The following is a 527,564-nucleotide window of genomic DNA, read 5'->3' on the forward strand; positions in this document are numbered from 1 at the left end:
AAAAGTAGGCAGTCAGCTGCTGTTGGCAGCATATCAAATGCTGAATTCATTCCTGGACTTTGTGCTCATCAAAATGCTCCAAAGGGAAGAACAGCCCTGAGCTGGAAGAGTCCTCTGTGGTGGTGACAGTAGCTGTTGGAGGCAGGAATTGAAAAGTTCTTTGAAAAATTATCTTTTTCTAAAGTTCAGTGAGCCTTGTTGATAACCTCTGATAGATTAGTAAAGATCTGTGAAAAGGGGTGGTTGTTCACTATTAGTGAACCTTGTCATTCCTTCCATAAAGGCCTTTAAAGGCTAAATTCCATTATTTGTTTTACTCTCTATAGTTTCCTGAATATTTTGGTAAAAAAAATCTTAAATTTCTTATATTGTGTTAATGTGATGAGCACTGATCACAAACACTGTGTGCTGACCACAATGCAGTGAAAATAATCATTGTCAGGGCAGTGAGTGCATAAATTCAGGAAAAAGTTGCAATTTCTGCATTTTTTCCCTCATATTGGATGGAAATAATTTGGTGTAAAGTGTTAAAATAGCTCGTTAAGGTATTGATTTTTATTCTCACAGGCGATGCATTGATTTTATTTTTACATTGTGTCTGAGGGTTTTGTTTTTACAGGGAATATATAAAATAAAAAAATATATCTAACAGGTAGTTAAACAGTAGGTACTGAAAATTGCATTACATTTTTCACCCAGGAAGGCATCAAAAGCTAATCCAGGTGGGTGCTGAAATAACTGCAGAATTTATTGGTTAGTGCATTAAATGGGCTGAGCTTCCTCTGCAGTTCAGGAGAACCCTTAAGTGATTGTGATGCAGTTTTGGAAACCACTTTCAGATGAGTAATGGTTCAAGATTTCTTCTTTTTGCGTGTAAAGATCAATAATGTGCACATAAAGGTACTCATTAGTTTGATCCTAAAATTTTCCAAGTCAACATAGTTCCAAAGCAGGTAATTTAGATGCAGTGCACTTTGAATATCTTCAAGGAAAGTTTAGGTATCTATTATCTAAAAGCAATTTGTAGCAATGCATTTAATTTGACAGCTGAATGTTGAACTGGTAGCAAATTGATGATAATGGAACTTTAACAAAGTAAAATACAACTGTAATAGTTAAAAAATAATGCAAAAAATTGCCACTAAAATAAAGAGCCCCAGAAAACCACAGACTTTCTTGTAATTTTTATGAACTATTTTTTATTCCTGAAAGTTTTTGCAGTCTGAATAAAGGTAGTCTTTCAGATGTTAGAGTTCTTAATTTCAAAGAAGTTGAAGGAAACTATGTCTCCAAGATCTGAAAAAAAAGAGTGAAGTAATCAATAATTACAACCAAAATATTTGCATTAAGCAGATCCAGAACACTTAAAGATTTTGGCAATAATTCTATGGAATGGGTCAAGAGGCCTACTACAAAATCTGGGTATTTCTGTGACTGTATACACAAGTAATACCCAAAGTATACAGCTTAACATATTTCATCGTGGTTGCATTTCTTCTTAGTCTGCATTTTGTAACTCTGCTGCTCTCTAAAAACATCCCCTGTCATTTCTTGGAATAGCTCTGTTATTGCCAGGGTACTTAAGAATTTTAAATGAGACTTTATGTGTAACAAACTTCAGCAGGAAGAACAAATCTTTTCCTGGTGTTATAATCACAGAACTTAAGGACTGAGGAAGAAAAATCCCTGCAATTCTAAAATATACTTACTTAGATGAGTGATTTCAGAAGTTTATTTTGCACAGGTGAAGATCTCTTTCCACAAAGCTTTTTGAGGCAGCAATAAGATGGTTGAACAGTGTTTTCAAACATTGAGTATGAATTTAGTCTTTGTAGTGTTGCCCAGGTTTAAGGGGAGGATTCTTCCAGGTCCTTCTTTCTTTGGGAGGTGAGGATCAGGATGGTGAAAAGAAAACTCTGAGTCTGTGGTACATCCTGAGCTTACCCATGGTCTCTTGCACTTGCTGTTTAGATGATTCCTCTTTAATATTTGTACATTCAGAAGATACTGCTGAGTTTTCATTTCTGAGTTTTCCATGTTCTCTTTTTGTCTTGACAAATGGTCTGTGCAGTAGGAGCATTATGTATTACTTGTTATTTAGTTTTGCAGCAGCATAGGAAGCAGAGAAGTTTCTTTCAGAGGTGAAAATTCCAGCTCTAATTGCATTGAATTCAACCATGCTCATGTCTTGGAGCTCAGCAGCATCTACAGATGGCTGTCCTGAACCTACTGAAAGAATTGCAGGTTGGTCTGGAGCTCCAACCCTTATTGATGCTGAAAATTCACTGTGGCCCCCTGTTACATTGTGGCTCATCATTTCCTGTAACCTGTCTGTCTGGGTTGCAGTGAATGTGGAAATTCCAGATGTTATAACACCTCAAGCCTGTTCTGGAGGTCAGATAAAATAACTCCCAAGTGCACCATGATGAAAAGCTGAGGGGAACTGATGTTCAGGTGTGAAAGAATGGCTTTGTGGCAGTAGTGTGGTGTCAGCACGGGTAACTTCATGAAACTTTATTTCAAATACAATGGTTTTAGTTCATGTTTGGAGGGTTGATTGTACATGGGAAGCCCTTTGCTCTGGGTGTTCCCCTGTTACCTGTTCCTTCCTCTGTAACTTCGGTAGAGAAATACTTTGCTATTTTTGAGAGATTTAATATTTTCTAAGGAAAATAAATGAAGTAGAGCAGGGCATTATAACCAGCATACATCTCCCCAAAATGTTACTAAGTTTGCCTTTCATTTGAGTTTTCAGAAACCTCTTTCCCCCCACTCAGTCCAGTCTCCAAGGATGCTTTTTTCATCACATCAGTCAAATCACAGGACCAGAGGATGAACCAAGGCATTGGCAGCAGCCCAGAATTCAGGAGCAGCTTGTTCTAGTCAGGCACGGACCAAGGTCAGCTAAGGAGAGCTGAGCCCCTGCCCCCCTGGGCTGCGTCTCCTGCTTTAAGTACCCAGCTTAGGGAGCTGGGGGTGGCAGTGGCAGCAGGGGTGACCCAGCTGCAGGAGCAGATTGACCAAGACTTTGGTGACTCAGGGCACAGAGATGCTCTGGCATTGCTGGGAACGCCAGCAACATAAGGACCTTGAAATAGCAGTGAGGATCAAGGTGAACACCTGGAAGGAGACCTTGCAGTCTGAGTGCTGTCTCAAAATACACAAGGTACAAAGGACACTTCCTGTTGTCCTTATGTGGATGTGGTGAGTTTGACGTCACTAAAAGGTGATGGTATGGAATTCTGATGCCAGGCTCTGCAGAAAGGTTTGTCATGGTAATGGCTCGCGCTGGCTTGCCAAAAAGCTGCATTGAGAGAGAGATACTGCCATAGTACCCACCAGACTGGATTAGGATTTGAATGTGTCTAGCCTCAAGTGTAATTTTGAATTTGTGATGTATTTTGCAGAAACTTTAGGAGTTGATGTTAGCTGAACACTGGAAAATGACATGTGAGAGAGAAGTGAAGCTAATGTTGAGTTTGAATAATGGAACCACAACATGGGACCAGCCAGAGTTGTTGGCCTTTTACACTTGGGCAGTAGCAATTTATATCCCGAGGAAGAGACTTAAGGTGTCAGTAAGCAGTGATGTTATTAACTGTAGTCAAAATACTTGACTATATTCCCACTGGTTATATTGTTCTAATAAAAAAAAAATCAAACCCAACACCCTTTTCTGTTCCAGGACATGCCCTTTGCCCCTGCATATTTATTCTGCCTAATTACACTGGAAAGATTTCCAATTCAAAATGCTGGGTCAAAAAAAAAAAAATCTTGTTTGTGTGAAATGGAGAAGAGAACAATTTAGACTTCCAATTGAAACTTCAAAGCCTTTGTTTGACATTTTGTAAATCTGTCTCCTGGCTGTTTTAGACTCTTACAATGCTACTTCAATAATTAGATTGTCAAAAAAATTACCACTAACCACATAAATTTGCACTTGATGCACTTGAACATGTTCCAGGTTGCCTGTTTACAAAAGACAAATTCTGTCCCATTTCTGGAATTACTTCTTACATTTTGGCACCAGGAAGCAGTTGTATGACAAAAAAATGGTGGAGAAATTTTCATCCTAAATTCAAACTGATCAAGAGTGACCAGGAATCCAGTCTTCCTGCAGCAATTATTTTCCACTTTCTTAGTTTATTGTCATGTCCAGTAACAGAATAACTCGATCACTTCCTTTTTGTGGTCATATATTTTGGATTTAGTTCCCTCAGATCTTCAACTACTTAAATCTTGTTTAGTCACTTTCTTGATTACTGTCCCCTGTTCCATCTACTTCAAGAGAGTTAAATACCAAGCCCAAGTGGCCCAGCTGGTATTTTGTGCTCACCACCTGGTGCAGAATGAAGGCAAAGCTGTCACAGCACAAACAGCCCCAACCTGGGAGCTGTGTCCCACCCCAGTCTGGCTTGAAACTCCTCCAGATAATTTAATAAGGAGGGTAGTATAAGAGTGGATCTTTATTTGATGGCCTTCAGGGGCAGTTATGGAAAGATGTCCACAAAAGCCTTCAAAAAGTCTACTTGCTAAAATTATATCAAGTTTCATTTCTAGATTGGGAAAAAGGCAAAAGGCTCAGTGCTGAGCTGTGCTCCTGGAAACACAGAACTGTTGGGGATGGTGTGAGAGGCAGGGGCAGTGCATCCTGCAGAATGTGACCAAAATTCCACTGGCCAAGCTAAAATGAGAAAGAAGAGGCATTAAAAAATCAGGTTAACAATGCAAGTGAAAATAACGATTGGAAATTGTAAATAATTATGTTTGACAATGGTTATGGAGGAAGAAGGCTGTTGCCAGATATTTAGCAGTTGTATTGAAATGTGAAATATGTTTTCTGCACAGCATCTTGGAAAAGAACCCCATCTGTGATGTGAATTTTGATTTTCCCTATGCTTAAGGGTAAATGTTTGTATATGGCAGACAATAAAGAAGGTACAAGTTTCAGTAAAAGACATTTTAAAGAAAGAATAATAAAGTTAAATATTTTAGACTATTCTTAATGAGATAGTAATCTACAATAGCATTAGAATAATTTTAATGGTATAGAGTGGGTTTCTAAGACAGAAATCCTCAAGCTTAGTAATCATTCTGGCTATGAAGCCAGGTATTAGAGTCACTATAGGGTAAATTGGTATTTTGACATTCAGAGACCTTTTTCAAGAAGTAAAAGGTTAATAGTATAAGGCCTTTTCTTTTGTAAATTATATTCTCTGTGAAGAGGGTTGTTGAGGGTGAATCATAAAATGCTTCAGTGCCTCTTGAAGATAAAATGATAGAATGGCAATTAGGTTATGAAATCCTAAGAGTTCACATGTAAAGTTACATAATTTCAGGATTTTTCTCCTATTTCTTCTACAGTGACAGTGAATGATGTCATAAAATTAATCTGTGTTTGAAATCAGGACTACTGCTTACCACCAGCAAGAGAAGCTTTATTTCCAATTCTGTTCTTTTCTTCCCATATGTTGTATGTTCCTTAAAGGAAGCATAGTTGCCCTTTTAATCCCAAAGTTTCTAAACAATTTCTCTTGAGAAAAGACAACCGTGATCACAAGGAAGTTTTATTTCATGGCCCAACACATTATTTGCTGATGTTTTTAACAGGGAATGCTAGCATTTAAGGCTTTAATTTGTACTTTAAACTTGTTTAAATTCTCTTAATACTTCAAAAGTCTGAGCAGATCAGTCTTTTTGTGTCTGAAAGTGGAAACAAGATTGGAAGTAACACTTTGGAGTAACATTCCAAAGTCTTGGATCAGTCTTTTTGTGCCCATCAACCTCATTAAACCAACAGCATCTGGTTTCCTATTAGGAACCACATTGGATACAGACTGCTCTCATTCCAATGGGTTTTACTAATTTTCTATAGCAAGTGCAAAATTGGACTTGAAACCTTCAATGCCTTAGAATAAGCATTTATGGAGTTTATTTCTCAGTATTGCCTTGGAATAAATTATGTGAGGAAGGCTGTGCAGCCCAGAGACCAGCCCAATCCTTTTTGCTCTGTGCAGTGAGGCTGGTCACAGTATTGGCCTGATGTTTATTAAATTTCTTTTCCTTTTTTTCCCCCTGGGGGTTGAGGGTGTGAAATTAGAAAGCCCAAGCATGCAGAAATCTACAAAATGTATTAACTAGATATGCAAATCTTCTGAAGTGTAAATTTCCATAAAATGCTCTCAGATCCTTCATTCTTTGGTGTTCCATGCCTTTCATGCAACACGCAGAGCAGATATTGAAAAGTACTGCTAAAAATACTGTTCTACAGCCTTCCAGATCAATGTGCATACATATGTAAGCACTTACAGGGAAAACTTGGAATTTTCTACAGTACTTTGCTTTCAATTACCATATCCATTAAAGACATCCATAAGGGAAAAAAAATTTCTACTGTCGAAGACCACAAAATGTTCACATTAATAAAATATTGCATATTTACAAAATACTTTTAGTTCTTTATATTTAATGTAGACTTTAACTTAGAAAAAATAATTCTTGAAACATGCTTTGAAAAGCTCAGACTGCTCTATAACCTGGTGTGTATTATAAATCTTTACAAACTACTAAATGGGGGCCAGAAGGCTGACTTGCCAAGGTCATAGCCCCTAAGTAACACAAAAACAAAATCCAGGTTTTCTGGTTCCTGCTTTAAGCACTAGATATTTCCTCTCTGTACTCAGAAGAATTTTTAATGTGAGTGTGTTGGCAAAATGGGGATTTAGCTGCCTAAGCTTTGCACTGAACACATTTTTTAACTTCTGACGTTATTGAACTTCTCAAGTCAATGGAAGGAAACCACTCTGTTGTGAGTAGGTGAAGACCTACACCCCTGATGCCAGCACATGCTAAATGATATTTTAACTTCTCTTGCTGCACCTTTTGAAGCAAACATTCTAGGAAGGCAGTTATGCTTCAAAACCAGACAGTTCTGCTCAACACATTGGTCATGTGAAGCATCCAGGGTGAGGTAATGGAACATTTCACACTGTGGCAGTGGCACTGCTCTAAGTGCAAGTGCTAATAACATTCAATCACAATACTTGTGTGATTTGTAACAGCTTTGAATGCTTTATTTTCTCCAAAGATGCCAGAACTTACAGCTTGGTTTTGTCCTCCAAGACAATGCAAGGTAATAAACACTTTTTGCATGTGAAAAAGCCTTATTTAGAGTACATCTTGCCCTATCTTTCTGATTTGGATTCCAAACAAAGGAAGTAGTCTAATATTTAAAACTTTAAGTATTTAGGTTATAAAGCTGATAGTCTCTATCCAAAGCTTGGCGTTGTTAACTCTTGTCCAAGAGAAGTGTTCACTTCTGGGCCTGCAGCTCTGAATCTTCTGCATTTAACACACTTCAATCGTGGAGCAAGAAGCCTGTATTTAAATTCCTAGCCATGATTTGTGCCCTTCTAAGTGTTTGGGAGTTTTAACAACTGCTGGTGTAGACAGCCATGAATAATGAATTATTGCCTTGAATAATAAACTATGCCTTGAATGAGAAAAACAAAACAAACAACAAAACAAACCCTGAATGTTCTCTGGTGCAGAATCTCTCAAAATCGCTTAGTGACAATTTCTAGCTGAGACAGAACAAGCTGAAGCTAAGGAAACTCTCCTTCATGTGGCAGTGAAGGTCATGGGTTATACGCTTTGACTCTCCAGTCTCTCCTGTAACCACTGCCAAGCCTGCTATGTTCTGTATCAAGAAGCCTGAAAGGATGCCACGCTGTGGCCTCCTTGGCCTTTTATATGTTTCCTAAGTATTGAAATTATTTTCCAATTTATTTGGTACTTCCTTGCAGGACTACTAGACTCCCTGTAAACAGAGCAAAATGTCTTGAGTATTGCCTGCTACATGCAAGCCATGTTCTTATTGATTGCAGATTTAAGAAAAAAATGCTTATTTGTTAGGAGGCTTTTCTGTGGTAAAAGCAAATAATAGTAGGCTTTGCTTCCTGTCTTTTCCTCCTTTTGGTCATTCATTTACTCAAATGCTGAGCATGAAGCAGAAACAGCTGTAGCATGTTGTGTGTGCCTGAGACAGGTAACTCAATAGTTAATGCTCTATAGCTGATGGAATATATGGCAGGGTGAGCAGCAGAGGGGATCTAATGTGGAAGGCTTGTTTCTGGTATAGGATACAAATCTAATACAGAAAAACCTAATTCAATTTACTAAGCTTTTAGTGGAACTACTTTTTGTTTACTTCATAAGCTGTAATTTTAAATTCTTTAACACACTTAAAACATTTTCAGCAGCTGTGAAGGTGCATGATCCCATCTCAGTGCTGGCTTTCTTGTACTTCCCACTTTGACTACTGAAGCAATAGCAGATTAGAAACTATAATAAGGAGCAAGTGAATTCAATGCCATCCATTATTAGAATTAAATTGACAGAATAAACTAATTCCAAATTTCAAGGACAGCTGCAATTCAGTCTCTGAATCTAAGCAAGAGAGAAAATAGATGGTTTAGGTTTCATTCATGATCTTCTATATAATAACTGTGCATGGGAGTTCTGTTTTAAGCAGAAGAAATCCCATTTAAATTCTTTGTTGCTTAAAGTTACCACACTTTGTGTCCTATGTGGTGAATCCCAGTGTGCCTGGGGACAAAGTGGCAGAGCCCTTCTGGCATGGAGTCATCTTCGGTCTTCCCACGTCTCTCAGTGGGAGTGGGTTTATGAGTAAAGATGTACAGGTTGCTGATATTTTAACCTGTTTGAAGCTTCTTTCCTCGGCTGGACTTCGTAATCTCTTTGCAATTTCGGAGGAAGCAGTAACCTTCAGTAGTGTCTTGGATCTGATGACTGCCTTCATTTTACAGTATTTTAACAGCAGTACGTGCGTATTTCTACGGGCACAATATTTAAAATCAGAGGCACAGGTGCAGACATTGTTTGCTTAGCTTAACTCACCCTTGACGAAGAAGACAGACGGCAGTTCTGTCGGCTGGCGCGAAGAACGACGGCGGCAGGGCTCGGGGGCCGCGCCGCGGCCGCGAGAGGGCAGCGCGGCCCCGAGGCGGCCCCGCCGCGCACCGGCGCCTCAGGGCGCTAACCGCTGCCGCCGGCTCCCGCTCAAAATCCACTTCAGCTCCTCGGCGTGGACAGGGTGCCCGAGGGTTTGCTTCATCTCCTTTTTAGGCGCTGTGCTCGGAGACTTTACTTAACTCGCTGTATGTCACTGCTGCCCCGGTGGTTGCATCAGGGGCTTTAAAATTAGGCGGGGTTTGAAATGCACACATCAGCCTGGTCGTGTGAGGAAGCGTTAAGTGATGCGTCTGATGTGCTCGAGAGCTCCTCTTTGAGCTGTTCGGAGAGCCTTATGACTTATGATAAGATTCAAGGCTTGATTCCTTTGAAGTGATCAAAATTAGTCATTTCCTCTCCACCCTCCTGGTTGCTGCTGCTGCTGGAAGCTCTGCTCTGCTGTGCAGGTAGTCCTGCAGCACGGGCTTCTGTGATGCTCTCCAACCGGAGTGCCACGTGCTTGGAGTCCTTTAATGGCTCTTACTTTTTGCCCATAAACTTTTAGATTTCAGGACTTCATCCAGCTGACCAGTTCCCATCAGGCCTCTAGAGAACTGACTATTGTGCATGCTAAAAAAAAAAAAAAAAAAAGAGCATTTGGGAACCATCAGCTGTCCTGCACATGTGCATGCCACATGCACAGCACCAGTGCAGCGAGTCCTGTGCTCCTCAGACAAGCCACACTTGCTGCGCAGCGTGTGCCTCTGCACAACTGCCCAGGAAGTCCCCAACAAGGGACAGTGACGTTATGCATGACACACCACGGAATTTATCTTGAAATTAACTGTAAACACTTGTGCTTGCGTGTTTCACGAAGAATGTGTTGGAAGCTCAAAATTGTCCAGATTTCTATTTTGGCGTTTGTTATTTTTCCCCCCTTACCTCTCCCCAAGCAGCTGCTGTGATGGTTCTGTCTGGTTCTGCCCAGCCTGCTCGCAGAACTCGGCTTTCCTAGGCTGGTATGGGGGATGCCATTGCAGGGGGGAGGTACTGGTGATGTTGATGGTGGATTCTCGAGAGAAGGCAGCTACAGAAGTACTTAGGTGGCAGCACTGCTTGAATATAGATATATTCTGAACATCTGCTTAGTAAATGTCATCCCATGCTAAGGGAAAAAAAAAACAAAACTACTTTTTTTCCTTACTTGAAAACAAATATTTTTGTATTAGTCAGTTTTCAAAGATGTTCTAGGTAGTGAACTACTTGTTTACTAAGAGAAACTATGTTTCTTTGTAGTATATTTCTTATTGCAGAAGCAGCAGGCAAGATTTAAATCCCTGCTGAGCAGACAGCACACCTTTGATAGTAATCTTGTTTGTAAGGGGTTTTACATATATGGAAATGTTGGTAGTGTCTAATACTTGAGGAAATAGTACAGATAAAAGCTGTCCAGCTTTAGACGCCTCCTAAAAATAACTTGTCTAAATTTGTATTTATGTTAGGAAGAAACACTTTATTTATTCAAATTATCCAATAATTTATGCAGTTTTGCATTACATTTGCTGTGCTGACCTCTGCCAATGCCCTGGAAAGAGAAGGAAAAGTGACTTTTTTGCCAGCCAGTGGCAATTGCTGTGAGCCAGGAGCCATAGGATGTGTGTGAAGGAAAACCAACAGAGTTAACACCCTGCTCCACTGTGGCGTGTCTTGAGATTGTGGCCATCTCCCTTTAAGAGCTGTTTTAACTGGAATGCAGGAGAATGTGCCTCTTAGCTTTTATAAAATTAAGTATGTTTCAAGGATAGACTAGGCTTTTGGATCATCAGTTTTTCTGCCATTTAATCGGGTTCACTTGTCTTTCAGGGAAATTTTATTGTGAGGGATTACCACTGAAGCATGGAATATCTCAACTGCTTTGGATGACAGTGTTGAAGAGGTTTTAGGGATATTGTTTTTTAGAATTTGAAATTCATCACAGATAAACAGTTTAAAATTTCATCAGGCTACAGTGTCTGCATTACCTATAATCTTATTTTCTGAGCATCCAACTGCTTCTGTACCCCCATCCTGAGGCAAGGGGTGTGTGCCTCTCCTTAGGGCCATCTTCAGAGCTGGGAAGATGATTGCTAGTGAACTAGAACAGGAAAAGAGCCTCGGAGTGATGTTGCCTGGCTGCCAGGGGAAGTCAGGTTCCAACAAAAGTATTTTCATTGTCAGAACGAGCTGAGGGCGTTACACCATGCGTCTGTGCAGAGGAGACTTCAGAGCTTTGCGAGTACTTTGTCTTCCTAAGCAGTGTAATTTCTGTCTTGCCTGGTCTGAACCAGCTGTTCCTTGTTCAAGAGCTGATCTCTTGTAGGCTCACACTTGATGGAGGGTGCTGGCCTCAGAATAGATAGTGCTGAGTGTCGGTGACATGCCTGGAGCTGGCTGTGCCTTGGCCTCTGGAGAGGGAAAAGGAGAGGGACGTGCCTCAGGCCCCCTGGTTGCTATCACTGCTGCTTTGGGCACCCTGAGGCTGGACAGGGCTCCGGGGCTTTGCCCCTTACTTCTGCTCATGCTAGTGGTCAAACTCATTCTCCTCTGCCTTTTGATCAGGGAAAGGAGAGGTTAATTTGGGAATCTGGGCAGGGTGATGCACGCCTTCCCAAGCTTTTGGTTTCTGTGGATTTGGGATGGGTGAGGGGATAGTGTTTTCTAATCTCTTCTGAAGCAGCATAAAGCTCAATGGGTGACAGCCGAGTCCCTCTGGGCATTTTCCAACCTTGTGTCACTTGCCCCTGAGCCTCTAGGGCTGGATGCTGCTATATAAGGGCCACTGCACTGAGCTTTGGGTTCTCATGTAAGGGGTTCAATCTTAAGGCTTGATTAAGGTGGTTTCTATAAACAAGTACAATTTTTCATGCAAATAATTTGCTTTACATAATAAAAACCACTTTCTTGCTTTTTCAGACAAAGACCAGGAGAGCTGAAGGTTAATTTGTGGTCTTGCTTGTGCTCTTTGACAAATTTGCCTTCACAGGGAAACACTTGAGTGCCAAATCTTTGCTTATTACAGAAGGCAGTAGACAAGTAGCTGCTTTGTTGGCTGTGAAGGGGGACACTTCACTGCTTTGGGCAAAAACAGCTAGTCAGGAGGGCAGGAATGCCTCAGATAATTCCAAACTTCAGTAATCAAAACATGAAGAAAACATTGCCAGAAATGAACAGGTTATTTAGGATCTGGAAGGCCATATACATAGCTTGTGGTGAATATCTTACAGTGGTTTTCCTGCTAGCCCTTCACTTAAAATAGTAAATATTTTTAGAAAAAAGATGAGAGCACATTTTGGGCACAACCTGAGAACCTGAGTCCTAACGTAACTTAGCCACGTCAAATCTTTGGAGTGCTGTAAGGGTTTTGTGGTAATGCTGGCCATGATTCTTGTAGAAAACTTCCTTACCCACAGGATCAGAGCCTAGACTCCATAGTCATGGACCACAAGTTTGTGATGCAGATAAAGAACAGATTATCTGTGTTCCCAAGTAAGTTAGACATAAACCTGCCTTCTGAACTATTGTGAAGTTTGTGAAATAAGAAACATGGTTTATGGAAACAGGCGGATGTTCATGATGTGCATACACCAGCTTTATTTTGGGCCAGGAGGTTACTGTGTGTATGGTGTACTGTGGGGAGACCCTTCCTGCTAAAGGGCCTAGATTTACCTTAAAAAACATGCCTTGGGGCAGGACTTGCCATTTTCCCAGTGCTCGAGGACTTTTTGGGTGTGCTGCCTTTTTTGGCCCTCTTTAGGTAAAATATCTGGGCCTTAAGCCGCACCAAATCGGGACAGGATGACCATGTGCAGAGACCCTGCTTTTGTCTTAAGCAAAATTTTCCAAGTTTTCACTTTTGGTGCTGAACTTGGACGCTCGAAGCTCAGCAGTGACCCCAGCGGAATCCCGGGACGGGAGGCGCTCGGGCTGGGGCGGGACAGGGACGGTGCCGGTGTGCGGGGGGAGCACAGCCCCGGTGTCCCTGTGTCCCCGGCGGTGTGCGGGAGCACAGCCCGGGTGTCCCCGGAGCGATGTGCGGAGAGCAACAGCCCGGGTGTCCCCGTGTTCCCGGCGGTGTGCGGGAGCCCAGCCCGGGTGTCCCCGGCGGGCTGCGGGAGCCCAGCCCGGGTGTCCCCGTGTTCCCGGCGGTGTGCGGGAGCCCAGCCCGGGTGTCCCCGTGTTCCCGGCGGTGTGCGGGAGCACAGCCCGGGTGTCCCCGTGTTCCCGGTGGTGTGCGGGAGCCCAGCCCGGGTGTCCCCGTGTTCCCGGTGGTGTGCGGGAGCCCAGCCCGGGTGTCTCCGGCGGTGTGCGGGAGCACAGCCCCGGTGTCTCCGGCCGAGCAGCCGCCGCCAGGGGGTACTCGGGGAGAGCGAACGCCGGCAACAAAAGGCGGCGCAGCCTCCCCGGCCGCAGAGGCAGCGCGGAGCCGCTTCGCGCCCGTTCCCGTGCTCCAGCCCGCACATTTCTTCCCGAAACCCGAACCGGGGTCGGGGGGGGTGGGCTCGCCCCCGCTCCGGGAGCTGCGTCCCCCCGCGGCGGCGCCGTGCGGGGAAGGGAAGCAGGGGCTGCGAGGCGCCGCCGAGTCCCCTCCTCGCTGTCCCCGGGCCGGCCCCGCTGTCCCGGTCCCGGTCCCGCTCCCCGCGGGTCCCGAACCCGCGGCGCTGCGGGCCCGGGCCGGGCGGGCGGTGACGTCAGGCGCGGCGGCCAATGGCGCGGCGGGGGGGGCGCGCCCGCTCCATCCCCGCTCCGCGCTCGGCAGCGGCGGCGGCGCTGCTCCGGCACAGCCCGCGCAGCCCGGCTCGGCTCCGGCTCGGCTCCGGCTCGGCTCCGGCACGGCCCCGCGCCGCCCGGCTCCGGCACGCATCAGCCCCGCCACAGCCCGCGGCGGGGGCGGGCCCGCTGCGAAGCCCCGGCCGTGCCCTCCGCGGGTTACCTGCCCGGCCCAGGTGGGGCGGTGCAGAGCGGAGGAGGCTGTTTTGGAGGTTGCCGCCGCTCCTGATGGATGTTTTGTGTGTGTTTGCCTCTGCTCCCGGGTTCTCTTTCATCTGAGGACGCATCTGGCTCGAGCTCTGTTAAACTATCTGCCTTCTGGTACCGTTCGTAGATAACAGAAAGAAACCTGAGCCCGAAAGGCAATTCCCCACCTTCTTCCACCTAACGTGACCTTCTCGGGCGCCTTTGAAGCTTTGCTGGTGCTCCGGCGATGATGGCAGTGGTGGGTTCCCTTGGGCTGTACTAAGAGCCTCTTGTTTTCTTTTCCCTTTTTTCTTAGAGGCATTTCATCTTTAAGGGCCGGCTGCTCGCGCTCACTTTTATACCCACTGAAGCGATCGAGAACCATGTTGTCTGGTGGGAGAAGCGCGTTTCTGTGCCTTGGAACCATCCTGAGCTTTTGGAGCTCCGTGAGTTGGATGCCTGTTGGAGGATGCCCGCATAAGTGTACGTGTATTGCTTCCAACGTGGATTGTCATGGACTGGGACTCAAAACTGTGCCGAGGGATATTCCCAGGAATGCGGAGAGACTGTAAGTAAAAACCGTTAAGGGCTTCTCGAGCACTTGTAGGAACACCTGGGACGAGTTTCCCAACACCTGCCTATCAGTGCAGAGCACTCGGTAACAGGAGTTTCAGCAATCCAGCACGGATTAATGTTTTCAGGAGGGAAGGGGAGGAGCTTTTCGGGAGTTCCAGCGCTCCTGCCGCTGTGCCTTTGTACGAACGATCGGTTTCAGAGTTTCACGGTAACTTTCAGCTGCCGCCTGATCGGGTTTTGCAGTGACTTGCTTGAAATGGAGTTCGGAGCCGTACCCGGAGTGCTCCCGGCTGTAATCACTGTCAGTGCAAACACCAATTTAATATGCAATTAGAAACCTGGATGTTTTCACCTGGCGGCTGGTAGCAGTTTCCCCTTACTTTTCTCAGCGTGGTGATTTCATCACCATGGAAAACCGACTGCTTCCATAAACTAATTCAAATGGAGAAGTCACATTAAACAGCCTCTAATTTCAGTTTTAAACTGCTGTGGGGAAGCTGGGTATTCAATTTTTAATCTGCCTCAGGGTTTATGATAGCAACGTAACGCTGTGGGGAGCACGGAGAATAATGAATGTGTTCATAGCAAATCCTCTGCATTGTAAGTTCTCGGGAGTTTTTGAGCTGACTGTTTTTACTTGCTCAGGGAGAAACTTGCCTAGGGAGAAAGCTGAAAGCAAAGTTGAGTTTTCTGATAGAGTTCTGGCACTCGCCCGGTGCAGGGGACGGCGACTCTGACGTGCCTTAATGCATAGCAGATGGCACAGCTCAGAGAATGCCCCGTGCGAGATAGGGACGCGTCCAGGGGGAGTGTTAGAGGGACACGTCCAGGGGGATGTTAGAGGGACACTTCCAGGGGGATGTTAGAGGGACACGTCCAGGGGGGATGTTAGAGGGATAAGTCCGGGGGGGATGTTAGAGGGATAAGTCCAGGGGGGGATGTTAGAGGGATAAGTCCAGGGGGGGATGTTAGAGGGATAAGTCCAGGGGGATGTTAGAGGGACACTTCCAGGGGGATGTTAGAGGGATAAGTCCGGGGGGGATGTTAGAGGGACACTTCCAGGGGGATGTTAGAGGGATAAGTCCAGGGGGAGTGTTAGAGGGATAAGTCCAGGGGGCGATGTTAGAGGGACACGTCCAGTGGGGATGTTAGAGGGATAAGTCCGGGGGGGATGTTAGAGGGACACTTCCAGGGGGATGTTAGAGGAATAAGTCCAGGGGGAGTGTTAGAGGGATAAGTCCGGGGGGGATGTTAGAGGGATAAGTCCAGGGGGGGATGTTAGAGGGACACGTCCAGGGGGGATGTTAGAGGGATAAGTCCGGGGGGGATGTTAGAGGGATAAGTCCAGGGGGGGATGTTAGAGGGACACGTCCAGGGGGGGATGTTAGAGGGATAAGTCCAGGGGGGGATGTTAGAGGGACACATCCAGGGGGAGTGTTAGAGGGACACGTCCAGGGGGGGATGTTAGAGGGACACGTCCAGGGGGGATGTTATGGGGATAAGTCCGGGGGGGATGTTAGAGGGACACATCCAGGGGGGAGTGTTAGAGGGATAAGTCCGGCGGGGGATGTTAGAGGGACACGTCCAGGGAGGGGTGTTAGAGGGACACGTCCAGGGGGGAGTGTTAGAGGGATAAGTCCAGGGGGGGATGTTAAAGGGACTTGTCCAGGGGGAGTGTTAGAGAGACACGTCCAGGGAGGGGTGTTAGAGGGACATGTCTAGGGGGGGATGTTATGGGGATAAGTCCAGGGAGGGGTGTTAGAGGGACACGTCCAGGGAGGGGTGTTAGAGGGATGAGTCCAGGGGGAGTGTTAGAGGGACACGTCTAGGGGGGGATGTTAGAGGGATAAGTCCAGGGAGGGGTGTTAGAGGGATAAGTCCAGGGGGGGATGTTAGAGGGACATGTCTAGGGGAGAATGTTAAAGGGACACGTTCAGGGGTGGATGTTAAAGGGACACGTCCGGGGGGGGATGTTAGAGGGACACTTCCAGGGAAGGGTGTTAGAGGGATATGTCTAGGGGAGAATGTTAGAGGGACACGTCCAGGGGGGATGTTAAACAGAGCCCCACGCGGTGCTCCGGGGTGACCCCAGGAGAGCGCTCTCAGCTGTGCCTCTTGTGGGTTAGCCCCTGACTTAAGATGGTTTTGAACTTGTAAGCAAATGCTGTAAATTGTATGGCCTGACTTCCTGTTTTATTTCCTTCTGGGTCATAGACTTGGGGAAACTTCAAATTCTCGGGCAGTTTTTCCTTCGAGGAAGAAAGCTGGATGAGGTTACTAAGCAAACAAAGTTTGTGTGCAAAGAGCACTCCTAAAGGCTAAGTTCTGTCCCAGAATGAAATTTTATAGAATGCTTGGCTGTTTCTAAACGCATTTTATAGTGCTGAGAGCTCTTAGATGACAGTAATATGCAGCTTTCTTACTACACTATTCTATGACCTTTAATGTTTTGTGGCCATATCAGCCCTCCTTTTAACCTCAGATGTGTGAGCAATAGCTTTCAGATGGCAGTGCTATAGAAACTTTAACTTCTGTGCCTGAAACCGTGCACTCTAAAATTGGTGGGTAGCAACCTGGCATTTTAGGGCCAAAAAAACCCCCAAATCTGGAACAACAAACCCCACAACAACCCAGGGGAGCATGCCAAGTGTGTGTGATAACATGGGTGTTTTGTGTGCTTCACTGGTGAGGCGTGTGAATGGTCTAAAGAGTTAAAGGCTAGAATTAAAATTTTAAATTGCAGATTTAAATGATTCACAAGCACAAGGTTAGTTGGCCACCTGAGAACCATTTCATAAATGGTAATTTGTTGTAGCTGGAGATTTAGGAGGGCTGAATTAACGCTGTTACTGGGTTTCATTTGCAAGAAAGAACACCACAGAGATGTGAGCTTTCCTTGCCTGCTGCAGGAAGCTGAGCTAGAAGAAGAAGGCTCTTGGCTGTGGCAGGTTAAGTGTTAAAAAGAACGAAGGAGAGCATAATCACTGTCTTGGTCTTGTTCTTTTTGGTGTTATTTACAGATTTAAATTTTAGATTAATGGCTTCGAAAAGAACAATAGTAGCGATTTCACAATATTCAGTTTGAACATTTAACCTCAGAGATACCACCACTGATAAATGTGAAATGTAGCTGTGTTGGATGGTTTGTTTGGGGTTTTTTTACATATATAAATAGTGTATTGTTGGATCATTTAGTGGCTGAAACCTTGTGGAGATAGGATACAGAAGGTCATGTGGTAACACTTTAATCTGTATTTTAAATACTGTTTTCAGTTTTCATTTCTGTCAGTCCATTGTGAGCCTTTCACTGTTTTTTGTAGTGTTCACCAACATCTTCATTACAACTGTTTTAAAGCTTGTATCAGTTCCTTCAAGTCTAGATTTCTACTAATTGTACCAACTTGGGCTTTCTGATGTAAGCAGTAGGGAGAAAGAGACTCCATTCCTCTTGAGTCTAAATTCTGCTCATTGGTGAAACATCAGTCAGCCACAGGATATATCAGAGTATCTCATATCTGTGTGCTCCACAGCAACCTGTAACTATTTATGACATAACAGTGGGTTGATGTGTAATCTTCTTACTAGTGTGTTTAGCATGTAAATAAGGCCAAATTGATCGTATCTGAAATCACAAAAATATTTTGAATCTCCGAGAAATGTTTATATGTTGGAAAATAATTTTAACAAGTTTCTTGATGGCCACACACGAAGTGCCTTTTAAACTGTTATTCTCTGGAAAAGTATTTATTTCTCTCTGTATTCTCCTGAGCTAAAAATTCCACATACCTGTTCAAGTCGGAAACTTTTTGCTTTAATTAGTAAAAGATCTAATGGCACCACTTAAAATATTTTGCCACCAACTCTTTTAGAGTTATGTTTGGACAAATGTTACAGATTGTTTGGGCTAATGGAGCCAAGTTAAATATTATTCAAATTTGTGTTAATATGAAACCCAGAAAAACTGAAAATATAACATTAAGGAAACAATGGGAAATATCTTCAGGGGGAAAAGAATTTCTTATTGAGAAGTTCTATTAAATGAACTAGCTTTGATTACTGATTCTTCACGAGAAATGAGATGCATGCTTGATTTCTTTTTTTTTTTTCTGAACACTTTGAAGGTCTGTAGGTTTGTACCTGTGATTTCTACCTTGAAGGGAATCCACAGATTATCCCATGATCACAGAAACAGAGTTATAAAACAACCTCATACTTCTATTTTTAATTTTTACACAGACTGATCTTTAATAGTAACTTTGCAAATATACCAAGTAGCGTTAGGTTTGTGTTGCAGTTTTTACCTTGTTATTACATTCTATGATAGTCTTCTAATTGTGTGGTTGAGGGAAGCTTTGGCTCACCTCTCATGAAGAGCTAAAAAGAGGTGAAAAATGTCCTGCTGCACAATGAAATTACTCAGTCTGGAGAAAATAAGTAGTGAAGCACATCCTTGTCACTTCCAGGGGTGACTTCCAATGATGATTGTTCTGGAGAAGGAATGCTCAGGATAGCCATCACATTCCATATTTACAACATTTCCTCATATTGCAGAATGTGATGCTCCACAGGGGTCCTTGAGCAGGATGGCAGAGCTGCCCTTGTGGTTTTTGTTAGTATTTACTGATCCATTCCACACTTGTGAGCAACTTATCACCTTACCAAAAATAGAAGTTGATAGAATTTTTTTGTGTTTTGGAGAAAAACTGGTAATTTATTAGATAACTTCTGGAGTGGGCACAGCGATTCTTATATTTTAGCTGGGCAACTGATTTTGACCTAAAAAAGGAAGAAAATTTAGGGATATGTAAATACATCCATGAGAATCCCAATTATTTAACAAATATTTTACCTTTCTGAAATGTTCCTTAGGATTGCTCCATCAAACTCCCATAATCAGAGTTTCCTTAGCTGTGTTTCCCTTCTTGGATGTGATTATTTATATAATTTCCTTCAGTGGAAATGTTTTCTATATATGTAGAATATCCTACATGTGGCTCTTTATAACACTTAATAATGCTGATAGCCACATTTACTTGGAGATGATGCATAAATGCAGTGAGCAGGTCAAAGCCACCTGCCTGACAGTTGAGTTCTTCAGCTCTGAAAGGAACCAGTGATACTGAGAAGCTGCTCAGAAGTCTTCTGGGTCAGTGTCTGCCTCCTGTTTGAATGTGAAGCATGAGCCTTTGTGATTTTCCTCCCATTCATGCCTGGTTATCTCCCTGTCTGTTAACAGCACTTTATGTATGTATAAAAGCTTCTTTGGAGAATTTAACCATGTTTGAGTTCTTGATGAGTTTGTTTGGTGGCTTAGGCTCTTGTTTAATTGATAGCTCTCCTGTGTTAGTCATTGCTTTGTTTTGCCTTTCATTTGAAGGATTCTTTACCTTGCTAAATTGATAAAGCTTGCAGGACCAATCTGTTCCATGCTTTGTCTGAGCAGCTAAATTGAGTGTGTCCACATTTAGGTGCAATTTAGAAGCTTAGTCATCTGCTTACTCCTGAGTTTTCATGTGGTCTGGGGTTTCTGTTACACAAATATATTATTATGGTGGTTTTGGCCTAGGTGCATGGAGCTGCTGAAGTTGCACTGGCTTGTAATAAGTCTTCAGCTTCCTCAATTCTGTCTCCAAATTAAATCTAAGCTCCTGTCTTGAATGCTTCCATATTCCTGTAGAAGGTGATGTTAAACACATGCAAATATAATTATGTGACTCTTACACTGACATTCTGCTTTTCTAGAGTTCTTCTCACTAGGGATTACCACTCATTTGTTTGTAGTAATTGTCTCCAAAACCTTGCATGAAGCATTTCTCAAATATTTTTTTTCCCTAGGTCATGTGTCAGCAAGTGGATGTACATGGCTTTGGCTTGGAAAGCTTGCTCTTGGAGGGACTGATCCTGGGAAAACTCAGCTGAGTTCTCTGATTTTATGGGGAAAATTCCCTTTCCTAATGTAACTCTGACTCGTAGTGCTTGAGTGGATGTTGGCACAAACCTGGGTATGGTCAGTCTGGTGCTATTAAATTTGTGATCTGGTTTTGAAGTGATGGGAGCAGGAAGGAGGATGAAATTAGATGTTGTAAATTGGTAGCTGCAGAAGCAAGTAGTGGCCATTGTCATGTTACCTGTATTTATTTGCACAAATTTGGATTAGATTTTGAGATGAAAGAGACCAGGCTACTTCCTGCAGAACTTTTTAATGAGCTTCTCTGAGACTATTTACTTTTATTCATATTCTTACTTTTGCAGCTGAGTATTGATTCATGCAAAGGAATTAGGCCAAAGGAAAATTGCCCCTCTGTAGAGCAGCTGTTGTCTTTTGGGAAGTCCTAAAATGCAGATGATGAGTATTGTTTTTATATCCCTGGAATTTGTGCACTGTATGGGTTTGGGGAAGCATGTAGCCAATAATACAGGTATAACTTACCTGTAGGGATGTGAGCCCAATAAGAAAAGTAAATCCTGATACTCTTTTATTGGCACTGTAGTTGTATAAAACTCCTTGTGTTTTACACTGTCATTTGACCTTTATGGTGAGAACTACCTGTCACCTTTTGGAATGTCACTGCCAGGGTACAAACATTTCCAGTCGTGTTTACAACAAAAGTAGCTTGTCCTGCGTGGACATTGGCTTCTGATATTTGTTGTCTGTGTTTTAAAGAGTATTTAGGCTATTCCTCAATTTCCACAGAACAGAGAAAAATGATTTTTTCACAGAAAACTCACAAGGTGTTTGGGGGTAATGATAACACGGGAAAAGGACTTGTCTCTAATAAGGATATTCAGTGAGTAATTTCAGTGACTGCATGTAAAGAAGTGAGTTTGTTTACTGCAGGGACCAGTCAGAAGGCTTAAATCAGGATGTATTCCCTCCCAGGAATTAACAGCCCAAATTACTTGAAGCTTAATTTTCCCAAAACCCTTGATAAAGTTCGTGTTGCTTGATTTCCCACAGTGTGGATCACCTGTAGGAGTCCACTCCACATCTTGTGGTCCCACAGACCTCTGAAGGGGCTTCTCTTTTCCTGTTGGGCTTATTTTCCATCCTGCAGGACAAAACAGTGATCCTCAGGGAGGAGGAGACACAGCAAGTTTCTAACTTCAAGTGAGGAAGGAAGATAAGTTTGGGGAGCAAAGCCAAAGTGAACTCAAAGGGCAAAGCTTTTTCAAGAAGAACGGTGTTGGCAACACGATGGAGAATGGCTGACTGCAGGGGATGTGGGGCAGAGGTTCCTTCAGGGGATTGTCAGTCTGTCCATCCTGTTACAGGATGTAGATGGAGCAGTGGTGTTCAGAAAATGTTATAACAGAGGTCAGTTTAATTCCCTGTCCTCTTGTGAGGTCTGAGGGACAGGCTGGTGGAAATGTGCCTCCTGTCCTTTGTGGGTTCTCTGTATTTATTTTCTGCCTCTGTCGAGGTTGGGATTGAAGGCACTTGAGATGGTGGTCCATGTTTGGACTCAGGTGTTTATTATTTGTTATCAGTGAAACAGCTTCACAGCCCTGAGTTCTGCAGTCTTTCATTACCAAGGCACAAAATGGTTAAGTATCTCTTGTTACACGGTCTTTTAAGACTAAACTATCCAATTAAGAAAGGACACTTAGATTATTTTCCCTTTTAACCCAATAACTGATCGCTCGAAGTCTGCAATGTGGACCTTTCTGTCCAATCACAAATCACCCAAACCTATGAAGAAGAAGGAAGAAGGTGAAGAAAAACCTGTCTCCACCCTAAAACCTCCATCTTGTTTCATATCTATTACTATATACTATACTACTATTACTATATACTAAAACCCTAAACTCTAAGTTTTTCCACCCTGTAAGATCACACACTTCTAACCAACTACACACTCATAATCCCAGTGCTATCAATCAATTTTTAAAGTCTTCTCCACAGCCCCAGGTCAAAGGCAGTGTTCTCTTGCGGGTCTGTGCCTTTCAGCACAGAAAGTTTAAAATTCTCAGCATCCAGGATTCCAACAGTCCTTGGCTCTTTTCTGCTGCTGAGGTCACAGGAAGCTTCCAGAAGTTCTCATTGATTCAAGCGCTTTAGCATAACACGATGTGGATTTTGATCTAGGACTGCTGTGGTGACTCCCATCCCTCTTATGCTCACCAGTTTGCCAGTGTAAAGCAATATGAATTCTACTTTTTTGTTTGTTATTTAAGTCGTATTCAGGATAAGTAAAGGCTGGGTTTTAGTCATATTTGGGTAGCAATATGGCCCAGGCTCTGTTTTCAGTATTTTTCAAGTCTTTTCTCCAGAGATCTGTAATACTTTATTTCCAAATCTGTTTTCAGTGTTTTCTAGACAGACATACCATAATTTAAAATCTCGAATGGATCTTGTCAATGGCAAGAACTGCTTCTTCCCCATTAGCAAATGGCCTTGTAAGCAACTGACAGTTTGTCTAGTGGTATTAAATACATCAAAGATAAGGGAGCAGGTCTGTACTCAGTAAATGTGAGATTGAGTTGAAGGCCATCTCCACAGAAAAGAGAATTTAAGAGGCAGATTCTTACCTCTGCCAGTTATTTTCAGCCGTTTTTTTTTTCCCTCTGCAACTGAATCTGGTCTGTCAGTTGTCTCTGTCAGAATAAATTTTTGTATTTTGCTTTTACACCATCTGTTTGATGGCTGCAATATATGATTTTAATCTTATGATTGATAGATTTCTGGAGCTTTTAATTAGATTTTTACCTTTCTATTCGTGATCTACTTCTTTTTCTAAGACCCTAATTTTGTTTCAGGTAGAAATGAGACTGTAGCCTTTGCTTAAAATCTGCTTTGCTGTCACTGGTGAAAGGAGCATTTACAGTAAACTTGAGTATGGGTAAAGTGAGGCAGAAAACTAAGTTTTAAACCTGGTCTTGTCTTGACTTTCCATTGATCAGTCTTCAAAATCTATCTGAAATTTGCTTCTAAATTGATTATAGAATTGATGTTACCCAGCAGTGAATTTTTACCTGTTTTCCTCAACAGTTGCAATACAGCTGCAGAAATGATTCTTAACTTTGTGGCAAAGGGACTCCTCAGGAGAGTCCTGTGTCTTTCCTGCCTGCAGGATGCTGTGCCTGCCTTTATTCCTGCTTCAGCTGCCTGGAGAGGGATCAGCCTGGTGGAATTAGTACCAGGGTACTGCTGAGAACTCTCAAATGCTTTTGGAGTGCAGGATATTGGAACACATTGTCCCTCTGGTGCACCCACAGTCAGTGTGGCTTGGGGCAGCAGTGTTGTATTTGGAAATTAATTGGAATGGAGGATGTTTTTGGGAATTAATTGGAATTAATGTTGAATTTAGGAATTCATTGCCCCTCTTCTGTGGTGTGGGGACACAGTGGTGACGTTGTGCTGTGTCTGCATCCCAGCAGTCACCCACAGGACACGGGAGCTGCCTGCAGTTGTTCAGGATGTTTTCTCTGCACCTTTGCTTCTACTGATTCTGTTTCAGCCAGGGCTCCATGAAAGGGGAAGGCAGACTGCTCTGGAGGTCAGTGACTGGGAGATCAGTAACCCATTTTTAACAGCTTTCAGTGTGCTTGTAGAAAATGTGTGGAGGAGGGTGCTGAACTCCATTTTTGATAATTTATTCTTTTTTTCCTTCCATTGTGATGTTGTTTCTTGAGAGGAACAGTCCTTGCTAAAAAAATACCCAAAACCAACAGTTTGTTTTACAAAACTTAAAATTTACTGTAACTTTATTTATATCAGTTAAAAACACAGAGTGCAAGTTAGGCTGTGTTGGATCGAGGACAGTTCCTCCCATACTCACCTGTTCTGTTTCATCTGCTTGTCTTCATCCCTTTGCTCTTTTTTCTTTGCAGAAAGCCCCTTGGGAAATCTTTGCTTGCACAGTGCTCAATATGAAGCAATATTGAGCTATTGTGAGGATGCTTCTAGGCATGATAACAGAAATTGTAATAAATTTCATATTAGTGGAGCTGAGGTTCTGATCTCCAAAATCACTGCACGATCAAATGTAGCTTTTAATGTCTGTCTCCAAACTTTATTTCAAGAGCTGGATTCTGTCAGGGTTGGGTATTTCACTGTGGGGAGAGAGAGGAACAGAATAGAGGGGAAGAGTGTGGAAATCAACTTTCTTGTGAAATGTGGCAAAAGATAAGTATTTAACTATTAGGAAGATAACATTTTCATAGCAGAAGCAAGGTGCATGCTAGATACTTAGGGGACTCTTCCTGAGTCCTTGGGCTTTTTTTTCCCATTGGTCTTTTTCCTTTTCTCCTGTGGCAGGTAAGAATGTGATAATTAACTGGTGCAGAATACAAATGTTAGTAGACTGTGAGCTATTACTGGTGTATCCAATAAATAATCCTGAAAGTTTCAAAAGATACCGTGAGCTGTGAGCCTTCCTCACTTTCTCAGGTCAGAGTAAAACCAAGTATTTTAAGGCAGTTTAGCAAAACTGTCCTACTGAATTGCCATCTCTGACATTTTCTCTGGGTGTGCACTGGGCAATATTGAGCACTTCTTCAAGTATTTTAGCAGCTTTTTAAGTTGAAGTAGTACTTGGTTGTCTGCCCAAGAGGGTTTTGGGTGTTAGCATTAAATGCAGTGTCATATGTTACAAGATACCAACATAATGAAAAAAAATTGACTTTACTTGGAAGAGTTTTTTTCCACAATTTGTCCCAAAATAGAAAATATTCAAATTATTAACTTCAGTTTTCCATTGAAGATTACAAAAGGCTTGTCCATAAATGGAAGACTCTGCCTTAGAATTTTATATTGTGTTCCTTGGGATGTGCTGTCTTATCCAAGGTGAATGAACAAATAAATCCTACATTGTTACATATTTCCTATGTAAGAATATAATTTAACTTTGCATTAATGATTTTTCTGCTCTCCCAATAAGGAGACAGCAAACAGCAGTTTGCCCATTCTCTCTGGTTTAGGATAGAGTGTGTAGCATAAAAAGTTCACAGAACAGATGTGATCACAGGACATCCAGCCCATTAAAGTAATCCTGCATATGTATGTACTGCTTGTCCACAGCTATGGGGGCAGCAGTGTTTAATTAAAGCAGTTGTGTTGTTTAAATATGACTCTGAGAAATTTCAGCAAGGAGAAGATGAGTCCAGAAAGCAATTTGTGCCTTGTGCCTTCCTGTTTGTCCTGAAGCACGTTTTGCCTGGACTTTAGTGGGAACTTAACTTATGGATTTTCTCCAATTTTGTCTGTTGTCTGTGTGATGGTTTTGTTTAGACTGGGGAGGCATTTTATTAGGAACATTTTTTTTTTCTTTTTGAAATGCTGATTTTGGCAAAACCTGGATGAAACATCTTTCTTTGGGGAGGGCAGCAATGGTTACAGCATCACTGAGAAATGTGGGAGCCTCTGGGTCACAAGCCTGTGTGAAATTGTTGTAGAGTGGTGAGAAGAGGCCCTGGCAGTCTCATCCTCTTGAAGTGGTAGAGCTGGTTAGAGGTGGGGTTTGGAGAATACAGCTGGGCACAAAAGAGAGCTCATTGTGAGGCAATGGTACAGGGAAGCAGTTGTGCATTTCTGAAATGCCTAGATAAATGCAGCAGGGAGGTTAGCTGGACACCAGAAAAAAGAGGTGAAAAAAAAAATGATGGAAGGGAAATTCTTGAGCAAAGAGAAGTTGTTTTCCAGAAGTGGAAATAGATACTGAGAAATAAGGCCCTAAGGGAAAGGCTGGTTCTTCAGAGAGATGAAAACACACATCTGGATATAAGTTTCTCAGATAAGAATGTGAAAGTGTAGGAAACAGCCCAATGATCCTTTGGAGCTTTGAGTTTTAATAGATAACATGTGAAAAGACAGCAGAAGATAAGGAGCAATCAGAAGTGTTTTATGGATTTCTGGGGGTTTGTTTGGCTTTGGTTTTATATTCATTTTTTCCCATTTTAGAAAGTTTTTTAGCTAATTGCTTATGAAGTTTTTTAGAAGGTGAAAATGGATTGTTCCCAATTAATGCCAGTTAATGTTAACTTCATTTTATAGAATAGATAATTTCCAAGCTGGCTCTTCCATAGCCCTCATGTATGCAGCAGGGTTAGTACAAAGTGGTTTTATAAGCATGAGGAGTTTCAGTGACTTGAAACATCAGATTTCTGTGCAAAGGCTTTAGGAAAACTTGAGTTTTGTGTTCATTTAGCAAACACTGTGAAATCAATTCAGTTTTACTGCAGCGACTAAAAATCCAAAAGTGGGGTGAGGATGGGGGACAAGGAAGGTGGGAGTCTACTCAAGAGTGAAAAAAATTGCTTGTAAATTGGTTGCAACATCTGGTTGCTAACACCAAGTCAATACAACCCTTCCTTCAAAATTCATTTTGCATATTAAAACTGTCCTACGCATTTTATTGCAACATTTTGGCTTCCTTTGCTCCTCAGTGGCCTCTGTAGACATGTTACACTCAGTGTGGTGGTGCTAGGAATGAATAGAGTTGGTGAAACTGGATGCTTTTTACATTAAAAAACCAAAGCCCTGAACAGCAACAAAAAGAAAAACCCCAAACATAAACAGCGATCTCTCTTACCTTTCCAGGAAAAGATCTGGGAAGGGTTTCTAGTCTGTGCATGTCTGAAAGTGAGCAGGGTGATGAAATCAAGGCTTGATTTTCATGCCAGGCTTCACGAAAATAATTTGTTTGTTCGTAGAATGTCTTTCCAAGTTATCAAGAATTTACAGCAGTGAGGAGCAGGTGTGAAATATTTCAAGTCTGAAATATCAGGTTATCTGCATTAGTGAAGAGCACCCAAACACTGTGATCTATTCAGTCACACACCACACTTAAGTGAAATACAAAATCAAAGCAATGTGTGTTTTGCTGAAGTTTGCAGCAATGCTTTTTGCCCAGATGAGTCCTGGAGTGTCAAACACTGAAGCACAGGCACGTCACTGTTGATATCCTGATGACATTGTCCATGTGGAAGCTGAGTGAAAATATGGCCCAGAGAAAGCTTGACGTGGTCTGATTTGTGCCTTTGTGGCAGTCTGAGCTTTGGAACAGCACTGGGCTGGTCTGACCACCTGAAATCCGTGGAACCAGCTGGTCCTGCTGGACACGAAAGAAGAGCTCCAGTTGGAGGAGTTAAGTAGGAATGGCTAAACAAGATCAAGAATTGAAAAGAAGTAAAAAAGTGACCTTTTGTGTGTGCAATTGTTAACCCTGGGTTTTTTTTTTTAGTATGAATTAAAATGAGGCTTGAGATAATCTGACACAGAACTGTACTTGCTCCTCTTTATGATGTGCATATCCTGCCTTCTTCATATTAAACCATGTTTCTGTAGCAGCTGTATTTTAAAGTATTTTCTTTTTTTTTTAGTACTTCATATTTAAAGTTTTCTGTCATTCCCTGAACTCGCCCCGAAACAAAAGACAACAAATACTTGTTTTACCCTTTGCCTTTACAGAAAATGTAGAATCATGGAATCACTAAGGTTGGAAGGGACTTCATGATGTCTCCTGGTTCAGCCTGTGCTCAAAGAACCTGGAATTCAGACAGAAAATGTCCATTTGGGTCTTGAAAACCAGAAATTGCCTCATGTAGCATTTTCAGTGACTTCTCCAGTGCCAAACTGAGGCTGCTGCTGAGCAGCCTGCACTCTGCCGTTTTGTGCTTTTAACCTTTTCAAGGCAGAGGTGATACTTGCCTGTGTTGGAGGTGTCAGGGCTGGGCTGTATCAGCCTGATCTCTGCACCAGCAGCTGTGTCCTGTCTTCCTGCAGCCTTGTTCAGGTCGGGGGCTCTCAAGGGGTGTCTGACTTGATCCTCTGCCACTCCTGGCTGTTCCTCTCCTCTTGAACACCAGAACATGGGAGGCTGTGCTGGTGAAGGCTCTGAGCACCTCAGTCTGTCACTGAGCCATCACATCTTGTTTGTTGCTGTATTATTTTAGTTGAGGTGCTAGGGCATGGGTTGGACTCGATGATCTTGAAGGTCTCTTCCAACTCAGTCATTCTGTGAATTATTTTATAGCTGATGTACTGCTAGGAGCTTTTCTTGGTGACCCTTGCCAGCTTGAGCTCTAGATGAGCTTTGACTTTGCTCAGACCATCACTTGAGATTTGGGCAGTGTTCCTGCACCCCTGGGTGCTGTTTGTCCTCTCCCTCCTGTGCTGGAGCCCCATCACCAGGTGCCTCTTTAGCCCAGCTGTGCACTGGCACACGAGGAAGTGCCAGGACAGCCTCCACCCCTCTCATTCTTCCTGCAGTGTCTCTGTCTTTCACCAGGGCACAGGTGACACTGCCAGAGGAGATCTGGAACACATCAAGAGCAAGTTCAGACTCTGGGGACAGAGGTGAAGGACACCGGAGTGTAAAATGTACTGTTAAACATTATGCTGTCAGCATAACCATTCCTTTTTGTGGATAATAAAACCTGTGCACTCTAATAATTAGACAGGAATTCCTGCAGCCTGAGACAAACATGTATTTCCTTGGAAGAAGCAGAATACTTGAATTACTCAATCCATTATGCTGCTTTCTGTGGGCCTTGGTGTGACTTCCACTGCAGTTTGCTGTAGGGAATTCAGCCTGGAATTCAACTGCACAAGCTGCAAGAAGTGAAGGGTTATTTCTCCTGGATATTTCTTAACATCTGTAGTTTGCCAAATATTTTTTTTTTCTTATTTTTATAAGGATGGCAGAAGTGTGTCGTCTGCAAGCAGTTTCAGATCATTTGGACACTTAATGTGTGTTATTAACCAAGCACCACTGTAATGGCTTAAGAATGGACAGCTTATTCACAAAATTAGGGCACTTAACCTCGAAGGTCCGTTTTCCTCATTGTTCAGACAGAAAGAAAACAGTCTGACTCATACCTGAAAGCCTTCTCTAATCAGAACAGAGGATCTAACCTTTTTTGAATTAAGAGCTGTCGTGTAGGTGTGTTACAAAACTATGATGGACTGCAGCATGGGATTTGCACACTCCAACTATTGTGTGGCTGTTTAATTGCTATTTAAATTTTCCTGAGGACTGAAACTATCCAGGGTCACACACGTGGTATCCAGCAGCTACAGCAAAACTTCAGAAATGTTGAATAGTGAGTTGATTGTTACTCTTGTGTAAAATGTCCACAGTGCTGGATCCCAGGATTTCTGTGTGGATCTGTGCAGTTCTTGTTGCTGAAACTATGCAGAATATTTGGAAAGCATTGGTGGTTGTAGCAGGGCTTGTTTCTTTCTCTCTCAATGCTTCTCCACCTGTGGTTTGTTCTTACTGCAGATCAGGGAAAGTGGGTCTGTAGTCTCCAAGCTGCTGGTTATAGTTTGCAGTAGGATCTCCCCTTAACCTTTCTTTAATTTAAGTTAACAAACCCAGGTGTCTCAGCCTCTGTTCAAATGTCATCAGACAGCTTCCTGAGAGTCTCTTTCCTGTCCTGAGAACCTGCTCTGACCCAGGATTGCAGATGGGCTGTCAAAAACCCACAGGACAAGGCAGCAGTGAATTCTTCCAAATTCTCAGCTCCCTCTGTCTGTGGTTCAGGTGGCCTTTGCTGCTCCAAGGGCCACTGCTGGAATTTTGGGGCACAGTGGGACTCCAGGAGAATTTTCTGCAAAGCATCTTCCTGCTCATGCAGTACCCCACCTGTGGTTGTCGCATGGTTTTATTTCCCCTCAGAGGGAGGGCTTTGAATATTTTTCTTCTATTGAACTAAATGATGTGAAAGGTTCAGAGAGTGCCAGTCTTTCTACAGCTCAGTAGAAATAAAAATAAATTCTCATGCTCCTTTGCAAAGTCAGCTGATAAGAAGAAAAAAAATAACTTGAGTCTTATAGAGATGAAATGTACTATTTTTTAAAAATTGGAATTACCTCAGCTGAATATGATTTTGAAGTTTTTGTCTTTCCTTAGAAGTGATGTTCATACTTGCCCATGTGATTTGGAAACTAGTGGAATTTGTGTATTTCATAAAACCCAGTCGCAGGAATTCATTTCCTGCATTGCAAAACTTGAGATGAAAATATGTTCAATCTGAAGATATGCAGATTGTGCTGCCAGAGGGCTTCAGGATAGTGTTATAATTGAGTAGTTTATCACAGTAACTTTGAAGTTCTTGGATTGAAGGCAAAAGAGAGAATTGCCAAGTGCTTTCTGTTGGGAATTATGGTCATTTAAGGTTAAGAGGCTGGTGGCAGTTCATACCCATTAAAGAAAATTAGCCGCACAGCAGAAATCCTGGAAAATGGTTAAAATAATAAAACAGACACTGGGTGTGTGAAGACTGGAAAGGGCAGCCAGAATCTGCTGTGTGGGTACATTCACACATGGGAGTGCATTTTTGTCTCTTTCCTGGTCCTGGTTTTAGCGTGTTCCCAAACCAAGAACTAAAACTCTCCTAAAGAAGGGGGGAGGCTTTCCTGAACAGCTTTTTACCTCCAGCCCTGCAGATAGCTTTCCTAAAAATCTAGAAGGTTTTCCTCATGACTTGATGTTTCTGGAGTGCAAGAGACAGCAAGGGTGCAAGGGTGAAAAAATGCATTGCTGTGGCAAGCGCAGGTTTGTTCCAGCTCAGGTGCTGTGTGTTACGTGGGGTGGTGACTGGGGATGGGGAAAACAAAGCACAGAAAAACTTCCAGGGGATGACTCAGCTGCCACTCAGGATGCTTTGGGCTGACCAAGTCCTTTAGCAGTGCGGTGGCACAGAAAATCCTTGTTTCTCAGGAGTGAGGGCTGCTTTAGTTGCATGGTGGAATTGGGCTAATGAAAAACACCAGTAACTCCTTAGATCCAGGAATGTGGATTAATTCATTATCACTTGGATTTTAGCTGCCATGTTTTCAGTGTTGACTTGCCACTTAAAATAAACCCTTTGGAATGTGGTACAGATTAATCATAGCAAAGGATGTGTGCTGTCACTTCAAAACAGGTGCTCTTAAGTTTCTTGGAAAATTATTTTTCTTCTGTTCTTCATGAACATTTGGAAGTCCCATGAATTCTGTCCCAGGTGAGGTTTGTTTTGATGGGAATTCTAGATGGTGTGTTGGATCCTGACCTGTTTTTAGGAGGAACAAGAGAGGTTTTTCTTAGTTCCTAAGCTTTGTTCTGTGACACACAAATTTTATGCATTCCTTCTTGGAAAATACAAAAAATGAGGTGAAGAGAAATTCATCTTCCCTGTAGATTGTGGGGTGCTGGTTGAATCAAGAATCCTTTCAGAGTGTTGGGTTCTGGGCTGATTTGTTTGTCCCTGCTGTGACACAAATGCGTGCAGCTTTGAACTGGTGTGTGGTAACCACTTTGAAACCGTAGCAGGAACAGAAACTCAACTTTGTGTTTGAGGTTCTGTGACTAAAAATGAATATTTACCACACTTAGGAAGCAGCTGGACAGGAAAGAATCCTAGTGCTGTTTAACTTGGGTAAGAGCTGTTTTTTGAAGTGTATGGCAGTTCATTTTTCCTTAAATACAGTTTCCCCTACTGCTCTTATTGAATTCTTTATTGATGTAAATGAAGAAATATCTGAGGACTGCAATTAAGTCTGGTGCTCCTTCTCCTTAGATGGCAGATTATTTTTGTTTTCCATGCATTTTCATTTTGTGTAATGTTATCTTAGGTTAAAGAAAAATAGTATTAATTAGATAATAAATATTTTTCAAAATACTGCCCATTTAGGACTTGTGTTTGTCACCGAAATGCAGATTCAGCTACTGCCGTGAAATTATTGGGCATCGAGGATCTTCAGTTTTGTTGTTAGGAATGTCACTGTTTACCAGATGGGCACCTGAGAATTCTCTGAAACAGAGGCAAATTTGTTGTTCTAGAGCACTTATAGATAATAAATGGCTTTAACCAAACCCAACAACTGTGTTCCTTCTAAAGGGAACTAAATTTAGGCAATTTCTTTTCTGACCAAAAGGTAACAGAATTAGGCCTGAAATCTGGTATTTTTTCAGATTAGAAAAAAAAATTTAAAAATTGAGTTTTGTTTAAAGCACAAAATAGAACCTTGTCTTAGAGCAAACACAGCATTTGCAGTAAGAACATCAGAATGAGTGTGTTTTGTGTGCCCAAGTATCAGAGCTGCAAAACCAAACCATTACAGAGCTGTAGAGAGAGAACTGGGTTGTGCTTTAGTAATCCTCAATTTGGCTTCTGTGTGCCTGGAGAAGCACAACTGGGCAACCAGAGCTCTGAAATGAGCAGCTGATTAAAGGACCCCAAACCCACAGTCTTGAAGATGTTGAGGAATTAAGTTAGGGATTGACCTGGGTATGTTTAAGATTCACAACTATGATGAGGGCCCAAACTTTATTATCCAGATTAACTTGGCTATTATAATGGAGAGAGAGAGGGTTCAGATGGTAGCAAATAACCTCTGACTACAATAGGAACTTGCTGCAATCTAGTAGTATTGCTTTGAATTTTTGCATCCTTGTATATAAAAGGATTTGAACGTTGTATAAGGTATTTTATTTATAGATACCTACAGAATTACTGAGCTGAAGACTGTGCAAGACTTCAGCATCTGATTGCTGTTACTGGCTCTTCTGTAAGAGCTGCTCTGCTCTTTCTTTCGTTGTGGGGTGATGGGGTGTCAGACTCAATCCTGGTTTTGTGCATCAGGGAGGGGAGGGAGGCTCTGAGCTGTCCGGGGTGAGGGGCTGCGATTGCCAAGGCTGGAGAGCCTGGAAGAACTGAAGCACAAAGTGTGAAGACACAATTTGAGTTACTTCTCCAGACATGAACTTCATCCAGTCCAAGGAAGAGGGTGTGGGCTGAGACAGTGTCCGGATGTTTTGGAAGGGTTGAGTGGCTGAAGAGAATAATTATCAACCAAAATTTAAATAATGTAGCAGAGGAAATCTGTGCACTCCTGGCATGCTCCTGGGAATGGTGGTGCTTTAAGACATTGAAAAGTCTGTCTTAAATTCACTTGATTGTCTTTAGAGAAGAATGAAAGATGAAGCAATTCAGAGGAATTATTGCAATGAAGCAGGATTTGCTCCAGTTGCTCCAAGCATCCCTGTTTGTAATAAGTGTGTATGTTGTGTGACTCAGTCTTCAGCATCTACAAAATATGTGTTGAATTAAATTGTTATTAGAACATAGCAGGACATGTTTATGAGTAAAGCTCCCTTAATAGCTCATCTGAACTCACTTTCATGATGTCTTGTACCATTCTAGTCCAATTCATGTTTCTATTCTCACTGAAATAATTCCTTCCACGTCTGTTTTCTTAAAGCTACCAATGTAGGTGCACTGTTCTTAGCATGCTTTATCCTACAAATTATGCTAAAATAAGTTAATAAATTGACAAGGCAGACCTAATGCCATGATCTTTACCAAAGCTGGTATAGATGTCATTTCTGATTTCTTTTAATGGAGTGATAATCAACTGTGCTGCTGACACTCCAGAAGAGATCTGTATTCCTTAATGGAGTTTTCTGAGATGTTTTTAATTGATTAGACTAAGTTGAATGTGAAATGACCAAGAGTAGTAGCTGGTCCTGTGGGAGCGATGTGTTGAGTAGGATTCAAGATCTTCTTGGCCCCACATACTACACTACATGCAGGAATTCTGCTCAATAAGAATATTATGTAGAATTATTTCATCTGGACATAGATACATGTTGAAGTGAAATATAAATAAATTTGCCTTCATGGTATTATTTTCCTCATATCTTAGACACAGATGATTTCTTTTCCAAGAAATCTGTTTGGTTCCAAGAGTCCTTTTGAACACTGATGTGTTTGAAAGCCAACCAAGATTACATGTTAAGGTTTAGCTCTTTGTAGTTGAAACCCACTAGTGAGCCCATAATCAGCTGCCAAACTTTATAAAGGAAACATAAAATATTATGTTGCCCGCAAATACCAGCTGTAAACCACTAATGTCTGCATTAGTTCAGTAACTTCAGAGTCACAAAGTTTAATTGACTAATGGGGTAACCTGTGGCAATCTGCTGCTTTGCAGCAGCATTAGATCTACCGTGAACAGGAGGAGGAAATTTTACATAGTTCATCGCAGTTTTAGTCTGTTTTTCTTCAAATGGCAGATAAGCCTTGAGGCAGAGCATGCTGGAAAAAGCAAATGTTCAGAAGGTAAACACTGTTTTTTAAAACAGAGGCTGCAGTTATGGTTTGAGCAGAGTGAACTTCGTGAGGAATGTTTCACTTAAGGTTAGGGCATGGTGTAAGTAATTGGAATAACAGAAATGGAAACCCTTCACTTAGACACTAAACTTTGTAAGTGATTAATAGGATGATTGATAATGTGTATACAGGATAGGCTGTGCCAATCTGCAGGAGTAGAGGAAAAAGCAATCTCAAGATATGTGTTGATCAAGGAATGTTGAAGTCTTTCAGAGCAGAGAGCTGCAGATTTCCCCAGGGGAAGAATGTTGAGTGTTCCTGGGGAATTGTGCTCGTGTGTGGGACTGATGTCTCAGACTGGGTGTGGTGGAGAGGTTGCTGTGTGGATGGCAGGAGTGGTGGTTCTGCATGCACTTGCTGAAGCCAAGTAAAGCTGTGCTGGGATCAAGTCTTACCAAAATACACAAAAACCCGGGCCATGGACACGGTGTTGTTCCATGTCCCTTGGCTGGCTCCTCTCTGCCCTGGGGGATTCCAACCAACTTAATGCTCTGTTTTGCTAGAGCTTCTCTGAGATAAAGGGAAAGCTTGTGATGGAATGCCATGAAAAGCAGATGGGGAACAACATACAAGTCAAACACCAGCTATTTACACGTTGCTTACTCCAGACGTAATTCTTTCCAGTGTTTTTTGCAATCAGCTCACTGGCACACTGGTGAGTAGTTAATGATGCACCAGAGTAGAAGAACTGAACTGAGAGCAGAAGATGAAATGAATCTGGAAAATCTGAAGGATGTAGGCAGTGATTCAAAGGTATTCTTGGGGAAAAGCATGAGTCAATCGACAGGATAATGACAAATGGAAGAGGATGGCTGGTACAGGCAGTGAAAGTGCCCTGTACAGGCTTGGTGGTTTCTTTTCTTCAGTGAGCCTTTTAAAATACAGCTGGCATAAGTCAAGTAGGGGTACAGGCTGTCTTGTTCATATAGCTGAAACACAGGGACCTTTTTCCCCTCATTTCCTTAACTTTACCCTTACTTTCTATCTGTGCTTTCCAGACAGGAGACTGTTTCTTGTATTACAGAAATGTCTTGTGCTAAAATGCACGAACTATGATGCTATGGTTTGTAAAATCTGTTTATAATCCATTTTATGACTTAAGGATTTTATTAGTATTATTTTGATGTCTGTCAATAACCATTAGAAGTAGATTCCAATATTCTTAAACACTTATTTTTGTGCTCTAGTGCACTACAAACTGCTTCAATCCAGTTAAGGTCTTGTATGTTAGTCTCATAGACAGATTGATGCCAAATGTTTGAAAAGGTTATGCCAAAAATATTATATATTTTGTGTCTACATGCCATATTTTTGATGGCATGAAGACCAGAAAGGAAGACGAGCTGTTTGTCTTGTCCCTGTTGGATAGCACTAGGTCAGGGAGAACAGTGTGGACAGGACTGAAAACCATGAAATAACAGGCCAAGTAACAGGATGTGCTCAACAGGCAGAACTTCAGGGGCTCTTGGCAAAGGCAGGTCTAGAGGGGAGAAAATGGCAAACCAGGTCCTGTGGCACCAGTGAGTATTCCAGACTGCTGGGTAGGAGCACACAAGGAGTCACTGAACTAAGGTGTCTTCTTTTCAGGCTCAGTGTGGCCAAAGTTTCTGCAGCAGGTTGGACTCACTTGGGTTCATTTTGGGGCCCTGTACACTCGTTTCAGTTGTTTTGTACTAATTGGGTCTTGGGTATACACAGCCTCTTACAGAATAGTAGTCTGAGGGGGAAAGAAGCATAGAGTGAGCAGTGACACTAGAACTAAAAATGGGAGAAACTTTTTCTGTGAGAACAACATAGAGGAGGAGGAGGTGGCAAAATGCATCAGGATCGATGACTTGCTTTTTGAGAGTTTAATGCAAATGTTTGTTTGTCCAGTTTGAGCAGCTGGTGGGTGCTCCAGTGATGCAGGTACTTTCTGCTAATGGAATTTTGGGTGTCAGTTATAGTGTCTGAATGCTGCTTGCTTTTTTCTCTGCAGGGATCTAGAAAAAAATAACATCACAAGAATCACAAAGACGGACTTCACGGGGCTGAAGAATCTTCGTGTCTTGTGAGTATAACACAAAGCTTTTGTCTGGTTTTTACAAGACTATTTTAGGGTGCTACTACTTAGAATTTCCTTAATTCCAGGGATCAAATTCTAGTAACTTTGGCACATTATTCAGTTGTTGGTATTCTTTTAAACCAGGCAACCTGAACAGTTTGTCATGTGAAACAGTAAATTTTAGTTCTATACTAAAGTGACTGTAGTTGCAGAGCTGTTCAGTTGTTTCTTACTAGCTTTGAATAAGGCCATGTGCTAAAGATTTTGGTCTGCTTTGCAATCACTCATGCATAAATCCCTTATATTGGGACACTAGAAAATAGGACTTTCAGGTTTTGGCCACTGTAAGGTACAATTCCATTAACAGCATTTTGTATGGTCTTAAGCAGAAGTTGAGGAAGAATAGTTGTAGAACTTGAACAGAAGGAAACTGGTGAGGTTTGTTGGTCTAGTATACAGTTACAAATACAAAGATTTCAAGTGGTGCTGTCTCATGAGCTCAGTATCTGTCAAGAGCTTAACCATACCTGTACATAGGCCTTGAGCATCAGGCTGCAGACTTTGTCATTCCTGGTTTCTTGTTGTCTCTACATGAACCTCAAACAGCACTACTGAGTTAGTGATGAAAAGTTTTCCTCTGAGTATCTTCTAAAACAAACCCTTAAAGCTACAACTGTTGAACTGTTACAGTTCTTTAGGGATAATTCAAGTAATATTTAAGTCCTGCTAAGGAAAAGGTGAGTCTTTGCTCCTGCTACCTTAATACTTATGAACAAGTTGTCATATACTAAGGAAACACCTCAAATGTATGGGAAGACTTTTTGTTCTTGTGGTGTTTCTCTCATCTCTGGCAGAGGAGTTGTTTAGATTTCCTTGGTTCCCATCCCAGCTGTCAATACCATTGTGAGAGTCTATTAAAATACATGTTCTATACCATATTATCGCCAGTAGTTGTTTCAGTTTAGTTGGGTTTTCATAGTGTCAGACATTGCCTAATGCTGCTGCAGTCTTTTATGCCTTCAGGAATAACCAAAATGTACAACTGTCTCCTTTAGAGCTTTTTTGGAGCTTTTGTCCTGTGTTCATTGCAGGTTTATGTAACTCATTTGCTCAGACTTTGAGTAGCGTGGTGTCTGCCACAGAAGTCACTGGGATAAAACATCCTTCAGATTTTTCTGAACTTTTCTTGAGTTTCTCATATGGTATCTTGGTAATTCTGTTACTAAACCCCTATTTTTCCTTTTTTTGCTCCCTGCTCTGTTTGCTGGGGGGTACTGTGGGAATGCAGAAATCTGCAGCCTGTCCCAGTGCTCCTAGAAAGGTAGCCTAATCCTGTTTGCACACATCAGAATGAGGACTAGGAGCAAGTGATCTGGAAACTCATAGCCCTGTACAGCGGGAAAAAATCCTCCAGTCTCAAGCAAACACCACACATTCAAAATACCCCTTTGTGCTCCTTCTCCTTTCATCCCCTCCAGATTCATCCCTTTCCCTTCTCCTCACACAGTTTTCCTCCCTGTCCTTTAAGCAGCTGGACTCTCCTGTTCACGTGCTGGAGTTCTGTAGTTTTCTGTTTTCATCCTCTTGGTGTTACCTGTGCAATGCTCTCTTGCTGCCTGTGCTCTCAGCTCCAATCCAGTCAAAAGCTCTGAGCATCCTCAGCGGACTGAGGGCAGAGGAGTGGCTGTTGAACAGGCAGGAATAGTGTTTTTCCCTGCTCTTCACTGGGTGCAGCCTGTTCAGAGGTGTTTACACAGAATGTTCAGAGGTGTTTAGTGCTCTCACAGAAGCAGGAATGGGTGTGTGCTGGAGGGAGGGAAAAGGTCACCTCAGATGGGACTGTTGGAGTCTCTCTCCCTTGGCTTCCACTTCACCTATCAAGAGCATTTCTGCTGTGGCAGAAATTTTGGCATTTCTGAGTGGCAGTCATCCCCTGCACACTGCAAATCAGAGAGAAGTCAGTCTCCTTTGCTTGTCACTTGTCCCAGAGTTGGTGTCAGGTGGAGAGAAAAGCAGGATCAGCCACAATGGAAAGCTGGACCTGTCCCAGGTGTTTTTGCCCAGTTTTTGTACAGTGGGGCTGTAGAAAGTTTGGTCACAGCTGCTGTTCCTGAGGATGGAACCCCTTGGGAGCACTTACAGAGGATTTGCTCCAGAGCAAGCCTGAAATCAGTGCAGGATAGAGTCTGGACAAAAAAATACATTGCCACTGAGTGGGTTTCTGTTGTGGGCTGTAGAAGTCACTTTTCTCAATTATGGCACACAAATATCCTAGAAAGATGAGGAATGTCCCAGGGATGTAACCACCAGCCTCTAGATCAGCACCTTTCTGAGCAAAACGTGGTTACAGAAGTTTAGGAACAAAAATATTTACTAAATGTGGAGGTCAGGAGGAAAATTTGGAAATAATTTCCTGTTAGTGACCAAGAGAAACAGTGCTCATCTGCCCTGATTATTTTAATAATCTCCAGTTAAAACTGGTATTGATACTTAGGTGAAAAGCATTTTGATAATGTTTGAAGAGAAGTGGGGATGCTTTTATATTTTGTTAAAATTAATTAGTATTTCTGGAATTGCAGACACTTGGAAGAAAATCAGATCAGTGTGATAGAACGTGGAGCTTTTCAGGATCTGAAACAACTTGAACGGCTGTAAGTATCTCTATTTATACCTATGGAAAAGCTGCACATTTTCCACCTCACTGTTAATGGTCATCCACAATATATAATGATAATAAAATTAACTTTAAGAAAGAGAGAGATGAGTACCCACCTAAATTAAAATATGCTCTTAAAGACAGCTGAATTTACATTACATGATAGCTAATACTTGAAATTAAATGTAGAGTGACTGCCAAGAAAACAGAACTGGAAGTGAAACCAGAGTCTCAATAACATTACCAGAAGGACATTATCTGGGCAAGTCTTAAAATTGGTATGTGGGGGAAGGATGTTTTTTAATAACAATTTCATATTATTGTATATTTTTGTATTTTATATATGTCTATGCTGATGGAAATTTAATTTTTCTCCTTTGAGAAAACTGCCTTTATATTTAGTTTTCTGATTTGCTTCATTTCCTCTGAAGTAGCATAATGCCAGTGCTAGCAGTGGATTCCAGGCTATCATGGAAAACTTAGTGGCGGCTGGATTGTAGATTTCCTCTGCTCTTGATAGCAATTAAGTTAATTTATTTTCTTTTTTTGGAGAAGGTAAATATAAGATGTCTCAATCTGGAGTCAGTTTATAAGAAACTCCTGGCCCTGCAGGAGTATAAATTTAAATATTAAAAAGGACAAAGTTAATTCTGCATCCAATTGCTGCTCTTAGCTGGGTGTGCTCCTTTTCATCATCATTAATTCTGTTTATGGTGAGAGCAGAACAAAATGTCTGTAAAACTGAAATACCTTGGAGTATTGTTCTTTGTTAGAAGTAGGTGACCAGAACAATATCACAAGCTGGTTTGGAATGCAGGCTTTTTATGCTTGATTGGTAACTGTTATCTGCAAGGCGTTTCTTGTAGGACTTGTTATTTTCCCATTGATATTTTCTAAAGCAGCTTTCAAGAGTTAAGTGCCCACTAGCAATTATTCAAGAGAAGTCTGGAGTATTGAGCTAATGCTGTACTAAAGCTGTTTCAGATGATCTCAGGGTTAGATTTGCATTTGAGTGGTTTAATGAGTGTACTGAACATTTAAAATTAATTTACCCAGTACTTTAGTCATGAATCAGAAAGCTCCATCTATGGCAATAAGGGAGATGAGTCTTAAATTCTGATTATGATAGACTTTCACCTATATTCAATTATAAAGTACTTTCAGGTACAGAATTTTGCCATAGCTGATTTATTTCAGAAAAAAAAACCCCACCTAACTTAATTTTCTAAAATTAAATACAGCCTGACATTGTAGAATAGTTTTTTTCACATTATATATCATCTTGAAGAGTCAGTATCCTAACTACCAAGTCCTAGTTTTAAGCTCAGTTTATATACACGTGTATACATATATAAATAAATCTTTCTCATACCTCTATTTAGATAAAGATTCGTGTAGTTTTCTCATACCTATATTTAGATAAAGGTTCACATAGTTAAATTTTGAAAGAGTTTTGAAAAACTTCCAGGAGAAAGGCTGGCTGTTGGTAGGCAGAAACAAAACTCAAGTGTCATCTGTGTGTTTCTGCAGAGCCTGCTCTGCCAGCAAATGAAAACAATATATATTGTGAAAGCAGAAGGCAGGAAATATGATACCTTTAATAGTGTCTCTTTAAGTCTGTGATGTTTGAAAGTCTCAGCTTTTTTTTTCCTCCCTGTACAAATTCTTAACTTGGCCTGTTCACCATACTGCATCTCTGCTTCTCTTTTAGGATTGCCTGTCATTAAAATATTTCCTAAATTAATGTAGTATGAAAGGGAGGTCTGGAAACTTGCAAATTTTTTTGTATTTTAGCTTAAATCATTTTTAGGACAAAACTATAAATCTGGCTTTTTTTGCTATGAGTAGGCTTTGGAGAATGGACTGTGGAAAGTTTGGCGTAACTCATAAAGGCTAAATTGCAACATTTTAGGTAATATTAAAGCTATTTTATTAAGTATTGTCAAACATTGCAAAATGTTAATGAAGAAAGTATGTTGGTTGCATTTTAAAAAACCTGGCTTTTTTCCATTTAATTTCTTTCAAATAACAAATAAAAATCACTTACATTGCTTCGATTTTTGGAATAATGTTCTTTTTTGATCTATGGAAATGGATGCAAAAGTAATCATTAACTTATTTTTAAACAAAGCAGCTGTACTGGGTCAAACTTTAAAGAACAGGAGTAATTTCTATTCCTGGCAAAATACCACATGTAAAGGTTTTCATTCAGAGTAACAGGGGAAGTATGTTCCACTCCTCTCCTCATGGTAAGCTTCCAAAGGGCTTAGGCTCAGGTGAATATTAGAGCTCATTTTATTTTCACTTGTCTGGACATTGAAGCACTTCCATTGTTATTATCTGAGCAAATTAGCAAAATTTTGTTTGACATGTCCCGTAAAAGTAAACTTTAAATAAAATGTCTTTAGAGCTGATACCCACTGCTGCCAGATATGCCATGGAGGTGGCCCTCCATTTATTTGGATTTACTCTGATTTTTTTTTTACTTCTTTTGGTGGGACATTAATGCTTAAAATGCAAATAAAGGAGGACATTGTCAGAGTTGAATATTGGCTCCATAAAATCTGGCCATATCAGTTACAAAAGAACATCATGCAAGGTGTCTAGAATTGACAGACAGCACAAAGCTGAGAAATGAAGCATTGTGGAAGTGGAAGGTAGAAACCACTTCTTTTTTGGCATGTTTGTACTCAGCACTTGGAAAATGAAGGACTCTAACCCAAAATTCAGTGTGTTCATTGTAAGTTCTGCTGAATCCTAAGATCCAGAATCCTGAGAAAGAGCAGCAGTACTCACCACAGTGGAAAAGCCAAAATGCTTCCAGTGCTTTTATTGCAGCAAGGTCGTACAGCTTTATTCCAGAACATAAAGATTAGTGGTGAGGTAGCTGACCCCTATTTAGGATTTTAGCATTTCAGTTTTATGCTTTGCTATTAACACAGTGTAGGATTTTAAGATAAATTACTATGAAATTTCACGTGCCAAGAGGATCAAGAGGCGAACTGGTGGGCCTGAAAGATGAACTGACATTTCTTCCAGAGCCAGATGTATGTCACACATTTATGTGAAAAATGAGGCAGGATATAAGACACCAACAGATCCTGACTTTTCCACGGCCCACTGCCAGAAATTGTCACGTAGCTCTGTAATCTTCAAAAGAATGGACTTTGGCTGATGGCTGCTTCTTTCTGCTCAAATTAGTGTCTTTAGCAAGCATAAAAGATCTCAACATCTGAAAACACTAAAACTGTGTTTTTGTTGTTTAGGGGAGGGGGGAAAAATGTATAAGCGTGGCCAAATCAAATCTTCTCAAAGTTGGGAAAAATAATTAGCTCTAAGAAAATAGCAAAAAGCTAGAATTCAGATTTTAACCCTGGTATGGTTTTGGTTTGGTGTGTGTGAAGACACAGGTCAAAATGGAAATTATGCTTGATTTTTAACTGCAGTGATGCTACTGTGCATTGAGTCTTTGTAAGCAGATTCCCAAGTGCTTGATTGAGGTATTAAAGTGTATTTATTTGGCACAGTGCACTGTAAAATTGCTATTAGTGACCAAAGATGCAAGGGAAAAGAATACATTGTTATGTGTTGCTTCACAATCTGGATTTCATAAATTGAGATGGGACAGGCTTTAAATAAATCATGCAATACAAAAAGCATCTTCCACAATTACCATGCTGCATGGAGAGATTGGTAGGTGCTTCAGAGTAGCAGGGAAAGAAATAAAAGCGTTGGGCAGCTCTTTGCTGCTGCAAACAAGAGGCAATCCTTGGCAGCAGGGAGCAGTCCATGGTGTTTACACAAAGCTGTGCAGTTCAGGTGCTCCTGCTGGAACTGCATGCACTACACGTTTCAGAGGCCACACGGGTCTGTGAAGATGTCCCACAGGTCAAATGTAATCTTTCAGAAAAAAAAAAAAAAATCTTACTGTTGTCAGTCCCCATTTTCCTGTGGCATGGTGGGTAGCACCTCCCATTGGAAACCTGTGCTCATAAAATGTTTATCTGGAAATGCAGGAGAAATAAGACACCCTAAAGTGGGTTTAGAGCTGTGGCTGGGTTTTTAATTGGTTTTATCTATTGTGTGTTTCCCTCTTGCTGCTCCAGCTACCACAGGCAGGTTGGTTTTAGTACCAGGTTTGCTGCCAGCCTGCCCAGGGGCTGCTGGAGGTGTCTCTGCAGACTGGAGTGATGGATTTCTCTGCTTTCACACCAAGGACAGCAGCATCCCCCTGGCTCCTGAGGATCTGGGTGTGGGATATGTCAAACCTGAGCTGCACTTCCCCGCTGGGCAGAATTACTGCTGCAGGAGCTGCCTTCATGGGGGAAAACCAGTCCTGTGGTGTCTAATCCCAGGTCACAGTCTGGGTGTCAGTGGTGCCATCTTTTTTAAATGGGGAAAACTGTTTCTATCAGAGACTACTCATAAACTGAACCACTCTTTGTGGGAGCTGGCAAAGAATAAACAACACTGAAATTCAGTTTGTGGCACCTGGAGGTGAGTTCTGGTCTCTTGGTTAGAAGGATAGATTAGCACTTAGTTCTTGTGCTGCCTGTGAGCTAAGCAACATAAAACTCGTTGCATTGGCCGATGTTGCAAATTTAAGTAATACTTATTGGTATTTGTTAATATTTAATTAATATTGTTGATAACTTTTTCCCCACATCCCCTGAGAAATTATTCCAGTCATAAAAAAAAAAGGAATCCTGTAACCAGTGTCTGACCAAGCAGTCTCTCTCACCTTGCATTTTCAAGCAAATTTAGCATTGCTTTTCAAACGAGTGTCTGTGTGACTGTTTATGTTGTGAGAAGTCCAACATGAGGAGCCAGAATGTTTTGGGTGGGAGTATCTGACAGGGTGTTATTGGTTTTATTCCTGGATGCTGATGGGACAGTCATGGAGAATGGAGCACTTGGTGCTGCGGAATTTTTATAGTATTATTTGAGTCCCTTCCATTCATTTTTTACTCTCAAGTCTGGGCTTTGTTAAGGGCTTCCCTTTCAGACAACATCTCTGAAAAATACATGGTAAATTCATGAATTTATTTGGAGGGACTAATTGTTTTAACTTGCATGGGTAAAGTCTGACTACTTTGTTCAAGAATTGTGTTAATTTGGAGTGTGGCTCTGCAGTTTCTAGGGGCTATAATGCAGTTTTTACTGCTTAAGGGTGGGCCATGTCATCATCACTACTTCATCTGCTGTTTTCTGACCCTGATAGCAATAGAGTAGCAGTAACACCCTCATGTAGCAGCTTTCCATGCTCACAAGTTCCTTCCTTGTATCATTGCCTGGAGTTGCCCCGTTTGATCCTGCTCTGGAGGGAGGCTGGATCCCCTCTCAGTTGTACCCTGGGGGTGTTCACTAACCCTTCCTACAGAGGGCACAAATCAGACTCTTCAAAGGCATCTCCAATGAATGCATCAACCCCCCAAGCAGCTGAGAAACCCAGGTGGAAAAGGTGGAAGGCTGGCAGAGGTGTTGAGGAGGATGATCCATCCTTGCCCTGTGTGCAGCTGCACATTGGCACTGCTGGAAATGGGATGTGGAGCTGGCTGGGCTCTAAGTCAGCCCCAGGAATGGAGATTTGATTTTCACCTGTTGGAAGAAACTGAACTGCCTCTCTTTCCCAAATCTAATTCTGCCCCAGCTTGACCTAGCTGACCACCTCTTGTCTCAGGGATGTGCTGTCCTTTCCCTGGAGAGGGCTGAGGTGCTTTGGCAAGCCCTGCTGTTTTATCATGCCTGGAGCAGAGGAATTTAATGGTCTTCCAGCTGCCCTTCACCCCTGCAGGAGCTCACACTGGCTATCTGACTTTAGAGGAGACCTGGCAAGTCACCAGTATGGAATTCCTGTTTCTTATAAGATGTGTTTAACAAAAGCCAGGCAAAATCAGCATCTTCCCTGAGGAATGTGAATTATAACAAGAAGATAAAATAATAAATACATATTTTATTCCTGAGATATGATGGGAACTGCTATGCAAGATGCAAATGGTGGATTGCTGAGCTGTGTGGTTGATATTTTACCTTTAGAATCACACAGGACAGAACCAGTAGTGAGGACAGAGTAGCTCTTGTGGATCTATATGGGGCAATGTGTGGCTACAAATAAAAGGATAAAAGAGTAAAATAGATATTGGCAGATGGAATGTGAGTGGTGCACTTCAGTCAGCCACGGGGGAGGAATGCAGGTATTGCCTCCAGTCTCACCTTGTCTTGAGCTGACAGCTCACCATCGTTAATTCTTGGAAGGAAGGAGGAAGTGCATTAATTGGGTATTGCTTTTGATTCAGCATTATGTGCTGCTCTTGGCTCAAACAGCCAAAATAAATGTTCCCAGGATATGGCTCACATGCTTCCCTTATCTGTCAATACTGTGCACTGGCTGCTCTGGAAGATTTCACTGAGATGTGTTTTTCTTACACTATGTAAGTGCCAGGAGTTGAGAGAAACGTCAGTCCGTCGTGTGAGTGATGTATCAGATATGGTCAGGAATGATTATTGTTCTTTTTTGTTTAAAGGAGCTCTCTTTTTGCTGTTCCCACACTTCAGAGATACAATCAATATAAAACTGGGGGAGGAGAGGGGTTTCCAGCTATTAGTACAAAAAGTATTTTTTTCTGCAAGGGAATGTTGCAAGATGTCTGGTACATACATTTCCATGTAGAGGCAAGATTCCCACAACAGTTCAGGGTGGGAGAAAATACTTGAGTAAGGCCTAGTTCATGCCAGTTCATATGGTGAATAAAGTATTCTGTCATTTATATTAATTTTTCAGAAGAAAGTGTTCCCTTATTTTGGCTGTAGTAGAATGGTAGCAACCAGGAATGATAAATAATTTTCCATGTACTGCGAGCAGTAAATGCACATCCCAAAATGAAGTGTACTTAAAGCTTTAAGAATGTCTTAACATCTTTATAGCCCGAAATATGTGAATTTCCCTTTGAATTTTGTTGATTTCATACCTGTAGCCACCAGTTTTGTCAGTAATCCTAGCAACTCACTGAATTTTCTTCAAAAGATCTGCCACAGGGCTGAGATAACTAGAACCTTGAAACTAGAGAATTCATGTTATTTTTTAGAAAAGCCAAATAAAAATTGATTTTTTTTTTTTACTTAAAATCTAATAATTTGAATTCTGTTTGTGGTTAAAACTGAGTATTGTGTAATATAAATATGCACCAGAATAACCAAGTGGTCTATATTCACACAGAGACACTCCTGTAATGTCCATGCCTCGGTATCTCAAGATTAATTAGTGTTTACCTTCTCCTGCCAATAGGGGCTTTCAGGTAGAACTTGTTTATTTTTGGGGAGACAGAGTGGTTCAAGTGTAAGTATAGATCACTGGTGGAGTAAGACTGTGGTGAAACAACAAAAAAAAAAAAGTAAGAGCTTGAAATGACTTCTAGAAGCAAAACCTGGGTCATTTTCAGATGCCCCCAGTCTGTGTTTTGCTTGTACAGAAAGCCACTGTCCTGTTCAGTGTCTTAATAAAGCTGGCTGTGGTTCTGTTCTAAGTATTTCAGTAGTTTAAACCACATTGTGAAAAGGTCAGCTGATTTTTAGAAGCATCACTGAGAACAACATGACTTACAGAAGTGTAAGGAAAAGCTGAAACATGAAAAAATATATCTGGGGCTTATTTTGGAGGCAGACTTGGTCATTCTGTGGGCACTGGGTACTTGGAAAAGAGCAGGGCTCAGCTGTGTCGTGTGCTCTGATCAGGGTGGTACCTCAAATGAGAGGCATCTGTGGCTTGGATCTTGATGTCGGGGTTTTTTTCCTTATATTAAAAATCATCACTTTAGTTTTTATTGAAATTAATCAATCATTACTGCAAGCATTGAAATATCTATCTTTTCTGCACAGGTGAGGTGTGAATACAGGTTATGTGCTTGAAAATATTTTGTATTTCTTACCATCCATTTATTAAAACCTAAAAATCACCTTTTCCTTTTCCTATGAAATTATGGCAAGGATGTCAATTTGCCAAAAAAAATTCTGCATTTGCTGCACTTGGAGTTTCAGGACTGAAAATAAGTGCAGAGGAATTGAGGAAATCAATCCCCCAGAGAGCCTGACAAAACTTGCTCCACGTGTCAGCTGTGTGATAATGTGGGTTCCTGCACTCCAGACACTTTTATTGGAATTGTGCTTGATGTGAGGGGCACAGGCATTCTGAAATGATAAAAATTTCTTCCTTCTACTGTTGATGAGTGCCTTGCAAGGGTTAGGGCTTGTCCACACAATCTGGAGGTAAAATGGAAAAAAACAGGTAAAAAAGGAGCCAGAGAACCTTGATCAGCTGATGCTTTGTGCACTACCTGATGCTTTGGGTTTCTACTGGACCATCTTTATTTAGTGAAACCAAAAAAAAAAAACCAAAACCAACCACCCAAAAAACACACACCAAAGAAACACCACCACCAAAAAAAAAAAAAAAAAAGTTAAGCCTGTGTTAGTTATAAATTAGTTCAAAGGTGAATCCCTCCCACTCTTTCTTGTCCATGGGTTTTGTCCAAGAACTCTATTTCTGTGTTTATTGTTGAAATGAATTTTAAAATGGTACAGAAGCTGTCACTTTCTTACCCTTTGGGGACTATTCAGTGAATGAAATCATTTTAGGAAACAACTTCTTTGAACATGTGTAAAGGTGCTATTTTCTAATAGGGTATGTGCAATTGGAAAAATGATAGTTCCTAGTTCCTGTATTTATGTCCTGTGGGCTCCTAGAGGGCACTAATACCATCACATTTCATGGCTTGCTCTGTCTGTAGCACATAATTATATAGTTACACATTACTCAGCCATTGCTGGACAGCCAAGCCCTTGGTTATGACTGGTCCAGGAGCAAACCTTTTATTTCTTTTGCAAACATTATTAAAAAAAATTTAAAAAATTAAAGATTGGGCCTCTTTTCCAAGGGAAGCCATTAGCAGCTCTGTCAATAGGCCAGCACAGGAGGAGTCCAAACACAGGAAAAGTTCAGGGGAGGCTGAGGGCAGTAGCAAGGAGCAGGATGCAATGCTTCAGTGAGAGGGTTTGGTTTGCATTAGTACCTCTGACCAGGGCCACAAAACAGCGAGGTTTATTTTAACAACATGAAAATAAATGAACCTGATTTCATCAAAAACGTTTTTGTAATAGGTCACTGACCCACAAGAACTCATGGAAAAACAAATTTGGGTCTCATTTATGCAGACAAGAGGTTCTGTAACCACAGGATTCTTGAGCTCCCGAAAGCAGTGGTTGCAAAGCAAGCGGGATAAGGACACTTCCACTGCAGTTAGCCATAGTTCAGCTGGAATAGCTGATCAGCCCTGGACATTACATCAGAGCTTTTAAACATTATTCTTTTCTGTGGCTTGTTTGTTTGATTTTAGCAGGTTTTTTTATACTTGGTGAAGATTTATGAGGATATTTGCTTAAGCAAAACACTTAAGGATTTAGCAGTCATTTCTTCCAGATCTGTAGGAAATGCTTAAGTGTCTGTGTTACTGTTGGGTAAGAACTGCTGCATCTGTGGTCTGGAATTATTTGGGTGAACTTTATTTAGCTTAAATAATTTCATCAAAAGGGTTTTGCTTCTTTGAGCTTCCTCATATTAGAGGATTATGCTGCTTGAAATACCATAAGTGTTGGCTGAATTTCATGCTGTGGAGCACAGCAATCCTTAAATAATCCTGCTCCTGAGCAAACAATGATGAATTCAAAGCACTTAACCTCCTTTTGTTCTTGGAGAATACATGAATACGCAGGTCTTGAAGTCTCTCTGCCATGGATCAGATCAGCACAGTCTTGACTTTGCTTTTCCTGTGGCACAACTCCATTTTAGCTGTGTCTGTTGAACTGGAGCTCCCCTCAAGCTTCACCTTCCTTCCACATGGAACAGAACAAACCAATCCATGTTGGCTTATAGCTAGCTTCATGTTAGTGTCATGTTCTCAGTTCCTTGGAGATAATCTCTTCTCTGGATCTTTCTGGTTGTGTCAGGGTGTTCTAATATGAGGATCCCCAAAAAAAGGGATTTTAGGGTTCATGCAGGTGTTATGGATGCTCCATGTGCATTTGCATGCTTGTATTTGGTGACTCTGAGTGGAATAGATGTTCTGCAGTATGCTGGGAATACAGGAGAGAAATGGGAGCTGCTGGGTGCTGAAACACCTCAGAACAGCTGACCTCTGCATTTGAAAGCCTTCTGGGAAAGCAGGAGTGGATCAGAGTAGCTATCACAGAAGCTGGGCACTCTGTTTCAGACAAGGTGGATTTTGTGGCTGGTTACTCTCTGGCTTCCTCAGGAGAGGATGTCCTTTGGCTGAGTTGTGACAGGTAATTCCACTGCTGACAGAGCAGTTGAGACCTGTTTCTATTTGATCTCTTTGAGTAGGGAAACGCTTTATTGGTATTGGCTTTTTGCTTGTCACATTGGACTCAAGTGTGCAGTGCTCTCTTTGTGCCACTTCATCATTTCCTTATTCAATTCCACTGGCTTGGGAGGCTGGAGCCTTTTTTTAAGCATCCACTTTGATTTCAGCAGGAGATGATCCTGCAAGTCTTCCTTTTTCCCTGGTTCTGCTTGGCACAGATTCCTGGGAGAAGGAGCACCACAGTGCCCTGAGCATTCCTTACTATATATGGATGGTGTGGGGAGCAGGGCTGGTGTTGCCTTCTTCAAACAGGAGCAGGGTTCTGTTCCTTCTGCTGAAAATTATAATTATAGTTGTACTTAGACGTTTTCCTGCTAATTGTTCACAGCAATTTCTGACTTCTAGAAATAATAGAAACTTTTAAGGCTTGTCAACAGGGGTAGCATGGCTTGGAGATGTGAGTGCTAAAACTTATTTTTCCTTTCTTCACAGGCTTTCAGCCCTGACCTGGAGAGATTACTCACTGGTGTAAAAAAAATTTAGTCATGTCATTGTTACTGTCTTTACAAAAACTAATGAAATATTAAAATATATGGACATTTAGGGGTACTCCAGTAGATTATGTTTCTTGGATTATGTTCCTGTTCTTTTCACAATAGTCAGTGGAGTAATGAAAAAGTAACCCTGTTTTTATCATTCTATATGAGTGTTTTGAAGTTACACAGTGTGAGTTCCTAATTTTTTCTGATTTGAAATAGGAGAGCTCTCTAAAAGCTTTTCAGAAACTGAGAAGCTTCAGCAGAGACCTTGGATCAAGCTTTTTTTGCTTCTTTGAATGATAGTTAAAAGAAATTAGTAATTTTTGTACATTAAAGTCTTCTGCAGATAGGTATAAGCTGCTATACTGCATGTAGGTAGCTCAGTAGTTCTGTAAATTTGCTACTGTGTTAAGAGACTGGGCATACACCTCTGCTTGCCTCTTCTGGATTTAAAGGATTTTCTTGCTGTTGCTGTTGTCACCAATAAACACTCTGACACTTCAGTCTTTATTCTCATCTTCACTTGGGTTGGTACTAAGGTTTCTGTCCGTTTCTATATCACTTTAGGGCATTGATTGGATTGCAGCTTTTGATGATCACGGGAATGCAATTAGGATGTCTTTGTCTTTTCATGTTGCTTTTGGGAAAAGTTGAAATTTAAACCTGCTCCTCCTGCTTCCCTTGCCAGTGTTAGTAGTTTGTTCCTAGCCAGAGATCGTCTGTTTAGTTCTGTCCTCCATCCTCATGTCAGATTTTTTCATGAGGCGATACTTGGGAAAGAAAAAAAAAAAAGAGGATTCTGATATTGAAAGCTATGAAGTGTTACAGAGCCACAGTTCCTGTGCTGCTGAAATGCACAGACATGTACTCTGCACTTCTGAGAGAGGGGAGGTAATCTTTCTCAGTCTAATGAGAAGTTGGTAATAAAGGTTATTACTTGTGACAGCTTTGAAAATGTGACCCAGGACCACCCAGCCTGCTAAGTTTGTAATAAGGGATCTCAAAGTTGTAACTATTATAAACAGTTTTCCTTCAAAAAATGGTCCCTTAGCAACTTGCAGTGGTATCTCTCCCAGTTTTTTGTAAAAGCTTCTGAAATACCCCATCACGTGGATGAAGAAGTTCATTTATCCCACACCATAATCCTGTAATATGGTTGTTCTGGGCTTCCTCCGAGTGCCCTTATTGAAATTCCATTATAGATCGTCTGGCTTTATTTCCTAGGGCAGTAATATAAAGAGGTGATGACAGAAAGTAATGGATAAGGTTGACTTTTTTTACTGGGTGCTGCATCTTGACTGTTTTTCCTTACCAAGAGGAAGTGATACGGAGCAAAGGAGAAGTTACGTTAATGATCACAACGGATTTCTTGACTCTAATAGGATTTTCTGGTGAAACCATTGCAGGCAGTTGGCTGTGCTCCTGTTCCTGCTTCCCAAGCCAGTGCTTCCAAAGAAAAACTTAGTTACTCCTTGGAGTTCAGTAACTCCTGTCTTTCTGTTTGAGTCTTTTATACATTAAGTCATTTTTATTGCTTATTGGTTCTGCCCAAGCTTGTGATGTAACCACTTCTTCCTTAAAGTAACTTGTAGGAACTCTTACAATTTCATCATGTTCCCCAAGCCACATCTCCAAGGATCACGCCATAGAGCTCTTGACAGCAAAGGAGAAAAAGGGACCTTGCTTAGTGCCAAAAGGGAGACCCAGATGTTTTGAGTGTGAAATAAAAGAAATGGACAAGCTGGTCAGTGAACCCAAAGTTTCTTGGATAATTTCTGGATATTAAAGGCTGAAGTAGCAGGGCTGCTCCTTTAAAGCTACCCATTAAAATTTTTAAAACCACTGTAGTTTTTATTTTTCTGTTGGAGAATGAATTGTGTAATAGGCAGCAATGTGAATATGGATGTTAAACTTGAAAGTTGAACTTGTGTGGAAAGGAACTGAATGCTACTTACTTCATGAAAAATATGAAGTGCTTTGATCTGGGTCGAAGCTGGCAATTCTCAGTAGAAAGGCAGACAGGATTTGGAGGCTAATGGGTATCACACATTTGGGGGGGTTAAAACCAGGTAATTGCTCTATTTGGAGACAATAATAAAACTGTCAGGTTTAAGTCAGAGCCTGTGTATCAGCTTAAACTTCTGAGTGGAATGTGGTCACTAATATTAGTATAATACTACAAGATATTGTAAATGGAAAACAAAGATGTGCAGAAGAGATTTTTGCTTTGAGATTATCTAGCAGAGCCAGATCCTTTGCTTCTTTTCCTCCACAGCCATGTAAATGTGGTGATTTATGCTCAGGCCTTGAGTATTTGCAGCTTGACTGAAGTAACTGATGTTATGGTATTCAAAATTTTCAAACCTAGTCAGTGGCATAATGAGAAATCAAATTGCATTGGAAAACTGCACAGTTTGCCCAGTTTGAATAAATAATACTTGCAGTGCTTTTACTTTGGGCTTTCATGTTGATTCCATAGTCCGTGGGAAGCAGGCAAGTGTCTCTTTGAAGGGACTTTGAAGGAGGAAACTTCTCGTGGATTAAGTGAACATCAGCTCACTGAAACTTTGCAGAAAAGGGGGTTTGGGTTTTCTCTGATTTGTTTCTTACTCAGAGTAAAATTGTCCTGAGGCTGTGAGAACAAAACGTGAAGCTGAAAATGCTCTGTCTCAAAATACTGGCTGAAATTATATTTGTGTCTTAATGTTGCTTCTCAGACCCTCTCCTTGTACACCTTGCATTTTAATGAATGAGAAGTCAAAGATTGTGATTGCACTGAAGCTTTTTCATATTATCCAAACTAATTGTATAAGAAATGCATAAGTCTGATATTTTAGATGTTCTTTTTACCTGGTTATTGGATTTCTGAACCCTGAAATTCCTCTGAACCTTCTAAAGGCTTGCTCAGTTGCTATTAGCCCTGAGAAGGAAGGGAGGTTCTGCATGTGAGGGATGGAACACTGCAGGATTGTTGGAATGTCTTCTCCTTCGTTTGCAGTAGCAAAGAACCTGGTTTAGATTCTTCTTGCAAAAAGATGAAAATAGCTGCAAGTTGAGCAATGTTCTCTTTCTGCTTCTATATGCATTTTGTTCATTTCCATCTATGCTGATCATGCCTTCAGTAGAGATTAAATTTAGCTCCTCTTTGCTCTTATTGTGAGTGGATCTCTGTGATTCAACAGAGCCGGAATTGGATGTGACCCTTCCAGAGGTGTGAGCGTGAGGGATGTAGCTGAAATCAGTACCCACAGAAAGTTTCTCCTCCAGGAAAAGATGACCTCTGCCTTGAGAACAAATTGAAAACTTTCCTACCTATTTTGAGAATTTTTTATTCTCCCAAAAGTTATCCAGAAGAAAAGGAATAAAGCAAAATTATAATTAATATTAGAAAGTGTAGGTCTTTAGCTCCATTTTTTCAGAGAATGATCCTGATAAACATCTTCAGTCTTCCTCCAGTCTGGTAGCATTATTTCTTTCCAGGCTTCAATGGTTTTTTCACTCTGTGTTTTAATAATCATGGGAATCTTAATAGTTAAGTTTCTCTCTTATCCCAGCTTCAGACAGAGGAAGGAATATGATTAGCCTGGTTGGAGCCAGGAAGGCAGGAATTTCACAGTTAATAACTTCTCCATTGTTTTTTTAAGGGCCCTTGATATTCTGTGATTGACACCGAGGTTGTTTCCCTCTCCCCCTTTGCCTTCAGGACACAGGAGCCCCCAGGTGGGCAGCAGGCTGAGGGAGCAAGGGGACAACCTGGCACTTGTTTATATATACAAGCAGAATATTTCTGGGAGGTGAGAGGAAGTGTTGGAACAGTATGTTTGATGCTGCGTGGGGCTGCTCTAAAGAGAACATAATAAACCAGAGGACAGCATTGTATGCATGGACTTAGAAAGGTCACAAATTCTGTAAGTCTGCATTTTGATCCGTTTGAGTTACAAAGAAAGAAAATGCAGTTTGTAACAGGATAAAACTGTGAAGTACAGACATTTATGTGGTCATTTTATAAGAGAAGTCAACACCCAATATTAAGAATTAGTAAGCAGCTACTTTTAAGAATGTGCCAGTGATACATAATAATTTCAGAAGTAGCAATATTTGACTTTTACACCGAATTCCTGCAGACAGGAGTATGGGCTTTTAGCTTTTATCTGTTACAGCTCCTTAAAGATGTTCCAGCAGAACCAGGGTGAATCTGAGCCTCATGAGAGAGCAGAGTCCTGCTGTGCTGGGCTCCTTGGAGGTGATGGATGGGCTCCTGGAGACCCTTGGCTTGCACATCGAGGACTTTGTGTGCACTTGGTGCCCGGTCAGCTCTATTGGGTCACTTCTGGGGACCTGAGGAGCAGACTAACAAAACAGAACATGCTAAGTTCTATTTCCTGTGCACAGCAGTGGTTAAAGGAGTCTGGAAGATGGAGGGAGCTGCAGTGTGTGGAGATTGTTGACTGCACAGCCAGCATGTGTCTAATCAGAGTTAATAAATTTGACTCAATGCAGGTATTGCCAGAGCTGATATGACTCCTGGAGAGCCTCTCTGCACAGTTCTTCAGCTTCCAGGGGGCTTTATTAGTCTGGGCTCCATGCTGTGCACATCCAGAGCTGCTTCTGATCCAGCACTGGAGCTAATCTGTTCGTGGCAGTAGATGATTATGCATCATTCTGCCCAGTGCTCCGAATTCCCGGAATACTTTGCAGGTCTTATTAGCTGTAAAGCATCCAGTTTGGAATACACTGGAGGCTGAGCAGCTGCATTCCCATCCAGCAGTCCCAGGTCACATAATGTGGACCAGATCTTGGCTGGCTCTGTGCCCCAGGTTCCTCCCTGGCCCTGGGTGTACCTGGGTGCTGGATGATGCTGTGTGCACACACGTCCTGGCTGCTGTGCTCCCAGCCTGAGCGAAGAGCCCAGTTCCAAGGGTTTCTTTTTGTGCTGCATCCCAGGTGGCATTCCTAGTCTAAACAGTCCCAGGGATTTTGTTAGATAATGAAAATTTTTAAAAATTCTACTCTACTGTTCAGATTCACAAAGCTGACCTGACATTGTTCCATGATGTAGCCAGTTAGAGCTGCAAAACTGGCTTGGATTTAAATTAATTTTCCAGGTATGACCTGATGTTGTTTCTATTTTAAGTCACTAATTTAAAATCAGGAATATCTATATTTTTTAATAAAGTACAATCCAGGAACAATGTCCACAGAATAATTTTGTAAAATTCTGTCTCATTTTGTTTGTGAACTTTGTGCAGACTATTTTTCTGTTCTATGGTTTCACCATTTCCAAGATACTTGTTATAAAATCAAAAGTACTGCTGTAATTAAAATTGGACACCTGACAGGATGTAGATTCATGCGGTAATGGGATGGTAACAGGTCTAGGCAAGCAGGGGGCATTTCTGTTCCTGTCTTAGGATCATTGGGTGTGGAGAGGGGCTGCAGCCCTACAGATCCCTCAGTGTGCCCAGCCTGTGCTTTGCACCTCTCCTGAGGTACAGCTCCATCCCTGTGCTGGCATTCCTAAGGCTTGCTTCACCTTGCACTGGAAGTTTCCCTCTCTGTCCTAGAACTGATACTGAGAGGTGAGGATAAAGTCCAGTTCTCGTCAAACGATGTGCTAGGAGCTCTTCCACAGCATTTCATCCGTGTTTGGCACCTCTTTGTCAAACCAGAGGAAACAGTGCTTATAAATGGCCATTCAGAACATTTGGTTTTTTCATTAAATAATCTTTAAACATGCCTCTGTCTCCTTTTTTGGAATTTAAAAACATCCTGTCTGGTACTTTGATACTTCTGTATTGAGGACTTTCTTAATGGCCTTTCTCTCCAGCCCAGGAAGAGAAATAAGAGGTGTAATTGGGATTTTTTCCTAGGCTATTGGTGGCTTTCTGGCACATAATAAATAGGAGCATGTTAAATGTATCCTACATCAAGTATGTCTAAGTTTCTACGAGGTGATCTAGTCTTATATTTCAGTAAGTATTGCAGTAGAAGTTATAATACAGTAGGTGATGTTCAAGAGAAACAACCACCCCCTGTTCATTCCCATAGTTCCCCTGAGAACCAAACTATGAATAAAATGACTTTTGGTGGAAGTTTAAACTTGAAATAAAACTTAGGAAGTGGTGGAAGGTTTGGAGAGTCCCATAGCTTGAAACAAGACATGGATAGACACTTGTCTATCATGGCTAGGCACACTTCAAGTGTTTGGTGTTAAATTAATTTGCTTCATTATCAATTAGTAACATAGCCAGGTGTTAGAGAGCTGCAGGCTCTGGTTTGTGGCAGAAATAAAGCTCACCTGAAGCTTCTGGAGGATGGAATCTGTGCAGGAGCACTGACCAGCAGTGCTGGGGGAGTTTGAAAGTCAAGTTTACATAAGTTAAAGCAAAGGCAGAGTTTCATTGAGTTCTTGGCCTTGACACACAAATTCGGTTTTCTTTCTGCTGCAGTGTAAAAAGAATTTAATTTATAACAATATCATTTAAAAAAAATTAGATCCATACAAAATGTTTAGTGCTAGTGAAGAGCAGCTCAGAGTGTGAGCTTTGCAAGGGTCCTTTGTGGATGTTACTTCATATGATGTTTGAAACAAAATCAATATGGAGGGAACTCCAGGCTGAGATATTAAAATGCTTAGGAGAGTTAAAAAGGGCAGCTGAGAACTTGGTCCCTTTGCTATCACAGTTAGGAGAGTGTTGGCCCATACACATCATAGGAAATAATAGGATGTTCGATCTTCTGGATTAATTTGATAGTAAATTAGAGAAACACCCTTGATATTAGGGTTTTTCCCCCTCTAGGTTGTTTGTGTCACTGCAAGTTGTAAATGTTTCACATCTCATGTTGAAGCTTGCTAACCTGGAAATACGATTTCTTGTTACTACAAATATTTTCTTGTCTGCTTGTTGGTGTGAAACCTCCTGTTCTTGGAATTTAATCTGATTTTGATTAATTTCTTTGACTTAGAACAATAACCATAAGCTCAGCATTTGCGAAATCCTTGCAAGTAAAGAATAATCTTAAAACATATTCCTGGGATGTTGCTTTGAGATGAGTCAGATGACTTTGGGTTGACAGGGCATAATTATGTGTACATTGTGAGATCTGAAATGATAATCAGACACAGGAATAAACATTTGACACCGTGTGTAATAGATGCATTTCACTGGCACTCTTGCATTTTGGATGATAAATAAGTTGATTTTGCTCAGCGTGTCTCAATGACTAGTGGTGGCCTTGGTGGGGAAGGATGGATGAGGAGTGCTAAGCCCTGAATAAATAACTTTTTTGTTATATTTCATCTTGTTATTCTAAAAGATAAACATGATTAACCAAAGTAATGACTCTGATGAGGGCTAAGTAGCACATTACCATCAACCTTGGATTAAATAAGCTTGTTTACTTAGGTACAAAATTGTGAAATGTCACGTGGGTGTAAGGCTTCAAATCTTCTCATATATTTTCTCAGATACAAAATTAGCATCTCTCATATTCTTTAAAGGTTTATTTGCTGTTTTGTTCATTTATCTCAAAAATGTCTTTGAGTAGTTGGTAGAAGCTGCAGGAAGTAACCTCAGCAGATACAAATATTGGTTCTCATGTGGTGTGTGTAATGCACAGTGCTCAGGCTCTGTGAGCCTGCAGATGAAGCCTTTGATCTGTTCTAGGTGTCAGAAAGAGAAGTTGAAATTCCCCTCTCCTCCACCACCCCTTTGTCTCACAAGACACATTCATATGGTGGCCATGTGAAAACTCTGCCATATGAAACCCCACAATGTTAGTTTGATCTCAGGAAGGCCTTTCAATTCCAAAAATTCTTGAATTCTGATAGTGAAATGACTCAGCGTGCAAGAGAACTGGAAAGCAGATATGGGGTGCTAAGTAGCAGTGGGTTTATAAAAGTTCCAGGTGTCTTTGGAGATCAAAACTTCAGCAAAAATAGATCTGCTATCAAAGTTAACCTGGAAGGTGGATTGGGAACAAAGGGGGCACAAAGGCTCATATATGAACTTACAGAACAAGTCAGCTGCCCCTTTATGCAGTGGGGTTGTTTGTGATTAGCTCAGGTCAACTCATCATGCACATAGCATTCGTTAGGACTGTGAGAGCAGGTGACTTTTCATTGAAAAAGAATTCAAGAACAGGATTGTGTCTTACAAGCAGAAGTGCTTGCATATTTTGCAGGGCTCTCACACATTTTCTGGAGAGGAGGCTCATGCTTTTTATAGTTACAGGGCTGGAATAGCTTGCAATGGTTGTTTTCTGAAAACTGGCAAGTTGTCACCAGAGTAAAAACTCATATAGTGAGTGAGTAAAAGGGACTAATGTATAAACACTAATCTGTTCTCTAAAATGTTCCTGGAAGAATCTTCAGGATTAATATTCTATTTCAAATCACCATGTAGTCATCTGGTTACCCATATGTTCATATTTTCTACAACAGTGCTCAGGTTTTCCAAGTGAAGTTTCAAGAAAATTCTTTTAAAAAAGAAATTATGTATACTACAGAAATAATAGTTAATCTGGGAATAATCTTGGTTGGTCAAGTTACTGAATTTACTGTGCCTACTTTTTTTGAAGAAGAATGAAAATCCAGATTCCTGCCAGTAGCTGCTCCTGAGGCACAGCGAGCTGAGTGTATGATTCTCAGTAGGCATCCAGAGGAAAATTTAAAAGTTACGTTTTTGTACTCATCCATATTAAAACTTTGTGGTACCTCTCTCTTGACTCCCCACCTCATGAATGTGGGCAGGTGCTCTACAAATGACACAGTTTGGCTCCTGTATGAGTAAAATGCACAAGGCATCCAATGGCAGATCCATAGCATGAGGTTTAATGCAATGGGAGCTTCATGTGTTTATGCATAATAGAATAAACTTCTTCAGTTGGAAGATAATCTAATCTATTTTTTTCATTCTGATTATAACTGTTTAGGCGTCTGAACAAGAATAAATTGCAAGTTCTTCCCGAGCTGCTTTTTCAGAACACACAGAAGTTAACTCGGCTGTAAGTATAATCTGATTTATTTTTCTGTGGTGTGTTTCTATTTTATGTTCCTTATTGTGCAGATTCACATGTTTGTGTTTTGACTGCAGCGAGAGGTTTAATTTCTGTGATATTAAGCTGCCAGTTAGTCAGGGTTTTTCAGGGGATGTGTTATGTTTGCTTGTGTGTAGTTGTAATTTGGTAGAGCATAAATATCAGAGGGAAGAGAAACCACAAAATTTTTGTTTTCCTCATATATTCACCAGGATGACGTCAAGGTGACTTAATTTGAACTCTCTCTGTAGAGCTACAGAAACCATGGAAAGTATCAGGTTCACATATCTGGTTCAGGCTAGATGTCCACAAAGAGAGGGTACATATATTTATTTTAAAATAATGGAGGTGACTACAAATTCTTTAGTTTGGAAAATTATCCTTTCAAGTAAGTCAAGGCTTTGCCAGAGACACCAGCAAAGTTATGCCTGCTGCCTTGTCAGGCAGGAAGAGGAGAAATTATGGAGAAGAAAATAATTTTTTTCTTTGAAATATAAAAACTGTGTTATAAAATGTTTAGATGGCATCAAGGCCCACTTCAACAGCAAGAGAAGGCTATCATGGACTTGGCATTATTTGTTTTCTGTGGGAGGAGGGAGAGGGTGGTGTTAGCACAATAACTGGATGATTTACAAAATATATATATTTTTTTAAAGTGTATACAAATAAAATTGATGAGCAGGTGCCTGTGTAGTTACTATCAAAAATGAGTCATCTGCCTTCTTAAAGGAGTAGTCAAAAACTGTTTGAAATAATTTTCTGGATCCTGCTGAAGTTAAACTCATGATCCAGACTGGCTTTTTGAAATTTGGTAAAACTGTTCTTTTAATGCTTGAGTTTGTTTATGGAAAATCAGATCCTAAGACTTATGATTTGGTTAGTGAAATTGTGAAGTTATTACAGGGTGGCTGAAAAAGTTCTCCATTCATGTGGAATTTCTATAATTGTTTTAATGCATCAACGTGCAACCAAACAAACCATTTAGACAGTGCAGTAATTTTTTCTTTCTGTGGAAACACAAACCACATGGCGATAGTGCAGATTAATTTTGGAATCAGGTGACTTTAAAGAAGTAGGATCTTGGTTTACGTTTAAAAGAGGGAAGCTGAACAGTGCTGTGCAACAAGCGATATTGAAATTTTGGAGAAATTCTCTAATGAACTTTTGGTGTTGTCCAAACTTGCTCATGAAAAACTGACCAAGTCGATGCCATTATTCTGCAGATGTAAAAAATATATTAAAAAAAAAAAGCTGTATATGTGTTTTAGTCATAAAATCTGCTTGGAAAATCTTTGTTGGACTTGTTTTGCAAGCTTTGTCATGACTTTGAAGTCACTAGGATATATCTGCTGAATTGATTTGCTTGAGCTGAACAATTTGGTTGCATTTCCTAATGTTCTTTGCATGGTTTTGAAACTTTGCATCTTGAAACTCCACTTGAGTGTAAAGTGTGAGCTGGGACGTGGTTGCAGATACCTTAATCTGGTCTCTGGAAGGTGCCAGTTGTATTTTTTTGTTAGAAGAGTTGCTTTACGTGGGTTGCTTGTCTAAGGATATGATGATGCTTTCCAGAGAAAAGCTTTTATAGAGTTTACCTGGATCTCTACAAATTCCAGCTTAACATGTTGAAAATTGCTCTGAGAGTGGTCTCATTGTACCTGGATGTCGTGAGAGGAGCTGTCTGGTAATTTGTGGTTTCCGTGGAATGCTGTGTGTGTTGATAACTTGTGTGCATCTGTCCTCGGGAGCCTCGCACAAAGAACTGAAGGTAGCTGAGGCTGTTCGGTACCACAGAGTGTGCTTTTCAGTAGGTCATGTAATCATGATACATTATAGCCCTTAACAGCAAGGGCAATAATTTTGCTTTTAGAATATAAAGATTGTAATAAAGTAACATAGAATGGAGTGATTAATCTGAATGCTGCGTTCTGTAATGCCTCCCAACGGATGCTGTCGGAACATTTGTCTTTATTCACTGACATTCATTCACTCTTGCTTACTGTTGAGCAGTGCATTAGATAGATCACTTTAACACTGTTTGTCAGAAGAAACTCGCTTTTTCTTTTGAAGATACAAGTGTTATATAAATACAGTGTGTATTATAAGCAAATAAATCTTAGCTCAAGTGAACTGTTACAGTTCCAAGTGTAGTTTGGTTGCGTGTTTTTCCGTCATGGGATAAGAATGAAAAATTTGCTTCCTGCTAGAATTTGTAAAAATACACCCACACATATATATGGTTGGTCTCTATTGTTTCATGTTACTGTCTTGGTCCCACTGCTGGTAGATTCAGAGCTGTTGTTTTTTGCTTCTGCTCTGACTTGTGTGAGTCCAGCAGTGCCCCTCTGCTCTCAGCTGGCTCCGATGCCTGAGTGGATGGGCAGTGGTGCCTGCATTCCTCCCTGCAGCTGCTCTGACCCAGCCTCTCCAGAAGAAAGCAGAGCCGAGAAAGTGATGAAAGGACATAAAAGCACTGAAACAAAAATCTATAAGACAGGCTGATGCAGGGGTGAGGTAGATTCTGTGGAATTTATGAGCAGTGAATTTAAATGAACATTAAAAAGTGTAGATAACGCTGGTCTTAATTTTAATTTTCCATGGTATAGCTATGGTACTTCTCCTGCCATATTTCATATTTTCCAGCTCTTGACTCTGAGTTACTCAGACAAAACTCCATTTTTTTTTTCTCCATAAATATAATCCTCATAAAATAGAAAGTCCAAAAGTCGAATATTTTAATTGTGTAAACTTGCTACAGTTCAAACAACACAAAATTTTTTTTTCAAGAACTAAGTATTTCTGTGCAGTGTGTCCAAAATGTAAGATTTGGGTTTATTCATTGGGCTGAAGAGCTCCTAATCTTGTCCATGGAGGAAATAGAGATGAATTTTGTGATTCTGAAGCTGCCCTCTCCAGCAGGCATGCAGTGAATGTAGCAGTCCATGGCTTTGTTGATGAAGGTAGGATCAAGACTTTTTTTTAAGATAAAGCTAAATGGAATGATGACATTCTAAGTTTGGTGAGAGTGTGAAAATTGAGCATATTCATCATTATGAATAAAATTTGGTGGCGATGGAGTGACTGAGCTGCTTAAACATGCAGGAACTTTGTGTGCTGGAGGGTTTCAGAGAAGACCTGTTAATGTTTCAGGAGTAGTTAAAGGCTGAAAAAGCAACTGAAGGCTTTTCTCAGTGCTCTGTCAGCCAGGCTGAAACCTGGGGCTTTACTGGAGGAACCAGCTTTGTTTCTGTAGGTTGGTATCAGCAGAATCTCTTCAGCCCTGCTGCTGCTGGCAATCAGAATGCAGGACCTGGTTTCACGTCGATGACATGCCTGAAAAGCTGCAGCACAAACCTGGGCGTTCTCATGCTGCTCCGTGTGCACCTGGCTTGGGACAGCAGTGCTGATGTCCCTGCACGCGTCACCAGGTCATGCACGGTGCATTTCCACTGCATCCCCTTTCTTATACCTACTGAAACTGAATTCAGAATGCTTCTCAGATTATAACCTCAACCCTCACTTCAACTCCAGGTCCCTTTGGCTTTTTTCTCCAAGCCTTTCCTGAATTCTGAGCTTCAGGATATCCTTGCATCTTTTACAGGGCTGGTTGGGCTTCGTTGTCACATCTGGTTGATATTACAAGCAGGAATATATCTAGTGAAATAAACCTTAAATGGAATGTGAGGCGTCCCACAAAACGAGTTTCTCATAAGGCTTTAAACCTTTTTCTTCTAGAAAGAGTGGCTTTGAGACTCATGGATTTTGTTTGCTTTGGTTTAGATAAGGGTTTAAGTTTAAGTTGGATGGTGAATGAGCCCTTGATTGGATTCTCTAGTGGAAATGCTTTTCATTGCTCTGTTGCCTTTGCTGCCTAGGTTTTAAAGCTTCTCAACTGTTTTATCTAGGATAATTATCTAATAATTCAAAATGCAGACACTATTAATGAGAAAAGTGAATCAAGGAAAATATATTTTTAATGAATTGAGAAATAAAAGCATGAAATATATTTTTAATGGTTTCAGATACTTACTAATATCTATCCATAAGGAACAGGTATTTTTAATACAGGTGATGAAATGCACAGAAGTATAATAAAATGAAACATGCAGTTTAACAGCTATGAAACTACATTTTGATTTTAAGTCAATTATTTTTTTCTATCCAAAACAACTTGTGAAATTTATCTGCAAAGGTTGTAAGCAAAGATTTGTGCCTACCGGAATCCTGTTTCCTTTGTGTGCAAAGCTGGTGTATAAAATGTTTGTAGTGCATCTGCTTTTCACTAAAAACCAAGTATTCTAGGGGTCCATGAGATACTTATTTATCTTTGAAAACAAAAGGGGGAAACAAGCTCATTTTCCCACAAACACCCTGTCATGTAAGAATATATTTGTTTCATTGTTGAAGCCTCTATACCTCAGGCTAGCTTCTAAGTAGTCATGGTAAAACTCCTTTGTGTGTGTGAAAAAAACCTCTTAGAAGGGCTCTAAACTCAAGTCTTGCAGTGAGAATTAATGTCTCTACCAAATTTATAGCCATGGACCATTTGTTGGGTCTATTTACTTTTAATGAACTGTCTTAGCTGTCGCTTGACTGAGCAAGCCAGGCTCTGGAAACTTAGATACTGAAATCTGACACCAAAGTATCAGGACAGTGGAAGCATCCATTAGACTCTGAAATGAATTTGTTTAATTTTTGAGTACTATCAGAATCTAGATTTTATAGCAAAAATGAGTATTTTAGTATGGGAGCAGAGCCCTGTGATCCTGAACTGGGACAGTTTGGGTCCATGGCTGAATGTGCCCAATTTTCTTGAGTGCTTAAATTTTCTAGTCGTGGTGTCCCAATGTTTAATCATATTCATTTACAGTTATTTCTAAAGTAGGCTTAAGTAGCATGGAGACATTATAGACAAGTTATTTGTTTTAATAAAATGGCATTTGCTCTCAGTGCCAGGAACAGCCATTCAGTAATGAGTTGCTCATGAACGTGGTGTAAGTATTTGCAGCACTGTGAGATTTATCAGAGCTGGATAAGTGGGATGCTTATTTCTTGTCTAGTGGAATATTTTGAAAGTTGATTGATAGATGGGTAAAATAGTGAGTAGGTACTTGCAGCACACAAATTCTGTGAGTAGCCTTAAAAAGGGCCAATATTCAGTTTTAGTAGAATCCCAGAACGGCTGAGGCTGTGTGCTGGGCTGACCCTGGTGGGGCACTGGTGCCCAAAGCTGCTCTGTCACTGCTCTTCTCAGCTGGGCAGGGAGAGAAAATATAATGAAAGGCTTGTGGGGGTGGGATCAGAGCAGAGGGAGAACCCTGACCAGTGTCTGTCGCAGGCAAAGCAGACCTGACTCGGGGATATTAACTTTATTGACAATGAAATCACAGCAGGGCAGTGTTTTATTCTTAGAAATTGTTATTTGCCATCCCTTTCCTTGACTTGTTCACTTCCTTATGATATCAGTGTGTGTGCAGTGTGTGGATTTGATTTTGTGTAAGTAGTTTCCTTGGATGATTCCGGGCAGGAGCAGCTGGAGCTATTTAGTTAGTGCTCTGCATAAGAAGCTGCCCTGGTTAGATGTAAATATGAAGGTGTTCTCACCTTCCCTGTGGGACACTGCTGTGCTGCAGTGCCCAGGTGAGTCTGTGCCTCCTGCCTGGGACTGGACAAGTGCAGTGTGAGTCAGATTTTCTCAATGTCTGCTTTCCTCTGATGCCTATGTAGCTCAGATGTTTATTATAGCAAGGGGCTTGTTGCACATGGCTGTGATTTGCCCAGGATTTGCTGCTGGAAGCCCTCTGAGAAGTGTCACTTGTAACACCTCCTCTCCAGCCCCATCCTCAGCCAGCTCAGACCACCAAACCACAGCTCCTGGTCAAACTCAGCCTCTTTCATCTTGTGGGTGTCATTAGAAGCTGTGCTTGGAAAAGCAACCAGATCATACATTTTCTTAGTGTCCTCTTTATTTGTCTGTTTGTTCTCTTTCTGGAGAGAAAGCTCTCCCAGATTGCTGCCTCAGAGCTCCATTATCATTTCCCATTAAAGCAGGATCCTGACAATTCAATTGTTGCAGGAGTTTGAGTTAGGGTGTTGCCATGACAAAAGAGCATGGGCTTGTAACAGGGTGTTTTTGTGGTTTCATCCACATCCAATAATTGTAGTTTTACTGTGTATAGATCACAGCAGCTCTTTTCAGAAGACAGTAAATAATTACAGTAAGTGTTTGCTGGTCTCTGGGGTGCACTTCTGGCTTGGGAAAGATGTGCATTAGGTCAGGGGCTTGTGCTGCAGATAGCTGGATGACATTTAAACCATTTATCAAGCTGAAGCCATTCTACATCTTTTGGGCTCTGCTTGTAAATAATGTATTTAACCATTTTTTAAATACAAGTACACACCAATTTTATTTGATGAGTCTAAGGATCTTCTGTCTAAATTAGTGCAGAAGAATAATTAAAAATATAAAATATTTTTAAACTTATTATTATTTTGGGAGTAGAAAACAAAGGAAAACATGTTGAAAAGCCAGAAGGCTTCCTCCTCAGTGTTGCCTTTTCCCCTATGTGAAATTGTTTATTTGAAATGAGAGTGTGCAGATGTCTTGTTTCCCCTCTTAAGGGAAGCAGGCACGACTGGGGAAGAAAGGGTGTTTTTTGTGAAAATTACTGCTGGGTTTTAGTGGCGTCTCCCTTCTAAGGAGGGTTCTATTGCCAGCTTCTGTGATCAGGTCATCTTATTACAAAGCTATTTAAGGGAGTTTGTGGCAAAGGATTATACATTTCCAGAAGAAATGCCACACATGCAGATTAAGCATAAGTCTGCTTTGGAAAAAAGTTAGCTCTGTTAGCTGAGTAACTACTGCCTCGCATTTCCAATGTTTTTTGCTTTGCTACTTGAAGGGTGACATCTTTTCATTGATATTCAGCTCAAGAAATCAGGAGGCTCCAAATTAGTGGAATTAATTTGCCATTTAATTATTTGATAATTATTTGCTAGCCTTATCCATGCTGCTGGGTGTCCATTTCCCTGAATGCTGGGGTTTTTAAAGCTCTCTCAGATATATTCAAATTTCAAATCACATGGCTTGGAGATAGAACATTAAAAATACTGTTAATATACTGTAACTGGCTGCTCAAAGCAATCCTGAACTGCAAAATGCTGACACCAAGAGCAGCCTTGTGAACTCACTAAGTCTAGTCCATGATTTTGCATCAACAGAGCCCTTGTAAATAGTTTCTGATGCTTCTTAAAATTTGCCTTATTCTTGGTATCAAACAAGGAATACTGAAAAATTCAGTGTGTGCTCACAATTAGACATTAATTCCCATCAGAGTTCATTCTTTTTGAGAAGATCCTGGAGGTGCTTAGCAAGATCAGGCTTTTCTGAACTTCTGCAGAATCTGCTGCTGCTTTGAGTGAGTCCCAGCAAGGGCAGCTGGATGGGGGCTCCATGGTCAGTCAGCACCTGGAGAGCTGCACACAAGGGTTCTGGGGGTGGCTGTGTGTGCTCTGCCAGCTCTGAAATGTGTCCTCATTAACTGCCTTCAGCTTCTGTCTTCAGAGTGATGAGTTTAAATGAGGGAAAAACAGTGACAGCTTCTGGTTACCAGGGCTTCCTCATGACTGAGCTGTTATGTCTCAAAACACAGCAGTTGTGGGTGGGCATTATTGGCTTGCTGGTTTAGATTAGTCTTCAGAATTTGGGCTTTTTTGCTTCTGTGAGCAGCAGTCCAAGTTCTGTAGCTCCCTGCAGTGCTGGGTTCTGGTTCCTGGGGCTTGATTTGTGGTGGTGGCAGGGCCAGGGAGCTGCTGCTGCTGGTGGCCTCTGCAGGGTGGATTTGTCTGTGGCACTCATGGGCTGCTTTCAAGCCTGACAGAGGATTGAGTGGCTGTGGGTTTGCAGCTGGAGATTAATTAGGTTATATCACAGGTATATTATTACTGGGGGATTCTGACCTGATGGTTTATAGGCAGTTTCTTTTCCGGAAACTGGATAACCCTGGTACTCTGTGCAGCTCTAAGTTTGTCAGGGTCAGATTTACTGCATTTGCTTTGTTAATGTGGCTTTTCTTGGCCTTGCCATTAGAGCTAGTCAGCAAATGTCAGCACATCACGGTGTATTGCACTCAGTATTGCTATATGGATATTGCTTTTCTTGTGTGAAAACTTCCTTTGAATCAATTAGTTGTTATGTGAAAGTTTTTTGCCTTTCCCCTTCGGTCGTGTTCTGAAAAAGCTGAAAAGTGTTTTCCTGAGTGTACAGTGCTTCAGAGCTGCTGGAGTCTTGTCCATGGTTAGAATGAGCAGTGGGAAATTCACTTGTAAATTGTCATTACTGCAACTAGGAGACAATGCAGAGTGAATGTGACTGTCTTTTCTTTCTGGTGAACAGGAGATTAGAATGCATTTGGCATTATTTTCACACTGAGGCAGTTTCCTCACACAAAGCAAATGCAGGAACAGATTGAACTGATGACCTGGAGTGCAGACATCTCATCTACACAACAGGAAAAATATCATAATGATAATGTAAATATTTCTGCTGCTCTCCATAATAGACTGTCATCCTGAGGCCAAAGATGAGTTTACATTCATCGTCTTGTAAAAGTCCTTTCAAATACTTTGGAAATATGTTGCAGATAATGAGAATTTCTTTTAGTGTGTGTGGATAGTGGAAGTAGGGGACATGATCATTGGTGTAGAGATACTAATGAGTGTTAAATTACAAGTGCTGCATGTGAAGTCCTGATTTTCATCAGTGTCTTTAAAAAGAAAAGGCCGTTTCCCATCAGCAGCTTTCTGGCTTCAGCTCTCCTGGTTGTTTCATGGCAGCAGAATCCTGATTTACCTACAGAGATTTATTGCCCAGTCAGAGTGCCCCATAAGTTAAGGGTTTGGTAGGTAAAACGATGAAAGGCCAGATACTTCCTTGTTTTAATTTTCATTTGGTTTTCTTCTTGAAATCTGCAATGTGTACAACGGGAAGCTCAAGTCAGGCTTTCTGGAGCTTTTCCATGTGTTTCACAGGGGTAACAGGCCATGCCTGTTTAAAGTATTTCAGACACTTAAAGGTCTTGAAAATGAAAGCTGCTATCACTTTTAAACGCATTGGGTTTGCTTTTGAAATACAGTCATAAATGATCCAGGATTTCATTTTGATTCCAGTCCCTGCAGTTGGGAGAGCCGTGGGATTGTAGCCTGGGGCGTGTGTGTGCCTGTCAGAAGGGTCAGAAGCTGAACCAGGGGATTTGAGCTGGAGCCTGACACAGCTCCACATCCCCAGTGCAGTCTGCACTGTAAAACTTACAAGGGTAGAAAATATTCATGAAACAAAATTAAAATAACCCATGCAAGTCATTAAACGTTACAGTGCTATGAGAATAGATTGGCAAGGGCGGTTTATCATCATCTTGCTCTCATGACTGAGGCAAGGATGTTGTACAAGGTGTGCCTTTGAACTTCTTTTATTTCTTCACTCAGTGTAACACACTGAAAACAAAAGGTTAGGGCACCATGTGTTATACAAAGTCCATGAGCTGATTTTTAATGTTTCCCTTATATAATACTTTGGAACTTAGTGAGATTATTCAAATATACTGCAATTGCCACTGTTGAATATTGAGATTTTCTACAATGAAAATGCAAATACTATTGAGAAAATTGACTGAAGGATATTTGAAATTAAATACCTACCTTTTGTTTTGCTCTGTTAAACTCCCTGATGGGCTGTTGCTAAAGACATCTATGAAATGCTTTCTTCAGGAAACAACTAATATGAATTTACTCCATTCCTACTGATCTGTGAAGGAATGTTAAGTTTAATGTTTTGAATGGTTTCCATGCATGGTACAACATCAATGCTCGGTGAACTGTGAGGGGAAAAATGCTGACAAGAAAAGCATCCAATATGAAACCAAATATTGTGCTTATACAGTTAGTTTCTTTTGTTGTGAGAGTAATCCTGCATCCTACCACACAGCCACAGGACTAGAACTGCTGTACGTTCTGATAATCATCCCTGGGTCAGCCCTGCCTTGCTGTCCTTTCTGGGACCGAAGAGGGTTGCTGAGTGCCCTGGGACATTCAGTCTCTGAGCCCCAAATTGATTTCTTTACAACAAGCATGTGCACAAAGTGACTGTATCTTCAAAAGCACTGGATGGAATTTTTGCTTTGTTCACCTTGAGTCTGTACTACCCCGCTCTACTTTTTCCCAGTAACTGCTCAACTAACCCCATACCTTAGAATCCCTCACTGGGAGCAGAGCTGATGGTATGTTGTGCTAGGTTTTTTACTTGGACATTTTCTGCCGAAGTGGCAGCTTTTTAGTGTTATTTGATCCTGGAACTTGCTGGTCTATAGGAGGTATTTCTCTAAACCCTTCCCTTCCTTGGCTCCAGAGGCCTCACGTTGTTCCTGCTGTAGGAAGGACTGCACTGGAAACACCACCCAGGGACAGTGCCCTGCATTGGGCTGGCTGCAATAAAACCCCTGAATCCATGTCCTTTGTTGGGAGGACACGATGGCACATCCCTGTGTGAGCCAGGCATCTCAGTGAGGCTGTTCTGGTGTCTGCCATGGGATGGGAAATGCACAGCTGTGTTCCAGAGTGTCCCTGCCTCTGGCAGGAGCCGAGTCAGACTGACATTGCTCAGGTGGGCTGCTCAGTTTGGCCTTTCAAGGCAACATTTGTGAAGTATTTTGATAAAGTGTAATTTACATGCATCAGTAATTACAGGCTCCAGAGGGACCATGGTATTTTTTTCCTGACAGGACGGAAAACAAATTTCCCATAAGCCTGGGGAATGCAACATGCCACTTGCCCCAGTTGGTGGTGAACTTCAAAGGAAAACAATGTTTCTTTTTACTGGCCTCGGGTTTTGCACTATTTTATCTTCAAAACTGGCATTTCAATAGCTTGAAGGGAATTATTTTTCTTCACTGCCTGTTACTCTATTTTTCCCAAATGGCATTGCTGGTTTTTAAAAATGAGGACCACCTCACTCTCATGCAGCTGGAGCTTATTCCAACTTCTCTTTAATGAGGTAAACCCATTTCATTGTGTTTAAATAAGCACATGAACAAAGGGCCAGTTGCTGGCTTGGCCTGTGGATAGCTGTGGCTTACAACAGGCCATGTGTCGGGTGTCAAACTTGGCAAAAATATCAGCTAGACTGTTTTTCACTTTGTACTTAAGGTTTGTAAATAAATACAGTTTTATGGAAAGTGTAAATGATATACCTTTAAAAGTTGAGACTTCTTTATTACCAGTCTGGTTTTTTCACCTCTCTAAATTCACTTGAGAGAGTCCTGGCTTTCTAAATAATGAAATGAAAAGGGGAAAAGGATTCCCCTCTTCCTTTAGGGCACATTAAACATGCCATAAAATATGGAAAAATGAGGACTTGTCACTCTAGCTTGACTCTGTAGCTTTGCCCTGAAAATGAGGAAGGAGTTCAGTTAGCAGAGACTTTCTAAGGCATTTTGTGTGTGTGTGCCCCAGTGTTTGAGTGTCAGACTGGCAGGAAGAATTCCAGAGTGAGCTGCTCTTTGGGCTTTCAGCCTGGCCTCTCCATTATGGATGGTGACCTGAAAGATTACCAGAGTTAACAACTGAGGGGAAACAATTTTTATGCATGAAAATATCCAATATTCATAAAGAAACAAGCTCTAGCAGCTCCCAGTGAATATTCAGGAGCTAGAGGGCTGCAGGGGATGCTGCTGTGTTGAATGGCCTGTGACAATGCTCCTGTGTAACTTTAAACTGCACTTCTTAAATTATGCAATGCTTAGATACTTCACTGAGGTGTTTTTTAAAGTATATTTCCACAAGTGACTTCATCTGCGCAGGTTGGGGAGATTAGCTGGAGAAATAGTCAGTGGCTTGTCTTGGATCAGCAGTCACTGGGTTTTTAAGAGTTTTTTCCCCACTAATGTGCCTGCTTTTTAAGGTTTTCATATTTAGCATTGTGGTAGCCAACACATTTGTTTCTTTCTCCTGTAGAAGGAGATTTTTTTGGTTTTCTTGCCAGAAATATAAGAATATATATACAATAAAGTATAAGAAAGAATGGAGCATATTAACTTCATCAACATTTAACTGGCTGTGTTCTGAGTGGGAAGTTGAACAATATGACCACAGAGGTCCCCTTCAACCTGAAGTATTCTGTGGTTAAATATGTTATTTACAGTATTTAATGCTAGGGCTTGGAAGCTTTTAGCTGGTTCAAGGTTTGGCAGATTGTAGAGTTTTTCTTTTTTGTCCTTCTTCTATTCAGAATGAAAGATTAAATGTAGTAGACAGGATTGTTGTGGGTGCTGGAAGATCCTGTGCCTAAGAGGTGCAAGACTGTGCTCATCATTGTGATGTTAGAGTATGAGATGATGGTTTTCAACTCCCGCAACCCTGGAAAGTCATCAGGAGCCAGAACTGATGAACTGCTGCTGACGAAAGTAAATTTTAGCTGTATCCCACTCTAAACTGTGCTGTTTGAATCCTCTTTTGACATTGACTTTGGTGACCTTTTCAGAGGTAGGATGTGCCTTGGTGTTCAGTGGTTTTGTATTTTATCATCTTGCATCTTACTGTGGGAGGAACTTATTTTCTTTATCCCTTTTGTGAATGTGCCTTGTTTCTGCTTTGCTTAAAAGCAGCCTGTAAAACCAGAGTGCCTGATCTGGGAGGCTGTGGTGTAACACAGGCAAAGAGTTTCTTTTTGAAAACAGTATAGAAAGGTGTCTTGGTTTGAAAAGACAGGAGTCTGTGAAGGAAGGCTAGAATCTCCCATGAAATGGAAAAAGGTAAACCCCCCTCCCTCCGAATTACCACAATGTCAAAATAAAAAGCCTCTCAGGCAAAGATATGGGAATGGGAATAACAGTTCTTTACTAGGAAAAAAGCTAAATAATAATAATAATAATAATAATAATAATAATAATAATAATGAAATTAGTACAGACAAAACTACTTATAGAGTCAGAAACCTGACACCCTGAGGAGTCAGGGTGTTGGTGATAGTCCAGTTAAGTGGTGGCTGCTCCTCCTGGAGTGGCAGATGAAATGCTGCTGAAGCAGTGGTCCTGTAGAAGGGTGTAGTTTTCTCTGAAGGTCTGGTGATAGAGTAGATGGGCCTGGTCTTCCTCTGGGAATCCAGCGAAGAGGCTGAGTTCATGTCTCAAAAATGCTGCTTTTATGCAGGTAGGGATGCTTGGCTCTTCCCTCTGGGTGGAGCATCTCACAATGGGATGATGCAACCCCATCAGTCATGCAGTGAGTCATTCAATGGCCCATTAACAGAAGATATCTCCCCGGAGGGAGTTCTTGGAAGAGATAAGAAAACTGCCCACCTCCAACAGATGGCAAATAGAATACATGCTTATCTTACAAGCCAGGACAAAAGGAAAAAGGGAGTATAGTGGAGATGGCTCCTGTTCTTGGGGCTCTCCTTCCCAAGATCCTGTTTAAAGTGGACTTGGCATGGATGGAGGATCCAGGTTTTCCTACAGGAGGAGGCATTTCAGGACTAGCCTGCCCACATCCAGTGGTAAAATCCGACAGAAGGGCATGTTGGGCTCAACCTCCCATTATCTACAAATGTAGCTTTTGCATTTAAATGTTATTAACTTAGTTTCAGGTTGCAGCTACAGAAAAAAGGTTTGTTCTCTTCCTCTTCTTAATCTGATGATCTTGATTTAATTTTCAAATTTATTTCCAAACAGTCTCTAAGGTAATATTTCTACAAGGTCAGCAATCTATTTAAATTACAGAAAAAATCCCAACTATTTAAAAAAAATTGGCTAAAAGGAAATGTTGTCTGAATGTCCACTGGGTTATGCTGAATTTCAGGCATGTTTTAAGCTGCTGCAGCACTATGCCCATGTCACAAATAGGGTTTGTGTGTGAAGATTCAAATGGGCCCAACCAATCATTTCATGATTTTGCAACTTGTGATGAAGCTCCAGCTAAGGAAAATACGGCACTGTTTCTTGCATGATGGTACTGGTGATATTTCCCTCTGACACTGAAGGGAAGGACTTCTTAAAAGTGTCTTCAAGAAGGCTCAACTTAACTCATTTAAGTTACTGAATGACAAACTTTTACTTAAATGTGTAAATCAAAAGAGTTTTTTCAAGTAGTGGGTTTTTTTCCCAAAAAGCATTTTTGTGAGTTTTTCTGGCAGCCATCTGTATACAAAATATTAAAACAAAAATTCCAAAATCTAATATTTGTGTTATGCAGATTAATTAGTTTAGAGTTCTTAGCTAGTTGGCCAAAGAAATTATTTATGCTGTGGAGATTGCCATGTCAGGGACAGGTAAGATGTGAAGTAACTCTTAACTATGTGGATGAGACAAGTACTTCAATTTTAGGAAGGTTTATTTTTGAAGAAAAAATGAGATATTTAAAATGCTGTTCTGATTTAATTTTGTTTTTGTAATAAAAGACAAACTCAGTTTGTGAGTTGATTAGAACCATATAATATTATTTCGTGGTTCCAGTTTTCACAGACTGAAGACAGACATCACCTCATAGCCCTGCATCTTAAATAATTCCAGATAGCATAATTATCTTTAATAACTTAATGATTAAATTATTCTCTACTTTGTTATTCTGAAGGGGTTGCAAATAATTGAGTACACACTTTACACAGTAACTTCTCATGAATCTATACATCCCACTTGTTACCATGTAGTGATGATGCTTATGGAGACTAGTATATTATTGATTAAGATTTCATAGGGTTATGCATTTTATAATTCCTAAGAGGAAATGTAGAAATTACAGTTGATGTGCAGTGCTCTTATTCCTTTGAATTACCCCAAGGCACCTGAGTATTTGAATGAAAGGATGGATAATGTGGGTTTTTTGCTTATTGTCAACTATCATCCCTTGCTAAAACACATTTAGAGATTTTTTATGGGATTTATGGCTCTTTTTTGCAGGATTTTGTGTAGGTGTGAAAAATTTGGTAGCATTTATTTCACTTGTAAAAATATTAGAGGACAGAAGAGAAGAGTGATCCACACACTGAGAAGAGGAGGCAGAGCTGGCATCTGCCAGCCTGGGGGAGGATTTTGTGGCATTCTGCTGGGCACTTTGGGTTTTTCCAGGCTAAGTCACGGCCAGAGCAGCTGGGTGAGGATTCCTGATCCTGCAGTGCCAGGGTGAGTTTTCCCTGGGCTGGGCCAGGCCTGCCCATCTCCCGCAGCTCTGGAAGCTCTGCAAGCACACATTGCTTAACTGCCTGAAATCAGAACTGGCAGCAAAGGCCATCATTATAAACCCCTGGGAAGAAATGCAGTCCTTTTGAACTTCTGTTGACTGTTGAAACAAACCTCACCCAACCAAAAAAACCTAAAGTCAGACAATTTAAAAAAAAATACAAAAAATACAGCACTGTCTCACATTTTTGCCTTTGCACAGGAGAGTCCATGTTCTAAATATACCAAGTTACAGAGAGTCAATTTAAATTCTGCATTCCTGGTGGTTCTGACTGTGCCTCTTTGCATTGAACTCGCTCAGGTGTGTGCAGAGTCCCTCTCCTGGAAATCTGACATTGTTCTGCTCAGCATTTTGAACTGTGTTAGGGAATAACTTGGGGAAACAAAAATCCTGCATGGAAAAACATTGCTCTGAGACTACAAGTTGAGTATGTGAACTGATTTTTTTAAAGTCCTGTTAGAAAATATTAATTGTTAGGTAATAAGGCAAAAAAATTACCTGATAAGGGCAAGGAATTTGGAATGTGGTGGGCAAGACTTGGTGTCCTGATTGGATTTTCATTTGTTGAATTAAGTGTATTATTTAAACAGCTTGGATTCTAGAGGATTGGATGGCATTTTGAATTAAGTAACTTTGTGGGGGTTAGTTTACTGTTAGACAGCACTGGTGTTAAGAGCTGGTGATTTATTTTATTGTAGGTAGCCAAACATCTTTGTGTGCTGGTTGTTCCACATACACATACATTTTAATCACCCTCTTGGTAGGTACTTTTTTCCATCCCTGCTCTTGCATATGTTGTGCTGCTGCTGAGTTGCTCTTGGAAACCATTTCTTAGTATGGACATTGGGACTGTTTTTCGAGGAAATGCAGTGCTTAATAAAAACTGCCTTTAATGCAACAGCCCAAATAATTACCAATGTGCATACTATTATATATTCCATGAAACTGTTACAGTAATGCTACTCTTTGCCTTCAGTTTGTTGTATTATTGGCATATTATATAAATAGCCAGCTCTTGAGATACTTGGGAACTTTTGAATGAAAGCTTTTGTAGAATTTAAAATCGCTGGGTTTGGGTTTTAATGGGAATATTGGGAAAAGCAGACACTTCTTGAATTGTTTGAAGTTACTACAGAATAAGTAAATTCTAAAAAGACTGCATTGTGATCATTCCTGTTCCTGAAGTACTGATGTTTTTTCAGCAGTTGTAAATCAGTGATTAAATAGTCTCTTGGTATAGAGACAGGACACAAAGGGTTTAGCTGTGCCTTGCCTTGAAAAGTCATGGAATTTTTTGGTTAAACACAATGAACTTGAAATGGTGAAATCTGAGTGAGTGATCTAAGTAATTTTGTTGCAATTTTCTTCAACACTTACAATGCCCAATTTTTTTTGGCGTAATAGAAGGACACAGATCAGAAATTGAGTTATGGTTCCTGACAAAATGGTTCCTGATATTAATAGAAAGGAATAAAATAAATTGGAGCTGTTTTTATGGACCACTGAAGAGAATGTGTGATGGTGAGCCTGGAACAGCAGCCAGGCTGGAACAGAAACAGGCTTTGAGTTTATGAGCTTGAGATAAATATTTAAAAATGCCATTTCACTACATGCCGAGAGTATTTTTCACATTTAAGTTTGGTTTCCATTTAAAGCGTGTGTCAGATAAGAGCACCTGCTACTGCTGCTGGTGGGCAGGAATGGAAGCCCAGAGGTGGCCAGGGAATGGCTCCAGGGACTGGCAGCCAGGAGGCAGAAAATGGTTTCAGTATGGGCTGGGTAGTGAGGCTGAGAGCGCCAGTTTTGGAGAATTTCAGCTATGTCATGGGAAATGGCCACAGCCAGACTTGTGATTAGCAGGAGAGAGCAAATCCTCTGGGTCATTGCCAGGGTTCAGGAGGGCAAAACGCTGCTGGGCTATCAAATTGTTGCCATACTTTGTTTAAAGAAGAAAAGGAGGGGAAATATAAGTGGGGGAAAAAAAACCAACCTAACAAAGAAACAGATGATTTCGTTGGCTGTGAAATTTGCCATCATTTTAATGTTGCTGACATAAAATGCTGACAATAATGCTGACATCCTGACGACAGAGAAGGGCTGGACCAAGTGCATTAAAATATTGAAGGTATTGGGGAAATCTGAAAAGGTAATAGCTACTCACTTATTTGGGTTTTTTTTCTTTTAATTAAGAGAATCTTCTCATAAATTGCATTTTTTTTCTCCTTATAAAATTTATCTACATCAAGGGTATTTATATATTATTGATCCCAAAATGACTTAAAGCTGATTTTTCTGTATCTTAAATGCAAAGATATCATGTGGCATATTGAGGGAGTATGAAAAAGTATTTTACCCTTTTTTAAACAAATAACAGTATACTTGGAAAGAACACTAATTAGAGCCAAAAGCAAAGTGGACAACTGCAAGTACTCTCAGTACACTAAAATTCATTGGATTTTTCTGATGTGAGGCAAGCTGTTGTAAATACCTGCTGTATTGGTCAGACCTGCTGAGTGTGATTTGTGAGGGCACTCCAGTAGGAGTTTCCTGGTTCTGGGACATTGCAGCTTTCCAAGCCAAACCTCTTTATTCATTCACCTCAGGTGAGTAAACAGAGGTGTTTTGTTTTGTCCTTCAGTGGTTGCTCCTCAAACCACAGGGCCAGGGCCCTTGGAAGAGCTCTTGGCCAGAGAGCGGAGGGAGCTTGTTCCACCTGAGACAGGTGGAGCTGCCCACAGGCAAACCCCTGCATTTTGTGCTCACCCCATTTGTCCAGCACTCCTGACTCGCTGCAGGAGCAGGCTGTGGGTTGATGGTACCAGCCTGGTTCACTGGGAACCCACAGCCTGTGGGGGGAGGCTGGATCTCCCTGGATCCCTGCCCTGGATCACAGTGGGATGTGTGGGTGCTCGCTGCAGAGCACCCCAGGGGGGTGCCAGGGCTCAGACTGGTTCCTCCTGCCGGGAGCCTCTGTCTGCACGGCAGTGATGCTGCCCTGACCCCTCGTGCTGGCTGTGGTTACGGGGTGCCAGGGTGCCAGGGCTGCTTGTGGAACTCGCTGCTCTGGATGTTCAGCAGAGGGAGGAGGAATCCACTGGGGTGGCAGAAGAAAACCCCAGGTCCTTTGACCTTGGTTAGCCCTGAAGTTCTCCAGCCTTGTTTCCTGATCACAGGTGAGGGTACCTCCAGCCAGGGCAGGGACAGTTGAACGGGTCAAAGCTGATTGTGCCAGACCTGGAAGTGACAGAAATGCTGGTGAAGCTCTTCCCAAAGAGCCTGTGTGTCAGGCCTTACATAGTGCTCCGATTTATTTTCTGATCTCTGGGCTTTTATTTATTTCTTGTTCCCTCACAATACTAATGACATTTCCAGTTGATCTTTCTGATTTTTCATTTCCTTACATGTTTCAAGTTTCAGTAAATACAACTCCACATTCTTTTAAGTCACAGAAAACTTACCCTAAAAGCAAGTACCTGCAATTTACATGTCAGTAATTATATTTTGCTGTATTAATCTGATTGCTTGAATTAATCCATCCAACCCATTTCTTCAGTAAATGCAGAACACTTACAGGTTAGTGTTTCAAGAATAATACTGTAAATGAGCAGAGCTTTGCAGATTTCTATGCCAAATGCTCTCTAGATGGAGAGTTCTTTCCCACACAGAGCTGTCCTTCCCCCACTCCTCTGCAGCAGTGGGAATCAGAAGCATCACCCATGACTCATGGCACAGAGCTTAATATCTGCTGTGGAAGCTTGGAATTGTGTCTGCCCTGGCCCCAGATGTAAATGTGGGACTATTTGCTGACCAGTTGAGAGTTTATATGGAGCATTTGGCTGGCGTTCTAAGTCTTCATGATGAAAACACTGATGCATTTGGGCTGCCTAGAAAACCAGACCTAGGAAGGTGTAAGTAGTATATATAAAGTATTCAGAGTGAATCAGGGTTGATTTTGATACATTTCTTTGCAAGGTCAGGTTGAATGTCAGCAGTCAAGTAGGCTCTTGTAGATGGGTTTTCTCTTAAAAAACCTCCATTTCCTAAATGAGAATTCATTCACTCAGAAGTAGCTAAACCAAGTCTAGAAGTAATAGGCAGGTTTTTCCCAGAAATAAAGCTGTTCACTTGAGGTGACATCTGAGTCTGGTTTGGCCTGAGACTTTGTTTTTTAGGTGTGTTTCATTCCCAAAGGATAAATGGAATGGATAAGCACAAAGTGCATCTCTGTTCCGTGTTGTCACCAGTGGCTCTGCTGAGGCCTCTGTTTGCTCAGTGACATGCAGGGCCTCAAAGGTAGTTCTGAGGAAATCTCAGCCTCTTAGCTCAGGGATTAAGAGGTCACCACAAGAACCTCTGGGCACATAATCCTGGAGTCAGAGGCTGAGGCAGTGCTATGCTGTAGTGCTGGGCGTGTTCCACTGCAACCAGTGACAAAATGTTACTGGTGCTCTTGGCAGATTTGGGGGTGAAGTGGAGGGAGGAGCAGGTATGAATTGTGGGGCAATCGCAACAGAGCTACCTGGAAACATACAGGAATTTCTCAAAGTTTTCAGCATTCTTAAAACCAGATTAAAGCCTAAAAATGCCCACATATGTAGAAGAGATTTGCATTGTGAGTACATGAATACCATAATGATTGACACAGTCACTTTGAAGTATGTTTTTAATTATGTTGTTTTCATGTAGTGCTGTGTATGAAATGTTTTGATCTCACATAGGAAGAAGAGTTAGGTCTGTAACAACCTCATGAATGGTGTGAGAGTGCTGTGCAGTGTGTTTCTGTGCCTGGAAAAACTGGCATCTTGTTCCCTGTCATCAGCTCAAGATGCGAAAAGGAAATGTACAACTGCTGAAAGTTGTGCAAAGAATCTGGTGAGGAATCTTCTGTCTTTGAAGATCCCCATATGGGAGGTATTCATGCATGTTTTGAAGATGACTTGGTTCTTGAGATTCCTGAAGGTATTAGGAAGGAATGCATGTAGCAGACTTGTGTTTGGCAACAGCTTAACAGCACAAACCAAATCACAAATGCATAAATATGGTAAATTATTGTCTCTGTCAAAGCTGAGCACAGTTAGAAAGCTCTGTCCAACTGTGATCTGTGTGGTCTGCCTCCTGGCAGTCAACATACTGGAAGTGTAGAAGTCAATGTTCCAGAAACTTATCTGCAAGGAGCTGTCTGAGCTCCTGATGAGCAAGGCTTGTGTTGTCAGAGATCAGATCATGTTGTTCTGATAGCAAGCCATCCATCTTGCTCCTGTTTGCTGCCTTAATCAAGTCAGGCTAAATTTCCAGACTAATGTGCCTTCCAAGTACTGAGAGTGCTGAGGTTCAGTTGCTGGAGGGAAAGGTGTGCTCAAGGAGCTATTTGATGTGAAAATACGTGACTTTAAAATCATGAAAAATTTCTAAAGGGAGAATGGGAAAGTTACTGGGGTTCAGAGAGAGACTATAAATTGCACCTTTAATGGAGCTCCTTGCTGGGCTCAGAACTAGACCTAGAGAAAACAGATAGTGTACCCCTTAAAAATAAAAAAATATGTTTCTCTTTCAATACAGTCTTTCTCCCCTGTGTGCACCTTGCTGCATTTGTAGTTGCACCTGGCAGCACCTCCCCATTGCTCAGCTCTGGGCTGTCACTGTCCTCCAGGCTCCTTCTGCAAGCTCTGCTGGTTTATGGCAAACTGATCCCAAATAGTCACCGTTTTTAATCAGTTCTGGAAACCCGTAGAGCTGCATGGTGCAGCTCATGACCTACCTCCATATCAAACTTGATGAAAGTAATTAATTTTCAATAGCAGATGCTGTAAATCCCAGGAAATATTTTGTTTATGGGGCTTTGAGGATATTCTCTGAGAACAGAAGCAGTGTGTGGCAAAATGAGAGAGATTCCTCCCCTCTCCTGCAGGATAACAGTGATAAAGGGAAAAAAAGGCTTTAAAAGGAGAGGCCAGAGTCAGCTTCCATTCTGAGGCTGGTGGAGCAGGGCTGTTGAATGACCATGGAAAAAAGTTCAGCAATTGTGAGAGTGGGTGATTTTCACAGGGCAAATCAACCCCTTAGTCAGGGAATTATATTTTAGTACAATAGTACAGGATGCACTAGATTTACTTTTTTAGACACTTATTTATTTTAATACTTCTTCAAGGTCTTCCAGCCTTGCCTTGATTTCCTTGGGGCTGATTTGTTGTTGGGCTTTGCTTTGCACCTCACATCCTCATTTGGATTGCTGTGTAGGTTTTCTGTATTTCTTCTGAAATAGTCCCTGAGGGTGCCAGGTGAGAGCTGCTCTCCAAGTAACAATCAGCAGAGAGGGGGAGAGATGGTGATAATGGACAAATTGGGTTCTGTGTGTGGGTGGTATCTAAAAGCATTTGCCCAGACTTTTATATCATGAGCTGCAAGTCAGTCGTGTGCATTTCCAGTGACTTTATTCTGAATTAAGGTGAGCTGGTAGACATGCAGATTTAGAGCCTAAATGATTCTTAGATACAGTGCTTCTGGTGAAGTTCTGCTGTTTTGCCACAAAGCAGATGGAGCTTTACTAAGGTGTTTCATAAAAATTCTAGGGATGGCTTTGACAGACAAATCAGGAGGAGAATTTAGCACTCAGATGGCTCTAAGCTGTCCCAGGAAATTCTGAGCAGAATTCTCTCTCTCTGGTGATTAAAAAAAAAATCTCCTGAGAGTAGGGATTGTGGATGTTGGAAGAATTTGCTGCTTCTGTAGCAATGAGACATAATTGAACGTAGTGCTTAATTCACAAGAATGTTTTCTGAGTGATATTTGGGCCACAGGAAAAGAACTAGACTGTACTAATCCAGGTGGACATTTTTTGAGGAGTAAATTCTAATTTTTGTTTGATGTTGAGCATTAATATCAACTAAGCTGGGTCTAGTGGTGGAGTGTACTTATGGTTTTAGTCTTGTATTCAGATTATTACTTTTATTCAGTAAATGTGTTGTAAGTAGAAAACGTACTCCGCATCTTGGCCATCTCTGCTTTTCCTGAGTGAAGCCAAAGTGAGTCAAGATCTTCATTTCAAGCTGTGGAAAACTTTTGGCCACCTTCACATAAAATGATTGAGTTTGTCAATTCCTTGTAACTTTGGTTTGTGTTTTTTCTCATTTGACTTCTTGCTAGCAAAGATTGTCTCACAAGCCTATGTCCTGTGTCTCAGTAAAAGTGTGAAATTGGAGTTCTGTAAGCTCACGGTTTTCTTCGTCCATTCCAGTGTGTTTGGGAAATGAGAATGAGCCGTGTGATGCTGTTCCTCAGTCTGCACTGGGAAATCCTGCCAAGCAGAACTGTTGTGGCAGATGAGAAAATATTTGTCAGTAGGTGTAAAATCAGAGATAAGTTGACTTGAAATACTGGTTAAGCGTGGGGGAAAATCTTTGGGAGCGCATGAGGAGTTTGGAGGTGAGTGACAGGGAGGAGGAGAGGTGGATTTTGTGCAGAGCCTCCCTTGCCTGGGCAGGGTTGTGGGGCTGACTCCATGCAGGTGATGAGGAGTTCCTGTGGAGCATCTCCATCCGAGTTCTGGCTCCTGTTGGTGGCTGCAGGGTTTAGGGGTAGGATTTTCCTCTGAAGTGATGCATGGTATTCCTTCAGCTCCACAACCTGAGTGTGGACTGAGGTGGTGACAGCCCAGTGGAGACTGACTGGAGGTGTCAGCATTCCTGGAGGTGGATGTGCTCCTGGAGTCTTGCAAGAACATTAAACATTGATCTTTTCAAAATCATAAATAGATGTGCATTTGTTTTACAGGCTGATCAAAGCATTAACCTCTATGGCTTTAGAAATTCAAATTAACTTCAGCATCTTTTTAAAACTGCAACACTAAAATGAAGAATTATTTCTATAGTGTTAGAAGTGTTAGAATATTGATTAATGGCTAAAATCTAAGATGCTTTTGGAAATGTTCTCCAATACAAATGTGAAAATGGGAAAATATTTAGGTGATAAAAAAAGTGCTGTTCTCCCATGGAGCCTGTTCTGCCTGTTAAGGTGTAAGCTGTAAGAGTTTGTCTTTCAGAAATAAGAAATATATTTGTTCTCTCAACTAAGTGTGTGTTATCTCTGCTATTTCCATTGTGTTGTTTAGCCTAACTTTGACTTGGTTGTAATATTTATTTACTATTTGTTTTCTGATGTTATTTTGGACTCTTGATATGAAATGTACAATGGCTGTACCACAGAAATGCAAAATCACAGGTGTAGTTACCATGGCATCTCTCTTCTGGGTTAGGGAGTGTGCAAATTTCACTTTGCTGCTTCGTTTGTAACTAATATAAGGCCAGATAAACTTAACATTTTCTTTCGTATACCTTAATGTAAATTTATTTTTCCTTGTCTATTTTATGAAATTTGCAGGCTATTTACAGATCTGTATCAAGCAGATTCTATATACAAGTGTTGCTAGATTTTTTCCCCATTTATTTTTTAAATTGTAATTTCATCTGATAAAAGGTAATCACTGCATTTTTAGATACAGTCTGTACGTTAAAAATAACCCTCTTAGCTTGCCGCAAAAAGAGATTATGCAGAGAAATAGAAAAGTAAATATAAACTTTAAAAGGATGAGATTACATCTCTGACTTATGCTTAGGCATTTTAGGAGGAGGCCTGCTCATCAGCTTCCCTTCAGAATGGATTTTTGCTATTAGTGAACTTGTGATGCAGAAAGCTTCAGTTAGTCTTTAAATAGAAAAGAGTGTACAGCTGTTTGGGGTTTTTTTTTTCTCATCCTAAAAAGGCAGACAGACTTTAAAGCCTATTTCTGCATCTTCTCCCTTGTTTGCAGAATTATCAGAGGGAGAGATAAGAACGAATTTTGTCAGTGCCCCTTATCAGTGACCCTCCCTTAGCTGATGTGCCCTCTGTAAAGAGCTGTCAGACGATTTTCCTGCTGCAATTAAAAGGGGAAGTATTGAGACAAACGTTCAGCACAGTCACAAAACACTTCTGCAGGTGCCTGGGGCAGGGAATTCTTGCCCATGCTGCTCCTGCCAGCCGAGCAGTGAGGCTCACTGAGCTTGTCCTGTTCAGTGATGAGCAAACTCAGCTGTACAGAAAAGCAGCTGCTGTTCAAAGCCGGGAGCTGGTGTAAAGTGGTGGAAGCTGGGGTGGTTCAGGTGGAGAAGGGTGGTAAGTTAATGACCATTCCTCAGAGGTGAGCAGGGATGCAGAGCCTTGTAATGTAAATATTCTGAATAGTTGCTTTTGGAAACCTATGTGTGTTTTTCTTCTGGGCTTTTTAAAATCCAGTTAGCCAAATAACCCAAACAATTTTCTTGTATTTATTTAGGCAGGAAGCCAGCTGCTCAATTTGTCCATATTAACTATCTGAGAATTTAGAAGAATAAATATTCTATGTAGTTTTCATTCTCTTGAAGTATAAATTACGTTAAAAACCTTCTCTGTAAACGTGCACCTTACTTTAGTCTACAGATCCACAATTTCTAATTGAAAAACTGCCTCATTTCAGTACGATTAATTTAGCAGCTCACAGCAAATTAATGGTAATTGTAACCTTTGGACAAAAGGGTCTGATTAATCATAAGTATTTTGTGTGCAAAGATTCATAAACTTCTGTTGATTATAAAGTAGGAAAAAAAAAGTCAGTTTGTTTTGCCGAAATGATTTTTGAAAGCTTTTCATTTAATGCATCTCCCTTTCCTGTAAAAAAGCTGCTACTTCTGTCACCTTTTGACTTCATAAAAGTTTCCCAAATAAAGTAGCAGTGTTTATTTGGAAAGTAAATGTTTATTTTTGTGCCAGAGGACAGGATGTGTTTGTGCCTCCTCTTTGTGCTCAGGAGGGGAGGAGGACAGGAACTCCTGAAGCCTGGCTGTGGCTTTTGAGGAGTCATCACAAGGGTTCAGTCGTGGCAGAGCTGCTGGAAAGGGGTGGCTGGAGCTGATGCCTTGTGAAGGCTGACCTAGAACAGAGACTGGACAGAGCTAAAGAATAAAGTAGGGATTTATCAAAAGGCCTCAGTGGATCCACCTTGGGCAGCACAAGAGCCCAGCCAGGCCTAGATGAACCAAAATGGTCCCAAAATGCACAACCGCTCACGGGGGCTCTCACTTTAGAAGCTCTGCTCCATTTGCACATTGGAGTTCATTGTCCAATTCCAGCTCCAGCCCATGCAGTCCCATCCTGCTTGTTTTCTCTCTTCATTCCGAGTTTGTGCTCTTGGACTGAGATTTGGATCATTTGTCCTTGGTCCCCAGCTGGAGAAGGAATTCTTTGTCTCCCTGCTTTGTGTAGAGAGCTCACCATCCCCTAATGTGAAGCCCAGACTCGCACACTAAAGCAGCACAGAATGTGGAACATATAAAAGCTAAACCTGAGGCATCAGACCCACCAAGTCAGAGCTGATATTTTGGCTGCCTAAGCCCAGGTAATAACTGCAGGGACCTGTTTGATCCCACAGGGCAGCTGCAGGAGTGGGTCAGAAAATCCTCTGAGATGAGCAAAGCTACAGAGCACAGGCACACCAGGAACCCTGCTCCAGACAGAGGAAATAACAGAATATAGACCTGAGATTCTGGGGATGCAACAGGTCTTAGTTCTCAAAGATTTATTAGGTGAACAGGAAAGTAGTTGAAAGAATTTTGTGAAATAATACTTCTTAAGTTAAATGAAGCTTCTTGGTTTCAATCTGGGTAATTAGTGCAAGTAAACAGCAGTTTGGCTTGTCAGCAGGAGATGCTGCCATTTGCACAGTTCCACCTCTCTCTGAGCCATGGGAGGCTGTTCCTGCTGCATGGTTGGTACCCAGGGGATGCCCAGGGCGAGGGCATTGCCCAGTTCTCACTCCCTGAGCAGGAGCTCAGTGCCTGGTGCTGCCAGGGGGATTCCAGATCCCTGCACACAGCAGCTGACTGCATGGAGAGGATGAAGAGCAGGCAGGGGAAATGGTGCTTGGCTTGCTTCTTTCCCAGCAGCAGTTATAAACTCGTATGTATTTGACAGTTCTAAGTGTGCAGGTTCTTTGGAGGCTTTTAGACTTGCATTAACTGGTGGTGTTCAGGCAAGCACAGTTTTATCAGTGAATTTTACAGTAAAAGCAAAGTTGGGAGATCACTATTTGTTCCAGAATTTTCTGTAATAAAGCAGCTGGTTCCTCTGGGCTTTTATGTCTTCCTGTTTCTATTATTTGGTTTTTTTGGTGAGTGAAATTCCCTTTTCTGTTTGCTGTTCTGATGTGACACCCTGAGCTAGGCAAGCCCCATTAAGAAGACTGGGGCCTTTCTGTATAACCTTACAGGAGCTGAAATGGAAACCAGCCACTTGAGTTGATTGCATTCAATTTACATTCGTTGGTGGGTGATGTGACACCTGCAGCATTGATGTATAAAACCTCCTTGGGTAAACACAATAATATCTGACTGCTCCAGCAAACTTTATTTACTCTTATCAGGCAACTTGTCTATTTATATATTTATTGAGGCTGCATTTTATTGACATTTTTGCTTGGTGTTTGTGTTGTTTCCAAAGCCATGTCTGTGATATTTGACAGGTCTGAATTGTAAAGCCAGATATGTGTCACAAATAGCACAGAACAAATTTTTGCATTTCTAAATATTTATCAACATTTATATGCAGCTACCTGCATATATTTTATCTATAGTCAAAATTGTTATAGGATTCAGTTTAATAAGTAATAATATCAGTTCTCAGACATACCAAAAGATTTTGCAGAGTCAGTTCAACTGTAATGAAAAATCTTCCTTTTGTGTAAGTTACTAGTGAAATTCAAAATCTGGCAGTAATTCCAAGATGAGCTGATGTGTGGGTTAGGGGTGAGGGAAAGTTGCCTTGGAAAGGACCTAATGAGCATCGGCTCTAAATGGAAAATTAACTCTTGCATTTAGGAAATAGGTCAGTTAAATAGGAAATAGGAACTCTTGCATTTAGGAAATAGGCTAGTTAACAGGCCATTATCTGAATTCAGCCCTTGTTTGTAAATATATTTGTGATTCCATTGAAGACTAATGGTGTCTCGAAGGGCAGACACTAACTTTGCATGGGAGATAAGTTCTTCTTCGAAATCTGCCATGCCTCTAAGACACACAGACACATGCCATGCCTCTAAGACACACTGCTCATTTTAATCACTCAATGTTTATATTTTCTCCTCTGGACAGTGTCTTGCTGTGAGTATGTGATACCTGGCAAGAAAATAAGCCATGTAAAACATGGGAACTGCTTCTGATATTTGGTAACCAGTTTTTAATAATAGAAACATATTAAAGGAATTTTTGAAACATGATGTTACAAATTGTCTTTAAAGAAATAACAATTGACTCCTTCACTTCTACCTGCTGAAAAAATTGGGAATGGAGTATTTAGTGCTGTTTCTGAAGGAAACATTGTTATTTTAATGCTTTTTAATGCTAATATGTAATAACAACTACTGCAGACAAATGGTGCTGTGAGGTTTTAGTGACAGCTGTGGTGATGGGTTTGGCATCACCAAGACTCATTGTAGCCATGATCTCTGACTTTCTTTGCTGATGCATTGTTAGGATGTCACCTCAGAGGAACAGCGATTGTATCTGCATGTTTTCTTAGACTGAATTATTGGAGATTAAATGATTGCATTGGCATCACGTTTTGAGTCCAGTTAGCAAAGGTGACAGACTCTTGTTAATGGAAAAAGAGCTATAGTTAAATAAAACTACCCCAGCAACAAAACAAAAACAACCCCACAAACAAAACTGAATCTTTGTTATATTTGCAGTTAAGCTAATCAGGATTTATTTGTAATAATTCTTAAGGGAGATGCTCAAGTTGAGAAGTGAGAGGCTGAAGGAATCCTGGGGACTGTTCATGGAGGCACCACAGAGCTGTACTCAGTGGTGATATATAGTTCCATAATGTGCAGGAAACGTGTCATTTCACTTGGTGCTGCAGGATCAGGGGCATAATCCATCTCACCCACTGTAGTGTGACGAATCAAATCACTGTCTGACAAGATCTGCTGCTTGGGAGCTCTGCAGAGATGAAATGAGGTCTAAATTCAAGGGCATGTGAGAATAATACTTTAGAAAACACCTGGGGATGAGAATTAAATGTACCAAAAGAAGCTAAAATGTTTAATTTTTACAGGCATATTTGCTGTGTATAGTTCAATAAGTTAATGCTTTCCATATTCTGTGCTCACAAAAAGAAAAAGCAGAATGTGTGTTCTTAAGCAGTTCCTCGACAAGGGCTAGTCCCATTTCTGTCATTAACGAAGGATAATGTCTGCAGTGGCAAAAGTCCAGAAAAAGCAATCCACTATAAAGGCATATTTACTTCAGTCAGAGAATTCGAGCTGTGGTTAAAGTATCAATATTAGCTTAAGAAAGTATTTGGCAGAGAGAGGGTCCAGAACACAACTGGTTACCTTACACTGAGTGTTTTGCTGCGCCTTGCCCTGGTTGTCACAAAGCCACTTAGGAGCAAAAGGATACATCTTAATCCCCTCACTCTGCTCGGCTCTGAGGAGGAGGTTGGTTTACAATTATTTCTGCCAAGCCCTGGTGTTTAGTGGCCGTGTGAGACGCAGGTGGAGCAGAGCTCTGTCCTGCCCTGGAAGTGGTGTCTGGGCGAGGAGGAAGCGGCTGGCAGGATTTAACAGCCATGGTTTACCAGTTCCTTCCTCAAATTCGAAATGCCTGAGTGAGTGTGTCACCCGTGGTGCACCATCTCACATTCTGGCTCTCTGTAACACTCCTCTTTGATGATTGTGGGTTTCCTCTAAATTCAAGGCTACAGCATCTGTGCATGAACTGTTTGCTGGAAGAATTCCTTCCCTTTATTAGTATGCTTGTGTAACCAGTTTCAAGCTATCAACACCCCTTCACACCCTTCCCCCATGTAGATATTTAAAAATAAAAATGAACTCAGTCTTGAAGTGGGAAGCATAAGAACCTTTGTGGGTTATTCCAGCTATGTGAATATATATGGGGCTGAGTATTGGTCAGATAGGAAGCTTAATTTCCAATGACTCCTCTGGGAATATCATTCTGGAGGGGAACAGTACTCTGCTTGATCCAGCAGAGTCATGTTCACTGTCAGCATTGCTCATTTGCTGTAGGTGTGTTTCAGGTTATTTTAATGTTTTGGCCGGGTTTTACCTTAGGTATTCAGCTATGAGGGTCTTTATGCAGCTTCCAATGCTGTGGAGCTGCAGGAATTTGTGTTCAGAATCAAAACATTTTCTGTCTTGTACAGAAACTGACTGTTCTGACACTCCCTTCAGTGTTTTCTAATTAGAACTTCATGAAATGCAGAAATTCTCCCTTGTAAACAGACTATGTAGTCTGATGCAGCAATAGGAGAGCAATTGGAAATGTGCTGTAACCTTTAAGGGGATGTGAGTGTCCTGTGTCCATTCTCATGTTGTCATTCTCAAGAGTTGATTCTGCGGTGAAAAGTCAAGAGAGGTTAATCTTTTCTTAAATGAGATTAAGGCTAGGGAGCAACATGATTCACATTCCTAATATAATTAGCAATAAATGCATAAAATGCACGATTACTTGCTTTGACTGGGATGAAGATGATGGGGATTTTTTGTTTGGTTTTTTTTTTTTGAAAGCAGCATCAATGCAATTTTGAAACATAAGCTGATCCAGTAATGCCCTGAGTAAAGTTAAAAACTGCTAATTGGATTGCATTTTGCATTAGTTAACAAAATTTTAATTTATTTAGGTAAAATTTTAATTTTTTTTTTTGTTTTTTTTTTTTTTGTTTGTTTGTTTCTTGGCTGAATCTTTATCCCTTGAAGTTTTTTTCTTTGAGTAAGAATTTCAGTTATGGATTAAATTCAGGACCATTGGTATTTCATGCATCTTTTCTGAGCGTAAGGGTCTTTATAGAAGTATTTCCTATTGATTAAAGGTGTTGGTATGAAATAAGTTCATCTTGGATATTAAAAATTTCAGTTCTTGAGTGGCTTGGTGTAGAGTGTTTCCACAATGGAAGAAGGGAAGGTATCTTGAACAATATCAAGATCAGCAGATTTCCCTTATATTTTCTCCTTTTCAGTGCCCAGATCTCTTCACAGTGCAGAGGGCTTTGGGTAACCTGATTAAATTATTAATTTATCAAGTTCAGGATTTTATTTGCCTTTTTCCCTATAGTTTTACCTCTCTTAAGATGATTCTAACAAGAGAATGCACACTATTGCAGTGTTATTTTGACTTGATTATTTTGTGATAGATGGCTTTGGCATTTTCTAGTCTCATCCTTCCAAACTATTTTGAAAGATTTTGTATTTGTAATAAACATCTTCTCTCAGAAACTGATAATAAAGGTCTGTTAAGAGTAGGAATTAAAAATGTCAATTTGTTTGAACAGCTTGTGTTGTTTTAGTACAAATTGTTTGGTGAGTACACAAGGCTCCAGTTCCATCTGAATGGCACTAAATTATACTGAACTAATTATATTCTTGCTTTATGTAGCCTGACATTTAATTACAGAAATTAAATTCTCTGCGCACACCTCACCCCACGAGTGCATGACATGCAGCTCTCTTTCCTGCAGCTCTTTCACCTGCTTTATCTTCCCATCAACTTCTCATTTGCAAGAGAAATGTATTTTCATGAGAGCTTTTACCTGAGATGTTGCCTTCAAGTTGCAGATCATAAACCATGTAAGCAATTGGCATAGGTGCCATTTTAAAATTATTTTCAAAAGTGTGTATCAGTCTTAACTCATGGAGTTGAACTCTTTTCAGTAAATTATGATTTGACCTTTTTTGTTGTCCATGGAAACCAGCCTTTTATTAATGCTACTGTTCTCCAACAGCTTTTATGATGTATCTGGATCTGTAAGCAGATATTAAAGGAGAATAATTCCACACCAATACTCCCTTCCGTCCTCAAAGAACCCCATTTATTTTAAATTGCATTTTCAGGTATGAAAAATCGGATGAAGCATTGGATGAAATGGTAAATATATCAGCTGAAACCACTGTGGAAACAGGGACTGGTATGGCAGAATGGAGCAGTCAGTTCCCAAAGGATTACTCCTGTTGGGACTGGATTTGCCCCTGCAAGGAGCACTCCAAGGAGGAATATTCCAGGGTGTCCCTGCAGTGGAATTAGGGGAGATACAGCTGTATAAAATGCATTTGCACTGGTTCACAGCATAGGAAAGAAAAAAGGTACTTTCCTATAAATATGTTAAAATACAAGCAGATCACCAAAAGTCAAGTTTAAGCACTTAAAACATTATATGTTGTGTTCAGTACAAGTTTTGTCCTGTGGTAATCTCTGAAAAAATATCTCAGAAAATTAAAAGCCAATTTTTAAAATTATGTTGTGCTTTCCTTTGCAGAATTAACTTTCAATTAAATATTGGAGCTAGAATTAAGCTGTGAAGTGTATCTGGAGATCAGTGTGACACATGATGTCCTCTGGTTCTACCTGGAGTCATTTCAAAGTAGGATCATGATCTTGTCAGATAAGTTTTTTCTGACATCATAATTAGCTATCTCTGTTTTTCTGGGTGATGTTTTGCACTTTTGAGATGCCTTGGACTCTAATGCAGACTTTAAACGACCCTCATCTGTTATCATGCAAAAAAGATGACATGGTTTTTTGGAGCAGTGTCTGGGGGATTCTGAAAGTGATGTTCATGAGAAAATAGCTCTGTTCCAGGATGAGCAGGTATTGTCCCAAGGTGTCATTGCAGAGCGAAAGAGAAGAACGAGGACTGAGCTCTTGGTCTAATCAACAAGCCAGATTGTTAGTTTGTGACAATTTGATTGCTTCATCTACAGAATCATCAGCTTTATTTGGATGTCAGTCAACACATCATTAGTATAAGATGCTCCACAGCAGAGCTGTAGCTGCTGGAGTATATTGGAAACAATAGCTGCAATTTGGAGAAAAACTGAAGCATTTTAGCCCCTTTTCAGTGTTCTTTTGCTTCAGAGAAGGTTTTAGTACACAATCTTTTCTGTTCAAAAGCATTCTAATTATGGTCATCTGAGACAAAACACCAGAGTTGGGTTTGGTTTGGTTTTGTTTTGTTTTGTTTTAATGCTGGTGTAGAATTAACAGTTTTATCTTTTTCTCTGTGAATGTCAGAGAAAATGAAGTGTTCTGGGATCTAACATATTGCCTATTAAAAAGAAATCTGTGTCATGTCATGGAGTACATTGTCCAAAAGTAGTTTAAAAAGACTGTACCATATTATGTCCAAATGTTGCTTTGCAGAGTGTACAAAATAGAGTGTTCTTCAAGCCTTTTTCTTGTAGACTCAAAATCTTTTACCTTTTTGGAAGGACTGCTGCACTCTCAAAAGTGAGAAGCCTGGAAAGCATTTGTGTCAGAAGTCTTTTGTCGTTAGGCTTTAGCAAGTAAGAGAATAACCTGGAGCACAGAGAGGGACAGCAAAAGCAGAGAACATTCTGGGCATGGCAGGTTTAATTTGTGACGTGGGTGATGGATTTCCTCAGAGCGTGCACGGTGACCTCCCCTGGCTGACAAAGGGTGGCAGACCACAAAGCCTTTTTCACTTTGCTCATTAAAGTTCATGTAACATTGACTTTCTGTGGAACACAGAACATCAGGAGGTGCCTGGGGTGCCGGGTGTGAGGAGAGGTGTCCAGAGGCAGGGGATGTGTCCTGACCATGCTGGGGGGTCCTGTGGCAAGGGGAACCCAACAGGAGCATGTGGTGGTTTCAGAGCTGCTGGGACAGTGGTGCTTGCATGGCTTGGTGCATGGGCTGGGTCAAATTGTGGGAAAAGCTGGAAAGGGAAGATGGCACTGTGTGTTCATGAAGAGCTGGACTGTGAATTGAACTTCAGGTTCATGGAAGGAGCACATTTGGATATTGATGAATTTGTGAAGCCACTGAGGTGCTTGTGGGTGCGAAGCCTTCGCAGCTCCCCTTCTGGAGTTAGGGATGTTTCCTCTGGCTGCTGGAACAAAAATGTGCCAAGACCAAGGAAAAAGTTTATATTTAGGTGGGAGTTTTCAGGTGGGTTTACTATGAGTTGCTCATGGTCTAAGCACAGCATGTTTGTTGACCTGAGCATTGCAGTGACTGCACAACTCCTGCAGTGGAGTTGTGTAAATAATAAATTGTGTAAACAGGGACAAACTCTGAGTGCCTGCAGCTGCATCTGCAAGTGTCACACACCTGGGTCTTTATCGTGCTCTTATCAGTACTAGGGACTAACTGGTTAATCCTTTCTTAGCAACAAATTAATAAATTTAAGCTGCAGTTTCATGTCTTTTGGAGTCACATTGCTAGGAAGACAATTACATTTATTTTGTTATCCAGGTGTGCCTCTTGCTTGAGGAACAAAGTATGGACTAATTTTTAAGTTAAAGCAATTGGTAAATGATGACAGAAATACTGGCTAGCAGAGAAATGGCATGCGTTTACCAAACTGCTTTGAATCTCCTGGAAGGGATTACAAATTCCTGCAATTTATTTAAAATAAACCCAAAACTTATGTCCTCTTTCCTTTCTGTTGTGTGGTCTTTTAATAAGGGACTTTTTTGTTTTTTTCTGGTGGCTCCAAGGAGAAGGTTTTCTTGTGCTAAAGGTTGATTAGGGGGAATTCAGAAGAATAGAGCTCTCCAGTTCAAGTTACAAAATATACAAGGCTGTTCAGTAATTACATTTCCTGGAGCTGCTGCCTGCACTTGATGCAGAGGTTGGTGTAGAGTGGGAAGGACTCCTGAAAACCAGTATCTTGAAAATGTGGCAATTCAGTGCCTTGAAAGGCAGAAAGTTAAGTCTGTTGTAGAGATGCAATGGTTATACTTTCTTGTTTTAAGGGAAAAGTACCCACAGTTACAAAATCTTAGTTTTGGTTTCAAAGGATCGTAACCTTTCTAGGTCAGAAATGCCAATTAATGCTACAAGAATGAATGAAAAGATGCTAAAAGCTTCTCAGAGTGGGGCTGTGGTACTCAAGAGAGATGATGACATTGTGGCAGGGCCCTGACTTAGTTTACATAGCACAGGTTTGTGTGATTATTATCATGTAGGACATTACTTCTGTGCACAGAATATCCCAATTCTGAGGTTAATATTGAAGTGAGGTTCTGTCAGAAAGTTGTACGTTAGTATTTCCAGTAAAGAAAAAAGAAACAAATAAAAAGAAATAATAAAAGAAAAAATAAAAAGAAATAATAAAAATAATTTTTTGCAATATATGGGTTTGTTTTCTTTGTGGCAGGTTTCTCAATGAACTTGATTATAAATATGAAAATATTGTAGATATTGCTTTAGCAGTGATGCTTCTTTAATTTAAAAAACACAGATTATTTAGCTAGGTTCAGATTGATAGAAATCTTTCAACAGTAGGTGAAAATCCCAACTAAAGTTGCTTTAATTGAAAAAAAAAATTGCCTTTGGGCAGAAGGATTTTAAAGAAATGCTTAATATATGTTGTTATAACATCAAAAATTTGTAGGTTGAACATTTTGGCCTGACTTGGGGCTGGTTTAAAAGTGCTCAGTACGATGAAGGTGTAAATATCCAGCAGTGCCCTGAGTGGCAGGTGCAGGGCAGAGGCAGAGCCAAGGATTGCAGGCACAAAATTATTAATTCTGGAGTGCAGAGAGAGGTGGGTGAGGAGGCCAGGAAAGGCAAAGGAAACCAAAGGGGAAATGGAGGGGAATTACCAAGTGTGCAAGAGCACAGAAAGGAAGGGACAGAGCTGTTATGAAAGGGTCTGGCCACAGCTGAGTATTTGCTTCCCTTTTTAAATTTTAAATTAGCTCTGAGATTTGCAGTGTAATATGTCATCTTTTTTTTGTTGTTGTTTTTGCTAGGAAATAATTTGTGTGAACCAAATAATGTGGGTTTTTTTGGTATTTGGGTTTGTATTTGGGTTTGAAAATTGCATGTGAGCTTACATCAAATTGGTTAAAAAACAGACTGCAGGGCTCCCTATCTCCTTTTTTGCCACCACTCCAAGAAGTCTTTTGCTTTTTCTTTAGAGCACTGAGACCATCAGCTAATTTAATTTGGTATCTTTCAAATATCCAATTTCCAAAGTATTTCTGTTGAATGCAACATGTATTTTTCTTCTTATTATACATTTTTATGGTTCCTTAAGTTTCAGAAATTTAAGAATGCTGCACTGAAGAAGGAAATCTAAGTTTAAATGACGTTATAAAGAAATGTTAGCTGCAAAACCAGGCAGTGATACTTTTTGCTCAAGCGGTTTTTACTTTGGATGGATAAAATGGTGCTATTTAAAAACATTAAGGTTTTAGCTTGCAAATGTTTGAAGTATTTAACAGCTAAAGGGAGTATCAAAATATGGGAATGGGATTCAGAGGACATCTTTCTGTGCAGAAAAGAATACATGTTTCAGGCTGACTTTTTAAAAGCTCAGCTAGAAGATTCCAAGACATAAAAATATCAGAATAAATCTAGTCTTGCATAAGAAATATAATCTCCTGAGAGACAGCATTCAGTGGCTGAATGCTTTGTAGTTTTATGGTGCCTGAGACCCTGAGGCAGTGTTTAAGCACCTTGATTTCAATTTCTGTATATTCCAAGCTCTCCAATTCACCTGGATCCCACTTCACTAAACCCAAAGCTGTTGCAGCTCCTCGATGTTTTATTGACCATGACAGAGACCAGTAGAGCACCACTTTGTAGGACCTGAGAGACTTGCCCAAAAATGCTACACCCTCCTTGAGTTAGATGTGTCTCCAGTTACAGAAAGAATTAGAGTGAAAAGCCCAGTTCTATTTTGCAAGCAGAAAGCATTATTCAGAATCGATGACCGTTCTCTTTATGGAGTTAAATTACTCTGGAGGAAAACCACATTGTCACCCATGTGGTCTCAAAGCAGAGATTTGTACTCCTCCTTGCCCTGCCACGTGTTGTGGCTAACCTGTAATAATTAAGAAGAAATAATAGTAATTAAAAAAATCATTATATTAAGCTCAACTAATAGGAAAGATTTTTTTTTTAGTTAGTTCTAACTGGGGTTCAAGAGGAGGAAAAAGATCTCACTTCTCTCGCAGCTGAGCAAAGGAAGCCTCAGGGCCTGAGGTTGGTTTTATCCATGGTGTGATTGTAGGTAAATAAGTGTTGAAAGTGAGTTGTAATGTTGAACATTTAATCATACTGTACTTCCCCCTTCGACTGTTGAATGCTAAATGTTTGCCTCTGGGTGCTACAAATTTCTGTTCCTGTATAAATTTTGTGGCAGCCTTTTGGTATACAAGTTTTACATTTTTGTGTTTTTGATCAGCTGGAGAATTAAGTTTATTTCTGAAGAAATCAAGGATTTAAAGAAGTCCTCTTTGGTTTAATCTGTATATATCAACACATCTCAGAGTTCCTTTTTGCTCAAGCAAGCAGGTGTTTTTGTTGAAATAGCTAACTGTAGATAGCAGTCCCACTGCAAATGTTAAGGCAAATCATTAAAAAAATCACGTTTCTGTTAAGTTCTTTCATGCTTTTGAGACACTCTTCCTGCTGGAAATATTGGAGCACTGATATACCCTAAGGGCCCCTGCTGTAGGCTTACAGCTCAAAAGGTGAACATTAAAGTCCATTATAGCATTTAGGGTCATGAGGGTTTTCTCATGTGGACTCTGTTTACTTTGGATGCTCCTTTGAGGCTTTTGAGTGTGAAGTGGTGGAAGAAAACATACAAATCCAAATTTCAGGTTGTAGGAGGACAAATAGCATTTCTTTGGGAAAGTTCCTTTGATGAATGCTCTCTGCCATGGATATAACTGAGAGATTTTGGGAGAATATTTTATCCTTTCAAGCTGTTTGCCTCATTGTCTCTCTCTCTTTTCAATTTGTCATTAATTTTATGTGCTGTATACCAGTCATCAGTTTGTATTCTAGATTCTGGTTTTACTTTCATTACATGGCAACATGCTTTCTCCATTTCTCTTGGTAAGCACTGCTCCAGACTCTTTAAAGAGAGGTTGCTCATGCAAAAACTATGCTGAAGTGCAAATCTGGACATATTCAGAGAGCTGTTGGATTCATTTTACTCGAGCTTTCAATTGATTTTAAGGTATGAAAACCTGGGCTTTTATCCAACTGGCCAGGCCTATTACACCATCTGCTTTTGCAGATATTGCACCTTTCTTTGGATCTGCTAGTGATATATTTAAGGTATTCACAGATGCCGTGGTGAGAGGCACCATTGTGGATGTCATCAGTGATGGGGCAGCGGGAAAGCTCAGATCTGGTGAGGTGTGATGTGACTGCCTTGTTTTTTAAAGCCAATCCAAAAGAACAAGATGGTTAATTCCTGTTTAGGATAAATGTGTCATTAGCACAGGGACCGAGGGAGAATGACGAATTTCAGTGTTCCTGTCATGTTAGGTAAAATGATGCTGTTTTACAGAAAATCAGTGTTTAGCAATGAGTGTGTGAGAATAAAACGTTTTCTGCTAAACCCCAGGAAATTAGCCCCAAACCGGTATTGGTTCTTCATTTAGGCTCTTTGTGGATCCTGCTGTGAAGAATTTCCTCTGATTTTGGGGCATGTAAGTTTCTCCATGTTGGGCTAGCCATCTTAGAGCTTTGGATGTGGTGGCCTGAGTGGCTCCAGTGTTGGCTCTGTGCCCACAGGTCCATATGTTCTGTGTGATATGACAAGGTGCAGTGAATATCCTTCTCTCCTGTTTCTTTTTGCTTGCATCACACTCTCTTCAACAAAACAGCGTCCACTGGCAAATGTTTTTTACATTTCAAGGAAAATACATGGGGGTTCACATGGTTACACCACCTTTTCTACCAGGGAGTTTGACACCTGGTGATATAAAACTCCCTCCAAAACATAGCTCTGTTTTTTTTTTTTTTTTTTTTTGGTGCCTGAAACACTTGTGGAGTCATCCTGTGCACAGCACAGATGGAAATCTGCATGCCGCAGAAGGGGAGCTCAGAGATTAGATCCTTGAAATTTTGGGTCATTCTTTGAGCAGCAGGAGAAAGATTTCCTGCAGGTTTATTTGATGACTGATCAGCTTGTGCCAAAAGATGCAGTTCCCTGAGACTTTGGCTCCATCTGAGAGAGTAACTGAGCAAGGTGCAGGGAGAGAGGCTCCCAGGTGTAGCTAGAGAGCACAGCAGAAAAAGAAATGAGACCAGCAGCTTCTCAGGCACTGCCTGCAGCAATTCTTGCCAATTAAATAAAGTACATTTTAAGGGAAAAAAATCATAGGGACATTCAAAAATGTTTAGGATAAAAGGAAACGTATTGTCTATTCGAATTAATATTTAACAAAATATCAGATTATTCTGTTCACTAAAACTTTAAACGGCGTGTTTCACATGGGAAAAAAATGGAGCTAATTAGAGATGCATGAAAGTGCAAGTGCTGTTAGCTAAACTTCATGGAAGGATTCAGCCCTGAGCCAAGGTGAAGCATAAACATCATCAAGGAACAATCTGGATTGAAAAGAGTAACGTGTGGATGACTATGTAGAAACAAACATGATTTATGTCAGTTTGAGCTAAATCACAGTTAACAAATCTCATCTCTATCAGGCAAATTAAAGCTTGTTCTCCTGAGGTGAGTTTGTACCCTCTCAATGGCAGGCACTATTAAATACAGAGTAATCAGGAGAGGCTTGGGGTGACCAATGCTTTGTTCATTTACAGCCTTTAACCCCAAATGAGTAAATGTGTTGGTTTGTGGATCTGCAGCTCCAGCAGGCATTGCTGCACGATTGCATCTGCAGTCAAGCATGACCTGCAGCCTTCCTGGAATGCACACAATTACAGCACCAGGCCCTGCACATCAGAGCTCTTCCCAAACATGACAAGCAGCTTTTCACTTTTAAAAAATCTTTTTCAGCAGAGACTATTTAGCAATGTGGAGAACAGTGCAGCTCAGATTACAGATAGTTCTGTAAATGACTGCTATGAATGGATGGACAAGCACTGCGAGACCACTTTTGTCAGATTTGGCAAAATGTGCCCTGTGAAATGGGCTTTATTTCACCAACATTTTTTGCTCCAGGAAGGAATGTTGATAGACGTTTCAGTATCACCACTTGCCCATGTTTTGACATTCCTATCAGCTATGTGCTGTTTGCAGGGTTGTTTGCTTTCAAATGGTGTTGCTTTTTGGAGGTTTTTCTCATCTACATGTACTTGTATTTTAATTTTTTGGTTCGTAGGGATTTTTGGAGGATCTCAAAATACACAGGTTTTGTTTACACTCAAACAGAATTTCATTTCAAGATATTTAAATCCTTTCTAAATTTTCTTCTGACATAAAATTTTATAATGTATCTTCCCCTGTGTATGGGTATAATATGGGTGGCCACTGTGCTTTTCCTCTGTGACTGACATCATCATATTGCATGGATTTGGGCAAAATTTAATGTTCCAGAATTGAAATTTCTGAGATGCACATTAATTTTTATTTGTGCACAATAATTCTTTTCCAGCTAAACTTCTATAAATGCTTTAACAGTTAATTACATCTAAGTTCCTTTAGTATTATGCATGTGAAATTATCATATTTTAACATTTACAAAAGCTTAAAAATTACTTCTAAAACAGGGAGATGTTAAAACTTTTTTTGGGGGAGTGATTGATTAATTAGGAGCATCCATTGTTTTTCACATGTGCAGATTTCTTTGAGTTTTAGTCTATTCTCTCAACTTTGGGAAAAACAGGTCTGCTAAATGAGTTTCAGAAACTGATTCCAGGCCTGATTTCTTCAAGCAAGGGATTGGTATGGGAGGAATGCTGTTATCCTGCATTCTGTGGCCTGGAAACCTCAGGAGGATTATACAGTCAGAGGATGCTTTTTTCCTTTTTTAAATATTTCTGCACTTCTCATTTGGCTTTATGATTAATACTGGGAGAAGTTGTTTGCTTGCAGATATTGATATATTCAGTGGCACTTGATGCCTGATGCTCCTGGCTTGTTGTGTTAATGACGTGTTTGTGTGTGCTTTGAGCTCCTCTAAGATTTGTCTTGCTCATCCCAAGATCCAATGATAACCAAGATCTGACTAGAATAATCAGAATTTAAGGGGAACTTCTGGGAACTCTGGTTTATTTGCAGAAGTGCCCAGGAAAGCATTACCCAGGTGGTGCCATTTTGCAAAGATTACTTATCAAAGGAAGACGGGTTTGTGTATGAAGAAAAGAAGCTCCCAAAAATACTACCCTGAATGTAAGGCAGTCTTGTTTTAATTTCAGTGGTTGCAATAATAACCATGTAAGGAGCATAAAATAGGCAGTCTGTGTTGAGCAGGGAAAATTGTGGGGTAAGACCTCCATTTGTGTAATCAAAGCATGTAATAGAACTCGATTGTACACAAATTTATACTTAAGACAGCCTTCATTTTGCATTCTATTTAAAAGGACCTCTGTATCTGAAAATGGGTAGCAGGCTCACCCAAAATAAAACAACTTCAGAGAGGATGCTGCTTTGTAAAGCATTCCCTAGCCAGCCTAATCAGAAGCCATAAATCAATAGGCAAATAGGACATGCCACTAATTAGTCAGTAGAAAATTGTACCAATGTGTTTTTCAGCAGAGACCTGTGCCAAAACCTCCCCCACTTGTTGAAGGCATCTTTTCAACTTCAGCGCGTAAAAGACAGATCTGTTTTTTCAGAAGAAAATTTATGTAAATGGTATGAGATTTGTGTCTAACTGGAGTAAACCAACGTATCACTAACTGAAATCAAATGTTTGTAGAAGTATCTCTGGGATAAATCTAATCCTATCTGATTTCTATTAGTTGATTTGTTTTGCAATTTAATGGCTGTCAAATTTGGCCCTCAATGTCAGAATCCTATTTAGCCAAATGTCATTGCCAAGGCAATCTGACAAGCAGTGCTCTTGGTAAATAAAATTTGGCAGAAGGTTCATCAGTGAATATTGTGGTTCAGCCAGCTCCAGTCTGTATTTCACACATGTGTGAATTCCTCAGGGTATAGTACCTCTTATCAAATAAACATATTTTAGTTTCATGCTTGCCAAGTTTTTTTGAAAATGGAAAGGTCCCCTCGAGTTGAGCTCTGCAGCACACAGGATGGAGTCCCAAATACCTGCTCCAGTTCTATGAGTGAAAGCATGCAGAGAGTTTGTGGATGCCAAATAAGAATTTAATATTGAAAAAGCTACGAAATAAACATTCTTCTTCTTTCACAACTGTTATTTAATTTAAATTGTGTTATTCTGTGGTATTCTGGTGTCTGCACCCAGCTGTTAATGAGGACTTTTGACATGCACGGCTGCAGGGGTGATCCCTGAAGGAAATATTTTCTCGTCTTTCACTTTCTAAACACAATTTATGTCTTTCCAGTTGAGATACTTGCATATAAACTGCTATTCTGATGCACATTCTTGCTGAGTTGCTTCATAAGTCTTCTGAGTTGCTTCACAAGAGTGAATATATGCAATCTACATACAAAAATTGCTGCATATGATGAAAAAAATCTGTTAAATTAATGAATTATCTGGAAAGAGCAAGCTTTAGGAAAAACAGAAAGTTTTGTGAGATATGGGATGATTTTAGAGTATAATTTCCCCCTTTTTTCCCCTTTTATTTTTTAAATTCAGGTGCAAGCATGTAATTTCTCTTTTAGCTGTGTGCTGGAGGATTTTTGCATTTGGAAAGAGTGGACATTTTATTTATACTTATCTCGTGGTTTTGTGAGGTGACAGCACCATGTGATATGACAGAATATCTGTGAAACACATTAGTGCCTGAATTTTATCTTTACCGATGCTGAATGTCAGACATATCCCAATGGAATGTGTGTAGGGCACTTAAATCCTCCAACAATTCAGCTGTACCACAAAAAGGACAATTATTAAGACTCATTGGAGCCTGAAACTTGTAAATCAAGTAATGTGGAAATTCAGTCTTACAAATACATGGAAATCTTGCTCAAATTGCATTTATTCAATCCTGTTGAAATGAACAAACAAAACCCCACTAAAAAGCCTAACCAAAGAAACTCCCACAAGCTCCAACCTCAAATCCATGCTAGTGGACTGGCTAGTTCTTCATTCCCCAGTGAAAATATATTAAAAAAAAAAAAAAAAAAGCAGAGACAATAACTTAATCCTTTAGTAACTAATGTGGATATTGCATTTTACTTCCATAAAAAAACTTTCAGCAGAATGCAACAAAAGGTGAACTGGAGTGGGGCACTCCAAAATGTGTGGTTTGTTAAAATAAAGGCTTTTTTAAAAAAAATGGGGGTTTGGGGGTGGTTCTTCAGCTCTAGGAGGAAAAGACAGCATAACTCTCTTGATTTTTCATTAGCTCTTTCCCCTGATACTTGAAATTGGAGATTGTCTCCTGCCATGACTCAGCTGTGAGATTGTTGACTCCATCACTGCATCTGCTGGGCTGCTCCTGTTCCAAGGTCTGTTTTAAAAATGTGCAGTCTCACAGTGTAGGCACGGACACAGAATGCAGCCTGTGTCTGTCAGCGTGTCCCAGGTGTGGGAAGGGAGGTGTGTCCCTGGAAATCCGTGCTGGGATAACAGGAGGGGACAGATCCCACGGAGTGCAGCCTCCATTGTGCTGAGCATTGCTGGGGTCAGTGTTGGCTTAAGTAAACTGTTTGTGCAGGGTATGTAAAAAATTTGGAATCTCCATGCTTGTTTTCCAACAAGAGAGGATTCTTTGAGGATTTTGTTGTCCTGCTTTTGATGAAATGATTCCTCAGTTTGTGTAATCATTGTGCAACTCAGGCTTTTGTAAAGGGGTTTTGTTTATTGTAAGGAAGGAGACAGATGTTTTTTGTAAGAACTCTTTTTTCCCCACTGCTTTATAACATAAAAACACAAAGTTTGTTACTTGGTGCTGTAATCCATGACCAGTTGTGCTGTTTATAACTTTGTGCTCTGGTTATTTCACCGCTCGTGTGAAGTCTTCATTGAAGAAATAAAGCAATGCTCTCATGGCTGTGAGCAATGCTCAGGCATCAACACAGTGCTTTCAGAAACATCTATAGTGAGTGCTGAGAAACATCCTGAAGGATTTGGAGCTGCTACTTTGGATATGCTGTTGGATATGAACTCCTGCCTGCACACCTTTTGCCCCTGTTGGTTGTACTGTCGTAGGAAATGTGGGAATGGTGAATCTCGAGTTGCACAAATGAAGAAGGATAAATGATGCAGCTGGGTTTAGGGAGAAAATAAATTACTGATTTTCATAAATGACTGTTTCAGTATTTGGCATCAATGTCTGAGGGAATGATGCAGGTGTGTGCAGTGCACCCCCAAGGTGCTGTTACAGGCCTCCTGTTCTTCCATCACTCTGCCTGTTGCACCATAAGTTCTTAAATATGCTCCTGGAGCTGTTAGAGATGCTTTGGACAGGACAAAGATGACTCCCAATCTGGTGGAATAATCTCTCTGCCTATTTTAGCAGTGGTATTTTGGGATGGATGGAGTTCCCCTAAGGGCTCAGTTGGGAGAGTTTGGCTGTAGAATTGCCATATCGCTCTTTCCAAGAGTGCCAGGAGCCAGTCATCCTGTCAGAGCCTTAATCAGAGCTTTGCATCTCTGTGCATCTGGGACACATTGGTTTGTTTGCAGTCCCTGTTCCAGGTGGTCAGGCAGGGAACCAGCTCCCTGTGATGAGAAACCACACGTACACAAAGGGCTGCAGACACCGAGCGTTTGTTCCCTGCCTTCTCACTCACCAAGCAAGGGTAGTTAGAGGAGAAGACTATTTCTGGCATAACAAGGGTATAATTTGGAGGAATAAACTCGTGCTCTATGTTCTAGCCATTTTTTAAATGCAATTTGATGTTTCCCTTAAATATGCCATGAGATCTTTAGCTCTGGCAGGAGATGAATACTATATTCTTCTAAACAACATCAGATACATATGCATCCCCGGATGTGGTAACGCTCGGATTTCCTCCCAAAAATTTCATAGCAAGCACATGTACAGAGTAGGAAGTGAAAAATATCTTCCAGTGAAAGATTCCTGACATCTTTCTTGGTATTAATGCAAAAAAGAAATGATCTGTAATCACTGCATTCCATGCTTATAATGTAGCAAACATTTAAGGCAGTGATGCTTAAGGTAACTTGGAGGGAATGAAGAAGAAAAAAAGTTCCCATATGTTATTGTGAAAAAACCCAAACTCCTCATGAGAATAGAACATTGAAAGGTGTAGAGAGGTTTGTTCTTTTTCCATTTACTCTCTTTTGCTTCATAAGGCTCTGGAGCCCGAGTTGTTCAGCATTCAGCATTCAGCACTCCATTTTTGCTCCTGAAGTATATCCTTCAGCTGAGAATTCAGTTACAGAATTTCCTATGCTGAGATACTCCCTTTAAAAAGGAATTTAAGAAAGGTTTGGACCTAAATCCTCCTGGAATGAAGTAACAATTTCTTGGCTCATAGGTTCTGAAATCAAGTTGAAGGGCCAAACTTTTGAAATAAATTAAATCAGTGATTTTTTTTTTTTTTAATTCATAGTCATGTATTTACTGGAATAAATTAAAGGGCAAATCTTATCTGAACTGCCAGTCTTTAAGATCTTTCCCAATGCTTATCTTCATTTTTCTGTTGAGGAAACAGATCAGACATTGAGTTGTGAATTCGCCAACATCTGTCTTCAAGCAGTGCAGCACAGGTGTCTGTGAGGAGTATTTCAAACAACAGAATTGTATGTGACACAGACTGCATTGTTTTCAACAGTGGCTGCAGTTCCAAGTCTCCTCCACAATCAAGGATCCTCTTCTCTTTCCCAGTTTGCAGAGGGTTTCCATTGCTGCAGTGGTGAGGGTGTTCACTGCAACATTCACTTTGGTTTACACAGCACTAGGCAGGGTCAAGGTTCTGAGCTCCATTCCCTCTCTCTGGAGGAAATTATCTGCAGGGTGTTCTAAGTTGTTTTGGGCTTTTTGTTTGGTTTTTTATATGTTTTTTGGTTTAATCAAACCGGTGCTAGGACCAGTGAGGATTGAATATTGCTTTCTCCCAGCCTTACGTTGCCTTAACACGCTAAGAGCAAGAAAAGAAGACAAAGTATTTTCCAAGTGTACTACTGGATCATTTCTTGTGTGGGCCTGTGCTTTGTGGAAGGATGAAACATCCTGTTTGAACATATCCAGTGTGGTTCTACAGATGAAAAAATCTCCATTTTCTGAGGGACATATTTTCATGGTAGTTCGGGGAGCTTCTCCAGCAGGAACGGGAGAGGAACGCTCGAGAATAACAGAACTCTGAGAGTTGTGCTAGCACAAATTTCTGATACACATCATGTTTCTTAGCAGCTGGAATTGGTTTTGTGTTTTGTTTTTTTGTTTTTTTTTTTTTTTTTTTTTTTTTAGAGTATTTCTCTGCTCTTTCTATCTTTCTTTTCCTTCCTTCTTAATGTTCTCTTCATTTTCCCTTTGCAGATTGAAAGTGCATTGACAGTTTGAATTGACTTTTTAAAACTGCTCTTTTTGAGTATAAAATCAGGGAAATGTGTGTTTTCTCAATGCTTTTGCAGGGGGCAAAAATGATATTGGTACATGGAAGAATGGGGAGGCAAAGAGCATATGAGGAGATCCAGAAACTGGGAATCATAGCCCAGATGGGGCTGGCAGGGAGGTCCAATCCAACCTGTCTGAAGTTGTGTCCAAACAGATTTTGAGCATCTCCAAGGATGGAATTCCATCACCTCCCTGGGGAACTTTATTTATAAAACACCTACTGCAGCTATTTGTTGTTGCAGACAGCAGCTTACTTGCTTAATTGCTGGTTTATTTAGGATAGCAAAAATGTTTGTAGACCAGAATTTTTTGCAACTTTATTATGAAATACAGCTTAGTACAAATCCTGTCCCTTTAAAATGAACTAATTGCAGTGAAAACAGATGTTTGTATTTATCTGTGGAGATGAAAATTTGATGCAAGATATTCTTAGTCCAAAATTAATTGACTTAATAAGTGCTTGAAGATTAATGAAAGTATAGCTCTATGCAGCTTTAAAAATATTTTAAAAAAATAAAGTTATGTGAATCATAGAACGGTTTGGGTTGGAGGGGGACCTTAAGGTTTTCTAGTTTAACCTCTTTGCAATGGACAGGGATACAACTCACTAAAACAGATTGCTCAGGGGCCCATCCAACTTGGCCTTGATGTGAAGCATGAATACATAAATAAAAATTAGTTAGCATTATTTAGTTCTGAAGCTAATAAGCTAATATTAAAGCTTAAGTGTTAAAGTTAGTAGAAATACTTTGAATTATTTATTTTATATGTGTTTTCTTGGAAATGAAAATAATTGTACAAACCTCTTATATATTGTGCATTTTTCCCGTCATAGTGTGTCTGGTGCTGCAGCAAAACTCTTCTGTATAGAGCAGTCATTTAACAAATTGGATGTTAAAGGCTGCAAAATGAATGGTGGGCATTGGAGGCATCATGTATAATGACTGAATAAAGAACCATGTGCAGTTGTATAATTAGTTACATAGGTTATATAATTAGTTATATAGGTTATATATTGAGACTGGTGTTATTTTTGGAAGAGTGTCTTGGAGAAACAGGATGTGTGACAAGTTCTGAAAGTCTGTGCTGTCATAGCTCAGCCAGAGCCCGGAGCGCCGTGAAACCTCTGCGGTGCCGTGTCCTGCTCCCAGGCTGAGCACAGGGCTCAGAGAGCTCAGCTCTGCCTTCTCCCTCATCTCTCTTCCCCTGTTCACACCTGTTAGAGCTCAACCAGCCAACAAAAAGTACATGGAATGGTTTTGATTGGTGTGACCTGAGCACTCCCTTCCCAAATAGCTCTGGAGGGGAGGTCCGTGTCCTCGGAGGGCACAGCTGGCTGCTGAGAGTTACAGCTGAGGAAAGCAAAATCCAGCAGCCACTCTGCCCTGTCCAAACTGCTGCCTGGATTTGGAAAGAATTGCTATTAGAAGTGAGATGGGCCTGATGGGTTCTCTGCCAGGAAAAATAGACATAAACAAGTGCCAAACCACTGAGTTAGTCACAGAAATCTTCCTCTCCGTTTTTTGGTAGGTGGGATAGTGGAAGAGGAATGACACTTCTAAAAATTTCATTCTTCTATCAGATGTATTTTTGTTTTCACAGCTGTGTAGTTCAGAAAGATTTATTTGCTATGAAACTGAGGAATAGTAGCCTTAAAAATTACCAGCTCTTTGGCAATGTGCTCTTTAGTAATGAACCAGGAGCCTGGGCACAGCCTGTGGGTTATGAGGCTCCCTGGCTTCTGTGGGATTCCTACAGAAGGACTCTGAAATTCCTGCTGGCAGAAGCCTGTGGTTTTATATTGGAACAAAAGAAAAATATCCTGGTAGAAGTGGAGCCTGGGATTGCATTTCAGGCTGGTGGTGTGTGTGCAGTGCAGGTGGCTGGTTCCATGCCCAAGTGTTACTTCTGTTGGTCCCTTTATAACCCTGATGTTTTCCTGTTCTATCAATATGTTAGTAGGTTTATTCAATTATTAATCGAGGTGATGGATTCTTCTAGAGAGTTTTGCTGCATAAAGTTTACTTATTTTTTAAAAACTGCTCTGTAATGCAGATGCTCCTTTTGTAATTTCACAATTTCTTAAGCTTCTTGAAATCATACCAGGGTTCTGTTTGAGATTGGCAAGTTTTAAATTGTAGGATTGCCATAGCAGTTTTTGATAGCTGGACTAAATAAAGTGGTGCTGTAAAACACTTCTCTCTTTCCAAAAAAGCAGTGAGAAGGTAGCCAGACGTTGAATGGCAGTTCTTTTGCAATGCAGTTATCTTTATAACATGTTACTTAAAAATACGTAAATGTGCTCAGACACTGGCAAGTGTAAATTCAGTGGTGATTAAGTGAAATCATAAGTTATGCTTCATAATATCTTTCACTCTTTTTTTTGCTTTCCCTGGGCAGTAGCAAGTTTTTTTCTAGGGTGCCAAGTTTAGATTATAAATTAGAAATGTGTAAGGAAAGAATGTTCCCTGCACTGACTCATTCTGGTGTCTGGTCTTTATTCCAGGCTGTATTGATGACAAAGTATGCAATAAATTTAGAACATCTACAGCCCTGGAGGTGGCAAATTGCTTTCTGCTTTACCTCCAGTGTTTGCAGGCTCATCAGGCTTGCTTCTTGACCTTTTCTACACCAAATTGCTCTTGCACAGCAGAGCAGTAGTACAGGTGTGCTCTTTAAGGGAAAATGCAGCTTGTCTGGTCTATCAGTTTGTAAAATTGCTTGCCTCCCTTTGCATTCAAAAGTATGAGTTTTCTCTATTTTGATTTTTTTCTATTACTCCTGAGAGCTTATGTAATTGATAAACCTTCAAAATACCATCTAGAAACTAATAAAAAAAAGAAGCTTGTGTTTTTTACATGTTTTTGTTTAATGGGAACTGTGCTGGCTAATCAGAAATCACTTCTGTTAAAATTAAATCCTGAACTTTGAACAGTCTCTAATCTTAACATGGGAAGCCACCAGAAAGAGAAATTGGAAGAAAAGCCCTGTGAGTGCTGCTGCATGTGACCCACGGCTTCGTTCCCTTTTCCTCTTAGGGAACCAATCTGTTCACCTCTATGGGATGCAAATCCATGCCCCCTTGGAGCAGCAGGCTGAGCAGCTTCCCTCACCTCTTGAGCTTATTTGGTATCCCAAAATCTCTTATTGTACTAGCTTTTGGGGAGAAGAGGCTTTCTGGATCTGTCACCTGGTAGGTACACAGGCAGTTGTTATGGAATTTTCCTTCCCTACTCATTTTAAGTTTGTCATTTGTGTAAAGAATTGGCTGAGGTCCCTGACTAGGGGGCTTAGGTGTTAGACTTCAAGAAGATTTTTGAAAAAACCCATTTTTGCCTGGATGATAGTGTGCATAAGTGTTGTATAGGTGGGATCTGGTTGAGGGTGGATGCCAGAGGGTGCATCAGTGCCTCTGAGAGATCTGCAGTTAATTGGCTTCATTTCCTCTCTTGACTAGATCAAGTAGACAGCAGTTGCTTTCCTCTTGGTAGTGAGGTTCAGCACTAAATTCAACTCTGCTCTTTTACACACCTAGCTCTGCAAATTATTTCTGCAGTCATCTACAAGTGGTTTTTCTCAAAGACACATGATGAGCATAGGAGAGGGAAACATCTCTGCAGAAAAGCCGCTGCAGCAGCTTTGGTGTCCCTTCAGTTTTACAATGAATGAACTCTCAGCAATAATTCTGTCAGTCTTGACCTGGAAATTTGGGTTTATTGCTACATAAATATGGGCTTGGTTTGGACTTGTCATTATCTTTGTTCTGGGTAATTGTCTACAGATCGATCAAAACCCTAAAAATAGCAGCTGATAAGATATGGAAATGCTCTTCATTTTTTATTAATCTGAGGTGGTGCCATCAAAGTAGTAATTACATTTCCATAGACTAATTTTATGGAGCTTGAATCTGTAGGTTTCTTTCTTCTTTCTCCTTTTTCACCATTTTCATACTGGAAATGTCTTTTAAAACTTTTACTAAATTTAATTCTTTTACTGCTACTTTTTAATTTCTCCACAGATTTGAACACATTTCTCATCTGTGGCATTCAGTTCAATTACACGACGTTCACAGACCTTGAAAAATCTTTTAGAACAGTACTTGGGTTTTTTTTCCAAGAGTTTTATATATTTTTATGCACTAAAATACATTTGTGCTATTAGAGTATTGTGGTCTATCACCAAATTCATCTGTACAATTTTTTTTTGCTAGCCTGACACAACTCTTGTAAGCTCACAATGTCTCTTTTTGGCCTGACATCATGTTGCTGCACAATCAGTTGGCACTCTGGTTTTGATGGATTTAAGCTGAGGGGTTTGTGCCTGGGCTGGAGGGGTGCACAGAACCCTTGGAGCAGCTGAGGAATGTGGTCCTGCGGGAGGGAGGAGGCTCCAGCAGGCAGAGCTGAGTTCTGCAGCAGCCTGTGACATTTCCATGCCATCCTGACAGGGTTTTGCCTTCCCTGCTGTGCACGGGTGGAAGGCACGGAGGTGGATAATTAAACTTTGAACCAGTAAACAGAGTTGAGGGGCCGGGGCTTTGAAGAGCAGGAGATCACAAGGACAATTTCCTGTGGGTTGCTTTGCCTGGGATGCAGCTTCATGTGGAGCTCAGCCCCAGCCCCTCCTGGCACCCGCAGCAGCCTCAGCAAATGTGGCACAGGAGCTTCATCCCTCTGCAGCCACAGTCCAACTCATTAAGGGCTTTTCCTAAATTGAATGGGTGATTTGTACTGCAGTGTCATCTGCTTCCTCTTCCAAAGCTCTTTGGTTTCTGTTTCAGCAATGATTCCAAAATGAAATTTGCCTTTATTACATCATTGCTAAACTCATACAGTTAGAAGAACCTACACCCCTTGGACATTTTATCTTCAGGCAAAACTGGGGGCAAAGCAGACTAGACATATTAGAAGTCAGTCTTCCCTTTTGATGCTGATGTAAGTGCTTTAATCCTGCAAATGAAGCTCTGTATGTGGAAGTGTTGCCTGACGGTCCCTCAGCAGGGAGCACCACGGTCTCTGTCAATGCAGACTCTGCCATTCAAACCCCATCACCTCTAGAATTTCTCTAATTCTGTTCTGCTACCAGAGTGACAGCCCAGAGTGACTGTACAGACTGAAGTACACTCTCAAACATACATACAGGCTGTGCACAAGATTATATCTATACACACATGTATGCACAGGCTTTATAGCAACTCTTAACTGAAAATGTCAGTACTGAAGGTCAGTCTGCCCTGTGCAAATGAACTTTAAATTCTTTTTGGATGCAAGTAGAGAATATTTGTTTACTGTTGTCCGATTTGAGCTTATATATGTTATTCACTGTCAGGAAGCTCATTCTCCAAATAATAAATAGACCTGCCAGAAAAGTTCTTTCCTACCTTAGAAATATCCTGTAGGAAAAAAAGTCTTTATTGATTAATGCATGTTTCTTGCTGACTTTGTAAAAGAATTTGAGGGTACATAGTAAACTTTTATTAAGAATTTATGGTTTCCTGGCTTACATTTATTGTGTATTGATAAGAATAATCTCATTGTTTTAACACAGCTCTGTTGGCTTGTATTCTTTTTTCTGCCTCCCATTGGTGATTTTTTTAATGAGTCAAAAAGAAACAATATCCCTGGGGAGGATTTGACAGCAGAAGGTAAAGTTCAGAACCAGAAAATTGTTTTCTTGTATGGGACAGCACCTGGCTGACCCTTTGCTGTTTGAATGTGGCCTGAAATTCTTTCTGGTTGGAGTGTAAAACCTTTGCCTGCCGTTGCCCTCTGGCAATTAGCAAGTCAGCACAGAGCTGGAGATTTTTGTATCAGAAAAGGAGCAAGTGGGTGGTGGTGGCTGCAAATCCCCTCAGCACTGTCCCTGTGAAAAGGGGCACAGGCTGCATCCAGCAGGTGAGAGGGACATGAATTGAACCCTGTGAAATGTTTTGTGTCTTGCTGCACCTTGATGCAAAAGAAAATATCCATTTTCTCACTGTCTGGCTGAGATAACTGTCTGGTATCTGGGATGGAGTGAGAGCATTTCATAGCACGAATGGGGTGTTATTTTTTGTTTTCTTTTTAACTTCAAGGCAAAGTGTGACCTTCTAATGCCTTTTTAACCTCTGAGCACTTTTTCAGCTCAAAAGCAATTTAGTGGCAAACAGTAATTAACCTGAAGGGAAACACATCTTTGGGTTTTATTGTATCTCAGGGTCAAATTAATAACACTGCAGAGGTATCATCTGTGGCATTTCAATATATTAGTAGAAAAAAAATCAGCAGACTTAATTTAAAATTAATATTTTCAAAGATCTAAGTTAGAAAATTCCTTTATTAGAGCGGTGGTGTTTTGAAAGCTTAAACTTTTTGGTGGTTTTTAAGACAATTTTGCTCTTTTGAGATGGTGATGGACATCAGATGAAGGTTTGGGGTTAATGAGGTTTTTGTTTGGTTAGTACCTGATTCCTGATACAATTCCTTTGTAATATTTCAGAGACAGTTTGTTAGTGCAATCTAACTTTAGTATTTATGAACAGAGGGGAAAGATGCTGTTACTTACCAGGGATCACAAAGCCCACAAAAGGGAATAAATTTTTAACACCCTAGATTTTCAATGCCTATTACTAAGTCTTCAGAGGAACTAATATAACATCCTCAACCTTGCTTTGAGCATAAGAAGATTGTCTTAGAAGGGAAAAAAATCAGAACATAGAGATTTGTGAAGCAGCATCTTAGGTTTCAAAAGATCAGCTGTTTAACAGGTTGAAATCAGGCACAGGGTTTGTAGGACACAGAACTGGGGCCTCCATCTGAGGGTGTGCTCAATGTTCCTCATCTGCTCTGGGGTTTTGTTCTTTAAATCACTTTGGCATCATCTCTGCTGCACAAATGGGATCTGAAGGTAATAATGGACCAACAGGTCTTTTAAATGACTAATGACCCTCCTAACAGAGAGAACAGGAAGAAAATGGTGGTGGGAGGGCAGAAAGAAGTCTAAATTCACTCAGTGGTTTTTACTACCTGAGAACTCTCTCCCAGGCTGTTTATAAAATATTAGGTTTGCATTACACAGCTGAAGGAATTCACAAAATGTTAAAGCTGTGACTAAACCCAGCCTGTTAGGGTTTTTCCCTTTGGTGCTCAGAGAAATGGGAGTTGAGGGAATTGACAATGAAACATTGCAAGTTTTCGGCAGGAATATAGCAAAGAATTGATATTTTAAATGGGGCGGAAGGGAATTAAACCCAAACACAAACTTCAGCACCATTACCCCAGCAATGTATGGAATGCACTGCTCTGGGAGAGCTCCTTCCCTTTTTACCCCCACCCCATCCTCAAGTCCTGCAGCTCTGCAAAGCTCTGCTCAGGAAAGCAGGGAGAGATGGTAGGAAAAAGCCAGAGTTGGAAACTCTGAAGAAGGGCCTTTGAAAGGGGATCATATTCGTTCTCTGGGCCACACAGCATTAGGAATTTCCATAAGGGTGAAAGAATTTACGACGTGCAGCCTATCCATAAGCAGCTCCTGCAGCCTGTGAAGCTCGCTGTGTTTTCCCTGCAGGAAGGGCTGGTAGCCCTTGTGTCCTGCTCACCTGGGGCTGGGGGCATGCCCCTGGGTGATGCCATCCTGGCAGTGCCCTGTGGGGGAGAACCTGGCCTGCTGTGCCCTGTGCTGGAAATTTGAAACCTTTCTGTGCTGTGTCACGGGTTAGCAAGGGTGGCATTGTCACTCACATCACCAATGCTTCACTGTGACACAAGCTCCCTCTGAAGCCGAGCATAGCAAATGTTATCCAGGTTCACTGTTAAAAGCAGATTTTTTAATTTTATTTTTTTTAAATTCATGGTTACTTTTGATATTCAAGGAGCATGTTTAGTAACTTCACTGAGATACCTAAGTAGCTGTAGCAAACGTAACTTCACAGCATTGGTATTTCCAAGAATGAAACACAGAAAATATTGGAGGTGAATGTCCTTCAGTTTACAGAAGTGAAGAACAGCAGTCCAGGTTTCATATCTACAGTGTGACCCTCTACTCTTTTCAAACTACTCTTTTTGGCGATCCATCAGGAGAACTGAGTACTTGGACTTTAACTTCATAAAGGTCACACAAAAATCCACTGGCTTAACCAGTAATATACCCTGGAATCTTATGTCCAGAGCTCCATTTAACTTTGAGACCAAGGCATTTTCCTCCTGTCACTACTCATTCCTGGCTGAGTGGATCTTTTTCTTCAGCAGTTGTGTCAGTGACCTCCTGCCTCTCCACAAATGCCATGGAGTTTGTTCTTGTCCTTGAAAGTTTGTTCTTCATCAGCTCCAGTAGAATACTTCCACTTTATGACAGGGATGTTGGGAAGGATTAAGATGGTCCTTTCAGGATTTTTGTCATGTCCAGCTCCAGATTGATGTCTTGCTGTGCCATCTTTGCCAGCAGAAGGCTCAGGACTTTCCCTAGAAGGTTCCAGCTGAACCAGAACGTGCCCGGACCAGCAACACGAGCGATCCTGGTTTCTGCTGGCTGCTCTCAGTTCTCCCCTCCACCTGGCAGAAAAAACCACCTCAAGGAAACAAACATAGCCCCCTGTCAGGCACAATTGGGGATAGCTGAGAAATAATCCTTCATTTGCACTTGTTGGAGGTGGGAATGTACTTTGGAGCCATGGCTTTGGTTTGGCGGAACTCGAAAATGGAGAGATTTCAGTCACAGAGAAGCAGCTGCTCACCTTTGATTAACCAGACCAAAGCACTGGCCCTTTCAACACACTGTGCAACATGAAGAGGTCCAAAAGAAACGCACTAATTTTTCAACTCAACAGAATACAAAGGTCAGGATATTTTTAAGTTCATACCGTTCAGTTTCTGAAATGCTTTGTAGTGAGCTGTAACCCTGTGGTTTCAGAACAGAGCAGTTATTCAGGTTTAGTAACATGAAAAGAGTTTTATGAGGCTGAGTATAAAGAAGTGTTTCCAAGTTATGCTAGGAAGGCATATATAATTACTTTTGAGACTGTTCTCGATCTCGAGAAAATTCACTTGAAATACCAGATTGATAGATGTAATTTTTTTTTTCCTTTTTTTTTTTTTTTTTTTTTTTTTTCCTGAATAGCACTGTTCTGCAGTAAAAGTGCAGTCAGTTGCTTCAGTGATTAAATATCTGGAAAAGCTCTGGAATGGCTTTGTACATGGGTATGTTCCTGGCTGTGGACAAGGCTTTTTGGGATTGCTCCTGTGGACAGCTTCATTAACTTCACTGGTGACAGAGTTTGCAGCACAGGCCAGTCTGAGGGATGTTGTAGGGGATTTAGGCTGCTGACAGAATGGAGTTGATGTACAGGGTTGAGGTGCAGGTTGGTCAGAGTGGGAAAAGCTTTGCTATGTTTAAAAGCATTTTATAAATTGGAAGTATCATGGCTGTTGTAGGTGGCTGTGTGATCACATGAACTTTATTTCAGAGTGAGGTCAGTATTTTCAAAATGTAACTTTTAATTCTACAATCTGTATTAAGATTAATTAAGAACACAGTAATTTTGAGTTTCCTCATTCTCTAAGAAATTTTTCAATGGAAGAAGTGAGTGATACCCTGTCACATTTCCTTTTGGTGCATAGGAATGCTAAGAAATTCTAGGACATAGAAAATGGAATATATAATTCTATTTCAGGTTTTGGAATTTAATTATATAAGAGGAATTAAAAACACTGCCGTGGAATTATCAGACTATCTGATTTGAATTAGTTTCATGTGCTGCTGCAAGCATGCTGGAAAGAAAACGGGAGATAAATCTCAGGAAAAAAATCTGATACCTGATCCTGCCTTTAAATGTGTTTAAGTGATATATTCATCTTGAGCATGGTCTTGCTTCTGATAGTTTTTGCCCTGTGGTTTATTTTGCAATTTCTAAAACTATTCCAGATGCCAGAAGTGTCAAACAGACAAAGCAGTGATTCCAGTCGACTTAAATTCAGATTATTGATTTAAGGGGTCAGTAGCAGCATAAAAATACATTATACATTTAATGTGTGAACTGACATATAAAGTCTTTGAGTGGATTTATTTCAGTGACAGGAAAATATTTAGTATGGTTGGAATTCAAAATCCATCAGTTTTTAAGCTAGGGCAGGTAGAAATGTTTGTAAATATTATTTAAAAATGAAAAACCAGAAAGGAGGATGGTCAGATTTTGTTACAGGGCTTTGGAACCAAAGAGCTGTTCTGGATTTATGGTTCAAGAGAAAGTCAAACATGAGTTATAGGATGATTGATGGGAATCTAGGCCATGACTGTAGTGCAAGCACACTTTTGTGGAAAGTCTTTTGTGGAAAAGGTTTTTCACCATCATGTGTTTTCCTTTTATTTCCCAGGTATGTTCAGCCAAAGATTTTCTTTCACTTGCTGTGCTCTAGGGGTTTTTGTACCATTTTTCTATGGAAGGATGCAAGGCTGTTAGCATTGCTACCCTCTGTAATGTTGAGTTAGGGCCTTTGGGGTATAAAAATAAAGTAGAAAATTATTATAAAATAACAGTATTTATGTAGAATTATCTAATACTGACCACTGTTATCTCCTGAGAATCCACAGTGTGAGAGCACATACATTTTGTATGAGTGGCTTGTGACTTGATAGCTGCTCCGTGTGGATTTTCCCCTGAGGATTTATTGGTATTAGATGAGGAGTAGGCATTGAAATCACCTCTGACCAAGGGATCAGCTGGCATGGCCAGTGCTAAGTGCAGTTTAGACTGTGAGTAATTCTAGTTGTCTGTAAAGTTTTTGGAAATCTCCTTTTCTAAGTGATGTCAGTATTTTAACATCACCATTATTGAGAGCTTGGCCTTTCCATTGCATCCCCCACCTCCCTGCCCCCAAAACCTCAGCTAGAATTAAACAAATGGCTCTAGCTTTAAAATATAAACCCATAAAACTAGAGTATAATGCTTGGAGACCCCCCACCACCACACACACTTTTAATTAAGTGACTGTGTTGTTTCCAGATGAGAGGAAAGATGACTCATTTGGTGATTTGATCTTTATTTTGTATTCAGAAAGTTAAAGCTACATTCTAAGAATCACTTCAAGTTGCACGTTAGCACCTGCATCATAATTGGATGTACTGTGTTCTCAGACTAAAATTTTTCAGTCTGATTGTTTTTTTGTGTAAAGCCTAATTTCTGGAGTCTGAACCTAAAATTTTAGGTTTAATGAAGTTTTAACCTCATAAAAGCAGTGTTTTATCATGGAAGATGCTAGGCTTCCACCAGGAAATTGTAGTTACGCCTTCCATTATCAATGTAAGAGGTATTATTTTAGTCATGAGTCTTAAAATAGAAAGAAGGAAGCCACTTTAATCAATACAAGACTTTGCACTGGGATTCAGAAAAAGTGGCTTGTTTACAGATTTGCTGGTGCTTGACTGTGTGGTCATGGGCAAAAATCTATTACTTATAATTGTTCCTGTGCCAGTATTTACTTTTCTCCCATCAGTAGCTCAGTGTAGAACATCTCCTTGGCTTACACCAACCTTACCCGCAGTCTCTGCCCTTGGTGTGATGAAAATGGTGACCACTGGCAACAAATACCAAACCTGAAATGCTTCAAATGGCTGCAAAGCTGCAGTTTTTCTACTGGAACACAGGGAATTACCTGGAAGCAAGGACTGGCTTCTGGAAAAAGCACAGAATAGACTGTAGACCTCTGCACAGACTTTTAAAATTAAAACTTGATGGTTTTGTTGCCTCAAGATACAGTAGTTGCCATATTCTTCGTTTATTAGAAACTAAAGAAAAGCTTTTCAAAACCTCAAGTTTTGCTTTACACCCTTTACTCTTTGTCTTTAATTAACCTTGGAGGGTGGTGAAACACCTCTGGGTAGTTTTTTGGGTTGACAGTTGCTTATTTATCAAGTGCAATGGGATGGTGAAACATTAACAATCTCCATTAGATGTCAGGACTTGGACAGATGCAGAAAGATGTGTCTGTTAAACTCAGTTTAAAGGAGAGATGTGTAAAATGTTTATTACACCCTGAAATTGAATTTTTGCATAGGTGATGGCACACTGAACTTACTCTTCATGCTGTGACTATGGTTATAATGAAAGTTCTAAATAAAATCTCTCAGTAAGTGTGTGTTTTTTTATGTGTAGCACAATTTTATTCTTTGACTCCTTGGCCATGCTGCAGCTAAAGGAACAGGGGGAACATTTTCCAAAATGATGAATATTTCCTGAGTAAAAATGAGATGTTGTTGGGAATGTAGAGAAAGACAGACTAAATCTCTTCTGTTTCCAGCATGCTGTCAGCTGGGCTGAGTCATAAATTCTTCAGTCAACAGCAGTTCTACAAATGCTGGGAACAGAAATGTTAGTCTTGTACAGAGAGTAAAGAGCTGAGACTTGCAAGTGGACTGAAAGGACTATGATTCATTAAAATCCGAGAAAAGTAGAGGTCCACAGGTGAGAACAATATATTCTTGTCATGTGCCCTTTCAGCACAGCACAGTCATTCATCATTCTGCTCCTTGCTGTAACCAATGTGTGAGGAGCTGTGTTTCCCTTCTAGGCATCTTTTCCTTCTTTCCTTCTTCTTTCCCCCACCCCCATCCAAAAAAACGGCAGTGGAATTTTGCTCAGATATTTGCTTCTACTTCCCTTGTTGAATCTTCCATAAATCTTTATCTGTTAGGTCAATTACAAGTCATTACTCAAATAATTCATTATAGGCTTCAGTAAAGTTAATATGGTTAAATTATGAACAACTGGAGGTTGTTTTCTTTCCTGAAGTTTTCCTTGAGGCTGGCAGAGTGGTGTAAGGGGGCCACTGGGGCTGGGGGAAGAGCAGCCCTGCAGGAGCAAGGACAGGGCTGGCTCCTGTCTGGCTGACCCAGTGGTTTGGGCTATGTCTTTATAATAATTATACTCCTCCTATTTTTATTTTGTCCACACATAAAACAGAGCAAATTTTTTCCCTGTCTCTTGTTGAAGTAAAAGGCTCTCTTAAAGCAAATTTATTGTGGATTTACAGGCACAGGGGAGTGCCATTTCTTGCTGGCAGAAATGTTTCAAGCAGACAGTTCACTACTTTGTGTGACCTAATAGGGAGAAAAAACCATTATTCTTCTTAAAGACTGTCGTTTAATTAGCTTTGTAATGGATTTCCTTTGACTTCCTCTGCATGAGAACTACTCCATTAGTTCATTACTATGATTTAAACACAGCTAATTACAATCATAGCTAAATAATTGTATTCAGGTATTTCAGCAAGTTTTGATTCTCATAGTAGCAGTTTCCAGGCAATGCATCTCACTTGTGTCTCGTTTATAGACTTTTTACAAATTAAGTGATGGTAACATAAATGTCTTTGTTTCTATAAAACAAAAAGGAAAATCAATAATGTCATCTATAAAGAATGTAAGTGTACCAGCACAGAAAATTATATAATGAGTGTGAAATGCTTCTTGTCCACTCTGAATGACAGTATAATAGTCTTCAATAGCAGATGGTATCTTCAGATTTACTGGAATGGAAACCAACAAACTAAACTACCTGGTGGAATTTCAGTCCCAAAGCCTGTAGAGTACAGACTGACAAATCAGGCAGACGTTAAATGAATTTATTTTTATATAGTGGACAGAAGATAAATCAAAAATATTTCAAAAGTGGAACAGGTAATGTTTTTTCTTGGTTTGATGGTTACTAAGAGCTAGTAATGGATTATCCTGTTGTGTAGAAAAACAGAGTAACTAAGCAGAGACTCCTTTCCTGTCCAGTGGAAAAGACAAGTCTGAGGTTGCAAGGAGGGTATTTGTTGGTGTGGGGAATAAACTGATGCATCATAGGTGAGTTGTGAGAGCAGGAAATGGGGGTGATCTCAGTCAGGGAGGAGCTGCTCCCTGCCCCTCTGTTCCTGCTCTTTTTCTGTGTGTGGAAATGCATCCTTGCTGTCTGGGGGTGGGGACTGGGCTCTCAAACACACTGGTGCCAAGTTTGTGGAGTCTGCCGATTTTCTGAGAATACTTTCCTCCTGACATTTTGTAGTCTGAAGAAGATCTGGTTGGGTGGGGATTCGATGCTTGTTATGCCTATTCCAGCTTCCCTGATGTGCCTCAAGGTAGTGCTGCCAGGTGGATATGGTGTGCTGGTCATTAGGATATTGAGGATATGAGGATATTGAGTGCTGGGCTTGGTGCATTTGAAGTGTGTAGATCTTTATGACCATAGATGTGACAGTGATTTAAAATAGACTCAAGTCTATTTTGTGTTCTCCATAATTTTGGTACGGGACGTTTTCCAGCATGAGCATGTAGTGAAAACTCAGAAGGCTTAACTTGAAAAAACCCAAAGCTTAGCAAACTGTGATGTGGCTGAGTGTGTATTAAAACTGTAATATTAAATACACATCATAGCACAAACATTTGTACTGTTAATTTACTTTGTGTCTTTGTGCTGTTGGAAAGCTTTACACATGTGAGTGCAATAATGCTGTGGAGTGGGGTAAGGCAGGTTCACAAATCTAAACCAAGCCACTTCTAGGTTGCAAATATGTCTGCAGGTTCTTCTCCATTTATGCAGAAAGAGCAGTTGCTGTAACTGGGATGTGGTGTGGATCCTTTCACTGTACTGGAAATGCTTTTCTACAAATTGTGCAGATGACAGAGTGGGAGCAAAGGTTTATAGAGTGACTTGTCTCCTGAGCTCCAGAACTGGGCTGCACCTGCAGCTCCTTGCCCCTGCTGTCACCCCAAACTACCCTGGAATGCTTTGGTGCTCCAGTGGGAGTGTTGGACCTTCACCTTGCTCACCCCTGTCTTCTAAATTGTGATTTACAGGGTTTACTTTCTTCAGAAAGTCTCACTAAAACCCGGAAAGGACAGCACAGGAGTTTGTGTTTTTGAGAAAGACATTGCTTGTTCTCATGGGCTGCACATTCTCCTTGAATTCAGGTGTAGACTGGGATGATTTCAGGTGAGGGAGGATGGGTTTAACTTCCCTGCTTGGCAGCCATTCTAACAAACTTTTAGCAGAGTATGCTTGGGATTTCAAATAATGCTCAAACAAAGTTGGTAAATAAGAAAACAAATACTTGAAGGAAAAGGAATTCAGGTGTTCTACTGCAAGTGCTTTGGATAGTGGAAGGGTTGGTCTGACTGGAGAGCAAACAACGCTGTAGCTGCTGCTAGAACTTAAACTTCCATCTCCATTTGAGTGGAATCTTCATCACTGAGGGGAAGGCAGCTCCTGACTCTTCATGTGGGACACGCGCTGTAGTTTATTTGCCCTGTGGTTTATACAGGGCTATTTTTCAAAACACCAAACTGTAATGTTATAGAACATGCCATGTGTTTTTGTATTGCTGTTGTAGTACAGACGTGCCCAACTTTCATTTTTAGTGTATCCATCTTCCTGTGGTTGATGCTGTAATGTGCCTCCATTTTGTGAAAAACTCCTTTACCCCTTGTTGCAGCAACATGAAGAATAATTTAAGCTGTTCAATATTTTTTTAAAAAATGCTTATTTGTTCTGCAACTTGATTACAATTACATTCAAGTTACCAATTTAATAGTGCTGATTTTCAGAGTAAAACTTCTTTTTACTGTTTCTTTTCTGTGTAGCTTATTAAAACACTGTCTATATTTTCATACACTTAAATCCTTGTACACATTTTCTGATTTTACAGAACAAATTAAAGCATTTTTTTTATTACTGTACATCATTTTTATAGTTCTTTTTCTCACTCTATAATCCCAGTGGGATTTTTTTCCTATGCCCTTCAGTGGTTTATGTAATAAACCCTAAATGAATGAACATGTTGCCCTTTGCTAGTAGATAATAATTAAGAAGGTGCCTCAGATAATAATTTAGAAGGTGACTCAGAATATTTCTAGAGTATAATCTCAAGGAAATATCTTAATTTTAGCATGCAGTTTACTATTTTTTGATGAGCTATATGTCCCTGTTCTACTTCCAACACTTAAAGAATGTGGTCTGCTAAGAACAGATGGTGTCATTTAAGTTTTATACTGATTCTACTTAAACTTTTAAATGAAGTCCTTATGCTTTTAAATGTTTAGTTAAGACTTACTGATTGTTAGCAAATTGAGAAAAGTTGGTCACAACTGATTACCTGTTTAGAGACTGAAAGAAGTAATTGTCTCAATTTTGAAAACTCTGTAGTCATTAACATCATTAGTGGATTCCTGTCATCTTCCAAAGGAAACAGTGAAGCTGGTTCATAAGCTGGGAATCATAGGTGGACTTGGGCTTTTCCAAAAGCCAGGAAGTGGTAAAACACACATGTGGTTTGCTTTAGTTGGGAAATTAATTTGGATTCTCCACCAGTGAGGCTGATACAAATGAGAAATCACTAATGTATGTGCTCTGCTGTGACACTGTCAAAACAGATTATTTGAAAGCACAGAAGTGATGTGTTTTTGTCAGCTGTTTGCCTCCCTTTATGCAGCTACAGAAGCTGTTGTTTGTGTAAACTGACTTTCACATATTTCTCAGTTTTCAAAGTTACTAAAGAATATTGTTCATCATTTACACTATTTGCTTGATAACTGCATTAATTCAGCTAAACTTTCATTTAGAGAGCTATGAATGTTCTTTAAAAACCATCAAAAACAAAAGTCTCCAAACCAAAACCCACCAGCCCAAATTCTCAGAAATCCTGAAAATGGAGTGCCAGTTGAGAATGTGTCTTGCAAGGGATGAGAGAATAATCTCAGTCCAGTACTCTGTGGTACATGTGTTCCCAATGCATTGCAGTGTGCCTCGGATTGCATTCCTGGGACGTCCTGATAGCAGACCTTGTGATGAAAGGAAAAAAAGACTGCATGCCAGCTGTTGGTCCTGCCCTTCTAATACAGTTTCCCCCTCAAAATTCAGCCATCCTGATTAAGATATTTCAAGTTGTGTTTTCCATGCCGGGCTGGGCAGAGGCAGCACTTTGTGTGTGTGTGTGTGTGTGTGTGTGCTTTCTGCTGTGAAAAGTCAGCCAGTGAAGAGGACTGGGCCAAGCCCAGTGTCTGTGCAGTGCAGGGGATTATGGAGTGCTCACATGATAATTTGTGCTGTCAGAGCTCTGATCTCTGGCTGGGGAGATAGACAGTATATCTGCTGCAAATAATTTCCAAAAGGATCAGGTACTCAACTGTTCCTATCATCATGAATTTGTATTTCAGCTTCTTTCCTCACTCCTAGGACTGCAGAGGAATTTTAGGGGTAAGTTAAAAATTTCCGTGGTCCATGAAATATATCAGCACAGCTCCGTGTGCCCCTCAGTGAGAAGCTGCTTTGAGGCTGCAAAAATGTCTGCACTGGTTTTTGACAATACAGATGAACATTATTAGGTGCTGCTCTTTGGGATTTGCTCCACACTTTGTGGTGTTTGGTATTACCGAAGACTTTGTAACTATGAAGAATTTACACCAAGTCATAAGTGTAAAATTCATTTCAGTAAAGGGGTAGAAAAAAATAATTTGGGGTGACAGAATACGAACCATTGCATAGCCATGGGCATGGTGTGGTTTTGCCAATTAATTAAATGGTCTTTTGTTACATGAGTGTGCTGAACCCACCAGGCTGGTGTGGTTCCTTGTGGATTAGGCTTGGTTTAGCCTGTGAGAGGGGAACTGCTGCTAATGAAGAAGTGATTCCACTTAAGGAGATGCAGATGTGCCATGAAGTGTCTGTGAAGCAGCGTGTTCTGTGTTGTTTGTTTGTGTAAATAGAATATGGGCTCCTTTTGAAGCAGCAGAATAAACTTAATCAGCTTCAGGAAACTAATGAACTGACACTGCCAAAGGGGCAGAAATATTGATTCAATCACTAATAAGAAAAACTTAATAATGAAATGTAGCCTTCTATTAATGTGTAAATTAAAAGCAGATGCTGAAGATGAATGAGTGCATGGATTAATATTGGGTTTTGTTGTCAGAATTTATGTTGATGGGAAATGGAGGAAATGTACCCTTACAGAAATATTTTGTAGTGGTTGTTAACACCTTATACTCTTTCTAGGACTTGACTGTTTCATGCACTGTAGTATAAATGTGTAAGCTGTTAACAGCAGGATGAACATTCAGCAAGTTGAACAAGCACCTGCTCCCATAACTGAATCATTGTTTAAATTCCCACTGCATTTCACAGGTTTAAACCCTGACAGGGATTCAGATTTACAGGGCAAGACATCACAGGGAACTTGCAGTGCCCTGCCCCAACCAGTTCTTGCACGCTTTGTGTATCCAGGGTGGCTGCAAGGGGGTTGTGCTGAGGAAGGCTGAGGTGCTGTGAAATAGGGTTGGGCATCAAATGGAGCGGAAAGAACCGTTCCCCTAAAGTTATCAATAATGAAAGACTTCAGTAGCATGAGAAATTCCACCCCCTGCTTGCCCCAGGAAAGTGATTGTAGGAACAAGAAAACTATTTAAAGACCTCCAGGTAGTAGTAAGGCTCAGCCCCTTCCAAAGTTTCATTGTCTCCTCATCGTTGCAGCTGACACGGGTGATATTTCCAAATCAAGATCTTGTTACTTTTAAGCAAATATACTGTGTATAAGTAGTTTTACTTTTAAAGAATGAGAAATATATAAAGTGCTTGAATAGAAATGTAGGCTCATTAAAAAAAAAAAAAATCAAAACCAAAATAGCCCCTACCTCTCCACCAAGAAAACCCAATACTTTTTTGATTTAGAATGCTTGATTGATATAAGAGCTATTTAAAGCCTTGAAGCACTGGATTTCACAAGCTTCTTTGTCAATGGGCTCTTAGATATGGCAGTGGTTTAATGTTTTTTCCGGTGCACCGCCACCTCTGCAGTGGGTGCCACTCTTAGAAGATTTGGCATGTGCATGAATTCAGCTGTTGAGTGTTATCTCTATTTAGTTGGCCAAATTGGCTAGTCATTTGAGAGTACGTATTCTACATTTGTATGTATTCTATATTTGTCAGACAAATTTCTGTGCTTTGAGAGTCACAAGCTGTCTCAAAGTGGTAAAACAGCTCTTTGTGCTGCTTTAATGACACTTATCTTTGTCTAAGTTGGACATTTTCCTCTGCTGTGGTTTCAGAGCATTGTTGTTTTGTGACCAGCTCAGCCTGCTTTGTCTTGTTTTTTACCTTTTTAAATTAGGGGGAGAAGAGTACAAAAACAAGAGTAGACAGTAAGTAAAATCTCTTCTTTAGTTCCACATTGTCATGAAGAACCAGGTAGAGACATGAAAGGATGATGCTGCAGTTGAGCTGTAGCAAGTAAAATCATGATGTGCATGCAGGAATTCTGTGTCTACTTGACCCACACAGAAAAATGTTTTGGTTTTTTTACCCTTCTTTCAGGTCTTTGCATCTAGGACAGGAAGTAGCAGCTGCTTTTGGCTGGATGATGAGTGTGTCAGTTACCTGATAGCACCATTCTTCTCTTTCAGTTCCTCCTTTAAACACAAAATGTAATTTAATTGCTGTGGTTTGGGCCAGGCAGCTTCTACATGACATTCATGTCCTGGCTCTGAGGGATATTCTAATCCTAGCACTGGAGTTAAACACCTTTCAGCAGTATTCCTAGGATGCTTTAGATAAATTTTTGCCATCAATCCATTTTTCACAGGGTAAACGTGCATGTTAAAGGGGACACAACCCCTGTGCGTGTTATTTCAGGCTGACTGGAGAATATTTAGAGATAACCAAACTCGATCTCATTGTCATAGGGCAAGCATTTGTCTGATTTACTAATCCACAGGACATAAAACAGTGTCTAAGCTAGGATTTGTCAGACCAAAAGCATGTAGGAACTGGATTTGCAACATACACATGATTCTCTTCTGCCTGACAGTTCTCCAGTCTGCATTTCCAGGCAGTTGGCTTCTCTCCCTCCCTCATTCCAGGTATTGCTTGACACCCCCAGCCCTCGCAGGACATCTCTGGATGTGGGGTGGGGTGGCTGATCCCATCCCTTCCCTGTGGGATCTGAGGGCTCAGTGGGTGTGCTGGAGCCTTGCTGAACATGGAAAATCCAGCCTGGGAGCTGCTGGGGTGCAGAGGTGACCAGACACTCTCTGACCTTATCCTGCAGAACATTGCTGCTCCTCCTCATTCCTTCCTGCTGGACTCCCTGCTAGAGACGTGTTTGACTTTGAGGTACTTCATTCTTCCCTGAAGACTCTGTTTAACTCCTGTTACCCACCTGTCAGAGCAAATTTCTCAATGTGTTTTTTCTCTTCAGGCCACTGTCCCTTGCAGTTGCCTTTCTGTAAATCTTGGTTTGTAATGCTGGAGCAGGGGGTGTAGGAAGCCTGGTCCTGGTGGAGTGTGGCTGAGCCTGTTGCAGCCTGGACTGACACTTAATGTTGTTTCTGTTTAGTTTCAGTTAGGATAGGGTGAGGCAAAAATAATTCAGAGAAATTTTGTAATCCCCAGAGAAGAATGAAGGATGGGATTTAATGAACAGGCAACAGACAAGCCCTGAAATCCTGACAATACTTCAGTGTTGATTGATTAACTTTGTTTTTAAAATCTGTAGCTGACATACTAATGCTGAGATAAAAGAAACGTTTAAAAAACCAATTTAGGATGTGATCTCTGTAATGCTGATTCACTGTAATCTGTCAGAATGTAAATTGTATACTCTTAAATCCCAGATAATCCTGTAATTTGCAGCTCTTCATACTTCAGATGATTTGTTATATATTTCAGAAGCAATAGAAAAATCATATTTGGGTTTAGTTGTATTGCTTTTATTAAGATAATATTTAGAGACTCCAGTGAAGAATGGAGTACAACATGTGTTCAATAAAAATATGGTTTGTTTTTAAAGGAAGTAAATTGGGAAAAGACCCCAAAGTTCTCAAGTAAGACCTGAGTCAACTGCTCTGAAGAGAAGGCTCATGTTCCTTTCAGCTTCATACCTCGATCCTATGTTTATTTTGTGGATGAACAATCATGACGTTACCTTTTTCAAGTTGCTCAATTTGAATTAAATGTCATCTTCTGTAACGTGGAACCCCCGAAGAAGCAGCACTGAGTGTTTAACAGCAGCAGCACTTGGGCTGAGTTCCATTTGCAGTTTGCTCACATGATGCTGGACCAGTCCTCCCTAATGTTATTCCAGGAAATACCACGTTCAGGTATGCTAGGAGAGTCTGCCCTTGGTCATGATTACAGTCTTTTGTGGATGTGAAATGGCTTCAAATAACTTTGCCAATTTTTAACTAAATGTTTAAATATTTTACTTTACGTTACTTAATTTACTTTACATTCGTGACTGTTCATACTGTGTGGATTCACTTAATAGGAAACCTGTCTCGTCTAATCTGGTGCTGTTCAAGCTTTTTTTTTTTTCTTTTTGAGTTTAGGAATTCCACTTAACTGCTTTTGTGTGATTGCTGATGTCAGTAACAGGCTCAGCTCCTCCAGAAGGAAACATCAATGCAATTATAGGCCAGAGGTGCAAATGCTCCTTGCCTTGGGAGAAACAGGTTTCATCCATCAATTATAGAGGCAATTAACCGTTCCCAAGGTAATTTAAATGTTTTTAGCCAGTAAGGACAGCTAAAGCTCACCCTTCCAGCCCGAAGGAGCCCTGGCACTGCTTCCTCCAAATCTCCTCACATCTCTCCAGGTGGTCAAGGCCCTGGTGCTGACCCAGGCAGGCTCAGTCCCATGCCAAGTTGTTTCTGAGCACTTCCACTGTTTAGTTAGAAGCAGCTGCTCTTCAGTGTGCAGAAAACATTCATACTTGAACCTGCAGTAATAGCAAAATGCTTTCTATTAATCCTTTCCAGTTAATGAAGCCAACCATAGAAATAGCTCTAAGATTTAGATATAAAAGTTTAGGTATGATACAGCTGACATAGCAAAACAAGACGTGGGTTTTGACTGAAACAGTTTGGGATGGTGGAACAAAAATCCTTACTGTTTTCTGTAAGTTGACAAATATCCCTGCAGTTCAAATATATATTTTAGAAATTAGTTGCTGTAGCTTTTTAATAACTCGAGTAAATAATAATAATAGAAAAGTATCTGATAGCATACAAATATTAACTTTCATTTTTGGCTTTACCTGTGCATACTTTTAAGAAAGTATTCCAAGTTGAGGACTAAAATCCTAGAACATTCCCCTAGTCTTGATTTGGTTTAGAAGAGAAGTTCCTTGCTTCAGCTGGCTGGAATTCCATCACACCCCTAACTTACTATTTCTGAAGCTATTAAATTTGACATTCAGCTCTTTTGTACTGAAGTGCTGTGTCAAGATTACTTCCTTGGTCACTTTTAATTTCTAGTTGCATTGATATTGTTAGAAACCATTAATGTAAAACCATTGATAAAAGATTATTTTATGTATTTCTTTGGTTGATGTGATGCTTGGATTGCTGCAGGTCTAACACTGGTGATTTAACTGAGACTCATGCAGATATTGTTGGCTTTCCCTGTTTATTTAGTTGGATTGCCTTGTGTTTGCAGTGGCTGCCCTTTGGAAGTGAGCAAGCATCACTCAGCATGCCAGAATTAATCAGGAAATAGGTTGGGCTAGCCAGGAGGGCTGCATTTGAGTGCACCAGGACGTAAATGGGAGTTCAGTGAGTTCTGCAGCTGGAAGAGGCAAGTGTGGCCACCAGCAAGCGGAGGGGCAGACAGATGTTTTCAAGTGAAGGCATTTGACTCTTAGCAGCACAGAGAGCACCACCCAGGATCCCCCAGCTGCTACAGGGATTTCAGCAAGCCCCCATAGAGCATCCACTGGGTGATTTCATGCTGGGCTTGATTGTCTGCTTTGCTGTGCTTATCCCTGGGATAAAGGGAGGGTGTAGGAGATAGTGGGGTGCTTCACAAGTGGTCCTGTTACAGTGAAATGCCTAAAGATTTCAACTCAGTTGGGCAAACGCAGCAAAATAAATTGGATTTCTACATGAAGAAAGGATAATTTTGCTGCTCTTTTCAAGCACAGTGCTAAAATTATCAGCCTGGCTGCTGTACCTTGCCAGAACATTTCCATTAGTTGATGAAAACAATTAAATAAAAGGATAGCATAAGTAGTGTGAATGTTAAAACTCTCTCATATGAATTTTGTCTGAAAGCAAAGTATTTGCTGAAGCCAATGCATCTTCATTTATACTTCATTGAACCAGTGAAAATATCATACCAGCTGCAGCAGTACTTAACAGTAATTGTGAGAAGTGCCCAACTATCTGCTTTGTTTGCTGAGAGTCGAAGACTGTAGTGAGGTGATGAAATCCAGTTAGCATTGTATATCATACCCTGAACATTCAGTGCTATTCTATAGCCTGTGTAGGCAAGTCCCTTGGGTTGACATCTGAGTCCTTCCTTGGCAAGTGATGATTCTGTCTGTTGTTGAGATAGTTGATGTGGGAATGTGGATAAAATTAACTAAATGCCCAAAGAATCACAAAGCTGTAATGCCTGGGTTGCAATCAGATATGGCTGTTGTGTGGACAGATCCTTTTTTATAAGACATGCATTAAGTACAACATTTCTTTTGAAGATCATTGACTTCAAAATGTATTTGGTTGTGTGTGGTAATTTTAGTGTTTTTATTTACAAAGAAGCTGAAAGTCAAGAGGTAGAACGGACTTTCACTGGATCATGCAGTGGTTTATTCTGGCCAGGGCACTCAGCAGCTTGACTGAGGCCTGGGAACTTTCTCTGAGGAAGATGTGGTGTAACTCCTGATGGGTGTTGGGCCTGTGTGAGCTCTGCCACACTCCATGTACATGTTCTGGCTCAAGACAGAACCAATTTCAGAAAACCACCTTAAATTAGGCAAACAGTTGGCTTAAATAAAAGCTTGACACCACAACAGCAGCAGACAAAAGAAGCAGTTTTGCATCAGGTGGTGATGAAAGATCACTTCCTAAGAAATGTCTTGATAACCCTAAATAGTCCAGTATTTGTTTGGAATGTCTTCCACATATTCTGCTGCTCTGGTACATGGTTTCAGAGGAACAGATGACACCTGGATGTGTAACCCCAGGGAGTTATGATTTCAGAGTTCCCAAGATGTGGTAAAACCAGTCATCTTTCTTTGTAATTGCCTTAAAACAAGGTCTCCTTACACTGTGCACATGGCCTTGAGCCTGGTAGCTGGAAAAAGCCCTTTTCCCTGCATTAGCAGACTGAATGTCTCCCTTTCCCATCATATCCGAGTGGATGGAATGACACTGCCATCTACAACAGCAGGACTGGCCTGCTTGATGAGGAGTTGGTGTTTTAGCACTGGCAGATGGTAGAAAAACAGGAGACAGAACTGTAATTTTGAAGTAATCATTGTAATCATTGCTTCTTGGTCACTCAAGCTCTCTTTTGACAGCTCAGCTCTGTCAAATGTATTTGCAGAAGGGACCATCAGTTGGTAGTGACAATAAAAAATAGGATTTTCTTCACTCTTGTTACACTTTCCAATGACTAATGAGGCCAGGGGAAAACCTCCCACCTTGAAGTGCTTAACCAGATTCCACAAAGTCCATGGGTAGGTCCGAGGAGGAAAGACCTGGGATCTTAATCTCTACACTTAATTGGTTAGGCTGGGGTAAGTTTAATGGGGAGAATGCTAATATGTAGATGGCTCCAGATTTCATAAATCTGTTAAATATGACTTGATGCCTTTGTAATAACCAGTAAAACAACCTGTTCTTGTCTTGGAGGTATTTTCTGTACTTGAGAGTATGAAGATGTTGCAATGAAACATCTGGCATTCATTTCACTCCCTAAAGGAGTAAAGATATAGAGGCCTTTGAACAAAGGTTAATTTGTTCCCTTTTGTGCGGTATTTGTGTGTTACTTGCCCTACTGTTGTAGTGAAACAGAGTTCCCCACTGTGTGAGGTGATGCAGCAGGGGCTGACATGGGTGTCACACATCAGGGGTGTCACACATCAGGGGTGTCACACATCAGGTGTGTCACACATCAGGGGTGTCACACATCAGGGGTGTCACACATCAGGTGTGTCACACCCATGTGCCCGTGCCAGGTGAGGCGTTAGGGAAGGGTAATGAATGGAGTGATGGACAGAACTGGGCTTTTCTACAGGAATTCTTTGGTGGGATGCATTCCAGAGGGTTGTCTGCATACAGCGTAGCACAGAGAGGTGTCTGCCCTGCAGACCAGGCTGGATTGCAGAGGGATTGGCAAAGCCTGGTGCTAAACTGCAGATGCCAGAAATGCTTAGGATGTGACTGTTCTAGTGGATTTCTCAAGTGATTTCTCATCTGAAGAGAAGGAAAAACCTTCAGATTTTATTCCTTTTTCATCTTCTGACATCTTACTAGTTTTAAAACTGTGTGTTGAATTTCAGCCTTAGGTGTACAATAAAATTTCAGCTGGGTATAATTAAAATTATCTGTGTTAGGATTTTAAGACTACAGCTTCTCTTTTTATTCTGGGTACAACTCAGATCAAGGATTTCCTATAAGCTTTTCTGGAAGCCTAATTTCTCATTTTTTTACTTTGATCAGTTTAGCATTGATTTAATTTGTAATGACTGTTTCCTTTATTGCTAGATTGCAAGATAAGTGTTGCCAAATTAACTTTATTTGTGTGTTAAATGGGAATTTTAGAGATGCCTTGCATTCCTTTGCAGGGAAGGTTTGTCACATGCCACTGTAAGTTGTTAACAGATAGCTTATTTTAAGAACTGATGGGCCTGTCCCTGCCCTGCCTGATTATCCCTGTGCCCCCTTAACTGCTGTGTATTGATTCCAATTAACATGACTGACATCCACCACTGAGGGTGAAGTTAATCAAGCAGAGGATCTCCTGTTGTGAATTCATTTCCTCCTCTGAGCTTGTCCTGTGCAGTTGAGCATTTAAAGAGACTAAAGCAGACACTGCACAGAAACGTCCAGTCTGGGCAACAAGTCTGAGCCTTGGAAACTAAAATAGCTTTTTAAAAGCTGTGCTGGCCAAATAAAGTTGATACACTTCTGAAAGGTCAAGCAAACCACCTTTTCCTTCTATCTTGATTATTGATTGCTGGAAAAGGTCATCAAACTTGGTCAAATTTCAGCAAATATGTTTTTCAGCCTAGCAGTGACTCAGATGAAACAATGGGAGGTTTTGTTAGTGGTGGTGGTGGCATCAGGTTTTGTATTTGTGCTTTTGATGGTGAAACATGAACAGTTTTTGGAACCTTGCAATTTTTAGGGTAGTAGAAAAATAAAGGTTACTGAAGTAGAGACTTTCTTAAGTTGTTAAGATTTATGATGGATAAAATGTTTACATTTATAGAGTGAAGTTGTAGCTGAAAGGACTGAATCCTCCCCTGAATACTCCCCTGAGCACAAACCAGGCAAAAGCACATGTTCAGATTATCTAACAACCATCTCTACTTCATCACTGCACCTGGCCCTACCTGGAGTATGAAAATTACCAACTCTGGCCCAAAATGTCTGTCTGGGTTGGCTTAAAGAGTTAAGAATCAAGGAGAGAAGGAATGGGAGACCTGGAATAATCATAATGAATTGATCACTATCTGGTTTTCCTGTGCCAATTTAGCAATTTGTAGCTGTTAGAATGTGAGCTACCATCTGGCTTCACAGATCTCTATCTCCTACTAAATTACCAGGTCTGGTCCAGTTCCTACTGAAAGTTTGTAACTCTGACAAGAAGCAAATAAAGAGAAAACCCTGCTGAGCCCACAGATAAGGCTGATACTCCCCTCTGGAGGAAAAAATTGCTAGGTTTTAATTATTTCCTAGTTAAACACTTTAAAAGCTCAGCTCTTTGTATAAACTACAGCTCTGCACTGTTTGTTTTTCTAACTGCATAGCTCCAGTGTACTCATGTAGGAATGATGCTTGCTACTGTAGGATCTCATCTGTCAATGGAAATGCTGCTTTCAAGTGATTTTTTTAGTCTTCATGGAAGTCTTATTGTAAATCTTGACCATGAGGGAGAAAAAATCAGCAAGTACTAATGGCCCAGTGACCTCGGTGTGGTTTTATGCATTTTGGCTATGGCTGGTATGGTTTTGTCTCCATCACATCATGACATCAATAATAGCGACAAGCACAGTGAATTTACTTGGATTGGTTTTCTTCTTGACCAGACTTAGTGTGTATAACAGGTATACAGTAAACTATTATACAAATATATAAACTTTGGTATGAATATTATTAGGAGCATATTACACAACCAGCCACCCAGCTGAGTCTTGCTGACTAGATCCTCTGCTCTGTCTCCCAGTATTTCTAAAAAGTTGATATATATAATGAAAAATTTATTACATAAAAGCACATTTGTCTCCAATTCCACACAAAAACTTGCAGAAGGTAGGCTGTGGAATCATCTCCTGTGATTCAAAAGCTAATTAATTCAAGGTGAATTGTTTACTTGGACTAAATGTGGTCATGCATAAATTTTGAGTTTTGCTATTTCCAGTTAAAAACTGGAGTTATATTGAACAAAGACATAATTTTTCTTGAAACAAGATTTATGCCTAACACTGAATGATTGTTACATCAGCTTTTGTGAATTAAACACTGTGATGGGAGATAAAAGTACTTCTTCCTGAAAGTACAACTCAATACCTGGATGCTGAAAGCCAGTCCTGCAGAAAATATCCCTGGTTACCCTCAGCCACTGAGCAGTGAAGATGTGGGTCTTGAAGTATTCCAGCACTTTGTATGTTTTACTGGAAATTTTTATAGTCCTCCTGTTTATTTTAGTTTTCAGCCTATGCCGGGTATGGCACAACAGCAGGCACTGCCCTTCTGTAGTAGCTTATCCAAGCAATAGATTCCTTAGTGGTGGCAAACTGAGGATGGGGAGAGAGCTTCTATTTTCCCTTTCCCTGTTCTTCTTGGAGCATGACTGCAGTTATTATGGCTAGCAAACTTTGACAGCAGATGTTAAAATAAAGGCAGCCTGTATTGGAGCTTTCCAGTTCAGAGCAGCTACAAGAGACCCAGGAGAAACAGGCTGGTAGTGTTTGGAGCAGGAGCTGATGTTTAGCACAAACTTAGGAGAAAATTTCTTTAGAAATGGGTAGATGGTAACACACTGTTGTGTGCAGGTCTTTGTAGACTGAATTAAGGGTTTATATTGCAATTAAACCCACCTTTTGTAAAAGCTCTGCAGTCTCCTGTCAGGGCTGCATTCCAGGCATTTCCCTTGTAGCTGATTATTAGGAAATTGAATCACCAAACGAAACAGGTTTGTGCACACATCTCCAAATTACTTAGGCTAATTTTATCAGGCTAGAGCTGCCACTGTGAGGATAAGCCTACTCTATTTTAAAAACAGACTATTGCACATTGTATTGTATTAGAAACTTCATCTTAATAGTTACTGCCTGTGAGACAGCACAGGCTTGTCATGACAAACACTTGCGATTCTGTTTCAGAAATGCCAGTGTTCCCTAAACAGAAGGAGAAAGAGATTTATTTTTATGATCACTGTTATTATTTTGGATGGCTGATTGTTTTTCTTCTCTGCTCGTTTTTGGCTGGCTATGGGCAGATGTAATAAATGGTGTAACATTGTAACAGTAGGAAATGACCTTCTGTTCACTGGCTTAGATACTACAAGCACAACCTCCTGAACTGACAGGAGGAGTATTTTCTATTTTGATGAATGGGTTCAGATTTTATCTGGTTTCCCATGGTTACTGGGAAGCAATAGCACAGTTAGCAAAGCACCAAGGGGGGTCCTCCGCTATTTATAAATCCAAAACCTCATCATAAAGATTTCTATCAGAGTATTTCACAAATAGTCTCTCAAAATTCCATCTCCTAAGCAGAGGCAAATACTGCCTCTGCAGTGCAGAGGTGGGGCATTGGTGGTGGGATGTTAAAGAAACTGGGCATGGAGTTGATGGGCAATCCATCATTGAGTGCCTTAGTAGCAAGATGTTCTTTCAAATGGACAGAGAATACTGGAGAGACATAAATCCTGTTGAGTGATGTCTTTTAAAGCTGAGTCAGAAAACATGGTAGATACTGTGAGGCAGTATGATCTTATAAATTAAAGTTGCATTTCCTGGTCATGTAGATTACATATAAACAGCATCCATAGGCCAAATGTTTACATTAATCTTACATGGCACAGTCAGAGGAGAGGAAGAGGGAATAATCCTTTCCTTGTGTGTCTCCTTTATTTTTTCCTCCAGTTGGGTATATTTGTTTAAATTTGGCTCCTTTTAAATTTTTTTTTATTTGACCTGTTGTCAGGAGAACATTAGAAGTGAAAGGGGTGGAGAGGGAGAGGAGTGTGGCACTGAGAAGCAAATCTCTTGCATCTTCTGATTCTTTGGTTTTTTCTAGGTGGCTTCTGAGAATTGGGGTAGGAATTGGCTTCAGTCTTTAATTATTCTCATTCCTACACGAGCACCATGCAGAACCTGTGGCAAATGCAGCACAGGCTTCCTTCCCTGTGTGGGAGAAGTTGTTGCTGTAAGGGCAGCAGAGATATCTGCCTTCCAGCCTTACCTCTGTGTTTGGTGTTGGTCTTCTGGAACCGATGGGAAACCTTTGAAGAGTGTATTTTGATTAAAGCTGTTGGGTATGTGAAGTTTATGTTGTGTGCTTCAGGTTACAGTTTTTGGCTTCTAAGGGGGACTAAATGGAATCCAATGCTTTATATCCAAAGTTTAAAGAAATACCAGTATTTTTTAATATATAACTTTTTTTGTTATAATAGTTAGGCAAGTCACTTGTCAGTATTATCAATCCTGCCATTTTCTGTCTATAACAGGCTTTGCAGCCATCTTTTGACTACATTTAGATAAAAATAAGACCACAAATACATAAAATGTTTGTAAGCATTGCACTTGTAACACAATTGCAGCTACAGTAGGCAGGCACTGTGCTTGATAAAGACTCTTTTTAGATCATGTGTTTTTGATAACTTGTATTGCAGGGAGTCAACCTTTTGAAATAAATTGATCTTTTAAGCAATGATTTAATAATGTAGCTAAGAACTTTTTTTGTTATGTAGAACAGTTCTTCCTGGTCTCAGCTTTGACGATTAAATTCATTTTTCATGAATTCACAGTGCTTCAGGCTCCTGTGAAACCTTGCTCAGCTTCTGAGGATTTTTTTTTTCAGTGTGTGATGTGAATTGTGCAAAGCCTTTCCATAATCAGAAAGGTAATTTAGGCCTTTCCTGACCCCCTTTTTCCCCCACTTCCTCTGAAGAGGGAAGTTTCAATAGAGTTGGAAATTCTCCAAAGGCTCTTATACAACTGGCACATTCTGCTTTAACATAATGCAATCTTTCCACATTTTCTGTTTTTCCTTAATTAACAGGCGGATGGAAGGAGTGCTAGATTCAGTTTAGCAGAAAGATTTTATGCAACCACACAAGACAGTGTGAAAAAAAGAGAAGGAACTTCATAGCAAATAGTATTTTTGAAAAGTCAGCTGCATTCTAGCAGAGTGGTTTTCTCCTGCTGCATGTTAAACTTCATTGCTGGAAACTGTGTGATTTGGTGAGCTGGTTGTCTCTAATGGATCAAATGAAGGATAATTTTTTAATGTGGCTAATTAAATAAGACATTCTCTGCTGTGGAGTGGGATTTGGACTGCCCTAGCCTCCATTCCTGCATTTTGGTTGAGCTGCAGTGTTGCTGTACTGCAGCTTTGGATGGGTATTTGTGTAAGGAGGAAAATTCCAGGTGGTGAAATGCAGAGCCTTTAGAACACAGGTGCAAATGGGGAAGCTTTTCTGCAAATCATCCATGCAGAAATTGAGAGCTTAAAAACTGTGTACAGCAACGCATGTCTGTGAAAGCAAGGGGAGTGCCTGGAGATCAGAGGCAGTAGGAGTTTGTGAAGTTAGGAAGCATCAGGGAAGGGAATATTTGACAGCTTTAACAGATACTAGCAACAGAGCAGGAGTGAGGGGGAGGGCAAATCAAGACTGGATGGGTAAAATTTTAAGTTGCTTGTTTTTTAAAGGAGTAGGTAGTTCATGGAGCTTAATTGGGGAATAGGAATATGTGTCTGATAGTCTGTGCTCTGCAGAGAGCAGACTGCAGCCAGCCATAAAATAAATGCTACCTAGATTACCACTAACCTCGTTCCCTGCAAAGCAGAAGTCTGTTAATTAAATAACTGGGTGTTTCTAGATGTAGTTCTTCTGTGTCTATAACAGATATTCCTTCTGCAGACAACTGGAAAGTGTAAAACAAAAATCCCAGATGGAAGACCTGAAGGGAAACTTCTCAGCAAAATCTTGTTCTAGTGATTACACTGTAGTGTGGGAGTGCTTGTATGAGTGAATTTCAGTTTAAGGAAATCTTTGATTTCTGTGAAAGACATTCTGGTAGTGTGGAAGGGAAATATGTTGAACTGCAGTCTACAGATTCACTTTAACTTAGTGAATCCAGAACTTCCCCTTAGTTTGTTCATCTAACTTTGCTTTAGCATCCAGACTCAGAATTTGAATTCAAGGGAGTTATTGATCCATCAGATGGTTTTGCTATCATTTAGAGGGACCCCAGCCTAGAGAAAAAGGCCAAGGTGTTAATGGAGCTCAGCAGCTTCCTGCCCCTGGGGAGGAGCCATGCCCTGCACTAGGACATGCCCTGCTGGGGAGCAGCCTGGCAGAGAAGGGCCTGGGGCAACAGATGACCACAAACCAGCAACGTGCCCTTGGGACAAGGCTGCCACAGCAGGAGCATCACCCCTGGGCTCGGGAAGGAGCCTGGCCCTCTGCTGAGCAGGGTGGGACACACCTGTGCAGGGCTGTGCCAGAGCTGGGGTCACCAGTACCAGACAGGAGTGCTGGAGTGAGTCCTGCAGGAGGGGAGATTGTTAGAGGCTTGTAGTTGTGGGAGACAGGACAGTCTGGTTCCTGGTTGAGAACTCAACTAGGACTTGTTTCTCCTGTGCTTCTTGCAATAATTCAATAGGTCCAGCCTGAGAAATCCTCTCTGCCACCTGGGATGGGATGTGAGAGGGTTGGGTGGTACCAGTTTGAAAAAGTTAGTTTATGGTCTGGTAGGATAAATCCTGGTATAAAAGGAAACAGATTCCTTGTGCTTTGCTCTGTTACTGTTGAGTTTTGCACGAGGGATGTGTCTGTGGTGCCTGTTCCAGAGGATTTTAGTGAGAGAAGGTAAAAATGTAGGTATTTGTTTTTCATCTTCATAAACCAGATTTTTATTCTTTCCTAAAGTTCAGAGAAACAGCTCTTTCAACTATGAATTAAATATCAAAACAGAACAAACAGGTAAAATCTCAGTTCCTTTTTAATGTATTTTTCTGTAAGATAATTCCTGAAGATGAGCAGAGCCGTCACACTTTTCATTTTTTATCCCTTAATAAGAGGTAACACATTGAGATCATAAGTTTTGTGGGCTCATTTGAGATTTTTAATCCAACACCTTTCTGTGAGGCTCTGTGCACCCCTTAGAGACCTCTTCCCTGGCAGAGGGAGGAGCAGGGGAGGTGCTCTTCCAGCTGGAACGCAGATGAAGAAATCCCTGGGAGCTCAGTCCCAGTCATGCTCTGCACTAAACATCCATCTCCTGTCTCAGTGTGCAGGAAATGACAGTGCCAAGGCAAAGGAGGCTTGCATGGCCAGAAAGTGTGTGTCCACACAAACACACACTGTGGCAGTGCAAATGGGATCAGACAAAGAATTTTTCTTTTCTTGCAGTTGAATTTATTTTGAAACTTGTAAATATTTCAGTCATTCATCATCCATATAGATAGTAAAATTAAGCATTACTGAAATTTGGGTGTATTATTTTGAGATAGAAGGCAGATTAACTACTGTTTTATTAAAGCAATATACAGAGATGGTGGAGGTATACACAAGCTAAAAGAAATACTCATTTTGTTGAACCAAGCTGACAGGCCATGATTACAGATCATCTATTTTTGTGATGCAGACTGGAAATTAATGTAAACAGTGTGGACCAAAGCAGACTTATGCTTTGCTTGTTTTTGATAGGAGCTGTGTGGTAGGGCTGTCTCTGTAAATCAGCTGCAAGATTTATTCAGTGTTGTCCTGTGAAAACAGTCCAAGTTAGTATTCATTTCTGAGAGTAACATTTTGCTCTTTAGAGTTGTAGCTTTGAGATAGGGAATACCACAGCAGCTTGCATTAATTGTTGAGTGTGATGAAATGTACACTGTGTATAAAATCCAGTGTTCCCTAAATATCAGATCAGATAACAGACACAATTCCAAATATGTAAAGAGTGGGCAAACTTTGATGACAGTATGATAAATGCTGTGGTAGTTACAGCTAAAACAGGCTGCTAATATGCATCTGAGCTCAGGAGATATTAAACTATATATAGATTCTGCTATTCCTAACAGATTGTTGTTGAGATACCTGACACATTTTTTGATGTTACATGCATTCAGAGGAGCTGAGCTTTACATAATTTCTGGTTAGTGTTAGTTATGTGAAAACATATTAAAATGAGTGGCCTAGTTAGGAAACTCTGTCACATACACAGAAAGGCAGGTTGGAATATTTCTGCCAAAAATGCAGAAACTCTCTCAAAACCAGGCTTTGGGTTCTGTGCATTTCTTTTGAATCTGGCAGATTTCAAACTCAGGGAGAGGTGACCTGTCCCAGCGCCCAGCACTGGAAGAAGAGGACCTGAGCGTGTTCCATTATTGTCACTGTCACCTGTCAGTCCAGGCACCGGCAGGGTGAGCAGAGGGACCAGGCTCCTGGTAGCTAAACACCAGCCACAGGAGAAATCAAATACATTTGATCAGCCTTTGGCTGAAAGCTGCCCAGTGCAAACAACCCAAGAACGTTGCTCAGACAAACTCCCAAGAGGTGTGTGAGCACGGGTATGGTGAGATCCTTTAGAGGCTCAGCTAAGCTTAAAGGCAAAGAAAAAAGATGCTGCTGGGGTGGGGATTCCCTGCTTTTATGCTCTGGATTCCAATGTGAGGATGAGCCTGGCTGGGGTGGGGATGTGTGCACTGTTAATGACTGATGGTGTGCTTGTTCTTCATGAGGTGCTGGCACTGCTGGAGGAGCACAGGGCTTTTGGTCCAGATGCTTCAGGCCAAAAGAGCTGCAGAAGAATGTATTATATGGGCAAGCTAGTTCCTTCTAACAGCCTTTGGGGAAATTGTGCAATCATTTCTGCTGAAGGTTTTAGCTTGCTTTGCAAAAACAAAAAGCAGCTGGGAATAGAATTGTCATCTTCAAAACATTGTGTCAACTTTTATCAACTCTGTCCATAATTTCCAGCATTTCACAAACCATGGCTAGTAAATCTGAAGATTATTTTTAATATTGTCCCTAGAACAGTGTGTTTGGACTGTGCTTACAGCCAAAGCATTGCTTTGGGTTTTCAACACCTGAAATGTGTCTAAGTTGACCTTGCTGTTCTCTTTGGGTATTCAATTGCCTGTCTTTGATAGGTGATGTAATAGGTCATATGCTGTTCAAGTATTTCTAGGTCTTTATGTCTATTTATTACCTTCTAAATGTTTGCTTGCTGATTCTGTTCTCTTTGCCAGGGGCTGTTAATCACAGTAGTTTATATTTAACCTTTAGCACAGACAGGAAAGTTCCATATTTTTCTTACTTGCAGGACAGTACCTGAGGAAAGTGTTCCTGGCCACTCGAGGAGACACATTGCTGAGGCAGATGGGGCTTTACTTTTCCTCCTGGGTGTCTGTGTCTGATAGAAATGCTGTCAGAGAACCATTGTAATCTATTGCTTGTTTGCTTTGTACATGTTTGGGGATGTATGGATTTTCCAGCTCCTTTCTGAGGCTTTACTCAGATTAACCAACTGTTCCACTGGTCCTTTGCTGTCTCCCATCTTTTGCTCTATAGAGTGGAATAATAAAGTCTTTTAACTCTTGAGAACCATCTGGCTTCTGGTCACAAAATTGTGTGTTTGTAATGATTCAGCTGGGATGCCAATTTGCTGTTGAGCATTTTCACTGTTAATGTGGTTAATTTTCAGAGAAAAGCATCTGCAAATAATGCAGTGTGATTGTGGGGCCAGTGAGCAGCAGCCTGCTCTGCTAAACAGCTCCAGTCCTTTGCTAGGATCTTACAGGAGATTTATTTGATTTTATACACCACAATAACAGTAATAAGTGCCAGAGGATGGAAGTCACAGAAGATATTTTTGCAGGCAGCTGTGGGATGCACCAGGCTGGGACTCCTGGCACAGCCCTGTCCCTCTCCTGCCTTGTGCCAAGGGCTCATCCAGGAGGGGCTTCAGCTTTCCAGAGAACCCCTCTGCCTCCCAGGTGTGGGTGCAGCCACACTCAGATCAGCTGCTGTGCCTCTGGATCTGCTGAAAAATGGTGTTGGGGGTCTGGGAGGCAAAGGGGCCAAAGCCTGTGGGATCCAGGATGTCCCTTTACCACCCACCTGATAAACACAGAAGAGACAACTTATTAAGAGTGTCTGCTCGGAGGAGAAGATGCTGCCAGCTCTGGGATGGATGACACCAAAGGTCCTGAACTTCTCTGGTGTCTGTGACTGGTGACACTTTTGGGAGGATGCTGTTCTTGACACCGTGGGGGTTTGGGTGTGAGCAGTACACACTCCATGCACACATCAAATCCTGCTTGGCTGCTCTGCTTGGTACAGAAACAGCTCGTGTTGTGCTTCATGTTGCAGTGGGGATAACTTTGCTTCATCATCCTCTCAGGATGAGCTCAGAGACAGAAAAATGAACAGTGACAAGACTTCTTGGACTAAAATGTCCATCTTGGGCCTTAGAGTGTGTGGCCCCTGGCCCTCTCCAGTCTGGTGTGAACAGGATCTTTAACAATTCAGAGCTGCATTTTTTGGTCTTTCTGAGTACTCTTTAACTGTGCTTTGAGTGCTAGTAAAAAAAGCAAGTATTATTCAATAATAAACTGAATTTACTTTGAATGACAAAAACTCTGTATAATGAAAGGAACCTGAATTTGGGGAAATAACCAAGAAAAACCTGCTCATGCCAAAATATCCCATGATGCTTCAAGAAAACAAAACATAACCAAGGATTGAGTTATAAGCTATTGTATCTTTAATTCCTGCTTAAAAGAGAAATTCCTTTTGAATAAAAAGAACATACCTCTATTGAGAAATCAAATGCTGTATATTTACATTTTCTTTATGAAATGAGGAGTGAAGTCATTGCACTACATTCTCTTTTGCTTGCCTGACATTTGATTTCACACTTTTTAGTTGACTGGAGTTGTACTTTCCATAAAAAAGAGATTTCTTTTCCTTGCATAATTAAAAACTATTGCTTCCTTTGGGTCTTCAGCCAAGGGTTGAAGGGTTTATTTTTTTTTCTTCCTTTTTAATTAATTTTGTTTTTTTTAATGTTACAGACTCTTCAGACAAGATTTTGTTTTTTTGGGGGTTTTTCTTACTTTCATAGACTATAAAGTTGCCCTAAACTGCATGGAATTTTTGAGAGCAGTTGAGACTGCCATCCTTAAATCATTGGGGCACAAAGAGAGCAGGAGCAGATTAAATAAAGCACTTTGATCTCTGTTATGCCAAGAAATTTGGTAGTGGTGACCTAGGCAAGGTCTCACAAAGACCCTGGACACATAGCTTAGAAATAGTTTCAAGTTCTGGCTGGCACTTGGAGCATCAGAATCTGGGAAGCAACTGCATTTGAAGCTGGGAAAGCCCACCCAGTTCTTTTTAGCTTTTATTTTTCCTCCTCACTAGGGAAATATTTTCAGTTTGGCCTTGTGCTGTGGAGATCTTTCACCTACTTGCCTTAGCTCAGCACTGCCAGAGCTGGGGCAGGACAGTGCACAGCCCAAATTTATGCTTCAGAGGGCTTTGATTGTTTGTTTGTTTTGTTTTTTCAAAGAGCCAAGCTCTCTAGTGCTGCACATCAGAGCAGAGTGTGTTATTTCTGAAGGTGCACTTGGGCTGTAACACCCTGCACTTGATGTTTGGCTGGCAGAGGCCAGGAGTGAAAGCACTAAATCCTGCCCTGAGAACTGCTAATGCCTGTTGACATAAATGAGTATTGAGGGTTCTCAGCAGCATTGAACCTACACTGCCACTGCCAGAGGCCAACTTTAAACAACTCAGTTTTATTCCTACTTATGTCCCCAGCCTGGAATTTGGATACGAGCTATTGTTGTTATTTCATAAATTGTATTTTTAAAGGGAGGCTTCCTTGCTTCTGATTTATTTCATCTTCATGTCTGCTGTCTTCATAGGGGCTTCAGCAAGCCATTCTCATAAATGATTTCAGATGATTTCAGGGTATTTTATTGTCATTTTCTGTGGTGAACCAGGAACATAATATTCTTAGTCTCTGTGGAGGAATTCTAGGCAGAGCATATAATTCATTTCTGCAGAATAATTTTATTATTGTTTCTATTGCAGAAAGTTACAATTGCCCTATTTTTAGAAATTACATAAACTAAATCTGAAGAGGTTTTCTTAGAAGCACAAAAAAGAAGGAATGGATTTTAAAAACAGTATTCACAAACTAGGAGAAGGGTTGTATCTGTTTTCTTTTCTAAAACTAGATGCTGTGAAATATGGTGAGAATTGAGTGCAGAATTTCTGCTGCTGTCTCCTGTGTTTGGGTTAGGCAGTGGTGCTCATCCCCCTGAACTCATACACTTGGAGAAAGACAGAATGCATTGATACTGCTGTAAATACAGAGAACTGATCTTCAGTGCATCATACTGGTAAAAACAGACAGCAGAAAGGATTCTGTGGCAGGAATCCTGTTTTTACCGAGCAGGTTTGTGTGGTCAGGCATTTTTATAGAGCTCTCGTGAGGAAATAGAAGAACAGAAAAATTAAATATTAACCCTGGCATTTGGAGTGAGTGGCGATGGGTCGTGTTCCAGGAGTGTGTGGAGAAGCAGCTGAAATGTCTCTGTCCCTTGGAGGATGTCGATCATTGGTAAGAGATGCCCCAAGTACAAGCAGCACGAAACCAGCTGTGAACTGTGTGTGTTTACCACAGCCAGGCAGCAGCTGAAACACACACCTGCTTGTTGGCTTTGGAGCTCTGCTTATTTTCATAGCTTGTGGCCATGGCAGAGGCTCCCTGCCAGAAAACGTTAAATGCAGAATATCCAGGAATTTAGCTGAACAACAAGCTCTGTCTCTGCATGGAAATATGTGCGTGGCACAGAAGTGCTCCCATTGGAAATGCTGATAAAATTATAACCAAGCTTATACAGATTTCTCTTCTGATCTTTTCTTGGTATTGGGGTTTGAACAGAATGAGTAGGAAAAATATATGAAGGGAGAAAGTCTTACTGTGAAGTTGTTTTTTCTGATGAACTAGTGTGGAGCACTCGCTTGGACTACTTAATTCCTGGAGTACTTGAGGAAGCTTCAGTGCTCATTAGGATTTTGCAAACTGTGGAGATTTCCATAAGATTCTTAAAATACTTGTGAGACAGAATGATAAAAGTTTTAATTTCCTTTCTCCCAGTCCTATTATAATTGTATGACTATATGAATATAATAATAATAGTATATATGAAACAACTTTAATTGCATATACATATATAAATGATTTATATCAGATTTGAATGATTCTGATGGAACATTTGAAATGGAAAGTACAACTTTTTTATTTGATCAATAAGGCCACAAGGCTGATAAAAGTTAACTGCTGTGATATTGGAGGATATTTTAGGAAATTCTAGAAGTTTGTGTGCAGAAGAGTAGAATGTGCTTTCATCGTAGCTGTAAGAAGAATGTGATTAATTAAAATATTATGTGACATATTTCCATTACTTGTAAAAGTGCCAGTGAACAACCATTGATGCTTGCAAAAGCATAACTGTTTTGTATCCCAGAAAGCAATTGCCTGCTGCTTCTTCCTCCAATCAGCACTTGTGAATGATGCATTAGAATATGTAATTTTATATGCTCTGGACTGAAAAATACCCAAAGTAAGTGTTGAGTCTGAGTGAAGAGATGTAAATGACTGGAAGATGCTCAAAGTTTCTGATTTGGTTGCCTGGAAGTGTAAAAGTGTAAAAAGATTTAGTTTTCTGTGAGGAACTTGCTCATCATTCAGGTAATGCTGTGGACTATTGCACCCCTGTAAATCCATGGCAGGAGACTGAAAACCTGAGTGTTCAGAGCAAGGTAAAATTGAAGAGGTTGAGCACCTTGAGATGATAGAGAAAAGCAATGTTTGGCAGGGCTGGTGTAACTGTGGCTCCCAGAGCAGTGGTGTTAGACTGTGCTTCTTCCTTCTGTGGGCTTTGAAATTATTTCTCCTCCTCTTTCCCCTTGTAATTTTCCTTTAATCATTCCAGAGATTTTAGGATAGGTGCTCTGATCTTAAACCCTCTGCTGTTCAGGCCTTGAATGTAAAAGACTGTTGAATTCATGTAACCCTGGTTGCTCAGCCAGGCCCAATATTTTAGTTTTCTCTTATGCAATAACCTGTTTTCCAGCTTTCTCTCTTTGTGCATGTCTGCCCCTCCCTGAGCAGTGTGGGGACAGGAACTGGAAGCAGTGTTTTACAGAAAACCAGCTTTTTTTACAGCAGCGCTTTCGCTCTTGTGCCATGTGAGGAATCCACACGGGAGCTGTAGTCATTTGCTGCCGAGGCCTAGATGAGTTTACCTGGTTTCTGTGGTGGGATACAGACACACAAACAACCACACTTTGGTTGAAACAACCTTAAATCCAAATTGCACAACTTATAATTGAGAGCCTGTAAACAGCAATTTCTCTCTGAGGCAGCCTGACATTGTAGGCCCCAGCTGGATCCAAACCCCTGTATCCTCAATCATGTTATCACTTAGGGTTGATAGATTTTGTGTTAATTTTATCTTTAAGAGAACAAGTTGGGGTTTTTTAAAGCAGAGTATTATTTAGTGCCCATTTATTTCAGGGAAGAAGTGGATGTGTGAAGCTGAGTTCAGCCTGCCCATGGGGCTGGCAGAGCTGCAGGACAGCAGCAGAGCGGGCGGGATGTGTGGAGGGCAGCTGTGAAAAACACGTTCACTCTCCTATGAACATTTAAAAAGTTTAAGGACAATAGGGGACAAGGACCACAGAGCAAGGGTTATTACAGCCAGGTGCATCTTGGCACTCAGCCGAGAGCACACTGTTATCCTCTGGGATATACTCCTTAAGTACCTTTTCCCTTACATCAACCCTAAAAATTGTTTAGAATATCTTCTTCTTGGGTCCACCTTTTTAGAGCGTGTGTATTCCTTGGTTGTGGTTTTAGTCCTTTTTTATCATCACCTCTAGTTTTTGGGCCCTGGCCCACACTGCCTTCAGACAGTGAGTGCTGATGGCTGGCAGATCTGTGCAGGTGTCCTCATCCTGTGTTCAGTGGATGTTATCCCATCCCAGCAGGCATTTTAACACAAGCACACTGATATCAGCTATTTCACTGAGCTTATTACCAACAGAAATAGAAACTATATCTTGATAACAAAGTTACTTTAACACCACGCATATAAAATCCATCTTAATATTTACAAAAAGCCAATATTATAATATGTATCTATAACAGCAGGGATTGCTGTGTCTGTGCCCATCAGAGCTGGGTGCTACCAGCAGGGACAGAGCCAGGAGACCTGGCAGCACCTGCACAGAGGATCTGCAGCACCAAACAGCCTCCAGGAGAGCCAAAGGGAGCAGCTTCCCAACAGAGCCTCTCCCAGGGCGAGGCAACTGAGCCAGGATCCCACCGTGCATCACTTTGGAATATGTTCCACAGCCGGATGGTTTTTTAACATATTCTCTTTACATTCACAAATAATATCTTGAATTCAGCATTCATTCGGGTTTATGTACCTTCATAAAGATGTTTCATATTTGAGATACTCAATAGGGCGAGAGGGGGATTTGCAGACAGAAAAGATGAGGGTGGTTTTTTTTGGGAGGAGCTTTTTAATGTTTTTAGCCTTGGGCTATGAAGTTCTGGAAGTGCTGCAGAATTCTTTTTATTTTTACTTATTTTTATCTGTGCGCCAGGCACTCGTCCATGCTCTCTGCCCTGCCAAAAAGGCTGCAGCATTAATGTGACAGACCACCCTGCCCGTGGGCGAGGTGTGTAATTCTTTCTTGGAGCAGAGATCTCGAGCAGAGGCTGCTTGTTATGTCAAAGTGCATGTGGTTTTCTCACACGAGTTACTTGGCAGTCCAGAGAAAATATTAAACTCCACTTAACTTGGAAAGACCAGGAGGTCTTAAATGCATAGTAAAAAATGTCTGCATTTCATTTTTTCTCCTCAATTTCTTATGGAAAGTTTTGGCAGTGGTGAAGAGAGATCTTCCCTCACTCTGAAGTACATCCCCATGTTTCAGTGTTCTAACCTGTCTGGGTCAGGAATGGCTGCTGGCATTTGTGTAAGATTTTTTTTTCCCCATGGATGCCTATTGAATTTATAAATAGAAATTAAAATTACTGGTATTAAGAAGGAACTGAACTCCCAAATCCAATGTTTGGTCCTGGGAACTACTGGGAAAGTCTGTTCTCCATTTTTGCAGGTGGCCCTTGGGCCTGCTTGTGCCACACAATTTTCAAAAATATGGTTTTCACATTAGAAGTATGAATGTTTTTCAGCATCAGTATTAGTATTTGTTATTATGAGAGGGTAATTTTTTCATTTAGTAACTTTCATTAAAGGTCATAAATTAAAGTTTTTCAAGCCTTTTGCCCATTAAAACAAACAAATAACTTTCAGACTTTAAAACATATTTAATTATTGGAAATCATTAGAAATTTTCTCCTCTAAGGATTTTATTCCTTTAATCAAAATTCCTACTGACAATAATGGAAACTTTTCTTCTTATGCGGATAGCCATTTAAACAAATGCTGAATATTTACCTTTTTACTTTCTAGTTTTACAATAATATTGATATTAGAACACAGTTTGGAAAAGTGTTCAACTTCCAGGGTTATTTTAGTCAGATTTGTGCCACTGTGCTCTGAACACTTGTGAGAAAGCGAGGGCTGTGACATTCCCCTGCTGCCCATTCCCTTGCTGCAGCAGGCTGAGGAAAGAGCTGGGCTTTGCACCTGTGTGGTGCAAAGGGATGGGAATTGGGATGGGATGGGGGTGGGATGAGAATTGGGATGGGATGGGAATTGGGATGGGATGGGGGTGGGATGGGAATTGGGATGGGATGGGATGGGAATTGGGATGGGATGGGATGGAATTGGGATGGGATGGGATGGGATGGGATGGGATGAGATGGGGATGGCTGTATGAGGGGTGAAGCAGCTGCCAGGGTGAGGAGAGAAATTCTCTGCACTTAGATGTGACAAAACACAAAAGCAAAGGAGGGAGCAGGGGTCAGGCAGGTCTGACTCCTCAGTACTTCCAGGAGTTCACAGTTTAAACCCAAAATCCCTACAGGAGCAATCCCAGCGTGTTCTTGCTCATGCTGCACTGGGAGCCAGTTGTTCAGCAAGTTTTCTGTGCTGCCTCTCCCAGTGTGCCTGGAAAGCAGCCTTAACGTGGAGCTCCAGATGTTTAGAACAAAATTGTGATTTTGGGCTCCATGCAAAACAAACAAGCCCCTCTCTGAGTCACTGGCTGTCAGTAAAGCTTCTCAGCAACCAGGCTACTGCGGGGCACCTCTTGAAATTAAATCCTTCATGCCTTGATTAGGTCTTTGTGTGTTACACTTGTTTGGAAAGTTGTCCTCTTGCCAGCCTGGTGTGTTGCAAGATTCCCCCCTCTCAGAGCCAGAGAGGGCTCTGGAACTGATTCAGGTGCTCCGTGTTCCCAGAACCAATGCTGAGCCACAGGGCAGCCACCTCTGGAACACCTGTGGCCACAGTGGATGGAGCAGAGAGCTCATGACCAAAATGCCTTTGGATTCCAATAGCAGGGAGCTGAATTTTGAATCTCAAGGAGAATAATAGGAAAAACAGCTGCAGAATCTCCTAGCACTTCGTGTACAAGCACTCATTTTAAAATGAAAAATTACCATTTCATCAAACTGACATAAAATTGGCTTGTCAAGCACTGAAAATAAAATGTGTTTTTCCTTTATGTCTCATTCCTTTTAGTTTTTCATGATACAGTTCAGTTTTCAGCTTTTCCTTGTAAAATAGAACCACTCCTAGAATCTTTATGAAAATGAAAGCCATCAATTTCATGTGAATTCACAACTCCTGAAACTCAGGTTTTTAGCCATCAGCCACCAAGACTTGCTCTGGAGTGGCTGTCTGTGCCCAGCAGGTCTCGGAGCAGTCTGCCTGTGGGTTCTCTTCCTACTCTGGATGAATCAACCTGGTTCATTAGAACTGTTACAAAGCAAACAGCTCCAACGTGCGCCATGAAACCAACACTACAGAGCACAGGAGTTGAAATGAGTAAATAGCAAGCAGTCAAGCTTTGATGTACCTGGATATGCCTCTAGGAATCTCCAACTGCCTCTGAATTCCCTGTTTAATCCACTGTATGTGTTTGAACTTATGCAACAACCTAAATATTCAGGTGTTGTATTTTAACCATTGTGTTTTCACTGGGTTTTGGAATATATGCTTTCATATGGAGCATTTGAGCATAAAGTGCAGTCATGTTCTTGATGTGTTGATTGGAAAATGTATTTGTAATCTGCCATAGCAATAATTATGTGTCCAGATGTGGATATCAAGTACCATTGAACTCCTGCTGCATTGTAGAAGCTCCAAACACCAGGGCTGCTACAGAAACAGGACGCATGTTTGTGACCAAGTTATTCCCCTCCCTTTGCCTGCTCAGACTCTGCACCCAGTGCTCATCCTCATCCTCTGTGGCACTGTCCTGACATGGTGTCTGCGGAGCAGTCCCCAGGACCATCTCCAGGATTCCCACAGCTGGAGCTGTGCAGGACAGGAGGCTGGACTGTGGCATCTTTGATTGTGGTTCGTTACCTGTGCACCTCAACTCACATCCTGGGCCAGCACTTAATTTCTAATCTTCTCCCTGTGCTCAGCTGTGGAGGATACACAGGTGGAAAAATTCTTAATACAATACATCCCGGTTTAGGGAACTTTAGTAGATCCTGTTTTAAGTGACTTTATGGTTTTTAGAGGGAGCAGGTCATTCTGTGGTTGTTAAAGATTTCCAGAACAAAAAGTTCATGTTGTATAGAAGCACAGTTCAAGCAATGGGCAGGGTGTGAGTATGGGTGGGTGCCCATGGCCCTTGCCAGCCATGGGCTGCTGGAATGTCCTTGCCTTGATGCAAACCTGGGAAAAGCAGTTCTGATCTGTTGCCATCAAAATGAATTCATAAAGACTTGTTTGCTGCCTTCTCTGTGTTAATACTGATGGGATTTTTTACAAGCATTTCCCAAAACTAGGGCGTTGTATAACACTGGGTGGTCTAACACTGAGGCATGAGATTTTTAACTCTTCCTGGGTTTCCTGCAGTTGAAAATGGTTTTATTTGCTTTAAAGCAGCTTGACTTGGGTTTGGCGAAGGTGCTGGATCTGTTATGATATGCACTGCTAAACAGAGCTGCAGAATTCCAGCCAGCAGCCCTGTTTGCAGAGGTGGGGATTTTGTTGGAGTAGAATTTTATTAAATTTACTGAATTAATTTAATTAAAAGCTAGTAATTTCTAACATCTTATTTACAGTGTGTACAGATTTAATGCATTGATAGTTTTTAATTTGCACTTGGCAATTTGTTGTAGTAATTTACTTTGTAATTATTTCATGATTGCTAACACTTTGGTGCCATGCCACTCTCTGTTAAAATTTTGTTGTTAGCTTTGTGACTCTGATCTTTGTACCACTTTGTGTATGATAGTTCTTCATACCCTCTTCTAATCTTTGACTTTGTTCTAACTTAGACTTTATTCTCTCTTCCTTTGCTCTACTTTTGTCTGTTCCTGATCCATCTGTGTGTGGCCAGCCTTAAAGAAAAAATTCAACTTAAGATGTGATTTTGGACCAGTCTATGGTCTGTTTAGATGGGCAGCATTTCTGTGCTGTTTTTTACATAGCAATATTTCCTATGCCACAGGTACTTTCAAGGGCAGGGGGTTGTCCTCAGAGTCCTCCATCTATAGGATCACAGAAGTAGAAAGGATGTTCATGTAGAAATTCACTGGGGTGATCAAGGTACACATTATGTCTGTGTTATGTCACCTGCTCCCTGTGACAAAAAATGTTCTTCATTCCATGGTGATAAGTTCACCTCACCTTAATTCCACGTGGATTTTTAGGTTCAGTTCTGGACTCCCTTACACAGCAGCAGCTTCTGCCTCAGGCCCCAGCTGGTGCTGGAGGAGGCTGCTCTGTGTGCCTGGAGAGGAGCAGTGGCCAGGCTTGCACGTGTGCTCAGGGGGAAATGGAGCCTGGATGGAAAGTGAAGCGAGGCCAGATGGAAGGGCTGTTAAATATCCCGAGTAGCCCAAGTCTTAAAAGCTCTGTTTTCTTTGTAAAGCTTTCCTGCTAGTCCTTCAGCTTGGGAAATGTATCCCCAGTGTTGTTTAGTGCAGTCACCAGTAACAGATGATGTGTTTGCAGCCAGAGCCAGGCATGGCCCGTGGGGCTGTTCTGCTCCTTGGCAGTGACAAGTGTGTTCTGGGCTTTGGTGAAGGTGTGTCTTCCTGCTTAGACAAATCCCGGTGTCATTTGGGCAGCCCTGGGCCTTCCCAGTGCTGCTGACCTCAGATAGCACTCCTGCTCCAGACCTGGGCTGGACTTGTTCATCTCTTAGCTCACAGGGTGCCTTTTACTACTGTGTCTGCTGCTTGTCTTGAAAAGGAAACTTGAAGTGGTGTTGCTTGCTTTTCCTCTGGCTCACACTTCAGTCTCAGCCTTGTTATTCTTAAACATACTTCAGAAAACTGCTAGAAGGCTTGTACAAATCTGCAATGGTTTGTGGGCTTATCTCGGATGTGTACTTTAGTTTGAAGTATGTGAGATTTCTTCTTGCCCGTTCTCCACTAGATTTAAAAGTTACAGCTTGAAAAGTGACTGTTGGTAATGGCAATTTATAACAGCCTGTGTCCTGGAGCATAATTTATGATGAAAAAAGCAGAGGATTTAGCAAGTTTAAAGCCTCCCTGTCTGTTGCTCTGGTTTAAGCATTGTGGGATAATCTAGCATATGCTTAGTTAGTCACTGCTTCAAATGGAGATGTATTTCAGCTTTGGTACCTAATGTCTTTTGCAGACAGCTTAGATAATGTTGCCTTGCGAGGTGCAGTGTGTTCTTACATTTGCTGTGGCGGCAGAAGAAGAGGGAGATACCCGGTGGTCATTTTGTTTTTGCTGTGGAACATGGATTGTTGTTTGACTGGTGTTGCTTGGAACCATGTGCAGGAATCAGTCTCCTGTCAGGCTTTTTGGTGGCTGTGGGCTGATGGGCTGGCTGTGAGCTCTGGGCCTCACTCTTACACCACAGTGAGCCCTGCTCTTCTGCTCTGGTAAGACGATGTCTGGATAGGTTTGCTGTGCAGCCTGGGTCCCACATGGTGCCTGTGGGCACCTGGCTCCTGCTGTCCTGCTGCTCCTTGTCCCTGCACTGCGAGGAGCCTGAGGGGCAGGGATGGCATCGCTGTGTGGCTGCAGCTGTGCCCTGCCTTGTGCTCCTTGTTTCTGGTCAGCCCCTAGGCTTGTTTCTGGTCAGCTCCGTGTCCCTCCCCAGTGCCAGCAGGTTTTGCTTTGCCAGGCTTAACCTCTGCAGAGGCTGAGGGTCAGCCCCTGTGGCTGGCTGAGGTGGACGGGGAGCTGGTTTTGCAGAAGTCGTTCCTTGGATGCAGTCTGGGAGGAGAGCAGATGTGTTTGCAGCTCCTTAGTGAGCACTGCTGTGCAGGACTGACCTCGCCATCAGCCCAGTTTACACTGCTGAATTCTCTTTCTGTGGATTACTGCTTTCCTTTAAGTATCACAGTAACACATTAAACACAGAGTTTCTGTTGCAGTGATTTATGCTAAGATAAATTACTCGTTGATACACAGGGGTTTGGTGTCTCAGTTTCTGAGTCTGGCTATTCCCCATGCATTAAATTGCTGTGTCCTCTGAAATTAAAGCAGCTGAAATTCAGTGTTTTATTATTTCTTGCACCATTTTGACAAACTTAGCAATGTGGTTCAAAGACTGAAGCTGTTATTTAAATAATACAGATGTGTTTGTTCAACTTTACATATAATAGTCCTGGTTTCTTTCAAGTTCATGACCAGCTTTGGCTTAGATTTAAATATTTTGTTTTCCAGATGCAGGGAGACTGAAAGGGTGGGTTTTTCTCTACCTTGCAAGGTCACAGGACAGAGTGAGGCAGCAGGAGCAAAAGCCTTGCCAGGGCTGGCAGAGCAGCACCCTGTACCAGAATCCCCACGGTTTAAAAATTCTGGAAGCCAGTTGGGTTTTCCTCAGTGCCTGTGCTTGCTCATGCACCCAGAAGCTTGATAGTGAGAGAAACAGAAGTTCAATAAATAGCATAGCTAGGAAAAAAGTACATAAATTCTCCTTTCTTCCCCCATTATGAAGTGGAGAAATCCTTTTATTCAGGTTTGGATAATCTCAATAACTGAGCTGAGGTCTAGATTATTAAGCTGATCTGATATACTAGATGCTTCCAGTAAATGACTTCTAATTCTGTGAATTAAGTCTATTTTGTTTATTAGAATTGTCAATGTCTTTAGCTTTTCCTCATCTAATATAAGCATCTTAACATCTGCACTTCTGTATAATGATTTCAAGATTTTTCTTCTTGTCCATGTTTTACTGGACTTTTTGTTAGCTTGATTTATTATCTTCCTAATCTTATTTCAAAATTCATGTGGCACGAAACTTCCTTGGCAAGTTAAATGTCAGGCAAATGGCATTGCTGTGTTAATTTAAATTTAATCAATAGATAATGTGCTGCAGCAGGAACACAGAAGAGCTCAGCATGGCTCTGACTGGAGATGTGAATTTTCTTTCTTAAAGAATTTTGGGGTGCTGTGTAAGAAATGGATGCTTAATATTTGGCTTGGAGGTGATGTCATATAAGATCTCTGAAATCAGTGATCCTCTCTCAGTTAAACTTGATTTAGTTAGAGTGCATGTATTTTATTATATGCTAGTATTTTCTATTTTTTTGTCATGGCTGTTATCAATATAATAAAGAAATCTACCTTTAGTAGATTTATTTATAATAAATCTACTAAATTTATTTATAATAAATCTACTCTACCTGAGTACAACCCAGCTTGTGATTTGGTTTGTGGAAAGGAATTGTGCCTGTTAACTTGGCTAAAAGCTGTGAGTATGGCTTTTGTAGTCATGAGTGGGAAATGCTCAAAGACCAAAGGACAGAACAGTTATTTAAATTGTTTTGAGGGTGAAATTTGGGTACTACCATGGGTTTTATTTGAGGATAGCTGTTGGCCTCTACAGAGAATAAAGGACTTGATACATGGCAGCATGTGGATCACTGTTACCTGCCAGAGGAGATGCAAGTAGGCCAGGATTTTGGACTGCTTCTGTACTATCAGGTTACTTTCTGCCTGTTTTTGATGTAGCTACTAGTTCCTTTTTAATAGCAATTGAGGAATGACTAAGGGTATGGAAGGATAGCTGTGAGTGTTTGCACTTCTATGATTTCAAGTGCCTCTCTGAGAAAAAAAATACGAGTGGAGTATCAGATTTCCATTGATAAAATAAAGAAATAAAAAATGATAATGAGCATGGCCCAACCCTTCCTGAACACAGCATGTAGCAGGTGATCCTGCAGACAGCAAAGTGAATTAAACCAGAGGGAAGCTCTTCTGTGTTAAATTTTGCTCTATAACAAACATTTCACAGGAACTTTGTCAGTGGAAAGTAACTCTTTGTGTTCCTTTCATCTCCATGAGTTGGTTGTATGTGTGGGAAGGAAGTAAGGCTGAGATCACCTCTGAAGTTTTCTGTTTTAAGGCGCAGATTTAGATTAAATGAAGCAAATTGGCTGGAGAACTCAAGAATCACAAGCTCACAGAGCTGGTATTTCTTAATTTCAAAGGTTAAAAGAAAATCAGAGAAGCTGTAGCAGAAGTCTTGAGATTTAATTGGATGAGTAACTGTGTCAAAGACTTGGAGCTGGGCAGAGCCACTGTAATAGAAGCAGGCTAAATAAAGATGCTGGTACATTCTGGAAGGTTTGCTATTGAAGTTATAGGTGTTTCTGCACTGAAGAATGCTAATATAAAGTCAAAATAACAAAGCATAGAAATATGGTAGTTAAAAACATTCCAAGATAATCTGTTAAGCTTCTTAGAAGTATTTTTCTTTCTGCTTGTTCTGCCATAAATTTGGCAACTTTACATGTCTTACCACAGAACTGCCTGTTGGTGTGGAGAAAACCAAATTCCTTCTTTGCTGGTCACCAGCAACATCCCTCGTAGCAAAAGGGCTCTGACCTGGCGTAGGTTTCCACCCTGAGTCATGTATTTAGTAAACATTTAATTCAATTTGGGTATTCACCTAGGGAGGAGATTAAATGAGAGAGGTCAAGCAGCTGCTGAGTGTTGAGTAATTCTATACTTTGGACATGTTGAGATTTTAATAAACATCAAGGTAAATGGTTTGAAATTGGAGCTGGGATTTGAGACTCCAGAAAGAAAGGGTTCGTCTTTCGGTTTTAATTATGAAACCAGAGACCTCTATCCTCGAGTCCTGCAAGCTGGAGAAAGGTATAATAAACTGTGTTCAGCTTTGATTCTGTATGTGAGAATATCCTTCAGCTACAGATGCAAAAGACAAATATCTAAAAATATTTTAAAAATTGTTTTGAAGGCTACCTACCTACTTCTATAAAGAGTCTGCAGTGTAGTACATGCTCAGGATTTATAGACTGTCTGTGTTACCAAGTTAAAAAAAAAGAGCAAGCAAAACTTGGGTGCTGTGTCTGTGATATCCTTAAGCCTGATTATGTGTGTGTATCATTCTTAAGTTCAGCCTTTTATTTACATTCATATGAATAAATACTGATTTGGATCGATATTTCCATGTTTATTTTGCATCATTCACTTTTCTTGGGTTGAGGAACATGGTTTGGCTTTCTGGTGTCAGCTCAGGATGCTGCTGCAAAGGTCATTGTCAGTCTGCTGCCTCTTGGGTGTGACAATTTATTTGCTGTGACAGGAGCTGGAGTCTCTGGACGTGTGTGGTGCAGAAGCTGTTTGTCTTCAGTTGCAGAACCGCTTGAGAAGTGAGGGTGCAATCCATCACCCACTTAGCTTGGGAAACAAGACTTAGTTGCCCTCAGTTTTGGAGTTTTTAAACAAGTTCCCTCCCTCCCACACTGCCCTTAACTGGGAAGGAGCTGAGCTGCCTGTAAACACCTACAGAACCCTTCACTTTTGCCCCTCCACATCTGTCCCTTCAGTTATCCCTTGTGCTTCCTGATGAACACGAGGTGCTAAAGCCCTTCCTGTCCCACTGACCTGTGCCAGTGTTGTTCCCTCAGAAGTCCCTCAAATGTCTTCCTCGTGTGCCTTTGGTCTGCCTTGCTTTTCCCTTGTGATATATTATCCTTTGCCATCTGAATATCATCTTCGTCTCTCTTTTTATCTTCAGCTGCTTAGAGTCCTGGTGTGTAATTTGCAATTTTTAAGCTACAGTGACGATGGATGGCTTTGCACCTCAGATCCAAGAGATCAGAACGCTGCTGTAATAAAAAGTGATTGGAAAATAATTTATTTTCGTTTTCTTCCACATGATGAGATTTATGGGAGCTTCCCAGGTGTAACAACATCTGCCCCATGTGACCTTCAGCTGGAAGTGAGTCTCCTTTGGTTCATAGTTCAACCTTGAAGCTATGTTTTATTCAGCTCCAGAATATTTAGAATAATTCATTCCACTGTGGAAAAAAAAATTGCATTTGAAGTTCCTCTTGCTGAAGTTCTGCTTGTAGATTCACTGTGTAGGTGATGTGCAAGTAAGAAAAATCAGAGGCATTTGTCCCTACTTTGAGTTACATACAAAATATAGGCAGAAAAGTTGTTAGCTTGGTTAAATCTTCATGTATTTTTGTTTGCTAATAAAACCATTATGGCATCTCAAGACTAGCTCTTTCAAAGAATAAACCATTCAAAACACGCTTATCCAGACTTAGAAAATCTGTTTAGAGTGCTGACTTTGAAGTATTAACCTTAATTATTGTTCAAAGTATGCCGTAATCAGCAAGTGATTTACAGGTTATTTTGTTTTGCTGAATTGATCCTGTTAAAATACTGCTCTCAGGGGTGATTAGTGTGGTAAGGCTTTCCTGAGCCAACAGAGCAGTGAGCACTGTCCGACTGGTCAGACCAGAGGTGTTTGGTGTGTCAGGACGGGGCACACGAGCTCTGTTTACACCTGCCTGGGGCTCTGCTGGCACCCACAGACACGATACTGAAGGGATTCCACACACACAAATGGGAGCTGCAAGTTTCATTGGTTTAGTCTGGTTTGGGATTTGATTTCCATCTGTGTAGTTTTTCTCTCTGCAAATATTTGCATCCTGGTTTTGAGCATAAGTATTTTATTTTTATTTTTATCTTCACAGGGTCTTCTAGCAAGTAGTATCTTGCTACTATGTGCTTTATCAAAATTTTTTTGTTTGTTTGTTTAGATACACTGGTGATTTCAGTTGATGTATTCTAATTCTCCACATGTGAGAAGCAGTTCTTGTTTTCTGCTTAGTATTTCATGCAATCTCAATGTATCCACTGTCCAGCCTTTCCGAGCTGGAAGTCCACAGCTGGCTCTGTCCTTGTTCAGAGAGCATTCCGTATTTCTTGAGTTTTCTTGTTGTTATCTTGGATTTGGAGTTGTGTCACACTGAGCTTCTTAACTTTGATAAAGGCACTTTACCACTTTATCATAGTTCCTATGTATGAGGAGATTTCCTGCTGCCCTGAGCAATTAACTGGTTTTTACAACATTGGAAAAATCTGAATCATCCTCCAACCTTGTCCCTTCATTCCATGGACACGCTGATCAGCAGCAGTGTCCCTGTTCCCCCATCAGTGGGAAGCTGCCCATTTACTCTCAGCTTCTGTGCCTCACTTTTTAATATTATTAATGCACACAGAGACCCTTTCCTTTCATCCTGTGACTGCTTAGTCTTTGCAAGTGTCTTTGGTGAAGGACTTTGCAAAAAGCTTTTAGGAAATTAAAACACACTGTAGCAGCAAGGTCACCTTGAGTAATAGACTTACTGGCTACTTCAAATACATTTTTTTATTTTGTAGTAAGACTGAGTTCCACAGACACCACACCAGCAGTTTTTCACTGTATTAGGCCAATATTTGTCTTAATCCTGATTCATGTTAATCCCAATTAAATACCAAGATTTTAAGAGTCTATTTCCTTTTCTCCTTTGAATTGCTTCTGAAAATTGTCTTTGCCTGTGTCACCTTCTGGTTGTTTTCTGCTGAAGTCACTCGAGCTCTGTAGGTGTCAATACAGAAATGTTGTGCTCGTTTTAAAGAGCTAAAAGCAGCTGGGTAGAGTAACATGTGAAGCTTATCCTGAGGTAGTGAAAAACAAAAAATATGCCAAGGTATTTGTCATTCTGAGTCAGAGCTGCTCTTGGAATGACACCTATTGCAGGTGATCTTTCTGTGATTTTTATCAGTGTTGTAAAGCCTCTTCCCCTGCCTTTTCATTTCTGACATGTCCTCTGGTTTCCACCTGATTTAAGGGAAAGCTTTAGAGTGGGAACATACTGAACTCCAGTGTAATTATTTCCACATTTCTCCCATGGCCTTTAGTCTCAGGGGCATTTCTGTTGCATCTTTATCATCTTTTTGCCCCTCTGCTACTACTCTATGGCTGTTTTCTTGCTTTTGAAATCGATCAAAACAGATAGAGTCACACTTCCTATAACTTTAGCAAGTTTTTTATCAGAATCCAGAATATGCCTGGATTTGATCTCATTAGTTTTTATTTTTTATTGGAAAGCTGGTATTTCTCTTCTCTGAGATCCTTATATGCATTTAATCAGTCTTTATGCCTCTTGAAACACACTTTAAAAAAAAATTATGGTATCTAAAACTGCATAGCATCTGAAATTACTTCCAATCATAAAATGTAACTGATCTGTAGTAGGACAATTTCTACTGCCATTACACATATGAACATGCTTTTTTGATATTGGTGTGGTTGCTTGTGAGTTTGCTCTTCTTAAATTAGTGATTAACTGGCACTTGACTCCAGTCTCCTCTGCCTGTTCATTTTGACTCTACATTAAATTAGGATGCTGCAAAATTACTACCTGGAGTGTCCTTTGGTCAACCAAATTGTTTCAGTGGTTGGAAATTTCAAGACCTATCAGTTTAGAATCAGTGGAAGACTGTATAATTATTTAGATAATTTCATGTCATTTCACTAAGCAGAATTATCTTAATATCCCTGTGCAGCCTGGCAGCGTACCTAAAATAATACTTTGATGGACTCTATCAGTACAGCACATGGAGATCTGAGAATCACAAGCACACAGGTGTCTGCACCATGCTACCTGTGAGTTGCAAAGCCTCTGGAGAATCCAGCTGCCAGGATCAGCCTTGTGTTATTCTGCTGCTGACCTTTATACCAAGAGAAAATATTCTAAAGCAAATTTGAATCTGGTGCCACTGCTTGGTTCAGTGCATCTTGCAGATATAACCTGCAGAAAGGAATTTTCAGCTGCCTTTACCTTTCTCTTGTGTGGCTGATGTAAATTTTAATGAACTCTTTACAAAAAGGATACTCGGGTTTCACTATGGCTCTTCTTTTAAAAGTTACTGTTGCTGTCTTGGCTTCCAGCTGCAGCTCTCCTCATTCCAGTGTGAGGTTATTACCTGCTGACCTTTCCTAAGGTCAGATTACTTTGAGCTATATATCTTCTGTGCTGGAGGTTATATTTGTGTAATCCACAGGTAAAGTTTCATTGCTGTGTCAACATTTGTTTTCAACTGGGCACAAAGTGGTTGCTTGCCAATCAAATAAGTCAGCAGCTGATTTTCATAAGCAGTAGAGTTACAACTGCCCTTTTTGCTTACTGAGCCCAGTGTGTTCTCCCATCTGATGTTCAAACTAAGCTTCAAGCAACATTTAAAAATAGAAGGTTTTGCCTTCCTGCATATTCTTGTTTTTTAGGCAGTAACTGGAAGCCCTGACACAGAGCTGTTGAGGAGCACCAGGCATTTCCCATGGGGCTCAGGTGGCCATTGGCTGTGAGGGGATGTGAAGCTGCTGAGCTGTTTTTACTGCAGCCACCTCCTGCCCAGACCACACGAGATGCTCTCAACACACATCCCTGTATTTTCCTTATAGAGGGGAAAGGTGTTTTCCGCTTCCTACAGGATTACAGATTTCTCTGTGTGGTCCCCTGGTGTGCAAATAGCAAATATCTGCTGTGATTGCTAAAACAGTTCTATCAGGATTATTAATTGCATAATTAGAATGGATAAATAAGACTTGTCACATGACTTAGATTCTCTAGCTGAAATTTTAACATATGATGATGTGCTCTGGTAGCATGCTGTAGTAAAAGCAGTAACTGAACCATCAGACCACAGTTTCCTACTAACATATATTCCTTATAATTATATTTTTCCATGGTTTAAGAGAAAATTCACAAGGGGACAGTCTGACTCTTTGCAGGGCTTGCTGCCTCATAAATCAGTGTCAGCATTTGGACTCAGGGGCTTGTCAACCCACCGAGCTTGTTGTCTCTTAGCGGGTGTCCATGGCACAGGAAAAGATGAACCAAAAATAGTCCAACAAGTTATGCTTTCTCCAGAAACAACAAGAAATAAAGATATTCTAGGGATCTTGTGACTTTGAGGTTTCTTTTTGTTTCTGGTTCACTCCCCAGCCTTGCAGAGTAGAACACTGAGCTTTGTGTAGCATCCCCAGATTCCAGGTTTCCTAAATTATAAATGTCCTGGATTTAAGTCCATGTGATCAAGAAGGCATCAAATGGAGAGAAGAACTCAGTTCCCCCTAGCCTACATGAGGTGTAGGGCTGCTACTGCTTCGTTCTTCAGCATGAAATCTGCTAGGAGAGGCAGAACTGTGATGCCAAAGGAATTAATTATGCGGGCAGCTTGTGTGGGGGTGGTGAGTAGAGGGTTCTCATTAAGTAGGGAAGAGAAAGGGAAGAGCAGAGTTTGCCCTCCCTGGGAAGGGGTGAGCCCTGACCAGCAGAGTGCACAGGTCTGGGGCAGGGAGTGGTCGTGGGGCTGCTCTAGAGCCCCCAGGAGCCCTCACAAGGCTGAGACCAATGAGCAAACAAGGGACACTGCACAGTCAAAGCAGAAACCCCAAACCCAAGTAGCAAATTTAAAAAGTCTGGAATAGAGAAGGGGAAAAAAAAGAGGGGGAAAAGTGCAAAACCAAAAAAAAAAAAAACAAAAAAAAAACCCAAAACATCTGCAAAGAATATATAACCTGTAAAAAAACTCATCTATTTTTAACATTGCAGCACAAATATCTAATGGTAAGTATTGGATCTCATTCTTGTCAGCAAGAATATTTCATTGTCTCGTCAGTAATTAGGAACACCTTTCACTGCAAGGCTCCTAGACAGCTAATAGTAAATAATTAATGCTAAAGGAGTGTTATTTCTCTAAGTGGTGAGTGTTTGTTTCCTCCTTCTTCCACTTATGGGAGTAGGTGAGCAGTTTTGCATCTCACATCAACTTTAAAGATTCATATCCTTTTGGATCAAAAATCAGTTTAGAAGTTTTCAGTATGTAAAATTTCATTGAGTGAGATGGGGAAAAGAAAATGCTGAGAGGAAATAGAAATAATGAGAGGAATCCATATTAGCAAAAGCAGCCCTCTCTTTATTGATGCAAAATGAGAATATCTGTGTGATGTATAAATTTATCCTGTAAATTGCTCTTCATTTTCTGGATGATTCAGCATTTTATACTTAAATATTGGAAGGGGTTTTTATTTATCGTCCTTTGTCAATTCGACAGAAAAAAATATGGTGAATGAAGTCTCCTTTTCTGTGACTTTGTATTTATTAAATATTTAGGTTGCAGCCTTTTGTTTTGGCTATTTGCACCTGTGCCTTCAGGGAAATATTTTTCTAAATATCCTCCAGGACTTGCCACAGCCAGGTGAGTCTGGATGTTTTAATGGATGCACCTATAGAACACATACAGGCAGTGGTGGTTACTCTATGAGCAATGCACCTTTTTCCTTATGCAGTTTTTAAGTGATCTCAAAGCATTTCTGCTGAGGGGAAAAATAGATTATTTTTAGATTTCTTAAAATGCAGAAGTTCTGGCAAACAAATTGACCTTTCAGTTTCAGATGAGGATATGCACTGTGAAGATTCTAGAAAGGAGTACATCTACTGCCATAAATGACTTCAGAATGGGGTGTCTGAAATGGCAGTGATGGCAGGCAACAGCTTTGCTTTTAGACCATTAAACCAGTTAAATGCCAGAATATTCCCTGTGAGTTAATGGGCAGGTGCTGGTTTATGCAGCTGCTTTTGTGTGCAGTGGCTCACAGGCAGTTAAACACCTTGGGCCAGCAATGTTTTGGCTGCCCAACCCCATGCCCAGGTGTTGAAATGTCAGTCCAGCCCATGCCCAGGCTGTGGAAAGCTTTGTCTGCCCAGCCCATGCCCAGGCTGTGGAAAGCTTTGTCTGCCCAGCCCCATGCCCAGGCTGTGGAAAGCTTTGGCTGCCCAGCCCCATGCCCAGCGTGTGGAAATGTCTACCCAGCCCATGCCCAGCGTGTGGAAAGCTTTGGCTGCCCAGCCCCATGCCCAGCGTGTGGAAATGTCTACCCAGCCCACGCCCAGGCTGTGGAAAGCCCCTCTGGCCATGCCCAGGTGAGGCTGGGCTGGTGGGGCTGCCCTGTCCTCGTGCCCACACTCAGCCCCTGCAGACAGAGCAGTTGTGTGTAGCAGTGCCCCAAGACTGTTCCATCAGCTGGTTTGCTCTTCTTTCTCAGTTTTTGAGAATCTCAGTATTATTCCCTGTGCTGTGCCCTTTGTATTTTCTGCATAATTATTTTCTCCCTCCTTTGACCTGGTAAACATCTGAGCCACCTAGGCTGTGCTGGTAACACTGGGCAAGGCTTCCATGTTGTGCTTTTGCCCATGGCCAGACGACCCCCTGGTAGCCACTTTTTACACTTCTAGACAGGGCAGTTTTAGTGCTTTTTCCAGCTTTTTCTGAGGTGTGAAGACCGAAGGTTTATAGATGATGGTAGGTTAGTTTTTGTCCATCCTGTAAATGCAGTGTAGTGTAGTGGCCTGTGTTTATCTGATTGTTTGTACAGTGTTAGTAGTTCCAGTGATCAGATGCAAACACATTTGGAAGAAGAGAATCTTGCTTTCATTTATTGGTAATTTCTTTGACAACAGTAATCATGATGAAGACAGTGCTCTTCAGATGTCCTAGTGAAAAATGGTCATTAAATTTGAAGCCTCAGTCTCATAATCAGAAATAAAAGATTTCAGTATGAGTGTAGAGAGATAAAAATCATACTAAATTTCCTCTTCCTTTCTTTTCCTGCTTCCAATAGGTCCTTTGCCTTATTCAAGAGATCAGTGACTCATTGAGCATATGGCAACAAATCTGTGGAGCTGGTAATCCCTGTTAAAGCAGAGGCAATTTCCAAAAGTTAGGTTCCCTGATTTATGAGGAAGGGTGTTGCTTTCTCCCTTTCTCCCGATGCTCACATCAAACTCTCTCTGTACAAGAAGGCTTTGTTTCATCTGGAACATTTCAAGCCTGTCTTCTCCCAGTGCTGGAGCAACATGTGTAACATGAATTGCCTCTGGCAGCACACAAGTGGCTTGGAGCTGAGCAGTGTGCTCATGGATCAGACAGTTGTTGCAGTGAGAATGTGTTATCCCTCACCCACAGCAGGCAAAGGTCAGGCATTGGCTTAAGCTGTTCTTCCACGTGCTCCCCTGTCAAACACAGGGGTTTTTCCTTCCCATTTCTGAGCAGGTTGCTCAGTTTGGTCGTGGAAAAGGCTGGCAGCCTCTCCTCCTCAGATAAAAGAGAAACAAGAATCTGTGTGTGATTTGCTGTGTAAGTCAGCCTTCCCAAAGTGGCCGTGATGAGCACAGATGAGCAGGGACTGTGCTGTAGATCCCTGACAATCACTGTCACAGCAGGGAGTGCACCTTGCTCATCAGCTCCTTTACACTCAGCTCAAGCAGAGGTGTCTTCCAGCTGCCAGGTTGGTTTTTCATGGCACTATCATCTTCAGGATCTTTCTGGCAGTATCTGTTTAATTATCTCCTGTGCAGCCAGTTCTTGAGGCCTTCAGCTGGCAAAGGCTGTTTATGTGAAATGTAGTTCGTGTTTGCTTCTGGGGTTTGGGTTTTAGAATAATAACAGCAAAACACTGGAAGTATTATTAGCAACAGGTGGTCCCTCTGAATTGAGGGGTTTTGAGGGATTTTCTTTCTTTCTTTTATTAATATTTATTGTAGCTTTTTAATAGTAAGCAATAGGTGTTGAGCTGCAAGATGTAGCTGGTACCCTGATAAGCACTTTAATGACCCATTAGAACTGCAGAATCCCATGTTAACCTCAGAGGCTTGTGTGTGGTTGAAACAGTCTCATAGTTCAATATGAAGTTGTAACTATGTCTGGGTAAAAACAGAGAGTGTCTGTGATGCTGGGTGACAAAAGCAGAGTCAGAATTCCTGGTGTGACTAGTCCCACAATACAGGCAGATGTCACCATGTTATCACAGTCCCATACCTTGACTTCAGACAGAATCCCCTTTAGCTTGCCAGGAATGCAGCAGAGACAACTCATATCCCATTCTTGGCCCCAGAAGGAAGAAAGAAAGGACAGAACCCAGCCAGGAGCTCCCAGGTGCTGAGGGACTGTATCCCTGTAGTCCAAATCCATCCTGCTGCTGATTCTGGCTGCGGGACAGGGATCAGTTCCATCAGCTTCAGGCACAGCTCTCTCTGCACAAGGCAAAAAAGGTAACTATTGCTAAAAGCCATCCAGGGGTATTAATTCTAATCTCACTGAAGTAAATTTCATAAAATTCTTGTCCCTAGAATCAAAACATTGCCTATGAATAGAGCTTTCATGTGGAAGAGAAGAAGCTTTAATGCTCTAATGGATGTAAGAAGCTTGAAAACCCAAACACTTACAAGTGCCCAGGCTGAAAAAAATTTGGTGAATAAGTTGGTATAAAATCAATAATAGGACCTTTTCTTAGAGTTCTAACTAATTATTTTTCAGTTCTGTGTTTGATGCTGTTGAACAATTTGCTATCTTTATCTTTCATAAACAATACACAAAGCCAAGTCCCCATTTGTGGGACTTTAGAGATTTTTAGACCACGGCTGTTTCCAAGATGGGCTTGGAAGAGAATCTAGAAGAAATGTTTTGCTAAGCATGAATATGCAATTATCAGAACACTTATATGTAATTTTAAAGTATTATTTAAATTTATTTTTCACTTTGTTTTTTCTGTGCGTCATTCATAAGGCTTTATCTAAAATATTGATTTTTGGCTTGCTATGCTAATTTTGGGTTTTTTTTTTTTCATGTGTGGGATAAAGAGTAAAAGTGACTTAATCCTCAAAAGCTGTGAGGAATGTTGGATCTGGCACTGAGAAAATAGTTGGGTTGCAGTGGGAATGGTATGGAAACCAAATATTTCTAATGCTTCCTAAGAGAAGAAAAATGAGCAGCTGATGCTGAGGACTTGCAACTTTCAAACTTTTCTCTCAAATAAGTCATTAAAGTGCTTATGTTTTTTGTCAACTATTTTTGCAGTAGCTTTAGGTTGGAATAAAACATCACCTGCATACTTCACTTTTCCACAGAGAAAACTCCAAGTGGCAGAGAGTAAAAGCCCAGGTAAAATTTGGCTGTGCGTGGGCTGCCAGCCATGGTGTGTGAGTGGCTTTAACAGCACCAACGTGTCTGAGTATAAACCCACTTTGTGTTCTGGATTGACAGTGCTGCTCCTCGTGAGCTGTCCTGCATTTCTGTCAAATGGAGCCATGCAAAAGCCCTGCCAGCACCAGGGCACCAGCACACCCAGCTTCTGCCTGGGGAAACACAGAGTTTTAAAGTCCCTCTGTGGAGACAGCCTTTAAAGCTGGGATTGGGAGAATTTGCTGTGCTTCCCATTAACTTGCTATAAACTGTTTTTATTCATTTACTGAGCTCCTTCAGGCAAGCATCACAAGTTGTGTGAATGAAGTTTTACATGAAATTGGACTGGTTGTTCTCATGAGTTTTAACACAGTTATGATAGGATTTGGTTTGGCTTAAACATATGTTTGACATTTGTGGTAAATCTAATTGATGGTTACTGTTTTTATGGTAGATATCTCAGCCTATTTTAGACCAAAATGTAAAACTAGTTTGTAGACATCCTTTCTAATCTCACTTTTGTTCTCCTACAGCATTATATGGATTATGATTAGGGCACTTCCAGGCACTTCCTGGAATGATTAAATGTTGTATGGAAAGAGATTGATCTTTGCTGTTCTTGCATTATTGGTCATGTTTCTGCACCAGTGACTGCATAACATATTAAATATTTTTGTCCCATAGTTTTATATTATGTTTGTATTCCTACTAGAAAAGTAATGAAAATATCTTTTAAATGTTTCGAAGCAAATATTAATGTTACCCTAGCTAAGTGTTCCTGTGCTATAGCTGCAAAAGCTAAAAATATCAGCTAGGAGGCTTAATACCACTGGGAAGAACACAAATAGTTTTGGTTTTTTCCTCAGTTGTGTCAGTTACTGAGTAAAAAATTGTATCTTCTATAGACATGGCCTCAATGAAAGGTTATTATAGGCCTTAATTAGATGTCTTATTGGTGACAGCCTTAATACCAAGGCTGTGCTCAAAGTAGCATCTTATAGGTATTGTGTGAAAGAAAGAAGCAAATGAGAAAAAGGGAATTTTTCAGTGCAAAAAGGAGCCAGTCCTTATGATGTTTTGTTAAAGCCAGGAGTGGTTAGAGGCTGCTGTGATTTTTTGACTGAGAACTTGCCCCAGGCACGTGATGTGATGACTGCAATGGGGATGGCAGGGCTGGGGCTGGCAAGGTATTGGCTATTCACTGGGTGCAAACTTGGCATATTCCTGAAATATTAACTCTTCATATTTACTCCTGTTGTATCTGGCAGGAGGCCTTAGGGGTTCCCCTGTTGGTGTTGCTCAACTCCAGCACCTTTGTCATTCCTTTGATTAATTTGACAGATCATTGCCAGGCTCAAAGCCAGACCCAGTGATTCTCTCAGCAGCAAAACATGAGAGTAGGAACAGAATCCAGGCAGCTTTTCAGTTTTCCTTGCTTTCTTTGTAGTCACTGTATGTTAATGTGCAAATTGGTGTGCACTGAACACACAGCGGCGGTATAAGTCCCCGTGGAATGGAAATCAAACAAATGTTCTCTCCTAACATTTCCTAAATCTTTGCAAGTGGCACAAAGATTACACTCTTGCTTTTGGAATGGTGAAATGGTTTCAAGATGATCTGTGGAAAATACTGGATTATGATTTGGGCATTTAATAATTTCTGCAGAAAAAATAGATTTGTGTTATTATTTTTCCATGTTCTTTGCCGAAAAGGTGGGTAAGGTTTCTAGCACTTCCTTTGATGCAATCCACAAAACTCAGGGAATTAAATTACAAAAGAAAGGAGGAATGAATGCACTAAATGGCACACATGGTTCTCATGTACCTCGTGGCTGCTTGGCAGTCGTGCATTTTCTGCGCTAAGGTTTTTGTACATACTGGCTTGTCAGATGAGTTGCTGATTGATTTGCACCTGAGTCGCTGGCTGCTGTGAGAGTGTCCACAGAGAAATGGTGTCACCTCTGTTACATGTGTGGCTTGGAAAAAAATGACTTGCAGGGAAGGGAAAACATGCCCGGCTGGTTTATACAGGAGAGGAAATGCTTCCAAAACTCACAGTCCTCACTCACAGCAGTAAAATATTTCTGTGTCGTCATTTTACTTTTCAATTTTGCGCAGTGAAACTCAAGTATTACTAGTGTTATTTTGGAAATAGAATAATTTGGCAATTCTGGGTACCAAAACCTGCAGGAATATGTCATTCAAATCATATTGTCAGTCAAAATCCAGCCAGCTGGATTGGGTTGACTGAGGTCAACTTCTCTGTGTAAAAAGGAAGTTTGGTTTCTTGGGTTTTGGTTTTTTTTTTTTATTAGTATGGCAAGTTATCTGTTGAGTCAGCTTGTAAGTAATTGTTAAAAGCTTTTTGAGAACCTCTTTCTGAAGTCAAATATATAATTCAACAAATTCTTTTCAGTTAATTCTCATCAGTGCCAGTTGTTCTAAGTATCTCAAGCATTGTCAAGCTAAATATCCTTCCCTTGAACTTAAAATCTTTATTTGATTGAACATTTTGTCACCAAAATCTTTGGTTTCTTCTTCCCAGAATCTTTCAACTTCACCTCTGTTTCTGTATTTCATGTTCTCCCTGGACAGGATTTTCAGATGCAACTGAGGAACACAGATGGCATTAAAAAATAATGTAAACTTGGCTACAAAATAATATCCTTTGCCAATCCTACCATTTTCTGTGCATGTCATTTGGTGTGCTCTCTGTGAAATATTGCCCTGCTGACTTGGTGAATCTCCTTCTTTAGCCATCACTTTGAGTGGATGTCCCTCCTCCCATTTGCCTTTAAATGTGGTGGGAAGGTGCTGGTGAGGGCATCAGAGCATGGCAGATGGGAGCCCTGTTTGTACCAGAAGAGAAGGTGTGAGCTGGGCTGAGCTTTCTTACACTTTGTATAATGTGTGTGAACTTGGACTTGTACGGCTGGGTCGGTACCCACAGTCACAGTGTGGACACAGTGAGGTGACACACAATTCTGAGCAACTGAGAATTAATTGTTGAGTCATGTTTTTTTCTGAATCTCCTCTCAGTATTTGGTTAGCTCTGCTGGGGTTTTATTAAGAGCCACACCTCACCATTCCAATGTGGAGGCTGTTTCTTCCCTTTGCAAGGTGTCTGAGATGCAAACTTCCCTTCAGGAGGAGCCTGGATACAATGGAAGTTTTTTTCTGGTTTTGTTCTGGTGTTATCTCTGAGTGCCACATGTATGCTCTGATTATGGTGTGGTCCTATAGGCTTTCTGCAAGGCTCCTTGCTTTTGATCAATGAGTATTTCACTGCTTTTGAGGATTTCTGTGAGTTCTTTTGCAAGTGTGGGTGGATTTATTTACCCCCACCTAGCTGTGTTTCTGCACTTAACCTGTTGGATTATTTAGTCCTTCCTGCGCCATTTGGACATTTTGGTGATTTTTGTAAAATGCTTTCTTTCCTTGGGGTGTCATTAACCAAAGTAGTGGCTTTCTCTTGGTCCTTCTAAAGTTGTTTCTTATATTTTCTTGAATCTTTAGTGCAGTGTCTTTAAATAGTTTCTGTGCTGCCCACTATGGACTTGGTGTGTCAGTTGCCTCTTTGAACTCCTTTTTGAGAATTCAAGGTGCTCTTTTTCTTATATTCCTGCAGTTTCTGCTCTGAAGTTAAACAAAAAATCCACTAAGGCATATTCTTACTGTTCCTGCAAGGCCACTGTATTTGAGGCTGCTGTGGTCAGTGCTGCAGAGCAGCTCTGGTGCCGACACTTCCCCTGGTACCACACTCTGCTCAGGGGGAACTGTTGCTCCTGTATTTGAGGGTTCCCTGCCCAGCTGTGCAGATCTGCTGCTGGTCACACTGATGCCTTAGGATTTGAGCTTTTATATGTTTCAAATCCTGTACTGCTTTAGGGTATAACTCTAAATTCCGTATAGAGTGTTACAAAGACATAACTGTCTTCACATTTTGGTCAGATGAAACAATCCCTCTAGGCCTGAAACTCAAGGACACCCTACAGCCCCAGGCCCCAAAAAGTAAAAACAAAAGTGAATTTCGGGGGAGCAAACTGGGGGTAAATGACTTCACTACCTGAAGCTGTAATTGGAGAATGAACCCCTGATATGTAAATGGACCAAACTTAAAATGTCTGAAAAACTCGTGACCATTGTCCATCCTGGGTGTAGCCCCTCTTGGAGGCTTTTGACTGCCCAAGCTGCATCTGTAGAAGTCCTTTAATAAATACCCACTTTATTCTCTTAACCTTGTCTAGCCTCTGCTCTAGGTAGCAGCATCAGCTAGAACATCCAGCACGCCTGGATGTGGCTCTGCTCTCCTCCTAGTGTGATGTTTTCCAGTTTCCATGGAAGGCTCCCATTACTGTTGGGTTTTTTCATCCTTTGCAACATTTCTGCTTTCTTCTTGTATCTACTCAGATGCCTCTATTTTTGGGCTTGCTGTTGCTACCAATTGCACAGCCATGCCAGAAATCATTTAAAAATATCCAGAAGAAGCCCTGTCTGGCTTGAACCTCTGGTTCAATCTCTGGTTACATTTCAAGGAGCTTTCAAAAGATTTGAATTTAAGTAAGAGATGGTGCCTGCTAGCTAAAGCCAGATTGCAGGACACACTCCTACATTCTCCCTAACACAGGAAATAGAAATATCTGATAACTCATGTCTAAATACTGATTGCTGCTGTGCTTCCCCAGTCTCCCTCTGCTTTTGTTGCATGCCCATGTATGCCAAACTCTGCCAAGAGCTGTCATTGCTGTCAGTCAGCATCACCCAGCACCAGCAGTGCCAGGAAGGGTTTCCTGTAACAGGACTCTGCAGAGGGGCTGGGGGAGCTCAGCCTCCTCCCCTTCCCTCGTGAGCTGGGGCTGATGTGACAGCAGCTGGGGATGAGCCACTCATGAGAGACATTGCACATCTCTGAGGAAGTGAATAAAAATGTGATACAGGAAAAATGAGGATGGGGAGGGAGAAGAGTGCAGGAGGAGGAGAACGCCCCCAGCTGTGGTGCAGTGCTGTGGAGCCCTGGCCATGTGTGCAGGATGGCTGGGCAGGCTGGCACATCATTTAATAAAACTGCTGTTCCCCTGCCTGGTGGAGGAAATGCTGCTTGTGCCGTGCTGTGCATGGGTTTTGATTTGATTTCTGTGGAAGCCCAGCTTGCCCTGCCATCTCCTCTGGTGTGAGATTCTGCCCATCTCTAAAAGAGCCTGAGAGCACAGAACGAGCTGGAACAGAGACTTCAGGCTTCTCAGCTGACCAGAGTAAGGACAGGGCTGTACCAAAGGCTTGGTTTTCTGTGCAGCAACGTGTGATTTCGTTTTTAAATGCTACAATTTCTGGAAAAAAGGTTCAGTTGATTCTGGCTTTATAATACATGCAATCATGGCCAGTCCTGGTTGCTCACAGATGCCTGCTACTCTGCCCTGTGTCCCTGCACAGAGAGGAGCAGTAATTTTACTTTTCAGTGCTCTTAGGAACTCCTTCTGAAGTTGGGAAAATTTCAGGAGGGACAGACTAGGAAACCTGTGTTTCTGAACATGGGTTTTCTTTTATGGACAGAGGAAGGAACTGAAGAATGTAATTTGCAATTAAAACCAAAACAAATTTACACTTCCAGTTCCTGATGAGTTCAGCTTTGTATTTAAATTAAAAATATTTCCTTAAAAAAAAATCAAAAATTGTATTTTCCTATAAAACATAATGACTTTTAACAGATTGTAGAGGGTGACACAGGAGGCCTGATACCCTTGAGTGCCCTGTGACACCAAGTTCTCTGTGCCAGCACACCTGTCTGTGGTCCCTGACTTGAGAATGGGGGAGCAGCAGCCATAGATTTCTTTGCCAATTAATAAAATCCATGTCATTAATTTCAAGTTCAAGATGAAAGTTTTGTAAAGGGAAAAAAAAAACAACCCACAAGCAAGAAAAGAAGTTGAGAGATGAGCCTCATGCTGGAGATGTCTGCTCATCTCATTATTTTATAATGTGAAACTGGTTTATACTTGTGAATTTTCTTTGCATTGAATTTATTGCAGAAATTTTCCTTTACCCCACTCACATGCTAAGCTGTCCTCTAAGTATAAAATGTATTTCTTTGTAACATGTTTTTTCATGCATTTTGTTTGTTGGGTAACTTCATAATGCTTTTAATGTAGTTTGTTTGATCTGTTGAGGTAAAAACAAGATGGAAAAATGTGAAAGAAGGGTTGGTATTTTAATCTTCTTTTGCTACTGAATGCACTTTGCTTTTACTGTGCTTTTATTAAGAAAAGCTTAAAAAAATTGCTAGTGACACAAATTTCCTGGAAGCTTCTCTACTTCTTTTAGGCTCATTATTTTCACTGTTTAAAAAAAAATTAATATAGGAATTATGTGTAAACATCAGCAGCTTTTGTTCCACCTGTCTTGAGCTTTGATTTTATATTTTTCCCCATACATCTGTCATAGTCCTTTCTTTTCCTTCAGTGTAAGAACTTTTTCTGAAAGTATATTAGTAATTTTGGAAATAATAGCTATTTCTAAGGTAGCAAATACCTCCTTGCTTTATTTTTAATGTCTTTTGGAAATGAGGAGTAAATTGTTCATCAGGGCATTCAGGAGCTGTTGCCTGGATGGAAAGGCATTAGTGAAGGAAAAATGAAGGAAAAGTAGAACTGGACGCTTTTTTTTTTTTTTTCCTTTGAGCTGCATACAGCATTTCCTTGGAAAATATTTGTGTTTTCATTTTTATTTGTATGTCTAATTGGTTTAAGTGTAGAGAAATATTTAATTAGGGATTAATGAAAGACCCTTTTATATGACAAATGAACATGCCTTCAAGCTAATTTCCTCTGTTTAAAGCGCCACATTTCTGAACTTTTAATTAAATTTTGAAAGAAGTAAAATAAGTGAATACATTTCTTTATGGAAAGGTATATATCTAAGCCATACATGTCTCTGCACCCTTTCCATTCTGTTTCAGTTTGGTTAGCACAGTTCTTCAGTGAATTTGTGCCACATTTGGCTTTTCTCCAACTCCTTGGAGCCACAGTAAGGGACCTCTTACTGTTGAAGTGATTCAGTTGTTTTGTGAAGTTATTTCCATAATTCCAACTCCCAGTTTAGCAGTCAAACTGGACTTTTGCTCCTCAGTGGCCATGTTTACCTCAAACAGCCATTTGGGGGGCTCAAAATGCCAGTTCTCCCCCTGCCCCTCTCCAAACCCAGGAGGAGAAAGGCAGGACTCAAAGCAAGAACTGTGGGGAACCAGGCTTGGATTTCTGGTTTGCCAACCTTTACTTGAGATGACAAAAGCAACTGGCAAGGGCTGTGTCAGTCACTGCTGTTCTCTCCCTCAAATCTCTCTCTTTGTCATTGAAGAGCAATGGGATTTGGAGTCCCAGTGAATCCTGAATCACTGAGGAGGGATTTCAAAGGAATTTTTTAATAGGTGAAAGAGCATTCCAGAGCATGTGAGCTGTGATTGTCCATGTGCACGAGCTCCATTCACAGCCTTGCTCTTCATAGGCCTCTGGAGGAATCTGAGTGAGCCTCAGCAAGCTCATTAGTTAATTCACTCCACAGAAACATTTATTTTCCCTGCCCCCTTTTCTCTTTCGTTTTGGTTGGTAGGGAAACCCAGGGATCTGACAGTGAACTTTTGGTCTCAATAAAGCAGTTATACCAAGTTTGGGTGGAATTTCTCTGAACTCCACTAAGAGGGAGAAAATGTGGAAAATGCTTCCTCCAAGCAAAATATGAACAAAATGTTGTAATTCATTAAACTCCTTCCTACTTGCCTGCAAGTGAGAACCTTACAGTTATTCAGCTGAATGGTGCATGGCCCTGAGGGGGCAGAGCCAACAGAAAAAGAGATGGCTTCAGTCCAAAGAGAAAAATGCATGTTTTCAGGGAAATCAGGAAATTTTGCTTCAGGCACATCCCTACTTGCACAGTGAGTTTGTTATATCGGGATTTTATGTTGCTGTTTTCTTTGGTTTTAAATAAGAAATGAAAGCTGCCTTTGGTGTCACAGAGTGTCTGGAGGGTGCTCCACAGAGCAGAGACCATCTGTCCTGTGGGACACCCACTGAAATTGTTTCCTGTCTGTGAACACACACTAGAAGGTGCACAGGATTGTCTTGAAGAAAAACAAAAAATCCCCAACTCAATAACCAAGACTAACCTTGTCCTTATCTGGGGAAAGCCTGCTTCTTGAGACTACCCTGTATTTGTTTTATATAAAGTTCTCAACTGTTTCAGAAATTAGGCTGACCACCTACAGGTGAATGTGGTTAATTCCAAGAGACACATGCAGAAAAACTCCTGCAGATATCACCACATAGGGATCTTGCATGAGAAGTTAGAAACAGAAAGCTACTGGCTGCTGAGAGGACATGGAAAAAGAAATCCTGATGCCACATGGATCAATTCTGTGTTGTGGGAAAAGCATTGACTTGGCTCCAAATGGTGAGCAGAAAAACCACGAGTGCTCCAGGAGCAGCCCAAGGAAGGAGCTTCTGCAAAGCCCAGGGAGGGAGGCAGGGAAATGTGAGCAGCACACGGGAAAAGCTGATCTGCTGCAGTGGGCTCATGGCTGGCAGGAATTTTAGCCCCCACGAGCCTGCCAGTGGGGTGAAGGGAAAACTTGGCCAACTCGTAGCTACTACACACAGTGAATGGTGGGATATTGTGTGCTTTCTACTCACCAGGGGACATCTGATAGATGCTGTTCCATTACACCACTTCCTTAGAAGCAAAGACAAAAATTCATCCTTGTTTTTTCATCACTCCTTTGTCTGCAGATCCTGTCAATGGAAGCATCTTTGTGCAGGGTCTGCAGTCAGGTCATTGGATCACTCTTAGTCCTGTGCAGATGGGAGTTCTTAGTTTATTTTAAGCTTTTGTTTTCCTAGATGAAAATGATTGTTCGGCAAGTTGAACTCAGAGTTTTAGAATGACTTTTCTTGAGCACATTACAGCACCCACATCCTATTGAATCACACTGTGTAGGCTCTTGGCAGCAGCAACTTCACATCTGTTTTACAATTTTTGAATCTCTCTTAATATAATAAAGATAATGTTTACGAGCCTTTAAAACTGTGGTGTTGGAAAGGGTCGGCTGACTGCTGAAAAGCTGGTGTGATGATGAAAATGAAATAACAAGAACAGACAGGGTCTGTATTATAAAAACATGTCTGACATGAAAACAATGGCTTCTTCTAATCCTTTAAGGCTGTGACTATGGGTTGTCCTGTAGATGCTGCCTTCAACTTCATTTAACTTTGGCTTGAAAAGGGAAAGACTGTATAAATACAATAAGTTGATCTTTGGTGGGATAACTTGTGGTGCCATGCTGCTATCAAAGGGAATGGGGACCCCAGAGTGTTGCTGTAGGGCATCTTCTCAGCACTGCAGCTGCTGTGACCGTGTCCAGACTCTGCTGAGTTGGCTGTTCATCAGGCAGAGGAGATAAACACACTCAGACATTCAGTGAGCAGTGAAATGGTAAATGTCAGATAATTTCAATACGGGTTTTTGATGTGATTGCTAATATCTGTGGGTGAAGTATTATGAATTAACAAAGGCCAGCTCTGCTGATGTGCATGGAAGAAATGCTAACTGGGTAATGCAAACCAGATAGGTGTAATTAGCATGCAGCTAGACTTTGTTAAAACATATGTGAAAGAGTCATTTAGCTTACTAAACAAAAACAGTTGTTGGGTCAATAAGTATTTCAGCAATCCTCCTTCTTAACAACAAAATTTCCTTCCCTTCTGTGTTACATTTTCAAGAAAATATTGGGAAAATATAATTGTATTGATTGTCCTCTATTGATGGGCCTGTTTACTGTATTTCACTTTGCTGCTGCAATCAGTCAGTAACTCACTTTCCAGTGAACTGATTGAAGAACCAAGTTAGTTATTCCTGTACAAAAGGAAAAACTTTTGGTTAAACTCCATGTTTGCCAAAATAAATTCTTTGTATTGATAAGGCATGTTTTCTAAAAAGAGGGAAATTATGTGTTCTTATTGGGAAGAAACAGTCAGAAAAATTGTTAGAATGCCCAAATTTGGACAAATTTGGTTGGGGCTGTGTGAGCCATTGCCAGTGGGTATCAAGGAATGGACCTGGAATACAAAACCCCAGGGTTCTTTCTAAAAAAACCCATGTGAAACCAGAGCTGAATGTGTTTTCTATCAGGTGTTTTCCACATTGCAGAATCCATGTAGTTTTCTCAAGGATTTCTCAATAGCATTTAGAGTGAGCACTGGCTGTAGCACACTTGGCTCTTGCTGTAAAGTTCAGAACTTTTTGTCTCAGTTGCTCTCAGTCACCAGGCTGCCAAAGCAACCAAAGGTTGGATCTCAAAGTGGCTTCAGGGACAATTGTTTACCTTCCTGTGTTCAAGAATTTCTGAAGACATCTTATGTGTGCAGAATAATCTCACGAAATGTTTTTCTCTGCACCAGCTGAAGATTTCATTCTCATCCTATGTAAGTAGACTGGCAGATGTGTTGGAAGAGTTTTCACTGAGAGAAGTGGAGCTGTTTTCACAAACAATTTTTATTCTTTTCTTGCATTTTTATATCTGTCTCACTGTCTGAAAAAGGTGTGATATTCAATGCTTGGGTTTTACAAAACTGAGTCAGGAAAGCTGTGGTTTGCCAGAATGGTTTCTTTCAATAATGTGTTGTTAAAATTACATGTTTTTTTCCCAAAGGAAAAATAAAATGTGGTTGAGAATTAACTTTTAAAAAAGGGTCATTTGAACCATGAGAGTCATTCTGACAGTGATTTCATGTTCTGTGGCATTGCTGCTGGTGCAGCATTTGGCTCAGCGTTGCCCTGGGTTGGCTGTGTGTGCAGCCATTGCCAGTGTGTTTATGTATTTATATATTCAAGGAATGGATCTGGGATACAAAACCCCAGGGTTCTTTTAAAAAAAACAACTTGTGGAACTAGAGCTGGATGTGTTTTCTCTCAAGTGTTTTCCACAAATGTGGTCCATACTTAGATGGTAACTTCTTAGCCTTTTGAGAAGCTAAGATGCAGTCTATGATTATTGCAGTTCTGTAATGATCATAGGGCACTGTAATTATTATGGGCTACAAGGGGTCAAGGTTTGGGTATAAACATAATGCAATTGGAAAAGTTATTTGTTTATAGCAAAGTATCATGAGAAGCATCTTAGATGCATTGAAGGTAAACAAACAAAACTGAATCTCTGAGGTTAGCCTGCAGCTCACAGTCATCATTTTTCCTTGGGATTGCCCCAGTTGTTTGGTAAATTCAATGTTCTTTCATGTTATTGGTTGAATTGGAAAGTTGAGAAATGTGAAACTAGAAAGATGTTGATGTTCTTGACATAATAGATGATTTAACTCCAAGGCTGAGGCCAGCTCAGATAGCAAGTCTGCTCATGTAATTAAAATTGGTTGGACTTGCAGGCAGTTCCTTGGTTGTTTTACAGGTCAGCATCAAATACCAGGTTCTGGTTTTTTAGCTTCTTACTTATGTGAGCATAAACATCTCACTCTCACCATTTCAAGAATTTTTGGAGCATAAATGTCTGTTTAAATCTTTCTTTTGAATGCATACACCTGCTCCAGCCACAGTGTAAGCACCTGACTCAGCTGTCTTCAGATTCTAGCAGACAGGTAGCAATGGAGGGTTTGAAATCCAGAATGAGCAGAACTAAATAATCACCAGCTTGTGATTCTGATGGAAATGACACCATCTGTCCTTTCCTTGCAGAACATTGCAGTTATCAGGAGCAAGTTTGATTATCCTTCCAGAGGGGCTCCAGCAGGGAGAGATCTGGAGCTCTGAAATGATAAATGTTCCTAATTAACAGGCAGTCCCCAACATTTGACATCCCTGCTGATCAGAGGGTGCATTGCCCATGTTGTGTCCCAGACCACCAGGTGCTAGAGAAAGGAGGTAAAACCAACAGAAATCTATCATTTTTTTGCTTTCAGTGGTGGCAATAACCTCACTAAATAAATATTGAGAGAAACCAGACACCAGTACTTTTCTGTGTGAAGACTTAAAATTTCATTGCTTCAGCTCAGAATTAATAAATAATTCCCAGTCAGTTAAGAAAAATAATTCCTTCATGTGGTGGTGGTCCAAGTCTCTCTGAAGATCTGTATTTCAGTCACTGATGAATTTCCATTGTTCATGAGCATTGCTCATTTTCAGGCTCAAGGCACAAAAGATCTCCTTCCGAGCATGGCCAGTGGAGGTAGGAGAACCACGCTGTTCCCTCAGGAGTGCCTGGGCTGTGGGAGGTGTGTGCAGCAGGGCAGCACAGCTGATGTGGACAGTGTGCACTGGAAGCAGTGAACCTGGGAACTGGCAGCTTTCAGGGTTTTCTGTATTTGTCATCTCTACTCCATGTGTCCTGCAGAGCTGGGTGCAGGCAAGGGCTGCCCAAAGTGCTCCTGCAAACATCCCAGCAAGGAATGAATGAATGAATGAATGAATGAATGAATGAATGAATGAATGATGGTGCAATTATTTGGCTTTTCTTGGAAGAGCAATAAAATGGATGGAGGGTCATGGATTATGTGTGCTCACATTAAAAAGGAAAATAATTTTGAAACCTGAAAGTGTGTTTCCTGAAAGTGTGCTGACCTGTAAACTGCTTGATTTGTACTGCCTGCTGATGATCCCTGAAATTTCGATGAGATGAGAGTGACATGAAAAATTAGAATAGACTAATGGGCCTTATTTTCCTGTTATGTTATTAGTGTATGTTAGGTGGTTTTTTTGTTTTTTTGGTTTTTTTTTTTTGTTTCTTTTTTTTTTTTTTTTTTTTTTTTTTGTAAGATGTGTTTCATTTATGGAATTCATTGTTTGTCTTTAAATAATTTCCCTATGGGTAAAATGTGTCATAATCAATATCACTATCAGGACACTTGTTTGATATATCCAGTTAAACCAAACAATTACAACAGGACTATTTGTAAATTATAGTAGTGGCAGAAAAATCAATTAGATGCTTGTTGCAAAAATCATTACATTGATTGTATTTTATTTTTTCTTTCTTTTGCTTAATGCAGAATGGCAATGACAAGAAAATCAACCTACCACTTTAATAGTTTTCTGTAAGACTAGCAATTAGACTTGTTACTGAATTTATGATCTCATTCACAACTTCATTATTTTACATTTCAGTGCACACAGCCAAATGCAATAGCTATGAGGATTGTGAGTTTATGGTTGTGGATTTCTAGTATGTTGCTGCATTCAAATTATTTTAGTTATTCATTCTGAAATGGTGAGTAGTTTCCAAGTTTTGGTCGCTATTAAGAGGGGAAAAACAAAGCTGCTTCATAATTCAGTCAAATAATATCAGATATTTTAGCATCTCAAAAGAGTTTGGAAGAAAACTGAAATGCAGTTTAATTGTACTTATTATATGTAAATACATATATGATATTAATGAAATAAAATTATAAATAAATGTATAATATTATGGCAATAACCACATACTTCTGAATTTCATAGAATCATAGGGTGATTTCTTCCCTTTCCTCCTTCTTGGTCTCAGTGTAGAATTCTGTTTTTTTCTGAATGACTGAGAAGGATCTGGAATTCACCAGGGAATTCTGCCATTCCCGATGGCACTGAAATCTCTTGGCTACATGATGGATATTTCTTTTTCACGTGCTCGGGGATGGCCAGAGATAACAGATCTGGCCATTCTACTCCCTATTTAACCATACAAAGAGATTAAGTAGATCCAAATTAGTGCTTACTGAGCTCTTATTGCTACACCAACTGTTCTCCATCCCAAAATGCTTCAGATCTGGCACCTGAAGACTCATATGAGCTGCTTTTCTTCTCCTCTACAGAGGACAGATAACAGTAAAGCTCTGTGAATAGTGTAGCATAATAAATACTGTTAGATGGTATGTGAAAAATTGGCTTCTGAATTTCGCTACAAAACCAGAATAATCTTCAGGCAGGTGAGCTGTGGAGCCCAGAGTGCCCAGATTGTGCCGTCTCCATCCTCAGAGGATTTGAAGACCACACAGGATAAAGCCACGAGCAGCAACATCTGACCTTGGAGCTGGCCTTATTTTACACAAGGGACAATCCAGGCTTCCCTTCCATCCTGGATTGCCCAGTGGCTGTAGGGCCCTGGGTGATGAATGGGAGGAGACACAAACCCAGTTTCTGCTGGTTTTGGATGTAGTTGGGAACAAAATACTGCTCTGGAAACCCAGACATTTTTTCTGGCATAAGTATTTTACTGATCCAAAATAATTTTTCCCAGATATTCCCTTTAATTTAGTGTTATTTCTGTCCCTGTGAATACACTTAGTTGAAAGTCATGCAATTAGACTGAGTCATCCACATTAGTCACTCCATTTTTATCATATGAAGAGATTTCCTTACATTTTCCTTTGCTGGCTTTGTTGTGACCCTCCTGAAATGACATATTTTCATTTGGAGAGAAACAGAAATGGCCAGTGAATCTGGGTTTGTAATGTGCTGGGATTTCAATTAGTTTCTGAACTAATTAATTTCTGAACTCAGAAACTGATTTCCGAATCAATCCTTCTCAGGAAGGATTACTGTCTTGCCTTCTCTGTGCATTTGGCTTTCATTATGAAATACAACTTTTTAATCCAAACCTAGTAGGATGATAACTTTTTTTTTGGAGTAGGCTTCCAATCCATCTTTCACTTTTTCCGTAAGCTGTCTCCATCTGTTTTGGGAGATGTTGTTTAAAGAATGAGTCCAGTGCCCGATGGTTATCTGCTCTGACTGACGAGTCAGGGTAAGGAATGCACAGGCAAGAGCATTGCTGTGGAATTACAGCACTGGAATGGCATCTCTGACCCTGTGCAGGCTGTGAACCTCACACCACGCTCCTTGTGTCACAGCAGCCACTTGGAATTCCAGCAGGTACCTAATTCTGTGATTAATTGTGCAGGGAGGCAAATAACTGCAGGCAAATAACTGAAGAATTTCTTTCTTTGTTTGTACACTCATCATTTCCAGTGGGATTAAATGGAGAGATGTGAGAATTTGTGATACTCAGGCCACATTCCTGTGTTAATGAGTCACCTTGAATGCTTTGGCCGTAATTGCACTTGTACAATATTTTGTTATTCAGTATGTTGCAGTCTGGTGTTATAGGCAGTAAAATGAAGTTTTGAAATAGAAATGAGTAGAGTTAGTGATTTAAAATGACGTCTCATTGGACTTGTGGTTTGGTTTGGTTGGTACGGGTTTGTCTTGTTTTATTTTTGCTCGGGGTGATGGCGACAGTTGTACAGAAAATACCATTTGAGTTTTAGTGATGTTCAGATGGCTCCAAGAGCTGGGTGCTACTCCAGCAGTGAGGTTCAGTGATAGCATTGACACTGCTGATATCAGTATCACCTTTGAAAGCAGCCAGCCCCAGGAGGGAGACCTTTCAGCTTGGTTAGACTGAAGCGTTCCATAGTTTGGATGTTAATATTTCTGGCCACCTCTGAACCGTGGTGCAATGCTCATTGGAGAATACAGTTTAATAGAGCATAAAAATATCAGTGATCATGCACTGTTTATCCTGCACGAGTGAATGATCGTTCAGTGTTTAATACAGAATGTTGTGCATCTGAATTTTTACTTAAATAGCATCAGTGTTTGTTCTCCTGCCCTGGAAATTGGAGAATCCTTGCATTAAATGATCAGTTTCAGCAAATATTTATAATTCAATGCAAGATTAATTTCATTTGCTTGCATTTAATGGAAATGATGATTTGTTTCATAGGTTCTGCCATGAAATAGGACTGGGGGACTTGGTTCTGGGAGGTGCAGAGGGAGTCAGGCAAGCATGAGGACTGCTGTCTTCATTTGCATTTTCCTTTTATATAATTTTTGTAGATGAGTATTACTAATCCTCTTTAACTGACAAAAAGAAATATTCCAGACATTTTTCCTAGCTGGGCAAACTGTGTGGTGCTGTTGGATACATCTGGACAGGGACAGACCCTGCCCATAGCGTGCTTTCCCCAGAAATTCCTGTTGTGTATCTTGCTTTAAATTTCTGTTAATGTCATCTCGTTTACATTAACAGTGGATGTATTCAATTCCTTTAATTCTCTGGATGAATTTCCTTGGATAGAGCCATGAATTTCTTGGGATGGAGCCTGTGTGGCCTATTCCACTGGGCACGAGGTTTATCAGAGGCAGTTGGAGCTGTGCTAAGAGGATCTCGGTGCAGTAGCTCAGCTGATCACCCAGGAGCTCTCCCAGTGTGTGAGAGCCTTTTCTGAGCGTGCCCATAAATATTTCTGTGCAGATGTAAGTGTCTCCTGTGTGTCACGTTGGGAGCAAGGTACAGATGTCTGGTGGATCAGTTTCCTTTGTAGCCTCTCTGACTCTTTCACCAGATGACTCGGAGCCTGCTCTCAAAGCCGTGGTGAGCACACAGACCAGGGGGAAGCCACTTGCTGAGTGCCTGACATCAATAGAAACAAATGTATTTTTGGTTATACTTACAAATGCGTGGCTGGTTGAAGAATGAATTTCCAAGGACAGGGAAGTTGGAGTATAAGGATAATGGGTTATGCAGGCTTCTGGCTGGAGATCTTTGGGGGTTGTTTTATGTGTGTCTTGTTTGCATTCAAGTGCAATGAGAAGAGTACAGAGCGTTTTGTTTTTTTTTTTTTTTTGCTGGACTGTGGTGTTAAGAGTTCACTAAAAATGAATCTGAGGAACACTTTGTCACTGCAATAACATCAAATCCATTCAAGATCTCTTTAAATATTAAAAAGAAGTTCTGGATTAAAGCAGAACCAAAGGTGTACAGAAAATAGAGCAGGATTCTTTTCTTGAATATCTTTTATCCTGGTTCCACAGTGATTGCTTTAGAAATAAATTTCAGTAATAAATATATTCATGTTGTACATGGTGAAAATACAATGAGCTGAAATGGTAGGGTGCAAGTTGAGCAAGTACCCATCTTAGAATTATTCAATTTGAGGAGAAAATAGACTACACAAGGATACTTTTGTGGCTGGGACTGGTTGTTTTAAGCATCGGTGATGTGAAGAGTTGCCAAATGTGTTGTTTGTGATTCCCATGCCTTCCCCACGCAGAGTCTAAAGAGAAACAGAAACCCCCAAAGTAAATAAGAGCCGGGTTTGCACAGAAACAGTTGTGCAGCTCAGCACTGTGCATCATCAGCCAGGCAGGACGGAGCCAAGAACAGCATTTTGCAGCAGATGCTGTGAAAATCAATTGTTTTAAGTGGAGATAGCTATTTAAACATCTTATTATAGAACGGGGTAATTGCAGTAGATCATCAGATAAAATAATAATAAAAAAAAAAAATCTGTTAATGGTGTTGCCCTCAATCTAATAACGAACTGACAGCACACTCTGTTGGTGAGACCAAGCTGTCTGCAATTTTTCCATGCATAAAGATGGTACATCACAGCTCTTCTGCATGAAAACATGCAGAGTGCTGAGCTTAAGTACCTGATAGGAATAATTTCATAATTCACTGCTAGAGGAAGAAAACACAAGCAGTCTAACAGAGGGAATCAAGCAGTAGGGGTATTGCGTGTTGTACCCATGATCTTTGTGAAATATTTGTCCTCCAGGGTGGCAGAAGCATCATAGAGCCCATATAGAAACATTTCTAGCTGTAGCACTCAGAAATTACTTCTTGTTATTTTGGCTTTGTCACAGTGTGGCTCTTTCATGCAATGAAATTATACAATTAAATTTCATGCAATGAAGGGAATGAAAGGGGGGATGAGGGAAAGTGCCTTTTTCTACTCGATTTTTTTAGAAATCCCTGTCTTTGTAAATAATTTCATGGAGTCTAAAGTCAGACTAAACAATGTATTAGAAATGTATCATTGTATGGAAGATTGCTTCTGCCGTGGTAAACAGAGTGAGGATAGAGTTGCTCTTTGTTTGATGTGATTTCTAACCTCACACAGTACATTTAATTCTTCCCAGAATGTAGCAGTGTGAGCAGGGCTCTTTTGAAGGTTTCCCTCAATGCCTGTACCCAAATTATGGAGTGGTTACCAGGCACACACACACACAAATACACAGGCAGAGGCACCACATGCCTGCTGCTGCTGCTCTCTGAACCAAGGGAAACATTTATCCTGCTTTTCTCCCCTGCCCAGCACTCCAGAGCACAGCCTGGTTTTATTAGAGGGTGTCAGTCCTTTCCCTCCTCCTCCCTTCCCTTCTTGTTATTCTCTGGGGTTCATGCACCATCAGAGACAGCCCTGATGGGAACGAGACCAGAAGGTGGATTTTGGGGAGCTCTGGGGGTAGGGCTGTAAAGAGAGGGGAAAGGAACAGAAGAAAAGGGGTTTTAATACTGTTTGGGAAGAGAATCTTGGGTAGCAGTTTGGTGGAGAGTTAAAAGATCAGACAATAAATTTACTTAACAGAGACTAATCTACTGGGACTGAACTTCATATCCTGTTTTGGGATAATATATTTCCTTCTGTGCTCTGGAATGAATCTGTCATCTCAAGTCTAATAATGAGAGGCAGAGGATTTTTAATCTCTGACCCCCTTCCATATAATTTAATAAAGGCTGGTTTCTTTATTTTATTTGGAAGCTAACTTATTAAACTTCTTCTTAACTGCTTCTCTGAAAAGCACAATTCAGGCTTTTATGTTTTCAGGTTTTTAAAAATGGAATTGGGGTTTTCTTTAATGGAGAACAACGATGTACTTGCAAAACATTTGTGATGGGCCTGGATTCAGAGCACGGTTGTTTGTCTCTCAGCATCTCTGCTGAAACCAGGGATGGGAAGCAGAGTCAGGCACACTGTTTGCACATTCTTGGCTCCACATCCTCGCCGGATTCCATCCCACTGGGGCAGGCAGGGATGGGAGACCTAAAGCTGGCGTGGGACTTTCTGCAGCACTGAGTGATCGCTGTGTGGGAAGCTGAGCTTCAAATGTGGTAACCACATGCATAAATAGCTACAAAATCACAATGCTCCCCCTCCAAACGGCTGGTGTGCCAGTGGCTGCCGCTGCTGTGGAGGTGCCACACCACTGCCCTGACACACTGCCTTTGCCAAGCCCCTCAGTGCTCTGCAATTTGTTAGGAAAAGCTCTCCTCACCCTCGGGCAGCCCCCAAACATGCTGAGATTATAAATCACTCCGTGGGCCTGTTGAAAGCTGTTGCTCCCAAGGAATGTGGTGGCAGGACACACCGAGATCTCTCTTCTTGCTCTGCCTGATGAAGGAAGAGTCGGTAAAATACAGCAAGGAACAAGGCTGCCTTCCCACTGCACAGTTAGAAATACGCTACAAAAGGAAAAAAAGAAAAAAAAAAAAAGCCCTTTCCTTAAAGGTTTGCCTGCAATTTAAATAATTTAAATTAGGACTGGTGTCTCCTCAGGGCTCCTGTGCCAAGGGTGTCTCTGGCACCAGTGAGGCTCCTGCAGTCCCTGCTCACCACAGCCGTGTATCTGTGAGATTCAAGGCACTTCTGAGGTCTTGCTTCCTACAGAAATCTGTTTACCATGGACTTTCTATAAAAAGCCTTTTCATGTAACTTCAGCTTCTGAGTTTTTACTTTAGTTTTTTTTTTTTTCCCTATTACAAAAGGACGGAACATGACAGGGAGATATTTCAGATTTGCCAGAGAGAATTCTAGAGGCTGAACTAGAAGGGGTAGTGCAGGCCATGCAAAAAAAAATTCTTAGATTTCTGTCTAAAGTAAAAGTGTAGTCTTGACAGTGATTAAGAACTTATTTTCACACTTTCCAGAAATTCCAGTCTAAGCAGGCAACTCTTGAAAGTCAGTGCTGAAGTTGTTACTTTCCTTTTAATCTTGCAGGTTGCCATGTCCTGTGCTCAGTTCATGTTCTGAACACTTTTGCTTTGCAAATGCTGCTGAGGTGTGGAGGCTCGACCACCTTGCAGAGTGATTGCACATTCCGGTGTCATTCAGCCCTTTCCAAAAAGGAGCTTTAGAAAACATAGATAAAGCTAATCCAGCGTGTTCTTCTGAGCGTTTGGGTTCCTAGTATTAACACAGAGGACAGCCCTTTGTTTTTGAGCACTGAAACTCCATTTAGCATATTCAGATGCAGGAGCCCAGCTCTTGGTGAAGAGAATGATGGGTTTGCAGCAACTGAAGTGGAGGTGTGCTGGCTGATACTTCCCACTCAGTCCTAGTGCTGGGGACATGTGAACAAATGTGGCTCTTCTGAGACTTTCTAGGTGACTTTTTTGTGGCTGGTGTAGGATTAGTAAATTTTAAAAAACTTGAATTTAAAAATAGGATCAATTTAGGGATGGCAGTCCTCTAGGGATGGCAATTAAAATGGGAATATTTTGTTATAATCTTTGGTTTCCATAGCAACAGCAAGTTATAGACTCCTCAGATTCCTGGTCTCTCCTGTATCCCACTGTTACCTTGTTGTTGAACAGCTTTCCTCTTCAGAGCAAAACCCAATAACTCTTATTTTCCACTAGCTGTAACAGGTCCAGTAATTAGAACAGTAAATTTTGTCCAGTAAATAGGGCATGTACTTAGCTGTGTTAATGTGGCTTTACAGCAGAAGAAAAATGGTGGCAGTGGCAGCTTTAGAACTGATACGAGTATTTTTGTACAATTTAAACAGCAGTTATGGAAAAAAAATAATAGTTTTGCTTCATCTTGATAAATTACATATTATGGATGGCTCTGTAGTACTTTGTCTTCCGAGACAATTATTAAAATGTTTTCTATACGAAGGACGTTTGCTCTTTCGTTTTGATTTTAAGTGGAAGAAAAAGCAGATGAGATTTGATTATTCATGAGTGGTAATGGGGACAGAAGTGCAGACTGAAAGGTGGTTTTTTTTTCCTTAGGAAAGGTGATTTTCTGTAGCATAGAGACAAGAACCCAGGACTAGAACATCTGGAATTTTTGGCTTATCCTCATTAATCTTGAAAGTCTATCTTGTGAGTTCTGTGGATTTATATTTTCCCTCCTTTTTAGCACTCTGAGTCATTAGATTGTCTGCTTCGTTTTACACATTAGTACATCACACTCCATAAATCCAGACAGTAACTCCTATTCTCCTGAATGTGGCTGTTATTTCTGCGTTTGCTGTCTCTGTGCATTCATATCTTATTTTTTTCTCACTTTTTTGAAGGTCCCAAGCTTAGCTGTTTGCTTAGTAACAAAGACCTAAATCCACATCAGTGACCTCAGGGGGGTGTGATGCATCATTCAAAGCAGGCAGAATTTCAAATCACATTTATGATGAATTCTCTAAACTGTTGCTGGATGGAAAACTTTTCACACAATCTGTCTCTTTCTTAAAAAAAATAAATAAAATAAAAATAAAATTTAAAATGAATAAAGAAAGGGAAAACAAATCTCCCCAGTGGAATGGGAAGCACCCTGTTTCACCTCTGCAGGGTGTCTCTCCAGGTCAGGTCCAAGAGGATTTTAACTGGGCTCCTGGGGCAGGTGCTTGTATGGTTTGTGCTTGTTCTATGAGTAAATAAATTACTTCAGTCTCCAGGACTGTCTCAAGGGCCTTTCAACAACACTATAAATTCTTATTATCCAGACAAAATCGAAACTTATTTCTAGTTGAAAAAGCAGGTCTTTTGTTTCCTTTTATTTTTTTCTTTCTCAAATTCTTTTAAGACAAAAGAAGCTAGGCAAAATTGCCTAAAATATGAAGACCTTCAAGCAAGACCTTCAGCTCCCTGGCTTGGTCTTCTATACTTAACTGGGTAGCACATAGGGTATTTTAAGAGGGAAAAAATTGTGTGTGACTCAGCATTCCTGGTGTACCCTACAAATACTATGGAGGGCTAAAAAATTGGGGTTTTTTGTGTATTTAATCATCTAGAATGTTGTCTTAGCATCAAGTTGACTTGAGTGATTCTGTAGCAGGAGAGGAGAGCCAAATGGTTTCTGCTTTCTGGTTTTCCCCTGCCTAGGGAGGAGGAGAAGCCAGGGAAGGCTGATGGCTGCCTGGTGCTAGATGTCATATCTGTTGTCAGTGACATCTGACAGATGTCACTGGTGCCAGTTTTTCTCTGTAAGATACACTTTTGGGCTGTGCTATTCTGAATTTTTAAATTAGTGGAACTGTATAAATTGCAATAAATCATTCTTCAGGCTGGCCAGAAATACGCGTTCATGGGCTAAGCTGTGAGTACTGGAATGGTAAAATATTTTGCATATCTTTATGAGAATTTTATTGCAAAATTTATATTTGCTGTATTCTGGGTGTGTTACAAATGAAGAGGTTTTAACATTTTGATCTCTATGTCTAAAGGTGGAAATAAATCTTAAAGTATGAGCAAGATCATGACTCTAGAGCTGGGCTTCTTTGGAGGTTCCTTCAGCTTTCTCAGGGTGTAATGAGTAGAACACGATGTGAAACCATGTTAAATTCTATTTAAGTTATAGAATAATGGTTTGTGGATCTTTTCAATAACTAAAGAACACAATTAATTCTGTTTACAATGATGGCTGAATGCAAAAATCGCTTCAAACCTTGTGTTACCTGCCTTGAGCTCCTTGCAAGCTGCAGAGCTCTCTGAACACCTGGGATGGAAGAAAGAACTGTGAATTTTGAATATAGAGAGAGACTGTCCTGGTTGTTGCAAATATTCTTGTCCATCCAGAAGGTCTTAGTTTTCTCAATTGAATTTTTCTTTGATTTAAATTATTTTTGTTAAAAATGTGTTCTACATTTATGGTAATCATGGGAAACAGTGCAGAGTGTAAATAACAACTCGGGAAGGGAAGGAAGAAGATGAAGCTATAGCAACAGTGCAAGGCAGGCAGACAATAAACACTCTCTTGGTGAAAAAAATGTGATTATAGAAAGGAGATAAGTGAACACAAATGGCAGATAACTTAGAGTAGTTGCTGTAGATATTACATTATTTCTGCAGTGAATATATAGTGAACAGTGAACCTGTGCTCTCTGAGAGCTTCCTGAGAAATATTTCAGCTGTAACTCTGTATTTCAGTCATTGCTATGAAAAAGATGCTTTTATTTGCTTTAATGTGGGAACAACATCCATTTGTTTCATACCTTCACAGCTACAGGAGTGAATAAACTTCCCTGAAATAACACAGCTGAAAACCTTGATATTAAGTTTCCCATTGTGGTTCACCTTCAAGTGTATAAAATATAAATTATAACCAAAGTAGTTACTTTCAGCAAGTTTGGAGGATGTGATAGCTGTGCTTTATAGGGAAAGGTGTAGTGTGTCCATCTCTGTCACTCTGACTTCTCCAGGCAGCTTTATACAGTCACACTTGATCTATCAGAAACTATAGTTGCTGCAAAAGTTATGAAAACATCAGCTAATATTTTGCAGACTTGAGTTTATTTTTCCAAGGATTTTACCTTTCATTTATCCCAGAGCCTTTCTTCAACAAACTGGGTGGTGAAGATATCATATTACACTTGAATGATGGCACATTGGGCCCAGCTTTCCCCAAAATGCATGATGGATGGATTGGAAGTGTGTGGCCACTGACTCCAAAAGGAGCCTGACCTGTGCCCGGTCCCTTCTCCAGGTGCTGATGTCCCAGGGGTGCTGAGGCTGAGCTCCTGCCCTTGCTGGAAGGACAGGGGTGGCATTTATCTTGCGGAAAACAAATGACCCGGTGCTGGGAGTTGTGTTGGGATGGTTTGATGAAGTCATTTCTACGTCTGAATCAAACATCCCTCATGAGCTGTGGTGTCTTGTGGGTGAAAGCTGCAAAAAGGAAAGGGAGAGCAGGGTGTTGGTTTTATCTACCAGGTATTTGCATCTCATATACTTATTTACAAGGGGTTTTTTCTCCTTGGCACAGCAAGGCAACTCATTATCTGTGAAATTCCACCCACTGTCAATATTTTTGGGCAGTGTAGGTAGGTAAATATTTTGTTTTGTTCAGAGTGAGATTTCTAATGGAAAATTGTATATTTGCTATGAATCACAGATAGTTATACAGTAATCTTGCATATTGAAACTTCTAGTTACAGAAGCAACCCCACAATGTATTTGAATCTCACTTTTCACTCCGGTCAATAGTCAAGACTGTTTGACAAGCTGGGTTTCTTTTTTAACTGCTATGACAAAAGATTCACGTAGAATACTTTTATTAACCACAACCAAGATGTTGTATCCCTAATCTGAGAGTTAGAAAAAGAGATGTTCATTTTGCACATGTATTCTTAGACTAAAATCTGTGTGAAGCACAGATGTTAATTCAAATTTCACTGTGCCTGAAGATAAATACTAAAGAATTATAAATATGATTATTTGTTGTGATAACCTAATTTTAAAGGAGAGGTTTTAATTTTTGACCATGGAGTCATTCACAGCCTCCAACCAGAATGATATATGGATTCAATTTTTAGTGTTTGAAGCACTTGAGGAAATAATTTCAACATTTAACTGTGTCAGTGTCAAAACTATTATTTGTGGAGTGTAATTGGCTTGTTTTTCCATTTGATAAACTGGACATATAGAATAAAACATATTTTAAAAAATATTTCTTGTCAGGGCAATCAGGAACCTTTTCTGCAATGGAACTGCTTGTTCTTGAGAATGAGAGCTCAGTCATGGTAGATCATGAGCTCTGAAGTTGCCAATTTAATACTGTAAATATTGGTTTGCATTTTGATTTCTTAACCTCAGGAGATCGAATACTCATTAGAATACTTAGGCAGAGTAAGAACTTAAAAATACATTGGTTTATGGCTTTTGGGTTTTGTTGTGTTTAATGCACAGCCTGGGTGCCAGCAGTGGCTGTGAGTGACCAGTGCAAATTTCAGCTCCCAGAGCTGTGAGTCCTGCCTTTGACACCTGTCCCCAGCAGCCTGCAGAGCTGTCCTGCAGGCAGTTTCCTTCCAGTTCCTCAGGGGGAAGGAGCCCCAGCATTTTTCTTCTGCTGTAAAACTACATTAGCACAGCTAAGTACATACCCTGTTTACTGGAAAGAGGGGCAGTGCCAGGCAAACTCAGGGCTGTTCTTCCTCAAAGCAGCTGCAGGAGGCTGGTGCTGCTCAGTCCCAGGAGTGGAACTGGGTGGGTGGAAGCTGGACAAAGGAAGGGGAGAGCAGGGTGTTGGTTTTATCTCCCAGGAACATGCATCTCATATACTTATTTACCAGGGGTTTTTCTCCTTGCTGCTTTAATCTGCTTGTGCTCAGCAGCATCTGAAGGTGAGGAGCAGTGGTGGCACCATGGGTGCAGCACAGCATGTCCAAGCCCCGTGGGCACACCCATGGGGCCCTGCAGATCCCTTGTAGAGGACAGCAGCTCATGCCCTGGGCTCTCAAACGGCTGTGGAGTGGGCCCAGCTGTGGCTCCTGGTGGGCTGAGGCACTGATCAGCAGAGGGCACCAGATCAACACAGCTGCACCTGCCGGCATGGCGCAGGTTGGCCGGGATGCAGCCAGGGATGCAGCCAGGGATGCAGCGACACTTTCATCTCCAGCACAGACCCTCGGTGTGCCGGCTTTCCTGGAAGGCTTTGGGGTCATAAACATTATTTCCATCTTAGACTGTGTTTTTAAAAAGAAAATTTCATGGTTGAGCCAGTTGCTGCGGGATTGCCTTTCCAAAGGCTGTGGGATGCCAAGCTACATAGTCACAGCTGCTGGAAGTTCAGATGATCTGTTCTGTCATTTCAGAGATTAAAATATTTCAGTCATGACTGAACACTTGGAAATCAAGAAAAAAAATTGTTTAATATTTTTCTCTTCTTTTTAAACAAAGGTCCAAACAGCCCAACATGAGATGACTTTGGAGAGGTAGGATGGCATTAATTTCACATTGCCACAGTTGCTGCATGAGGAAGGGTATCAGAAAATGAATGAGCTAAGCTTTTCTAAAAACCCCACCAGCTTATGGATTGTTTTTCTTTAAGAGTTGCAAAGAAATTTATCTAGATTAACACCTGAAAGAACAAGAAAAAAAACCCAAGTATTTATTTAGTGAAGGGCTCACAGGTTGCACTGGAAAGTGCCAGCCCTGCAGTGTTCCAGTCCTTCCTTTCCTGTCTCAATATAGCAAAATATCCTCAGCTCCTGCTCACTTTTCCTAAAGGCCACGCCAATGTCTAACTAACATAAAACTCTGTTTTAGGGGGATAAAATGTTGGGGCTTTTTTAAAACAAGAAAGGAAAGGCAGAGTAGGTGAAGCTGCAGACATCAACTGTATTTTTAAGCTATTCAAGTTCACTTTAATGTTTTCACCAGAGTGCATCACCCCACATAATTTCTCCAATTTTTATAGCTGTGCTAATGATGTTCTCATTTCTTCTGTAATCTGTTGCAGTCCTACACATTAGATTCAGTGATGACTTTGCAGAAAACACAGATTATGGTGTTGGCAGGAATTCCCTTCCCTGGAGGTACAAGACATTTGAGTTAGGTGAGGAGGGCAGAGTTTGCAGTTTTTCCTGGCAGTGGTTCAGTGCAGTTCTATATTTATTGTGACTCAAAAAAAGCCTTTTATTTAGTCTGTGTATGAAATACCTCTTGCCTTTCTTTTGGAATTAGTGAAAGTTGAGAGCATTTTATATCCTCGGAGATTTTACATTTTTTACTAGTGAATGTCAATGTGGCAGAAAATTTTGATTAATAATACCTATGGCAGGGAGAATACAGGGCTTGAGAGAGTTGCAAATTATTTTGGGGAGAGCAGGATTAGTGTATCAGTTGCTAATCTGTCTACTGCTACAGCACTAGAGCAATCTACATTTAATTTACTTTTTCTGAGAATGATATGAAAAGGAAGAAATCATTTTCTAGGCCAGAAAATGTGAGTATGTTATTGTGATATGTTGTCATGGAAATGTTTTAAGAGTCCACAAATAGTTAATAATACATAATATTGAGAAAGCATAAGTTTAATCAATGAGTGATACAGCCCAATGAACTGAAATTGATGCTGGAGGGAACTGAAAAGAAAATTAATAATTTAAACTGTACTGTGTGTTTTTCATAAAGCTGAATATAGGCAGAAGAGATGGATAGAAGGAAATAGAGACATAGATTATTTGTGTAATTCATACACCTGTTTCCTCCAGTAAATAAGAAAACCTGTTTTCAGCACTAGATCAGCCTTCTTTACATAGATTAGCTTCTGCTCTCCCTCTTTGTCTTCTCAAAACATTTCTCAGATGTTTAATGTCTCAAGAATTAAAAATCCTCCCATTAACTTGTTGTTTTCAATAGCTCATGTGTTTGGTTGTGGGCAGCACATGCTCTCAGCACTGGGGCTGAGAAACCAATCCTAAAGCAATTTTATTTGTTCTTTCCTCGCTGATTTGAAGTGAAACAAGTCAGTGACTGAAATCCATATACTTCTTAGGGCACCAGTACCAAATCTCCCCCACCCTCATGATATAATCTTTAAAAATGATTCTTTGCCTGCCTACACCAGTCAGGCTGTTCAGTCACTGCCTGGGGAAATGAAACAATGATTGAAGTGACTGGGGGACCACAATATCCACAGTATCCCTCAGGGTCTCTCATCAGCCATCAGCAGGGCCACGGGGAGCAGATCAGGTGCTAAGTGTTACTCTTCAAAAGGGTTCTGGGGAGCAGATAGAGAGCATGAAGGCTTGCAGACTTTTTTTATTAACTACTTGTTTAGGAAAGCACAGAGGTATTTTCTGTTGTAGCCTGAACACCACCCCTGAATACCAGAAATCAAATAAAATACCCTATTTCCTGCCTTCCCAAAGGAACTGTATTACCTATAAACCTTGCTTACCTTTGGGCTGTGATTAACAATTCCCCATAAGGAAGGATCTTGGATATTCCAAAAAGGAAAGGCTGTGATATATGTGCTTCTAGTATCAATGTGAGAAGAGTAAACAAGGAAAAGTATTTCTATTTCTATGATTTCCCATTTGACTTTTTTTTCCCAATTAACTAGTAATGGATGGGATTCCATTACTAGTTAATTGGGATTTATCCCAATTAACTAGTAATGGATGGGATGAGAAAGTATCCAAACTGTGATTTTCAGTGAGGAATAACAATAACAGTCATATTTGTACATATTGCCAGTACATTTTTAGGTTTTTTTTTTTTTTTTTTTTTTTTTTGCTAACCCACATCCTCATTTATGTCCCAGCAGAGAACATCTATGTACCAATCAGCTGTTTTTTAATAAATACCTGAGCATCAATGCTGTGTGCTTCCTACAGGATTTTTCATCACCACCACTCTGGGGTACAATTGCCTGTCTGTGAGTTTTGTGTACTCCTGAGAGTTCACATGTGGTGGGAGCATGGAAGGACAGGTCAGGTCAGTGAGTGAGGGGCAGGAAAATGATGGGCTGCATTCAAGCAGAGCCTCCTCAGGGCAGTTCAGCTCCCTGGCCATCCTGTGTTTGGTTCACTCAGTCTGGCATCTTCTCTTTCTCTGTCAGAGTATTAAGATCTCAAACCAGGAAAGTTAAAGATGTGGTTCAAAATGTGTGTGTGTTGGTTTTTTCTATTTGTTTTGTTTAAGATGCCAAAAATTGGTATTTACTGAGTGCCCAGCATTTATGTAGTTGAGATGAGATTAATCATATCTCTGTGTACTGAATTCCAGTGATTTATTAGAAAGAAATTACATTGACAACCCATGAGCTTGTGTGGAAAGTCTAGGATCCATTCTTGCTTATGGCTTCCTAATAAACAGTGAAAAATCAACCCTTGTTTCAATTCCAAGGGCAGAGCATGTCAGTAGTGAAAAATATCTTTGCTAAAGGCAAATTTACTAGGTTTTGCCAAAGAAGATTGTGCAAATGGCATTAATTATGAAGAGCATGATTTGTGTCATAGAGCACTTATGAAATTGAAACAAATAGACAAGATATTTCATTTTATACAAAATCAGCACCAATGTTTTAGACCTATTGGTCAGGTTAGGTGTTCTTCAACAGTAGAAGAATATTCTGTTGTTCTTTGTTCTAATATTTCTACCCCATAGACAACAAAAAACCCCCATGAACAAACTCCAAACCAGCGCAGAATGACAAGGGGATGACCCTGTCTTCCTCATAACCAGGTGCCAGAAAATGGAAGAGGCTCAAATGCCTTTTAACCCTGAGCTCATATTCTACATTTAGATTTAGAAACTTTGTACAGGTGCCACTTTGCAATAGTTTGTTTTGTAAGTGGAAAGTCAAGTAGTTCCACTGAATGCTCTCCTGTCATTTGTGGTTTGTGTGCATTTGGATAATGCAGAGATATCCCATGTGAGCTGCTAGGCCGGGGTATCAGAACATCTCTGCCTGGAGTCACACGTCGACAGACAAAATTGCTTTCTGCATGTGATTTTGGAGAGGTTTAAGGAATTTGAAAGTTAGTGGAAACAGCATCTGTCAGCTATTATTGTAGTGTTGTTCTTCCTTGTTTAGCAAGCTGTCAACAACTAAATTGACAGAAAATCAGGCAAATGTATTTTTGTGTACAGCCCTTGACAAGTGGCGGAGGCCCATTTGTGTCTTTTCTTGGCAAAGACATTGTAGGTTCATGTACAAAATCTAAGCAAGTTATCACTTCACTGAAAAACATTGAGTTAAGACAATCAAAAATACTTGCTTCCTGTTACAGTAACTATTTAATAATTCTACTGTAAATAAGAACCAGTTGGAAAATAGAATGTAGTAGCAAGATACTTCAACTATCTCTGAAGGGAGCTAAATGCTCCTTTTAGCAGTTAAGCCTTTACAGATGTCAGCTGAGGAGAACAAACATCTTCGTAATTTATTTATCACAAGTGAAAGTTGATTTTTCTACTTGTTCATCTAGATATTACCTTCATTATTATGTCTCTATCATGTCCACTTCAAAGCAAACAATAAGCTGAGATTCTAAAATAACTTCTTTTTTTATGGATGCTTTTGAAGGTTCCCTCAAGGTAGATCTTAGTCAAGAGAATCTAATACGATGTCCATCTGCAAAGCTTTTCCAGGAAATGCTCTTTTTTCTTTAATTTACATATAATTTTATTTATGTGAAAGTCACCATAAGAGCAATGGAGGTGTTTTACTGTCTCCTTCAGAGATTTCAAACCACCAGTTTTAGAACTAGATGTGTTCCAAAGATGTGTGCAAGAATTGTATTCAGGGCTATGGAAGAAGAGAAGCTTGGTCGCAATCTTTTGGATTAACTGATTTACTGCACCTTCAAAAACTCTTTTCACCATACGTGACCAAAAAGTTTTTTTAAATTCTGGGATTTTCAGAGTGAGTGGAGATTTTAGGCTAACTGCAAGAAACCTTGTAGAAAAGATCTGTTAAATATGAATGAGGTGGGGGGAGCAAAAATCCCAAACTGTCCCATGCTCTCTCGTTGCCTTCTAAAATTCTGTGTTGATATTGCAAGGAAATTTTTCTTTGGAGTGTAATGTTTACTTGGGGAAGATGGTGTTAAAGGAAAAAACCCCTTTATTTAGCTGTGACATTCTTAGGATCATTTAGCTGCTAGATTGGGCTGTGCAGTTTGAAAAGAGGCAAAAATTGCAAGATAAGATCAACTGCTCACCTGGGGAGACTTAGAAAAGTTTCATATTTGAAGCACATGTTCCAAATGCTAGTCAGGAATGGATAGCATTAAATTCTTACATCTGGCACAGAGCTGCTTGCTTTTATGTTGGTTTCTTTTCTTGTTTTATTGTTTTAAAGGATAATAAAACCTCACAATAATATCTCATAATCAGTATAGAATATCTCCAGGCACCTCTTGAATGGTGACTTTGCCAAGAAGAACATACGTCGTGGTTTATTTTGCCTACAGAAATGCTGAGGGTTTTCATCTGGATCCCTTTGGAAATAAATTTATGATTTCTACCAGTGCAAAAAAAGGAAGAGGAAAATATTCTGCACTGGCTGAATAGATGGTAATTCATTTTGGCTGTGTGGCAAGCAGAATTAATTATCCAAGCAACGTTACACCTTTGGCATGGCTTCAGCTGTTGCATGTTGCTGTAGATGTTTCGAAGCCAAGGCTCCTGCCATTTCCCTTTGGTTTTGGTATGGTTCTATGGTTAGTAACTGGATATGAATAAACTCAAAATCCACCTTTAAATGAACAATAATTCCAACCTGTAGGTTTTTAGTGGGTTTTAAAGCAAATTTTAGCTGTACTTCACACATACTGATCTTCACTGCTTGTTTTTAGGACTGCAGAAAACGAAGTAAGAGCAAGGAAAAGACTTGAACAGGGAATATTCAGGTGTTTTCATGAGAGCTTTCTCTTTGGAATTCTTTCCAAATATTCCACGTTGTTTCAGTTAATTCCTTTTTATTCTCAAATTTAATTAAATGCAGCGGGCTGTTCATTTGATGTGTTTGTTGCTGGCAGATGTGTGTTAGGTGGATCATGTGTGCCCTGTTTGTCCACTCCTCTCTGATACTGGCTGTGGCCATTGCTGGTGCCAGGTGCTTCGGCTCAGACTGGTTTTACATCTCTGTTTCTGTGGCTTCTGTTCTAGATTTTTTTTTACCAGTTCAAATTCCTGTATAATTTTTGAAAGTAACTGTTTCTCAGGACTCTTGAGGGAATCAATATCCATTCATCTTTTAAAAATCCTAGTCATAATGCTTCCAGCTGGTGATTCCAGGGTATTTTCTTCCCTCCAGTTACATTGACATCTCTGAGGTTAGTCCTTCCTACAGACAAACTTTAATCCTCCCCTTAGTCTAATGGGGCTGCTTTTAGCTCTCTCTAAAGAAGTTATTTTTTGAAGGTGTCAGCCTGAATTTTATCCCAGGAATGTCCAGATGGTGTTTCCAGGAGGAGGAAAGCCATGCTTTGACAGTGGTGTTTGGTTGGTCACACTGGCGAGTTCTGATATCCCTTCCTGGAGCCAGAAACAGGACAGTAACTCCAGGACTTGTGCATCCCCTTGTCCTGCTTCTCTTTCACTCTGCGGCCCATCTCAGTGGCTGGGTTCTTGCAGATTTACAGTTCCATCAGCTTGACTTTGCTTTGATGTTTAGGTCTAACCACCTAGAATAGCACATTGCTCATTTTTCTTAATGTATGAATAACTTGTCCATATTACTAAGGTGGTTTTTTACTCTTTTCTTTAAGATTAACTGTCTGGAAACATTCTGGGAATAGGCTGCAGTTCCAAACAGAATTGTGATTACTAAGCAGTTGGGTTTTTGCCAGCAGTAAATGATCATTCACTTACTAATGTAGTGAACCATTTTAAGAGAATTTGTCTTGTTTGTCTCCTGTTTCTGTTGGTTATAATCATTTGTCTGATTCAGCCTCTTAACTCCTTGCAAATTGTTCCCATCAAATTAAATCTTTAATCTATGACAATGCTAAATGCAGTTAATTGTTTATGGAATGTTCTATAGCATAGTGGTAGAGACAATTTTGATCAATCAGGTGGCTCTAAAGCATACAGATCTAATACTGCATCACTGTATTTCAAAAATCATTACTGTTGCTTTGGAAAGTCCAAGTTGTTGTTAAAGATGTCAGCAAATTTAAGAGGAGGACAGAAAGTATCTGTTTAAAATCTTGGTTTAATTTAAAAGTTAATGCTGAAAAGTGTGCAATTGGAATTTTATTTTCCTTCTGTTACACCCACTGATGACTGTCATGAGAGCAATAGGCCAGACATGGGATTAAAATTGTGCTAGTTAAGTAATTTACTAACTACTATTCTGCAGTTCTACTCTTTCTTTAGACTGCTGGCTTGAACTATAAACTTGAGAATTCTTACACCTCTAAGACATTTTACTAAACAAATATTAATTTAATATTAAGGGTTACAGAATGGAAACTATTGCCTATACAGTATTCACAGTATTAAAAGGACCAAATGTAATCTTTCATAGAAACACATAAATTGAATCCTTAAAGAAATACTTTGCTTCTGATTCTTTTTCTGTAAACAGTTTCATCAAGCATGCTCCCAACAGATAATATGAATATCAAGGTGTAAACAAGTCTTGAAACAACCCTTTAATTTGCCATGGGAAGTTATTATGGTGACTGTAAATTATGTGACTTCCTCATGCTAACTAAACCCAAAATGAAATCTAGACAGGCCATTAAGGAAATAAAGCATTGGTTTAATTCTATTGCATTCCAGCATTATGGAAACACATCCTGGAATTGGGATTGATTGGAACATTTTAGACTGAATATGTTGACATTGAAATTTGATTATTTTCTATAATGCTCAGATATACCAACGTATGCTGAGCTGCCAGCATGATACCATGAGGGATGTTTGCATCTCAACCAGCCTTTCCTGGATTCTGGCCCTGCATTTTCCTCTGATGTTATGGATTAGAAGCTCATCTGTAGAATCTTTTCTGTGTCTGAACTTTTTATTTTTTAAACCATGACAATTATGTCTTCCCAAGATACCTGGAGAAACACTTTTGGTCTGCTTTGCCTTTGATACAGATCTCTACCAGTGCTTGAGGTCCTTGTGTTTCATGAGGAGTAGGTCAGACTTCACAAGGGCTCGTGTCATCCATCCTCCTCTTGCACGTGCAGAACCTCCAGAAGGTTTCATTCAGCACAAGGGTGTCCAATGTAAGGTTTTAGCTGTGACTGCGTTTCCTTGTGTGGCTTCCTCACCTAAATTTTAATTGTGCTGGGTGAAATAAACAAATGTGGTCATGTTTAGAGCTTTAGGTTGAGATTTTTCAAAACAACTCTGCTTGCATTTAAAATGTGTCAGGAAAACAACTTGGAGATGTCTTTTGTGTCTTTTAATTACTGTATTGATTTGTGCCTCAGTAATTTTCCTTTAAATTTGTGATTTATGATCAGTGAAAATTTTGTGAAAAAGTAGAAGCCTCATTTTTATTTCATACCATACATTTCTCTTCTCAACTTGATCAGTAACAAGCAAACTTCACTCTTGATATTGGAGGAGTTCAAAGTTTAGCCTGTGTGTCTTCTTAGGCATCACATATGGGAAGGAAAATCTTATGTACCTGATCAGTTACTTTTCTTTGAAATATTTTTCAGGTGGGATTTTTTTGGGAGGTGGTCAATCACTAGAAAACAAAATCATTTTATTTATGATTCAAAAAACACCCTTGCCTTGGGGTTATTTGGGTTGTGTCTCTAACTAGAAAAAGGAAACACTTATGCCAGATAGAACTGAGCTTCCTACAATAGCTTCACATGGCTAAAATTGCTAAAATTACTGGGCAATTTTGATAAGTAGTTATTATATAAAAAAGGGGGTTTTCAAATGCTTTCCTGATCAATGGCTAACCAGGGCCATGCCATAAAGAGATTTTAAAGAGAAATGGAGCAGATCTGTCTCTGTGCAGTAGGAACTGGTACCAGGTGGCTCAGGAAGAGCATCCAGGGTCACTTCGTGCTGTTCTGGCTGAAGCCCTGGATGCCTCCTGTGTCACAGCTATGATACCTGCAGTTTTGGGTTTACATCCACAAGCTGGACTTCCTTTTTTATTCTGTGAAACTGTCTGCTAAAAGGAGAAATGTTGTGTGTGCTGTTTATCTTTTTTGTATATTTAGGAACTAAAGAAATATCTTGGTCTTCCTAATTAAGATAAAATTGTCAAAACTACTTCCTCTTATAAAACTCAGCTGTAGAACAGGAAAATTCTCTGAGCTGGTGTTTTTATTTTCCTGTTAGATGCTTTTTAGTGTCCAGGTGGTATATTTGACTCAATTTTCTATGATTACTCAAAATAAAAAGCCCTGAGTTGCACTTTATTTGTAAGGTATGAGCAACCAAAGCAAGGGTTAAACAGAGTCCCGAAAAAACCTCCGGTTATGTAAAACCACATGCCAAGTTTCTAAAGTGAAAGGCATGAAAGCAGGTCATAAATCACTGTGTCTGCAGAAGATGAAGTCTCCAGAATTTATTATTTACGCACCATTCTGATTTGCCCACGAGGAAGCTCCTTGTTGGGATAAATGCTGTAACTATAGTGATAACACACTTGGAGCTGCAGCTTCCAGCGTGGGGCACAGCCAGGAGAGCACCACAGCCTCCTCTTGCTGTGCTTCCAGATAGGAAGAGGAGCATTTTTCTCACAGTAATTTATTTTTTTAAATGGGAAACTATATGTAAACCATAGAAGAAAAAAAAAAGAAGGTAAAGAGAGGTTGTTAAAATACTTCAACTAAACTTGTATACTTCTTTTCCTTATGTATTGCTTAACAGCAAACAAGAACAAAGAGATTGGGTTGTTTTTTTTTAAAAAAACTTTTTTGGGAAAAAAGTTTTTAGATTTCTTTTCTAAAGCCAGCTTTTCAAATGTATCTATATAAAAACATGCTGGGGTTATTTTATATGTGTACATTTGGATCTAAGTATCTTTACAGCTCTGGCTAGAACCAAACACTTGAAGGCAGAGGTGAGATCCCCCTGTGCCTCTCTGGACCCAAACATGCTTTCCTGCTCCTCCAAATCCTTTGAGAGGAGGCTGCCAGATGGAGCAACGTGAATCCATGCACATGCATTCAAAATAGTAAAAAATCCAGATTTGATACATATCTTAGATGTTTCTGAGTGACCTGAGGATGTTTTGAAGGTTTTCATGAGATCACCTGGTTGTTTTTTACTTCTTGCAGACTGCAGCTCTTTCACTGCAATCTGCTGGCTCTGCAGCTCAGCTCCCTGTGCTGGGTAGTTCTGTCAGTCCCCTCTTTTGCTGAGTCTTTGTGGCTGTGAAAAATAAATTTACTCTTCAGGATGATGATAGTCACTGAAGAAAAGCCCATTATTTTGTGACAGACTGTGTGTCTGCAGAGCTTGTTCAGCACTCAGGAAAGAGGGGCTGAGTTCTCAGCACACCTGGACCTCTGTGGAAGGGACATATGGGGAGATGAGATGGAATGGCACTTGTAAAAATTAATTACTGTTCTGAGCTACCTTGGCTCTGGGATTTTTCTGTCTTGACTTGCATTTTGTCTAAAAGTATCAAGTGAGTTTTTATTTAGAATGACATGTTCTGATACATCATATGATAGTAGTTTATACACTCTAATCAGTTGTAATTCAGTCTCAAGGAAAACTTTCATGTATCTTTTTCTTTGCTAAAGAAAGTTTTGATATACCAGTGGGTAATATGAAGGCTTGCTTTATTCTCCCCCAATGGTGTTCATTCCTCTCTTCTCTGTAAGAAGTTGCTGTGTTCTCTGGGGACAGCACCAGAACCAGTAGTCTGAATTCTTGGGTTTTATCTCATGTCTATTCTTCACTGCATTTCTCCTCAATGTCTCATTTTACCTGTCTGTGTTTCTGTTCATCTCATGTATAAAGTGGGAATAACAGTATTTTGACTTCCTTGGAAATAATGTAGTAATTTCTTTCTGAAAATCAATAAGTAAAATCTCTGTTAAGGTGCAGTCCCTGTTTTCTCACTCAAAATAAGATGTCTTGAGAATTTGCTTCTCAACTTGGACAAGATGCCTGTGGAAGTATCATGCCAAAATAGTAAAAATGTTGCCTGAAGTGAAGGTATTTTGTAAACTGCAGAGATAAAAAAAAAATTTAAAAGTTTTCTGAGAGATGAGTGGTTTCTCTTTGCAGGAAGAGAAGATAGAATTTGATCCTCTGACCACCTTAATGGAAGTAGTTTTCAAACACAATTTTGCCTGCAGACAATTCCCCCCACCTCATATTCCCTAATTCTGCATCTCACAGAAACTGGTGGCTTTTTCTGAGCGAGCTTTTCCAAAAAACCGAGATGTAGCAAACCCTTGGTACAGAAAGGTTGGTGTCAGAGATTCATTCTCTGCCATTTCCAGTTTCTCCACCTCCATCTCTGCTGGGTCCCTCCTGGCAGCAGAGTTGCCTGGTCTCTGGGAGGGATGGATGTGGAGGCAGGGATGGATGTGCAGGCAGGGGTGGACTTGGAGGCAGGGGTGGGTGTGCAGGGATGGATGTGCAGGCAGGGGTGGACGTGGAGGCAGAGATGGACTTGGAGGCAGGGGTGGGTGTGCAGGGATGGATGTGCAGGCAGGGGTGGATGTGGAGACAGAGGAGCTGCAGAGTGTGAGCAGCAGAGGACAGGATGAATGGCTCCTGAGGGTGAGCAGCCTGCACAAGACAAAGGAGAGAGCACTGCAGCTCCCAGGGAAGAGGCAGCACTTCTCAGTGTGATGATAAAGTGCTTCCATGGAGCTGCAGCAGCTACAATAGCACTTACATCTGGTAACTGCACTTTTATGGAATGCTTTTGCCAGACTTTTCAGTATTTCAGTGAACATGTGTATGTTTATATTGGAGAAAGGAGTTTGCTTTAATGTCATCCCTTCCGAGACACACTTGGTAATAAACAACTCCAAATCACACCTTAGGTTTTTTATCAGGAGTGAACTCAAAATGTTAAGCTGAATTTCAGACTAAAGGTATTCATCACTTGAGAATACACCTGGGTTTTTGATAAAATGTGCATCTCAATACAGGGTTAGTATGGGAAATTCAGGCACCCCAATTTTATCTAAACATGGGATTAGTGTGTGAAATTCAGGCACCTCCTGTTTGTTATTTTCTCAATTTTAGGTCACGATGTCTTTTGATTTCTGTCACTGAAGTGATTAGAGCTGAATGAATTTCATGCATACAGGTTGGGGAATGAGAGGAATTGGTGCCATGTGTTTCCCATTGTGGGAACCTTTATGATATCATCGACAGAGAACATGCTCAATATGCCTTCCAGACTTGGCCTGCTATTTAGGTTGTGTGAATGCTTTGGACTGTGTCAGGAAAATATTCGTATTCCCCTTGGTGCATGAATATTAAAATATTTAAAGCATTTAGTTGATAAGAGGAAAGATTCCCTCTGAAAACCTAAAAAAAAAAAAAAAAAAAAAAAAAAAAAAAAAGAGAACTTTTGCATGCCTAATGAAAATATGTGAATATGTGCAGTATCTCATTTAACATCTAGGTCTCTTTTTGCCATGGGCACTCTCGGAAGCTCCCTATTCAATGGAGCACTAATGCTCACCTATCCATCCTTAGGTACTCTCAGAAAAACACATTTTTGATCCCATTTGCTAGAAATAAAGTCCTCCTTCTGTCAGCATATGGGTAACAGCTGTCATTACCACCAGCCAGTTATATTGTCTGCTGTCCCAGTCCTTTATCTGTCCAACTCCAGACACTAATTCAGAAAATCAGAATAAATAATCAAGGCATGTGGAGCTGGGGCCAAGTGTTTTTATTTACAACACCTGTTGCCTTTTGGAGGGTTGACACATTCAGTCTGAGCCACAGCAGCTTTCTAGATTTCCTAACTGGACTGCATGAAGTGGCTTTGCAGGGGTTGGTTTGGTTTTGAGGGGTTTGTTTTGTGGGTTTTTTTGTTGTTGTTGCTTTTGTTTGGTTGGGGTTTTTTTGGTTTTTTTTGGTAACTCTTAATTTTTATTTTCATTAAAAGGTTAAAACCCAAAATAACACCACACATCTTCAGCAAAGGACTGGGCAAAAAGATTGCAGTGGGTGGAACTGTGCCCATTTTCCGTGTGTGCCCTGTGATATGCGGATTGTGTTCAGCTGTAGTGCTGCTGTTCCCCCAGCTCTCATGGTGCTGGGACATGAAACACCTCAGAGAGAGAGCTCTCCTGTCCTCTTCCTCTTTAGTCTTTTTTTTCTTTACCAGTGTGTATGCTCACTGCAGTTCTCTTTATGAACCCTTGGATTTTCTCGTGTAAATTTTCAAAGTGCAGTGTGTTTTGGTTGTAGGGAGAAAAGAAAGGGAGAGGGGGGAAGTGCCTGTCTTCCTATTTCCTCAGACATTTCCAAACTCTTTTCTTCTTCATTTCTGCCTCCTGAAACCATGCCAGTTTAATCTGAGATGTTTTTGACGTTTCAAACGAAGCAGAGCTGGGGTGTCAGTGTTTGAGCGCTCGGTGATCCAGTGATGGAGCTGCTGGCTTGGCCAGGTGTTTGGGGCACCTGGTCCTTGTTGTGTTGAGGTTGTAGTGACCCAGAGCAGCTCAACACAGCCATGCACAGCTGGGCTTCCTTGGGTGTGAGCTGGAAAGAGATCCCTCCTGTGAGTTTTTAAGGCACCTAAGTTTGTTATCTTTAGAGGAACTAGTGGAAGATATACTTTGGAGGATACAGCCCCTTGTACAGGTCTGACAAATTATCTCCCTTGCAACCAATTAGTTGAATTACTGAATCAGTAAGGAATAATATTTTATCTGTCCAGAAACCTTGAGTTACTTTTGTCTTTAAACTGTCACAAAAATTACATCTTGTTTAATCAGAATTCACATCAGTTTTGTGTGCTGAAATTTACAAAAGTAGAAAGAGGACTAAAATATCTAAAAAAATTAATTACAACTCTAGAGTCGTTTAGGCTATGAAGATCCAATACCTCTCTAAAGCACAATTAATTATAGTAATTTTTAAAAAAATTAGTATTACCTCTCTTCTGTCATGGGAAAACCATAAACTCGAAGCCTGAAAGATGGAATGTATTTCTTGCAAATATATGTAGGCACATACATACATAATATATATATATATTAAGTATATATGTGGTGTATATATATATATATATAAAAATATATATATTTTAGAATCCAGCTTCTACAATGGACTACAGTGTGCACTGTGTGGTATGGCTGGCTTTGCTACCTGTATTAACAGAGGCGAAAAATTCTGCACTTGAGTTCCCAGTGTAGGTGATTTTCTGTGCTATTTAAAAAAAAAATAAATTTGTGAGAATTGATTGGTCTCTCGGTTTACAGCTACACAGGTACAGGACAGAAAGGAGAAATGAAAATACAGCCTCTGTATGCATACAGCTATATGCATGTATTTATCTTAATTTGAAATAATTACTTTCTTGGAGAACAGACAATGATTTCTCATTTCTGCATGTAAACAACATTTATTAAAAATTAGACAAGACAAAATACATTTTGGAGAAAATGGCTCTTAAAGCTCTTAAAAAAATTAGTTTTCTTCTAGAAAGAACCACCTTTTCTTCACTGAAAGTTTTTGGAGGCTCTGTGAAATAGCTGTTCATGCAAGGCTTCTGCTGCTTGGGCTTTAATCATTTTAACAAGATATAACATGGATTATATGTAGTATGTACTCCATATCTATCTATAAACCTACATATTATACTCAAATCCAGAATCCATACAAGAGACCTCTGAATGTTCAATTTCCTGGCAAAATGCCTCAGTGGGAAATGAGCAGAGTTGAAGTGGCTTCAAAGCTGTGCAGGACCAACAGGCTGAGCCTGCACCCATTTCAGTGCTTCTTGGGTGGAAGGGGCAAGGAAAGAAAAAGAGAGCTGAAGGTGTTCAGGGAGTCCACAGAATAAAACCCACCTGCCTCTTCTGAGGTGCCTTTTCTAAGACCTTGAGTGCCTCTAAGTGGCAGGAGTAAATAAGAGTGGCAGAATTAAATCTTCGTGTAGTGCACTCCAAATGGGATTAAACATCAACAAATCCACGCTGAAAGGATCTCTCCCTTTGTAATTTCCTGCTTTGGAATTACCACACTCTGGAGGGGGAAAACCAAAATGCAGACATGGTGTGACCTGGATGTGAGGAGATGCTGTGGCGTCCCTGGGCGGAGTTTCTCTCCATGTTTCAAAACTCCTGCAAAGATACCCATTTTTAGCAAATCCATGTAAAGAACCACACCTGTGGTTTTTCACTGCCCCTAGAATTGTTATTCATTCTTCAACCACTGAGGCTAACTAGAACAAAATGTAATAATAGTTAGGGTTTGTTTCTTAGTTAATGTCCTGACACTCCATACAGTATATTTTCTGTGATGGGCAGCTCGTGGGGGTGGCTGGCAGTGGAGTCAGGCCCTTGAAAAGCTCTGTGGGCTCAGCAGCTGCTCCCTGTGGGGCACATCTTTGTACCAGAATGCTTTTGGAACAGGCTCCTTCTGCCAGTGGAGCCCTTCCCCTCTACCACAGCCCCAAACCTCCCCTTTGATACAGATACTTCATTTTGTGATGGGATATATTGATTTTGTGTGCTGCTGCTGTGATTTCACCCATTACCACCAAATCCAATCTTCTCCAACAGTTACGAGCCTGCCCCAAAGGGACAGATAGCTGGAGAGCACCACAACCACCCAGGAAGAAAGCTCCCATTTTCTGTAGTCTTGCTCGAGAAAAGTAGGGTTTTTTTCCCTACTACTTAGGCTTTAACGAGTTATCTTTTTCATTTAAAAAATAATTATCTTTCAGATTTCTATAAAGATGACAAAAGAGTAACATTTTCTAAATTTAGACGTTTTGCTGTCTTGCTAGGAGCATTCCCCATGCTCTGTGAATGATCATTCCTTTGGTAGTTATGCAACTTTTATTTTGCTCTCTTAAGTTTTTATTTCAGGTTCATGTATAAATGCTAGTGTGAAACAAGTATTTTCTGATTAAATGAGATGGCTTAAATAATCTTTTTTTTTCTGAATTGTAATGACAAACTTAATTCCCTTAACCCTAAAAAAAGTCCAGAATTTTGTTTTTCATTAATAGCAGCAGTGGAGGAATCCCTCACGTTTCAGAACTGTGCTTAAGATAAAAATGTATTTTGTATGTTCTCAATTAGTGTGAAAATGTGCAAATGTCACAGGTTGTTAATTACTTGAAGCTAGGAACCTGGAAGGAGGACAGGAGGGGCTCTAGTTTTCCTTTGATGAAATGAAATTTCATAGTCCCCCATAACTCAGTGCTGAATTAAGGAGGGGGTGTCTCCCAGGTGATAAATTTGCACTGTGTAGCCTGAGATTTATTGGAAGCTGAATCCTGGCCATAGGGTCAGTTTAGGAAAACTCTGCCAGCAGAGCAGTTCTCTGGGCCTGGTACCACCAGCATGATATAATTAAATATGTTGTTTGGCCAGCAGATCAGAGTGGGAGTTGGAATTAGGGTATGAGAGCAGTGCTAGCACAGCCAAACAGGCAGGGTGCAAATCAGCCCTGCTCATTGCATTCTTCCTCATTTAAAAGGAAGAAAAAAAAAAAGAAAAAAAGAAATGGGGGTGAAAAAGGTTTTTTTCATGTTCTGATTGCCTCACTAAAGAAGGTCTTAGAAAGTCTGACACTTAGAGGAGAGGTAGGAGGGCAAGACAAGGTGGAATGGCAAGGAAAGATTGATCCTTGAGAGGCTCAGGGAGTGGGGGGAAACGTTACAAATGGTAATAAGGCAAGTTAAGAAAAATGATACCAGATGTGGCTGTAATGCCAACAATCAGCAAAAAAATGTAAACATACATAAAGCTGTAGTAATAAAGCTGTTACAGCTGTAATGTTCAGGATGGAAAGAAAAATGAGGTCTCTCTTTTTATCTTCAGCTCTATCAGGCTCTGCCCTCTCCTGAATCTTGGTTTTTTCCTCATCCACTCTATCCTGTTAAACCTGTGATCCATCTTCATGGAAATTTGGTAGAGACCATTTCCAATGTTTTGTGTAAAAATAAAATGCAACACTGCCAACATCTTTTACAATGAACGGTTCTATTTATATCAAAGAACACTTTTGAACTCTTCAGCATATTTCACAACCAATTAAATTTCTAAGTGTGTGGAAGCATGTGAAAATTGATCCCATTAAATCACGAAGTCTGAGGGGTCAGACAAGCCCTGTGCACCACTGGAGCCACACATCTGTGTGTGCTGTCTGTCCTCCTCTCCTGGATCACAGTTCCCTGAGCTGTGGTGTCCCCTGATGCTGGCACAGCAGATGTAAGGCCACCCAGGAGGCCACGGGTCTGCCCAGGAATCTGCTTCCTTTGGATTTGTGGCTCCCATGGTGTACCTGACCAAGAGTTTAAATCTCCTGCTCCTGTTCCAGATACACAGGACTCTGCCCAGAGCACTTTAAAGCCTGTTGAGAACTTGGTGACCATTTTAAGGGCACACCTTATATTCTCATCAATTATAAGATCTCTTATACTTTTTTAACTTCCTTTAATATGCAGATCCATATAACAAACGTAAATTTTCAAAAGGCCACAAAGTTTGTGTATTCCTACAGATATGTGATCCATGCCTGCAGAAAGCTTTGATTTTCACTGGTTATGAGTTTAGTGAGGCAATATTTGATAATTAAGGTGTTTTCTATTGATCCCACGATTCTTCCTAGTTTTAATAATTCAATATCTCTTGGATCATTTATTAATAATGATGAAAACTTTCAGGACTTTCAGTTGTTCCCAGCTTCCTGGGACTTCCTAATAACTGGATCACATCAGCCTAGTGAGTTAGTGCAGTCCTAATGCATCCTGAGTGTGAATGACTAAAAAATCACGTGGCTGTTTTAAGAGCTGTAAATTTTGCATGTAACTGTGCAAAAAAGTATAACCTTTTATGGTTTGTGGTCTTGAATCACTAAGTTTGTGCCACACTCCTCTCATTTAATGGGCTCTTGTACATATGATTAAAGGAAATATTTTTTAATAAGCTGTTTTGTAAAACAACACTCTGAGCTTGCAGGGAGTGGATACATTTTAATAGTGCTTGGAATTTCCAGTCCTAGTTATTATACAGAGTTGCTCAGTCCTTTCCTTATTTAGTCAGAAAGTTTTTCAGATTATCTGTCAGATGTTGTTCCACTCAGCCTGAGCATTTCATTCACATAGTCTCACAGTCCTTATCATAGCATAAATACTTCTGTCTTCTTTTGCTCTGATTTTTTGACTGCATCCCTTATTGCATTCAAGTGGGGAATATCCTAATGCCCAGGCAAACCCTTAGGAATGTTTGCATCAGGAAGGACTTAGCTTTGGCTCAGTTGGGAGACTGTGCACTGTTGGCATGACTGCAGCAGGATTTCATGCCTGCAGTACAGGAGGAGTGCTGCTGTAGAGAGCAGCAACATTGTCTGCTTGCTTGTCTGTGTGTTAGGTGCTGGTTTTGAGTGGGACACTGATTTTTACCCACATGGTCGCCGTTTCTGAGGCATACCCTTTTCCTAAGATGACATGAGATCTGAAATTTGTGGCTTCTACAGGTGTATCAATCTATTAGTTCAAGTAGATTTCTTTATTCTGTCTCCTCAGGACTGATTGCATAAAATGTCTTCAATAATTCAAGTTTTTGAGTCATGCTTTGGAAAGAGTCAATTGTCTTATTGGTGATTTAAGTTTCCTTCCTATTATTGCTTCATGCACAATAGAATCACTGATTCTGTCTGGGACTTCCCTCACCCATCTCTATTCCTGTTTCCAAACTTGAACTATGTGGAAGAGGCAGTCCTAAAACAGGAAAATGCTCTTCAGGAGGAACCAAGGCTTTTGCACATTGCTGCTATGGCCCTGAGAGCACAACCTACAACCTGGCAGGTGCTTCCTACTGGATGGAGCATCCATCTATAGGCAGTGTCCTCTTGGTGCCCCTTTGCTCCTGTTGGATCCCACACCAAGCCCTGAGTGCTGTAATCCCCTGTGGTCAGGCTCTCACCTCCCCTCTGCTCACGTGGCTGCGAGGTGGAAGAGCTGCAGCACTGCCTGGAGCCCTGGCTGGTCTTGGGGGGATGCTCTGCTCAAATCCCTTCTGCTGTCAATGCAGCATCAGCTGCCCTGCAGTGACAGCCCCATGAGTTTGTCTAGAAATCAGTGCTCTGGAGTTGCAAAACAGAGTATTTCTGCAAAGAAGAAACAGCAAAATAGTCATATAAGGGAGAGGAAATAGGTGTTGGAGGAAAAAAAACTGTAACAGGATTATAATGAGCCACTTTTCTCAAATGCTTGTACAAAAATATTCTCCAGCAAACTTCAAGGTGGTAAAAATTGTTTGGTACTGACTTGAAAATAGAAAAAAAACCACCAAAGCCAAGAAAAAGCTTTATGCAATCCCCCTCAAAAAACACATCTCTGAGCTATGGACAACAAATGGAGTCAGAGAGGAAAACTGCTGTTGTCAGGTTAACTTACTGCTGAGCAATTCGCTGTGATTTTTGTTGATCAGATTTGTAGTAACTCAGGATAAACATTTGAGAGGACACTGTGTTCTCACAGGTACCTCTGCAGTTCCTTGGAACACCGAAATAGTTGTGCAAGATGCAGACTTTATTATCAGAGAAGTCAGCTTTCTCATTAGGGCCATCCAGAGAGTGAAGAACTGCAGTGACTCCCTGGAGGTGCTGGTTTCACCTCTTGTCTCCAATCTGTGCCAGGCTGCAGGAGCTGCTCCTGCCCCGCAGGTGCCCAGCCTGCACCACCCACAGCCGCCCTGGGCACACAGGAGGCTGTGGAGAGTCCCATCTCCAAGCCTGCTGAAGGAGCTTTGGTTCCTCCATCACAGCAGAGGACAATGTGGGTAATTGAATGCAGGCAGGAGCCCCCACCAGCCCTTTGCCCTGAAGATAAGAAGGAATACATAAATAAATAGTGACACTGTGGTCAGGGAGGCAGGTAGTTCAGAAGGGAGGCAAGAAGTCAAGTGTGGGAGTTGTGAAGCTGGTGCAGACTGGGAGGAGGGTAAGAAGAAAGCGTGGGAGGTCATTGATTCTTTTTTTGAGTGCATCATTCACTTTCAGTCTGTAGTGAAGACAAGCTACAGAGTTTTTCACAGGGAGTTTTAAATATGTATGTATCTACATAAGACACCTTTAAAAATCCTCATTCTTTCTTTCTAAAATGTGGATTTTTAGCCCAAAATGATTCTTTGAATGATACTATAATCCCTCTCATGGTCTCTTATTTTCTCTTAGGGGAATAGAAATGTTTTTGTGAGAGGAATCTTCCACCTGGAATAAACAAAGTTTAAAATTTTCATTACCATAAATAAGAACATAAATATCTGCGTGCTTTTCTTGTTTTGGGTATGAAATGATGACTGCCCTGGCTCCTCACAGCAAACCAATGTCACTCCAGGACTGAACACAAGGCTCAGCCCCAGTGGCAGCAAGTGGACTGCCAGAGGTTAAAGGTGGAGCAGTGAGCGACATCTCGGTGCAGGGGAAGGCCCAGGTGTGGGTGAGGGTTTGGCTCCAGGTGAGGGCTCAGCCTCGCCGGGTACCTGAGGAGGGGAGGGAGCCGTGCTCATCCCGCCGCTCTCTCCCCCAGGTGTCACTGTTGGTCCACACTGTGGGCCCACAGCTCCATCACCTGGGGCTACCTGTGGCACGGCGCTGTCAGGCAGGGCATGTCCTGAGAGCGTGGGCAGAGTTTGGTGACAGCCGCGGACATACTGCGGGCTATTTCACTGCTCATGTGAACGTGCATTGTACATGTTCTGCTCGATTCAAGGGGTGTTTTCCATCAGTCCCAGAGCTGAGCTGCGGACAGGGCTGGTGGGAGGCTCAAGGGGCCATGGTGCAGGGCGTGAGCTGGAGGTGGGACTGTGCCTGGAGCAGCGTCCCTCTCCTGTCCTCAGCAGGCTGAGCGCTTCCCTGGCTCCGCAGGGATGTGAGGGAAGCAGGACACAAAGGGGAAGTCAGCAACTCTGCCAGTGCCCCCAGGTGTCGCCCTGATTTCTTAGGATTTTCTAAAGCCTTCTGAATTTACATTCTTGTAGAGAACTTTCTCACGCAACTTTCTGTAAACAACCTATTGTTTTGCATTCTTTCATAGAGGCGGAGAAATTTGATAGACTGGTAGTTTGTCCAGTGTCGTTGGAGAGGTGGCACGTTCACCTTCCAATCCACTGGCACCTTTTGAGAACTATAAATGATTGGAGTCAGAAGAAATAAATTAGTCTCTTCATGGTGACCAAAGCTGTGGTGCGTCGTTTTTCCTTGTGTCCTCTGGTGACACCCAGGTCTCCAGCCCAAGCTGCCACTCGCTGCGGTGGCCTTGTTGTCACCTTGCTCCCAGCCCACCTGGCACTGCGGCTGAGGGGACACGAGGGAAGGGAGGGGAGCTGGGCCAGAGCGCCCCTGAGGAGCCAGAGCAAATCCATTCTGCAGTGCCCAAAGCTGGAAGTTATTGGCTTCTAGTTACCAAAACCGTAGTGCAAATTAATATTTTCCCAAAGATGGTTTTAATTCGGGAGAGGCCGCTGGTGTCACTGTGCGGCCGCCCCGGGGAGCGGGGCAGGGAGTGGCCGAGGGCCCCGCAGCGCTGCTGGGCGTCCCTTCCAGCGGGGCCTGCTGCCCTAATGAAATAATCACAGAACGCCAGGCTGTTATCCAATTAGGCTGACATTTCACCATTGCTGCCCGCTAACTGGATTAGGGCCATTGTGAAAGGATTAGCTGTGCAGCAGAGCCCAGCGGAACGAGCGAGGCGCCGGCGCTGGGCACGGCGCTCCCCGCTCGGCCGCGGGGGAAGCGACTCATTACACACAATAACACAAAGCGTTCAAAATCTGTGACACCGTCGTGGAAATCCTCTGCGTCCTTGAAACGGATTTTTCTAATAAATAATCCAGGGTAGTGCATTTATCTGACTCTTCTTTCGTTGTAATTGCTGCCTGTTGCCATGTGCATTGCCATAGGAGCTGATGTGCATTTTCTGGAGTGACAAAATAGCCCAAATATTTCTGTATTTGAAATGCTGGAGATCATTTTATATGTAATAGTTTGTGTGATGCTATTCTTTCTCTCTGAATTAACTATTCTTAAAAAACATTAGACTGATTAACAATCCCTTCAGTAAGTTCACAGCAGCTTCAATATTTCCCAGTCCCATGGCTTTTCACTTGCATTTTCTTCTCCTTTGTCTCTTGCTTCTTTCATTCCGATTTGGATTGGTATAAACACTGAGTGATGGTTGTTATTAACCAGTGAGGCTGTGCAGATTTCAATTTCCAGCCTTGCACTTCACTCACACTAACCACATTGTCACTAAATGCAGTTCCAGTTTGATTATTGTCGTCTTCCACGCATGATGGGTCTTGGTGTATTTTCTATGTACAGCATTTCTGAGGCTGCTGAAGAGATACTTTTCTACTGGAGTACAAGAACTGCATCAACAACAATAAAGAAAAGAGTAAGGAAAGAAAAAGAAAAAGGAAATTAGTTTGTCAGAGTTGAGAAAGGAAAACAGTGCATTAAAATTGCTTTGAAACTATTTCATTCTGCTTGTCTCTCTCCTGCCAAATCGTACTCTCATTGAAGTTAATGGGAACTTTGCCATCAAATTAAATAAGGACATAATGGAACATTGCTAACGTCACTGCCCCGGCTTTCCCCTCCCCTTCCTAAAATGGTTTTCTTCCATTCTTTAATTTTTTTTTTTTTCATGTCAATGAAAGCCGGCATAATAATTATCTGGAGCCATATTTAGTGAGTGTAATTATAGTATCTTTTTTCATGCATGTATTTACTCTAAAACATTAAGTCTGATTTATTTTTGTTCTGGAAAAGATTTGCCATTCTGAAGGCAGTACTAGATGATGTTTTTAAATTACATTAATTGTTTCAGCATCTTAAGAAGTAAGTATTACACTCTGTGAGGAGAAAAAAAAAGGTTAATGGCTGTGAATGAGGTAGCTTTGGGTGCATTGGAGCAGAGGCTTACAGCCCAGAGCTTTCCTTCCCAGACCTGTGCTGTCACCAGCTTTAATTCCACACAGTGTCACTTGGATGTGAAGCCTGGCTGTGGAAAAAGAATCTAATTGTCTTGGATTTCCTTGGTGGAAATGTTTGGATTTGATTCACTACCACAAATGGCTTGTTAGCTGTCTTGTCTATGGAATTTGTACATTTCTAAATATTTCGTTCCATATAATTATTTGGAAATGTTCAAAGTAAAAGTGCTCCAGCACTTATTTTGTTGTTTAATTAAAAAGTTTGCTAAAATGGAGCTGTTCCTGGTGACATCTGCTAAATGAGATGTTAAATCTATTAGGAAGATCTCAGATGTATTTCATTTCGGTATTCCAGTTTCTGCTGTGGACACAGGTTTTGAGCTTAACTAAGTGCAACCTTTCAGTCTTTCTAAACGGGGCTATAGTTCAGTAGTTCAAATCTAGAAATTCATGGAATTTACTGCGAAAACTGCAGCTCTTGCTTGTGCTTTAGCAAGGCAAGTTCCTTCCCTGATCAAAGGCAATCAGCACCGAATGTGTACAGATTTCTTTTTGCGGGGTGACTTGCTAAGGGATTGAAGCTGTACTTCCTTTTAACTGCTGTAATGGAATAGGCATAGGAAATAAGACATGCAGAAAGATTTCTGTTGAAGTTTTCCCAGATTCAGCACCTAATTTGCCTTTAAAGTATACAGCTTAAGCTGCTCATTTTTCCACTACATGCAAAATAACCCTAAAGTAAAGCAGATTTGGGGAAATTCCTCCTCTCAGTGCCAGCCAATGGACAATCAGTGCAGGCTTTCCAAGCAGGTTACACTTGACCCTTTGGTAGCTTTTTTCCTACCTCTCTCCCTACTTTTCCTCTGCTATCATCTCGTGGTTTTATGGGTCCTGTCTTCCACATTTCCTAATTATGTCCGTGGAACTTGATCATGATATGAGTAATTGGAGTTCTGATACAGGCTTACAGCATGCATTACAATGTAATATGAAATGTAGACACTTCTGCTCTAAGTGGAAGTGACAGATCAGAGCTTACAAATTGCATTCATTCATTTAAGAACCGCCTGGGACCTCAAAATTGATCACATGTGTTGTATGGATTATGTAATATTAATTAGAGTGGTATCCAATAGTGCAGCTGTGGTCTTTGATGGTTCTATTAAATCTCTGTTTTCATGGGGTTGTAATTCAGTTCTGCAAGTCTCTTACTTCACGGGAGGAAATCTTGAAGTATAATTCTTTCTTCATTGAAACTGAGAAGTGTTAGCATAAGTAGATATAAATACAAGAGTGAATAAAAGAAGTAATAATATGCATGAGATCTCAGGTTTCCAGGTATTTTTACACCTGTACTCAACTTTTATATCCCTAGAATGAGCATTTTTCATCTCAAAACTGAATCTTTTCTGTTTGAAATAGAGATAATAATTTCTTGCCCTGCTACTGTATGTAGTGTTAATTTTTTACATAAGCTGATGGCACCTTTGTGTTTCATGATGTATGTTGTCAAATGTTGCCATGTATTCCTGATATTTAAATATATTCCATAAATATAAATATATACAGTATATAAATATACGGCATTTATGAGGGACATATGTGGTCATTATTAGTGCAGGGTTAAGCTAAGGCAGGGGTGGTATGTTGTTTCTCCAAGGCAACATAAAAAAGAAGTTAAATTTTAAAGTGTAAGATCACATCTTCATGATTCCTATGCTCAGTTTTCCTAAATTCAGCTTTTCGACAGTATCAACTCAATGTTAAAATATTTGTATGAGCATGTGAACGTGCTGCCATTATTTTGTGCAATATTTTAGCTGCTGCTGGGTTGGGTGCTTGTACTGGGCCATATGTGATGTCAATGTTTTGAAGTTAATTAGGATTACGCACAAACTTTGCTCTAAAAGCTAATTTCTGCTAAAACTTCCAAGTTGAATTTTAGGGCTGATTTAGTTTGCAGTATGAGTAGGGCATCCTCTGATTCACACCTTTAGGCTCCAGTCTGTCTAACAAAAATACTGGATAGTCGTAATGCAGAGAAGTTAAAGGGGTCTACTAACTTCCTACAAATTATGCTAAGCATTTAAAAATGGTATTTGAGCTCTTTAGGATTCTAAGCCTGGCTGGGTTTTGGTGATTCCATCTGCAGTGAGGTTGCAGATGATAGAAATGTGACTTTTTTCCCCTTGGTGTCTAACTTCCAGTTCAGAACAACAGCAAACTGCTCCAGGCAGGATGCTCAGAGCCCTTCTAGGCTGCTGCAAAATTAAGACTTCAGCAATATTGTCTATAACATGATGGATTTTTATTGTTTTCCCCAGACAATATGTGCAAAACTTGTTATTTAAGGCTTACATAAATGCTTTTTATATACAAAGAACTTTCCTATTCTAGTAGGTAGGGATAAAAATCTGTCATTTTGGAGCCATTTTCGATTTGTTTTGGGGATTTTTTATGTTTTTCAAAACATACATTAATATTCATGTTGAAATTATGGGCTACAAGTTGAACATCTCCTTTTGGATCCTGTTTTAAAGGAACAGTGGCCCACATTCTCTTCTTGTCCTTCTGATTTGTCATTTATTTATGTTTGATCTGAAGTTTAGAAATCCTTTTTTTAAAGCAGTTCTTTTCTTTCCAGTTCCTCTCAGTATCTTGCAGCCCTGAAGAGCTGCACCAGGCCCACGTGCACATTGCATTCCTCCCATGTGCAGCACGAGTTCTTTCTCAAAGCAGTGATGCTTTTTAAGTTTGCAAAAGCATTGCGAAGCAATCTTCAAAGCTTTCTGGATCAACCTTGCTCTAGTGACATGAAAATAAGATAGCTTTCCTTTTTTTCTTGTTTGTTCACTGCTTCAGTTTCAGTATGTTCAATGTAATGAAAAAAGGTATTTATTTTTTTTTCTTTTCAAATTACAAAAAAAACCCAACTTTGGAATGACCCACTAGAGCGGGAGAAGGGTAAAAGTTACCTGCTGAGATCACTTAATTTGCATAATGATTAATACTTAGATTTCTTTTTGGATTAAAATATAAAAAAATCCATGTGGGTACACCTGCCTTTTTATAAGGATTTTCGTTGTGATGTCTGGATTGGTCCACTGATCCACATATTTATATTGTCAATCTTTGTAGTTGATAGAGACAATTAATTTTGTTTAATCTTTTGCCAAATGCAAAAGATTATCCTTCTGTTTAAAGGAGCTCCTTGATTATAAGTGTGATTTGCATCATCTGGTGAATTAAGTTTTAGCTATATCACAAAAAATAATTAGAAGCAGAATGAGCTCTTACTATCCTTTAGTCTTCATATTCTTCTGAATTTATTTGGACTTAGTTGTAATTTAAATATGAAATGATACCACCTTTGACTTCTTAGAAAGTAACTTTTTAAAAAACACCCCCTTTGAAAATGCTTTTTAAAAATTTCTTAAATGCCTGCTGCAGTGTTTTTGCCAATAGGAAATATCAGTTCTGCATGGAAACACAAAGTATTGCCTTATGCTTATGAAGGGAGCAGTGTTTCCTGGAGTGCTTTTGTTCAAACATGTACTTGATGGATTTCATTTATTGGAGCCACTGTAGTTTCCTGCTCTCCCAAACATCAGGAAATCTGAATTCCCTTTATATCCAGGACTCTGCAAGGAAAAGGTGGTCATCCCTAGTGAATACTGGTGCAGAATGTCAACACTTAGCTCTCAGTTAATTTCCTCTCTACTTCTGGATAAATTTCCCATCTCCACAAGGAACTTCCATTTCCATGAGAAATCAGCCTTTTAAAAAAATTTAATTTAAAAAGCTATTAAATAGACAAGCTGGACAGCAGCTGTTGTTATGGCATGTGATCAGTCTGGAAATGTGTGGAAAAGGCTTTTTAGGATTTAAATTTTGAGCAGGTCCTTTCTAATGTGCCACTCAACCTCACAGGTCCCCAGTATAACATCACTGCAGTATTTACCACTGCAAAATGACCTATTGTTTTCCTGGAACTTTGTCTTCAGCTTATACTTGTCTAAAGTGAGTATAATTGTGTGCATTTGAAATCTTTGATGGTTTGTTTTCCCCTTTTTTTGATCTTTAAATTTGTAATAAAGTAGTTTCATAGTTATCTTTCCTAAATTTCAAAGTAAGGGGCTCCTCTGAGGATGCCCACCCTCAGCCAGGAGTATGGGGAAGGTTTAAAGCATGGTTTAAAACTGCTCTCATTCCCTTTTTGCAGGTCTTAAAGCAACTTTGCCATAAAATCTGGTGGATATGTACAAGTTTTAATCATCTGCCTTAGTAGGGTGGCCCTTGTATTAAATATCTGCACAGCTGAACGTTTGAACCATATTGTGGTGCTGGAAAATCCACCCCAATGAGGTCTCACTGGAAGTTAGAGTTGTAGAAGGAAATGAAGTTCAGGGGAAATTTAACAATCTACTGTTTGTATGGAATCAAAATGGTTGTGAGGAGTAAAGACTTTCAACTTGAAATGCTGAAACCAAAGAAGTTAATCAAATAACCACTTATTACTGAAAATTTTACTTAACACTTTTTGATGTCTCAGGTGTTTCATTTTCATAAAACTTTTTCTTTCTACATAAGGACTGAATTTAGTCATTCCATGATTTTGTTTTGCATGAGGATCTTTAGGTCTATTTTTGGAAGAGGAAGTGTGTTGATTGTGAGGTGTCAATGGCATTTCCCGTCTGTTTACCTGTTTTGTGGCAATTTTCCTTCACAATAGAGGCTTTTGAAGCATCTGAAACATCTGAAGAGCTTGAAGATCCCAGAAGACCTAAAGCACATCTTTACTTTGATTAAACTAACAAACAAACCGTGATAGATTTGATCAAGAGTAATAGATTTGATCAAGACTAAGACTTCTTTGAGACATTACTTTGTATTTTTTATGCCAAGAAGTTTAATTTAAAATAATTTTGACCTTTATGCATAATGAGAATAACGTTTCAGCATCCAGCATAGATTAAATACCATAATTTTAGTTCTTAAACTATAAAAAAATTTTTAAAGAATGACATAAACTATTAAATATTTTATTGTGTCCGTTCCTAGAGGGGAAATGAACCAAAAGAAATGCTATTTTTCATGACAAATAAGCAAAGCAACACCACTAAATATTGAGACCACTGGTAGCTAATGGGCAAGCCACAGTGGATTTTAAGATGATAAACCAAATTATTATACTCATATTTATTTGATTTTTTCACTGTAACTATTCAAGTCTTTAATGCAGGAGTTGCCAGGCTGTAGATCATCTTTTACTGTGTGGAATGATAACATTTGTTCTGCTGTCCCCTGTTCAGGGTCAATTTAAATGTTTCCAAGTTTACCAACCTTTTCCTGTACCTCCAGCTAAATGTCTGACATTCACATTATCTATTTTCTCTCTCTTGCTGAGCATCCTGGAAATGCAGTGCAGGTGATTCAGGTGTAGCCCCTGCTGAATATTGAGGTAGTTCCATTATAGTAATAAAACCTTTTTTTTAATGACATTTGTAAGCCAGTTTTGTTACGAGGAAAATCTCCTATCGTCAGCCTTTTTCTGTGACCAATCTCTTGGTTTCCTGTAGCTCAAATGCGGTGTTTGCATCAGTCACTGGGACACTCAGTGCTCTATCCACAGCTTTCTTTTGATGCTGCATCTAAACTCCCTGCTTGTACTCATCTTTCTCAAGTCGATAAATACTCCTGTGAATAGTGAAAAAGAGACAACAGGAAATGGTGTCATTTCCAATGTTTTTTTGTGCTCTCTGAAAGAATTTCTGATTTTCTTTGCCATGCTCCTCCTGGTACCTGTTATCATTCTCTGTCTTTCTGTTTCTCTGAAATGTATCTCAGCCCAAAGTTGCTGCAAGCTGAGCTGGATTCCCTTCCTAACAAATCCTATCCCTTCCAAATAGTACTAAGATCTATTTAGCTGATGATTTCTTTCTGAGATGTATTAAATTTAGTACTTCCAGTATCTTTTGCTTGAGCAGAGTCCTTGATTTAGGTAGCATTGTGTATTTATTCAGAAACTATACCTAAAAACTGAATAGATCACATAATCTTGCAGCAGAATGGGTCATTCATGTAGCTGCTAAATAATACAATTATTCTATAATTTGATGATAAACTTGACTTTCTGTTAAATGTATCAGTCCTCTGTAGTCACATTAATCTTTCAGCTCTGTTGGCTGGGGGATGTTCACTTTGGGAAGCTGATACTGGTCAGTGAAGCAGAGCTTCTCTGGGTCAGGTGCAGCACTTAGAGTGTACAGTTGTGTCAACTAATGCAAATAAACCACCACAGGGCCTTTGCAGCCACCAGAGTTACTCAGACAGTTGAAAATCCTTCAGAATTCAACTTCAGGAGATGTTTCCAGCTAAGTTCTTCCTTTTAGGCCAAGTGGCTGGACACTAATGCAGGAAGTGTCAAATCCAGCATCCCTTTGGCTGAGCAAACCCTAAATCACTTGTCCTACTGCCCAGGGCAAGTGTCCCACTCTGAAGGGACCTGCAGGCCTTCTGCTACATCCTGAGGGAATATTTAAATATAATTTAGTGATTTCTTAACAAGTCACACTGGCTAAATACATGTCCCAGTCAAACAAGCAAGGAAAAACCTGGAATATTTATTTATCAGCATAAGTGGAGACAAACCCAACTTTCCTGCATGCACTTGTGTCACATAAAAGTACTTAAAATTACAGAAATGCTGAACCAGGCCCTCAATAATGGATGATTTTGCTCTTTTCACCTTTAACGTTAGTTGAGGGAAAGGGAGTGATAGCTCTGAAGAATTATGTGGCACTTGCAAAATGACGTTTTGTGTCCCCTTCTACCCTTTACAGTACGGCTAAATATTAGGAGAATTCTGAAGCTGTGGGTGTTGGAATACAGACTGTGTCTTGGAACTCAATGGAAATATACTTTCCACCAGATTTAAGTTGAACTGCATTTTTTAATAATTAAATTAACAAATTTCACTTACTAACTCAGCTCCTAGTTACAGTATTTATGCTAAATAATACAAATAGTACTTATGCTATACTAAACGAAATGTTCATCATGAAATGCCCTGTCTTTTGTAAGCCTGAATGTCTCTGTTTGGGTAAGTAAAATGAGTCTTGCAGACTCTTCTGGCAGGATGAAATCCAGGCTTCATGGGTATTTGAAAACTTAGACTAAAAGTGAATTCTCTAAATCCTTCCTTCCTTTTTAAAAGCCAAGGACAGTGTTACAATACAGGGCTGCTGAAACACTTGAACTTTCACTCTAATCTACACTTCAGCCTTAAATGTCATGAATTAAAGTAATTAAGATTAATAGAATCCAGTTCTGAGCAAGACAAGGCGTGCAGGCTCTGAACTCTTGCTTGTATCTTTCATTGTACTGTGTAAGGGATATTAGGAATACTGAATGGATTCCCATGAAATAAATGTGTGTAGTTGTACTAACTACTATTTTTGCTTCTTTTTGAGGGGTTTTCTAAGCAGCACAAACTATTTTAGATAACAGAAATTACTGTGAAGGGCAGGATGTTAACAGATGTATTAAAACTGCAAGAATTGCTTTTGCAAACTGATTATTTAGCAGGACAGTTTTTATATCCTTAAAAATACATCTTTTTCTCTTTAGCAAGCTGCAAAATGCCTCTTAATGTGAGCTTTTCGCAGTGTCAAGGAGAAGGGCTGGTAGAAGGTCCATTCATTGCTTGTTAGCCAAAGTGTATCCCTTGCTATGCATGGAACAGTACAGGTTGTGACAAATTAAATTTCTAGAGAGCATAATGAGTGAAGAGATGACAGAAAAGTGGGGTGGCATTAAGCAGAAGTTTTAGTTAATAATTGAGGAGTTGTTTATGAGACATTGTTTTGTGTTACCTCTGTGTGTGTGTGTGTGTGTGTGTGTGTGTGTGTGTGTGTGTGTGTTGCTGCAGTGTGGTTTTATCTGGTTGATGATGCTGCTCTGGGAGGGCACTTGTGTGAAAGCACTTTGAAACATATGTGACCTTAGAAGGCCCAGTGCTGTCAAGAAATAAAAATAGTCCCTAGCACATCTTCTGGCTCCTGGAGGATTCAACAATCCAGGTTTTTGAAAACGTGGCTCCTTTCAAGTGGGAAAATGAGCAGAAGATAATTACTTTTTTTTTCCCAAGGGAGCACACACAGCAGTTTTTGTGTTTTCAAGAGTGCCAGATTAAGATTTTCTGAGGAGTCTGAGAGTGTTTTCACAGAAGCATTATGGAAAGCATGTTTTGCCATGTGAGATTTATAATAACCCTCTAAGTGTTTGGTACAACTGGGGCCTGTTGGATCTCAACAGCAAACCCTGTCTGTGGCAGTGACAGGAGGGGGTGATGTTATCATGTCCAGAAGTCAGGGATGACATTCAGTGAGGGGGTGATGTTATCATGTCCAGAAGTCAGGGATGACATTCAGTGTGGAACTGGCTGAAGAGCTGTTGGGATCAGAGAACCCACAAATTGCAATATCCATCCTGCCCAGGCAGCCCTGCCCACTGTGGGGCTCCGAGTCCCCAGGGACTGCTGCTCATCTCTCAACCTGAGAGTAGATGTGGGGCTCCACTGCTCAGAAAGCAAGGGCCTTTTTTATGACAACTTAACATTCATGCTCATTTGAACTCTGAGAAAACAGCTTTTTGTTCTCAAGTGGAGCTGCAGTTCTTGCAAAATCTCCCCCATTACATGAGATACTAAAGGAAAGGAATTAAGAGAAGTAGTAAAGTCATGATGACTGAACAAATTGTTGGGTTCTGTTCTTGCTTTCCTCTCATCTTCAGGCTATTACAAAGTCAATTTAAATGGAAAAGTGAGCACATAGCAACTGCTCTGTGTGTTGAGAGGAAATTGTGTGCCTTCCAGCTGATGGTGCTTTCAGGAGTGGAGTGAATCTGTAGCTTTGGGTTTGCAGTGAGCACTGTGGGAGTGCCACGGCCTTGGCCAAGGAGCAGCCATGGAATTGTATTTCTGTGTGTTGGTGTTACCTCATGCTGCCTTCATTCCAGGGCACAGGGATATTACAGGCAGGGAGGTTCTTTCAGGCTCAGGAGGGTGTTTGAAATAAACTACTTTTCCAGTGTTCAGCTCACTCCTTGAATTACATTGGGACTTAAGATTTTCTATCCTGTTGTCATACATTGCTGTAAGACTGCAACGATTCATCAGAAAAAAACCACTTTGTTTTAACACAAAAGAGGTGTTGAATGAATTTAATATATGGAGGTGATTTTTTTTTTTGCCTGGTATTTCTCTGTTGTGGGAACAGGTCAGAGCAAAATCTCTTCTTGGCATAGCAGAAGACTAGGCTGTGTTAGTAGCTGTATGTACTGAGTAGGACTCCTGAGCTATTTCAAAGTAGGCAGTAGTTTTTAATTATTACAAGAGGGAGAAAACATTTGAGAAAATCAGTGTTTGATCCTGGAGAGCCAAGGCTCCAGTGGACTTTTCCTAGCTCTGTCAGTACTTTGGTTTGCTGCCACTGGGAATTCAGTGTCAGCATTCATGATGTGTGAAAAATAATACCCATGAATATTGCAAAGTTTATTTTACAGTTATTATAACATTTAAATTCCTTACATTAATTGCCTGGAAGACAAGAGTATTTTAATTATGATATTTTGATTTTTGCATGTGTGTACACTGAGGAAATCCCTCTTAGCAGGGATTTCTCATAGTAAATAGCACTGGAGGGCTGCAGAAAAAGTGGATGTGCAATAGCAGGAGTGCCAATGTAATTGTATTTTGTTCTTCTGTGTGGTTACTCCTAGGAGAAAAGGAAGTTGGTGATTAAAGTGATTAGGTACCAATATTGCTGTGGTATTAGCTGGCACCCAGGCAGTGCTCAGAGCTGTGTCACTTCATAGTGGAGCTTTGTATATGATTTACTCAAGGTAGAAGTATTTGGAGTAATTAAGGGGAATAAGAGCTTAGCTGTTTAGGGGTAATGACCACAGAAGTAGCAATAGTAATGGTATTTTGAAACACGTGGTGACAATATGGCCCTCTTTATTTCTGCAAGGGTATAGTTAGAGCTCCTGGTAGTTTCTCAGCAACTGTATTATTTCTCTAACTGACAGATCTTATGCAATCAAGCACCTTATGCTTAACCTCTGGTTGTAGTTCCTCTTATTTTTTCCTGACCTTGAGTAAATGATTGTCATTTTATGTTCCAGCCAAAGTCCTTGAAACGTTCCTCTCCAGAAAGGGACTCAATATCGCTGTGCTGTTCCCTGAAGATTGCTGGGTACTGCGAGGGTGGAAACCATTTGCTATTACTTAATGAAAAAATGTCCTCCATAAATCACCTCTTCAAGTGGAGCTCACAGTGAAACAGCATGAGTCTTTAGCACTGCCAGCACTCTAATAGACTTATATATCCTGGGTACTCATTATTTGCTGGTTGTTAATTATAGAGTGTGTTTAAGACAGGAAATCTGGTGTGCTTCTTAAGGAAAAAGCAGCATGCCCCATCCTACAGATGAGAGGGAGAGGGAGCAGGCAAAGGAGGAGAAGGAAATGTATTTTAGTTTAATTTAAAGGAATGGACTATGTATTTCACCTACAATGAAACCCATCTGATGTTTTAATGCAGGTAATTGTCTGTGTGTTTTTACTTTTTACCCATGAATATAGAGGCTAAAGGATTTTAAGACCTCTAGAAAGGTTATTGCTGGGCAATTTGGGTGCATCTTTTGTTTACCATTATGGTAAAAAACCCTGAACTCTTTGTGTAGATATGTGAAGGAAGTCCCTCGTGGGGGAAAACTGGAGCTTTAAGATCTTTATGTAGCTCCCTGCTTATTAGATCTGTTAATCTAATTAAGTGGTTTACTCTGACTTCACACAGGCATGAATCAGGAGCAATTCATCTCTGGAGTCAGTTGTGTGCAATCATTATCCTAGTGGTGGGAAGATGAGGGCTAAATCCAGTGCCTGTGAGATCGCCTCTCCTCCCTGCTCCAGGAGATCACATTCACATGTATGTCACTGGGTAAAGTGTATAAATAGCTTTACAGCAAGGATTGACAACTCAGCTTTTCCTTCCTCCAGGCAACTCTTTTTACCGGCCACTTTCTATTTCTGACTTTCTGGAAGGTTTAATTTTCTTCCTGTCAATGGCACAACTTCAACAGCGAGGCCAAAGGGCTCTGCCAGCAGAGCCACTCGTTGCTGTTGGGGACTCCCTGTTCTGTCAGGGAGTGGCAGGTTTTGAACCCACTCCAACAGGAGACAATGTCTGATTCTCATTGCCTGCTTTCCAAGCTGTCTCACAGAAGGAAAGTCTCCTTTGGCTGAAAGGCTGCTTCTCCTGTTTGAGAAGGAAGAATTGGAGGGTAAATGGAAAATACAGGAAAAGTGGTGTTTACCTGGTCTTTGGACCCAGGCTTTGTCATTCAGCTCTTTACATTCGTTATCAATAACCATAAAAAGCCACAGGTTATTTGCAAGTAAGCTCACATGTGGTCATGGAAATAGTGAAATATTTAGCTATGGGGGAATGGAAAACTTACTGCTCTGTTGGAGATGGTCTGTGTGAAGCTGTCATAGCCATGGGAGCAAAGAAAACAATTGGAACAACAGAAGTTTCTCTTGATTTCTTGCTACCTAATGATTCTCATTTGTCAAAATGTAGGAGGGAGAGACAGCATTCCTTTCCTTGGGAAAAATCTTTCTGTATCTTAATTTCTGATAATGTACACACACATTGTCCATTAAAACGCAAATTTTCTTCCATACATTCCTGGCTCCTCTAAGATCTCATTGCACATGGAAGGTGCTTAAAACCCAACTTATTCGTGCTGGAATAGACTGTATCCTGTCCAACCCATGTGCTGTGCCTTGGAGCAGCAAAGAACTGACATAAAACTGTCTCTGTGGCAGATTCTTGTCTTCCTGCAAGATGTGGGCTGTACAGAGTCCAGTGGCTGTATCAGACCAGGAAATCTGCAAAAGAATGTGTTATAACTGGAGTGCTAATTAACATAGGGAGTTCCTTCATAGAGCAGTTTTATTGTAGTATAGGCTTTAATAAGGCTAATTACATGCAATTTTTATCTATAACCTGTCAGGCTTGAAGACCGACAGTATTAGAGAACCTGTGTCAGGAGCCATTATTTCCTTATGTGGATACTTGGCACCTTTGAAGACATCTTTTTTTTTTGAGATAATTAATGTCATAAAGCCATTATGTATTTTTTATTGATGTATAGATGTATATTTACCTTTACAGCATATAAGCTTTATACTTTTGCGGGAGATGAGTGATTTTCCAAAGCCTTTTTAGTAGGGGCACTGGCATAGCTGGAGATCAAGACTTGTCTCCAACAGAAGTGGTGGAAGAAAAACTTTCCAAATTACTAAGAAACTAACTCAAAAAAAAAAAAAAAAAAAAAAAAAAACCAAAAAAAAAAAACACCCAAAAAACATGGACTTACTGGAGAGAGTCCAGCAAAGGGCCACAAAGAGGAGGAACTGCAGATCTGACTGTAGAGAAGCTGAGAGCTGGGGCTGTTCATCCTGGAGGACAGCAGGCCCTCGGGGAGGTTTTATCACTGTCTGTGAGTACCTCAGATGGGTGGGGGTAGTGATGAGAGGCTCAGGCTCCTCTCAGTGGTGCCCAGTGCAATGGGCACAAACTGAATTACAGAAAATTAAGCAATTTGGAAATTGAGTAACCCATTTTAGTTGGCCCTGCTTTGAGAAGGCAGATCCACATGATCTCCAGAGGTTCCTTCCAAACTCTCCTGTGGCTGAGATAGCTTTATCTGGGGATTGCCTATGCAGCTCTGAGATACCAGTGCAAAGATACTTGGTATTTTGAGTCTCTCTTTACACCTGCTTGTTTTTTCACCTTTCAGTGCTGATTTTAGGCAGAAAAATATTGAGGTTGTGTTCTGACCTAAGACTGTAACACCATGCTGCTAATCAGAGGTCATTCATGCCTCCTGCTCTCTAGGTTGCTTTTTCCTCAAGAGCCCTCCTCTAAACATTTTTATTGCTTCATAGCCTTGATGAAGAGAGGGAAGCTTGGCTTGACAGTTCAAGAATGGCTGTTCTGTATTCAGACAGGCACCAGCTGCATAACTGCTGCTGATTACCTAAGATTTCTGTAAAGAAAATAAATCCCAATTTTGTAGCAATTTTTTATGACCTTTGCTTACTCTTCACTTCAGTGTTGGTTTCCAGATGCCTGGACTCAGGTCCAGTGGCTGAGCTGGAATGTGTCTATTGCCTCAATCAGCACCATTATCTTGCCCTGTATAAATGAGGGCAGTGTTGGCTGATTTCAGTGGGCAGAGCTTGCCTGAGCCAGCTGGGCTGTTCCAGTGGGCCCAAATCTCTCATGGGACTGCACTGGTGAGTAGTGATGCTGCTGGTGGGAGAACAAACCTCGCCCTGTGTCCTTCCACCACGCTGCAATCACTGCTTCCCTGTCCCACAGCCTGGTGCAGTGCTCCTGGCAAATCCCTGGAGGTCAGAACTGTCACACATTGAGGTGGAAGCCTTGACAGAGCACAGGGGAAGGATTCTTGATGCTGAATTTGGCACTGGGCAGCGCTGGCTTTGCTCTTTGTTAGTACCCATGCAGTTGTGAAGTTTGTGTGAGCTACTCAGACCTTTGCCTTGCAATGATCTCTTGTAGGGGTAGAAGGCAGTCCTCTGGACAAACATCCCTGTGCTCATGTGGGACACTGCTGTGGATGCTGTCACACCTCCAGCTGTGACCTCTGCACATGAGTTACTGCCCGAGGTGCTGACAGTCCTGGGAGAGGTGCTGGAGTGGCCAGGGCTGGCAGGGTCAGGGCTCACCCCGCTTTGGAAAGCTGTGCCTGAGAGCTGACAATCCATAATAGTCTCCTAAAGCAATCCTTCTGGCAGGATTTGTGCAGGGACTGTTATTTGCAGCCTGAGTTCCTGAAGGCATGCTGGAGATAGGGAGACTGCAATAATCTGGTGACAGCAAGGAATAAACTCTCCCAGCCAGTGAATGCAGAATTTGGAAAGGTCAGGCAAAGACAGGATTTGAAAAGATGCTGCAGGGAGAGAAGATGGAGCAGAGCCTTGAGGCCTGCAAACCCTGCTGGAGGAAAACCTGGTGGTTTGCACTGACTGTGGCTCTGGTCTCTTCCCATCCTACCAACCAGAGCCACAGCAGAGTCTCAGTAAGTTGAAGGGTTTAGATGAAAATTACTTGGATTTCAATTTATTTTTTGTCTACAAAAATGGCATGTCTGTAGGGGTTTACGTAGGTAACATAATCCATCTTCTTCCACTTTCTTTCTCAATAAAAAAGATTTTAAAAACTATCTTGAAATGTTTTTGGATCCAGGCAGTGAAGTAATTTGCTATCACCACAAGGAGGCTGAGGATCCTTCTGCTTTCTCATGTGCTTTGTATTGTCACAGCCTTTGGAGATTATCCAGAGCAGAGAGAGGCTGGTACATCTGATGTGGCATATACTAATTCTCTGCAAAAAATGAATATTTGTCATGTTCTGGCAAATTCACAACAAGCAAATAAGAAATGTGCATTTTCTAACTGAAAACACACTGAACATCAACTAAAGTCCAGCAGGCTTGAGACCTTCTCCTTTTAAATTTTCCTCAGAACAAAAAGATATCATAAAAAAACTTTTTTTCTGTTTCCAAGTGAAGCAGAGATTAGAAGAAAAAAGCCCTATCTTTCTTTTTTTCCATAAACTCCTCCTGAAACATGCTTGAAGCACTGGAAAAATTAGTAGGCATATGATAAATGGCCCACAAGCAGCAGATGCAGTAATCTGTGTGCCTTTCTAAAATAACTGTCTTAAGGGGAACTTTTATGTCGTTATTTCTTAGCCACTCTGGTTATCAGAATGGCTCTGCACAGCAGCATATATCATGCTTTTATTTTAATTAAACATATCTCAAAGAAGAGCTTGTAAAAACGTAGCTAGAGGTATTTAATAGGGTTTGAACCTGAGGTCATTTTGTTCTATTCATCTCATTTGCATTCAGGGGTTTCTCCACGTTCTGCGAGCAGAAAGGTTGTGGGGCACAGGATGGGTAAGGAACATGGTTTGTGCAAGGGGGCTGTTTCTACATCAGTAGAGTTCTTTGTAAGGTAGCTGCAATATAACACTTATATCTTCTTTTGCAAGGGAGAAGTGGCCATTTATTTTAGGAATTTTACCCTGTCATTTTTTGAAAGCAGCTTAATGCATTTTCTCAAACACCATTGGTCTACAGGCTGTGTCTATTTTCCCTCATGACACCCCAGCCAGCCTTCTCAAACACTAAAGGGTGCAGTTTTGATTATGCTGAAACCTTAATATCTCTAAAATCACCTTTTAACAATGTTTTCTGGTTTATTCCTCGGTAGCAAAGAGGCAGATGAACAAAGTGCCCAGTTCCTAAGAATTATCTGGGAGACAGAGCTGAGTGCAGTAGTTTCAGTACAAGGTAATATTGAAGTAGATTGGCTCAATGGAGCTTTAGTGGAAGGAACATTCATAAAGGGCCGTGTGAGAGAGTGTATTAAATGGACTGGTGGCAGGATTCATTTGTTATACTTACTAGGGATTTGCCTGCTTACTACACAAGAACCCTTTATTACTGTATTGAATTTAGACATCACCCACTCCTTGGCAAGATAACTTTTTTTCCCTTTGTGTGTGCTGCGGAATAAAAACTTTACTTTTTATTCTCTTCCATCTGCTATCAAACCCACAGCTGATATATTTTTTATCAGTGTTGTGGTACAGCAGATCCAGAAGGTATTTCAGTGCAGTGATTTCTGCGTGGTGTGTTGGTAGTTTGGCTGCCTCCCTTGCAGAAATCCAGGTAATATTTTACAGGATCAGTGGCTGACATTTGTGACATGAATTTATTAGGATAGGATCTTGTTAGCTGTGTGATCTTTAACAGAGTAACTTCATACAGACATGTATTGGCTGTTAAAACAGTTTTTGCAATAGACACCACGGGATTAATGCTGAGGTATGAGCTGTCTGCTTTCCATGAGAGATTTCTACATTCACTTAAATACAGACAAGAGATTCTTTCTTCAAACTACAGCACTGTGAAACCACTGCTGAACTTCATAGGGCTTTCTGTGACAATGCTGAAGACTGGGAAATCAACCACTCTGTGGAATAGAAGCTTCCTTCAGGCAAATATCTTTTATTTTATTTCTAAGCTTTAAATTTCAAAAATGAATATACATTTTAAAAGCATTTTGGGTATACCTCTACAGTATATAAGACAAACAGAATCACATATTTTTTTTTTGCTACAACCACACATATCCTTCTACTCCATATTATTTTAGTTGCTTAGTATTATAAAATGTGATATAAATCTTAAAAAATCTGAATTTTTCATATGCATGAAACTTGATCACAGCACGTATGGTTCAGGAATCTAAATTCTGGATAAATCTGTGGTTCTGGTATATTAGAGCTGAATTTTTTCCACAGATGGAGTTATATTTATTCTGAAACTTTAAAATAATGTTGTATGACTACTCTTGATTTTAAAAATATTCTCCAGTGATAAGTGTTCAAGAACTGTCTGGATGAGGCACTTAGAGCCATGATCTGGTCAACTGGTGATCATTGAAAGCTTGGACTTGATGATCTCTGAGGTCTTTTCCAATCTAAATGCTTCTGTGATTCTGAATTTAAATACTCATAACAAGTGTAGGCTTAGACCTGCAAATTTAGCAATGAACTATTAGTTTTCTAAACAATGGATGCATCTTCATGAAATGTAGCTGTTCTGTGTTTGAGTGTTATAGCTGTGTTTTAGAGCTTCTGCCACTAATTAATCAAATGAGGTCTGTGATAGCATTTGAAATATATCAAGTTTATCTATGCAATCGAGCAGTTAATAGGATATTTATGTATGACCACACATGCAGGTATGTTACAGGTGAAGGGGAAGATATTGGAGCCAATGTTATCAAGCTGATCCAATCCAGACCTGCATTTTAATACTCTTATCACCACCTAACAATGCTGTAACACACCATGGAGGGCTCCTGTTACTGAGTTTTGGTGCTCTGGAGGGATCTTGTGGGTCAGCAGGAGGTTCTGTGTTAGTGGTGCCATTCATACTGCAGAGCCAGCCATGGTCCCCTGTGGCAGGCACATTCTTCTCTCTCTCGGGACTTTTTCATAGAGGAGCACAGAGAGAAGAAAGAGAAAAATTCTATTTCTGCTCCTTGTTTTTCTCATGTGGAATGTGTTTGGAGAATTGTTTACCTGGGGTGATTGCTTGATTGGATTCTGGTGAGGATTGTTTGAGCTGATGGCCAATCCAATCCACCTGTGGCTGGACTCTCAGAGAGGGTCACGAGTTGTGAGTTAGATATGGTAGTTAGAAGAGTAGTGATGTCGTTTTAGTATCTCCTTTAAATAGTATATTAATGTATCATAGTATAGTTATAATAAAGAAATCATTCAGCCTTCTGAACTGGAGTCAGACATCAGCATTTCTTCCCGCCGGGTTCACCTGCATTTACAATAGTCCCCTTCAGCCTGGCTGCAGTAGCAACAGGGCTGCTGATTCCAGCAAGGTGGAATTGGTCCAGCCCAAGCTAGGAGAGCACCTGGGTGTGACATTCAGCAGGGCCACCTCTTCCCATTTGAAGAGAAGCACGGCTGGGCTGAAAATGTTTGACAGAATTCATATTGCTGCTCCCAGCAATATATCCAGGATATATTGTTCCACTGGCTATTGGGGTATTACCACCTTCTAACTAATCTGTATGAAAAGGGATTGAAAATGCAAGTAGCTTCAGATAGCTGAAGCTGAAAGAGCAGGGAGTTTTCTGAGCCATTAATACTGTTCTGGATAGAGGCTTATCTGGCACTGGGTGAATAATGCACATCACAGCACTCCCCGCACCTTGCAGTTCCTTTGGCTTCTGTTAGCAGCACAGCTGGACTCCTACACTGCTTTTACCTTGTTTAAAAAAGAAATCTAATTGGTCATTAAACTGCATTAGCATCTGTAATGAGCACAGGCATCCCTTTCAGCTTTTTTCCTTGCCTGTCTTCAGGAAGCCTCTGTCGGCTTGTTTGATGCGAGTGTTAACAACACAGCAGTGTAGTTAAATGCAAAATTTTGTTCTAAGAAATGGCATGATAAAGTTTTAATTAATCTTGTTGTTTATTCTGATCCCTCAGCAGAAAATGAATCATTTCTCTGCAGTATTTACTAGTGTATGGATTTATTTGAAGTTCCAGTGCTTCTGTGTTAAAATGAATAATTTTTTACTTACTGGAGTAAAACACATAGGTGTGATATAAAGGCAGTTTTATATCAGTCTTCATGTTCAAAACCTTTCTACAACTTGAATATTAGACTTTTTCTTACTTATTTCAATGTATCCTCATCTTTCTTTTCTGTCATTACCTGATTTCAAGTGAAAATTTCTTCATGTGGTTCTCTTTTTCTTAATTCATTAGATTTGGCACAGCTGTTTATTGTATCATCTTGGCATCTGGCTAGTGTAGCTCCTTTGAAACAAACAATGTGCTCAAACAAACCCTTATAGAATTAACCCTTTTGATCTAAGCAGACAGGTGCATGTACAGTATGACTGTAATACTTGCCCTGTAAAACTTATTTAGCAAAAGTAAAACATTTTTGTGCTCTCTTGCTATCCTGTTTCCATCCAATTAAACATTTAACAGCATTTGCAAAACATTTTTAGAATTTTTTATTTACATCTTCTAGTACATCTAGAAGATTACATCTGCTGTCAAAAGCAGTGCCTCTTAACTGGAGGGGAAAAAACCCAAACTAAAAAGAGATCTGCAAAGCTGCAATATAAATAAAGCATTTCAGTCTTGTTTGGAAAATTGTAAATCCCTGTACTATAACAAATGTTTTAAGGGAAGTTATAAATCCCTATGCAATTGAAATGTATCAGAAGTATCTTTATCCTATGGTCAGAGCATAGAAAATTGTACATGTTTTTGTCTGTGGTTTTTAGGTTGATTAGATTGGGGTTTTTTTACTTTCTCTGTCACATTGTTGGGTTTTTTTTTTCTTTTTTATCTGTGAATTCTATCATTATTATCCTGCCCAGTGAGGGGTTTGGGGTTTTCCTTAATGATTTGCAGCTGTTCTGTGTGAGAAGGGACAGACATGCAAACTAAATATACAAAAGATCTATTTTTTAAAACAAAACGCCAAGGAGTGTTAAGGCACTGTTACAATACCAGCGCTCCCACCACAGGCCTCATGCATATGCATGATATGAGACCACCACGTGGGAGAAGCAATATGAGCGGGGGGAGAGAAAATGAGTATTGGTAAAACATGTCACAAACTGTGAACAGCCCACAGGAAATATCTAATCTCGGTGGGTGTGCTTAACTGTGACAGATTAAAATCTAAATCCATGCAGCTGATAATGTTTTTTATCTTGAAAGGTCAACTGGGTGTTTGACACTCCTGGTCTGACCAGGAACCTTTGTAAAAGACATTGTGGAGGGTGTCTTCAATACATTTTATTTAGAATGGACATTTATGACTGGTCGTTGACCTTGGGATTCCATTAGCAGTAATGAAGGGCAGCAGTAATGCCCTGAGCCGAGCACAGCAAATGATGCATATACACAGATGAGAGCTCCACGCTGCGCTGGGCTGGGCTGTCCCACGGAGCTCTCCCTGCATTCCTGGTTCCAGGAGGATAAAAGGAAGCAGTTAGTGACACTAAAAACAGTGGCGCTTCTTTGGAAATATTTTTAGTTTACAATGTGTTGGAGTTGTGCTTTTTCAGTTTCCCTTCTTCCCTTCTCTCCTTTTTCTGCCTCCTCTCTTTGGAAAACAGAAGACAGAATTTCTAATTCTCTACAGAAATGAGGACAAACTCTGTTTGCCTACTCACATATGAGTTCAGCTGAGGGCTGTCAGAAAGATGTATTACCAAGTACAACAAAATATTTCCAGAGCACCCTTACATGAAAATGTTTTAAACCCCATTTATTTGTAGAGTTTCTAACTGGCTGTGGGTGACATTCATTGTACCAGAAGCACAAGTGCTGTGTTGAAGGATCAGCAATCACAGAATCATTTGTGTTGGAAGGGAACTTAAAGATCCTGTAGTTCAAAACCTGTGCCGTAGGCAGGGCCAACACCTCCAAGCTCAGCCAGTCCACCCTGATGAGCAGGAATTCAAGCAAAGGTGCCAAGGAGTAACTCAAACTGAAATATAAAATATGCAAGGGGTGGAAGCAAGGAAAGGTGACCAGAGAGGAATACACAGATATTGTCTGCTTGTGTGGATGGGACTGACCTTGTGGCTCTCATTGTTCTTGTTCCTCTTTGGTGGGACTTGAGAGTGGTTAGAGCCCAGAGAACTTCAGAAGGAAGTGAAATCAACTTCCTAATTCTATGGCTTCCCGATCCCTGTGACATTGTTTAGTTTCTGATAATGAGAAGTCCCAAGTTAAACACAGTCTCAGGCTGGCTTATACATGATGAAAACACAAGAGGAAAAAAACCAAAATCATATTCCGAGCTGCAGACATTCAATTTATGGTAGTGGTCACTGAGAATAGAATATTGCACTCCTTATTTTTCATCATAGTTGGGTTTGACCTGACAAGTTTTAATTCTCTGGATTTTTTCCCTATTCCAAATTTATTATTAATGTGAGAGGTTTTGTATGTATGTAGGGCATGGATGTGGTGTTTTTGTTCTTGTTAGTTTCTCATACAATCAAATATTTTCAATATGTCCCAGAATGTGAAATTTCACTTATTTAATATGAGCTTAGTAAAAATATGTACAACTGCATATATTTCAAAGAATATTCTCTAGATAATACTTCAGTCTAATCTTCCTTGAAAGGATATAAAGAACTACCTAACTTAAGTATGAGATTGTAAGCTGCTCTTGAATTGTGAAGAACAAAGTGAGTTAGGAGTTTCACATTTGAGTGACTTTTATTAATTGTTTGTCTCTCCTGTCTGCACTTGGATATTATTTGCCTAGAGAAAATAGCTCAGCAAAAATTTGTTTAGCCTAAAATACTAATAAATTGCATAGTTCTATCAAGTTCATCTTAAATCACTGATTTTTCTTGCCCTCCTTTCCATCCTTGTTATGCAAGTTGTTTATGAAATAACAAGTTTTTGATAAATCACTAGAAGACCCAAACAATTGGCATTGTCAACAAATTAAAACCATAAAGATAGAAGGCATTCAGGCTTTAGAAAATACATTGTTTTCTTACTGGAATAGGTTGAAAATAAAAACAATAAATGTTGACCACTGAGCCGTGGCAATGTTGGCAGAAGGATGGAGGTTTTAAAGGTCATATTGGATAAATCTTATTTTTAAATGTAAAGTCACCTGAAAATCATACATTTCCTTGGGAAAAGAAAGTTTGCCTTTGGAAATGAGGCTTGCCAACCTTTGTCATTGTACCAAGCTGAAAAAGCAATTTGGAACCCCCTACAGACTCACATTTTCCCTTTGAAAACAACAGAGGGAGAGAAAAGAGAAGCTGCCACCACCCAAGCAGCAAACATTACCCGTGGTCTGTCCTCCAGTGGCTGCCACCAAAAAACCCTTTTCCTGAGTCAGAGGGATCATTTCTTCTTTTTTTGGGAGGCTTTGGAGCATTCCTTGGATGGGTTCTGCTCCCAGCCAGCTGTAGTTGGCAGTGGGGCTGGATTGTCCCATGGCAGTGCTGGGATCTGGTGGAGCAGCATCTCCGTGGGGTTTGGGGTGCCCTGAGCACAGTGTGGAGCCAGCCGTGCCTTAGGACAAGCCCACCTGCTTTAGTGAGGGGTCACCGAGAAGATCCGTGGAAGGCAGTGTGAGGAGGCAGGAACAAAAGGCAAATGTTGACCTCTTCTTCCCCACTGAACCGGAGTGTGGCACCTCAACCATCTATAAAGGCATTGCTTCAAAGTGGGTGCAATTTTTTTAATGTCTTCTCTCATGGAAGGAGCTAGCTGAACCTTTTCAAACCTGAGCCTGCTGAAGGCATCTAAGGAACCCTTTTCTACTCATAAACAAGTTTCTGAAGAGAACACTGGTAACCACTTGATGTATCTGTTTAGTATTTTGTAACTTCTTTAATGAGTGTGGCAAAAAAATGTTGAAGGTGCCCTGATCTGTAATGCTCTAATGCAAGCTGGGTACTTCTGGGCTGGCATTTCTGACTCTGGATCAAGTACTAAAAGTTCCCATTCGAAGTGGAAAATAAGAAATGTTCCCAAGGTTTAGCTGTGCTGTGCTGGTGTTGGGGTGTGAGGCAGAATGGATTCACTTTGGCACAGGTAGGCAAGAGTTGTTACCATGTTATACACAGAGAAACTGATTTTTTTTGTATCACCAAACCTTCCAGGAGGGTGGGGCACGCTGGGTACTCTGCTTCCTATTACCACCAAACATTAATCAATCCCTTATCCAACAGACATTGGCTGTATGCATCCTTGGCTCACTTAATCTTAGCTGATTTCATTAAAAGTAAAATATTTAGTATTAGTTTGACATTAAAAATATTTTATTAGTTTTAGAATTACTATTTATAACATATTTTCTCTTTAAGCCTACAGAACAGTGCTTAAGTGAAAGTTTTAGCATGGCATGCTAAAAATCGGTTTAAAACTGACTGTATTTTCTGCATAATTACACACTTAGATTTAAAGAAACATCTTTTCTCTTTTAAATGTATTCACAAGATAGATATTCCAATTATTTGCTCTTGACATGTATGTTTTTAATAATAATTTGACATTTAAGTGAAAAGTACCTCTTCATCTTGTAAAACTTAAAGCAACAACTAATTGAAGCAGTAGTTCTGTTTTATTTGAAGGACAGTTATTTCTTTTGGAACGTGTTGCAAGCCTTGGTTTAAAGTAAATGAACAGTGTTTTCTGTTTATAAAATGGAAGTGTTGCATTCTGAGGTCCTAATTTGAAGGTCACTGCAGCATTTGGGGCGTGGTGTGAGCAGCAGTGCTCTGGGAGCCCAGGGACACCCGAGGAGGCTCTTGTGAATGGAACATAATTTTCATTTTGAAGATAGTTTACATACAGGTTGATTCATTTAGCCTCTTTTTTTTTTGTTTGTTTGTTTTTGTTGTTTTTTTTTTTTTTTTGTGTGTGTGTGTTTTTTGTTTAGCTGGTTTTTTTTGTTGTTGTTGTTGTTGTTTTAAATATATTTCTGATGCTTGCAATTGCAAGTTGGATTACTGTAAAGCACCAAAAGTCTGGGGAAGCTTCTCTAGAAAATATTTTCTGATGCTTCTGCAGGACACTGTTGCTACAACAAAACTAGATTTTCTGCAGCTTGTCATTCTCAGAAAATGCTGCCTTTGAGATACTACTTAAAATATGAGAGCATCCAAGCAGCTGAGTTTCATGTTTCCATTTGAATGGCCAAAAGAATCCTGTAATTTTTTTTTTTTTTTAATTAAAAAGAAAAAAATCCTGAGCAACTTCTTCAGCAATGAGAAAATCTGCTCATTAGGGTGTCCCAGCTTTGATTCTGTAGTTTCTGTGATTTGGAATCAGATACCCAAAATTTCAGCCTCATTAACACTGAGAAAAAACAATGTTTTTCTCAAGTGATTGGCTCTAATCAGTGGAACATTTAAATAGCCTGATATCACTTCCCTGTTAAAAATGACTTTTGGTTTGGTTCTGCATAAAGTCTTTTGATTAAATTCTTTTCTTTAAATTCATAAAAGTCTCTGTTCATCCTTTTCCAGGAAGACCACAGCACATTTTATAACAACGTTTTTTACCTGGTTTAGAATGAGTACCAAGAAGAAAAATTAAATTTATTCTTTCTTAACCAATGAAATTCTCCCATTATTCATAAACTTGGAACACTTAAGCAGTTGTAAGGGGTTCAGCTTTGCTTTGCATTATTGCTTGAGCTGAAAGTAGTCCTGCTTTTCATTTTCAGTGGACGAAAGACTTAGAAAATAAATGCCTTTTAAGAAATTACATATAACCCAGCAATTTGTTGCAGTTTCTTTGCTTCATGGATTTTGACGTTCCCTAGGAAAACTAAGATTTAAAATTTTCATGGAGATTCTGCTGTCTCTAATAGGGATGTATTGAGATGTCACATCTGTCAGCAATTTTTAATATAAAATATTTAGTGTTAATTGATGTCAAAAGTAAAAGTTAAATAGTTTTTATTTACATTAAAAATATTACATTTTCATCTGCAATTTCACAAATGACTATAAGAATGAAATTTAGGCATAAAAGAGAAAGGGGAGATATTCTGAGAATGTACCGTGGGGTAACAAACCAATTTAATTGGTTTTTAATTGCATTTTCATAGGGGAAAATGCAGTTCTGAATGTTGAGAGAACAGAGTCCACATCCACACTCTGTGTAATGAAGAGACTGTGCTGTGGAGAGGTCACAGCAGACAAACCAAGTGGGAAAGCTTTGATTTTTTTGGTTTAAAACCTCTCTTTTAGGCCATCAGCTGGCTGGAATGGGTAATTTTTTCCTGAAGTGTAGTTTATTAGTTATAAATTTAGCAATATGTAATGAAATAATGTTTGGTATTTCTTTAGCCCAGCCTAGCCACTACTGCAGTAAAGGGATGGAAAGCTCCACTGGAATTTTCAGGGTGTAACCAAACACTCTATGTAAAATGATGCCATTCCAACAGAAAGCATTTGGTTGTAGTTCACCTATGTGGAGAAAACAGTGGGTACCAGAATCAAATCAGAAATTACTTTCTATTTTATTTAAATAATAGCACTTCAGTACATAAAATCATTGCCATAAATACGGCAAATTCTGCTTGTGTTAACTGAAAAATCAGTTCATGTCTTAGAGATTTGTAAAAAATAATGAGGAGAGCTAGGATGAGACTTGTACAAATTATTCCTCCTCTTCTTTCCTGACATTTCAGCTGTTGTTCTTAAGGTTGTTTTTTTTTTTTTAACCTAACAAACTCCTTTATATCAAGGAGTTTATCCTTCACTGTCACAGATGCTGGCATGGAATTCAGCTAAAGAAATCGATTTAGTGTTTTGATAAAGAAGAAAAATTAGGTTGGCTTTACAGAGAAAACATTTAATAAGGATAAGAAATAAAGTCAAAACACAAGGTTTGTCTCTTCCTGACCAGAAATAAGAAATGAAAAAGCACATAGTTGCTCCATTTCTGGGTTCTGAAGGAACACTGTCAAGTTGTATTTAGTTTTAATTATAGTTTAGTTAGAGGTCTTACAAAACCTGGTGCATTTCATAGAATAACTAAAATTAATACTTTGTTGAAGTATTGACAGTCAGAACCTCTTCACTTAAATAGAAATTTGTAATTTAAATTATGCAAAGGCTTGAGCTGGATATTACTTTTATCAAATAAAATTCAATAGATTGTTCAGCTGAGAGGAAAGGTGAGGAAGTAACAAATGCTCTTGTTTTACTTAGAGGTTTTGTAGTTGAAACTCCCTGGGATGGTTTTTGTTATCTTCAGTTTTTCTGTATTTTTTACCAGGCAATGAGAGAGAATCACACATGAGCAGAACTTTCTCCTTAGTTTGTTTTAGGCGAAGAAAAAGTGCTTTGTGTTGTCTGCTCACCTGCAGCCCTGCTGGGGGTGTTTGCAGCAATTGCAGGGAAGGCACTTTTGCGACACTTCCCACTAGAGAAAAGATTTCATTCTTTACATGAAATTCAGTCATTTCTCACATATGAATCTGTGTCTTAGAATATCCTGAACTGGAAGGGACCACAAGGGTCACCAAAGTCCAAGTCATTTACTGTAGAACTGTGTCACTGACACAGCTGATGGCTTTGTCAAGGTTGCAGAGTACATTTAGGATGGAGCCAGGAATTATGCCAGGAAATGCAGCATCCAGTGCTTTTTTTTTTTTTTTTTTTTTTTTTTTTTTTTTTTTTTTTTTTTTTTACCCGGGAGAAGGTGGATACAAAATTGGAAGCAGTCCAGGATGGGAGTAGAAGTCCCCATTGCTTGTGGTGTAAGATCCTTGTGCTTCGAGGCATTTGTGCTGCCCTAGTCTGACAAGAAGTCTTTGTAGTAGCTGCATGTCTGGAGAGAAAAGTTTTTCTTTGTTTTTGCTTGGAGGAAAGGCATGGTAGTGAGCCTCAAAGGGGAAAAAACCCTACAATCATTTAGGCTGAAGTGCTTCTTAATTCAAATGGTGTGCTACTTAGAGAACTTGATAAGAAGGATTAGAACTGGAAAAGAAAGACATTTTTAAAAGCAAAGCTATTACAGGGTTCATTACTTTATTTATATGTTCTCCAAAATCACATGAATGAAGGGAAAAAATGAGGAGAAAAAATACTGGCTTCAGTTCAGAATGTCAATTACTACTTTTTTTAATCCTCTTTTCACAATTTATTTGACATCTTGAACAGTAGCCAAAAAAGCTATTATAACTATAAAACATATTCATTGGTATAAATCTCATTAAGTTGAGCAATTTAATTAAGGTATTGACATGCTTAATTGATACGTGCAAGGAGAGACCATTTTCATATCTAATTTCCATACGTTTTCTGCTTTTAAGAAAACTAGCTCCGTAAAAATGTTATAGATTCAGCTAAGCCCTGTCATCCCAGAGGAGCACTTGCTGCCATTTACCTTGATTTAGAGCCAACTACTCTTCTAAGTGGAGCTCCATTAAATGGATCTGATGTATGTCTGACTCAAACATGCGTCAGCTCCTCTTATGATCAATAGTGGAATATTTATATTAATAAAGCACCAAGTTAATTAAATAAAATAGTCTTCTGGGTAAACTTAAGATACTAGGGGATGGGCAGAGAATCAATATACTCTGCCATTTGAACATTAACTATGTGCTCTGAAATTTTAAGCTACCTTAGCAAAGATGCTTGCAGTGTTGGAGTCTTGGATGCACAGAAACGCCCAGGGCAGGAATCCTGGGCAGGATTTGTTTATCAAGTTAGAGAAAAACCAGCAAACAAAAAAAACCTTGGGTCAGTGTGGTTTCTGTGACTTCATTCCTACAGACACATTGGAAATCCTTTCTTCTGGATCAGGACTGAATACAGTCAAATGGGTGTTCTCCCAGTTGCCTGAGCTCTTCCAGTGGTGCCAGAGAAGGGGCACGTGTGACAACCTTGCCATATTAGGGTTTATCAGTGATGGTGAAGAGTCATAGGAGCCCTACAAGGACATTTTTAAACACTACCTTTCAAATATGTTGGCCACTTGTGAGCGTGTCTAGTTCTGGTGCATTGCATGTTTCATTCCAAAGCACAGCTGTCCTTCAGCCTTTTCCATCCCCATGGGCTTTGTCTCCACAGACAGAGCTGGGAGAGAGATTTCTACATGAGTGGGTGACCTTTGACCACTATGGAATCCTACGCCTGTGGAGATGCAGTCACCAGTCCCAGATTCACATCACCATTGTGCCCTGATAAGCAAACTCTGCTGTCCCTGTGCCACCGGTGCTATTTCTGTGACATGCAGATGGCCTTTGAAGGAAGCAAGTTCCCTCAGGTGCTGTTGCAATCCACAGCTTCCATCCACTTCATCCTACCATTTATCTACATTTTAAAGTTTCAGTACAATAAAGTGAAAAATGTGGTTTTTAATACTGCAGCTTTAATGAATGTCTCACTTTAATAACCAAAGAAGATACTTGAAAGGCCAAGAAAATATTAATTCATTATTAATAATTTGTTCAGTCAGTTTAGAACTTGTTCTATGTAAATATGCTTCCATCTCTTTAGCCAGGGGTACCATGACATTGCTAAAAACACTGATATTTCTGGTTCAGAGACAGTAGTTGTGTGCCCTCAGTTCCTGCATTCCTTCTTTACTCAGGGGCATGGGGCTCCCTCCTCTTGGGGTTTAAGGGGGCTGAGTTGCAACTGAGGGAATTAGAACATGTTCATTTGGGCCTTCTCTCCTTTTTAAAATCTCCCATGTGTGGGCTGGACTCTGGTCTTGCTGAGCCTGCAGTGAGAGCTGAGCACCCCTGACCATAACCAGAGGTCAGAAGATTTCAGTGAGGTGATTATTTGCTGACTTCTGTGTGACAGACACTGCCATGGCAAGTGACAAAATTGGGATGTAAATCCACAGGGAGGTAGCTCATGGAATAATGTACAGAATATAATAAAATAATCAGTAGTAATACTTCTGGGCTATTGCAGGAAGAGGACATTGACATTGTCCTGTAAGGTGGGATTTTGACCTGGTTAAAATGCTTCTAGTTACCAGGCACTAGGGACAAGCTGAAGGAATAATCTTCTTTGTCTTGGAATGAATTTTCTTCCAGTTCAGCATTAACTGAAAATGCTTGGTTTAGATTCTGTTTTTCTAATTACGTCGAACCTTCTGAAGTAGACAAATGTATGGTGTATTTAATACTTCCAAATATGCTTAATCCATGAAGAAATAAATGTAGGCTCTTATTTAATATTGCTAATTAAAGCACATGTAGGTTACAGCTGACAGTTGGAAATATTTAATATATGTAAAACTACTTCTGTTCCATTATTGTTTTTGGTAAAGTGTTGGTAATGCATCCCAACCCTAACATTTAGTGTTTGTTTTGCCTTTTTTCCTTTACATCATTCTATGATTCAGAAAGACTGAACAAAGAGTGCAAGCTAGAAAGAGCATTGGAACCATATGTGTTATAGTTGTATATAATCTATATCATAATTGTATAAACTTAACAGGGTGGGATAGGTTTAGTTAGAAAACCACTTTCTCTGTTAGCCACAGTTCCCTGGTATTTAGAGTTGTCTTTCCACAAATTTAATGTTCAAAAAAAGGAAGAGTGATTGCATCTGAGCTGGGATAAAAACAGGTTCCACAATGAATTCCTTTCTGGAAGCAAACAAAAACCTTTGTGTATGGAACTGGGATGAAGATATTTTTGTGTATTTTTTGACTGACTCTTAGTTTCTGTCTCTTGATTGTTGGTTTTCCACATGACATCTGGAAGTAATGATGTGAAAAATATCAGGATGTAAACTTTCCAAGTCTTATAATGAAGTTAAATTTCCTTTTCTGATAAGATAAGACTGTTTTTTCGTATGACCCATGACACCCCTTTAACTAATTATTTTTTCAAAAGCTTGCTAAGGAGGTGTCATAAATTGAAAAAAACTTTTTGGATAATAAGTCAAGTTTTACTGTCAGGCATATTTTCTCCTGAAGACTCACATAACTGTGTTGGACTTTGGAGAAAGTCATCATCATTCCCAGCAGTGATTAAATCAAATCACGCTGGACTTTGATGTTCTTGGATTTGAGAGTGCCTCAACAATGAAACAGCAAAGCATGGACACATTGGAGTCTGTTGTGCAAGGAGCCGCTCCTCCCTCTTCCCTGGTCAGCTCTTTTACATTTAATTCAATTTTGTGTGCTGACATTGTCAATCTGAAATTCAGCAGTGCTTGACAGGGAGTCAGAGGAAAGCCGGGTTCATTTCTGGAAGTGGCTTCATGCAAATGAACCCGTGTGGGTCTCTGGAAGGAGGCATCTGCTGATGAATCACTGGAGTGCCCTTGTTCCCTCATCAGCTTCGGGAATAAAGCTCAAAAAAAAAGCCACAGACACCTTTGAGATGTGCTGTAAACCATTTCTGCACACCCAGGTCTCCCTCTGAGTATTTTTGGGTGTTTGAGGATTAAAAAAATGAGTCCGTTTTCAAAGTAGAATCTGGAGGATTTTGTTATGCAGTGTTTGGGTGGATTCAAGGAAATTAACTCAGCTTGTAACTTGTTCAGGCCACTTGTGACTGGTTTGAAGGTGGCAATGAAGTCCTAGGAATGCTGTTAATTCTCATGAATTGTCTCAATTTTAGCTGTTTTCAATAAAGGTTTAGGTCTTTGGTAGTTGATTTGCTGAAACACTCAGACACTCAGTAATCTGAGCAGAATGATTATGAGTTTAACTTCTCTTTTGCAAGATTTCACCACTTTATGTGCACTTTAGCTAAAAGCTAATTTTGGTTTAGATTTGTGTCACGTTAGCATGTTTGTTCTACTAGTATACTTGAGTTTTATTTTCTCTACTTAAAACACCTACATTCCATTGAAATGCCTTTTTCTAAAGCATGGCATTATTGAATGATGAATATCCTGTGCATGGAGTGGGATTCTTGAAGGTGCTTTACCTACGTGAATAATCATTGAAAAGAAGAAATTATTTTGTTATGTTCCAGTGAACCTTTTTTTGGTGTGGGTAAAGTAGGAGGATGAGGTTTGTAAGGGTGTGTTTCATGCAGCTGTAATGGTCAGGGTGATCTGCTCTGGAGTCCTGGAGGAGCTGCTGGGTTTGTGGATCCTCCCAAAAAACAGAGAGCTGCTGTTACATCAACACGTGCATGAATATCCCCACCCGAGTGAACCACTTTGTGGTATTACATCTTGATCTAATAAATCTAGATGGCACAGCCACACAGAAAAATGAATTATGGCTACAAACCAGCCTGAAGTGGATCTCCTTCCATCTGCAGTGTTTCACTGGGACTCTCAGGGCTAAACGATCCCTAGCAGGGAAGATACATAAAGGCGAAGCTGGGGAGGAAAAAGAGAAGCTAAAATATTAGAAAAAAAGGGAAAAGGTGCATGGAACTCCCCAGTCTTTTTGTCTTGGGCTTCAGTATCTGTTCCTGCAGTCTGCTGAATATCAGTGGAATAGATATTGCTGGTCCAATATTATAATTTATTCTTAGAACTTTGATTACAGCTCAAGTGCCAGTGTGCCCCTCTTGCACCTGTGCACTTTTTACCACATAACAGAATAAAGGCTCTCTGATAACTGGGCCTGAGCTATAAACAATGCTGTTTTTCTCACTGCAGTGCATTCAAATACTTTTTAATTCATTTCTACCTCACTGGAATGAATGGAAATTCAAGTTGGCTTTACTATACACAGATTCTCTATAATTTTTGTTACTTTTTATGTAGCCACAGGAATGTCTGCAGTGGTCATACAAACAAATTGTATAATTGGCCTTTTTCAGGAGAACTTGGTAAAAAAAATAAATCTTAGATCTTTACACATGTAATTGCTACTTAATCCTAGGAAGAATCTTATTTTCTTAGCTAAATTACTGGATCACAGCCCGAATTAAATAAATACTATTGTGAATATTGTTTTCATTCTATAATGTGATGATTAGGTACACAAAAATATTGACTGGCAGGAGATTTTTTTTCTTTTAATATATTAGTAAAGTGCAAAAAAAACTTTAGTATAAAAATATTAGTCATTAACAAAGGCAGAGTTAGGTTAAGACAGATCAATCAAAAGAGAGTCTTGCTCCAGATGTTGATCAGTTATCCAAAGACAGTGCATGTTTTATTCTTTATGATTTCACAAATTTATCTTTTAAAATAAAAACTCATCATAATTTAAAAATATATGTCCAATAAACTGCAAATATAATTTTGTTTGGTGGCCAGGCAGGGCTGTGGAGGCTGCTGTCTCTCTGGGGAGATTAGAGGAGGGTGATATTGCATACTGATGTTTAGAATTTGCAAATGCATAGGATTTCTTTCCAGTATGGTTCAACAGACAAAAGTATAAACCCCCAAAGAGGTCAACTGTATAAAACCAGTGCTTTTTAAAATTACCTTAGATTAAAGGTACCTCCATATAGCTGCATTTTTATTTCAGAAAGTGTTAACATTAATAAGGAGTGAGAGAACTTTTGCATTCACATCAGTTTAGCAGCAAGAAAATATTGACAAAAATAGAAAATTATGGGGAGAATCATTCCTTTCTTCTGATGTCAGGGCTTCAGTCCCCCCTCTCTGAGGTGCGTGGTGTCCCTACTGAACCACATGAGTGCCTCTGTCTTCTAATCTCACTTCCAATGCAGTTGGAGGATTTGGACTTGTGTGGGAGCATCATTGCCCTGGGAGCCTTTGTTTTGTCAGAGGTGCAGTGGTGCTGGAGAATTCCAGAGGAAAGGTTTTCCTGTCACAGTGGATCTGTCTCCAGTGGTGTCAGAGCTGTCTCTGCTGGCAGAACACCCTCCCCACACGCGGGAAGGCTCAGTGGATGAATGGCTGAGTGAAATTCCTGACCTGTGGGACTGACTGGGAAGGGTTTTTCTGTCTCTTCCCACACTCTCTGGAGCACCTGGAGTCACTCGCTGCCTCTCATTGTGTTCCTTTGTCTCCTCGATCAAGAGGACGGATTAATTATATTGGTACATTTTCTAAAGCACTAAAATCCTACATTAAATACTGCTAACAAAGACATCTTCTTGTCATTTATTAGTCAGAACCTATCCTGTTTCTAGTGGGCTGCTTCTCTTCATGAGTTTCCTCTGAGTCCACTGGATGTTACTTTCCAGTTCCTACTCCCTGACATATCCAAAGCTGAGTGTAAATACTTGGAGGAAAGATTTCATTTTTGTGTGCATGTTCCAAAAGACAAAACAGATGCTGCTTTCTAAAATGAAAGCTCACCATCAGTCTCAGGATGGGTGGCTTTAAAATAAGAGTCTCCTAAATGCTGTCTGATCACTATTTGCTCGGCATTTTGGAAATGGCAGGAGGAGATAGAACTGTAAAAGTCATAAAGACAAATGTTGCCTTTGATTGGACATTGGCATTGATTAGTTTTACAGTTTATTTAAAATGATAGAAGAACATTTACTTATCTTCTCAGAGATATTCTTATAGATTTTTTTGCTATTTGTTGGGTGCATCACAGACAAATGTTGCACTGTGTCTCAGTAAAACAAGGTGGGGTTTGGTTTTTTTAAATTTTTTTGTTTGTTTTTTTAAGCAACCAAGAATTTTAAAAACCTTTAACGAAGAATTAAGTAATCACAAATGAGTATTCTCTGTTCTTTTAAACATTTAAAAAGACTTCAGAATGTGCTGTGTGATCCTGTGGTTGTGTCAGGACAGAAGTCATGAAACTGCACAACTCCGCACAGCTTGGATCCCTTGAAGGATCTTTATTAACAGATGGTTTTTCAATTGTCCTTGGAGAAGGTGGAAGATGATGATAAAATAATCATCTTCTGCTGAGATCCTTTTCCTCTGATTCCTTAGTGAGCACCCCTCCCAAAGCTTCGGGCTCTGGCTCTGCTCAGTGTCCTGCTCTCCACAATGAAGGCGTGTGTGACTGGGGTTGGTGGGGCTTTGGGCAAGTGCTGAAACCTCGAAGTACAGAGTTAACATCTATCACTTCACAGTGCAACTGGATCAACAGAGAAATCGTGGTGTTTATCTTCTGGAGGCTTAGCAGCAGTGCTTGTGCAGCAGTGCGTGACTGTGTGAAAGCACTGAGGACTGCTTTAATTGGAATTTTGGAGCTAAATTCCCTCCTCAAAACAAACAAGACAAAACCAAACCTGCGTTTCCTCTCCAGCCTCCCAGAGCACGAACTGGGAGTCAGCTGTATTGTATTTAGTAAAAACACCTTGTTCAGGGTGCACAGCATCTGCAGGACCTGCTCTTGCTTTGCAGAACTCACATGCTTGTCACCCTCTTTACTTTTTGTGCACTAGTAGGAGGAAGGAATTTTTTTTCTTGTAGAAAATCAGCAGTGATGCCAATTTTCCACAGAGTAATGCTTTACAACACTGCTGTTGTTAAGCCCTTGCCTTGTAGCCCATCAGCAACAGCACTTTTCCATTTTTCCTTCAGACAGAGAGCTCCAAGTGCTGCTTTACAGTAAATACCATTTTTACACTGACCCTGCTGAGAGGGAGAAGCCATTCCTGCACTGAGGGCACAGGTGCTGATGAGTGTCAGACTTGCCACAGCTTGTTCTAATTACTCTTGGAGGGACGTGATTTGGGCAATGCATTTCCCACCTGGAGGATGATAAATATCTTGAATTTAAGTGCCATATTTATGAGACTCAAAGTTTCTGAATTGTCCTTAAACATTAACTCGGTTATTTTTTAATCTGTCTGTAGAACAGAAAAAACTCTAATACTGGACAGTTTTGGAAATACTAGGACACTATCTCCTAAGTAAGAATAATATTTAGTTGTTGAAAATGCTAAATATTAGTTTTAACTTTAAAAAAATTAAAAGCTGCCATGTAATTTTGGCTGAGCAGGGAAAATCCTTTTGTTCCTTGCTGTAAATGAAATGCATAATATTCTGTGCTGGAATTTTTACAGATATAATTAAACTCATTTTTTCCCCTACTGATTTTCTTGGTCTTTCTACCTCCTTTTCTCTTGCAGGCTCTTCCTCTAGATAGCATTGGTCCCCCTGCCCTGTCTTTTCTCTGAGTGTAGGAGTTATCTTCCTCAACTTTTGTTCTATGACAAAGCTGACTTGTGTAATTCCTCACTTTATTGACTTGCTTATCTTTTATTACATGTTACTTAGAGATACCTATTATCTTTGGATTATACTCTCTAATTTTCCCCATCTGTTATTCTTTAACTCCTTAATTGTTTTACTTAATTCAGTAAAACATTGCAGGATAGAGTTTATGTGTAACATGTTGTACAAATTAAAACTAATTCTAATGAGACAAATTGCAGTGACCGGATTATATTAAGTATGTGACCTTTAGTGGAGCAGTTCAGTCTACTTTTAGTCCAGTTGTAAAGAAAAGTTAGATTGAAGAGTAGTCATTAAACTTTAAAAGTGCACCAAAACCTCAGGAACCTTTTATTTTATTTAATTTTAATCAGTGCATTGGACTGAAATGTTTTAAACCCAGGAATCCTAATTTGTAAAAGAGGGATTAATTAATTCTCATTTCTCTCAGCTGCACATTCTATAGCCAGTGCAAAGCTGTTGGCCACAGTGCTAATTTCTTGGCATTGGTGGCAGCTGGCCCTTTCTTAAAATCAGGAGTAGTGTCTTTTATTAGTTCTATTTTGCAAGCAGGTGAACAATATTAACTTTCCAGTATTATTCTGGCAAGAAGAAGGCATAGGAAAAAATCTTCTTTTGCACTCAAGTCCCATATCCAGTCAAAGGAACCAGTGTTTGTTGTATGGTTTTGTACCAGCTGCTACAGGGAGCTGTGTGTGAGCTCCCATGACTTACTCCAAGATGCAACTGAATTGTGGATAAGCTGAAATGCTCCTGAAAAAAGGAATCAGGTTGGTTAGGCTGGACTTTTCCTTCATTTTAAGTAAATCATTGGTTCCATGTGTTAATGGTTAACTCTGTGAGTTTGCAGTTTTACTCTGGAATTGACATACAGTAAAATACTGGGAAAGACACAGGTCTGGCTGTGAAGAATTTGCTGTGGGTGACTTGTTCTTTAAGTCTTTGTATTAAACTCTTTAGACATTAAAGGCAAGCTGAGTTCTTTATTGGATAACGCTGCATGGTGATCTCCCAGCCCATTTGAGTAAGAGAAATAATTAAAGATTAGTGTTCAACCACATTAAATACTTCTTAATCAAGCTGTTTTTCAGGCAGTTTTAAGAAAAATAGTCTTTTTAAATTTGCAAATCTGTGTGTTAAAAAAGGTTGGGAAAATAACTGGTAAATCCTCCAAGGGTGGTTTATTTTTTTGTTTGAAAAGGAAGAAAACCTGAGCATAATGTCATCATTACTGATTTTTTTGTTTTCATATAATATATGTTGTTTTCAGTACTTTTGTAATTTTGCAAGTTGTATTTAAGTAGTTGTTTTAATGTTTTAGATCTGTAGTTCAAATGAAGATTCATTCTGTGGATGTTCGTAGGGTCTGTGTTCCAATTAAGTGATTTATGTTCTCTTACTGGCAAAATAATAGTAATAAAAAAGCCTTAATGTATTCTGTTGCTCTGTTAGATAGCTGAATTTCCACTTAGGATGCAATAGGCAGCATTAGAGCAGAAAGCTAAAACCAGCACTACGGCAAAGACTGCAAAGGCACTCGGGAAACGTCAGCACTTTTGGGTGGGTTTTTTGTCCCTTTCCAATCCTTTTATCACTGAGGCACTTGTAATTCACATTGGAAGAGCAGGAAAACAATATTAGACTTGCAGAGGGAGTTCATCTGTGTCCAAAGCATTTTAGCTAAATTAAAATAAAAACTAAGAAAAGTAGTGGCTTGTGCCAACTCTTGCTGGAGTCTGGGCTGGGCTAACATGCGCTGAGGGCCACAGCTGCTGGGTTTGTCAGCTCCTGCCTCTCTCCCCTGTGCAAAGTGCCAGTCCAAGCCCTTTAACATCTCTGTGGCTCCGTTCCCCCAGCTCAGAAAGGAGGATGCTGTTTCCTCCGGGGGTTGTTTGCTGTGGAAGCTGTTGGATGAGTGTTTGCTGTTGTCCCTGAGTTCCTCTGGGATCTGCTGCCTGTCCAGGCTGTCCCCACCACTGCAGTGCACCAAGCTGGGGCTGGGTGTGCTCTGTGCCCTGCTGCAAAGCTGTGTGCCAGGTGAAACTGCACAGACCCTGCCTGCATTTATCAAAACAGGAAGGACAATTCAGTCTAGAAACGTTTGCTTAGCTTAACACATCTGTTTGCCCAGGATGCAGATGAGCATGCTCTGGTTGTGTTGGGCGCTTTCTCCCAGCACAAGAGGGACTCTTGCAAGGAGGGTGCTGCTGATGGACTGGCACAGTCTGGTTTGTCCTCAGGTCAAGTGATTTCAGCTCTCTACACAGCCTCTTAGGGTGAGGGTTTTGGGAAGTCTATTATTCCCTAAGTCTGAAATTTTTCAGATTTCCTCTTTAGGATATATCATGCTCCCCCCAGGCACTGGACTTGCCTTCCATTACAAAAATAGGGGGCTTGAAACTTCTGTATAAGAAACAGGAAATCTATTAGTAATCATCACTTTTTTTTTTTTTTCCCAGATTTGCTGTTTATTTTTCTTGAATACTCCCATATTTTCCCATCTGCTTTTTAGGTTTTTGTTTAGGCCTCACAATAATTTGTCTGGTTTTCTACAGTAACTATTAATAACTAATATTTATTTTGCATACCATTGCTGTAAGCTTCCCATTATGTCTGCAATGAGAAACAGGGAATAAAAAGCTGGAACTTGAAGATAAACTCAGCAAACAAGTTTCTTGTTACAGGCTTCTGCTACCTCAGATCAAATTTTGTGAAGCGCAAAGGCTGAGCCTGGTTGAGGTTTGCTTGCTTATGAAAGATGGTTAACAAAACTCTGGCAATGTCAGGAAGCACAGAGAAACACTCCTCTTGACCATCTCAAAACAGGGTGATTATAATTGTGAGAAGGCAGTTACAGAAACAGAAAATTTGGTGACTTTTCTTCCATGCTGTGACACTCATGCCATGCAGGCTGTCAGCTCTTCAGCCCACTGGAGAGATTTATGGAATCAGGCTTCACAGTCCAGGAGATTGGAAGAGGCAGATTTGTTAGCTAGAAAAGAGAGCCTTATAGAGAATAAAAATAATACACTTTACAAAAAGGTTTTCATAGAAAACAGGTGAACTTCCTGCAGTTCCTGGTTTTGTCTGGCTGCAGGTTGAAAGTTGAGCATAAAGACAAAGTTTATGAGATTAAATATATAAAGTAGCCCTTGTAGAACACAACAGTGTTATGAAATATCTCTTGCAAACCTGATTTACTTTTACACATGATTTGAAATGCACAATAAAATACCAGACAAATGCAACTTGAATGGTGGATTAAGTGTGGCTTTATTTGACCACACAATTCCACTTTTTCAAGCCCTTTTTGTTCTGCTTTGCGTGTGTCTTCCTTTCAGATTTTACTAATTTTTTGCCTTGCTAAGCCATTTTGTCACACTTTTACCACAGCTCTGCTGTGCCTCACTGTCACACCAAAGTGGCAGCTTAAAGCTTCCTCCTTTTGGGTCTGAAATACTCTGGACTTTGTCTCTTCTCTGTCCGAGTTCCCTGGTCATTTGTCTGGGCTGAAGGTCTGTCTTTAAAGAACTAATATTTTGTTGCTGGCAAAATAAAGGGAAGGTGAAGGAGGGGTCAGAGTGTGGATCAGTGTTAAACAAATTGTGAAGGTCGCAAAGAATTTTAATGTGACTTGAAAAAGAGACTTGTATCCAGCAGCACATTTTTGTTTGCGATTGTCTGAATGGACAATTGTGGCTACTTTGAGAATTTGGTGTAGACTGCATGACTGGTATAAATTGAATTAGTCTCGTGACAAGGACATAGTCCCCTTTTTTTCTATCTGCCTGATGGAAAGCAGAAGAAAGCCCTGTGTGATACGTCTTGACCCGCGATGTCAATGTGGGCTTTTGTGACAGGCTCTGATTTCTGGCCTCTCATTTGATAAAACCAATTTGGTGGAGGCTAGAAAGGAGCTTGCTGAACACTAAATGTACTTACAGAAAAGGGTGTCTGGGGGTGAGTACAGAGGGCTGCCAGCCCCTCCTAATCATCATTACAGAGCTAGAATTTCTTTCTGAAAATGGGGCAGAGCCTTGGGGACACTCTCACCCCAAACAATGCACTGTGCAGCTCTCTGCAGGATCACCTTTTTTTGTCCTTTTGTCATCACTGAGCCTTCCCTTTCCTCCATTTGCTTCTTTCTTACATTTTTCTTTCCCACTCCTCTGCCTTCCTTTCTTCTTCTTCTTCCATTCCTGTCTTGCCCCACCCTTTGTCCTTTAAACCATACTGAAACCTCTCCCCCTTCTCTGTGCTGATGGGGCACCTGCAGGAAAATCAGGGTAAATGCTGTTTTTCCTCAGCATAGAAACATCCCAGCTTTCTGGTTTCATGTCCATTTCCCACCCATTCCTGATGCTCTCCTTCCTACCTCCACTGCACTGCTGGAGGGCTGTGAATCTGGAACTATTTATAGTTCATCAAGGGGCAAGCACCCAAATGCAGGCTGGGTAACAGGAAAATGTTACCTGCACTCACAATGCAGATCAAACCATTTTTTAACATGCTTTAAGTACTAGAAAGACTTTTTGAATCGCTGTTAGTTATTTAGGTTTTTTCGTTGTTGGTTTTTAAACAAGGTTAAAATTTCAGTTTTCCCATTGATACATAATGCAGTGGGATTTTAATGCAGTAGATTAAGATCTTTTCAGTGTAAATTTAAAAGGCTCACAAGAGAATGATTGTCATGTTTTTCCTGAATATTAACTTCAAATAAGAAATTCTAATCTGAGCAGGGGTAGCCATGTATTTTTGCTGTCTGTAAAGAAATAGAAGCATGCTGAGAAAATTACATTCACACTGCAGGGTTACGATTCCAAGGCATGAAATTTGGCTGCAGGTACTCTGACAGTGAATCATGGCATTGTGCCAGCATCAGGATCACATTTGAGTGATGTTTGCTCAAAGTTCTGTCATTTGTATCAGGAATTCTGGTGGTTTTGGTTGGAGAGTCATTTCAGCTCATTCCACAGACCTCTAGAGGAGAGAAACAAAATTGAAAACACCGTGTGGTGTAACAGATCCAGCAACATCTACGTTTTACAAGCACGTGGAGGTTCCATTAGCTGATGCAGATTTGAGAAATGTGCTCTCTTTGTTAACACAATGTGTTTTTTTTTTCTCTTCTCTTATTCAGAGACCTGAGTGAAAACCAGATAAAAGGAATCCCTAGAAAGGCCTTTCGAGGAATCATTGATGTGAAGAACTTGTAAGTGACAACTTCATTAATATTTGTGCTGAAAACCTTTCTCCTCACGTTACATCTGGCTGTTACTCTCAGTTTGAGCACCTTGTGTTCAGCTCTGTGCAGCACCAAAGGGACCCTGCAGTTGTTTTTTTTTTCATGGGACTCCCAGGCTGCTTTGGTCCTCACCTGAGGACACACCTGGGGAGGTTTTGAGCTGAGCAAAAAGAACATACTCAAAGACTTCACCCCTTCCTGCAGGACTGTCCTACAGCAAGATGTGCATAGGAAAATTACTGGTAGAGTTTGGGGATGGAATTAAAATGTTTTGCTTAGTTTAAGTTTTGTCCCATCATTTCTGTCAGAAATAAATATGACAAACTGTGGTGCTCAGGCACAGTGGTTGAGCACAAATATCAGAAAATGAAAAAAAAAATAATGGGAGCAGTTCACTGCACAGGCTTTGACAGCTTGTATTTAAAATTAAAATAATTTATAAAAGCCTTTTAAGAGAGAAAACAAGGCTGTGGTTTTTGTGCTAATGAAGCCAGTCTGTCCTAGCCTTTTGCTGTAAGGTAGCCTGAAATATGTGGAAAGACTTTGAGCTGTGTATTTCCAGAGCTATTGGAGGCTCTCCCATGTTATGTAACAGAAATCCATTTTCATGCACACCCACGCTGTAACCCACCTTTGGCTTTGCTAGAGTCAGCACGAGGTGAATTGTACAAAGAAACAACAGCCCCTGACTCGGCAGGCTCGGCATTTCCTGGGACAACCTGCAGCATTTCAGAGCCATTAGCCAGTAGCACTGTGTTACCACACCAGTGGCTGAGAACCAATCCCCACTGTGTTAAATACTGGAAGCACTGCATAAACGGTGTGGATTTTTTAAAATTGACTGGAAGAAACAGCTAAAGGAGATCTGAAAAGAAGCCCTCTTCTACAAACAGTCTTGCAACACAGCCGTGTTCTGTTTTCAGATCTTGCCCCAATGAAATGCTCTCAGGCACGTGATGTGGTTCCTGGGGCATCCTGAGAAGGGCCAGGAGTTGGACCTGATGATCCTGATGGGTCCCTTTCCTTTTATCATGCTATCATGAGTTTTACTTGCATCGTGTGATCTATAGGAACAATAGATGGTATTTTGTTTCAGAAAATCGAACTTTCCCAGCTGTAATTCACTGTTGGTTGTCTGATTTCATTTCAAATAACAGAGTTTGCATTCAGGGTTTAGGTCACTCTGACAAGCTGTCACAACCAGAACAGGTGTTTTAATTTATGCACCCACTCTCAGTGCAGAAGGATCCAGGGTTTCTCCTTTCCATGAGCTGATACCAAGGGATATGGTATCACGGCTGGAGTGCTTACAGGAACTGTATCGATGTTGGGATTTCAAGCTTTAACAAAAACTTGTATCTGTCAAGTTAGGCAGTATCGATCGTTTTGCTGTAAAAGCCAGCAAAACAATCAGAAGTACTTCCCTTTAGCTACAGTTTCTGACTTCTGTTAGCACTGAAGTTATCAGAGTCATAAAATAATTCTGGTCTGGAGGGGTCATCCAGTCCAGCCTTCAGCTCAGGAGGAGCACAAAGCTTGGTACTCTTAACAGATTGCTGTTGTGAGCCACCAGTACTGATTATGTAGATAAATAGCAGGAGAAGCAGACTTTTCACTCGCATCTAGACATTCTTTCTTGATAAGAAATGTACAAATCCTGTGCTCAGGGTGGTCCATGGGGCTGTTGCTTCCAGACACAGATGAGTGGATTGTGAGGAAAACATGGCACAATCTTGAGCCAACTCGCTGCTGGAAATACATTAAAATTTCTCCAGCAGTAACTGTAAGGGAGTGATGCAAGCTGAACCAAGTTAATAGCTCAAGCTCTTTAGGCAGTGAGCTCAAACCTGCTGATTCCCATTTGCAGCCTGTGTTTGGCAGCCAGGTCTCTCCCTTCTGGGTCCCAGCAGTGACCATGGCAGCGAGCAGGGGTGTTCACTGCCTGAGCAGGAGAAGGAGCCTGTGCCTCGAGGTGCCATTGGGCTGTGCCAACATCTGCCTGGTGACTGTGACACGAAGGTGCTGATGGCACAGCAGCAGGCTTGGCTGTTTCTATGGTTATCACTTTGCAGATCTATTGTACTGTCTCAGTGTTCTTCCACTTTATAAAGCGTGTTTGTGAGGGGTCTTGGAGGCTTTTGGGCACAAGAAATAAAGCTACAAATTGTCACATACTCTCCAGCCCTTTCCAATTTATATTTAGAATTTGTATAGGGAAAGGCTGACATGGAATGGTCTTTATTTTCATGGCTTGACCCTTAACATGGCCTCAGATTCTTCCAGGTTCTTCCAAAAATGTCCCAATGTCATAGCAAAAAATAAACTCTGGAGATATCATAATAGGGAAACAGCAAGTGCTAGACCAGATGAAAGTCTCCAGATTAATGCTGTCTTTAACAGCAGCTTGGAAAGCTTCCCTCAGGACAAAATGCAGAGTTGATGTGATAGCCTGAGCCAGGGCATGAATTCCTTGTGGACACCAGCTCTGAAACATGCAGCCTGAGGGCTCAGTATAAATTACAGTGGGTGCCATTTGGAAACCCTGTGAGAATTACCCTGTCCCAGCAGGGCCATGGCAGTGATGGATACAGAGCCACAGGTTGTGTCCAGCTGGAGCAGACTGGTGTAAAAAAATCTTCTTGCAAAGGTGCTGCTGCATATGTGAAAGCAAGGAGAGACTTTGGTGATGTCCCCCGAGCACCAGGGCTGCAGAGCTGGCTTGATACAGGAAAAAAATTTTTTAAAAATTGTTAAAATGATGGGGGGCCAGAGGGAAATGTTATAAGAAGCATTGAGCCAAGATATTTTCCACTGTCTTTCTTCTTAAATTGTAAAAGCTTTCTATCTTTTATCATTCTCTTAACAGAACAGTGAGCCCAGGAAAATGGGCTTGGATTAGGGCTGTACTAAAGAAGAGTTTTACATGTCAGGGAGGCCAGTGTTTTGCACAAGACAAAGCCAAAGCAGAGACTGGAGTTTTTCAAACTCCTAAGTGGGAGAAATTTCATTGTGTTAATTATTTTCATATGAGGTGTCTTCTGCTGTTTGAGTTCAAAAATCAAAGAATCTGCACACAAATAAATTAGTGAGTCTATTTCTAATTGAAATGTAGAAATAATTATACAGCTTTTAGAAAGTTTCATGAGCACATCATGTCCATTACCAGTAGTGAATTTATTTGGGAATTTGGCAAAAACTGACACTTTGAACGTATGTGGACTAGATGCATGAACTCTGCTCAGTGGCCCTAAGAGTTGAACAGGAGAGGGCAAGAGAGGGCCAGCCTGCAGAGCACACCTGTATTCAATTTCTGTTACTTATTACTCAGAGAACAGGAAATGTTTCTTGCAGGAATCCAGCCCCAAGTAAGCACATTTATTTCAAGAATTAAAGTATATGGGTTTGGGGCTCATTGAGCTTTGGGCTAACTCAGCGCTGTCAGCCATGGCCTTCCATCATAAAAACATATAGAGCTGCTTCTTGGATTTCTGCACGTTTCCCCATCTCCTATCACATCTTGGCATGCAGGGGAGTGTTTCTCTCCTGAGATATTCCTGCACTTGCTCAGCCCACCTCACTGAGAGCAGCCAGGATCCCAGTACAGGGATATACAGAGCTTGAAGTTAGGAAGAAATTCCTCCCTGTGAGGGTGGGAGGCCTGGCACAGGCTGCCCAGAGCAGCTGTGGCTGTCCCTGGATCCCTGGAGGTGTTCCAGGCCAGGATGGACAGGGCTTGGAGCAGCCTGGGACAGTGGAAGGTGTCCCTGCCCATGGAAGGGGGTGCAACAGTGTTGCAGTTCTTTAAGGAATGGTATCACCCTGCAGCAGACCCCCACAGACAGGAATGTTAGAATGACCCTTAAACCCTAGAGGGAACCTACTGGCCAGAGGCAGATGGCCCCAACCCCCCAGAACCTAGATAAAAACCCACTCCGCCATTGTGCATCACAACAGGACAATCTTTATGATCCTGTCCAACCCAAACCATTCCATGAGTCTATAAACATGTCCCAGCCAAGGAACGGGAAGCAGGAATCCATGAGCAGTGTGGATGCAGGGCAGAATGCCAGAGCAGCAGGGCAGAGGGGGAGCCACCCTGACCAAGCAGCCCCGCAGTGTGAACACCACTCAGAGCTAGAGCCACACAGAACAACACAGACACTGCTTTTCCTCTCAGGGGTTGCTGCAATTTCTTGTTCTTGATTCGCTGGGAGTCAGTTCCATCCATATTCAGCTCCTGCCTTTTATCTCTCATAGGCTATAAGATTCTGTAGCACTGGGATTCAGAAAAAAAAAAGCCAACACGTTCATGTGTCATGATAATACAGGTTCATTGCATTTCTGTCTGAATCGTTCTCAGCCTCACCTGAGATAATAGCTCTTATCACTGGACCTGCAAGAGGCTTTCCCTGAATCCTGGGGCCACTTAGCAAATAGTGGGTAATATCGTCCTTAAGAGCCCTAAAGGTTCTTGTGGAGGAAGAAATGAAACATTTAGATTTATGTTTTTAAAAACACAGAAATACATCAGCACATATGTAACATTTAACACTTCTGCAAGTGAGTACACATTTATTTTCCTAGTGGTTCAATTACCTCTGCGGTAATCAGAAAATCAGAGCTCTGTGAGTACTGTAAAATATTGTTGTACCTATTAGTTTCAGTTCCTTATTTGTTAAATGGCTTTTCCTGGAAGATGCTGTTACTTTTTCTGCATACATCTACTATTAGCATCAATCCATGGGACTTTTACAAAAATTAAATGTCTCAATTGCACATTCAGGTTTTGGAAAAAGCTGAACTTGCTCTTTAGGTTGAGAGGTATTTTGCTTTCACCTACACAAAAATATTAAAGTGTTCCTACATAATTTTTTTTAACCATCACAGCCAGCTCTGCAGAGTATATTTGTAGCTTCTGCCATTCAGCCATAGGAAAAATTAAACATACCTGTCAAGTTTAACTAATGAATAAACTAATGAATACAGGAAATAATGGTTGATTTGTGTGTAGGCATTTCACTAGAAGAAAGCAAGTGATTGTGAGTTATTTGCCATTCATAAATATGCAGTAGATCTTAATGAAATGTTACACTACAAAACATAACTCCTTTAGTCTGGGTTCTCCAGGGAAGCTATTATCCAGAGCCCTCTGAAATTCCTGGCCATAGTTTCTTGACATTTGTGTACAGTACTCAGTGTTACTCTTGCTGTTTGCAGTAAAATAAAACTAAAGGAGGAAGATAAACAGTTGGCCAGATTTTCCATTTGTTTGGTGTAAAATCATGAATAAGCCTTCTGAAGCCAGTGGTTGGCCTCAAATAAAAGCAAAGAAATGCCTAGAGGAGAATCGATTATCAAGTGTTGGGTTATGTATTTGCTTTTGTATCTCCCAATAGACTGAACAATATGTGCATTAAAAACTCAGTGTGCCTTAAAAACTCAGTATATTTTGAATAGGAATACATTAAAGTTAAAGGAAAGGATACATTTCTATTATGGAAGAGATTTCAGGTTGTTTTGACAAAGAGCTGGTTAAACAGGTCAGCAGCATGGAAAGAGCTATTTTGAATACTCATTGGAGACAAGCCTTTTGCACTCTTTAGGGGACAAAAAGATCACATTACTTCAACTGTATAAATTTGTAAATAATGTTCCTCCTCCTTGTCCATAAATTCACACTGCACTCAATGTATTCCAACAGTGTATTCCTTTCTATCTCCTGTAATTGGTCTTCATTGTGATAGTGACCATAATGAATTCAAGAGAGATGTCTGTGGCCATCACATTTGCTTTCCTAGAAATGTCATTGTCATGCAGCATTATTATAAGAATAAAATAACAAGTTACCAACTTACCACTTTCTATGGAGAAACACCACCTGCAGCGTCAGTTAATGTTTGAGCTTTTGCCATCTGTTCTACCCCTTATAAGAAATGCAAGAAGCAAATATTTCACAATTAACTCATTAAAAGGATATGATTGATTGGAATGCACACACATGTTCCTGCACCACGGTTAAGGTGAGATGTGCAGAACCAACCAAGCACTCAGAGTCATAGCAGAGGACATTTTGTGAGACAAGTGCTTCCCTCTTGACATCCTCAGCCACACACACAGGGCCAGCACATCAAGTGACACAGAGGGGTGACACTGGTTGCTTCATTGTTCTCTTGAGAGTCGTGGCCCAGCCCTGCAGGGGCTCCCCTGTGGTTCTGCTCAGGGAGCTGCTGCTTTCCTGCCTGAGGTCACCAGGTGTACAGTAACCCTTGGTCTGTTTTTCTATTCTATTCTGTTCTGTTTGGAATCACTAACCTCTAAAATCTACCTGCCCTGATCTTTCTAAATGGCTTCCCTTGTCTGTCTTATAGTTTAAAAAAAAAAAAAAAAAAGAGAAAAAAGCAGGAGAGCTGAAATGCTGTGCAGGCTGGCTTTGGGCAGGCAGGAGGGTGTAGGAAGGAATTGTGGTTTTGTTTGTCCCAGCTGGAGGTGCTTTCTTGCTTGCTCTGTTTTCATCAGGAATGTCACAGCTGCTGCAGCCACAACCAAGGGAAAGCCATGTCAGGAACATGGAGATGAAAACTTGAAATTTAATTCAGAAACTGCATTGCTTTAATGAGAGTTTTTTCTCTGCCTCCAGTGAATCAGCAGAGGCTTTTGCCTCTCTGTGCTGCATTGGAGAGATGATGTGTTCATCATCAGCATCTTCCTGATGGTCTGTGGGAGCACAAGACCCTGGGCACAGGGTCTGTGCCCTACCTGTGTCCTGTCCTTGTGTCCATTCCCTTGCAGAAGAGTTTCATGCAGGATGGCTGAGGGCGAGCAATAAAAAGCTAATTCTGCATTTTTCTAGAATATGCTGCACAGAGGCAGTGTCTTCTGAGTAACCATGCTGAATAATGGTGCTCTCTGGCAGTTTATTGGAATTCCCATAAAATACTGTGGGGTTTAAGTGTTTTTACAGCCCTGAAACTTCTGTGTGTCTCTTGACATCATAAGGAATAGTCATTATTCAGAATTACCTTATTGAGAAGAAAGTTTCATAGGACTTTTGCAACGTGCACTGATGCTGAGAAATACCAGTTCAGCAGTGATCTTGCTAGTGAGTGAGCCAGTTTCAGTCTTGGTATTGTATTTTTGTAAATGCTTGGCATTAGTGCTATCTCAGCCCTTCAGGGGGTGTTTTAGAAGGGCATGAAGGGACAGGACAATGGGGAATGGCTTTAAACTGACAGAGAGCAGGCTTAGGTTGGATATTAGGAAGAGATTCTTGCCTGCAAGGGTGGTGAGGCCCTGGCACAGGGTGCCCAGAGAAGCTGTGGCTGTCCCTGGATCCCTGGAAGTGTCCAAGGCCAGGTTGGACAGGGCTTGGAGCAGCCTGGGACAGTGGAAGGTGTCCCTGCCAGGGCAGGGGGTGGAATGAGACGAGCTGTAGTCCCTTCCCACCCAAACTGTGCTAAGATTCTGTGATCCTGTGGTTCACGTGGTCCTCTGGAGGGTTTGGTCCCAGCCTGCAGGATATTCCTGTGTTTTAGGACAGGAGCTGTTAATGAGAAAGCTGCTGCTTGCATTATTCCCCAAGAGCCTGGGATGGCCCCATGTGCCTCAGGGAGCAGTGGAACAGGCATGTGCAGGCTAACACCCTGCAAAGTCTGCAGCACACGTGATGAACACTGCTAACCCCAAAACCATTCCATGAAGTGTTTAAACCTGTGCCATATTTGGTAGTGTGATCAGTCCCTACTTGTATTTTTTAAACACATTTGGGTTTATGTAATCCCCTTTCTCGTGTCCCTTGCTAATAAATGGAACACCAGGCGGACAAACCAGCACAGCACAGTCTGTTGAATGTGCTAAACTATGACTTGGACTTCATGTGAGATTGATTGCACAGATTGAAAATGCGGCGCTGATCTTTTTTTTTTTTTTTTTAATGAAAACATCTGCAATAAGGAGGGTGGGTGTCTGCTCTGTTCTCTTGTCCACTTGCATTTCAGGAAGTGTTTGTTTTCATGGATGTCTGTAGTTGTGGGCTCAACTGGCCACAAGGGATCTGTCACTGACAACTTATTAAAAGCTGAACCATCACTCCTGAGGAACAGATTTCTTCACTATAAAGGTTGCTTTCCCCTGAGTGAAATGTCAGATAAATAAAAAGCTGAAATATCTCTTAAGTGTGTTCTACTTATAAAATAGAAGTACATAAGCCAATAGTATTTAGCAGTGGAGGATATATGTTTGGTGGCATTTGATACTTTTTAAATTTTCATTTTACTGAGCTAATCAGAACTGACTACTTCCATAATAAGGTTATTCGTAATTTTGATTTACCCAATTTCTGTATCCTGGATATCCACTGCAGTATATATTGGTTTTTGTATTAATTTTTGGACAAGCCACAGATTTTTTAATATTTCTTGTAGAAGTAAGACAAATATCAATACCAACTGTTTTCTCCTTTTCTGGAAATGTATTTCAAGCATTATTGAAAGCCTGCACTTTAATTGTTTATACAGAAAGTCCTAATGCTGATGACAAGAAAGATAAAATATCCCACACAGGCCTAAGTAATCTTTTCCATCTACTTCAAATTCTGTTCTGATCTGCCCTATGCTTTGTGTCTTGCATAATTTATTGCCTTCCCCAGCCTGCGAGGGGCTCCTTGTGCAGCCATCAGCAATGAGCTCTGTTAGTGGTCATCGGTGGGGTTTGAGCACATGGATGTGCTGTGTCCCATCAGGAACATGACACAGCTGGCACAGGGATGGGAATCCTTTGCACAGGAGACCGAAAAAGCCCAGTCCTTGTGAGTCAGAACCTCAGGCTTGATGGTCACTTTTACAATTTCTCTTTGATTAGGTAAAATCTGGGAGTCTGGAGATTTAAATTGTATATAACTCACTTACCTAAATGGGACATTGGTGGAATTTTTTAAACAGGATCACAAGCTCCAGGTCCAGAGTTTGATAAAAGAAAACCACATCCCTAATCCTGAATGGGACCCATTATCTGGGGTTTGAAATCTGCTACAAAAAGTCAGGGTGACTGTTGCTATTTCCAGAGATTACTTATCTGCTTACTTATTTCGCTGAGCTCTGCTCACTGCTTTCTGGGCTCGTTATTCTCTTATCCTAATGAAGCACAGATACATTTTGATGCAGCACCCATGCTGCAGCACTGCCTTTGTATGAAGAGTAATGAATAGCAGATTTGGCTCTTTTCTGTTTTAATAGACTCACAAGAGTCTCTCTGACAGAAACAAACTCCAGAAAATACCTTGATTTAAAAACAGGCTATGTGGTATCCTTACTGTCCTTTTGATATAAAACTTGATTAAAATGGGATGTGACATCAGTTGAAAAAGTATGAAAATCAAATTTTCTTTATTACGTACGTGTTTAGGCTAACCTATGCCTACAGTTTATCTTTGTGTAATTTATGCTGTCCTTGTGCCATGCCTTAATTTTGAATACATTTGTTGAAGATTTCCTGTAGCATTCATCTATGATTGTCAAAAGGAAGTTTTACTCTAAAAAAGAGATAGTACTGGTTTTAATTATGAATCTAAATAGCTTCATAACCAGAGTGAACTCTGAATTTACATCATTTTTATGATAGCCACACCATTCCAGGTTTATTGATTTTGTCATTTGCTTCATTACATTTAATGCAAACCTTTTGTATGAAATTATTCTGGTGCTGTGCTGGCCACGGAGGGGTCAGCATGTGCAGTCTCTAGCCAAAACAGCACAGCAATATCTTTTTAGTGCAGACTCCATGGAGAAAGGGAGGTTGTAAATACTGTCCACCAGCAGAACAAAGTTTGCCTTTTCCACTTGACCTTCCCAGCTGGACGAAGTTAAAACCACAGCTTGAGTTGTCTTTTTTTCACTCTTCTTTTCTTTCCCCCTGTGTTTGGCTTCAGCTCTTTGGTCAGTGTGACAGATGTCTGTTACTGGAGAGGAAAAGGAGTTTGGGGCTGGGTTTGGGCAGAGCCTGCTGGATCCCTGGCAGTGCTGGATCCCTGGCAGTGCTGGGAATCCCAGGCTGTGCTGGGAATGCCTGGCAGCACCAATTCTGTGCCCATGGAGATCTCCCAAAGGAGATGGTCTGCAGAAGTGCTGATCTTCTGCTCACAAGCTGTTCTGAAGAGCCACTTGCTTTTTGGCTTTCAAGGCAGAGACATGGGGTTTCTGGGGTCTCCAGTTGTTTTTCCATTTCACTGAGATTAATTCTGATACTTGGTTTTATGAATAGGGAACAATGTGCCTGATTTGCTGTACTTTTTAAGGTGTCCCTGCCCATGGCAAGGGAGATGGAATTAGGTGATCTTTAAGGTCCTTTCCAACCCAAGCCATTGAGTGATTGTATGAATAAAACTTCTTGAGTTCTTAATTAATACTACATCACTTTTCCCGGATAACACAATTATTATTTTGACTCTAACTTCATTTTAAAGGTGATGCAAACACTATGCTAAGCAGGTAAGTAAATGGATCCTTGTTTTCCCAGAAGGCAATGACTTAGGCTCAAAAATTAATTTCAGTAATTGATTGGGGGACCAGATTTCCTGCACCACTCTTCCTTGACCACAAAATGAGATGGATGTCCCCCTGCTTTTGACCCCAACTCCTACCTCAGCTGAAGCTTTTTTCTTGACCCAAGCCCTCAACTCAGCTGCAGCTTTCTGTGTGAGAGCAGAGCTGCCTATTTAAAACATGCCTGTGCAGCTTCTTGCCACATTTAGAGCCCAGAAGGGAATTATTACATTTCTCATTCAGTGATTCAGTCTGTTCCATGACTTTGCTATCCTGCAGTTGGGTGGCTCCATAAGATAAAGTGTAGAAAAACAAAGCTACCTGCAATTCAATTCAGTACAAAATTGATATGCCTTGAAAGAAAAATATTAAACTGTAATGGTAACTGTAGTGTAGAGTTTTTTCATCACAAATTGTTTTTATAAGAACATATGCTCACTGTGTTTGTACAGCAAGGGATGTTATACAGTCATTTTAAACAGCTCAGTTGCTGCATCACTTGAAAATATCCTCAAAGGAAGCTCAGGTCATGTAAATCCTACATGGATATTAAGAAGATCCTATGGAGAATCTTAATTTTATTAAAAAAAAAAACCACCAGTGTTTTGCATGGATCTGCAGTGTTTTCTTCCTCTATAAAATAAGGATCTAAATCTGAGCAAAGCACAGAGGGAATTCTCAGGCACTCAAATATCTGTTATGAGATTAATGGAAATAAAGTTGATTATCTAGGTGCGAATCTGAGAATGGCTTTAGTATAATAGCTCTGAGGTAGGCAAGAATAAAACCCCTTTTGTTTAAGACCAGATGACACAGGGGGAGTGGAGACAGCAGCAGTGGAAAAGGCTGTGAGATGATGGTCTCATTTGTACAGCTGATTTCTGCTGCTGAATATCATTTCCCTCCACTCTTTTTTTTTCCTACCAAAGGCCTGTGGGATCTAATTTTGCTTTTGTTTACCCTTTGGTAGTCCCATAAATGTCAAAGAAACAAATGAGAGAATTCCATCTTCATGAGGAAGTAACCTCTGCTCCAGTCTTTTGTGGGTTTTTTTAAAGCTCTTTTTGGAGTTATTTTTCCAACTCATTGAGCAGCACAGTAGCACTGTGGTAACGTGCATACACAGCTTGTCCAAGGTGCATTTTCACACTTAGGATTCTTCTTTTCTCTTGTTTGACTAGGGAAAGCAAGGATTTTGGGATTGTTTATTTGAAGGAACAGCAGTGTTTCGTGAATGAACAATCAATATATAAATTCAGCATCAATATCCTGTCAATCACAAGTTGCTTATAAAGCAGTCATGATACCTTAATGCTAGAATACAGAGTGGTACTTTTCAAAAAAAATCCTCAGAAAACCCCCAACCCAAAACCAAATCTCCCAACCCTAGAATTTAACTCATTTAAAGAGATAATGGGCTGTATAAAACTGTGATATGGTGCACAAGAAATCATAAGGGAAATGGTTTACATTAAGATGCCCATAAGCAGTTCTTGCTGCATTTCCAGGAGCCCAGCATAAAGCATCCAGCCTGCCTCTCAGGGCAGCAGAACAGAGCTCTCTCATGCACATTAAAAAATGGTGTTTTGTGGCATGGGGTGGGAAATGGAGCTTTCTGGTGTGAAAATTAGCTTTAGAAATGAGATTGACTTTTTTTCCCTGTTTGTTTTGTGTGACCCTGCAGTAGCCTTGTATGTGAGTTCCACCCTTGAACCTACTTTATTTAGTATTTAATTTATATGCTTAAACTCGGGTCATATGCAGCAACAGCTATTGATTAGATCCTGCTTTTAAACCCAGTCTTAGAAGGAAGATGACTGCTGCAAAGAGGTCAAGTGGTTTGCCTGAAATAATTCACTGAGTAAGAGGGACTCACAATTATCTGAACCATTTGAGCAGGGGGCTGTTGTTGGGGGTGGATTTTTAGTTTGGTTGCAGCTCTCTGCCTGCAGCTCTCACTGCTTTTCAGAGATGTGGTGCTCTCCCTTCCTGAGGAGCAGCTGAAAACATAATTAAGGGTTAATGCTCAGGCAGGGAGGGGGAGCAGCCAGCCCTTCACAATAAGTTGGGCAATAAGCAGCGCTCTCAGGACAGTGACTGAGAAGGATGGGAGAAATGTCCTGTGAAGCCAATTGTTCAGGTATCCTCTTTACCTACTTACAAAAAAAAAAAAAAAAATTTGCTTTGATTGTAAAAAGGAAAAAAATTGGGGCAGGGCTTTTTTCTGGCCGTTTTATTTCAGTGCTGTCACATCTCAGTATGAATTAAGTTTTTGAGGTTTGGTCTAAAGGGTCAGGTGAGGTAACTGGTGGGATCTTGTGATCCAAACTTGCTGCCTAGTCCTACCTGGGAGTACAAGTTTTCTTGCATGTGGCGTCCTTTTTGTCATGACAACGCTGGCAGAGGAAGCAGATGTCGCTTTATGAATGTATTTATGGACTAATGTCAGGAAAAAATACCCATAAAATATACACCACCTAGCAAGGAAATTTCAAATTCTTCTGGACAAGTTAATTTTTAAGATTCTTTGATAGTGGCTTCAAGTTTGTAAGGCTTGTAGAATCCTTATTCAGTGACTAGTGAGTAAATGTGAATGAACATTTCAGAATGTAAGCATTTACATTTAAGAAATCACAATGTCTAGGATTACTTGAAGATTGTCTTAAATGCTTGGCATTAGTGCTATCTCAGCCCTTCAGGGGATGTTTTAGAAGGGCATGAAGGGACAGGACAATGGGGAATGGCTTTAAACTGACAGAGAGCAGGCTTAGGTTGGATATTAGGAAGAGATTCTTGCCTGCAAGGGTGGTGAGGCCCTGGCACAGGGTGCCCAGAGAAGCATGTAATGGTTTAATGATTTCAAAAGGAAATACTTTTCTTTAAAAAAAAATTAAAAGTAAAATTTTAATTTTAAAATTAAGAGAAAAGAGAAAAATATTTAAAAGAGAAAAATATTGAAGTCTGTAACTTCTAGGAAATTCTGTACATAAACCTGCCTCTACAATATTTTCTGTTGATATCAGAAGTGCAAAAATTATTTAATAATACTAACCATATGTCTAACAGTAAGCCATCTTCTATCCATGTTTTTGTTTTTAAATTGGGCATGCAGTTATCTCAGGATGCTGTTTTTACCAGTTTTTGATGAAATAATTCTTTCACACTTACATTCATTACAAGTCCTGCATTTATAGATAAAGTACAGAGTTTTAAGTCACTCAAATCTCCTGCAAGATGGAATAAATCCCTTTGGAGGTGACCTGTCCTCTTATTCTTGCAGTGTGTGTTGTTTTGGAGATTATGGTTGTCCCTTGGTACCTGGGTTTCTGCACTGTGATGTTTCAGCTCCTGGGTCGAGTTCTTCCTTGCCCAGCAGTTTATCTCTCCAGGAGACTGGCAATCCACAAGGAAAGCTGGAAGACCTCAGCACCTGCAGCCTGCTTTGCAGCCCTCCCCAAGAATTAAGCTTATGTGAGGATATACCAGTAGGGATTTGATGACTTTTCCTTTCAAGCACTGCAGCCCAGTAAAACACCCGTGCTGTTATAAATCCTTTACCTATATCTTTGCAAAGGTGCTCTGTGGCAATAATAACATCAGTAATTATCTCTTGTACTGTGTTCAGCCCTTTTGATATAAACTCTCCCTCCTCCATGTGGATGCTGACAGTCCGGTCAGAGAGAAAGTCAAATAGATTTTCCCAGGCATTGTTCTGGTGGAACAGGTTTGATTTTATGAAGCTTTTCTTTATCATTTTTCTACCTTACTGCAACATCTCCTGCTTTTTCTTTATTTAAAAAAAGGAAAAGCCCACGCATTCAGATGTGAAAGCTGTTGGTTCTTCTGAGGGTATTATTTCATTAAGTCATCACTGGTTATCCATTAGATATGGGCTAAAACACATAAAACCAGACTACAATCGACAAAACTTATCCGTTTCTATCATGTCATTGTTCCATGTTTTATATTAGTATTATACCTGTCCCAAGGCTAGAGAAGAGCATTTTAATTTGGAAATTATGTAGGTTAGTGGAAGTGGAAGAGAGTAATTCAGTTCCTGAAATTTTGAAAAACCTCATGGTATTACTGACAGCTCTGGGGAGGAGGAATAAATATGTGAAAGGGTGAGGGACTCAAATGCTACAGCCATCCCATGAATGCCAAAAATAGATGGATGCCATTTGTTTTTATGAACTAAAGAAGCAGACCTATGGTTGCATGTAGGTGGAAAGAAACTCCTTGGTGAGCATGCACAAGAGCTGTCACATATGCTCCGTGCCATGTTTCTGAAGAATGTGTGGCAGTGCCACATTGATTTGGTAAAACATTGTTTGGGAAGTTGAAGATCTGCTAACAAAAACTGAATGTAGTCATCCAAACATATTGGGTGCTTATGGTTCATATGGGTGTTCAAATAGAACATTTGCTCCAAAGTGCTTGTAAACAAAAATCTACAGGATGGGTTGCTGTCCTTACCCCGGGTGACAAACATTCCACAGATGATGTGAATTTGGCTGTCTTGAAAACAGTAAAGCAAAATGGCTTTTTTTGTCAATTGTGATCCAGTTTGCTGTTAATTCCAGAGCACTTTCCAAAGTATTTAAAAATGGATATAATTTCTAAGTGCCTAGATAACCAAGAAGAACATTGGTTTTGATTCCCATTTAATTTATCAGGTAACTTATTTATTTTGGTTCCTACAATATTTTTTGGGTTTTGTTTTACTTTTCTTAAAGATTTCTTCTTTTTTGTTCTAGAAACTAATTATCTTTCCAAACACTTCTTATTCTAGTTAGTTCTTTTTATGTGTTTTAGGCCTTCATTTGTTAGGTGCAGGTGTTTCACTTACAGAGTTTGGGAAGCGTTCTAGACCTGCTGTGGACAAAGGAGTGTGGTGACAGAGGGGAGCACAAGTCACAGAGGCAGAGCTGGTGGGACATCTTCAGAAATACATCATAGGGTGATTAATTTGGATATGGACAGCTACTCAGGGAAGAATAGGTCTTCGAGTTCATGTCCAACTGCCCAACAAGCACTCCATGTCTATGAGTGGACCTCAGGAATGGAGATAAAGAGGAATCCGCTGCAGGTTGGCCTGCTCAGGACTTGTCTGTGACAGAATAGCTGATTTTAGTGCTTATTGGAACCTTTGCCACTCTTCTTAGCCTAAGGGTAGTGTTATTTGCTTACTCATATATAAATGCATGTATATGTAACTACCTAAATTACATATATAAGCACATGGAGTGCTCAGAAAAGTGCAGAGTACTATTCTTATAAATTTAGTACAAATATAAATCAGCATATAGAAGCACACAGCATGATTTCACTCTTTTATTACAGTTTTTGTCGCATAAGCAGGTAATGCAGTAACCCAAAGCATGTATTGTGTTAACTTATTTGTTTGAAATCATTCAGAACAAGCAAATTTGGGGCAATGAGGTATACAGTCAGACTCTAAAAGTAATTCCAGTGGGACTCTGGATGGGGAATTGAATTCATTGCCTTGAGTAGTGAAAATGAAGTTTGATGTAAGTGTTGTAAAGGCTTGTGAGGTTCAGGCTGAATTCCAATGTGTCTTTCTCACCCTTAGCACCAATTCATCTAAACTCATCCATAATCTTATCTAGAACTGATTACAAGTCAGCCACAGCTCTGACTTGCAAAATGGGATGTGATGCTAAGAAATGACAAATATAAAGACTTAAAATCACAGGATCAGATGCCTTGAAGCAACCACTGGAAAACAAATTTCAAAGGTTTTTACAGCCACTGCCAGCCCTGTTTTGTATCAGTAAGAGGGAAACAGCATAGGGCTGTAGTTATGTGGGGCACTTGTGGCTGCTGCTCTTCTTCAGCTGGCCTGAGAAATCAACCAGCAAAGCAGAGAAACAGTTAGGAGTCAGGATTTGGAGCTGCATGTCATTAGAAACATTTTTTGTTAAAAGCAAAACTTCTGATAATACCCAGGCAGGTTATCAGTGAACAACACAGAACTGTAGCTAAGCCAAATGGTTCCTTGTCTTAAAGTGATTCAAAACTTATTTTTTTGTTGGTGAGTTTGCCAGTGGCTGATTTTACAACAGAAATTATTAGAAGGGGATAAATTTCATGTCTCAAAAGCAAGCTGCTGTTGCCTAATCAGTATAGAAGAAAAAGGCTAAAACAAAGCAAAATCCTGGAAGCACACCCTCCAACCCTGTTTTTCATCTGGAGATGCGACTAATTCATACTGAAATAGGAACTCACAGCTGTGTTAAAGATGAAATGGCCTGATTTGGAAGTCCTTAGAAAAGCTTCTGAGCCTGTGTTAAGCATGGTCAGTGCTGGAAATCCCTGTCAGGATAATTTAAAATTAATGCAGCATTTTGAAGTATGTGATTTGTTAACTGTTCTCCAGTGGCTGTTGGAGTTGGTTGAAGAACTGAGTAGGACCATGTTGAGAAAAGTCCCCCAGTCCAAAATGGAATGTGGAGATATTTAGAACTGAGCTTTATCTGGCCATTTTTGGTTTTTTAAAAACAGTCTGATAAAACAGGCTTTGACTGAAAACTTATTGGTGTGTTATACTAAGAAACTACCATTTATAACTGCAAGCTGTTAATTGGATAGTATCCACAAGTTTTTAGTATTAATTTTCTAATTACAAAAGGAAAAAAGTTACCAAAACAAAACAAAAAAATCAACTGTTTTGCCCAAATTTGCCAGCTATGCAGCAAGGCAGATATTCTGCAATATACTCCCAATATTTAGTGGTTTGGTATTACTTCCTCCTAATTTTTGTCCTGAGAGCTAGAAGAACATATCACAAGTCATTGTACGACTGCAGGTGATAGCATTAATCTAATGTGATATGGGATTTCAGAGGGGACAGATGTCTGGAGATCGAATGTCCAGATTTCCTTTTGCTCTGTCATCCCCCTAACCATGTAACAAACCAGGCACTTCTGGGCCTTGCCCTGGGCATGTTCACCTTCCCTGCTCTGCTCTCACCCTCTGCCACAGCCTCCATGCCCCAAAACGTTTTCATGTTTGCTGCTCAAGTCCAAGCTTCTCAAAGGCAGGAGAGCCTTAATTTTCCTCTCAAACCTGAGTTTTGTAGGTTTTAAAACATAAAAATGTGTCAGCAAGGAACACCACCAGAATTAACATGCTTTTTGCTATGTGTCCCTGTTAACAGTCTCACGGTGAGCTCTGTGCCGCTGGCACGGGCTGGGCTCACGGGCACTGCCAGCTCAACCTGCAGTGGTGTCCCCAGGGCAGCAGGGATGTCACCCATGTCCAGAACATCTGTCCAGCTCTGCAGCCAGAACACCAGCCCTGCCTTGTTGTGTCACACTGCAGAGTTTCTTGCAGCCCTCTGTCCTACTGAGCCCATTTTCCATGCCAACGGCTTCAAAAAAATTTTGTCTGTCTTTGACAGCAGATACACTTCTTAATAGGAAGGGATGGAGCGTTTTGGGTCTTTTTTTTAAGGTTTTGGTTCTGTAACTTATCTGTTACAGCACGGAATGATTTTAAGGAGAAAACCTCAATCCCAGGTGATGCTGCACTGATGGGTGGTAACAGCTCGCCTGTGGGGTTTGTTTGTTTTGCCTTGGAAATGAGCGTGACTTCTGTGCTGTTAGCTCCACAGAAGTGATGCCACGATGGTGCTTGAGCCTGTGCAAGCACTGGCCTTGCTCCCAGAGCACAAATTCTGGGTGAGCTTCAGTGCTGCTGCCGTCCTGGGCTCAGGATGGGGCACGGAGACCGGAGCCTGCAGCCTCCCCGTGCCTGTGCCTCCCCTCCCTGCCAGAAACACCCGAGAGGAGCGGGGGCTCAGGCTGTGATGGAAGCCACAGCCCCAGATGAGCAGAGGTCAGGGCTGGAAGGCACAGCTCCTACCCCACCTGCAGCAGCTGGGTGGATGGAACCACCTGCACCTCCTCCGCCCCATTGGCACATGACAAATGTCTACTCCTTATGTCGTTTAAACATCTGCGTGTTTTTTCTATGCAGGTACCTCGCTTTCAGATTTTCCAGTTTCATAATACTGTCCCTAATGATATGATTTCCTATTAATATTCCTAAGCTGGTTCCCGGGTATGATTTCCTATTAATGAGGTCACTGGTTAGTAACATTCTGAACTAGAACTTTCCTTTACGTGTGGTGTTTGACACTTGTCAACTGGACATAATAAATAAAAATTTAAATAAGTGCAAACCCTCTAAAACTGCAAAGAACACCACAGTAAGTAACTTTCATTTTCTCAAACACCCATTTTATCTTTCTCTTTTCTTCCCCTTTTCCCCTTTGGGGCTATGGCAGAGGAGAACAACAGATGGTTATCAGTCAAGAGTAACTAGGGAAACAGCAAAACCTGCCCCAATTGCTATGGAGACAGCCATTTCTGTGCTTGGTATGCACTATTTGTTACATCAGCAACCAGAGAGAGTTAAAAAAAAAGAAAAAAAATGTTCTAAAGCACCTGATATTGAAAAGAAATCTTGTGTTTGTGTGTATTTGTCCTTGCAGCAGGCGGAGTCTCCATGTTTATTTGTCACTCAAGTTTGCTTTAAGCTGATATTTTAGTTATTTTGTGACAGCAGCATTTTGATTTGTGAGTTAATGTAATACAAACACTCAGAGCAAATATTTAGTAATTTTGAATAGTCTGCAGAATAATTGTTCATAAGCAATTCTTCTCCTTCAAATCAGATATTCCTCCCTCCTTGAATTTAACAACCTGGCAGCACAGGTTGGGTATGAAAACTGAAGACAGAGAATATGACTCTGCCCAATTATCTCAGGCAGATGAGCTATTTCTGCACAAAGCCTTAACCACAGCTTTTGGCAAAACTGCATCCTTGGGAACCAAAAAAAACCGGGAATTTTGAAACACTTGTAAAAATCTCACAGTGAGATTGCAGCTTGATCACAACAGCTGTATCAGTCTTTCACGTTTTCTAATAGAAGCAAGCTCTTATAGAGTGATTTTAGTGAAGCATAAATAAAGAGTAAAAATTAAATGATAAAAATGCATTAAAAGCTGCTTTGAAAGAACTTCACATTATTTCAATTTAATTGAATTTAACATTACCTCAAAGCACCATCTTTCCCCATTTACTGGGGCTTCCTCATCAATTAATACAAGGATAAGGACTTTGGTTTGGTATGTGAGAAATTTTAAATGGATGCGTTGGTGTCACTTTCCTCAAGAATTTAATATTCTTGAAATCACATAAGGGCAATAAATGTTATAGAGTATGTTTCTAATTCTTGCAGGTTATGAAAGAATGTAAATACTAGAGTGCAGACCTTACAGGAACAGGATGACACAGAACCAGCAAGGCTGTATTAGAAACAAAATGAAAAAGGAAATGGAAGGGGAAAATGTTGTCCAAACAGGGGTTCTTTTGGAGATATAATTAACAGCATTAATTATTTTCTAAAATTGTTCTGTAATAATTTGCAGTGCATTTACCTTCCTGTGTAATCACTATTGAAATTTCTTTAAATGTTTTGGTGATACAATTCCTTAACATGGATATATCTGGTTAAAAATGCAAGTCTTTCCTCAATGAGGAAATAGCACCTGCCTATTTTTTTATTTGCAAGTGTAGAGACAAGCTATAACACTAAACCTTAAATATGCAACTATTATAACACTGCTTTTTTATGCTAAATGTGAAATATACAAAAGAGATTTGAACAGTATATATTACAGTAGTCATTAATACTGTCTTTTATTTAAATATTTAACTAGATTTTTGGCAAAATAAAGAAAGAGATTATAGTAATTTAACTACTGTCACAGTATAATTAAAAAATAGATTAGCACTTGAGCTTTGCAGTAGCCTTGGTAGTGTTTGACAATGGGAAAATATCCCTTACTGAATAAAGTAGAAAACACTGGTTATAAAGTCCATTATTGTTAAACGTTGAGGCTTGAAGGACCTCTTCTTTGTGAATGTGAATGTGGCAAACTGCAGAAAAAATGCTGAAATCTCTTACATAGTTGGTGTGCTGTGAAGAAATCTTGCTAGTAACACAAATGTATGGTTTTAAACAGAATTTTTTTAGTGTTAATAAAAAACCAGATTGTTTCAGTTTTGGTAAATTTTACCCTGTATGAATTCAATTCTTTAATGTTTTAGAATATTTCTGTGTAAAAAAAAAGTCTTAAAACTAGTAACATGATAAAATTATATCAGCTTTTTTGCTGGGGATTTTTCTCTCTCAAATGCATTTGAAAATTAAATATTCCTTATTGTTGTGGGCAAAACCTTCAAGGCTTGGTATTTAAAGGATTATTTCAAATGGCAAAAGAATATCAACCTTGTAAAACACTATTCCTTCTACATAGTATTTGAAATTTAACTCTTATTTATGATAGATAATGCACCAGTCTAAATGGATAAGCCAGAGTTACAGTGACAGGGAAAAAGTGTTTTAAAAATTTAAAGTAGCATATTAGCCAAGCTATAGATTCTGCTGTGATATAAATCTGTTAGGATGCAGCGTTATTTCTTATTTCGTAGAAAGGTGATTTGTGTCTAAGTTGGTTTTTTTTCCTTTAAAACATCAATTTTAAGTTTTATCCATCAGTTGCATATAAGGTACTCACATAATTTTCCTGCTTTTCAATAAAAACTGAGAGTAGTTATTGAGTCCACATTAGAGCCAAATTACAGTAATACATATGGCTTTCTGTGTTACAGCTCTGCCACATGAAAGATGTCTCATGAAAGAAGTCTTCCTCCGCAGACTTTTATAAATTCTTGGATTCTTTATAAGCATTTGTCTGTGTCACACTCCACCTAAATCCCATTTGCCCATTCAATATTTTCCTTGCTTGAGTGCTTTGCTCTGTTCTCTGAGGTTTCTGGTATCGGTGTCGTTCTCTCTCGGCATTGTCTGGTTGCTAATTGCCTGTCACGGAGATCTGGGATCCCTGGAGCCCCGGGTGGGGTCAGGGTGGATAATTCCATCCCAGGGGAGCTGCTGGGTGTCCCAGCCGGGGATCTCAGCTCACTCACCTGCTCTGACAGCATCACCCAGCCCAGCTCAGCTTCGCTGCTTTGTGTCTAACGCATGAGAGATTCAGCATTTAACCCAAACACTTCGGCCCGAATCAAAGTTAGCTATCGGTGTAACTCAGCAAAACTTGAAAGTGTCCCACAGCTCAGTTACTGCGGTTTCACTCATCCTTCAGTGGCTCAGTATTTCTCTGTGAGAGCATCAGAGGCACTCAAATCACTTGGTAGGTTTAGATAAAGTCTGAGCCCAGTGCTGTATTCCTTCAAAGGCAGACTAAATGCAGGTATGATAAGTGATTTTGTCCATGTATTTTTAAAATTGGCTCTTAAAGCTGAGTTTGTGTTGTCTGACCTTTTAGCACCAGTATGTTGCACCACTACGTGCAAAACAACCCATTTGTAATCTCTAGGAAAAGATTTTCTAGAAAGGCTAGGAGTGCTGACAAACAGAGGTGCCATTTAAATCTGAACCAAGGCTTCTGCAGCCCAAGACTATTTTTAAATATTCACCTGTAAGCCTGGAGCAGGTGAGATGTGTCTCAGGTAGCTGACCTGTGCTCTGTGTGCCTGAATGCTCTGTTCAGAATGCAGTGATGGGGAGATGGGAGCAGTGTCACAATGCTCCTCAGGGAAATGCAGGTTCCACCTGTTCTGAAATATTGTTTTTTAGGGTTTTTTTCCTTTTTTTCTGTTTTTTAAAGTTGAAATTTTACCTTCTCTGCATATGGTTAATTTTATTCAAGTAAGATGTTCTTCTCAACAAAGAGAAGGTTAGGGATGTCTGTTTGGCCCCTCGAGGAGCTACATGCACAGCCTGCCCACACTGAGTGTGTGAGCTGGCTGCTAGTCCACATCACAGGGGGTTTGTTTTGTCTTCATAAGCATAAAAAGATGTGCTGAACACCTTGGCTTTCTGTAAGACTTTACTTAAACTTTCCCCAGAACTTTAACCTTATCACTTTGTCTAGGAAGGAAGGCATTTAGATTTAAACTCCCAAATTTCTAGTCTTGACTGAGCTGCTCACCAGGGTGCTGTGCAGATGCACAGAAATAGGATTTCCATCTCTACACACAGTGAAACAAATAGGGAGGCAGAGGGTCTTAAAACTTAATTTTAAGACAACTAGAAGTTTTCTTCCTTTTGAGAAGAAATTCTCATGTTTCAATGCAGATGTGAATGTGTTGGGGTGACAGATACCAGGAGACACAAGCTCTGTGACAAAGGAGCATTAAACATGTGAGTTTCACCCGAGAGACTGTGAAGAATTGGTTATGGGCCAGAGAAGCGGGGTGTATCACTAATGAATATGTTCCCTATTTACTGATAGTCCTGCTAAGTGTGTGTCTTCTGAGCATTGAGAGGTTTCCTTTGCTGTGATCCTGTGCATCGATCACACAGACTAAGCCTGGTTGTTGGCAGTGGCATGACTGGACCTGTGGAAATATGATTAAAATGGTCATTACACTTTTTCAACAAAAATCAATCTATGAGAGTAGCAGGTTTTTTTTAAAAATACAATACCCACCAAGGAATCCCTTTAATCAGAAGGCTTTGAGAGTAGCACACTGTGGGTTTATTTGCTTATTTTAGTGTGTTTGGCAGAAAAATCAATACCACAGTATAACTCCAATAAAAATTAAGCAATATCTAGTACTACCCATAGAAGGAGAGGTGATTCTCAAATTGAGGCTCCTTTCTCCTCATCATGTTACTATCTGCCCACCTTCTGCTTAATAAAGCTAAGTGTAAAGTACTTACAGTGCTGGAGACAGCACTGTATTTAACTAATTTGAAGTTTATTCCTCTTCAAAGTGCACCATCCCTTCTGTTTGAGCAACAAATTCTTGTCAATTAAACAGGGATATCAGGACAAGTCTTCTCAGCAGTCAGAAACAGAGAGATTTTAGGATCTTTCACAGATGGTCAGAGAAACAGAGAGAACATAAATATGTATGTATACGTTTATCCCGATATGTATATATGCCGTTCATGAACTCCTACACACAGAAAAATCCCTTTTGGAGGATTGTACATCCTGGTGTCTGCCAGTATTGGAGACATTGCTGAAGTTTTGCCAAATTCACAAAGTTCTCCAAAGTTAGCGAATGCTACAAGAAACCTTAGTTGGGGCTTCATGGTTCCGAAGGTTTTTAGTAGACCTTAGAGTGTGAGTGGGTTTTCCTGTACTTTACCTCATAAAAAATACAGTGTTCATTGATACAGACTACATCACTAAGGGTAAGTTTCCCATGCTTGTCAAAGATGTACATGTCCAGTATGCTCAATGTTAGCAGATCAAACTCAGTCTTTTGAGGGGTTCATAAAGATTATATTTGCTCTGTTTGTGCTTTATTGTTGTATAATAAGAAAATAGCTGGAATTGTCTATTTAGACCAAAAATTAGATGAGGCAAATAATTGGAAAGTAGTTGGTGAAACTATACAACCATACTATACATGGGTGTAATATATTTCCTATAGTTGCATATATATATATATTTCATAAAAAGCAGAAACTACAGTGTAATCTTTGTATCTTTATTCAAGATACTTTACCCACATAGTACAAAAGGTCTCTGCCTCGTCAAATCCAATGTTTATGCTGTGCAAAGGGCAGTAACAGATAGTCAGGAGCTTGCATCTATTTTTTCATGAAATGCAGATATTTTACTTGCATGTGACTAGATACGTAATTTTATTTCTTTAAGTGTAAAATTTAGGGGATCAGATGTCAGAAAATGTAATCACTGAATTTTAAATTACAACTTTAATTCTTTTAAGCAGAGGAGACAGATGTAGTTGTCTTGCTGCATCCACATGTATTGCAAAATGCGTTTAAATCATGCACATACAGGGAGACAAATGAGAGAACTCCGCCACCCAAATATTAAATTACATGTTTTGAAGCAAAATAGTGTTTTAAGTGTACATGTGTATAATGCTTTTTGTCACTGGATTGCTCTCCCTGATGCAGTTAGACAGAATCTGTATTTAGTCAGAAATCTTTCAATAGAAAGGGCTACCAGATGGGACCAGTAACAATGCAGAGAGGCATCGAACCACCACAGACATTTGGTGCTTAGAATAATAAAAAGACTATAAAATTAGATTAGTTGAGTCTAATTTGGAATTGGTATATTCCCTATGCACTCTCACAGCTCTTGGGTAGATAAAGCCTGAAGATTTAGTACTGTCAGGACAGAGGACTCCAACTTCCAGTAAAAGAAAAAATGGCATTCTGTGAGGTCAGGGAGGGCAGCCCAGTGACCTCCAATGATTTACAGGCCTTTAGCTTAATGAAATTGTTTCAGTGACATGACGGTAAAAGCTCATAATGGATTGGATGCCCTAATGTAATGAAATTACTCCCTTCTGCCTTAAAAAAAAAAAAAAAGGCAAAAAAAAAAAAAAGAAAAAAAAAAAAAAGGCGCAATTAATATTTACTGAGACCTGACAGGCTTCAGTGTGCGGGAGCGTGCAGCGCTGTCAGACAGCCGCGAGCAGCCCCGAGCAGCGTGGCAGCTGAGCAGGCGCTGCGAGCGGGTGGAGGGACACCTCGCTGACCGGGAAGCCCCAGCCTGGCGCTCCGAGCCAGCCTTCATCCTCTCCCTTCCTTCCTGCAGGCAACTGGACAACAACCAGATCAGCTGCATCGAAGATGGAGCCTTCCGAGCCCTGCGCGACCTGGAGATCCTGTGAGTTGACTTGGTGCCGGGGCGGGGGGTGGCTGTCCCCACTGCGCTGCTTGCTGCAGTGCCGGCGAGGCTGGCGGCTCCGCAGCCTCGCTGCCCTCCTCAGCGGGTGCAATCTCGGCCTTCCCCCGGGCTGGCCGCGCTAATTAAACCGCAATAGACGCCGTGTGCGCTCCCGAGGAGCGCGGAGATTGCTGCGGGAGCAGACGGGCTCAGCAGCAGTCCCAGCAGCAGTCCCAGCGTGGCCGCTGTGTGATCCGCAGCCAGAATCCTGCCCTGATGCCGAGCGCAGGACGGGGAGCAGGTTCAGGGCGAGCAGTGTCATGAGATGGGTGACCGCTGCCCTAGACAAAAGCTGTTTCAAAGGTGTTTGGTGTGTTAGAGGGAGGAGAGACGGGCGCTTGGCAGGCTTGTTCAGTGCAGTCATTGGCTTTTGGGGAGGATCCTTCTCTGAGGGCTGAAATAACACCACGTTGTGCTCTTCATGTACCACAAACTTTACACATAGGCTGTTAAAGCTGCAGCACATACTGAAAAAAAGGTTTTGACAGTGAAGGCTGACTCTACCAGAGAAGCGGCATTAGATTTAGAGCACTGTCATTGTAATGTAAATCCAGTATTACCCTGAACTTGGTATCTGTGCAGATAATTTGCTTATTACTAATTGTAACTTCTTCGCTTAAAGACCTTTTCTAGAATAGGTTTTCACAATATGAAGTGCTGTAAAGCTTTCCCTGTCACCCAAAAGTTAATCCTGCAAAGCTGAGTGTCAGTACTCGTGAAAGCACATAATTCTGAGCTGAAATGGAGGGGGGCGGGAAGGACACGCGACCTCTCCAAAATTCAAACCTTCCTCATCCACTGTGAGTTGATGGGAGAGCAGCCCTGACCCAGTGCACACCTTGCTACAGCAGGGAAGGCCTGCCTGGCTGCTGCAGAGCTTGCCCTTAAATTACATGGGATGAAACAGCAAATGGTAGGTGGATAAAATAAGCACCTGCCTCAGACACTGCTGGCACCTGGAGACTCACAGAGCCACGACGTGCCCTGGGCTCCTGAGAGGAGGCAGAGCAGCGGGCTGGATGGGCAGCCCTGTGCCCCACCACGGGGGTCTGAACGCTCTGGTGATGCACAGGGCTGTTCCCAAGGGCTGGATCCAGCTCGGACTGATGCTCAAAGGAGCTCTGCCTTCTGTGTCAGCACAAGCTCAGCTGCCTGAGGGACCTGGGGGTGGCCGTGTCTGTCACTGCCCCTCTGTCCCCTGTCCCCCAGGCTGGGACCCTGGTGTGGATCAGATAGTATGTGCTGCTCACAGTGAGCTAGGAGAAGGTTTCTGCAGAGTTTCTTATCTGGGAACTTATGTTATCAATAGTATTGTTTGAATTCTATAGTAATAGCACTTTTCAGGAAAAGTAATGTGTTACCACTATAAAATTTTACTTGTCTGTCAGACTGCAAAGTCTACTGTGTGGTGGAAGAAAACAAAAAAGGAAAAAAAAATGGAACTCCTCTAAAACTGGCTTTTTTTTTCCCTTTTGATAGACTGATTGTCTGTATCTGCAGAGAGTGAATCAGTCCTCCACTGACAGCAGACTGTGCTATAACTTTCACTAAACAGGCTGGACAATAAATGGAGCCCTTTTTTGCAATATACTGAGTTCTGCAGGCTCTGCAGAAGTTGCTAGGAATGCATTCCTTCTCCTCAGGATATAGTAAATGCTGAATTAGTTTATTTACCTCTCTGTTTTTAATTGGTTACTTCTGTGGCAGTTATTTATGGGTGGAAAAGATGAGGAGATGAGGATATATAAAATAGATCATAAGCAGTTATTTAGTGCATTTTTAATTTTCAGCACAGACACACTGCTACAGGAAAAATAATCAATATTAATTCTGAAAGATGAGAAAACAAATTGATAGTATCTATTTCTAAGCTAATTTTTCTTGCAGTCACAAAATGCGTGTTTTATACTTTCAACATAATCTGAATTTTTTTCCCATGTTTTTCTTCAAAGAAAGTCTGAGAATTTAATCTATCAAAATAAAATTGCTAAATGCCCCAGAGAATATATTTTTAGTTGTAAAACAGTCATAAATGTTAAAATTTACAGCAATCTGAACCATCAAAGAACATTAACAAATGAAACCAAATTTCAACCTTTCAGACCCACTGTGTATTTTTTGCAGGTATATTTTAACATAAAATGCAGTATATAGAAAATATTCAATGATTCGTGCAAAAATAAATCTAATTATCTGTTTGAACAGCTTGCCAGAGTACCAAATAATGTATTTCTTCTTTATCTTACTAATTTCTTGTGACCCTTCTGATAGTCGATGTTTTCATTCCTGTACTTTTCTCCTCACACACGGCCTGTCTACAGAATTCTAAATTTTATCTATAACTCGGGGCAGAGCCGTGCTCGAAAAATAAGCTAAGAATACTTTCTTTAGAAACACTTTGGTTTCTGGATTGCATGTTTCATTCACCTTGAGCTCCTCAAAAAAATGACTGCAAGGACTTGGTGATTCAGTAGCTCTTCAGTAGAAAGAGAAGGAATTTTTGTGCAGTTATCCTTCAAAATGCAGAGCACGCCGTGACCCGCGTGACTTATTTCTTCTTATCCACAAGTTGATTTCATTTACGCTTCTCATTTTCGTTTTCGCATTATAAATATGTTCCCGTACCAGCTAATAGCACAGAGGCAGAGATGAAAACAAGACTGAAATTTGTGCCTAACTTGAGAACTTGGCGTGGTGCAAGGAGCTGTGGACTTCAGCTGCAGCTGGGAGCAGCCCAGGGCGCAGAATGCGTCTGCCAACGCCATCGCGCTCTTGGTCACTTCTGTGTTTGGGAGCCTCTGTGCTCCCATGACACAAAACGTGTCACTGATTTTATGGCCTGACCTACGTAGACCCTAGAGCAGGTGCTGAGTACTACCGCTGACTCTGAGTTTTGGGTTAAAAGACGCAAAAATGTTGAGTACAAACCACTTTGGTGCCTTCTCTTGATTGTCTTTGCCTATGCAGCAAGTTGAATTAATGTCTGAGAAATGACCTGCAGAAATGTTGGACTTAAACATCCTGTCCTGGTAGTTCTGCGCGGGGGCTGGCTTTTTCATTCTTGTTTCTGAATTTCTGAACAGATTCTCATGAAGGGTTTGTTTTCAATCTGTTGATAAAATAGAAAATTTTTCTTGCTGACATAATTCTTGTGTCCCCCTTTTTATAAGATGATAAAACTTATTTCAATGGGTTTGGTCTTGCATTCCAAGATGTAGAAAAGTATGTGCAACAATTGAAACAGCAATAAAATGCAAAATGGGCATGTGTTTGTAAATGAGTGGCAAAAGTTATTAACTGTCTTATGACTTGTTGGCATAGAAATGCACAGAAAAATTGAAGAAAATTGGTGGAAAACCTTTGCTAATTAAGAATGTTTTAGTAGGAGAAGGTCTTTACTCTGCTTAATTTTTACTTATGTCCTGTGGCAATATCTGGCAATAACAGTATTATTGAGAAATATCTGTTACTGCAGCTGTAAGTATGATTCAAGGTTATTAAAAAAACCCCGCAAGACCAAACCAAAAACCCAGTGTAGTCTTCAAAATGATCAGCCACTATTCCTTGTGGTGTGACAATATGCTGTTCATATACTTTGTAGGTTAAAAATTAGTCCATGGTTTTATTTCCAAATGCCCAAAATTATTAAGGATATGAGATAAAATGTGTCTAGGGTTCAGAATTTCACCTCCAGTCCCTTAGGACACATGAATAAAAGAAATTAATTTCAAGATGGTTCAACAAGCTCAAACTGGATAAACTGGTAATATTGAGTGCCTGAGAAAACTATTGTCATTAGACTGGGAGGGCTGAACCATTTTTCTCAGTAAGAAAGAGAATTCAGTTTAGCAAAAAGCCCATTAATTTATTTGTCATTGTTTTCTCTCTCTGGGGTAACAGGAAAACTGTGCAGTGGCATGGGAATTGTACTGTGTGGACAGCACAGAAAGAATTACAAGTCACTGTTGACAACTTAGGTGGAGTGTTTCCTTTTTTTTTTATATTGTAAAAGCTGTTTTTCTCCTGCTTTATAATGATAGCCAGAGGGTCCAGAGCTTGAACACATTCTGTTTGTTGCATAAGGTTTTATCCTACCAAGAGCTAATCCTAGGAGGTCTGTGGGTAGTATTCTGTTAAAGAAGGCAAATGGGTTCTTGCTGTACAGCGCTAGTACAGAATGATTTGGGGGTTTGTTTGTTGTTAGCCACATTAATTGTACGTTTTTCATATCATATGGCTGAGTCTGAAAATCCTCCCTCCTGGTTTCACCTGCTTTTGGAATGAATGAGCACTGACTGCCGTTGAGTCCGTAGCCGCACGTGCTCAGGGATCCACCAGTCCACTTTGGGTGCCTTAGTGTGAAAAATTGTGTGAGTTCATCCACAAGCAATGACGAAAAAGTGCAAGTATAGTCATCCAAATATTTGTGACTTTGGTTCCAAAGGTACCCTAAATATATTATATTATAAAAAGATAATTTCTTCTGATTGCAAAATGTAATAAAGGTAAATAAAAATGCAACACCTTTCCTTTCTCAAAATCTTAAAGTTATGAGAGAAATTTAAATTCTTCTGTCTTGTATGCAGAACCTTTTCTCTCAGAATATTTCTGCCACACTCTTCTTCCTGCTCCATGACAAAACCACAAAGCTGTAAGGGCTGTGTCGATGTTTTCGAGCTCCAACCCATCCCCGAGCCGTGTTGGGTGGGACACAGCCCCTCTGTCACATCAGCCTGGCCTGCAGCCCCAGTTCTGTGCATTGTCTGCCACACCCAGGCATTGCAAGCATTTTACCAGTGGGTAAAAACTGGGATTATTCCTGCCGTCCTTGTTTGGATTCAATATGTTCCTCTTATAAACAATTTTTTCAGAAAAGGTTTAGTCTGTGCAATTTCTAATAGAGATGTCGTGGGTGAGTGTGATTGTAATGCACACTGCCTTTTGTCACAGCAAACTTTCAAGAACTTTTCTGAACATGAATCAATATTTTGTGCCACAGCCAGAATTTTATTGTTCCTAGGGTTGCCTGTGTATGCTGAATGCTCCGTTATATACTCGGTTTTACTTATTTGCAAAATGCTATTCTGGGCATGTCTTAACTAGATAGAAGATTTTTATTTGCTTTCACAACCTGGAGAGATGGGGAGTGAAAGTCATGACATAATTCTAAATATATGAGATGTCATTGCTTAATGAAAGCCTGAAAATGCCACACAAATGTGATTTCCTCCACTATTTTGCTGCAAATTATGATCGGTTGAGGCAATCAGGATCAAATTTGAACTCTGTAAATCACGTTTCTATAACTGCTACCAAAATGCCTAAATACAATAATGAAAATGGGAATTCTTTGTCAAATGATGTGCTAGTTTTAGATAGCTAGTTTACTTATACTTGAGTACAGTCAAATTTAAATTATTGCAGTTTTTGATTTATGTTTTTTTGTGGTTTGGGTTTTGGGGATTTTTTTGGTTTTTTTTTTTTTTATTGGTTTGTTTGGGGTTGTTTTTTTTACCCAAGGGTGTATATTAGCTCAAATGGATGTAAGTTAATAAAAACAATTTAAAATCTTTACTATTTCAGCAGTCAACATGGAAAAGTGATACATGTAATCAAAAGTAATGGAAGGGTTTAGCCATTGGCAGTTAATTGAAGCATGTACCTGCTGGTGAAATTAGGTGAAAAACAAGGAGTGTGGCATTTCTAGGAGTATCTTATCTATAGTTTTCTATGTTGAGCTTGTCTCACAGACAATCAAGTTATGCAAGAGGAAGTCAACAGCTGGTTTGGCAATAGAGAAATAGTGTGCTCAGAGTACAGAGGTATCAGTAGACAAATGGGAATTTCCCCTTCTCTTCACTCCATCATTTGTTAGACTGTACCTTAGTTTCTTCTCTTCCCATTCTTCCTGCCTCCTCTATCGCTGTCTGTAAGGGAAGGAGAAAGGCTCCCAGAGAACCTTGTTATGGTTACTACAAGGTTTCAGTTACAAAAATAGTCAGAGATAAGATTAACTACAGAAATGCCTTTTTTTGGGTGAACTTGTAGAAAGTGGAGTGCCCCCCCCAGTGGACCCTAGGGAAAGGAGATGCATAATCAGCATGACGAGTTGATGTAGGGAAGATGGGGTGCATTGTGGTTACTTGATAAGAAATGTTTTTATTTGCTGATGCATGTCTGTGGGAGATCTGGTGTCCCTGCTCAAGATGTGGAAATGAAATCTGAGATAACCTCTGTTGTACAGCAGATTACAAATGGGAGGTTGGAAGTACGGCATGGTGAAAGGAACACTATCCAGATGGCACCATGGTGACAGGCTTTATATCAAAGACCAGCCGAGACAAAATAAGAGAGGCTAAGAGAGGGTCTCTGAAAATCACTGATGCCTGTTACAGATGTAATGTAACGCTCTCTTTATGGGGAGAATATATTTGCATAAATTCATTGATCAATGATTTTGCTAATCCTGCCGTATTTCAGGCATGTCCTTGCAAATTGATTAACATTTCTATCAGTCCTTGGTCCGGATGCCTAATTATGTTACATATTTAGAAAGATGGATATTTCCCTTCCTGGAGCATATGTAGTAGTTGAATGCTGTGCTCATTTTCCTTCCCTGCCCCATTAGGTTGGAGGGTTTTTTCCCTTTAAGAATAGCCTGGAGCCATACAGGCTGCAGAATGTACCAAGATAAGAGCAGTGGCAGGTTAGAATTATTAGTTTCATGAATCACTGACCAGTATGCTTTTTGAGGAAGCCCAGTTTTATGGGTTGTGTCGTTTAAGCCTGGTGCTGCAATCACTGCTCCGAGAGATTCCAAAGTCAAAACTCCAGGGGATACAGAGATTTCTGGCACACCTTCTCTCCCATGATATTAATTGTTTCATTTGCATGCTCTGCTCATCTTGTGACCTGCCCTCCCTCCCCTTTGACTAATACAGTTTCTTTGTCAGTAATATAAAAGATGTAGAACAAGCATTTTGACTTGAAAGTCAAATGAATGTGAACGACTTAATCTAGAGGACACTCAGCTGTGTATTTCATGCTGATGTGCAGCTCAACACCTTAACCAAGAGCTGAGCTGAAGACTAGGATGGAATAAAACTCCTTGCTGATAAAGCAGAGGTGATGGCACACTTCTGAGGGAACATGATGAGCTCAAGGTGGATGAGCAGTCATTTTATGCCGCACTTTGCAGTTCATTGTTTCTATGACTCCCCCAACCAGCAGGATGATGATGCTCCAGGAGCTGGATGTGGTTCTGTTGGCACCAATGCAGCCTCTGTGGCTGGAGGGATGTTGCATGCATGTGCACCACAAGTTCCTGTGATATCACTGTCAAATATCCTGGGATGTCCTCAGCCCTCCTGCAACACGAGGGTCCAGAGCTGGTGGTGTGTGTGGGAACTCCTGCATCCTCTGGGCTCACTCACAACAGCAAAAAATGATCCGTACAAAAACATTTCAAAACACATAAATGTTTCCCTTCTTTTTTTCTGTGTGCAGCTAAAGGCATTGTTTGTGACCAGTAGGGGGGTAGATGGTTTGTCTTTCTCAGACGTTGCTTTTGTCCCTTTGCTGTGCTAAGTACTACATAGACAAAGGCTCGGAGCTGTAGCCAGTCTTTGTTCAAGGGAGGGCTCAGAAGCCTGGAAAGAGAGAGTAAAACTGTGATGGGAGCTCTGAATACAAGGATTGTTGCGCTCCCAGTTGAAGCAAGATGTCAGATATTTTACCTTAAACTGTAGCTGCAGGGACTAGAGTACTATGTATTACATATTACTGGCATTATCCAATATTTTTAGCTAGGACAATAATATTGTGCCTGTAATAAATTAGAAATCAAATCAGTAATATGTAGATAGCTTGGAACTTCTTGGAAGTAAAGTAGATAACTATATCTGTGCCTGAAAAAAATGCATTGGTAAAACCTGCTTCTGATCTAAAGATCAAATAGTGTCTTTTTTCTCTCTGTTCAAAAGGTTATGCGTATAAGGTAGGTCTATATGTGTGTATATGTTATGCTGGAAGTATTTTAACATTAAGGTTAAATCGAGAAAAAAATTTTTAAAACTTAAAAGGTAGGAATAAGATTAATATAAATTAGATTTTATGTATGTAGCTTATCTACTCCTGGGCTTAGGAATAAAGAAAATTTAAGAGCAGCTTTTAGGACAGAAGTATAAAATAATGTCAAAGTCATTTGAAGATAAATAATCACTATTTCTATGTTAATTAAGTTATCATAAATGAAGCAATTTCTTGTTAACTGGTTCAATATTTTTGAAGCAGCATTACATTTCTTTACGTTTAGAAAACGTACATTACGTTTCTATTTTGGGGTGAATAATCTGAATGCATTGGTTTTAGTCTTCACAAATGATGGATGGCCATGCTTGGGACATCTGTACATCCTTAGAAACAAATCTAAAAATGCTGTAAGGCCATCCAGTAATCTTTGTTATAATGTGCCATTTTGCTCGAGTGTTTTAGAGAGAATAGCTTGGTCAGTTGAAACAGCATCAATGGCCACATAAATCCATTGATGGAAACGACGTTCAGTTGTGCCATTAACTGTTTAAAATTGTCTTCTCCAGTGCTGGGTGGGGTAAGGCTTCTCAGTGTGCAAGCACCAGACTATCACTTGGTGTGGGCTTTATTTGAGGGTAAAGAGAAGAGAACACAGTGCAAGCCAGGCTGATGGCTGCACTGGAGGGGTGAAACAGCACAGACTGGGCAAGGTCTCTGTTCACCACTAGAACCATGGGTTGTGTCTGACAGCAGCAGGGCTTTGCTGGAGAAGGGAGTGTGGGGCACTTCCCTGGTTCATGGCCCCCAGCGCGGGACGTGGCCGCTGCGATCGATAAATTGCCGCAATGCAGCATCTCTGCGACGGCGCTTTGGAGGCCGCCAGAAGCCCCCGTTGGTGCAGGAGGCGGTTGCGGGCTGGGCGGGCTCTGGGGAGGGGGAGCCCACGCTGCAGCACCCACGCTTCCTACTGGCTCCTTGGGCAATTCCAGTGGTGTCTTAAAAGGGTTGGGTCCATCCCGTCTGTGAGACATCCCGTCTTCCCGTCCGCGGGAAGGGCGTTAGAAGCCAGGTGAGACACTCCAGCCGAAACGGGTAGGACAGACCCTCCACAATGGCAGGTATATTATATTTTGGGTGCATGCAGAGAAACAGTTATGTGTGGAGAAGAATAGACTCCTTTTATTTAGCTACAGCTCGCAGTTGTAGAATATTCCTGAACAAATCATGGGTGCGTCGAATTTTTTCTGTGTATGTTTTATTTTGTGCTTTTTCTCTGTCGACTGGAGGCTAATGAAACGCTGTGAGTATTTACTATTCAGATTCTATGGTTTCTTACCTGTATTGCATGAATATAAGTAGATACTGCTGCTTCTCATGGGCAGATGGAGTTTGGGAGAAATGTAAAAATTGGAAAGGTAGGCATTTTTAAACATGTTGACCTTTTCCTTGTGTGATACACACAAGCACTGTCTAATGCCTTATTAAAATAAAATCCTGATGGAAAGCAGATCTCTTTCCAGCTTTACCAAGAAACGTAATTGTCCTTGTCTAGAAACTACGTGTAGTCTTTGTTTTTTCAAAGCGTTTCTTTCCTCTATAAATGTAACTTTTCCTTAACGACTGCCCATACATGCAAGTTTAAATTCACAGGATGTGTGTATCACACATTTCCTATTTCATTCATGTGGATTTATACTAGCCTGTATTTTAGCCTTAATTTCCAGCATGGATGAATTGTAGATAGGGGCGTGACATAGTTTTAGAATATAAAATTATTCCATAAATACCTTCTCAGTCTCTTGCACTTTAGGGAGGCAATTTTGGCAGATAAGGTGAAGTGTTCTCTCTTTAAAAATTTTCTTGTTTTCCTTCCTCTGCTGTCCAAAGCCAGGAACTGCCTGTGCGGTTCTATGCCGCACCATGGCCATTGTCCTCTTGCTGGAGCTATGGAAGATCTCTTCCTGCTGCTGTCTCCCAGTGGGAATGCCAATGGCCTTGGAAGCTGAAGGGCAGCTGAGGCACTGAGATCAGTGGGATCTGGCCAGAGCAATAAGGGGCATTATTTTTGCCTGCAGAACCTGCTGGTTCTGCTGTTGGGATAAAATTGCACCCAGGGATTCTGGCCACCCCCTCTCTGTGGATTCCCATTGCCTCCTCTTACAAGGTGTTGGTAGAACCTTTTACACTGACACTTGGCTAAACTGCCAGCAGTGCCGTGTCACTCTGGGGCTGGTGGCTCGTCCCTCTTTGTTCCCAGCGGGCAACGCGGGCTCCGCAGGCTCCCGCAGTCCCGCGGGCGCTGCCGCATTGCGGCACTGAAGTGGCCACGGGCTGGCACAGTGACCATCCCAAGGAGACTGAACACGACCACAGGGCACCAACAGTGGATGGAAAGTCCATTTTTGTCACTTTCTTTACCTCAGAAAAGGCAACTAATTTCTGTCTGCCACTCGGAATGGCTTTTCTGTTGGTGGTGTGTTACTCGGAGGAGTATGGAGGGCTGTGTTCATTGTGGGGGGAAGGCTGTAAGATTAGAGAGTAGAATAGAATTTTTTTACCATAATGCTGTAGCATTAAGGCTGCGGTGTACACAGGACAGGACAAATTAAAACACGGCTTTGAAGAATGATACCGTTCCTTTCTGATCCAGTGTTAATCAATTTCTTTAGAATGTCTTTTGGTGAAGTCCTCTAAGGAAATAGTAACACTCAGCTGACTGAATGCTGAAACCTTTTACCTTGGAAATCTCCATCATTAAAAGCCATCAGGCTGAACAAATTATCAAAGTCCTTTCAAATTTTGGAGTCAAACTGTGTTAGTTTGAATTGGATTGTGTTTATAAAGCTGTTTCACCTTTAGAAAGGACTAACCTGAAATAACTCTTTAGGCAGGGACCTGAGAAACTGTTTTATTTTACTGAGGAGCTGATCCAACAAATACAAAGTTTGTATAATTTGACTTCATGTTGTTGATTCTTTTTTATCTTTTCCATAAATTCATTCTGGTAGGCTTTCAGACCTCTGTATCTATTGAGAACCTAGTCCTGTTTCCATTGATTTTGTCAGGAGCAGCACAGAATCCATAAACCACAGTTCCTGACACGCATGCAGCTGGGGGACACCAAGAGCCATGTTTGGTATGAGAGATCTCTGTATAACCTAAAAAAAACCCACCAAAACCAACTCTAGTTAACAATTAATTTATATGAAAGCGAAATAATTGTATTGTAAGTTTATTGTATTAATTTATTGAAAAAGACGTTTTCAAATGAATCTACAAACCAAAATTTAGGGGAATTTAAATGGAACGCAATTATATTTTTTATTTCTGTGGTTCCTGCAAAAATCTGTGCCTAAATAAATGGATTGCAGGGACTAGATTCACTCTCTGCTGAAATCAGCAGTGGGATTTGCTCTGACTTCAGCAGACATTGTTCCCAGTGGTTTTAGGCAATAATATCAGCCCTGAAATTTGGTACCATAGAGAAACATCAAAACCACCCTAATGATGTAAAAGATTTACTCAGTGTTCACGTAAATACTTTTATTTCTTTTAGTCCAAATCAAAATTGTGGATGTAATTGGGACTTAGAGCCACAGCAGGCATTCCCAATACAGTGTACTGAAAATTGTGTAGCCTTTGGGCAAAGACCTGAGAAATTTTTTTGATTCAAAAATAAAAAGGAAAGCCAATGTTTCATTTGCAATTTTTGAGTTTAGAAGAAAAACTCATTGGAGAATCCTTCATTCAAAAATAAACCAGTGGCAGAATAATTTCAGCCTGCATTCTCTTGTCTTTGCACCAATGTTTTTATGTTTTAATTTAGGCTGAATGGAATTTGTATTTTCTGCCTAGAATTAAAGTGCCATGTAAAAGATTGAAAAGTTGATTGAAACTTCTCTAAAAAGCTTTTTCAACTCTCACTAGGCATAGATGTTAGAAAGAATTGGGAGATGCAACTGGTACATGTATTTTGTACAGCTGATAGAGGTGATTTGCTTGTGTGGGAAAACAGCAATGTCTTTCAGTGCACAGAAAGAGCAACTTCTCTAGGGGAAGCAATAAGACATTTCATGTAAGTCCACGTGAATTATATTCTTGATTTAACATCTAACAAAGTACACAATTAAATTTGTACCCACTTTCTCTGTATAAACTTTATTATGCTTTATTTTATCTTATCCTGTTCTCTGCTTTACCTTGTTTTGGAATATTTTATTTATTTGGGTGTTGGCATAAGTAAGTAAATTCAGGCATAATGATATGTATGTGCATATCTAACATAAATTCATGGCTAAAGGTAGCACCAGAAAGGTGTGGCCATACAATACCAAAATCCTTAATTTTGCTCATGCTTGATATTTCTGGCCTCTTGCCCATTTCCACTGATTCCCAGTTGCAATCTCTTTAGCTGGATAACTTGCCCAACATTTTCTTGCTGCAAGACTTTTTTCCCCTCTCCCCCGCTCTTAACCTCAGCTCCTGAGCTTGCCCATCCCAGAAACTCCAGCCAAGGCACAGCCAGACTCCAGGGGGAATTAATGCAGTAATTACAGGACTTAAGTTAATATGTCCTAAAGTTATCACTGTGGGCAAGTGTGAGTATCCTGGTTCTTGCCAGGTGACGAAACAGGCATTTTAAACAAAGAATCTGTTATTGTAATAACTCAATTTCCCTAAAGCCTGATGTTTTTGAAAGGAATCTCGCCCCTTCAAGGGGAAAAACAAATCTGCTTTAAACATCTGTCCTTTATAATAAACTTACATAGTTAAAATCTGACAGTTATATGCAAATTAAAATTAGCCACAGAATGGGAAGAACCAGACAATTGTAGCAGTAAACACTGTCGGCAATTTTTTGCATAATTCATGCTAAGCTTATTTACTTTATTTTTTCCATACATTTCTAAAACAGAGATTTTCTTTCCTCTGTATCCTTGAGATATTCACATTTCTGATGTCAGCTTCCCAAGTTAATGATGCTGGAGCCTCTCACAGCAATGTGATGAGAACATTTGTGAACACATTGTCAAAAGACTAATACTAGAACAGAAACCACTAATTGGCAACCAGTTATTTTTATTTCAGTGGCTTCTTCATGTCACCTGGAGACTATTTAGACCATTATTTGCCTGGGCTAACGTTGTGTTTAAAAATAACAATTTTCTGGTGCCAACTCATTTTAGAGTTGGGTACAAATATTGAGACAAACCCCCAGCTGTTATTGCTTGTGCTGCTAATTTGAGGTGTCAGCTCAGAGCTCTGCTGCTCCATGTCAGTGAATAAGCCCCTTGTGAGATCATTATGTTTCCTAACAGTGCCGAGTAAAGGATTAATCAGTGCAGCATCAGTTGCTTTCATTATCTGCCCACATGGTAGTTGTGGGCTTTAACTTAAACAGTCTGTGGTGAGATCAAGGAATTGAGTACAAGAGGCACTCGGGGCTCACCACAACTGAAAGGAGATGCAGTTGAGTTTTGGGCATTGCCTAAAAAGCAAACCTTGGATGCCTCGAAAGTCGAGGGTGACTGTACTCAGTGCTGAGGGATGGAGTGCTAAAGCCACTTTGCTTCTTCATCAGAGGCCAGAAGAAACAGTAAATATTTAATTCAATGCAAATTCCTCCTGACCTGTGTGAAAAATAGCTCTTTACAGCTATTGGAAATATAGCTCCTTTTGCCCTGCAATGTGAAAGTTAATTACACACATTAATTATGGCAGCGTATGAAACTCAAGTCTTGCGTTTATTGCTAAATATAGATTTAGATTCACTTTTTGGAATTGTTGCTGTTAGTTTTATTGGGTGCTATATGAGGGCTGGTGGGGGTCAGAAATTGTCATCCACTGTCCCTCCCTGGGGCAGGCTCATCCAATGCCATTCCTGACAGGGATTCACTTAGTATTTTATTACAGGCTTCCCTCCTGGTGGCTGCACACTCTGTAACAGCTCTTTTCTGTATTTTTCCTCTTCTTATTGTAAGAAACATTTTCCCTGTACCTAACAAAGATCCCTCTTTCTGAAATTTAAACCTGTTACTGCTTTGCTTAACCCCTGTGCGAATACAAGGAGCAGAGGGTGTCCTTTTCCTTTGCAGTGGCAAAGTGGTTTTATGTAGTTGAATGGAGGTTTAAAAGTAAGTGATGTGAAAAGTAAGTGATGTGAAACACAGAGGTCTAAGGTAATGGCACTGTTAGTGCTAAATTATACTGCTGGTCAGCTCCCAAATTCATGTTTCATCTCTGTATTTCAGACAGATCCTGAGGTCCTCCTTTTATGTGCATAAATACTGATGGTGATGTCTAATCTTGCATAGGGCTCAACAGTTGCACTCCACATGTACACTGGGAAAAAAAGATTCCTTCACTTTTATTTACTAACACTACACACACAGACACCCCCAAAGCTTTGAGGTCTTGGATAAGTCATGTTTCTGGCATTGCCAAGCACAGAGTAGTGCTGTCTTCTGAGCTCCACTGGCAATTTAGGCAGAGCTGTTCAGCTTTTTTTTTTTCTCTTTTTTGCCTCACTTCACCCACTTCTGAGTAGATGTAACATTATCAAAAAAACTATTAGCATGAGAGTCTTAATTATGCTTGGAGATGCCTTGGTTAAGTCTGAATGAATTTCCTGGTCTCATTTAGTGGATGTATAGTTGCGGTGGGGATAGGAGCTGGGAGCCATGGCAGTAATCTGGGAGTATGACAGTAATTCACTCCTGGGAACGTTCCCAGCTGCAGACACACCATTTGTAGCTATCCATTGCATGCACATGGATAATAATCTTGCATTAGGCCCAATTACATGGTGTTATGGACACACAACACGGGGATTACACACCCAGCCAGGAGCACCCTGTGACAGAGCAGGGGGGTAATTGGAGGAGACAGAAGGAAATGTTGGTTGTTAGTGCTCCCAGTGCTGCAGGGCCTGGCACAGCTCAGCCCCACCAGCCTGCTCCCCTTGGCTTTGCTGCTCCATTTCAGTGTCTCACTTTCAAAACCCACGTTCATCACAGAGGGAGGTAACCCAGCACCACCTTTTCACAATGTGTTGAGAGAGTTTTGAGTGGCAAAAGGAACTGAACATCGTTGTTTAACTTAGAGTGAAGCCCACAGACACATGGAAGCCTGTGCTGCCAAAGAAGGGCTGGAGTTTGTAGGATTCCTGATATCAAATCCTGTGTGTTAGAAACCTCTAAAAAATCTGCACTGCTCAAACATAAAATGCATTCAAACCTAGCAATAATCTAGTACAGGAGATGGTGCCTCTGCAGATCTCTTCCTCCATTTACCTGTCAGTAAATGAGTCTGAATATTTCTTTCTAACTGAGAATTTTACAAATGCTGTGGTGTCTCATGGTCAGCCAAATGTGACACCAAAGCAGCCTGGTGTGGATCAAAAACCTGAATGGCCAGCACAGCAGGCCTCTAGTAACTATGGGAGATGCTTATTAAGACTTGGGGAAAATGCTCAATTTGAATTAAGTTTGAATTATAATGTCTCAGTTTGATTAGCTATTTTGCTAATCAGCTACAGATGTGCAGTGGGAAGGAAACCAGAAACCAATCCCTGTTACTGCCAAGTAGCAATGGGCATCTTCAGCATCAAACAGATTCTCCCCTGCCCCTTTCACTTGAATCTGTTCAGGTTGAAACAAGAAGGAAGCATCACTGTGGCTATTGCACTGTACTGATGCATATTATGAAAATGCCTTGTACTTAGAAAAATGGACATCTGCATAGGTTTTTTTTTTCCTTTTGTCAATGATCAACTAGGATACCAGATTTTTTTTTTTTTAAGCTGGGATGTAGCAGGTGGTATTGTCATCAGTGTTGTGTGTTAAACAAAAAACCAACCCTCCTATGCATTTTTCCACTTGAAGTGTGACTGGAAAACATTAAGACAGTCATTTTTTAATAACTAGTTAATGTTTCAGATATTTCTGTTGTGTTGTGTAACATTTTCTGTCAAAGGAGATCCTTTTGGTACCAAATCAGATTAGAGCATGTGGATATGTTGTCATGAAAGTATGATTTCAGATGAAAAAGTTAACAGGCATTCTGATGTTTATTATATTCTCTTAATTATATTAATTGAATTCTAATTAAGGGAAGCAAAATCTTTGTGTGATCTGTGATATACAGAATTGAGATTGAATATTGACCTGACAGCTTGGGATTTCTGCTCTCTGAATTTGTCCAAGGGACCTGAAAGGAAGCTTAGAGTTTCTGAATTTTTAAACTAAAATACTTGTACTATTAGCAGCATTCAAAATTTCCTTTTTTTTCTCAAGGCCTCTGCCATAAAAGTTGTGTGATTTCTTTTGAATTAGGAGTATTGTTTTTTTTCTGTTTCTAGTCAGTCCTATGCAAGGCAGAGAAAGGTGTAAAGGATAATGCATAAATATTATTGAAAGAACCACAGACATGACAGTCGTTTCTGCAGGCTAGTGATTTTAATGTATTTACACTGTCTGGAATTACCAGCTCTGTGTCAGGGAACTGCAGTGGCATTCATGAATTTGGAGCAAGTCAGAAGAGAACAAAAAGTGCAACTGCATGGAATTAAATTTGCACCAGAAGTTTGAGGAAGGAGATAAGTAATTGTTTTCAAATCATGACAGGATTGCAGACTGAGCACTCTTTCCTTGAGAAAAATTCTGATTAGTAGGGGCTGTAAATCAGCTTTGTTTTTCAGAAGGAGGAAAGCAGCTCCACGTGTGCCTGTAGCCAGTTTGGACGACTGGCAGAGCGGTGAGTTAGGAGAGCAGCTCCTCTGGGGCTGCATATTGGAGTCAGTGGGACTCTGGCACTTCACAGTGGTGGGGGATGTGCCACCTCAGGGACTGCTGATCTCACGTTATGCATCTTCCAAGTAGTCCTTGGAGGATCCTTAGGGCTGCTGCAGTCTGCTTCTGCTTACCCTGCAAGAAGTGACAAGGATCACAGCCCAAGGTGGGAAGTTGGCTGGCATAAATAATATTGTCTATAACCCCAGTTTCCTGAGTCAGCATTTGGGTGTGAACAGTTTACAGGGAGAGGACTTCTAAATGGGAGGACAGTGCTTTTTCAAGGGAGGTGTTGGGGTCTGGAAGAGGTGGGAGGTTTGAGGCTGAGGACCACTCAGCAGAATATGCATCCCCATATGATGTTGGAGGAGTCAGAAGATTCTGGAATTCCTATTTCTCACAGCTTCCTGGTATTTATTAATCTCTTTCTATGGATTTGAATTTTGGGTGAATCAGTCTGAGGCTGGGACCTTGGAGCAGCCAGCAGACAACTGGAGCATCATTTATTTTTTTCCCTTCATGTACTAAAAATGCTGCTGTATTGTGTGTTCAACCCTGCCAGGACACAGCTCTTAAAAAATCATTGCTGGGAAGGAATCATGTGCATGATGGAAAGCTTTGCAGGATGTCTCTAGAGCACATCTCTACCTGAACACATTCCCATTCCAGAGTCCCCACTGCCTGGGAGCTGCGTGCTGTGCAGCCAGAGCAGCAGGGTTAAATTCCTGCAGCTCCTGCTGGGCTGTAGTGCAGGCAGTTCACTGGCAATTAGTGCCCTTTGCAGTGTTTGGCCTCCTCTGTTCTGAAATAATTGCTGTTATCATAGATGTTTTATTGCCTTCATTATAGTTAACATTTAAATATCAATGAAATAGTATTCTACTAAGTTATCTGTGCAGTAGCTGTCTGCTAGAGTTATCCCTGAAATTTGTGTGTAAAGAGAATATTAATTCAGCACTGATTTAGGATTCTTAGAAGGGGGGTTATATATTTGTCAATGAACTATGGGGAACCTTTGCTTATTTGAAAATAAGCAAGTATTTGCAAACCTTTGAAAAACCTGAGCCACTCTCATTCGGTATCTTGTGAGCAGAAATGCTGTGTGATTGGAATAATGCTTAGTCTCTTAAGTAGAAATATTTTAAGAACTTGTAAAATATTTTTGAATCATCAAGTCAGTAACAGGTGACCTTTCTGCATGCAGATGACTTGCTCTGGGGGACAGGGAGGTGTTCTCTGCCCTCAGTGCAGAGGGAAGCTCACTGTCACAGCCTGCTCTACCTTAATCCAATCCACATCCTTTAGAAATCAATAGAAAAATCTCTCTTGAATTCCTACGGCCCCCATTGAGTCCTGTAGTGCCATATGTGACTGATTCAGACATCAGCTACGTCTGTGATTTAATGTTTGTGAGCTGACTTCACATGTGGCTTTTATTTATCACTGCATACCTAAAATCTTCCATCCCAGTGCATAACTCATTTTAAAGTAATAGGCAACCAAGGCAGAGGGTTGCCTCAGAATTATATTTTTATGTTTACAGGAAAAAAAATGGTGATGCAATTATAAATTCCATTTCTGAGCCCTGTTTGAACTTCCCAACATGTAAAAAGCAAACACATACAGATACTGAGGGGTGGGTGTGTTAATGTATATATTCATGCACTCTCAGTGGGTTTGTTCCCTTTCTGAAATTGTTGTTCAGGCTTGTTTTTGGCTCATTGGCCACAAAAGACTGGTTACATCAGTGGGTAAATAAGGTAATGGAGCACCAGCATTGTAGGACAGAGAGGTTCATTTTGCACCCTACAGTCTGCCCCAGTGGGACGTGAGTAGCAGGGACTGTGGCAGAGCTTGCAGCCCTAACACTGGTGCTCAGGGTGCCAGCCCTGCAGCCACAGCACAGCAGAGCCCTGCAGGCTGGGAGGCACAGCTGGCAGAGGGGCTGGCAGCTCCAAGAGCTGACTTCCAGCTCTCCTGCTGAAGCTGACAGTGTTTCCCTCTTCATCTTGCCCTTCACATTTTTAGTAGGCTGCCTTTGAGTCCTTGCCTATTGAGAACCTGAATCCACAAACCCAGTGGTTTGTACACCCATCAGTTCCAATACTTGGCTGTGTGTTCCTTGTCCAATTTTTATTATCTTTAAGTTTTCCAGAGGATCTGGAATGAATACTACATGTTATACTATAAGTTATCATGTGCTAAGACTGACAGCTCTTATCAGCCTGGTGTGTGAACATGTGTGACTTGACTGATACAGATCTCTGGCAGCAGATCTCACATGCAGATTCCAGATTTTCAAAACTCTGCTTTTACTGACATTACTCTCTCTGCTCACAGATTTGGAAAGGAAGGGTAATTTTGCTCTGTTGGTGCAGTTTGCTGTCATGGGTATGTCAGCCCCCAAGCTGGCTCCAGATTTCCAGTGCATCCATCTGGTGCAGCACAGTGCTGGAATACCAGCTCTGATCCTGCTGAGCGACTACGTGGGTGCTGTCCTGCCAGGATGCAGCACAGCAGCAGCACCAAAACAAGCTGCAAGTGTCAGAGCTGCTCCCAGCCTGCTCCTGAGCGTGCCTGTGCAGAGCCAGGGTACCCTGCTACCTCCTGGCTTTGCCAATATGTCTGTGTGTGTCTTCCTGTGTACCCAAAACCCAGTCTTAATAGGGTAAAATCTAATTAGCTGTAATCTGCTGATGTTTTAGATGATGGCTCTGCCAAGGGATTTCTAGGCAGAATTGTAAAAATGGTTTTAGAATTGGCAGATGACCAGGAGAGAGAGTTAACTCCTGGAAGACTGTTCTAGAGCTTTTGATTAAGGGAAGGATGAGGTAGGTGCTGTTCCTGCTTCAGCAGGTATGTACTTATGTATTCTTCTGCACATACATAAACACACAAAAGCACTGTCTTCTGCCAAAGTGACCCTGTGGAATTCTGTGCCCCTTGTAGAATGCAGAGGTTGCTCCCTGCCCTGCTGCTGTGGACACTGCATGTTTCAAGCAGGACTGGCCACGCTGGGACACTGAGTGACACCAGCCCTGGCCATTCTCATGACAAGCTGGGCTACTGTATTTGCAGATTTGGTGCTCTGGCAGCGTGGCAATTAGGCTCTGTTAAAGTGCTTTCCATTTCCCATGCTATCTTGATAAACTTTATAGCTTCTAATTTGCTGGAGAGTCATTGATATAATTAGGAGCTCCACAAACGGGAGCAGCACACACAGCTGATGGTAATCTCAGTTCATTCTTCCTGAGAAGCTCTAAGGGGGTCCCTCCAGCAGCCCAGATTTTCTCTGTAGGCTCTGCTTTGACAGAGCAGCAGCAATCCTTCCATGCCTGGGTCAGGACATGCTTTATTGCAGGCTGCTCCACTCCCCATATATTTTTCCCTGAGGAAGGGGAGGAGAGGGAGCCCATCCATCCGTGTGTTTCTGAGGAGCAATGGGAGCTGTCTGTCCGTGTCAGCAGGCTGTGCTAACAAGCCTGGGAGAGCCAACAGCTCTCTTTTGGTCGCAGTACTTCAAAATCCTTCAAATTGCCTTTAAATGCTGTGCCCAAGTCTGATGTCCCCCCACTCAGGCTGCACCAGGTTTTCAAACAAAGTGGCAGTTGAACAGACAGGTCTGGATCTGTTCCAGTAGTTGATAAAAGCTCATTTTCTGTACCCCTCGTTCCCCAGACGTGGCAAACAGTGACCTCCAGCCATCCTGATGCTGCTGTTGGTTGCTTTCTCTGAGTAGAATCTTTCATGGTATGTCACAAATTGTCACAGCTATCTGGGAGTGTGCCTTGCTGCTTGCCAAGAATTTTAACAGGTTGTTTTTGTAAATGGTGTGTTGGTGAATAGATGCAAATAATTGATCAACCTATTATTCTCTCTTTTTTTTTTTCTCTCCTAACAGTACCCTCAACAACAACAACATCACCCGCATTCCTGTTACCAGCTTCAATCACATGCCAAAGATCAGGACTCTGTGAGTAGGATTTTCTCATTTTATAATGCAAACCTGATGCTGTAAACCAACTTTTTGGCTATTTGTCATCTGTGATAATCTCATTTCAGTCCCTCAGGCTGCCTCAGGGGCCTGGGTGGCTGCAGGGCTGGGGAGCCCCTGGGGAGCCCAGGTAGGGTTGTGAAGGGGGCTGGTGCCCACAGAGCCCTGAGAGCCACTGTTCTGGATCTGCCCAGCATTAAGTAACAGTCAGTTTTATCAAGATTTTGAATTTACCCAGAAAATAAACTGGCTTTTTTTTTTTCCCTTGGGAAAATCCATAATGTGAAATGTCTTCCAAGCTGGAATATCAGCAAAATTGTAAAAAATGCTCAGATGGATCAAATTATTGAATTTTGTTAATATCCTGTGTTTAAATCCCATTTATTCTTTTCAAATTCAGAATACTAATTTCTGAAACAAGGCATTTTTAAAGAAGATGAGAAAAGCATCTTTCCAGATACTTTCTGTAACAAAATGTCACTTATTCTGATGGATATTTTATAAAAGCTTCTCTTATATCAAATCCATTTGTTTCTGAGCTGCATGCCATTGCACTGGAAAAGCTCTGTTCTTTAGTAGATCAAAATACAAAGACTGTGAAATTAGACTAAGCATTTGTATAATTTAGCCATAGCCTACCAAAACCATTTCCTTAAGTAAATTATTTCTTTAAATTCCTTTAGGGAATACACAGCTTCAGGAAAAGTCATGTCTAAACAAAGCACCCCTGTTTTTCCTCCAGATTCTCAAACTCATCCAAGATGTATTTAATTCTAAAGGCAAAGAAAGGGAAATAGTAGCTAGCCTGAAAATTTTCTGTGCCACTGGAAAAATACAATACTTCAGGGATGCTATGCATGCATGTGTAAAATCATATTTAATATATTAACAGAAGTGAAGAAAAATGGCTCTTACTTATGTCAATCTCTGTAAGATAACCTCTGACTTAAATTTGCATTCTTCATCAAATGATGACATTATTAGACCTTAATGTAGGTAATTAAATGGAAATGAGATGTTTGTCTTTTAGAATAGAATGGCTAAAGAAGATAAAGGTGTAGAGTTAAGGTTCCTGGAGTTTTGCCTTTTCTTATTCAGAAATTTTGCCTGGCTTTTCCAGATTAGCCAGTCTTGTCTGTTAGCAGAGCTCAGCCTTCAGTGTCTTCTGCCATTTTCCCTTTAGTTTAATTTCAGAGATGGCTTTGTATATAACTCCCTGGAGACTTACACTGACTAATCCCCCTCTGCTGTAATTAGGGGGGAAAAAAAAGGAAAAAAAAGGAAGAACTTATAAATAGGATTTATAAAGGAAAGCTTTTCTATTGAATTCTGAGAGACACATTTTATAGAAAATGAATGCTGCCCCACTCTAAAAGGATTTGCTGGAAATTTAATTTTGGGTCTATGGATAAAAGGGCAACTTTAGCAAACTTGGATTTGTATTCATTCACCTGATGTTCTGTAAAGTCAGTTTCATCAATATCAAATGACAGGTTTCAGTCTCCAAAGACTGCCAAATAATACACAGCACCCCAAGCAGGTCAATGTGGGAATTTGCATAAAGATACTCTTTGGGGGAGGATGTTAATGTTCTCTCAAGTTTCTTGTTGGAAATGGATTATGAATGACGTCCCTCACAGTTTGGTGAGTTCACCATTTCCTTAAAAAATGATCATCAGTGTGTTCACCTTCTCAAATAACCTGACACTTAGATGTGCTTTTTTTTTTTTGGAAGTTTTTTGTCGGAAATCCCTGGTCTGAATATTCCTTAAGTAGGGATGAGCCCTTTTTCCAATCAGCTGAGGCCCAGTGCAGTGTGGACAGTGTTTTCCTTTGTGTCTCTTTTAAATTCTGGTGAGATCCATTAGCAGGATATTTGGGGATGCTCCTGCTGCAGCTACGTGTGCCCTGATGGTTCTGTGAATAAACAGCTTTTCTTCATGGCTCTCAAAACAATCTGCCTATTGCAGAACAGAGAAGAAAATATAAAAAGTATATTAACCTTCAACATGAGCGCTCAGGGGAAAGAGGAAAAATGGTAAAATACCAGGAAGTTTTGAAGCATTTGAAGAATTCTTTACCAAAATCAGCTCTTCTGTGCTAAGATTTTTTAGTTAGCTGTCTTTTCTGTTCTTAAGTTTCATCGATTTTTAGCTTTGATTGGAAGTGACAGGAATTAGTTTTTATTGATCTGCTTTCCTTTGCTTGAAACAGCTTTATTTATGATAAAGCATGTTCCCTCTACCTATTTGCTTAATGGTAAGTGTCCTGTTGTCTCTGCATCTGTGAATTACTGCTGAGACAGGTAAATGCATTACTTCTTTTCATTTTTTTTATTTAAGGGTAAACTGCAAATGTGTGAATGCACTTCAGTGTTTCTTGTGTTAACAGGGAATTGGTTTATAATGCTTTTGAAGTACTGTGAAAAGTCTTCTTGAGGCTGTATTTATTAATATGATTATCAACAATATATTCTGATAGGCTGCTTTGTTAAGACAGGGCTCCTAAATGATCTTCTCTCCAAGAAGAGCAGCTATGCCAAAAGACAAGGAGGGATCTGTTGAGGCAGGGAGCTGGTGGTTTGCACTACTGAAACAGGAACCCCCAAAACCCAGATAAATCAATTAGGTGAGGGGGAAAAAAACAGCTCACAGAACAGGAGAACTGCCTAACCCTAACCCTTTTTGTGAAATAGTGCTTTTCTCACTCATGTCTGCATGCAGGGGGTGCAGGGAACGGCATGGGATGAGCTCAGTTCCAGAAGGAAGGTGATCCTGAGTATCATTGTTGATTGCTGTGGTGGGAAGGATGAGACTCTGAGGACTTAAATAAAACACTGACTCTCTTAAGTTACAACAAATTCTTAGGATGATTTCTGGCTTGATGATATTTATGTATTTATTTGTTTTTCAACAAAAAGGCAGATTAATTGTTCATAATAGCCTAAGATATTACTGGAAATCTAACTTGCTGCAGCTTCAGTTAAAGAGCTTCACTATCCCTAAACTCAAGGTCTTCTAGCCATCCTTGTAGAACAATTACATTTTGCAGTACTCCCAGGAGATTACTGCTTTCCATCTCTACAGGATAAACTCTCAGTTCCAGATTTGTGGGGTTTTTTTTCTTTTCCTTTATTGTGGCTGTCCACCCCAGACATACAAATCTGGGGACTGTCAGCCTGGGCGCCACTGCTGAGCTGAGCTGCTGCTGTGCTGTAAGGACAGCTCACAGACAGACATTTTATTTCTTTGGAGCACGGACGAGGCTAAATCTGGTGCACACCAATTGTGTGCCTGTAATATGAGTGAATAATGTTTTGTCTAACCATTTCTGATGGGATTTTTAATCTGGTTCATGATTTCATTTGGTGCAACACTCCAAATGCATGAGTCATTACAGGAATGAAATAATTAATGTCCTGGACTTCTGTTTTGACCTAAAATTTGGTAGCTATTTAAATGACCAGATTTGTTCCCTGAACCCATCATCAATTTGCAGACGTGACAATGGTTCTGCAAGTCCTGGCAGGGCGCTGCCCATGAGTGGATCTTTCATGAGCTGAAAATTCCTGTCTAGATCCTTTATACTTCTGTTAAATTACTACAGGAAAAAGAGCATTGATGAACTTGTACAGGCAACACAGGAACAGAAATGGTATCAGTAGACTCTGAAGTTTTATTTTACCTGTCTTTTCCCAGAATATTCTGAGTTGGAAGGGATCCATAAGAGTCATCAAGTCCAAGTCTTCAGTGAATGGCCCATACAGGGATCAGACCCACAACCTTGGTGTTATTAGCACCATGCTCCAACCCACAGAGCTAATGTGGAGAGGTTCTCTCTCTCCACCTCTCCCCAAATAATGGAGAAGACGGAAGAATCACTCATCATCCTGTTCTTCAGCCTGGTCCTCATGTTTAAATAATCCATTCTTTGAATTCAATTAAAGATATCACACTGATGCAGTTCTTTCTGACGTGAAATCACAGACAAAGCAATTACATGGAGCAATCTTAAATTCTGCATATTTTTGTCTCTAGAATGGCCATCTGTAGGTGGATCACCATTTAACTGAAATTTTGAAAACATTGCAAATAATAGCACAAATTTCTATTAGACCTTTGTATAATATTGAGGACAGCCAAGCCCTGACTCATCTGTAAACAAGAACCTAGGGTGATGCCACTGAAATGGCAGCAGAGAGCGGGGCAGGCTCGCGGTTGATGGCTGCCTTTGTGGGTTTGGTTTGGAAAACGCCGGTAACTGTGGGTTTGCTGTGTGTTTTGCAGGCGGCTGCACTCCAACTTCCTGCACTGTGACTGCCACCTGGCCTGGCTGTCGGACTGGCTGCGCCAGCGCCGCACCATCGGCCAGTTCACCTTCTGCCTGGCGCCCGTCGGCCTGCGTGGCTTCCTCGTGGCAGAGGTGCAGAAGAAAGACTTTGTCTGCTCTGGTAATGCTGCCAATCCTCCTTTATCTATCTCATATCTCCTTTATCTATCTCTATTTTTATGTTCCCATAAAAAAACAGCGTGGAAAATGGCTGTGTCGCTTTTGAATGCAAACAGCAGCAATCCTGTTTGTTTTTGTCATCGCTAAACTGTATGGGAGGAGATTAAATTGTTGGTTTTTTCAGCTTTGTGAGAATTATTGGATTCCAGTTAACATTTCAGTTCTCAAATTACTTCTTCTGTTTTAACATTGCCAATGATATCAACATAAGAAATCAATTATGTGTGGATAATTTGGTATTTCTCAAGGGAAGAGCTCTACAGCTGACTGGAATACAAAAGAAAGGAAATGGAAAATGCAAATCTGAGTCTGTTGACAAATGATTGGACTTTAGAACGTGAGGAGCAGATTTTATCCCAGGGACTGAAACAGTGATTCTTAGGGAGCCAATGCACTTTGCTCTTGTACAAGTTTCCACACTGATAAATGGAGCTGATGATACTCACAAATCATGAGTCTGTATGTTGGGCCTATTCATCAAGTCTCTGGAACTGCACTTGGTTCTTGTGGGATAGAAATACATTTTCCTAAAAGGAAAAGAAAAAGAACAAAAGAAAAAAAAAGACAAGAAGTGGAGAAAGAAATCTGAGTTGGGTTGAAAGGAAGGATGTGGTGGAGGAGCAGCATGGCAATGTGTATGCTGTGGAAAAAAAAAGATGCCAGACATAAGTTTGGAGTTAGTTTTGCAGCCCCAGTGGTGACACAGAGGGCTTGTTATGGAGATGATGTGAGTTGAACCTTGATAGACTGCGAGCCCTGTGCTGTTTTGTTCCTTATCTCTCACAGCCTGTGAGCCCTAAAACTTTATCCTATGGGTACATGGATAGGCTGATTGAAATAATGTAGAACTGCTCGTGCCAGAAATGTTTTAGGAATGCCTTTTTTCTGTCATTCCATTTACATGTGAGTAAGAGAAACGGTTGCATTTAGAGAAAGAAGAAAGGTTTGACCCCAGTCGACTATGATTGATTAATGCCCAGCCCAAAGGTGTGCTGAAGTGTTATGGGCATGTGGAAAATGAAATTGTGCATAGTGCTCATTGAGACATGCTATTTCAGAGTGCTGAGCAGCCTCTGCACTGTAGTGGAGATGATAGGCAGAATATCTGATAAGTTACATCAAAAGTTTAACTAAAGAAAAAGTTTAGAAATGCAACAGTCTTGGGAAAGGAAGGATAAAACAAATGGATAAATGAATGAAGCTATTAGCAGAAGCTAATTTTACCAAAGAGGCAACCACAGCTTTTTTTTTTTTTTTTTACTCTCATGAAATGAAGTTTCAGATGGAGCATGAGTTCAGCTATTTGGATTTATGATACAGTGAAGTGGAGGAAAATGAGTTGTTTAAGTCAGGAGAAGAGATAATAATTGCTGAATGAGAAATGTAATGTGAACAGAACTCATTTAAATGGCGTTGTCTGTGCAGACTGAGACTTCTAAAAGTGACAAGGTTTTTAACAGATCCCTGTTGGACCAAGAGGATATAGGCATTCTCTCAAGATCTGCCTGCTTTTGTGAAAAATACAAAATCAAGGAAAATTCAAGGAAAGAAATTTTCAGTGAGACAGTCCATCAACTGTATCCCTGTAACTCTCATTTGGGAAATGAAGTGAAATGTACTGAAAAAGAAGTTCATTTGGAGAGCTCATTTTAGTGGTGGATTTAGCTGAGAATTCAGCTTAGTACATGCTAGTTTGATAAAAATCTACATGGACAGCTAGTTTAAAGAGGATATAAATCTTCACTTCTCCCCATTACAGTTCTTATACTTGATTTTACAGCACAATTTGTTAATGTGTGAGTATGAAGTCAAACTAGGACAGGCGGAGAAGAGCAAACTGAAGCTGTTCCTCTGCAATGGAATTTTGTAGAAGTTAAGGTGATGTGAATTGCTGTAATCAGCCTTGACCTGGCAGGGAGAGCCACCTTTGCATCCCAGTTAGGAAGAGCTGAAATTCCAAGTGGTGAACTGCTCTGTTGAAGGATAGGTTCAGGATATCAAGCGCTTGTGTTTTTATGGCAGTAGGAATATCAGAGCAGCAAAAAAACCCTCAGCTTTTCCTTCACTGTGAAATGGGCTCCATCAGAACATTCCAGTTTCAAACTTGTGCTGCTGGATGCTTCAGAGGAGAAAGAGTAGATTCATAATTCAGGGAAAGAAGAAACACAACATGAAAAGCTGACTCCTCTATACTCTTTGAACCCTATGCAAAAATAGCAATCTTTTATAATTTTACGAGAAATGTTTCTTTGGAAATAGATTTTGAATGCTACAAGTGGAAAAAGAAGAACTGAAGCAATTATAGAGAAGTGCCATAAATAAAACCAAGTTTATGGATTCCCTGTGGACATGTTCTGCACCATGGTGTTTGCGTTAGGAAAAAAATCTCTCCAGATAATGTTGCTGAAATTGGAGTTATGTGCAGATATGTCGAGGTAAACTGAGTCATACCTGTGTAACCTGGGTGTCAGTCTTTCAAAAATGTTGTTCAGCTTGTTGTTACAAGTTATAAAAGAGCTGATTTAAATGGTGCTTGTAGGTCACCTGAGAGCAGTGGAGAAGCTGCTCCAGGTTTCTCTTGTTCGAGCATTTGGCTCAGAGCTGGAGGTGAAGGTGCAGGATTCAACAGTGCACAGTTGCCTGGAGAGAGGCTTGGAAATGTGTCTGGTTGGGTTTGTGTTTCTGAGGAGAAGGGGAAAGGTCAGGGGCAGAGTGGGGCTGGGACTAGATGGCTCCTCACCATCAGGGGAGAGTACCACGTGCTGCTGGCACTCCTGTCACCCACCAGGGCCTTCTGGCTGGCTCCTGCAAGCTGTCCCCTCCCTGCAGGAGAATGTCTCCTCCAGAGCCACCTCTGACAGAGCAGCCTTCCTGGGCCTTTGCCTTCAAGGCCATCTGTTCTGGAGAAATCTCCAAACAGCCTCTTCCTCCTGCACAGTTGGCTATGGAGCTCTGGGATGCTTTTGGTGAGAGAGTCTCCTACAAGGTGGGATGTGAAGGGGAAATTCTGTGGCACCAGAGGATGAGCTCCTTGTGCTGTTGTGCTGCACAAAGGTAGTGGGGTGTATTTCACATGGACAGCAGGATGTATTTCACATGGAGAAGGGGTGTATTTCACATGGATCATGGGCTGTATTTCACATGGATCATGGGCTGTATTTCACATGGATAGCAGGCTGTATTTCACATGGAGAAGGGCTGTATTTCACATGGAGAAGGGCTGTATTTCACATGGATAAGGACTGTATTTTACATGGATAGCAGGCTGTATTTCACATGGATAGTAGAGTGTATTTCACGTGGATAAGTGCTGTATTTCACATGGATCATGGGCTGTATTTCACATGGATAAGGGCTGTATTTCACATGGATAAGGGCTGTATTTCACATGGATAGCAGGCTGTATTTCACATGGATAGTAGAGTGTATTTCACGTGGATAAGGGGTTTATTTCACATGGATCATGGGATCCATGTGAAATACAAATCACATAGATGGCAGGGTGTATTTTACATAGGTAGCACGATGTATTTTTTCTCTCTCCACCATAGCTTTGCTGTTCACTGCCATGCTGCTGTGACAAAAATCAGTGCAGTAAGCAAAGACAGCGTCAGTTGAAGCACTACCTGTATTCTGGTCTTTGAGAGATGTTTATTTTTATATTCTCTTAGGTAGCAGAGAAGCATCTGGGGGTGCTGGCTTATGCTCATTACCTCCTAGAGCTTTCTCATCTTTGCCTGGATCAAACCCAGCTTCCTTCCTATGCTCAGATGTTTCACTGTTGGACTGGCTTCTCCTTCTCTGTCTGTCTCTCAAACACATTCTCTCTCTTTCTCTGCCTATTTGTCTGTCTCTTGTCCTCCTCTGACCTCCTCATGATAGTAATTTTATTTCATTTTCCTCTCATATAAGTTTTATTATGGCTCTTTGATTTTTCTTCTACCTGCTCCTTACTTATTGAAGTTGAAATTAGCTTATGTATTGATCAGTTATGTCAAGTTATTATGTGTTTTCTCACCTGCAACAGCTGTAATGCTTTGCAAACAAAGCAGTGGATTCATGAAGTTATGTCATCAGCAGCATCTCTGTTTTTTCAGAGTTCTCTGTGCAGAAGCCACTGACCCCATTTGGAAATTTTTTTTGCAGTGATGAATTGTCCTGGTTTTCCTAAGTATATATGTGAGAATATCTGTGCATCTAAACAGGAGCATTGTGTCTTGTACTGTGATCTGTCTCATACTTCAGCTGCTGGTCAGATTTGTTGTCGTTTTGGCCAGTAGCTTGATAGTGGACAGTGTTTACACTGGAGTATGAAGATTGGGTAAGATTTCTTAAGCTAGACTAGAGACTGATATTTCTAAGTTGATTAAATTTGTAAGTCTAAAATATGTGATTATTAGTACTTTTCTAATAATGAAACATGCATTGTAGGAGAAGGAAGGTGGATGCATACAATGCTAGCTTTTTATATTAGAAACAATTTTCTTTGATTCTTGATCCTTAGTTACCATTCTGAGAGTCTCAAAGAATGTAAAGAAAATCAAAATGTATAATTGGGACTAAATAACTTACATTTCAGTCTGAAATTGACTCGAGAGAAATGATTACCATAGCCAAGTGTTTTCTGGCTAAGTAAACTGATACTGATTTTGAGAAAACACTGGATTGACCCAAATCTTGGTTGAAGATCTAGATTTTCTGATTCGTGGGGTGAGACTGCAGCTGAGGTATAATAAAGAAGAAAATATATTAGCTTCCTGCTGCTTCATGCAGACTGGAAGCCCTAATAAGGAAGCAGATTTATTTGTTGGGTGAGGTCAAACAGTCTTCAAACATAGCTGTTACTCTGGCCAGACCACAGAACTCAGGAGATTGTCTTGCTCCATTTCCTGATAACTTCATAGCATGTTGCTGAGGAGACAACCAACAACAAGTAGCTAATAAAATAGGCTACTTGTTGTTGGTTAGCACCTTAATGAGAGCGTTCAGGAGATGCCAAAGGAAAAGTGCATGGGGACAGGAACTCCCCCCATCTGCTTGTGGTTAAAACACCCTGCAGGCTGTGTGTGCACAGGCAGCAGTGGCACAGGAGGCACTGCCAGCACAGGGAATTGGTGCTCCTGGAAGCTAAACAGGGGCAGGAACTGTTTGCTGGGATGCAGGTCTTGCTGGGATGTAGATTTTGCTGGGGATGCAGGTTTTGCAGGGATGCAAGTCATGCTGGGATGCAGGTTTTGCTGGGGGTGCAAGTCTTGCTGGGGATAAAGGTTTTACAGGGATGCAGGTCTTGCTGGGGATGCAGGTCTTGCTGGGGATGCAGATCTTGCTGGGATGCAGGTTTTGCTGGTGATGCAGGTTTTCCTGGAGATGCAGGTTTTCATGGAGATGCAGGTTTTTCTGGGATGCAGGTTTTCCTGGGGATGCAAGTTTTGCAGGGATGCAAGTCATGCTGGGATGCAGATTTGGCTGGGATGCAGGTTGTGCTGGAGTGCAGGTTGTGCTGGGATGCAGGTTTACCTGGGGATGCAGGTTTACCTGGGGATGCAGGTTGTGCTGGGATGCAGGTTGTGCTGGGGATGCAGGTTGTGCTGGGGATGCAGGTTGTGCTGGGATGCAGGTTTTGCTGGGGATGCAGGTTTTGCTGGGGATGCAGGTTTTGCTGGGATGCAGGTTTACCTGGGGATGCATGTTGTGCTGGGATGCAGGTTGTGCTGGGATGCAGGTTTACCTGGGGATGCATGTTGTGCTGGGATGCAGGTTTACCTGGGGATGCAGGTTGTGCTGGGTTGCAGGTTGTGCTGGGATGCAGGTTTTGCTGGGATGCAGGTTTTGCTGGGATGCAGGTTTTGCTGGGATGCAGGTTGTGCTGGGATGCAGGTTGTGCTGGGTTGCAGGTTTACCTGGGGATGCAGGTTTACCTGGGGATGCAGGTTTACCTGGGGATGCAGGTTGTGCTGGGATGCAGGTTTTGCTGGGGATGCAGGTTATGCTGGGATGCAGGTTGTACTGGGATGCAGGTTGTGCTGGGTTGCAGGTTTACCTGGGGATGCAGGTTGTGCTGGGATGCAGGTTGTGCTGGGATGCAGGTTGTGCTGGGGATGCAGGTTGTACTGGGGATGCAGGTTGTGCTGGGGATGCAGGTTGTGCTGGGATGCAGGTTGTGCTGGGATGCAGGTTGTGCTGGGATGCAGGTTTTGCTGGGGATGCAGGTTGTGCTGGGATGCAGGTTGTGCTGGGTTGCAGGTTTGCTGGGATGCAGGTTGTGCTGGGATGCAGGTTGTGCTGGGATGCAGGTTTTGCTGGGGATGCAGGTTGTGCTGGGATGCAGGTTGTGCTGGGTTGCAGGTTTGCTGGGATGCAGGTTGTGCTGGGTTGCAGGTTTACCTGGGGATGCAGGTTGTGCTGGGTTGCAGGTTTACCTGGGGATGCAGGTTGTGCTGGGTTGCAGGTTGTGCTGGATTGCAGGTTGTGCTGGGATGCAGGTTGTGCTGGGTTGCAGGTTTACCTGGGGATGCAGGTTGTGCTGGGATGCAGGTTGTGCTGGGTTGCAGGTTGTGCTGGGTTGCAGGTTGTGCTGGATTGCAGGTTGTGCTGGGTTGCAGGTTTACCTGGGGATGCAGGTTGTGCTGGGTTGCAGGTTTACCTGGGGATGCAGGTTGTGCTGGGTTGCAGGTTTACCTGGGGATGCAGGTTTTCCTGGTGATGCAGGTTTTGCTGGTGCAGGGCAGTGCACAAGGAGGGTTCCTCTCCATGCTGTCCATCCCTGTTCATGCAGATGAGCTGCCAATGGCCCTCATTTGGAAAGAGCTGGATAAGCCAACTAGGGAGGAAGAGGAGGAGGAGACCTTTGTGTGTGTGTTTGAATGGTCATTCTCTGCCTTGTGGGACTCCCTCATTGTTTTATTGCTTTTAGAAGGGACCTTAATCCCTCCATCTAACTGTGACCCCTTCCCAAAGAGTGACCTTTGAGTCACCTTAGATGGTGGCAACTCTTCTCTCACTGTTCTTGTTTTTTGTCACCATCCACAGACCCAGTAAGTGCTCTTACAATGGAATCTAGGATGGATTTAAAGACTTTTAAAACCTTTTGGTAAAAATTACTGTTTAAATTTGATCTTGGGAAATTTTTGTGCAACACTGATGGAATTTTTACCTGCTGTTACAATTTCCTACCACAAACTTACATTAACATTTAGTCTGAAGAAACATTTCAGTACTGTGCATTTGTTAGTTGCTCCTCAAATGAAATTGTATAGGAAATTTGGAGAGATATTAATCACTATTTATCAGTTTGTTTTCAGTTTCTGTGAAGTTTCTTATTACAAATCTAAATTTACTCTAGCACTAGCAGTGATGATGTTTCATACTGTAGGAATTTACTTCTTGACTTGCTTAGCATGTAAGATGCCACATATGGTGTTTTTCATTTGGGGGACCATCTTGTGAGTCTGAAAGATAAATATGTATTTATTACAGTACTTAATATTTCTTTAAAGACCAAAGCTGAAAATTGGCTTTTAATTACAGTAAATTTAGCTTTATTACCGAAAATGATGTCTTACCTTTCAGTATAATTAGCCCTTTTTTCTGGAACTCTCTTTTCCCCAGAGCAGTATGTATAGCCCTTTAATGCTTATTTAATGATGGCAGGTTGGGGTATAATTATTCAGCCACTGAGCTTTTGAACTGTTGCTGTAAAAATAATAACATGATTAGCTTTTATGTTAATGTCCAAAGCTGGTGGTTTGTTTTATGAGTAGTTATGTTGGTAGTATTTTGGTACAGAAAAAAAAAATGCTTCATGGTAGCACCACAGCTGTTCTTGGAGTTGTTTCACAGAGAGCAGTCGTGGTAAATACAGAGGAACAGGGTTGGCTTTGAGTATGAGGAGGAGCCTGTGCATGAAATCTGTAGACTTTTTCTGTTTAATTCATGTAGGTGATTGGCAACTCATTTATCAAATAGGAAGAGTAATGAAAGCAAGCATAGAGCTGCTTATAAAATAATTACAGAAATTAATAGTGGGCAGATGCAAAGTTGCATACAGTCACCACCAGGTTTGTGTGAATTTCTGCTTTGTTGACAGTGAAATTAGTGATGTTATGTAACCTGTGGTGGGTTGGCTGCTCACACTCCCCCTCCTCACAGCACTGAGGTGAAACCAGGATCTGCTCCAGCACCTCCTTCCCCGTCTCATTCTCTGGCTTGGCTGCTCCCAGGGCTGTTCCTCACAGCTTTCCCTCACTCCGTGCTGCCTGGCACCTCTCTGCCCTTTCTCAGGTGCACTCTGACAGGGGCACCAGGAGCTGCATGGGCAGGCTCAGCTGTGGAGCCCAGTGGAAGCAGCCAGAACTGCCCTGGCCTTTTCCCACAGCAGCCTCCCTGGCAGAGCTGGGCACCCGTAGCCAAACTGAAGGGATCTCCTGGCTCGTTGAATTTGCCCCTTGGAATGGCAGGCTAACATGTTTAGCTCTGAAGATTTGTAAGAATTTTATTCTATAATTTCTGGACACCTTAAAGAGCTTGAATATACCGGGGCCTCTTGCAAAAGACCAGAGGCAGCAACCCCAGCCTGTCCCAGGAAATGTCTTTATTTTCCCTGCCTTCCTTAGCATGTTCCAAATGCCAAAGAATCTGGTCTGTGGAATCCCAAAGCAGCCCAGGGAAGGGGATGGTGACTCACTCTTCAGTTCTTGCCCACTGACCTGGAAAAAAGCATTTCCTCCCTCCAGATCTGTCCATGGGGTAGCTCATGACCAGACTGGAGCCCTTGGATGTCATTATCAGGAGACATGTCCCACTGTGTCTGCCATCTCTGAATGGCTGTGTCAATCTGTAATGCCTCTGGCTGCAGTGAATCCCACCCTCCTCCTCCTCCTCCTCCTCCTCCTCCTGGAGAGAGCAGCTTTTGTGCCAAGGCAGGGACAGCCCCGAGCTTGCTGCAGCAGGATGTGCAGACAGGGGGGCAGAAGCAAAGACAAACATGCAAGCAAACAAAATCATGTAGGATTTAAAACTCCTTTTCAAGGAGCAGGAAATCAAAGTCCAAGGACTGAGTAGTCTTAAACTATTTCTGTTCCTTCCATAACTTTATCAAATTTCATCCTGGAGCAGTCCACGATGGATCACCTGTTTAGAACTGTACTCCCTTCACCAGCTCACAATTGATCACAACCATTATCTATCTTTTAACCTTGTGCAGGTGGCATCCTTTCACTTAAATAATTTATATTCCTCTTCATTTTTATGCTTGAATATATTTATAAGTTCACTGTATTATTTCTGGACCTATTTTTAAATGTCACTTCATGTGCACCTTCAAGAGTGCTGATACAAATTGTGGAGTTGGCATTAATGAGGTGACTCTGCATGGGCACCATTTGAGCTGCAGGAGCATTACATCTTTTAAGACCTTTGGGTAGAATTTTTTTAGTCTTTGGAAGAGCAGGCAGGGTCCAAAGCCAGAGAACAAAATGCTCGGTAGCAGCCTTCCTTGTGGTGCAGTAGTAAGAAAGGTAAGTTCTACCTGCTTTAAGGTGAACATGCCTGTGTTGACAGGGTTGGAGAAAGACCTTGGAAAAAGGCTCAGAGTGGGTACAGGTCATAAGAGATATTTTCAACCCCTCCTTTGGAAGGCTTAGGTGGAATAAATTTCCCTGTGAGAAAACCACTTTTGTCATAGTTTTATAGACTTCAGTTGTCTTGCATGTTCTGTTTTATTAATCCTTCGAAAGAACAAATTCACCCATTCACCCATTCAACCTCAGTTGTTATGGTTGAGGCTGCTTCTTTGTTCTACTTTTTTTCATTTTTCTCAGTTTATTTTTCTTATTCCATATAATTGCGGTATAATTGTTAATTAAATAATTCCAATATTTATGCTTTTAGGATAAGGCAGTGTGAAGGTCTGATTTTCAAGATTTCTCTTTGTTTTCAGTGTTACTTTACTGACAGATTGTGAAACTAAGTAGGATTTTGTAGAATAAAGTGGGCTTCATTCATTAAGCCAGACCTTCCTTTCAGTGTAGTTGGATATTTCCAGTTTTATTCTTTGATATTTATTTGTAAACTGATTAGTGTTGACTTTTGCCTTACAGAACTGTTGTGCTTATGTGCCGTGGATTTTTAAAAGATAAATTTACTCTTTGGGAACATTCAGCAAAGCAGAGAATGTGAATCAAATAATGAACATTGATGACTGGCAAGTTTTTGCATACCATGCACTCAATGCTATTAACATCAATTAGGGGCTTAAGTTACTAATCATAAATCTTAAAGCTATGCTCAGCAAATAGCTGTTGAACAACCATAGATGGAAATATTTGCTTAAGCCATTTGCTGCACATTTGTGTAGGATAAACAAATTCGTACAAATTTTGTCCATTAGAGGAATATTTGCCCTCAATAAGGAATGTTAATTTTGCATATGGTCAGTTGTGGTTCCCTTGCCCATCTCTCTCTGCAGGACTCTGTGCTCAAATGTCCCTTTAAACAGAGATGCAGACATCAATCAGGAGCAACATCTGCTTTAGGTGTTGTGGAATAAATTAGTTCATATCACTGGCAATCTAGTGCAAACTATGGCTCTTGCAGTAGGAATTGATTTCAGATATCCCAGCATGATCAGAAGTTCCAATGGGTTATTTAATTACACCCAAAAAGGTCATACTATATCCATGGATCTGCAATACTTGTAGTGTTTTGTTTATTGATCAATAATTTTTTGTCTGATATACTTCAAATGATGTAAAGTCAGCACAGGTTTTTAACTAGGAAGTCCTGCCAGATTTATCTTAAAATCCATTGACATGTTTTACAAATAACTAACATTTTACTGGTGAAAAGGAGCTGCTGCAGAGGTGATTGGAGAGGTGAGGAGGTAATAAAACACACTGCTTAGTGTGCTGTAATTGGGTGTCAGTGCAAATGAGATTATTTCATTTATTTAGTAATTGCAAAATTTATTTAAGATGCCTGTGACATTTAAACTGTTCATTTATACACCGTAACAATTCTACTCTAATTGTAATATTAGTCTGTTTGCTGCTTTTAAAGGAGGCCATTGGGGGACTTACTTGAAAAAAGCATTTGATTTCTCTGTAAACTTCTGTGTCTTAGGTCTCCCCTCTCTTTCCTCTTTTCCCCTAACCCATAGTCTGAGGCTGTAAATTAAGGTGGTGCCAGATATTAACTACCATAATTATTGACACTGCACTGTCATTCCACTGCATCAGGTAAAAAAAAAGCACAGTAATTTTTGTTAATCATGCTCCTACCCCGGCTTCCACATTTTTTTAGTGTTTTTCTTTTAGCAAAATGTATGATTGAGTTGATGATTTTTATCTCAGAGAAAAATATAATTAATGTGGTGGTGAACTAGGGCTGCTGAGTATTATAAAAAATCTGCAATGGCAAGATGACAGATTGTGAAAACAACTTCAGAAGGGGAATAATGTAAATGCAGCTGATTTGTCTGTGGCCATTTCCTTTTGCTGCAGCCACGCTGTGAGGAGTTTACTGCACTTAGGAAGGACACAAAGAGAAATCTTGAAATATGTCTGCCTTTCCTGTGTCTTTTCTTTTGAAAAAGTATTGGCAGCAAAAGGAAAATTCATTTTTACGTTTCAGATACCCTTCTTTAGAGGCTGTGTTGCATCAGGACCCTTGGTCATCTGTAGGCTTATACTCTGCAAACCTATGAAAGTCATAGCCAAATTTTAATAACTTTATATTCCACAGCCTACTTAGATTTGTTTTCTTGACCAATCTTTTTTTAAACATTTCCCCACAACAATGCAAACATTAACTGATTAAAATCCCTTGGATTTTTTTGTGCTTTAATTCTATAGATCTGCAAACAATGGATCCTCATTGAACTGGGGCCATTAAATACAAGTCAGATTTGAAAATCTGTTTCTAATGTTATTCAAGAAACATTCACCTTAACAGATGATTTTTTGTGTGAGAGCTGATGGAATATGTGCTAGATGCCTGTTGAGTGTGCATGTGCAATGCAGTGTTTTGTTCTTTGCAAAGGAAAAACATAAGCAAAAGCATTTCATCAGAATAATAGCAATTTATACACTAAGTAATTTTATCCTTAAAAATCTCAGAAACTTACAGTCTAGATCTACTTTTGCTTATGAAGAAGGAAGAAATGTGCTTGTTGTGATTTGGGGACATAGTTTAGAGGTGGACCTGGCAGTGCTGTGTTGATGGCTGGACTTGGTGCTCTTGGAGATCTTTTCCAGCATTAATGATTCTCTGATTCTAGTGCTGCTACCTGCTTTTTGTTCCACAGAGACTTGTTTCTGTCTTTTCTCCCTTTTCAGACTGCTTTATCCAAACCCCCTTGCATGCCCTGCCTTTCCTAGCACTCTGCAGTGCTGCATCACCCCAGCTGGGCGGTGCTGGGCTGAGCTCCACTGACCCTCCTGCTGTTGGTTTAGATGCCATGGTGGCAGCAGCAGGCTCTAGAGCTCCAGCTGGCAGTACATCAGCTTTTGTGATGCTGTGCCCTAACAAAAAGTGGGTGTGCTACTGCTTCTCCAACCCACAGTGATATGTTGTGGCGTTATAATTGTGCAAAGTGCATTTTTCCCCTGCTACAAAGCCTCTTCAGAAAGCACATCAGACGTGGAGATGGTAACGGTTGCGTGGAAGATTTGACCTTGTTGCCAACTCTTTACCTTCCAGAGAACAAGGATTGCTGTGAAGTTTCTTCCTAATTTGATAATTTCTCTCTGTCCCTAAAAGCATGCACTCACTCATCCTTCATTTCGTTTTGGCCACTGTACCACAGGGTAACAAAGAGAAAGTGTAAAATGTAGGTGATCAGGTCCAAGAACAAACCTCTTGTTCTTACACAAACACAACAGAGGGCTGTGTGCATTTTGAGGCAATATAAACTACATTTGGAAGTAGTCACAATTAAAGTCCTACAGAAGCCTTAGACTCCACGAAAGACAAAGGTGGCAGTGCTGCTGTGCAGATTTCTGTTAATTTTGCAGCAAATCTAAAAATTGACATTGGTGGTATGTGTGCCCTGCATTTCTATGGGCAGAAAACAAACCCAAGAGAGCTTCTTGTCCTGCCTGTTATACATGTACACATTTAATTAGTGACATTGATTTTTCCTGTGTAGTTCAAATAGCTACCACTTAACTACTGTGTTAAATACATGGTCACGTGTATAGACTCTGTTAAGCCAATAATAAGATTTTGAAGCTGGTACAAATCAAAGTTCAGGTTGCTTGATAAATATGAATTTGTTTCTTTGGACCATACGCACATGGATTTAGATTTTAATTACATTATTGTATTATTTTTACAGTAGTTTTTAGCCCAGATGACTCTTCAGGGTGACACTAAAATGGTCTCTGTCTTGAGATGAAAGACTGTTGATGGAAAACTCCTTACCTGCAGCTGTCAAGGTGGTTGGAGAATGAACTATAAATGACAGGGTATTTTAGCAAAAAGAAAGGATCATTAGGATCCTCTCTGGTGGATGCATTTGCCCACTCTCATAAAGAATGTATTTGACCCCTGCCCATGCACAAATTTCCTGTGAACTCCGTTTATTTCTAGATTGGAGCTCTGAGGTCTGGACTGCCAAAATGTAGCCACTCAGAGCTCTGATTAACATCAGTGTTAATTTGTTCATCTGTGTTTAAAGCTCAATGCTGTGAAACCCAGAGTTTTCTTCTGGTGTCCTGACAGTAAGTCAGGTGATCAACCAATAAAAATATTTCAAAATCAGTATTTGAATTTGGCAATGTTTTGCCCACAATTGAAATGGTGATTTTATCCTGGAACTCAACATTGTGTTTTAATACAAGGGAGTTCTGTCATCCCTGGTTACAAAATAATATTTAAAGAGGATGACAGCATGCTTGAACTTAAGGAAACTCAGACAAATGGAAGTTAATTCCCATCAGAATTCAACACTTTTCTAATGGAAGGAATGATTCCACAATAATTGTGTTTTGCTTTCCAGGAGGGCTCCCTCTGCAGAAAAAGTCACCTGCAGAAGTTTTCAACTGATGTCCTTTCAAACTGTATCTGCCTTTGAAAATAATGTCACTTAGAGATGCCACTGGCATCTCTTTGGGATGTTGACTTTTCTGTGCTGTTTACAAGGCTGTGAAAGCAGGGACATGTGTAGCTTTCTATACAAGCTGACACTGCTGTGCAGAGTTAGGAGCTAAGCCAAGAGAGTATGGAGGCATAAATCAAGAGAGGAAATGTATAGGAATGTTGCATTTTTATAAAATTTTTAATTGTCCTAATGAAGATTGAGTTAGGAGTTGGTACAAATATTTTTTTCTTTTTTTAAAACTTTTTGTCAGCTGTAGTTGAATATATGAAAGTATCCATCATGGGTGTTTTCAAAGACAAAAAACCCCAAGAATGAACAACTTTGTGAATAGTTTTTCCACATTTTTGCATGTATTTGTGTTTTGATTTTTTAAAAATATGATGTTTTTATTTTTCCACCCAAAAGGCCAATCTTTTACAATTTTTGTCACTTCTTACCAGCACAAGCCTTCACATTTAGCCATCTGTATCTCAACATAAAGATACTTAGGGCTTCTTGTTTTCCATGTACTTTGGAAATATGACTCACTATAAATAAACCAATAACTGCTACATCTTGATAACCTCAATTAGCATCGCAAACCCATTTTATCTATGGCTAAATTTGTGCATATATCAAAACTTTAAATGTGGGAATCATAACCATTTGAGTGAAATTGACATAATTGCTACAGTTTCAAAAAAATGTAATGACACTTAATTAAGCCTGAATCTAATGAATTGACTAGAATTTGTATAGAGCAATGTCCTCGTGCTACATGTTGTGCTCTGTGTGTAGCTTTGTGTCTTTGTGTCTAGCTTAAGCAAGGGTTTGAAGGTTTGAACTCATGTTTTTCTAAACTCTTTTTATGTTTCCATTAACTGCATTGTCTAATCTTGAAAAAAACTGGCTTTATGTTCTGAGTCTTCACACCATAACAGGTTACCTCATTTCAAAAACAGATGTTGTCTCTGATGAGAGTCTTCATTCAGTATGTAAAAGTACTCAAGAATTGTTTGTGTAATGGAAACTTCTAGACAAAGATAACTTTTGGAAATACTACTTGATCCTAAAGCTTAATTTCAAAATCTTTGAATGAATTGATATGGGTGAGTATGAAGGTGACCAAGGAAGTGTTCATGAGGGAAAGAGATTGATAGAGTGAAGGCTGAGGAGGAATAAGAACACAATAACCCTTTACATGTTTTCTCTGCAGTTGATTTGTAGAATATTAGATTCACTTGCAAATAAATTATTACTTTGTCTAGTCAGAGGATCTGCAAAACTCAGATCATGAAGTATTTCGTTGTGGAAGTCTCACAATCATCTTTTAAAACCATTTAATGTGCTCCTGGTGTCCCAGGTTCCGTGTCCGAGCCCCCGTCGTGCAGCGCCAGTTCCATCACCTGTCCCTCTGCCTGCACCTGCAGCAACAACGTGGTGGATTGTCGGGGAAGGGGCTTAACAGAGATCCCAGCCAACCTCCCCGAGGACATCTGGGAAATGTAAGTGCCAGTCTAATGCACAAATCTTTTCCACGTCTCTCCGTTTTTATTCCATTTCAGGAATGGAAGGCCTCCTCCACAGGAGGCCTCCTTCCTCCTGTGTGGAAGAAAGGCATGCATTTTAAAAACTTTTTTAAGTAGCTGTCAGATATATTGTAGTTGTCCTCTTTGATTTGTTCTTTTGATCTAAGGGCTCAAATAATTTTTAAATGTAAATTAAAATAGTTTGGTACTGTCCTACCTGAAAGCAAGATAAAGTTCTTGAGGCCTTAAGTTTAGATTGTGTTTACATTTCACAAACCCAGAACTGCAGTTCTGTAGTCAGTAAATGAAAATTCACAGACCTTTCTTATTTCTAGTCAGTGATTTCCCCATGAGATGGAGAGATATCTTTTTAGCTTGGCAGGATGCATTTATAATGAATTAGAACATCAGAGCCCATTGTCCCTACTGATTTTACCTTCTGTATCTTGTCTTCCACATTGTTATTTCTAGTTCTTTAACAGTTTTGTGACTCGTGTTGTGGAATCAGATATTTGTTTTACAGACTTGCTTGCCTTTAGGAATTGGAACCATTTATTTCTGTGTCCATGACTTCATACTACTGTGGTCCTGAAATACTGTTACATTAAACAATTTTACTTGTGGTTAGTCCACAGGGAATGCAGATCAATTCTTCTCCTATTTAGGTTCTTGTCATACAGAATTTTCTGACGTCCAGCCAGCTTTTGCAGTCTACACAGTATAAATTCAAATATTTTTATGATCACTGGACTCATCCAGCTTCCTGGTGATAAAGCATAAATTCATAAGATTGTGGAGTGTTCTGGGTTGGAAGCAATCCTAAAGACCATCTACCATGGGCAGGGATATCTTCCCCTATCCCAGGTTGCTCCAAATTCCATCCAGCCAGGCCTTGGACACTTCCAGGGATGGGGCAGCCATGATTTCTCTGGGCAGCCTGTGCCAGGGCTTCCCCAGCCTCACAGGGAAGAATTGCTTCCCAGTGTCCCATCCATCCCTGCCCTCTGTCAGTTTTAAGCCATTCTCCCTTGTCCTGTCACTCCGGGCTCTTGTCCAAAGTCCCTCTCCAGCTCTCCTGGAGCCCCCTTAGGTACTGGAAAAGGCTTTAAGGTTTTCCCAGAGCCTTCTCTTCTCCAGGTGAACACCCCCATCTCTCCCGGCCTTTCTCAGGAGCAGAGGGGCTCCAGCCCTCTCACTGTCTGTGTGGCCACCTCTGGACTTGCTCCAGCAGATCCATGTCCTTCTAATGCTGTGGGCAAAGGGCCCCAAGGAACATTGAATTCAACTAGTTCTTGTATTTCCCCCTAACAGTATTTTCTTGTAAGCCAAATTGCTCTGGTAAGAACACTTGACTTACAAACTGTTCTACAAAATTGGAACACACAGCTGTTGCTCTAACACAGTTATTAAAGGTGACCTACATTTCACTCTGTTTCAGTATTAATTAAAGATCTTTTATTCAGCCTTCCTACCTTTCTTCATTAGCATGGGTAGGCAGAACCTTCTCTGACAAAGCTGCCAAAAAGTCCTGAAACTGTTTTTGTTGATAAAAACCCATCACAAACCAGGAAACTCACTTGTCCTGGGACATCAAACAAGCATCATATGATGCTAATTTTCCCTCTCCCACATATGACTCAGAAGTCTGTTGTGTTACTCTATTACTCCTTGAGGTGAAGGACTTCATTGCAAGAATGTTTGCTACTAAGTAAGCAATTTGGGAAAGCTAGAAATCTGTGTCCCAGACTTGCTTTTTCATAATTTCATAAAATAGGTAGCAAGAATGTAGAGAATGCAATTTGGTTTTTTATAAAGCTTCTTGTTCAGTTGGGCGCTGACAGCAGCAGCCAAATTGACTGAGGAAAAATGAGTTACAAGAAATTGAAGCTGAGGAATACAGACTGTGTGCTGAGTGTTACAAAAGATTCTCTGCTTACAAAGTGGTTCTGTTTTGCTTTTCAGAGGAGAAGTGAGCAGTTTATGTCATAGAGAAGCACATGAGAATAAGCACAGAAAAGTTTTGCCTGACAATCTTGAGTGAAAACAAAATCATTAAGCACCTGGAGGCATTTAATGAAAAGAAATACTGAAATGCATATGGTATGGTGGTTTGCTGGTACATGAACAAAACAGTAATTCCCTATATTGGGACAGCATCTACAGTAAAAGGAGAGCTTGCAGTTATTTAGAAAGGGTGAGAGAAAATGCATGCAAGGTAAATAGGGAACATGGTGTGAGTGCAGAATGGGCTTGATGCTGGAGAGGGAGGGATGACCAACAAACTGAGAGGAGACAAAGCCTCCAAAGAATCTGTTTTTCTGCTCAGACTTGGTCACAGCCTTGCAGCCAGTGCCTGTCAAACAGAATGACAGCTCAGCCCACAGAGCCAGCAGTCAGGGGATGGCAGAGACTATAACCACATGGTTTGGGCTGCTCTGGGCTCAGGACATGGGATGGATAGATCCTTTCTCAGTCATTAGTGATTCCCTGGCATAAATCAGCCAAAGGACAGTTTTCCTGCACTTGCAGATGTGGGCACTGGGGATAAGGGCACTGCCAGCCCTGGCTGTAGTGTTTCAAACAGGATTTACTTCCACGTGCTGCCTGCCACATTTGTTTGATGCCTCCCAGTCATGGACAGTAGCAGTAACCCCCTATTGATCTTTTCCCACCTCACAACACTCTTCCTGTGTCCCTTCTTTAGAAGGAAGTTTTCATGCTGTTTATCTGCCCCAGACCGATGCACTCATGTTTTATTTATGACTGCAAGCAAGGCTATATTTTAGGATGTGAATTCTGGGCAAGTTTTGTCTGAGAATTTTGTACACCTTAAAACAGTGGTGCAGGGACTACCACTTGTGCCTTTGTGTTTGATAACAGTTAGTTCAAGACTTTCCTGAGTGAAGGCAGGGCACAGCCCCTCTCCTGCTGCCAGAGGATGCTCGTGCCTGGAGGCAGATGCTGGAGCAGCAACTACTGGCACTGGGTGCTGCTTCTCTGAAGGATCTTCAGATTGCTTAAAAGAAGGAATTAATTATTTGCTAAAGCTAGAGGCTGGATCGTGGTTGGGATGCTTGAGAGAATGTAAACAAGCTGAGCCCAGTACAGAAAGTGATGGGAAAAGAAGGGTGAGCTCAAATGAGGAAACAACCAAACGCATGAGGAGAAGAATTGGGAACAAAGGAAATCGAGACAGGGTGAGCAAAGTGCTGTGAGAAAGGGAGGAATATTTGGTGATTAGGCCTGAGATTGGTGCCAGTGGACACCAGCTGTGTAGGGTGGACTGTGGGGATGTGGCAGGAGAGCAGACTGTGGGGGCAGGACAGAGGGACACAGGGAAAGGTGGAGTCAATGAGTCCCTTCCCATCAGAAAGCACATTTGCCTTGGAGAGCCTTCCTGCCTCCTCACCATGTACTTGGGAAACCCAACAACAATTTGTGTGTCTGTCCCTGTGCATTAGGAACAGATTAACTATTAAACTACACAGGGAGCTCCTGTTTGCACTGCTGCTATTCCAGTTAGAGAGCACTACAGGGGTCTGAGATTCATACTTCTGTTACACTTGAGTTTCCTTGTGATAGAATCAGTAATTTCAGCTTTTGCATTCAAGGCCACTGAATTAAATGTTTGTGAGGGGTTTTTTTAAGTAAACAGAAATAAATTAGAAAACTCTAGAAAATGCCTAAGTTAATGTTTGTAGTTGCAGCTGTCATTTGAAGATTTTATTTGTGTTGGTATCACTTTAACAACAGCACAGTCTCATGCTGCTGTTGAAAACTTGGATTAATTTCTTGTTGTCTAGGGATGCATCAGGGATGTGTAGGGAGGGAGCCTGTGTATATAGATAGGGTCTGTTCACTTGTTGCAGAAACAGGAAAATAGTAAAATGGGGACTGTGGGGAAGATCTCATGATCTCATGAATGCTGTTCAGAGAATTGGGTTGTGTCTCTTCTTGCCAGTGGTTTTATTAATTGACTCCGGGCAAGTGAGTTGCACAAACTTTCCTTGGGTGGTCACTGGTGATGTAATCTCAGGTTCTGGCTGACTCAGCTGAGACATTCAGAAGGACTCACAGCTGCAGCAAAAGTCAACAGGCACTGTGCTTTGAACACTTTGTGCTGTGCAGCGCTGATTACTCTGAAAAGCCAGGTCTCAATCATCTGCAGACTTATAAATCAAACTCCAGAATGTACAGTATATCCTTAAATCTTGAAACAGATCTGAGATCTGTTCACATCAAGTTTGCTTCACCACTGTCACTTAACCTGTACCATGCTCTGTGTCTGGTGAGATTAAGAGAAATAGAATTGAATGAGCCAAGATTAAAGCTGGGTAGGAAGTACCTGAATCAGAAATGAGGCCCATTTGTTTAAACGCTGATGCAATTGCTCCAGACAGTAAAAAGGCTGCCAGTCCTGAAGGAAAAGTGCAGTTTAGGCACCATGTCTGAGATGATAACCACAGCTTCCTCTGACACCGAGAGGAGCAAACAGCGATGGCAGCCCTTCCACCAGCATCTAGGCTTGGCCTAAGGTTAGTTTTAGTCTCTTGTTCTACATGGGTTTAGTTTAGCATTTTCTCTTTTGATAGCTGAATTGGTGGCTGATGTTTTTGTAGCTATAAGTAGTATATGATTTTGGTGCAGGATTTCTACTCTTAGGAAAAATTCTACAATTCACACACAGGAAAAATGTAACATTGGCTTTCTCCTGGTTCTGGCAAAATGAACACAAACCTAATTTTCTGCAAGATGATCACTTTGTAATGTAATGTTCTACTTGTTCTACCTTTAATGAATTATTTCCTGACAAATTTAATGTCATGAGGGTACCACTGTGCTGGGCAGTGTTGCAGACCTGTAGGCAGACAAGTTTGCTGTGTTTGTTGTTTCAGGAATTGTCTCACTTCTCAGTTCTTCAGTACCTGCAGGAATGTGCATTTCAGGCCAGCTAGGACTTCAGCTGGGAATCTGTAGGAAGCTTTTGTGATTTGAAGAGGGTGATGAACAATTTCTAGGTGTTTTAAGTTACTGGTATATTCAGAATTAATTTTCCTCCAACTAAAAAGTCAGAAAAGCTATTATAGAAAGATTGAACACCGTTAATTATGCATTATAATAAGAATACTTTTCTGTTACATAAATTATAAATTAATTACATGACAGCATTTTCATGTTTAATAACAATTGGCTTTGAAGTTCTTAGTTTCATAAAGACAAGAGGTTTTTCTCTTATCAAGAATATAAATGTATAGAAACTGTAAGCTTCATGGATAAAGGAGTGACAGTTTTTCATTTAACATTGTTCTTCCTCCTGAAAGAAAATTATAATAATTTTCCCAGGCTTCCAGTAAATACTGCAGCTGAAGCCAGCACAGTATTTTTGAACACAGCAGTAAATGCTCCCTAATTGCCTCTGGTGGCAAGTTCTCTGGCTGGGGAATCAGGTTGGCTCCTCTAGTTGAATCATATAATATGATTTTCATTCACTGCTGGAAATTGGCTCTGGACAGCTTCTCATGTCTAACCTGACTACTATTTTCTGGATCTCACCAGGCAAACTGTGTCTTGCATTCCACAGAAGTTCATTTTGTTGGGCCAAAAATATGGAGAAAATTTTCTGTTGAGTTCAAAACACAAAAGTAATAAAGGAATAATAAATATTTTAGATTGATAGTCAGTGAAGAAAATATAAATGTATGGAAAATTATAATAAAGGTTTACTGTGCTGAAACAAATTAAGGGAAACAGAAAGCTGCATTTCACAGTTTTAGAAACAAGCAGCAACAGCAGGGAGTTTCTGCTGCAAGATCAAGGCAGATTTATTTCTTACATCTTTAGTTTTATTTCTGAAGTTGTGTAACTAATGTCATCTGCAGGCACAAGAAGGTGGGTTTGTTTTGATAAATTTCTATATTTCATACACATGGTAGTTTTTATTTCAGCCATATCAATTTTTACCTTCTTCACTGTTTTTTTGTAATTGGGAGATTTCTTTTAGAAAAAAAAAAAAGTCATATACAGGTTAATTTATTCAGGCAAGCGTTGTAGGAGTAAGCTTAAAAGGTTTGTGTGTTTGAGATTGTTTTGGGTTTTAGTTTGTTTTAGGTTTTTGGGGGTTGTGTGTGCGTGTCTAGTCTCTTTTTTCCCAGAGATATCACTTCAGTCCAGTATAAGCACAAATTAATAACTACTAATAAAAATGAATGGTAGAACCAAAAAGGCATCTATCTTTTATCTAATACAAATTTCACTGCAAAGCTCCTGTGTTGCCAAGCAAAATAAAGAGATTGCAATATATAATGAGTATATACATTCTTAAAGCTGATTATGAAGAGGAAAAGCAATTACAGAAAATAAAATAGAGAGCATAAAATCACAACTTTGACATAAAATATACTAATCAGATTTTTTACTGGATGAAATACTAATTGTCTTTTGGCTAACACATGTTCTGTTTATTTTGCTTAAAAAGACTGTGAAAATAAGAAAGGATTTGAGGAATGTCTATTGTCAAATAACAGAATCTGTTGAGAAAATATTACAGGTGGCAGAATTTCAACTACCAAGAAGCTACTTAATTTTCCTGCTAATTTCTGGTGTTCTGCCTTTTCCTTTTCAGTATTGTAAATGTGCAGTAAAAACAGATGTACAGAATGTACAGAGCTCCTAACAATAAATTAGATTAGAGATTAAAAAATAACTTTTTGGTTTTTTCTGTCAGCTTACTTCCATTTTCACTAAAAGAATAGTTTTGTGTTACAACTTGACAAATAAAATGCAAATCAGCTTGAAATCTTCAGATCCCTGAGCTAGTTACAGCATGGTGAGAAAACATGGGAAGTGATCGAGGCTGGAAGTTTCTTGAAATAATTGGAAGTCAATAGAGGGTGGTCGGGACCGACCTCCTCAAGCAATAATTAAACAGCAATGTGATGTGTTTAGGGGTTAGTCTTTCTGGGACCTCACAGAGCTTCTCAGTGAAGCAGATATTCTGGGTCTGGCTTGTTAAAAACTAACCCTACAGGTATATATTTATCAGGTTCAACCATTGGTGAATGATTGCTTTCACATAGGTACTAGAGAAACTCTCTGTTTCCCTTCAGAACAAAAAACCCCAACCTCAAAACAACCTTCCTAAAAAAAATTAACAAAAATTAACAGTGAAAAGTGCTCAGCAGAGGTCTGAGTTAGGCTCAGAGCAGGTGCTGTGCTGGAAGTTAATTCCAGAACTCTGTGCACCCTGAGGGATGGTCTCTTTGGAGCCTTCTGAAGCAAAATCCCTGGGTCTGAGCTGGAGTCACTTGTGGCATTCACATTCTCTGGGTGGAGAGACACAGTTCTGTCTCTCAGGAGAAGCACAGAGACAAGAAGAGAAAACAATCGTTATCTCTGCTCCTTTGTTTTCCCCATGTGGAATGTGGTGTGGAGATTGTTTACCTGCAGTGATGGCTGGGTTGGTTCTGGTGAAGGTTGTTTGGGGTCAGTGACCAATGGGATCCAGCTGTGCCGAGGGCTCTCAGCAGAGTCACGAGTTTGAGTTAGCTAGGTAAGTAAGAAGTAAGTATGTAGAATAGTATAGTATCTTTTTAAATAGTATATTAATATAATATAGTATAGTTTAAATAAAGCTGTCCTTCAGCCTTCTGATCTGGAGCAGACATCAACATTTCTTCCCATTGGGGTTCCATTTTTTTACAATAGTCCCTGGGTGCCAGGGTGTGGGATCTGTGTCTCTGCTGTTCACTACACCACAGCATCTCAGAAACACCAACACTCTGAACTCATGTGCTGCTTGAAGGAGGTATGGAATTACCAGCAGGGACCTGGAAATTGCCAAATCTCTCCAACCTAAGGACTCTGTTTCCTGCATTTGTGTTCACAGCCACGGGCCTGCACAGAGGTAAAATTCTTCCTGCAAACCCTGATCTCAAGTCCACATGACCCAATAAAGTCAGCTGAGATGGGAAGTTACCTGTCTAGTCTAGAATCAGAACAGGGAGGCATTGTTTTGTATTCTGCCCCCAGAACAGCTTCTAATTAACCTTGAACACCCTCTCAGGTGATGGCTCAGGGGAGCTCCCCTGGACTTTTACATCTGGGCACAACCCAGCAGCATTCCTGCAGTCGTGGGAGGGAGCTCAGCACCCTCATCCAGGGATAAAGAAAGGAAAATATATGAATTAGACTGGCAGGGACATTACAGTGAAAGGTGATGAGAAGGGCCAAAATTTCCCACCACAAATGTGGAGTGTCACAGTGGTAGATGGAGAAGCTTTGAGGTTTGGCAGAGCAATGTTTCATTCTGGTGTTAATGTGGTTAGAGAGACGTCGGTGTTTTGTCAGAAGATGTTTTGTGAAGTACCAGTCTGCGGATTTCTGTGGTGTTTCCTGATTGTCTGTGCTATATTTAATGTAAAATTAACATGCTACAACAGAGGGGATGGCTTTCTAATGTGGCTGCCATCACAAATCCAGTGGTTACCAGCTGATACCTGAACAGCTGCTCAGCTACACAGCTGAAACTAAACTCACCGCGGTGTGTCAGAAGATCCAATGTGACTAGCACTGCTTTTAGAATAACACCATGGTATCAGGGAACATATCAAAACATCTGTTTTCATTCTGAAAGATGTCTTTTGGTGAGCAGAACTATCTGTGTAACTTCCTAGGTAGATTTATGTTGACAAGTCACTTCTCTGTTGATAGGATTTTGTCTCTTGAAGATCTGCCCTCGGGTGAGTTGTTAGGAAGCAGTCCTGTCTAGAACTACAACAGGAGTTTGACAGCTAGACCCTGAAAATCAACAGCAAAGGGAAGACGAAGGGAAACTCCAGTTGTGACCTTGTATTAATACAGGTGGATGCTTTACTGATGAAGGGAAACTCCAGTTGTGACCTTGTATTAATACAGGTGGATGCTTTACTGGCTCTCAGCTCTCCAATTCCTAAGGCAGGCTCCAGAAGAGCATTTATAATGCCTGTTATTAATTTTATTTGGGAGTCATTCAGGTGCTGAGATGAAAGGCAGCAGTATAAAAGACTTGGGGGACACTATTTGTTTAGGGGTTTTATAGTGGTGGCAGAGTCTGGCTGAGGTGCAGGGTGAAAGCTTTAACTGTTAGAACAAGCAGTAAACACAGACATCTAAAATCCTCCATGTACTGCCATCCCAAAGCTCTTTGTTTTCTACCTGGGGACTGAGGGGTGAGAGACACAAAAAGCTGTTCCCTGGGATATCAGTCCATGAGCACTTTCTGAAGCAGCAGGACCGCAGGTTTTGGCACTGTGGCTGTTCCACGTTTTGCTGCTGGATGAGCTGCAATCCCGACTGTGACTGCAGGGCAGGATTCCTCCCTTCTCTCCCAACTAGGGCACCTCCCATCCTGGGTAAATACTTCAGTGCAGCTACCCAAACCTGCTGTGCATGCTAGGAATAAAGCTTGTGTTTCAGATGAAGAGGCAAGAAAAGTGTCAGGGCAGGGATCAGATCCAGCTCATATCTGTAGTAAGAAGACCATGTATGATGGTGATTTATTTAGTATGATTTATTCACCTCGAATACTGAAACTACACCTGTGGACTTTTCTTCATCAGAGACCAAAATGCATGGTAAGATATGAGAGCCTAAATTATGAGATAAATGTAGAATAATGGACCAAGTAGGTTTTTATAATGCAGTTGTTTCAGTCCCTGGATTGATTGTTGTGTTCCCTAGAAATTTCCTCCTTCCTAGTACAAATGGTTCTCCCCATCCCTGGCTTCTGTCACCGTGGTGGATATGAATGCTCCTTCTTTCCTCACACAGTTCCCTGCAAATGCCTGCTTACAGGGCAGGAGGAAAACAAGGTTTTTGCCCTTCCCAGAACTCTTCACACAGGCTGTGTGTGTCCTGCCAGGTGCCACAGGTTTGTTTTCCTCTCTCGGAGGTGGCTTTGGCTCGGGCTGCGTGGTCCTGGCAGCCTGAGCCATGCCAGCCCAGCAGAACTCAGGGAACAATCTGGCTCATCCTCTCACTCTCTGTGTCCCAGCAGGGCCTCAGTGCCTGCCCATGCCCAGGGACGCTGGTGACACGGCTCAGGCTCCTGGCACTGTTAATAGAGCACGGCTGCCTCATTTGTAGGCTCTATTCTTCTGACAGCTGAGAATTATCAGTACTGATGCTTCCCTCCCTCTCTTTTTCTCCAAGGTAGTGATTTGTCTATGTTATGGGTAGGTAAGCTTGACAAAACATTGCACATTAGCAGCTGAGACAGTGTTTGAAATGGGAAAATTGCTAGCAAACTGCTCCATTAGAGACCCAAATAACAAATTCTTTCTTCCCCTCAATGAAAGAGAGATAGTTAAGGCCCAAATTAATCCCCAACTCTGCAGGGGGAATCACTCTTCAAGACTAATGGCTTCATCTCTCCTGAGTGTGAGCTGGCTCTGCTAAGTCCCTGTTAGGCACAGTTTTTTATCCTTTTGTGTTTTGCCATCCTGGGCGTGAGCAATATAGACGCCACAGGAGGAGGTGATGAAAAGATTTGCACCTCAGTGAACTTTGAGATGGATTAGCATGGGAATTTGAGTGCTTATTCTTTACCCTGGGATAGTTTTTCATCTTTAACTGCATGGTTTCCCCGGGTTTGTTTTGTTCTGGTTTTTTCTCTGATCTGTTTACTTTTTGCTCTCATTGCTGCAAAGTCATTTTTTAAAAAAGTAAGAAGAAGGAGGACTTTATCCTGTCTAGCATCATGTTATTACAGGAAAAAATGGATCTGAATCCAGTGGGCCCTCATACTTTCCATCTCTGATGATATATTAGAGAAGAAAAAGGAAATCGTCCCTGTCCTTTGATGTTGTTGTCAAAACCTCTAAAATAAAGCTGGGAGAGGCAGACAGCATTGATGTGTGTGGGGATGGGGGAGACGTGCTTCAATTCATCTCAGCGCTCAGCTGGCAGCAGGAGATGTGGCACAGCCACAAGGGCAACAGAGGAGGAGCAAAAACCACTGGGAGTTTGAACAGGACCAATTCACTTTATCAGTTTTGTGAATTCCACTTGGCGAGTCTCTTAAATAGATCTGAGTATGAAATACCACAGGGGAATCAAGAAAAAAATTATTGAGTTCTAAGAAACCTTTAATGGGAGGGGAAGATGGTAGTTTAAATTATCAAAATTTATCCTTTTAGGACTGTGTGTCTTGTACAGATTTCCAAAATGTATTGTAAAATTATTTTATAGTATATTCTGGTAATACCCAAAAAAAATGAACTCCCAGATGTTGCTTTGCACTAGCATAGATGGTTTTATAGTGTATGACAGCACTCCACAGTATAGAGATAGACCATTAAAAACACAGTTTTCCAAAGGTCATGTTCTAGGTAATCTTCTTCGAAATAAAATGTGTCTGTAAAATTTACACTCTCTCAATTTTTGGAGAAAAAGAGGGCAATATTAGGTAAGAATACTGCTTTTCACTTTATTTCAAAGATGACATCTCTAGCAGTTTCCCATTGTATGGTTTCTAATTAGGCCTTCATGACCCTGAAATTGCCAGCACCCCTCCTGGCAGAACCTAGAATTTCTTGAGATTTTTTAATTGTCTGCTGTACTCAACATGTCATGTATGAGCTAAATGAGGTGAAAGAGTAAATTTTAATACAAACAAGGTGTTTTCTGTTATTTTACTTGTGAAACTGCATTGTGGTTTTCAGGCTAGGTCTGCCATTCTATAACATGCATTTATGTAAAAAGCAAATAGAAGTCAGGTTAGTACTTCATTCTGTTAAAACACAGGCTTATTTAATGCTGCCCTGGACTTAGTGCTCTGGTTTGTGCCCAAGTGGGAGCCCACCTGCCAACACACCCTGATGAGGGCCCGTGGTGCTCCTCTGGTACCATCTGCAAGGCGGAGTGCACTGAGCAGAACGTGTTATGAGCATTCTTTAGTCCTTCATTTGCAGAGGGCTTCGTGGAGTAAAAAAATGTCAGGTGCTGTGATGGAAATGCAGCAGCAGATGACAGGAGCTGTGTCCATCTATTTCTGTACAGGCCATCTGCTCCAGATTCTGTAGGAAAGGGTGAAGAGTTCACTAGGTAGCTTCAGAATGCAACTCTCAAATAACTCCTGTTTCTGTCTTCCTCTCTGCTTTTTCTAGATTTTTTTTTTAAATTTTATTTTGTATTACTTGGGACCTGTGTCTATCCCAATTTTGGATATTTTTTCACCCTCTGTGGGGAGAAAACTCTGTGTATATTTCCAGCCTTGAGTCACTAAAATTGCCAGGGAATTTTGCTTGTAAAGAGCTGCACGTTTCCCCCATCCCTGTATTTGAGTTTCCCTGTAAGGACTGCATGCTACCCTGGTGTGCAGGATGGCTGAGCCCCCAGTTTCCATCCCCAGGGCCAGGAAATCGGGCAGGCATGACCCTCTTTTGTTCCTAGAAGTGCCTGCACAGAAACACTTGGGAGGAGTTAAACACCCGACTGGCAAGCTGACAAAAAGCCTTTATGGGAAGAGTGTGTGCTGCTAATTCTGGTGACAAACACCCAACAATAGTGGCGTGCTGGAGCTCACAGCAATTTGCATTTCACTGTGGACTTGCCAGAAATGAAGTTGTTATATTTAGACCAACTAGAAGGGAAATCTCAGACACTAATTCAAATCACAAAACAAGGAATAGAATTAACTCTGATCACAACCTTTAAAAAATAGATTGCTACAGATATAAAAGAGGGCAAATTGGTTGTACAAGCTTACTGTGCAAATATCAAAATATTTGTACTTAAATAGCTTCTTAGAGTATAAATGAGCTGGCAAATTATCTTATTTTCAAGGGGATTTATTTCTTTTGCTTATGAAAGCACACATCACCAGAGGGATAGAGAGCTTACACATTTTCTCTCTACTATTCCCTAGTACTTTGCAAACCTTGATTTACTTCTCCCTTCTCCCATTTCACTTTATTGTCATTCCTGATTCTGAAGTTGTTTTTTTTTTTTCCCATCTGCACTGCTGCAGCACCTTGAAATGACTGGAGTGCCTCATTTCATCATTCCAATATGTTTTTGTATTTCAATTCTAAGCCATTTTCAAACTCATATTTTTTACTATTTAAACTGTTGCTTTTTAAGGCACTTCAGGGAAAAAAAAATACACAACATTTCAATAATAAATAAGAGCAAGGTGAAACCACATTTTGGTCTCAGTCCCAGCTCAGTAGAAATTTAGCTACCATGGTCAGTGGAGTTTGTTGTTTGAGGATCCACTTTTACATTTCTAATGGAGATGAATATTTAAAGTTCATCTGAGGAGAAGCCATTCCTTTTAGCAGGAATTCAGGGAACTTGCTGACAAATACTGTACTATGGGGAAGAAACAGAAATTAATCTCAGTGGTTGCTGTAGGTGGTATCTTAAAGCTACTTACATTTTATGTTAGTGACACATGCATTTATGGTACTTCATAAAGAATACTTCTTTCAAGCCAAATCTTAGAAATAAAACCAGCAGACTTTTTATGTAGTCTGGACCATATTTTAGAAAAATTTAAGTATTTGATAGTTGGAATAGGAAGATGCCGTTCTCTTTTTTTACCCTTATAACATAAAAAGCTCCCCACCCTCTTAAAAGTCTGAATTCACCTTGCAGTGAATTCACTTTGGTTTCTAGCATGTTCCCAGGTTGTTGCTCCTGAATTGGTCTGATTGTGTTTAATCTGTTTACTGAGCTGTCACAGCCCAGCCTCGCTGTCCGTTTAAACAGCTACATTCTATTTACAACAGCTAGTCAAGGAAAGCATCTGTATTTTCTACCTTAACTTTAAAATATGCCTACTATTCTTTATTATTTCCACGAGCCTTAAAAGTGCAATTTCCTTAGCTTGTGACATTTCTTCTAGCTTAGCAATCAGAGAGATTATTTTATTTTTCTAAGTAGTTTTCTCGGTATTTTCTCTATGTAGTGGACTTCAAAATAAAACCATGTTTTGCATCAGACCCTCTAAAATTTCTTTATATTTATATAAAATGTGCTGTCATATTTAACGTGATTCCTGTCCTTTAGCTGTGTAGTTAACATGTATATTGCTTTGTTTGTTTTCAGACGTTTGGAACAAAACCTCATCAAAATCATTCCCCCTGGAGCTTTCACCCAGTACAAGAAGCTGAAGAGAATGTAAGTTTTAATAAGACCAACATGCAAGAGCAATCATGAATCTTCTAGCTTCGAGTTCAGTATCTTCATTTTAGAAACATATTGGCAATTCTATGTTGAAATCACTGGGGATTGCACAAATCATCTCTTCAGAGTGTAAGCAACAATGGAATTTGGTTCAGGATGCCTAACAGTGCATGAAATCCTTAATAATGCTTAATTTCACTTCCTATTATAAACGATGTGATTTAATTAGTTGTTAGTCTGTTCAGACTTCAAATCTGCTTCCTCAGAATAGATTTGAAGTTCTGTTTCTCTTCTCATCCGTTTCTCATCTGTTTGCAGCACGTCAGGGTGGCTGACCCCAGTTATAGCAGGAGTCACATTCTTGCAGAGCAGTGAGGAGTTCTTTGTAGTGCCTTTGATGTGCTGATGTTGAAATGGTTTGACTGTTTACAAGAAAACAAAGAAACCTGCTGCAGCTTGTTTTCTCTGTCGCTTAATCACCAGTGGATACCCAGATAATTCTTCTTTTATTACCTCTGGTGTTTTCTCTTTGGATTAAAAAACATAATAATCCCGATGCGTAGCAGTGCTGTCATGCAGATAACACGAGGCATTCCCCCAGTCAGGCTTTTCATTCATTTTTGACTGATACGTGAGACATGATGTGACAGTTCCACGATGACACAAATCATGGTAAAGCAGCTTACTTCACCACAGTATGGAGATATTGCTGTTGCCACTGGAGCAGTAACTTCCAGAAGTCATTCAGGCTTTGTAGATGAGTACTAATGCTGCTGAAAAAGTGCCTTTGCAGTTCTTCTCTGAGGTGAACAATGCTGGAATTAAGACACTGTCAGCTCATTTCAGAGAAGACACTGGATTATCAGATAGCTTTGGGAAACTGAAGTGAGCTTGCACCATTCCATTGATTTAAGGGCAAAATTGCTGTGTTTTCCAGTCCCAGCTTAGCAAGTTCCTAGAGCTGAAGAGCTGTAAATACAGATCTGAATATTTAACAGGTCAAATCATCAATCTTAGATGGTCTCTATTCTTCTGTCTCACTTTCAATATAGCTGTATGTATTTTTAAAGAAGTACTGTATTAGATAGTAAGATGGTAATTTCAGTGAATAATGATGGATCCCTTTTCAGTGACCTAAATTGTAACTTTTTTATTATTAAAATCACTACATAGTTCTTTCTAAGGTATGACTAATTTTAGATTTTTGTGATGTTTTACTGTCTTTTCATTTTTCATTGATGGGTAAAGTGTAGTTTTATGGGAGTTGACCAAAAAATATTCTTTAATGTAGATAGCTGCCCTATCCAACATAGCACTTGCTATATGAAATTATTAATGTTAGAATTTCGCTGCAGAATTCCATTAGCAAGTGGTGCTAACAGCTTTTTGGGGTATAATTGGCATACTCATTGAGATCTGAACTCATAATGAAATAATAAGTTATTGCGCCAGATGATCTGAGCCAATGTTTAGTTAGCATGACAGGATCTTGTGGGAGAACTTGGGACAGGTATTTGGGCTGCAGAATGTCCCATAACAAACCTGATGTTTTGCCATTTGTTTATCCACCTGTCTCCTTGCTAAAGTTTAGTTCCTGCTGGACAGTGAGGCCCTGGATTGAGCAACAGTTCTATTACACCTAGTTTTATTGAGAACATTTGTTTCGGTATTTAAAGAGATTATCGACACCATCTTTTCAAGATTCCTAGTCCTGTTAACACAAAAATATACTTTAGTGAAATGATTGTATCCTCAAACAAAAGAATCATCCGTCCTTTTCCTTTAGAGGAAGGATAAGTTCAGTATCACTGAAGTTTTGTTAGCCTTTCTTCATTTCTGTCACTTTGATTTCAATGAACAGTGCCATAGCAGGAACATGATCAATTTAATTAATGGATGCCCTGCTGGGGGTACAAATGCAGAACATAAATATAATTGTTGTTATTGTTACTATTTACTACCATAATAATATTTTATATCATTCAGAGGATAGTATTAGCATAACCCTGTAAATTGTATTGTATTTTTCTACTTCTGGTGAAAAAATGTGCATGAATGTCAGTGATAATAGTCCTCATTTGCAACTTTGTACTTTCTGTATTTTGATTATTTACTGAGTATTTCCTGCAAGATAATGAAGTTTCCTTTCCTTAGCTAATTGGATAACTGAGATTAATTATTAAATTAGATCCACTTGTCCAACATAATCTTGATATGACTTGAGATTATTAGTTCAAGATGATAGCAAAAAATGTATATTAATTCAAGTGTTAAACTTGCATATAGCTGCATTTTGCTGTTTAGAATTATCTCTTCAACAACTTCCAGAATGGGAGAGTTATTTTGGTGATTAGGTTCAGTAAAGGAGCTTAAGCCTGTTTTGTCTTGGACTTAATCAGAATTGCCCACATTTCCTGTCTCTGCTCTTCTGAGGCTTTTGACTAACAAGTTTGTAGAGCAAGACTAAGAGCCAAGTACATGGAATAACTTTGAAGGTTGTGGTTGCACCTCTCTAGCTCTGATGCTTGTAGTGGCATTTCATGTTGTCAGACTAATTTTACCACATTTTAGCAGAAAACACATTGAGATTTCACAGGCTTCCCAGTAGCTCTGTGGAGTTGTGACATTTTTAAGCAGCTTCTACAAACTAAACTGTGTACGACATGGATTTTGCTGAATACTCTTGTCAAATGAGAACAGTCCATTTTATATGTTGGAGATAATCAAGTAATCTGTTTTTAATAATGTTAGTCAACAAAGAGAGTATTCAACCAATGCTATTAATAGTTTTGCATTTGGCTGCATCTAAAAATAAATCTGTTTTGTTTCAAAACCTTTTACAGTGATGACATTTAAGCCATAGAGTCATGTGTTACTCAGCAACTTGCAGGGTATCCTTGCTCCCCTGGTGCAAAGTCAAAACCAATTTATGTCCCCAACTGGTGACTGAGCACAGCCACCCTCCAAGGTGTGTGCAACAGCCTTTTCAGAGATTTCTATCATGCTGTCAGAGGTGCAGGGAGGGAATATGAGGTGACTGATATCATCCCTGCCTGAGTGCAATCCTGATAATTTTATTACATTTCCAGTTGAAGAGGCACACTTTCCCTGAGCGATTCGGAGATACCCTAAAGTAAGAAAATGAGCCTTATGTCATCTAAATTGTCCTAGTTGTCCAGCTTAGAAAAGCCTTTCCCTGTCTTGATGTAAATGAAAGACAGAAGTGGACAATCTCAGCAAAGCAGGCCAAACAAAGGGAACAGAAATACTAGGACAAAATTGAATCCCTTTCTCTCAGTCAAATTAGAAGATGGAACCTCCTTATCCGACAGCAGTGGAACTTAGGCTCTAATGGAAAGGAAATAATGTGTCTAATTATCTTCTAATGCTGATTGTAGTGCATCTGCATGAAGTGAGAGAGTGCCGTGGCCCAGCGTGGCGTTTCTGCACGTTCAGGCACCATCAGTTCTGCACTCGTTAGCATCCAGACACGGGGGGAGAGGAAGGGTGGAAATGCTGAGATGGAGCAGTTCACTAAAACACTGCTGAAATACTTCTCTCAAAAACTAGATCCCCCTTTTCAGATGCTTGTTATTGTTCAGCAAACTCACCTTTTCCCCGATTTTGGCAGATTTAAATTCCTCAATATTAAACATTCCTGAATATTTTATATTCCTCAATAAATAGATAGGACTGATCCACTTCATACTTCTGCTTACTAGATAAAAAGCAACAGTCAGTGTAACCAAGTGTCACAAAAACCTGTATAAAAATAAAAAGAATTTTCCTATTTTCAAGGTGACAAGTTTGGCTGCTGTAAGTTGAGCTGCAAAACCAAAACTTCACACGAATCCTGTCCTGCTAGGCAGGATGTTGTAGCAGAAAACATCAGTCGATTACAGAGCAATTCTTTATGAGCTTTAAAAAAGAATCATACCTTAGAAAAGTTACCAAAAAACCAAACAAAGAAATTCCACTTTACATGGCTAGATTTGAATAGAGTTTGAAGACCTCATTAAAATTTTAACCAACGTAATTTGTAGCTCAAAAGATGTAGAGAATGGAAAAACTCTTTACTTTCTGATTAGTAAGCTCTCATTCAAGTGATGTTTTATTTAGAGTCTACTTGGATCCACAGCATATGCCCCAGTGGAAATATCAGTGAAGATGTACATGAAATATTGCATTGCTGCAGCTATCAGTGAAGAGATTTGATACTACCAGCACAAGCTGATATCAGCTGTCAGGGAGTGCAGTGAGGTGGCTGAAGGTTCTGTCCCAGCTCAGCACCTGGTTGAGCTGATGGACAGAAAGCCTGGATGACAGTGACAGTCACGATGAGGCACCCAGCTCTGAGCACCTGGGTGCCAAGTGTAGTAAATTGGGCTCCTTGTATCAAGTTACTGTGGCGCAGTCTGTATTTATCTTCATGTTCTTGGCTGCTTATGATTCAAATTGAAGAGTATTTTCCAAACCAGGAGCGCACTTTACTTAAAAAATCCAGCAGGCAATACTGAATCCCACTCACAGCACAGCCAAAAGGGTGGAATCTGGCTGGGCTTCCTGACAGGGTCTGCAGTGGACTGGGGGTCCCCCAGTGCTGCTGCTTTCAGAGCTCCACAATTCCCATTCAGATGCTTGAAGGCTTCCTCCAGTGTCTGAACTTCACCAGATCAGTGCTGAGTGGATTTTGTGCTGCTTGTTTTTCCGAGGCCATTAAAGGCCAGACCTCAGTGGAGCAGGGCTGAGCTCCTTGCTTTGGGATCAGGGGCTGGGCACTCTGCAGGATCCACTCTGCTCTTACAAAGTTGGCCTTCCATGCCTGCACTGAAATGTTCAGACCACCTTTATGCTTTGTCACGGGCTGCTCCTTGTGCTTGAGGAGGGTTGCAGGGCCATGTCCAGTATTAATGGCTCTGGGATGGTTTTATCAACGTCACTGTTGCTCTTCGTAAAAACTTTATTTTGAACACCCCTAAAATCAAAGCCATTATTTAGGGCTTTGATTTTAGGGATCAAAGGGTTAGGGTTAGGGTGCTCTCTATTGAGGCTGTGGCCTGTCATACTGGCTGGTGTTTTCTCATCCTTCCTGGAATTTACCTATCTCTGCCATTACATAGTTCATCATTTCTCTGAGATAATATGATCATTTACTCCTGTTTTTATACCAAGTGTGTTCTTCCAATAAGCTACAGCTAAAATATTTTCATTAGATTCCTGTTTGCTAACATTGTTTTTAATCCTTCTTTCTTTTCACAGAGACATCAGCAAGAATCAAATAACTGACATTGCACCTGATGCATTCAAAGGCTTGAAATCTCTCATTTCATTGTAAGTAGAAAATAGAACTGAATGGGCATTTGGGGAAGAGCTTGCATGTAAGAGGAATAAAAATGATAATGTGCTGTCTGGGGGAACATATGTTTCTGTGTGCAACTGCCAGCTTGTGTGAGGCATCTGATCTTTTGTAAATGAAAAATTTTGTAAATGAAAAATGAAGTTTAGAAAGGAAGACTGTCTACAAGTCTCTCATAAGGCTGCTGACTTCTGCACTTCTTCAAATCAGTGCATTATTCAATCTTCGGTACCCATGCACCCGCAGGCTGCTCCATGCTCCCACACTCCTCATGGCACAGCAAAACCTCCCCTTAGACATGACTGGTGCTGTTAATCGGGGAAGAGTTGGGGAAATATTTCCATACTGGATTTTTTTTTCTATAGTAAAGAAATTACACTCTCTTTGGAGTTTACTGGTTTATTTGATTTTGTTTAAGTTTTTGTTGTTGTTGGGTTTTTTTTGTTTGTTTGTTTTTTTTGTGGTGGTGGGTTTTGGTTTGTCTTTTTTTCTTCAAACTAGTTAGGGAAGAACCTAATCATAAGAAAATGTTTATACACCTTAGCTGTAATTACTGCTTTATTAAGCTGGAAGGGGACTAAGATATGATTTCATACAGGAGATAAAAGGAAGGTAGGATCTCTTGACAGCCACTTGTTTCTCTTTATAGAACACAGAAAACTGATTTAGCACCAAGCTGAATTTACATGCAGCTGTATTTCAGCCTAGGTACCCACAGCACTATTAAAAAGGTTGAGCTTTTAATGGGTAAACAGAGCAATACAAGGTCAGAAGCTGTATATTGAGGATAAACTAGAGTGGTAGAAAGCCCCCCGTTGAGAGAAGAGGGAAGCACAACTAGAATTATATTTACCTGTGTTAATTTTAAAAACAGTATGGAAACAATTATCTCATTAATATTCATATAACCCAGCTTGGTTCTTAAAAACTGTAGCTTGTTTCTAGAAACTGACATAAATTAATTTTCTGAATACTGGATAATTCTGAGAAACTGAACAATTTTTTGGCTAGAAGAATATCAGAAAGTTATTAAGTACTAAACTCACATGTTGCAGTAAACCTGTGAGCCAGAATACAGAACGATTGGCCCTTTTTTGTGCCCTGAATCCAGCTGGGAGAATGCCAGAAATATATATTAAGTGTTGCTGGTGTTTGTTAAATAGTTCAGGCGGTGTTATTCAACATGCTGTGGAAATGGTCAAATCCCTCACTGCTGTCTGGAAACAATTCAGCAAGAGAGTGACATTTACTGAAGGCTACGGTTTTGGCTTAGTATGAAACTACTGCTGAGGCTGCAGTGCTGCAGCTTCCTGGTCCTGGCAAACCTCCTGGCTAGGAGTGAGCTGGATGGGCAAGACATTTCCACTGGGCTTGACTTCCCAAGGCAGAATTTATTCAGCTGTAGCACAGTTAATTCAGATATCCCCAGGTGGCCTTAGGAGTGTGGGACAAAACACATCAGAGTGGACAGAGAGGAAATGAGAATATAAACTGGGCAGGAGTTTATGGTGTTTTGACTTGCAGACAGAAGCAAGTGACATGACTGTGTATTCTCTGCCCAGTCATCCAGGGCAATATTTTAGGTAAATGATGTTTGAATATGTTCATATCCAAGTAGGTAAAACAGTGCTTAAGTTAATGCCAGTAGGTTATGGCAGGGAGATGAGATGCAGCACAGCAAAGGCTGTAGCGAGGGAACTGCCTCCAAGTCTTCCCTTTGTTCCATGTTTGCCTCAGTTTCCCTCCACCACAGACACACAAAGCTGTGAAACACAGTTTCTCCTCTCCTTGGCAGCCTTGTTTCTAGGACAGTGTCAACTCTAGTCTTGAAATTATCAGCCTCCTCCTCTTGGGTCAGTTATCAGCTGTGTTTTTACTTTCTTTTGAAAGGTTTTGCCCCTGCTGTTCACTGCAGGTAGTCCTTAAAAATGTTTTCCCTATAGCTGACAAGCCATGGTTAGTTCCCTCATCTTTCATGACCTGTCACTCAGACCTGCCAGGTTCCTCACTGTAGTTCTTTCAGCTTCTGAGCCCTATATATCTCTATGGAGCAAGATGATGTGCTGGTCAGCAGAATCTGGGTTTCTCTGAAGAAAGCTTCCCCAGGTGAGGACTCCTTGGAAGTGCCAGCCTTCCCAATGACACTGCCACAGGGGAAAGGACAAGGAGGCAGCAGTGAAGTGAGACAGTGGCTTACCAGTGTTTTCCTCTTAGCATCTGAGTCTTTTGGGTGCCCAAGGCCCCAGTAACTTTTCACTCAGCTGCCTGCCCTGAAGGAACCCTGCTCTGCATACAAGGAACAGCTCTAACTGTTCCTGCACCTCACTCAGGTGTGATTTGTGCATACATTTTAATGAAACATCATCGAGGTTCAATCTCTGCACAGAGCAGCTGGACTTTTCAGCTAGGCGAGTTCCAACCAGAAGAAAGGAGGGGAAAGTATTAATGCACAAATGAGAATAAGCAACTTGGTTCCCATTAAAAATGAAGTGCTGCTGTATGATCTATTATCCTTGTGCTTTTTTGGTCTGGTTTTATTCCCATTTTGTGCTCCTCCCTCTGCTCCCTGCTTGCATGCAATCACAGTGCTCCCTATGGGTCTGGGGAGCCAGAGTGCTCCTCTGGAAGGCAGCCAACGTTGTTAGTCTGCCTGCCTAATGCAGGCCTGTATTTAGTGGGTTCTACTCTGCTTTCTTTTGAAGTCAGCTTGGCTTGGTGTTTCCAGGCAGAAAGAGTACTCTGCCTGTTGTACTTGTGTTGAGATGGTAGGAAAAAAATGTATATTGCAGTTTTCAAAACATGGGAATGTTCATAACAGAAGCTGTTTCCTCTAAAATGTCTAAAACTTAAATCTTTTAAAAGTGCTAAGTGGTCCATGTGCTAGCAGGTCATAAGTTTTTTATTCTAAATCTTTATATTTTCTCTAATGAGAAATTCACCTATGGGAGTCAGACAGGACACAAAATTATTATACTTGAAAGCAACAATTTCTACATTGGGTTTTCTCTGCATTTAGCAAAAAAAGAGGCTAGTTTGTTCCTGTAGGGTACTCAAGACATCTCCATTCCCCACATGCAGGAAGAAATAAATTACTTTTTCTATGCCTGTTTTTCAATGGGATTTTGTTCCCTATTCATATTACTCATTGGATCAAGAAATTTCTACTTAGAAACATTTGGGGATGCACATAACTTCTTTTTTGCCTGGTTGTTACAGAATAAGGAACTGGAATTATTATGCTTTAAGAACTTTTCCCTTCTTTTTCCTGGAGTTTCCTGGCTTTTCCTTTTCTTCTTGTTGTCCTGGAAGAATTAATCTTGCCATGCAATAGTTCCTTCATATAAGAATGAGAGTAAATAGTACCCTTGCATTAAGAAGTGTGGCAAAATTGGTTGGCTGCAAACGAATGTATCACCTGAATTTGAAGGAAAAGTTTCAGAAACACTCTGTTTGCAGTACGTGGTGTTTGTGTACCGTGGTTAGCAGGGCCTCTGCAGGAGCTGGAGAGGTTAACAACAGCCCAGAGCATGGGGGACAACAGGAATAGCTTCATGCTTCAAGATTGCTGCACATACTTTCTAAAGTAAATTAGTTTTCCACTTAATCAACTCAGAATGGGTCTGGTATCAGTGAGAGAATTGTATCAGCATTTGGTTATTGTTAATAGTATCAGAGATAAATGTAATTCCTGGGGTCAGTAAACGTCCCACAAATGTAGGTTTGGAAGGCCATATCCAGACTGTCTGGGGACATTTTATGAGATATGACAAAATGGTCTAAGCCTTTAGGGTGTTAAACTGCATGAATAAGTTTTAGACCATTGCAGAGGGAAAATTCCTTTGGTTTTGTTCATATACTGAATTAAGCTAGTGAACACTTTAAAAGCTTAGATCAGCCTGGGCACAAAGACAAGAGACAGCTTAGGTTTTGACATAGCAGTCCCATTTAGACCATCATCTCCTGGGTGATGATGCATGGGGTGTCATTCATGGTGATTTGAAATCTGCAATAAAACACTGTCTATTGCAATAGCTGACAAACTTATTTTAAGGTAACAAATTGCTCTGGATAGTTCTACTGTGATTTATTTAGCTTAGCTTGTTCTGAAGAAATATGAAATAGTGCAGGGGGGAAAAATTACAAATCTAAGTTTCTTTTAGATATTAGAAATTTATTGCTGTTTTTATCCCTATCAATTCATCCTCTTCTGAAAACCTGAATTCGTGTTGTGCCTGTGCCATTGTACATAGCTTGAGAAATATAATTCTTCCTAGCAAGAATTGTTTTCACAGTCTGAAGGAAGGTTAAAAGCATTCTGAGGACTGAAAAAGACATTGCATAAAGTCACAATTTGACACTTCGGTAAGAATGTTTCAGCCTAGCCAAAATAAAGGAACACTTAGCTGGAAACCATATGGTCTAAAGTAAGGGATTCTGTGCTAGTCTTTTATACCTCAAAAAATTCTGTGTCACCTTCAAGGGAAAAATCTCTCTATTCTGTGATCTGACTTAATGAAGCAGCTAAATTGCAACTACACTTGCAAGTAAGGAAGCAGAGGAGCAGAGACATAAAATAAAGAACACAGCAATTATTGTTTCACACCCTTCAAAGGTGATGTGTTAAACTTCAGTGCATCTGAAAGGCCGTGTATTGGTAAAGTCAGTGCAAATTCCCTCTTTTTAAAATGGTGCAAGAGGTCAGAATGGATAGAGACTGTGAAGAATCAGTGTGAATTTCATGTTTTCAGACCCTTCTGCTGAAGGTTTGGTCCATCATTGATTATATTCTCACCCAACATACTTGTGGGTACGTGTGCTTCGTGTGCTTTCTTTGTGTGTGGTGTGTCCCAGAACTGCAGATCAATCTATGCAGTGACTGTTTCCACTGTTTAATCTTTATTTTAGAATATCAGGGGTTAAATAAACAGCAAGACTTGAAGTTTAGTAGTAACAATTAATTATTGAATTGGAAATTTAATATCTGATATGTCTTGGGATAGATACATCATTAGGGGACTATTAAAATATGATGCCAGAATCAGCCTAAAGAAACACAATGCCTCATTTGTAACTGTTTTATGTTTGTATAACTTCTTGTTGCAGGTCCATAATGACTCTTTAGGGTGCTGCTCCCAGGGATTTCCAAAGCTTGCAGTGCTGCCAGGGGTTTTTGCTTTATGTGCTGTGGTATTTGTCAGACCCGTGGCTGACTTACTCTCCTAAAGATGAGAAGCCAGTGAAGAATCAGGAGCCCCCACCAAAAAAAATCTTAGTAATTTTTTTGGTGTTCTAATTCACTGATTCACTGTCTATTGGCAGCAATTACTGAACTAATTTTATTTTTATTATATGTTAACTTTGTTAGTGTGTTTTTAATTAAAAAAAACCGCTTTGTGTCTAAAATTTCAGGTGCTTTGGGATAGAAGAAGGGTTGTGTTCCTGTGTCAAGCTTGCACATTAGCCAGGACATCTGCATGTCCTGCAACACGTGTGGGGGAAGCAAGTGAACACCATTTTTAGAACTTGCAATGCCAAAGGGCAAATCTCCTAAAATTTACCTCTGCTGGTAAAAGCACTGGAGATTTAAATGAAGCTCTTGAAGTGAATTTGTCATGTTTCCTGCTATATGGCTTTTTAAAGTTAGTGTTTGTTTTTTATTTTGTTTGGTGGATTTTTGGGGGTTTTTTGGGGTTTTTTGTTGGTTTTTTTTGTGGGGTTTTTTTTTTTTGGGGGGGGGGTTGGGATTTTTTTTTTTTTTTTTTTTTTTTTTTTTTTTTTTTGTTTTTGGGGGAGTTTTCTTGGTTTTTTTGACTTAGTGGTTTTTTCCGTGGTTGGTTGGTTGCCTTTTTGTTTAGTTTTGTTTTGTGGTTTTTTGGAGGTGTTTGTTTGTTTGTTTTTGTTGTTGGTTTGTTGATTTTTTGGGTTTTTTCCATGGTTGGTGGGTTGGTTTTTTGTTTAGTTTTGTTTTGTGGCTTTTTTTAGGGTGTTTGTTTGGTTGGTTTTGTTGTTTGTTTTTTTCTTGTTGGTGGTTTGTTAGGTTTTTTTGTTTCATTTTGTTTTGTGGATTTTTTTGGAGTTTTGGGGTGGTTTTTTTTGGGTTTTTTTATTTGGGTTTGGTTATTTCTGTCGGGGTTTTTCGTTTGGTTCCTTTTCCCCCCAGAGCTGCTGCTGTGGGAGCAGTGGGGTGCAGAGCAGGGCGGTGGCAGGAGGAGGGGAGGGTCCCTGTGGCTGTCACCAGAGGACACAAGGAAAAACAACGCACCACAGCTCTGGTCACAATGAAGAGACTAATTTATTTTTTCTGACTCCAATCATTTATAGTTCTCAAAAGGTGCCAGTGGATTGGAAGGTGAACGTGCCACCTCTCCAACGACACTGGACAAACTACCAGTCTATCAAATTTCTCCACTTCTATGAAAGAATGTAAAACAATAGGTTGTTTACAGAAAGTTGTGTGAGAAATGTCTCTACAAGAATGTAAATTCAGAAGGCTTTAGAAAATCCTAAGAAATCAGGGCGACACTGTGGCTGCAGGGGCTGCCAGCCTGGCTGGCCCCAGCTGTGCCCAGGGCAGCAGCAGCTGGACCAGAGCAGGAGCCAGCCCAAGTGATGCTCCTGGTGGGAGTGTGCTCTCCTGGCTGGCACAGAGACAGAGAACTCTGAGCAAAGAGGTTTTCTGTGCTTTTTCCTGCAGCAAAGGGCAGTGAGAGCTGCAGAGCTGTGCAGAGCTCGGTGCAGGAGCTGCAGTGCAGTGCAGAGCTGCCCTCCCTGTGCTCCCCCGTTTGTCTGCAGCCCAGGCATGGCAGGCAGACGTGGCATGAGCTCATTTGGCTCTGTGCAGTGCTGAACATGAATATGAATTAGAGACAAGTGCCTGAGCTCTCATACTGACTTTTGTTTAGCTGCTAATCTGTTTGAATGCTAATGTGCCACATGCACATAAGCCAAATTAGTTTGGAAAATGCTTATTTTCCTTTTCATGGCTTCTAAAAATTGGAGCTTTGCTTTATTTTATAAGCTACTTTGATCTATTTTGCTCAAAATAATAAAGAAGATGCATAAACACATACAAAGTTTGAAGTTCAGTAGCACACTGCACTATGACCTTCTGAGTCTCAAATTAAAAATAAAGAAAAAAAAATTGCTCTGAGGGTCCTACTTTGATATTTGCATTCAGTAGTGCCATAGGACGTGAGTGTTGATATTTCTTTAACATTTTGCTTTCCCTAAGTGTTTTACCTCTACAGCCAGAATAACCCTTAGGCTGGAGTGGGGATGTTTTTACCTTCCATGGACATTTTGTAAAACTTAGCTTCTGGATTCTTCTTTGCAGTTGCACTATGCATTATTGATGAGCACTGATGATCCTGCTCCTTCACAAAACTAAGGAAGATATTTCTCTGACACCCCAGAGTTTGCAGTCTAAACTTGGTGTACAGATGACACACTAAAGCTAAAGAAAGCTACAGAAAGGTTTTTCAGAAAGACTGGAAGGTGAAGAGGAAGCATACTGGGTTCTGTGGACACTGATGTTTTAACCTTTTACAAATATTTTATTTGCAGAGGTTTTGCTTCTGCTTCCTAATACAGGTGCACACATCTTTGTGCAGAAAGAAATCTGTGAGTCAGCCTTTCACATGTTGGTTTGGAGCCCAGTGAAATCCAGGGACATGGATGTCCTATCTAAATGATCCTGTTAAACCTTTCCAATTTCAGCCACCATTTCTGTCCAGCTTTGGACAGATTATGAAAATCTTCATGTATTGTATTACATTTTATTGAATTAGGAAATAAATTGTTTGTGTCTTTTGAAGCTAAAGTTAAGAAACAATCAGAAAAATTTGGAAGCATTCATTAGTCACAAGAAACACTAATGGGAGCAGCACATTACAAACACCTCCTGACTCTTGTACTAGATAGATAAATTGCCATGTTTGTTTAGAGAAAATAGAATGCTGGATGACCCTGAGTTTATTGAGTAGCACTTCAGTTCCTGCTGAACTGCAAAGTAATGAAATATTTGGTTTCAGTTTAGGTTTTGGTATTTAAATGGTGTTACTGTGTTTAGGCTCAGAAATGAGCTGCTCTGGAAGGCTCCCACAGGGGTGATGGGCTCCCAGTGACTGATGAAGAGTAAACTGAAGTGGTGATGCTCTGGGAAGGCCAGGGGGTATTGGAAATGGTTTGCCACGCTAAGAGTTTGTTTTTCAGCGTGTTCAACTCTCCCTAATATTTCAAACATTGTCAGGCAGGGTGAGCCAGGATTTCAGCCAACATCCAAGCCTCACATGGTCTTTTGATTCATTGCCAGCCTATTGTTCCACATTAAAAAGTGAGGGAATCAACAAAGTCAGTGACACGTAAGCAGCAGAGTTTTGGCATGAGCTGGTTTATAGCCACTTGCCATGTCCTACGTAGAGCATAGAAATTGCATAAATTCTGTTTTTCCAGTTTGAAATGTTTAGGTAAGGCAAAATGTTGTCAGAGGGAGCCTCATCATCTTCCCTTTTACCAGGACTCACATAAGCTCCTCAGCCACTCTCTGGCTTTTACAAATGATACTGACCTGCAGAAATGACATGAGCTAATAGTTCAGCTGTGATTGAATTTCTGGTGTTCCTGTCATACATGATTTTGCACTGATCACTGGGTAACACATCTCAGCATAATAGTGCTTCTGTCTCTTCCCCCTTCATTCAATTTCTAAGGATAATTATGTGCATTTTTCCATTAAAAATGAAATATTTTTAATGTTAAAACTGAATCGTGGATATCAGGCCATATATTTATGGCTGATTAAATATACACAGTGACTCTCATTTTTGTTATTAAAGCTTTACTGATTTTTATAACTATGCTATGCCTAAATTATTTTTGAGTTCCTGAAATATATGTCTATTTTCAGTTCGGGATAAATTTCTTTATATTAGTTCATTGAAATGGTAACAGCAGCTGGTGAAGCCATAATATTTTATCCAATGATGCCTGTGTCACATTTCATGCCAATTACTGTACCTTAAGAGACTCAGTTATATGAATTTTTATCGACAACCAGCTTGTGCTCTCTGGCTTTTAAATTCAGTATTACTGAGCAGAATTCTAGGTTTTTGCATTAGACAATGTGCCTTTCAGTGGCTAAAATATTTTTAAAGAGGATGGAAAAAAATCCTTTAACAGAATGAAAAATATTTCAGATACAGTTTTTGGACGATGTCCAGTTTCTACATTAAAAATGCCTTCCAACACCAGACGAAGCCTGAATCATAACGACTCATTTAATGCCATGTGCTCTCTGAAAAGAAAATGAGATCAGTGGTTAAATGAAATGCCCACAGATCCTGGGCATGGTGCACCATGATCAATAAAGATGATAATGCAGAGATGTGGGAGGACACTAAACTGGGCTCTTATTTAAGATTTATTTTGTCTTCCTGAATCTTTCAGAGTGCTCTATGGAAACAAGATCACGGAGATTCCCCAGGGCCTTTTTGATGATCTTGTGTCTCTGCAGCTGCTGTGAGTATGATCCCTTCCTCTTCTTTATTTTATTGACTAGCTAGATTGACTGTTTTTTCAGCTTCTGACATTAATAGAACCACCTTTTCCACTGAAAGCTCACTGGCATGTGCTGGTCTGTTGTTTCTGTGTCAGGCAAGAGGGAGGTGAGGGCTGAAAAAACTAAAAAAGGAAGGTGTCAACAGTTTTATAGCCCAGTGTGTATAATGGATAATAGACACGGAGGATTTAAGTGTGGGGAGGAAATGAGAGACTCAGTCCAAGAAAGGAAATTTGGTCACCGGCTGATGCGTGGGTGGGGATGCCATCTGATTGTTTTTACACATTTAGCATTTGTGGTTCAATGTCTGGATCCTTGAGGGCTTCTGTGCTGCAAGAACCTGCTGGGGCAAGGGAAAGGGCAACGTGAGAGCTCTGATTGCTGCGACTCGTGTTCAGTTCCACGTTCTTATGATGTCAGATGGGGCTTAGTTGCAAGAGAAATGATTTTACAGTATATTTAAATAAAGTTATTTAAAATATTTAATGTCATGTGTGATTTAACTTGCAGTCATGATCAGGGTAAGATATATAGAGAGATATTCATTATGTATTAATGGAGCAGAAAAGATTTCCTAAACTAAATGTGGAATTGCAAATTTTGCTCACTCTTGTCTCCATGATCACATTGGGAACCAGTAACTCCTTCAGAGGGAAGGGAATCATCAGCCAGTCAGTAGAGGGAGCAGCAGGGAAGTGAGTTTAAGGTGTATTCCTAATGTTCTGATTACCATCATGGATGATGCACTCCGAAAATAAAGGTGATGTATCAAAAGTGAGTCAATTCTGGATTATGTCACATACTGCCCTCCACCCCAAACAGTCAATCATATTTAATATAGAATACGAAGTAGCTTTTAGACATGCCACTTGAAACCTTTCTGACAATCCTTTTGTAGCCAGCAATGAATTTCCCCAAGATTGTCATTGCCATTGGATGTGTCACTGTGATTGCAGCCTTTGCTGCCCTTATATGGGATATCAAAGTAAGCTTACATTTAGATCAGCATTCATGGGCAAAGCCAAAGTAAAATGAAGTCACTGAAATGACTCTCTGTGCTAAGTGAAGGACTACTCAGATGTGTAATTTATCCATAAGACCTTATCTGTAGACATGGACCACCCTGTTCCAGAGCAGGGCAAGCAAGAGCCCCTTTGGTTTGGCTGTGACAGTCCCTGAGCTGGGGCAGTGGGGAGCTGCCCATCACTTTATCCTCACCCTATGCACCTTTTCTGGCAGCTCCTTTCCTCTCTCCTGCCCTAAACCTCACAAGCTTTCTGGTACTTCAGTGTTTCTGTGCTTGGGCAGTAAGAGAAATTTCAGGGATGGCTTGCCAGGTGTGAGGACAATAATTATGAAAGTGCAGAGGGGCTGGGACCCATCCTACTTTGAGAAAAAAAAATATATTTTAAAAAATCTGAGATTTGAACCCCACCCCACCCAAATATACATAAAATAAACAGTTGCAACTTTGAAGTGATACTCTTCAAGACTTGTTCTGTCTAATCCAGGGCACTTTACAGATATAATCCTTCCCAGGAGGAAAATGTAAATAAGAAAATCACTCAACACATGGATCACTGTGTCCTATAAAAATATGGGTCTAGAACTTCTGCATAAGGCATTAAGCAATTTTTAACTCCTTTATAGAGCATGCATGTAGAGCAGGCCTTCAGTGAAGTGCATATGTAAGACAAGTTACAATTGTTTTTAGCCAGAATTGGCTCAAGTGATGCCTTGTTGTTAAGGAAACAAAATCTGTGTGCCAGGGAACCACTGGAAGGTGTTGTGATTAAACTATTTAAACATTCTCAAGCTGAGACAATGCAAGTAGTTTGCTCTGTTTTGGGATTCCCAAAATATCATGACCCAGGAGCTTTCCAGTGTTTGTATGTAAAGTGTCTTTTGGCAAGGAGAGCATTGAATGATCATGTTTTAAATGCAAACAAATGTCTGCAGCTTTTTGGATTGTGGCTTTGAAGCAGCTGTTCTGGGATTGCTTGTAGTATTTTAAGGGCTACTAAAAAAAATAAATGGCATTTGTTGGTCTTAGACCTGCTGTTGAAGAATTGGAAGAGTGCCCTGTGATTAGATTTAATTTAGTGTTCCATGGGCACTAGATTGGATTTCTTCTTATTAGTCTGGGGACACTCTGATAAGAACACACTGATTAAGGTATCCTGGTAGCCTGTCTGATTTCCTGAGCTGGAGCAGGAGCTGTTCAGAAAATGTACTGGCTTTGTGCTAAAGCAGGGCACAGTGAGAAAAAGGGAGTCCTTGTGGGTCCTGTATTGTTTAGAAGTAAAAACTATTATTTAGAAAGAAAATATACTATTTAAAAGGAAAAAAATAATTACTGTGACATTTCAGAACAGATACTACTGTTATTAATTGTTTTGGATAGAACTCATCAGTTTATCAGACATGTAACTATTCTTTAGTTTAAATACTGTCACAGTATAGGCCAGGATTATTCTGTATTCTGGCTGAATTGCTCTCTGTACGGGCCTAGCACCTTCAGACAGTACCACTGGTGTCAGGAGCCCCAGAGCTGGATAGAGGGGTTCTCATCTCAGGCATGGCCACATCTTCAAGTGTCCTGTTTGGCTTTGGTGTAAGGGAAATGAATTCAGGACAAGTTTTAGACCACCTGGCTGGCATCAGCATTCCAGATTTCTGCCCTGCAAGGCAGAGGTGGTAAGCCAGTATGATATTATATTTGGCAAGAAAATAACTAGGCATGGTTAGATAATAAGGGTTTGGAGGATCTTTGTTGAGGGATTAGGGTGTGGTTTTGTTGGGCTTTTTTTAAACCCTGTGGGTATAATTCAAAATGTTGTTTCTGAAGTTTTCATTATAAGTAACCACCTGAAGTAGTTAACATTACCCACAAAAATAATTGCAATTGGAATTTTTGTTAAATTGCTGATTTCACAAATCTTATGTGTTTCTTAAGTACGCAATAGTAACCAACAGAGCAGCAAAAATCATTCTTCAAGTCCAGCTACACATCTGTGCTGTGGAGAAGCTTTTCTTGGACCATGTACTTTCCCTTATCCTGTTTGAAGGTGCCAGAGGAGAGGATGATAGAAAGCTTTGTAGCTACTGTTCCCTATCCTCATACTTTCTTCTTTTCAGCAGGTTGTATCAAGTGCCTTCTGGGAATTTTAGGTCAATTTGGGTTTGAGAGATCTATGTTGTTTTCCAGAAAGGGATAACTGGTTTTTCAAACTTTTGTGGGTTTTTTTTAATACAGTGAATGGAAGCTTTCATTTTATTGGGGGATGCATGAAAGCTATGAAACAGTGTTTGATTAATTTATTTTCATTTCTTGCATTTAAATACCAAAAGAATGGCAAAAGCTTCAGCTTAAGGTGGAAGTTACCATTAGCTGTGGATGGTTAGTCCAGGAGACCTTCAACTGACCTTGGGCTTTCTAGAAACTGGAAGACATTTAAATGTAAAAGACTGGAAGACATTTAAATGTCCTGCTCACCTGTCCCTGGAATGTGGACAGGCTCTTACAGGAGCTCCTGAGCTTGCCAAAGTGCTGCCAGTCTCTACTGGGGGGGCACAGCCTGACCCGGCAGCTCCTTCCCTCAGGGCAGTCCTGGGACAGATAAACCCAACAGCAGCCACTGATGCCTCAGGTTTTAGCTTTTCTATTTTCCAGATTCTATTCTGCTTTAGTGTGTGGGTCTGGGCTTCATATGAGGGGATGGTGAGCTCTCTTCACAGAGCAGGCAGACAAAACAATTCCTGCTCTAGCTGGGGACCAAGGACAAATGATCCAAATCTTAGGCCCAAGAGCACAAACAACTTGGAATTAAGAGAAAAAAACAAGCAGGATGGGACTGCATGGGCTGGAGCTGTAACTGGACAATTAACTCTAAGATGCAAATGGAGCAGAACTTATAATAGTGAGAGACCCTGTGACCACTTGTCCGTTTTTTGTGGCCATTTTGGGTTGTGCTGCCCAAGGTGGATCCATTGAGTCCTCTTAATAAATCCCTACTTTATTCTTTAGCTCTGTCTAGTCTCTGTTCTAGGTCAGCCTTCACAAGGCATCACCACGGGCACTGAGTTTGTGAGCCAGCATTTGTCATGTCCAAGTAACACACTTCCCTCCCTGCAAGCAGATTAAAACAAACATTCTGGGAGCCTTTTGTTGCAGCCGTTCATTTTTTGTTGCGTGCGCGTCGCCGTGCTCTGCTTCCTGGAGCAAGGAGCTAGCATAAAATCTCTGCTGTTTAAAGAGGCTGCAGAGCAGAATAATATGAGGGATGAAGTCTCATTTTTCAGATGTCTGGCAAGTATCAGTTTTCAATAAATCCTTTTCCTTGAGGAAATTTACTTTGCATAGTTACTAGTCATACAAGCGCTCAAGAGTGTTGATCCTAAATCTTCTGCTTGTGATCCCCATGTTTTACTGAGCAAGAAAAATCCCCATAGTGGGCTCTGTTTTGATGTTGCTAAACATCAGGAGATCTACTCCTGTAGTACATATATATTAAAATCAGAGGCTTGTTGTGTTTCTCTCTCAAAAAACGAAGCCAGAAACTGACAGCCTTCTCCTCCTTCACCTAATATCTGGTCATTAGGGAAAGCTCAGCGCTGCAGTTGGAAAGGACCGATAATCATATTGGTGCCTGGACTTTGACATATTGACAGATAAAGTGATGTCAAAAGTGGTGACAAATTATCACTCATCTAACCTGGGTTAAAACTGGAACTAGGTATAATATTTAAAACTTCAGCTGACCCTAAAACAGACTTCTATGAAGTGACAAGCCATGTGTATACTTTCAGAAACTGCTATCATCAGTCTTCCCAAAATTCAATGGGTCAAACAGGTCAAATTTTGGTTTGAGTGATTCTTTTTTTCTTTTTTTTTTCTTTTTTTTTTTTTTGGTAACTTGATTTTTTATTCTGTTTTTTCTGTGATGAAAAAGGCAGATACTTGGTATCCCCGGCTCTTTTCTGGTGAGGCTGCTTGAAAAGTATCTTTATGGTGGATTTGCCAAGTTTGAAGTGCTTGTCTTGATTTGTAATTCTAAATTGAATGCCAGTACTGAAGAGCTTAAAGCAGTATCTACCAATTATTTATTGTGTACTTTTAGGGCTTGATAGAATCTCAAAGAGAATGCTGTGATATACAAACTCATACAGAGTATTTCAAAACAACAGAATGTACATAAATTCCAATATTTGGCATTGTATACATTGCACTGTTGTATACAAAAATATATTAACCAGCTATGTAAACAGCACAGAAATGTCAGAATAAAGAAAGTACAATTTTCCATGTACAAGTCTTTAATAGCACAATAGTCTCTTCTCTTCCCCATGGTGATCTGGGCTTTAAGTGACGTATAATGTGTTATTCTGTGGAGTTCTTAATTTTTCCCATGGAGAATAGACAACAGGCAGTAAAAAAAAAAAAGAGCCCTTGTGACTGTTGTAAGGGGAAAACATTTTCACGATGATGTCAGGTAGCTGGAGTAGGCTGCCCAGAAAGCTGTGCATCCTCTGTCCTTCAAGGTTTTAAAGACCAGACTTTATCCAGACTGGATAAAGCTCTAGGTAACCCAATCTGACCTTGTAGCTCATCCTGTTTTGGCAGCCTATCAGGACAAGAAACCACTGGAGCTTCCTGGAATTCTGAATTACCCTGTGATCTGGCGATCTGCATTAACTGTGCATGAATGAGTCATGCTTTGAGTGGGTTTCAGACCAGATGACCTGGAGGTCCTATGCAACCTATGTCATTTCTGGGATCTGTGGGCCTGAGTTCCTAGCAAAATTGCATATGAGCTTTCCTCTTGCTTACTCAAAATATTTCTGGCTACAACATAGAGACTATGCCACCCTCATCCTTCCAGTCCAGGACAGAATGCTCTCTGCACAGTCCTGTTTAATAGCTTTAGAATTGCTTTCCAGCCATTTACCTCAAGCTTTTTTCCCATCATATTTCTGCATTTAGGTTGCTATTGTGATAATGTTACTAAACGCAATAGCCACTGTTAGAAGTGAGGAAGCAGCATCTGCCAGACTCAGAAATGCAATTACAGTCAAGCACTAATGAAAGACTGCAGCAGCATCTGCCTTTCCTGTGTCACTCGTGTAGCCTGGCTGCATGCAGCTTCCCAAACAACTGCTCATCCCTACGTCAGTGTGAGCCAGCAGCCCTCTGACGCCAGTGCTCCGGGCTGGACTCTCCTGACAGCAGCTCTCCTTGTTGTTATTACACACAAACCTAACCCTGCTAGCCCTGAAAGTTATGAAAATATGTTTGTTCCATTGTGCATCTGAGTTATCATGTGGGTATCTCAAATCAGCTGTGATCTTACCTGCAGGCAGAAGTTAGACACTGTTGAATTTCCAATAGCAGAAGTCTGGGTGCTGTGACAACACGTGTTTATAATTCTACAGGTAGTAACAGAATTCGCACAGGATTGTTTTGTGAGTGGTGTTCAACCAGAGCTGCAGACATTTGGAACAGAAAAGGAATTTCTGAAATCTCCTTCTAAATTCCCACCAAAACTGGACTGTCAGACTGTGCTCTGTACTTCCTTCTTGACTCATTATCAACTTGTGACTTTTCCATTTTAATTTACTGTGAATAAATTTGTCATCACCGTCATCCAGTTTCCTGGAGAAACACTTGAAGCTGGTTAAACAAGCATGATGATGATTTCATGCTGGTTATTATCAACTGAAGCACTGACAGACTCTTCAGTGGTCAGTCATCACATTAGAAAATGTAAATTTTAGTAGATGTTTAAATATCTCAACACAGTGAGAGTCAATCAAAATGCTTCCTGACAGTCCAGGCCATCTTAAAATGTTCCTGAAACTTAATATAATTATTTTGCCAATAACTAGGCAGGGGCACCATTCTGTCTTTAGGTGTTGCTTATCATTGGCTGCTGGGATGGCCATGTTCAAGACATTGCTGTATTGACACTTCAGCTGTTCTCTTGTGAAAAATTATGTTAAATCAAGGATGACACTTGACTCCCTATAAATTTCAAGAGAAAATTCTGAAAAACACATGCTAATTTTTTTTAACTTCTTGTAACAGGTATTGTATATTCTAAGGAAAGCTTTCTGCTGAGAATTCTTTTTTTTGCTGCCTTATAGTGCCTCTGAATGTAGGTGAAGCCTGCAACTATTGATATTCTCTAAAGGTCATGCCTGTTCAATTTGTATTCTGCTGTTACCCAGGCAAAACTGTTACCCAGTTCTCCTCTCCCTTACAAGTCTCCTGTGCCTCTTACATCTGTTTTTTCTAGTGAATTCTCATTTTCCCCAGTGGAGTCTGGCATGTGGGATGTGCCAGCCAGTTCATGGGATGCCAAACATTTTCATTCTCATCGTGTTGTCGTTGCTGTCAAAACACAAAGCTGGTGAAAAAGGAAGAGAAGCTTTTCAGTGCCTTGGTGCAGCTTTTCTCCCTGACACTTTCCTTTAGGCTCAGTCATGTATTTGGGATGATTCCTGCTCTATCCTGGAGCACCAGAGGCCAGCCTGCAGTCCCCAGCATGTGTAAGGTTGCCAGGCTGTTGTTGATTCTCCAAGTTTTGTGGTTATTTCCTGATAGTTTGATTACTTGACCTCACTGAGATAAAAATACAAACATGGCTAAGGGTAAAAGCCATATAAACATTCCCATTTGCTCTTAAAAAACAATTTTTTCAGTCATTTTGGGTTTGGAGTTCAGAATGTTATTTAAATGTTAATCACTTGAAGCTGTGCTTGGGCATATAATTCAATTATGGGACCATCTTAATTATGCAGATGGTGCTTATGAGCAGCTGATACAATTACAGAGCCAATTCAGTGCACATTCATTTCAAGGGCTTAGCTGGAACATGTTATTTTTTCAATGTGTGTGGACAAATCCATTTTTTCAGGAAATGTGTTCATGGAATTGCAATAGTGCTCTGCTCAGCTGCTTGTTTCAATGGTGTGCAAACCACAAGGTTTTTAACCATTCTCCCTTATTCTATGGTGGTCCAAGGCTTGTAGAGGTTTCTTCATGTTTTTTTACATATCCAGAGGGATGAAAATGGAGACTTGAGTTAATAATCCATCATCCCTCTGGGTAGCAGGCGGTTTTATTTCTACTTGAATATTTAACCTCCTTTTGAATGGTGCCCCACATCTGGAGGCTGTGTGTAAATCTCATCCAATCAAGATGATAACAAAATAGGATAATTAGTGGAATTTACTTTCACCATGAATTGCTGCAAAAATAAATACCATGTAATTCCTGCTAAAATAGAGCTCCACTTTTAAGGTTATTCCTTCCTTTGGTGTAAGTCCAGTAAAGGAACCCTTAGTATGTTTTATGGCATGGTTCAGTGCTCAAGTAAGATTCTGCCTCCTGGAATATGTTTTCCTCATCTGCCTTTGTGTTAGTTTAAAAAACCTCTTAAAACCACTTTTAACTCCATGTGAGGCCTGCCTTGTATACTTAATTAAAAATTAGATGCCATTAGTAGAGCTGGGATAACGAAGAAAGATAAATAAAGAACTGAGATTTATAGAGGGGAATATTCATAGCAGATATTTTAAAATAACTGAGAGTTTTGAAAGGAATAGGAACCTGAGTGATTCTGGCCAAAAGTCATCATCTAACTCACAGTAAGCAGGAGGGAAAAATTTTTAGGTATTATGTATTCTGCTTCCTCAGTTTCTTTTCTCCCCCCTGTTTCTCACTGATTCTGAGCAGAAATAAGTCAGTAATGTATCTCACCATCCACCTCATATGGCCACACCTGCATTCCTGTTGAGCAGACTACCTGTGATACACAGAATAGGTGTTGTCACCTCAGGAAAGCTGTTTAGGACCTGAATTCCCACTTCTAAACAGTCTGCACAAGCCCTTTTCTGTCCCAAATTACTCTGATGCTTAAAGAGCGTGTGCCTCTGTATTTGTGGCTGTATAGAGGATCAGTTGCTCTCATTTTCAGTGTTTGGCTCTAAATAAATGTCACAGATTATATCACCATGAATATAGTCATCAAAAATTCATGCCAGGCACCTCGTCACATTGTAAATTCTATTTTCCAGCATGGGGTTTATTCATGTTTAGTTGAAACTAATGGGAGAATGAATCTGGATTCAGTGTATTCACTGCAGTTGCAGGTCAGTTTTGCTCAGAGGGTTTTTTCAGTGGGATGGATCAGTAATGTAGACTTTGTGCCTGATCTTTGCACAGGAGGGAACAGCATCTGCCCAGAGCAGCTCTGCTGTGCACTTCTGAGGCATCCCAGGAAGACATACTGGTTACCCACATGTGGAAATATAATTGTAGTTCAGTTGTAAATTCTCTTATTGCTGAGATTGTTTTCATTTTTGCTTTATACCTTGTTACAAGTACTGCTTGCAGCATAAACCATTACTATAATACTGGAAAAAATTTGCGCCTAGCAAATAAATTGAAGTACATACTTGTTTTCAGTTTTGTTCCTGGGTAGCTCAGGTGCCAAGCCTCTGTCATGGGACAGGAGCAGCCAAACCAAGCTAGTGTGCATTCCCTAAAACAGAGGTGGCACCAGTGCAAAAGGACAGGGGGTAGAAACCAAAGGATTTTAATGCCTAAGAGCATGTCTAGGGATACTGTTCAAAATTCAGTACCTGGTTCTGCCTCCTACTACCTTGTTAAGCCATGCTTTATGGATAAGATACTCTACAAGCTGGAAAGAGAAAAGCATGATGTGTGAGATCTGAGAGGAGGAGATTGCTTTGCTGTGCTTTACAAATGGCTGTAAGAAGCAAGCAGGAGGAGATGGCATTTGCTGTTGGAGTGAAGGAGGAGGAGTTGTTCCTGTAGCCCAGTGGGAAAATTACCCTTTTACTTTGGGGGAGCCAAAAGGAGTGTGGATTAGGTGTCATGGAAATACAGATTCCAGAGGGGTCATACTAGTGCTGCTTATGATTTCATAAAATTGTTTCAGCTATTAGTTCATGCAGAAATGTAACCTCATTTATCCATCATTGCCTTCTATGGGATTTTGTCTTAACTAATGTCAAACTTCATTTTCCACAACATATAAAGGAGGAAATTCGGGTAAATCGATACTGACTTTCCTGCAGGCTGGGAAGGGGAGTTCTCCTTTGGAGCCATCTCATTCCAAAGCATTCCTGTTCTCCTGGATTTCTCCATGCTGCCCAAGTCTGCCTTCATCTCCTGTATATCACAAACACTGTAACTTTTGGATGCAGCAACGAGGCTCTGCCAAAACAACAGTGGGAGCACAGAACTGCAATGAGCTTGTGATGTTCCAAAGGTTTCAGGAGTGTAAAGGCAGAGGAAACATCTTCTGAATTATTTTTTGGGGAAAAGAAAAGCATCACATGCAGCTAGCAAGCTCATATTTCTCCCTGAGTGGCTGCCCTCTTGTCTTTAGTGGTGTCTGTGCAGTTTGTTGAGAATGGAAGCTCCCTGTGCCGTTAGAGGTGTGTTTAAAATGATGCATTTGCTTGCTGAGGAATAGAGGATATATTTTCCTTTTTGCCTAAAAATATATTTGTCTTCTGTTTTCATATTAGTGTGCTGCCTCGCAGAGAGCCACATAGATGCAAGATTTAGTCTTTTAAATTCATTGACAAGGGAAGAATTTTGTGCTCAAGAGAACTGAGTAAACTGTTTGCAGTTTACCATTTTTCTCAGTAGTTCCTGGTAGTAGTGAAAAGATGTGGATTTTGGCTTTGCTGAGAAGAATAGGTGATTTCTTGCCTATTTCCCTTCTAAGTGCAGGATACCACCTATGCAGATGACAGTGACAAATTAAGTGTTCTTGTGTTTGATTGTCTCAGCAGGAGATGCAGCTTGTTGTTGGGTTTGTATATACTTATTACATGGGGCAGAACTCTGGATGGATGAGCTAAGAAAACTTGCACAAGTACTGTCCAAGATTTTCTTGCTGAACTGGTTACTACCACCAGCTGGTTGCTGTGTAGTTGTAAAATATGGTTTTTTAAATAGTATTTAAATTGCCTTTGTGCTGCTTTTCCGCAACTGCACAGGTCTCTGGTGTGACTGGAATTCATAGAACTGTGGGACAGTAGAGGCTGGAAGGGACCTTGAGTGATCACATGGCAATAGTCTGAGGAAGCCTCGCTTAAAGCAGAGCCACCTTATCAGGTCAGGGCAGGCTGCTCATGGCTTCATTTGGTGTCACTTTGAAAACCTCTAAGGACAGGGACTGAGGACACAGTTCCTGTGGCAGCCTGGGCCCCTACCTGGCTGTCCTTGGGTGTGAACAGGGCTTCCTTTCAGTAGGTTTTAGCCCAGACCTTACACTTCCCTCTTTTTGTCTCTCAGGAGAAACATCTTTTTAATCTTCTGTTATCAAATTAACCTACACTGCACTCTTAACTCCTAACTCACTAACCCTACACTCCTTATCAAATGATTTTCAACTCTCAGAATCTCAGTTAGACTTTAGACAGCTGCTGGTAGAGAAAATTGAAAAATAAAAATAAGGTTTCTTCTCATTGCGGGCTGTGTGTACATTGAATAGCAAGATGGGGAGTAATTTTTATTCCTGTGTATATTAAGCTGAAGGCTCCCTTAAATATTTGTGTAGAATTTTGAGTAAATTGGGAGAGGGCTAGGCATATAGCCCCCCACACCCCCCTAGCTTGTAAGTATTTTAAGATGGCTAGCACTGTTATATGTCTGTATATTCCCCAGCTACGAGAGCACTCCCGTTCACTGTGAGTTTTTCACCTTTTAAATACAACAGGCAAGCAAAACCTTTATGTGTGGTTTAGCTTTGGTGACTAGGTTAATATATTCTTTTAGATTTAACCCCAGAGTCCAGTCTATCTTTATTTGATTATTAAAAGATTAATGAATTCTAAACCTTTTCTCTGTTTTCAGGCTTCTCAATGCCAACAAGATCAACTGCCTGAGGGTGAACACGTTCCAAGGTCTGCATAATCTCAAACTGTTATCTCTTTATGACAACAAACTGCAGACCGTCAGCAAGGGGCTCTTTGCACCTCTGCGATCGATCCAGACTCTGTGAGTATGCAGGCATAGCACAAATGACAGCTCTCTCTTTCCCCACCAAAAACGTTGTCTGTCTTTGCATCTGACATTAAGACAATTTGGAAGAGACATCCATGTGCTACAGCCCCTCCTTTCCTCACTGAGAGAAAAGGAGCAAGAAGAAGTGTTGCATCAGTTCAGCAAGGGCAGGATCGACACAGCCTGACCTTAGTGACAGAAATGTCAGAGCTGTGTGAAGCTCAGGCTGTTTGTTGGGGAGATAATGTGTGCATTTGACTCTGGATAAGATATGAACAGCACATTCTATTAGGATCATTGCCTAACAGTTTTTAATGAGCCAATGAGTTGGCATCTCTCCTGCCTGGGTCTGAGTCCTGCTGTGCAGTTCATGACTTCTGTAACCACATTTCAGCTGACATTCCACTGAAGGGGAATGATATGCTGTATTATTTGATCCATTAAGAAAATCCACTAAACAATTTTGAATTTGGAGGCATTAGAATAGTCATCAGAAGCAAAAATACAGAAATGACTCAATATTTTGTAGAGGAAGGTCTCATCCTAAAGCTGTGAGTAATAAGATAATAAGGTAAATAGTACTCCTTCAGAGCTGGAGTTGGCAGCCTGATATTCCAGTATTAAAATATGTATGGGTGTTATATATATATATATATATACATACTGCAGTATCTATGCACACACACCCTATAGTACTGCAATTTTTTTATGCAAATGCACATTTATATATTTTAATATCGGGAGTGCATTGGCTGAGTTAGTTGTATGAATGTTTTAAATCGTATACAAATGAACTGACAGCAATGATCTCTTGCAGCAGAGTTTCTGCCACGTCCTCAGGCAGCTGCAAACACAACCTGAATTTCCAACATATATTTGGCCAGTATGTATTGCTGCAAACTATTAAGGTATTGGAATAATCATGCACAACAACCCCCAGTTCTGCCCCCACAGCTCTACCATGCTTTCTGCTGCTGCAGCTTGCTGTGTATGTACACACATGAACTGGGGCCACAGACAGGGCTCTTTTACAGAGGTATGTAAGGTTTGCCAGGTTAAACAACAGGCTTTTTTAATGTTTATAGCCCTAAGGTGTGGACATCTCCTCGTGGTTTCCATAGGGTTTTGCTGGTGTTCCTGGTGGCCCCTGCTTAGAATGGACTTTGTTGCTTCACACCAAGAGACTTTGTCACAAAGTTTCCGTTCATTCTCCCATTTTCAATACTCCAAGTGGTTGCCATCTTCTGTGTTTTTCTAGAGCTGCAAAACTGGACCCAAATTCTGTCTCTATGTGATTCTTTGTTCTTTGGACCTTTCACAGCAGGAATGGCTCTACTGCAACAGTAATCTTGAGTTTCTTCAGGCCCTTTCTGCTCTGTGTGCTCTCCCCAGTCCTGAACAGCCATCCCCCTGTTGTATTTTACACTTATTTTGTTCAGTGGCAGTTCATAAATATAACTGCAAACAGAAAAGAAGTTTCTACAAGTGGAAAACAGTAACAGAGTGAGTTCTTGTGAGGCTATAACTTTATACCTCTGTCCAAACCAAATTGAAACATCTGTCTTTTCTTAACCTGTTTTTGCAGTTATTGGAGAGCTGAGTTCTGCTCCCTTGGAGGTCAGAGGGACTGATGCAAGTTAGCTGAAGTGAGATTAGAACCTGGCTCTGGGAAAGACCTGGCAAAATCTTCTGATACAGTGCTCAGCTTTGTCAAGCAAAATAAATCAGAACAGCAGCAGAAAAACACTTTTCTCTGAGATGCTCCAACAGATTTCTGTAACCAAAGTCTAAATGCCCACCTAAAATCAATGCTATAATACCTATTTCCAATTTCATAGGAAACAAGCTGAGCAAATTTTTGTGAAGGATAGAGTGCAGCTGTACCTTGCCTAAACATTTCAGTCTTTAAATTAAAACCTTTTGCTTCAGGAAAAAATACATATAAAGGAAGTACTATTACACATGACGAGCATATGCAAATATTAATTTCACTCTTGTGAAAAGATTCTGGAGCACTTCTGCTTTTGCCCAAAGATCCAAGGTGCTTTACTAATTCACATTTTGAGCTTGCTGATAAAATTTCTTTCAAACCAGGATACAAAATGATCTTCAGGTAAGGTGCATTTCTCTCACGAGGCAGCATGTCAGGCTCTCAGGAGAAACCGTGGGACTTGGGAGACAGCAGCAGGTCTGCATCCTTTAAATGGGGCTTTTCTGTCTTAATTTTTGTTTCCTCCGTGCGAGGACTTGCTGCAGGCTTAATGAGCTGCGAAATGTGAGCGCTGGCAGAGTTCTCCCATTCACGTGCAGCTCCGTGCGGCTTCCGCAGGGCCTGGGTGGGTTTTTTTGGGTTTTTTTTTTTCCAGGAGCCGATTCAATTACTCCACTCTACAGCTTCGGCGTTGGTGAAAAAAAAAAAAAAAACCAAAAAAAAAAAAAAAACCAAAAAAACCCAACAAAGCAGTGATGGAGCACGGTGTCACAGGTCACTCCTGATTAAACATGCCATCCTTCTCGCAGACATTTAGCTCAGAACCCATTTGTGTGCGACTGCCATCTGAAGTGGCTGGCTGATTACCTGCAGGATAATCCGATCGAGACGAGCGGCGCTCGCTGCAGCAATCCCCGTCGCCTTGCCAACAAACGCATCAGCCAGATCAAGAGCAAGAAGTTCCGCTGCTCAGGTAATAATTCATTTATCCAGCCTCTGCTGCGCTCCCCGTTCGGGGATAAGCAGGTCCAGAGAGCCCGCTAATCGAATCTGCGGGACAGTGTTTGCTGTAATGGATATTAGGGAGCATCTTTGGAAATTGAATTTGGGGAAATTCGGTTAGTTCGACAGAAAGGCAATTACCTTATGGATTAAAATTACAAAAAAAAAAAAAAAAAAAAGAAAAGAAAAGAAAAAAAAAAGGCAGTCTATAGCTGTCTCCTCTTAAAAACAAAAATAAAAAAAGATAAAAGCTTGTGACGTCTAATCGTAAAAAAATACTAAATTATTAAATATTTAAGCAAAACAATGACAATATATGTGGATCCATGTGGGAAACATTCTATTTTGACTGGATTGTCAATGGTATTCCAGCAGAGCTCCTACTGAGCTAATGAGAGCTGAGCTCAAGTTAGTTCCCACACCTAAAAGGCTGAGAACAGTACGAGAGGTTTTCATACAACTGGCAGTGGGCATTTCTGATCTGGGATGGGAGTGAATCTGGGGTGAGGGAATGGCATCGATTCATGTGCTTTCATACACTTATTTTCCTTACATCCATAAGTAACACACACTAACTCCTAAAATTGCCATCAAAGTTGGTAAGATTTTTTGTTTCAGCAATCTTTGAATCAAAAGGTGCATAATAATTTAGGCAAAGGTTTTATGTTGTGAATGAAAGAGAAAAATGTTTCCGCCTGAAATTAACCTTGAAGTAACATAAACAGCTTTTTCTTAATCCTATCTATTCTCTGTTTATAGTTCAGGTGTCAGTAAAAGGATATTTCTTGCCTTACACAGCACAACTAAGCAGATGACTACTTCTTCATGTGTTTTTCCTACTGGTTATATTGGTTATATCTATTTTGGATGACTGCATTTTTGTATGCTGTAAAGACAAGCAGGTTTCAGTGAGCAAATCTATTAGTGTGTACTGAGGAGAAAAATGACTGTTATTGATGGAGTACCTTGCGGTGTTTTCTATGAAAATTACTATGATTTTTCTTTTTTTCCTCTGAAAAGCAACATGATTAATTGTGTTCCTGGTGTTAAAGATGAATGGCTCTAGATGGGGATGCAGCATGAAGCTGAGTGGCAGCAGCCCAAAACAAGCCGTTGTGCTTTGTGCATCTCTGTGAGCAACATGCCGAGCTAAACCTTCCCTTTATGGGGAAAAGAAAATAAAGATAACTTCATTTGCAGTCAGCTTTTCTTGGGCAGGCTTGTTAAGGTCTTCAATCCCTTGTGATTCAAGCCATAACATTTATAATCAGGCCTGAAATTACGACATATTTTATCTAGGTTTTTGGATTGTGTCCATCATAGTAACAATGTAATTAGCCAGTAATATTCATATTTAAATAAACTGGAAATGAAAATGCATAAATATAACTTAGACGGGAAAGCAGCCTGCAGAAACAGATCTGTATAAACCTGTACCCAATTTGCCATTGTTATTTTCTTCTGCTTTTATTAATGGGCCAGAGGAATTAATGTTATGTGTGTGCATGCATGCTTTGAACAAAGGTACAGGCGAATGGAGAAGGCAAACACCAGCTGACACCCTTTAGGAGAGGTCATAGCTAAGAAGCTACAGTGCAAAACTCAGTACCTGGTGATGCTGAGAATAATATTTTGTGTGAGTTCTTATCCTGGGGGTCCTTTCCTTGAGGCATTAGGCTGTTTTTCCCTGGATCTCCAGCTCTACATCTATATCAAAACCACATGGAAAAAGCATAAACTTGACTTATGAAGGAGGAGAGCGGGGATTGAGCAGCTTCAGAACAGAGATTGCAGCTGGATGAAAACTAATGCTGTTCAAAAGCTCAGTAGAGAAGAGATCCTTGCCTGCAGAGTTTCCAGATGGTGATGAGATACATTGAACTCGACTTGCTGTCTGCTCACATGAGACAGGGAACATCTAATGGTTTAGAAAATCTTAGCTTGTAAATCAGTCCAGGGAACAGACATCCTTGGCACCTGTTCTTGCCCAACTTGTCCCTTTGAATCATGGCTGCTTCAGGCTTGGCATTTAGCAGGAATTTTCCATGTTTTCATTTTGAGGAATGTGTTTCATCCCAGGATCTAACACAGCATGCCTCTGTGCAGAAATGTCCATGAGGTATGAATCTTCATTTAGAGCATTGGGCAGTGCTTTGTGTCATCCAGGGATGACACAATCCCGCTGGGATGGCAAGGCTTAGTAACTTGTCCCTGTCCTCACTGTCTTTGGGATTCTTTGTTCTAGTTTTTACATCTTCTGCTCAGTGTATGAGAAAAAAAAATTAATTTTAAATTCTTTTCTAAATGTGCATCTCTTTCTCAAAGGGTACTTTTTCAGATCCTGGTATTTTCATGTCGTTTGTGTAATATATCTAGTACATGTCAATGGTCAGAAAGATGTTTTTTGAGGGGAAAACACAGGGAATGTGAGGGGTTGGTTGAGGAAGAAATGTGAAGGATTTAATCATCACACAGTCTTTGCCATTTGAGAAGAGATGGGGATGCACAGAAAGTTTGGGCTCTGTGGGAGCAGAGGCACTCAGGCAGCGTCAGGATCACACCCAGGAGTAGTTAAGCCTGGGAGAGCTTAATACTTTGACATAAGGGAAAGAACAGTTTTAAAGTCATAAAATTCTGAGGTTGTCCTGATGTGGTCTGAGTGTCTTCCACATTCCTTTTGAAAAGGGCACAAGGATAGGACAAGGGGGAATGGCTTTAAACTGTAAGATGGTTGATTTAGATTAGATGTTGGGGATAAATTCTTCCCTGGGAGGGTGGACAGGCCCTGGCACAGGGTGCCCAGAGAAGCTGTGGCTGCCCCTGGATCCCTGGCAGTGCCCAAGACCAGTTTGGACACTGGGGCTTGGAGCAGCCTGGGATGGTGGAAGGTGTCCCTGGCCATGGCAGGGTGTGGGACTGGATGGGCTTTGAGGTCCCTTCCAACCCAACCCGTTCCATGATTCTGTGATCATAAAGGGGACTGTCAGAAAGGATCTTTTATGAGGAAAAAAAATGTGACTGTTCAGTAATTAAGGGAAGAAAGGGAAGTGATTTTTCTCTAAGGTTAGAAGAGAGGAGTGGTTAGCAGGAATGGGGGAGAAAAGCTGAGATATTTGAAGTTTCATCAGCCTGAAGTGGCAGAGGAGCATCAAGAAGGAAATGTCAAGAGGACACAGAAGCAGATGGGCTAAATAGAACTGTATTTGATAATTAAATGAAACTGTGAAGACAAAACTTCATTCTGCACACTCTTTCCTTCACTTTTCATCGCAGGTCCCCACCATCCTGTTCAATAGCATCTAGCCTGAAGTACTTACCTTCTTTTTTCAATTGATCAGTTCTTTCAACTGAGCCACTTTTCCCAGATACTATTTCCTCACAGAACCTAATGACTCGAGCTTTTACTGATGACAATGGAGCAACATCTGCAAAGATGGCCATAGGAAGGACCTTCTATCCAACAGGTAGATAATGTACATAATGCTTTTTAAAAGGAGAATTGGAAGCATTATAGCATGAAATGAAGGAACAGCAGGGAACAGGACATAATTTTGCCCAGGGCTGTGAGACAAGCAAAGCTTTGACTATGCCATCAAATATGTTTAAACTTCAGATTGCAATATATGCTATTTTCTGTGATTTTTTGCTTTCCATTTGATGCAGTACACCACAATAATAACAAATCTCCCCCTTGCCCAACTGACTCCCCACAGCTATACAATCTGAGACTAAAAAATCTGAGATGTTTTCTTGAAAGAGAACTCATAAGTACAGGCTGTGATTAATTCTCTCTCCCTTCCTCTTAGAAAAGGGAAATACTGTCATTTTCAGTGGCAACAGTGAAATTCTGATGATCATTTTCTTTTTGGCTACATCTGCCCACTCTGACCACCTAAGGATCCGATGGCACTTGGCAGCCTTAGGTCACTGGAGGCTCCCATTCTTAATATGAATAAGGGGGAAAAAGATCAACACAAATATCCTGCCCAGAAGCATTTGATTAAGTTCACTACAGAGCAGTTTTGTTTTCTGAGGCAGCACTGGGCTTTAGGAGTACGGGAAATGAATCTATGAGCAGATTGTGTTGTCTCTGTGGTAGCTTATTGTCACTTCAAGACTTGGCAGGTTCCTTGATTGCTGTGTGACACTGTGTATGAAATAGCTTTTGGAAAGAATTGCCTTTGCATTCAGCTGTATATCTATTTCTCCCTGTGATATGTTTGCATTTTTCAGTATATTGTGCATTTCAAAAGCGATGAAAGTTCCACCTGCTGTACTGACACAAACTATCTCTGATAATGATCAAAGCAATGTGTTTCTACAACCATCACATCACAAAAGCTCTTTATCTTCTAATTCTTGGAAATAAGACTTTTATCAAGAAGATTGCTATTTGAAATACTCTGAAGTGAGCCTGTCTTATTGCTTCCTCCTGCATACATTGTGTCTAACTGCCTTTAATTAGTTACTTCAGTTCCAGACAGTGCTATCCAATCAAAAGGACAGGGGAGAGCAGGAGGAGGAAAATGAACCATCTGCCAGCATTATTCTCTCCTTTTGGACACTATTTCTTGTTAACCCAACCCAAAGCAAAGACAGCCTTTGGTACATTTGGGTCCAAAAATGGCATATTTAGGGCTAGTGTAATTTCTCTCATGTTATTCCCAATTACTTCATGGTAATGTAGCTGCTTTTTGTTCACTCATAATTTTTAAGACATTTGTTAAAACCTCTTCTCACTAATTGCAGCTTTTCTCCTAATTCTTTATGTTCTTTTCCAGTCTCTGTCTTTGTACACACTCACCTTCCTCAGGTTGCCTGTCTGCTTTGGAACACACTTGCTGTTTCTTGTAATCACCCCAAATTTCCTTCTCTCTTCTCTGCATTGTTGCACCTTTAGAAGCTCAGAACTGCCATGGATGGAGTCAGGAGAGCACAGGCTGCATGTCAGGACTTTGTGTCCTTTCCTGTGACAGTTCACACATTTCGTGTCCCTTGGACTCCTTAGGTTAACCCCTTCTCTGCTCCTAGTCATGTGTAAACACTACTTAAGATTTTTGAGCTCTCAAACTGAAAGCTGCAATGCATTGCTATTCCTCAACCAGTGTTTAAAAGTCATGAAGGGCAGGTGAATTTAACCCAGGTCTTACATCATTTATCTGATTGAAACACTCTCCGGTTGTTCCTGTAATTTGCCAGTCACTCAGATGACAACTTTGTAAATTCCTTTCATTTTTAATAAGCAAATAGTCATTTACAGACCATGGGCTCATGCTCCTGCCCTTAGCATTATCTGTTTGATGGAAAGCACAGGTATCCACCTGCTCCTGTCTGCCTTGTGGCAGTACTAAGGGACATGTTTTTGGGATGTGATGATCCTCCCCATGGGGTGTGGGGCTCCTGCAGCTCCTGAGCAAACCCCAAACCCTGAGAGCCTCTGGGTTTGCCCTGGGTGCTCCAGACCTGCTGATGTTAGTGGCAAATCTCATCTGAGGCCAAGCTCCAGCACTTTTCTCACAGTGGCTTTGCCCTGCTCTGAGGGAAAGGGATAAAAAACACTGGTTATGATTTGAGAAATTGCATTCAGATTTCTGTCTGTGGTTTGCTTTGGTTTAGTTTGGGGGTTTTTTTGTATGTTTTGGTTTTATTCAGTTACATTCTGTGTTGTACCCCTTTTTTCCCCTGAAAGACACAAAGACTCAGCAGAACTACCTTCAGAAACCCTCTGAATATACCAAAACTGAGGATATGTTTGTGGTGCATAGGAATTATTCTTATCTGAATGGAAGGTTGTTTAACACCAACGAATCACCTGCAGATTAAAGGCTACACTGAATTTGTAATTATGAATAGGAATTTTTCATGGTACACTGAAACTGAGTATGTTTGGGCTTTGGTTTTCATGAATTCTTCCAGAAGCTGAAGTCATTAGAGAACACAATACAACTGCTATGACTAATAGTAATGGAGCTGGGTTCCCTTGTACTGTGGAAGTGTTGCTGTTGTTAAATTAATTTGACTATACTGGATACTGATTATAGCCCTCCCTTTCCTGCACATCTTTGATAGCAGTTCAGACCTTTGTGTTAAAATTTGTGTCAGTTACTCGGAGCCTTCACTAGCCTGTGAAGAACACGATGGTGAAGGGTTCTGGTTCTGCAGTGGGGGGAAGGAATAGAAACCATTTCACTCAAGGAAGTATAAGCTTAACATAAAACAGGTGGGTCTGTTTGGCAGAGAGTATGGTTCTTAATAAGAAAGTAAATTGACGTGTTTCAGTTGGAAAGTTTATTTTAGGCTCTGCCTCATTTTATTTTTGAGTTGAAGTAGTCTTCAAAAAAGCAAAATATCTGAACAGCTTTGTTACCCACCAACATCCTTATTTGCAATTACAGTAAAGAGGCACTGGGAAGAGGGAGGATGATTCTTGAGTCACAGGTGCATCCATACCACTTAGGCATCCAAATATCACAGTTATCTTGGATTCCCCATGTAGGCAGAGTGCAGGGCTGTGTCGATGCCTCCCTTGAGATCTGAATTGTCCTCTTAATTAACTATGTCAGAAAGCTGAGTGATTAATTTTAACCTCAAAAATTACGGTGGGACAAAGTTTGCTCTCCTCTGACATTGCCATTCCACGTGTTGAGGTTAAGCTGAGCAACACCAGAGGTGCTAAGGCAGCACTTTTTGTTTGTGTAGTGGTCACTTGAGTGGGATACAGAAAATAACTGGGGAGGTGCTGGCATGAAGAGAGCTCATCAGCTAAAACCAGTGCAAGAGTGTTGGTGCTGCAATTGGACAGCAAATATTTCATCTGACTATTCTGAGACTGCAGCAGTCCCCTGAGGTGGTGCAGCCTGATGGGACCTGTGTATAAATTCTTTACAAACTGCAGGTTCAGTGACTGATTAACGGAACGTGGATTACAAGAAGTGAATGAACACCAAGAGAAACCAAACAATGCTGCTTGTGTGTAAAGTATCTAAAGGGAGGGGTTTTCATGGAAGCTGGCACATAGCTGGAGATGTATTTCATTTTTCAACAACTTTTTTGCAGAGATTTATGCAGGATGATCTTATGTACATCCAAAGGCTTATGGAATTTATTTAAATGTAATTTATAAAATAGTGTGCTTTCCTGGTATTACTGCTCTCCTGTATTTTAGGGACATAAATTAGGATTTGGACAGATTTCTTTGTGTGCTGGTGCCTCTCGTTCATTGCAGTTGATGATTAGTTTAGGCAGTTATTGTAAGTGGTGTTTAATTAGTGCAGCAAAGGAATAGAGACTTGTTCAAAATATTCTCATGGGGTTTCTCAGGAAGGTGTTTGCAGAGCTCAGACTGCATTTGTTTCTAGCAGGACTGAAAGAGTTCATTGACACTGAAATTACTGATTTTATTACAGATATCCCACTTAATACTGTAAATCAGTATATAATATAAAAGTATTTGGAAGATATGAACTGTTACTTGTCATTGTTTAACAGAGTACTGTGGATTAATTTGTTTGAAGAGCCCAGGCCAGAATTTCTGCTTTATTAAAGCAGTGTAGGAATAAGGCTATAGGATTGTACATCCTTCTTCACTGGAGCCATACAAAATTATTGGCAGGAATGCTAGTTATAGATATAATTTCTAAGTAAATGAGGTGTGGATTCCAGGGTTATGCATACTTTGAATTAATCGGGCGAGAAAATTAATGTGGTTTTGTGCCACATTGCATGAGTCACAGAAGAAAATTAATCTAATGTTTTTATCAGTTCAGACTCTGGCTAGTTTGGCAGCTTGTGGAGATTGAAGATTTGTGTTAGGTAACCCTAAAAAACTGCTTCAGTTTATTACAGTTTATTTCTTAGATTGCAAAATGAAATTGCCTTACTTTCATTGCTGAACCAAACCCACAGTGTGGGGTGGCTAAGTTAACACTGTACTTATTTCCTGAAGTTCCCAAGTAACTCAGTGTTGTCTTTTCTGCATAACAGTGCTGGGTCATGGCAAAGTGGGGAAGCACAGACCCCTGCTGTATTATCTGTCATCTCTGCTCCAGCACTTGCATTGTTCTCCATGTAGGTAATGAATAATCTGCTTGGTGCTGACTTTGTTCTTTGGGCACTGCAAACCCCTTACTAAGGAAAGTGATTTGTGTTTAAAAGCACAAGCACTGACCTTCACTGAAGTCCAGCAAAACACTGTGAGCCGTTGCAGAGGACAGCCACTTCCTCTCATCTGGGAATCCTGCAAGAGCGTTTGGGATGTGACTTTCAGAACCACTGTCCACTGGCACAGCTCTGCAGACAGTGGAGTCAGTGAGAGCTTTATTCCAGTGGGAGCAGTCAAGCCTGAACTGAATGTTCTGCTTTATATGTCAAAGTTGCAGGAATGAGTTACAAGAACAAAGCTGTTTGAAATAAGTCAGGATGTTGGAAGTAGAGAGCGCTCAGCTTCCATCAGCCAGTGATGTACAAAACCCAACAAATACGCTCCGAAACAGAATAACAAAATGCTACCTGTGTCTGCAGTAGCATGTGTGTGCTACTCTGCTGGAAAGTGCAGAGGAAACCAAAAAAAGAAGAAAAGAACAGCAGTGGCAACTCCTGATTGTCAGTGTAAGTGCCACCAGCATGAAGGGCCTCTGGGAGCTGAAATCAGGCACAAAGGGCACTCGGGGAGCATTTAAGGGCAGAGCTTGGCCATCAGCTCAGAATCTGCTGTTATTAATATGGGCCGAGGTATTTCTACGGTTGCATTTAAATAAATGGAGCAAACCTAAATGGCATTTTTACTGAAAGGAAACACCAGGAGAGAGTAAGTAATAAAAAGCAGCGTAGATTGGGTGTTCACTGTGTGGTGGAGCTGCACGTGCTCTCTGGAAGGAGCAGCCAGCACTCCTCTGGTAGTGTTTCCTGTCGTGTCAGCTCTGTCTCTGGACTCGCCCGGGCTCTGTTCGTGTTCACTAACCCCAATTGTGCTCCAGGGTGTTCCTGCAGTAGCATAAAGGATGACCTCTTGTATCCAGCACCTTTTTGCATGGGTGGAGTGGAGAGCAGCTCTCCGTGAACCTTCAGCTTGTGCTTCTCCATGCTGCTTCCTCTGAACGCTCCTCTCTCTTTGGCGCTGCCTAACTCTGACTCTGGCTGTCCATGGGGCTTTCCTTTGTGCTTGATCTAACCATGTGGTAGAACAATACAAATGGAACATGGTTCTGTCAAGCACCATGGAAGGCTGCATACTCCCTGCAGCATGGCATGCCTGGATACTTCTGCTGGGGCAGAAGCATCAAAAGGTGAGAGATTCCCTTTCCCTTTCCCTCTCCGCACGGTGGAACTGGTGAAGTGTTGCTAACCAGGCTCCCAGGGAGCCACAGTGATGTTTGCACAGACTTTGCACAGGGCTTGCATGCCGAATAACCATTTCTAAGTAATTAATCTGTTTAATTGCTCTCACAATGAAGAAGTCAGGCGTTCTGTTGGTTGATAATATTCAAGGGTGATTCTAGCCATACCTACAGAGATTAAAAATCACTTTTGCCTCCTTACCTTGTGCATAATGTAAGCTGCATCTGTCTGTTTGAGCTGTCCAGTGAATCCTTCTACTTGAGATACACTTTGGATGCCATTTCTGCAACAAGACACCTGCCACTCAGTGTAACTTTGGACCTGCTGTTAGTGTGCTGGCATTGCATTGTGAACAAATATAATGAAAAAAAAAAACAAACTTCAGAAGAGTCTGCAAAACATTGTTTTTCCTCTGTTGAAAATGACATGGCTGACATGGCCTGTTTGGAAACACCACTATCCAGTAATTCCAGAGGGCAAGGCTGAGTCAGCAAATCCAAATGGGCATTTTAGCTTTGACAGCTTAGGCAAGATCTTCAAAATACTTCTGCCTAACTGCCCCCCTACACAGAGGTAATGACATCTATTCATAAAGGACTTTGAGAGTCTCATACAGAAGTTTTCTTACATTGAAATACTTCCTTGTCTTGCAAATTTGTCACACCTCTATTGTGGAGCTGTCAAAAGAAGGACATCCAGGATTCTTAGATTTTATCTGTAGTTACTGATAGAAATTAACACTAGCAATGTGAAGTTATGACCAAAAAATGCACTTCTCTTTTATTCTCTGTGAGACATGTGATCTCATGGTTGTATGAAGAACTTTTGAGATTCCTGGGCTTTTCATTCAAGTTTTAGACCAGCTGATGTCAATGGTCATATTTTTGGTGCCAGAATTGAGGCAGCTGGATCATTTTCTAGAATGAATGTGTCAGGTCACTTTTGAGACAGCCTGATTTGTAGCAGAACAGATCATCCAGAGCTCCTTTTAAGTCCTTTGGACAAAGCTAAATTTTGAAAACTGAAATCAGGTTTTCTAAACAATGCTTTAAAATAAGAGGAGAACAAAAAGGTATTTCTCTCTGTTGCCTGATTCTCCATGTGGGTATCAGAAAAGCACAAAGAATGTTTGAGCACTTGGAAATGTGATGTTTCTGTATCTCAGTGCTGCTGTTCTGTAGAATGCCACAGTGTGTTTGTTTTATGATAGTAAGAAATCACAGTACCTGATAGTAGTGTCACATTGGTTGTGAAATAAAAATGTTATCAGAGTAACTAACAAATCAAATAACTACAACTGCCCTCAGTTACACACAGGCCTTGCTGTTGCCTTGACTACTTTTTTTATGGCAAGCTTTAATTCTTTCTCATTTGGGGAATTGCTAGAGACTCCCGGGTCATGTTCTGTCCTGCATCTCTTCTCTGTGGCTTTCCTTGGATGATTTTATAGTGCACAAGAAGTATTCTGTGCCTGTGGTGGTGAGCTGTGCTTCCTGAGTCCTGTTGTGTTCTCTCAGAGCCTGGCAGTCAGGAGGAATGGATATATGTGCTAAAACAGCTCTGCAAGCAGATGGCTGCACTTCACATTGCTATCCCAGATGGGAATATCTTAATAGAGCCGCCACCTGTCCAAGTGATCTCAAGGCTCAGGTCAAATAGTAAATTTTATCTAGTCTTTGGCAGGTGATTCCTGCTGTCTCTCAGGCTAAGAGATGGCTGAGTACTTGCTGAGCACACACAGGCTGTTGATTACTTTTGACTCAGTGAATACCTGAGTAGCTCTTGTTTAAACTCAAAAAAAAAAAAAAAAAAAAAAAAAAAAAGAAAAAGAAAAATTAAAAAAAGAGAGAGAGAATGAACAAGGAGTGTGAGGAAAATGTTTGGTCCCTTCCTCTCCTGCTGAGCTGAGAGGCCTTTCCCCTGCTTCAATGGTGGTAGCTGTGGACAGATGCCCAGGCAGCATCAACTTCTTAGAGCTGCTGCAGTGTGGAAAGTTGTGTGCCTCACCATTAGGAGAGTGGGTGCCAAGTCAAAGTGTGATAAAATTCTTTATTTGTTCAGCCAGAAAGCTTGAGAGAAAACCAAACACTTATTTTTCACCCTCCAATGTTATACACTGCTTTTTCTCCTTCATAAAGAATTCCACTCACCCATCTCTTTTTTCCCATGGGAAGGTGAATCTTGTATCCATCAGCAGACTAAAAATTTTATTTAATAAATATTTGCCTTATGTAACTTTATGTTGTTTGTGATTATTTTTGTCAACAAAAGCTTTTACTAGGAAACTTATTAGTGCTTCTTCAAGGGTTAAGTTGGAGATTTCCAAGACACTTTCTGATCACTGACTGTTGGTGGGTTATTCAATGTGTACTGTAATTGTAGCAGTTTTAATAAACTCTGGTCCTGATAACTGTTTGTCTTTGGTATTGTTTCCAAGGAATCATAAGCAACCAAACATTCTGATTACCCAGCTTGGAATGTCTAGGACTGGAAATAAAATGTTAGATTTTTTTAAAAGGATAAGTGTTTAAATTATAATGGTGTGGGGAAAATCTTGGACTGTATTTTTTATAATGCTTTAAAATGCCCACTGGTCCTAATACTTTAAGTGCTGTGCTGTCAGCGAAGCTGCACTTTAGGTGTATAAGTAAAGTATTTGGTACCACTGAAGTACTAAGGTACAAATCTGTATGTCAGTGTTCCCATAATCCAACTTGGAATTACAAAACTAAACCAAAGTGTGGCTGTGGGATCAAAGTGTTAGATTGCTTGTAGAATTGCTTGTTTTCACTGCATCACCCTTTGGAGATAATGCATATTATAAATTAAAATAATAGTGGATTTAGGAAATGTCTTTTTTCTCTCAGAAAAATAGTACGTGGTTATAAAATGGGCAGTGGTGTATTTATCAGTCAGGAAGGGGAAGCAGGTGATGAATGTCATCAAGTCTCCATAAGCAAATTTCAGCTTGGTTTTAAGTTTTTGTTGATGTTTTTGAGTTCTTAAAACATTTGTGCAGCTCCTCTCTCTGCGAAAGCCTTGTAATTGACTTTTATAAATTCGGAAAACTTGAAAAATGCTTCTTGGTAATTACGATCCCTGGGCCTTGCACAGGGCTCCTGCAATGGTTCTGGTGCTTCCATTATGAAATACGAAGTGAGTGGGCAGGAATTGCATGGTGGGGGTTTGGCAGCACTTTGCTTACATGCACATTTATTAATCCTCCTGGTTCCTCGAAACACTGAGATCGAGTTTCCAACCTGCTGCTATTAAACGAGAAAAACCAAACCTGAAAAGGACAGATTAGTTCACTGAGCCTAATTGGAAAAGCATTTCATTAGAATGGGTCAAAAACCCAGTCAAAGAGGTCTGGCAATCACGGTGTAATGGTACATCAGGGAGTGCTTCTCACTAAGTATGCTCTACCCATTCCTTAATTAAAATGAAAATGATTTAAACCGCTATTACTTTCCTTTGCTGTTTGTTTAACATAGTTAATAAAGATATCTAATTGTTGGAAAGTTGACAAGGTTGTCTAATAAAAGATTGCTCTGAAAAACTGCTCTAATAGCTGAGGTCTGAACATTTGGGACTTTTAAATGATATCTTTAGGAGTCTTTTGTCTTTTGAATTCTTTCATGAGATGCCTTTTCCTTGTTGCTGGACTAAATTCCAGATAGGAAAAAAGTGAATTTGCTGGAAAATACCTTAACAGGTAGGCTTGTTAGACAAGGAATTAGTCTGTTAAGGGGAGAATGAAAAACCAGAGACAAGTCTTGGGAGTAATTTTAAAAATTGCTGAGCACAAGTCCTTGGCAAGTATTAGAACTGTGTTCAGGAGCTGGGGGATGACAGGAGGCAATGCTGAGGATGGATTCCATGGTACCTCTGGTCACTGCAGTTATCAACAACTGTTTGCTGGAGTATATTTTCCTTTTATTGCAGGGTCAGAGGATTACAGAAGTAAATTCACTGGGAAGTGCTTCATGGACCTTGTCTGCCCCGAGAAGTGTCGCTGCGAGGGGACAGTCGTGGACTGCTCCAACCAAAAACTCACCCGGCTGCCCACTCACCTCCCTGAATACACCACTGACCTGTGAGTGTGCCTCTGACAGGGGTGTTCAGCTGCACTTGTTGGCTCCTCTGATCTTTAAAGGCTGTAAAAGGGACTCGAGATGATTAAAGACACCTCCTACTTTTATCCCTGTGTGAAAATGGGACAGCTAATTTATTTCAGAGTTGCACCACCACTCTCATTTGCTTAACATTTATGCCAGCTGTGGGGCAAGAAAGAAGCCACAGCCCCGTGCACCAGCCCTGTGTCCTCCTCCAGTGCTGGCCAGGCCCAAGCTGTGTCCTTCCTGTCCAGTCTACCCTGGAGTCCTCTGCCTTTGCACCTGGTCATTTTAATTTAAGAAATGGTTTCAACCATTTGAGTGGATCTGTGACAGGAGCTCATTCCATCTCAGCATTGCCTGCTGCTTGGGTGGAACAGGTTTTATTAAACTAATGTAACTTCAAGACATTTGAGTATGAGAAAACATTTTTATTGCTTAGCAACTGAAGAGTCTGGTTCTTTTCTTGCGTTAGTAGCCCCTTCAAAGAGAATTTTCTTTTTTCACGTTAGTGTTGTATTTATTGTACTTATTCTATTTAAAGCCTCATAAAAATCATTGATCTAAAGTCAAGAAAAAATATGAGAGATATCCAGAAATGCAGCAAAGGCTCTACATAGCAAAATGGAGTTATGTGCAATCAGAGAATGAATTTCACATCCGAAGCCTGCCAAGACAGTGGCCTTCACATTCATTTTGAAGATCAGCAGACTTTTATAGGAAAGGACCTGAAATCAGAGCCCTTGTGGTTACATGGACCACATCTCCAATTGCATGTCTGGTGTAGCAGAATGCACCACAGAGGTTCAGTCACGCACAGGAGGTTTGTGTGTGACAGATTAGCTCAATAAGTCCTTATCCCCTGCATTGGGACATGAAGGGGCTCTGACACTGTCCTTTGGCATTACACTCTTCAGGGCATCCTAAGCTTTCACTATAGATAGTCTTCTATGTCCCTTTTCCTTCAAAGCTAAACTCTTTTACCTGTAGGAGTCTGGGGGAGATGGCAGAGGGTGCCTTGCTTAATAAAGGTCATGGTTCTCTGTGTGGCAGCCCTGAATGCCACAGGGATGTATCTGCAGACATCTGTGAAGCATTAAATATCTCTTTGTTTGTTCCTCTCAGGCGTCTGAATGACAATGATATTTCTGTTTTGGAAGCTGTTGGACTCTTCAAGAAATTGCCCAACCTCAGGAAAATGTAAGTCTGAGTTGCTTGTTGGAATACATGCAGCCTTGGATTGGAAGGAAGGAGGGAGGGATGAGTTTTTTATAGTTTAGTAATGCAGTAGTAGAAATCACTTTTTAAATGTGAGTTTAACGAAACTGAAGGAGTTCCCTGTTGGATGGACAGGCACAGTTAACCCACACTGACAGATGAAGACCGCTAGGCTGACATTTCAGTGGGGTTTTAAGGCTACATTTCTTAGTCTTTCACTCATAGAGGCTGACAGGAATTCTGTCCCAGAGTTTATTCCACTGTATGCTTATTGTTGGGGATGATTATCACATTTAGCATTTTGGTTTTGTCTCTCAAATGTATTGTGTGCCTCCAGCTGTGGTGTGGTTGTTTCAGATAGTCAAAGGAAAATAATAGTACGAGGTATGGACAATGGCAGCTTCTGGTGATCAGTACTGGTTTAGAGAGGAGAATAAATTAGCAAACACACAGATCAGTCATTCAAATATAGCTCTATAATTCTGCTGAAAGTCCTGGCGCAGTGCATTGTATGTATTTAATAAGAGCAGTGTTTTGGAAAGAGAATAATATGTCAGATACCTGCTGATAGTCTTCAAAATGGATCCTTCTGAAGTTACTTAAAGTTCTAACCCTATGGACCTATTGCTAATGTCTCATTTAACTGTTTGCTTTTAGTAAGGTTTTATTGTCTGGATCAAGCTAATTTAGGGAACCCAACCAAACCAGGCAATTTGTTCTGCATTCATTTCACGTGGTTTCTGCCATCTGGGGCTTCCTGGCCATCTGAATTCCTGTGACATCTCAGGGCCTTTGGAGACAACTGTAGTGGGATTCTTTTTATTTCTGCAAGAGTTTCAGATGCAGCACTGCAGGCTTGGGGTGGGGTTGTATTTGTGTAAGTACAGCCTGTCAGGCTTGGGGAACTAATCACAAACATTTGCCTCATGTTTTATGAATGATCAATAATTTGTAGCTACAGTGCACTCAGGAAATGATGTTGACATTGTTAAGTGCTCTGTTCCCTGTGTAAGTAGATAGTAAACAGGAATGAAAAATGCATGCTATATAAGTGTATACACAAACTAGAAAGCATCTGTCCTCATCAAACCTTCAGGATTTATGTTTTGAAAATTGGAATAATTTGTTTTTATTTAAAACTTACTGTAGGGAAGTACAGTGCTGTCCCTTCTGTCCTCATCTATCACTCAGAGGGAGGGATGCCTCGACAGGGGCTGTATTTGGGTATAAATCCAGCATGAAGCCGCTGTGAGAGTATTTTTAAGAGTTTGTTTCTTGTGAAACAAAAGATTCTTTTATCTGTCCTTGGTAGCTGCTGAGATCAGAGGTGTGCAGGCGCAGGTCAAACTCATGGCAAAAAGAAGCTGCACCCTACAAAGTGTCTCTTGCTGGGTTTTAGTGGCAGCCTCCAAGCAGAGGCTCTTTAGGAAATCCTTGTAGCTGAGCTCATTTCTTTTGTTCTACCTGATACTCTAAAGAAGTTTCTCCATTTTAATCAAAGGGATTTTCTGAAAACAGTGTTTTTTCATATGAGGAGACCAACATTTCAACCACAACTTTTCTCAGTGGCCTGATCCCTAAAAAGCCAGATTGAACTTCTTTTCCTGTTTCTTCCATTTTGTGAAAAGAAGGGGTTACCAGGAAGAAACAAGCAAACAAACACCTCTTTCCTTCCAGTTATTATTTGACCTTTACTAGGCATAATAATAATAATAATAATAATAATAATAATAATAATAATAATAGCAGCCTTCTTCTAATGAAAGGCCCCTCTCCACCAAGCAAGAAGAGAAATGTGGGGAGTGCCTCAGATGGGATTGCTGCTGCTCATGGTCCTAAAGCAGCAGCTCTATGTGGCAGGAGTGTCAGGCACAGGGTCTGCACTGGGGCTCACTGCTGCTGTTAAATCAGAGAGGAAGAACATTGATCAAATCCCCATTTTTTAGTGTGTATAGGGGACAAGAATTATTATTTGACTGACAGTATTGACTCTGTCTCATCATGTATTCCTTGTCTGCTTAAGTGTTAAAGGCAAACAGCAGGTGGAAGAATCTGTCTGGAAATTGAATTGCTTCCTAGGCTTAGGAAAACAGCTCAGAGCTTTGCAGTGGCAGGGCATTAGCCTAAATCATATAATTTTTTTCTTTATTTTTTTCTCTGAAATGCTCTTTTTTTCCAAAATGAGTCTGAATATCTGTAATATGGATATCTGCAGGGTATTTGAATGCTTGTCCTCTGGTTGACTTTCACTTGAGTTTAGGACTACTGACAGATCAGTGCCATGGAACTTGGAAAATAAACTTCATTTCAGAGAGCTGTGGTTCCACTGTGGCTGGTAAAGCTCCAGCAGAATTCCAGAAAGAGTCAAAATGATGGGAAAAAAGGGAAGTGTCAGACCACCTTTGCAATAGGTGGTAGCACCAACCCCACCTCTAATATGTAATTAGCTGTTGTGGTGTAAATTGTCTGTAAATAGTCCTCCAAAGCTGAACCTTATTGTATGATGTGTCAGCCTAGGATTTAATACATTTTAATGCAAAACAAAATTGAATTCTTGATATAGAAATCTAAAGGTCAGAGATACATAATGCAATGTGATGCCACATTTTACTTAGGAATTAAATAGCTAAGATTACCCTGCTGGCTTTTAAAAGGTTAACATATCTGAATGTGCCTTTTAAAAAAATCAACTTCAATGATTAGCTGCAAAATCCCATATACATAATGTAGTTTTCATAACCTAAATTTTAATTTTCTTTGTGTTTAATGCTTTTTACAGTAGAATGAAAAGATTGGTGTAGATTCTTCTAGACAGGACTAATCCAGTCCATAAGTAATTTCCTGGGTTCTCCAGAGACCTCTGTTTTGCCTTCATTGTGTTTTTACTGTATGGCCTTACCTGATCTTGCATGTGTGAAGGGAAAGGTGAAGGCCCTGAAGGCTGGAGTCCCATCCCACTCACTTCAGCCTCCAAGGACTGTGTTGCTGATATTTTGCAGTGGTTAGCAAAGAGCACTTTGAATCTGCCTGGAGTGCAGGAGAAATACAAGGATGCACTTCTGAGCTCTTTAGGAGTGGGAGCAGCTCCAGGACTTGGACTTTTGGGGATATCCTAAAAAGGCTCCAGACCTGCTGCCCTCCAGCCATGGGAGCTGGAAGCTGCTGCCTTTCACAGGGAATTATGTTTCCAGAGGGAGATCTTCTCAATCAACACATCAAGGTCTCATGTCCGGCACGGAGACAGGAGACCTCCCTGTTCACAGAGGTGAAGTTTTGACTTTTGTAGAAACATTTCTTGCAGCAACTACCAAATTCAGCATGAAGCAAGCGCTGGGAGCCCCACCAGTCCCTGGCAATACCTCAGTTGTTCATTAGAGAAAAAACCTTCCAGTGCCTGGGGACTCCCATGGCAGTGGGAGCCCGGAGGGGTCTCCTGGCCATGACAGGTTCAGTGTCCAAACCCCCAGGTATCTGACTCAGAGGGAGCACAGAGATAGCCTTGCTTGCTGAAATGGGATACTGACCCACAGGCAGAGGCTGTAGCCTCCAGATGCCATCTCTAGAGCTTGCCCACTCCCCTGTGCCTACAGGAATTCAGTGGCCATTCCCACTGAGGTACCAGCAGCTGTTTCTGCAGGGAAAAAAAATCAGCAATGAGCTCACATTCAAAATAGAAAGGAGATCTGCCATACTTCATGCACTGCTGGGGAGAAAGGGGACTGACCTCTTCTCTTGAGAACAAGAAGTAATGAAAAATGTTTACCTCAAAACCTGAAAGGGTCATCTAACAGTTCATTCAGTTAAGTCTTGCCAAAGTTACAAAGTGACATATAATATGGTCTTTATTATAAGAAATGTCAGGCTGTCTTGCCAATAGCTGGTACTGCCAACCCACCTCCAGCATGTAATTGCCTTTGGAGGTTTAATTTGGCTGTAAGTATTTCTGCTAAATTGAACTGTATGGAGTGTCAGACCAGGATCTGAACATTTTGCATGTGAAATAAAATTGAATCATAATAAAGTTTGTGGACTAGAGGTCAGTTTCAATACCAGGATATCAGGTTTCTGGGAGAGGCAGAAGTAGTTTGTGCCCTTGCAAACAGCTGTTACCTGTTGTTCCTTCCCCTAAGCATGAATTTTGCCATGGCAAATGAGGTTGCAGTCATCTGTCACTTGTTACACAGAAACAGATTTATTTTCTGGAAATGGGGTTGAGGAGTGTGTTGTGATTTGTGGCATTTGGGCTCAGTGTGGTTCTTACAGGGAGGCCATCAGTCTGCTCTGCTGGATGAGTGCAGGAGTGTCACTGGGTGCAATTCACTGTCTGTCTGGAGTATTTAAGACTTTCAGTGCCATGCAGCTCCTGAAGACAGCTCACACCATCAAACCCAGCCAGACTATTGGTAAAGGCTGTAAAACCCTCTCAGCATCCTCCAGAGGAATGCAGCAGCACTGGGCTTTTCCTCCTGACACATGCTTAAGGATTCCAAACACATCTCCAGCAGACAGAAATATTCTAGGGAATCCCCACTCAGAGCAGGCTGGTTTTATGATAAACTGTAGGGTTGGAGGTGAGACCAAGCAGATCCCTCGTGGTGGGGCTGGGCTCAGGGGTTTTCCAGATGGGAAGGTGTGTCAGTAACTCAGCAGACGGGAGCTGGAATGCTGACATTGCCCCAGCAGGTACAGCAGGGTGAAGGCTTCTATTAAGTCTGAATAGAATCCAGCTTGCTCTTGAAGTTATGAGATCAACAGAAATAATATTATTATAAACTTCAGCCATAAAGTAAATAAAATGTGACTGAAAAGTGAGCTGTGTGAACAATGTCACCTTGATAGCTTCTTGATCTCTTCATTTCCTATTCACAGCCCCCCATAAAGCAGACCCAGGCTTTCTGGAAATTTATTTTGACCTCTTGCCCAAAATAAAAGTCTGAAAATAGGACTAAATGTTATCACCAGAGTAAATCAGGAAGTCCTTATGGACTAAGCCTTCAGGAGTTACCAGGCTGAGGCCAGGCTGGTTCCCATTTGAGTCCTGCCAGAGGGCATAGGAGTTGCAAAACTCAGTTTCTTTTCCACTGTCTTCCAGCATTTCAAGAAGAATTCCTGTTAGAAGCTCAGTGTTGCAAGAGGATGGGGCTTTTCTATAGGGGGAGTCTGCTATAAACTGTCAGTAGGCGTTTTCTGATAAAAAAATTCCTCGTCAAGTGTGATGATCACATATAAAAGAATCTTTTAGAGCTGGGAAGGATGGAGTTAGAGGTCTCAGAGTTGCAGACCAGGCAAAAGGTTATAATGCTTTCATTTTTTAAGCTTTATACCAGCTGATTCTTTTTCCTGGTAAATCTAGACTGAAAAGTATGTAATTTCTCATGTTTATTATTCTATCTGTTCAGACTTTGGGAAGAAACTTTTTTTTCCCCTTTGGTGACTGAGTGTTGTCATCTACCACTTTTTTTTGTTGCATTCTGATATGGGAAACTCTAATTCAAGAAGACAAATAAAAAAATCCCGGTTGGCAGAACATCTGCTTTGACAATACTCCAGGCAGGATTGCAGGGCTGTAACATCTTTACCTATTTATTACTGCAGAGCTTCTCTTTTCTCTGCCTTGCAACTTTGATTTCAACATAATCCTGGATTTTCAAATCTTTTGCATGGGAAAGGAATTTATAATTGGCTTCTTCTAAGACTGCTGGCATATTTATGGGTAATTCTGTCTTGCTGAAAAGATCAGGCATTATTAACTCAAATGAGCAGAGTTGCCTATCTGCTGAGGTCCTTTGGCAGCAATTAAAATTCAGATGTTAGCACTGTATAAAGGTGCCAATTCCTTTGCAGATGGTGGCCACCTTTTGTCTCCAATATTTGCTCTTTTCTGCCTTCAGTATCTAATAGGCCATTAGAATTACCCCCATGTTTTAATACATGTACCTAAATATCTTTTATATGGTAAAAATTAACTAATAAAACTTTATAACTACAAATGTAGGTCAGTTTGCAATCTGCAAAGTCTTTGTCTATTTTAGTAACTCACCCTCCCTTCCCATCACAAACATTTACTTACTTATTCTGTGCAAATATGCATCGTGGCATGATCTTTACCAGGAGGGGCATCTTTGGGAGCATTTATTTATGCCAGCATTCAAAAGAGATGCTGAGCTATAAACATTTCCACTAGAGAAATAGCTGAGCCCCAGAATTAAATGCATATGTCAGAATATCCTCCCTTGACTTGCTTTGACACTGAACATAAACTCTTCATGTGAGCGTTAGCACAAAGCACTAAACTTCTGGAAAGAGAAATCTGCCTGTAAGTATTTCTAGATGTTTTTATGTTATTTTTGGCCGATTGCTGGCGTGCTCCTATTCTTTCTGATCACAAGAAAGCACAAGAGGTGATGGGCCACATGCTGGAGGGCCCACTCTCTGACAGTTGTTCAGCAGACATAAACCAGTGTACTCCAGTTTCCCACATGAAACATATTTCCAAGGCTCTTTTTTTCTTTTTTTTTTTTTTTATTAAGTGATGACTTCTGAAAAGAGCAAGACCCACATTATTTCTATCTGAGGCCAAGCTGTCCTCTTTCCATGTCTTCTGTCAACTTTTATCCCAGTAAGATTGCCAGCTCTTCTGAGCAGAATAGCCCAGGTGTTAATCTGATACCTTGTCATTTGTTTTATATCACCTGGAATTGGATTTTGAAACTCTTACTCATGCTGTGTCTGTACTGGGATAATTTCTGGAATAATATGTTATTCTGCATGAGTAATGGTGTTGGAATTTAGCATCTTCTTGGGAGCAAGAATATATCTTGTACATTCTCCTTTTTGTTGTAGGTAGTAAAACAAAGACCAATGTTTCCTGTCATAGACCTCAACAAATAGAATTATTCATCATAAACTATACAGGACATCATGGGAAATACTTGAAGGACTCAGGCTCAAAGTTTTAATGTGCTTAAGACCTTCTATATAAATGTTTTAAATAATTAAAGGCCATTTATTTTTATGCCTCTCTGATGGCACTTTTATCATTCAGGAATTGTCTGTTCATGGGGGTTTTCACAAATATGAAATATTTAAAAGATTAATTTTGCATTTCAGGAGAACTCCATTTGACTTTGTAGATCAAAGTTTTCTAATATGGATCTATAAGCAAACATCTTGAGTCTGTATAGGCAGAGTAAATATTTAGAAAATAGTGCTGTGTATTGCAGTGGCTGTGAATTGAGAATTAAGGGATACTTGTTTCATTTTGAGTGGTGTTTTTTTATTTAAGTGCACATACCAAAGTTGGTATCAGATACATGGTGCAGTGAATAAAAATGGTCCTTATTTCAGTTTCTGACACCATTTCAGTGGCAGTAACATTAACTGACTCTTGCCAGATGAGCACCCATACCCAAGCATTGTCCATAACTACATGGACATGAATCAGATGCTGGAAACTCCCACTTACTGTTTCCAGAGACATGGATAAGAAAGAACTACAAGAAGTATTAAAAGCTGGTAGCTGCATTAATTTAAATTATCTTGATATAGCTGAAATAATTGTGGTTTTGATGAGTGCAAGGGGGCTATTTGTGAGAACAGTAGGAATACCTTTGAATTTCTCCTTGCTGAATGAATAGATAGGTCTCTCTAGACAACCACTAAAAGGAACAAATTCTTCCCATCTCCCTCCCTCCAGTGTGATGTTTGGAATAAAACACTACTGATTTTCTTATTGTCACTGGGTGTGTCCTTCCAGAAATCTGAGCAACAACAAGATCAAGGAGATCCGGGAGGGCGCGTTCGACGGAGCCTCGGGAGTGCAGGAGCTGATCCTGACAGAGAACCAGCTGGAATCCGTGCATGGACGGATGTTCCGGGGCCTCACAGGGCTGAAGACCCTGTAAGTGAGAGCCCTGCCTTTGTTCCCCTCTGAGCAGCGGGGGAGTGCTCAGGTTCAGCAGTGCCTGCTAAAATATCTGTTATTACACAGCCAGTGCTACTGCTGGGCCTTGAGGGTTTCAATCTATCTCTAGTCCTGGGTTTGAGATTCATGTGCTGTTTCTGTAAAATGGACAGATTTTCACAGGACTGACATGATGGGGAACCACATTTGTCATGTGTCAAATTTGTGCGCTTCCAGTCATTTAATGCATTTATTATTTTGTTATTTCCTGTGGAAACAAGACATTCAGGAACATGTTTGCTGTCTCTTTGTCCATCCTTCCACTGTTCCTCCACCCAAATTGGAGCTGTGCTGTAGAAAGAAAGCACTTGACTAGGTGAGGCTGTCAAGAAACAGACTCCAGGAATCAAAATACAATTAAAAACTGCAATTTATTCATTAGCAAAAATACTGCTTATGTTACAAGGTAACATGACACAATTAGTACAGTCCTTACTCAAGTGTAAAAAGAAATTCAAGTTTCATTTCAAGGACTTTGTTCTGTAATGACAAATACGGAACTTTTGCTGTTCCATTAAATTTTTTGTAGTTACAGCCATCTGTTCTTCAATTTAATGTATGCACTTTACTAAGGGATTTGAAAATACTGCCCATAGATATTAAATAAAATTTTATACTGTAAAGCAGCCTGTGGCAGTGCTCCTAAACAAAATTCAGCATTTTTTAATAAAAAGATGCTTAACATTCAAGCTATCCTGCTGACCTGACCTACATTTCCCCCAGCTGATAAAGCAGTCTAAATATACACAGCATGATATGAGGATTTTTGAGTCTAAGTTTTCTTTCAGGAAGGGCACACAGTGCATGGTGAACCCTGATATGAAACCAAAGGGTTTGGCTTGAGGGACATACATTGCTATCCATTAATTGACTTTCTTTCAGCATTAAAATAGTAATCTTTTGCAAAGGGGCTGCATTTGTCAGGGTCATGGTCCAGCTTTTAAAAGACTGTGTGTTCCTGCAATGTAACAAATCACTGTGCAGGATATATTGGCATTCAAATTCATCCATCCCATCTTGCAGTTCTGCTGCCTGATACGTTCCATACAGGGCAGGAGAAATGTTTCCTCCTGCTGCTAAGCCACTAAGGGCCTTATTCTCTCATTTACTACCTGTTCATTTTAGAGTTTGTGCTCTTGACCTGGCAAAAGTGTGTCTCTGTGCCCTGTGGGTCTTTCCTGACACAATTTCACCCCAGCTGCAATCCCAAAGTTACAGAGACCGTACTCTGTACGACCGTACTCTGGTGGTAACTGCAAAGAGACAGTGATGCAAAAGCAGCACAGTGTTTAGCCTCAAAGAGGCAATGTCTGTGATGACACTGTCAATGTTTTCCCAGCCATATCTAAACTATCCCTGGTGATTTTCAGGTAGCATTGATGTAGCATTTCAATGCCCAGCTAGCAGATACCAATCTGAGATTTAAATTCAAACTCCTAAGGGAGTCTGAATTTCCAATGCATGAATTTGATACCCAGGAGTTAACCCTCCTCGGTTTGGAGGATCAATTCACTGCAACAGCAGCAGAAGCTGCATGCTTTTTGTGGATCTTTGGTAGTGTGCTTTAATTACTGAATGATTTTTCACCTAAGTAAGAATATCACAACAGTGCAGTGATGTTTACAGACCCAGATATTGATTGGCATGCAGTCTAACAAATACACATGAGCCTTTTTTGCAATGGAGTGAAACAAGATCTTCCAGTCTTTCAGATTAATTGGTCTTTATTGTTTGAGTTCATTGTTACCATAACAACTCAGAGAGATGTATCTTCCAAAACACAGCACTGATTCATCTGGTACAAGCACCAAGCAAAGACCATTTTATAGAATGATTACTGGGTTTTGTCTGCATAATTAATGATGATAATGACATTCCAGAGCCTGTGCCAGGTCTGGAAATCTTTCCTAAGATATTCCTTGATTTTTAATGAGGGTACTGTTTCCTTCCATACTTTTGCAGTATGGATTACAAAAAACATCCAGGATATGAGGAGACGTAATGCAGCCAGTGTTGTTATTGTCACACATTTCTGGCAGTCTTTTTCAAATGATCTCTGAAATACGTCTCAGTTTACACTCAGATATTTATTAAATTGAGCCTTTAGTTTTTATTTCAGGTTTGTCACTAGTAATAATTTTAATTGCATATTGCTTTCAGATGTGCAGCTCCCATCAGCCTCTGATGTTGAGTGGAAGAGATGCATTTTAAATTCACAAGACCATGTTTATGTGAATCTAACCCTCCTCTAGCTGTGTTCTACTTCAGCAATCAGTAAAAACAGAATGATTTCCAAAGCATCTCCTGATGCCCTTGGTAAAGCACCTCCCATCCTGAAATTATAACCCAGTGGTTGCTAATTCCCTGTTTTAATCCTTGTAGGATGCTGAGGAGCAACTCCATCAGCTGTATAAACAACGACACCTTTGCTGGCCTGAGCTCAGTGAGGCTCCTGTCTCTGTATGACAATCACATCAGCACCATCACCCCTGGAGCCTTCAGCACACTGGTCTCTTTGTCTACAATGTAAGTTAACTTTTTATGGGATGAACATGTCATGGTGCTGTTCTTCTGTGCTTTCCTTATAAAAAAGACAACGTTTCAGTTTATATGGAAAATGTCATCTAGACAAAGAAAACTCCATCCTACTGAAATCACAGGTTTGGAGGATACAAGGTGTGCGTTAAAATAAAAAAAATTGAATAGTTTCAGCTGGAGTGGCTGAAAGCACTTGGAGGTTGCCAGCCTCAGGCAGGATGGCTGTGTTTTGCTGTGTCAGAGCCCAGTGCAACATGCAGGAGAAGGTCATGTAAAACAATTTCTGCAGATTCAAAGAGTGTAGCTTATCACACACTCAGCTCCCTGAAGCTGCTTTAGTGTCAGTAGAGTCTGATTTTGTAAGAACAGCTTTCTTGGATTTCAGTTAAATTAGTTAAACATCAGAAGTCTCCTAGCTAATTCTTAGATTTTCAGAGCATCTGAAGAAGACAAAATAGTCTTACTGAATGTGAATTTGAAAATCCCAACCTAAGCTTTATTTTAATTCTCTTACACTTCTCAGTCATTCTCTGAAATATTTCCCATGCTTCTTAAATCCTTGTGAATGGTTTTTTAGTGTGTCCATTTTAATAAAGTACAGACTGATAAATATGGAAAGAAAGTCTGCCTTTTGTTCCCAGCTGTGAGAGGGGACCCTGGTGTTGCTGTTAATGGAAATTGTCTGTCTTGAAAATACAGCCTAATTGTCCAGTCAAAATAAACTCTCGACCTCTTGCATTTCAGGATTGGAAAACATTCTTCATCATGTTTGGGCAAAGAAGGAAGTGTTGAATCTCAGCTGTTTTGTTGCTGACACTTTCCCTTTGCTGTGGCAACTTTTCACCAGCAAATCAGTTATCATTTTGGCATTAGCTCCGTGCAGCATAAGGAACAGAGAATTTTCTTTCCTTTTACATTGTGTAGTCCCAAGAATCTCCTCGAAATTGATGGACAAAGAGAGAAACACAAGCAGATTATTTTTATTGACTGTTTTCAAGTCTGTGGTCAAAGCGAGTGGCACTTGCTGGAAGCTTGTTGTCACTGTGCTGCAGGCAGAGCCTGCCCGCTCCTCTCTGTTGTCTCTGTGCTTCCCTCCGTGGCTCCCTTTGTGCAGGGATTCTGAATCAGTCTGTGAAGCCCCTACCTTGCTTTCATAGAATTGTCCTTGTCATATTTCGTTAAAAAATAGCCTATTTTCTTTTTTAATCTGTGGGAAAAGATTGTTGCACTTTCTAGCGAGAGCAATTAAAGCTGCTGCTGATTAGAATGCATTGCTTTGGCACTGATTTATAATCCTGTTGGTTCCTAGCTGTGTCTTGGTGGAAGAGCTTGTTCCTTGACACATTTTCATTCTGTGTTTGCTCTACAGGCAGAAAAGGTGTGGTTTTGACTTCTTTAGTCCCTGGGTTGAGGCCATGGTGATTTTTGCCATATAAATGCAGAATTCAGCTTTGTTCATTTCACGACAGCACTCTGTTGTAGGTGGATTTATTGGATGACAAAAACCACTGAAGTTAGATGGTGTGACTGTTTTCCCTGTCCACCCCACACTCGGGGAGCTAATCGGGTATTTTAATGCCTTTCTTTAACATCTATCAATGGGAAACAAAAATTCATGCAGTGTTCCATTTCCACTTTTATAGGGGCATATTTACAGCACTAAAGAACATTGCTCCTTTTGTTCTTACACTTTGTGAGTCAGTCTTGTTGATACTCTCAAAATATGAACAGCTCTGAAAATAATGCCCAATCTAATGATTTTCCATAGAGGAAGAACATCTATTTTATAGAAAAAACAGCAATTTTTATTTTGATGTTGTTCAAACTAGGCACTGTAGCATCTTAACTTGAAGTGCACTTGCACTTCTTCACATGGAGAATTCAGTCACGTCTTTTAGTCCTTGCACAGATATTTGTAAGCAGAACTGCTTTTCTATGGATTATTATTAAAATACCTGTATGGAGCTAATGCCAGAATGACATATAGCTATTCTTGTATAAACTCAACCTGAATTCCAGAACATATTTTCAATCTAATTTCAAAAACATCCAGATGTGTTCCAGCATGTTTTTCTAACAGGTCACTAGAATCCATTTAAATAGTTAATATTCTGTGACTTCTTTGTAATTTTGAAGAGGCACTTGTAGTAGGATATGCATATTTCATTCCTCAAGACTTCTATTTCCCCTTGATTTTTAAAATATGTCTATGTCCTTGAATAAACACTTCTGAATTTATTGTTAGTACAAAATCTCTGCTAAAAGTTTGATTGCTGTATTTCTGTCTGAGTGGGTAAATCACTATTCTATGTGTAGGAACTCTGATTATTAATGATGAGTTTTCACATCAATTTTTCTGCCCAACATTACTGTTTCTGATTTCAGAACTCCACTTGAATAGTCAGTTTCCTCAGTAAGGCTTTGACAAATAATTAGCCTTTCCAGACTTTCAATTCCATTTCAAGTCAAGTAGGAAATTTCTTTATCCATGTGATAGTTTAAGGAGAGACTTCATCTTACATTTCTATCAAAAGCTGCATCACAGTTTTGCTGTGGAAAGAGCATGTATGTAGGGACATGTGTGACTTTGATACTGCATTAAAGCTAAAAATCCCTGCTCTGAAGTTGGAAAAGGATAAAATCTAGATGTTGCTAAAGTGGCAGAAGGATGTGTGGAATTACTGACAAGATAAATTTGTCCTTTTTTTGCCTGGAGTGATTTGAATTTCTAAATGGGAGATTTGTTTATTTGTTGATTTTATCTGTAACAATGTATTTCTTTCTTACTTCCTAAGAAAAAGCATAATCCAACTTCTAAACTAAGGAGTCCAAAAATTTTACATCATATGTTAACCTGTGTTTGCTAAGAAGAAAAGGAGGCTTTGTGGATAGTTACATTAAGTCAAAACAATCTCTCCTCTCTAGACAGGGATAATAACTATTTTTTAGTATGGAGCATTTTGCAGATGGGATGCTTGTGAAAGTTTTTGATATGTCTTGGTAAGATGCTCTCTAAATGTGCAAAATGTCCTTTACCTCCAGAGCTGCTGGTTTTCCAGAAACCTGATTATGCACACCTGCTGTTTGTTCCCAGTTGTAGATGATTTAATTCTGAGGTTTTGTGTCATGGAAGCAGTTCTGTGAATATGATCTCACTCTCTTCCATCAGTGGAACAAATGGCCTTTGAAGCACTGGCTCACTCGGCGTCGGCGGTTTAGACATTTGGTTCAGGCACTCTGCTCATGCCAAAGTGTATCAGTGTGGAAAATATACAAAGCATCCTGCATGTGGTCCCATTATGGATTAAAGAAAATGGAAAACAATTCAGAAGGAAAGCAGCTAGAATTAGAGTATTGCTTTCAGTGCTTTTTTGCACCTTCTGTATGAAAGCTCTTATGTAACCTGTTGGTTTTCTCACCTTTCTGCAGCATTTGAATCGAGTATTTTTATAACGTTATGCTGAGTTTTCTGCTCCCCCCAGTTCTCCTTTCTCCACAATGTCCATAAGCCTGTGTTAAATCCACATGGGATTAACCCCAGAGCTGCAGGGCAGAGGAGTGATTGAAGTAGGCTGTGCTGCAGCACTGAGAGCAGCTGTAAATCAAATTGTGGCTGTGTGATTTTGGCCTAGAACCTACAGAATTTAGGAGTTGCTTGGGATTTGCTTTCTAACTGCCCCACCTCAATTGTGCCACATGTTTTTGTCTTCAGTACTATTGTTTTCTGAAGGAATTGTTTGGCTGAAGTCCTAATGTGATTTTGACTGCCTATTTAGGTTTGTGAAAGCATCTTGAAAGTGAAGACTTAAAAGCTACTTCAGCTACTACACCTGCACTTGAAGTGCCTGTTTCTTGCCTTCAAATTTCTTGTCTTAAAATATATGCTATGATTTAAAGAAATTTCACTATCGCATTTCTTTCTGTGCTACCAAAATGCTAACTCTTGGACACATTCATACATGATGTGAATATTCCATCACTATTCGTTTAGATACTTCATTTTCCATGCACAGGCCCTGACAGCTCATTCTTCTTTCGTGAGGCAGCCTCAGACTGAGGCTGTTGATTGTCCCTGTCTCTGTACATAGCACAGACAGCTCTCCCTTTTTACCAGGGATCTCAGCCTCTTTCCTTCATCTGAAGTTAAGTTAGGAAAGAGCTGCTAAGCCAGGCTGTGTTAAGGCTCCATCCGTCTCGTAGAGGTGTCAGATGATTGCTTTGGTGGCTGCACACCACAGCACCATGCCAAGGCTGCAGCTCTGGATGGAAGGTATTTCAGGAGCTGGAGCAAGATTTGAAGCAGACCCCACAAAGGCAGCAGAACAGATGCTTTTCACTGCAGGTATCCAGACCTGAGAAATCTTCATAAGTGGCTCAAGATGACAGTGCTGCTTTATATATGTATGTATGTACATATACAGCACTATCCTTGCCATTTGAATAGGAATCCCAAATTCAGCTTGCCAGTGGCTCCCTCCTGGCTCTGGTTTGTGTGGGCTGGGACAGAGGCAGAGGGAGGGCATGGGAGTGCTGGGGCAGGTACATAGTCATGGTAGAGATCATGCACACGTGGGTGCAGTTTGTGAGGTGAGTTTAGACTTGGGTGTGAGCCGTAGTTTGGGTTGAATTCCATGATAAATCCAGCCCTGGTAGTGATGTAAGTATGTTTAAATTATATTTTTAAGTATTTGGGTTTATAAACATATGTCTATATATGCATAACTATATATATTTTAATTATAATCCCAGCCCTGATATAAAACCTGCATAGAACCTCCCAGATCGCAGGATGGAGGAGGGATCTCACAGGAACACAGGAAAGAGCCTGGACTTGGAGGCCCTCATCTTTCTGTAGTTATTTTAGCATTTCTGTATGTTCATGTGTAATGGAATCATGTTTTGTTCCCTTTCAGTAATTTGCTGGCAAACTCCTTTAATTGTAACTGCCATTTGGCCTGGCTGGGGAAATGGCTGAGGAAGAAGAGAATTGTCAGTGGAAATCCACGCTGCTTGAAACCCTTTTTCTTAAAGGATATTCCAATCCAAGATGTAGATGTCCAGGACTTCACCTGTGATGGTAAGGAAATTCAGTTTGATTTGGCACTTGTGGTAATGCTGAGAAGGCTCCTCCCTAGCAAGCAGTGCTGCTCAGTAAACATTTTGGTGTCGTGGTGAAAAAGGCCTAGAGCTGAAGATCATTGCTCTCTATCAGTGATATATTTTTATTCTTGATTTCCAGTTTCTGAATTCCTGCTATCTACACCTAAATATAAGAATGAATTTATTGTAGACAAGTGCTCTGCTTTGTCTAATGCTGGTGTAATCCCGGGCCTTCCTTCCTCATTGTTAATACTCTGATACCAGTGGGAGTCCTGCTTGCTTGGAAAGTCTCTTAGATTTGGATACTGTTCAGGGTCACCAGTAAAAGGTGAATACAGGGAAATAAAAAAAACCTTAGACATTATTTGAAATGACTCAGTAATGCTTCATGTTTTGTTGAGTCTATGTGGGTTTAAAAGAAAATACCCTGGCATTTCTTTCATTCTTCAGGTAGTTTTTGTCTTCTGGTCAAGAAGACTTTAGAGAAACTAGTAAGGAGAATATTGCCTGATGAATGCCCTGCTAACTTGACTTGCAGCTTGTTGAGACCAGAGAGGCTGGAGGTGCAGTTAGTCATATCAAAAGAGACAATAAGAGTGATAGAAGTTCCCTACTTAGAGGAAAAATTAATTTCTGTCCCAGTCAAGCAATCTGGCAACAGGGCCAGGTTCTGGTGCTCAGAGCTCAAGAGACACAAGTTTAGTCATAAAAGAATAATTCACTTTTAATTTTGAGAGAAAAAAGCCTCAAACCAACCAAAATCCTGGTTCACAGACTGACATTCGACACTTGGGAGAAAAGAAGAATCCTGGTGCACCAAATGTCATTCCACAGTTGGGAGCTTTCTCTGTCAGGCAGTGACTTGGAGTTGAGGCAAATGGAAAGTAGGTGGTGGCAGGGTGTAAAACAGAACACAAGGGGAAAATTAAATATGCTGAAAAAACATGCTCTTTCTGCAGGTTTATGAAGGACTTTGAATTTTGTTTCCTGTCATTAAACTCAGTGGGGAAGAAAAGAAAAAAAAATCTTCTCTGTTCTTCTGTAGTCTGGTGGTGCCTCCCCAGCCCTCTGAATGCAAATGATTCCTACCCATACAGTCAGGGGTAATTCTGTTATCTTGCACCAGGACTTCCAGTCTTTTACTTTAATCTCAATGCTCATGGGTGCTTCCAGCAGAGAGAAGAAAGAACCAGATCTGTCTCAATTAGTCCTTGCATCAGTTAGAAGGAAAGAGCAGGCTGGGAGCTCTGGGTCTCAGCTTGGGCTGCCTGTGCTCACAGACAGTTGTGTGCTTCCCCTCCTGTCATCCCCAGAATGTGCCACTAAGTGTTTCCTTTCACATGCATCGTGATCCTGCAGCAGGCATGTGCCTTATGTTTTGCAAAGCCTGTTGCTTTTGGGGAAAATCCATGCTTTAATGTTCTTAGCTTCAAAGCGTTGGTTTCTACTGCAGAAACCCTATTGTTCTTCAATTACAAGATTTAATCTGCTGTTTATGGACCTTTGAAACCATTTTTGGAGAAAGTTGATATTTTTAAGTGTGCACAGATGGATTGCCAGCAGTTGTAAGTGTGCTGCTTCAGTTTGTTGTTTGCCTGGTTATCGTTGTGGAAAACAATGAGGCTTTACAATTCAGATCATAAACAAAGTGTCAGGCTGACTTTGAAAAGTAAAAAAATAAACATCTAAAAGCTGAATTTTAAAAAAGTCTTCCAAAAGGAGACTAGATAGCGAATATCATCTCCCTAGGTGAATTAAAGGGCAATGTGCTGGTCAAGTTCTCCATTCCTGCTGGCATATTATGGATGGGAGGACGATTTGGGATTCATACTGGATTGTACTATAATTTGCAGAATTACAAAGTAGATTCTCCTTGGGAAAAAAAAAAAAGTAAAATATTTCTATACAATTTATGAAGCGTTCATGTTTCCTAAAGAGCTTGCATGAGGGCAGGGTGATCCAAAGCGTTGGATCTGGTGTAAAATGCTGTGATGGTCACCCTGGACTCAGGGTGCCCCTCCCTGGTCCTTGCCACCAGTTATCTTCAGGGTGGGTGCCCGGGGCTGGAATGCTGATTTCCTCACACTCTGCCTCTGTCCCTGTGCAGGTAATGATGAGAGCAGCTGCTTGCTTTCCCCTCCTTGTCCTTCCCAGTGTACCTGTGTGGACTCCGTGGTTCGCTGCAGCAACAAAGGGCTGCGGATGCTGCCCAAGGGAATTCCCAAGGACGTGACTGAGCTGTAAGTTACCTTTTACCTATCCCCTCCCTCGAGAAGTTCATCAAACTGCATTGTAGTGAGGCTTTGTGGGTCCATGGGGGGTTTGCCTTTGACTTTAGTCATCTGTGCTCTGGTGCTTCTCGTATGTTCTGACCATTATTCTTATTCTTATTTGTCCCTTGACTGAATAAATCGCTCTGTAATGGGAACAGAGTTTATCTGTCCTTGTACCCATTAATTCTGGGTGTAGGAACAAATGCATTTATTAGTATCAAATAATCCTGTAGTGCTTCTGTGAGAGCCCAAGCTCACAACAGGCAGTTTGAAGGGATGATGAAAATATGTTCCTGAGTTACGCAGCTGTGAGCTTATTATCCTCTGAGGAGATTAAAAAAGGAAAAAAAGGAAGCTGGTGGTGGAAACAAAGAATGCTTTCCTCCATACCTCATGAAATGGCTAAAATAACAGATAATTAGATTATATTGCAAAGTAAATTCATCCTAGTTTAGAACCATCTTTCTAGTTTTCTTTTCATCTATGTCTCACTAGGACTTTATAGTGGATTTTCTTTCCATGGAAAGAAAATATCCTGGTGGAACTGCTTGACTTAAGCAGTTGGCAGTAGAAATACTGAGCTTTTCCCCTTTAGGCCCTTATTCAAATCTATCCCAGGTGAGTCATTACTGAAACTTGTTACAATCTCATCAAAACTTCTATGTGAAAATAATTGGTTGAGTTGGTTGGTATGTTTGATGAAATTTATAATGAACTAAAACCTGGTTCTGCTATTTTCTAGTACCTACTCTTATCTTTACTCCCTTCACGGGGGGGGGGGGGGAAATGGGGTTCACACCCTTTTTACCAGTGCTGTAGACAAATACAAGGCTTTGTTGGTGAATGAGGGTAATAGAAGTGCCTGAGGTAACTCAACATGGAAACTTTGCATTAATGAATCCTTGGAACACTGTTGACCAGGGCATGGTTAATAGTGAATTGAATTAAAAGGTAATTCCTGGCCTGAATTCCTTTATATATTGCCATCAGTGTTACAAAGTCTGCAAGGTCATCTCTGCTCTGCTTTTGTTCAGGTTTCATTGCATTCAAATGTAACTTGCCAGCAGTAAGATATCACAGATGTTACTTTGATTTCCACTGCCACACTGAGGAATTTTTATGTTTTAATTTTGCATATTGAGTTTTACTGATACTATCTGATACCCTGATGACATGGCTTTCACAAAAAGAGTAAAATTAATCTCACATTCTTAAAAACTGCTATATTTCTTAACCATTTCTTGGCAAATGAGGCAATAGCCTGGAAGTGAGCAGTTTGAGTTCACAGGAGTTTACGTGACTGTCTTCTTCAGCAGGAGCCTCTTGGCTGTGCAAAGCTCTAGTTCAGCTTTCTGCTTTCCATCCAGAAATGTGTCAGCAGAACACAGACAGCCATGGACTGCCTGGCTCTGAATATTTCATATTCTGCAAATATAACCTTTGAATCTGTCCCAGCTGTCTCAAAATTCAATCCTGATCTCATTCTCCTCTCAACCAACATAAACTGAGCTCCTTATTTGTATCTATACCAAAAGATGGGTTGCAGGTACTGAAGCATGAAATTTCATGTGTTTGTGGAAACTGTGACAAGAATGAAGTAAGTAAATAAAAAATAATCAATCTTGTTTGCCTTTCTTCTGCTTCCAGATTGAGATAGAGATATTGCCCATAACGTGCTATATCATGCAGGTTACAAGTTACCAGTGTGAAGTTACACATTTTTACTGTTCTGTGTTTGAGAATTGCCATTGCTGCTGTGACAAGCAGCATCTCCAGTGGAACCCAGCCTTTTGCCTCATCTTGAGGACAGCTGGAACCTGGCAGAGGGAACCCAAAAGCTTCCTGGGCACAGGGTGAAAGAGTCTAGCCTTGTTCAGTTGCCCAAGCCCAGAGTCTCGGGTGACAAGGACGTGCAGAGCCTCCTGTCCCTGTGTCCCACAGCTCCCTCCCTGCAGGAGGCCTGAGCACGGGAGCATTCAGTGCAGTTTTTATGAATGCACCAGTCTGACATTTATAACCTTCCATTGCTGACGTATTCATCTTCCAGGCACACTGGTTGCAGTACTTTTTATTAAGCTGCAGAGCTTTTGTGCAACGTGGTTTAAGAAAAAGAGCTGTCAGGTATCTGCTTAAACCACTCTCTTGTGGCTGAATGTAGCCTGCTCATAAATTTCTTTAAATTCTCTTAGAGGTCTTAAAATAGTCTTAAAAGGGGAATCCTTTCCTTGTAACAGGTATTAAATAGCACTGTGCAAAAATAAGCATATCTCCTGCACAGGCACATAGGGGAAATGTTACCCTTTCTGGGTCAAATTTCACTGTACACTCAGCAAAGAAGATCCCCAGCAAAGTTTTATTGCAGGGTGGACAGGAGACACAGGCTCGCTCCTTTCAGTGCTCATTCTGAGTTTCTGTTTCAATGTATATTTAGACAAGACATGTGAAAACCATTACCTCCTTCATATTTAGGGCTTGGAATGATAGGAGACATCCCTGTGTTCGGTTTGTACCACCCCTGGGAGCGGGGATTACCTTGGCAGGGAAGGCTTCCATCTAGAGCAGGGTTGAAAAGATCATTCAGTGCTTTTTAGAGGAATGATGATGCAAGAAATGTCTATTTCCCAGCTTTTCCTGCAGAAAACCCCGTCATCATGGGCAAGCTTTCTTCCAGCTTCTTGAGAACAGGAAAATATTATGTTGTTTCTTGCGAATTCCTTCACTGTATATTCCTCCACTGTATATTTACATACTGCCTACATTTTTTCCCCACTGTTTGCTTGCCCTAAAGAGAAACCTTGGGTTTTTTGAACATATTTAGTTTTCTGCTCCAGATGTTCAGAAGTAAAATGTTCATGCAATGAGCTAGTTTGGAACTCAGCCTTGCTGCTGCTTAGTGTTTTAAGCTTTTTTCCCTAAATCTGTTTGAACTAAGTTTCCCATGCTCTTTCTCCTTTTATATATTACCTCAGTGTGTGAACACTAGGTTTTTTCCTTTTATTCACAAAAGTATAGTCTATTTCTAATAAAGTCTTATCTGACAGCATCCAGCTGCTTTTATGGACCTACAGCAAATAACATTTTGCACTGGGGAAAAACATTGGAGGCAATTATGTGGACGGTGTGCACAAGCTGTAACATAATGAGTGTGGTGTGTTTTAGAATAAATATGTACTAATCATGTCATCTCTAGACTCCAAATGTTGTCATGACACTGAGCTATAGGATAGCACTGGTGGGATTGTTAGAAAAATCTGCTTGCACCCATACATCATTGTTAGTCATTATTTTTCCTTCCATTTATATTAATGCAGGCTAATATTTGCATTACTTTTGCCATTTCTCTTTCTCTCCTCACAAACCTTCTGTCTCTCATTGCTGTTTCTTGTTCTGCCTGGTAGGCTCATGTATTTGACACATCAGTTTTCATATTTACTTGGAGGTATTTACCACCAGTCCCAACCCTTTTTTTCCTGTTTCTAAGGCATTTGTGATTTCCTTTGACTTGTGACTAAAAACAGTGGCTTTTACCTGGGCTCTGCTGATCAATGCTACAAATATGCCCAAAGCAGTTCTGATAGCTGTGGAATATTGTAAGAGTTTAGCACCATTCTCTAGTTTGCCTTTCTTGCTGCTGATCAAAGGGAAACTCTGGAGTGAGGTATTTGATGAAAATCATCTGCTTGAGAATGCAAATGCTCTAGTTTGTCTGGCAATTCACACTGTTTTACACAATGACCCTCAGCACAGGCATCGGGGAATTTTCCTTTGATAATAAAGGAGAGAAACAATTAGGTTTATGTGATCCTGCTCATCTTCTGAGAGGAGGATTTTCCCACTGAGAGAAGGGAGAGTTCTGTGGAGGATATTTTAGTTACAGATGTGTGGTGAGTTCAGTGTTGGTTAATCACTAGTGCACTTACTTATTTTCTGCTGTGAGGTAGGATTAGGAGAAAGGCAAAGCGGGCTCAAAACTTTAAAAAGGTATAAAAAGAAATTTATTAGCAGTAACTAAAAGTAATAAGAATCAAAACAAAACCTTCAGGACACTTCTCCTCCCCCTACAACCTTTTCTTTCCCAATGACAATGTAAAGAAACAAAACATAAAAATTCAGTTTACTACTTCTAGAATAGTCTTTCTTCAATTTCATTCTATTTCCTCATGAAAAAGAGGATTTAATCTGCATTTCAAATCTAATAGTTTCAAAAAAGTAAATAATATCAGTAGTATCAAATAAAATGTTCAGTGTCTGGTAAAGTTTGAGTACATATCAGAAAGGTGACATTAGCACTAGCAGAGACTAAAGTTGAATTTTCTCTCAAACACAGCCACGTTTCTATGTGTCAGACATGGAGGTTGTGCTCTGGTGTACAAATAGAACAAAACCCAGAGTCCAAATTTGCCAAAGCTTATGATTCATATTTGAACCTAGATCCACACTTGATTTTTGTTTCCTCTCAAGAAGCTGTAATTGAAGCTCTTAAAATTCATGTTTTGTGGATGTTTCATCTTTCACAGCCCAATTCTTTTCTGGACCACCATCTTTAGGAAATGAAATTTTAGGATACTGGGTATGGACATTAAAAATTTTGGAGTGTAACCTAATTTTAGAGCTACATAAAATTGCCAAATATCTTGTTTTTTGTAATGTAACATTCTTTGTGGAATATTTAGAGGAAAGGTTTTGTGCCTTTTCAATTACAGCCTGAGAACTGGTTTCTCTCTCCAGTTTCCCCTCTTAGCACGGATTACTACGAGCTTGCTTTATGGCTGAATTGACATCTCAGTTCAGAAAGGATTCCCAGTGATTCAAGTTGTTACACGATGCTCTGGCACCTTGGGCTGACTATATCACCTCCAATCCAAGTGGTTTCAGTACAAAACTAGACAAGCTGGGAAAAGAGCAGCTGTCATCTTTTATGCATGGTTTTAAATTTTTGATGTGCAATGATGGTGTGTGTGGAAGATGCTGGATGAGCCCTGGGGCTGCTGCAGGCCCTGTCCCACAGTGCCAGCCCCCCTGGCCACATTCTAGAAGAAACCTTGCCAGGTAGGAAGGTGGTGGCTTTCTTTGAGAGCTGAAAACGTATTCTGGGATTTTCTGGTTTGTTTTTTTTTTTCAATTTTTGCTCTGGTATTTGCTTGTTGCTTACAAGTCATGATTGACACTTGGGGATTCTCAGCAGCATTCACAGGGTAAGCACCAAAAACCTCCAATCTGATATTTAAACAAGAGCCTAAAGACCTTAGGAAGCAAAAGAGGTTGTTTTGGATAGCAGTCAGCATCTATTTTAAGGCAACTGACAGTCAGTCTTGACTCTGTATATTAATAACTTGATTCCCAGAATTAAAATTAGACATGTATTTTTCTTCATTCATACCAGAATTTCTTTGCATACCAGATGCCATGGACATCATATTCCTTTGGCTAAAGACTGGAAAGAATTAAAAATTTAATCTTCCTTCCGCACTGACTCTTTTATGGCTATTCTGAGGGGTTTTTTGGCAAAGCATCTGGAGCTTCAGCTGTTTTTTTATTTATATAGATGTATTCATAAATACACAAAGTTTTGTGTCTCTGCCCATTTGCCCTCAGGAATAATTCTTTTGTTCACTATGTCCAGCTTGCAGCCCCCATCCATCCTGCTGAGCCTAGCAAGGTGGGGAGGGGGTGCCCCTGCAGCCCCAGCTCTGCCAGAGGCGCCTCCTCTGCTGCAGTTGTTTGCCTCAAACCCTGCATCCAGATCCTCCTGATAATTGGCAAGCTCTTATGCCCTAAAAGCCTTGGTTATTTCAAATTCCCTGCACTTAAATGTGCTTTCAGAATGAATGCCTTCAGCTTAGAAAATGCTGCCACGCTTTGGATAATGGGGTGAGAGGTTTAGCAGTGGTGAATTATTCTTATGAATGCATGAAAAGTGTGTTATCAGTACTTTTTCAGAGTTAAATTGGGTTTATTCAGAAACTGTACCACTGGTATGAGTATTGCAGTTTTCTGCTAGCACATTTATATAAACATCAAATTGCTGCAGAGCAAATCCAGTGCTATTCAAAGCAGATCTTCTGTAGGAGTTCAGCTCCAGGGGTCTGCATGTCTGGGTTAGTCTGAGTCATGAAGCACTGGATTAAAATGTGCACCCTTGACTTTTGATTGCCCCAGCAAGCAGAAGAGGAGGGAAAAACTTTGGCTCACTACCATCAGTTTGTTTAAATTGCAGGCTGTTTCATATTGAGATCAACAAGAGAATATCCTGGAAATATGTTCCTGAAGAATTCAACATATTGCAAGAGTCTCCTTTCCTAAAGGAAAATCATATATAAATTCCAAATACATAATACATTACCTGCTTTTGATTTCCTTTAGAAACCCTTAGAATTTTACATTTGGAATAAAGACTAGAACCTTAACCTGCCCTCTGGCATGGGTTTGAAATTAGTGATTTTCTGGGATGAAGGGGAAGGCACAGCCTCCCAGCACTTTGCTGCAGTCACAGCAGACCATGACTGGGGGAAAGAGACATGGTTTGCCCTGTTAGAAATGTGACATGCATGTCTAAATACTGAGACTCTCCAATTTATAGTGGGAAGTTACCAAGGAACTCCATTTTCACAATAATTTAAGAGATTTAGCCAAAATTAAGCAAGTGGCTTTCCACTTGCTGAATGCGGATATCCATGGGAGGTGTAAGTGTGGCACAACCAACCTCTCCTCTGGCTAGTGAGACTCTGGCCCTGCTGTGCTGGCTGTGCAACTCTCTCAGTGCTCATGATCATTGGCAGGGAGAGATTAATTAGTTCAGGAGGGTTTTTTAATTGAGAAAGTAATTTCTTTTGGTTATAAGGTCAGAAGCTGGTATTCCCACATAGTCCAGCCTAACTCTGGCAAGGAGTGAGGTGAGCTGCAGTGCATGCTCCAGGGTAACTCTGCCAGGATGGGATCCTGTGCACAGGCAGAAGCGATAACTGTGAGGCTGGCTGGAGCAGTTCAGCTGGAGTTCAGCACAAAAGAGATTTGAAGCAGCAGAAAATGTTGAGAGGTCATTAGGCTGAAACAAAAGGAGGGGAAATAATGCCAGCTACAAAATACATTACATGAGAAATTCTGTTGGTTTTTTTAGATTTTATTTTTGAATTATGTAAAAATAAGGTTGGTGGGAAAATTTTCTTGGATTTAGTTTATACAAGTATCTCTGTGCTGTTACAGTTAATGTAAAAAGGGAACACAGAGCCCAAGGATAATCTATTATTATTACTCTTTGCTATAGTAAGTGCAGAATAAGGAGGCCTGTTGCCAAAGACAAGGAAACTGTATGTGAGGAATAAAAATTCTTAACATGATTATCAGATTCTGTTTTCAGCAGCAGAGGCAGCACATTAAGTGCTCTCATGTCTGTGGGCTGCATTTCCTGGCTACACTTGATTATGTTTCAAAACATTCCATATCAATTGCATTGCCCCATGTCTACCTCAGGAAATATCCCTGCAGCATCATGAAAGGAAGGGAAATATCATTTTTTCTTTCATCCCACCTATGGAGGGAGGAATGCATTCCTCCTCCACGGAGCTCTCTGAGAAGGATGGATTGGTTTCCCAGGCAGATGTTGCTTCTGGAAGATGTCTGGAGAAACATCTTGACAGTGCCATGGCACCACAGTAGTCACTTCCCATTGGAGCCTTATTACTTTGGTGTCTCCCAGGGGTACCTAAAAGCCAAGGGAGAGGAAAAAACCTCCAGCTTTGTCTCTATTTTATTGTAATAAACAGGAAAATGCCCACATCCCATTGCTGCCACAGTCAGCTGTGCAGACTGGAGTACCCACGCTCTCTTCTAGGAAAGCTTTTTAAAAGAATTGTGGTTTTTTGGGGGTTTTGCTGAGTAACTCACTGATCATGTTTCTTAAGTGGAGAAAAACTGCAAAATGGAGGCTCTATTTGCCTGTATGAGGACTTAAGATTATCCCCAAAGGCCCTACCATGCCTGTGTCTGCATAGAAAGATTCAGTGGTGTCCCAAACAACTTCCACACTGGAAACACATGATATGTTGTTAAATATGTTTAGTGCATGTAGGAAGAACCTCTGCTCCAAGAGAGCTTGGTCTTTGATCTTCAGTTTATACCAAGTTGTCCTCCAGTACCAGCGTGCTGTGAAAAGGAGAGGTGAGGAGGGTGTATTGCTGTGGTGCATGTGCCATCAAACTTGTGGATGTTTGCGTTGGTGCTGGAATTAGTGGGACCTTTTGCAGCACAGAGGTCTGAGAGTGCAGCTCCTCTTCCCATTCTAGCTGCACAAGGAGCTTGCGTGCCCAGGACAAAGCCTCCTTCACGGGGTCAGGGAGCAGTCAGCACTGTTGGAGACACTTGGGAAAGGTAACTCCAAGTTCAGGGCACAAGCCATGCAATTTTTCTCCCCTTCTTCAGCTGCTGTCACAGAAGAACCAAATGGTCATTTCTGTTTGCTCTAGGCCAGAGATCCTTTATGCACTTCCAAGTTTTAAAACAAATAAAGTAAATCAATAAGCTGCTGTCGTGCTTTGCATGTGGGGTAACTCATTTATAAAGTAAAAGCTGTTAGAGTTTCAAAGCAGTGAATCAAAGATAATTTCATTAGTGACTCACTATATATTGTCCTCGTTCATGGTGCAGATTGAGTGATGTGAGTTCTCATTAATGTGTTTGTGTAATTGTCAAATCTGACTTTTTTTCAGATACTTGGAAGGAAACCATCTGCCTGCTGTGCCGAAGGGGCTCTCTGCCTTCAGACACCTGACACTGATGTAAGAAACACGTGGTTTCAATGTCAGGGAAATTGCCTGACTCTGCACTGTGCTGTTGGTGGAACATAAATAATTGGTATTTGGAGTGGGGGGGGGAAAAACCAACACCAAACCCTAAAACCTTCTGTAATTTGAATTTGGAAAGAATTTCACAGTGGACACTGCTGCCAATAAATGTTCATAAAGAGTGAGGTGCCTGAGAAGCCCCTTGCTCTGCAGGAACCCGAGAGGACAAAACTCTCACGCAGGCTGCTGCAGTTTCACTTGGCAGATTTATCTGTAAAGGTCATTAGCAGAGGAGACACGTTAATTTGTGCTAGATGAGGCAGTATTTATAATGCTAAGGCAATGACAATTTGCATAGCTGTTTCTTCTATGAACAGTCATGCAGATAGAGACACAGCTAGACTTTGTTCTGTAAATTGCTCCCTGAAATACACAGGAGTGAAATTTCCTGCCTGAACTATTTATCAGGAATTTTTAAATGCTGTTGGAATCATCTGTTCAGATACTCCAGTTCAATGGGCTGGGCAATCTCAGACAGAAACAACCTGGATGAAAAACTGGAATCCTTTGTTTTAAGAGTGTTTCCTTTATAGAAACATCTCTAATTTTACTTTTCAAGGGAGATCAATAGCAAAACAAAATGTTCTGGTTGAGTCTAAAAGACTTTTTAAAATGAAAAATGAAATTTTGTTCTAGTAGCTGTCAGTATGATAAGCATGTGGAAGTGGGGTGCCTGGAATACATTGCAAAGCAAGTTGGAACAGTAAATATTCAGCAGTACTTGTATCATTTATTCATTCGTTCTTTTCATTGAATGCTGTATGCTGGAAATATGCCTTAATGTTTCTCAGTCTGAGGCTTTTTTGGGGAGTCTGATATGATTTTCCTCTAGAGCTCATTCAAAGTTGGTCAGAAAATACACCAGTTGATAATATGTGACTTTTCAATTGCTTCCAAGCATTTTGCTGTGCAAATATTATGTAATCTATTCAAAAAGGCGTTTTTCTTAATTCATACATGGAAATGATATTTTCTTTGTGTGTCTCTTCAGTGATTTGAGTAACAACAGCATCAGTGTATTGGCCAATCACACCTTCAGCAACATGACTCAGTTATCAACGCTGTAAGTAGCCCAAAGTTTGGATAAGAGCTTTAATTGCCTTCCAACACCACCTAAGCTGTTGAGCAGTTAGTGTATCTCTTGTTGCTTAGCATGTGGCTTTCCATGCTTATCTGTGGTTGAATTAGCTGTGAAATAACCAAAGCCAGCCCAGAGTTGTGACTCTGCTCTCCCCTCTGCAGCATCCTGAGTTACAACAGGCTCCGGTGCATCCCCGTCCACGCCTTCAACGGGCTCCGCTCTCTGCGAGTGCTGTAAGTGCAACTCCTGCAGTGCAGCTGAGCTGCAGCTTTGTCAGGCTGCAGCTGGGGGCAGGGAGGGTGCAATGGGCAGGTGGTCATGAATTTTCACTTAATTAGTGTCAATGTATTTGTCCTCTGGTGCAATTTGTCCCGTGGAGGCCAGAGCAGGTGAGGGCTAAAGACACGATTACATATTTGCAGGAGGAGTGGCTTTTCTCTGAAAGCTCTGGTGCAGGAACTGTCATGAGAACGGGTCTCCAGAAGACTTCATAGAATCTGAGCAATGTTTGGGTGCTCCACAGGAAAAGACTTTTCTCTTAGTCTATATACACTTGGTCATAGAGTGTGAGTTTCCATTGGATTCTTCACCAAAAATGTCTTTGTGGAAAACTTTTGCATTTTCAAAATACTTTCTATTGATTCAGTTTTATGCAGGCAAGCTAGAATGCAATCTGAAGGGAAGTTAGAAGCCCCCACACTAAATCAGTGAATAAATCAGGCCAGTGGTTGGGCACCAGTAATGCTGAGATGCCTGTCTCTAATGTCCTTAAGTTGAGAATAAAATTACACCTCATACTGACTGGGGGCCTTCTCAGAGATATCCATGTGTGGTTTATTTCTTGGGAGGTCCTTTTCTGCACTCCTCCTTTCTTCCCAGTGTATCTGCTTTCAGCAGCTTTCTGGATGAAACCATTTGTTTACAATCTCTTGTGAAAGTCATCCTTACATTGTCTCAGAGTGTGGGAGCCTCCTCCCAGCTTTCCCCAGGCATCTGCAGGGCTGGCTCCTGCTTCTGTCTCACACCCACTGCCTCTCACTATCAGAAACAAACCTGGGTTGGTCTTGAGGACACCTGGCCCCACGTGCAGCTGTCAGGAAGGTGGAGAAGGCACCTTCCCGTGGCCCAGAGACACGAGTGGTCACCATGACTTGCACAGTGGCCAAAGGGGATAAATTAAATAGCTTGTCTGTGGTGAGTTTGTTCAGTGTGCCAAAGGAGAGAGAGCTCTGAACACTCAAAGCTCAGGACAGAGGAGCTGATGATTGTCCTGAGCGCTTTGAAACTTCACATTGATATTTTCCATTAAAAAAAAAAATAAGGTGACATTCAGATGGAGAAGTTTATGTTAATTTAGAGAGCAGTTGTTGTTGTGAATTGGTTCTATAAATGTGGAATCAAACTGTCAACATAGGCAGTACTGGGTCTGTGGAAGCAATAAGGCAGAGCTGCTTGGCTGAGACCTTTCACTGTGGTTTCAGTGGTAAAACAGATATCTCAGTTTCAGCCTCCCAAATTACAAGACAGCTTTGGATTCCCACTTTTCATTAGTAAAAACAAGAAAGATACGTGATTTGGATTTGTTCATTCAAGTTTGGCTTGGGATCCTGATTTCTAGCAAACTAGGATGGTCACATTTGAGCTGTTGCATGAATCCTGAAATTCAACCACAGATTAATATATTCTGTTTCATGGCCAAATAAATTATTCCATATGGAGCTGTCTTCTGGCCTGCTTCTGATATGCATGCTAGCTTGATTAAAGCTGGTGTGGGGCTCTCTACCCTGAGTTACAGTGTAGATAAACCATGCCTCCCTCTTTCCAATAGCCACAATTTGTCTTTTCACTTCTGTTCTTGCCGGCCACATATGGGCAGAAACAGAGGGCAGTATTTAAATGACAACTGCTGTTTTTTGGCTCTTTAAAATGATCTGCTAATCAAAGAGTATCTTCCTCCTTCAAGGGAGAAACCCCCCACAGCCTTGCACAGAGCAGTGAAATGGGAATCTCTGCCTCTGCTCCCTGCATTTGGAAGCCTCCAGATTGATTTGATTTATTATAGCCCACAAAACTCTGGTATCAGCTACAACTTTTGCCACGTGTCATCACTGTTGCTACTAAAAATCAATTCTCCAAAGAGAAAATGGTTTCCAAGAGACAATAGGAAATCTGTTACTGTCAGTTTTTTATTATCCGTGCTCTCAGGGGAACTTAAAAGAGAAAACATCAGCAAAACAATTTTCACTTTTTTTTTAATAAAAACAATATAGGGGTGTCATTACTTTTGGCTGTGCATGCCTTTGAAGGTAGCAGACCCTTCCCATGAAGATCTTCCAAATTCCTTTGTTTTCAGTATTTTTTGCCTCTGCAGTAAATACAGTAAATAAATGCTTTGAAAATCAGAATAATCATAGCTGTATGATGCACTTGGTCTTTGACAGTTATTTCATTCTGAACTCCCTTTCTTAGATTTTTCAGCACAAGCCCAAGTGAGAAAAGTGTAGAGTCAACATATTTATGTTTAAGCCTCAATATCTATCAGTGTTTACCCAATCAGGTCTTTCATCTCATGGTTTATCCATAACAGCAGGCAAAGGGTGCTGGGGAGCACAGGACGTAAAGTCTGGAGAATTTTTTTAATAAGCAGAAGTAGGTTTTTGAGCCAAAGCTATTACAGTGAAAAGTTGTGGATTTGTTTTTCAGTTAATTTGTCCAAAGCTAGTCTTCTTAGAAACTAAATATAAACAGATTAAGGAAGCTGAAATTGAGACAAATTATAAGTATTAGAACTCTCTGAATGACCTGAACAGATTTTAAAGATCATTGTGTAATCACATATTTTTATATGTGACTTATTGAAGAGGCAAAGTCCAAAAATCAAAATACTTTCTAAGGTCACTAAATAATTGTCCATGTTATAGTTAGGGGGGAAAGGGATAAAATGACCTACTGAATATTCTATTAACAGATACTCCAGTTTTACTGAAAACTGATGGATATTTCCTGCAGCTCAAAGCTCAGACAAACATTAATATGCATGATGATAAAGCTGTCACCAGTAATCTTTGGGCACAAAGTTTTTGCAGTACACTTTCACTGTTGGATGCTGCACTGATTTGACCTAACAGAAGCACGTGGGTTTTTGTTTTGTTTTGTTGTTGTTGTTTTGGTGTGGGTTTTTTGGGATTTTTTTTTTTTTGGTTTGGTTGGTTTTGTTTTTGTGCATCAGAGAATGATTCCTTGTATTTATGCAGTCGCTTTGTAAAAGCTCCGCTGCTGTGAGCGTGGAGCAGTGGCACTGTGGCTTTCCCTGACATCTGAGCTGTGCTGGTTCCTGCAGGGTCTGGCAGCCCTGGGGGTTCCCTCTAGGTGTTTGCCCCTGATGGGATGTGGCTCTGAGAGCTCACGTTTCTGTCTTCACAAAAACACATCCCCCTTGTGTCTGCAGGAACCCAGTGCTGTGGACAATGGGCTGGCAGGCAGGACGTGGGAAGGGTCCATAAAAGAAAAACAGCCAGGAAACCCCAGCCCAAAAGGATATGTAGAATTAATTTCCTTCCCTGAAGACAAAGGAATAAGTTAGTGAGATTCTGTGTAGAAGGAAGTTTTGATTTCAAGAATTCTCGAGTGTTCTGTTACTCTGTCCTCCAGAGGAGATCCTCATTACCTTAAATCCCTACCCCTGCTGTTTACTGGAGTTTAGATAAGAGGATCCCTAGAAGTTGTGCTTTTGAGGGAGAATACACACATCAGTGTGTGTGCTTTAACTGTCCTAATGTGAAAGATTTTATTTGGCCATTTGCTTATAAGGAGTTTTGGTATAAAAATGTGTTCCTGATGTTGATCCAAGAGGAAGGATTTTGTTGCACTGTTGAATTCTCTTGCCTCTATTTATTAATGTGAGTGTAAGGGGGGCTTAGCATTTGTCATTTCATTTTAGTTGCAGGAGTGATGATGTTGCTGACGTGATTTTTTTATTAAAATGCAGGCACTTGCATCCGTGAAGCACCTCAGTGTTTGGGACATGTAATAAAGCAAATCCTTCTAAGGTTTTTATTTTATGGGTTTAACTTCTTACAGATAAATGGCTATGTCATTTGGCAGCTCCTCTTGGATGTTTCCAATACACCTAGAAGAGAAAATGAACTCCTTCACAGGATAAATGAGACTGATACAACCCGAAGATTAATATGTCTGTTTACAGAGAATTGTCTTGCAGTTTAAAAGATCAGCAATAAGCTCATTATGAGCAGCTATTTATTTAAATCTGCTCATTTCATTGACCATTTTGGTGACAAGTGGTTGACTAGGTCTCCTCACACCAACAAAATACTCCTTGTTTAATAGCTGTGGGTTTGTCTCACTCAGTTGGTCATTCTGTACAGAATTAGTGAGTGTGTTTTATCTGGAGTTACTGTGTGGGAGCTCATATCCTTCCTGTTCTTGTGCAGATTAATTTCTTGGAGATATGCCCTTATATATGCCAAGTAATTATTAATAGTCAAAACCAAGGAAGGCTTAAAGGAAAAATCCAGAATCAGGATGTTGGAAGGGCATCGTGTACATCCTGGTGCAGCTGAAAGTGGTGTTAGGGAAAAAAGGTTGCAAGAAACAGATGGGTTTTTTTCCCTTAGGGCAATTGTCTGTTTCCATGGGTTGAAACTCAATGTTTCAACAATAGGTACACTTATAGAAATAAAAGCTGTGATTGCTGTGTCAGCAAATCACCAGGTAAGTTAGAAAATAAATGACTCGAGGGCAAGAGCTGCTCCAAACCACACAGCAGCATTCTGTTTTCCACCCTCCTCTGCCATGTCTGGAGCACTGACTGCAATTCCCATTTATGCTTCCCTATGTAACCCATACACAAATGTATTTCTCAGAAAAGAGATAAAGTGGATACTTAAATTGTCCTGGAAACATGGAGAACCCTTTCACTCCTTTCAGGGGTCCTGAAAATGCTGCTAAAAATGATAGTTTCTTTGCACGGGGTGAATAATGTCCTAAAACAACTGATTTCAGGTGCTTTCCTTGGTAGCACAGAGAGTTTTTTACTGTAAGAATGGGAAAGTGTGGCTGTATTTACCCTCGGGGACCCTTGCTCTCTCTCCTAGGATCTCTCTGAAGTCAATATTTAATTTAACTGTCACAATTCTTATTTCCCCTGCTCTGTTTTTGCTGTGCTTCTGGCTAATGGGATTCTGTAAGAGGACATGGGTCTGGATGTGAGGGTCCACTTGTCATCAATACACTTTTAATGGCATAAATGGTATGTCACCTTTTTAATTTACAGCAGCACTCACCAACAGTTCTGATTGCATCATTGTTTTAAATGCCAACACCTAGAGGCAGAAGTGATAAAGCATGGAAGTTCATGAGATGTGAAACTCACAGAAACTCTCAAAGAATCAAAATTAAATACCCTTTTTAAGCATCCATTCCTTTAGTTGCTGGGGGCAGACAAAATACTGTGGTTTGATACCTTCCTGCTTCTCCCCCTTCTAGGACACTCCATGGAAATGATATTTCCAGCGTTCCTGAGGGTTCTTTCAATGACCTGGTGTCCCTGTCCCACCTGTAAGTACTTCTGCCTGGCTTCATCACTTGGATTGATGGTTTCAGACTTGTAAAACAGCACATATTGGTAGGATTGTATAGCTTTTTTGTTTTTCCTGCTCACTTTTCATAATGTGCTCTGGATATTCATAGTGCATCTGTTCAAAGGAAATAAAAATTTCTAGGACCTGTTGTTATTAGTTATAAAAATATTTTCTTAAGGAAAACCAAATGAGCAAGTGTGACAGTTTTCTCTGCTGTGGACTTTGTGTTTAAGGTTTTCTTTCAGCATTGTCAATGTGAAATGCAGAGCATATTATGGTTTAAGAGTGAGGCAGGAAACCTCCCACAAAGAGCAAATATTAAGCAAATGTGAATTCTTTGCTTAATAAGTGTCATATGTTTTGCATGCTGGAATGTTGTCAGTATATGGACTTGTTGATGAATCACTACTACAGACATATATATTTAATCACATGGTAATTGGTCATTTCACAGCATTAATGTTTCATTCCATAGTTTGCAAAAATTATTAGGCATTTCAGCTTTTTGAGGAAATTACTATTACACTGGTAGAGGGTCAGGAGACTTTCAAATGTAGTTTAGTTGATGAAAGAACAGACAAAGAGCTGCAATGGCTCCAAACTAAACTTGAGTGACCAGAAAATGCTTTTTCACTGAGCTAGGGTGTGATACTTCACACTATTAGATGATTGGTGTAGGAAAAACAATTTTGTGCAGCAGATTTCTTGATCGCTGTCCTCAGATAATCAGAGGGCTGAGCATGTGTTGGTCCCTCTGTGAAGTGGGTGGTTTCACAGATGATACAGATGTTTTCTGCCCTGATGCTGATGTACACACAAGCAGCTATGTGTGCATTTAACATAGCTTTATATCTATTTATTGTCTCTTTTTAACCTTTAACATGCTCTCCAGAGCACTTCCCTGAACACCAGATTCAGATTGTGTAGAAGTATTTTCTGGATGGCAGATACATCCCTGGCAGCTTTCTGTCTCTGTTCCTCTATGGACAGTAAAAAAGAAAAATATCTCAGATTGGTAGGGACAGAAATCATAAGAGCAACTTGGGCAACTTGAGCAGAGAAATAACCTCTCTTTCCAGCTTACCTCCTGGTATCATTGGTTTTGCACATCTGTTTTTCCTGTTCCCAGTTCTGCAAGTCTTTTTGTGTGTTTGGGATTGAAATTCTGACCGAGCTGAAGCCCTGTACCTGCTTTTTGAAGTGCAGTGACACTTTCCATACTGGGAATCTGGCTGCTGGGGGGATTTTCAGAACTCCAGGAATAAACATAGCATGTTCCATTTGTTTGAATTTCCCTCAGGGTTTACATTAAATGAAGTGGAGATCCAATTTTCCTGGGTAAACTGTTCACCTTAGGGAGTGATAAAATCCCCTTTGGCCCAATACAATCTCTGCAGTCTTTCTGTTTAGATGTATGTGCTGCCAGAAATGTAAAATACACAAAGCCCAAATGAACAGTAATAAATAGGATCCATAAAATAAATAAGACCTGTCTGGGGTGTAATTTGCACAGTTGAGCAGTTGAATTTTACAGTGCAATTGTGCTCTCCAGTTTCTTAAAGAGGATCCTGAAACTTTTAGCAACCACAATGAATTTTTTTCTTCACATGCCTGAAAAAGCTCTGCTTACTCAAAACCTAGTAATACATAATTGAAAATAAAGGTATTTTGAGCCCCTCCTAATACACAGATCTTCAAGGACAAAGCATGAACTTGGAGTCAGTTTGAAAATCATACAAGGACTCGCTACCCATCAAACTCTTAAGGCTTGGGAGAACAAAAATTTGTCCTAACTGTGCAAGCTGTGGCTGAGGGTGGGATTGGTGTTGTGGCAGGGGAGAGCTGAGTACCAGGGTGTGGAAAGGATGGTCAGCCCAAGCCTCCTGTGGCAGGACAAGGGGGACATCAAACTGGCTTTTAGAATTGCAGAGAGATATTTGTGTAGCATAGACAAAACTATGGATTTTAGTCAGAGTCTTTTGCAATAGTTTTGAGCTGGTCTGTAGTTGGAAGAACAAAAGTGAAATCTAGATGCTCCAATCACTTTTTCCACAGCTATTTAAAGCCTGTAGGAACATTTTCACCAAATTTCCTTTATGTCATGAACATCATCTCACTGTAATGGAAATATCATAACTATGCAGCTTTAGCTCACTGAATTTGGAGGTAGGTTTGTATATGCTGTACACTGTTTCTTTTAATATTTATTACTTTATTTAGTTGAATCACATAATTGTCTATTTGAGCCATGACTCCACTGACATTTTTAATCCAGGGCAGTGATAAGAATGCTACAGCATTACTGTAGGATTGGGTATAATATTACTTTAAAAAAGCCCAAAATCTGCTGGGATGGAACTGGGACCTTCCCAGTTAGGTCAGTTCCTGCAGTGCTGTCCTCACCATTCACTGATTCAGTGTCCCAAGCACTGCCCACACACAAACTGACCCCTTGGCACTCCAGAGAGTCCACAAACCCTCAGGCACAGATGATGTTGAGTACAGCAGGTATTTCCAACATATTTCCCATAAACATCTCAGATATCTAATCCTGCTGAATTATCTTCTCTATACTCAAATTTTTATCAACTGCCTATAAAAATAAGTTGTCCCCTCCTCTTTTTTTCAACATTGTCATGGACACAGTTATTTTAATTGACTTTATTCAGAGTTGCCCCTAAACAAAATAAGTGTCTGAACAGAAATATCTGCTCAACATTTTGGAAATGCTTCTGGTGGTATTTCCCTGCAGCAGAAGATATTTTTACCTTCTGGAAATATTTTGCTATAATAGGCAAAGAAATTGAGAAAGTATGTTAGAACTCATGAATGAAAAGATGAGAATTGTCTCCAGTTCCTAGAAATAAATTTTTAAAAAATCCAAAAAATACCCCCAAGCCAAACTAAAACAAAAATATAAAAGGCAAAAACCCTCAAACAAAACACAAACTACAAACAGAAGTGTAGAAGAATACATTTCTAAAGTTGTCAACAATATTATTAGTAATAATTTCTAGTGACTATAGAGCAGCTTTATTTCTAATGTAGTTTATAAATATTAATTATCATGGTAACAAGCTTTCCGTTGTCCTCCCACTCACATTTTATATGTGGCAGTTTCTCAACACTAAAAATTTCTCAGCTTTCATTGCTGCATTTTGTTTGACCTTGTACAAGTGAGCCAGTTGATCACAGTTCCAGGGTCAAAAAGTCAACCCAGTAGTTTTTTTTTCCATTGTAAGCAATGCATTTACAGGAGGAGTGGATGGGTATTTTTTAATGCTGAGCTGCAGTACACATTTAATCTTGATGAATGAGCCCCAGACAGGGTTTGAACCCATGAACTCTCATTATGAATCTGTCTAGGGCACAGTGGGTTCATTAGTCACTGCAATAGAAATGTATCAACAAATTTACTGAGGTTTCTATCTTAATATCCTGCCTGATATGTTTTTATTTGAAAGAAGCTTGAGTTTACAGTACCATCTTAAAATAGTTTATAGCATATGCAGAATAGTTAAAGTCTAAAAATCTATTTGAATCATTGGTTTTTAGTATCTCTTCCTTGTTCTATTCTTTACTTCGTTTATTTTCCTTTCATGTCAATTCAGGTGTTGTACAGCTGAAGTCTTACATTGAGCAAAATAAAATAGACTTTCAACATGCATTTCTTTACATTTTTAACAATTAGTTGTCTTCAAACTGGCTTTTCTGAAGTGTGATCTTTGTTTGTAATTGACTGCCTGAAAAGACACTTTCTTAAAGAGAAGTACAAATTAGTCAAGGTAGCACCTAAATTTAAGGTAAAAAATTGGTTTTCTTTTGGATAGATGTCTATGAATGAAGGAAAAATCATGAGAATTATAATTTCACTATATAAATGCATCTTCTACAATTATTTGACCTAACTCAAATGACGGGTGAAGCAGCAAATGTGTTTTCAAAGTCATAAATAAACTTAGCAGAGGCTGGGTTGCAGTTTGGAAAATGGAGGTATCTCCTGCATATGTGTTTCATCTGGTGAGGAGTCATTAATGTGAGTCATCAGATCCAAACTAAATTACTCAATTCAGGGTTATGATATGCTCAGGAAGGACAGAGAATTAGAGGGAATCAATGTGACGAATTTGATGAAAGCAATATGTCTGGTGACATTGCTCAAGCACAATTGTTTGAAAAAGGGATTTCTTCTTAAGTATTTATACAACTTCCCTAACTAATGATGGGAAGAAGGGAGAAGAGCAGGAGATGAATCTAAAATCCTTCCTGAATACTCAACAGATCTTTGCCTCGTTGGGAAACAATAATGTAGAAATGTAGAATAAATTGTGCCTTGGTGAGATCAGAGCTGCCTGCTGTCTTTGCCAAGTAACCTGTGCTAATTGTTTTGCACCTCGAGGGCTCTGGGCACCAACCCCCTGCACTGCGACTGCCACCTGCGCTGGCTCTCCGAGTGGGTCAAGGCGGGCTACAAGGAGCCCGGGATCGCCCGCTGCCGCGGCCCCGAAGCCATGGTGGACAGGCTGCTGCTCACCACGCCCTCCCACCACTTCCAGTGCAAAGGTAGGAGCCTTGGCACCCTCTGCCCTGTCCTCCCCGCAGAGCTTCGCTCTTACCCCCTTGGTTTTGCGCGTTGTGGGGGAGTTGGGGTTGGGGTTTGTTTTCCAAAATGTCACGTTCCTTTCAAGTCGTGTTTTCTTGTGCTCTTCCCCAAAGTGCAGTTAGCTGCTCCACTGGCAGGAAAAGCAGGGAGCCTCAGAGCAGTGAGTGTTCCTGATGCTCACACCAGGTTATGTAATGGCACATTAGCATATAGGGTGTTGTTAGAACTTATTGGAACAAAAAATTTGGTTTGGCCTGTGACTTACCCCAAAAAAATTGAGAAAATAAGAGGTATTATGAAAACATAGAGCACTGTAGTTATTACGTACACTTACTTGAAAACTGAGAAACAGAGAATTCTTAAGAAAATATTTACCAAAAAGTACATTTTCATCTGCAGATCTGCAAACTGTTCCCATCAGTGGTGATTCAGAAACTGCAGATTATGAAAAACATGTCATGTCTGAATTCAGGATGTGCCTTCTTTCAGGAGAGGGTTGGGGGGCAGCTCTGAACAATTTGGGGTGCTCAGTGACAGAAGTGTACTGCTTTAGAGAGAACTCAGATTGTCCACTTTTTTGTGGATTAAGTAGCTCATTAGTGAGTGGTGGAGATTAAGACATAGCTGTATGTTCTCATAAAAGAAGAGTTTCAGAGTTTTGCTTAGCTTACCAGCAAGTACTTGAAGATGGAGATATATTTATAGTGGAAAAGATGGATCAGTAGCCTCTCTTAGAAATGGAAATGAGGGCATAAAGCCTGTTTTTATGTCTCTCAGAGTGCTATGCCCATTTACAGTGCTGCCTGGCAGGGTGATTTTATAGGTGCTGGAATTAAACTGCTGAACAAACAAATGATGGTGTTGGGGTGAGTTTAAAACACTGGTTCCCAAGGCTGAGTGGAATTTTATGTCCTTTCAAATATATCTTTAATAACTGTAATCTTATAATTTAATTACCTTGAAATGTCAGTCTCAAAACTGTCAGAACTCTGACCATAATTATCAAATGAGAGACTACAGTAGTCTCTCAAATGTGAAGTACAAGAAGTACTAAAACTACCAAATAATGCACTTGTTTCCATGAAGTGAACCAAAGAAAATAATTGATTTTGTATATTAAACAGGATCTGAAAATTAAACCAGAAAGAGACTGATATCTTCATTCTGAACCTGTATCAAGAGTTATGCTCATTTTCTCTAAACTAAACAAGCAACTTTTAGTCAAGAGATCAGTGCATCTGTGATCCAGGATATTAGAAGTAGTTGTATGCTTCCTATGTATATATTAGATTGGGCCACTAGAAAACTCGTGTTCTTTCTAAATCCCCATAGCTTGCTTTATCTGAACAGAAAAGGAGAAAAAATATGTTGATTTGGAGTTGGTGATTGCACAAGCAGAAACAGTTGATGGTCTGGACAAGTGGCAGGAAAGTTCAAGAAGCTCCAGGCCCTTGACAAATTCACCTTTGCTCACGAAAATACAAATATTTTGAAAACCAGTGCATGATTTGGCAGTCTCACTGCACCCTGTTCCCATTGCAGGGAGTGCTGAGCCCTGACCCCCAAAACCCTGGATCCCAGCACCAAGAGTTGGCCCATGCTGGGCTGAATACCTTGAGCTGCTGCATGAAGGTCGTGCTTAGATGTCCTCTGTGACCTCCAGGAACTTTTACATTAGTAAAAAATGTGTAAAAAGTAATTTAACTTATTCTAGTTAAAAATATGTTTTTAGCCTGTGCCTGAGCAGGAGGTTATGTCTCAGCAGAGCCAAGGAAATAAAAGTGTGTTATGTGCAAGTCATGCAAACTCAGCTCTGCTTTTTATTAACTTGCCCTCCCAGCTATGCAGTAGAGGAAAGGAATGTGCTGGGCTGAGGGCATTTTGCTATATGGATTTATAAATCAAATCCACAAGGGCAAAGTAATGAACTACTTAACTGCTAGGAACTGTTCTTATTAGCTCCTACATTGATTAGCTTTGATCCATGCCGTAGAAATAAATGGAAAATATACATGTATTGTGAAATAAATAGTAGAACAAATTCTGGCTTACTGACCTCTAAATCTAAAAGAGCAACACGGCTGCCAGTCTTGTGAGCTATCAGAGGAGCCACCTTTGTTTATTCTTTGTATATTTTACCATGAAGACAAATGTAACTCAGATATGTCACATTCCAGCCCCTGTCAGTGCCAGGAATTCAGGTGTGATTTCCTCTTCCAAGGTAAAAACATGTATGGTGTGCAGTTAGACATAAACACAAAGATACAATAGGATGACAACAGTCTGTTATTTAGTTTTTGGAATTTTTTCTTCCTGTGTATTTCTCCCTCATTACTGCCTGTGCATTTCCAGTCAGTCCCTGATGGCACCACCATCACTACAGGACCAGGACACAGCCCAGTGCTGTCACCTGAGACCCTTCAGCCCCCATTTCTGCCGTGTTCTTACCCCTGCTGGTGCTCTGCAAGCGTTCAAAGCAAACAGTGAAGGTCTATAACTCGTGCAATCCAAAGCAAATCCCTGGCTGGAAGGGATTTTTTCATCCCTAGTTCTGGTACCTCTGGAGCTCCAGCTTCTCTTGAACATCAAATTAAAGCTTCTTTTCTTCACATTCACGATGTTTCACAATTTACTCCTTCTTACCATTTATCATGCAGTAACAGAAGCTCTGTGCCCACTTTTGATTAGTACAGGACCAACTTTAAATTATTTTAAAAGGTATTTCCTTGAAAATGAAATAAAATTACTTTAAAGTCTTTACTGCCTGATATAATTTAAGCCACTAAAGTGCTATGTTTTCTTTTTTTTACATATAAAAGCCAATGAGTTAATACTTATTAATACTTTAAATGTAGCCATTTAAAAAATCACCTTGTTTTGACTGCGAATATAACTGTGAATGTAACTGGGAATATAACTGACTAAATTAGCTTTCTGTAAAATCTCAACCATAAAATATTGATTGATTTGGGACCGCAAATGTAATTAGTGTTTTTTTAGTCTGTGTTTGTTTTCCTGCTCACCTACACACTTCACTACTTCTCTGGAAGATTTCTGCTACAAACACGAGGTTTTTTAGATGCTTTAAATATGGCCATGTGTGTTTACTTGTGTACATTTACATCTTTGCATATTTGGTTTTATTGCACTTTGCTGAGATAGGTCAGTGTTGATCATCCTTCTGGGCAGAAGAGGAAGAAAATAAGTTTCAAACTCTGTTAAAATTTAGGATGGTAGAGCACTTTGCACCTAAATATTCCCACAAGTCTCTAACTAAATCTGTTTTGTACATGGTTTTTATTTATGTTGTTGCATCTGCACTTTCATTCTTGTTATCAGCCATAGAAATGTCAGGTTACAGTTCCCTGGGGTTGCTGTTGCAGGATTTCCAGAACTGAGAACAGGAAAAATTGCTGAAAGCCATATATATATATAACCCACTCCCTGGAGGTTCCCAACATGCCTTTTTTCAGAGCATATGTTTGCATCTTCAGGAGAATATAAGCATCATTGAGACTTGCCTAGCACTTGATTTAAGTCCTTAAAGCCTCCCTGATCCCTGGGAATCCCATGTCGTGCAGTGCACCTGCAGCGTGTGCATTTGTGCCAGTGCTTGGGGGAAAGTGTTTGTGTGTGCATGGGAGGTGTTCATTCTGCAGTGCAGCTCTCTGCTAACGCTCTGTGTTTGCCTCTGCAGAGCCAGTGGATCTCAGTGTTGTGTCCAAGTGCAACCCCTGCCTCTCCAGCCCCTGTAAGAACAATGGGACGTGCAGCAGTGACCCCGTGGAGCTCTACCAGTGCACTTGCCCTTTTGGTTTCAAGGTATGACTCCAAATGAACTACATGAGGAGCAAGGAGCTGTTCCCCATCACTTGTGGTTCTTTAATTGTGCTGTCAGAAGTTAATTTTACAAGCACTGGGCTCCAAAGTTCCTTGCTCAAGCAGGCTGTGTGTGACTTTTCAGCTGTGCCCTGCCACACATTTCATCCTGTGCAGTTGGAATGGCTTAGCTTTGTGCTGTGACTACACAGATCATCCTGAGGAACTTGCCCTGGTTGCCCCTGTTTTGAGCAGGGTGGTTGGGCTATACAACCTCCAGAGGTCCCTTCCAGCCCTGGGCATTCTCTGGTTCTGGGATGTAGATATCCATATAAAATGCCAAGCTGGTTTTATCCTCCTTTTCATTTCTTGTTTTCTGCCAGCAACAAGATCACCATTTTATAGGCTCCCAGCCAAAGGGAAGGCAATTCAGATGACAATTCAGGGCCAGTTTGGTCCATGGTGACAGAATGTTGACACCTGGTAGTTTACATCCACCTCCCACAGACTGATGAGCAGAAGGGTGACCCCTGATCAGACACAACCCCTAAATCAGCTGTCTCTGAATTCAGAGCACTAAAGTCCACAGAGGGATCTGCAAATATGAATCCTGTGGATTCCAGTCCTTGTGGGCTTCCTGATAACACAGTGGGAAATGGGGAAAGGGTCATTGAGTAAAGCAGTTTCTTCAGCAGTGATGGATAACTCCCCTTGTTCACACTGCACTGTGAGAGCTTCAGGACACCAGGGCTTTGTCTCAGAGCTGATGTAGCTGGAAATCTAGCTCAGGAGTCAGTAGCTGAAGGATTAAGTATAAGTAATAAATGAGGCATATGATCTGTTCACAGCCTGGGGGGTTTCAGGTGCTATGGCCAACGTAGGCTGCATCCTCCAGATTGGGATTTTATTTGCCTCTTTGGATATTTCTTACAGTCCTGGTCAGTTGAAACAGATGCTCATAAAACACAAAGTAATAAGAATTATAGGGGAAAAAAGGAGGGCAAAACCAGACATACATGTGGGAAGTAAGCACAAGTATCTGTGTGTTACGTTTCAGGTAAGATTTAGGAGTTAATTAGTTCTGATGATATCACCATTTCCCTTCTCTGTTTTCCTGGGATGCTTCCCAGAGTAATTGACATATCCCTGAAACACTGGGAAAGGGAAAACATAAGATTTATTTCATCTATTTCACCCCAGTGCCCCTACTCAAGAATAATAACAGTTCTCCCAAATAATTGAAAAAGGCATTGGAAATTTCCTGTCATTAGAAGTCTTTCTACTCAGTGGCATATCAACCAGAAACTTTTCTAGGATTTAGAAGGCCATATTGTCAAAAATCTGAAAACCTGAAACTACTTGATAACACTCTTTTTCTTCTCAGGTTAATAAGAAAATGGTCATTTTAATTTGATTTTTAACATAAATAATGTTGAATTCTTCAGGTGGGAACTTGAAATGTAAATTATTTCAGATCTAGCAGGAGAACACCTAAGTCTTTGCATATACTTTACTGTGTAAGACATGTATCATGGAGCAAGTATCCAGGTCATTCTAAGTAAAAATCTGTTATGAGCATATCTTCTCTTTTTGGCCCTTACATTTTTGTTTGCTGGTTGTTCTTTTGGCTTTTTGCAGTATCCCTTATTCACTGGGATAGATTAGATAGAAAGTTACTGGTATGGATGCATTTATATTGCTAAAAGACATGTTTAAGAAGGGAAGATTTATTAAAAAGAAAAATCCAGAATAATCCTCTAGCTTATCAGCACGTTGTAGTCTGCATTAAACCCCAGGATGCATCGTTTTCCTTGGAGGGGTTTTGGTAAACGCTTGATGCGACTCAGTTTAAACATCTCACAGAGCATCCAGCTTTTCTCCTCTCTCACACCCTTTCTCAGGTGACATCAGTGTGTGAATGCAAAACCCAAAACCACTGTGAGCTTGTAAGCACCAAGCTGCCAGCCAAGCGTGGCAAAGAGCAAACAGACCAGGCATGGCACTTGGAGCAGGGTTTAAAAATACTGGCTAATAGTTCAGGGAGAATTGGTGGAAATTGAATAAGCAAAAAAAGAACTGTGTCTCTTTACCACAGGTTTTTGAATAAAAATGAAATATGACAGGTCCAAATGCAAACCATATGAAAGGAGCACTCTATCTACCATGTAGTTCTCCACCAGAGATTCATGCTAATTCAATAACAATACCTTGCTTCCTTCTCACCAGCCAGCACCAAACAGCTCCATCCATCTGGAAGCTATTTGCCAGACCTTGATAAATTGCCCTAAATCTGCCCTCTCAGCATTTGTTTTTTCTTATTTGATGTAGATTTTTAAAAAATCCTGTGTGGAAGAGTGCATCAATAAAGTGAAAAACCCACCCTTTCTCCAAATTTAAGCTGACGGATTCGTAATGTCCCCTGCGAAGGGGCAGGCATTACAAGCAGCTTTCTGGGGTTCCTGTGCTCATGCCAGCCTTCAGAAAAACACAGAGCAGAAAGTCACCTAGGCTACCAGCTGCCAGAGTGGTGCCTGATGGATCAGGACATTGTCCCAGTTAACTGCAGTCTCCAAAGCCTGTGGTCTGGTTTTCGCTGTCACACTGATGACGGTTCCATCTCTTACTTTTCATGCTCACAGAGATGTTTTTGCTATTGAATGTATACTTTGTGGGGCTTTTAGCAATTTCAGTGCTGCCCTTGATGGTTTGGGTAAATTCAAATGTGAGATAAGTCATGGACCACCTGATCTGTGGGGCCCTAGGCCCCAGGGGTGTTTGATGAGGAAAGAAACAGAGATTGCTCACTCAGGAACGGGCAAGGCTGAGCTGATAATGATCTTTGCTGCTGCTCTTTCCTTAAAATGGGTGATGAATATGCTTGCTGAAGATAAACCATGGCTGACACAGTGCTGTTGTGGCTGTACTTTGGGGAGAAAGCCCCAAGGAGTGGGGTATGGCACCTCCAGCATCTGGCAGCTCGTAGCAGGAGCTCCAGGGTGCCACCAGCGCTGGTAGGAGCTGGCTCTCCATGTTATAAAACTCATGTTTTCATATTAAACACAGGCATAGGCGTCATTCTCCAGTGGGCTGGGTTTTTTTCTCTTTTCCATAGCATTCTTTGAATGACAATTTAAATAATACGTGTGGTTTAGATTGTAAAGTCTGATTGCAAGTAGAGAGATGGAGCTTTCTCCTGCTGGAAATGCTACTGGCCACCTGCAAAAGGCAGTGTCAGTGCAGCTGGGGCTGGGAAACAGATAATGGGGACCTACCAGTTCATTGATTCTGTAGAGTGTGTGGCTTCTAAGTATTCCCACTGATATTGCAAAACTGAGTCCGTGGGTGTTGGAATTCAAGAGATTAATCAAACTTGCAATCAGTAAGCCATTGGAAAAAACTTTACTTGAATAAACTTGAATAACTTCACTTGAATAACTTCACTTGTAGCAAAAACTTAAGTGAGTGAAACCAACACTCCATGTATTTTGCCATTGCTTTATTATGAAAATGCCCTTTTGGGGTTTTTTGTCTGATTTTTGTCTTTTATACTTGATTTTTCTTAAAATTGAGGTAGCAACAAATAAAGAATAATTTGCTTTCTTTCAAGTAGAATTACTTGTAGAACTGGGGAAATAGTCTAAAATACATTTTTGTTTTGCCTGAAATGAAAGAATATTGCCAACCCAGAATAGGAAGTGCAGTGCCTGCTTAGGAATGTCCACAGCCTCTGATTGCTCAGGTAAAGGAGCCAGAGCTGCTGGAATGCAGATGTTTGTCACCTCTGGGTTCAGCTGTCACTGGAAGCTGTCTGGAATGGAAAGTGAAGATAGGTAAAATTGGCACAGCTCACATCCCACACTCCAGGCACCAGATGCTGATTGCATGTCTGTGGCTCTAAATTTTATCCAAATCTGTTCACCTCACTGTTGAGTTCAGCCAGTGTCCTGACTTTTCTTGCAGACCTTCAGTGTCTTGAGGGTTCAAGCAATTTCACCAATCATCCAGAATGACAGATACAATTGGAAAAATCCTGGGTAAAGCTCATGGGCTTTGGAGAGACAGCATTCTTTGCAGCCAGACTCTTGTGGTGGGAGGCATTACAGTGAAGCCAGAGTGATATTTAGTGAGGAAGCTGGCTCCAAATTTCTGCTAGGAATTTGGCTCTTCCCCCTCCCCACCCCCCATGCCTGGTTTTTGTCCCTGGAAACAAGTTCAGAAGTGGAGGGTCCCAGAGCAGCATGTCTCTGGGAAATGGGGGATTCACACATATCCCATGTTGTGCACTGATTAAAATTCTGTGCCAGCACTTGAGGGGGTCAGTGCAGCTGAGCAGGAGCTGTGGTGCTGAGCACGAGGCTGACAGGAGCTTTTCTCAGCACTGTCCCCGTGCCACAGGTGCTACCCTGGCTGTACCCCTGGCTCATGGGGTGCACTGGCCCTGCCTGTGCTTGGAGCAGGGGAAGTTTGCTGTTTATTTATTTAAATAAATTTGCACTTTTATTAATTTAAATAAATTGGCACTCCACCACAGCGAGGTTCTTACACAAATAATCCGTGAGAGCCCTGCAGTAGGGGCAGCCTGGGGAGGATTCAGCACAGAGCTCAGCGTGGGTGTGGTGGTGTTTGTTCACCTGCAGCTACCTGGGGCCAGACAGAGCCTATTCCAACGGGGCAGTTTCTCAGTGATGCTGACTTGGGTGGGGTTGAGTGGATGTAACCCAGTGTAGAGTTTGGCTTTTGCTGTGTGAGAGTCCATGCCTGGTTTGTCAGACTGATCCTGTGTGCAGATGTAGCTCTGTGCTTTTGTTTCTTTGGCTCTATTAATACACACGTGGGTCCCCATTATTGTGGGGAATTTAGGACTCCTGAACAATTGACTAATAGGATTAAGCAGAAGCTGTTTATTGTTTACATTACACGCATATTTATAGATTCTACAAAGTACTAAGTACACACTTCTTGTTTAGTGCCTTTGTCTTGTTCACTCCTTTTCTGCCTGCATTTCTCAGAGTATGTGATTGGTTACAGTCCAGGTGTTTCACAGCCCTCTGTTATCCATCTCTTGTGGTCTTGGTATTCGGTTTCTCTGCCTCTTCTTTCTTAATTCAGCACAATTTATGTTTCAATAGCCTTGACAAATTCTTGGGGCTTTGATAACGAGCTCAGAGGCAGGCTGGCTGGTGCACACTATGGCCTGACCCTTGCAAATACATTGCAACACCCCATGTGCATCCCTCAGCACACAAATAAATCCCCAAGCTGGAACTGCAAAGGGACAAGAAATTGGAAGGGACTCTAAGCAGCCTGCCCTCATCCACAGGAGCCAGGAGAGCCAACTCCTGTCTCTGCCTCCACGGGTTGCTCTGCCCTGGCCTCTCTTCTCTCCCAGTGTCAGGGTCCGGGGACAGGCACTGGAATGTCAGCTCAATGCCAAGATTTTGTGTAGAAGGAATCAGTGCAGCAAAATGCTGTTTGTGTGAGGTGGTTCTGCCTTGAACTTTCATTCTAACAAATTCTCCTGGAGTGTGTGTTTATGTGATCTGGGGTGTTTTATTTTGTTTGATTGTTTTAACCATACTGAAAATGCCTATTAATGAATGTCGAAGAAGCATTTTCCACTCATAGTAAAATAAAAGAGAAAGCCTTTAGGGATGAGAGGTAATGGGTGGCCACACTAAATGAGTAGATCTTTATTTATGTGTGGATTTTTAGGGCAAACACCAGTATAAGAAGTAAGTGGTTGTAATTTCATATAAAGTTCCTAGGGCAGAAAAAATGCAGAAATCACAATATTTTCTTCCACGTACTTATTCTGTAAAATTTATCATGCAGCAGTCAGACTCGTGTTACCTTCTTTTTGCCCTTTCTGTTGTAGTAGGTGTAAAGAAAACGGAGATTTACATGTAGAAGAGCATAAAATGAAAGGCCTAGGGAGGGATTAGTGCCCCAGTTGCTGGCTGAAGGCATCGAGGCAGAAACACACCCACCACAGGCCCTGTAAAAACCCACTCATGTAGTGTGGCAGGCCCTAATGAGGGCTCCTAACAATAAAGCCAGCTCTGAAGGAGTATTCTGATTTTTGTTGAGCCAACAAGAAAGCAGATGTTGAGCAGCTTCAGGCATTCCCTGTGCTTGTGCAGTGCTGCATCCGAAGGAGCTGAGCACTTCAGGGATGGGGAGCTGGACCCACAGGTGGGCACTGACACATTCATTCTCTTGTCAGCGTGGATTGTTCCCCTTCACTGTGGTTTTACTACTGTTTTCCTGGTCTAGTTCTAAGTGAGTGACCAGACTTCCAATCTTTCTTTTCCCAGGGTAAAGGAGAAGTTTTTATTGGCATTTAGTCTGAATTTTAGGCTCTTGTTCTTATGTTTGCCTGGTCCTGTTACACTAAATAAAATTTTTTCTTCCTCTGTGGTTTTTCTGCCTTTCAGGTGATTGCTGGTTCCTATAATTCTGCTTAATCAAGTTCTGTTTAACCAGATCTTAATTTTCTGCATCCCACCATTTCTGCATGATTGAACCAGTTGACGTAGTTTGCCACAGCTGAAAATCCTTATTGTAAATTTCCTTGTGATTTTCTGTCATCTGTTATCCTTGAGGCTTTCTTGGCGCTGAGTGTGCTCGATGAAATGGCTTTTGGGTTTCTTTTGTTGTCCAAGAACATGAACAGAGATTGTCCTGGGAGGTTGATTGCCTTATTTTCTCCTTTCCTTTGGAGATGATGGAATTGATGAAGTTGCTATAAGCAGGCTAAGATGAAAAGAAGAGTAAAGCCCCTCCTATTAATAGAAATGATCTAATGCCAGACTCGTTTGGGAATTAGATTGGGATTAGATTAGTGTCTAAGGTAACTGCACAAGCACTACAGGTAAGGCTGTCCCAAAGCTTTCTGACCCACATGGTCCCTGGGGTCCCCTTCTCATACTGCTGAGAATAAATATTTTATATAATAATATAGTCTGAAATAAATAATAATATACTCTGAAATAAATATTGTGCTCTTGCCTCACAGAGTGGGCATGCTTAACTTGTTTAGTAATCTGAAAAATTCATGTGCATGTTTGATTCTGAAATCACTGCTGCCTGCCTGGGTTACCTGCCAGTTCAGGCCACTATTAGATTTATTTCACAGAGGATTGCTGGTGTCTCTGAGCTGGGAAACCTTGCAGGGGAAACTGCAGATCTTCCACAAGCAAAACAGATTACACTGATATTTCTGCTGAAATAGGATGTATTTCAGTGTGAGACCTTCTATCATCAGAGAGCTGTTGCAAACCAAATGCCTGCATCCCTAACAAACAGGGATGTGCCAGCAGAAGGTTCTTCCAAGGGACTGGGACTCTTCCAGCATCCTTAACTCTATTTATTTCAGAAACCCAGTGAGCTTTTTGGAGAGATTTTTTAATCACATAATCTCTGCCTCATGTTAGGCTTCATTGGGTTTCTGCTTGTAATGTGTGCTCCTCTCCAGGCAGGCTGTTCAGTGGCTTAAGTATTAGCATAGTTAATTTAAATAAAACAATTATATTTTATTTCTATTTCATAAATCATATTGATTGTATTTTTGTTATCTATACAAATGTCCAGTCTTTATAACTTTCCCTACAGAGTTCAAATTGAAAAAGAGGCACTGACTTTGGATAGCCTGAAAGGCAAAATTGTATTGTCATTGCAAAATGTACTTTAAAACAAATAGGCGCCTAAGTATTTTGAAGGTACCAAAAACACTGTTCTCATTCATGAATACTGGTTGAATTAGAGACTACATAGGAAATATTCAGTTGGATTTACATCAAATATATTGGGTTGTATTTTATGTATAGAGTCAACCCTCAGCAAAATTAACTATTTTCAGTGTCCCTAATTTTCTTCTGCGCCTCCCAAGATGTTCACACAATGGTATGGATCAATCAGTTGTAACCTTGGAAGCTCTAGAGCACCTGTCCCATCCAGTTTGGCACCTCTGGACTCATTTCAGACATGTGCTGTGTGAATTGACTCGTGATGGATTAATGACATACCTCCTGTCATTGATTAAAAGCCTAAAAGACCATTGAAACCCAAAGTGCTTATGTAAGGAGAGGTTTGGAAGGGCAATCAGGATCTGCATGGTAATTAATATAATTACAAAATAAACCTCAAATGTCCACAGAGAATTAAATTCCATACTCACAGGAAAAGAACCAGAGTTTTTAAGAAATAAGATGATGAATCCTTGCACTTTGACTTTGACAGGCATATTCTTGATTACTAGCTGGAGAGGTAATGGAAGGTGTATGATACCCTGGAGGGTCATAAATCTTTCTGATTGAAATAAAATGAGGCTTAAGAGAGCAGAGTTTGCCTAATTTGCTATAAATTGACAATTGTGATTTATTAACAAGGACAAGGAAGTCACTAAGAAGTGCTGCTGCCATGGCCAATTATTGTTTAATCAGATGCCAGATGAAGCTAGACTGGCATAGGACATAACTATACAGTACTGAAGATGGTGGCTTTTAAATATTGTCTGTATTTTTACTTCTCATAGTAACCCTAAGAAAGTTTGCAGAGGGTGCTAAATCAGCTGAGTGATGGGAGGGGCAGCACAAGAACAATATCAGGGTTTCTTTTTATAACCTGCCTTCTGTGCCATTTAGCAAATAGTATTTCTCATGTTTATGAGTAGTAGGCAACTCTGTTGTAGTATGGATGTGTCAGTGTAAGTACACCTGTACAAACAGAGATGCTGCACTGAAAAAATAATTCAGATTGTTCTAGGTAAATTCGGATTTGTATTAAAAAACTTTTATTCCAAACTAGAGGTGGATGAAATAAATTGATTTTTCCTGTTAAATTAATTGGCTTCTAAACAGAAGTCCTCAAAAGGCACAGTTTTATTACCCCATTGGGATGGGTGACTGAAGAGAAAGAATTAATCCATCCCCAGTGCAAGTGGCGATTCATCCCCGAGGTGTGGGTCTCTGTAGCAAGGTCTGTGTTCAGAAGGAGGAGTCACGAGATTTTTGTGAACAACAGATGATCAAAATCTCTCAACTTCCACCTGGCAATCTGAAAGCAGTCGGATCCAAAATTGCTGTGATATTTTCTGTGCCTTGCCAAATAATTTGTATATATGCCTGAGCAGATGGATCTAACGTACGCCCTGCCAGCTCTTCTGGTTGTTTGACCTTGCCAATGAGCATCAGAAACTTCTTTTCCAGACTGAGGCTTAGCCACTATGTCCATGGCCAGAAAGAGCAGTAGCATGGCCAGAACAGTATCACCTGGATCTGCTGAAGAGCTTCACACTGCTGTGTGTGGAGAGCAGGGTGTCGGCTGTCTGCATGTATCTGAGGATCAGTGCCAGTGGGAAATCAGTTTCAAATGGCCTCACTCCTTCCCAATGCTGTACTGCGTAGCCCTTCCTTTAAAAGAATTTAAGTTAATTGTATGTTTTGAAGTTAGTTCCATTCCTCACACAGTTTACAACATCTCTAATTATTTGGTATGATTCCCTTCCCAAAGCTGTGTTTGCAGGGATCCATCACGTCCCTCATGCTGCAGTTAGCACCAGATGCCCTGCTTGCTTCCATAACTGCTGTCAGACTTGCAGTACATGTAAAACTTCTTTTTATGATCCCATTATAGCAAATACTAGGTTTCTCTGCCTTGAAAGGCTCTGAAATATACAACCATGAATAAAACTTGAGAGAATTTTTCCTTCCTACAAGTTACCAAACTTGTAATGTAGCATGTTGGCTGTGAGGCTAAATTTATGGTATCGTGTTTCCTCGGTCAATTATGCAAAATTCTTCTTGTTTCTTCTTTGTATTTATGGCTGCTAAATGTGTTTATTACAGGGAAAACTGCTGAATGCCTCATTCTTTTTTCCCAGCTTAATTCTCTGGTGGAATTGAAGTTTATGTGATAAAACTTTGTTCATGAGACATCTCATTCTCTCCATGCCCTGGAAAATTTCAATTTACCCTTCATTTTTGACTATTTTTTTGGCAGAGGGATAAAGGTTTCAAGTGGTGAAAGAAGTCACTAGTAAAAAATGCCATTAGGTCAAAATTAGCATCAGTTTATACCTTACTGGATAGCTGCATGGCATAGCTTCAGGAAAAGCTTTGATCAAAGTTCTCACTTTACTAAGCATGAAAGAAGTAAAACTCAAAGGAAAAAGCTGCATTCAGAAGTTCAGACTGAATTCTCTTTCTGTGCTGAGTGTCTGTGTCTTCTACTGCTTCTGGATTTTTCCCCCTCTCCTTACCTCTTGTCCCATCCCATCTCATTTTTTTATACGAAGCATCAGAAAATCACTGTTGCACACCACATTTTACCCTTCCCTCTGCTGTTGGATCCTCCAGGCCTGAATTTAAGGGCAGGTCCCACTGGCACATCCAGGCGTAGCAACACTCAAGTGTGTGCATCAACCTAGATCAGAATAATTGAGAAAACTGATAAAATCCTTGCAGCGCTCTGTGGGAGCAGAGCACAGCTCAACAAAGTGGCAGCAAGTGTCCATTTATTCTCAATTTCCCAAGATTAGGAGGCCAAAATGTTAAAGCTGGCAGATACTTGTAGGTTGGAATAACATTCCTGGGTATAATCATGGAACACAGTGTTCTTCTCAGTTATCTTTCCATGCATTTTCCTTCCAGCCTGTCATGAGGTGGAAGATTTAGTAAGCCTTTTCCCTTAATGTAATGGTTTCTTATTAACTTCTGACCAGGAAACCCATAAGACAAGTGTTTAAATGTTTGTGAGGCTGACAGTTGGATGTGGATGCATTACTCCCACAGTTAGGAATGTAAAGGACAGAGTGTGCAATACAGTGTCTTTGTAGATGCAATTTTGTCTGTTTTCTCTAAAAGCATTAGCTGTATTTAGACCTTGATAATTAAGTTGTTTATGAAAATTTCCTGGTTCTTAATTTAAAGTCTCTATCAACTATATTTGTCTTCATTTAGTATTTTTTACTAAACACATGAATGCTACCATCTGTTCTCCACATCTAACTAAAATTTATTATGAGCACATTGTATGTTGTTAACAAGTCGAATAAACTTTGGTATTTCTGTTGTAGAGCTTATTTTTCCAGCATGCTGTGAAACACTGTAGTCATTGAACAGGGCTGTAATTAGCTGCAAAGAGGTCTCCCTAGTCACAAACCAGTGAGGCTGGATAGATTCCTGCCTGTCTGCAGGTGTCTCCCTCGCTGCCTGGGTCGTGTTTCTCCTGCAGTCAGCAGTGATGGTTTTATGCACCAGGAGAATTCCACCTTCTGCCTGTGCTGAATTCTGTGCTGCCACCCCTTATCAGTGCCTGCTGCTGTTAAAATCAGGAGGAGGATCACACTGGGATGGACTGAGTTCAGACCTCTGCCACATGGATGAATGAAACTCTGGGTCTTACACAGACAATACTGATTCTTGAAAATTAATTGAAAAAATTATTGTAGTGGTTGAAACAGTGTCAAGGCAAATGCATCCTTTTTTTAGTGTATTATCCCTTGTTCTTCCTGCTGAGGGCTCTTATTAGGTTTTGCTACTTGTTATTGGGTGTTTTATTGATCATGATATAATGTTCCCAGTATTGGATCCTTGTAAAAGCTGGAATTTGGCACAGCAGTGCCGAGGAACAGCTTGTAGATACAGTAATGCCCACTATGGGTAATTTCAAACAAAAAAATGATTCTTTCTAGGTATGGTGACTAGTTATGTTCTGTCACTGAAACATGGAGCTGGAGCAGCCCAGACTAAGTCTGGACCAGCTGAGGTACTTCAGCTTTAAAAGGACAGCTGGACTCTGATATACATCTTTTAATAAGTTTCAGAAATTTCCTGTTTCAATGCCTAAACCTTTCCACTCCTACAGAAAATTATAGAAAAAATATAAAAGTGTTTTAGATCTGATGTCTTCCTATCCGACAAGACAAAAATTTATTGTATCCCAAAAAAGCTCTAGAAGTAAAATATTGCACACAGAGGGACCTTCATCCTCTTTCTGTGAATTGCTGAGACAGTCCTATCTTCTTGCCTGTCCTTGAAACAAGTCTGCACCTCTATTTCTGCTTCAGACCCCATTAAAAGGCTCTTTAGTCTTGAAGCAAATAGACAATATTCTCCTTTGTAACAATAGTTATTTCCAGGCAATGTAACTCAAGGAGTATTTCCCAACTCACAGATAAATTAATTTTAGTGATGCTTGACAGAAATTCCATTTTTCCAGTAAGAAGTCTCACAGTAAATTGAGACTGGAGAATTGCGTTATTCATTTGAAAGATGTTTCTAGAATGTCTTTAGGCTCTTCTGGGTAGTGACAGTCTCATGCAGAAATAAAATGGCCTTGCTTTGCTGTAGATTTATTAGCACCACTATTTTCTGCAGCTTCTCTCCTTTCAGAGTTCCTTGTTTTCCAAAGTCTTCCTTGTTAGAGAAGTTGTTCTTGTTTTGTGGGCTTGCAATGTGCTATTGATAAAGTCAGCTCTGAGAAGATAATCCTCAGAGAAGGATTAAATGCTGTTTGCTCATTTATTACAATGAGTAAACTGAGTCAAAGAGACTCTAATTTTCTTAAAGGCACATAGCAACTCATTGTTGCAATTGTCTGGTTCAGCAGCACATTCTAATGGCTTTCCATGCTGCCTTAGGCCCAAGAAGCCAATAATTAAGCCATGTTCAGTACAGAAATGAGAGCAGAATTTGTCATGCAAAACTTTATGTGCCAGTGCAAGAGGCTGAAAGGGCCTCGCTCTCATTTTAACATTTATCTTTATTAAATTTTTACAAGAACATTCAAATTAATCTGAGTAATTATAGTGGAAGTGAAGGGCCTGTTTTACATGGTGTTCAACTGTGACAAAAACCTTCAGAAAAACAGATGCTTTGCTGCTTGCTCCGCTTGGCTGCCAAGGGTTTCATATTTTAATGATACAAGGGTGGAGAGTTTGTATTAAATAGAAGTAGCTGATGTTAGTGAAGTATCTATATAACAATCAAGTCTCCAGGGACACAGGTAAAGTATAAAAACCAACACCTTCCAGCTTCACTACGAGAAGGTGGTGAACACCCAGGATTCAGGGCACAGATGGACAAGAGGTGGGCAGTGCTGGAGCAGGGTGGGAGCGGATCAGTGTCACCGTTCACGGTCCGCATCCGCAAAGCGCTGCGGGCCACATGGTGCCAAAATAAAACCTGCATGAGCTTCCCTCGGCGCCGTCCCAATTCTTGCCTGAGACATTTGGGGACTGGGGATTTCAAATGGAGAAGGACAGGCTGCTTGGCACACGGAGCAGGGATGAGCCGAAAGCCTCTGTGCCAGGCCTTGGGTGAGCGCCGTGCGCGCTGCCGGCACTGCTGCGCTGGGGGATGAACTCACAGCAAGGCACGGGTGGCCAGGGCCCTCTGTTGGCCCTTGGAAATGTTTCTCTTCTGATACAGCCATGGAGAAGTCTGTCCCCCTTTCCTTGTGTTTGCAGGAATTTTAAAATGCAAAGCTGTGTCTCCTCACTCTGGGGAATGCTGGAGACAGAGCCTCAAGAAATACAGCTTTGTGAACAAAGCTCCTCTGTGGTGTTGGATGAAATTATAATATAAAAAGTATAATACACATATATATATATACATATTACTGGAGGCCAGCAGTATGAGGCTCAATGAGGTCAAGCTGGAGCCTGACCTTGGGTCACAAAAAACCTTGCAGCTCCAGGCTGAGGCAGAGGGGCTGGAAAGCTGCTGGGCAAGAAAGAACCAGGAGGTGCTGGTCTCCAGAGACTGAACATGACCCCATGTGCCCAGGTGGGCAAGAAGGCCAGTGGCACGTGGCTTATACCAGAAATAGATTGTCCCCCCGTGCTCAGCACTGGTAAGGCCACACCTCAAGTGCTGTGTCCAGCTCTGGCCACCATCACTGACATTGAGGGGCTGGAGCATGTCCAGAGAAGGGAACGGAGCTGGGTAAGGTCTGGACAGTCACGAGAAGTAGCTGAGGGATCTGGGGGCCCAGCCTAGAGAAAAGGAGGCTCAGGGAGGACCTTCTCACTCTCCACAAGTCCCTGACAGGCAGGTGGGGGTCAGCTCTGCTCCCAGGCAGCTGGCAATAGGACATGAGGAAATGGCCTCAAGCTGTGCCAGGGAAGATTCAGGTTGGTTTATCAGGAAAAACTTCTTCACTGACATGGTTGCTAGGCATTGGAATGAGCTGCCTAGGAAGGGGATAGAGTGATGATCTCTGAAGCTGCTCAAGAAACAGCTCAATGCTCTGGTCTGGTTGTCACAGTGGTGATCAGCCAAAGGTTGGGTTTGATCCCGTAGGTTTTTTCCAGCCTAGTCATTCTGTGATAATCAGCATGCCTCACTTCTTCACAAGACTTCTCTGTTCTTCACGTGATGGCCACATGTCCTGCCTGCTGCAAAGAGCTGAAGATTTCAGTGGTGTTTGGAGGACTGACCCATAGGACATGTGAGGAAGAGCCAAGCACCAGGAGTGGACAGACCAGATCAATTGAACCCTTTACTAAAGTTCACACTCATAAGCTGATTTGGGGTTTTTATGCCTTGGTTAGGCTTAAAAATGCACCAATTTCAAGATAAGCACTCTAGAGACAAATTAAGACAAAAACCCAGCTACCTGGACTGAATTATTGTATCTCCCAAGACATTTTTCTCCTCTTGTCTGAAGTAATCTACCAGCTTTCCAGCAGATAAGCTGGCAGAGGTCCACTGCTAGCAGGATCTTCAGCAGGAAGAGCAGAGTGATCTCTTGAACTTCTTGTGATTGCTCAGATCCTTTGAGTATTGAGGCTTTTGGGTGGCTTTACTCCACCCTACTGTGTCAGTAACTGAAAAGCAAAACCAAGCTCTTCAATGTATTTGCCAGTTTTATAAAGAGCTTTTTCTTATCAGCAGAATATAATGAGCAGAGAAATATGTTTATGCCTTGAGGGTCAGTAAAAAGTCAGTACAGTGGAGGTTGCTCAAGCTGGTGAGGTTCAGTCAGAACTGAGGTATGTTCTAGAGCAATCTTAAAGCATGGAGCTGAGTCAATGATGAAATCTTGGTGTGTTCTGTGCAGAGATTCAAACTCAGCTCTCAGCACACAAAGGGCCTCTCCCCCATGGGTTCTGACTCTGGTAACGAGCAGCATGTGCTGTTTCAGGGTTTAACTGAGTGCCTGGTAAATGCACTTGGTGAGTGCTGACTCCACGTGGGCTTGTGCTCACTGTGTGTGGCCTTCTGCTTACCTTTGGTCCTGAGTTGTTCTTTTCATTGTAACTTACATTAAAGTGTGTTAGAATGATGGTGAAACCAGCTGTTTCCTTAAAACACTCCAGTGAAAGTTCATTACAGTCTTGAACTTGAAGTGATATTGAGATACCTACCAGTCCTGCTGGACAAAGCAGTTGCCCTGCCAAATTCTCACTGAAGTCATGAATAAATCTGATCATCAATAAAGAACATGAGGTGATGTCATGGGTCTGAAGACCACAGACCTCATGTAAGTGGTGCCACAAGTAGAGTGAAGGAACAAGAGACACTGATTCAGATGTTCTAACATTGTTTCTTTTGAATTTTCCCAAATAGGGTCGAGACTGCAGTGTGCCCATTAATTCCTGCATTCAGAATCCATGTCAGAATGGAGGGACCTGCCACCTCACGGAGGCAAATAAAGATGGATTCAGGTAGTAGCACAAAGTTCATTTAAAATGAGATGATAAAATTTAATGTTTCTGCTTTGCATTAATGAACTGTAATGGCTACTTTATAGAAACTGCTGCATGTGGCATTTCTATTTGCCATACTAAACTATTACTTTGGTTTCATTGGTGTGACATATTGTTTCCTGTGAAACAGGCCTCCTTATTTCCTCATAATGCAACATACGTTTAAGAGCTTTTGAGTGGTCTCTATGTTCTGCATTGTGTTATCTGTATCCTAATTTTCCTTGGGGAATTTCAGTCTCACATCTAAGCTGTTTTTGTATTTCTAAAGTGAGCATCTGTTGCTTGACAGCCAGATCCAAAATGTTTTCATACTGAAGAATCTTGCAGACAAATAGGCTTTAAAGAAACAATTAAAAAGCACGAGGAGATTACCACATCTTAAGCATTGTGCCTGCAAGAGAATAACCTCTGCAGCTGGGTATTGTGGATTTCAGTTTGCCCATATAACAAAGATGTAGCATAGGTGGGGATACTCTGAGAGAGGTCCAGAAATTTTAATGAGATAGCTGAGAGATCTGCACTGCTGCAGGCACTACTTCACAGCTAAGAAGATTTGAGGCTTTGGTCACTCGCTGTCATTCAAGTTGATTGAAAGTTTCTTTTTAGAAAAGAGCTGCTAGAACTTTCATAGGTTTGCTCCTCCATATTTATGCTGTTTCTTGCAAAAGAAGAAGCAGTAAACAGAAGAAATGCCCCAACGCTTCTCTCTGTGCCCACCCTCAAGAATTCCCTGCTTCCAGAAGCAGATGCAGCCCATGACAGGACACAGGATACTGGTGATGTTACAGTGGAAAAGCACAGGTTGATGGGGATGAAGAGACACTGCCAGGCTTCGTAATGAACAGCAGCTGGAGGTTTTCCAGCAGGGAGAACTGGAGCAGGCATGGCCCCAGTTCCATGAGGGGCAGTTCAGGGCTCAGCTGGAGCACCTGTGACAGCCCCTGAGCAGAGCAGAGCAGTCTCCTGAGCCAAGATGTGACAGCAGGGTCATGGTGGTGGGAGAAGAGGGGGAGGCTCAGCAGGTCACAGCACGTCCAAGTGGTCCTGTTGCTCGACAGACTCCATAGGTTCTGGTGAAACCCCTTCTCTGATCTGATCTACCTCCTCTTGATTCAGATTTTAGCAGGCCCAGCAATTTTTGGAGTAAAAGTTCACATTCAGTTTCTGCTTAAGAGAATGAATGGTCTGGTGGTCATCAGTTCACTTTCCTTTCTGGTCACTCACATACATAGCTTTTTCCAGCTTGTGCCAGTGTAAAACTGCACCACATTAGAATATCTGGAGTTTGTCACTCAGTACCCATTTTTCAAAAATATAGCTGATACTAAAAATGCAGTAGTAAAACATTTTATAATATCCATAATACTGGAATGAAAGCCTTCAACATATATTTGGATTGGGTTTTTCTTTAGCATTTTTGTATTGTTCTGTGGTAGTAGATAAAGAGTTTTGAATGACCTGAATTAAGAGCTACTTCTGAATTTCTCTCATGAATGGAATGAATTTTACAATTTCAGAGGCTTTACCTCAGTTCCAAATGAGCATTGTTTTTGAGATCCTTTATAAAACTGCAGGGGTGGTTTTGTTGCTGAGCAACACTCGAGGCTTTTTAGGGAAGGATTCTGCTTTTTATAGTTATTTATATAGTTTCAGTCTATATAGGTCTAATAAAAGACTCATAAAACCATATCTCATCAAAACTCTGCTGCATCAAATTGAATGTTCAGCATATGCATTGCTCCATTTTCTCCTTGTTTTTATTTCAGTCAGTCCATAACCTCTGTGCCTCTGCAGGACTGTGGAGCTTTAGCATGGCTTAGAGAAATGTGGTGTGGAGATGGAACAAACAGTGACAAGGAAGATATAGAAACATTTCAAGATTGAACTTGGTTGGTTGGGTTGGGTTTTTTTGGTGGGAAATCTCTCCAGTGGATGGCAGCAGTCAGAGTTATGTGCATATAAATTGTGTTCACCAGGATGGGAAAACGCTGCCCTACATTATGTGCTGTGAGGAAGTGGATGTCAGAAACATTTTCATGAGAGGCCTCCTTGGATTTTTTTGTTGTGTGGCCTGTAAAAGAAATTATATCTTCTGTATATTCTCTTCCCTAGGGAAATATATTCATACACAAGCCCTGCTGCCAAACTTGTCAATTCTTTACTCTTGTAAAAAGGAAACTTAAGCCAAAGTTCTCTCCCTGTGAAATGCCAAGCTGTTTAACTCTCAAGTTTCTGTGGCCTTAGACAAAAAAAATTACCACTTGAAATAATGGTAAGGTGGTGATGTTCCCCCCAAAGACAGGAAGCTCTTAGTTATGACTGAGATTCCAGCCCAGCGCCCCCGCTGTGCCTGGTGCCCACAAGGGCTGTCAGCAGCAGGGGCCTGAGGCACTCAGATTTGCTGGAATGGCAGATCCTGGTGGGACAGCCAAGGGCAAAGGTTCAGCTGCAGTTACTCCATCCTCTTTTACCCTTGCACTTTTTCCATCCTGAGTCATTTTCATATTCTCTTACCTCAAGTAGGGGCGACCTCTGTGTTGAGGAATAGATAAGTGAAACAGTGTGGCTTAGGGGAGTGGAAATGTGAAGTTCTTCTTCCTTTTGAATTGCTCCTTCTAATCTGATCTGTGCCTGTCTTGACAAAAGGTTGCCCAAAAAGTCAGTTATTAAGGCTGATGAAAGAGATGGCCAGTGAGACATGTCCTGGAGGTTCAGCAGGCGTGGAAGGGAGCCTTTGGCAGGAGCAGAGCTGTCAGCTCTGCTGCACACAGGCAACAGCTGATCTCTGCTAACCTGCGGTGCTGGGAGACAAAGGCTCTGGGTTATTTTAACTTTTCTCCATATAAAACCCCCTCCATTTCCCAGATTGCTTTTTTTAGCATTTTCCACAAGATGTAAGTGCCCTCATAAATGTAAAATCCTGGAACTGATTAACTGCTTAGTGTTAATTCTGCCTAGTTCAAGGAAAAACATTGCACTTCCAGGCTTTCAGGCTACTCCATTGGGATCTAGACATAAAAGGCATCTTTACCATGAAATTGTAATATTCCTGAAAGAATTTACTGTATCTGTTTAAAAGCTTTTTTTTTTTTTTGAAACTTGACACACTGTATAGATATCTATTTTAATAAACAGATGCTAAATTGTTTCATTAGAGTTTATTAAAAAAAATCTAGTACAGTAAACTTTTAAAATTACCAGCTTGAAAAAAACTTACAAAATGCTTTGGGTCCAAAAGTTTACACCAAAATGTTGCCATTTGTGTTCCCTTGAAACTTCATGAGGATAATGGGGTGTTATGTAATTCTTTATAGGAAAACACAATGCCAATCCCTGAACAGGAGGAATAGGGAATTTGGACTTTTATTAAAACACAGCAACTTAGGAAACAGTTGTTTCCTGCATGGCTCCATTGTTTCCAACATCCACATGAAATGCTGTCTCACACTGCTTCACTACTGAGTCACTGCAAAGTTCTCATCATTGTCTCTGGAATTCATTTTCTCCCTCGGTCAGCTGGAACCCAAGTCTGATGACCTTCCAGTCACTCAGCAGACTTCATTTTTCTTCTAAGCTTTTTCTGGGAGAATACAAAGAGTCCCAAACTGCAATTCTTTCAACATGTGGTTCAATGCAGGTCCCAAGTTGAATGTTTTATCTCTTAATTTCAGGCCTCATATCTGGTACTTTTGAATGCAAATCAAAATAAAGAATCGTACGTGAGCAATAATGTAAAGACTCCCTATACTACATAAGGACCAGTAGCCAAATGTCATCAATTATTCTGACATTTCCCTGAGTATGGAATGTGTCCTAATACCGAGCAATTTATGTTAACAATCCCAAATGAATTGTTACTAATGGTAACTCCACTGTGAGCCATTACTGTGATAGTGTTTAATAATGCCATTTTAATCGCATACATCCAAGCTGTCCCAATCCTTTTGTGGAAGGAAAATAGTGTTATGCTCACATTAAAAAAAATCACCAGCACAAAGCCACTTTTGTTGCTTTTCTTTAAATGGAGACAAAAATTTCTGTTCCCAAACTGAGACCTTGTCTTCCAAGTTGCAGCCTGGAGCATATTTTTATGACCAAGTTATAAACCCCTGAAAATGGGGTTTTGTAATCAAAAATCAAGGCATGATGAATGTATCACTGTATTTAATTAGATATCTTTAACCCCCTCCCTGACAGTTGCATTGCCACAAAAGATGGTGTGCCAGTTCTTCTTTCTGCCTCCTGTGATCCTCTGGCTCTGGGTCAGCAAGAGGACATGTTTTATTAGCAATAATGAGCTTGAGACAGGAAAAGAAAATATTCCTTATTGATTTATTGTGTCCTAAATTGGATTTATTGCAGCAGTTTGGTTTTGGTTATTCATGGTGAAGGTTTTCTAACCCTCATGACCTGTGGATGGTCCCCGCAGAATGAAGATGACTCTGAATGCGACCAGTGTCCCTCTTCTGTACCCATCTGGGAGATCTTCCTGTTGTGGTGGCTCAAGACACATTCCCTTCCCATTTTTTCTCCTCTTTATTACTCCTTTCTGAGATTGCACATCATGAGGAATCTAGCCCGGCCCTCATGATCCAGCCTGGGACCACTGAGGGTGGATGCAGAGCTTTGTGCCATCCCTCCCTAGGGAGTGTCTGCACTCTGCTCAGGCTGCGGCACACAGGACGAAGGGAAGGGGAAGTCCTGCAGCTTTCTTCATGGATTCTGAAGAGCTCCTTTATCTCCAGGGCTTTCCCCATCTCCTGCATAAAGCAGGATAACCACCTCAGGTCCTCTTTGTCTGTCAGAGCTGGAAACAGCACCCTGCAGCTATGTCTGCCTTGGAAATGCTCCTGGTTTCCAAAAGCTGTGGATGGCAATTAGTGTGACTGCTGCAGTGCTTTCTGGTTTTCATCCTCATCAATCAGTAGTGCTTTTTATTTGTTCAGTTCCTTTTCTGCCACCAGAGCCTGCATAAGAAAGGAAATGAACAGCAGAGTGAATGTGTTGTTTGGACTGGGAGCGCAAACAGCCCTTTCTGTGACTACAGAGCAGCAATGCTGGCACTTCAAAACTGACATTTCAAATATCATTGCTGGCTTCTCAGAAGCCCGTGATATTACTGGAGCACTTAACTCCTGTTTTTAGACTCTCTTTTAGGAAACTCTGGCCTCCACCTCTTCATCACTTACAGATAGTTTAAAATATAAAGGTTTTGTTTGTAACTGTAGCTTCTAGATGTAGAGAGGAAATGGAGATTGTAAAAAAAATCAAGCCATTCTTCAGCCATTTAGTTTTCTATCTTCCCTCTAGGGACCATACATCACACTCCTGTGAGATAAAATGTCTAGTGCAATTATTCTTCACTAGTGTCCACATCCTCACAGAACCATTACTAGCTCTGCCATGGTCTGTGTTTTAGTTGAATTATCTGGGCATCATCAGCTCTTCTCCAAATAGATGTTGAGGGAGCTGCAGACCTACTGAAATCTTACAGCACTTGTAAAAGCAATCATTCCCAAACATTTCTTGTTTGGACAAGTGACAAAGCAGTAATGAGGAGAAAATGCTCATGTCTGTAAACTCAACTCAAGCTGCTGTTCTTTGAAGAGACCGAGGTATCTAAGAGCTGCCAAGTTGTCCTGTGATTGTGCAGTGCTCAGCAGGCAGATGTCCACATTCTCACAAAAACATTAACAGGGAGGCCAAGGATTTGAATATTGTGATGAATGTTTACTCTCCTGCCCTGGAGTTGATTACTTCAGCTAAGGGCCAGAGTTACCAATAAAGCGAGCAAAGGGAGCGTGGCAGAGGCTGGCTCCTGAGGATCATTTTGGTCTCATGTAAATAATTACGTGAGCCCGGGAGCCATCAGACTGCATCTTTCACCAAACACTTGGGGTTACATTGCTATATGCCTCACAGCACCAGTGAATTCGGCTCCAACTGACTTTTATATGTTTTAATTTCAGTTTTATACCTGAAATCTCCTGTCCCTTTAGATCCATGCTAACTTTTTTTTGTTTTCCTTTCTCCAAAGCTGCTCTTGTCTTATTGGGTATGAAGGGGAGAGGTGTGAAATAAACCCAGATGACTGTGAAGATAATGACTGTGAGAATAACTCTACGTGTGTGGATGGGATCAACAACTATGTGTGTCTCTGTCCTCCTAATTACACAGGTAAGAAAGGGCCACAACCACAGAACAGGAATCCATGAGAAGTGCATGAAGGGAAGGGTCCAAATTCAAGTTTATTCAGTGCATGAGCATATAATTAACTGAAAATCTAGTCCCCTTTTAAACAATCTGAATCTCTTCCTGGAAAAATGATAATTCTACTAATATTGACATATATGTGCTCACAAACATGGCCACTTTTCTGAGTCAAAATACTGATGCTTCATTGTAAAATACACTAAAAAACAGTATTTAAGGGATCAGAGAAGTGTCTACTTCAGCGTGCACATTCTCAGTGCTGAGCTGAGCCTGATATACACCTGTCCTGAGCCGTGGAAAAACTTGGCTTAGGGGGCATGGCTTTCACCTGCGGTCTCAGGGCTCTGCATGTGTTAAATACAGTGAGCCTGATGATGTGCTGCTAAATTCCTGATCTCCATTTCACAAGTGGCTGTAGGCTCAGGTGTTGTCTTCAGTGTGAGCCAGGTCAGGGAGCAGGGGCAGCTGCTGGGTCCGTGGTCACAGGGCTTGATGATGGAGTCAGGAATGGGATGAGTGTCTCCAGTGCTGTCCTGCAGTGCAGATAAATTCCCTCCTAAACCTTCTGCGAGAGCAGAGACTCTCCTAAGTGGAATCTAAAAATGGTTTTTCTCAAGGCATTCTGGAGCATTCCACGGACTCATTCACACAGCCCAGCCCTCCTGGCTCAGCATGGAGGGTGAGGAAACACCTGCAGGAGTTCCTGCTCCAGCCTTTGAAATGGGGTTATTGCCTCCTGAGCATGGAGAAGCAATGAAGGGCTTCTTGTATGCTGGAATATATTACATGTCAGGGGATTTAATGAGGATCAACTTGAGTGGCTGAGTAAGGCAGGAGGAAAGCTTCTAGAATTTCCAAACTCTTAAAATACTTTTGTGGCTGATACAAAGGAGGCCCATGGTAAATCTTCAGCTGAGAAAAGCCTTATGACTCAATGTACATTTATTGGGTCTCTAAAATTATATTTCTGCCAAAACCTAAAAAAATTCAGCTTAGCAGAGTAAAGAGTTTTGCTTGTAGGATGTTGAGCCCATTGTGCTTACTTGTGCACTATTTATGTCAGCTACTCTTGGGTGGTTTCTAACAGAACTCAGTGCAAGGAGGCAGAGTCTTTACATTTACAACAGGAAATGGATTTGACCGGCCAAGAAAAGACATATCCAGTAAGGACCTGAATCCAGCATATATGCAAATGTACTTTCCTTTCCACAGGATTATTGCAGAATTTTTTTTCCAGACAATAAAGGTAGGAAAGAACTAGATTGTGATTTCTTCTTAAATGGCCATCTGGATAATGGCTGGGGAAATCATGTGATATTCAGAGTCAGTTTTGAAATATTTTTACTCAACTTCCAGTGGGTTTTGTTTTGTTGATTTTTGGCTTTCTTTTGTTTTTGTTTTTTTGGGTTTTTTACCTGAATGTTGTCTGTGCTGTGCCTCTATTGATTAGCAGGAGTTTGTCAAATACCAGAGCTCACTGTTGCTATGTGGGTAATACACAACCACACAATAAGCATGTGCTATCATAGTGCAGGCAATAAGTTTGATTACAATTGAAAAAAAAAAAAAAAAAAGAATTCTTGAAGAAAAGAAGAAAATACTTCCAGAAAATAGAATATAAATCATAGATGGAAAAGGTTGCAAAAATAGGGGTATTGCTTAAATTAGAGTCTGAATGGTTACAATAGTTTGTGTTGATTAAAATAGGAAGATTTTGGTGAACTGTGATACTAAAATTGCTTTAACCTGCTTTACCTCCATTTTGGAGGGGGATATTTCATCAGACCTGATCAGCCACCTGGCAGGACTGACTGCAGTGCAGCTGGCTGGGCTGAAATGCCCCTCAGAGCTAGCCCTGGCCTCGGAGCAGGACAGGGAGCAGCATAAAATGGCTGGAAGAATTGAAGCCATCAGCCAAACAAAAGTGCACACAAGCCAAGCAAACCTGAGAACTGGTTTTCAGGGTCCTTAGGAGTTGAATCCAAATAAGAAATGGGGCATCATGTGAAGTTGCTCAACTGACTGAACAAAAGTGGAGGAAATGCCATGGAAGCACAGAGGCAGGTCATGAAAGCACACCTTGAAATGGTTTGTGTGTCTGACCTGGAAAGAGAGGGATCTACTGGCCAAAGAGTTTGACTGAAGTCTCCTGTGATATCCAGGACATCTCTAGGTATAGTCTCTCTAGATGAACCTTTTTGTACTGAAGGAATATCTGACACTACTATGGCAGTATCTGTTAAAAACAACAAAAAAAGGTAGGTCCAGATGAGTTCAGTATTGCATAGAGTGTGAAGGCCAAGAGTTCAGAGAGAAAGCAGTTCACAGCAGGGGTCAGGAGTGCTTATTCCTGTGCTCAGAACTGTGTTTTGAGGTACCTGCCTCTCTCTGGTGCTAAATGCTGTGTTACCAGACTGTGTGTGCTCCAGCACTGCCAAGTGTATGGATTTGATCTCTCTTTGAGCAGAGAAAGGCAGGGGTGTGCAGTCCAGGGAAGCAATTGTCCTGTGAAGTAGTCTGGGGGACAATGACCTCTCAATGCCTGAAGGGGCACAAACATCCACAGCCAGGCTGTATCTAGCAGGATAGAAAATGTGGGTAATATCTCTTTATGTTGTACCCAAATATTATCCTTAGTTCTGTTGTTAACAAGTAGTAGACAGAGTAAGCTTTTCTTTGCTTTTTTTTCCTCACCAACACTTGTATGGGAAATAGAAATTTCTTTGAAAGGTTGACTGGCTGGGTTTTGTGGCTGAACAAATCCAGATCATCCATTTTTATCAGTGTAATTATGCAGGAGTTGTGGGTTCTACGTACAAATGGCATTTCTCAGCTGTAGTTAACCCCCACGTTCAGTCAGGAGTGCTCTGTCTTGCACTGGAGCTGTTTCTGCACTGACAGCCTGGGATGTTTGCAGTAACCTGAGCTCAGAGGTGCCCAGCTCAGTTATTGCAGATTCCTGCTTTTCTCCCCTGCCAAGCAGGGAGCCTGAATCCCTCATCACCCCCGTGCTCTTGGATGCCACAATGCTGGTAACAGTGCAGTAATATTTCAGTAAACTCTGCATTTATAGAGCAAATGTGTGCTGTAATACAAAAAAAAAAAATAGTCTGAATGCAGGGCAGAAGATCCAAGAGTGTGTGTGTGTGTGTTGTTCTGTAAGAAATAGTTAGGGTCCCCATTGAGTAATGGTTAAATCATGATAGTAAATCTTATGTTCCTAAATGAAATACAAATTAAAAATGAATGTGTTGAAAATTTTGACTATTGACAGAGTCACAGTATCCAGCCTTTGGTTTTTTCCATACCTTAGTGTTTTCCTGCTGTATCTGCTGTCTGCCTGGTTTTACTCGTTATAGCCTTTTTAGGGAACAATATCCCAAATTATGATGCATGAATTTTGCTTTCATTGGTTGGAAAAATGAAGGCCAAAAATCTTTCTTCAATTAATAGGATTTTGCAGTGTTTTCTTTTAAAATTCTTTGACAGTCTTTCCCCCGACTCAGAGTAGATGAAAAATGGCCAATTTGTTAAGTGACTGCTGAGGAAGGAATTTCCCACACTCCAGCCCCATTTCACTTTTATTTAAAAAAAGAAAAAAACCCACACCAAAAAGCAGCCCACTCTCACACAATAACCTCCTTCCTAGTTCTTTTCCATCTATTAACTTTAAAACAATGTGGAATTACAAATGGATTCCATGAAGTAGTAAATGCAAGTTTAAAAAGACAAAGCTGAGAGGAGGCAGACAGCTGAATGCCATAAAAAAGCTTCAAACCTGTACCCACCATCCCCAGGTTTCCTCACCATTCTTAAAATCAATATTTTCAATATTTGTTACCTGTATTTAAATAAGCAAACCAATACTCATGCTATGTAGCAGAGTCCTGATGGCTTTAATTGTCAGCTGATGTCTTTTTTTTCTTTTGCCCAACTGGTTATTTTAATCTTGAAGCTGAATTATAAACATGTAATTCCTCCAGGACAATCATGTACCCAAATCCAGCCAGCTCTGAGGAGTCTGGGGCTGGTTTACAACATGCTTGGACTTTTGGTGGTTTACAGCTCCTCCTTACAGTTTTGTAGGCTCTCCTTCCCTTCAAAAAGAAACATTCATAGGGACATCAAAGAGAAGGATATGTATTAGATCCGTCACCCAGGTTTTTGCCCTTTTTGTATTTTCCTCATCTCTGCCTTTTTGGCTGTAGCATGGTCTGTCCCCAGGTATTGATACAAACATTGTATTTTCCCTTCAGCTCTGTGGTGCAGGAATGTAGGGCAAAATTCAGAGAGTTTTCCCTTCCATTCCTTTCTCCTGTTCACTTCTGTTGCAGACCTCCTTCAGCCCATCACTGCTTCGCTCATTGTCCTAGACTCAGATACAGAACCTCATCCCTCCAAAGACATCCTGTCCTCAGCCTCACTGTCCTCTGTGCCAAACATGCACAGAGGGACAAATGGGCTGCACCAAACATGCCCTGCGTGATTTGAATGCTTTGGTGCTTTGCCTGCTGGTTTATTTGGTTTTGTTGTTTACTGTGACTTTTCCTCCTGTCTGATTTTAGCAGAAGCAGAAATATGTAGCACTTACACACCAGAAAAAAAAAAAAAAAGCCAGGAAATATATTCCTATTTGCCAAAGATCCTAAATAGCCTCAACAATGCCCTCACCTCTTTGTTCTGAAACCTAAAAAAAAAAAAAAAATTAGTGGCTTCCACTTCTGAAAAGATGTCTTCACTAAAATACACACAGTAACCCATGGCAGAGAGAGAGCAGGAGCTAGTGTTTTAAAATAGTTTGCTTCCCTGGGAAAAAGCTGCAAGCAGTTTGTATCATTGGAAAAAAAAATATCTCTCAAAATAAATAGTAATAAAATAAAGTTAGGAACTATTTCTGGTTTGATGTGTTTGGAAGAGAAGGCTAAGAACTGTTTTACCTTAGGGGACCTTGTGGTGTCCTGTGGTAGATGGTATCTGAGAGTTCTGCAGCTCTTCTAGAGCCCAGTTCCCTGCTAGTGATTCCTGGAGTGTCCATTGTGGTAAGTGTGTCTGGCCAAAGCCCAGCACCACTGCAGCCAAACAGCTCCAGGGAGAGCAGCTGTGTGGGGCTTGTGGCTGTCCCTGCCTGCTGGAGCCCTCGCACGGCTGCTGCCCTGGCACCCGTGTGGCACCCGTGTGGCACCCGTGTGGCACCCGTGTGGCGCTGTCCCCGAGCCACCCCTGGACAGGCTGAGGGGGATCATGGCACTGGAGCTGCTTTCTCCCCCTGAGTTTTTGCTACAGGAACAAGGAGGTTTGAGGAGGTGTGGTTCAGCCTTGTGGTTCCACGGGGATCTGGGCTGCCTAATAAATGCTGAAGGCTTAAACAAGTACTTAGCTATCAACTCCTTTTAAATTTTGGAACTTCAGCTATAATTTCCTCGAGACAGAGAAAATTGTGGTCAGAGTTTAGTGTGTTTTCTTCCTTTTTATTTGAAGGAGTTCTGCCTTACATGGAAGCTTCTGAGTTTTAGTTACTTGGCAGATGTGAGGTGTACTTGCTTTCTGCACGAAACACAAAAAGGCACCCACATTTCCCAGTTGTGTAACTGGGAATGAGAAGTGCTGGAAGACCTGGAAGGTTTGGGTTTGTTCAAGAGCCTAAGCCCATTTCCAGCCCTGTTTTATGAAGAGAGAACCACATGTCAGTGCTATCAGATTGGACTCTCATCTGACCCTCCTGGGAGGAAATAGCACAGCAGCTGGCAGTGCTGCAGCCTGTCCTCAGCCTCCGTGTGGGCGTCCTGCTGTGCTGGAGTGCTCAGCTCCAGGATCTCCTCTGGTCAAACTCCCCTCTCTAAAATGTAGAGTGTCATGTTTATGGAATAAGATATACCAGAGAATTCCTCCTTGTTCATCAGGACACAGCATGTCTGTAAGAAAATGGAATGTCAGCTACTGCTCTCCTTTAGGATGAGCAGAGTGAATTCCTCCTCAAATGGGATCTGAGAGTCATTAAATCCAGTCTGTCAAGAAACACAGTGGGAAACAAGGAAATCAGTCAGCTCCTGAAGAACTGTGTGCTGTGGAAGGGACCCAGGCTGGAGCAGTTCTTGGAGAGCTGCAGCCTGAGGGAAGGAGCCACGTTGGAGGAGTCCATGAAGGACTGTATCCCGTGGGAGTTCTGGAGCAGGGAACAGAGTCAGGAGGGAGTGCTGCAGACAAAGCATTTTTAACAAGCTCCTGCCCCCATTCCCTGCTCAGACCAGTAGGAATGCACAGCATGTCCAGTGTCCTCTCTGCCAGCCCAGGAGGAACATCTCAGATAACGTGCGGCATCTCAGGTGTGTGGATAGCTGAAGTGATCCTCAGATGATTCCAAACAACTGGAAGACATCCATATGAATAAACACAGCTCCAAAACATAGGGTGTCCAGCAAAATGAAGATCTTTTCCAGACACTGTGGTTCTGAGGAATAGTGCTTTAGGCAGGTCACCACCTTGAAGGGGCACTGGAAATTCTCTGGTTCAGTTAATGTTTCACACACTGTCTTGTGTGCCATTTAGGATGCTGAATATGGTTTCTCATACTTCAGCAGTGCATAGAACACATTCCTTCCCCGGGATTCTGAAACAGTGAAAGGATCATTATTTCCCTGCCCAGATCTGGTTTTACCCATTCTCCTTTTGTTGAGCCTTAAGGTTAGGGAGAATTGCTCCTTGAATCTGAAAAACAAGCCACTGTGGGAATCGAACTCAAGGGTTCCCACTTAGCAGGTCAAAATGTGGTAAGTGAAACTTGGGAGTTTTTAACAATTAAGACAGGATAAAAAGCATAAAGTAACTCTTTGTCTGCTAAGTATTGTGGGCAGTGTTTGTCAAGCAAGAGCAAACTTCAGTGATCTTGCAGAATTTACTCTGCTACAGTGCATTTCAGGTGATTTCGTTTATGTTTTTGTATCTAACATGATAGCATTTGCTGCTGAAGGATTTTCACAGAGTTTTTTCATTTATTCATTGCAAGCTGAAATAGTTTGGAAGTAAAAAAAAAAATTTTTTTATTTTCTTAGATGAGCCTCAAATCATTTTCATCAAACTTCAACAGCATTCCTTACTGAATTGCTTCCTTGGAGGAACACCCTGTCTGTTCTACCCAACCATTTCTAGGTTCAGTGTTCTGAAACTTCCAATTGGCACTGACTTCTTTTTAATGACTGAACAGAGAGAAGGGGAAAACAAAACACAGCAAACATTTCTTCCAATACCATTTATTGGATATAAAATGAGTAATCTCCTATGAGAAAAACAGCACAGTGTTTTTTATTAGCAGCAAAGAGACGAGTTCCATTCAGACTTACCTGGCAGAGTTCAGGATGTTGCAACACACTATTTAACCACTCACCCTGTGCAGCCTGGAAAAGTTTCCATGCTGTGGATGCAGGCCAGGCTTTCTCCATCCTTTCTTCACCATAAGCACGTTCCTTTTCTCAAGTAATATTGTGAAATTCTCGACAGCATATTTACTGCCAGTCCTGCAGGCCCTACCAAAGCTTCTCTTGCACTGAGGACGGGGATATTTTCTATGTTGTTTTGTGAGTATATTGCAACAAAGTATCACCCAACTGACACATGGAACAAAAGAAGAATCACTGAACTCATTGGTTGCAAATTGGTGCTCTACGTTGTCTTTTCAGAGCTGCAGTTTCACTTAAAGATAAATAAGTAAAATATTTTTACTGCATCCAGCTTGTCTTTTACTGATTAGGGAGGGATAGTGTAGCTTGGATCCTAGTTTTAAAAGTCTAATGGGGCATGAAATAAATAGCTCTCATGACAGCACAGAACGGAAAAAAGATAGATGATTATTAAACTGTGTGTAAAAGTCATCTTTATTGCCCTATTGTTGTTTTGGCTTCGCTCTGAGACGTGGGGAAGGCTACAGAAAAAGCCTAAGCGTGTTTCTTGGCAGCTCTTCATAAGCAATGAGCCCTGTGGAAAGCCCCATGAAAATCATGATTCTGTTGAAAAATAAGGCCAGGAAAATGTTGCAAGAGGCAAAAAAAAAAAAAAAAAAAAAGAAAGAAAAACTGTGTTTGTTTAAGACAATGTCAGTGAAGGTGAAAAGGGAGGTGGTTTTGAAGGAGCAGAATACCTTGGCTATTGTTCAGGGATTTTTTTTCTCTGTTTTTTTTTTCTTTTTTTCTTTTTTTTCTTTCATGAGTTAGCAGCAAAGGGAGATCCACCTGTTAAAGTTCCACCTGTCATTATAACTTGGTTCTAATCTGGATACTGCAATATTTTGTGGTATATCAGACTGCTCTCTTCATCTGTCCAGAATCTGCTTGCACGTTACCTATTCTCTTCAGCTTTGATTAAAGAGAATAAGTGTGCCTTGATGGAACAAAAGCATTCTTTGGGATTAAAAGAGCTGTTTAACTGATTGTGAAATAAATGTAGCTGTGGTTTTCCTGTCCGTTTTATAGAAGCACTTCAGAAACCGTGTGTACCCAAACTGGAGCTGTGATTTGAGAACATGTAGGAGAGAGGAAAATGGGGAGGTTGGATGGTTTTCTACACTTGGGAAAGCATTACACTGAAGTTCCCTCTTGTTTTAGCATGATCAAATATCCTCCACAAAGAGAACCAGTGCTGCTAGGAGTTGGCCTAAGATGAATGTCCGGTTTGTTTTTAGGTTCACATAACTATCCAGTGAGAAATTTGGACTAGACCTTTAATTGCTGCACAGAGAAGCAGCCCTGTGTCACTCCAAAAAAAAAAAAAAAAAGGATCACATTTTTCCTCTGATACTGACATTAAAGCAACCAATGAATATTGAGCTCTCAGGTCTGAGGGCAGATTTTTTGGCCCAGATATTTTCTGAGTGAGTAAAATATGAGAAAGACATTGTGTAGCTGGTGCCTTGGGTTTTGCTTTTCAAAAAGTGTTTTATTTCCCTGGCATGCTTTCTGCAGCATCTACTGAACGTTGGTGGAGCCTGAAATAATGACCAAGAGGTATTTTCTTCCTGAGATGAGGCTGCTCTAGTTGCAAGGCGTTCCCAAGTGAGCTCCCTAATGAGTGATAGATGGGAAAAATAACAGGAAGGATCCTTAAATGTTCCAAGTTTTGCATGAAAAATATCTTTTTTTTGGATGCTGTGTTTGGTACCTAGCCTAGAATTCTCCTACATTTTGATAGTGGTGTCTTCAGAGTGACACAGTGAGTCATAATATTTGACATTTGGGGAGATTTTTACTGGATCTCTAAGCACTTGTCAAGACTGTTCAGAAGAATACTTTAAGAAGAATTATGATTTCCTTTGAGAGTTTTGATACCGTTCATATTTTTTTAAAGCCTGTTTCCTTTGCTTCAAAACAAAACAAAAGAAAAAATAGAAACTTCAAAAGTATGTTTTGACCATTTTTAGTGAAAGGACAGTTGAAGGCATCTATCCACACTATCTTCAGTTATTAGATGGTCTTCCAAAATTATTTCCAGCTTTAGCTCATTTGAGCTCTTTTAATGTCACCAGCCAGTTAATTTTTTTGGTGTTTATTTTCACATAACATCCATAGCACACGAGGGACATGGGGAGTATCAAGATGACAAACTGGCAGTTCTCCAAGCTTTGTAGCAAGGTCTGGCCTGCTCATGTTCAGGTCTGAGGGAGTGCCTTTGTTAGTTTTTGGGAGGGTTGGTGGCCTGTGGATTTGGGGATGGCAGTAAACAGACCTATCCCAGTTCTGCCACCTCAGAATGTGTCAATAGCCGTCCCCAGTGCTCACAGCTGTAAGAACTGAACATCTCTCGTTGCTTTTGAGGAGCAACAAAGTACAGTGGCCAGCCCCAAGCCCAGTGAACGATCTGTTCCCTGGCTCCCATGGATCTGCAGTGCTTGGTTTCTTTGGCACCTGCCCCTTTCCTGAGCCGGATACGTTCATTATATTTGCACAGGGTTTGTCCAGGGCTGTGAAAAGACTTGGTAGCCTTTAATAGTGGTGGCTTCCTGGGATTCCTTGGCTCCAGGTGGAATTGCTTGTCCTGTAACTGCTGTGAACAGTAAACTGCAGGTTGCCATGCCAGACTCCCCTGGCAGTGCCAAGCCCAGCCCACCACAAAGCCAGGAGGGCGTGTATAACCCAGGAGGATGGGGTTTGTGCTGGCAGTGCCCCCTCCCATGGGTTGTATTCCTGCTCTCATTTACACTTGTCAGCTCTCGAAAGCAGATCTAGGACACGTTCCACGTTTGAAACGCGCAAAAACAATTGAGTAGTTTTGGCAAATACATATCATATTTCCATTCTAACAGGAAGAGTCATATCAAGAGCTGTGTGTCTTGTACTGGAGGGAGGCTGGACACGTGGGAGGAACAACCTGACAGAGCAGTAGCACCTGGGGGAGTTATCAAACCCCACCTATCAGCATCAGAGTCATCCTCAAAACTGTGCTCTCAGCCAGCGCACCAGATCTCAGAACTGATAAAAGATGATGGTTCTGATTTGCATTTTCCATCTGAATTTTGATCTTTGTGGTTTGCTTGGCTTGTGTTTTCAAGTGTTTCTCCGTAACCACTAGAGTATAGAGAAATGTAAGGATTTTTGGAAATGGCATTTCTCCCAGGACAGGTGGAGCTGCAGCTCCATGGAAACCTTCCAGAACAATGCCAGCCCACCAGTGCCTCCCACATTACCCTTTTTCCCCACCATTCCCATGGCCTGTTGTTTATGTGATGGTGTGTACCGTGTATAGGCACAGAAAATATGTGTAACCTTGAAACCCTGCAGATGTGCTTCTCTGGTAGAGCTGCACAGGGGGCTTTGGGACTGTAGCTTTTGGGGGTTCCATGTTGAGATTACCCGACCTTTGCTTTTCCTGCAAGGCTCTGGGAGGTGTGGGGTAGGTTTCTGTGTGATTCTGGGGAAGGCAAAGATCTCTGTGGTCTTTGGCTGGATCTCAAATCCTGGGGTACTGAAGTGTGACCTAATAATTTAGGACTCAGAGAAGGATTGTATTTAAATAAACTATCACAGTTTGAACATTCTACAGCTATTAATTATTAAAACTCATACAAATCCAGGGAGGTTCGTGGCATGTTATACACCATACCTAGAAACAGCTGAGTTGGGCTTACATGAAGTAGATTTTTTTCTGAAAAGACATCATCTCCTGTGAGCACAATAGAGCTAGTACTTCTCTTATAAATAGTGAATGTTTTATAATTGCATGCAGTCCTAAAGCTGGTTCCTATTATGGAGAGTCACAGAGGTTTTGGGGGGAGGGTTTGTGGGTTGTTGTTCTTTCCCAGAATGATGTCAAATCAGCTTCTTTGGTAGTGTATTAACCATGGCTGAAGTACGTGCCCGTGTGAAAATGTTACGGTCTAATGAGCAACTTCACTTTTGTGTCACTTTCTTGCTTTGAAATAAGAGGTTCTGGGTCAGGAAGTGCCCATTTGATCCCTCGTCTGTCTCCAAGTGCAGTTCATACGTCAGTGCTTTTTATACCAGGCTTTCAAATCCATGTGATAGAAACAGTGTGGTCTCTGTAGGTCAAAGGAGCTGATTTAATGAAGTCTCATGTGCCCTCAACAAGCAATTTTGTCACTTCCTGCTGAACCACTGAGCTGTCTCCACGTAGGGAGATTGGCCATCCCTGGACATCATGGGTGTTCAGGATTGCTCAAACTGCGTTACAACTTCTTTGCTTTTCCTTTGCCTCAGGTGAACTGTGTGATGAGGTGATTAACCACTGTGTTCCTGATCTAAATCCCTGCCAGCATGAGTCCAAATGTGTTCCCCTGGACAAAGGAACCAGGTAAGAGTGTGTGTGTGTTGGTCTCTACACAGAGGGCACATTCATCCATTGCCTTGACTGGAGTTGTACTGGCAATCAGTGCAGAGCAAAAATCACCAAAATTAACACAAATAATGCAAGACTATACACATTTCAGTATGTGCCACCCACATTTTAACTTTAATGCATCCATACATTCTTTTCTAGCTGTCTGTGGTTTACTAAAAATAATGGATGTACCCTCAGAGCAGAGGAATATTCCTGAATAGAGAGAATAGGAGCATGGCAATAGGAAAATTTATGGAAAAGTCACTGCAAAGTACCTTATCCTACATCACAAACCAAGGACAGTTCCCTTATGTGCTCCTTAGGGCACTAATAAATTCAAGCAGTGTAACAGGAGCCTGAACAGATCCAGAGCTGGATGGCTCCAGCTCAGGAGCCACCTTTTCCATTGGCCTTGCTTACCCCATCTGGGGTTTGGTGATGTCTGTGTTTGCATTTTCCTGTTGGCAATGACATTGACTGTGTCACAGGGCGAGAGGAAGCCTCATGTCCTGCATGGCAGCAAAGCACCTGGAGCTTTGGGCCTGGGGACTTGTGAGAGGTGCACAGTGGCAGCGTTCATGGCTTGTCTGAACAGGGACTTGCAGAGCAATTCAGCAAATAGAGACAGTCAGCTGGAAAGTCCAGCTCTGGGAAAACCTTCTCAGGAAAAGATCTCTGAGACAAATCCAAGAGAGTTCAGTGCAGAGTGAGCTGCTCTCTGCACCTTCCCTAAGGCTGTTTTCACAGCCACAGATTCCCTCCTGGGGCCCTGCCCAGGAGAGGGAAGGTAGCAGGCTTTGTTCCTCCTGGTAACTTCCAGCTGAGGTCAGACCGTGTCCTGTGAAGCAATGTCAGAACAGTGTAAGCTGACACACAGGACATTTCAGGAGACTTAAAAGGAGATGAACCAAAATCTTAGAGAGGGTGGCTATCTCAAGGGCAGCTGACTCTCTGCTAGACAGTCAGGCAGTACAATACAAGCCTTTCTTTTGGGTGAAAAACCTTCAGACAGAAATGTTCCCAAATCTTGAAGAAGGTGAAGCTATTAAATTATTAGGATGGCTCCTGAACTGATCTGTAGGCACTAGACAAGGAGGTGTGTGCCAGTGCATAAATAGTCGCTGATGTTCTTTCCCGGTTTCTTTCCCAGTTAATCCATCATTTGGTTAATCCAGCACCTTTGGTTAATTCAGTAGCTACATCATGTTATGAGGTAAAGGCTTGTAACTCAAATTGCCTTCTTCTGGAGCATGAAAGGGTGCAGACAGCTGTGGCCCTGAATGGTTTTCCCATACTGGAAGCATTGTCATTCCTGCCACCCAAACAATTTGAGTAAACAGGATACTTTTTCTCACATGCTTTCTAGAACAGTGTTCTTCACAGTAGGGCCCTTGAGGGGAGCTAAATAACTGCTTTTAAGTATTTTTCTGCTACTCTTTGTTGTGTTATTCTTCCCACTATAGAACACTACAGAAAAATCCATAATTTCTTTACTCCTACTGTCCCATTTTGCTTTCTAGCAGCCAAACTTGAGAGGTGAAGGAGCCTTGAATGTAGAGGTGTCCAAGCACTGCTATTTCTTTCACACTTTGGTGACACCAAACCATTCAGAAATGAGCCCTCAGCAGCTGTGCAGTGATGTATGGATGCTGCTGGGGCTCAGTGCAGACAGCAGCCTGTGCTCCTGTGCTGTAGCTGGTCCCCTGCTGGTGCAGGATAAAGCTCCTGCAGGAGGGGTCTGGCTCCTGTCTGTCCTGTCTGCTGCAGAGGCAGGCTCTGAGCCCTGGCCATGTGAGCAGGACCCGCCGGTCAGCCTGTCCTGCCCTCAGCTCTGGTCAGTCTGCAGCTCTGCAGAGGGAAGAAAAGATGACAAAGACAGGGAAAAAATAGGAAGCCAAGTGATTTATTGGCGTGGGGGGGAAATTCCATTCTGGCCCTGCGATAGAAGCCGTGATTCACGGCTTTAATACAACAGACACTGAGTGCATGCAGATGCAAATCCCCTCAGATAGGCCAACAATTTAAACACCACCGGACATGTTTTAGGCTCTCTGTGATACTGGGAATGTTGCCATCACTACAAGGCTGTAACAGAAAACAAGATTTCAACTGTGGAGGTGTCAGATGGTCACTGGGAAATGAAATATCTAATCAGGTAAATTACTCTCTTACCAGGATCAGAACATGAAGGAGTCTTTGGCACCTTCTTTACTGCATCAGACTTTTACTGACTGACACTCAGTCCCTTGCTGGCACTGTGTGGGATTGTGGGATTGTGGGATGGATTTACCATGCCACCATTCCCTGATGGCACAGACCCCGTGTTTCTAGGAGGAGTCCAGATGAGGAACTCATGGGGTTGAATTTCTCACCTCCTAGACTTCAGGCAGGCATTTTTGGTAGCTTCAGCTTAGATGTGACACACCAAGAGCTCAGAGAAGACTGACCCAAAGGGAATTCCATGCTTCTAAAGCCAAGCTTGGAAGCAAACTGGACTATTTCAATGTGTCTTTGGCTGCACAGAGCTCTTTGCTTTTGGAGTTAAATTTGCAGGTGGCTTTCCTCCCTTCCAGCCTCCACATCTTTAGTATGCTGTTACTATATAGAAGAAGAGTAGCTTTCTGTATGCCAGAAAACAAAACAAAAAAACAGCCTTTAACACAATGAAATTACTTCCAAAAAATAACTTCAAGAAAGGAGCATGTTTTTCCATTCACTGTATTGATGTTGGAGCATGATATAAATATACTTTATTATTCTAAAGCTTGGAATTATTACCTGACAGCTTAAAATGCTGATTTAATGCAGCCCTGCAGAGAAAAGTGGTGGTTCTGTCATTACTGAGATAGCCAATACACATCATAAAATTGATGCATGGCAGCCCTGAATAAGGAACTGCACATTGTTCATTATTACATCACTTTATATTAGGACTGCAGGGATCAATAAAAAACAACAGGATTAAATGCTGCCAGTTCCCCTCACAAAGTCTTTTGATTGACACTATTTCCTTGCAGGTGTGTCTGCAATGCTGCCAGAAAATTTTGCCCATTTCTTAGGGTTTGGGCAGGAACACTTCTTGTTTTTTGCTCTTTGCTCTGATTTGTCATCTCCATTATGCTATTCACAGTATTCCCCGAGGCACCAAGGTGTGAAATAGCAGTATCACACGTGCAGAGCTGGGACATGGACCCTCCTGTGCCTGCCAAGGCTGCTGGTGGGGGCTGCCCTGCAGGGAGGGTGGAGATTCTGCATGCACCTACCCCTGCCCATCGACAGCCGAGATGAACAGGCTGTGCCCCATTTCCTGCAGCTGTAGCCAGTCAAGCCATGCTCTGAAAGGGAGACTGGAGCTCACATGGTCTGTGCCTAGGCGGGGTGGCTGCTGTCCCCCTGCAGCCACTCCCTGGCCATTGGCACTCACAGGACACTGTTCTGTCCTGCAGTGTCACCCAGCTCAGCCCTGGGAGCAGCCACGTGCTGTCACTGGGAGCAGCAGTCAGCACAATGATGCTGCCTGGGCAGTGGAAGTGTTTCTTCCTCATCACTCCTGTGTGTCCAGTTCCTCTGAAGAGGTTTTCCACAAGGTGCTCCTCCTGCATTTACCCCACCAGGCTGCTGGCAGGGAGGAGGAGGAGGAGTAGGCCAGCTGAAGAGATTGATGGAGCTGCAGTCTCTCTCCTGATGCCCCACCCTCAGCTTTATAATGTCTCTTCTCTTCCAGCTCTCAGTGACTCTCCAGCATATTGGGTCCAACCTCAGGCTCTAGCAAGAGCACAAACCTCTTTTAGAGCTGAAATTCTCTGCAGCTCTTCCCCTAATTTGGTTGAAGTGGTATGCCTTTTGTTTTCCAGATGTGCAACATCCAGCTGGGAGGACTAAAATGTGTTTTATGGACTAAACAGTGTTAATGACTAAACATTGTCTACAGTATAGATTCAAAATAAGGTTGCTCAGCAATCCCAAAAGATCTGATCCAAGTCAGAGACTTTGGGATGCATTTTCTATTGTCAGGTTACAAACTTCTGCAAGACTTATAAATAGAAATGCTGATGCAGCCTTCGTACAGCAAACTCGAGAATTGTATAAAATAAAACCAACAGGCAATGTCTGCAGGTTTGGGTACATCCCACTGTGCTCCATCCCACGGTGTCACCCCACAGCAGAAGGTGCAGTGTCACCATGGCATAGGACACACTGCAAAGAAAACTTTCCATTGTAGCAGCAGCACTTTGCCTTGCCGATGAATGGAAAGCAGGTGGTGGTCTCAAAACTTGGTCTTTCTCTCTGAATTTGCTGAGGTTTATAGCTTGTGTACAGATTATTTCTGTTTGGAAGGTGGACCCTTCCTGTGCTCCATGAAGCTGCACAGGGCCAAGCTCAGACACCCAGCAGTGTGCAGGCATTGGCAAAATCATACTCTGGGGCATCAGAGGCACTGCCCTTGCAGAATATTGCCCCTTGAGTCTGTAAGGTTAGGGAGGGGATTGTCATCTTTAGCACAGCTGGGAGTCTGCAGGGTGAACACCCTTCCCACAGACTCGGCTGAGGAGAAGCTGTGGGATGGTGGTGCTTTGCTCCACTGGAATTCCAGCAGATTGCAGAACCTCAAATGCAGCCAGCTGGGAGGGACCTGATCCTTTTTGACGGCAGGAGCTGTGCTTGATGCTGCCGGGAATAATTGCAAACATCTCCCCACCCCAAATCCAAGAGGTGCTGGGCTGCCGGGGTGAATGCTGAAAGGAGCCATTAACAGGGATGTTCCTGCCTTCCAGATGCGAGTGCTTGCCAGGCTACAGCGGCAAGCACTGTGAAGTGGATGATGACGACTGCGTGGGCCACAAGTGCCGGCACGGAGCCGCCTGCGTGGACGCGGTCAATGGCTACACCTGCGTGTGCCCGCAGGGCTTCAGGTAGGGCAGCGCTGCACTCCAGAGCCCCCCATCCTCAGCAGCCTCTAACAGCACTGATCTGGCATCCTCAGCAGCCTCTAACAGCACTGATCTGGCATCCTCAGCAGCCTCTAACAGCACTGATCTGGCATCCTCAGCAGCATCTAACCCAGCACTGATCTGGCATCCTCAGCAGCCTCTAACCCAGCACCGAGCTGATACCCCCCTGTCAACGGGTGCCTCAAGCCCTGTCCCTGCTTAAAAAGAGATTTTAACAAGTTAACCGGCAATTCTTGCTTGGAAAGCAGAGATTTTGGGGCAGTGCTGTGTGAGTGTGCCTGCCCCAGCCATCCCTGCTAACATGCTGAGCACACCTTTAACACACTCACATGGAGATAAACCCTGCATGTGCAGAGGGAGCAAAGGATAATAAAATTGTGTTTATGAACCCTCCCAACTAGCTGCAAGGAAAACGTGAGTCTGAAGATTTTGTGGCAGTGTCTCTGTGCCTCTCGGATGAGCTCAGTATGATTCAGGCTGTAAATTTCCAGCCTCTCATTCTGACAGCTGCCAATATATCTGACTCCTGGAAATCTCTGTCTGTCAAAGATAAGTGTGTTCCTCCAAATGGATTCACTAATCATTGCCTGGGGCTGGATACTGGCTTCCTTCCAGCTAAACCTTTTCTGTGTTTGAAATACACACATGAGACAAAGAAGGAGTACCTGAAAAGATCAGTCTTGACAAAGCAGAAATTGCATGAACACTTATAAATCATCTTCTCTGCTTTGTATCTGCAACTGTTTTCATTCTTCTTGCTTTCATCCTTGCTGGTTTGGGGTTTTTTTCCTTCCCTCTCAACACACATTTCTGTTGCAAAGCAGACAGCCTTCCTTGAATAGGCATTGATATATAACATGATGTCAGCCCGTGGTTCCACAGAATCAGACTTGTTATTTACAAGGTATCGGATATCCTCTGAATTTCAAATTCATACCCTTCTCTCCATGTTTCACTCTCTGCTTCAGTCCATTTGATGGCCCTAGGGATCTTGCAGATTGGTGACTAGTAAGGCTAACGTGACTGTGGGATGTAAATCCTCAGTGTTATCTAATTGTTAGAGTTGAGAAATGGGATTGCAAAGCCATGTCTGGAGTCAAGGGTAACTTGAGCCTGTCATCAGATGGGACTGACTGGGAGACTTTTGCTGCAGGTCCCCTGATTTTCTCAGGCCTGTAAGCACTAGGCAGTGATGAATGTGAGGGTTTTTTTCTGGGCAAGCAGAGTCACAGTGTTTGTCAGAGATGTTCTGAGTTGACACAGCTGGGTGGAGCAGCAGTGGTAGGTGGGAGGTTGGTCTGGTCCCTTCCCACTTACCAAAGAGCTCTACTGGCAATTTAGGCAGTGCCCCAGGTTGTGTGGTCTCACAGCAGGGGTTCAAGAGCAGAAGCTGGAACAGTCCAGTCTTCTCTCCTCAAATGAGGGGGTCTCGTTCCACTAACAGTCCTCCAAGTAGAGGAAGCAAGCTCCAAAACTCAACTACCAGCTTAGACAGCACTTCACAGCCCAAGGCAGCCATGGGCAAGCAAAGTAATTCCACTGCCTGTCAACAGCACAGCCGGGATTGAGTTCTCCTGTTTGCTTTCTTTTTTTTTTTTTTCCACTAGTCCATGTCACTACCCTAAATTTCCTGTGCAAGATGCAAGGAAGACAAGGGTCTCTGGGGAGGAAAACCTCACACTGAGCACTACTACACTCCCTCTGCCAAGGCAGACAGCAAGATGGAGCCCCATGTGTTCTCCATGCAGAACAGTCCCTGATCTTGTTTGATTTCAGGATTAAAATTCTGCTAACAAAATATGATCTCATTATTCTTCCCATGACTCAAGCCTTTTGTAGTTTAAAGGCCCGCTGCTCTGAAGGGGGCTCTGAGCTTTGGGTTTTTTCCTGTTAAGATTACAAATGCAAATATGGTGATTGACAGAGTTCAGCCTTCTGATGTTCAGGGCTACAGACTCCCCTGTCCTCACAGCTGCTTTGGGCACGGTGATGTGTGGCAAGGAGATAACTGGGCAAGTGTTTGAAGGCTGCAAGTGTTGATGAAAAGGAGACAACACAAGGGGTGGTCTGACAAAGGTATCTAGGAGACCTAAGATGATGATTAATAAAGTTTTTTGGCTAAGTATCAGGAATCATTTCCCAGCAGTGAGTTTGCAGAGTGCCCTCCCAATTATCCAGAGCTTATGCTGTTGTAATAAAAGCACAGACCCATAATGATTTTATGGTTGTCACTACGCTGTGTGTCAAAGCCATTTGGAGGCACACATTAAAAAGATGTTAAAACTTCCATCCTCGCACGGCTGAACAAATGGCACTTGGCTAATTCTGAACAGCGTAGGTAGGGCCTCATGCACAGTGAGGCTCTCATGACAGCCCCAGAAATCAATAGTGCCACCATGCACACACTCACTCTCCTATTTCATCACTTCCCATTCACTGGTCAGGTGTAGTTGTGCTCCATGCAGCACCTTTCCTTAGCACTCACCAACTTCAGAATATGCTTTCCTCCTGAAAAGTTTTCAGTGTTTTCTTCCCAAAATAGCACTCATTTGCCCCCTGCAGATGAAAACATTCTAGAGAATTTATGAGCCCCGCTGAATAAACCCCGAGTTCTCAAAGCTTCCCTCCAGCAATCAGCCTCACAGTAGTGCTGCCTGATAAATGCTGCTCTGGTGGGGAAGCACACATTAAGCTGCAGAGCCTGATGGAAGCACTGCTCCTCTGTGGTGCAGATGCTTCCGAGTTCTCCACTGGGACAGATTGCTGCAAGGAACTCGCAGTGATTATTTAAATAAATGAGATTGTACCAGGCAGAATGGACTTGGCCAAGCTATGGAAGTCAGGCTGTGTTCCACATTCCACTGCTGGGGAAATAATTTCTATTAATTATTTCTATATATATACTTTTTAAAAATGTTTAAAATTAAAAAGGAAAGGGGCTTGACAGACACTGTCACTAATATAAGTTCTAGGTGCCAGTATCAGGAGAGCTGCCCTGGTAAAGCCACACACCAGAGGGGTTTCACAGCAAGCAAGGGTGTGCAGGAGCCATAGCAGGAGTTTGGGGAATCTTTCAGGGCAGCACTAAGCACAGACACTCTGGCTTCTTCCAACATTTGCTTTCTGTTAGTGGAGGCTGTTGCGGGTCACATGGATTTTTTATGATGATTATTTTTAACTTCCAAAAAATTAAAATTATATGCACTGATTTTCCTTCTGTTTCCTACTTGCTGCCGAAGACAAAACAAAACAATGGGCATTAGGTAGAATGGAGCTCACAGGCTGGGTTAGCAGTGCTCTGTTCTGCTGGTACCTCTGGAAAGGGGTTCCCTTGTTTGCCACTCACAAGAGCAGAGTAGACTCAAATCACAGATGTAGGATGGGGAGATCTCACGTTTGGGCTTAAATGGCTCACAGACTTCACTGGGAACCTCTGCAGGGCACAGTGTGGGTGGAAGCAGTTTCAGCCAGGCTGCAGTGCCTTGCAGAGCTGAAGAATCAGCACAAAGGGCAGTTCAGTGTCTGCACTGGCTTGTTCACATCCAGCCCAGGATTCCTGCCAGCACTCAGCTGTGCTCCTTTCACATCAGGCAGCAGGCACATGGAGGCTGGACCTCAGAGCCACTACTCCAAAGCAGAATGGCAGTGATGCCCTAGGATTTTAGCTGTAAAACTAGCCTAGGATTTTAGTGTACAACTCTAAAACTCCATAGCCTATCAGCTGCTGAGATTTATTGAGATAAACAATTTCTCTCTAGGCCTGAAACTCAAGGACACCTCACTGTCTCAGGCCCCGAGAGATGTAAACAACAGTGATTTGTGGGGGGGCAAACTTGAAGTAAATGACTTCATTACCTGAAGCTGTAATTGGAGGATTAACCCCTGAGATGTAAATGGACCAAACTGATAATTACCTGAAAAACTCATGACCATCATCCCACCTGGGTCACCAGAAACTGATGCCTTGGAGTGGCTACCTAAAACAGGCTAGACAAGATTAGGAGAGTAAAAGCAGGTATTTATTAAAGGCCTTCTGCTTTTATTCTCTTAATCTTGTGCAGCCTCCTTTTTTAGGCAGCCACTCCAAGGCATCAGCAGCACCTGAAGTCAAACCAAGCAAGCCATGGTGACTGAGGCTGTCTGCCCTCCCTTTGCTGTGCAGTGGCCTGTTCTGCGAGACGCCGCCGCCCATGGTGCTGCTGCAGACCAGCCCGTGTGACAACTACGAGTGCCAGCACGGCGCGCAGTGCATCGTGGCGCAGCACGAGCCCGTGTGCCGCTGCCTGGCCGGCTTCGCGGGACAGCGCTGCGAGAAGCTCATCACCGTCAACTTCGTGGGCAAGGACTCCTACGTGGAGCTGCCCTCCGCCAAAATCCGCCCTCAGGCCAACATCTCCCTCCAGGTAGGTCAGAGTAAAGACTGAGCTGGAGGCTGCATGGGTAAAAATTGACATTTATTGGCAATACCAGTGATGCTGGGTCCTCCTGCAATTGTAGAAAAATGCATTTTCTAATCTACTGTAAAGTTTCAGTTTCTGGTGAATTTTGTCTTTGAGATAGTTCCAATTAATCAGTTTCTTTGTTGATATTTAGCATTACGTGACTGTACCAAGCCAGAACAGTGAATGTGTGTGGATGTGACAGCCTGGCCAGAGAGACAGCTAGCTAAGTTTTCCCAGAACAGGCCCAGGAGACTTTAGAGAGCTGGAGATAAACAATGATACCCAATTATTAACAACAACCTGCAGTGGTGTTTTTCTAATATCTGTTTTCTTGTTATTCTCATAAGATTGTTTACAAATGGGTGTCTTGTTAATTAGCCAGTCAGGTGAAATGTATTGATTAAATGACCAGTCAGTCCACCTGTATTGGACCATTGTACAAAAGAAGCAGTTTCAGTAAAGACAGCGTGCTTATGCCACTTAGCCTTCTGTCTCTGTGTCATTTGTGACTTAAGAATGACAGATGTGCAACTGCAGGGTTCGACTGCTTCAAATAGAAAGAGAAGGGTTGAACTCTTCTACACGGTGAATATTTTTAAGGAAATTCTTGCCTGTATCAGTAGCACCTACACAACCACAAAAAAGAACAAATTACAAAGGTAATTGTAGAATAGTTTGACCTTCAGACACTTGGCTTTTGAGGATATGAAACCCACAGGTTTAATTCACTATTCACAAGAAAGAAAAGCAAATGAACAAGTGAAATCCATGCACAGAGACATTTAACCTGTAAGATGCATGTGTCTCATGCTGATGGAACAGGGGCTGCTGGCCAAAGTCCTGGAAAAATTTGTGAGCCACTTGTCTGCTCTAAAATCATTGAAATGTGAAGGAGTGACTGAGGCACCAGTGTACCTTTGTGGGCACACATTCTGCCTCCAGAATCTCTCCACACTCTGATTCCCAGACTGGCAACACAACCAGGGATGATTCAGGAGAGCTCCGTGTCTTCCTACTGATTCTTCCTACAGCACTGTGTTTCATCCTGTACAGCTTGGTGTTCAGTGTCAGGATGCTTCTTAAAACAGGCTGCTCTGAATGGCCTCTCTGGACAATATTTTGCTTATTCAGCAGACAGAAGGCCTGGGATTTTGATACAGGCCTAAGGTTCAGAAGACAACAGAAAACTGGTTCTCATGTGAAATGGGAAGTTGACCTGTGTGGGTGAGCCCACCCAAGGGCTCCAGACCTTTCTGTGCCTCCTGGCTCTTGCTCTCATTGCTGCTCATATATATGATGTGTTAAAGTATATTTGAATGGCCTATATGATTTTGGTTTGTTTTTAAATACAGGTTTATTCCTTTTATTAATCATTCTCAAGCAATCTTACGTGGTTATGAACGTTTCACAGGTAGCCACGGACAAGGACAATGGCATTTTACTGTACAAAGGAGACAATGATCCTTTGGCTCTGGAGTTGTACCAAGGACACGTGAGGCTCATCTATGACACCCTGAACTCTCCACCCACCACAGTATACAGGTAAGTGGCTAAGCTCTTCCAAGACAGTTGATTTCCAAAACTGGTAGAGGAGAGGTAAGATTTTTCTAAACAATGTGCACCAGAGAAAAACCTTTTATTTTACTTCAAGGTATCTCTTTTATGCATGTAATTAGATAAGAAAGTCAGAACAAAGACTTAGCTGGAGGCTGCATGGGTAAAAGCTGATATTTATTGGCAATACCAGTAATGCTGTATCCTCCTGTAAGTGTAGAAAAATGCATTTTCTAATCTACTGTAAAGTTTCAGTTTCTGGTGAATTTTGTCCTTGAGATAGTTCCAATTAATCAGTTTCTTTGTTGATATTTAGCATTAAGTGACTCTACCAAGACAGAACAGTGAATGTGAAACTGCAGAGTTAAACTGCCTCAAATAGGAGGAGGGCTGAACTCTTCTACAGGGTGAATATTTTTAAGGAAATTCTTGCCTGTATCAGTAGCACCTACACAACCACAAAAAAGAACAAATTACAAAGGTAATTGTAGAATAGTTTGACTTTCAGACACTTGGCTTTTGAGGATATGAAATCCACAGGTTTTTTTACTCACTATTCACAAGAAAGAAAAGAAATGCACAAGTAAAATCCATGCACAGAAACATTCCTGCAGGAAGGAGGGATGTGCTGCCCTTTTCCTCTACAGTTCCTTCAGCATCCCTCTCCCCTGGATGTTATTTTCAAGCCCTGTTGCTCTGGTTTGCTCTGAGCACAGATGCAGCTGTGACCACACAGAGTATTTTGGGTTGAGCACAGACTCCTGGCACTGTGTGTGCAGCAGAGCTGCAATTCCCAGCCCAGCTCACGCTGTGGGGAAGAGCATCCTGCTGGAGCAAGGGACAGCATGGATGTCACCACGCATCACCCACCTCGTACTTTTCTCAGAAAGTTTTCTCAGCACTTGCTAACACTTGAGCCTCCCAGGGAATTTTCTTTAGGGAGGAAATGGTGACATTTTTAAGAAAATGAAAACATTTCTTTCTGTATTAAAGCGAACTGAATAGTACCAATGCAGACATGTTGCCAGGAAGAGCACTGGCTTGTCCCCTGTAGGAATGAAGGAAGTAGTTTGCCCATGGTTTTCACCAGCTGGATGGATAGGTGTGAAAAACGTCTCCGTGTGTGGCCGCTGATCCTAACTGATCAGCTGTTAGAGCAAAGCTGAAGTTGATAAACCGTTTTATGGTCTAATTAGAACAGAGGGAAAGCTCGTTATGTGTCGGGGGTGACAGGTCCATGTGGATGTTTGCTGGCCAAAGTCACTGTGGCAGAGTGGGGACAGGAGCTGCTGCCACCACCACACAAACAACATTCCATGGATCCACTGCCTTCTGGCAGAGCCGCCGGGGTGGTGGGTGCAGTGTCCTCCTTGTCCCCACGCCCTTCCCAGGGATCAAGGAGGAGGGCTCCATTCACACTGACACCTCATTACCATAAGATTAATGGCCCGTTCACTCCATCTTGTGCACCCTGCTCTGCTGAGATGGGAAAGGAGCTGCTTAATACGATGCCCTTTCTGAAATGTCACTCTAATCTTTTATTAGTTTAAGGAGTGGAGCAAAATGGGATTAGCATGGAGCTCGATGGGAAAAGATTAGGTTGATTGAGAAAAACTGCAGCTAAAGAATGTCAGAAAGGGCCTCTAAATAGATTAAAAGTCTTGTTTTCCTTAAAGGCTGAAGAAGGAGCAGGAAAACCTGCTTGTTCCCTTACAAACATAGGATTTAAGGGTAGAAGGCGTAAGTGGATCAGGTTTGATCTCTCTGTTTGACTTTTAGCTAAGGCCGGAGCTCTGTTTGGCCGAAGACATGACTTCCAGCTTGGCGCACAGTTTTGGCAGGAAAACACCAAATAACAGAAAGTCCCCCATTTCCTTTTAGCTTGGACAATGGTGAATTATTTCCATTATCCAGGCATTGGCCATCATTTCTAAGTTGTGTCACTAATACCTTCTGGATTGTTTAGAGGCTTTCTCGAGGGAAATTAAAGTCTACTTATACCTGGACCTGGTTCCCATGAGTTTATCTGGACTTTTATTTGCATTTTCTCCTAATCTGCATTTTGATGAAATGAATGGCTGGTTCAGTGTGATGCATTTTATCACAACCTGAAGAATTTGGGAAACTCCTTTCTTCAACTTCCACAATTTTCATTTGTCATTAAAAACAAGGTTGCCAGAAGAACCTGTAACATCCTGACCTCACCACTGGTAAAACAGTTTGCCTTTCCTACTGCCTTGTCCCTGCTGTCTTGTTTAGACGCCTCATTTCAGTTTCAATCTCAGTAAAAGTGGACTGTTTGCCTTTGCAAAGCCCTGTTGAAAGACTATGAGATTAATTTTCACAGTCAATATCATGTTCTGCTCCCCTCCAAAGCAGTCCACTTTTTGGACTGGATGAGCAGGGCTTTGGCTCTTGGTTTTTCCCCAGAAGAATCTGCCAGAAGAGGAAGGAGGAGGCCTTAAAATGCTGCCTGGTGGGAGCTGTGCCAGCTACAGCTGCAGGAAATCTGTCACTGACCTGGTCCTGGGTTGTAACTGAGATGTTTTGCTGGCTATTTCAGGTACTCCCAGGATGGGATGTGGGAAGTCATTGGCAAGCCACATGATCTGTAATTCCTCATCAGTCTCCATGATAAGATTTATTAATAGTACTTACAAACAGTAAAATTAGCAAAGTACTGGCTAATACAGGTAATATCCTGTAGGGATAAGATAAAAGCTGTTGTTTGGGAAGCCAGCAGTGCGTAAGTCACACTTGGTGGTAATTTTCCACAGTATTCTACAAGGATGAAGCACTCCCTGTGCCCCAGCCCCGTGGGAAAAGCTGGGGGAAGGTTGGCACCAGACACAGGGGGTGCTCTCAGCTTGCTGTGAGCTCTGAGTGGCTCTGCTGCAGAGCTGCTGTGGGGATAGCAGGGCAGGGATGTGCCACAGGAGTGGACTGTCAGGAAAGAGATGTTCACTTTAACTCCTCTGGGAAGGCAGGTTGTCCCTGGCTACCAGAGGGAACCTGTTCCTGTATTTTAGTCGCTCCTCTGAGCAGATTGAACCAGAACTGCATTACAAAGTCAGTCTGGAAAAGCCCAAGATAACTGGCTGTACATTCAGGTTTGCTTAACATGTGTTTGTCCCTGTGGTAGGTTTGGATAGAAAGGTTAAAGTTGACGTTGGGCTTCTCTTTCATTCCAGTCAGGTAAAGGTCAGCACATGTCCAGTGGAAATGACTACCTAAAATTCCCTGTCATTTATCATCAAGTTAGAGAGAAATACAAGTTAATGCAGTGATATAATATAATGCAATGACAGAACTCACCCTTTTAAAGGAAATCTGACTAATCTTTTACTGGAACCTGTCACTTGTGAGCTGCAGAAAAAAATGGTTTCCTGGACATCAGAGTAAAGCTCTTATAGAAGATCTGTTTTTGAAACAGGATTCCAAGTTATTGTTTCTTTTATTTTATTTAATGGACAAATGAGTACAGGAATCTTTTTCTTTATTGCCCTCCTGGTTTCTGCACTGCTCAGAGTTACTCTTCCATGCCATGACAGTGCTTGGTGCCACTCCAACAGTGAGTTCTTGAAGTAAATATTTTACACAGATGCTGTACCTTAATTTAAAGATGCCAACTGGTAAGAAACGTGCTGCTTTTACTTACTACCACCGTCCAATTGTTAAAAGTTTTAATTAACAAAGAGCAGTTAATTCCATAGTTCCAGCATTCAGCCATTGACACTGGTATCTGTTTAACTGTATTCTACAGGGAGAACTCCCTATTTTCAGTCTTTTTTCCCACATCTGTTCCTTGAGCCAGAGATAAGACCTTACTTGTAAACTTTTCTCCGATAGATTTTATGCTGCCATACAGTCATATTGATTTGGATGCTGAAATAATCCTTCCTAATACAAATGGAAAACAGAACTTTGACACAAACTGCTGATGTAATTCCCTCCGGAGTTCCCAGATTGCCATGTTGCACACAGACTGTTATATCTGTTAAAGAGCAAGATGCAGGCGTCGTTGGTGTAAAATCATATGCTATCATGCAAGGTTCCTGACAGTAGTGGAAAAGGAGGCAGTTAGGAAAAGAATGGATTATATTTGTCTTTCTGTAGAGACTACACCCAAATTACATTATAATTCCTTTTAAAAGTATCCTTGCATAATCTGCTTTCAAAAATGCTACATCACTAAAAATATTCCTTGTAGATTGTATCATGCAGTTCTCATGGTCTGGCTGACTCTTACATAGCATAGCTGGATGTTCTTGTGGTTAAAGCCAAAGGCCTGAAATGAAGGAGCTTACATTCCTACTGTATCTGTTTCAGATGTGATGACTGCAACATGACAAACTAAATCTGGTTCCCTGTGCACACTAAAAAGTAGAGAAAGGCATGAATAATACAAAAGATGTTTCAGAAATGTGCTGCAGGTCTCTGGAGGGTGAGGTTCCTGCTCCCCTGTCCCTCCAGGCTGTGGAACAGCACAAGGTTCTTATGCTGGTGGCATCTGTAAACTTCTGTGTCCTTCCACTCCCTCAGGCTCTGCCCGTGGCTCTGGAGCTTGGGAGCTGCTGGAACTCAGTGTCCAGCACTGTCCAGCACTGTCCCTGGCCATGCCACTGCTGAAAGGATGTGCTGCTCCCCAAAGACTTTGGTCATCTACTCGAGTTTCTGCTGGTGCTGAACAGTTGCCTTGGTGGTGAAGGAACATCCACACCTTCCACAGAGAGGGATTTTGTGCCATTCTCTTTAGCTGGAATTGCTTATCTGCAGAAAAGCCTGGGAGGCTTCACCATCAATTCTCTGCCTTCTGGGGAGGAATGTGCTGGAGGAGTGAGAACATTAATTATTCTTAGGATCATTATTAGAGCTTGTCAAACTCAGTTTTTTGCAAAAGTGTCTTTGCAGAGTGCACTGCATGACTGCTCCTGTTCTTCCTAACACCTTCACAGTCTGCAGCCCATGCTGTGCCCATCCCTGGTGGGATGCCTGTTTGATGCTCTGGATGGGCTCTAAATAGGCTGTTTTTCAGTCATTTCTGTGAGGCATCACTGAGCTCTTTACAATTTGGCATATTTGCAATTCATTTTATTCTATCACACACTCTTATTTTTTCAGGTACTCCTTAGGGATTCTGTATCAAATATAATGAAAGAAACTGGCATTAGTCTCTGACCTGCACAGGAAAAATTGTAAAATTTGAATGTACTTGTACATCTTGCATGAGCCAAGGCAAAGGACAGCTGAGTTGTTTTTTTTTTTTTACCTTTATAAGGGGCTCTGGAGTACTTAAATGGGAGAAAAATGGCAAGTGTGTGAGTTCTTGTCAAGCTACAAACATTGCATTTCCTAAGCTTTTCCTGGATTTTTTTTTTTTGCAGTAGGACAGTGAAAGTGTAAGGTCAAGACCTTAAAATATCATTTAACTTTTATGATTAAGTTCAAAATCAAATATTTACTTTCAAGAAATACAGAAACTTTTTCCAGCTGAGCTGAAGCTTAGGAAGAGTAAAGTTTTGTCCTTCAGGCTGCTGAAGGACTTAGCAGGCAAAATCTTGCTAAGCTGAATTAATTTTTTTTCTCTGTAAATCTGTCCAGTATCTCTTGCAAGAATGACAGTTTCTCATCTCCTCTCCCTCTGAGAACCCAACTCATTCTCTTCAGTTCAGTGTCCGAGTACTCAGAAGCTGCAGACCCACACTTCATGTCTCACACATGTATAGGGTGTTTCAGCGTGAGCTTTTCACCAGAAGAAAGCAAAACCTTTCACAGAGTGAGCCAGTGCTGGCCTGTCTGTGTACCAGGTATCGGCAGTTAGGAATGGTCATCTAAAGCCACTTGTCCTGTGATAATGACAAAAATAAAAGTTACATTCTCTGAGTCCCAGGTCACCTTATTCAGGGGCCAAAATCTGGAGCTGTGGGTCTAAGCTGTACTCAGGCATCCCCTGTCAGCAGAGGCCAGGCTGGAAAAAGGTTGCAAATATGTTTTAAAGGCATTTTCCTGCTATACCATAGGTAGTTGGTCCAGTAGTACATTGCCAAAATTGGTTAATACTGATTGCATCAGAGGGAGGCTGAAGTGTTTTCATAATAGACAGTGATGGAATAAACCTAATCATAGTCAAAATGACTTTATAAACTTCCTGTGCACTAATGACTGGCTCATGTCTTGAATTTGGAGGGTTTTTTTTGCCTTACACCAACATGTAGCAAGCTAATATGTTTATTTTTTCCTGCCTGTAAATTTCTTGTGAACATGATGAGTAACACAAAGTTTAGATGTGTGCCATGTGTGATAGATTCATACCCGTCTATCCCAAGCGCTCAGCTGGCTCTGGATCCAATCGAGGCAGCCTCTGTTGGAAGCAGCACACGCAGACCTGGAGCTGAGGGAGGTGGTGGAGGTGCAGGATGGTCTGTGCAGGATGGGTCTGTGCATGGTTATTTCCGTGCTCCCTCCCAGTATGGAAATGGGACCCACAGCTCAGCAGCATGCCCCACTGCTGGGGGGAAAGGTGGGCATGGCAGCTGCTCTGGTGGCTGTCAGACACAATGGGCTTGGTCATTTCTGTGGAAGGAGAGGAGCCAGCTATAGGTATGTTGCTATAGGTGAGGTGGAAACAATTTCTAAATAGACATGACTTTTTTTTTTCTTGGGGTTTAGCCTCCATTTTCAGGTAAAACCCATCATTCTCTGTCAATCTGACAGGATGCCCTGTTAATTGTACTCTGTAGTGGCCCTGCTCCGTACTGCTAACAGGCAGATACCTGCATATTTTCCAGAGCTAAAAAGGGGATAGATGGTGTGAAGTATTGCCTGATGTAACAACTCTATGAAGGCACCTGGTGGATTTTCCCATCAGAACCTGTGATTTGATAACTAGCTGAATGTCAGAGCTGTTTTTCTAGAAGGTGGCCCCATGCACCCTGCTCTGTTCCAAGCCCTGATGGGGCCAGGGGCTGTGTCACAGCCCGTCCTGGTGTGTGACACACAGCTGTACCCACACAGTGCTGGGGAGGATGTGGCACTCTGGCTGCCACCACCCTGCTGCTGTGCCAGGGCCTGCCTTCCCCTCTGCTTTTTGCAGTGTCCTTTTCATAAGGATATCAGATTTCACACCGACCCAATAGCACTGCAGAATCTCTGACTGATTTTTTTTTTTGCACTCTTATTTTGTGGGTTTGTTATTTTGCCTGATGCACGTCACTGTGAGGGCACCAGGACATTGTAGCTCGTGACACCACCATGTGCAGTGAGGAGCCAAGGCATCCTGGTGGAGAGGGTAGGCAGGGAGCAACACTGATCTGTCACTCAGGAGAGGCCTTGGACTTGAGGAGAGCATTCCAGCTGTTTTTACTGCCATGGCACTTGCTTTAACAGATTCTCAGCAGAATGAGGTATCCAGCTCTGCTGGTACAAGTGCAGGAGACAGCAGCTCCTGCTCCCAGCATTTTCTGCTCCCTGCAATTTGTGCTCCCAGCAGTGGGGCTGGAGGGAGCTGTGGGACCTCACCCTGGTCTGTGAGAATCCACTGCAAACAAGCAATGTTTGCCCTGGCTAGGTGTCTGACCCTTTTATGAATCATCTAGGGAAAGGGGTCAGGATTGTGTTAATTGCATCTTGTAGGGGTGTAAAATAGGTCCTTGCTTTTCCCTTAGAAGGTCTGTAACACAATGACTTTCACTGCTGGCAGGGGTGCTGCAGGAATTGAATTATGGCTGGAAATTAGATATGCATAGCCTGGCCAAACGATCATTAAGGGAGATACGGTAATCAGCTGCCAGTGTTCAAGGGCTGTAAACACCAGGAAGAGAAAGATGGTTTATTTGGGTGGTCTACAAAGTTGAAAGTAGGAGAAAAGGTATAAAACCAAGCAAATTAAAATGGAGGTATCAAGGAAAAAACTCTTAATGTCGAGTACTCTCAGCCTAAAAGACCTAACACTCAAGTCATGTAACACAAGATTGAACATAACAAAAGAGTGTATTTCAAGCTGAAAGTGAACTTGAGTGCTTTAATATTTCTTTCACCTCTTATTTCCCTAGTCCTGTGTTTCATTAGCATTTTTCATACTTTTTTCTCAACATGTGGTTTTTATTCAGCTCCTGAAGATGATAGTGCTTGAAGTGATGTGTTATTGTGGAGGTAGCACAAACATCACTCCAATTATGATTTTGCCTTTGTTGCCATGGAGAAGTTTAAATCTATTTTAGGCCAAGGACTGATTATAGCTGGAACTAAGGGTAGGAGGTAAGTGTAGCTTGGAAAGGTGAAAACCCATCACTGCTGATACCCGCAGTCAGCCTGGCACAGCGTGAGTTTCACAGCTCCCAAACTGCTGACATCTCAGCGCAGTTCCCTGAAGCTCTCACCGTGAGTTTTTTGATTTTGGTACCTCTTTTTTGGTGCTGTAAGCTCCTTAAGATCTTTTGGACGTGCATTTTTGTTTATTCCCTTCTACTTTAAATGTTCTCAAAGATTATCTAAGCTCAGTGTTCCCCATGGCCTTCACCCCCCAGTCTCTTGCCATCCTTGTGTTTCCTTTGTTTTGTGTGTCAAGTGAGGCGTGTCCCCATTAAGACAGAGGTCAGGAAAATCTGGAGAGTGTAGCTAATGAATTAATAGTCTCATTTGCATAATTGATGGTTCTATATCTCCTCGGTGACATGTTTTGCTGTGATATGTAAAGCTATTTTTGGTTTTGACTTTTCTGCCCTGCTGTTCTCTGCTGTCTGCAATAACATTGTATTACTAGACAGTGAAAAAAATCTGACCCCAAAACCCAAATTTTACAAGTTTCAAGTGAATGCTTTAATCCTTTAATGCATTTCTGTTCACTGGCATATTTATAGTGGCTCAGCTCTAAATCTCTCATGGGTGTTAGAGCAAGGGGAGTCAGTGTTTGAAACATCTGTGTGTGCTTGGGGCTAGAGTACAGGGGAAAGACAATATATAGGAGGGAGAAGAGAAATAGCTGAAAAATGAGAGTGGAAATCAGTTCTTTCCTATATTCCCTGAGGTTTTATGTTTAATACACATCCTTTCCCTTCGCTTCTTTGCATTCTGGAGTCAGAGCTCCCAGCAGAGGCCATGTGCACTGTGTGCAGTGCCCTGTGCAATGGCTCCACTGGCTCACCTTGCTGGAGCTGCTCTGGCAGAAGAGGCCAGCTCCCTCCCACAGGAAATCTTAATATCTCTTCCATAGAGCCCTCTCTAGTGGCTTCCCTTCCCTGTGCGGGCAGCTCCAAGGGAGCAGAAGGTGCTGGACCCAGGGCTTTGGAAGCTGAGCTCTCCTCACATCCCAGCATTTTCCTCTTTTTTTGGTCAAATTTGACCAGATGCCATGTCCAGCTCTGCGAGGGTAACCTCAGTGAGAGCAATGTGCTGGACTGTGCAAGGCGTGTAAAGTGGGCTTGAAAAGACGAGAGTGATGGAGAAGAGAGAGTGGAGGGATGCTGCAGAGACTGAGCACAGTGCAGGGAATGCCTGACCAGGTGGGCTCTCACCACCTGCCGACCACAGCCCCGAGCAGCAGTGCTGGGCTCCTGAGGAATCATTTTGTATAATGGGAAACTTCCGATTCCTTTTGCTGCTTACTTTTCAGCAAAAGTTTAATTGTTAATTTAATTATTTAATTCCTGGAAATCCTTGTTTGCACTTCAAGTGTTTACTCTTTAATCGTAATTCCTCCCTTTTTTTCAACAAGGATTTGTATGGAACTATACCATATCCAATGGCGGTGGCACAAAGTGCTGCGGCTGAAAGTCAGCTAAAATTCCCTGAATGTATTAACGGCTTGGAAAGATCTCAGGAGCGGCACATGGCTTGTTAGCACCTCGGGAAAGGCAGCTGGTGCGGCTCCAGCGGCCCTTGGGCTCTTCCTGCCGCACCTTTCGGGTTCCTTAGTTGTGCTCGCACCGGTTGATTCGGTTTCACCGGGACGCGGAGCGGGAGCGGGGCTGGAAGGGGAGCCAGGAGCGGGGAGCGGAGCCGGGAGCAGAGCAGGGAGCGGGGCCGGGTGCGGGAGTAGAGCAGGGAGCGGGAGCGGGAACGGAGCAGGGAACGGAGCTGGGAGCGGGAGCGGGGCCGGTAGCGGGGCTGGGAGCGAGGCCGGGAGCTGGGAGCGGAGCAGGGAGCGGGGCCGGGAGCTGGGAGCGGAGCTGGGAGCGGGGCCGGGTGCGGGAGCGGAGCTGGGAGCGGGGCCGGGTGCGGGAGCGGGGCCGGGTGCGGGGCCGGGAGCTGGGAGCGGAGCAGGGAGCGGGGCCGGGTGCGGGAGCGGAGCAGGGAGCGGGGCCGGGAGCTGGGAGCGGAGCAGGGAGCGGGGCCGGGAGCGGGGCCGGGAGCTGGGAGCGGAGCAGGGAGCGGGGCCGGGGCTGTCCCCTCTCGGCTCACGGTGCCACGGCGCCCTCTGCTGCCCGTCGGCGTCGCTGCACTCCGCTCCCGGCCCGCATTCCCGGCTCTCGTCCCGCATTCCCGGCTCTCGTCCCGCATTCCCAGCTCTCGTCCCGCATTCCCAGCTCTCGTCCCGCATTCCCGGCTCTCGTCCCGCATTCCGGGCTCTCGTCCCGCATTCCCGGCTCTCGTCCCGCATTCCTGGCCCCTGTCCCGAATTCCTGGCCCCTATCCCGAATTCCTGGCCCCTATCCCGCATTCCCGGCTCTCATCCCGCTCTTCCCGCTCTCACCCCTCATTCCCGGCCCGCATTCCTCCCTCTCACTCCGCGTTCCCGGGCAGCTCGGTGCGGGGTGGCCGGAGGAGCCCCATAAATCCGGACTGGAGGCGGGTATCTCCATCCCCCGGGCGGTTCCAGAAGGAAGAGCCCTGTAGGGGCACCTGATGCGCAGTGGGAATTCAGTTAAGGTTTAACGGGACCCTCTGGAGTCAGGCAGAGGGAGCGGAGCGCAGCAGCGTGCGCTGCTCAGCGCCTGCGGCCGCCGCCCTTCATCCCCGGCCAAGCCACTGTCTCCAGCTGTCTCCGACGATTGCCGGGGCTCCTAAAGGCCCGGCTACAGAAGAGGCTCTGAGGAGAGTTCGTGCAGCTTTTCTCTCACCACTGGTCTCTCCCCCACGGTTGTCTCCTTCTCAAAATCCTAAGGCGTCTGAGTGCCTTTCCATCAGCAGCAGCAGTGAGTGCGTGCTCTCACACAAGTATCTGCTGGCTGGGGATTTCCTGTCATCCTGCCTGTCCACATCCAGCTTTTCTATCATATCTCTGTGTCTTCTCAAACAGCAAACGAGTGCTTTGCCTGTTCTAACTTTATCTGCTTTACAAAACTGCAGTGTTGGGTGATGGCTGTAAGTTACTTTGTTTCTCAAAGTTCAGGCAAAGATTATTTTAATTCTGGGTTTAAAAGTGAAAGAATCAGAACGGAGTAGTACTTATCCATGTATTCCTGCAGACTGGGACCTCTCACTCCCTTTCCAACAAAAATACCAGCACTGGGTATGCTGAAAGGCATGAGCACCGTGTGGGGTGGCTGCTTCCATCCCCAGGACTCACGGATTTTTGTTTGCCTGCTAGTCAAGGCATAATCTGGAAAAAGCACACCCTGTGGAGAGTAGGTGATGAATGCCTGTGAAATCCTGGCTCTGGGAAGAGCCAGTCCTGCCAGATGTGATAATGTTGTCCTCTGACAAATGGCCATAGCTTGGCCTTCTGCAGCTAACCATGTGTTTTGTGTGTTAGCTTCAGCTATTGATCCTGCTGGGGAAGGGTTCCCTATCCTACAGCCATCCATCCCACCTCCACAGTGCTCAGCTCTCACAGCCCTTGGGGTTTGGCTCCACTTCTCCCTTTCACTGGCACTTCTGCACAGACTAACAATTACATATGTGCATTTCCATTTATCTCGCACCTTCCAGCTGAAGTCCAAGTGCTTCCCCCCTGGGATCAGGCATTGCAGAGAGCACTGAGATAAGCAGGGAGCTCAGAGGGATCACCCAGTCGGCCTTGCTGCAGCACAGCTGCTCCTCGTAAGGCAGCAGACACTTAGCAGAATTCCTGAGTATCCAAACACAAAGCTCAGACCAGCTGTTTCCAAATTTACTTGAGCTGCCAGTGCACAAAGTGCTGTGCTCGGGGTGTGGCCCTGCTGCAGTGCACTGGGGTGCCGTGGGGACAGGTCTGCCCTTCCCAGGGCCAAGGGCTCAGCCCCTTGGGCAGGGAGTCCAGCACACCTCCTCTGCCTCTCATCCTGGCGCACGCAATGCCCTTGCCAGGGCCCTGGTGTAACTGCTCTGACCCAGGGCATCTGCTGGACCAACTGGATCTGCATTTTCGTTCAGTGTCAAGCCTTTATGTTTTTTCTTTAAAACACTTCAAACTGTACCATCAGCTCCAGGTTCTTGAGTTCTCCCCAGGGCCTTCTCACCATCTTGCACATGGGCAGCAGCCACAGCCCAGTGCTTCCCTGCAGGTCAGGAATGAGTGATTAAGCCAGCAGAGCTTTCCTGGGAACCTTTCCGTGGCAGAACTATCTCACTTTATTTATGTAAAGCCAACCAAAAAGGTGCTCATACACTGCTGTCTGTTACCTTATGACCTGTGTGACCTTACATGAACTTTTGAAGGCCTGTGTGTTCGTGATTCATCCCAAAAACCTGTGGGGAGAGCAGCACTGCAGAGGCACGTCAGCTCCAGTCTGGAACAGCAGTGTGCTCTTCTCAAACAGCACATTCCCAGAAATGCCTGCAGTGCTGACTTGCTGCCTGACATTGCTCAAGTACAATCGGTTATGTCAGGTCTACCATAAAACACTATAAAAATGAAACTTCTTCCAGCAACAACTGAATTCCAGTATCCAAGGCATGTAATTTGTTTGTGAAGTCGAGGTCCTATTTCCTTGCTGCAATAGCCTTCCACATCAGTTCTGCAGGACTGGGCACTAAAGATGGGCAGCGTGTCATCTACGTTGAGAGGTGGTCACATCTAAAAGGTGATTCATCCTTAGAGATGAGTGTGTCTCTTCCTCTCCACTGACAGTGAAGAAAGTGTGGGTAAATAGCTCAGAGACATTGACCTTGCAAATTTACAAATCACCTGAAAGGAACCTGACCTGTGAATTTTTAACTTCATGTGAGAGGTTGCTGAGTTTATGGGCCTCTGGAATGAGCAGGAACCTGAACTTTGACTCTGTGCTGTGGTGTGCACCACATGTGCAGCCATCCCAAATCCAGGCTGTTGTCCAAGCAGTATCTCAGGATGCCCCAAGCTGGTGTGTTCTGTCATTATCCACACATAACAGCACCCCCAGCCTGAAGGGAGGAATCTGGGAAAGGGTGCTCACAGGCAACACTGTGCATGTGGGCAGAGCCCAGATTCCAGAACAACCACTACTGTTATCACATTCTTATTGTGTTCCTATGTGCATCTGAGTGCACATGGAACACATACCGTGCCTTTTAATTACACCTGCAGCAGTGGAAGAACCCCATCAGATCTGTAACTACCACCCTGGTTTGAAACCCTCTTTGCTCAAGAGCAGGTGATCCCACCCTTGCCCCTCCCTGCTTGCAGCAGTGCATGAAACCCTCAGGTTGTTTGTCTTAGTGAATTTCACCATGCAGCATTAAGGTTTGAGAGCTGAAGCTGCCCTGAAAATAAAAAAATGATAGCATGATGCAAACGGATTGATATCGCTGCACCTTTTAATGTCTGGAGGAGTGAACAGGAGATGAAGGTGAAGATTGTTTGAGGTGTGGACTAGGAGGTTGCTGCAGGCTTCCTGCATCTGAAAAATCTGTTAAAAACAAAGCAATAAATACACACTGCTTTGCCATCTTGTCTGCTCAGATGGCTGCCTGCTCCCTGCCCCACCACCCAATGATTCCTACTGTTTTATCCTCAAGCTTCAATCTACACCTTAATGTTTCCCAAAAAGGAGCAGCAATTTGTCATTTTTCCTTGTGTTCAGGTGGGATTGTCTGATATTGAATAAAACACACTGGTCTTTTATAAGCCAAAACCTCCTGAATTCCTTCTCTGGCTTTAAGAACCTCAGTCTGTCCTTATCCCTTGGTATGTAGTTCCAAGACACTTCCGCTGTGAAGAGATGCTGGTTTCAGAGGCCTCTGTTGTCTCACCCCAAACTGCAATATCTCCTGACCCCTGTGAAATAATTTGAGTTTAAACTACCCATACAAGAAGAAATTATTTCAGTGATCCAGCCTGCAGCATGAGCACCAAGCAGTGTGACAGAGGGCAGCAAGCTGTGGCTGAGAGCTCAGAATGAGATTTTTGGTAGTTTTGTCACCAAAGCCAGTGTGTCATGTAGCTACACACTTGCTTTTCTGCCCTGGGAAGAACAACTGGCGTGGCTGCTCTCCTGGTTAGCTGCCCTCTGAAGCGTTCAACGTGTGTCAGTACTGCCTGCCCAGGATCAGCTGAGGGTCAGTCTGTACCTCCCTGCTGGAGGAAATGCTGAGAACATCCTGACTGCAACCTCCAGAGCACCCCAGAGCTGTGCTGTGCAAGGTGTACCACAGGGACACAGGATGTCACAGAAGCACAGGCTGCTCCTTGTTCATCTTCTAATTCTTTTTTTTTCTTCTCTTACTTTTTAGCGTGGAAACAGTAAATGATGGGCAGTTTCATAGTGTGGAACTCGTGATGCTGAATCAAACTCTGAACCTGGTGGTGGACAAGGGGGCTCCCAAGAGTTTGGGAAAGCTCCAGAAACAGTCTTCTGTCAGCCTCAACACACCCCTCTACATTGGAGGTACTGTGAGTTGCTATAGAATTTTTTAGTATGTTTTCTCAGAAGCAAATCATCTTCCATCCTATGGAGAGGGCTCTCACACAGGAACAGCCTGCTTTGCATTTCAGCAGCTCCCAGACCTGGCTGGCACCAAGGTGTGATGGCTGCCGTGGAAGTATCAGTGGGAGTATCACAAATTGTCATGGCAAAAAAAGCAAATCAATAGTCAGTAGGTTTAAATATACCATAACTGAGCAGTATTTCTGCTGGAAGTTTTATGGAGGTCTAAAAATTGTGGGGGAAAAGGTGTGTGATTAAAAACCATATTAAAACACAAGCTAAGAACACCTTGGTTAATTGTCCTCTCATTGGAAACTGAAGCCACAGTTTTAGACAGATATTAGAATTGACCAAACCTCAGTTAAGAAATTTTTTTCCATTAAGTACAGAATCTGGAGGGAAGAGGAGACCGAATGGGATGGGGAACAATGCCCAGAGTAATGACTATACCACTGATTAGGTGTCTGGTTACAAGAGACAGAACAAAGGCTGGTCTCTGCCCAATGGATTGTTTTTGCCAGAAACCCCCTACTTCTATTCTGGACTGAATGTTGAAATCTCTCTCTCAGTGACACAGAGTTCTTGAATTTTTAGTCAGCCTATTTCAAATACAAAAGTCAGCAGAATGGTAATAGAAAGTCTTTGAGCCTTTTCTAATGAGATCATTGAAGCCAATAGTAGAAGCACTTACCAAATTCAGTTGGTGCTGGTCAAGGCTTTTCTAAATAATTTTCTTTAATAACACTTTTCTAAAAGAACCCTGAATATTGCCCTTGTAAAACAGAAAACTGGCTAATCTTGCTTTGTACAGAGCTGAACTTTTATAACTGGCTCCTATTAAGAATGTCACAGGCTATTAAAGAGCATTGTGCATCAAAGATAATCCACTGGTGCAGAGGCCATCACAATTTCTCCCTTTAGCACAGCACAAAAGACACCAATCCTGCAGCAATTCATACACAGGGAACTTGGGAACTAATCCCGTGGAAAAGTTTTGTTAATGGATGAGCACCGTGGATCGATACTAATTCTCCAAAGGTACCTAAAAATTCTCAGGAAAAACCTGAGGCCTGGAATGAAGGACTGTTGGATACCAGGATCCACAGCCTCAGTAAAGACTTTTGCTGTTGCCTATTAAAATTCTTCTTGCTTCTTTCTAAACCCTCCCTGTTCTTCATGTGCCACCTCTTCATGTGCAGCCACCTCCCATGGAAGCCAGCTGCCCTTCCTCTGCAGGTGGTTTAGTTAAAGTAGTTCCCTAAATTACCCCAGAGCAATTGTTCCTAACTTACAGTAAGGTTAACACAGACCTGAACCTTCAGGTGCTCACAGTTTTGTCCATCTCACAACCACATCACCTGTTCTAGCAATTTTCCTCCTAACACAGACTTAAACAGGGGCTGGATTTGTTTTAGGACCACCTTTGACAGTGGCATTACTTATAGGCAGCAAAGTTCAGAGGCCTCACATGGCTGAAAATGGAAGCACTTGCCTGAGCTAATGCAGCTGAACATCCAAGCTGGCATCAGTGGGGAAGGCATAAAACAATATCCAAAAGAACCTGCTGGCCATCCAACCGTGTGAAGTCTTCCAATCACTTGAACAAGACGGGAGGTGCTCGCCACAAAGCCTTGGCCTGGCCCCTGAAGTGCTGCTCCCTGTCTTTAGAGCTCTCCTGCACTACTTTCCACGGGATGCACTCCTAGCACTCCCTCTCTTAACACTGTGACCCAGTAAAGCCAAACTGTCTTGTTGCATCCCAGAGGTGGATGCTACCTGCTGACAAATGAAGGCATTCTCAAAGCTTTCAGAAGAATAATTGCTATTAAACTGTAGAGAGAAGGAACATTATCTAAAGATAGGAACATGTAGCCACCAGGCAAAAAAAATTTTTTTTTTTTTTGGGTCATGAACTTCTTACAGAAGATTGGGCAAGTGAGTTTATTTTTTTCTTTCCATTTCCAGAATGAGGACAGTGAGATTGTGCTACCTTACAAAGGTCCTATGCAAATTAATTATTCAAATATTTTTAGGGACTGTGACAAATAAAGCTTTAGCAATTATAATTTATATATTACCATTGCAAGTGTCACTGAACCTTCCCCTTTTCCTTTTATCTGAAGGGATCCCAACCTCTACTGGATTATCATCCCTCCGCCAGGGTGCAGATAAGACACCAAATGGTTTTCATGGCTGCATTCATGATGTCAGAATCAACAACGAGCTGCAGGATTTCAAGGATTTACCCCAGCAGTCACTGGGAGTCCTTCCTGGCTGCAAATCCTGTAACATCTGCAAGCACGGGATTTGCCGATCCCTGGAGAAAACGAGTGTGATTTGTGAATGTCACCCAGGCTGGACGGGCCCTCTGTGTGACCAGGAAATTGGAGATCCATGTCTTAACCACAAGTAAGCTCAAACAAATTCTGAGGGGAGAACAAAATGCATATTTCATATTTCATTTTTACAGCTAATGCTTATTTCACATTTCATCTTGCAAAACCACATCTGACTGGTTTTGGAGGTGCTGGCTCCCCACATGAGGTTATTGACAGTTGTGAGTTTGCATCTGTGGCAGATTTCAATTTCCACTTCTTGTTCAGACGTTGCTGACTCGCCAAAGGAGCTCGTGGTGCTGCAGGAGCTCAGGTGTTAATGCTGCAGGTCATACCTTCAGCTGTGACTCTAGACATTAAAATACAAAACCTCCTGTTAATGGGCATAGCTTAACCTCAGGAGGTGAGAGCCTGCACAGATCCAGAGCAGAGCTGCCTGTGAGGGGGAGGTACACATCTTAGGGGTTTTCTCCCTGCAGCTCTGAGCCCAGTCGTCAAACTTAGTCCCTGTAGACCATTATGCACTCCATTGTGAGCAGTTTTAAATTTCCTAAATAGCTGACTTTAATGTTACACTTTGAAACAGCCCTTTAAAGTGCAAGTTTAAAGGATAGCGTGGTGTTGCATGTGAAGGGAGCATGAGTGTAAAGTATTTACAGTTCAAAGGCTCAATAACCACATCTCCATCAGAAACACGGGATGAATAGCTTTCTTATGGCCAATACACAGGAAACAGTCTCGTGCAGAGCAGCAGGCTGCATATTTCAGTGTTGTTTCATAAGCAGATGGAAGTACTTTTGTTTTAGAAGTTCCTTCAGTTGCTGTCTTGGAAGGCGCTTTTCACGAGCACGTACTTTTGACAGGTAAATTGATGCATTGAATAATCACTCTCAGAAATTTAACCTGGCAAAGGTACCATTTTAAACTTGCTTCTGGTTCTAATTCTGCAAAGTACTTAAGTCTGGAGGTGTTGAAAAGCACCTGACAGTTTACAAACCAAAGGTATGAAGACCCAAATGTTTCCTTGAATTTCCAATGTCAACACAAAGCTGTTGTGGTTGGACAGAGAAAAATAAGGCAGTTCCAGATGTTTACACGATGAGGGATTGTTTCTCTCATAGTCCAGGGAGGGTGAGGCGATCATAAACATAGTCCCTTGCTAAGGAAGGTGTGTATTTTTAATGCTCACACACTGTCCCACCTTTCCTGAATCACTTCAGCCTTTTGGAGTTGGCTCCCTAAAGCCCTGCCCAGGATGTGTCCAGGGGAGAGTGGAGCCCTGCTGGGAGGTGTCTGCTCGTGGGGCAGAAAATATTGCTCTATACAGACTGTGACTCCCTTCATTACAGTATTTTGCATGTCTGGAGCTGACTGAAACTGCCCTTGTAATCTGTCCTTTTTAGTTCAAAGCTTAAAAATTAAATGTACAACAATTCAACATAAACAGGGAATAATTTTGAAGTACTAGAAAGAAAATAGAAATGAGAGAGACATGGGCTTATGTCAAGTCACGTTATGCCAAAGGTTTATAAGCCCTGAGTAGTTTTTCCTTGGGAGCGAGTTGCTTTCCTCGCTGTTCTCGGCCCACATCAAGTCTGCCCCTGTCCCAGAAGCGGGGACAGTGGCAGAGAGCTTGCCCAGGATCACCACCCCACCCTGTGGTGTTCCTTGGAAATGGCAAAGCTCGCTGCAAAGCCCAGGAGCCAGGGAACCCTCAACTACAGCTGCCCGCTGATAAGTCTGTGCATAGCTTTGCCACGAGCACCTTCATTTATCACGCTGGTTTTCATCACCTGATATTATTTGTACAGGAACTCTGCTCAGGAAGCCCGGGCACCCAGCTTGATTGTTGGCACTTTGTTCCACGTGCTGATGCTGTAAATGTGAGCTGTCTCGTGTGGGTGCCAAGCCTTGGTCTGTGCTCACAGAGGAGCCTAATGTTTTCTACTTAGGTTCACAAATTCTAAATGTATTCTCTGAACCTTATCCAGTATTCACTGAAAACTCACACAGTTTTCTCCAGAGTGTTTGACACTGAGCTGCTGGTTTTGGATTAGTGTCCTGGAATTCAATGGGCAGAAATAGCAAAATCAAACATTCCTGGGAAAAGGAACTTTCACATCTAGCAAAGACCAGCCCTAAATGCTTCTGTTTCTCCAGGTGTCTGCATGGTAAATGCACGGCGGCCGGTGCTGCTTACACCTGTAAGTGCATGGAGGGCTACACGGGCGTGTACTGTGACAAGAAGAACAATTCCTCAAACCCCTGCAGGACTTTGAAATGCAGCCACGGGCAGTGCAAGGCCTCGGAGCATGGGGAGCCCTACTGTGAATGTGACCCCGGCTACAGCGGAGAGCTCTGTGACAGAGGTAGGCTTGGCCCCGGCCCCGGGCTGGCAGCTGTGCCACTGCATTCCTGCTTTACACCTAATTTACACCTGCTGTACTCCTCTCTTCCCTGCTGTCGAAGCAGTGACCCTTGAAGGGGGGATAACACGCTCTGATCCATGTTGCAGAAGGCTGAATAAATTGCTTTTATTAGGCTAAATGATATTACATATTACTATACTATAGTAGAACTATATCATACTAAAAAGATACTAAAGAAAAACCCGTGACACAGCTTTGACCCAACTGGCCAATCAATCCGAACAACCTTCACTGGTGTCCAATTAACAAATCACTCTTCGGTAAACATAACACATTCCACATGTGCCAAACAACAGGAGCAGCAAGTAGAGATAAGAATTGTTTTCTTCTTTCACTGAGCTTTCTCATTGTGTCTCACAGCTTCCCAGGAAAAATCCTGGGAGAGAGGATCATGTCTCTCTCTGTTCAGAGAATGTGAATACCACACCCTGCCCCTGCCACTCGGGCTTGGGGAGGAATGGCAAATAGAAGATAAAGCTAAGCCAGCCTCTGCAGAATAGTACAGGGAGAACAGAACCACATAACAGTAGGTAGCTGCCATCACATAGAGAAACAGGGACGTGGAGCAAAGAATTTTATTCTTTATGTCCTGAATCCTCAAGGTTTGCTGCTCCCAGGATTTGGGTGGAATGTTTAAAGAAGAGGTTGTTGTGAGGTTTACCCTCAGCAAGCAGGGATCAGTTATTTACGCTGCTAGGAAGGGAGGTCTTACAAGGAAGAACCACTCACCTGAAGTGGCATGAAAGATTTTCCTCCTTCAGCTTGGGCAGGTTTCCAGGGGAAACGCGCAGATCATGCTGGACTTTCCTATGAGGGCAGAAGCCCAACTCTTCTGCCCTGACCTGAAAAGACTCCCTGGAAACTCACTGAGTTTTAACTGCATCCTTTCTGCCTTTTGTTGTCCAGAAGGAAGGAACTGGATTTTATTATTTTTATTTAGGTTGTCCCTTTCCTGTGCATGAAACACAGACTTTCCAAATTTTACACATGCCCATCACCAAAATGTATCTGGCTGCTGCACAGGAACTGCAGATCAGCACAGACACTTTCAGCTATCCCAGACCACTGGTGTCACACAGAGCAGGCTGACCTTTGCACCAGAGAAGCAGACATGGTAAAACTAATTCTTATTTTGCAGGAGTCTTGCAGGACTCAGCACTCAGCATCCATTAAAACACTTCCAGGCTGCTGATCAAAGCCAGCAGGCCTGCTTGGCCTTGGCCTTGCACCGGATATTACACATTTGTGTAGACACACTCTGTTTTGGTGGCAGGTACAAAGCAGTAAAAGATTAAGGTTCTTCTCATGCTATCTGTTTGTCTTGAATCACATCATGAACCCAGGGCCACTCGCTGATGTGTGGGGAATATCCTCTGTGAAAAACACATTCAGTCTCCTGTGAACATTTAAAAAGTTTAATAAAGGACAATAGGAGACAAGGACCACAGAGCAAAGGTTATTACAGCCAGGTGCATCTTGGCACTCAGCCGAGAGCACACTGTTATCCTCTGGGATATACTCCTTAAGTACCTTTTCCCTTACATCAGTGTTTTGCATATTCATAGACCCTCATGCATAGTAAATGTTTCCTCCAACTAATTTACATGTTCCAAAAATTGTTTAGACTATCTTCTTCTTGGGTCCACCTTTTTAGAGCGTGTGTATTCCCTGGCTGTGGTTTTTTTTAGTCCTTTTTTATCATCACCTCTAGTTTTTGGGCCCTGGCCCACACTGCCTTCAGACAGTGAGTGCTGATGGCTGGCAGATCTGTGCAGGTGTCCTCATCCTGTGTTCAGTGGATGTTATCCCATCCCAGCAGGCATTTTAACACAAGCACACTGATATCAGCTATTTCACTGAGCTTAATTACCAACAGAAATAGAAACTATATCTTGATAACAAAGTTACTTTAACACCACGCATATAAAATCCATCTTAATATTTGCGAAAAGCCAATATTATAATATGCATCTATAACATCCAGCAAAATAGTTACCACATCTTTTGACTCCTTTCCACCTCTGTTGTCCCAGCAGAGAACCTCTGCCAAGGAGACATCATTCGAGAAGTGGTCCGTAAGCAGCAGGGCTACACCTCGTGCGCCACGGCCTCCAAGGTGCCGCGCCTGGAGTGCCGCGGCAGCTGCGGCGGCGGGCAGTGCTGCGTGCCCCTCCGCAGCAAGAGGAGGAAATACTTCTTCCAGTGCGTGGATGGCTCCACCTTCACGGAAGAACTGGAGAGACACGTGGAGTGCGGCTGCTCAAAGTGCTTATAAGCCATTCTTCGGTCTCTCGCCACTTTAATCGACTCAGAAGCGTTATCGAAACGGGACCTATTTACTTGCAGAGTGAAGAAGAAGAAAAGAATTATTAAGTATATTGTAAAATAAGCAAAAAATAGAACTTATTTTTATTATGGAAAGTGACTATTTTCATCTTTTATTATATAAAGTATCGCACCACTTTGGGTATATGTATCATATAGTGAGCTATTTTTACCATGAAACTTTTTTAACAGTTGTAAGAAAAAAAATTTCAAAAGCTAAAAGGTTAAAAAAAAATTATATATATAAAGAAAACATAGCCTAACAGGAGAAATATGGGGTGACTTTATGTGTATGCACAATGAACAGACGTAAAGGTGTTCCAAGGACCCACTGCCAGACTGATACGGGCTGAAGAAAGCTCCAAGGCCCTGGCTGGGAGTTCCAGGTGAGCAGATCCCCGTGACTGACTGCATCCAGGCACCCCAAGAGCCTCCTCAGCCCCTTCTCTTCCCAACACTGCCGACGCTGGTTTGCTCCTGTACAGTGGCCCCGCTTGCTGTTCATGAACTGGTTCCCTGGAGCACACAGGCACTGCCGTAGCTTGAGGCTAATTACATTATTTGACTATTGTAATACTATAATACATTTTTGCTGTGTATGTTGTATTTATCTGTGTTCATGTTATATTCTGTGGCAACTGTATCTATAGAGCACAGGCAGCTTTATCCAAAAGAAGGGTGCAAAGGGAAAGGAAGTGGAGAAATTTATGTTGCTTTGGGTAATTTGGGGGCAAAAATGTGAAATAAGTGCTAAGTGATGCCTAATAAATGACATAGTACTTTTGTGTAAACTCCTCAGCTATGTTATTTCCCAAGTTTGTGCCTTCTTGCTCCCAGTCTTGAGCCCTTTTTTGTATATGAAATGTAAGGAATGCACTGCTACATAGTTTATCACACCTTGACACTTTAACTTGCAAAGGTTGTAAAGAGCATGAAAATACCGCAGGTGCCAGAACGAGCCTGCAACATATCAGCTTTTACTGCCACTGTCACTTGAGCCAGGGGTGTGAGCTGGGCCGTGGCTGCTGCTCAGCCACACGCTGGCTCTGAGCAGCTGCCTGCCTCCCCACGGCTTTCCAAGCGAGCAGAAGTTGCACTAAATCCATGTGAAGGTATTCAGCTGACACCTGTCCTGCAGGGAGAGGTGTCACAGCTCCGCCCAGTGCAGCCTGACCTGCTCAGCCAAAGCTCCTCCACCTGCTCCGTGTCCTGCTCTCGTGCCTCCCCCAGGACCCCCACTCACCTGAGCTGTGTTCAGAGCAACTGCTGAGTAGGAATTGGAAATCAATGCAGGGATGAATTCCCACTGTGGATGTGAGGGGAAAATTGACTCTGGGTGTGAGTTTGATTTTTGAAGGGTTTTTGTCAGGGCTGCCTTTCAGGGTCAGGACATACATGATGCAAAGAGCACCATGGATACCTTGAATTTTCTCTTATGTAAGTTTCAAACCTCCCCATCAACAACTGTTCTATTACCTGTATAATTTCTTTCTCTATCTAATGGAGTAAGTATTATGAGCCTTTCTTCAAGTTCTCTGTCTCTAAGGAAGGTAGTCGGAGATGCTTCCTAGCAGCCATAAAGTCCTTCTGGGAACGCTTACTGGTCTCACCAAAAGGCTTTCAGATCAGAGGATTCAGCAAAGGATGAGTAGGAAAGTTGAATCAAGAAAATGGGAAAGCTTTGTTTTGGGCTTTGGAAGGATGCACATGACAAGTAGAAATGTTTATTTCCCACTAAAGCAGAGAGACCATCTAGCTAGAATACAGCCAGAAAGCTGTAACATGCTCACTGTTCTTCTGCTATGTAAGTCTCTCCTTAACTGCAGCAGTTCATTCATATTTCTCTGTTACGACCAGAACAATGTGAGCAGAAGGGACATAACCAATTTAACAGGCATCTCAAAAAAATCATCAAAATAAATATAAGTACATGGAGCTGGCAATCAGTGAAACATAAAACAATCACAGCTTCATGTGCCAGACTCTGATTGATACAGTACAGCTCAAAAGCCAGGGAAAAACTAACCCTGGTTGCAAGCACCATGGACTGCTTTTTATTTTTAATATACCAGCAGCAGCTCATAGCAGCTGGGGTTTGTGATGTACGACAAGAATCACCTAAACCACAACCTACATGTTTGAAAAATTCATGCGAGTAACTGCAAACACTTGTACAAATATGTGCCAGGCACACGACGACCATTAATGTTTTATTCCTGCTTAAAACCATTTGAATTTCTAAAGAAGCAGCTGCTGTGGTGTCAGGCAGAAGAAAGGCAGCCTAGCAGTGGCTCACCAGCCCTCAGATTTGTAGCCACTGGACTGCCAAGGCCTGCAGAAGCACGGCCCCTCTTGAACCTGTCCCGGGCTGTGCTCGCTCTGTCACTCAGCAGCAGCACTCTGAGAAACAGGGTGACATTTGCGGGTGGCCTCACACCTGCTGCAGGGTGCTTTGAAAGCAAAGGCCTGGCAAGGCAAAAGCCACCAACATCTTGTTAACACATCACTCTGGGACTTACTTAAGCCAAGCCTTGCAGCAAAGGGACCAGCAACAACTCAGCAAGGCCGGCCCTGTTCCTGGCCCTTTTCTGTCATGGCACTCCAGTGTTAAGCGTCAGGATAAAGAACTCAGAAAATATCTATTTTGTAACCAAATGATGCAATTTTTGTATGCTTTTAGGCAGCACTTGCCACTGGAGAGTGATGCTTTATGTCCATGATTCTTTGACTTGCTATAGAATTATTTTAAGAAGAAAATAAAAAAGCATTCAGACGTGCCAAAAATGTGAGGTTAACTGAAGTGTAATTAGCTCTGAAAGTTCCTTTGTAACCTGCCTAATGTTACAATCGATTTCAAGAACTGTGGGTACAATGCAGTAGTTTTTACCTCCAGAAAATTTTAATATAAAGTGAAGAAAGATGCTTACCCTTTAAAAATGGCAATGCAGACTGGTGTGAACTGATGTATTTTATTATTAGATTCTCATTGTGATGTAAGTTTAAATAAATTGTTGGGTTATGGAAGATTGTAACACCTTGTGATGCAGATTATTTCTCTGTGTACTTGAGGTATTGAGTCCAACCTTCAGTGTCCACAGGAAATGATGGGGGAACTACAGACATTCCTCTTGGACAAAGTCAAAGAACAGCTGTAGTTAAAAGTGGTATGCACATGAGTTACAAATTTTTATGGCATCACAGCCTAGTATTTTAGGAGTCTTACATGCACAGGCAAAGTAAGCCACATAGTTTTTGATCCTGGGCACTTTCTTTAATTAAAATCTTTATTTGCTAAATTTTTAAAACTGTTTTATAAAGACCAGCAGCAAAAACACACTCATTAATTGCTGTTAGAATAAATGAAGAAATACTGGGAATGGAGCTGAAGGAAGTAGGGCTCAGGAAATGCAATTCACACAGCCAACCACAGATGGAAGGGATCCTGTGATGTCCTCACACACAGGCACTCCAAATCTGCTGCCACACTGCTGTAGATGATTATTTAATATTAGTGACCCAGCAGCAACAGACCTCTGCTGTTGATTGCATTCCAGCCTTAGCGTAGAAGAAAATAAAGCTCCCACCTAGTCCTCTGCCTTCCCTCGCCCATGCCCCTGTGCAACACTCACATATTGCTTATTATGCTTCAAACTATGGCTCCTAAGAGTTGCTTTTGCAGTTCCATGCAAAACTGGTGGCAGCAGTTAGCCAATAAAAACACTCAACCTTAATGAGCATCATTAAGTCTGAACTATGAAGGTTAATTACATAATTGTAGCAGATGGCAGCATTTTCACCTAAAGCAAACCCAGCTGAGCCCACTAAAAAAGCTAGCAGGGAAGTGTTCAGAAATGTCTGGGTAGCGGCTGCTCTGGTTTGCTCAACAGTTTATTTGCATCGCTCGTGGCTGTGCAGCTTGGTGGTTTCTGAGCAGGCACTCGAGAACGGCAGCCTGAGGATGCAAGGCTCCGGTTTGTGCTTCTGCTGGCACTGCCCCGGGCACCGCTCGCCAGCCGCGGCAGGAGGCACACGGCGCTGGAAACCCTCTAGCCCACGTTCCTTTAGCTTTGTGCTTTCTAGTCGGCAGGGAACAGTCGGATGCAGCTGCTGCTTGCACGGTGGTTGGCTGCAGGGTTTGCGTTGTTCTCTGCGGTTCTGTCGTTTCTGGTCTCTGTGACCTCTTTCAGGAGTTACCTCCCAGTGTCTGCTCCAGCTCTCAGCAGGCAGCCCCGCGCTTCAGGCGCTGGCCAGGCGGAGCTGGCTCAGCTCTGCGAGCCCAAGGTACTCCCGATGCCTTGGTCTGAGGCCCAGCGAGATGTCACGCTGGGTGCCAGCCCGGTATCGTTCCGTGTGCGCGCTGAGGATGTTTTTCAGCTGTTTTCCAGATGTTTTTCAGCTGTTTTCCAGATGTTTTTCAGCTGTTTTGTAGGATGGGCCCCGCAGCTTTCGAGGACAGCGGAGGTGAACGGGGTCCGCCAGCAGGTGGCGCCGCAGGGCGGCCCGTGCCGCTCCGGAGGGGATGGGGATGGGAATGGAATGGGACGGGATGGGAATGGGACAGAATGGGAATGGGATGGGAATGGGACAGAATGGGAATGGGAATGGGACGGAATGGGAATGGGACGGAATATTTCAGTGGAAAGGGACCCAGAACAGCCATTTGAGCAACCCAGGGCTGACGGAGTCACCACCCCTTGTTGAGGGCGCTGCCCAAATGCCTCAAGCACTGCCAGGCCTGGGGTATGGCTGCCTCTCCAGGAAGCCTGTTTCCACAAAATATGCTCCCTAATGTCCTGTATAAACCTCCCCGGTGCAGCACTGAATCTTTCCCAAGCCTGCTGTCTGGATCCTGGGGAGAAAAGCTCAGCAATTCCTCTCCATGTCTCCTCCTCACAGGAAGGAGAGTGCAGACTGCAATGAAGTCACCCCTCAGCCTCCCTCCCTCCAAACTAGACAAGCCCAGTTCTCAGCTGCTCATCACAGGAGTACATGTATATGTGATAAACAGATTTTCTGGGAAGTTTTAAATAATAACTTCTCCGGTTTTATTGACCCTGAGCCATCAACTTCTTAGCGTTGTTCACCTGTGACAACAGGAGTCCCTGCTGTCCCCACTACGTGGCATGGGATCAGCATGGGTATACCCCAGGAAAATGCATGAACTGGCAGCAGAAGGACAGCCCTGCTGAGCCCCAGGAGACCATGTGAGCCCTGAGGGTCTCCAACACTTCATCAGCACCATCCCTGGCAGCTGGACAAGGGCTCCATGTGCTGGCATATGGGACAGTTTGTGCTGCTCACTGTGGCAGCCTCAGGACAGAGGTCTGACATCGGTGTCACATGGCTGCTGTTGATTATTTCCATGCTAGCACCTTATGGAATAACAACTGATTCTGCTGTTTCTACCCCAATTCTGCTGCTGTTTGCTCACACACGCCAAGGCAAAAGCACTGCCTGCCTGTAGAGTTCACTACCCAGCAGGGTCTCCAAGCTGGCAGGCACACAGCCTGTGACACCTCTGGTCTGTGAAGAAAGCACAGCTGCTCCTCCAAGCACCGTCACCCTCCGAGAGCCCTGCAGGCAGCAAGAAACTCCTGGGGCACGGAACGGAGCACGCAGGCAGTACAAGCAGTGGCTGTTAGCATGAGGAGCTTCACTTACCCGTGATGCAGGGGGCACCCTGCAGTCTCACAAGCACGAGGAACAGAGCTTGCTGTGAGACTTGCACCGCTTTGTATCTTGTTCATGTGTGATCTCTTGACCTTCTCCTTTCCCAGGGCTTCTGAGCTTTCAAAGTACACTGATGCTCAAGGTAGTCTGGGGATGGCAGTGCCTTCTCTGACTTGTCTATGAGGTTTGTCCCCATGGCACAGGGATCACTCATTTTCTGTAAAAATAATATTTTACAAGGCTGTGTATAATGTGGGGAGGAAAAGTGCACATCCTACCTCTGAGGTGTGGAAGGGAGGAAAGGAGGTAATTGAGTATTCAGGGGATAGCTCAAAATTGACAGGGAATCAGGCCATTTTCAGTGGTCCAGCCCTCCAGCTAATCTTTCACCAGCAGCATTTAACCAGCTCTTCTGCTAGAGGAAGGGGGGATGTTCAGAGTGATGGTGTTCATCCCAAGTCACTGTCACATGTGATGGAGCCCCGGAGATGGCTGAGCACCCACCCACCCACCCATGGGAAGCAGTGAATTCATTCCTTGCTTTGCTTTTCTTGCATGCACACCTTTTACTTTCCCAATTAAACTCATTCCAAGAGTTCTCTCACTTTTACCCTTCCAGTTCTCTTCCCAATCCCACTGGCAGGGGAGTGAGGAAGTGGCTGTGAGGGGTTTGACTGCTGACTGGGGCTAAACCTCGACAGGCAAAAGCCTCAGCCCTGCCTTTGACACTTCTTGCAGAGCAAGGTTACAGGAACCAAATACCACAATGTAATTTAGGTGGGGACTTTGCAGCACACGAGATAATATCAGGCTCTCACCTAGCATGTGATAAGAGCAGGCACAACAGGCAGTTCTTATACAGCAGCTTACACTTCCTTAATTATACACCAGCATATTTTGCATCTCTTAACCTGCCCTAGTTTCTCCAGGTAAAGCACTCATTGAACTGTTGGGGGATGGGGTGTTTTAATATTTTTCTTATTTATTATGTTGAGATAAACACCAAAGTATGATTTACGGCACCAAGACACAGACTAAGTTGGTCATACCAATAATAAATGAGATTCTTATGTAGCAATGAAACAATTTTCATTTCACCCCAGTAATAACTGATTTTTTAAAGTCCTTTCCTTCAGGTATATCATTCATATAGAATCCTCTCATCTGGTTTAATTACCCAAACATACTGCATAGTACTTTAGGACAGTAGTTGTTTAAGTGTGTGCATATATAATTTTTTTTTATATATACACACATTTGTATTTATATAGCTGATCATATATTCACCTTCAGATTTATTTATTCTTACTTAGGAGCTTTTCCAAGCGATGTGTTAACTGACATACAATTAACTCCAATCTAAAAGGGCTCATAACTTAAAAACCAATTGCTCTGAAAATTAATTAATGTTCTGAGCCTCTCACAGGCCTGTGTTAAACTTCCAGTTTGATCTAAACCTCAGCTCTGAGATGGACTAAAGATAGCTGAGCATTGATCTCAGTTTCATTTTTTGGGGTTTTATTTCACAATTTCTGTCTTAGCTGTAACATTCAGAAAAAACACTGCAGCTTATTGTGAAGAAACCAAAACTTCCGATTTGCTGATCTTGTTTTTAACTGAACAGCCCTTAGCTCATTCATAATCATAGAGCCTTTATCTATTCAAATCTTTCACATGGGGAGATGAGTTAAGAGGGTTTGCTTGACACAATAGCTAAAGTGGGCATCCAGTGCATAAAAATTCAGAACTTGCTCCTAAAACCCAAGCACAAAATATTCATTTTTGTCCCTGACAGAGTCTGAGGCTGGGAAAGCAGTCAATGAATCTGCATTGCTGGAAAGGGAGAGTTATCATTTCCTCAGTGAAAGGCTGGGTCAGAATTTCTCTCCTGTTTCAAGACAGCGGGAATCAGACAGCTGTCAGGCTGTACACTACATTTTTTTCTTATTTTTCTGCATGTATATATTTATTTCCAGCACTTCCCAGGGATGGTATTTCATTTCCTCTAGAGTTAGAAGGTGTGTAGGAAACAGTCAGAGTGTCAGTGCTGGGAAAATAAGGCCTCAGAATTAAGGTAATAAAAAAACTCCCTGCAGATCTGTTTTCCCCAACCCCACCAGAGATGTCTGCAAGACACCGGATAGCTCATTTTACACCAAACATTCCACACTGCACAGTCTGGTGACAGGCAGGAAATTAAAGACTCTTTTTCAATCACTGTGTATATTTTTGAACAAGTTAACTTCCAGGTAGCAGCTAAATTCTTGTATTCCTTAACATGTATGTAAATGCTTGTGTTTAATGTTTCAATAGTAAACTACATTGCAGTGAAAAACCACAAAACCACACCAGAATTTCCTCACTTTAAGAGTAACACCCGGGAATTTCCACAATTACACGTAGCTTACAGAAAGAGAGAAGTTCTGCAGCCTTGCTAATACACTCTGAATTTCCTTTAAAGGATGAGAAATGAACACTCAGAAGACTTCAGGGTAAGTTTTCCAAATACAGATATTTCAGAAAGAAAACGTGATAAATGGGAAAGGGTATCCACGTGAGAATTTTGGCTTTTTAATGTAAGATTCTGAATTAAAATGAACAATAAATATATTTTAGGTTTTACATGTTTAGGAGCAGTGGGGGAATGGAGGGTGAAAAGACGAGGCTCCTGTCCTTACACAACAGGTCTGTGAGTAAACCTCGTGCCCAGGAGACATTTTGTCTTTCCTTGGTTTGTGAACAGTTATTTCAAAAGAGACTTTTGCCAAGGCTAAACTCCAGACACAAAGAATCTTCAGCTTCCAAGACAGAGATTATGCCCAAATCCTCCTCCCAGACCAGAGCTTTTAGGTTCATCCTAGGTCACAGTAACTGATCTATAATTACCTAGCACTTTATCACAAAGGAGAGGGAGAAAGTGGGAAAAACCCATTATGAATTCTTGCTGGAAAGCCCAGGGTCGTGAGCAGTCGGTGGGAGCCCTCAGCATGTCCTGCCACTGGCAGTGCCCAGTGACATGCTGGCCTGTGCCAGGAGCAGTGTGACCGGCAGGACCAGGCAGTGACTGTCCCTGTGCTGGGCACTGGGCTGGGGCACCTCAAGGCTGTGTCCAGCTCTGGGCCCCTCGGCTCAGAAAGGACCTTGAGGGGCTGGAGCGAGTTTAGAGAAGGGAGTGGAGCTGGGGATGGGTCTGGAGCACCAGGAGGGGCTGAGAAAGCCGGGAAGGGGCTCAGCCTGGAGAAAAGGAGGCTCAGGGGGGACCTTGTGGCTCTGCACAGCTCCTGACAGGAGGGGACAGCCGGGGGTCGGGCTGTGCTCCAGGGAACAGGGACAGGAGGAGAGGGAACGGCCCCAGGGTGGGCCAGGGGAGGTTGGACATCAGGAGGAATTTCTTCACAGAAAGGGGGATTAGATATTGGAATGTGCTGTCCAAGGTGGTCGTGGAGTCACTGTCCCTGGGGGTCTTTAAGGGAAGACTGGAGTGGCACTCAGTGCTCCGGTTTAGGTGACATGGTGTTTGGTCCTAGGCTGGACTCAAGGATCTCAGAGGTGTTTTCCAACTGATTGTGTGACTAAACATCAGCCTGTTGCACCAGGTGAGGAAGAGCTTCCAGGGAAATAAAGTTACTGGTGCCATCACTGGAGTCCAGGCACAGGAAGGATGCCATTTCCCAAACTGCTCCGGTGCCTAACTGTGAGAGCACTTCAGTCCCAGCGAGGGGAAATGAAAGCAAACGCCCAGTGCCCGTCTTACTGAGCGACACACAGCATTCGGGTGCGGCTCTCGCAGCCGCGCAGGGCGCGAACCCCGGGGCGCGACACCGGCTGCAAGTGAGGGCGTCACAGCGGCGCGGGGCCTGTGCCGCGGGGCCTGTGCCGCGGGGCCTGTGCCGCTACCCCTGCCCGTGCCCCTGCTCCTGATCCCCTGTCCCTGCCCGTGCCCCTGTCCGTGCCCCGCGGCCCGGGCCCGGCGGCGGGCCGTGCGGTGCGGTGCGGCGCGGGGCCCGCCGGGAGCTGTAGGCGCGGCCGGACTGCGGCTCCCGGCGCGCCCCGCGCGGGCGGGGGCAGCGCTGCGGCAGCGGCGGGGCGGGCGCGGAGCCGCCCCGGCCCCTTTGTGTGCGCGGCCGCGGCTCCGGCGCCGCCGCCATCTTGTGCCGGCCCGGCCCGCGTCCGCGTCCGCCGGGGCTCCGCGGGGCAGCGCCGGGGCCGCGCTCCTGCACGGAGCGGCCGAGCGGAGCCTCCCCGCGCTCCCCTGCCCGCGGCTGCCGCTCGGTGCCTCGCGAGCCGAGCGCGGCCGCCCCGCCCCGTCTCCCCTCCCCAGCCCGAGCGCCGATGCCGCCGCTGGAGCGGCCCCTGCCCGGGCCGCGGGCGTAGCGGCGGGCGCGGCCAGCGCCGCTCCCCCGGAGGCGGGCGCCCGGCGGGCGAGGAGCATCAGGAGAGCGAGGCCCGGCCCCGCGGAGCCGCCGCTGCCCGCCCCATCAGGCGAGCGGCAGGAGACCCGCCCCGGCCGGCAGCGAGCCGGGCCGCCGCCGCAGCGCCATGAAGATCAAGGATGCCAAGAAGCCGTGTAAGGCCGGGCCGGGGCAGGCGGCGCGGGGGGCGCGGGGCTGCGCGGCGGGCGGTGCCCATCCATGGATCCGAGAGATGCCCGCAGAGACGCGTCTCGCTCCTGTGCGTCCCTCTGAGGGAGGTGTCGGGGTTCAGGTGATCCTCGGTGCTGGCGTCGGAAGGACTAGAATAGAAAGTGATATAATCAGTTTCTTGGGGATGGGCGCTGTGTTTGATGAACCACTTAACCGCTGTGCTGAACATCTGCGCAGGTGGCTGCAGTTCCTACAGTTTTGTTTTTTAAGGGCTAATCAACTTCTAATTATTTTTAGAATATTTACTAATATTTGGCTATAACTTTTTCATTAAAATGCGCTGAATGCACCCCTTTAATAATCACAACTGTAATAATATTTCTTGCTATGTGTTATTATGGAGTGCCATGTTTGTTTTGGAGAGTGCAAACGTGATTCGGACTCAGGTGAATATATACAAAACGTCTTAAGGTTACAGGTACTTCTTGGAAAGAGAGGTTTGGGTTGTGTCTGGTTACTCTATATACAGTTGATGTGCTCTGGGTGTAACAGATGCACAGCTGTGCCAGGCAACACACCTGTCAAGCTCTTACAGGTGTGCCTTAGCTGAAAGGGATGCAGGTTTTGCTCCACTGAGTTTAGCATCTTCTTCTTTGCCATCATACTTGAGGACTTACTTTCAGGATGAGTTACTGTGTAGAAAAGATGGCTAGTCCTAAATTTCTAGGCCTTGTGTGGTTCATACAGTGTGACTGGCTAATGAACAGCATGCAACTAAGACAGGGTATTGGAAGTTGGTGTTTTAAATTAATTTTTTGAGCAGCCCAAGAAGGAGAAAATCACCAAACACATATTTAACACAGGAAGTATTAGCATAGCTCTAGAAATAGCTATAAAGGCTTTGAAAGTAAGCTGTTTCCTGTGGTCTAGTGGGGAAACCCTTAATATGTATCTTGTAGCACACAACTAACCATCACCTCTTGTTAGTGCCAGTGCATGGAAATTGCTGAATTGACTGTAATGATGTTTATAAAGACTAAAGTTCAGGCAACATTCTTTTCCCCTGGTATAATATTAAGAAATCTGATCAAGACAGCAGTAGCTGGCTGTAAAAGGTTATAGTGGTTTGATAATCGGAATGGGGAGACTACATCTGTTTCTGCTGTAGAATCCTGATAATTTCAGGACTGTCTCTGCTGGACCTCAAAGCCTTTGTTTTCTGTAGCGGTGGATTTAAGCCTCATGGTTAAATAACAGTACAAATGTTACCAAGAAGTTTTAACTGCTCAAATATGCTGCAGTTGTAGTTACACTCTTCCAGTTCTTGAATTTGAACTTTGATGTTGGTTTCATGACAGGAATTAGAAACAGTTGGAACTGCATAAGCAGGAGGGGCAGGATACAGTGTCAAACTAAGTTTTTTGTTTCTTCTTGACTCTTGAACACACTTTGGAGCTGGTGGCTTTTTAAAAGATAATAGCACAGAGTTTCTTAGGCAGTGAACTTTAGTCTCAGTCTGCAGATTTCTCCTCATGGTTAATCACACTCAGAGAGCAGCTGAAAGTTTGAAGAGGACCAGGTCCACAGAAGCCCTGAAGATGGAAATTGGTGTTCAGGGTCTCTGGTACCAAGATAGTGCTGTCAGTTTGGCTTAAATGCTCACATGGATGTGAAAGCTGAGTTGGGCTCGCAATACCACTTTTAGACTGTTTATAAATAATTTGGCTAAGATACTTGTAGACGCTTTTCAACACAATTGCTGAGTGTACATTCCTAAGACCAAGTGAGTACCTAATCATCTGTGATGGAGCCAGATGTGGTCCTGGGGAAAAATGGATAATTGTTGCTTAAGAACCTGCAGAGTAGAATTGAGCAGATTGCTTTAGTCTACCTGAACTTTTGTCTGTGATGTTTAGCATCAGGAAGGAAGGCCTGATTGCAGTGGCTGCCATGAGAGAGGTGAGGGTAAAATGGAAACACCAAACGAGTTCAGAGCTCCTGATCTGGGTACACTGCCTAGACATGCTTGTGTGGTCCTCCCTTCCAGATCTTCGCCTGACTAGTGCTGTCACTAATTTGATGGAGTAAAAACTGTGAGAAACACAGCAGAATTTATGGAACTCAGCTTCTGAGATTGGCTGTCTTGAAAGAGGCTAGTAAAGGGCCGTTTAAATCTCATCTGCAGGTGCTGATAGGAGTCAAGCATTTTAAAGGAAGATATGAGAAATTCACATCAGGAAAACCTTGTACTAAGTCACTGTAGCAGTGGAAGCTGGAGAGGTTGTGGAGTCTCCATTCTAGGAGGATTCTTGAAAAACTTCTGAGGCCTCAGAGTGATGACTGGACAAAGCTGTAGCTGACCTCATCTGGTGTTGGCAGTTTTCCTGCTGGTGTAAGAGAGGTCATACCAGATGACCTCCAGAGGAACCTTCCAAGTAGCAGTTGCGTGATAGCTCTTCTGAGGAAATGCCCATGGGGAAGAACGGCTGGCAATTTTCAAGGAAATTTCCAAAGGTTATTTGTGGGTTGAGATGATAAATGTGAGAGCAGCAAGTGTTGCGGAATTCTGCTGTGTGGGATCTGCCCAAAGGGAAGAGAGCAGGGGCTCATTCAGAGAGAGCTGTGCATGTTGGCTGGGGAAGGTGAGAGCGCTGTGCCAGCATGCTGGGCTCTCCAGGGGAGCTGGAGCCCTTCCTCTTGGCTCTGGAGTGTAAGTGCTGAAGGAAAGGCAGAGACACTGTGTATGTTACTTTTTGCAGTTTGTTCCTTTTGATTGTTTATTGAAAATTGTTTGAGAACAAGTGCTTGCATTTCCCTTGAGGTGAATTGAGACACACTAATATTTGAAAGTACATTGCAGAGATTTGCAAAATCCTGCATCAGTATAAAGGAAAGATGAAAATTTCAAATTTATTTTCTCTGATGTGGTTCTATTGAGGCATGTGATCATTTTGGACACATGGAGGATTAGTGTAGTAAAATTGATGAAAAATCCATTTGGATTGATGGAGAATCCTGTATAAATAGATGGATTTTTTTTCCCATGGAATTTGTTTCATAGTTTTTTTGGTATCCTAGCATTTTCTTATTAGTCCTTGAAAGCTGACTATTAGCCCATAGCAGATGTTACAGGCTCTCACTTGATTGCAGTTGAAAAATGTATTTCTAATAATGGATTAATACTGCCAAGAACAGTGTATACTAAAAGTGTTACAGTGCATCTTTGAGTGTTAAATTATGCCTCTGCATTCTGTATCTCACCATAATAACACCTATCCCCAAAGACACCGCTGCTGAAATGTCAACAAAATTACCAGAATGAGCAAGGAGGGAGAAGCTGAAAGCAGTGATATTTTGTCTTTTATTAAGCTTTATGTGGTGCCCATTTGTAGAAGTGGTAAAGCCCATGAAGAGCAGTTTCTGTAATTGCCCATTACCACCTGTCCTCCCACTGTGAAAGGGGCTGTTCTGGAGCACGATTAGAGGTGGCTGAGTGGGAGTTTACAGAGCGTGATGGAGTTTTCCCACAAGGAAAATGGGAGGATGTGCCAGGGTGTGTCAGATACATTTAATTTGCATTTTAATTTTGTCCAGCCCAAATGTATTTTCAGCTGGACTTGGGATATTAGAACCACAAACCTGTTACACAACTTGTTAAGGAGAGAAAGTCTCCAGTGTCTCAAGGACTATGGACACTTAAGTACAGTTTTGCTCTGTAGAGGCTCATAGGCCATGTAGATTGGTGTTCATGAGCACAGCAAAGGTATTTTGCTACCCAGCCCTCAGGTTGATCCCATTTAATTTAGCAGGTCAGCAAGCTTCGCTGTGTTTTCTCTTAACTTGTCCCATGGCTCACATTAGCTGCCTTAGCCCCCCCAGCTGATTTAGCTGTTAAAATTTGCCATCAGGTTGTATTTTGCTGCGTGCTGATGTTTTAGGGAAGTGCTGGAAGTATAAGAATGGATGCACATGCACAGAAGAAGATGCATTTGGAGAAACTGCAAAATGCATTTAGTTGATGTGTTTATAAACACTGTGTATTAGTTCAGTATAACTTTTAAATAGTTGCTTGCCTTGTCAGTATTCAGATAAGAATGGGATCAAGGTTAGTTTTGATACCAAAGGCCATGTACTGAGCTGAATGAGGTACGTTTTGGGCATCAGAACTGATAATACTGCTTACTTTCATAAAGAACTGTTGCAGTGCTGGCAGAAGTAAGTTTAAGTTTTTCTGGATTTCACAATCATTTTCCTTTGTTGTATTTTAAGGTGGTATAGCATCATGAACTTTGGCACCCTTTGGCAGTTGTTCCCCAAGCCGTGTTTGTACTCGGAGTGCAACTGTCTTATTTCTTAATAATGCATAAGCTTTCTTACAGAGATGACACAAAATGTGGTAGGCTGTTCTTTGCTGTCACTGACAGCTGTGAATTTATTTTTTTCCCCATGGTGCCAAGCTCCCAGCTTGAATTAGGAGTTAGCTACTCTTCTTTGAAGATTGGTTCTTTTAATTTATACAGGATTGACCCAGAGTGTTACTTTATCTTACAGGGAAAATGAAGAATTTCAAAGGTGTTTGTGTTTCAAGTATGTCATTACATTCATAGGAAAGAGGTTAACAGGAATCTGTTTCTCAGTTTTTAAAAGCAAAATACAAATAGAACATTAAATTGAGGAATCTTAGGCTTGACTGAATAAGGGGGGAGTAGTTAAGTCTTTGAGTGTGTACTTCCTGCAGCTTTGGATCCAGAACGGGTATACAAAATCAGAAAACAAGTGTATGGCCTGGGTGGAAAGCTTCAAAGGACCCCTGAAGAACCCATGGGAAAGGAAAACACTTCAGCCTTTGTGCTTGCATTGGCACAAACAAGACATGTACTGTAATTATTTCATTTGGCATATAAAGACCTTATATGATAAGATATAAGTAACATTAAGACTGCTGCCAGTGATTGTACGGCATGAACTTGAGAAGTGCAGACACAAGAGAATGAGGCTTCTCTGTATCTCTAAAGATGATTAAGGTTTAAATAACAAGCAACAGCCACACCAGCATGGGTTTTCTTACTCAGCAGAACTGCTCCATCATTACATGACCACAGCACTCTTCCCTTGCGGGAAGTACTTTTCTAATTGCAGGAAGCAGCTCTAGGGAATCCTTTTAAAGATCATGTTGTGTTTTTTGGTTTTTTTTTTAATTCTGAGGAGGTTGCCCCTCAGAGCTGTCTTCACAGCATGTACTGAGCAATCTGTTGCTTTATTGTAAGGGCTTCTGGTTGCTGTGTCTAGGTAGAGACCACAGTGGCTCCTGGCAGAGCTGGGGAGTGAAAAAAACTCTGGATTTGTAATTAAGGAGATTGTATGTGATGGTACTACACTTGGTGTCCTGAAGATAGTTAAATTTGGTGTGAAGTATCACATTAAACACCATATGGGTTTTGACTTCCCAGTTAGTATTCTACTTCAAGTATCTGTCTCTTCTTGGATAGTAAAGATTTATATTTTGTGTATACTTAAGTAGAGCCTGGCCTGACTTCCTAAAAGCAGAATGTGTGTTTTTGAAAGAGTTTTATGTGGTTTATGCAAGGCAGTTGGGCTTGTTAAATAAAAAGCTGGATTCTTACTTTTCCTTTTTTCAAATTGTTGCTGACCACTGCAGAGAGGAGTTGAACTTTGAAAAGTTGGGCCCTGGATTTGTTCGGTGAATAGCAGTTAAATTCTCAGCAAGGAATATCTCTGAGCTGTGTGTCACTTTTTGTAGAATATTACTGGGAATAACAATCAAGAGGAAGAGCTGAAAAAATCTTTTAATTATCTAATCCCCACAGAGCTGTAGAAAAAAGTCCAGTTTTAGTGCAGAGGAATTGACTCTCCTTATGGATTGAAGCTCTGGAAGGATGGTTACAGTTGTGCAAGTCTTCAAACCTAGTATCTGCAGACCTGTAAACTTGAAAAAAAGGTTGTGTAATTGGCATTGGCCTCATCCAGACATGCTTCTGTAAATGTGACTGCTGAAAGGATCAAGCTGATGTCTGAGGCTATTTTTTTCTAAGAGTTTTGCTGCTGGCATTCTGTTCCTAAATCTCTCAGAGAAGCATGACCCACAAATATAAGTATAAAAATACCTTTTGTAGAGTCATTTATGTATCCCTGCATCCAGATATGATGGGTCCTGAGCCAAGATCTACCCTAAGCAAACCTGCAGCAGTAAGAGGAAGTTGCATGAGATTTCCATGTTGTGTCCATGTACGGTTACATTCAAATTTGGTAGAATCAGTGTATTTCTATTATTTAAAGACAGCTCAGGTATGGATAAATCTTGTATCCTTGCAATCCCAATTGCTTGTGCCCTTGCCATTTGTGTGTATGTAGATCCCCTTCTGTGTTTGGAAAACAAAATGGCTTTCATTTTCCTGGCTGCACCTGTAATAAAATCTGTATCAATCAATTAAGAGTGGCTTGCATGCACAAGAATCCTTGTGTAACACCTTCTTGCTGGTATAAGGAGTAAGTTAACAGTACGTGGGCCCAGTTGCTTGTCAGAACTCCTCCACCTTGCAAATGAAACTTGAGCAATGTACTTGCCAGCCAAATCATGACAAATTTTCATTAGAAAAATGTAAAACTTCCTGGGGTTTGTCACAGGTGAAAACTGGCCTATTTCTTCAGTTTCAAAGTCTGTAAATGGCTGTTAAGATCACTCAGTTAACCCAGAAAACTGATCTTGTACAGCATGATCCCATTTTTCAGCATAAAGTATGTTCTCATTTAAATTATGGAATTAATGTACAGTTCAGCTGTTCTTGTTTTTATGTGGTGTACCAGATCCAGAAACCTTAAGACTTACAGAGGCGTGACTAATGCTGTATTTGCAAAAGCTTTTTGGATCATTTAACAAGGGATGGAGTGGATCTTCTGACAAACAGGCATGACTTGCTCCAAATCATCCTTAAACTCATCACATGAACTTTCAGCTGTTCCCCCCTCTTTCCTGTTCTGGAGGACAAGATCCCAGTTATTCACTAGGCCTGCTGAACAGGAAGAATCCAGGTAGTGCTTGGGTTGCGTTGTCCTAGTTAAATTCTGCATGGGTTGGGTTGACTCCTACAGGCATGTTCAGGTCTGCTGGGTGAATCAACTGCCCTTCTTCAGTTTTGTTCTTGTGACACCATTCATGGCAAGAGGTTGAAACTTGGTGAGGTCACTTAATAAATCCTCAGCTAATTGTGGTCAAACAGTAAGATGAGAAATTTTCTTGTGTCCAGAGTCTCAGGGTGAAGAAGGCTGGTGTGCAGTCACAAACTCAATTCACGTGTGTCTTTATGCTTAGTCTTATGCTTAACCCTCAGTTTTATGGAAGAGATACTGGGTTTATAGAACTTCTTCATTTCCACTTCAAGCTAGATTTTACTCACAGAATTTACCTTTGTATTTGAATTTAGTTTTTCAAAGTTGGTTTTTCAACCAACTAAATTTTTTTTGTTAGTATCTGACAATATTCTCTTGATGCCCATTTCTGAAAGTTGAGGCATCATTGAAATTTCTTTTCTTCTTAACTTTAGCACTCAATAAATGAATTCACACACAGCCAGCCTTGCCTAAATGCATTACAATATTTTGGTAGGTCATTCTTCTCAAGCATAGATCCCACTGGTAATGTAAATACAGTGTAATTGCATCTTGCTCATGATAAGCATATTAACATCTTTCTGGTTTTGTTCCTGAGTTTTATGCTTCTGTAAGCTATAAATTACATCTGATGAGATAAATTGGAACACTAAAAAAGAAAAAGAGGAGGCAAAACCAAGCAAGTTGTAGTGTCATCTAGGAAATAGAATATGAGCTTCCCAGCTGGATATCCAGGATCTTTTTTAAACTGCTTCTGGGAAATGACAGTGGGAAAGCTCTCAGTTGAAGATGTTGTTTTTGCTGTAGGATTTCTAAATACCTGTTTCACTGCACTTTGTTAGGAATATTTATTGATACAGGCATATTCAAATTTTGGTCCTGCATGTCAGAGGCAAAATCTGTTTTAGGAACTGCAGTCAACCCACATAAGAGACAAAGGCAAATCACTTGTGGTTTAATGCTGTTATTTTGTAGTACAGAAATTCCCCCTTCCTAGCCAAGATACCAAAAAAAGAAAAGAAACCAAAAAATGGAACCTAAATTCCGTAATATTAATTTTCTCTTTGTTTGCACTTTTCAGTAGGACATTTTTTTATCCCTTTAACTTCAAGAGATAGAAATTTGGCATCTTCACTGTGTCGATTTTTAAAGTGCATGCAAGTAAATTAAAGCTTTCCTCTCAACAGCCACATTACGTGAGGCACTGTTAGAGGAGGAGCACCTGGGCTGCCCCTGTTGTCAGCTGTAATGTGTAACCTGTTTTCTTTAAGTGTGCACTGCAGTCTTTGTGCTGAACTACGTCAGAGCTGTTATTTTAGAAGTCAAGGTTATTTTAATCCTTTGTTCTCAATAAAAAAAAGTTGTTGAATTTTGTTTAGGAGTTGGTCTGAAAGATAGGGTATAGTTTGGGAAGTTTTAGTTGAGCTTTTTGAGCACCTTACAGCATTTAAATGTGTAGAGTTGCAGATTTTTCCATTTTTACATGAGGCCAGAGAGAATTTAAGATCAGGTAATTGAAACGAGCACTAGTTCTTTTTTCCTGTGAGGTTTGTTGTTAATGTCTGCCTTGTTGAAAAGTACAGCCCGGGTCAGTCTTATCTCCATGTGTGCTTTTTCGTCTTCAACAAACCTAATGGCTCATTCTTGTATCTACCCAGCTTTCCCATGGTTTGGCATGGACATTGGGGGAACGTTGGTCAAACTTGCCTATTTTGAACCTATTGACATCACTGCAGAGGAGGAGCAGGAGGAAGTGGAAAGCCTGAAGAGCATCCGCAAATACCTGACTTCCAACGTCGCCTACGGATCCACTGGCATTCGGGACGTCCACCTGGAGCTGAAAGACTTAACGATTTTTGCTCGAAGAGGAAACTTGCACTTTATTCGGTTCCCAACTCATGATTTGCCTACCTTTATCCAAATGGGAAGAAATAAAAACTTCTCAACACTACACACGGTGCTCTGTGCCACCGGCGGTGGCGCCTACAAGTTCGAGGAAGACTTTCGCACAGTAGGTAGCCTGGCTTGCCTCTGCCTGAAGCTGATGCTAAAAGCATTGCTGCTGATGGTTAAAATAACTTGTGTTTTGAAAAACTGGAGAGCTCTAATATTTTTTAGTACTAATTGTATTAAGTATGGTGAAGAGTTACAGCTTTCCTGGAATCCACAGCACCAGTTAATTGTCTTTTTGCTTTATGAGAGAACAGCAGCTTAAATATCACGTGCAGAGCTATGAGCTGTAGAGCGCCTTAAGCCCTGCAGAATTTCTGACCTGTGGTTTTCCTGTGATCCTTGGAGAGTTAATGAAGTTGCAAGGCTAGTTAGTACGATACCATTGAGTTTTTTATATGCTGATATCTTAGAAATTACTGTTTTGACTTGTAAGATGGGGGAGGAATCAACAAACCTTGAACAGATCTTCAGATATCAGTTCCACCAAGATGACACACAGTGGGGCCTCTAGGATATTTGATGACCTTTTTATTGATTTAAATTGATGAAAAATGTTGTTAATTTTTCAATGGAGTAATGTCTTAGTATCTCAAAAGTGATATTTGAGCTTAGCGAAGGAGATACTTATAGCAGGTCTCTCTTCTTGATTCAGGTCTGAGATCTGGATTTACACTCGGGTTAACTTGCTAGTTTAAGTCTATGTATTCAGAATTTAGGTCTGAATTCTTTGTTGGCTTTATAGTGGCATTGAAATTCCTGAAGTAGTCATGTGAGAGAATTTCTTAAAGTTGGCCTACAAATACACTACTACTGACTACAAATATAGTCATAAATTTGTAGCACAATTGTGCAATGTTAGAACATGTTGCCACAGTCTTTTTTTCTTTCTTAACACAGATTGGAAACCTCCAGCTGCACAAACTGGATGAGCTTGACTGCCTTGTCAAAGGCTTATTGTACATAGACTCTGTCAGCTTCAATGGCCAGGCAGAGTGCTATTACTTTGAAAATGCCTCAGATCCCGAGAGATGCCAAAAGATGCCTTTTAACCTGGATGATCCATACCCATTGCTGGTTGTTAACATTGGTTCAGGAGTCAGTATTTTATCAGTCCATTCCAAAGACAACTATAAAAGAGTAACTGGAACAAGGTAATTTACAAATCTTCGTTGGGGTTATTACTCCATGGGGCAATAACACAAGGATCTTCCATGTGAGGAAATGCTGCTTGAAAGCAACTGGTTTTCTCTGTCCTTAGTCTAGGTGGAGGGACCTTTCTTGGGTTATGCAGTTTGCTGACAGGCTGTGAAAGTTTTGAAGAAGCTCTGGAAATGGCATCCAAAGGAGACAGCACACATGCTGACAAGCTGGTTCGGGATATTTATGGTGGAGACTATGAAAGATTTGGTTTACCAGGATGGGCTGTAGCATCCAGGTAAGCAGGAGTCTCTTGGGCTCTTTTGTTGGTTTGTGGAGCTTCAAAAACAAACTATTCATGCAGAGAGAACTGCTTTTTAGCAAGGTTTTACTGTAGTCAAGTTACATTTTTATCCTAAAGGTATGTATCCTCGGCTTTCCTGCTGGTTTAAAGCCATGTGCAAGTGCAGGTGCCTGCTAGGTCAATATTGAAGAAACCTCCTGAGGTATTTCATGCACAGCTTTGTTTGAGTCAGAGGGAACATGAGGTGATTGCAGGAGCAGCAGGAACAGAGTGCAGAGGTGGTATGCTGTAACCCAGCAGGCATTTAAACAGCACACAGCCACTCAGACACTCCCTCCAGTGAGATGGGGGAGAGAACTGGGAGGCAAAAAATAAAATGGGTGAGTTGAGATAAAGAGTGTTTAACAGGACAGAAATGGAACAGAACAGAATGGTCTCCTCCCAACCCCTTGTGCACCCCCATTGTGCTCACTGGTGGGGTTGCAGTGAGGAGCAGAAAAGGCCTTGACTGCTCAGCAATAACAAAAACATCCCTGTGTTATCAACAGTTCCCAGCACAAATGCAAAACACAGCTCCACAGCAGCTACAATGAAGAGAATTAACCATCCCAGCTAAAACCAGCACACAGCTACTAGGAAGTAAATTAACTTAGTCCCAGTCAAAACCAGTACAAGAGAGGGAAAAAAGTACCAATTTCTTTTTGATTGCCTAGAGTCTTTTAGCAGAGCCATTGTCTGGAGGCAAGGTGGTGAGTAGGAGATGGCTTTTGTGTTGCTCTTACAGTGGAGCAATTCCTAATTTTTTTTTTTTTTTTTTGGATACGTGGTTGTCACTACAGACACCTAATGTAATGTTTTAACTACTTTTCTCACTGATGAGGGCTGTTGAACACAAACAGTTTGCACTATAAGAATGTCATTGTCATCAACAGAGGACTTTTGTCACAGCTGCACGCATTATTTCCATTGGGGAATATTATTGATGATATTACAGCTTCCTACCCTTACAAAAAATAAGAAAAATAAACTCTGCAAGCAAACCTATTATGTACGTAAGAGTGTTCATTAAATCTTTGCTGTTATTCCATAGGGAGTCATAATTTATGGCAAATTAATTGTTCTCCCTCTCCAGCCACCTGAGTCCAAGCCTCTTGAGAGCCCATGTTCTGAGAGGTTTTAATATGTGTGAACTTTACACTTCTGTCAATAACATTTTAACTTGCTTTATGTTGGTACTTTCTGTTCTCATTTGCTTTTTAAGATCCTTAAGAGCTTTAATGGCCTTTTGAGTTTTAGAATAATCAGGATTCTTGCTCTCCAAACAGATCTGGCACAGAGTCCTTGATGGTAAAATATCACACATAACTGTGGATTCTTGTCTTTTCTTTTGTGCTGTGCATGATAAGGGAAGTGCCCTTCTGATCCAGAGCTCTTCATTTGTGCAACTTAAATTGCATTCTGTCACTGTTCATTTTGTTTCAGAGGGTTGTGTTCCATCATAAAATCGTTCAATTCATGGTTTTCTTCTACTTTGAGAATAGAAGAATGGATAGGTATTTGTGAGGAAGCAAGCATGAGATGTGGAGGATTTACCAATCAAGCAGTGACTTAATTTACAGTGACTAGATTTGCAGAGTAGTCTTCTGTGAAGAATAAAACTGTTTTACTGTAGGTGGTTCTTCGTGGAAGTCAACAATCTGAACAAAAATAATTTGCTGGGGGGGGGGCTGTTATTGTAACACAATTGACTGTTTCCTGTGAAGGAATAAATACAGGTGTAGTGTCAAATTGCTGTATTTAATATAGACTTAAAAAGCAAGTTCCTCAAAGAGGAAACATGAGACGTAGGTTTTGTTACAGCATAAAAAAGTCCATTCTGAAATTATTTCAAATGCCCATGAATCACTTTGTAACTCATAGCCATTTCTCCTGTTCTAGTTTTGGGAATATGATCTACAAAGAGAAGAGGGAGTCTGTCAGTAAAGAAGATCTTGCTAGAGCCATATTGGTCACCATCACCAATAACATTGGCTCTATTGCCCGGATGTGTGCAGTAAATGAGGTAAAGCCTGACAAGGAAATGATCTGTCTACAGCTTTATTGTTTGTCTTCACATGAAATGAGTGCTAAAATGGTGTATAAGTTTAAACCTTTTAATACATCCTCAAATGAATTGAGGAAATTCATGGAGCTTTGAGTTGGGCCTACAGTCACCCTGTTTTAGCAAGGGGACTTCAAGTCCTTCATCACAATGTCCTGTGCTTACCTGCAGGCTTCAGGCTCCATTCTTTAACAGAGCTCCTCATCAAGTACCCTTCCCTTTGGCAAAGATAGCCTTGTTCCAGCTTCTCCAGAGACAGTCACAATATTCTGAAGCAATTCCTAGTACTTTAACCACAGAACAGTTAGGGTTGCAAAGGTCTCCTGGAGGTTATGTAGTCCAGCTCCCCTGCCAAGGCAGGGTCACCTAGGGAATGCATCCAGCCCTGAGACATGGACTCTAGACAAACTGTGGACTCTGTGCTTGGAGGTTTCAAAATATGGGACTTGAGCAACTGCAGCATTTCAGCTGCTAAAAGTCCTGCTTTAAGCAGTGCATAATGATGGCCTCCAGCAGTTCCTCCAAGCTGAAATTATCCTCTGATCAAAGCCTTGTTTCTAGATAAACATTATTGTTAATTTTTTCTAGCTCTTGAGACTTTAAAATTGCTTTGACACTTCTCATCTTGCTGGTTGATAAAGAGGTTTCCTGCCATCTCCTGTTTCTCAAAGTTCAAAAAAGAACCAGTATGTGTTCAGTATTAGTGTGGACAGCCAAGAAGCTGTGGAAGAATACTGAATTTAAGCATAGAAGACATGAGTGTCTGAGCAGCAGGGATCTCTTCCTTCATTATCAACAAACTTGGGGTAAAATGAGGTTTAGTAACAGCTTTCTTGGAGAAGACTATGGGTAACTGAATTTAGAGTTCTACTTAAAATCTTTGCATGTGATTGTCCCAGAAGTACCAACAGCCCTGTTAGCTGCAGTACTCCTCCGTTTGCTTAGGAGCCAGATTACTTATATTTTCTGGTTTTAATATTGTAATTTCTCCCTCAGTTTCATTATCTTTCTCTCATGTGTGTCTTGGAGAAGGAAGGTAATTTTGTGAGTGTTAATTTTGGCTTTTTGCTTTATGGCAAAGCTTAATAACATAAGAGTTAAAATGAAGGTGAAGTCGAAAGTACATTCTACATGTCTTAGGCAGATTATGCAATTTATATTTAAGGGTGGGAGTAAATGAGGACAAATCAGCACTTGTAAACTGCACAAACTACCTTTATTCCAAGGAGTTTTTGGTCTAATTCCAGCTATGTCACAGAACTACAAACCATAAGAAATAGCTAATAGGGATACACAGAGTAGAACCTTGAACTAATGTCTAAAGATGAAATAAATGTAATTATTTTGACTTCCTGCAGTAGAGCAGAATTACATCTTTGTGTCTTAACTATGTGTCTAGTTTGTCTTCACTGGGGACTAATCAAGGTGGTTAAAAAACAGTTGCATATTAGACATTTGACTACAGGTCTTATTAGTTATTGTAATAACTTGGAAGTGATCATATATTTAATGCAGTTAAGTGCTTTTTAAAGCTCTGCTTAGGACTAACACAATTGCATTTTCTTTGCTTCTTCCTCTCGGGTTGTTTAATGCTTTCGCTTAGTGCTGGATTTACTTCAGTTAATGGGGAATATTAAGTGATTTTCACTTTTTTACATTGGACTTGATTAAAATTCACAGCTCACTTGTAGTATTCAAGTACTCTTAGTCTGGTGTGAGGCTGAGGTATACTGAGGGCTGAAGATGAAAGGAACATCTGTCATGTCTTACTGCCTTCGGCTTCTTTACAGTGCTGCCTTGTTGCATGTGGATCAAGCAGCATTGTACAGGGCTATGAAGGCATTGAGTCTTCTCCACAAAACAGAAGCAGCTTTCATTTAATTTCTTTCTTAGCTGGGTTCTTTCTTTGGTATAATTGTTGAAAATGCTCATTTAATTTGAAACACAAATGCTACTTGTCCTTTACTTCTTGAGGGTTGCACCATTTTTCCTTTTCCCCAAGTATGCTGTGTTTTAAATTTTGGAACCGTGTTTTAATTGTGAGTTGTTTGGTTTTTTTGTGGTTTTTTCCTTGCTCGAGACAGTCTTCTCTTTCATTGCTTAATTTTTCAAAGCTGTGTTAAACAGTGAAAAGACTTAATCCTTTGCTGTTTTTCTTTTTTTTTTTTTTTTTTCTTTTAGAAAATAAACAGAGTTGTGTTTGTTGGCAACTTCTTGCGTGTGAATACTTTGTCAATGAAGCTTCTTGCATATGCACTGGATTACTGGTCAAAAGGTCAGCTGAAGGCCTTGTTCCTAGAACATGAGGTATGCTGTGGCTCATTTATCTGTGTGTACTGTTTCACCATAAATCAGAAATGCCTCTATTGAGCAGCTCTCATGTGTGATATCCTGAGGCACCAAGTGCTCAGTAAATATTAGAAGTAAGAGGAGGTTTGTCTTGCTGAATTGGTTCTCTGGGAACACTTTTCTGCCAGGGAAGTACTTCAGTCACTTTGGGGGATCTCAGTTCATGCTGGGGATCTCTGGAGAGGGACAAGAAAATGTTAAACTCCGTGCTAAGGGTCAGCAGTTTTCCTTGGGTTTGGGTGGAAACAACAGTAAGTACTGTGTTTCAAAGAGTGCAGAAATGTAAAGCTTGGCCCTTTGAAACACTTCCATTGTTCTCAGCTGAGCTTGAGCAATGTCTTGAAAGTCGAGACTGCTTTGACAAGGCCTGTTTTCATTCCACAACAGACCCCTCAGAGCTGTTGCGGTGATTTTATGCCGTGGGGATAACCTGCTTTTGGGCAGCTTCTGCCATCTGGATCAGTGTTGGTTAAAATACAAGCAATCAGTATTAATTACAGGTGCAACAGTTGCTCACTTGTAGCTTCTGGGCAGTGGGTTGGGAATTTTTGTCCTCAGCTTCTGGGTCTGAAAATATTACAGCATTCCATCTATTCCCTTCAGTTGATTTTCACAACTCTTCACTTACTGCTTTTCCCAAGACTGACAGTCTGACCTGATGGCCACAGTAACAATGGAATGGTTCCTTGTTAGTTCTGCCCTCTTCAGATTTTCCTTGGGTAAATTTTAAACTCTTACATTTGCTCAAGTGTATATTCTAAACACTTGAATACCTCTTGGTTAGAGGGAGAGGGAAGATTTCACTCCACAGGGGAAAATAATTCAACAGGAGAACGTGGTTCTTTGCATGCAGCTAGACAGTCCAAAAGTGTGATGTGTGGATAGTTCAAGGAATTTTTCACTTTTACTTTAGGAATAATGTTGCTATGGGTATTGAAGATTTTTTAGCAAGCAAAAGATGCAGCTTCTCTGGGAAGAAAAATCAAACCTGATTTCCATGCTTTAGGAGTCACTGAAACCTGTCTTAGAGGTCCTGCAGTGTATGGTGAGGCTTGGCAAGAAACCTCCTAGAGTCAAGCTAAATAAGAAGGATAAAATGTTTGTTTCACAAAGCCTTAACTAATTACTGTAAAATATTATATCTTAAAAGTGTATAGTGTTGTTTCTGTAGCACTGATCTGTCAGATAATTGTTGTCACTAAAATGTGATTACTGCAAAATTTAATACCCTACTTAAACTTGATTTTCTTTTTTAACAGGGATACTTTGGAGCTGTTGGTGCTCTGCTTGGGCTCCCAAATTTCAGTTGAAATGCCAGATGTCACTACACTGAACTATTTTCCACCTGAATGACACTTGTTTATGTCGATGGGAATTAAATCTGGGGAGGGGAGAAGAAAATAGCTGATTTTCTGTAACTCTTTTTAAGAAGTGATTAAGCTACTGAGTATTGCTGTTGTAAGGAATGGGGTTTCACTCTGCTGGGCATTGGCAAGTGAACTGTTTGTGGCTATTATTTATGTTCTTTGGTACATGTAGCCAGTAGTGAACTTCTAATATGCAATACAGCCTCTGAAAACAACTTCCCGGAGATTCCAGAAGAAGGAATGCCAAACCCTTAATTGCTCAGGTTGCAAATATTGCAGGTTTATTCCCAAGGCTTTAGGCTCATCAGTTTATATATAGAATTGATGACTGAAATATAATTTTTCATTAGTTATTATGAGCACAAATTTTACATGTACTTACAGAAAACAAAAAACAGCAAGGTACTATTGACAAGATGAGGAAACTGTAAACAATCGTTTCCCACAGTAAACACAGTATTTAATTTTTATGTGTAATGGAAATAATATCAATGCTTTAATTTCCAGTGGGAAGAATATAAACACAAAGAATCAGCCAAAGCAGCAGATTAAGCAGTTGCTATTTTGAAGGTTTCATGAAGATACTCACCTTAGTTTATTGGAAGATTCAGCTGGTATTTTGGGAAGATTCCTCTGTCTTTGATTGGATTTGAAAAAGAGTTCAGTGATTAATGAAGGCAGGTTTTGGGGGGAAGATTTTTTTAATTTTTTTATTTTTTGAGGGCATGACTTCCAAAATGCCTACTGGATTACCTTTTTTTTTTTTTTTTTTATTCATAAGTTCTGCCATCATGAATCGTCATTTGTAAAGGTACCATAAAGCCTGAGAGAATTGAAGAAATCCTTATAAAATACACTAATTATGGGACCTCATAATTCTGATGCTTTGGCTTATTTCTGTAGAGGTTTGGAAAAATTTTTGCCCCATCCTACTGATTTGAAATTGTGATTTCCCTTTGATTTTGTAAAGGTTGATCAAAATTCAAGCAGATGTTGAAGTTGAAAGGTTACTTTTGGATTTGGAAGTTTGTTTTTGGAAGTTGAGGACAACATCAGAGTTTGTATTGCAGCAGCAAATGGACCAATATTTAATGCACTTGCAATATGGAACCATTCATCAAATTGTGGCCTTGGGATAAAATCCATACTCTGGAACTGATTTTTGGGGTTTTGTGTAGACTTTTAAAATTTACAGTTGCAATTATTACAAGAACTTTAGTCCTGAAGCCAGCGTATGAGATCTTAAAATTACAGGACTATTATACAGTCAGTAGCTATATGACTTTTTGTGGACTGAAGCTGCCCAATTTTGTGATATTTTCCTGTTAAATTTATTTCCTGTAAGTGCATGAGGAGCAGCCAGACTCAAACACGTTCCTATCTTGGGGTTTAAGGTTATTAAAACTTACTGCTCAAGTGTTCCACAGCATGGCTGTGTTGTATTTACAGATACATCCCCCTTGTGTTAGAAACCCCTGTGCTATTTTCAGTCTTCTCTTTCTCAAAATTCAAAGCCCCAAACTAACATGATGGCTTTTTGCTTTTAAAATTTTCTGTGGTCCTTTAAGAGTACAGTACCTTAGAGTAGGCAACTCATTAAATACAATGCTAATCACAAATGCAGTTCCATTTATTGTTGCTTTTCCTGGTACTTGTACTACATTTCCATTGTGCTTGCTTTGATGTTTCACTATAGATATAAACAACTAAAAATTACACTCACAGTTCAGCTGATCTAATGCTAAATCAGAGCACTTCAGAAAATAAGTGAATACAGTTTTTCTAGAATGTCTTTATAAATGCTGTAAACTGTTCCTTTTGAGTTAGGATTGACTATCAGAAATAATCGTTATTTGATTATAAAACTGTGTAAAAAACTTAATTTTCTGAATGTTCTGGCAGCCTGCTGAAAATTTTGCAAACTAACTGCATATTTTACTTGGAAAGGGTGCTTTAGGAGACATACTACAGCTCCATTAGAAACAGTTCCTTTAGTCCATGTTTATTGCTACTTCACTTCATTTGTGATACTCAGAGTCCTCTTGAAGCAGTAGTTAAAGCTACTTACATATTTTACCAAAAGCACATATAGAAGATAATTACCTACTACCCATAGTTCATGAAACCAGTTGAAGTGGATGTGACCTAACATACATTTTTTTAAGTAAACTGTACAGAATTACAAAATAAGCAAATGGAGTAATTCTTGAATAGCTGTACTGTATAGAAACTACTGTGAGAATCAAAAAGTATGCCCTACCTCTGTTTTATTTCCCTTGAGCTTCTAAAAAATTGGTTTTCTGTTGCTAATTTTATCAGCACAATTGTTACTTCATTACAAGAGCAACCACAGCAGTTGTAAAGCCCTACTGTAAAGCCCAGGGGTCCTGTGTTTAAGCCACATCTTTGGGTTTCATCTCATTTTCTGTCAGCTTACAGCTCATTACTAGAGTCTCCAAAGATTGACTCTACCACCAGGAGAAATGATAGGCATCACAAACAGTTGCAAGATAAGCCTTAATGTCTTTTCTTCTAAATTCTCTTGTAAACAGGTTGAAAATGCTTATTTCTTTTATATGAGTCACTGAAGTAAGTTGCTTTTTCCTGATATATTCTGTTTTTACTTTCACCCTTGCCATTTCTTTTTCTCAGAGCTATTTGGCTGAAGCAGCTTTAGGGTGAATTTAAATTTAGGGTGAATTTAAATTTAGTGTGATGTAGTACAGTAGAGAAAATTTGGGGTTTTCTCAGGATTTCTGTTGTCTTCTCAAGTGGAACGACTTTCTAGAGGAAAGTTGTGTGATAGTTCTTGAAAGTAAAATGTAAGACCCATTTTGAATGTGTAATCATTTGCAGCTCAGTCAGCCATGCGAGTGCCTTTTAATTTTTTCATATAATGCCAATTTTTTGGTACTGGGACTTTATCCGTGAGGTTTCCTAACCAATATATTTACCAGAAAATGGCAGGTAATTTTATTGGCCATAGAGATGATTCCTTTAATCAAGTGTAGCAAGAGATACCAGGAAATAATCATCAGGTTTCAGGCTTCCTATCCCTGTAGCCCTTAGTCTTAGGGTAAGGATTTTGCATTTCTTGGTCTTTCCCCTCCAGCTTGGCCCTTTCAAGTATTATGCACAGTTTTATTGTATCATTATCTCCCTAAAAATCATGCAAGTTTATAATGAGGTAAGTACTGTTCATTTCTGGGTAGAGAAGTTCAATCTTAGGTGAAGGTATTCCAAGCTATTAAACATAACCACTTTGACCTTTCTAAGTCTACTTGGGTTATTGCAGTTTGAACAATACATCTTGAATATTTAACAGGCTGGAATTAAAACATCCTCAGTATTCTTTACTGAACTGAGCAGAGGTTTAAATACAAACATTTTTTCATTATTTTAGTAAAGTCTGGATATATTTAGGAGTTCAGAGAGAAGCTACAGTGATGCACCCTGTGTCTTAGTTTGCTCAAGATTTCCAAAGTGTGTTCAGGTGTCTGCCCTGCCTTTTGAAGATGTTTAACTCCCTCAAGCACCTGTGTGATTCTACCAACAGGTGCTCATAATTGAGTTACAGGGTGGAAAGAAGAGAGACCAACCACATTGTCCCGCTTCACCTCAGTTGTATATTCAAAAGCTCTGGCTTCTCCTGATGGATTATCTGCCCCTTCAGTGGTACTGTGACATTCCTGCTTGCACTTGAGTTGGTTAATAGCAGCAAGGTGCCTTTAAGGGCTGTAATACTCTTTGTCTCTACCCAATACAGGTTTTCAGGAAACACCTGCTTCCAGAGCTGTTGAAATAACTTCTCATTTCTAAGTATTTCAAAATAGCAATGGGGTTTTAAGCTCATTAAAGGGTCTTTTATCTAGAGTAGATCTCTGCTAGATAAAGACTAGATGGTGTCTTTCACATTGAGTCAATAATTTTCATTAATGAATAAATTGGCAGTCAACCTGTTTTTAAATATCACTTTGTGGATATTCTGCATACCACCGTAATCCTGAGGAAGCAGTGACTTCAGAGCAGAGGTGCAGGTCAGTGTGGTTCTGTTGAGCTAGTTCTGGTCGGTTCTAGTTATAACAAGACTAATTCTTTCCCTTGTCACTTCTTGTTTTCTTATCTACATCTTTTTATGTAGGCTTAAAAACCATGTAATAGGTAACAGAGCTTTTCTGAGGTTAGAAAGTGAACAAACATCTGTGGGTCAGGTTGGAAGTGTTTCAGCAAGGCCTGTAGGTCCCAGTGCAGAGCTGGGGACACAGTTTCTGTTTGGGTGTGGTAATTTTTTCACTTCCTGTTAATGCACAGCCAGAGCTGGTGGGTTTCACAATCACTGTGAATAAAATGGGAGAATTTAGTCCTCAGACAGGACCGTGGGAAGTTAAAAAAATGTGTTTTCACAGTGTAGAAGGATAATTCCTGCTTAAAGTTTTACTGATGTATTCCAAAGTACATCACCAGTATTTTGTCAACTGTGGTAAAATCAGTAATTCTCTAAGTTAACAAAAGTCTGCAAATAAGCCTGTTTTATTGGTTTCATTTACATCACCCATGGAAAGCATATTAAGTATTCTTAAAAACACTTTGGAAAACATCTCAGATGATGCTGTAATGTCTGTAATTATTAATGTGCTAATGGAATATGTTTGAGCAATCTCAGTTTGCATAACTGAGTGTCAGATCCTGCTCACTCTGTAGTTACTTCAGTAAATCATTCTTTTAAACTAATGAGCAAGATTTGGCCTCAAGCTCTTCTGCCTGGGGTACACAGTAATGCTACTCTGCATATTCCTGCTGGTGCTAAATCATTTGTTGAAAATAAAGATTCTAAATAGAAATTGTAAATAAAATATTTATGGCCTGGTCCTTTTGACAGACTTAAATTTTATCATTTGCCAATACTTTTTGGCCTTATTTTGAGTTTTCCTTTTGGGTTTTTTTTGACTCTGTGGACTGTGTGTGTTAATGTGGCAAGTCATTGGCAGGTGTGGCTTTCTGTGCTGCTTTGTGTGAGGCCCGTGGCACATTAGGAGACAGATGGGTTTTCATAGCTGGATTTCCATGTTACCCTTCATCTTGTTTTGTTACTGTAGCTGTTTGCACAGATTGTGTCAAGTAGAACACAATTGACATTTGTTCTCTGCTAAAACTTCCAAGAATGTCAGCCACTAGTGAAAGTGTTTAGGAAAGCTGTTGAAAAGTCAGAAATACCCATTTAAAGTAATTTTAAAATCTAAATGTGCTAATTAGTGTCGCCGATAAAATGAACTGGAATATAGTGTGCTGGTTGCTAATCTTTGCTATAAATTGCTGACATTTCACAATTCACATTTCTGGAATCAGTTTAAGAAATTGTAAATACAAGCTTTGGGAGGAGGTATATTAGTTTTGAGATTGTGCATTATGAAAGACTAGTGAATTAGTATTTTGAGACATTAAATTACACCTAGAACATGAAAATTAATGTGTTTGTGTTAGGGTATAGAGGACTTTAGATAACCTGCACTTTTACATTCTTGGGTTTTGGCATTTTAACAAACAAACATTTAATTTTCCATTTACTGTCTCATCGTATGCAGGCCTCGTAATCACCAGATGCTGTCTTCAAGTATTTGTTTTAGTTAGCAAAGCAGAGAGGCAAATCTGTAACTTGTAAACCCTGGTATGATGGAAGTTCTCTGAAGAGCCATTTGGTTAAGTTGCCTTATTCTATTACATTGCACTCATGGTATGTCTCTGCTTTCTTGTTTATTGTTCAGACACTGAAGATGTGATGTAAAAATATGTGCTACAAATTCTTCATCATAAATTATACCATGAATACCTTTGTGTCACCTGTTAAACAGCTCTTGTAAATGATGCCTTTATGCCATCTGTAATACAGCTCTTGTAAATTGTTTAAATTATTTTTCTTTTTATAGATTCTCATTATTGAATGTACAGATTAGATCCCTTTAATATGTCACTGAGTAATTTGATTTGGGCCCAAATATGGACAATGCTGTAATTCATCCCATCAAAACTGTAAATAATTCTTTACTGCTTGTTTGCATGAGTGAAGTTTGGATTTCATTTGCTTTGTCATAAGCCAACTCCTCTGTCATGGGCCTACTTTTTACAGTTTATTTTCCTGGTTTTATTGCCATTTGTTCTGTACGAATGTTGAAACAGTACTTTGTCTTTTCCTAATAAATAATTTGAGATTGTTCATTGTTGGCCTGCATTTGTGGGTTTTATGGGAGGGATTTCTGGGTGTGTGCCTTTCCTTTGGCATCATAAATTTCTGCAACATTTGATTCTGGAGGTTGTTGCAGAACATCTTTAACTAAGGCAATGTGACTGCTGTGGTTTTGTGCTCTTTTCTTCCTCTAATAAGCTGATAATTCACAGCTCTTGGTTTCAGGTGCTGTTTTCAGAAACACTGGTTTGCAGGGTTGAAGAGTGAAGTGTTCTGGAAGCATTGTAAGCTTTCCCCCTCCAAATCCCCTGGGAGCACCTGCTGCTCCCTGCACATGGATGGGGAGCTCAGTGTCACGTTTTACTGAATAAAACACTTCATATGCAAAGTGCAGACCACTGTATAAACTACTCCTCTCTTGGAATTGCCCTTGGCTTATGTTTTGAAATGCCAAATTTTGTCATCCTGAGGTTGTCCTAACTGGATCCCACAGGGCAGAAGGTGAGAGCAGGGAAGCGTGTGCCACAGCAGCATCCTGGCAGTGCAGCTTGTGACAAGCTTGCTGTGTCAGAGATGGTCCTTCAAGGTTCTCTGCAAACATTTTAGCCATCCAACCCACAAAGCTTTGCTTTAAACTGCCAGAAATGAAAATTCCCTTCTGTGTTGTATCTCCAATGAGGTCTGCACCACATGATGCTTTTAGGGGAACACAAATTCTTTACAAGTTGAGGGAGTTCTGATTTGTTCAGATTGCAGTAGCCTTTTGTGGAAGCTGGTTTGCATTTCAGCTGGGGTCCTTAACTGCTTCTGGTGCAGCCCGTGTGCAAGCTGAGGTCCAGGATTAACTTGAAGCTTCATTTGCTTCTTAGCTGGTGATATTTTTTTTTTCAGAAGTTTACATGAAACAAGTGACTTCCTCTTACTGCAATACTATTCAAGCCAGCTGTATTTGAATTTTTGTTGGACTCAAGAAATGCAAACCTCTGATAATATAATACTTGTAACTTCCCTATTTTTAGAAATACAGATTAAAAATTTAAGTTTGCCCTTAAATCCTGGAGTGGAACACCCTGCTCTCAAGGCCTGCCTATCTACAGGTGTTCAATAAGTATGTCCACTTTGTGCCATTTTGGGGTACAGTACAGAAGTGTACAAAGTACCAGGGTTGGCTCTGCTGTGCTGTTCCCAGGCTGGAGGGAGCAGGCAGATGTCAACCAAAATCTACAGATTTGTGGGTGCTTGCCAGCTTGGAGAGCCTGTGCACTCCCTGACTGATGTGTATTCTCACTTTCCTGCAGGGGCTGTGTTAAATGGATCAAAGGTTGAGTCTTTCATGACCCAGATGTGTCCAGATTTGTAAATTACTGAGCTGCCTCTACCAAAATCTGTTCATGCACTTTCTACATCCCAGGCTTTGGGCTGGTTTGTGGAGAGTTACTGATTCCATTTGATAGCAGACAATAAAACTTCCCAGGAAAATTCGCTTGTAGGGTGCACAAGGATTTACAGCAGTAATTTGAGGAAAAGTCATCTCTTTTCAGGTCCCTGCTGGAGAGCTGCACAGAGTGTGGGCAGTGCTGAGCTGCTGCTTTGAACCCTCCCCTGGACACCTCCCTCCCTGCTTTCCACCCAGCTGCTCTTTCTCCTCTGTCCCCTGGTTAAGCAGAGACTTCAGGGAAGGATTTGCCCATCAGGAAAGGCACGTTGCTGAGCTGCTGGTGTGCACAAACACCTGGGAGCAGAGCACAGAAGAATAAGGGGGGGAAAGTACAACCCAGACCACCACTGAAACCCTCGCGTGCTGTATGAGTTGATACCAGGGGAATTGCAAGTGTGCAGCACCTGATAAACTGATCTCTTTTCTGGCCATTTCTGGGGTATTTAATGGCAGCCACTTTTTAAGACATTCACCATCCTCTGGAATCCAGTGCTTTCCAGCACTGCCTTTCCCAAGTCCGTTGTGACCCACAGGCAGGGCCAGAGGTGCAGTTTTAGGCTGAGACAACATCAGCAAAGGTGAGGAATTCCAAGAGCCTGAGACCTTTTGCTTATAAAAGGGACCAGCTGATCCCTTCCAGCCTCTGTAGCTGTGGTTTGCATGAGGTGTGCTGCTGACAGCTGGGGGCTGCTCTCCCAGCTTTTCCCAATTAATCTGTTTATCTCTGGGTGAACACCCCAGCTGTTCCTGGTATTTTCGGGGTGTTTGTCAGCTCAAACTGAGACCTGCATGAGACAGGAAAGCACTTTGGTCCTGAAGGTCTCATATCCTTTAAGGATTAGGGTTTGATTCTGCTACTACAGGAAAACAGACAACATAGAGAAGGACAGGGTGAGAAAAAAACCTTCAGACAAATATATACTCAGTTCTGCTACAAGGCAGTTGTAAAAAAATGTGTTCCAGCTCCCACCAGGAATGTGTTAGAGATGTTATAAGCATCTTTCACACCAAAATCTGCTGCTCTTTGCTCTGAAGGGTGAGAATGGGACCTCTGGGGATCTCATAAGAGGGGTGTGATTTCAAGTTCTCCATTTTCAGCTGCTTTTCTCCCTCACACTGGGACCTTGAAGAGGGGCAGAGATGCCAATGCAAACAGCTCTGCTGCCAGACCATGAGAGGAGCTTTAGGCAAACACTGCAGTATGCAGGAGGCTCCCTGAGCTCACAGATAGGGTTACAAAACGCTCCACAGCATGTTCCAGCCTCAGACATTAATGTGGTATTTATTTTAGGCTGATTGGTGACAGTTCACTGGCTGTGCTTGCACTTCAGCTCCGTGTCCATTTCCTCTGTAACAACTAACAATCCCAAGATTAATCTTGACAGGAAAATAACTGCTCATTTCCCCCCTAGGGCTCTACAGGCACTATAGGCTCTGCCCAGAGCCATGATTTCCCCTATATTTTATCTGGGATATATTTGGGTGGGTGGGAGTCCCCTCTTGCCTGGAGCCCAGGACAGTGACACTGGATGCTCCCCCCATATGGTTTTGTATCACACAGATGTGGCACTTGAGGACATGGTTTAGTGATGGGCTTGGCAGTGCTGGGTCAGTGGTTGGAGTTGATAATCCAGAGGCATGTGTATTTCTAATTTAGCACATCTGCTAGAAGAAATCTAACCATAGGTGTTAAAAATCTACAATGACCCATTACAACCCAGGATGCTTTGTGTGAGACCTAAATTACCCTTACTGTTACACTTTGGTGCCCTTTTTCAAGTCTGCATCTCCTTGCCATCATCTCCATTATTAATTTTATGTGCCGACCACCAGAGGCATTAAAACACATTTCTGAAAGCAAACTCTCACATCACAACTGGGGGGTTGTTTAACCAGCCCAGTAAACATCCATGACTCCTAATAATCCCCCCAGCTCTCCTAGAGTTTTCTTGCTTTTGCTTCTAGAGTTTTTATCACCTTTGCAGGTAGTGACCAATACTGGGCCTGCAAATGGGTGATGCTGACTGAACTGAATCCAGGCTGGGTCAGCTGCAGGTCCTGCTTGTGGGGTCCCTGCAGCACACAAGGTCCTTTTGAGTCACAGCTCCTCCACAAATGTCCCTGCAACTTTCAGGGAGAATTATTAAATATCTTGTGCAAATAAAATACTCAAAGTTTCTTGATAATCAGGAGTTGGGTTGTGTTAATCCATGCATTGTGTTTGCAAAAGGAGTCACAGCTCTAGCCCCAGTTCTAGAGCTCTGCCTGAAAACTTGCATGTCCCTTGACTGTACTTGCAGGGGTTGTTGTGGCTTTCTGGAGCAAGGGAACCCCAATTTGCCTTGATCCTCACCTTAGAGATGACCTGTTATTAATGCTGAATTCTGCACCTCTGGTTTGATCCAGGTGGGCTTTGCTGAAAGGCAGAAGCCAGTGAAGAACGGAACCTATCTCAGGACCATTCTAAGGTTATTTTGAAATCTATTTGCTAACTTTTATCCAAGTTAGACAGTACTCTGGGCCAGCTGCTTACCTGGGAGCATTTCCAAGGACACTGGGGGTTGGAGCATCCCTGGGGTGTGCCCCCAGCCTGCAGCCCAGTGCAGCTGAGGGCACAGGGGAATGCACCTTGCACTGGCCCTGGGGAGCCTTTCCCACCTCTGCAGGGCTGGTGCAGACAACCCTGCTCAGTACTGATCCAGCAACACCTTGGGTTTCTTTTGGGGCAGGCTGGGGCAGCCCTGCAGGCTGTGTGAGCACGGGTGAGCTGTGCTGCTGCTCGTGTTCCCGCTGGCAGCAAGCCCTGCACGGCCCAGTGGAAACAGCTCCAGAGGAAAGGCTGAGCCTTTGCTCCTGGAAAGTGGATCTGGCTCAGACATTATCTTCAACACCACATTTGCTCATGAGAGGCAAAGGTGGATTTCACACTTCGTGGCCTCTTGTGCCAGACATGCTGTTTAACCTAAAAAACATGTTACAGTGTGATTTGATGGCACAGCAAGGCTTTGGGTCACTCCTCACAATATTTAATTAACACATCACTGGTCTCTAGTCACTGTAATTATTGGAACATATTTTTTCAAATCAGAGTGTGTCAACAAAATACGAAGATAAACATCACACTCGGAGCATCCTTCCCAGTTGCTGCAGCTCATGCTGATGGCAAGTGTTGCTGGAGTAAAAAAAAAAAAAATTCCAGCATTTTTAGAGAGATTTCCTAACAGCCCTTTCAACAGATACGAAACTAGACATGTTGAAGTAACACTTGCCACTTACATGTCTGTTTGAAATATGATTCTCATGTAGAGTATCATTCATTATTTCATTCAGATGCCTGTGTTCCCTGAAGAAATACGAGACTGCTGTCCTGTGCTCTCCAGCTCCCACGCCTACAACAACAGAATTTTATTCAAAGGGAGTATCTCTTTCAGACTCTAACAGTGTGCTGCTTGGCTCTTCATTTTCTGTCTTCAGAGACGTGATCCTCTTGAGCTGCCAATTTTTAGCCTGGTATATGCTTATAAATGTATTGTTCTGAGACTCTGAACACTGACGTGTGTTGGGGTTTTTTGCACAATATTTTCCTTTCAGAGGATTTCATGGGAAACTGAGTGCATCTTATTTTAAAAATAAAATCACTCCTTCAGCTCTGGACTCTTCCCTGCTATTTGGCTATGAATAATATTTGTGTAGATTACTTGAAAGCATGCCTTCATTCTTAAAATCTTATTTCGCTATCCCTTTTTATTAAAAAGGTGCTGGGTTTTTTTTGCCAGCTGACTCCCTCATGCCTTCGTGGAGCAGCTCTGCACAGCCTCCCCCAGTGTGTCACCAGCCATTCCTGAAGGGCAGAACCGCTGCTCTGGGGCTGCTGAGCACTACCTCAGTTTATCATTGTGGCTGCTCCTGAAAGCCAGCAAAGCCTGAGTGCCTGCAGCACTGCATTTCTGGGCTTGGCAGGACACATGGCCCAGTACTCACCAGGGCTGTTCAACTCGGACCTGGCCCCGCTGGAGCCCAGAGCCACTCTCAGCAGCCTCCAGCGCCCTGAGAGCCAGGCTGTGCGCACAGGTGTGGTGTGTCCGTGGGCCAGCTGGCCCTGCTGGGACCAAACACCTCTGGGTGCCCCCTGTGCCTGGGCTTCTGTCACACACAAGGAGCTCTTGTGAGCCTGCCAGGATGTGTGTAAATCAAGCAGGGGGAGATATGCTGGGCTTTGGTAACCCTGAGCACCTCCCCTCCCCACAAACCCTGCCCTTGGCAGGGTGATGAAGTCAACCTGCTCCAACAAGTTTTCATTAATGACTGAGGCTTAACAGAATCTTCTTTCAGCCTCTAAATTGTTCCCACAAACCCTGGTCCTTTTAAGTCGTCTATTGCCACCTTCAGCCCCGCTGCTGTCATTGATGTGGCTGTGTTTCCTCAGCCCTTCCCAGAGCTAATACCTTTCCTTCTAGGGCAGCAGCTCCTGCTCACGGCCAGGGCTTCTGTTCTCACCACGAGCTCCTGGTGGCAGAGCTGGAGGAAGTGCCTCCAGCTGGTGCTTACATTCAAATGTTTGCTCTAGCGTGTTCCCACTAGGCTGCCTCAACAGCAAAATATTGAGTTCAGTGCACTCTCACTACTTGATGTTTTCATCGTTTAAGGCTTGAGACAACTTGTAAATGCTTAAAATAGCGTGAAAATCCCTGTGCTGGCACAGGCTCCCAGCCTTATTGGAAGGCTGTCTGCTGTTCTCCTGGTGTGGAAGCTTCATATGTTCCAGAGAACAATTATGGAGGACCAAAATTTTAAATAAGCAAGGCTATGTGGCAGTTATCATTTAAAAGGAAATCCATAGCTTAAGGGTGTCAGAATAACAAGCTGATTTAAAGATCAGAATTGATGAGCTACCAGGTGTCCATAAATGAGTACCTTGGCTGCAGAGTGTTCCATTATAGGATCACCATAGATTTCCACAATTTTTAAAGGCATTAAATGACACTCTTTTTTTTTTTTTTTTGTATAAACTACAAATAGCTGCACTATTTCCAGGTTCTGCATATTCCTGGAATGTAATATGTAATGTAAACTTTCCTGGGCAAAGGAAGGAGGAAGCAGGGAGAAGGGTTACAGGAGCAGCTGAGTGATTGCTGCCTGCAGCTCAGCTGTGGGAGCTCGTCCTGGGGCAGGGAGATGAGCCTTGGCAAGCTCTTCTCACTCAGACAGGCTGAGCCCAGCCCTCATTTTATCAGCCCTGGCTTGGGCCTGTCCAGGGCTCCATTTTTCCAGCAGCTGCTGCTTCAGGCTGTGTGTTCCTTAGGGTAAAGCTAAAGCAGGTCCCTGCTGGGAGCTCCTCCCTGCACAGGTACCAAGCTGGCAGGGTTGTGACTGCAGCCATGGGTAGCTCGGTTCTCACTCCCTGAGCCCTGCAGTTCTCTCACCCTTGCCAAAAAGGAGCCTGTGTCTGCCTGGGAGGCAAGGGGAGCAGTGGCCGTGTATGAGCACTGCCCCAGTCTGCCCTGCCAGGACCCTGCGTGAGGTACCACAGCTCCCACAGCCTCTCTGCTGCTGCCTGCCACCCCCTGCTCTGGTGGTTTTGGGGAGCAATGCATCCAGAACAGGACACATGGGTGGGTGCAGTCCCCCAGCCCTGTCCCACCACCCAGAGCCAGCCCAGAGCATGGCAAGTGCCAGTCCCTGTGAGACAGTCCCTCACAAGGGACAGAGGACTTGCCCAAGAAACTGCCAGCCGATGTACCTGTCTGCAGTCACTCAGTGCTGTTTGTCCTGCCTTGAAGAAATAATGTTAAAATCTTGGTTGAAAGCTCCTTTGGAGCAGGGAAGACGTGACCTCTGCGTTGCTATTTCTAACAGATGAATGTGGCTGGGGCTGAGAGAGACCTGGGCTGCTTTTACCACTGTGGGGCTGTAACTGGTGCAGTGGACAGCACACAGCAGGTTTGCTCTGAGAGTGGGCATTGGCTGGGGGTATCTGACCGAGTTACAGCCTCCCTCTGCCAGGGAAACCTCTCCCTTGGCATGGCCTCTCCTGGGAAGTGATGGCTTTAGCTGCTAGACTAGAGGGGAAGGAAATCCCCCATGTTGGTTTCTAGCAGTTGAAATGGCCGAATTCTGCATGTAGAGAAAAATCAGAAATGCCTTTTCCTCCCGACTTTCAGCAGGTTCTGGCGCCCAGCCCTGCCATGGCAGAAACACGGGACACCCCTGGGCTCGCTCTGACAGCGTGCCGTGAGTGCTGCCAGAGGCCTTTGGCTCGCTGATAAGCTGCTTATCTTCAAACCATCCATTTTTATTTTACTCTGAATAAATACTCCTATGTGCTGGCTAATAAAGTTGTCTTTTTGGGCAAAAGAATGACTCGAGTTCAACCTCAGCTGTTAAGGTTGTTCTTTATCTTTTTTTAACAGTAGGCACATGATCATACTCTCCTTTAAATCTTCCTGAGAGAGAGTGGCAGTATCCAAACACATGGTTACCAGCTGCAGCCAGCAGTTAAAACATCACACCCACGGTCTCTTCAGGTGCAGATGAAATCCAGATGCCTGAACACTTGAGTTCTCCACAAGGGAAATGCTAAATTGTGCATAAAAACAGTTGTTTTATGGACATTTTAATGCTATGGACATATTCAGATTATTTTTGCAGCAACCCTAATGACTAGTTGCTATCTTTTTTTCCTTTTTTTTTTTTTAAGTATGTTGTTTTGCCATTCTGGATAATTAAAAATGCCAACATTACTGAAACACATCTGCTGAGGGAGGATGTTTGCTTCATCTTGAAATGGCCTGATGTTTGGGGAAATGTTTCAGGCCTCACAGGAGTCCCAAGGCGGAGATGTGAGTGTGAGAAGCTTCTAGGAATGTGGAGCTCTTTGCTGCTTTTTCCTAGCACAGCTTTATTTTTAGCACGCCTCATGTTTAAGGGCTGTGTCTGGGAAACAACAGGAGGTACTTTAACTCCTTTCTATGAACAGCCTGACTGTTCATTCTTGATTTTTTTTTTGGCTTTATGAAACAGATCTTCTCCTTCACAGCTGCGATAGCTCAGTGAAATTGTAGGGGATGGCCACAGACTCACTGGGCTCGTCAGGTTAAAAGTGAAATGAAGCAGGGTGAATCTGTGCTCTGAGAGGCACCAGACCTGAAGCTCATCCTTGCTGTCCCCACATGGAAGGTGCCAGCTGGGACAGGCAGTAGCATGTGCCCAGTGCCCAGCCCTGTCCCAGCACAGGGAGAGCACAGGCTGGAGAAAAGCTGCCGTGGGAGGAGGCAGATCAGCCGTGGCCACTGTGCCTGTGCTGGCTCCTTCCTGCCCTCCTCAGTGTCACACGCCCTTTTCTCACCAGCACAAGGGTAACTGCACTGCCCTGAGATCAGGCTCGCAGCAGAGATCTGCAGGAGGCACAGAATGCATTTCACTGCTTTTAGAACCAAAATGCTCTGGGTTTTGCTAGCATAACTACAGTGGGAGGTGACACTAAAGGGATTAAGCATTTAGTGTCCCAAAATGAACAAAAATGAGAATAATGTTGTTACTTTGCTGTCTCAATCCCAGCTACTCATGGTGCTTTTCCCTTCCCCTGAGCAGCAGCCATGTCCAAAGGCTGTGTGATGTCCCCAGCTGCCATGGTCCTGCTAAGGAGCTCTGCTTTGCCCTTATAGGGTTCAGCTTGTCCCTGTGTCCCCCCATGCAGCTCACTGGGCACTGGGTGGAAAACAGCCTCTTCCATTGTGCTCAG

At 41.3% G+C, this 527,564-nt stretch overlaps 2 protein-coding genes across 7 annotated transcripts; both read left to right on the top strand.

The window, feature by feature from the left end:
- The first annotated feature begins 2,819 nt into the window (after positions 1-2,819).
- Positions 2,820-486,403, top strand: SLIT3 (slit guidance ligand 3). Of its 4 annotated transcripts, none has more exons than XM_068205597.1 (37): positions 2,820-2,899; positions 14,282-14,533; positions 36,617-36,688; positions 39,262-39,333; positions 59,185-59,256; positions 252,399-252,470; positions 277,684-277,755; positions 298,537-298,608; positions 302,916-303,079; positions 318,579-318,720; positions 332,833-332,904; positions 338,170-338,241; positions 347,711-347,782; positions 359,719-359,862; positions 362,389-362,552; positions 375,863-376,013; positions 377,158-377,232; positions 385,007-385,150; positions 387,596-387,739; positions 392,665-392,828; positions 394,959-395,091; positions 403,830-403,898; positions 404,956-405,027; positions 405,207-405,278; positions 410,551-410,622; positions 415,045-415,208; positions 418,946-419,070; positions 434,640-434,737; positions 440,817-440,956; positions 452,692-452,785; positions 457,588-457,725; positions 461,927-462,167; positions 463,618-463,748; positions 478,329-478,483; positions 480,646-480,931; positions 483,019-483,227; positions 485,321-486,403. In XM_068205597.1, exons 2-37 carry the CDS (start codon positions 14,349-14,351, stop codon positions 485,560-485,562), a joined length of 4,566 nt encoding a protein of 1,521 aa, XP_068061698.1. In that variant the 5' UTR covers positions 2,820-2,899; positions 14,282-14,348; the 3' UTR covers positions 485,563-486,403. The 4 variants fall into 4 exon arrangements, with proteins under 4 accessions (XP_068061698.1, XP_068061699.1, XP_068061697.1 ...); XM_068205598.1 differs by lacking the exon at positions 2,820-2,899 and adding an exon at positions 13,900-14,100 and having other exon boundaries at positions 14,284-14,533; XM_068205596.1 differs by lacking the exon at positions 2,820-2,899 and having other exon boundaries at positions 13,900-14,533.
- A 9,151-nt stretch (positions 486,404-495,554) lies between these two features.
- On the top strand, positions 495,555-518,417 carry PANK3 (pantothenate kinase 3). Of its 3 annotated transcripts, none has more exons than XM_068205606.1 (7): positions 495,555-495,953; positions 504,652-505,004; positions 505,844-506,097; positions 506,205-506,381; positions 508,326-508,449; positions 510,670-510,795; positions 512,097-518,417. In XM_068205606.1, exons 1-7 carry the CDS (start codon positions 495,914-495,916, stop codon positions 512,145-512,147), a joined length of 1,125 nt encoding a protein of 374 aa, XP_068061707.1. In that variant the 5' UTR covers positions 495,555-495,913; the 3' UTR covers positions 512,148-518,417. The 3 variants fall into 3 exon arrangements, with proteins under 3 accessions (XP_068061707.1, XP_068061708.1, XP_068061709.1); XM_068205607.1 differs by having other exon boundaries at positions 495,555-495,849; XM_068205608.1 differs by lacking the exon at positions 495,555-495,953 and adding an exon at positions 495,968-495,986.
- The last annotated feature ends 9,147 nt before the right edge of the window (positions 518,418-527,564 follow it).

The sequence above is a fragment of the Anomalospiza imberbis genome, chromosome 15, assembly GCF_031753505.1.
Source record: "Anomalospiza imberbis isolate Cuckoo-Finch-1a 21T00152 chromosome 15, ASM3175350v1, whole genome shotgun sequence".
Taxonomy (NCBI): domain Eukaryota; kingdom Metazoa; phylum Chordata; class Aves; order Passeriformes; family Viduidae; genus Anomalospiza; species Anomalospiza imberbis.

What these genes read in the sequence shown, in the direction of transcription:
- PANK3 (XM_068205606.1), top strand. Translation starts at nt 495,914, where the DNA reads ATGGATCCGAGAGATGCCCGCAGAGACGCGTCTCGCTCCT. An exon ending in TCGAGGAAGACTTTCGCACA is followed by an intron (nt 505,005 to 505,843) that starts GTAGGTAGCCTG and finishes TTCTTAACACAG; the next exon opens with ATTGGAAACCTCCAGCTGCA. An exon ending in GGATGTGTGCAGTAAATGAG is followed by an intron (nt 508,450 to 510,669) that starts GTAAAGCCTGAC and finishes TTTTTCTTTTAG; the next exon opens with AAAATAAACAGAGTTGTGTT.
- SLIT3 (XM_068205597.1), top strand. Translation starts at nt 14,349, where the DNA reads ATGTTGTCTGGTGGGAGAAGCGCGTTTCTGTGCCTTGGAACCATCCTG. An exon ending in ATGCCAAAGATCAGGACTCT is followed by an intron (nt 298,609 to 302,915) that starts GTGAGTAGGATT and finishes TGTGTTTTGCAG; the next exon opens with GCGGCTGCACTCCAACTTCC. An exon ending in TTGCCCAACCTCAGGAAAAT is followed by an intron (nt 377,233 to 385,006) that starts GTAAGTCTGAGT and finishes GTGTCCTTCCAG; the next exon opens with AAATCTGAGCAACAACAAGA.